The 576,716-nt window shown below is 40.2% G+C and overlaps 26 protein-coding genes and 1 long non-coding RNA gene across 50 annotated transcripts in view; 9 read left to right on the top strand and 18 right to left on the bottom strand.

Annotated features, from left to right (window-relative positions):
• Positions 1 to 21,839, bottom strand: part of bnc2 (basonuclin zinc finger protein 2) — a 151,661-nt gene extending 129,822 nt beyond the window's left edge. For all 3 annotated transcript variants that reach the window (XM_068321581.1, XM_068321583.1, XM_068321585.1), the window contains exon 1: positions 21,428 to 21,839. In XM_068321581.1, coding sequence (XP_068177682.1) covers positions 21,428 to 21,445 — 18 coding nt within the window. In that variant the 5' untranslated portion in view covers positions 21,446 to 21,839. The remainder of the gene's footprint in view (positions 1 to 21,427) is intronic.
• Positions 21,840 to 30,580: 8,741 nt separating this feature from the next.
• cntln (centlein, centrosomal protein) lies at positions 30,581 to 108,238 on the top strand. Its single transcript, XM_068321957.1, has 27 exons — positions 30,581 to 30,775; positions 31,053 to 31,131; positions 33,535 to 33,623; positions 35,741 to 35,825; positions 41,447 to 41,581; positions 42,490 to 42,669; positions 43,565 to 43,698; positions 44,707 to 44,869; positions 45,030 to 45,260; positions 51,995 to 52,120; positions 57,099 to 57,203; positions 59,901 to 60,022; positions 64,191 to 64,307; positions 71,519 to 71,619; positions 73,964 to 74,061; positions 74,854 to 75,350; positions 78,456 to 78,537; positions 80,563 to 80,644; positions 81,008 to 81,276; positions 84,906 to 85,127; positions 86,428 to 86,525; positions 89,173 to 89,299; positions 89,495 to 89,632; positions 90,514 to 90,699; positions 96,833 to 97,030; positions 99,854 to 99,928; positions 107,447 to 108,238. The coding sequence occupies exons 2-27, from the start codon at positions 31,060 to 31,062 to the stop codon at positions 107,555 to 107,557; spliced, it is 3,843 nt and encodes a 1,280-aa protein (XP_068178058.1). The 5' UTR covers positions 30,581 to 30,775; positions 31,053 to 31,059; the 3' UTR covers positions 107,558 to 108,238.
• Positions 108,239 to 116,134: 7,896 nt separating this feature from the next.
• On the top strand, positions 116,135 to 143,815 carry sh3gl2a (SH3 domain containing GRB2 like 2a, endophilin A1). 2 transcript variants are annotated; one of them, XM_068322680.1, is made up of 13 exons: positions 116,135 to 116,331; positions 135,226 to 135,294; positions 135,854 to 135,926; positions 136,527 to 136,670; positions 136,900 to 137,033; positions 137,120 to 137,278; positions 138,077 to 138,180; positions 138,269 to 138,384; positions 139,151 to 139,165; positions 139,300 to 139,311; positions 139,743 to 139,754; positions 141,485 to 141,496; positions 141,621 to 143,815. In XM_068322680.1, the coding sequence occupies exons 1-13, from the start codon at positions 116,287 to 116,289 to the stop codon at positions 141,815 to 141,817; spliced, it is 1,092 nt and encodes a 363-aa protein (XP_068178781.1). In that variant the 5' UTR covers positions 116,135 to 116,286; the 3' UTR covers positions 141,818 to 143,815. The 2 variants fall into 2 exon arrangements, with proteins under 2 accessions (XP_068178781.1, XP_068178780.1); XM_068322679.1 differs by lacking the exons at positions 139,151 to 139,165; positions 139,300 to 139,311; positions 139,743 to 139,754; positions 141,485 to 141,496.
• Positions 143,816 to 161,374: 17,559 nt separating this feature from the next.
• Positions 161,375 to 163,442, top strand: foxe1 (forkhead box E1). Its single transcript, XM_068321936.1, has one exon. The coding sequence runs from the start codon at positions 161,952 to 161,954 to the stop codon at positions 163,035 to 163,037; it is 1,086 nt and encodes a 361-aa protein (XP_068178037.1). The 5' UTR covers positions 161,375 to 161,951; the 3' UTR covers positions 163,038 to 163,442.
• An 801-nt stretch (positions 163,443 to 164,243) lies between these two features.
• Positions 164,244 to 173,858, bottom strand: spag5 (sperm associated antigen 5). Its single transcript, XM_068321109.1, has 22 exons — positions 171,931 to 173,858; positions 171,615 to 171,804; positions 171,401 to 171,517; positions 171,155 to 171,247; positions 170,939 to 171,073; positions 170,550 to 170,669; positions 170,361 to 170,453; positions 169,999 to 170,133; positions 169,792 to 169,885; positions 169,537 to 169,684; positions 169,350 to 169,400; positions 168,788 to 168,962; positions 168,224 to 168,357; positions 167,726 to 167,891; positions 167,247 to 167,397; positions 166,678 to 166,915; positions 166,160 to 166,292; positions 165,973 to 166,053; positions 165,741 to 165,890; positions 165,539 to 165,613; positions 164,870 to 164,950; positions 164,244 to 164,779 (listed from the first exon to the last, which is right to left on the bottom strand). The coding sequence occupies exons 1-22, from the start codon at positions 173,856 to 173,858 to the stop codon at positions 164,708 to 164,710; spliced, it is 4,560 nt and encodes a 1,519-aa protein (XP_068177210.1). The 3' UTR covers positions 164,244 to 164,707.
• Positions 173,859 to 173,873: 15 nt separating this feature from the next.
• LOC137599653 (uncharacterized) lies at positions 173,874 to 175,048 on the bottom strand. Its single transcript, XR_011036841.1, has 4 exons — positions 174,975 to 175,048; positions 174,483 to 174,553; positions 174,255 to 174,383; positions 173,874 to 174,170 (listed from the first exon to the last, which is right to left on the bottom strand). It is a non-coding gene; the product is annotated as an uncharacterized lncRNA (long non-coding RNA).
• Positions 175,049 to 175,949: 901 nt separating this feature from the next.
• Positions 175,950 to 179,357, bottom strand: trmo (tRNA methyltransferase O). Of its 2 annotated transcripts, none has more exons than XM_068321962.1 (6): positions 179,188 to 179,357; positions 178,852 to 178,994; positions 178,342 to 178,516; positions 178,039 to 178,196; positions 176,970 to 177,569; positions 175,950 to 176,805 (listed from the first exon to the last, which is right to left on the bottom strand). In XM_068321962.1, exons 1-6 carry the CDS (start codon positions 179,274 to 179,276, stop codon positions 176,534 to 176,536), a joined length of 1,437 nt encoding a protein of 478 aa, XP_068178063.1. In that variant the 5' UTR covers positions 179,277 to 179,357; the 3' UTR covers positions 175,950 to 176,533. The 2 variants fall into 2 exon arrangements, with proteins under 2 accessions (XP_068178063.1, XP_068178064.1); XM_068321963.1 differs by having other exon boundaries at positions 179,148 to 179,277.
• Positions 179,358 to 179,952: 595 nt separating this feature from the next.
• hemgn (hemogen) lies at positions 179,953 to 182,174 on the bottom strand. Of its 2 annotated transcripts, none has more exons than XM_068321684.1 (4): positions 181,986 to 182,174; positions 181,574 to 181,664; positions 180,512 to 181,152; positions 179,953 to 180,418 (listed from the first exon to the last, which is right to left on the bottom strand). In XM_068321684.1, the coding sequence occupies exons 1-4, from the start codon at positions 182,047 to 182,049 to the stop codon at positions 180,330 to 180,332; spliced, it is 885 nt and encodes a 294-aa protein (XP_068177785.1). In that variant the 5' UTR covers positions 182,050 to 182,174; the 3' UTR covers positions 179,953 to 180,329. The 2 variants fall into 2 exon arrangements, with proteins under 2 accessions (XP_068177785.1, XP_068177786.1); XM_068321685.1 differs by having other exon boundaries at positions 181,586 to 181,664; positions 181,986 to 182,172.
• A 1,827-nt stretch (positions 182,175 to 184,001) lies between these two features.
• On the top strand, positions 184,002 to 189,754 carry anp32b (acidic (leucine-rich) nuclear phosphoprotein 32 family, member B). Of its 3 annotated transcripts, none has more exons than XM_068321204.1 (7): positions 184,002 to 184,499; positions 186,775 to 186,924; positions 187,007 to 187,129; positions 187,776 to 187,968; positions 188,111 to 188,190; positions 188,278 to 188,362; positions 189,063 to 189,754. In XM_068321204.1, the coding sequence occupies exons 1-7, from the start codon at positions 184,446 to 184,448 to the stop codon at positions 189,146 to 189,148; spliced, it is 771 nt and encodes a 256-aa protein (XP_068177305.1). In that variant the 5' UTR covers positions 184,002 to 184,445; the 3' UTR covers positions 189,149 to 189,754. The 3 variants fall into 3 exon arrangements, with proteins under 3 accessions (XP_068177305.1, XP_068177304.1, XP_068177306.1); XM_068321203.1 differs by having other exon boundaries at positions 184,006 to 184,499; positions 188,108 to 188,190; XM_068321205.1 differs by lacking the exon at positions 184,002 to 184,499 and adding an exon at positions 184,535 to 186,344 and having other exon boundaries at positions 188,108 to 188,190.
• Positions 189,755 to 189,909: 155 nt separating this feature from the next.
• Positions 189,910 to 218,249, bottom strand: coro2aa (coronin 2Aa). 2 transcript variants are annotated; one of them, XM_068321200.1, is made up of 12 exons: positions 218,043 to 218,249; positions 202,154 to 202,354; positions 200,015 to 200,131; positions 199,428 to 199,577; positions 198,231 to 198,410; positions 197,778 to 197,894; positions 196,669 to 196,773; positions 196,491 to 196,587; positions 195,498 to 195,610; positions 195,262 to 195,352; positions 194,249 to 194,508; positions 189,910 to 193,397 (listed from the first exon to the last, which is right to left on the bottom strand). In XM_068321200.1, the coding sequence occupies exons 1-12, from the start codon at positions 218,055 to 218,057 to the stop codon at positions 193,260 to 193,262; spliced, it is 1,584 nt and encodes a 527-aa protein (XP_068177301.1). In that variant the 5' UTR covers positions 218,058 to 218,249; the 3' UTR covers positions 189,910 to 193,259. The 2 variants fall into 2 exon arrangements, with proteins under 2 accessions (XP_068177301.1, XP_068177303.1); XM_068321202.1 differs by lacking the exon at positions 218,043 to 218,249 and adding an exon at positions 206,890 to 207,208.
• Positions 218,250 to 219,924: 1,675 nt separating this feature from the next.
• Positions 219,925 to 233,744, bottom strand: uso1 (USO1 vesicle transport factor). Of its 5 annotated transcripts, none has more exons than XM_068322480.1 (26): positions 233,480 to 233,744; positions 232,429 to 232,515; positions 231,525 to 231,589; positions 231,311 to 231,387; positions 231,047 to 231,058; positions 229,356 to 229,456; positions 229,157 to 229,259; positions 228,909 to 228,964; positions 228,699 to 228,819; positions 228,388 to 228,566; positions 228,151 to 228,291; positions 227,967 to 228,055; positions 227,729 to 227,883; positions 226,910 to 227,115; positions 226,748 to 226,768; positions 223,995 to 224,105; positions 223,643 to 223,761; positions 223,170 to 223,351; positions 222,962 to 223,083; positions 222,703 to 222,841; positions 222,172 to 222,326; positions 222,041 to 222,088; positions 221,740 to 221,838; positions 221,546 to 221,650; positions 221,179 to 221,394; positions 219,925 to 220,831 (listed from the first exon to the last, which is right to left on the bottom strand). In XM_068322480.1, exons 1-26 carry the CDS (start codon positions 233,543 to 233,545, stop codon positions 220,751 to 220,753), a joined length of 2,856 nt encoding a protein of 951 aa, XP_068178581.1. In that variant the 5' UTR covers positions 233,546 to 233,744; the 3' UTR covers positions 219,925 to 220,750. The 5 variants fall into 5 exon arrangements, with proteins under 5 accessions (XP_068178581.1, XP_068178579.1, XP_068178580.1 ...); XM_068322478.1 differs by lacking the exon at positions 231,047 to 231,058 and adding an exon at positions 230,716 to 230,769; XM_068322479.1 differs by lacking the exons at positions 226,748 to 226,768; positions 231,047 to 231,058 and adding an exon at positions 230,716 to 230,769 and having other exon boundaries at positions 219,926 to 220,831.
• Positions 233,745 to 235,288: 1,544 nt separating this feature from the next.
• g3bp2a (G3BP stress granule assembly factor 2a) lies at positions 235,289 to 248,207 on the bottom strand. Its single transcript, XM_068321871.1, has 13 exons — positions 248,032 to 248,207; positions 246,214 to 246,332; positions 246,047 to 246,128; positions 244,758 to 244,931; positions 244,471 to 244,561; positions 243,193 to 243,298; positions 242,631 to 242,811; positions 242,047 to 242,148; positions 241,558 to 241,660; positions 241,415 to 241,474; positions 238,992 to 239,123; positions 238,774 to 238,892; positions 235,289 to 238,311 (listed from the first exon to the last, which is right to left on the bottom strand). Exons 2-13 carry the CDS (start codon positions 246,306 to 246,308, stop codon positions 238,030 to 238,032), a joined length of 1,527 nt encoding a protein of 508 aa, XP_068177972.1. The 5' UTR covers positions 246,309 to 246,332; positions 248,032 to 248,207; the 3' UTR covers positions 235,289 to 238,029.
• Positions 248,208 to 251,663: 3,456 nt separating this feature from the next.
• pkd2 (polycystic kidney disease 2) lies at positions 251,664 to 260,016 on the top strand. 2 transcript variants are annotated; one of them, XM_068321166.1, is made up of 15 exons: positions 251,664 to 252,616; positions 253,052 to 253,165; positions 254,308 to 254,441; positions 254,728 to 254,978; positions 255,060 to 255,284; positions 255,361 to 255,589; positions 255,691 to 255,861; positions 255,947 to 256,128; positions 256,617 to 256,737; positions 256,829 to 256,927; positions 257,094 to 257,215; positions 257,334 to 257,451; positions 257,642 to 257,802; positions 258,135 to 258,282; positions 258,608 to 260,016. In XM_068321166.1, exons 1-15 carry the CDS (start codon positions 252,199 to 252,201, stop codon positions 258,815 to 258,817), a joined length of 2,703 nt encoding a protein of 900 aa, XP_068177267.1. In that variant the 5' UTR covers positions 251,664 to 252,198; the 3' UTR covers positions 258,818 to 260,016. The 2 variants fall into 2 exon arrangements, with proteins under 2 accessions (XP_068177267.1, XP_068177266.1); XM_068321165.1 differs by having other exon boundaries at positions 257,639 to 257,802.
• A 237-nt stretch (positions 260,017 to 260,253) lies between these two features.
• Positions 260,254 to 270,296, bottom strand: abcg2d (ATP binding cassette subfamily G member 2 (JR blood group)). The gene is made up of 15 exons (XM_068321868.1): positions 270,085 to 270,296; positions 269,033 to 269,092; positions 268,820 to 268,934; positions 268,357 to 268,509; positions 268,129 to 268,286; positions 266,252 to 266,403; positions 265,931 to 266,026; positions 264,992 to 265,242; positions 263,277 to 263,359; positions 262,403 to 262,492; positions 262,198 to 262,319; positions 261,866 to 262,020; positions 261,536 to 261,625; positions 261,109 to 261,221; positions 260,254 to 260,997 (listed from the first exon to the last, which is right to left on the bottom strand). Exons 1-15 carry the CDS (start codon positions 270,294 to 270,296, stop codon positions 260,850 to 260,852), a joined length of 1,998 nt encoding a protein of 665 aa, XP_068177969.1. The 3' UTR covers positions 260,254 to 260,849.
• Positions 270,297 to 272,670: 2,374 nt separating this feature from the next.
• Positions 272,671 to 281,983, bottom strand: ppm1kb (protein phosphatase, Mg2+/Mn2+ dependent 1Kb). Of its 2 annotated transcripts, none has more exons than XM_068322329.1 (7): positions 281,860 to 281,983; positions 279,497 to 280,033; positions 279,266 to 279,366; positions 277,188 to 277,353; positions 276,860 to 277,004; positions 275,696 to 275,830; positions 272,671 to 274,481 (listed from the first exon to the last, which is right to left on the bottom strand). In XM_068322329.1, exons 2-7 carry the CDS (start codon positions 279,964 to 279,966, stop codon positions 274,350 to 274,352), a joined length of 1,149 nt encoding a protein of 382 aa, XP_068178430.1. In that variant the 5' UTR covers positions 279,967 to 280,033; positions 281,860 to 281,983; the 3' UTR covers positions 272,671 to 274,349. The 2 variants fall into 2 exon arrangements, with proteins under 2 accessions (XP_068178430.1, XP_068178429.1); XM_068322328.1 differs by lacking the exon at positions 281,860 to 281,983 and adding an exon at positions 280,925 to 281,025.
• A 594-nt stretch (positions 281,984 to 282,577) lies between these two features.
• On the top strand, positions 282,578 to 302,349 carry herc3 (HECT and RLD domain containing E3 ubiquitin protein ligase 3). 2 transcript variants are annotated; one of them, XM_068322148.1, is made up of 26 exons: positions 282,578 to 282,653; positions 284,456 to 284,801; positions 285,783 to 285,942; positions 286,254 to 286,330; positions 286,507 to 286,728; positions 287,110 to 287,201; positions 287,426 to 287,556; positions 288,250 to 288,398; positions 288,492 to 288,565; positions 289,351 to 289,475; positions 289,627 to 289,686; positions 291,858 to 291,969; positions 293,183 to 293,372; positions 294,078 to 294,241; positions 294,334 to 294,447; positions 294,616 to 294,642; positions 294,731 to 294,829; positions 294,941 to 295,111; positions 295,202 to 295,345; positions 295,438 to 295,604; positions 296,135 to 296,201; positions 296,475 to 296,557; positions 296,633 to 296,671; positions 298,529 to 298,712; positions 299,858 to 299,960; positions 300,209 to 302,349. In XM_068322148.1, exons 2-26 carry the CDS (start codon positions 284,579 to 284,581, stop codon positions 300,415 to 300,417), a joined length of 3,186 nt encoding a protein of 1,061 aa, XP_068178249.1. In that variant the 5' UTR covers positions 282,578 to 282,653; positions 284,456 to 284,578; the 3' UTR covers positions 300,418 to 302,349. The 2 variants fall into 2 exon arrangements, with proteins under 2 accessions (XP_068178249.1, XP_068178250.1); XM_068322149.1 differs by lacking the exon at positions 296,633 to 296,671.
• A 790-nt stretch (positions 302,350 to 303,139) lies between these two features.
• Positions 303,140 to 347,916, bottom strand: fam13a (family with sequence similarity 13 member A). Of its 3 annotated transcripts, XM_068322145.1 has the most exons (25): positions 347,655 to 347,916; positions 345,145 to 345,334; positions 338,649 to 338,858; positions 336,903 to 337,080; positions 334,530 to 334,677; positions 332,397 to 332,486; positions 331,794 to 331,880; positions 328,243 to 328,490; positions 324,127 to 324,168; positions 320,057 to 320,098; positions 319,729 to 319,923; positions 319,120 to 319,303; positions 317,538 to 317,596; positions 317,132 to 317,174; positions 311,912 to 312,074; positions 308,256 to 308,472; positions 308,036 to 308,177; positions 307,811 to 307,892; positions 307,512 to 307,717; positions 307,281 to 307,364; positions 306,741 to 306,836; positions 305,981 to 306,064; positions 304,688 to 304,884; positions 304,393 to 304,494; positions 303,140 to 304,304 (listed from the first exon to the last, which is right to left on the bottom strand). In XM_068322145.1, the coding sequence occupies exons 1-25, from the start codon at positions 347,679 to 347,681 to the stop codon at positions 304,181 to 304,183; spliced, it is 3,240 nt and encodes a 1,079-aa protein (XP_068178246.1). In that variant the 5' UTR covers positions 347,682 to 347,916; the 3' UTR covers positions 303,140 to 304,180. The 3 variants fall into 3 exon arrangements, with proteins under 3 accessions (XP_068178246.1, XP_068178248.1, XP_068178247.1); XM_068322147.1 differs by lacking the exon at positions 332,397 to 332,486 and having other exon boundaries at positions 347,655 to 347,915; XM_068322146.1 differs by lacking the exon at positions 305,981 to 306,064 and having other exon boundaries at positions 347,655 to 347,912.
• Positions 347,917 to 348,540: 624 nt separating this feature from the next.
• Positions 348,541 to 364,707, bottom strand: zgc:154142 (uncharacterized protein LOC555481 homolog). Its single transcript, XM_068321108.1, has 25 exons — positions 364,557 to 364,707; positions 362,148 to 362,278; positions 360,798 to 360,891; positions 360,325 to 360,465; positions 359,996 to 360,093; positions 359,215 to 359,341; positions 358,520 to 358,744; positions 357,687 to 357,902; positions 356,421 to 356,561; positions 355,392 to 355,637; positions 355,004 to 355,189; positions 353,671 to 353,780; positions 353,340 to 353,440; positions 352,601 to 352,878; positions 352,250 to 352,413; positions 351,951 to 352,134; positions 351,626 to 351,844; positions 351,123 to 351,266; positions 350,812 to 351,033; positions 350,535 to 350,717; positions 350,120 to 350,232; positions 349,939 to 350,033; positions 349,515 to 349,804; positions 349,135 to 349,295; positions 348,541 to 348,735 (listed from the first exon to the last, which is right to left on the bottom strand). The coding sequence occupies exons 1-25, from the start codon at positions 364,705 to 364,707 to the stop codon at positions 348,541 to 348,543; spliced, it is 4,215 nt and encodes a 1,404-aa protein (XP_068177209.1).
• A 7,231-nt stretch (positions 364,708 to 371,938) lies between these two features.
• On the bottom strand, positions 371,939 to 374,283 carry gprin3b (GPRIN family member 3b). Its single transcript, XM_068321106.1, has 2 exons — positions 372,586 to 374,283; positions 371,939 to 372,507 (listed from the first exon to the last, which is right to left on the bottom strand). Exons 1-2 carry the CDS (start codon positions 374,281 to 374,283, stop codon positions 372,139 to 372,141), a joined length of 2,067 nt encoding a protein of 688 aa, XP_068177207.1. The 3' UTR covers positions 371,939 to 372,138.
• Positions 374,284 to 379,022: 4,739 nt separating this feature from the next.
• Positions 379,023 to 383,556, top strand: elmod2 (ELMO/CED-12 domain containing 2). Its single transcript, XM_068321293.1, has 9 exons — positions 379,023 to 379,120; positions 379,975 to 380,129; positions 380,213 to 380,241; positions 381,194 to 381,291; positions 381,411 to 381,540; positions 381,863 to 381,996; positions 382,251 to 382,319; positions 382,386 to 382,519; positions 382,642 to 383,556. The coding sequence occupies exons 2-9, from the start codon at positions 379,985 to 379,987 to the stop codon at positions 382,800 to 382,802; spliced, it is 900 nt and encodes a 299-aa protein (XP_068177394.1). The 5' UTR covers positions 379,023 to 379,120; positions 379,975 to 379,984; the 3' UTR covers positions 382,803 to 383,556.
• A 57-nt stretch (positions 383,557 to 383,613) lies between these two features.
• On the bottom strand, positions 383,614 to 386,151 carry ucp1 (uncoupling protein 1). The gene is made up of 7 exons (XM_068321292.1): positions 385,989 to 386,151; positions 385,665 to 385,804; positions 385,193 to 385,391; positions 384,917 to 385,114; positions 384,720 to 384,821; positions 384,243 to 384,423; positions 383,614 to 384,150 (listed from the first exon to the last, which is right to left on the bottom strand). Exons 2-7 carry the CDS (start codon positions 385,788 to 385,790, stop codon positions 384,039 to 384,041), a joined length of 918 nt encoding a protein of 305 aa, XP_068177393.1. The 5' UTR covers positions 385,791 to 385,804; positions 385,989 to 386,151; the 3' UTR covers positions 383,614 to 384,038.
• A 1,553-nt stretch (positions 386,152 to 387,704) lies between these two features.
• tbc1d9 (TBC1 domain family, member 9 (with GRAM domain)) lies at positions 387,705 to 406,079 on the bottom strand. Its single transcript, XM_068321175.1, has 21 exons — positions 405,550 to 406,079; positions 400,776 to 400,886; positions 399,133 to 399,251; positions 398,367 to 398,595; positions 397,888 to 398,149; positions 397,202 to 397,409; positions 396,743 to 396,949; positions 396,501 to 396,665; positions 395,941 to 396,091; positions 393,182 to 393,396; positions 392,958 to 393,075; positions 392,581 to 392,866; positions 392,271 to 392,400; positions 392,004 to 392,102; positions 391,810 to 391,878; positions 391,429 to 391,669; positions 391,211 to 391,276; positions 390,787 to 390,873; positions 390,399 to 390,467; positions 389,905 to 390,008; positions 387,705 to 389,588 (listed from the first exon to the last, which is right to left on the bottom strand). The coding sequence occupies exons 1-21, from the start codon at positions 405,668 to 405,670 to the stop codon at positions 388,779 to 388,781; spliced, it is 3,867 nt and encodes a 1,288-aa protein (XP_068177276.1). The 5' UTR covers positions 405,671 to 406,079; the 3' UTR covers positions 387,705 to 388,778.
• An 8,784-nt stretch (positions 406,080 to 414,863) lies between these two features.
• LOC137599849 (aminoacyl tRNA synthase complex-interacting multifunctional protein 1-like) lies at positions 414,864 to 417,001 on the bottom strand. The gene is made up of 4 exons (XM_068321044.1): positions 416,549 to 417,001; positions 416,017 to 416,213; positions 415,753 to 415,921; positions 414,864 to 415,325 (listed from the first exon to the last, which is right to left on the bottom strand). The coding sequence occupies exons 1-4, from the start codon at positions 416,919 to 416,921 to the stop codon at positions 415,159 to 415,161; spliced, it is 906 nt and encodes a 301-aa protein (XP_068177145.1). The 5' UTR covers positions 416,922 to 417,001; the 3' UTR covers positions 414,864 to 415,158.
• A 1,526-nt stretch (positions 417,002 to 418,527) lies between these two features.
• Positions 418,528 to 432,756, bottom strand: rnf150a (ring finger protein 150a). Of its 2 annotated transcripts, XR_011036884.1 has the most exons (8): positions 431,977 to 432,756; positions 425,191 to 425,441; positions 424,064 to 424,135; positions 423,882 to 423,964; positions 423,640 to 423,736; positions 423,315 to 423,519; positions 421,595 to 421,773; positions 418,528 to 420,996 (listed from the first exon to the last, which is right to left on the bottom strand). XR_011036884.1 is itself a non-coding variant. In XM_068321043.1 (7 exons), the coding sequence occupies exons 1-7, from the start codon at positions 432,428 to 432,430 to the stop codon at positions 421,655 to 421,657; spliced, it is 1,281 nt and encodes a 426-aa protein (XP_068177144.1). In that variant the 5' UTR covers positions 432,431 to 432,756; the 3' UTR covers positions 418,528 to 421,654. The 2 variants fall into 2 exon arrangements, 1 of the variants encoding a protein (XP_068177144.1); XM_068321043.1 differs by having other exon boundaries at positions 418,528 to 421,773.
• A 913-nt stretch (positions 432,757 to 433,669) lies between these two features.
• znf330 (zinc finger protein 330) lies at positions 433,670 to 441,203 on the top strand. 2 transcript variants are annotated; one of them, XM_068321261.1, is made up of 10 exons: positions 433,670 to 433,730; positions 434,105 to 434,246; positions 434,327 to 434,346; positions 434,547 to 434,617; positions 435,075 to 435,151; positions 438,281 to 438,407; positions 438,523 to 438,627; positions 438,755 to 438,801; positions 440,298 to 440,415; positions 440,731 to 441,203. In XM_068321261.1, the coding sequence occupies exons 2-10, from the start codon at positions 434,127 to 434,129 to the stop codon at positions 441,021 to 441,023; spliced, it is 978 nt and encodes a 325-aa protein (XP_068177362.1). In that variant the 5' UTR covers positions 433,670 to 433,730; positions 434,105 to 434,126; the 3' UTR covers positions 441,024 to 441,203. The 2 variants fall into 2 exon arrangements, with proteins under 2 accessions (XP_068177362.1, XP_068177364.1); XM_068321263.1 differs by having other exon boundaries at positions 433,682 to 433,716.
• Positions 441,204 to 442,678: 1,475 nt separating this feature from the next.
• il15 (interleukin 15) lies at positions 442,679 to 449,514 on the top strand. The gene is made up of 6 exons (XM_068321264.1): positions 442,679 to 442,764; positions 444,421 to 444,503; positions 446,216 to 446,303; positions 446,510 to 446,554; positions 447,054 to 447,185; positions 447,474 to 449,514. The coding sequence occupies exons 1-6, from the start codon at positions 442,708 to 442,710 to the stop codon at positions 447,576 to 447,578; spliced, it is 510 nt and encodes a 169-aa protein (XP_068177365.1). The 5' UTR covers positions 442,679 to 442,707; the 3' UTR covers positions 447,579 to 449,514.
• A 126-nt stretch (positions 449,515 to 449,640) lies between these two features.
• Positions 449,641 to 563,866, bottom strand: inpp4b (inositol polyphosphate-4-phosphatase type II B). 5 transcript variants are annotated; one of them, XM_068321910.1, is made up of 22 exons: positions 563,703 to 563,858; positions 556,323 to 556,367; positions 547,135 to 547,253; positions 541,870 to 541,986; positions 519,335 to 519,414; positions 506,193 to 506,304; positions 501,069 to 501,138; positions 498,134 to 498,281; positions 491,286 to 491,416; positions 486,763 to 486,867; positions 483,641 to 483,749; positions 472,234 to 472,417; positions 468,070 to 468,405; positions 467,089 to 467,227; positions 460,726 to 460,898; positions 460,060 to 460,183; positions 459,780 to 459,906; positions 458,057 to 458,197; positions 457,549 to 457,646; positions 456,590 to 456,702; positions 455,654 to 455,808; positions 449,641 to 450,855 (listed from the first exon to the last, which is right to left on the bottom strand). In XM_068321910.1, exons 1-22 carry the CDS (start codon positions 563,785 to 563,787, stop codon positions 450,723 to 450,725), a joined length of 2,844 nt encoding a protein of 947 aa, XP_068178011.1. In that variant the 5' UTR covers positions 563,788 to 563,858; the 3' UTR covers positions 449,641 to 450,722. The 5 variants fall into 5 exon arrangements, with proteins under 5 accessions (XP_068178011.1, XP_068178009.1, XP_068178013.1 ...); XM_068321908.1 differs by lacking the exon at positions 449,641 to 450,855 and adding an exon at positions 452,605 to 452,805 and having other exon boundaries at positions 563,703 to 563,866; XM_068321912.1 differs by lacking the exons at positions 449,641 to 450,855; positions 547,135 to 547,253; positions 556,323 to 556,367; positions 563,703 to 563,858 and adding exons at positions 452,605 to 452,805; positions 546,405 to 546,611.
• Positions 563,867 to 576,716: the final 12,850 nt, after the last annotated feature.

The raw sequence follows: 576,716 nt of genomic DNA, 5'->3' as shown, positions 1-576,716 counted from the left end.
GAAGCGTGTCTTAGTGTCACATGTGCTTTCTATTTCAGATTCTCTTCCACTTGATACATTCTCAAAGTAATAGAAAGACCAAGATCCTCAACGTTTGCTATGCAGCCAATGATCCTACAAATAATCCAGAATGTATTTTACATATAGCCTGAGTCTGTTTCTTTAGCTGCAGATTGTGTAATATTTAAGTGGATTTATTGTTCTTACTTAACGCTTAACGAAACAATTTTTTTCCTCTAAAAGCACTTTCACAGGCCGTATTTGGTCATCAATGTAATCAAGAGAATTCCTTGGGTTTACTACAGAGAAAAAAAGGTTCTTTTTACCACAGGCAACATAGATAAAATAACTTTGTACACACTTTCTACAGCTGAAAAACAAGCTGGGGACTATCTGAGAATGGCTGTGCTTGTTGTGGCAACACGCCAGGGTAGGTATGCAGCCCAATGGACACCATCTGCATGAACACATTTTTAAAAGCTAGCATTTCAAGCGTGTGTGTGTGTGTGCGCGTGTGTGTGTGTGTGTGTGTGCAGAGTCGGAAACCAGGAGCAAATGCTTCACGCCAAATCGGAGGGACGAGGTGGGAGAGCAGGACATTCTTGCAAGATGACAAGCCATCACAGTCACACACCAGCACAGGAATGTTGGGAAAACAGACTGGGTGGGTGGCTGGGATACAGGGTGGGAGGTGGGGGTAGGAGATGAGTGAGCAAAGGGGGATAGAGAGACCCGGGATAGCAGAAAGAGTGTCACTTCATTAGACCAGTAGTCATGGGTTTCCTCAGAGAAGCAGAGGAGCTTCTGTAATTAGTATGCAGTCACTGAAAAGAGAAAAAATGGGAGAAAGAGACAGAGATACAGATTGAGAAGGAGGGAGAGAGAGAAGTGGAGGAGACAAGGCTGACTTTTGCCCCCATCCCCATCACTGCTTGCCCCCCCCCCCACTCAGCCCACCCCTGCTGGTGGTTAACTCCAATTTCTGTCATGCAACTGAAAAACCACTGGAGGGGTGAAAAAAGAGGGGAAATGGATGAAAACAAATCTTGCGTGTGTGTGTGTGTGTGTGTGTGTGTGTGTGTGTGTGTGTGTGTGTGTGTGTGTGTGTGTGTGTGTGTGTGTGTGTGTGTTTGCGTGCACTTATAGTGAGTTTACGAAAGTTAGGGGAGGGCTTGTCGCAACGACGACAAAGGGCCCTGAAATAAGCTGCAGGAATGCATCTGGTGGCAGCCTTTGGAAATATAGAGGGCCAGCAACGAGTGAGAGTGAGAAAGAGTGTGAACACTGGTGAATATGTGCTCCAGATGTGTCGGCCTGTCACGCTGCAAGTAAACACCCTTGCTGATGGACAGCTCAGGACTGGATGGCCTCACCGTCTTCCCCCTAGGGAGAGTACTGAAGAAGGAAGGAGGAGAGAGGGATGGGGGGGGGCGACAGCAAAAAAAGGAGGAGGAGGAGTTGGGGGGTGGGGGAGCAGAGGGTGAAGGAGAGGAGAGGGCTCTGTGCTAAGGGACCTGAGCCAAGAGCAAGTCACCCTGAGGACCTGTGTAGCCTGGCAGGCTGGATACAGAGGAGACAGAGAGAGACGGGAGAGGGAGGAAACGGGAGTAAGGGAGAAAGAGGGAAAAAAGAACGAGAGGGAGGTGTAGCAAGGGAGGACTGGGCCTGATTGTTCCCCTCCTGTCCCTCCTCCATGTGGCCTCCAAGGGGGCTCCTGCAGCCTCAGCAAATTTCCGTCTGGCACAGACCTGTGAGCTCCTGGGAGCAAACTGAAATATGAACTGCAAAAAGGGAGGATGGGAGGAGAGACAAAGAGAAAGGAAAGAAAATGGAAAGAAAGACACAGACAAAAAAACAAGGGAAAGACAGGGATCGCAGATGAATGAGGACTTGTGGGGGTCCCGTCCCTGATTTCCTCGCATTAAGTCTGCATAATCTGTTCCACTTATTCTCTGACAGATTTGGGTTCATCCAAATTACAAAAGTAAATATAGACGTTTTCTCTCTGACCTAAAGTGATTTGTACCTGTCCAGACAGCGTTTTGGTTTCATTGGTCCAGGTTTTAGGATACCTGCCTTTGAGATGTCTGAGATGCCAGCGATCCAATACGATGAACCTGAATGTACAGTAATTGTCTTTAAGTTGCAGCTGTCAGCATTAACATGCTAATATTTGGATTCATCTTGAAACAATGTTTTCATTTTTGTTCAGTATAAATTGATCAGGTCACCAAGTTTAACACTTTTTAATTTCCAATAATTCCAGCACGTCTTAGTCCTAGATGATACTACAGCCGGGGCAAGTCCATCATCAGAGCAACAACAACTAAGCCGACCAATGCAATTGCCAAATGGATTGCAAATGGACTGTAGGCCCATTAACATTAATAAAGACCAAGGCATTATTAGCTCCAAGGCATTATCAGATTGCCTCAGGTGACCCATCATAGCAGCCACCCTCAGGGGCAATTCTAGAAAATTCCTGAATTGTACGAAATTGAAAGGGTAAAATAAACTCAAGCTGTTGGCACAAGATTTTGGGCAGAGGGTTTTTCTTTTAATTCACAGGCAAGACGCCTGCATTCACTGCAGCAGACATTGCTTTGTGGAAATGTGCTATTTATTATATACGTATGTTAAGATTTTTAGAGTTTTTAAAAAAAAATCATTCCTATAATCAATTTATTACACATAGTTTACATAAGTATCTCTATCATGGTTTCCTTGATATGCTTGCTGTATCACCCATGCAGCAGTATTATGCTTATAAAGTGTTAATGAAAACAGCCTACTGCCATTTGGGTCTTGGAGATATTCTCTATTGTATTGGGGTAGCAGCAGATTTTGCTTTTGAATACTAACAAAGTTGAACTTGAAAAGAGTTGTCTAGAAATACATTTTCCTGATTTAAATTTTGAAGTCAAAAGAAAGCTTAGAATATTTTGGCCCCCAGACATTGTATTCAAAACATCCATGTAGTGAAATCCCACATGTTCACCTTGAATGGGCTTACCTTTCACACTGTTATGAAAGTTGTCCTGTACGGTATTATTCCAAATGACCTACTGTTATTTTAGCAGCAGTGGACAGGAGGGCTCCAGTGAAGTACAAGAGAACACATGATTGGATAACTGTACACACTGTGATCAGGTGACCATATCTGGTCAAGAGGTCACCCTCTGTGTGTGTGTTGGGTCGCCAAGCAGTCAGCAAACCATGACTACTCCAAGTATTCATGGAAAAGCAGCAGACTTAGGGGCGAGAGGTGGGTGACACTTCGGGCACGATGCCAGAGCATCCTAGAGCCATATGAAAGACAAACAATCTGTCACACACACAACACTTGAGGGCAATTTGTGAATGATCAATTTCCCTGAAGTGCATGTTTTTGGAGGTGGAATGAAGTCAGAGAACTGAGAGAATCCACGTAGACACAGGAGAACATACAAACTCCGGGACTCAATCCCAGAACCTTCTAGCCGTGAGGTGACATCGTGCCACCATGCTGCACTGACTATGGAAATATTCCTCCTATTCCCATATGTTAATAGTAATTTATTTCATATTCTGCATGTAATTGAGAGCCACCCGTTGAACGCTGACAGCATCATGAGTGGTAAAAAATGATTGCACGGTCTGTAATCATACACTCCTAATGTGATCTGTCTTGTAATCATAAACTTCAACTGTGTTATGGCGCACATCTAAAACAGCTTCACCAGGGTGTTCCAAAATCACATTAGTTGATCTGGCGAAAGTGGGGGTGGGGGGACGGGTGGTAGCAGATACATTTAAGTACCGTCAAGGGCAATGCAGCTGCTATCAGAAAGCAGCTCTGATGACACTACTGCATTAAGCAGCTGTCCACTCCCATGATCATTAGTGCGATATGGATGCAGCGGAGCAGTGAACAGGATGCGGGGATGGCTACAAAGACAGGTCTCCAGGGGGGGTGAGGCAGGGAGATGAGTTTAAACAACATCAAGTCACTGTAACCATCACACACAGGGTCAAAACTTTTACATGCAAAAACAAACACAGACTGAATTCACCTAATATATATATCTGCAAAAATCAAATCTAATTTCACTCAGCTTATGTATATTCAGAACTGACTGACAGCATTGTGGATTTCCTTAAAAAATGTCGCCTCACATTTCAGTCAAATCTTTCAATTCCATTTTAGCTTGTGGTGTCACTGCTGGTGCCATCAACCTATACCTACAATGAAATGACGCGCGCACACACACACACACACACACACAAAAATAACACATATAAATACACACACACACACAAGCAAACACACATCAGATATGAGGACAGGGAAATTAAAAGTATTCCATACATTTGAATTCCCAGACGTAACCTTGTCCATGGAATATTATCACTATCTAGTCAATGACCTATGATTTCAAAAAATAAAGCTAAAAAAAAGGCAACACAAGAGGAAAGAATGAAAAATTGTAGCCATATCTATCTAATATTAAAATTTTAAATGGCATATTGTTGGAACTGTGTGGCACTTGCAATGAGTGGAAGAGGTAATTACGTGTGCTGAGATAAAAATGGGATCCTTTTTAACTTCACACCCGAACCATTTATGCACGACTACATAGTCCCTGGTGCACAAATGTATGACTCTCACTATGTGTGTATTTACTGAGCTGTGGATGGGCTCCCCCTCAGAGCCGTGAATTGAGTGAATATTCTTGGCACGTTGGGACAGTCCACAACACAGCTCGTCCCTACAGACCCCTGCCATGGCTGCTTGTACCCTCTGATTTGGACAGAGGGCAATCAAGCAGACCCAGTAAACAATGCACTGCGAGGCCTTGGAAAAACACAGTAGTTCCTCAATATATTCCTCTTATATCACAAGGGACACCAGTGTTTGTCAAATCACTGTGGAGTCAGGGAGAGGCAGTATGGAAGGACTATTAAAATGATCAAGGATGCTGGTTAATGGCCAGTGGAAGATAGGCAGGAAGATGACAGTGGTGTACAGTGCTTTCAAAGAGCTTCAGAACGAGCATCCATTAGAGTGATGGCCTATAGGAAAGATATTTATAGTAATGTCAATGACTACTTTTCAAAGATATTTTCTTGTTTATTTTTTTTTCTTGGAAATGCCTACAGAGATCTCAGGTCAGTCCGAGGTGCAAAAGCAGTGGGGATGTCTGGGGCTTTTCATGTGGCCACCTTAGGGAGGTAAATTCCAACTCGCTTTTAGGAGATCCCACGGTTAACTTCATGGTTCGAGTGATTAGAGGAAATACGTAAATACACAGAACTGAACTCAGATAAACAGGTTGTGTACCTTGTGCTTCATTGAAAAGGAGTTTTTACATTTGCATTGACAAAACCATATTTGTGACAACTTTGATTTCCATTGGCCGTCTAAATTTGCTGGAATGAATTCCTCTGTAAAAACTTTGCAGAATAAAGAGAATGAAAAAAAAACTGCATATCACACCGAAAAACTGTACAGACTTTCCCAATTTGCTCATTTATGCATATCCCTTTGCATAACTTTTTTTCCTTATTTTACAGTAACCGCAGAGCAGTCCGAAAAAATCTATTATTTTCTATTGTTGCACTCTATACAATTAGCTGTCGTAATGACTACATAGAATCTAGAATGTCATCTCCAGACAGAAGTAGTGGAAAATGTGTTCTTCTCACATTACCTCCTGCTGCATTGGCAAATGATTAGGCTGCTGAAAACATATCATTATCAGTATTTATGAGGGAGTGTGCCAGCCAGAGTACTGACAGCTTAACTCTCTCTTCCTCTCTTTCTGCTTCACCCTTTTTCTACGTGAACACACACTCTACCCTCCCTCTTTCTTTCACTCTCTCTCTCTTATATGCATGTGTACTCCCTACTTCTCTCTTACTCCAATCTCCTTGCATATTGAGAGCCTTTTTAAGAGAACTTTTGTTAGAGAGCTTGATTTTTTTCCTCTACTTGTGTCTTCTTTGTGAGAAATTTCAGTCAAACCTCATTCTTTAAGGAAATCATCTGAAAGAGTTTCAGGAGAATTAAACCAATGACTAAATCCAGACTCAGTGTTGCACACATATGATAGTCCTGATGATACACACATCAGATTTTGTCGATTTTGTGTCGATAGATTTTGATGTGATCATGACAAGTGGTAGTCGGGACTGAGGTCAGGTGACGTATTATTTGGTAAAGATGGTAAATCTGACTTCCTTTACCTCCTGTTTGCCATCAACCCTCACTGCCTTGAGGGTTGATTGCAATGGCTGTACTTGAAAACGTGTTTCAGTATAGCCATTAGAAATACTTACTGCTGTCAGACAACACAACAGGTATGCAGCTTCAGCAATCAAGATCAGTGTCAATAATTTCTCTCACTAACTGATGCATACGCACTACCTGCAGAACCCGTTCATTACCAGCAGGAAAATCATTTACGTCAACTCTAGAAATTAGATGCTTTCCTTATCAAAGTAAGCTGTCATATATTCTTGTGTATTTATAACATTTATTACTTTTATGTGGTTTTCTGTTTTGGTCATTCTCAAGATAGAGTTCATTCTGCTTTATAACTGAGATCCCTACGCTTAGAGAGTAAATTAAATTATTTTACATGTGCTACTTACAATAGCATCCAGACGACCTGCTGACTTAATCCAAGTCACTGTTTTGGTAGAGCTATTTTTGTAAATCAAAAATTGGTATTATGAGATGAGTCTGACTTTGAAAATATTTTTGTAAAACCTCGTGGTTGGCAGAGATGGAAGAACTGTGAGTAAACATACTACTAGAAATTTTACATCCTCTGGATTACTGAACTTGTCAACTTCTTTGTTGGAGGCTGTAATTTTAACTTGGCAAACTTGTTGAAAATCTGGTTTTGGTCACAGATACATAATATCTCTGCACTAATAATTTTTTTTTCATCTGTGGAACCAACCCGAGAGACTGGGGATATTTCTTATTAGTTTGGATCCTGTAGCCTGAGGGGCCAGAAAACGATAAGATATTTGACCAAACGCAGGAACCCAATATGAGGCTATCGATTAAGAGGGATGAGCACCATATTGGAGACACAGGTGGTTACGAAGAAATTGAAAAGCTGCAACAAAGAAATGGAAGAAATCAAAACTGGAGAACCTTAAACATCTATGCCTCTGCGCCAAAAGTTGGGTGTTTGTTTGTTTGTTTGTTTGTTTGTTTGTTTGTTTGTTTTGGCTGTTTTATTCCACGGGAGGTAAAGGAGAAAGTCACAGATTAAATTTATACACAATGAAAAAGTGAACACAAGATACTGTTTGTTCAGTGTGCTCTAGAATGAACATAATCAGCCAGTGTTTATGCTCAGTCAGCATTGATTTCATTTTATAGTGACTGGTGTTTCTCATGTTTGTAGACCGCATGCATGTAAAATATAGCTGGTCCAGTAATATGAACACCAGTCAACAGAACATGATGTAGTTCTACAAGATTACAATCTACAGTCTCCAAAATGCCAAAGAAGTTGAACACCTCTTTAAATCAGCTGCTACACAAATTGAACATTATAGCCTTCAAGAACATCATAAGAATCACCAATTTAGAGTAACAAATTATGTCCTTGAAAAAAATATGTTTCATTCATTTTCTTGCATTGCACCCCAGAATTGAATTTTTTTTACCTTGACTTCAGTGCTGTACTCTGTTGCTAGTGTAATATGATTGGTTATATATCCATCTACCTTTTGGTAGATTGTAATGTCCATTAAAATGTTCAATTGTGAAAAAGAGCAACTAAGGTTAGCCCTTTTCCTTCACATACAATTAATGACAATTCAATTTATGTTACAATTAATATTACATGACATGATAATTAATATCAGCAAGCTATGTGCTTCTAAATGAAAGCTAATTCACCTTACTTGTGAAGCTGCAACCGTACAGTGGCTCCAACCAAATGTTCATTGACTTTTCAAAATATTTTGGTACAAATCAGACTTTTTTTCAGCAATTTTCAATTAGTGTTGACTATGATTCATGAACTGTCTGTAAAAATTATTGTAAAGTGGATACGAGTGGAGGCAACTTCACAGCTACCTATCAGAAAGTGGCAAAGTGTTCTCAATATTGTCTATATTTAATTTTGACAAGAAGGAATGATTATGTTTATGTTGTAAATACTAAGCGTGCAGGAGTTATAATTTGAATTGGCTGCAACTGGATACATGTGACTAGGGGGCAAATGGATCTAATGGTAGTCTTAATGCTGGCCTTGAATAATGAGGCCTTTGTCTAATAAAACTGGAAAGCCTCCAAATACCTATAGGGACCTCAGCTAGTTAGAGCAATAACAGTCTATCAAAAGAGAAAGCAAAGTGATTACTTAGAGGGTAATAAATACAAGACCCATGCTGGGGAGGGACTGGGGGCTGGAGGGAAAGAGAGAGAGAAAGAGGTGAGGACAAAGAGAGACAGAAAGAGAGATAGAAAGACCTCACTGGTCTGACGAAAGTCTACGTGTGTTCTTTTACCGAGTACTGTTCCTGAAATCTGATCCAGGTTAAGATGTGCATGCGGCTAGAATCCTTAAACATAAAAAAGCATGTCATGGAAAGTCAGGTGGGTACGTGAATACATTTGCAAGTACTGAATAATTCACATTGACATCTTACTTAGACTTTTTTAAATCTTTCAAGAAGCACAAAATGAGTTTAGCTTCAATTGATCTGAAATGAAAACATCTGTAAAAACTTTGAGCATGTGGACCTTGATTATTGTACAGGTGACAAGTGGGCCTAAGAAAATAAAGAATTAGAATCTGGGATATTTTGAAATCTACTTCACATTGCTCTTTGCTATTACGTTGCAGAATAGTTTCAAATTGAGTATGAAATATGCAACAAGAAAAGGACCACCAAACAAAGAAGACTATCAAAGCCACTGTACGCAATTCTATGGTGGCCAAGGACAAACACTACACTTGAGAGGGAGCATGGAGTTCTGGGAATTACTGTCACTTATTCAAATGACAAGGTAGTTCAAGCCTGAATGTCAGGATTGTTTTGAGTTTCTAAGAACAGTTTGAAAACCAACAGGTACATGATTGCTTCAATAGACAAAGTAAATGGGTAACCCTGGTTTTAGCACTCTCGCAAATTGTTCATGTGCGGAAAAATGCAAACCGGAGCAAATTAAGGTTTTTCAATGACTACCCCATTGCTAGCATGTCCTCGGCGGTAGAGCGGTGCTGACCTGAAACACGGCTTTAGGACAGGAGCGGTGGATAATAATACCACCATCAATTGCAGCCCTGAGAGAAAAAAAGAGAGTCCAATCAGAGAAGCAGAGAGATGTGAGGCAGACAGGTGGATCGACGGCCTCAAGGCAGAGTGACAGGGTGAGGAAGGGGATGATAGAGAGGAGGGACGAGAGACAGAGAACTAGTCACTGCTCTAACTAAGTGACTGGATGAGGATAATAAAGAGTAAGTCACACAGAGGGAGCAGTGGCCTCAGAGGGGGAGGAGAGGGAGGGTTCAGAGGGGAAGGGTGACAGAACTGAGAGATGGACTTCATCAAGACTGTTGCCTGATGGCTAGAGCTCAGACTGTTGCTCTGTTCTCACTGTGTGTGCGTGTGCGTGTGCGTGTGCGTGTGTGTGTGCGTGTGCGTGTGTGTGTGCTGGCTCAGTCCCTAATGATAGGTGAGTGATTCATTGCCCCCCACCAGAGTGACCAACGCTTTTCTCACTCCAGGCCTTGGTTCATTTTAGTTAATGTATTACTGTAGCAGCGTCGCTGCCCACCATCTCCTGGCTGAGCTGGACCGACTCAAGCATAGTTTTAGCAGGATGATCACTCCAGATCGCTCTGGGCTTGAATGAGAATCACCAGAACAGCCTTAGTCAAAGAAGGTCCAGAGGTGTCTCTTCACCCACCCCTAAAAATTTGAAACATGGCCCTGAAAAGGATATACTCTGATGCATTTTATATAAAATGTATTATTAATTCAACACTAAAATGTATTTAAACCTAAAGAAGAGCCAAATTAGTGATTTGAAGCCCTTCAGTTAAAAGATTTTCAACACAATACTAGAAAAAGGTCTAATAAAAAAAATTACAGTGCTCTTAAAAGCCTGATGAATATCTGTTATTTCAACCCTGTCTCCTGAAATTATGTTCCAACAGAGCTAATCTGTAAGGAAAAATAGGTTTTGAAGGAAATGTATGATGCCATCTGGTTTACAGGTCTTATTTACATAATGAGGAACTGTTTTTAATTAACGTATCTGGCTAGTCGCAGAGATGTTATTCAGTATGTTACGTCTAGGCACTTACAGATTTTCCTTGAGGTTAAGGGAAGACTAAGTGAAATCGAGAAATATCTGCAGTGACTGGAGGTGTGGGATGTGTGTATTCACATTTAACCAAATCACACCATTTCCCAACAAGAGTGTTTTCTCCCGAAATCAAGCCTTGATTCCCTGGTGTAACATAAATGTGATGCATCAGACACAAACAGCAATGCCTCTACACATATCAATGAGGGATTAATAAATCACTTCTATACACATACGAAGTTTAGATTTTTTGGGGGGGTTGTTTTTTGTCAATAATGTCGAATGACCACTGGTCCATCTGGCTGAATCCTCACTTAAATGTTGGCGCCCAGGCTGATATTTCTGCATGTTTAGATGTGCGCAAAGTTTCGCTTTCAACTTTTTCATGGGTGACTGATATGTGAGCCATAAATCAATTGTTTGAAACGAAAGTGAAAATTGCAGAAAGTGCAACACTGTGTTCATCTCTGTATGAGAAAATCTCATTAATCATTTTCTTTTCAGTCTGTGCACTAAAGAAATAAAGATTTATCACAAAAAGTTAACTTTTCTGTTGTGCAACTGTACCTGTGACAACTCATGTTGTCTCCTGTCATTTGTTGTTGTTTTTTTTAGTGTCTCACCCCTGCTCCATCTTTCAGGTTCCCTTTATTTGGATGTATATTCTTCTTTTGGGGGGTAAGACTTGTGTAAATTTGTTTGTTTGTTTTTATTTGTTTGAGGTAAACCAGACTGTTTAAATTAAAATCCCCAACCCTCTGTGTAACATTGACACAAACCGTAATGACAATCGCGTTCTATGGATTGGTACTGAGTATCACATCATAAAAGTGCTTATGTTGGCTCAGCATACATATCTGTGTATGGGGTGGTAGCATCACTTAACTGATCCTAGTTTTATTTCAGACCGCAGAAGAAAGCTCCATTGCATTTGAGCTTCAGAAATGATTTAGAAAATAGAGCACGGGCAAGACTTGTTTGATTTTAGAGCTTTACTACTCAAAATCAATTTGATTCATAAAACAGAGAAGCTTCCACCACACTAGTTAGACTAGAAGTCCTGTTACGTGTAGCACAGCTCCCACCTTTCACTACTCAACATACATTATTGCTTATACCAGAGGTCAAAAGATTATTATTCTTCCATGTGGGTCTGTGTACAGGAGAGAGGACGGAGACAGATAATGATGGATGGTGGTAGGGGAAAAAGAGGGGCCCTTGGCCTATCTGTCCCTCCTTGGTGACCAGGCTGCCCCTCCCCCTTTATTGAGACTGCTCAATAAAAGCAGAATTCCTCCACAAACTGTTTGTGTTTTTAGTCGAACTCCTCCAGGCTGGCGCTCGCCACAGCACAAGACGGTCACACCACGTCTGTCCTAACTCCCTCTGTCTCTCGTGGCTAACATTCCCTTCCCTGCTCTGTCTGAGGCATGTCTGCTATCAACATCTGGCACATGTCCTTGACAAGTCAAGAGGATCCTTCACCATAGGAGTTGGGTGGCAGCGTCAACCATGCACCCCCTTTTCCTCTATATTTGCCTCCTTCCTTGCCCTGCCTCATTTTTGTCGCTCTCACCCTCTCAATATTGAGTTGCCGGGGTAAAAGGGAGCCAGAGGAATCTAATAACTGTGACAGTGGGGCTTTTTTGGCATTGTTCCTGAAGCTGTGCAGACACACACAGGGCTGTCTGCTGGCTCTAATGAAAGGTTAAATGAATAGGACAAAGTGACAGGAGGTACAATAAAGAAACAAGAAGGAGGAGAGGAGAGTGTGCGTGCAACCATGTGTCCATGTCTGTGTGTGTGTTTCGAGGCCAGAGCCCTCATCCCAGGGAAAGGCAAGGACAGGCCCACCACAGTGCCACAATATTCAGAATAGATTGGTCTGCAACAGAGCGTGTGTGTGTGTGTGTGTGTGTGTGTGTGTGTGTGTGTGTGTGTGTGTGTGTGTGTGTGTGTGTGTGTGTGTGTGTTTGTGCCATGTATATATGTGTGTGTCCAACTCTCCCACCAGGAGACAGATGCTGAAGAGGAATTCCTCCATGGGGTTCTTTGATAAATGTTAAGGTCACAGGCGGAGGGGAGGGGTTGACTCTGGTGTGGGAAGGCAAGGAAGGAGAGGAGGTGGGGTGGGGTGGAGGAGTGGGGTGGGGTGGAGGGGGGGGGGACGCATGCCTCGTCTTGCGCCTCTGCCTGCCCGTGCCTCGGTGGAATGCAGTCACATGAAAGAGGCCCTCTCTTTCTCTTCCTCTCACTGAGACTCGTCTCTCGTGTCTGTCTCAAAAGAGCCACTGTCCCCCTCCTGACACACTACCTGTCAGCAGATTGACCCTCAGCTCCAAACGCACACATAAAGCAGTAGCAAACGCATGCGAAAACACACTGACGCGATCACACACACACGCACACACTCACACACACACACACACACACACACACACACACACACACACACACACACACACTCAGGCTTGAAGATGCATACAGATGTAACTCTCGCAGGGAGTTTATGAGCATTAAGTTTCCCTCTAACAGGAAAAGTGGACTAAGACGCAAACAAACACACAATATCCCATCATCCTTAGACTGTTTAATTACTATGATTATCACTTTAAATAACAACTTTGTCACCTACAATCACAGGGTAGACCTTCTCACATATCATCTATGTGTGTGGTAATGCATTGGCAGACACTGTAGTCAATAGATTCAGCATTATCAGAGAAAACTGCATCCCTTGGAGTGAGTGACGTTCATTGTACAGACAGTTCTTCTAACATTCATCTTTATGTTCCTGCCATGAATGCAGGTGCTTCCTTTAGTAAATGCACACATTTTGCCAAACTCTTAGATTACCTTTCAAATTAACACATGGAAGCATTTTCTGATCTGGAAAGCATATCACAGACATGGCTTTTTTTTCCCTGTGTTTTCCAAATCCACAGATGGGAAAAAAAAGGGGTTTTATGATGTGTGAACACTATGGTTAAGGTTTGGTTAGGTTTAGACTCAAGCAAAACTTGGTTTGGGTTGTCTTGATTTGAAGAAACCAATGTTGACTGTCGGTGGGAAAGAGGAACTGCAGTCTTCCGTGGAAGTAACCGCAACTTTCTCCTGGTTCTGAGAGGACATTCCCCAACTTTCTGTCTTTGCCTCCAACTTTGAACAGTCATGATGATCATAAACAGGAAATTTTGTTTCTGAAATTTAATCAAATGTCACGTTGGGATATTTATTGAAATTAATGAATGCTGTCAGGAACATGGCCTGTATGATATATGCAGAGACTCCACTGAATAGATAAAAATATTCACAATATATTCAAACAATACACCGATTTCATTTCCAAAAGTAATATCTAATATCAATGACAGATTTCCTACATGGAGTCCAGAGTCTGCAGTGAGGCTGAGTAATAGCTTATTATAGCTTATGCATTAAGCCTGTATATCAAATATTATCAATATGTGCAGATAAGAATCACTGCCAGAAAAAACTTGGTGAAAGTTAAGTCTTGAAAAAAAAAGTGACTACTGATCCCTCTTGACCCAGCATATTTGGGATTTACACATTTCTTACTACACACTGACATGAACACACAGATTAATGTTACACTCGCTCAAACACAAATTCCCAGACCTGAAAGCTCAACACGAGCCAGATGTGGGCTACGCAGCTGACTACTACATATGTACAGGAAAAGAAAAAAAAATCATAAAAATGGTCAGAAGAAGCCCTTCTGTATAAACGAATACTTGAAACTGTTAATTCACATGGAAAGGATGGGCTTTTGGAAGTACTGTACTGTACTTTAGATCAAAGATAGCGCAGAGCCATTAATACAGTAGGTTCAATATGTTTTTCCTGCCCCTTATAAAACATAAAGGGGGAAGGGGAGTCTAAATGACTGCTATTTGTACTTGAAAAACATGTCAAATAATGCTGTATCTCTGGAGTACACTGGTTATTAAGATTGAAGACCGGTTTTGGTTGTCTGCAAGCCTGGATAAAATGTCCCAGAGGTCTTTGATCCTGCAAGAGACTGGTCAGCTGGGTACATGCAGGTGTGAGAGTGAAGCACCTAAATAACTTGGTTTCCTCCCCAGCCTACCTCTTTGCACCCACTACCAGCGTGCTCAACTGCCAATTACTTCACCCTTGTACCACTATGGTGATGATGTCACATTAACTCATTCACATAAATCCCTTTTATGCAGCCTGTTCAAGGCATGACTGCTGCGCCTTCATTTCACCTCACTGTAGGTCTAAATGTTGAAATGGCGAGCCATTTGTCCACCTTTGTGCGGGCAGAAGAAGTGAGGCAAGTTGGCGTAATGCACAACCGTACAATGATTGCTATGGAACACCAATATATTATTTAAAATCGCATCCATGGAGAAGCATCACACAAGTCATTAGTTGGACAGCAAGGTAATTGCATAGATTGTATGTAAATATCTAAACAACCACCTTTACTTACCTTTTTGTGTTTGATAAGGAACCACAATATGAATTCAACTTTAAAATATATCAGGAAAAAGCTGTTTAAAGAAGTTTAAATAACACTTAAAGTGTCAAACAGAAACTACCCAAAACTTGGAAACATCCTGAGTGACAAATCTTCATCTTTATCACGCCTCTGTTTTCTGCCTTTCTGACCACGGCCTCATGCAGCCCAGATAAGGTCAGCAAAAGACTTTTTGAATTGGCATATGTTCAAAATAAATTAAATATTAGAAAAATGTACTGAATTCGACAGAGTGAAGTTATTTTTCACTGGAGGGCTTAGAAGTATTCTATAATGATTATCTGTCTTGAGTAAGAGATCTGCTCCCTGTCTATAATATCACAACACCAAACAGTGGAAAGATACATTAAAGTTCATATTAATGACTTTATGATACCTCCCATGCCTCCAATACCACTTCTGCAGAGCGGCTCAAATCTTATCTGGATCATTTAGGTTGAATTAGTGCATTAGAAAATATCTTTAATGAACAGTTTGCTATGATTACACAAAGGTTTGTATTCATGAATGCTGCAGAGAACACGTGCCTCCAATTGGGTACAAAAATTCACATTTTGTTTGCAGTGTTCAAGCTAGTCTTGCATTGCTCAAGTGTGACGCATTTGTCCCCAAATGCCCTTATTTATACTCGACAATATTTTCTGCCACAACGTTACTGAGAGACCACAAAATAATCACAGTGAATAACAACTTACCCTGAGTTGTGGAACACCTGTATTGTGAGTGTAAATAATTTCCCAAGAATGACAATAGTGTAAATTATTTTAGACATGGTAATTATGTAGTGAATTTTAATGATCCAGCCAGTGTTGTGCCTAAGGCCCAAAAAACACATGGTCAAAGTTAAAGTTTGTTCTTAAAAATAAAAGGTTAAACTGCTCACTATTATGCACTTTATTGGTTGCTTGGCAGCCATCATGTACAGAAATCATGCCGTAACCTCCCCCTACTCGTCTGATAAGAAAGTCAGCTCATATAAATCTGAATTTAATGACACATACTTTAGAAATGTTGATGTGACGCATTAAAGTTACACAACTATAATATCCAAGGTTACCAGAAACACAGAGTTACACGAGGTCTTTCCGACACCATTTCCGACACTATTATTTCACTTTTTGCTACAACATTAACAGGGTGCAAAGTCATGATCTAATTGCATCTATTCCAGCCTGGACTCGGGTCTAAGTCTATTTAAGTTGTTTTTCTGTTTGGGTGGAAAAACAAATATGTTTGGGTTCATGGACAGAGGAGAAAACTGCTGCATCACTATCTACAGTGGTGTAAAACTCATTTTTATCAAGGACCGCATCAGCATAACAGCTATTCTCAAAGGGGCCAGAGGTAACTTATAGATGTAACTAAATGTAACTCAATGTAATGTAAAATAAATTAACTGCTCCTTAATGTTAAATAATTGAATTTATTACTTAATCAAAGTTAAAACATTGCAGTTGCACAGAAAAAAACTGTTTGTTTGTGTTCATTTATAACATAAATCCCTTTAATTTGTTAGGCTATGAAAGCCATTGAACTCCATCAATCAATGATCAAACTATCCAAGTGAATAAAGAAAAATAACATCAAACACAAGTTAGAACATTAACTTTGTTCAAAGCTATTTTGTCAAGGTTAAAATGGGCTTAATTACTGCAGTGTTGAATAAGGGTGGAAACTCATCTCTAGTACATCTGGAGATCTGCAACCAATATATATTTGGTTGACTTGCCGAACCAGGACATGGAAATTCATCACCCTGCCTTTCCAAAATAAACAGACATAACAAAAAACATCAAGCTTGAATAAATTATTTGAGAATTTAAAACTGCGGTTATAAACCACCATTGAGCCAACACTGGGATATATGACATGCCATGCCATCAATGAGAACTTTGGAATCTGTCAAGGAAGCTTGAAGAAGAAAATGTCTGGAATGAAGGGTGGAGTTTACTTTAACCTTTCTTTGGATGGTACATAAACAGGTTTTAAATGATTAGAATCTGGATTGGAAAACTAGGGGAATCATGTCAAAGGCTATTGGGTAAAAAATAACATTGTCAGGCAGAGTTACGAGCGAAGAGCTAAACACTCTGAGCAATAATTCAAAAGTCAACATGCTACGTCTCAGGACTCAGGAATTTTTCATGAGCCACCACTTATCTTGTCATATCAGATTTCTTCCACCAGCTTTTTTGGAGGGAAGAGAAAGGACACCTTTAGGGCAAATTATTCTCTTTTAATCAAATCACTCTGAATGGCCTGAGGAGATCTTTCCATGCCTTTTGAGTCACTGGTACATGTGTCATTAATACACACGCCCATGAAGACACAAATGCACACGGTAAATCAACAAACATCCACATGTATGCTGTGTATAGAAAGGCCAGCAGCAAAAAAAATATATAAAAAGACAGCAAGGAACAAACTGGTGTCTGGAGTTTCCGTTGAAAGTGAAATCCCAGATTTTCTTACACACTGTTCAAGGAATGAAATTGAACAACTTTATTCTGGAGTGCAGTGAGGGAGCAATAAAATATAAATTATACCACATAACCCTATACCTCCCCGTTGAGCCATTTGGTTACAACTATACTCCTGCTTGTTACGTAGATCCAGTGTCTCTGGTACTCCTGCCGCGTCGACATGAGTTATATTTCAATGTATGGATTACAATTGAAATGTAATTTCCCTAGCAATCAGACAGTTGCCACCCAGTGACACTGTAATGTTTCTCTTACACAATTTCCATTAATTTGTTCTGGACAGAATGAATTAAGCTCACCCCAAGTTACAGCTAAAAAATGTAGGAATTGTTAGTGTTTCCAGGAAGAGGAATTCAGCAGTGGTGTATTTCTAAAGGCTGAATTTTGCAAAATAGGTTCTATCATTTCTAACTTTAAAACAAATAAAGACTTGGGAATGTGTTGCTTCTAGTCACAGTGGGTGTGTTCATGTCCCAAGACTAAGGATTTCTTCCTGATTACTTCCTTAAAGAATATGGTAATATTTGGGTTAATATGTAAAATGAAGCTTTGGGGTGGGAGTGGGGGTGGGTTGAACATAAAATGAACACATCTAAGTACAAGTATCATCTTACAGTTGAAACAGCTTGTAGCTTGTAGCACCGAGTCTGATTTTAGCCTGATTAACTTGTGATCTACTGTCTCCCCACTGACACAATACTATCCTTCAGCAGATCAAAAACTCTTCCTGGTAGTACAGCTACATATTAAATCCATGAGTAATAGCAGCTGTTAGGCCTATTCATTACCTTATGCTATTAATTTCCCTTTCTTTTATAACTTAGGAAGGACAGCAACACAGAACCAATTTCATAATGTAGTCAGAGGAAATTTGAGAGTTTTTGAACATTTCATTTCTTACCGAGTGTTTAAACTACAGAGATTTAATTATGTCTACTACATGTACCTTGTTTTAAATCAAATTAAACTGGAGTACCACTATCCAACTTGCTTTAACATTTCCTGGAATTTCTGTTTAGTCGCTGAGCTCTGCAGCTTAAGTTTCAGTGTCTTGCTCTCCCTCAAGTCACCACTAGGCATCTGACCCTGCTCCCCACTTTCAAAATATTACCTTTTCTGTCACTGCCAAGATGCACAATCAATCACTGAAGAGATTACTGGACTGAGGACAGATGGAGAGGAGTACAGCCATATTGGTACAGCGATGATCCATTCCTGGATAAACAGAAACACTCCAAGAATGTTTCCTTGATGTTCCTAAGGCATCACTGAAACCAGGTGAATTATCTGCAGAAGGGGGGCAATAGAAAACCTGCTTTGCCAAATATCTACTGTACATCTATGTTGGATCGAATAAAAGCACACGTTCAAATATTAATGCACAGCGTTGTCATAATTTAAAATTGCATAGGAAGCAGTAAGAAGATGTGAATAGAATTGTGATCATGTCCCTCGATGAATTATACAAAATATAAAAATAATCAAGCACACAAATGTAAAAAACCAAAAAACTGTGAGCTGTTGAAAAGAAATTCTTTAACTACACAGGGACCCTTTTGAAATGGTTGGCATGATAGCATTCTAACTATGTCCTTGGAATGTAAAATAACACTTCATGACTTTATAGAAGTGGCTTCCCCTTTTGTTTTATTTCTATATTTCACTATTTTATCCGATGTGATTATTATGACGCGAGATTGTCAAGTGGATGGGAGATAAAGGGTTGTGTATTTTAGAATAATGTGGAATATTTCTCCCGAACCCTGGGAAATTTGGTTGAAAATGTAAATAAGAAAAAATGAAATTCTGAAACCAACATAACATAAATGTCAGGTTCTATCAGAAGAGCCTTTACAAACTTTACAATGACTGTGGTTTGCAAATAAAAAATGCAGGCAATGAGATAGTGAGAAATCCAAAGAGAAAATAGAGGGGGGGAGTGGAGGGACAAAAGAAGGAACAACTTCTTGATGTAAGCAGTAATCAGAGGATGCCAGCAGGGGGGACATAGAGGGTTGGTGGGGTCAGAGAGGAGCACCACTAAGCAGCCTTTCTCTTCATTAGCAGCCTCTCTAAGGGGGGCGTCATAGACCTACCTGTCCAGCAAATTATTGAACCGACTAACCAGTGGTGCCTACCCCACACACACATACACACACACTCACACACTCCCCTCTCTGATTCCCACAGACCCAAAGGAATCACGACCTAGCCGCAGCCTCACTGACAACTTCAAGTTTTCTTTAACCTCACGCAACTGTGCTGTAGGATGAACCGGAGTGTCTGCTGAGAGCCAAACAAAGACATATGGCTCTACATTTTTTTGAAGTGGGGTTTGGTCATCCATCCTGTTATGATGCTTTTCTTCAAACACACGAGGAACAACATCAGCATTTATTGTCGACCAGTAATTCTGAGAATGTAATAAGTGTGTAATTATTCGACACTCAGGAGAGACAGAAAGAAAAAAAGGAACACAAGCGTTTTAACTTGTGTGACTTGTGTGATGAAGGAAATTGAACAGATACCTGGGTAGTCTGGTAAGGAAAAAGCAAGATGGAGATAAAAGTAATGAAATGACACTTCAGGAATGTAAATTGACATTCTACTCTATAGTTGCAGCACTGACTCGCTCTCATGAAATATCCCTGACATACACGCCGACCACACTAAAACAGTTTGTGAGATGTTAATTCCACACACACACATCTCATTGTGGAAAGTGTGAAGGTTGCAGAGCTTTGTGTGGCCATTCATCTGAAGCTCTCAGTCTCGATGTTTCTCCTATTCTACGCCTTTCCCTCCATCTTACCAGCCTCCTGAAGCATTCAGTTACACACTGAAATGTCACACTGAAATGTCTTGCACTGACATGAAAAGTCTCTGCACACCTTTGCTTGTGCATCAGTGTCACATGTTTGTCCCTGGATTTTCCTTATGGCTCGTGGTGTTACAGCATGAGCAGAAACTAATGCAAAAAAATTGTTTTAATAAAATAAGTAAATAAATGAATTAAAACACTCTGTCAAATCTGTATTGTTCAGTTCAAATTATTGGCGTCAATAAAATAAATATTTCAAATTACCCCAAGCTTTTGTTTGCACTGACAGCTAACTCAAACAGACCAATTCTGATAAAGACCTCCACAAACAGGCCAAACATCAGCTGAAGCAAAGCAGTGAATATTTCAAGAAATCAATAAAATGTTGAAGGGAAAAAAATAAATAGCTTTGCTGCAAGAAGGAATTCTGAAGAAAGGCGAAGCTTGATTTTCAGCAGAGGGATTTTAGGCCTGAAAAATAACCTGAGAATCGTTGCTGCCAGCCAGCTGTGACATCAAGTCTGCTCTTATTTATTGAGGTATTACAATTTCTATCAGCTCCACAAACACAAACATGAAGTCTGAGGATGTTTGCACTAAAGTGCACTGAATTTTTGTATTCACTGGATTGTATGAAAGCCCAAATCCTCAGGTATACTACCTGTTAACGTGCTCTAGGCCCACGACATGAATACCCATGTAAACAACTTAGAGAGCAATTTAACAGTTATTTACCCCGCATCTGGTGCAAACGGTGAGTCCACAGAGACGTCAAGAAAGTTTTTAACCGTTTGTGTGAAGCGGAGACTTGAATGCCACTTCTAATAAGGAGTAAAAACGAATTATACAGGCTGCATTGTGTAAGTAAAGTTTTTGTAAACTTTCTTCGGATGTCATCTTTAAGTGTTATTTGTCATTGCGGCCTTAAGATTCTCAAAAATACACAAAGACAACTGTTGATTTTGAAGACAATTATTGATAAGAACACATGGAAAATATTGTTAAAAACCAGAACATCTGTTGCTGTTTTTTGTTTTTTGTTTTTTTTTTTGTAAATGTAATATATCATAAGAGTTACTGGTAACCTAAAACAAGTGTGGCACGCACTGAAGAATTACTCAAAACAGTCCTAGAAAACTTTTTATCCGCTCCGGTGAGTTCAGGATCTAAAAGTTGTGCCAAAGATACCATTTCCATTATTTCTAGTAGCAGCGTATTTTATCTGAATTACTATAGTAATCACGATTTAAAAAAAAAAGATGCATAATTACCATTGCTGCATGTTGCATCTGACAGACACCGGGGCTCCTGGCAGTTTTCAAAACTCAAAAAAGTCTGATTTCGCCCTCAAGTGGGGAACTTTCTCCTCTTCAATACGCCGCACGCCGTCTGAGGATTTTCGCTGTCGATGTTCCTTTCAAAAACGTATCATTACCTTTTATGACAGTTTCAGGTGAAACGCGATTAGAAGTTCTTTCACTTTATCCGACAGAAACTTCTGCGTCCGAGTTGCCACACCGACTAAAAAAACGCGCGTCAGACGTTTTTTGTTTTTTTTTTTGGAAAACGCGTCTTTTTCTCATCGACAGGAACGCACGACCGCGGCGCTCGGTCCCCTCTTCTTTTCCCAGACTTGGAGAAGTCAAAGAGTCGGTGGAGACTGCTGACAGGCACAGACTGGGTTGTAACTGTCTGTTCTTCCTTGAGTTAAACACAAAACACTTTCTTACACTCCCCCGATGATTTCCTTCTGCAGAGTCAGCGCGGCGCGCCGCGGAGAGCTGCGGACGGTCCGGGTTTGGAGAAAAGGTGGCGGCTGCGATATGTTGGGTGAATTCAGACCAGTGTTTTACACACCATGTGTGACTGTAACCTGAGTGTTATTCCCGCTTAAAATGTTGTGTCAGAAGGAAGACACGCATCTTAGTGAGACAAAAAATGTGGCAAATAACCTCAAACCCATGATAAGAAATAGGCAGGGACACGCTGGCAGCTCGTGATGAGAAGCAGCAATGATTTTGTGTTATTTTTCATCTGTCTGTTTTTAGTGCAAAATGCATTACAGACAAAATAATCTATTTAATACAGATTCTAATCTATGTATTTTAAACAAAATCAGATGGAAGAAAATCAAGTTCAGCCAAACAGACAACAAATAATCCCAAATAAATACAGATGTTTCTGGATTTCCTGCCATCTTTAAACACTTTGTGTTAACTTTTGAGGGGGGGCATGCGCTGCTTTTCATTCAGGCGAACTTTTTTTTGTGTGTGTGTGTGTGTTTTCACTTTCACTGACCTCGAGAGTGCCGTTCACGCACGACACATGCACTTGCGCATACAGACATGTTGCAGGCAGCTGGAAACAGCTCACGGTTTCTTCGCACTGCAGGGATGTGACACTGATTTCGTAAGTCGTGTAACTCAGATCCGTCAGAAGTTGGCACACTCATTAAAGTTTCATTGCGCACTTGTTTTTTTTAAGGGAGGGGATTTGCACAACATTTGACTGAGATGTCTCTAAGTGAAGGGTTGAAGTAGGGAGGGATGCGGGTGTCTTGAGTGAGTGGGTGAGGACAGGGAGGCGCAGAAAGAGAGACATACTGCGCTCCTCCTTGTGACTGCCTGCATCAGCCTGTCTCCTCCACAGGGGCGAGAGATGCAGTTGAATCCCAGGGCAGTCATTTCTATCAAGTCAAGCGCCTGGAAGCCCCACTTGCATGTTTGGTCAAGGGGTAAATAATAGATCAGGGATTAGGCTTGTGTGGAATTCATTCCAGGGTAACAAGCTACTGAGGTCCCAGGATATGCATATTCATTCCTTGGCCAAGGCTATGGGAGACAGAAAACCATATGCCTGTTTGTCGGAGGGCTTACATTGCTAATTAAATGAAATATTACATAATTATATGAACAACAAGATGGAAAAAAAAGAACTTTTAATGATTGACCAGAAAAACAAACCAGGTGTTTGAATCCTTTGGCACTGACTTAAATGTTTAGCTGCACAGTGCTTTAATTTGACAGAAAGTGATTTTTTTTTTCTCATATAATAATGTGACACAAACTGCACATCAAAGTCAAAACAAGTCATTTCTTTTTTGCTTGCTAGCAGAATAATCTGATATGAGAAGCACAAACAAGGTGTGTAACATCCTGGGTATGATCATGAATGTTATAAGGTCAAAATGTTACTTTAGAAATAACTGTTTGGACACAGGTGTGTCACAATAGTATGAAGGAGGAGTCAATCTGGTCTAAAAGTTACATTTAATCTAATTTGCAACAAAAAACATTCAAAAATTTACAGCGACGTCGTGCAGTAAGTCGCTGTATTGAACACATCTGCAAAATGTTTCAGTACATCATCTGCTCATAGCAACAAAAGTATGATTTATGTTTTATATTTAAGTAATCAGCTTTTAGTAAAGGTTAGAGAAAGACTCTACTAAACAAAAATCAATGCAAAGCTGAAGCACAAGGCCCAAAGTGTTAAACACGCCTCGATAAAAGATGTAAATCATTGCTTTCTGGTATCAGAGATCAAATCACCTCTACATAACCTCTATGCTCTGGAAAAGTGCTAAACATTGCTGCTGAACTTTCATCCAGGCAACAATAAACCTTTCCTCAAAATAAATTAAACAAAAAAACTTCTTCAATGCATAGTGTTATATTTCTGTTAGGTGTGCATTTGGTTCCGTCATCAGTGACCTAACTTAGATGATCACATGCAGGTACATCTGAGAAGGTGCTTTTAACATCAGACTCATCACACTTAGTGTTTGTATAAGTATCTTCTTCCTTAATGCACATTTTCTGTATATTTTGTGTAACAATTGTGCTGCTACTGTGACACCTACATTTCCCAGTTTGGGATAAATAAAGTCTATCTATCTATCTATCTATCTATCTATCTATCTATCTATCTATCTATCTATCTATCTATCTATCTATCTATCTATCTATCTATCTATCTATCTATCTATCTATCTATCTATCTATCTATCTATCTATCTATCTATCTATCTATCTATCTATCTATCTATCTATCTATCTATCTATCTATCTATCTATCTATCTATCTATCTATCTATCTATCTATAGTACAAAAAATCCTCACCACTTTATATATTCCACAGTTCTACAAATGTCCAATAAAACTGATTATTCTCAACTAAATAGAGCATAATGCGATGCATTAGCCGCAGTGACTGCACAATATTTTCTCATATACATCCATATCAGTGTATACTGTATGTTTGCTGAGGTGTAGGTGAGAAGTTACACTGCAAAATCTCAAATACAAATGAGATCATTAGTGTTTTTTCTTATGTTTTAAGCAAATAACAATGTTTAATATTGAGTTCTTGTAAAACTTGGCTGAACATGTAGCATCCTGTGCAGACACCGATGGAGGGATCTGCTGCTAGATAGATAGATAGATAGATAGATAGATAGATAGATAGATAGATAGATAGATAGATAGATAGATAGATAGATAGATAGATAGATAGATAGATAGATAGATAGATCGATAGATAGATAGATAGATAGATAGATAGATAGATAGATAGATAGATAGATTGCAAATTGCTGCTCTTGGGTTCTTTCTCAACACAGTTTGCACAAACTTGTAGTTCAAAACTTTACCTCCATAACATGGTTTGTCCACTAGAGAGCACTGGAAAGTTTGCACTTCTTGTGTGGACAAGTGTTTCAAAGCAATATAACTAAAACCATGTCACATTTAACATAAAAATAAAAGTAATTGATAATATGTGGTAATATCAGAAAAAGATATAGATCCAGTGCTGGATGGACTCTGTACCAGATTAGGATTTACTGTTACTGTCCCAGTACCAGTAAAGGCATCATGATGGGAGGGGGAGTGAGAGAGAACATGTTTATTTGTCCCTGTGACAAAATCCCACTGTTCACTAATTGTCCAGCAGGACCCCTGATAATGAGTTATTGAACCAGCTACTAAGTGTTTTGCCTCCTGGGAAGGCCATCAGCTGCTGCATCACATTGGTGGATCCATTAAAGCCACAGTGACTCCCTTGTTCATTAATTCCTCTCAGTAAAACATAGAAAAGTCCAGAAAGGTCAGACTCACCAAGATCACAATAGAGTTTTTACAGGTCCTGTTGTGTTTGCCATTCAGGGGTTGGCTACTCACTGCAAAAATGGTTATTATTTATTTCTATGATCATTCATTCTGAGTCATCCTCTCATGTTTCATCCTATTTTATCCGTGTAAAGGACATTTGTTACTTGAAAAGTGCTATTCAAGTAAGTTTTGCTATTTCCAGTGTTAGGGTCAATATTGGTTTTATTATATTATATTATAATTATTATCAGCATTACTAGTAATATTATTACTATTTTGTGTTATGGTATATTTTATTTTGACAGGCATGCAACATTTTGGATTGGATATGACATACTTTCTTCATATCTTGGATAATTTATGTCCAACTTCCAAGCAAAGTTTATTTATAAGTTCAAATTTGACATGATCTTCACAGCCTGTTTCAACATGTTCCATCATTTGGCACTCAATGGGCAAGAAAATAACTGCAAAAGAAAATAGACATGGAAAAAACATGTTGATCATTTCAGCTATCAAATGTCTGATTATACAATAACAGACAGATTTAATGAGCAACACTAAAGACAAGCTGCGCTGTAATAAGAGACAGTTCTGGATCTCAGTTTATTAGTTTGACTTCTAACTCTTAGAGGGAGAACCACATGTGTTCATAAATAAGACAAATACTTTTCTCATCTGAACGCTATTTTCCTACCGGACGACATTTACTCAGGGCAATCAATGTCCCATGTCCTTGATCTCCTTTCTTGTACTCAAGGGAAATATGATCTTAAATACAAACTCCCCACCTTGATTTGTCTTTTCACCTCACAAAGGAGAAGTTCTCTAGCAAACAGCTCAAGGGAAATAGCATGACCCTCTGTTCCTACAGACCCTGAACGCGCAAACCGGGGTTGGGATGGCACATCAGTTGGGTGAGATGTGATGAGAGTGCCCTTCGTGGCACCATAGATACACACAGACACACAAACTGCTGCTTCTAAGCTGTGGGTCTTCTGTTGATCAATTCGCCTTTATAAGGGCTCTTGTCTGTTGAAGATACTACCAGAGGGTCATCAGATAGAAGAAAAAACAGAGGGCCCTGCCATTGTGCTGGGGCACAGTGTAAGGACATGAACACGTGGGCTTGTACACTCAGCATGTGTGTGGTGAGAGAATTATGAGAGGTCAGCAACATCACAGTGTAAGTTTGTGGTGAGGGGGGATTTTTAACTGGAATTGTCTGATTCAGATGCACAAATATTGTATGTCTAAAGGCGGAAAAGAGGGGAGAGAAGTTGCAATCAATGCTTTCTCTGTCCTGGATTTTTTATAAGGCGGTCCAAGGACTCACAGGATTGAGCATGAGGAAGGCTCATGCCTGAGGTCATCAGTGGTTAATAATTCTCCCACGGACTCTTGTGAGAGATATAATATCCCTCCTCAGAGCATCACTTTAATAGAAATGTATACAAACAAGATTTTACATGTCAGGGATTAAATGTTAATTTATAAAAGAGTTTCATAGGTTTTGTAGTGGCCAATTTAAAATTCAAATGTCTCCCGGTTTGAAAACCACTTAATATTAACTCATTTCATTCAACAAGAGAACATCAGACACTTCAATAGAGTTGTCAACTATGCTACAGAGCGACTCTGTTCAAACACTTAGTGTAACGCTCACGTAATGCTGCCTGTCTCATTTCCATGCTGGGGGAGTGTTTCGCTAAACACTGTGCAGGTTTGACATCCCAACTGGAATTTGTAAAATCAAAGTTCTCTTAAAGCTGGGGACTTGTGACTCCTTAGTATTTATTGTCATCTCCCCTAGTTCTCAGGATCTTTCCTCTCTCAGCATCAAAGCTAGGCCACATTAATGCAGACAATATCCCCACTTACCTTAGGCGGCAGGCGGAGACTGCGACTTCACAATCCTCAGTGGAGTGTCATGTTGTGCCTCTCTTTCTTCCTCTGTCAGCATTGGCACACCAGGGCTTGTCGTTGGATTCTTGAATTTTTCATGCAGTCACATTTGCATTCTAACAATTCTGTGCCACTTCTTCCCCTGGTAGATTAAACGCAGCCCAGCACTCAAACGTCTCTGTGACTCTGCTGAGGCATGACAGAGGTGAGACAAGCAAGCATGTAGGGACTGTCAATGCAAGTATTGTCTTGTTTCACGGGGTGACATATCACATTTGAATAGCTGGGCAATTAAAGATTTAAGGCCTACCAAGACACATTTTATTTGCTATTACATCATTTACAACTGCAGTTGCACATCTGCATGCATCATATTATGCATCTGCATGACACGCTTCTTTTATCAGTCATATTCAGCGGTTTCCAGTAAATGTTGAAACCTGAAAGATGGTGTATTTCAATTGATTTGAAGTGGTTTAATCAATTTAAACCACTCGTAATAGTGGGCTGCCTAGAACAAGAATATCCCTTAACCAATGAATTTCTGTCAAAAGATATCAATTTCAGACATTTGATTTGAATTTAGGATGAGTGTAAAACTTGCATAGCAGCCAGTTGGATATGTTCAAAATCTGGATAAGTGGCTGACAAGGTGATAAAATGATTTATTATTCTCATTTCCCTTATACAGAATTGGTGGCTACTTAGAATCCACAAATTAAGACATTCAGACCTTCTCTTTCATTTCATCTTGTTTATAATCTGTTTTTCTTTAATCCAAACGTCAATACATCTGCAACATACTTGATTCAATCTATCACAGAAATTTGTATTTTGATTAAGAGAGAGAAAGAGAGATGAAATAAATCAAACTTTAAAAGCTTGAAATTTAAAGACTGCGCTATAACTGATTTCTAAGAACCTTCATACATACAATCCACGTCTGCAGATGAACCGAATCAAGTAGAGGTTAAAGATTTCAGGGGTTTTGTTTGTTTGTTTGTTTTAATATGTTGTAAATTTAGGATGCACAGCATTGGTATCATAAAACAGTCCTTCTCTGGGATCTGTCTTTCATGTGCCAGTAATCCTCTGTAATCTGGATTCATCTGTTAGATTCATGCTGTTTTAGATATTGGAAGGAGCATCAATAGACTCTGTCGAAACATAGTGGTACATGCCCGCCTAAAGCATTTAAGAGACTGGAAATGTCTGTTGTCAAATTATATACATTTGACGATAAAAGGTTACATAGCTAGCTACGATAGGGTTTACAAGAGGAAATTGTTTTCATTTGAATTTATATTTATTCCACTCTATTAGTTGCCTCTTAATGAATCATTTTCAAAGGTTGGTGTAAGACAAACGTGCCTACAATATTTTAATCAGCCAATGAAAAGGATGAGAGAGAGAGAGAGAGAGAGAGAGAGAGAGAGAGAGAGAGAGAGAGAGAGAGAGAGAGAGAGAGAGAGAGAGAGAGAGAGAGAGAGAGAGAGAGAGAGAGAGAGAGAGAGAGAGAGAGAGAGAGAGAGAGAGAGAGAGGGACAGGCTTATTCATGAGTGCGAACAAGAAACAAGGGGCAGGCAGATGTTGTGCATGATGTGTCAGTCTTTTGCCTCTAAAATAGTTCTGCAAATGAGGAGCTTAATGACAGGCATGTTCGTGGGTCAAGGAACAGCCTAATCATCCTAAATCAATAGCATCTTTTTTCTTTATGTGTGTGTGTGTGTGCATGTGTGTGTGTGTGCGTGCGCACGCGCACGCCTGTAACACAGTGAGTAGACAAATTAACATTTGTCTGATTGAAGAGGAGTGCCAGTCCTCATAACTCTTCATTTGCATCTCTCATTCTGCTCTGCAGCTCTGGCTGGACACTTAAGTTCATTACCCCACCAAATGGAGTTGTCTTGTCTCACCAGCAAAACAGATGTCAGACACACGTCTTTGTTCATTTTCTCTTGCTTATATCCAGTTCTTGAAGCATGCGCAACGGATTCAAGATTAATAATGTATTGCGCATAATATCTATGACCATAGTACAGATCATTAAAAATTCATAAAACAAATACCAGGGGAGAGATCAAAACTTGTTTGCAGAAAGAATAACAACATTTTAGCATTTTTAGATGAACTGCTACATAAAGATCAATACCTTACCTCAGTAGCATTTTTATGCCGTCGCTCAGGTGTCTGCTGATCTTTCGTGTAACATGGATTTATATACTTGCAAAGCAGCACTTGCAAACACAAGGGAAACATCATTCCAGAGTGTGAGTGTGATTGTGTGTGTTTGAAATTGCTTAACAGCTATACCTTTTCCTAACATTGATTATGTTGCCATTTCTATTATTGTTACTGTAATTATGATCCACCGCTCCCGTGATATCTGTCACATTTAATTCTTATACCTTTGAGATCCAATTACAATATAATTTAAAAAGTTTATTTAACAGGCTTACTGTGCATACTCTTTCTCTTTTTGACAATGAATGTAACCACCTTTTACTGTGTTTAAGGCCCAAATGTTTTTTATGCAAGGCAATGAAAGTGGCCTTCCTCCTACCTCCAAATACATCAGCTTTGAAATGGTCACATCAAATTGTCAGTAGATGTGAGTATTTGTGTTTGTTTGGATGGATGTTTTTATTCATTTTTTGAGATATTTTATTGCTCGTAATAATACCAGTAAATGTATAGTATAGTTATTGCTGGTTGAAAACTGATTATTGGGATATTCATTAATTTGACAGATTAGCAGGAATTTAAAAAGAGAAATGAATCATTGCACATACCCTCGCATCATCTCTTTTTGTCGATCTAGATGATTAAGAATTCTTTCATATAAGTTATTTATAATTCAGAACCAATAAGCCATAGTAGTTTGGACTTCACATAGCCTTAGTCAGCTGAAAATTGCTTCTGGTGAGAAACCAGCAGGAGACATGGGCTGATTGAAGTCCTTACTAGAGCAATAGAGATAAACAAACTCATCTAAACATGTTTAGCAAATGTTGGTAAAATAGATTCATAATTTGAGTCTTTAAATACAGAGCTAAGCATTAAATTGGTTACATGTGTGGTTTACAGAAACAAACTGAGGAACCCTACTTTTTTTTTTTTTTTTTACATTTTTGTTATTCTTTCAGATAAAACCCTATATATGTTTAAATATAAGTGTTACAGGCTCAAATAAAGTGGAGAACTTACTCAATGGGAAGAAAGAATAAAGAATAATTAAAAATTATTTTAATGAGAACACGGACTGCTTCCTGACTGCTTCCGCGGAATAAGCAGTCAGGAAGACGAATGAATGAATGAATGAATGAGATTTAGAATCCTGCCGTATGTCGATGACAACCATCGTAAAATGACGTGCTTACGATGACGCCGAGGGACGGAACGGAAAACGGCGGGTTTGTTTGAATTGACTCGGTAGTTATTGACAACGGTGTGACACACCGTGAAAGTTTGATATAGTTTATTAAGAAAAGCTTTCCGTGGATAACAGCACGTTACAATCTTCATTTCAAACATGCCGCAACCTCGTTTTGAGCGCTGACTTTACGACGACCGGCTGTCAACACCAGAAACGACACCGAATGTACGAATATTTGTTAGGAGGCTAACGTTAGCTACAACTAGAGTAATATGCTGTTTTATTATTAAGTTATGATGTTAAGGGATGTTTCCCTCAGCGAAACATTAAATACACAAACTATGATTTGACGCTGCGTTATTTACGCTTAAAATGCTGAAGAGCGATCGATGCGATTCCTATTCTGCGTGTGTCATCTGCAATATTCGTTCGCTGCTAACGGTGATGACATTCCCCATATGAGTGCAAGTGAGCTAATATCCTCATTTTGTTTCGTATCCAGTTCCAGAATGTCCGACAATCGAATCCCAATTTTGGAGGAACAACTGAGGAGTTTATCAGAAGAGTTAATGCAATGCCAGGTACGTATAATTATGAATATATCATGAATAATGTGAGATACGTTGATCTGACAGCTCAGACTTCTTAAATTGACCCCAGGATCTTTATTAGTATTCAAATAAGTTCAAATACACAGTCCTGAATTTGTAGTAACTGCTTTATTGAGGAAGTTTGCCATCTGAATGTAGCCCAGTGTTTTTCACTTTTGCATATCTACCGCATCGTGCTGCACAGGTAGGTAGACAGCTGTGAGATTCAACAGATGTTGTGTTACATTTGAGTTTTTTTTAGTGTATAAGTGACACCTAATGCATGAGGCAAGAACATTCGCTGTGATAATGTTTGGCTGTATCCGCATATGTGCTTGTTTATTCTTCCCTTCTAAAGTTTCCCTTCTGAGTTTAACTTTTAAGGTTTCTTGAAAAAAATAAAAAGAATTTGGTGCGTTCCATCATTTGTAAGCAATACGAGGCAACCTTTCAAATTGAAATGATAATTGGTCCATGTGTATATCTACTGTATATAATTCAATAAAATAAATTCACTTGCTCCCAGTTCACTTCCTTAGATGTGAATGACTGACTGCTTAGATGCCTAATGGAAAACATTATCTATTGAAATCAAAAACATTTGGAGCCTCAGTGTTTGCTTTGCTTTTAGAAATTTGCATTTATTTAAAAATGTTGGATGCTGTATGTTAACATTATTTTCTTTAACTAACTTATTGTTTCTTAAGCTGTGTTCAATGTTTTGGCCAATAAATTATTGCATGTAATTTTGGATTTAGTTTATCTGATAACTCACACTCAAAATTCTGCTACTGTGCATCATTTTGTCAGATGAAAATGTTCGGAGTTATTTCTGAATTCTGCTGAAATATTCCCAGAGCCCAGAAACACCTCCCTTTACATTTATTATTTATAAGAGTGCTACGTATTGATTGGATTGAGGAGGCCTTTGACCCAAAAACACTTTGAGAAGCAAATTTAATGTGAATTTGCCACATTATTGTACTATGAGCTTACCAGGAATACCTTCTTTACTTCAAACTCTCTGTCCTTGCTGCCCTACGTTCCGCTGACACGGAGGCCATCCTTGGTGGTCTTATCTCTGGTTGAACATGAGTAATTTGGTCTATCTAGTGTAATAGCGACCTTTAATACATCATTTAAATAGTCATATTTGAATACCATTGATGTCTAAGTCTCTGGCTAGATGTACTTCAGTACAGCCATTAACTACAAAGAGTCTCATCTGTCAGCCAGCAAATGTTCCTGGTAGAGTCTGCTGATTATATTGATATGGGACTGATTTCCAGTGGCTGTCTTCAGAATGTTTAGCCTGTGGTATTTCAGTGACCAGATACTAGATTAATTATTCAGCCTCATGAAACACCCATTCAATCCATCTTTTAAGTTCATACACGGCAGAAGAGGGCTCTCGATGAGCGTCCTGACTGAACACTTGTCAGTGGGACAGCTAATAGAAGGTAAAGGCTGGACACAGGGAGACCAACTATTTGAAGTTAACTATGCTGCTTTTGACGTGAGCTGAATTGCACGACTGAAGTTATGAGACATCTGTCCTTCCACAGAGATTCACACAGAGACAGATCTACAGTCCTTCCACTTTATATGTTCTGCTCGTGGCCTTAGCAAGGTCTACTTCTGCCATTTTACTAAATAATTGATTAGGGACTTTTCAAAAGGGGGTTAAAATTCATGTACTAATTGGAGACCAGTGGATTCCAGTGGGAGGGATGACTTTTATCTTATGATGATGTGAACATAATTTATCAGATAATTTTATATTAAGTCGATTTGGTATAATTCTGTCTTTTAATGTCAGAAAATGTAGTTTTTAGATGTCCCTCATTAAATGTAATATAGCTTAAAAATGTTTGAAAAAGCAGCGAGACAATTTGCATTGGAAATGTGTCAGGGGCTGGCTGGGTTTTCTACTTGAAGATGACTCTCTCTGTCATCAGTTTTGAGTTTCTTTGGGGCCAGTTACTTTGGAGCTGCAGTAGAAAACATATCCAAAGCGCAATTGATTAATGAAGAAAATGCAAGCTTGACTGCTGTGTTTTGATTTAAATCCCAGCTCTCCCCCGGTCATAAATAGTGCATAATGACAAGTGTCAATGCTTGCTCCCCTTGAGTCGAAGGTCACATCTCAGCAGTCATGATTAGAGAGGGCAGACTGGATCAAGAACTATTTTGTAGAAGATATTTAAATTATTGATTGACTTCTACCATATGCTAATGTCACTGAGCATCCTGTTTAAAGTTTTGTTTTTTCTGTCTGAAAAAGCTAACATGTTGCCTTTCCTCTTGCTCTCCCTGTATTTTGAGAAAAATGTATCAAATCTATTTATCTCAATTAACAGCTTTCTTGACTCGCTGAATCCTTTATTTTCACAGGCAGACAAGGAGTTTGTGTGGTCTCTATGGAAACGTCTGCAAGTGGCAAATCCAGACTTGACCCAGGCTGTCAGTTTGGTCGTTGAGCGGTGAGAAGATTCATCTTTCAAATTGCTACCTGAGAGGCTCAGTAGCTGAAAATTCCTTTATCTCACAAGGAGAGAAATATGTGTGAAAGTCATTCAAGGGGTGCTTAAGGCACCTTGGCCATTCTACTGGGGTTATGACGGAATCTGTTGCAGATGCTGATTTAAGCCTTCTTATCCCTGGTCTAGCAGTTCAACCATGGAAACCTTTTCAATGAAAATACTCCTCCTTTGCTGAAGCCATTCTGGGCAGCTGAAACACTCCTGCCAAATGCTTGTCTTTATCAGATAAATTGTGAGATTGGATATGACCTCTTTTACAGGGTGGCTAATCCACACGTAACAAAATGGCATGGGAACTTTCTGAAAAGAGCAAGTTTGAGTGGATTCACAGCCAGATAAATGAAATATATTCTTACTTGTTAGGGGAAAAAAATGCTTTAAATTAGCTTTAATTCTGGTGACTGTGATATGAATTATGGGTGCATGTGTAAGTTCCATCTGCTATTGAAAGGAATGTAAGTATATTCCGTACTTTTAGTTTTACTTTTAATTTTGATGATATCTTAGAATTATATTTTCCCTATCATAGGTGCATATCACATACTTTGCCCCACAGTTATTAGACCCTTGATAGAGCCAAAACACAGTAGGAGCACACAGAGAGTTCCTTAGTACCTGTGCCTCTAATTCTTCCTCCACTCTCTCTTCAATTCCTTTATAACCCCGTAGTAAACCCATCAAAGTATGCTGGTCCACTGAGACTGGTTGGGGAACATACACCCAGAGAGTGTATTGTATCATCCGATGCGCAGAAGGATATTGACATGGTAATTGTGTCGGCTCCAGTCAAGCGCTGGTACCCACTGGGAACTGTCATTCACCCTCCCCTCACCTTCCTGTGTGGATCTTGTGGAGTGATTGGTTGGTTGCTCTGGACATGATGAGCACAGCCCAATATACAAGGAGATGTAGCTCAACCAGCCTGTGTTCCAGCTTGTTTGGGGACTTTGGATACTTATTTCAGTGCCTCTAGGGAGACGGCTGATCAGAGGAGGCAAAGAGACAAGAAGACCAAATGCCTCAAAGATTTGAGGTGTAGCGGGAGCAAGTGATGAGTGGAGGGAATGGGGGAGCCCCTGGTGGCCCGAGGCAGCTGAAACAAACAGGTCTCCAACTGATGCTGGTTTTGTTGCTTTCGTAAACGTTCATTGTAATAAAAGAAGTGCTAGTGGGTCAGAGAGAAAAGTTTGCCGCGGTTGCAAACTTTTATACTGGATGTCTTACAGGTGATTGAGCATTTTACTCATTAATCATTCCCTCTGTTAACATATAGATTTTAGAATCTTCATGGGGAAAAAGTATTTAGCATTATTTTAAGTTATATACTCAAAGAATTTTAAAGTGATTCAAATGCTTTAAAATGTTTTTTGATTCTCAATATATAGAGTAGATGACTTTTTACTATTTTTACATCCCGCTTCAAAGTGATGATGCATTGTAATTGTCCCTTCGTTTGCTCGTCCGTTAGTATGTAAACCAAATATCTTTGCAACCATTGCAGATAGAAAGATGAAACAAAAAGCACATTACTCGGGCGGCAAAGGTGATGAAAATGAGATGATGACCTTCACCTTGAGAAAACTGGGTCAAGGTCAAATTTAAACTTTTGTGCACTCAGGAACCGGATAAGATAGAAAGACGAGGGAGAAGGCCAGTGTGAGTAAGACCATAGGTCAAAGCTAGTGCTTTGATCTACCTATGCCTATACCTTACTCACACTGGCCTTTTCCATATGCACTAGACTATGCACTAGTCAGGTACTACTTTCAGTGTACCCTGACCTACCCTTAAAGTAGGTCAGGGTAAGTCGTGGGATGTTGCAGTCTCTGATTTCCTTGTTTGGAATTTTTTTCATTGATTAGTGGTTTGGGTTGTTTTGATTAGAAAATGTTCACATCAAAAACAAACCAGAGATAAAATTAACATTTTTATGAACAGCCGTTCATTTTTATAGGCCTTCCATCTGTTGATCATTGAGGAAATACTTTGCATTGTCCATGTTTAAATAGTTTTCATTTTTATTTGACTCATTTGTATTTCTTTCTTTTCACTTCTAGAGAAAAGCACAAAGTGGAGATAAAAGACAGAAAAGTTTTGGAGATCCTCCAGCACAAAGACTACACCATACAGGAGCTGGAGCAGGTACAGCACAGTTTGGACTGATGGCAGACCTTTCTATATTTGGTGTTTGTTGGGTCTTAGTGGTGGGAGTGGGAACAGACTAGCCTGGAAGCTTTACATTGTTTTGGAAAACCAATTAGTCATTTATAATCTAACAGTGTAACCATTAAAATGGTTACTAGCTAACTTGTTATTACTGACTGTTACTGATACTACTTTATTTTGACATTTCAAATTCCACAATCCTTTTTGGTTTCTCTGTGTTATCATTGTAAACAATACTCATTTTTAAATGTCAAGTAAAACATTAAAGAAAACAATTTCTGTGTATATTTAACAGACAACCCCCCCCCCCATTTCTTCCCCTTACCTGTTTCTTTTACTCCACCAGATGAAGGTAATATTTCTTGATGCTATGATGGCTGACGATAATGACATCACTAATGTAATTTACTTCAGATCATCATCCCTTCACTGAAGCATCTGTCAGTCCCCTTCATTAGTGTCCCTCATCCAGAATCACATTCCTAATGAGACTGGCTGTGGTGGAGTCATTAGCTTGCACAGTGTTTCAGTTTTTTTCCTACATTATACCCTCCTCAGTTATCCTAAGGCTGATCCAGTCAATGCAGCACTTATAGTCATAACGCAAGTGTAAGATATGTGATCACAGAAACGTCAGATCAATGCAATCAGATCAATCAGTCACGCCGGGCCTCAGGACTTGTAAGTTGACTTAACTGCGAATAGAACTAAATGAAATTATTAATTATCATAAAATAAAATAATTAAGCAGGAGCACCTAACATAGCAGCTTTCAAGCAAATCAAGTCATAAAATATGATGTAATATTATAGTTACTGTTGACCATAGCTATTTATAAGGTAAGAACAAAGTTTGAACAAGGCCTAAAAGTGAAAGTAAGTGCAGCCTTTTTATTTTGCGTTTATAATTAAGGCCTTTTGTATGGCAACATTCATTTACGCCACCTCAGAAATTTTACTGTCAGACCAAGACTTTCCCAGAAATGACATTTTACAGAAAGGTCTGCTGTCTATTTAAAAAAATTCCAGAATGGCTTTTTGATTTTAACAAGTCTCTAACACAACGACAAGTGAAGTAATCGGCACTAATTTAACTGTTATGTGAAGTTAAACATAATGGCTTCCAGGCAGATCATTTAGCACCGCTAATTATATAATTACCCAAGTCTTGTTAATCTGTTTATTCCACATGTAACCACTCTTCCAGAAACTCGAAATACTGTTTTACCCCTTAGATTTATTTATTTAAGAATTATTTAGATAATCTTTAAAGTATCAAACAAGGTGTCCAATCAGCTCCCCTAATGAATCTGATGCAGAAAAACAATTCTTACATTTTCATACGTTTATGCTCTTCTATATTTAGAAAGTGTCATTTTTCTCTTAAAAGTCTGTGGGATGAAACTTTTGCTTTTTGAGAATCTCATTAAGAGCACTGAGCTCTATGCAGTGTCATCTGGTCCTCGAACAGCCATCATCTCATCTGGAGTCTTGGCCAAATAGTGATTAATTGGTTTTTAGATGAAGATGTGATGGTCTACTGAGACCACACAGGATCTTACAATCCCTTTAATATCTCCACTCCCCAACTTTGATAAGGTCCTCTCCCCCTTCCATTTCCTTTTTTTTTATATTATTCTTCCTGTTCACTGTATTTTCCCTTTCCCTTGTTACACCTTTCCATTTTTGAAAAATAATTAGCTTTCATTTTTGAATCGCACAGGGAATTTTCAAATGCTAATCTTTCTGTCCTAGGCCCTTTAACTTGGCCCTTTATACTTCTCTATCAATTGAGTGCTTCTGGGGTTCAAAATTGTTCTTGCCTACCTCATTATCAACGTTTGAATTTATTTTCTTCCTTCCTATATAAATCTCTATTAAAGCCCCTCTGTTCTTAGCATGGTGAGCTAAGAGTAGTGAAGAACGCTAAATCCACTATCTGGATATATTGGAGTGATTTTTCCTTCAACGTGGCAATTAATTGCATCCCAGAGCACGGTGTTATTTGAGAGGAGGGTGTACCCCCAGAAGGCTGTGGATTACCAGCCAATGCCAAACCCAAGCTGATGCAGTACTAAGAGACCAACCTCCTCCTACTGAGACCACAAAGTCTGTCTAAAAAGATGAAGTCGACACGAACCAGTCGCAAAACTAGATGGTCATTAAAGTCACATTTAACTCGGCTGTGATTTGGAGAATCATTATTTTGGTCATCATGGAGCTGTTTGATATTTTATCTAAAAAGAATTTCCCCAAGAGGGATGATTAAAGTATAGATTATTATTATTATTATTATTATTATTATTATTATTATTATTATGATACTAGATTTTAAATGTTGATGTTTGATTGCTGAGTGTGTGCTGTTGAGGTCTTTTTGTGCCGTTGGGCTGGATAGATAAATCGATGTATCCTTTTAAAAGGATTAATCTGCAAGCCTTATGATAATAGATCAACAGTGAAAGGAATTTTTTTCAAACAGAAGTCACAAACTATTTGATGGTTCCAGGTTGTCAAACAGGAGAATTTGCAACTTTGAATATGGGTTTAGATATTGATTATATTATAATTATATTAAAAATGCTATAAACAAGGCATTTATCGATCTCACCTTGGGCTATAGGAAATTATGATTGTATATGTCTTGATACCCTACAGGTTTAATGATTAATTTAGGGAATAATCATTAGAAAAATCAATAATGTCATTAATTGTCAGCTACCCACTTTCTTTTGAAACTCTCTAAAGTGAAATAATCTTTTTTTTAAAATATTTGACGCTTTTTTGCATATAATTCATTCACTTGAGAAGACACCAGACTTATTCTATTTTTAATGTGAGTTTGCCAAGAGACTTAAATACATAACTTAACTTGTTAATGGACCTGTTTTTTTCTTTTTCTTTCTTTCTTTCTTTCTTGACCCCTTCCTCTGTAAAATTCGCAAAAGCATCGATGGTTTGATTTTACCTGGTGTTAGAGAGAACATTCTTTTATCTGCCTATGCTGATGATGTTGTTGTTCTTATCAAAAACCAAGGGGATGTTAATATTCTGGTGGGTTTGACAAACTCAATGTTTTAACTGCTGCAAAAGTCAACTGGAACAAAAGTGAAGCCCTTGCTGTTGGCGAGTGGCATGGCAACCTCCCGGTTCTTCCTCAAAACTTGTGTTGGAAGACTGATGGTCTCAAATATCTCGGTGTGTGCCTGGGAAATGAGACAACAACCAGGAAGAACTGGGAGGGCGTCATTGAAAAAATAGAAGGTAAACTTAAAAAATGGAAATGGTTGCTCCCCAGAATGTCGTACAGAGGTCGAGTTTTAGTGATAAACAATCTGGTAGCCTCGCAGCTGTGGCACCGCTTGGCCTGTATGGAACCCCCATCAGGGTTTCTAGCCCAAATCCAGACCAAACTTGTTAACTTTTTCTGGGATGGGATGCATTGGGTGCCTCAAGGAGTGTTGTTTTTATCAAGAGAGGAGGGGGCACAGGGCCTCGTCCACCTGGCTAACAGAACAGCCACGTTCAGATTACAGTTCATCCAGCGGTTTCTGACCGGACCAGCGGATCTGACGTGGAGAGAGGTGGCCAGCTCCATATTCAGACGAGTGAGCTACTTGGACCTGGATGCTGCACTGTTTTTAATGTACTCTAAGCTTCTAAAGTTAAATGGTTTGCCTCCGTTTTATCATGGTGTTTTTAAGTCATGGGCCCTTCTTAAAAGCAGCCCAGGAAAAAGCTCTGACTCTATGTTCTGGTTACTGAGGGAACCACTAGTGCATGGGGCCAGGCTGGACGTCTGCAGTGGAGCCACACCTGGGCTGTCTGCAGCGCTTTGCAGAACCAGGACCATGACCCTCCAGCAACTGGTGGACAAGGGCCTGCGCTGGCGGATGCCCAGGCTGTGAGCTCCCTGCTGAACATCCAGTGCACCAGGGTGGCTCAGAGGGTGCTACAACTGTGGAGGAAAAGACTCTCCGGGAAGGAGAGAAGCCTCCTCCTGGATCCTTTCCCTGAGGTCCACATCAGTCCCCTGTTTGGAGAACTGGAGGGTCCTCTCCTCGGAGATGAACGACAGATCAGCCTGCACACGGCCAACAAAAAAATACTGTACAAACAATGTGTAAAAGTGAATAACAAGAAAAACCTGTGTGACAGAGCACCTACGACCTGGGCCAACAGCATGACGGGAAATGGACCTGACCCACAGTGGAGACTTCTGTACAAACCTCCCCTCAAGAAAAAAACAGCCGACTTCCAGTGGAGGATTTTACATGGTGCCATCGGTTCCAATGCTTTTGTCTCTGTTTTCGCCCCTGCGGTGTCCAGCCAGTGTCCCTTCTGTCCCCTCCGTGAAACAGTCTTTCATGCTTTCAGTGAGTGTGGGAGACTTGCAGTGCTCTTCACTCTTCTAACGAATGTTTTTAACTTGTTCAATGAAAACTTTAGTATCAGGAAATTCATCCACGGTGCTGGGTACAATAGATCGAATCAGAGAAAGTGGCAGCTTTTAAATTTTATTTCTGGGGAGGCAAAACTTGCAATTTATGTGACCAGGAATAGGAAAATTGAAAACAATACTGTTCAAGAGGCAGCTACTGTTTTTTGCTGTAACATCAGATGTCGCTTAAAACTAGAATTTGGTTTCTATAAATTGACAAAAGACCTGAATAACTTTAGGAACATCTGGTGTTACAAAAATGTCCTATGCACTTTAGTTGATGACCACCTCACTTTTGCAAACTTCCTGTTATAATGCACTAATTTTTATATTGTATTTCCCTTTGTTTCTTGGTGTTTAATGTTTTTGAGTGTTTAGTGTTTTTGAAATTTCATCTAATGAAAAATTGTAAAATGTTCTAAATGTTCTAAATGTTAAAGGTGATTGGAGTTTTTTTTTGGAAAAGATCTTCTGAGGCACTTAAATGCTTTCATCTAATGTAAAACTGCAAAATGTTTGAATGAGATTAAAGTGTTTTTGCAAAAATCAAACATCTTTCTTTCTTTCTCTTTTTCTTTCTTTCTTCCTGATATAATGTACTAATTTTTAAATTGTATTTCCTTTTATTTATTTGTTTTTAGTGTTTTTGAAGTACTTCAGTACTTTCATCTAATGAAAAATTGTAAAATGTTCTGAATGTGATTGAAGTGTCTTTGCAAAAAAAAAAAAAATCTTTCTTTCTTTCTTTCTTGTTTCTGACCTTAAGGTCTTTCTTGTTTCTATAAAATGACAAAAGACCTAAATAACTTTAGGAACATCTGGTGTTACAAAAATGTCCTATGCACTTTAGTTGATGACCACCTCACTTTTGCAAACTTCCTGATATAATGCACTAACTTTTAAATTGTATTTCCTTTTGTTAATTGGTGTTTAGTGTTTTTGAGTGTTTAGTGTTTTTGAAGTTTCATCTAATGAAAAATTGTAAAATGTTCTGAGTGTGATTGAAGTTTTTTTGCAAAAAATCTTCTTCTTCTTCTTCTGAAGCACTTTAGTGCTTTCATCTAATGTAAAATTGTAAAATGTTTGAATGTGATTAAAGTGTTTTTTCAAAAATCAAAAAAAATCTTTCTTTTTCTTTTTTCCTCTCAATCTCTCAGAAAGTGACAGAGCAGCAGCAGACGATTAACAGACTGGTACAGAAGAGGACAGCAGTGGATGAGGATGGTGCCCAAATGAAGAAGGAGCTGTCAGCTCTGCGTGAACAACTGCTCAATAAAAGTCAAGAACTCGAGGTTGGCGGAGCAAATTTTATGTGGCAATCTGGGCCTCAGAATCGAAAAGTCTTTTTTGTGTAGCGCTGAACATGACATGTCCCCTGTGGCTTTATCCATGGGAATTTGAATCATTTAGAAGAGCTCAGCCCTCTTGAACATAATCTCTATTTCTTTGTGTTTCTCCCCTTGCTTTTCACCCTTGACCTATCTCACTCTGTCTTGCATTTAGCTGTATTTGTGCTACCTGCACCAGCGAATACATAAATCTTGTGTGTGAGAAAAGAGAAGACATAGAGAAAGGAAAGCAGGTTCTTACCTCACAGATAAATACTTAATGATGACTTCAGTGGGACAGTGTGAAAAGTATGCATGTGATGGTGCGACTTCTCCCTAATTATGGTCGGATGGGACCCAGTTATGATTAATTGATAAAGGAATGCTCCTTGCACAGTCTTGGTGAGGTCTCATGGTGGGAAATTGTGGGGGACAGCATCAAAGGAGACCTAGGTTGAGTCTAATGAGTCTTGCAGAAAGGACTATTCTCATTAGGAGCCTGTCATTAAAGCAGACAGACTGGCCCCCGTACCTGCATGAGCCCAGCTCTTGCAGCATGGCTCGGCTTACACCAGCAAACATCTGGCCGCGTGGGCCCCGTCATACTGCATGGGTGACCTTGGACAATCAGTGGTCCATGTGGGGAGTGTGTGTGTGTGGGGAGGGGTGCTTCTTAAGAACAGGCAGGCCCTGTTTATATATTCATCCCAGTCTCAACCCCATGGGTTGCTTCTCATTTTGTGTTTCTTCAGGGTTTTTTTTTTCCATGTTCTCAGTTTGAATCCTTTTCTATTCCTCTCCTTCCGTCGCCGTTGTTTATTTGGCCCCCACAACCCCCTGCTCTCTTCCTTACACATACCTCTCTTATCCAGGAAATGAAGACTCTGTGTCAGAGGAAAGAGGAGGAGGAGCGGCAGGTGGTGCAGACTGTAGAAGAGGAGAAAGAGGGATTATCTTCCCGCTGCGCTGCCCTGAAAGCTGACCTGGAGGACAAAGAGAGACAGGCCAACTGCCAACGAGACCAGAGGGAAGCTGCTCAGGCCAGAGTCAAGGTGTTTATATGGGGACAAATCTATTCAGAGAAACACAAAGGTGTACATTAAAGGCCTCGCACTTCAGGTTTTCTTTCGTCCTCTCTCTGATACCTCATAAATACACTTTCATTCTCAATATGTGAAATATACAAAATGAAAGTACACTGACCTTTACGCAAAAGGAACCTTTGGAATATCATTTGCATGTTTGGGTGTATGTGAAAAGCTGACTTCATTCATTCTCCTCAATTATAAGAAAGGTGAGTCAGAATCTGTCTATAGCTCTGGTCATCATCATGAATGAATACTTCCCACCCATGCAGACATAACAAACACAGTCATTGAAGTGACGGTAGAGAATCTTATGTTGTTCTTAATAGAACGAGTGTTATGAAACTCATTGGTACACAAGTCACACAATTGGGTCGAACAGAATAAGTCAAGTCTGCAGAGTAATTACTCTTGGATGGGTTGCAGCCCAGCAACTAATCTATGAATATCAATCAAAGTTTCTGACACTTTTTTTAATACAATAAATGATGGTGAATATGTAGAGTGCAGTGGAAACAGATCGCCAGTTTATCAGACATGTCGACAGTCTGTCCAGGAATTCATTTGATTCACAGCAAAGATGAGTTACATCTATTCGGTATTTGTCAGGATTTTAAAAAAATCTGTACTTTGTTTCAATGTGAATTAGGTTACATGATTTCAGTAAATCATGTAACCTCACTGAAGGGGATTGAAGAATAGGACATAGACTGTATTATACAAACGCAGCACAAACACTGCAGACGTCAAAGATATATTCACTTTCGTGGGTTATTTTCTAACTGCTTTTTTTTGTTGAAACTATTATGAAAAGCTATATATTTACCTTTTGCTCAGGTTTTCTGTTACTCTTCCACACCAGGAGTTGGAGATGGAGCTACACAAGGCCTGGGAGGAGTTGTCCAGCTTGCAGAGCAGCAGCAGCAATCTGGCAGCCCAGCTCTCATCCAAAGAGAGGGAGGTGGCGGCCAAAGAGACACAACTCAGTCAACTTCGGTGAGGCCTGCCAACTGACACCAATACAATACTGATATATGTAAATGATCATATGAGTGAAAGGAAGTGTGCGTCTGTCCTGTGTAGACATGCATACATATCCCCTCACATACAGTATGTTGGTGTGTACAATGGTATATTGCTCTCTCCACCACGAGGCTTGTGGGTGACACAGGTTTCTCCCACTCAGGCTCACCTAAAGCCACTTGATAAGCCCTGCATAGTGGATGTGCTCTGAAAGGGGGAGGAAAGGGAAACGGGGCCGGCTTTGACTAAGCTTTAGTCGATATCATAGAAACTGTGAGAACCGTCAGAGTCTTTGTGGTAATCTCAACCTTTTTTAACTACTTTTCTGTTTTAATGCCAGGAACAGTCTGACATGTCAGTCACATCGGCATTGGAGACCATTGTTACGGTTTTAGCGAGATGATCAAAGATGTCCTTACATGCTAGTGGAGCACGTGATGGTGATACTTCGAGACATGCAGCACGTATCAGAAATAAATTTTGATGATCATGTCATGTCATGAATGAATGAATGAATGAATGAATCATTCATGTTTAAGATGGGTGTGTTTTCAACGATTGTTGGTTTTATTATGTATGTGGTTTTTAACAGGATTACACAAAGACAATTTATCTTGATGTCAATGACACTTGGTGAGAGGGTTGAGAATGGTGCAGACAAGATCTGTTAGTATGATGGTTGGAATTTAAGAAGAGCTGTAGTGCCTTGGCGGAGGTTTGTGCTCCTCATTTGATTTTAAATCCAAGAAAAGCAATAATCCAACCTTCTTCTGATATTCTGACTTTTTTTTGTCCTTTTTCAAATTGTTAGATGTGATGGATGTTTCTAATCTTGAGTTAAACTGGAAAATATTATATCAGCAAACGATGGAATTGCTTCACAGAGTGTGTGTGTGTGCGTGTGTGTGTGTGTGTGTGTGTGTGTGTGTGTGTGTGTGTGTGTGTGTGTGTGTGTGTGTGTGTGTGTGTGTTTTCTTATAGCCGCGACTACACAGAAGTGCAGGCCCTGTACAGGCAGAGCACAGAACATGCAGCAGAGCAGAACCATCTGATCCAGCAGCTGGAAGGACTCAACCTGGACACACAGAAAGTCCTGAGGAACCAAGAAGAAGCGCACACCGCTGACACCACCTCCTATCAGAAGGTGCTACTCACTCAGACACATCCACACTTAAAAACTTCAAGTCCAATCAGGCCACAGCGGTGATGTATTTCCAAAAAAAGAAGAAACTTACTGTAAATAGGAAATCTGCTCTCTCCCTTTGCTCTTCCAACCTTTTTCTCCCACTCTTGTTTGTGTACAGTTGTATAAGGAGTTGAGCCAATGCTACCAGGCCCTGGTGCATAGTGAGGGCAACCTCCGCCAAAGTCACCAGGAGCTCAGCAACCTGTTGGCTCAGAAAGACCAACATATTCTGCAAATCCAGGCCCAGCTACAGCAGCAGCTGGAGCAAATCCAGCTACAGCAGCAGCAACAACAACAGGCTCAGCAAACAACAATTCCCTCCTCATCGAACAGACAAACCAACGTTAAGGTAATCACCACCATTTCTCCCACCGACACCCTCCTTTTATGGAGTTTATCAAGTGATTGTTCTTGCTATTGAAGTTGCTGAACTTTGATTTGCATTTGTGTGGGCTTATGAAGCCAAATGTGGGCTTATGATTTCCAACCTATTATTTATATGTTTTATCTTACGTAAGAAACACATTATGCAATGGCACGTGTCCACCTGTGTTGTGTTCATACATGAATGTGTAGGCTGATGAGTAGATACCATAATGCCTAAGAAGCCCCAGCATGACCTGCGGTGGTGGTCTTAAACTGAGAATCACTCTGTTAATATTTCTCTGCTTCAACCTTGATCTACCCATCTACCACCGTAGCACCGAGAACTTTCATCTGTCTGATCTTCGCTTGCTCTTTGCACCAGGCTTGCATGCAGTCAGGCTTGCATTCTATCCTCCCACCCAACCACACGGAAGTCCTTTCAGCACATTTCTGTCATAAGATAAGGATATATAAGGTGGAGAGAGGCAAATTAATGTAAGACCAGTGATGTTCTGAAGATGACGTTGGAAAATCCCCTGCATATCTGTCAGTCAGCAGACGGTTGGCTTTAGATCGCTAGCTTTGAATTATCACCCCTTAGGCTTTACAGTAGAGGCTGTAGCTAACGTAGCAGCCACCTTTTAAGTGATCTTTAAAGAGTCTGCCGATATAGTGATGAGTGTTCCTCTGACCACACAGCATCAGAGATGCAGTTGGGGGGAGTAACAGGTATTTATATCTTGTACCTGTCAAATTTCATCAATGTTGTTGCGCATTACACATGTTTTTGTAACAAATCTCTCGATGTGGTCTTCGGTTTAAACTTCCTATTAAGATAACGCTACTCCGTAGCTGTGGAAGATAAAGTTTTCATTGAGTAATTGGTGTGCCTCCTCGGGCTATTTGATTGGTTGATATTTTCTACCAGTGTTGTCCAGACTGTTAAAAAAAAAAAAAAGAAAGAAAATATTTTTGAGCTCAAATGTTAAGTGAGTTAACAATTCACCCTTGCTCACTTAACCCTGTTAATTTAACCAGTAGTGAAACATAAATGGTTCATTTAGTCAGTCATTAAATACAGTACAGCAGTGTTTCCCAGTAATTAATACTACATTTAGAAGATGCAATCAGAGGTTTGTGCATGTGCGTGTGTGCGTATTGCTGTGTGTAGCATGGAATTGGTTGCTTTCATATATGTGTATGTATATGACCATATGTATGTGGAGATATATACACATTAATAAGACAGTTACATATGTTCAGTGCGTTGATTTTATCACACTGCTTGCACCCCGTGTGTGTTCCACACCCAGGTCAGATTGGAAGATCACACATCAAAGATTAGATTTGATTACAAAAACACCGTGTACATGATGTATATGAAGAATTAGTATTAACTTTTGTTTGCTGAACACATGTAGCTGCCGTCTGGCTGATTTTTTTTATTTTTTTTATTCTTACCTACTGACATCAAAGTAAACAGATCAGGTATCCCAAGGTACAGCTCTCAGCCAGGAGGGCTTTCTGTTTCCCACTCTATAATTTCACTGACAGGTTTTGCATATGTGTGTACATTCTGTGTCTGCGTGGGTGTATGTTTGACGAAAAGGTGTGTGTATTCGAGCATATAATCTCAAATTCTGTAACAACTTCCTCTCGAACACCTGTTTAATTCTAATGCTTAGGGTTTTAAGGTAGATTTGATTTTAATTTCAAATGTTTTGGTGGAAGTAACTATCGGAGGTGATCAAAGCGCCGATCGCAACAGGAGCACAGGAGGGAGATGCGGCGCTCATTTGAATATGGACCAGAGTGACGGCTTTGAACACCGTTCCCGCAGTTTTTTTGGTGGTGATGGTGAAGGGGGGGCGTGGGGGCGAAGGTGGTGGGTGGGTGGGTGAGAGGAATAACACCCATTGTGTGTTATACTTCCATGCTGCGCACAGAGATTGACTGTTCTCTCCTGTATTCTGTCAAGTTAACTCTTTACCAGGAAGCTTAACAAGATTTAACAGTGGCTTAAAGATGAATGGCCTCTAGAATAACCAAACAGGTTAAAAAAAAGTTGTGCTGCTGGTCTCTCTTTTCATATCCATACATTAATGTTGCTTCTTCTCACATTAAAATATTATTCTTGAATTAGAATTTTTTAAACTAACCAACCATTCAGTTAAGCTGCTTATTGTATTGAGCATTTTTGATGAAGTCTGAAAAAAATCCAAAAGAATAGAGTAGTTTCTTTTATCAAAAAATCACACTGGATTTTAATTTTTAACATTGAATTAGTTCACATTTTCATTTATTACATTAAATACTGTAGTTAACTGTGAAATCAATGATTTCTGTTATTAAAACTTACAAATAAAGCATTAAGTATTTAATATTGTATAAAATCTTTCAATATTATTTGAATATTCTGGGGGGGGGGGTTTCTGTGCAAAAATAAGAGAATAAAATATTTGGAAAATTTAATGTGTGAGTGAAAAAAATGTCAGGTTGTGACAGAGAAAGAATGTTTTGAGAATGTCGCATTGTTTCAAACTGACAGAATGTTTGACAATCTTGAGTGCAAGGCAACCCCTTCAAATATCAAAAACATCAAGCTTGACGCTTTTTCAAACTGAAGCAGAAAAAAAAATCTTATTGATGGAACACCAAAGATTTTTTTTTTGTTTTTCCTTGAAAAGAAATTGTCAGTCAAGAAAAAAAAGCTTTTTATCATCATTTACACTGTATGTAAAGGTCTTCATTGTCTGTTTGTGTATAATTATTACACTGATATTAATTATACACAATATCATACTGGACGTGACATGCATTGATCTTTTAGATGTTGGGCCTCACCGAATATCAGGCACCTGGATATGTGGACACCTCGCAACACAAACCCTCATTACTGCAAGAATGGTTATCAAATTATCTTCCTTGCATCTTTGTATTTATAGAAGTCTGGTGCTTGGCTATTGTCAGAGCTTTGCGGTGATTAAATACCAACATTAGAATGCATCACAGGCCCCAGGCTTTCTGGAACCTTCACCGCACTAAATGAGTGGTAAGTTGGTAATTGTGTGGGCAGACATTCAAAGCACTGGCTATTTTCTCATCAGCATTGGAAAGAGAAAATTAGGAATGTTTTTTCACTCCAGAAAAGTTTTACATGAACATCGGATGAACGCCCGTGCTCTAAAATAGTTGTTGAAGCTTTTCTCAGTGTGCAGTTGGTGAACAAAACTAATTTTAGCTACAGGTTCAGTGTTTGGCATCGTGCATTTCTAGTTTGCTGTCAAGCCAGAACTCTTGGATAGAACAGAACCGTCATAAATATACCAGTATGGAACACTTTCACATGCACTTTTCCAACTATCACAAGTCAGTTGTAATTAAATGTTCATTTTTACATGCTTTTAGAGTGTCATGCAAAAAGTGTAAACATATTAAACACCCTTGTGAATTGTATAAAATTAACATTAACCACAATGTGGCCAGACTCTGTTCTTTATTTCTTATTTTTACACCTATGTGTTGCATCTCCGTTAACTGGGTTTTTTTGTTTTTTTTGGCTCATTATTTATGTTGGCCAATCCAGTTGCTTTTAAATGGATAATTATGGCGCTAGTTACATACACACACAAGAGCATTAGACATCCACCTCTTTGCCGGGTCACGTTTTGCTTAGCTGAGGTGTTTCTTTTGATCATACTAATAGTTACTGTTGGCTGAAAATGAGTACGCTTCATACTGCAAAGAAAACACTGAAATTTTTCAAACGAGCAGGAATGAAGTCAGCCGGAGGGGGGCTGCTGCGTGTCTTCATCTACTTTACATCATTCGACTTCTTGGAGTTTATGACCTTTTAAGGCACACTGGGACAGTAGGAGGAAAGAGAGTACTTTTAATTGTCTATGGCAGCATTCACGAGTGTGATGGACCGCTTGTTCAAGTCGATTTTTTTTTTTATTTGAATCGTCTTTCAATCAGTTTTTTTTTAACTCTGGCTGTTCTTCAGTTAACACACTTTAGCTTAACTGCCAAGACCATGCTGCATCTATTCCCATGTGCCTCTTCCCATACGATATGTCAGTCATCCTGTCCGTATGGAATCATTTTGTAAAGGTTACACACTAAAATAACTTTTCAAAATGACTGCATGGCAAACATTTTATGATACATAATGCCATTTCTGTAAACCGCCGGTCTCATGTACATGCTGTGGGCATGCGAGTGTGTTATGAATACCCACTGAAGTCAAGCATGTGTTTGGAAGTGGGCCATGTGCCGGGCCAGAGACACACTAATGACATGGACTCCAGTGGTGTGTTTTACCATCTCAACCGCTCTCATTAGATGAGAACCTCTGTGCAGCGCAGCTCGCCTCATTAATGAAGCCTAGCCGTGTCCCGCTGCAGATACGTGCGCTCGCTCGCTCGAGCACATACACTAGGGTCAAACAAGACTGTGTGGGAGGACGCTGGTCTGTGTACACGCGCACACACTCACACACACCCTACATCCTACGTACTGCACGTTGTCCTGAAAAGTCTCTCTTCCCCATATTACAAGTCATCACACACTCATACATACATGCACACGTGCATACTTTGAAGAATCACCACCTTGAATACAAAAGGGCACCTGTTCTGGTGGGGGCCTTGCTCCTCATGGCCCTCACTTCTAATGCCTATCCAATCAGGATCGCAGATGTGTACGAATGAGACGAGCATGTATTTTCGTACGAATGTAACTGTGCGTATGCGCGGCGGGGCCCCCTCCTGATTATAGCTGCTACATAATTAACAGTGATCAGATTTGTTTTGTGGCATAAATGGTGCATGTGTAGAACATTAGGCCTGGCAAGTCTCATTTCACATTCAGCTCGAGGGCTCGGCAGCAGACGGGTCACGAGCTTCAGGGAGCACAATCACAAGCCTCCCTCCATATGGTCCTGCCTGCCGCATCCTCACCAGCGAGGGCTGCGAGTGCCAGACAAGTTCCCCCAAGAACCTAATCTTGTTCAGTAATTACCAAGACCGGCTTTTCCCTTTTTTCCCCCCTCCACTTCTTCCGTCAGTTAGCCCCCAGTCTCATGCTCTTTTATTCAATGCACCTGCATGTTCTCTTATTCTCTTCTAACACTCTTTTCAATATGTTGCTTGCTACATGTTCGTATTTTCAATTTCAGTACATCTTTCCTTTACTGTCTCAGTTTCCTTCCCGAGTCAGATGAAAACCAGCAAGGTGATGAACAAGACTGCAGAAGGAAAATATACTCCGAAACTCCCACACCAGTTTATTTCTAAATTGCTTTATGTGGTTGATGTCGAAAAATCCAGTCCATTCTCCTGACTGCCTAGAAATTATAAATAATTGTAACAGATGCGCCAATATGGCCAGCCTCCAATAAACGAGGCCCTAGATAATTTGACCAACCCCCTTTGACAGGCCAATTTAATAAAACATGAACAAAATCTTCCTCACAAATAATTTATCATCCCCTCTCCTCCCTTTTGGTTAAAGTTGATTACCCTGGCAGTTAACAAGGTCACGCCCAGATGCCAGGCTTCTGATAATGCAATCAGGAGTTGTTCAAAAAAAGGTGATGACATCCTGTACTGCTTGCCTCAGTCCTGCCTTCCTAGTGATTATGAAGGTGTCAGTTTGTGAAATGTCTTTGACTTGATGTGTTTAGCGTAAGTGTTGTTGATATCAGCAGGTGATGCTATTTTCTTTTTAAGTGTTTCACACCTCTCTTTAAGGACATAAGGAAGGGAAAGATGAGAATACATGGTATACTTGAAGGTAATGGAATGAAGAGATTTGTAGGTATTACATACAAGTTAAATTATACAAATGGTTCCTTTTTATCTGTATTGAGAAAATCCTGTCCATTAAAATAATTATTTTTGTACACACATATTTATAAAGGACTAAGAGATATTCATAAAAGCAGCTGCAAAAGTCTCAGGATTGACAGTCACATTCAAATGACATGGTCAACACAAATTCAATAGTTGTGTATTTGCATTACAGGAAAATACATTCATGAGTCTGCATCTGTGTGTGTGTGTGTGTGTGTGTGTGTGTGTGTGTGTGTGTGTGTGTGTGTGTGTGTGTGTGTGTGTGTGTGTGTGTGCGCGCGCGCATCACAATCTCCTCCACTGTCGGAGGGCCCTCTGCTTTATCCTTGTCCCCTTCAGTTTGTTTTGGTTGTCCCTGCTGTGTGCTGAGATGTGCAGATGCTGCTGAATGCCGGCACTGATGAATAGATGAATTATACACACACACGCACACACACACACACACACACACACACACACACATGCCGCGTCCCTTTCAGCGGTAGATAACTATCTTACAGCCATGTGGTGCATTTGTGGACAGGTGGATATACAGTATGTAAGGTTTTAATCTGTTAAACTACATGAAACTGTCAAGCTTGTGATTTACTGCATTTTTCTCAGCTGACTTTCTTCCAAGTGTCAATCAAAGAGGGAATTTTTTTCCTGTTTGTGAAGGTTTGAGGATGCCTTACATTTGACATACTAAATACAGAATGTTTGAAGCAGGCTATACTGCAGATAATGCTTTCTAGCAAGCTGGGTCCTCACCACCTTGCATTCGCAATGTGTTTTGTCACTTTTATTTCTGTACCTATAGCCCTGTCTTGCTATTTCTTCTGTCTCACTCACTGATATGTCTGACAAGTCTCTTCTTTTCCAGACAATGGTGTCAGATCAGGTTGGTGGTGCAGGTCACAGGTCTAGCCCTGGTTCTGAGCAGGCCTCCACCAAAGGATCAGATCCCAAGTTTCAACGCACATCCCCCAGTTCCGCTAGAAGACAGCAGGTAGGGTAGCACACACCTGTCAATTATGATCACATGTGGGTGAACGACTAAGATACCCACGTGTTTCCCCACTTCTCTCAGATTAGATCAAAGCCAGAGAGAAGGGATATGAAGGAAATGGTCTGTTGAGAATCATGTGATTTATCAGACCCTGTCTATTCCAACCTTTGTCCTGAACTTCCCAACACATACACACACACACACAGACACCCCTCCTACTGTGACCGAGCCGACGTGTGCTGCTGGTTTCACGCATGCCTTGGGTTCAGGCAGTGGCTAATTTACCGCTTCAGCAGTACATTATGAACAAGAAAGAAGCTTTTGATCTTCTCAGTAATCCACACATAATTTTGGCAGGACATGTTTCTAGATGGACCCACTCACTCTGAAGCTGGCCTGGAGACACGTTATTTGGTTTAAACAAAAGTCACAATTAAAGCTGCAGTGAAGCATTTGTACTCTGACAGTTTCTAAATGTAATGTTATTTGTAAATGTAATGTTGCACAAAACTGAAAAAAAAGTATCAACACCTTTTTCACCTGTTTTAAAGGTTCTGTTATGCTTGCTCTGCGGTGCAAACACAGTTGTTGTGCGTCACTATTAATAGTTAAGAAGCATACAAATTTTCATCTTCATGCTGATACTTTAAATCAGAGTGGGACTAGAATGCATTTTTTAATAACACATTATTTATAGTTCTTTTTGCTTAATCATAATAAATCACCATTAGATTCCACTTACATCAATCCATCACAAACTGACATTGATTTAGTTAGTTTAAGTTTTCAAACTTTTCATCATCTTTGAGCATTTTGAGCGTCCCTCTTTTCCCTATAAGACGAGTAGGAGAGTTATTACAAGTGGGATGGAAGTAAACAAAGCACTGATGGAGGATTAGAACTATGGAGAATCGCTTTCAGGTGTCGACCGCCTCAAAGCCAATGCCGTGTCCTTGTAAAATCTCAGCAAAGCCCAGGGATGTGCTGGCTTCTGCTATTTATTACTATGAAAGTACCCAGTGCTGAGTCCTCTGGTCCCCGGGGCTGGGCAGCAATTGGATTTTAATGTTTCAGATTCCATTTCCTACTTTTTGTCCAGATCTTGACAGTTTTGGAGGGTCTTGAAGGAGCTGGGTAAGAACTGGCCACAGTTTTTTTTTTCAAAGAAAAATGTATGCTAAATTTTATTATATATAAAGATTGCATCTTTCATTATGAACAGTTTTACCATTCCCAACACAGCCTCAAAGCTTCATCAACAAACTCAGCCCTCCCCCTGAATCCTGTGAGGTTAACCTGCTCCAGTTATGCAAGTGGGCTACATCCAGTTTGACCAAACAAGTGGCCCATGGTGAAAGATTTAAAGGGGCAAAAGAAGGAGTCAAGTGGTGGAAAAATTCCACTTTCTGTTCGGGTGACTGCAAAACAGCTCATGACCACTGTTTTTGTATGTCTGAAGTTGGTTAAGCATTATTGGATCAGCCTTATTAGCACAGTCTTCTCACTGTGGACTACTATAGTGTGGGACATGTTGGCGTTGAGCATCTGTGGCTCACCAGTCCCATTGGACCGGAGAAGCATGTTTCCAATGTGTTTAATCATCACTCCATCGCTCTACTGGGATTTTAGCTATGGGGTATTGAGAATCAATCGCAAAATTCCTCTCTTAGTTCCTCTTAGAAGAAAGAAGATCAGCTTGGATCACATTATCTGATCTGTGGTTAAACATGCAGCTGCACAACTTCCCCTTACTTGAACTTGGAGCTCCTGCCCTGTGTAGAGTAAAGGAGCAGTGACAAACTTAAATTCTAATACCCAGCTATTCTGCAGCACATATTTGTCTTTCGTAGCTTTTTTCATAGCTTTAGCTCCTTTTTCATGGATGGATTTTTATGTTTGATTTTTCATGTGCTCTGTGTATATGTTTGCGCCCATACGTTAACATCTCATGTGTACCTGTCTGTCTAAAACTGTCTAATCCTCTGCTTACCTGCATGCACAGTATTTCTATTCACCCAGAAAACTGAACAAGTCCAGCTTTGAGCGCTGCAGACACACACATGACATGCTGCAGCAATCATAAAGAAGCCCATTGATGACAGTGATCCCTCTCCCTGGGAGATGGAGGGAGTGTAAAGAAGAGGTGAAGGGAGGAGGAAGGCAGTTGATGAAATGTTTCTTCCTTGCTTTACAGCCGATAAGACCGACCCTTCAGTAAATAAGAGTTTTACTCCTTCTTACATACAGACTCTTTTTAGATACGGGCCCCGTTCTTCATTTCCCTCTCACTGTACGCCCTCCTCCCTTCCTTTTACATCTCATGTTTGCAGAGCCATTACAGGGTGTGCTGCATGGGTCAGGTCATGGCCACCAACCAGCTGCCGAGCTAATGTAGGCAATGGGCACGTCTTTCTTGGCCTCGTGCTCTTTTTTTTTTCTTTTTTTTTCATCTTTCAAGCCTGACTCATGGAACATTAACAACAAAATCACAACAGAGCGCTACCCACACAAACAGAAGGCATTCATGTGTCTTCTAAATGCATCCAAGTAGATGGGAGAGGACATCTGCCGCAAATCTCAAGTAATTTGTCAGCGTCGTCTTATTCCGCATTCTTTGGAGACAAAGCACACAGCAATTTTTCCTCCTCTAGTTCTTGGTACATGGTGACACTATTGGTAGAAAAATCAGTTTGTGCTTTTCTACATGAAACTAGACAAAGATAGACATCATTAAAGCAGATATAAAATCCCTGTGCATACATACTGCACACAACTTTTTTTTTTGACCAGGGCCTGTTTTGAATGACGATTAAGAACAACTATGTGAACAACGTATGTGCGTTCTATTGGCTGACGGCATCCGGAAGTGCACTCAGTTCTATGAGTCTCAGACTTACGTGAGACACAAAGGTGCTTTAAACAGTCAATAAAAGTGTGGGAAAAGGTAATACAGATAAACGGTGGTTTAATATCAGTATGGGGAGGGTCATAAACCTTTAAAGTACCGTAAATAAAAAGATAAATAGTTTGTTGTTCTATCGCGGAATTTGTTAATCGCATGTGGTTCCTGGAACGCATTAACTGCAAAGAACAAGGGCACACTGTACATGTACATTATCAATCAATGTTTTGATATTTTCTGCTGCATGATATTTGCACCTCACACATATGTGAACTAATATGATTTCCACATCATGAAAAAGCGTAATTGCATTCTTTATAGAGCTTTCATTTTGAAATATTTGCAGGCAAACTGTTATATACTATTGCAGCTAAACAAATTGCATCAAAGATTATTAGTTAAGGGGCGGCACAGTGGCGCAGTAGGTAGAGCTGTCGTCGCACAGCAAGGCGGTTTTGGTTTCAGGTCCCGCTCTGTGCAGAATTTGCATGTTCTCCCCATGTCTGCGTGGGTTCTCTCCAGGTTCTCTGGCTACCTCCCACCTCCAAAAACATGCGCTTCAGGTTAATTGGCCGTTCCAAATTGCCCGTAGGAGTGAGTGTGTGTGTTTGTATGTCTTTGTGTGGCTCCGCGGTGCACTGGCGTGGCACCCGGAGTTTGCCCCTCCTCACGTATTCAGTCAGTTGGGTTATCCTCCAGCTTCCCGTGACCCACCACAGCGGATGAAGCAGTAAGAAGATGAATGAATTATTAGTTAAATTCTAATTCTCTGACAGTTTGAACAATATCAGTCTCATTTATTGACTTGTTGTAGTTTGTGGACTCATGCAACAGAGAACAAAAATAGATCAACATTCCCTTTGTAATAAATATTAATATATGCTACTATACTACAATTTACATTGTGCAGTATCTAACAACGATCCAAGTGAAATCCAAAAGCAAATAATATATTTGGGACAGGTCTTTGCTTCCTGTTGTCCACATCTCAGGTAATTATTAGAGGCCTGTATTTTAATACACCATGTTATTATTTGAGAATGCACAAAACATGAGTTGCTCTTGCGCTGCTTAGTAGGCCCTCATGACATGCTCGCTGCCTTCAGTGGCTGCTACATGTATCATTTTGAATGGACCTGTGGGACCTGTATTATTAAATTGCATTGCTGTTTCTACCAGCACCCACAGGTGTTGTCAAATTAGCCGGGGCTTAAATCTAAAGTTTTATAATTTTAATGGACAGCAAAGCTTGTAACAGCCGTTGGAGCACATTTTTAGAGAGACCGTGCTTATTGATCCACCTTCTTATGCTAATCCTCCTCTCTCCATCGCCTCCTGTACTCATCACCCACTCCAGCCCAAGGACTGTTACACATTTAGTCACATTGCATATTTTAGCCTACCATCTGGTCAGCCCTGCCTGGCACAGCAGGGGGGGCTCATATCCTCTCATATTCATATTCTACTAGCATATTGTTCCCACTGCTTTTCCACTGTGCGGCCCCAGCACTTCTCCACTTCTTTATTTATTTCTACAGAAGAGGCTGGCTAGCAAACTCCCCCCACACAATCGGCAGCTTTACCAGTTGTCCTATCAAGTGTAACCTGGAGGCCCCTGGTAGAGCAATTAGAGCGGCCTCCCTGCCCACCTCTTGTAATGAAGCCCAGCACATTCTGGAATCTATAGCCCCTTTAGTCTCCCCTAATGGGACATCATTATTGTCAAAGAAACAATGTAAATGGAAATGAACATACTCATTAGCCAGTCGTAGGGAGAAACCTTTGCTGCTCTCAGCTTGCAACTCCTGCTTCCAAATACGCACATACAGTCACACAAATCTGAACCTCCTCCTTTCAGGTTTTGCGGACCGCTGCTGCAACGTGGTTCCTCTGGAAACACGTTTGTATGTGTGTGATTCTCTTTGTGTTTATGACAATGTATGTGTTTTACTCGACGTGAGAGAGGAATGGAAATAATTCCATTATTGACATGTGTTCTCTTGGCTTTATACAGATGTTAATTGTTGCACTAGTTTTGACTTCTATGTAGTGAAGTTCTTTGCATACTTCTCCCAGGATACACCTGTGCAACGGTCCAGGTCTCTGTCCCCAGCCAACAGTCGAAGGGGAAGAGGAGTAACACAGAGGATTCAGGACCTTGAAGAGCTGTTGCAGCTGAAGGTGACTATTTAATATGAATTAATATAAAATATTCTCTCATAATCTTTCACATCCTTTAATATATGGATATCCATCTGCTATTTATGTATAACAGCATATCTTTTATTTGATGTTTCCTACTTCATTGTCTTCTCTCTGTCCGTCGTGTTCATCTGGCGCTGTGAGTGCTGTGATTTCAGGATGAGGTGTATTCAGCGGGATGTCGGGGTCCAGCTGATTGTGTGGACCACTCATCGAACCAGTTATTGCTCTCACCGCCATTTCTTTCATAATTGCTACTAGCAGATCCTGGTTCTAGAAAACATCTACGACACTGTCACTGTCTCCGAATGATTCGGTTGCAGAAGTGCTGCAGCTGCCTTCTCTGTGACCTTCTCTTCCAATGTCTTCCACACACATGTACACATACTATGTGTGCACACACAAAATGTGCGTAGGCAGTGAAGCAGCAGGAGAGAAGCTGCTCTGGTGAAAGAAGATGCAGCAAGGTTTTTTTTTTTTTCTTAAACGAATCAGCTTTATTGGTCTTTTAACCTTCACTTGCTCTATGACGTCTTTCTCCCACTATTCTTTATTCCCATGTCTGTGTCCTCCTCCAAATTTCTGTGAGCAAAATACACCAATTTCACCAAATTGGCTTTCCATTGTGTCTGCTGTTTGTTTTGCTGGTTTTTGTTTGTTTCCCTGTTTTTTGTTAATATTATTTGGACTTTCCGTGAAAGCTATTCTTCTCATCTTCTTTCCTTGTCCTTTCCATCTTTCAGGCCAGACACTGACTGAGTTATTCATACAGAGGTCATCTTTCTTTAAACACTCTCCCAGGAATGCATTAAACATAATTTTGTTGTCAGATCTGAAGTGTTCGAATTACATCACTGTCAGACTCCTAGTCAGACTTTAATTTTCAATATTGATTCAGACAACACGCATGACTGTCTTAGGTAATGGTGCTATTTACACAACAGCCAGTTGTGGGGTATTTGCCTAAGAAAGAATCCAATTGGCATCTCAAAGCTGTGACGACATTAATGAAGCTATTAGTTGTAAGCATGATTTAACGCTTGGATGTGGCATTGAGCAGCCTGCCCTTCATCGGTGATAGTTGAGACCTCAGACCCTCCAGTGCAGACCTGCACTGGGTCCAGACCATCGTTCTCCACTTGATCCTATCCGATTCTTTCCAACAGAATGCCTGTCAAATTGGGTACGCCAGTTTGTACCATTGCCACGTTGACCTTAGCAGCTAACAGCAGCAAGCAAACAAACAATTCTCATAATAATGGCCTCTTTTTTCCTTTTTTTTTCACACTTTCAAGTAAACAGTAGCTGTTGCTGTGTAATTATTTTTCAGCTTGAGAACATTCTCAGATGTGTATGCTGGCTGAGGAAGGGGGTGTATTGATCGGTGGGCAAGGGTCTGTGGCCTGATGACCAGAACTGGGCTGCCCAGGGGAAGCTCCATAAGGAGCCTGGGAAGCCATGATGTGGCTAATGCCCTGCCACTTGCACTTCCATTCTGCCTCCCTCCCCTCCATCAGTCAGCCTCAACTCTTCTGTGTCCTTCCCCAGCTTCTAGTTTCAACAGTTAACACTGCCCTGGTCTCGCCCCTTTCATTAGAGCCTTGTTTTTGAGAGGTTGGGGCAGCTTCAAGGGGCCAAGGATATCTTGCAGATGTCCTCTGTGAATAATCCGCACAGGGGAAAATCCATACTTGTCACATTGGCAGTGTGAATGTCCATTTTGTGTGTGTGCGTGTGTGCGTGCGTGTGCGTGTGCATGCATGCACACCTCACCCCCAAGTCTGGTGAATGTTTGTGTGTTCTCTCTGTTCTCTTTGTCCTTGTTAATAATAACGGGTCTGAGGGCTTGCATTTCCCTCTCTGCAGGGCAGCCGTGTCATATCAGCAGTAAACAAGCTCCTTCCCTTCAGAAAGCGCTCGACAACTCTCCCTAGCCCTGGCCACTCAAGCAGAAACCTGTCCTGTACTCTTCCTTTCACTTTCTCACTTGCTTTGCTCTTCTTTTCCTTCTCTTTCTAATTTCTCCATTCTCTCTCTTTCTCTTTCTTCTATTTTCATCAGCTGCCTCTCTCTCTTTCCCTCTCTCTCTCTCTCTCTTTCCCTTTGCTCTTTTTCCGTCTCTGTTTGTCTTGCTCGTTGAAAGTGTTTTCTCAATCGCCCTCGCTGTTAAGGTCAGTGTGATGGGGAGGAGGGGTGCCCCTGACAAGAAAAATCTATATGTTGTCTTCTCCTACTCCTTTAAAGCTGGAGCCCGATCTTGCTGTGTTTTAATAGCTGTCAACAACAGTGTCAGCAACAAACTTGTCGATGCAACCTCTACCAACACAGCTTGTGTTGGTCATCATTTGGTAATGGCACTGAGAGACTTTCTTTCCTGGCTACAGAAACTATGTTGGTCTTCTTTGTGATGTGCGGTCCCATTGACTTGTCATGTAAATTTTGATATTTAACGAGATTTTAGCTGCTCTGTTCTCGTAGTTGTTAGGGGGAAGGCAAAAACAGAAAATAATCTGAAACTGCTGCTTTCTGTCAGCCAAATTCCTTTTAGCTGTAGACCAGTTTAGGTATGTTGATGAAGGTGGTGCTTCCCTCAACTGACTCCCTTTTTCAATTGTAATGTTTTACTTGATATATACAATCTTTGGGTAAAAATATTCCTGTTCTCGTGCCTTCCAGATTGAGGAGAACGAGGAGCTAAGAAGAGCTCATGATAAACGGCATGAACGCCTGTGTCTGATTCAGACCAACTACAGGACAGTTAAAGACCAGCTGAAACTGATGGAGAAATCAAAGTGCTTGTAAGTACACAGCAACAAGCTATTGCGAAACGCAGTAGCCAGAAAATGTGACAAAAAATAAATATTTCACCCTCACAGTTCACAGGATGGAAAACATAAAAACACAGTGGGTCTGCGCATACACAAACTAACTTGGATAACCTTTTTCCTCCCCCCAGAAGTCACTCAGAGGTGTTTCAGAGCACATGCCTTGCCTTGCCTTATGTTAAAAGCTCTTGTGAAATGCTAAAACCTCCTGAAACCACTCACAAATAGTCTTAGGGCCTCATTGCACTCCACATGTTGTCTGACAAGATCTGAGCACTGGATTTGGTAGAGAGGGAGAAATTCCTTCCTTTGCCTTTGAAAAGCTCAGAGGTTTTAAGTCAAGTCAATTTGGGACGTTTTGTGCCAAGCAAGTGTGCGCTCTTCCACGTCTCTTCTCCCTTAGCGTTCATTAGGATGTGAGAGCCAGAGGCTGAAGGTGTCTGGTCCTGGGGGGATGCAAGGTGTTTGAGAAGGCCTGTGGAGGGAGATGGGGTAGGTAGGGGGGCGATGGGCTTTTCTTTTTTTTTCTTTTTTTTGCTTCGACCTGTTATCTTCACCAGAAACCAGAGGATTTTTACACAAAGAGGAAAACGTGCTGGAAAATGTCATTAATAGAAAGGTTGTTCTCTCCATTGTCTCCTTCAGTCTTTTCCCATTTTCCTGTCTCTGTTTTTTCTCTTCAACTGCACCACTTAGTCCATTTTAAAATGGAACTAAAGGTGCATATGGTCGGTGACTGTGCAGGAGCAAATTGTTGACCCCCTCAGCTGTTTTCTCTCTGGGTTAATTAAAGAAAACAGCAGTGCAATGTGAGCCCGTGTGAAAATGGAGTGAGGGGAGAGAGCGTGTTCAGTGCTAGGCTCGACTTGGCTCATGTCAGCTCAGTGCGGCTCAACAGCATGTGTCTGAGAAAGTGGGAACAAAGACAGAGAGATGTAGAGAGAGAGAACTCTCAGAGCTAACAGCAGTTGTGCTGCTGTTATACATTGTATAAGGTAATTAAGTAAGTGTTTGATTTTGGCAAAACAATTCACTTTTGTGATAAGAAAACATGTATATCAAATAAGACACGTAATAAACAAACTGGGCTGTACCTAACAGAAAAAAACAAAAAAAACAAAACAAAGGGGACTCAGAAATTCATAATAAGTTGTTATTATCCATGTTAGTCCATCTGTATTTCATGAGTCATGACTGATTTGACACAAAATTGATGCGATAGGCAGCTTTGCCCTTTTCAGTCAGAGCCCTCCATGGCACCAGCCAGTCACTCAATGTTATGATCCTGGCATTCATTTGGCATTAGACCCCATCCTTAAATAGCTGTTAAACCTACTGGGATAATGCCAGCCTGAATGAGAGACAATAGAAAATGACTTAAATAGTCCCATTAGTGCTTGGAAATCAGGGCCCTAACAAGTCAGCGGGGATAGGCATCGAGTCTCATTGCATTTCGAGCTTGTTAGGGAGTTCTTTTGTAGCTTCCATGCTGTGTTGTTGCCTTTTTGGTAAGATTGGGGGGATTTACGGTCAGGACAAAAAGATAACACTCTGATGTGCCTCGGTCCTTACCTGCTAAAAACATATGCCTGTACTTACAAATATTACAGTTTATATACACAGCATGTGCCAAATAAAATCCATTCATGTGAGGTTAAAGTACTTTTTTCAGAACCTACTACTTTTTAATTTCCTTCATTTCAGTCTTCACCTCTCACTCATTTACTTTCTTATTACCTCAGAAGATGAATGCAATGAATTAGACAATTGTCGACTGTGCAGCAAGCTGCTGAGTGACATCATCGCTGGATGTGATAGCCAGTCCCTGCCTGGATAGAACTACAAGCCAATCGCAAGGCTGAAGAATACTCATCAGCATGCAGGCGGTGAGCGGTTGGCCAGTCCCAATCCACCCTGCCATTCACCATTACCACCAATTTTCCCAAAATGGCATGAAGGAGAAGGAGAAGAAAAAAAAAAGAAAAAAGAAGAAAAAACTTCTTATTTATATTAGTAAAGGGAAACATTTTTTAATCAGACTGGGGATGATGAGGGTGAGCAAATAAAATTAAAGGTTATTAAAGCATCCGTACTCTGATCAAAGTTGCGCCCATAAACAGATTCCCCCTGAATCAGAGCAATTAGCCGCAGCGGTGTGGAAAAGTTCTCTCTATTTCCTCCTGCTTAATAATGGAAACTAGGATACCATTGGGGCGGAAGCACTGAGGCCTGAAGAAGATAGCTCTCTCATGGCTACATGTTCAGCTTTTAGGCCCACTGTAAACAAATTAAAATGTATAAAGCTTTAACATGACTTAAAGCTTCATACACCTTTCATAATACAGTTGATGCACTACATACCTAAAAATCACTCAGAGACAATGCAGACATTGCTGTGGGTAAATATCATGTTCTATTACAACTCCAAGTAGTGTGAACATACTCAAAGTGAATCAGCTGTGTGATTGCAGAACTGAAAGTCTATCAATCTCTCTGTCTATACAGTGAGATTATCTATATCTCTAAGAAGCTTTGCACTCTGGGAAACTAACCCGAGCCCACTGAAAGCTCTCGTGTACACTCACACACATGCACTATGAATACATTCAAGGGCTACAAATTGCTCACAGGGGCATTAGCTGTATTAAATGAAAACATTTGCCGTTCCTTAGTAGCCTCCACCTCCCAGGCACCAGGCTTTAACTAGTATTAGTGTAGCATGGCTGTGTCTACATAGCCAATAATGACTACAGGAAGAAGAGCTCTGTACAATAGCAGGAACCCTCACAATCCATTTCCACACCTTTACCTCATTGATTGATTAAAAAAAATTGAATGGAATTCAACCCTCTACCAAGGTCTAACTTAACTTTTAATTCAGTACAGCCACTTTTACACTCATAGTCCTGGGATTATAATTTAAGATTACTTGTGTAAAATAACCAACCATTTAAATCTTGTAGATTGGGTTTTTGATTTGGATTCACATCAAATTGCAGACTATCTTCCATTTGATCAGTATCCACACATTGTTCTCTATTCCGCGCTGCACTGATGTTATGAGTGTCCCCGGACCTCCGTGACCTGCGAAAGAAGAAGTTGATAAGAAAATGAATTAATGTTCCCTGGGAAATTAAAGCAAATACTACATTGAAAACTTTACTCTTACTTGTGAAAAAAAAAACCAGAAAAAAAGATCTGCATCTTTATCCAAAGTTGTCTCCAACTGTAGTGTTGTGTATTCTGACTAAAAACACATCCTCTGAACTAATTGCATGAAAGTCCTTTCAGTATTTTTTGTAATCCTGTTGACGGACTCTCTTTGAAAGAGGCGAGAAGATTTCATATACATGGCAGTGTATGTGCATGGGATATAATCCACTACTCATGCTGCTCTGCTGCTTTTGCCTTTCACTAAAATTTTTAATTTGAAAAGTAAAGCTTAATTGTGGTATGTTGGACCAAGACAGTGTGATGAATTGTGCGTGCAGACATGCAGTTTGAACCAGCAGGGTGTGTGTCTGGGGGGCAGCCATTGAGCATAAAGTGTCATTAAGAATTCATAAGTGAGGTGTAGACATTTGAATGACCTTGTTTGTGAGTTCTTCTGCCATTATTTACATTTACACGGTACACGGGGAATCATCCACCGCACTGCCACGCGGGCAATGCCCAGGGCTCGAAGAAACGCACGTATGTGTGTACATGATTTACCGCTGAAAACTCAACGACGTGTCAAGGCTTCTCATTTGAATACTGTCAAAGATGGCTGAATACCAGAAGCACAGTGAGACAAAGGGGTCTTACCACCCCATGTGAAACGACCACAGGCAGCAAGGTGTTAAGGTGTTGCACACACAAACATTTTCCATTGCCAGTTTTATGCTGTCTGTGTATGTGTGAGGCAGTCTATGAAAGTTTTATGTATGCCTTCCAGTGTGTGTGTGTGTGTGTGTGTGTGTGTGTGTGTGTGTGTGCATTTGTGTGTGTATGTACAGACATGTATGTACACACATACGTGTCTGTACATCTATGTATATACATATATTTGTGTGTGTGTGTATAATGTAATATTGTATGTGTGTGTGTGTGTGTGTGTGTGTGTGTGTGTGTGTGTGTGTGTGTGTGTGTGTGAGACTAGGCCAAATGGAAAGCCACAGCGTGCAGAACCATGGCAGCTGAGGCAAGAAAGCAGCGATGCAGTGTGGAATGAGCTGGCCTACTGGAAAAACCTCACAAGGAAGCTCTCTGATAAAAAGTAAGTCGCCTGCTGTCCAAGTTGATAGAACCATCAGTGGCCCCGTGAGGGTGTATACACAAATTAGCTCAAAAGTATCACATGTGCTCACACACTGACATGCTCTCCCACTGTCCCTTCTTCTTTGTGGGTGTTAAAATTTGAATGTGCCCTTCCCAACTTCACAGCATCCACCTAGACCTCCACATCATTACCAGCCAGCGGGGGCCAAAGTGTGATCATTAGACTCTGGCCTCATTTGTAAAATTGGCTGTCCAAAAATTCACACATAGGCAGTAAAATTACATTTTCAGAATCCCTGGCTATGTCTTTGTGAAATAATTGCACTTTTAATTGAACATTTATCCCAAATGGTTGTCCTGTTGCTAGTGTAATTAAGTGAGTGTCAATGTGTCAATGAAATATTTTACAGTTTACATAATCTGTAAACTGTAGCGCTGTTACATCCTCAACTGTACATATAGTTTGAAAAGAGGCTTTTTTTTTGTAATCACAATTTGACATTTCTGCAAGAGGTACTTCATTTTCTGTTTTTTTATTTTACTTTGGATATTCCTCTTCCTACCTTCATTTTTCTTGTCTTTGTCTTCTAATCTGTGTCTGGGTGTAGTATAGACATTGTCTCGTTTGATCTTGAGAAGCCCCTGAAACACTGACCCTCTGTGATGCTACACAAAGCTTGGCCTAAAGCCACAATCTTTCTATGTCCTCTCCTCTTGCCTTCACCTCTCCTCACCTCTTCCCTCCTCTATCCTATGCCTCTGTTCCCTCCTCTACTGCTGTTCCTACTTGTCTTCCCAGTTGCCTCCCTCTGGCCCTCTGTGATGCTGCAGTAAGCTGAGGCCAGAATTCTGGTACTTGCCCACCACCCCCTCAACCGATTTCCCCTCTGCTCACCCCCCTGCCCTGTCCTCCTAATCCCAGCTGAGCTCATTATGATATAGCCCGGCTGCCTCTCTCCAAGACTGAGCTGTCTGAGCTAATTACAGGCTAGCAGCCCTAGTGCCGCCGATGCTGCCTGTTAAGGGATGTCCATCCGCCTGCCTGCCTTCCTGGCCACGAATGAAGCTGAGCAGGGTGAAGTGCTGGATAGTCTGGGGGCGGGGGCGGGGGGGTATCGAGCTACAGTGAACACGCAAGGTCCTTGGCACTGACCTGCAGAGAAACCATCAGGGATGGAGAGTGGCTGGCCTCTTTCTTTGCTGTGTAACTGGCCTCTCCTCCGGGATTAGCGTAGATCCCCTTCATGTGCCCCCTGACCAGCTCCACCTCACCTGCTTCATTCCTGCCCCTGAGGCCCCGAGGCTCCTTACCCGGGTGGCTCCTGTAAAGTAAACTTGGTTGAGGTCTTGCTCTTTAAAAAAAACTCCAAGTTCCAGGACACACATGTGCACAGGCATATAGCGTATCTTTTTCATTAGTGTACTCTTTTTGTCATAAGAAACTATAACTGCAGTGCTCACTCTGTACTATAATATGTCCCCATACAAAGTATGAAGTTCAAGTGTTTCGTATTACATTTTTAGACACACTAAAGATATTAAAAGAAATTTTCAGTTCACTAAATGACAGGAAGAATAGAATTTTGTTTGCATTCAGTGGCTGCTCATAAGCTCAGTATCAATGAATTGATGGCGAGACGTTGGAGATGGCAGTGTTGTTTTACTGTCGTGTTACAGACACATTTCGGGAAAGCGGTACTTAAAAATTTTTAATATCTTTTTACCAACTTTCTATGTAAATATCTTATGTTACAAAACCTCAGTACCTGTAGCTTACAGACAGCATGACCTACATTAGTGTTTTTCTTTTAAAATTTAGATGCTTATATTATGTGCACTCAATAGTCTGGGAATGACAGTTATTTGATTAAATTCAATAAATTATGATGAGAGTGAAGTTTATCACATAATGTTTTGCAATCTATGGAGAATTCAACTTCATAGCTAGCTGGAGATATGCTAACAATAGATGAAGAACTGGAGGACTTTGAATAAGATACATCCTTCAACTTTGTTGTTTTGACATCTTAAATGTTTCACCAGCTTTTTACTTTGTATTCTGAATATTGCAGTGTTGCCTGACTGGAGTTTTACGTCATGGCGCCACATATTGATGACCCCATTTGACTTGATCATTGATCTGAGTTGCTATGACATGGACAAGCAATAGTTGTTTCACACTTTCTGAGCCCAGACATTTGGCATCAATTGATAAAAAGTGAATCAACTGGATAACGCCAACATAATTTGTTGGTGCCCATAGAAGTATCCACACTGTAAATTATCCATGAAGTTGAGTTTTTAGGATTGTGGACACAGCCAAGGTAACACAGCTTTACTCCCCTGCAATGCAAATCTCTATCAGGAGGCAGCAGAAAAGGCAAAAGTGTGCTATTCAGTGTTACATCAGTAGGAGATTGTGGAAGCATAACAGCCAAGGAACTCTTGGGGCAAGTAGTTGCAGCTTGTTATTCTGTTGACCATATTATAATGATTGTACTTGTGAAGGTTATGCTTGATGTGTGTTCAAAATTATTCACTAATGGCTAATTAGCTCTTGGCAGCAGAGAAATTTAGGACCAAATAAAGGCCCCTTATAAAGCTTTAAATGTCTAGTGGCTGGCTTTAAAGGAGAGTCTATGTTAAACCTCTCCATTTGTCTCTCATTTTGTCTTCCTCATTTTCATATTTTCATTTGCACAGATGCTCCCTATCATCTCCTCCAAAAGCATCACTTGTAAAACACTGTCTTGAGGCCCAAATGACCATTTCCCAGAATGAATATTGCTGGGATAACTCCTGCACAGTAGGTGCCCTCAGTGTTAAGAGAAGGTTATGGAGCACAGGCCCCCTCTATTTGCACCTTGATTATAGGACGAAATTGACTTCTTTTATTCATGAAATTTGTTGTAAAAAATAATACCAAAAAAAATACCAAAGAAGCTAGGGCTGACAACCTTAACTCAAGACCAGATTATTATAAAATGCAGCTTATTGACAATTCAACCATTTAATAAAAACAATTGTAACCAGACCTGCTAAAGTGCATTTAATCCACATTGAACCCATTCATTTCAATCACCTTTCATGTTATTAACAGAGAATCCAGTCTGAATTGTAGTTAATATTCACTAATATAATTATAAATCAGTCAGTCAGTCATCTTCAGATTACCACCGCTATACCCGCCGCAGCAGGTCACGGGGAGCCTATCTCAGCGGCATTGGGCATGTGACAGGGGACACTCCGGGCACGACGCCAGTGCACCGCAGATAATTATAAGTGATTTTTTTTAATACCCCATTAAGAGGTATTGGAGTTTGAACACCAGCACTATTTACTGTGCTGTGATTTAAAGGAAGAAAAGAACCATCTGCACGATTATTCATGTTCAGGATTGTGTATCAGAACTGATTTTAAAAACGTTTTTTACATAGTACGGTTAGCATGTAAAATGCACATTAGGCGCATCTAAATTTAAAAAGTTACATGCCCAGGAGGACTGGTATCTTGATTATAAGCTCGATGGAATTGATGCTAACCCTCTCATTAAACTTTATTTGATGGTATGGGGTAGTCCTGTTTTCATTATGTAGTTATCAAACAATCCTACAACTGAAATAGCTTGTTCTTTATGGACACATTTCATCGTGCAAAAAGAAAATCTGACATGGTACATTTAACCCTTTCATTTATCATTTAGTTGCAAGCTGGAATGCTTTCCAGGTAAAAGGGTAAACTATGGGTGATTTTTTTTAACTGAGGTTTCCTTACGGTTGTTCTTGATGGCTGTTAAGCATCTACGGACAGGGTGGGCTACAAAATTCACAGTGGGATCGTTCTATCTGCCTCATTATGCATCTCTTCACAGCACTCCATGTCCATGCTTGTTAATTGTTGTTAAAGATCTACTGCTATAAAGAGGCAGGAATTACTTGGCTTCATAAACAGAATAAACACTTGCAGTGCACCCTCAAACACAAGATGCTGCGCTCAAGATGACATCAAAGCCCAAATTAGCCAGCGATTACTGTGGAAAAACCCTTTGAGATCATCTACAGTGCAGCAGCAGTGAACGCTCCTCCGTAGAGAGTGACCATTATGGACTTGAACCTCCCCAGTAAGCGACATTGACTCTAATTAAGTTTAATAAAGTTTACCCTGATGGTCCTCAGATTCTTTCTTTTTTTTCTCTCGTTTCATCTTGATTTGCTTAAAGGTATTGGAAGTAATGAGAATCTTTTGCCCCCTGGATAAGGGCCGGTTGTAGTAGGGACACATTTGTTCATGCAGACACATACAAACAGAATGTTCTATGTATGTTTTTGAATCCATCAACTATGTTTTTCCCTTCCCTTAATTATTTACTGGATTGATTATTGGTATTTATTGTGATACAAGCTTCAGTGCAAAAGTTTTAGTCTCACTTACATCATAAAAACATAAAACTCAAGGCTAAACTATGCAGTTATCTAAAAAAGAAAGCGCATCAGGTAACGAATATTCCCTATACATTTCTTTTCATAAATAAAATGGACATGGATTTTCATTTATGTTTTGCACAGAACTTCTCTTATTCAGGTTATTATGATAATGTTTTATTTCGTGTGAGGATTCACTGCAGTATCACTGCACTTGAACCAGGGATGTCGTGACCTGTGATCCAAGAACCTAATACTCTAAGATGCACTGTTGCTGTTCCTGTTGCATCATCTACAGCTAAAATACAGCACTGAGTCACATACTCTTCACCAGTGGCCATTTCTACCGACAGAAATTGCTTATTCACCCAAGCTACCTCCATAAATGACAACCCTCCCAGCTGTGATGAACTGCAGGTGACAGACAGCCACTCCATAACCTATAACACAAATATATTTTTAAAATCAAGATTCTTTCCTCAGTGATAAATATACTTTCTTACCACATTCTCTGCTCTTACTGTGTATTTTCACGTTCTGAGCAACAAGCCATCAGGAGACTACTATGTCAAAACAGAATGGCTACAGATGATGCTGTACTGTCCACCCCTGTGGATGGAGTCTGTCAGTTTGTGCTCTAAGCTGTGTGACATGCAACTCAGGCAATGACAAGACCAAATGCCTTGGAGTGGATAGCTTAAGGCTGACTTTCTAGTGCTGCACGAGAGAGAAAATATTCTCAAAAACTTGGCCAAACATGAGAAACAAGCTAAAATTTCAGACTACATCCAAATGAAACAACTGTCTCTTGCCTTTAGCTTGTTATTGGCCAATAAAGTGTTTTGCTTTGACTCCCACTGTGATATTCTACTGTGGATATTCTACAGTTAAGAAGGAATTGTAAATTGTTGAGCCAGCTAAATTTGACATGTTTGAAACGTGTTTTTCTTTTCAGACGGATTGTCAGAGGGTCTGGTATTTGTTGCAGGTGAACGCAGCATTAAAATGATGCAGGTATACAACAGTTCCTTTAGTATAACCATTAACATTTTTTTGTTTTTAACGTTAAGGAAGAAAGACAAAAAACAGACACTGTTTCAGTTACGAGAGTTAACATATTTGCTAATAGAGTAAATATTATAAATGTGAGTGTCCATAAATTGTGTAACTAAAGGACAAATTTTCCATAGTTGATTAAACAAACCAAATTTACTGACGAGTATTATTTTAGATGTGTGGTTTTAAAACCAAAGCAGCTGTGGCAAAAATAGAACATTGGTCAATTCAGACAATTATGAAGTACAAATGGGCCCTCAGATATGAAAGATTAATTGTTTGATTTTTATTTTGTTTTTTTTACTTTTGTCAAATTAGCAAAGCAAGTATTGATTGTGAGTCAGAAAATGTTCTTATTACTGTTGTAACACCCCCTAGCTCCGCTAATTTCCTGTCTGCGGTGCACACTGCAATGACTGAGGGCGATGAAATGAGAATGCAATAGTCCTCCATCTCTGCAATGATATGATGTGAAACTGGAGGCCCCTGACCAATGAACTCTATGTGCAATCTAATCCCGTCTCCATCCAAGAAAGTATGCATATCCTTCAACAAAATTGAATGTTTTGCATATGAACTTTGGTTTAGCGTCAATACCATCAGCATCTGAAAATGCATAAAAGAGAAACATGAGATGGAACCGGCTCCCTACACATACTGCATATTTCAGCTCATTTGTCCCATTAACAGCCTGGACACTCATCGACTTGAGTTCATTTATGGAGGAAAATCTATAGAGGAACGACACGTATCCATCTGCTTCCTCACCCTCCCTCAGGGAGAGTCATTTGTGTAGTTATTTAAGCTGTGGTCAGCCATTAGACCAGTCCTCTACTGGTCTGTGTAGGCTAAAAAGCTAATTACTTTCCTTCCCTGTACACTGGTGATAACTTTTCCAAAGTCAATTTCTTGGCATATGCATGGAAAAAACCTCTTCTTTGATTGCGCGAAATGAGACTGGTCAAAACAGGTATCCGTCTTGAGTTAATTGCCATGATGCTTGTCATACTGGAGCCACAAATGCCGCGTTCCTCCTCAAAGTCTTCAGAGTATACCACACGTAACGCTCCAACAGAACACCTTAAGAAGTCAGTCAGAAGGAAGACCTACTGTTGTAATGAGGTTAACTCAGGGAAGAATGCCACTACAGTAGAAGAAGCTTGTTTCTGGTGTTTCTCCCTCTCTGTGGAGCAGAGGGGAGGGAAATTAGGTGTGTGTTTCAGGTATGGTTCTCTCAGTGGACTTCTGTGTATCCTCAGTAGACTTTAGTTGGGGTCCTAATAATAACTTGAAAGTGCAAAGTCTCGAGCATGGCTCCACATAATTAGCCTTTAGCAGGAATCAAGCTAATTGCAGAGAGGTAATTGTGCACACTTTCCAGTCTGTTACACACTCATACACAGACACCACACACAGACACACACTGTACTTCCCTACGTTAGCTTTTCATGTTGCTTGTCACTTTGATTTTCAGATAAATTAAAAAGCATTTTAATTAGTTGATTTTTTCACCATGCTGTCTTTTCTTTTGGAGAGAGTAAGCCAGCGAACAAGTTAAAATAATAAATGTTTCTAATGTAATTGAGTCCACATTAGAATCCAGAGAGATATTTGTGGAGATTTAAAAGATTCTCATTATACTGTACAATGATTGTTATTCTATTCGTACCTGAAGAAGAGTAGATTTGAATAAACAGCTGTGTGAAGAAAAGTTCATCATGTTTATGTGCAGAGCCGGCCTGGAGGAGGAGATAGATGTGATGCGAGTCCAGGCTGCTATGGACCGGGCCACCGTGAAGGAGCTCCGTTTGTGTCTCGACATTGAACATCAAGGTGATCCTTTTATAACCTTATATTGGTTTTTACTGTTTTGTTTTTTTGTTTGTTTTATTTTACCAGACAAAAAAAAAATCACAATTTAATGTATCCAGTCATTTTTGTCTTTCTTTCTTTTTGCTGGTCTCAAAATATTTGGCTTAAATTGAATTGATCCTTGAAATGCACTGGATACATACACAAGGATGTTGCCACAGGCTTAAGTACAAAGGTAAAAACAATTGAAGTATTACCTGTAATGGGAAAGTAGACATGTTTAACTTGACAGCACCTTTAAGCTATCCTCTTACCTCTGGGCAAATGTGCATTAGTGAACAGAATTAATAAGACAACTCCCAGTGGGATGAATGAGACAACTCAATTAAGACTTGATCAACTCTTTACAAATTGATTGGTAGATCAAGTGGTGTTCATCTTGTCTGCATATATTATTCCCAACATAAAATGAACATCACATTTAATCCAATCTTCAACCTTTTGTCAGACACTGACCATCACAGCTGCTGCCCTTAATTAACTAGTTCGATAACAAGTCTGTCCTGGATCACTTTAATTTTCCTCAATTCCAATCATTGTGTCTGTTGGAGTTGCACATATGTGATTTATAGTGAAGAATGTCACTAATTAAAATGCTGGATCCTCTCTGGCTTGACAGTGCAGTTAGGAGTTGTGGAAGATAATCTCCTTCAAAAGGAAATGTTTAATTTTAAATAATGTCAAACAGATAATTTAAATTAAATCTTATTTGTATATTTTACCTCACAAATATGTTCTATTTCTTTTTTTAATACTCAAAAGCCTTGAGTGTAGATTTGCCAAATGTTTTCCCCAAAACTACCGTTTTTGACATGTTGCTAGTAATACGAGAGCTTTATTCACTTTATTCACGTTCCTGAGCATTACTCATTATTTTTAAATTACTGGTTTATAACATTTACAATACATATTAATAATATATATTATTAATATATAATAATATATATTATTAATAATAATACATTTATTCAACCATGAATAAATGTATTATTATTACAAAAAAATTGGAAATGGTCACAAAATTTGTGCTCTGAAGAACTTCTGTGATCCAATCAAAGGGGTGGAGGGTTGAAGTGCTTATGCCAGGATCACACTAACGAAAGACAGCAGATGAAAGGAGCAGGATCTCTGTGCTACAACCCATGAGGAGACCTGGGAGGAACGTTAATATATGCTGTCGTGCCAGGACCTCCTCCAACAGTGGGTGACTAGGGAGCCACCATGTCTTCTTATCAAGGTGCTGAGGTGCCAACTCCCAAGCCACCACTGCTGGAGCTGGATAATTATCCCCCAGCCTGGTTATGTATCAAGTGAACCCAGCAGCCCTCCTGTCCTGTTTGGGACTATGTTTGATTGAATGTGACATGCTGGGGAGACAAAAGAGCAGGCTAATTTAAAGTAACAAACTTCCTTGGGCAAAGCATCAAATGCAAAGCAAGGTAGCAGCACCACCTTGAAATATAATACTCTCTTTCAGTGGCGTCTTCTAACTCACTCTTCATAAAGATCAACTGACCTAAAAAATCACGGTCTTGAATATTTAATGTTTCCAGTCTCATTGTACAAATCATTTGTTGTCATGAATGTTTAACAGGAGATAATGAAAGACAGAAAGTTTTGTATTGTTTTGTGTTTCATTGAGCAGAGACCTTGTTACATTTACATGTGTATGTTTGGTGTCAAAGAGTGACACCGAGGCTTATTGAATTGTACGTGCACACGTGAATATGTGTGCATCAGATCCCCTGGCGTTTTGACTTCTCCTTCCATTCTGCTGTTATCATAAAGCCTACATCATGTGTTTGCCAAGGCTACTATTGAAATTCTCAAAATAAAGCAGCGTGTTAGTCTGTGGAGATTAGTTATCCTCTGGGAGAACATAGTGGACTACAAAGAACTGCAGCCTGGGGCTGTGTGTCCGCAAGGGATTCAAGCACTTCTCAACGTTTGTTTAAGATCCCCTGAGAGAGGTTGCATATAGCATGTACTAGTGTGTACTTTCCAGTGCTGTTTTCCCATTTCCGTGTGGACTAGCGAATAAACGGAAGGGGGAAAATTCTGATAAGACTTTAGAGTCAAGAGGAAATAGTAATGAAAATTCAACTTGCCATGAAAACAGCATTAGTGAATCTGTGTTCTCTCTGATTTGATTGACAAAGGAAAAGAGGGGAAACTGGACCTTAAGAGGGAAATTAGAATTTAGTAATGCTAATTGAACTAATGTACCCTTTTTATAATTCTTTTGATTGAGCATCCTGTCTTTGACACCTCATGTCACAATAATAAGCTTTGTTCCCCTTTACAGAATTGCTTCACAAAGTGGTGGAGGAGCATCAGGTCAAAAGCAGCACTCCGAAAAAGCTTTCCATTTCTTCAAAGCGAATGGAACAGTCATTTAAAAAGGTACAGCACCATGCCATCACTAAGTGTTCTTTGTCATTCCCAATGAAAGAAAACCGACAGAGACGTAACTAAGCACAATACCAATTACGTTTCAGTCTATCAAGAATGATTCAGAAACGCTTTCAGTCTTTGGAGGAATGGACATGTTGTCATTTCACAGGTGAAATAAAAAATCTGCAAATAACTGTAGGGGTAGATAACAGTAGTTATGCCAGAAAACATGAGATATTTGGCATAAATTTTGTATCAGAGCAGTCAATAGGTGTGTTTATACACACATGCTTTTAAACTTCCGCTTGCATGTGTCTACATGCTACACCCCCCTCCCCCCCTTCTGCTTTCACAGCAGTAAATCATCAAGGGCGGGGGTAAGCGTCTAATTTTGTTTGAAAGCTACCAGGCTTCACCAGCAGGCAGGGTGAGAGCCAAATAAAAGGAAAGAATTGCCTGGAGGCACAAACCCAGCAGGCATCCACGCTTCTCTTAAAGAGTCTCCACCAAAGGTCTTACAAATAGACTAAGTGCTTTTGGTCGCTACCTAGTTGGGTGATCAGAGTGAGTTGGTGCCACTCAGATGTCCATAGCCTTGCCAGGTTGGGGAGTGGAGTGCTGCTCCCCTGATTTGTTCAGTCATACATATAATATGGAAACCCACTGTGTGCCCCACAGGTATAAATCAAGAATGGACCGATCTAACGAAAACGATTCACTAGTCATTTTTTTTATTGTGAAAACGACAATGAGCAAAGAAAAACATTTTGCCATTGAGGGACATATCTCTGATTTCTTTAGATTGAACAGCTGGAGCGGAGGATGATGTCCCTGGAAGAAGAGACAGAGAGACTCAGAAAAGAGAAAGATATGCTTCTTGCAACCAAGGCAGACTTGGCTAACAACTGCTGCAGACTCAAAGCTACACTCGATCATTTGCAAGCCCAAGAAGCGGTCCGTGAAGTCGCAGCCCATGTCCAGGCAGAGCGGCATCATAGCGAGATTTTGGCCTTGGAAACACAGCTGACCACCTCTCACAAAGAGACTACCAAGCTTCAACATCAGTTGCTGAAACTGAGACAGGAACTAGGGATCCTCAGAGCAGCCAAGGACTTCTACAAGAACAGGACAGGAAGGTCAAAGAGCAACGTCAGCAACAAGACCAAATTTAAAACAAGACTCCGAGTTACAGCGCATCGGCAAAGCCCCCAAACAGTCAGCCCCAGTCAAGCCATGAGCTGGCAAGGCCTCAACCAGAGTTCGGCAAAGGACGAGTGGGAGGACATGAGTGCAGACAGGTAATGATAGATGCACTTATACTTATTGCCTGCGTCCTCATTATTTTGGGTGGAAAGGTTTGGCTGGCCAGATAGTGAGGGTACCATGCAGCGACGAGAGGGCAATGTGCATATGCAAAGCATAAAAAGAAAGAAGACAGAAAAAGGGTGATTGTATTCCATCATCTGTCTAGTTGATATTCAGAACCCAAAAGAAGAATTCAAGAAGGAATGATAGAGAGAAGGAAAGAGGAGGGGTAAACTACTGTCAGATCCTTTTGAAATATCCTGGGATGCCTTGCTTGGAGCTTATTGACTGAAATTTGCATGCAGATATAGCCACCTCTCCACACAAAGTTGAACCAATGCCAGAAAAGCCCAGGGATAAGGGGGCCGCCAAAGTCTTGATACCTCGCAGTGATAACATTTTCATGCACTAGTCACGCTACCCCGAAATTGACAGTTTGGCAGTTTGATTTAATTTACTGGTCCTTTGCATATTCACTAAACCCCCCTTGACAGCGCTAAGGATCCCCCTGCAATTGCCATGCCCCCCTACCCAGCTTCTCCGTTCTTACACATGCACAAATCCACACACACACACACACACACACTCACACAACATACATACATAGAAGAGAATCCCAACTTGCATATAGTTATGTTCGTTATCTTGGGGCATGCAAATTCACAAATGTGTGTGTGCAACTCTTATTTCCTCCATCCATCCCTTAACACCTTTAAAAGACACACACAGACCCCAAACACATAAACAAACACATGGACTCTCATACATACACACATTTTCTTTCCATCTTAACCCACCTTCATCTTTCTTGCCTCTTCTTAATTTAGTTAGATACATTTTAAATGACCCTACTTGGCTAAGTACCAGATGTCTAAAAGCTGTTTAACTCCCTATAAATTAAGAACCACCGGCAGTAATTATTTCATGTATGTTTTATGCAAAAAAGCCACTAAACTAACTTTGGTTGAGTGATGGTCAAATATATTTTATTTCAAACACCATCACTGATATTTATTTCCCTTCAACTTCTCTCCCTTATCCTTATCTCAGTCTATTCTCTCTTTTGCTCGGACCTACTAACTCGCCATCTAGCTAATTCATCAGGCTGTAATCCACCCCCATCTCTGTCCGCATGAGGCCCTTTAACAGGGACTGGATGCAGCTATGCCTTGCTTTCCTAATGCCTCTCCATGTGGCTAATAAGCAGCAGTCTAATATACGCTTTACCTGAGAGGGAGATCTAAGTGGATTTGTGAAGGACGAGATGTTTTCTTATTTAAGCAGCTGTCAACTGATTTGTAAGTGTAAAGCCCGCCGTGTCTTTTATTTTATATTGGTCTTCTTGAGCACTATGGTCATAGACATAATTTTCCCGTGTGAGGAGTTTGGGGTCCTAACAGTAACAAATACAGATATCAGAATAATTAAGGCCAGCACCAAGTCTTTGTTTTGTTCCCCCTCCTTTTTATCACCGCTTCTGGCTTCCTCTCAAGTCTTGAGTTTCTGGAGGCATCTGAACATGTTGTGCAGATCAACAGTTTTGGTAGGGAGTAGGACAGAATGACAGCTTTTTCTCATGGACAATATCACAGGCAAAAATATTGCATTGTACTGTTAGTAGGAATGAATACGTAAACTACATCACAGGGGGATGACAAATATTAATCCAGGCAAAAACAGCTCTAAGAGTCTTGGCCTGAGTTTTGGCCCCTCATCAAGGCTGTTTGACACTTCGCTTGTTTTTTGGACATTAGAATACATCTCCACTCTTCAGTGACCACTTGTGGTCTGATTTCACTTCACCACTTTGTAAGGAAATGACCACGCACTTATTTTGCAACTTTGCGAAGACCAAATGTTTTGTTTTTGTTTTTGACCTGAGTTTGGTCAATTTACTGAGTTAAACCAAAATTGAGTCATGAATTGGTTTGGAAAATATGCACTAGAGCAGAGGCACTCAGTATTTAATTTAAAAAAGCACAACCTTATAATTTGTACAAAAACACAACTTTATAGTTGATTTTGTTGAAGCTAGTTTTTCTCCTGTGGCTTTGCCGGAATTATCAGGGATTCTTTTCAACAGATGGTTTTACTTACTATAATTACTACTCATTGTACCTTCTTTTGGTTAGTTGGCTGAGATATCAGTGCATCTAACAGTTTTATTAGCTTAAGAATTTAAATAAATGTATTATTTTTACTAAAACTTCAATTGGTTTGAACTGCCAGTCTGGGGTTAGCTCATGGGACAGCTACCGGCATAGCCAACTGATGTAGAAGGCCGTAGCAAATGATTAATTTAATAATGATAGTCATTACACCAGTTTCCTGTAAGGACACTTCTTTCATTAAGATTAAACTTTCATCAGGGATTCCTTCAGAATGTAGTTTCCTTGTCTCACTACCAAGATGCAGGAAACATTTTTAATCTGCTGCTTGTGACGCTGGCTTCATCGGTGGTGATTAGTGATCCTCAGTAAGTCCCTGTGCCCCCCCTCCCAGACCTGGTTTAACCCCAACTAGCCCCCAGCCTTGTCATGTTCCAGTTAGATCCTCGGTGGTCTTTACCTTCGCTGTTTCTCCCTAGCCCCACCTTAATAAACCCGCCAGCGTAAATGTCACTGACTTCCACCTTCACGTCAAAGGTCACTGTCAATAAACCAGTTTGTGTGTGTGTGTGTGTGTCTGTGTGTGGTTGTGTATGTCTCAGGAAGCCCTTACCGTGTGTCCATCAGTTGCGGCTTTGCTTGGCTCCACTCAGCCGTGCCTCTCACACACGTCTGTCACACACCGAGGGCTAATGAAGGCCACAGCCGCTCTCATACATGTTGATGCATTCACCATCAGCACCAGACACTGCAGCTTTTCACTTAATTTACACCCACATTTACACTTCCAGCTCAGAAATTGGATGGGACATTGATTTTCTGTTGGAAAAAGGTGGTGGTGGGGGGGTGAAATGCACATATTTTTTCTTGATGTCAACTAAATCAACCATAAAAGGTAAATTGGATTTTTGTCCAGTGGTGGTACTTTCAGAACCACTGCCGTGGGTTCAACTTGTGGCCTGTAATAACCTGTCTCACGTTTGTCGCTAGTGACAGTGGAGAGGAGTACACCGACAGCCTCAACAGCCTGCCCGCAGGGACGTCGTCTTACAGGAAGCATTCTAAGAGAAAGGTTTGTCTGCCCTTGTCTGTTAATGAAAAGAAACAAAATACCTTTAGTCAGATCAGAATTAATTTTGATGTGTATTTAGTTTACATTCCCTGATATTGACCTCTACAAAAATAAGAGTCAAACTCAGGTTACATGAAAGCCCTAAATAGCTGGGTTAGTTAGAGTCTTTCTGAAAGTTTTTCAATTGTGCTATAATTCAAAGCAAAAGAAGAAGCTGATGGAAAATGTCATAATAAATTGTTTAAATGAATCCTTTGTATATATACTGTACTGCATATATGCATACTCGCTGAGTGTGTGTGTATTGTGTGTGTGTATATATATATATATATATATATATATATATATATATATATATATATATATATATATACAGTATGTATATCTACACTGCATATATGTATACTGTGTGTGTGTGTATATGTGTGTATATATGTATATGCACTCTCTATATATATATGTGTATGTTGAAATATTCAATATTTGTAACTAATTATTGTATATTAGGGTGGAATCTATTGATGTGTTTAATCAAACAAAATGACAAGCAGAATTTGACTTAAATTATTATGACACTATGGACAGCTACTTTTCCATGGACAGTCAGTTAGAATTAATTACCACTTTAATGATATTGAACACGAAGTCTATGACATGTTTCATTTTGCCTTGTGAAAAAAAACAAACGTGCTCATTACTAAAATGTCCACAGCAGATGGAGATTTATTCTGACAGGGTTATTGTTAGTTAGATTGATATTTTTTTACATGTTAAGTGTGCATAGAATGTGTATAAATTTGTGTTTTCCAATACAACTTTTAGCTCTCCACCATCGTCTTATAAATACCAATCTGTTGAAACATTGCTGATTTATCGAAGCACTAGTTTAGCATCAGAGATGCAAGTATGCATCTATCTTCCCTCTAACATTTTTTACCCTAAAAGCAAAATAGTCAGACATCTTCACCAGTTTTTATTGATTTTTATGGTGTTAATCAACATATGAATAAGTATGAGTGTTCCTACAACTATTTGTTGCCCTGGCTGGTCCGTTCCATACTCTGTGTCTTCAGTGGCCGCTCCCTTTGCTCTTGCATTCAGAAAGACTTTTTGCCATGAGCTGTTGTTAGAGCTCCCTCAATTCCTTTTCCTCTCTTCACCCTGAAATCAATAGCTTTGGACCCTTGCTTTTGTCCACATCAAACCACTTCACGGCAGGACATGGCAGTTCCAAAACCCAGAGAGATATGTCCGTCAAGAAGAGAGATGTAGAGAGGAAAGATGGGGACCTGTATAGATATCCTGTCTGTCTCTTTCTTCTCATCTGCTTTCCGGAAGGTGGAGAATAAGAGAGGGTTGTTGTTGTACATGTAGCCAAGGGGGCTTTCGGGGCCCTTACCCTCAGATCCTCTTTAGTTTCCTCATTCCAGATCTGTTAAATGTGCCCATGAGCTACTCCTAACCTCATTGCAATGACAGCCCCGGCCCTTCATGACGTGCTATGTCACAAACCAAAGGGTTTGTTTCCTTTCTCTTATATGCAAGGTGCCATGTGATCAAACCTGTCACTGATCAAATCCTACCTGACCCCATATACAAAAGGAAACAGGCAATGATGAAGGAGGCATGGGGGTGGGGGTGCTCTTTGATGTCGCTACAAACGATGGAGCTTTTGGGAGATGTCACACATACATACACACCAATGCGTGCGCTCAACCCACTCACACACACACATACATCACACTGTAGGAGTGAATCAGGGTTTTCAGACTTTGATTGAATAAAAGCGTCATTTGCAAGCATCAGGAGTTATATCCGCGCTGAGGAGCATTCGGGTTCATGTCAGCTGAACACACTCAGGTGAATTATTAAAGCGCTAGCTGATTTGTCTTGTCGTGTTAAACTGAGAACTCCCTGCGATCAGTGTCATTATGAGCTAAGTTTCAGAAGCACAAGATGTCAACCAGTTGTGTTCCATTTAACAGCTGCGTTTCATCTCTATCCCTGACTTTTCTCTTCTTTCAGTCCTACAGGTCTTCAGTGGTCTCAAACTCAGAGGCGCCGCTAACAGAATCTAACAGGAAATCGTCTGATGTTCAGGCACAAGGTAGCACAAGTTTTTCTTTTTCATACCAATGAAAAACTACAAAAATCTAATCAACTGTTAATCGTAACAGATTGAAAACACTCAATGTGTGAAAATGCTTTTGATCAAGACAAATATTTAAGAAGTTACAAGCGTAGTTGTTTTTGTTTTTGTTTTGCTTGCTTTTTTTTTTTTTCCCAGAACTTGACACTCCTCAATTGGTTATAAATGGAAAATGTTAATCATTCCAATTTTCACTTGTGCATCATGCGTGTGAAGACATTTTTACATACACTTGTTACTTCTCAGCGGTAGCTTCAAAATAGGGATTTGTTCTGTGCACTTGTCAACTCAGAGGTGCTTGCATGTACTTCCTCCTGTTAGACGATGAACAGTATGAGTCCTGGGAACGAGGGACGAGAGGAGAGAAAAGGAGGTGGAGGAGGAAGCAGATGCTAATGAAAACCCAGCAGTGCTCCTCCTCTTCTCTGCAGCAGCGCATAGAGTCCCTACAGCGTCACGTTGACATACTGCGACGGGCCAGGAAAGATGCTGTGCTTTCAGCCAGAGAACTGCGAAGGGCCAACGAGGAGATCACGGCGCAGCTGAACTCCCTCACCGAAAAACTCGGTGGCAGCAAGCAACTCACGCAAGTAACTTGAGGGGTGGAGGGGGGGGTAAGAGAGTAAATAAAAGGGGAAGGTAGTTTTAAGTGTTTGGAAGCTTCTTGCTTTTCTGTCTTTGTCTTACTTTTTGTGGTTATTTTAAATTTGCTGGGGGCTGAGAGAGCAGCAGGAGCAGGTCCTTTGCCCTTATCATGCTTAATAAGTGTGGCTGACAGGCCTACCCTTGCCTGTGGAGGTCAAGAAGAGATGAGACGAGAGGAATATCTTTCTTTTTTTTTCTGACCCTGTTGCTGTCTAGTCCCTCTGAATGTTTCAACAAGCCAGTTTTTCTCCACCACACTCTGTCACTAGCAGTTCCATTTCTCCAAACACGTGCACACAAACACACACACACAAGGTATTTTTCTGAGACTCCAATGCCACATGCCCATTTAGTTATTTAGTACCTGCCTCCAGGTGGGAAACTGAGACTTGATGTAGACTATAAATGAAACACGAAGCACTTTTGCCCTAAACAGTACCTTTCCTGTCAGGGCCTGCCTGTACACACAGACATGGACACAGACGAATACAGACACTCCAGCACAAAGGCAGACAGTCGTTAATCCAACAGGCAGGAGACTTTTTTTCTGAGAGTCCAGACAGTGAAGGCTCACTGGTTTCCTGATTAGGCACATAAGTCTGTGTATCTACTGTACCGAATAGCCCAGATTCCTTATATGGGATATGTACACAAAGGTCAGAGTGCAGTACTCATAGTTTTGCTGCATAGGAAGGGGCCCTTGTGCGCCCACCCAGGCATCTGATTGCCAAGGCCCAACGAGACCTTAGACTCAGACACAGCAGTAAAGGCGCATGTGTACACAAACACACACTGTGGTGTGAATGAGTGGACAGAGAGAGAGAGTTGTTGTCTCCCTGTTTGTTTCCTCTTTCCTCCTGCAGTTTTAATGACACTCCACCAGAGAAAGTTGAAGTTGACTGGCTGGCCAAAGCCAGGTCTTTGTGCCCTCACTGCAAAGGGCAAGAGGTGATGGACATTGGGCTCGTTCCAGCCAGTCCTGGCCAACTCTCTAACTAAAACTCTCCTAGTAATTGGCTTAGGACAGCATCCACAGGGGCCATCATGTGAGAAGTAGCATGGCAGTTTCACAGAAACTGGTTTTTGTTGCTGTGTCTTTTCTGTCTTTCCCCTTTTTTTCAATTTCTGTTCATCAAGTTTTATTTCATCATTTCATTACTTTTTTTTTTTTACTCTTCCGTTTGTTGCTGTTGTTTTTTGGTTTTGTTGTTGTTTTTGTTTTTCATTTTTTGTCCTACAATTATCTTTTCTCAAGTTCTGTTTTTTTCATCTGATTTTCTGTTGTGACATTCTATTTATCCTAATAACAGATTGTAGATCAGGGAAGTATCACTGTGGCAAAATCCATTGACAAATTATACTAGCAGCTAAATGACTGTACGGGACATAAACGAAACAGCAATTCAGCCATATTATCTTGCTTTTAAACCTGAAAGTGAGTTCCCAGCAATATAAGTAATGTCCACTCTTCGTAATGCTGTCAGGTCAATATAAATTCATAGTAAAAGTTAATCAATTGAACTTTCTTTCTTTTTTCAAAGAAAAACATCTGAACTACAGCTAGCTTTAAAACTTCTGTAATTATCTGAGCAGCCACTATTCATGTTTTCTCTTGATGTTGCCAAAATCTTAGATTGGAGCCGTTAAGATGTTATCTTTACATTAAGGGCCGCCATAATATCAAAACAAATAGTTGCCAGAAAAATAAAAAAAAAGTAAAACTAAGTTTGAGGACACTGGACCTATCCCTTAGAGTTGCATAAGAAGCTTAAAAAAAAAAACAGGTTTGCAGGTTAAGTGTGCTCTAATTCGGCTAAATCTAGGTGTTGATGAAATGGGCTCGACATGCATATCATCCAAACACAGGATCATTTGGTTGTCTGGATTATCTACCTCACTCAGTCAATATTTCCCTTGGTAATATACTATGACAGCACCTACAAGACCTTCCATTCCGTTCTGTCTTTCTTGTGCAGCGTCCTGCTCTTGTCTAACATGGAAGGTGCTGGGATTATCTCAGGATTAGAGGCTTGTCACAGACATAACTAGCTAAACCTGAAACATGGCAGATGTTATTTTTAAAGTCTAATGATACCAATTTCATAAATTTCTGGTTAATTTTTGCATGTGTGACTTTCTGCACTCGTCTTCTAGGCTCTTGTTTATGTGGCTGTTTCAGCAGCTTTCGTTTCCTTGTTTGTGGCCACTTACGATTACATATCACTTGGAACAGCATTAGTGAAAGAAGGAGAGATGTCCTCTCCTCCAGCCTAATGGACAAACAAGTACAGCAGTCGTATCAGAGTCATCTCCCACCAGGTCTGAAAATGGCCTGTAAAATAAAAGCCTGTCTTACAGGAAGTGTCATCAATGCCACTCTTAATTCATACACCACTGCCACTGCAGCTGGAGCCTCACTTTTCATTGTCTACTCCTCCCTATACTACTTCTCCTTTTCCCTCTATCACACCCTCCCTACGGATACCGAATGTGTGTCTTCAACAGAGCAGAGGTAACCTAAAACAAGAGGAATTCTATTAAAAGGTGTCAGCCAGCAACTAGATATCAATAACCTCCATGTATGCAGAGTAGAGAGCAAACCCTTGGGACTCTGCGGTTTCATTTGAGTGTGTGTGTGTGTGTGTGTGTGTGTGTGTGTGTGTGTGTGTGTGTGTGTGTGTGTGTGTGTGTGTGTGTGTGTGTGTGTGTGTGTGTGTGTGTGTGTGTGTGTGTGTGTGTGTGTGTGTGTGTGTGTGTGTGTGTCACACCACTTCCTCTATGTATGTAGGATACATATTTGTGTATCATGTCTCCTATTTGTGCCATTACGGATTCTTGATGATTGAAATGATACTGCATCAGCTAATTGTGGCAAGTATTGAACTAAACTTAGAGACATATTTCTGCTTCATATTTTCTTAACAAATAGGCACAAGGCTTTTTTTTCTCCCACCTCCGTTGTTCACCTCAGATGCTTTTGTTTATGCTCGTATACATTGTACATTGCACATGATCAAGTGGTGCCATTATCATTTATCACACTGAACCCAACCACTCACCAAATGCTGAACTCCCTCTGTCCCGCAGTGATCTCTGATTCTGCAGGATGGCTTTATTATGCATGCCAATCGCAATGAGAATTAGACCCTGTTGACCAGGCACCAGCATAATCTGTTTCCTCATTAGCATAAAAAAAGGACACTTTTTTTCTCATCTGAGATATTAAAGCAAAGCCTGCAGCCCTCCTGTGGCTAAGACACATTGAGCATTTTCAACATATTGTGTTTACATTATAACAGTATTTATGATATTCATGTGATGTGAGATTAATGATAAAGACTTACCAGTCTTTTCTTACGGCAGGAATACATTATTGCATTGTAAATCAGTGGGTGTTGATAGTCAAACTATATTAACAACAGGTTGCTTTGCAAGCTCTCATGACTTTTTAACTTTTGTTATTTTGTGAGTATTATTTTCTTGGCTATAATGACAGTAAGTAAGATGTGTTTTTCTTTATGGTATCATCAGCAGTACCCTAGCCCACCAATTCTGTCTGCCTCTCAATCTCCAGAAGCTGACCTCTGACCTGGCTGGTATGGAACAGCAGAAAAAAGTTCTGGAGATGGAGCTGGCGCAGTGGAGGCAAATCAGATTCCCCCAGCAAATTGCACCAGCACCAGCAGCACCGTTAAAGACAGAGTGCAACTGCCAGGGCAAGACCGTGCCCACCCCAACTATTCCTGCCCCCGATGTGCTGGGGGCTGAGGTCAAACAACTTCAAGCTAAACTTAAGGTTAGTAGTTTTACGTTATGAGCAGAATTTTGGGGTTATTGCAATGACTTCAGGCATCGTCTTATTGTGCAATCTTTATTTGACAAGTCTCCTAATAGGATGATGAGCATCATGTTCATCAAGTTAATAGTGCAATCAATAGCAAGGAAACCTAATGCTCTTTGACTCAAAAATGGCATTAATATTTGGATGTACAGGAAAGTTGATGGGCAGAATAAGAAGCTATGGATTTGTCTGCTTTTTTTCTAACTTAATATGCAGTATCAAACTGCCTACCAGTGTTGGAATACACAAGCATTTTTTTTTTTAGTTTGAGAAACATTTCCCTGGTATTTTATCAATACATGGATATTTGTTAGTCATTTTAGTATCTCACTTTTTTTTGAGAAGCCTGTAGTCCTTGAGGATTTTTAAACTCTGAAGATACTTGTCTTGAAAGTTTTACTTTCAAATCATGTAGTGTAAAAAAAAAAAAAAAAGAATAAATTCTTGAACCTTTAAATTTACACTCAGCATCACCTGAAATTGCATGTGATTTCGACATGAATTAGCATTTTTTATCATTCGATCTTATTATAGAGTAGCTGTCAGAAAGATGAAGACTAGCAGCAGAGACGTGCCCTACATCATAGGGAATAAAGTGTGAGTGGTACTACCGCATTATCACCCTCTCCACAGCCGGCTCATCAGTGTCACCAAGCAGATTGTTGCTGTCGTTACGCACAGCTGAGACAGTCATGTCAGGTGACAGTAAAAGGGAGAGGCAAGTGATGAACTGTGGGGGTGCATGCACTGAGTTAGCACATTGTCAAAAGCTAGTACTGATATAGATCCCACAGGAGACGCGGGGCCCTTTTCACCAAAAGTGAACATGCACGTTTGAATATCCGTCAGTCTAATGATCAGAAGCTAACCTGTCATCATGAGGTGTCAGGCAGACACACAGGATAAAGCATAATAGTAATAATAACAAGACATTAAAAGCAGTCATTTTGGTCATTTAATCTTTGTAACTGGATATTTAAACATTTTTATACTAAATCCCGTCAAGATATTTTCATAATTGCACATCTAAAAATTGTTATTTTTTTTCTTAATTGCTCCCCATATCTCATCCATTTGAAAAACACTGCTCTCCTCTTAACCTCTTTTAGCACCTTCCACCCTCCCGCTGTAACTATAATGAGGAGGCATGCTGTGCCTGACCTGTCATCAGCCATGTTGTGAAAACCTTACCCACCCCCTATCACACACACTAAAACACATTAATAAACACGCTCATTGTGCGCCTTCCCCCTAGAGTGCGAGTGCAGAGGTCACAAGGCAGGTGGCGGCTAACAAAGCCCTGCGAGGCCAACTCCAGGAGAAGGAGGACAAGCTCCGTCAGCTGCAGGACAAGTTAGTTTCACACCTTGTCTTCATTAGTTCTTTTTCTTTGTGCTCCTTCCTTGAAGTTACCCTCCACTATAGCTTTTAATTGTCTCTTTATTTCCTTGTGCATCCTTCTCTTATTGTCTCTCGGTCTCCCCACGTCTCCTTCTGTTTGCAGATTCTCTGCAGCTCTCATCTGCAGTGTTAGATTCCACCATGTGGCTGCACTCTCTGCTGCACTCCGCTTAAACATGCCTCTACTCCATGTGAATGATTTGTGAAATTATGTTTGTTTTCATGATTGAGCAAATAAAAATGACTGAAGAAATTAGTGTGCATGCGCTTGTGGGTGTCTTTTGTGTCATGTAGTGTGGTGCTGCTTACGTGGGTAGCTGATGTGGAGTGCTGATCAAAGCAGTGTATTGATTGTTTGTCTGCCTCAGGAGGGACTTTTGGCCCATGACACTAAAACCCACACAGCATCACTCTGGCCTGTGGGCCACAAGCCCTAATGAGTTACATGGTTCACGTACTGGAGCTCTCGCTACATTACACAGTCTCAATGTATAGCTATAAACAATTCACTCAGGGAATCTATCGATATTTGAACAGTTCTGAGAGCCATATTTTATCATTCTGCATTAGGATCTCATCTTTGAACTGTGAGAAAGGTACAAAGAACAAATTGGCTTTCTTCTGTTTTGTTCTCTTGTCTAGTGTGCCGTGTCCTCTGCCTGCCATTCTCAATAATGCATCCAGGGCATGTGTACAATCACAGTGGGTATGTGTTTGTGTGTGACCAAAGCATAGCGGATCACAGCTAGACAGAGTGAGAATCCCAAGGCTGACTTTCTATGACAGCCTCGGCCTCTTGTCACACACTCACTCACGCACACATACGTAAACCGCCATCTCTTCCGAACCTACCTCTCCGTTTGCCTCCATGGAGGGACCCCTTCTCAGAATGAAAGACATGTCTAGACGTCTCTGAAATATACATCTCAGCACACACACAGGGAGCGAGGCTGCTTCTCCTTAAAGAAGAGAAGGAAAAAAAGAAATGAATTTCAAAGTATACCGGCATGTCCTCAGTCAATATCCGGCACTATGGCCCTGCCTTATTTATGAAGCTGCTTCTTTCATCTTTAGGCCTGTTGTCTATCAGCCACATGAAACATCTACCCGCAATTCATTCTTAACATGCACAGAAATCCTCCCTCTTACACTCACACACTTCTACCTACTCCTGTTAGCATTACAATACATACATGTTTGATTAACAATATTGCCAACAAGCATGGAACAAAGGGATAAAAAAAAACAAAAAAAAAACGTGTGGGTGATTGGGATATAGTTTGAGGCTCTCTTTACACTAACACTCATAAATAGAGATCACACACTCCGGCAGCAGCGCCGTGTATCTTTCATTCTTTTTTATCCTTTATTCTTTTTGGGTTGCAGAAGAAGAGAACATCTAAAATGAATGTTGTCTGTCTAATTGCCATTAGCATTGGGGCAGAGGGAACTGCTGGGGCTCTTATTGCTGCTCTCTGTCTTTAAGTCAACACCAGACAGTCATCTGAAAGGTTCAATATGGGTTTTCTCATTAATGGCCAAATCCGTGGGGTAACCAGCCAGTGCGTTCCGTCCCAAAGACCCCAGGCTAGTCTCCTCTTTCATTTAATTTAATGTCACTCCAATAGGACAAGCTCACATTTATTTAGCCAGTCTGCCCTCAGGCATTCATCCACCTAGGGATACAGGGACATTTACTTACATGAAGCATTTGCCATGGCAGTGCATCCTCTGTTTATTTAAAATGCACAAGCCGTGATGTGTGTTGGAGCTAAGAGATTCACTTTAAATTAAAAAAAAGACAAAACCACTTTAATTAAGTCTTTAAAATCTTGTATTATATTTGTTCAAAGTCCCATAGATGTAGACAACTTTAAAAATATGGGAAAATATGCCATACTTGTCATTTATCAGAACGCAATAAAACATACTAACATATGGGGCCCATTTAAAAAAATGACCTCGCTATAATATGGCAGTGGAGGATGCTGGAATATTAAGCATGTTAATGAGATGCATGTTTGAAACAGTTAAGACATCAATTACCTACAGTACTGAAACCTTGTTTGTCTTTAGGGAAGTACTGCCAGCACAGCACACAAACAAACAACATTTTTTTGGAGCGAATTCCCTTCATAATCAGTTTTTCCAAAACCGGGTCCCCCTGCTGATGTACCTTTATGTGTGACAGGTGTAATTCCGAGCTGGAAATAATAAACTCTTAAACATTGATTACAGTCTTTCCGGTAGTGTCACTGCTGATTCAAAATGACATTTTTCAAAAAGGACTCCCTAGTCACATTTACTGTGACGTTCCCCACCAGAGTACTTCTAATAATGTTAGTTAGTTACATATGCATCCTTATTTCACCCCATCCACTCAACCAAACAGCATGCCAGTGTATACAGTTGTCATAATGAACTGTCAGGCCTGATGCACTGCGAAGGGACACTGCCTGCCAGAAGTATGTGTGTGCGTGTCTGTGTGTCAGGTCTAATACCAGTGTTTAGATGTTGCATCTGTGTCCCTGTGAATAGATGTTAATAATGTGTTATGATATTTGTTTGTATTTGAGTGTTTACCTTTATTTATTTCCAGGTCGAGCCACGCAGAGCGAGATGTGAGCATGAAAAGACAGCTGGTGGATGACTTGAAGACCAGGCTGAAGTTCCTGCAGGATATGGAGAAAAGTTATCGTGGACAGGTGGAAGAGCTGGAGAAGAAGGTACCAGTTGTGTCAGATCTATATGTAGTTGATTGCTCTGATACTCGTCAGAATGACAAATGAACTTGGTACTTTTGGATAGACCTTTACTTCACTGATTTGAGTGTCAGACAAGTGAACTTGAGAAGCTCCGCCATTAGAAAAGTTTGTATAGCCTCATCTTTTTTCACCTTCCGGTTTTCTTTTTTTCTGTAGGTTAAAACTTTATCAGAGGAGGCCATTAATAGGAAGGCACTCATTGAATCTATGAAGAGGAGATTAAATGTTGCAACTGCAGAAAAAAGCCAGTATGAAGTTTCCTGTACAAAATTGAAGGAGGACCTGGAAAAAAAGGTAGGAACCAGCCGATAGAGTTCCAAAGAACTGGACCACACAATTTCTCTATTTGTTTTTAACTTCCTGTGTTGTGCCACAGCGCCTGTAAGACTTTCTCCTGTGCAATGTCATGGTACTTTGGAGTAACAAAAATCATCATGTTTAAATCACAGTTTAGTCAGAGGTCATATAGTCTATTCATGAATTGTTACACAACCAAGTGATGTAATATTAACAAATACAAATCCCAGCTGCCTTATTCATGACTTTGGCCTTTTTCCAAAAGGATTCTTGCAGAATGTGGCTTTATGAATTTTTTTTGTTGATAACAGCATCTTTAAAGTAATCATGATGATATTTGGAGAAACTAGGTGGTACTCAAGGACCGTAAACTTATTCAGTTTCTCAATTATGACATTCCATCTTAAAATATAATTTTTTGTCTTACATTGTATTGGATTGTGCTAGCTTAGCCCTTATCTATGAAGTAAATGCATGTATTGTCACTACTCTTCAATGGTAAACAATCCCTTAAAAGATTCTGAATACAGATGAATATTTGGATTCTCAACAAAATCTAAGGGATTAAGTTCCACTCTTCCTCTCCATAAATGGCATAAGAATTCAATCCTGACTTTCCTTGAGAAATCTCTGGCAGTGACTTAACCTCCTTGGCAAAAGTAACTAAGCTATTCAGACGTGAACTGTTATGGTTTATTCTCGTTCCATCTTTTGTTAATGGCCCCAGATTAGATGCTTCCTATTCAAAGTCAGAACATTTCAAATTAAATCAATAAAATGTCCAGAAATGTCTCAGAGGCTGATGCAAATTTGTTATTTTTCGCAACAGAACAAACTGTTGCCAGCTGAGCAGTTCTGCCTGCTGCTTGTCTTTACAGGAGCAGCGCATACATACCTTGCAGGCCCGTGTGGGAGCCAATGAGCAGACATTGGCTGCGTTGGAACAGACAGCCACAGAGCAAATGGAAGGACTAACCCAGCAGAGCTCCCGTGCCTTGGACAGGCTTCAGGGACAGTTAGGCCAGGCCAACTCCCAGCTGGAGCACCTTCATTCTTTTATCAAGGTACTTTATAAAGGGACAAGGGATCACACCCACTGGGCCATGTTTGTCCCGTCAAATCATCTAACTCATTATACTGTATATACAGTATGTATGATACGGGGTGACTATAACTTCTTCACCTATGAATTATTAACATATTGTGTGGGTGAAACACCTGCAGTGTTATGTGTAAGGCTCTGTTGCATTTTTATTTAGGCGTGGGTATTGTCCAGATATTATTGATACCAATACCTGTATCATATTTATTTAACCAGCCTGCTTGTGATCGCCAATACTTATCTATACATTGTCATATAAGCAATGCTTCCCTCCATGACTTAAAGCCTAAAAAGTAAAGACACGAAAAGATTTATTTGCTGGTAACTAGAGTTGAGGACTATGATCACCACTCTGCAGCAGGAAATATTAGCAAGCAAAGACAGTAAAACATTATCAGGTTGTTGGGACAGCTTGCAACAAAGTTTTAACTTTGAATTTCCCAGAACAATAAATGAATTGAGTTCAGCCAATGTTGCTTCATTTTGCTCAGGGGCAGCAGCAGAGCTAATCATGTGAGGAGACTGTTTCATTCAAAAGGCAAAATCCAGTTTCATTTTGTGATGCAGATTTTAACTAGGTAAATGTAAATAAAGATAGTACTGTATTACAATTAATATTTATTAAAAACCTTTTTACTTTGACATGCATAGCAGACCAAACTCTCAGTACTTGAGGCTCTGAGGAGGATATATAACGCTTACCAATGAGGAAAATAATACGAGGTGCAGCAAACGCATTGCTAAAACAGTCAAGGATGCATTCAGATTTATAGAATGCTGTATTTGCAGGTATTTCGTGGTGTTGCTGGTGTTCTCAGTTTATAAATGTCCTTTTTGCGGTGTAACTTTAATATCTTCCCCAAGGATTGAACTGTCCTACGCACAGCACAAGCTTTTGAGTCTAGTCTATCATTTTCAGAAATGCCCACATGGAATGCCAGTGACAACTCACGCGTTCCTCAAAAATTGACAAAGATGTTTTCTGACTGCTTCTTGCCCTGCAAAAAGATATTTCAAAGTACTGTATTTTGCTTTTAGAGCATTTTTTGTTGACGTCTTGCCAAACATGGGTTTCAGAGAAACAGTCTGTTTCATGTAAACCAGAGTGGTGTTTTTTTTTTTTATTTTTGTGTATGCTTATAATGAACACAAGGCCAATGAGTTGGAGCTGAGAGAAAATTGACCAAATATAACAGGTACCAGAATACAGAAGGTCAAATCTCAGTGAAACACTGAACAATTGAGATTTGAGTGTCAATTCCATATTTATTGCAGATACAGGCGGCCATAGGGCGGCAGGGCTCTACGTAAGAGATAGGATGAGGAGATGTGGGTAGAGCTCCTGTTCTTTTTGCATCAAAAGGAGTCAGTGGTTTGATCACCTGAGTAGGCTGCCTGTAGGTCGCCCCCCCTTTGGATTTTTTCCATGCACAGCCAAGTGGAAGGAAACTTCAGGGAGGACCCATGACCAGCTGGAGGGATTAGATATCCCATCTGGCCAAGGAACATCTTGGGATCCCCCTTGAGGAACTCAAAAATATTGCTGTTGAGATGGCATTTGGAATACAGGTAGTCCTCAACCTATGAACACAATTGCTTCTGAGAGATGTTCATAAGGTGAACTGTTCGTAAGTGGTTATTTAATACATTTCAGTCTATATTATCCATTTGAGGTAATTTAAAAGCCATTACTTCTCTGAATACAAAAAAAACTATTCTGTTATGTATAAGACCAAGGGGGGGAGATGCACGTTGATGCAGCGTTGCTGCTCAGTAGGGATTGTGGCTGAAAGGGGAACTGCAGTAGTCGGATACAACAGCGTGACATATCTCCAAATGTTTGTTTCTTGAGGACTGCCTATACACTTATTCAGACTCCTGCCACATGACCTGAGTCTGGATAGGTTGAAGAAAAGAGATGGATGTATAAATGCTGTTTGTCATGAACCTGCTGTTGAAAAACAAACGAGAGCTGTCATTTGCTCTTCGACCAGTATTTAGGTGGGACAGTAGTGAAAACTGCAGGACGGACTCGGGAAAAGGTGTTTGAAGGTGAATGGGGAAGCCTGGATGAGACCTACTGTAATCATAGATCTTGAGATTTATTTTTTTTCCTTTGTGGTTTACCCTGGGGACACAAAACCCATGCAATTATGTTCAAAGTGTTGGTTGTGGAGACAGGTGACTGTCAAAACACCAAAGAACTCATTGATAGCAAGTAGAGATCAAGACACCAGAGGATCCGTGGATGTCAAAGCTGAGACTCCCATGTGATAGCACTTTGTGTTCGATGATATAATAGCATATACCATGGGATCATATATTGCCTATTGTGATATATACCATTACCTTGTTATGAAATTACTTACAGTTTACCTCTATTGAAGATCTGGGGGATTCACCGCCTCACTGGGGATGTTGGCAAAGAATACTGCTGTGAGACAGATCAGTCCACTTTACCTCCTGAGCAGTAGTCATCCAAAATGGAAAGGGATATCAATCTATAAACTGGTGTTGCTATAAAAAGAACTGAAATTAAACTTTTTACAATTTTAACCGTCAGTCAACATTTTAAATCCAGGAGATCAAGGGTCATCTAAACCACTGTTCATTCAGTTATCAAAAGAATATCCAGAAGGAGCACCCAGGTACTAAGAATTAAAAGAAACCCATTGAGATGGCTCAGGGATCTCACCTTGATTCATCACTGTTGATGTTTTCTGGGAGGGAAGCCAGGAGGAATTACAGATCCCACCTGGCCAGGACAAGCCTTAGGATCCCCCATGAGTGACTTGAGCATGTGGATAGGGTTTAGGACATCCTCACTATGTTCCTTAGCCTACATCAACCACAACCAGGTTACCCATGGGAAATAGATGGATGGAATTGCATCAATGTCTGCAATTATGTATTTCTGCTTTTCTTTTCAACGCATAGACAGATGCAAGCAGCCACTGTGAGAATACTGTGTCCAGTGGGAATAGATCTTATTGTCTTTCCTAATCCATCAAGTATGTTTAAGTGTTTGTGTCAGGTTGTATGTGTGTCTGGCAGAGACTGATAAAGACTGTCCATCACCTCTGTTGAGCTGACGTCTGTCTATCAATGGGGAAATGGGCTTTGCAGAGATAGGTAGTGGTGACAGTGTATTTGCACACACATAAATCAAGTCACAAATAATGGACTCAGTTTAATGGTAATTTTCCATTGCTGTTGCTCTTGTAAGTCAGAAATACCAGCATTGCTGTCTTCTCATGATTTACTTGCATCTAGAGAGAATTGGATATGGCTACATTTTATGTTCTGATCCTTTTTCTTCCAGTTTAACTCTGATTTATTTCACATAACTCAAACTTTAACCTTCCTTTTCTTTCCCCACCTTCGCATTTATAGTGAAAGGGGCACACGAGCATGCGATCTACATGTAACCTAAAAATAGAAACTGCATGACATGTGTGTAGACATGCATAGAAATACAGTTCACATCTGTATAAGGTCTCTCCTCCATTCCCATAACCCTAGGCTGGTGGGGCCATTGTATTGTTGTTGAGGATTCACATCATTGTTTGTCTCCCCCTGGCTACTGTGATTCCCTATTAGAACACCAAGCCCTTTGATTGGACTGCCTGACGTCCGGAAGAGATTTACTCTTGTCATGTATTGATCAGGACCGGAGGGCTGCATGTGTGTGTGTGTGTGTGTGTGTGTGTGTGTGTGTGTGTGTGTGTTTGTGTGTGCGCGCGTGCGCGTGTGTGTGTCTTTATGAGCTTGTTTTTTTTTTTTTCTTTGTGGCTGAATGTGCTCTATGTGCGTATTTGTTTGTGGAGATTTTTCTTTATTGTGTGCCAGCAAACCCTTTTGGCCCCTGAACATGCCCCAGGCTGTACGCACTGCTGTTGAACTGCTAAACAGTGGCCCTGCATGTAGTGACTGCTCCTCAACACACACACAGACACACACTCTGAGCATTGTACTCTTGAAAATAATCTTTTTGGCTTGTCATCCCTGTTATAAAGTACATAATCGTGTCCAATTTCAGTCGTGTTTAAATGTTTTTTCTCTCTTAGAAAAATTCAGAAAAATGTAATAGTCTTCCCATTTTTTGATAGATGGTTACATTCTGATACATCATCTTCAGTTTTTTAGGTATTACAACAGTAAATTGCAGTTCTTTTACATCGGTGCATGCATAATCTAACAGAATTACAGTATTTTTACATCTTAATGTTTTTGAATGTCCATTTGCGTCTTCATGTGTGAAGAGGTGTTATGCGGTAGGTAGTTATTAAAGAGGATATCTTTATGCTGCTCATTTGATCCTCATCTGCCTGCCCTAATCCTTGCTCTGCCTAAATTGCCCCTCTGGCAACAGTGATTGTGGGTCTAACCTAACAAACTCATGCACGTGCACGTGTGTGTGCGTGTGCGTGTGTGTGTGTCTGTGTCTGTGTCTGTGTGTGAACGTTTACATATCGCCCCTTCCACCCTTTGTCTCTCACAAGGCTGGGAATGAGTGATAAATTCACCTCTTGATTTCTGCCTGGATTATTTCACATGCAGGGTTTAGGTCAATTGAACGTAACCCTTGACTGGTGACAGTGAATATCTATTAGGCTGTAAATAAAAGCTGAGGCTGTTTGTTAATGAGCAGTGTAGTCGGTTTGGCTACCACAGCTCTCAGATCACTTAAAAGAGCTAAAGCTGCTTTCATTCATCAAAAAAACAGACAACAGTTCTGATTTAGTGGCTGTCTTCATCTGCTATGACACTGGTTATAAATTGTAAAGAAAAATCAAACAAGCTTACAGGCTTACTGGATGACTTAGAAATTTCAATGATAATCTGCACTTTTATGATTTATTTTTACAAAAGACTTACAGTATGATCAGAGGATTGAAAACCAGTGCTGATGCGTGTATATTTATCTCTTTTTTGTAATGTAATCGTTATTTTAATCTGCATGGGTGTCGTATAATGTGGTTCTGTTGGCTGTCTTGACTTTATTAATGCCTGAGCCCTGTTTCTATGTCTTTTCCTTTTTTATTTTATTATTTAATGATGCTATTATACACATTACTCCAGCTGCAAGCCTCCGCCCCCACACTTAGCACTCTCCTATGAGAACCAACATTGGCTTCGTAAAGTGCACTTGATCCACCTGTGTGAAATTAAAAGAGAAGAGTTGATGTGTTTGCCACCATCCAGCAGTGTCTATATATATGATTACCCTTGTTATTGTAGCACAGCAGAGTTGTTTTTTCATGTTGGTGTATGTGTGCACATGGCAAACTTCTTGCTCACTTGTTTATTTTGTGTAAATTCCAAGAGCAAGCTGCACTGTGTGGCTTTTTTGATTGTTTGTTTTCTTGTGTACGGTGAGTACTTCTGTTTCTAGCTTTCCCTCATCTGACCATCTATTCCAAGGTCAGCTTTTCAGCAGGCTTACAGGGGAATGATACAGAAGATTATTGCTTCAATCAATAAGCTCAAAATGAAGCAAAGGGGAGTCTACTTTATTGACTTTCTCGTGTACAGTGGCAGTTTTAACATTTAATTGTCTCTCTGTATTTAGAGCAAACTTCCATTTAGTGCCCGACAACTGTGCCATCCCAGGCCTTCCTCATCTCGCTGGCCATTCACACCGGCACCATTTAAAAGAGATCCTTGTCGGTTAATTATTAACAGTGTTATGTTGCCCTGCTGTACTGTGAGACATTCAGAGAGCAAATAAATAAATGAATGCCTGTACCTTTAGTATCCCTCTGTCTTCTTCTCTCAGTTGCATGATTCTCTGCCTGTGGAGATTCAAGCAAAACTTTGGGTGCGTTTGGTATCAAAGCTGTGTTCCCTGAGCTTTCAATCAACGTAGCAACAACCCCTCAGGTCCACATTCCTACAAGGAAGCTTGAGGCGAAACTGAAGAGAATCTGAGTGTGTCAAACTCAATATTCTTCGATAATGTACTAGGCCTCTTTGGCGCATGCTTGATCAATTTCATTTATTTATCTGCCAGGCAAGTCCTATCCCTCTTGTTTTTCTAAATCCATTTCATCATCCTCTTCCTTTTTTTATTCCTCCTTCTCCTCCCCCTTCAGGCCCTGGCCAGTGAAATACTTTTAGATGTTCAAGAGGTCAAGCAGCAGTTGATGAAGATCGAGAGGTTGAGGCAGGCCAGCGCTGTGGCAGCAAAGGGCGGCCTCTCAGCCAAGTCTATGATCAGAGCCAAGTCCATTGCAGCCTCCATCCTCAATATGTCAGAGAATGATCTTGCAGACATAATGGACACTGACCAGGTAAGGCCAAAGGACAATCGATCAACATTTTACACAATCACTAACTTTAAGATCTATATTAAGTGAAATATTATGCCCAGAACACCCAACATACCTATAATAGATTTTCTGTGCTGCAAAAATCCTAAAAGTATTTTTTCTGGGGCTTTTGCATAGTGATTGCACCAGAAGCCTGGGAAAAAACATTATATCATCAATATCAGCTCATAGCTTTTAGCACTTCAGTGTCGATTGAAACAAGGAGCACCCGTAACTTTGGCCTATCCTGTGGCAACAAGTACTGAGGAATGATGCTGCTGTAGAGGGGAGGAAATTGGGAGAAACAAAACTTCTTCGTTCATTTCTTCTGTATCTGACATCAATGAGCCTTACTAGAAATCTCTGCTTCTGACTGACCTTTTATTGATGGGTTAATGTTTTAGCAATTAAGTCAAGACACTGAGGCATAGAACTAATAAGTCTGCAAGTTGCAGTGCATTAGAAAAGGGAGTGGCTTCATGTTTATGGTGTTCTTGCACTTGCCAAGACCTGTAGCACCTTTCTGCTTTAGTAGAGCACAAGTCTTTTCCATTCTTTCTATAATGAAAGCAGTAATTAAACTGAATATCCTTGGTATCGACTCACAGTTTCGAGTTGCAGGCCTTTTTCTTGCTAGGTGGGCTCTTACTCTTACATGGATCATACCCAGCCATGTCATCAAATAGGATCCCACAATTTACAATCAACCCTCCATCTCTGGGGACTTTCTCTCATTTACCACAAGATAAGAGAGGGTGCACCAGGCACTTACTCACACTTGAAAACAATTTTAGTTCTTTCCCAGCCAGACGCACCCAGGAGATGACAGGGAAGAGTTTGTCGCAGAGCGAAAAGTTCCCCTCACTCAGATCAGAAAACTCTGTGGTTAATGTCATTGAACTCTTCCTGGTTTCTTTATTTATTAGTAATGTCAGGTCAATGTTGAATCACGCTGTGCTAATAAGTTTAAATGTGATGTGTCACTTCAAATGTTTAATGGGTATCCAGAGACAGCTTTGCCTGTGCGTTTGCTTCCATACGTGTGTTTTGGTGAAAAAACGTTCTTGTGTCGAATCTTGCAGAACAAATGGAAGTCAATCAAACCAAAAACAGTTGTGCATGTTAGGAGCCCTACCTCTGGTATCTTTCCCAGATGTAAACTCAGGCATGTCTGTCATTTGTTGTTACAATGTTGAAAATTCTGCAAGCAGTGCCTAGTAGTTTAATTTTTTTTTTTTGGTTAAAATTACAGGGCTTTTCTCGTCTTTTACCGTCTCAATCAAAAAACCATGCCATATTTTTTGTGGGAGCTCTGTGATTCCAAACTGCTCCTAATTTGTAAAAAGAATTTTTTAATGTTAGGTGTACAAACTTATTTCAAATTAAGTATTCCTGGTTGTGTTTGTGTCTTAGGAGAATTTAGCGACAGATGGAGTTTGTTTTATGCCCATTGTTGCTTTCCAAAGGCTTCATTTTCCATTTCTCATTCTAGTAAGGGGGATTTTTTTCTTTGGGGTAACCTCGATGTTTTTGTTGTTGACGGCACCGAAGGAGAGCTCTCCCTTGCTTTCAGTTAACCTAAGGACAACGGGGTCTGATCACTTAATTTACTTTGTGTGGTTTCATTCATTTCCAAAGTGTTTGAGTCAAATGTGAACATAAAAACAAATGAATAAGGGAGAGGAGGCACAAAATCATACGGATACAAAGAAGGTATGAATGTGCCCTCAAACATGTCATATTACACATTGTTATTTGCCTCAGTCCATTTCATAGTGTGCAACAGAGGACCACGGAGGGCTGAGCAGCTCCAGCCTCCCTAGGCAACTTGTTGTGGATTTAATGATCCAGATGTAATAAGGATATAATTGCCCGGCCAGTTTGTTTTGCGTCTAATGTTTAATGGAGGGTCAGTGCTTTGTTAAATATCTGCCACGGGTGGACAAGCACACTCGTTCTCACTCACGTACACTCTTTCATACACTGTGTTCACCCCTCTGGGAAGCTTGAAGGTAGTAGTTATAACACGGTCTTTCTTTTTTTTCTAGCAGTATTATTTTTTTATCAATTGTTTATCAGCCACACAAAATATTTTGTACGTTTTTGGTAAATATGCATTTGTGCCGTCATCTACATTACATAAAAGAATTTATGTAATTTAACCATCCACAGTGAATTCTGTTAAAGATTAGCTAGGACTTTGTGGCATTGGACATTCTTCGCCACCTCCAGACTCCACAGGCCTGTGCTTGTTATGTCCACAACTCTACAAGCACGTACACACACACACACACACACACACACAGAGCGACCCTCTGTGAGACCATGTGAGGCAGTCCAAGGCTCGTCACATCATTTGGAGCCTCCACACCTGGGGTTTGAAGGGAAGCGATAGCACATTAGTGTAGAAGTGTACATGGCCAAGCAGTCGCTCTTCTCCCATCGTCATTAGCAGTAACAAGGCTACCTCTCTGGTAGGTCTTTAAACATGAGTAGCATGCAAACGTATACCGGCATAACTTGCCACTGAGTCCCTGGAGAGCTTCTCCAAGGTCCTTGCTGGCGTGGTGTTACAGTTCTGCCTTCAAGCAGGAGTCTCACGGAGGCTAATGCTAAGATACAGTGGCAGAGGAAGCTACTGTGCCTCCGGTCTGATTCACCTGTTTTTGCATTTTTTTAATCTACATACAAAACAGTCAAGGATTTATTGCAAATATTCCCATTTCACATGAAAATAAATTCTTTCATCATGCATGTCTTTCATGTGTGGTTGATGACATAAATATTTGTTGTTGTTTTTTATAGAGGACAGAGGCCCATTCAAAGAATCCAGGAGACAAAGAATGGCTGGATCACCTCAACAGCATCTTACAACAGAAGGTCAGTATAACATAGGTATTTAGCTGAGGTCTTGATGCTGTCCATTCCAGTGAAGTAAAGTAACTTGCTGAATTGATGTCTTTTTAAATTGTATTGTAAGATCCTCTCGAGAGGTTTGAAGTCTTGTAATTACTTAAGATGCTTTTGTATTGATACTTCTCAGTAGTTTAGATTTTTCTTTTTCCACTCTAATATTTGGGCGCCAGTCTCACCTAAAATAAATTAAATAGTGGGTGAATTTTAGTTCCCATCCCATTCTGCTACAGGCTCTGGAAAAAAAAAAAAAAAAGAACAATAATGCAGAAGACAAGAAACAAAACCAAGAAACGTAGCTGCATCCTCACTGTGTGTGTGTGTGTGTGTGTGTGTGTGTGTCTTTGTGTGCACCGCTACTCATCTGTGGGTGCTCTGCTGGAGCTTTATTCGAGTGCTGTCAATGTCTGCTTGCTGTGATATGTGTATGATTGAGTGTCGAGTGTGTGTGTGTGTGTGTCTTGTCTGTACTCTTGTCAGCGGCTGCCGCAGGCACTCATGCGTCGCCTCCGCACCGCGACACACACCAGACACTGTTCTCTTGTTCCCTAGATCTTCTTCTGACCTTTCCACCTTCCTCTCCCCCTCCCACACTTAACACACACAACACTCTACTGAATCCATGTTTTCCCTTCTAGCTGGACAGCTCTCAGTCCCTGTTCTCTTTCTGTCTCTCTCTGCCGTTCTCCACCGTCCCGCATTCCTCTCTAGCTCGCTCTCCCTCCCTCTCTCTCTCTTTGGCTCAGACCCCGAGGCAGCTTGTTAGTGGGGAACTAAATATTGATTTGGCGGGCCTGTCGATGCCAGGAGAATGAGCTAGTGTCCACCAGAGACCTCGGCACCGGCAGCCTGCTATCGACGTTTTCCGTGGGCAGAACAGGGGAGGTGGAGGAGGGAGCTGGTGTGTGGAGTGGAGGAGGAGAGGAGCAGAGTATGACAAGGCTGAGACTTGCCCCTAGGTCCCTGTGGGGACCGCTGGGACCTCCGTAGTCACCCCAGCCCCCACCACCACCTCGCTACAACAGACTTTTTTCGATCCCCTTTCAAGTCCATCTTGTTCTGTTTTTTGCTTATTTATTTATTTCTCATTTTTGACTCTTTTTCTGTCTTCTGCTGTCCTTTTGTCTGGTTTTGAAAGCAAGCTGTTGTATTAAAGCGACACCAGTCTGTCTCTTCTTGTGTTTCTAATATTTCTGTATGTTTTTTTTATACTTTCATGCTGAAAGATTTGTATTGAGATACTTCTACCGCCTGTCTTTTAGGTCAGTCTCCTAATTTGATGTGCTCAACGGTGCCATAATAAAGTGTCAGTACTACACATGTCCAATGAAGCAATGCACTTCAAGAACTCTGCCTTTCTGCTCTGTCATAGTATATGATAGGCTCACCAAGCAGAATATGTGAAGTGGACTGGCCTGGCTTGTCACCCTGCCTGTGACACTAATAACACACTTCTCTAATGATGTGATCTTATCCCTGAGCTGCACTCACACATCTTCAGATTAAAAAGACACAGAGACAGAAATAGACCCAGTGAAAGGAAGGATGAGAGCAAGATCCATGTCCTTAACAGGCTGGTTGTCACTGGGAGAGAATGAGGATGTGTCCATCTGTGTGCATGTGTGGGTACATGCACATATTTGTGCGTGCATGTGCACTCTCACAACAGTCTCATCTTGTCACTGTCAGTGCCTAATGGAGATGCCCGGGGGACAGCACTTTATTATTTCAGTGGCCCTGTCAATAGTAAACCCATCACTCTTTCTCGCTCTGTGTGTGTGTCTGTGTGTGTGTGGGCTATTGTTAGCCATCACTGTCATATGCTGAGAAACATCAGCAAACTGTCTTGCGGGAACGGATGGTGATGCTAAACATCTGAAGTGACTGCGTTCTTCATGCCAAGCAAATGGCACACATTTGTGAAGCTGTCTCACCACCACCCCGCATGTCCACTCAAAACCAAATGAAACATTGCATTCATTTCCTTGTCTCTCACTTCCACTGGTGAGTTAATGAAATCAAACCCTATGCCCCCTCAGTGGAGAGCCACCATGAGCAGCGCTCCATAGCTAGGATCAAGGGACGGTGCTATCTAATAATCATGAGCAGGCCAGGGGGTGTACTGTATGGCTCCACTGAAACCCGCCATGAATAAGGCCAGCAGAGAAGATGGAGTGTCCATGTGGGCCAGGGGGTCCAGGCACCGGCCCTGGGAAGCATTGATTTAATTGCCTTTGGTTTATTTGTGGAGTCCTAATTATTGACTGGAGGTAGAATTTAATGGGCCAAGTCTTTATGAAGACAGGGAAATGACTGGCTTCTGCTGCTGGCCAATGATGAACAGGAGGAGCATGTGCATGCAAGCGTGTGCACATGCATGCAAACACACACGCTCCCTCCAGATCATTTTTCACACTCATTTTGTACACACTCATACCTATCTCAAGCCTCATGACAGCATAATAACATTTAAAAAGTCATTGACTCTGTTGATTCCTTTATGAGAGGACAGTGGTTTGGTTTACTGGTATGGGGCGACGCTGAGGGCCTGCTAATATTTACCTCACAATCACACCTGAGGGAGACGTACAGGCATCACTTCTTATCAGCCTCCAAACTATAACAAGCATTAAGACAGTGGTAGAGACAGGCCAAACCTGGACTGGACTTGGTATAAACCAAGTCTTCATGGATGGACTGCAGGCCTAAGCCCGTTTCTGTCATTTCAAACCTTAATCAAACTCTGGGGAGTTCTCTGTAGCTCAGTTCTATGATGTTAAATTGTTCCATTCATCGAAAGTTAAAGAACATTTTCATCAAAACTGCTCGACACATCGACTCTTCCTCGTCGAGTTACATTGTAAACGCCCTCACGCTAAACATATCAAAGACTCGATGCCTTTCCTGTGGAAATGTGCTGACAGTTTTCTAGTTTTCCATTGTTGTTGGCGCTTTGATAGCAAGAGATAGCGTGTTGTGTTGTGTGGCTCATTATGCCTCCATAATGACAAAGAACAGCTCTGAGTCCCACGCTCTCTCCAAAGGAAAGTGACTCTAATTAAGCCTCATTTAATGATTGAGCTAATTAAATCAGCGACTCTTTTTTCTGTCTCTCTGAGTGTGTTTGTATGTGTGTGGAGGGGGATTTTGAGCGGAGCCTTTGTACTGTTATGTGTCACTGGATTGGGGGCGGGGGTTTCCCCTGTTTTACTTGGCACCGTGGAGCGTTGTGTTGGAAGGAGGAGGCCCAGCGTACTCCTTGTTGAGCTGATTACTTAACCAGGTAAGTATTAGCATCGGCACATTATCATATGTCAGAGGATGGGCTGAAATAGGCCAGGTGAATAATCATATCACATCATGCTATTGTAGAGCTCTGAGGTTTTTGTGTCTAATTATACCTGTGTGTCATCCTTTGTCTTTTTTTAAAGTGAACACAGAAAGATAACGATTGATTAAAGTTTCCTTTCATCAATGGATGATTCATGTGACAAATTCCCATAAGCGTGAGCTCAAACAATGAAAGGCAACAATTCTTTTGCTTTGTGTGTGACAAGTGTGCTGCAGGCGCATCCACTTTTGTTGACTGTAACTTCGTCCCGGTACATTACCTTGGCCAATAAGCCTTGCAGTTGATCACAGCTTTCTTCTTGAGTTCTACCGAAAGGTTGCCTCTCTTTTTTTTTTATGCATATCGCTCTCAATTTACACCCCAATAGCACACGAATCGCCTCATTTTCACACCTAATGAATAGGAACCTGAAACAAAGACCTAGTGCTTTCCTGTGTTTAATCTAGGGCGTATTTAGGTCAGATCCCTAACAAATGCACATTGCACACTGAAATTATGTTTCCAAACAACGTATCAAGAAAAGGAGAGATTTTTAATTACGGAATTTGTGGCCCCATGTGTCCAATTCCCTTTCATATCAGTCTCTAGTGGCCCAAAGGGGAGAAAGAGAGAGGGATCCTCTCCGGTGCATGGGGAAGGTAATTACAAGGGAGAGCGAGAGAATAGTGCTTTAGTGGGTTTCTTACCTGAGCCCCTTTTTGCAAATGTGACATATTCATTTTTGGAGATAATCAAATGCAAGACTTTTTAAGCGTGGTGCCTTTGTGCTCGGGCTTATTTTTTTTAATCTATTTATCATGCTGTTGTTGTTGTTGTTGTTATTCCCCGTTTGATAACTTTGATTTTCAAACAAAAGTGAGAGGATCAAGGATCAAAGAGCTGTTCTTCCCCCCTCTGTGATCAAACTACTGTAACTACTTCTCCCTTACCTTGAACAGCGGCCTACATTGAAGATGGATCACCAGCCAGGGACAAGGATTAGACGCAGCAGTCCTTCAGTACTACACAAATATTCCGGTCGCACTTCCAAGAACGGGCCCTTGCTAACAAAAAAAATGTATGACTAACGGGGATAAAATACTTAAAGTGACTAGCAAATTTCTCCCTTTGTATCTCTGTCAGGCCTGTTTGATTCCCCCTCTCCCTTCGTTCAAAGTCATTTAGATACGCAGCAAATTGACACGATCTTTACAGCCTCTCACAAACGGGGCCCTTGAAAATAATTGCGCTAACTCACTCTGAGGGAGAAGACAAAAGACCTGGAATGATCGATCTTTTAGGGGGGAAAAAAAAAGTTGGTGAGTGTGATGCCACTACTAGACAATGGTCACGGGAGCGCTGCAACTTTGAGCTACTCCTTGCCTTGAGGTTTGCCCCAGGCTGTAGAATAGCAATGTCATTTAATTGGCTCATAAAAACATCTTTTGCTTGCAGCCCCTTTCCTTGTCTTCAAACACACTCTCTCCCTTCCTCACACACACATACACATACACACACACCTTTGCTCACACACTTGTCAGTGTCAGCGGCTTTACATGTCAGTTCACTTGTGAAACATGTTCATGAAATCATACCAAGACAAAAGGTCTGCTCTGCGGGGCTTGTGGAATAGTAATGGGTGCGAGTTAGCATGGCTTAATACAACAGTAGCTTTTTTTAGTGTTGCCAAAGGGGACAGGGTTCCTACAAAACAATGGCTGTGTTGCCGGCTCTGGCCAGCTCAGCCAAAGGGGACAGGGGTCCGGCTAAATCTAGTGTAGCATAACATTAGTGCCAGTTCCTTACACTGCCTGGAGCTGCCCAGGGGAACCAGTAGAGCAGCTGCATCACAGCTTACCTCTAACCATCCTGGAGGGTGTCGGTCCTCAGCAAAGGAGCAGCTAGAAATAAAAAGGGGAATGATGGTCTTGGGTGTCTGGTTTGTGAGCCAGTAGTCCGGTACTTCTGTTTCCTCATCCGAGAGTCGCTTATCATTTGGGGATGAATCAGTACAAACGAAATTGTAACACAGACACCACAAGTTTATTTTACTGATTTGGTGGCATCATATTTAATGAGATTCTGGTGCTGTCTTGCCTAAGCAGAGTTTTCTTGCTTTTAGAAAGAAGTTTAAAGATTACAGGGTCAAACCCAGCTGGGAGCCATCATTTCCTGTCATCTCTAAGTTGTCCCTGATTAAAAACTTCAAATGTCCACACGAGACTTGAATATAGATTTCTCTCATAGTTTTAGCATCTGCCTTAAATCTCACCCATGTAAGGTTTATGCAGATCATGTTTACCTGTTAGTGTTGTTTACCCGTATTCCCATATCGGTACTTTTAATGATCCAGTCTCCCATTTTGCTGTCCCATGGACCCCAGTGTTGTGGCTGTGTCTCTATTTTAGTGGGTTTGTTTGCATAGTTAGTGGCTCTATGTGCAATTAGCTGATTAGGAAATAGTGTGTGTTTGTGTGCGCACCGATGTGAACGTGTGTGAGACGGCGAGAGAACCCTCCCAGGGGTGCAGAGGCAGAGGGATGTATCATGTGTCTCAGCAGTTACTTGGGCGTAGTGGTTCTCTGAGGAGTGGTGCTGTGTGTTTGATGCATCCACTGCTGCTGGAGGTGTCTCCCCTCTGCACACATACACTTCCTGGCACATGGGACCTTGTGTTCCTGATACTGTTGCCTTTAATGAAGAGGAGAGAGGTGTCAAGGGGCAGTTGCACATGGGGGACTGTGTGCTTTTTTGTGTTAGAGATTTTGAGGTTCTCACGGCTGTATCGGAGATTGATACGATTATCATTTCAAATCACGTCACAGTCATTCACCTTGTCCTTAAAACGTGTCAGCTTACCTGGTTTCACTTTGCTTTGCGATTTGGTCTTAATCGCTTCAAAGCAAGACTGGGTTTCTTGTTTTTCAGTAAATTTCGTTACAGCGCTTCAGTTGTGTCTTGTCTCTGTGTCTGGTTCAATAGCTCATGTTTTCACATTCTCTTTAAAGATATCAAAAGTGAGAGATTTCACAATATTGATGTCAACTCTTTCCAGTTTTACCAGTCCACTCCTCAGCTCACTCCATGTGACTTGGTAAACTGAATGAGCAAAAACTCAACTTAAATTTTTTTGTATTTTCTTTCTTCTTCTTTTTTTTAAAATGCTGCACACAATTTGAAGGTAATCTTTAGGAGTGACTCTGTAAAGCCCTGGCTTTGATCAGGTGCCCTAATGAACATAAAATCCTTGTGTCGATCCAAAGGGAAAGCACAATTAGGCGGACCTTTGAGAGGAAGACTGTTCACCTTTTTATTTTCATGTTTCATGAGCTCAGCAAACATATATAACAGGTTCTATTATGCTCAACCTTTGTAATCCTGTATATTAACTGGGCACCTGTTCCCATCGTCTTACCTTCCCAGTATACAATACAGTAAAAACACAACAATACTGTAAGTGTCCCCAGTGATGTTTTAATTATGCCTTGAGGCATGTCTGCTGAAGACCGATCAACTTTAGCCTCTGGAGAAAAACTAGCATGTCTTCAGCCTCACCATAAAAAGGCATTGGTTGCCAAAAGACACATTTTTTTCCAAGTCTGCCATAATCCACCACTTGCCCGCCCACATTCATGATACACACAGTTACTCTTCCTCCTGTCCGTATTGGCCATGAAGAGATCTTCCTTCTGACCCCATACCAGAGTAAAATGAGAGGCCATGTCCGCAGAGCTCTGACGCAAAATGAAATCTAAAATTTGCCTGCAGCTCTTAGTTTTCAGCAGTCTTATTTTTGTCCTGACTTTCTTACAGCTAAATTATATTAGGAAAACCATGCTTTAAGACAGACTTGAAAAGTTAACCTATCCTTTACTACTTAGGAGTCATATATCACTGACTGAAAGTGATGGCGATGAAATTTCTGAAGTATAGCCTGGTTTCTGAATTTCTTTGTCAAACCACTCAATGTCGTCTTCAGGCTCCATCTGAAGTTCTGTCGCTTCACTCAACAGAAAACAAGTTCACCAAAAAGCTGCCAGGTGTCAAAATTCTGGCTTTTTAATAGTGGTGAATTTGAGTGTTTTCCACATTTTTCTCTTACCCCTTCTACCTCTGCTCTCACACCCTGTCTCTATCCTTCTCCTCCCCTGCAGATCCCCTTTGCCGGCCAGCTAATGGAGGCTGTGCGTGTGAAGATGAAGGAGAGGAAAGTGCTGACAGAAGAGCTGGCCACGTTCGCAACACCAGTCAGCGAAAAAGCTTGACTCCCTGGGCTAAGGCTGGGAAAACTGTCATCCACTTCTTTTTCTTCCTCCCTCCTTCCCTCCCTCTCTGGTTCCTACTGAGTGGGAGCTAGTCTGAGCCAAGCTGAGCCGGGGCAGCAGAACCAATATTTGTGAGAAAAGCACTGTCGACTCACTCCGGGCCACTGGCTCAACACAGCAGCCTGGCTTTTGTAATGAGCCCTCGACATCTGTGTTAGCGCTCAGTGCACTATGTCTATCAGTCAAGGCCCTTTAGCGCCAGGCTAATTTACAGCGCAACCGCTCTCCTCTATTCTCAGTGCAGACCTGCGGTGATAAGCCAAATGCTTACACTAATGTTTAAGTTTTACATCTCTTTTTAGCTCCCTTTTACATCTCCCCCTCTAATTTATTTGGCACCTCAAGGACCTTCAGGTGCAGGGACTTGACCTTGCGATGCTAAGTCAACACTTTAAAAAAGATAAGATGCAAAAACTTGACTGCAATAGAAATGATCTGGTTATCAAATGCTAAGCTAAAATAAAACATACAGAAGATAATAAAGTATTCATAGAAATCATTTCCCGTGATTAAAACTCACTGATTTTCTCATCAAACGCATTTTGCCTTTCGAAGGAAATATCTTTTTTGCAACTTTGTAAAACCTGTTTCAGCATCTACAGCATTTTGTCTGCTAATTGTTTATTAGATTATGTTGCATGTCATTCATTTTCTTGTATAAATAAAGTGAAAATAAATAAATAAAAACTTCCTTGTATTTTTTGTCTGCCTTTTTTTTTTGTTTTTTTTGAAAGATTCATGAACCACATATAAATGAGCTGTTGTATTTTTTTCACCTCAGCAGTTCAAAGGACTGTCGGTCGGTGTGATGGTGACTGGGTGTGCTCTGGTGGACAGTATGGATCTCTCACCTCTCTCATGATTGACAGCTGACTATTGGCATGGTTCCTGTTTTTAACAGGTGACTCCTGCTGTTAACATCATTAACGCTGGTCCACATGGGCGTACAGCAGAGCGGCACGTAAGAGGAGTGGTTCCATCCTTGACACAGCTACCTCCAAGGCCTTTCATCTGTTTCCCTCTTCCTCCCTCTCTTATTATTCATTTTGAATATTAAACCACAATCCCGGTCTCCTCTGTCCTTGAGTTGGCATCCTACACAGGAGACCACACACTCCTCTGTTCAAGTCATCCCTTATTTTCACTACTTTTTTCATACCTTCCCCAGCTTTTGTTTTCCTCTCTGCTACTTTTGTGCATTCTTTTTATTATGTGTAATTACAATGGTGCAAATAATCCTTAGTTCAGGAATTAAAAACAAATAATTCCACTTTTTAATCCCCCTCCCTTTTCAAATATATGCTAATGATGTCATTTTCCTTTATCTTTTTATAATAAAGGATTAGGCCAGGACTGTCTCTAGCTGCAACTCGGGGACCAATTTAGCTGGGATCCAGGAGAGACAAACCCTTGTGGTTAATTACCATTCATTAACATAGTTTGCATCTTTTCTTCTTCTCCAATACCCAGGAGCCAGCTATTGTCAATATTTGTCCCATATAAATTTCTGCACTTTTTTTTTCCTTCTAGTCACTTTCCTCCAGCATAATGCTGCTAATGACAAACATTAATAACTCAGAGACTTCCGATGGCGCTTTGGGTATAAAAGAGCAAAGCAACGATGCCACGCAAATTATCTCAGAGCCCCCATCCTTCACCGTCTGACTATCTGTAATTCTCTCTCTTCCTTTTAGGGTGTAATGCATAGTCAACATGTTTGCTCGTTGAGCCCCGGCCTTGGCTGACACACTCGTGCTATTTCTGTGACATATTCAAATGCGGGCCCCCTCCGCTGGTACTCTCTTGGGTTTAATTAACCTGGACTTGTCTCTGATGCTCCCTCAGTGAAGATGTTAAAATGATCTTGAAAACACCCTTCAAACAGCCAACCCCCGACCAAACACGCACACACACACACACACACACACGCGCACACACTCATGCCTTCCACTACAGGCTGTGTATGATTCATCCCTATTTTCTGTGCAGGAATGGCATGCCGTTTCCTTCTTCTCTTTCACTCTCTCTTCTTGCTTTCCACCCTCTTGTCTAGTTCTCATTAAGAGACTTTTCTTGTGGGAATTACTTTGATCAGTAGTTCCAAATACAAAGTTTTCCTCCCTTCCCCAACACAATCAAGTCCATGCCATTTCTCTCCTCTGTCTTTATCTCTTTCTCTCACCCCAACTTCTCTTTAAGTCTAACTTCCTTGTATTTTTTTCCCCTTTCCACAGATTCCTGTAGGAGGTTGTTCCTGGAGAGGTAGACGAGGTCAAGGTCACGGGTTGACTTAAGGGTTGATCGATGATTTGAGTGTGTGTGTGTTTTTTTTTCCAGTGCGTGTGTTGTGTCCCTAGGCTGCTTGTTGTACTTTCAAGTTCCTGGTGGTGCAAGTGTGTTCCACTTGGGTGGGAAAGCAGGGAAGCCCACAATAAAAAGAACAGTCAAAGCACAAACCAAGAATTTGTGTAACGTCCAACTGATGCAAAATTAGTCCTTGTAGATTCCGTCAACCAGCTGAAGAGTGATTGGAAAACAGTCTCAGGTGATTTCCCTTACTTCACTGACACAGTTTTGCATACCGTCTTTTGCTGCCAATATATCAGTCTGCTTTGATTTCACACACACACACACACACACTTGGCACTGTCTCTGAAAAATAGGTACTTGTGACATAGTGCCAAATGTTTGTTTTTTTTAAAATTCATTTATAATGCATCATTCATTTTTGATCCGATGGGAGAATATGCAGAAACAAAAGGTAGACTGACCTGACTGCAGTCTGAAATCTTTGCCCAGTAATTTTTTTTTATTTTATTTTTTTGCTTTTAGATCACAGACATCTCTGCTCTGCCACATGTATATATAATTTCCTTTTTCATTAGATTGGACGCCACCTTAAAAAGAAAAAAGGAGCTGTATCCTCCTGGTGCACATATGCCATGTATACAACCTCATTGATGTTCAGTTGAACAAGTCCCTTATTCTCCTCAACGGTGCTCCAGACATGAAACAGCAGCAGATTATGGGTGGATGCAACCCGCCGTGGGAAGCTAGGGAGCAGATAAAAAGGCCAGTCACTCATGGGACTGAAGCTATGTTTTGATGCTGTGTGATAAAGCGAAGGCATAGGGCGCGAGGAAGAGGAAAGTTACAGGATCTATCTCTACGAATATCCTCTGGCTTCGCTTTTTGGCTTTCTCTCCCCTCTCTCTCTCTTCTTTGTTTCGTCCATTGTAACCAAGCTGTTCCTGCACTTTTTGTTCTTTGACACTCACTTTCTTGTCCCTGTGGACTGTCCTAAGCCTTGCTCATGGCAGCTGTCTCTCTAAAGCCGTGGCCTGAGCTCTTGGGCAGGGAAAAAAAAAAGAGAATGAGAGAAGGGCTGATCTTGTCTCTAATCCACTTTGTCTTACGGCGCAGGAGGGAAGCTGCAGTCCTCAACATCACCTCAGAGAGAAGCAACTTTTTGAATGACTGCCTGAAACTTCTGGTGTCCTTCTGACACTGATGGTTCAGAAAAAGGTGCCTCTTAAAATCGCCCGTCTTGGGTGCAATGAACTGTCAGAGATCCAAGTTTTTCAAATATGTGTTGGTGCAGAAGTGGTTTGGTTCTGATGTCCACGTTCACTGTTTGGCACACTGTCCATAGTGACAAAGAGGTCGTCATTGGACTAAACTGTTTTATAACAATAATAGGACCATCCTTTTGTTATGTTCTGTCTGAGTATAGCTCCTCAAAGCACCTCTCCACCTTGAGTAACTTTTCCAAGCGCTCATTAGTGGACCGACTGAAGTTTAAAGGGTACGAAGTGGGCTGGCAGATTACCCCCTGTAAAGTAGCACACCTCAGGTAATCACACTAATGAATTCAAGCACCCCCTGACTCACCCATCCCGTTTTTCTTTCCCCCCCCCTCCCCCCCACAGTGGCAGGTCAGTGCAAGAAGTGCCAAACAACAAAGAAGTGTTTGTTTGCATAATATTAGCCCTGCATGCTCACATACAGTGGCGGGGGCCTGGCTGCAGGACTGACTGGAGGCTTCCCTTGAACACAGGTGGAGCAGGGCAAGCATCGCTGGGACCAATTAGAGCAGAGCACAGGTACATTAGCATGTTTGAGTGGAGTCGGATGCAGTCGGGATTAGCGGGCTTTGCGAAACACACAAATGTGCGTAGTTGTGTGTCTTCAGTGACACAGCTGGCATATGTGAGATGAATTATCCCTGGTTTGCTGTCGAACCATCCTGTCTTTCCCATCAGTGTCGGAAAAGACACTTATTGAGACAGGTCCGTCAGGGCTTTGTGTGTGATCAGATGTAAAGTCCACTATTAAGTGTCAAAGTGATGTTAGTTTTGTGTTCTTGTGTCATTAAAGGATCAGCAGAAACTTGTTAAGGTTACAGAAGCACATATTGAATGTAAGTAAGTCAAGCTGCTCATCGCCATTAAGACCATCTTAGTTAAGCTACTTTTATAAAAATAAAGTAAGCAATAAAGGTCAGTTTTAAGGATCCGGATGTGTTTTCTCTAGTTCTAACCAGTCATACCGTTCCATTTGGATGATTCCAGGAAACTGGCTAAAGGGGGGCGCTGAAACTTTCCTGGATGAGTAATCCAGGAATTCCTGGGTATCCTGCTGAAAGTCCAACAAAAAATGAACATGGATGAAAACATAATTTTGTAGGACGTTGAATTAGCTAGTTGAATTTTGAAAGGGGGGAGTACATTTTAAGTTTTTTTTAAACATATTTAGTGAGTTGTCCTCCCTGATGAGATATGCCTGTACGTCTCAATCCATTAGTATTTTTAACATAAAACAATTAAAAACAATTTGAACATACAAAACGACCTGCAAAAATATGAAGACAATCTGGATACAATAATATTGTCACACATTAAAACCATTCCCTATTCCGATACGTAAATACTGTATGTCAGTAGTAAAATGTCCTACATCAGTTTTACAGTCAGTGATGATGCCAAAAAAGACACCAGTGGTTGGTGTAATAAAGTTAATAGAGGAGCTTCCACCTGTCGGTACAATAGAGACAAGATTCATCCCGCCATGAGATGAGACAGATGGACACTCACCTCAGGCCACTCACACACACACAGATCACTGAACTGTGGGGCCGAGCACTTCATCACTTTATTACCAAGGCCAGTGAGCAGGAAAACTGAGCAAGGAGCTGCATTCAGGTCGCTGTCAGCCGGGTTGATTTATCACTCATACCTTTTCCATTAGCCAATAAAAACTCCTCAGAAGAAATAAACATTTCGAGTTCTGTGCAGACCTACAATACTGTAAACATGAAGCCCTCATATGTGAGCTGCCATCACACCTGACGTACAACATACACAGCACACGTGTGGTGACTGTCACACATCTCCATTGCTTCATCATATCTCACCACTAGGTGGGAGGAAAGCATCACTTATGACTGCAACATTCTCTACAAAAGAAGTTTGTAAAGACTAAAAAAGGAATTTTATGAAATGTTTTGCTTCATTCAGGAAATTCTTTTATATGGATTTTTTTATTTTATTTTATTTTATTTATTTAAAAGGGACCGTGTACAGTTCAAACATAGATGTTGTATTTTATGGTTTTAAGTATTTGTTTGACATGTTTATCAAAGTTTAAATTTGAATCCAGAATCAGACCAAGATGTTTAAGTTCAGTAACTATGTCAGTTTGTTTACCCTTAATGAGGATCTCAACATCAGGTGGTTGTAAAATGCTTTTTTTTTTAAATAAAAAAAATAAAAAAATACATGGTACGGCTTGTTTTGTTTACATTTATACTCAGACATAATTGATTGAGCTAAAGACCGATGGAGACCTTATCAAAATTGTTACCACTTATGAGTATATTGAATTCATGTAACTTTATTTATAATCGTTATTGAATGCCTTTTTAATTGTTTATTTATTTTTGCATGATTGGATGCACTTTATTTAGTTGGTGTCTCAGTAAGTGTGTTTGAGTTAAAGTGCAGGTACAGGAGACAGAATTCAATCTATCTTCATGCATGTTCATAGATTCTCCACAAGATGGCGCCACTATCATGAGAAATGTTTTCTTGTTCCCCTTGTGTCCCTCAAACAATCAGCAGTGGTGGACTGTTCAGAGAGTTAAACATAAATTTGAAAAACTTAAAAAATCAACAACAGCAAAAAACAAAGCAATGCTTTAAAGCCTGAGCAACAACAGGGAAGGAATTCTCACTTCAGGAACATTCTTATTGTAATAGCTTGACATATTTATAGACAGTCCTGTAGGGCATCTACTTATGCTACATATTTTTTACTAATCTTGCTCTTCATTGTTCTACATATATGAATGCCTTTACATATATTGTACTGATTGTACTGCTCACACAATTTCCAATCTGATTTGCGGATGCGGGGGGGTTTCACAGCTGTATTCCTCATAGAAGTGAACAAGCAGTAAAAGCAGCAGGACTCAGATAACACCTCATCTTTTGGGGAGATCTTCACCTCGGTGCTCATTTCAAAGAACCATCTTGTGTGTTTTTCAAGCTTTTGCATTCCCAGTCTGTGCTTTAGCTGTGAAAAATACACCTCTCAAGAAATCAAGCTATTAAAATAACAATAACCTGATAACTGTAAAGCAAACATTTCGTGTTTGCTTTCTATAACCTAGATATTAACTTTCAAGATCAAAAGGAAATGGACTTATAAAGTGAGGAAGTAAAACAAAGATGCTAATAAATATAGCGTTCCACTTATTCTCTGTATCCTAATGGCTGCATGTGTCATTCGGAGTTAATTTTTTACATAGGAGCATCTTTTTATTATGCCTCCTTTAAATGTTTTTAGTTTACATTTCACAGATATATTATTATATTATTTAATAGTCTGACTGGTGATTGTCACTCCAGGGCTCATCCCAGTGCTCAAATAATGGCTGTGTCAGATCTTGCTGTCTGTCGATGATGAGTCATTTGACACCCCCTCACTATCTGCTGTTGAGGGGATGTCCCTGAGCTGACTGACTGTATAAAGCTTTTCAAATTTAATTCAGAGCCCTTACTTCCATAAATCGTGCAGATTAAGGCAGACTTGTTATCATGGCACCCAAATAAATAATCATAAATCAGTCCAACACAGTTTTTAAAGTGCAGTTTAGTTAAACCATTACAAACACAATATATCTTAAGTTGGACATCACTGATTTTTGTTTAAAAAAAAATTCAAGATGATTCCACAGGTGATGGTGTTGTTTGGTAGGAGGTGTCAAGAGGACTGGGATGTTCACCATCCTGTTACCAACGCCTGGTTGAAAAGCAACGATCTGTAAGGGTAGGGGAGGTGTCAGTGCTCGTGAGATGGGTGACTTGTCATTCACACTAAAAGTTGCTCGGTTTTAGGACCAGCATGTGCTGTCATTCAGATGTCCTTTTTTGCAAGAGATGTTCTACTTGCTGCTTGCATTCAATCCAGACCTGTTACGTTATGAAGCAACAGACACGACAACTAAGACTTCAAACTATCCAGCAGCTGAAGAGGTATGTGGAGCAGGAATTAGCCAGTGAGACAGAATTTCACCTTGAAAGCGTCCTCTCTCACGTGTGTACTGAATATTGTAGAAAGAAAAGTGAAAGCAATGATGAACAACTTTTCTGAGGTTAATAAAAAATAAGTTTATATATTTAAATCTTACATAATGATACAACTTTTTTTTCAAAGGAATTATCTGAGAGAATTCAAGGCTGGCAGGTTACTTGTGATACCTTTGATTCCCATTCTATTTAATTCAAAGATATATCATCCTAAAAATAAAAAAAAAGAATCACAGAGAGGTCTATCTTTTCTCTCTCACCAAGATGTATATTTTTGAGGTTGAGCTCTATCACATTTGGGCAAGCTCTATCTGCTGATGAAAATCATGCAATTATATCATGCACTGCTGTTTCCAGAGTAACAATAAACCCTTCATCCATCGGTAATCCCTAATCCTTTACAGTGTCACCAGCAACAAGAGTTTGGATTCACCCTGAACAGATCATCAATTCATCTCATTTAATTCACAACTACTGTATTAACAACTGAGAGTCGGTTTTGGGTTTGTTTGTTTGTTTGTTTGTTTGTTTGTTTGTTTCGCATTCTGACTGAACCCATGTTGGCTGATCATTGCAGCAGGACTTCTGCGTCGATTGGCGCTGTCCAGGGTCCTGCAGCAGTAGGACAATCCGTCACAGGTCAGAGGAGACAGTTAAACCATTTAATATACTGATATCGTTCTTCTGCCTCATGGGACATTAAGACTTCAACGGGAACTTACAGGTCTGCTTGCCTTTCTGCAAAGCGATCCCAGCTCAGAAACACTGTACCACCGACTCCTCTTGGAGCGCACAGCCCTGCCGCGGTGAGGAGGCGAGCCCTTTAAAATGGGAACTGGCTGTGACGTCACGGCCGTTTTAGACATGTGGCTCTGACATCCAATTGCCTGATCAGGCTCTTTTAGTCATCCTCTTTCTCGCAGGAGATCCCTCTGCCGAGCCAGCAGCGTAGACAGGGCTTAGAACCGGCTGCAAGATCATCATCACCAGATACAACTAGAACCCAGATCCGCTCCTCGCGCACCGGCATCACCATAGTCCAGGTCTCCTGCTAGAACCAACAACCACTGGGTAGCCACCATGTCTGTAGCGGGGCTGAAGAAGCAATTCCACAAAGCCACTCAGGTGAGATCACATCCCGAACACTCCAACACATTATGATCAACATTTTTACGCGTTACTGGTGACCAGTGGGGCTATTCCATTTCCATAGCGTTGATTTCAAACACTGCACCCCCCCCCCCCCCACACACACACACACACACACGAGGATTTTTTTTTTCTTCTTTTTTTTAGGGTGGGGGGGGGGGCGTCCATCTGTCACTGCTGAACCACTCACTCACGCTGTCCTCGTGCTGGTACTCCATTCAAAAGACCGCAGCGTTGCACCAAGATATGATTTACGGCGTGTGCGTAACGCTGCGTCCTTTATGGGATCCATTATAAAGAACAGGAGGACGCGCACTCCGGTTTAATTAACGCTGGTGTTGCTGCGTGAACGTGAGGATGGTGATGGTGATGCCAGGGGCGTCAGTTCCTCTCGGTACCCTTCAGATGACATTCCACTCACGGACACACACACACACACACACACAAACACATACACAAACAAACCCGAGCTGCAGCGTGCGTCAGCTAATCACACTTTAATGTCCGTGTTGCGGCTTTTTAAAGACGGTAGGTTTAAATCGGTGTTTCCTTTCGTGGGAACTCCGACGCGCGGGATGTTACGCAATCTTTAAGTGCGCTTTGGCTGAAATCCGCTCCAACCGGAGGCGGGCGGCGCGCCGTGACCTCCACGCCCTCTAAAAGCACTTGGCGCCCATCACGCGATAACACACCGATTAATCAAACCGTGTCTTCCCCCCTTATATTATATCACGAGGTCTTTTTTTTTGGACCCACGGAGCAGACGTCAGCCAATCAGCTGTGAGCACAAGCTGATAAGTGGGATCACGGCAAATGTGTGAAAACCGCAGGGCCGGAAACACGCGTAACACTTGGTGTGTGCGCGCTACCACGTGACTGGCGTGAAGGAATTTCAGGAGTTTCATTCCCTGGCTCTCTTGCTGTTGTGTTCGTTAAATGGAGGGTTAATTTTATGCGGTTTAGAGATGGCTTCCCTTCATGGATGTGGTCAGTATGCTGATGAAGCTCTGCTCTGGGCTCAGTTATTATGTGAAGTGGGCTCCCAGCTGTCATTTCAATGAGCGACAGAGGCTGGTGTTGTATCTTCAGTAAATTAATGCTGCATGAGTCATTTACATTATTATTATTATATTATTATTATTATTGTCAAAGAGATATTTGAGTGACTTGTGTGTCTTCATAAAGCCACACTGGAATGTTGTGACTGAATCCCTGTTGTTTTGTCTTGAGGGACAGTAATTGAAATATAATGGAAAGGTCTGCTCTTAACAGGTTTCACTTTTAATCACCAGCCCACACGATGCATTCAAGGGCAGCTTAGATCCTTTATATTCTGACTGAGCCTATTGCCACCTATTGAAGGACACCTGTGTTTCTTTGTAGATATTCAAACTGCTTTTTATTCAAAGTGCATTTACATTGGTATCTATGCAGAGCAATTACATGGCTTTATGTATGAGTGTGTGGTTGTGTGAGGGAAATATGCAACGGAGTGCATCTGGATTTATAGATTTTTTTTTTACTCTGTACACTCATTGTTATTCAGTTTTATTCTGAGAGCGATTCAATAAACTTTCAGGATGGCACAGAGTTAGCTGTCTCATTTGTCTCCAGACGTTTCCTTCTCATCATTGTAACCCCCAACTCACACACACACACACACACACACACACACACACACACACACACACACACACACACACACACGCACACTGTCATCTCCCCCAGACTCCCAGTGACAGAAGGCTCCCTTGGACTCTTCCACTCCCATGACACAGCCCTGTAATCCAGGCCCAGACACCCGACAATCTGGCTACTTACACATACATCCCCCAACCAGACCCGCAGTACCCCCACCAAAGCACATGAGTGGGGTGGCAGAGATTAAAAGAAACACATAGAAGTTGACCAGCATTTGTTGTCTTTTTTCTCATTGTCATTGTTTAAGACAAATAGAATTGAAGCCGCAAACCCAGTCTTAACAGCATATAGTGATATTATATAAAGTTAATTTTCTAGATAAAGCACTTGAGGTGCAGTCATTGGAGCCTGACAGCCTTGTATGTGCATTTTAATAGATCTATGTTTATTTTAAGCCTACAAAGAACTTTTTTATCTCATTGGGTGAGTGTGCGTTACCAGCAGGGGGGCAAAAATGTATTCTTCAAATAGAAACTGTAGGAGAAAAGAGAGGAGAGGTAGATGATGTCCTGAATGTCTGAGAAAGTGTGCCAGAGTGAGTGACGGGGAAAGCAAAAACAAGAGTCTTTGGGGGTTTGTTGTCACAGCCTTTCCGATTAAAGTCGTTCCTTTGCTTCTTGTTCTTGTCCAAAAGAGACCGACAAGCTTTCTAGAAGATCAGCTGCTTCCACATGCAGAGTTTTAACAGATATTAAAAGGTAGAGTCTTTTGTCTGCAAGTCAAATGTTATAATGCCTTCAACTGGAGTGCCACTATGAATTATAACTGCATCTCTAATAGTATAGAAAACGCTTCTCTTGACTGAGTAGTGGTATACAGTAGTAGTATATTCTGTAGTACTTCCATTGTGATTCTTAGTATAAATAGAAACAGAAGTAGTAAAAAAATTATATATATATATATATATATATATATATATATATATATATATATATATATATATATATATATCTCTGGGTTTGAAAATGTTGACTTGCTGAGGTAACTGGTGGGAAAAGTGCTGCTCGAACCAGTCCGACTACTTGAAAACCTGTGGGTAATATTGTTAATATAAACACATGGTCAGCAATGTAAGGAGTTGCTGAACACACCGATGTAAAATTTGAGTGGATAGAATTACAAGATCGGACACTAGAGTGTGAGAGACAACCGTCTCATATGAGGAAGTTGGTTGGGATTTCTCTTTCTTTGGTCCTTTTTGAGCTACAAGTTGAACTGATCATAGTCTAAATGAGCGTATAGAACCAGCACAGAATCTCTGATGTTTTAGATGTATAAATTATGGATGTGAGGTAAAGATTGAGGTTAGAGATCACAATTGAAATAGAAGATTTTTAGCTAATTTCACACCTTCCTTCCACCCTAGTGATGTCATCACTCAACATTCTGTGCAACAGACTCATTACTTTTTTTTAAAAAGAACTTGGAAAATACCTAAAACATAAACCCATTTTAAACCTTTGATTGTGTTTCTATGTTGCGATATTTCATTGACACAAATGGGGCTCACTTTGGTTCAGTTTTTCTCACGGGACATTTTTTCACAATGCTTTGAAATTTCTACAAAAATTGTTTTGAGAATTGTTGCCACGCTGTTCCTAATCATTCCACACTTCTTCATGTATTATTAAAGATTTAACATATATATCATTGTAATGAATTTTGTATGAAAGCATCACATCAGATTTGTATGAACACAAACTGACATGAGAAAGACTGTGCCTTCTTCTATGTCACTGAAGGAAGCTTTTAAACAAAGCCAATGCATCTTTGAGGAGGTCCTGCATGGGCAGCATGAAGTGCTATGTGACCAAAGTTCCATGTAAAAACTGAACTACATTAATAATAAATGTGTTTGCACACAGGCATTTCCAGTGTTTGTGCAGCTGTGAACATGGGCAGATCTGTGTGTTTCTTGGATGTGTGTGATGCTTGCAGGATTTTAGGGTAGCAGATTGTGAGTGAGTGAGTGACTCATCCTGCTTGGACCCTCGCTAGACTTACTGCAGTGCAGCGTAGAACAGATTCAGCTGGGAGATAGCAGATGGTACAGGAGGGACAAATAGAAGAGTTTGGAAAGAGAGATAAGAGAAGACAAGAAAGGGAGGAAGACAAGTCGATAGAAAGCGGTGATGTACGGGTAGAATGTGGCAGAAAGATAAAGGGAGCATTCAGCTGGAGGCAGGAGGAGGAGGAAAGGCTCAGGCATGTGGAACAGTAGTACAGGTAGGAAACAGCAGAATTACAGGGTTTATTTTGTAACTTGATCTTGATATGTCAATTTATTAAAGATAGCTTTTATTACTATTTATAGTTAATATTATTGTTCTGCAATAAACACCCGTCTAAACTCCTCAGAGTTCAGTGTTGAGGACTGAAATAAAAATCTCATATTAATAAAACAGCTGATCAAAATGAAAAATTCAAAAATTTTCTCTTTAAAGACTCTAAACCTGACAGAAAGTTTTGTATATGCAAAATGACCAAAATGGTTATTCGTTAATACTGTACAATTAAACCATTGAATCACTACAGGATGGATGTCATAAAACATCAAAAGAATGGATCAGAATCCATCCCATTAAATTCATCAAAATAGACAATCATGTTTATTAAGATCTTATATTCAAACATATAAAGTTACTAATAACTAAAGCTTTAATCTAAATGTAGTGGAGTAAATGGTAGAACATTTCTTTGTGAATCTTTGTGAGGTAGAAATCTAAAACTATAAGTGTGGTACTTTTTCTACGCTGCAACAACATTTGGGTCAAGATCAGAAAGTTATGATAACGATTAGCAAAAAGGTAAATGCTAATGTCAGGAGACGGGATGTAAAATCAAGTCATATCCATCCACCACCATGACCTGTATGCCATTTAATTCTAACTCACTACACGTCACAAGCTACATCCGGTGTTGGCAGTGAAGCTATAAAATGATCTAACACGGACAAAGTTGTGCATGATATTGGGCTTAGCGTCACGTTTCTAGGTGTTGAATCATGTGTTATTCCCTCATGTGTCAGAACACAAACAGTTGAAGCAATCTTTTACCTAAATGCACCTTCAGTTTGTACGCAGTTTGGACCAGCAATGCAGAACAAGCAGCACTGTGCTGGATGAAGTCCAGCAGTGCAGCAGTGTGCTTCCATCCTTTTCCCTTGACTTATGTCCGTCCCTCACGGTGCATCTACACTCCCTGCTTTGTCATTTTCCTTCCGATTTAAAGGATCAACTTTTTTTTTTCATTCCCCACAGTGGAAATCTTTCTCTTAAAAATATCCATTTGGGAGACTCCCCCCCCCCCCGGCGCTGACAAGTGCAAACACTATATCTTCCTCAGACATTTGATCCCAGTGCTTCAGAGGCTGCTCTCACAAGAAAGTCTTTCACTGCTCCTCAGCGATGTGGTGCAATCTTGGTGCAAGCTTATTTGACAAATGCTAGTGTAAATGTCACCTCCATCAGCTCACCTGGTGTGGTTCTGGTGTAGTTTGAAACTACACAGTACCAGTTGTTGTCCTGTGGCTGGCTGCTGGAGGCCGCTGGCGAGGTGGATCATATTAGATGTCAACATGCCAAAAAAATGCGACCCAACAAATAGTTCTTTTTACCCTGCCTCAGCCTCAGTCGTGTGTTTACTGCAAACAAAAGTTAAACAGGCGTAATGGAGCTTCACAGTTAGTAATAAATAGTGTGAAAGAAGAAAACCGTTGTTTTGTATCATCGAAGCAAGCTGGAAAAGGAGCGGGAAAGCATCGGGTGTGATGTACTAGGTGGTCATTGTGCAAGCCACAACAGGAAGATTTGAAAAGCAGGTAGCAGCTAACTGAGACACAAAGGAAATTAAATTGAAGTTATTTATAACCAGGGAGAGAATGAAGGGTCTGGGAGCTCCTCGCCCTGTGATTAGAGATCAGCCACTGTGTAACAGGGACTGTAAGAGGCTGTGGTTTGACAGTAATTCATGCCTCTTGAGTTTGTGAAATACTGGTGTGCCATCTAAGTTATGTTTCAGTCAGCATGAAGAGACAAATGCATGTAGAGAAGGGTCTCGGTCGCACCTTCATTACCTGAACTATGAAGTGAGGTTGTGTTCAGGCATCTTCAGTGTGGACTTCTGGTTACTTAAGGTCCCCAGTTGTCTATTAAACACAAGATGTTGATCGTCCCTCCATGGTCACTTGTTTTTAATCCCTTATTTTTCATCTTTGCGGTTTCTCTCGGCATCAGTATTCAGACCACGGTTGATGTTTTATTCAGAACTGCTGTATTAAATATTCTGGGCATCAACGAAATGCAGGTCTGATGGCTTGAGGATGGAAAATGGAAAATCTCAGGACCTGTTATTAAGAGCTGGTTGAATGTTTGTCTTACATCATGGTGCGAATTTCAGAAAATCCAGTAATATTCCACAATTGAGTAATACAATTAGGTTATTCAGTATGTAATCATTCCACACTTACTCCATAAAGCAATTTAGCTTAATGTGTGGAAATGCCTAGAAACCATGATAAGACGAAATTAAACCATTTCTGTATTCCAATACACACTCACGCTCACACACACACACACACACATTTCTGGGACGCTGAGGTCACATAATAATTATCCAAATGACCCAGAAACCTGCGTTGAACTCTCTACAAAACCCATTCTCTCTGTTGATTATCGGCGTTTCCTACTCGAGCTGAGGTATAGCAGAATTAATGAAAGGCTGTTCTACATTATTCGTAGGTATGGATGTTTCTCCATCCTCATACATCTTGTTATATTATGTCTTTGAAGTAGAGAGCCTTTGAGCGGGGTTAAAAATCAATGGCAAAATATACCATGAAACTTAAGTATCATGAGCCGAACAAGTTTTCAGACAAGATTTGAGAGAGAAACCATTTGAATTGGTAATATGATATGAAAATAAAAGCAAGCAGCCAACATGCCACATTGTAGTAATATAGTATTTTATTAATAATATTATTTTGTCGTGAGCAGGAGGATTATCTTTGTCTTTTGTTTTTCTCATATATGCATTTTATATATAGAGCTTAAAAATAAACAACTTATTCAAATCATTCGCTCCAGTCTGTCAACAAAATGTTACATCTAATATGGATGCATGTTTCTTCACGGCAAACACATTTATTCCTGTATTCAAAAAATTAATCATTAAGGGCATTTGGATAGGAAAAAAACACAAAGGAAGAAAGCAGGAAGAACGATGGTGGGGAAAGAGGAGAATAAGTGTAGCAGAGGGCAGGAAAGGATGAGAGGAGGAAGCAATGGAGTTAAATAGTGAGAAGAGAAGAAGAGAGGAGGATGTTGGGAAAAAAAGAGGAGAAGAGGATGTACTTTAAGGCAGCTGTAGCATCATGTCCTCAGTTTAATGCCTGATTTGGCTCAAGGAGGGGCAGTAATGAGAGGCTGGTGGTAGCAAACTGTGCTCCATTGAGTTTCCATGTCTGTTGAAGCTGGTATCCAGCAGCTTTCAGGATATTTTTGTCTGAGCTCTTTTCAAGAAGAAGAAGAACAAAGAGCCCTTTATATGATGTAGCCATGAACATGCATTGCACTGAGTCGGCCTTTCCTCTCGCAGCATCCTGCCACCAAATGCAGAGCCGAGGCTGAACGGTCCAACAGGGATTTACTGAGATTAATCATGCAACGTTTTTTCATGATATCAGAGCTGCGTGTGTCTCAAAATCAGAAAGCTGCAGCTGTAATCTGTGAAACGTGCCGCATGCTGGAGGAGCAGACCATCAAATGCATGCCATGTGACAGGGTCACAGATTCAATGCCCTCCTTCCTTTTCTTTCTTTCTTTTTTTTTTATTTTTTATATCAGAGCAGTATTTTTAGTTGATGTCTTCTGGGGATGTGAGTGTTGAAGTATGACTCAAATTCACTCCCTTCCATTGGCTTGAAACACTCAAATCAGGATCCTCACATGAAGAGGCTGCTCTGAAAGGACTTGAGATTACTTTATAAATGAATTAATCATGCCTAAACTATTGTACATTATTACAGCTCCAGTATTGTTGTTTACCTCCAATGAAGTAATGACTCATTTAATCACACCGGTGCATTCGGTAAATGAGCCTTTTAATTAGCCTCAATATAACAAACACCTCCCACAGATGTGGCTGTGGAAGCAACTCCTTCAGTTAAATGTAAATGTCATGTATACTGTGTATACTCCATATTACACAGAAAAGGTTGAGGCAGTCTTGAGTACTGTAGTTTATGTCTGAAATTGTGGGTTCATTTAATGTCCTGTCTTTAATTTAATTTGATTTCAATTCTTGATTTCGTCCCGTCAAAATAAAACAGACCTATATTAAAGACGCACAGACATTATACATGACAATTTATAATGATTTTCAAGTACAGCTACAGCTGCAAAGTATATCATTTGGACAAGACTTGTAGAGTCCTATGTATTTAACATTAGTTAAGTGTATATTAACATTTAATAGATGATTTAATAGTTTGGTCCCCTCCAGACATGTTCAGTTTACTGTCACATATCTGCACATTTTAGAAGCAACTGCTATCAGTATTTTGGGTATTATTATATTTCTGGGTAGGCTGCCCTCCTCCTGTTGTGACCTTCTTTATGGGTTGGAAATCTAATCAAATTTGACTGGTGTTGAATAGCAAAGAGTCAATATTAGATGTACAAGATACTGTCGGTTCAGGCTTTTCAATTTTCTCTTCTTTTAATGGGTCACGGTGGCCTCTGGATGCACTGATTTTGAATGCGATTGGTGAAGTCAGATTGAAAATCTGTCACCAGGTTTTTGAAGGATCTTTTTTTCATGCGTTTCGTTATTGATTTGTGTGTAAAAACACGGCTGCTTGTTTCTGTGGATCATTATTCTGCTGTCGCTGCAGGATGGTTCGGGTTTGAAGTTAAAAAATAAAAGTCATTTATTTTCATCAGCACCAATAATGTCTCCTTTGTTATGCAAGGCAGCATTTGTTTAGCCAAGCCAGTGTGAACCAATGTGTTGCTTTCAAGGACATTAGTGCGTTTGGTGTGGTGTCGTCTGCTGCACAGACCGCAGGCACAGTCTGTACACTCCTGTTAGATCGTGACTGCATGTTGTTTTCACTAATGGTGGAAGCTCATCTCTTATTTGGAATGATTAATTGTTCATATCCGTACACATTCTATTCATGGTATGCATCATAACCCTTTGATATTTATTTTATGGACACATTACCTCACCATGTTCTGTGGTGAACACGACTTGTTTTTCTGTTTATTATCAGTGAAATTCTGAATAACATTATTTGAATAAATTATTTTGTACCAATCTGAGCATTCTGGTCACATTAGACAAAAGGGCCAACAAATTCTCACATCTAAGAGGCTCTGATGGATATATTTGCATGCTGGAAAAATTACAGTTAATTGAATTGATTTTAACCTTCTTCAATTAATTCAGGGATATTGTGATTACTTTATCTTCTATGACTCGCACCTGTCTCTACCGCATCAACAGCGACCATCAGATGCATAAAATCCATCGACGTGAGAGTCACCCAACGGAAATAACTGAGTGTGAAAGTTTATTATCGAACCTCGGGAACGATTTATCTCAGCCTGATGAAGGTCGCGATGAGATGCCTCAGGACAAGGCTGAAAAGTGAGTTAATTTGTAAAATGATTTGTTGCAGTTTTACACCTTTTAATAAAATATGAAAAAAGGCTGGTTGTAATTCCATTGCTCCCAGTGGTTTGTCCTGGTTCACGTTTTGTTTGTCAAAGGTGATGTTCTCAATTGGAGGATTGGTTTTTGATATTGACTGATGATGTGTGTGTGCGTGTGCGTGTGTGTGTGTGTGTGTGTGTGTGTGTGTGTGTGTGTGTGTGTGTGTGTGTGTGTGTGTGTGTGTGTGTGTGTGTGTGTGTGTGTACTGTATTCCTCACAAGGAGGAAACAACAGAAAGAGCTTTTTCTGCTTCCTCACGTTGTCTTTTGTCAGAATGATAGAACAGTGTCACCGCGGCTCCTTGTAATGAATCCAGAGAGCAACAGATTAAGTGAATGGCTTTTATGTCCCTTCATTAACTCAGTATAATATTAATGAATTAATTACTTCTTTCTCCTATCTATAAATGTGAAACACTTACAATCCAGCGGTTGAACTTGTGTGTGTCAACCTCTCATTCTATTTCATGCTTTCACAGTTCGTCAGCTCTCTATTAGCGGTGAAGGATTGGATGTTATTTGCATAGAATGCATAAGAACGCCTCTGATTAAAGCCGAGCTGGCTCTCGTGTTAAATCTTCTGCATTAATAAACTGACAGGGGGATCGACTGTACAAAACTACGACTGGTCAGACGAGGACTATAATATATATGAAGATAAGTGATGCAGTCATGCAACTGTGGATTATAGGCACACACACAGCAGACAGCAGTCTGAACCTGAGTTTTAATAACTATAATCAATACAGATATTCGGCGCTCATTATCCTGAACACCATCATTAACGCCCACACAGAGTTAACTCCTGATGTTAATGGGTAAACATTAAAAAGATACGAGTATGAACTTGTTCTTTCGGTACAATGCAGTAACTTCCTTTTTTTTTCAGCTGTGTGCTTCAATAAATCAAGTCGACCACAGCCGTCAAAGCTCTCTCAGGGAATCTATTGTTGCAAATGACATTAAGATTGCCGTGTGACAATCACGTACACAAAAGCAGAGAACCAGGCATCTTAATCTTTGTGCTGCCTCTGCAATCTGTTGTGTTTAGAGTGTTTGGGTGAACGATGAGTCACTCAATGTGAGCATCATTTATAAAATCATTACTCCTTTCTCTTTCTATCTCTCTCACTCTTTCTCTCTCTGAAAATTATTCTTTGTCTTCAGTGAATAATAAGGCTGAAACATATCTGTAATTATGGATTAATGACTAATATTTAGCAGGAATAATCATCTCATAATGGTCTTGTTTTGATCCCAGAGTTCCTTTAAGTGTCTTGTTCCTTCTTTAAATTCTGAAACCCCTCTTTAATAATCTTATAAAATCCGCTAAGCACAAATCTCTGATTCAATGTGTGCAAATTATTCCTGAGAAAGTCCTCCACACATTCTAATGTTCCTTGAACAGAACTATGGGAGAACCATGGGTGGTCTGGAAGGAAACGTCGGGCTCTGGTAAAGAGTTGTGTATCAAACAGAGTTGTTATCTTTGGTTTACTCTCCAGCCTTATTCCACTACATTTGAGAAATTTCACACACTTTATATTTCTTAATCTTGTGTAAAACAACATGGAAAGTGCTTATACAATAAACACAAACATAAACTTGTTTTGATCGTGCAGCTAAGACAAAAAAAAAAAACCTCATTCATGTCATGTGTCGTTACTCATCCTCCATTTTTATGTCATCATCATCGTATCTCCCAGCACTCACACACTCTGGCATGCTTTCCTCAAGCACCCCCCCCCCCCCCCCTCACTTCTACCATTACATAAGAGCCGTGCAACGGCTTGCCAATCAGATTATAACAGCCACTGGCCACACACTCAGACAGGATAGAGGTCAGTGAAGCAACAACCGGTGAATTGATGCTGGCGTTCGTCTGCACAGAGGACGCGGCGGCACGCCTGTCCCGTCTGGATCTTATCCGACCCCCACCTGTCCAACCAATATGAAACATTAACACCTCAGGAGACGGTTTAGGTCTCCACTGTTTCAGCAATGACAGCATCTTGTGGTTTTTATTCCACATGTCATCTCAATAATCTAATGCCACCTCAGGCCTCCGTGTCCTGCAGGATTACTATCATCCTGGAACACCAGTAATTGGAGGAGGAACTGGCGAGGATCAAGTTGACTTCAGGATCTAAGAATAATAAATGGATTTTCATTGGTTCCATCAGGGCACACGTTTAATTTTAGGATTTCCAGTGCAATAATAGGTTTTGCTTCTAAATAAAGTGTTAATGTCTGTTCAGTTGGATCAATGTGTCACTGCAGTGCTTTGTAATCCCACTCTGAAGTACAGAATTACCATTTGTGGTGAAGAGCTGACTTATTATGAAAGCAGACTCTAGTGAGTCACATCATTGCAGTGAACCTTCTTTCCATTGTATTTGAGAGCAGCAAGGTCTCTATAGGGAGGTGTGAAGAAAGAAAAGCGCTGCTGGAGACTGAAGTAGAAAAAAGAGGCAGAAAACATGAGAGGAAATCTGACTGGGCAGAAAAGAAAATCAAACAAAGATCATCTGGACATTTTAGTGCAGTTCTTCCTGGCAGTTCATTGTCATATCCCATCTGAACTGTTCTCTTCCTCTGCCTTAGATTTATTCTCTTTTTTCTTCTTCTCAGGTGTTAAAATTGAGCTTAGAAAAATGAAAAATATAGCAGCTTTACCTCAGTTTATATGCTAAAGGCAAATGGAGAAATGACATTTGAATATCTCTTTTCTGCCACTATATGTTGGGTGATGCTTATACCCCTCAGAAGGGTAAAACAGGTAGTTACTGAGCAGGTGGATAGAGAAGGTGGGAAAGGATGTTTTAATGCAGTCAGGAGGAATCAGATCCTCCTGTTATTGTCCAGCAGCGGGGGCTGTCCTACTAATAGCTTCTCTAATCACTCCTGTCATTTTTAATCTTCCCTTCCACCCTGGGCGTATTTAAAGCAGGGGCCCATCCAGGATTAGATCAGTGAGCAGGAGAGGGAGGCGTGGGGGGGTAGGGGGGTGGAGCCGCAGCAGGCAGTAAATTCCCTGTGTGCCTCACATTGGGCGCCATGTGACTCATGCCCATGCTAACAGTACACAAAATGGTAAAAAAAAAAAAAAAAAGATTATAAGCTAGCACAAACTATGTGTTTGAGATGCACAACCTAATGCATTGTTGACAAAACATGTGAGTGATATAATAATAATGATGATGATGATGATGATGATGATGATAATAATAATAATAGTAATAATAATAATAATAATAATAGTAGTAGTAAAAGTAATAGTAATATTAAATTATTAGGAATGGGGTTATCATTGCCATCAACATTAGATCAGACTCTGACTATAGTGAGCTCTATGCTGAGGTGTTACATCAGAGCAGATTTTTGCATTACTGTAAGTTGTTTTTGTCTCACCTGTGACTCTAAAAACTGTCACGCCTAAAATATCCATTGTGAGAGCACGTCAGGACACACTGATTTTTTTTTTTTGGACGAGGAGGGAGGGAGGGAGGAATCTATTTCCTTCAATCTGTTTATCTCTCCTGATTCGGTGTACAGTAAAGAGCCATTTAGCGAGCGCCGAAAGAGCACTCAGAGCTCGAATGAACCTGTGTTGTTAGTGTTCCTGTTTTGTTTCATATGACGCCAACATTAAAACAAGTCTTCCACTGGATGCTTTAAAGTTAAGACTTATACCGATTGACTTTCGTGGCTCCCGAATGACAGTACCTTGGTGATTCCCTGAGTGTTCTTCCAGTCATGGAGGAATGGACTACCATAAAATCTAACAAATTGTTCCTGTGGCTCTAACTTACTTCTGCTTTGTGTTTAGCAACAATTAGCAGATGTTGGCATGCTAACACATAACAGCACAACCTATTCACATTGTGTCATTCGTCAGATGTTAGCAGGCTGTTTGCCGCTTCTTGTCTTTAAGAAGTTTATGAATATGACATACTTTCACAAGTATGAGATGGAGACTGGAAACCTCATGTCGTAAAAAAAAAAAGAATTCTTCCAGTATGAGACATCTGGAGTTCAGTTAAACAAAACAAAATCTGTCAGTCTTTCATGGAATCTGGACAACAATGGGCAAATCTTTTTTTTTTTACATCTGATAGTATATACAGAGGGATACAGTGGGAGACAGAGCTTGAGGTAGCAGAGATGAAGATGTTGAGGTTCTCTCTGGGAGTGACCAGGAAGGATAGGATCAGGAATGAGTACATCAGAGGGACAGCACATGTTAGAGGTTTTGGAGATAAAGTCAGAGAGGCCAGACTGAGATGGTTTGAACATGTCCAGAGGAGAGATAGTGAATCTATTGGTAGAAGGATGCTGAGTTTTGAACTGCCAGGCAGGAGGCCTAGAGGAAGACCAAAGAGGAGGTTTATGGATGTAGTGAAAGAGGACATGAAGGTAGTTGGTGTGAGAGAAGAGAATGCAGAAGACAGAGTTAGATGGAGACAACTGATTCGCTGTGGCGACCCCTGAAGGGAAAAGCCGAAAGGAGAGCAAGAAGAAGAAGAAGTGTATATAGAGGGATTCCATAAATTAAATCACAACAAAGTAACCTGGTATACAAAAACTGTTTGCTCACGTGCATCAGCACCAACACCGTTTGTGACTCAGGCTGTATGAGTTCTTAGGTGGCATTGCAGCCTGTGACGTCACTGGTTACATATCTACGCCACTGCTGTAATTTCCCAGCAGCCAACTCTGCATGTTATTCATCACTGCAAGGTTGGCTTCCCACTGCTGCTCTGTTCACCTTGTGGTGTCCTTCCCCTGCAGGGAGATTGTGCAGGAGGCGTGGGATGGTGGTGAAAGAGCAGTGGAGAGAGAAAGAGAGAGGTCGTTGGTTGTTTCTTGAGGGACAGACTATTGGAAGAAAAAAAGATCAGTTATATGTGAAAGCTCTGGGACGTTGCGGTGTCCCCCCTGCCCCTACCCAGGATGTTTTAGATCACTGGTGTGTTGAACATTAGGGAATATTGATGCCTTTGGGTCACATTTGCTCAGTGTGTATTAATCCTCCACATGGAATCAATAATTACTCGTGTGGTTTATTGGCTAGAAATGATGTATGGAGCACTGTGAGAGTCTGTGTATGTTCATTCATGTGTGTCCTGGCATGAATCTCCCATCAATCACTGCACTAAACTGTTCTTCCCTAAGCTTGCAGCCATCAAAGCACCAGCTCTCAGATGTCTGACGGCTGAAAATGCCCTGACAGTAGTCAAGGGAAGCATTGGGCAAACGTCAGCGCTGCTCCACTTTCTCAAACTGCCACCAACAGCTCATTTTATTAATTCAGTCGCTCCGTCGCTGCCAAGCTTCAAACAAATCCCCATAGGCATCAGCTGGCTGAGTAGTTTTTCATCCGTTTGGCTTAAGTAACGTCTACAAGACACTGACCTCAGAGCCTCTCTTCTTCTCCAAACTAAAGAGATCATAGATAAGGGACTCAAACACAAATAAAAAGGGTACATTTACAGCTCTGAGTGCTGTAGGAGTTAAATTTCTCTAGATCCTTCCTCTTGTTGTGTCTCTCACTTCAACCTCACCATTAGTAGCACCGTGTGTTTAAGGTGTAATTATATGTTAGACTTGTTTCCATCTCAAACAGGCTGAGAAAAGATGGAGAAATGTGCAGCTGTGTGAGGAATAACCTAGTTCAGTTGAAAAATCCACGGAGACGAGTTTTATATTTCTGTTAATTGCTCCAAATTCCTATATAAGTCCAACAAGTTTTGGATTTTTGATGATATGGAAATTAATTTTCAATTATTACATATGTTGCTCGAAATAGTTTTAGTTATTTTTGTTTTTAATTGATCTTTTCAGCCATATTCCAAACATGTTCTACAGTTCCAGCTTCTCAATAATCAGGCTTGGTTGCTTTTAGTTGTCTTCAAGATTCTTGCTCTGGTATTATCTTTCTAGATTATAACTCTGTTGTTGTTCTTCTGAATTCTACCTCTGGTATTATTATGTTTGAGATTCTGTTCTGTCAGATTCTAACTCTGGTATTATTCTAGATTCTACCTCTGGAACTCTTTGTCTAGAGCACATGTTTCAAACCCAGGCCCGGGGGTCAAATGTGGCCCGCCACATCATTTTATGTGACCCGCGAGAGCATAAAAGGTCAGAGTGTCTAAAAAGAAATGGTCAAAAGTGTGCTTTTAGGAAAACAACATTTCCCACAATGCAGTAATTAAGCCCATTTTAGCATTGACAAAAACATTGTTTTGAACAAAATTAATGTCCTAACTTTTTTAAATATTATTTTTCTTTATTCACTTGGATAGTTTGATCCCCGATTGATCGAGTTCTGTGGGTTTCATAACTCAACAAATTAAAATGATTTATAACAGAGAAACAAACAAATATTTTTTTTCTGTGAAACTTATGTTTGTACGGCAGCGTAGAGCTGCCACACCAAGAAAATTACAACCGGGACGTGTCACGTTATTTCGTGATACGTATCACGTTATTTCGTGATACGTATCACGTTATTTTGTGATAGTATCTCGTTATTTCGTGATACGTATCACGTTATTTTGTGATAGTATCACGTTATTTTGTGATAGTATCTCGTTATTTCGTGATACGTATCACGTTATTTTGTGATACGTATCACGAAATAACGTGATACGACTTTTTAATGTGGTTTCATTCACTGTCTGCTGGCCATCAGTAAATCATGGCTCCTTTACATGATGCCATTGAATTATATTTCATGCTTGGCTTGAGACATGGTGAGATTTTACAGTTATTGGGCTCCGTGGATGACATTTATATAAGCATGCGTACCCTAAGACGACATTTGAAAAATATGGGGCTATACCGGAGGAAAAACGAGTCGGACCCTCTTGAGGTAGCGTCGTTCCTCATTCCTGCATGGATACAAGCTCCATCATCTCAACATAACATTCATTCATTCATTCATTCATCTTCTAAACCGCTTAATCCGCAAACGCAGGTCACGGGTCAACATAACATTTTATCACGAAATAACGTGATACTATCACGAAATAACGAGATACGTCCCAGTTTTTATTTTCTTGGTCTGGCAGCTCTACGCTTCCGTATGTTTGCAACTTGAATAAGTAATAAATTTATAGTTATTTAACAGTAAGGAGTAGTTGCCGTACATTTATTTTACGTTACATTGAGTTACATTTAGTTACATTTATAAGTTACACCTGGCCCTTTGAGGACAGCCATTATGCTGATGTGTCCCTCAGTGAAAAAGATTTTGACACCCCTGGTGTAGATTTTCACTCTGGTTGTGTTGTTTGAGATTCTACCTCTTGTATTATTCTTCTAGATTCTAACTCTGTTTTTGTTCTTCTAGATTATACCCCTGATGTTATTCTTCTAGATTCTCCTTCTCACATTGATTGAACGAATTCTCACGCTCACGTTATTAGTCTAGAATCAAATTTCTGCCTTTTCACGGTTAGTCTTCTCTTTGCCATGAATATGCATCAAATTCTTTATGCGTCTGCTGTGAAGCACATACAGTACTTAAAAAAGAGGCCATCTGTTTTTGTACTTTCAGTTATGTAAATATCTGAAACCAGGTAGTAATTACACGTAACTCTGATTTTATTGTATCCCAGGTGTAAAATAGTACAGCATGTAACAGACAGCTTGGATGAACACCAGAAGTGTCACTATGTACGACGCTTCTGGTGTCACAGCTGTGACTCAGAAACCAACATTCACATAAACATGAACGATTTGAGTACCATGTACTCTGCATGTTATATTCCAGGCACAGCTGAGATGTCTGACACCTCCATCTTGGCAGTTTGGTTCATTGCTGTGTTCTGTGAAATGAAGCCAGGCTTATTTTCCCTTTAAATCTGTAACATAAAGAATGGGAGTGAGAGAAATACGAGGAAGATGAGGAGAAAAGTCAAGCAGGTCAGGTTCCTGCATCACAACAGCTCGAGGGGATCTGGAGACTTTAGAGTGATGTGTGGGTAAAAAGGCTACGACTCCTGCTGTGTGTATTTCACACCGCTGTCGGAATATTGACTTGTTTCACAAATAGGATCAAATGAGACTTTAAAAAAGATGACTCATAGAGCATCAGAGAGTCTGAATGAACTGCTGTCACAAGGTTAGCCTCGTGAGCTAACGCTGTCTGTCACAAATCACCCCTCTATGAGTCACCCACACAGGACATGTCTGTTACTGGCTTCATTTTACCTATTTTAGCATATTTAAATTCTGTACAAAGTCCTTCTCAATCCAAGAAAAGAGTAAAAATATTATTTATAACATATTTCCCAACAAAGTGAGTGCAGTGTGTGATTTTTAATGTTGTCTGAGGAAAGACTTCATCTTCTGACCTTATCATGGTTTCATAAGTCACAAATCTGATGGTCCCTCAATGCCTTTTCTGAGGGCCATCTCTGGCCTTGTCGTCGGACTACTGCCCCCTACAGCCGTCTGGTTACACAACAGACAGGAGCTGGATGGTGCTAAATAAAGGAAGATACACAAATCAAGGAGTTATTCTGACTTCATATCTGGTCATGGAAACCTTTGACATGTGTCAAGCTACATCCATTATCACCTCCTCTCCTCCTTTGGCCTCCTTCTCTATGGCCGTCAGCGCTGATGAAGAATCTCTTTATTATGGTGCTCCTCCTTTGACCCACAGGTGAATTTGTAAAAAAGCATCGCCGTCTAACGTTAAAGGTGAGCTTATTAAAACCAGTCTGTTTAAATTTGCAGAATGTGGAGCACAGCCGGTCTTTATTTGTCGCAGCTGGAGCTTTGATGTACAATGTTCACAATATACATGTTGTTTGTCATTCTTATTGAATCATTAAACTAGATGGAACACATTTGCAGCCGCATGCCTTGTGTGAAGACGGATAAAATAACTGTGGCGTGTGCACATTGCTGACTGTCCAGGTTCACTGCCCTCACAGATGAGTTTTATGCTGTAAGCAAGGCAGAAAATAACATTTAGAAAATGGAGTTTCCTGAAATTTGCAGCAGGGGATAAAGTCAGCCTGTGTGCCTTATAAAACCCAATTTTTTATGTTTTTGTCTTTTTATTACCTGAGTAGTCCTAAAAAAATATCTAAACCAATTTGAGGAATAAAAGACACAAAACTGACCTTAATAACAAATTTGTTCCAGATTTATGTTATTTGTTATTTATAGTAAAAAAGCATCTTGCAAGTTTTTTTTTTACATCTCATAAACTAGTCAGGTTACAATCATAAAGGCACACATCATGTAATAATGTAACGTCCTGAGAAAAGTAAACGTCTGAAGTCTTACATTTATAAAAGTTTGACCTTCATTTCATTATTTGTCTTAAATATGCAACTATTCATATTTCTGTATTCTCTACCACCACATCATTTTTATTCTAACCAATAAAATACTAATGTGCTTTTTTTTTCTGTTTGCCTTTGTTTTGCAGAAAGTGAGTGAGAAAGTCGGAGGTGCAGAGGGAACGAAGCTTGATGAGGAATTTACTGAAATGGAAAAGGCAAGACTGAACTCTTTCTATTATTTCCGTTATGACCTTGTTGGAAATGAAAAGCTTATTAAATATCTGTTTCCAAGAGAGTTGCCCTTGCTCAAGGGCACATCAGTGGTACTGAGGGTGGGGGGGCAGTAGGCAGTCCTCTTTTTTCTCTCCTCTCTTCTGAAGTGATCCTCCTCATGCCAAAACAATGGCATCTCAAAACTAACTTGGTCCAAATGCTCTCTTCAAAGTTTGATTTAGACTGTAGTAATTCTCCACAATATTTTTTATTAGCTTTGAGTTATGTTGTCCTTAAAAAGACTATTGCAAATTTTCTCAGAGATTTGTTCCCATACCATTTAATTTTTTTAAATAATTTCTTTTTTGCTACTGATTGGGATCCATGACTGCTGAGTATTCCACCAGCATTTTAGATCTGACAGAGGCTACAGCACCTCTAGTGGCTGGTTTGAGAAAGTCGACATAAGCGTTGTAGTTTTTTGTAACTGTAATTGTTGCTCTATGCTCTTAATTCTTTCTTTCTTAAGTTTTATTTCTCTGTCTGTTTCTCCGTTAACAGAAGATGGACACCACCGCTAGGGCTGTGCTCGACATCATGACCAAGACCACTGAGTACCTGCAGCCAAACCCAGGTGACATGATTCATGTTTATCCCCCAAGAGTAATATTAACATTAGTAAAGAAAAAAACAAGATGAATAAAAACATCTTCAAATAAACTAGATATCCACTCATATGGATTATATTTAAGTATTACCTCTAGCTTACATCACACATTCTGTAGAATATCTCTTTAAGCTTCAGGGGAAGCAACACAGCAATGTGCTGATATTTAAGAAGCAATCTGACTGTTTGGGCCATCATGTATTAAGAAAATGAATCACAAGATGTTTCAGGAGCTGATTTAATTTGATTTAATCAATTAAGTACAATTAATCCATCGATGACATCTTCTGCTTGGCAATAATCGAGTGCAGCAGCTTGTCAGGGAGAGAAGAAATGCTAGATGGATATGGAGAGAGGCTTACAGTCAGAGCAGGATGTTCAGGGAAGAATGTCAGTGTTGTGAATGCTCATAAGCATGTCAAAGCTCATACATTGAGATTAAATAATTCCTTATGTTATACTGCAATCATATTTGATCCAATGCATTGTTATATCGTCAGATCACATATTGAAAAACTCGTTTTCGTTCAGTTTTTATTTTGTCTCATTAGTGTTTTGCCTTCACAGCCACCAGAGCTAAGATGAGCATGATGAACTCCATGTCCCGTATGCGGGGGCAGGAGAAGGGCCCAGGCTACACGCAGACCGAGGCCATCCTGGGAGAGTCCATGCAGAGATTTGGCAGGGAGCTTGGAGAAGAGTCAAACTTCGGTGAGCTGCAGCGGGTTCTCGCAGACAGACAAGTGGCACAATTTAATATCTGAAGATACAGTGTCAATGTTATGAAAAATGCATGAGCCTATTTTCCAGATGAGATACCAAAGGTTTGTTTTGTTTTTAGTGAAGTGAAGACAGTAAAATAATCTTTAAATAGAAATTTCTGTCTTGACTACAGTCATCTGTTCCATTTTAGTGTCTAAACCTGTCTGAATGTTTCCAGGTGTTGCCCTGATTGATGCTGGGGAGGCCATGCGTGAACTTGGGGAAGTTAAGGATGCTCTGGATATGGAGGTTAAGCAGAACTTCATTGATCCACTGCAGAACCTCCATGAAAAAGATCTGAGGGAGATTCAGGTACATGCACAGAAAGAACAAACCAAAAACTCAATTAAAAAAGACGCACTCTGTCACAGATTCAGATTTACGGTTTTCTCCTGCAGCATCACCTGAAGAAAATGGAGGGTCGCCGTCTGGACTTTGATTATAAGAAGAAACGCCAGGGGAAAGTGACAGAAGATGAGCTCAAACAAGCCCTAGAGAAATTTGACGACTCAAAGGAGATCGCTGAACAGAGCATGTTCAACCTGTTGGAAAGTGATGTGAGGAAATTTTCATTGAATCATTTCTTCAAGACTTTTTTTATTAACTTTTTTTTTCTATCAGTCCCCAAATATTCACGATTGGGAAGTAGGAGTGGGATGTGTCTGTTTGTCATGTTTGCTTCCGGAACAAAACTCAAAAGATTTTTTAAATATTTTATTTAATTGCTGCAGTGGCTTTTACCAATTGGTGATTTTTGTCTATTGAATTTTTTTTTGTATTTCCATAGTAACCAGTTCAATTTATGCTCAGTGTGTCAGTGTGAGATTTCTCTCATATAAGAGTTGCAAGGGCATAACTCAAAAATTGTTTAATGTTTTTCTCAAAACCTGCTGTTGTGCTGGAGAGGTGTTTTTCGATATTCGAGGAACTTTAGATTGTTAATTTTCTCAAAGTTCGGATTTTCTCATAGTTGTGCGCCTGTCAACCTTTGATAGATAGATAGATAGATAGATAGATAGATAGATAGATAGATAGATAGATAGATAGATAGATAGATAGATAGATAGATAGATAGATAGATAGATAGATAGATAGATAGATAGATAGATAGATAGATAGATAGATAGATAGATAGATAGACCTCAGTTGTTTAGAGTTTATCCAATCGTAGAATTTCAAATAGCTTTTTAAACTTTTTTTATGATTTCAGAAAAAGCATCTACCATTTAATCTACTAAGGCACCATCAGAAGCCCTCAAAGGGGCTTATATGTGATCCTGTGGTAAAGTTGTTTGGTTGGAGATGTACACCAGCTGTCATAGTGTCTAACAGTAGACTTTGGCTATCATTCACAGATTGAACAGGTGAGCCAGCTCGCTGCGCTGGTCCAGGCTCAGATGGAGTATCACAGCCGTGCTGCTGAGATCCTCACACAGCTCTCCAGCAAGATTGAAGAACGGTTAGCCCTCATGTCGGCTGTGTTTACAATAACCCGAAGAAAGCTTTTTGTTTGGGCACTGAGGGACTCTGTCTCGTCCACTTTGCAGAATAAGAGATGCTTCAAACAAACCGCGTAAAGAATACACTCCCAAACCACGAACGTCTCTTGACTTCTCCATCAGCGAGAACCACAATGGAGGCATCCACAGCGCTCGATCTCCAGGTGAGACACGGCACAGCGGCCGCATCACTCAGATCCTAGTCATGGTACTTTGCATCGTGGGACCCTCCCGTGTCAAGAGATGCAAAGAACAATAGATTGCAGCAACATGAATAGCTTCTTTGTATTTATCAATGATCTTTTTTCAATTAAAAGTCCTCTTTCTTTGTTGCTGTAAATTCTCAAAGAACTGCCAATACCGAACACTCAATACTGGATCTTTTCCAACAAACAAAAACCAAGGAGAGAAAAATGTGATGTACATAATAAAGGATTGAACGATATTCTCCACAATTGCATTCTAGTCAGTTTTTTTCTTTAACTACAAATTATAAAAGTCCCTCCAAGACAGATAGAGGGTTTCGATCCTCGTATCGAGTGGGTTTCATTTGCAGGAACAGCAAAGGCCTTAAATTACAAATCATTAATAGAAATTGGAGCCAATCTGAGGACGGAAGGCTTCACGTAAAATATGATAGGATATGTAAAAAAAATTCAAACATAATGTAACTGACAGACACAATAGGAAATACAAAACTCAAATAAATCCATCATACACATGATAGGCTTAACTTGTAAGAGTGTTGCAAGGGTTCTCCCAGAATAAAAAAAATACTCGTATTTGAGGATTTACAGTTTTTACTTTGCTAATCTGTCTTTTTCTCAGCTCCTTTTCCTTTTTTACCTGAACTGAACAGATTTTCCATCCCTCCTGAACTAATTAATACGATTCCTCTGTCTTTCCTTATGATGTTTGTTCATCCTCCAGGGGCAAGGTCTCCAGGTGAGCCAGGTCAAACTTATCTGTCACTATATGTCTCCGTCTTGAATTGAACTCTTCAACAATACTCATTCATTTATATTAACGTTCACTTTTACCACTTCCTTCCCCTCCCTCACGTTGTCTCCTCTTTGCAGCAAGGTCTCCAGGTGAGGCATAAGTGAATCTCCAGAAAGATGCAAAATAACCTCTATCACTTCTTCATTCTCATTTTTTCATACAGTTTTCCTTTCATTTGTCAGTTTCATATGAGAAAACTGCTCTACTCAAATGTCACAAGCAAACCACAGAACAACAAGTGACATCCGCTCACTGCACAAAGACTGCAGATGAACAATGAAAACCTTAACCAGCGGTGGAGCATTTGCTGTTTTGTCTTGTGGATCTGCTTTATCCTCCTGTTTCCATCTGCTGCTTTATTCCACATTTGTCTAACTCGTGTTTCTCATTGCCACGTGTTTTTTCCATCAACTCATCTTCAGTACTCATCTATTCATTCTTCAGTTATTCACCCACAAAATGTTAAACATGAAGACTTCTGCTTTTTGTTCACCTTTGTTCTCTCCTTTTCCTTTCGCAGCAAGATCTCCAGGTGAGCTAGAGTGTCTGAGGAAGAGATTATGAATCCCTCTATCACTCTTTTTACTTTGATTTCAATGGACTTTTGTGGAAGTATACTTGTGTCTGTATTTTTGTCTGCTGTGCTTTTTTCTGTCTAACCCCTGGTTTCTTTTTGGCCACTTATTTTATATCAAATTCTTCATCTTTAATGGCTAAAATAAAATATTTTCGCATTTTGGGAAATAAGCTTATTCACCCAGACAGAACAAGAACAAAGGCTGTCAGAGATTGCAACATCCTGCAACTTCGATCAAAACTAGTACATAGGTAGACCAAAGCTTTGATCTATGGTCTTAATCAAACTAGCCTTCTCCCTCGTCTTTCTATCTTATCCAGTTCCTGAGTGTACTGTACAAAAGTTGAAATTTGACCTTGACCTAGTTTTCTCAATGTCAAGGTCATCATCTCATATTCATCCCCTTTGACGCCCGAGTAATGTGCTTCTTCTCCAATCTTTTTATCTGCAACGTTTGAGAAGATATTTGGTGAACATACGAACGAACGGACGAACACACGAACACACGAACACTGACAATTACAATACATCACCGCTTTGAAGCGGGATGTAAAAAAAGAAAAAGAAATTCATACGAGTTTAGCATGAAGATATTAGACAGGAGGAAACAGATTGTCTCCGCTCTAAGGTAGCAAAACCTGTCACCAGCACCGCTGAAGCTCACTAATTATTTTGAGGCGTAATATACCAGTGATGGTCTTCCTGTATCCCAGGGTCCTGCATGTACAGATGACGTGCCACATCATGATTGGGTCGAAAGTGCACCAATTAGATAAGGAGACAAAATATTAAAGACAAAAAAGCTGTTTTGCCTATGTTTTGCCTATGTTTTTGTACGTTCATGCAGAGTTTTTAAGATGTAAATCGACACACGGCATCTGTAAGGCTTTCCACCATCCAGCCAATCTTGTGTCCCCAACCAGCTTTATGGTCATTATACATGGTATTGTTTGTCCCTTCTCTTAACAGATGTACTGATAATCTAAAGATCATGGTAACCCAAGTTACATAACCTCGTCCACATGCAGTACACGTCTGCCTGGAGAGAAAAAATAAATAGCACTCAATGTTCTTTTTAAATGCTACGTGTTAAAACGCGTTTCTTAAAGGTACTGAGGACATCAGTGTCTCACAGGTAACCATTCATTTAATATAATGTCATCCATTTCAGAGCAAATACAAATGATAAAACCAGTTAATTGTTCAGCATTAGTGGTGCTGGTAGGGTTTTGTTAGAGCTGCATATGTAGACATTGACACTGACTGTTGATGAGATCCACTCTTGTATTCTTTCCTCCAATAACAACAAGGTAATTAGCCAGTTAGCCAATTGCATGTTAACAGCAAATTTTTTTTTAAAGCCAATCAAAGATGAGATTTATGCCTTGTTAGAACTGTATTCAAAAAACTATATATCATGCAGTGGATGTCATGGTCCCACAGTTTCAACTCCTTAAGCCAAGCTATGTTAGCCAGCGGTAGTAAAAACACACAACTTTTGACATTTGTATTGATTTTCTTATCTAACCCTATAAGATGAGACTATTTCTCAAAATGTGCAAATGTTTTATTGCAAAACGCACAAAAAACGGAATGTTTCATGCTTGTTTTCCTGCTACTCATGTGATTTGTCTCTTTTTCTTTATCTTTGCTGTTTTTCCTCCGCTTCTCTTTCCACCTTCCAGCCAGGTCTCCAGGTGAGCCTTTTAGAAGCTTTGTGACAATTACAGTATATGTCCAATCTAACTATAGCATCATGTCTCCTCCAACTATCTTCTAACCCTCCTTTTCTTCTCTTATCGCTCCATGTCTCTCATCCAGCCCCTATGGACCAGCCCAGCTGCCGTGCACTCTATGATTTCGACCCTGAGAATGAAGGTGAGCTAGGCTTCAAGGAAGGAGATATCATCACACTGACCAATAAGATCGACGACAACTGGTACGAGGGGATGCTGCATGGCAACTCCGGCTTCTTCCCCATCAATTACGTGGATATCCTGGTGCCGCTGCCACATTAGGACACCACCACTACCAGCTGTGTCTGCAACCTTTGCAAAATGAATCTGACCCTCCTGTGTTTCTCCTCCCAGTAATCCCAGTTAGGGTCCATGTTTAAAACATTCCTAGCAACCACACATACTCTAATTTAAAGGAGTCGCAACAGCAACAACACATACAGGAAAAAGAAGATACAGGCAAAGATTGGCAACAATTCACAGCGAGAGTAAATTGTATAAAGCGTGAAAAATCTGCATTGATGTTGCTGCTTATCTTATCCCAGGAAACCCCTTCAGGCTTCCTTTCTTGATTTTATCCAACCTTGTGCCGGTTATTGTCTCTGGTTACATTGGCTATCAGTCCGTTTTCAGTTTATCAGAGTAGCTGTACAGCATTCCATTTTTTTTAAAGTTTGTTAGAGTTTTCAGTGTTTAATTTTTCATCTAAAGAAAATATATGCCAAGCTGAAGGTAGTCTTCTCTGGGCATTCTCAGGACAATTTCTGGAGAAACCACATCCCCCATCATGCAAAGAATACTCTCCAAAGGATGTCTTTGACTTTTAACCTGTCAGACTTCTGTTTCAGATATTCATGTAGTTGATAACTAGCAAGCAAGCCTACATAGAAGTTTCATTTTTCACATATTAATGTGCATGTGATTAAAAATGTGTGATTTATAAACCAAAGTTTATTGCAAAAAAAAAAAAACAGACTCCAAGTTGAAGCTTGAATTCGAGATCAGTAACTGTTTAATGCAACAAGGGGAAGCTTAAGCTCTACAGTTTGTTGGAAGGGCGGGTGTTACTGCTCTAGTGAATCATGATGGTATGATTGTGAAATGTAAACGGTCAGTATTTTATCAGTGGCTTGTGTGAAACAGTCACTTTTAGGACAAACCTGCTCACTGGGGCAGCTGAAGACGTGGCTCTTTGTTGCACCCCCACCTGACTGATTAGTATTCTGTAGCGTAGCGATGTAGAAGCTATTGATTATGGTGAAACGAGACATAATCAGGGCATTCATAAATAATGAAATTTCTTCCTGTCTCTGTCCCTTTTATCCCAAGAATATGGATAAAAAACTGCTGGTTAAACATTTCCATGTCACTCTAGGTCTCATTTTCCCCAACAAGCGCTATGGTTCTATTCAGTGTTAATTGGGATTTTTTCCCTCTTTGCTTTGATATTCTAAAAATCTACAGATCAAGTTCAGTCATTATTGTATGTTTTAGAGAGCAGCTCCTGCTGCTTTTACTTCATAAAATGTCAGCAACATTTTGACCCATCTGCAGAGCTATATGCACTGCAGTAATATTGGGTCGTTGTTGGTTTTTCTCCATTCATAATGTACTAATGTTGTGGGAGATGAGTGTGTATTTGGATTTTGCTGGCTGTACATGGTATACATGGGGTCAGGGATGCAGACAACCTCTGTGGTGTTCAAGATATACTGATGACTGTGTTCAATATTAAAGCTAACATCAACCTCCAGGATCCTTTAGTCCAGGATCTGGTCATTATACTTATTTGATTAACAACCAATAATACGAAATCAATGTATGTCCCATATGAATTGTTTAAAAGGGAAGCACAACTCTGCCAGACTGTATGCAAATAACAGTATAGATTGAAGGTTTGTTTTTTTTATAAAGCAATACCATTCCTTCCTTCCTTCTTCTCTCACTAATTTTTTTATTGTGTGTATCTTTGCCCTCAATGAGGACTGTACAGCTTTTCTGTGTTTTGTTTTCACCTTTTGTGTATAGTCGCGCATCTACAGTTAGCGTATCTTATTTTTGTAACCGTGACAAAAGTATACACATACAATATAGATGTATATATACAGTATATTATCTGGAAGCAATGTGAAGAGAGGGATTCTCTGTGCTGCACATGATTGTCTTTGGATAGTTTTTCTTTCCTGTTTTTTTGTTTCTTTCACCCTTGCACTGGTTTCTAAGACTGTATGCTTGATGTAAAGAAAATGATGTGGTAAGTCAATGTAATTTCTTCAAATAAATACCAAAAAACAGTCTCTGACATCTTTTTGTTCATAGACAGAACTCTAAAAAGACATGCCACAGCTTTCATGAAAAGCAATGCAAAACTAAATGTGACCATTCTTTAAACTTCATAAGCAACCAAATTTTGTTTTTATAACTTTTTGACTTGCTATTACTTTTTGAAGAGGAAGGAAACAGTGAGCCTTAGCATAGCAAAGGAAAAGAGAAAAAAAAACCCAAAGGATGTATTATTCATTTTCCTGGCGCATCCTTTCATGTCCTCCTAAAAGAATCTCAACAGAGAAAAATAGGTCAGGTAAGAAAATCTCGCTTTTACCTTCAAGTTGGCTGAGACTTCTAAATTATCCTGTAAGTAAATTATCACAGTCATGTCAAGCCTTGCAGGGCAGACATACGAAACTTTGATATACAATTCAAAAAAGAATTATAGTAAAGATTCGGTAAACACCAAAAAGACATGCATTTTGTACTTTTTGCTCATGTTCAAACATGTGATGCTGAACTGCAGACTGAACAGTCCCATAAGTCAACATGAACCAGGACTGTATTTGAAGTACATAATTAAACAACAGGCTTGGTGCCATTTTAATTTTTTTATGAGCAATGTGGGTAGGGAAAAACAAAATTTATCATAAGTTATGGAGCGCACCATGACAGCGGAAGTGACGCAATTGTAGACATCATGGTGAATCCATATCAGCGGCGTTATATATACATATACAGCAAGCGACAACGTAACGAGCCGACAGTATCCCATTTATTCATCAGGATATCATCTAAAATCATGTCATCATCATTAGATACTGAAAGAGTTCCCTGTGTACGCACCTGGGGGTATAATCATCCCTTATAATTATCACCCGATGTATGCGGAGGATGAGTTTGGACATCTAGCGACTCATCCCAGGGGGCTTCATCTGAGTCAGATTCTGACAGAGATATCCATCTAGTTATAATGTCCCGTTTTGGTTTACTGTGTGTATGGAAAAGTTAATCGCGCTACCAATGCTAATGTGCTACCCTGTCAATGGGATTTTCTATATTATGTTAGAATTGAGCTAATCGCCATTCGTTACTGTTAGACTGTGTGGAGTTAATAACAACTCTAGTTTATATTAATGTGTCTTGTATTTACGAATGTATAAGGATCCGGACCTGATCCTGTTTTTGTATGTTTTATTTCAGTTTCACAGATCTTCTCAGTAAAATGACATGTCTATCACTTTTGACATTGTTTACTTTTCGCGAGTGCCATAATCGCGTGATAATTTGGTTTTAAAAAAACAAAACATTTATACAATACCTCCAGTGCTCCAGACATTAACTACTATAATTATACACCAAATCTTGGGAATTCAGAATAAATAATATGGGTTGTCCGAAAATGATCTTGCCTTCAATTTTCTTGCTGGGTGCTCATGGCAGATTCTCGGATCTTTGGTCATTTTGACCCTGTTTATGCTTACTCTCCATTTCCTTCCAAGATTTCCAGAAGGTATTCTGAAGAAAGATTATGTTATTAGATCTGATGGAGAGAAAGCAGCTTGATTATATGGATTATGGATAAATGTCCTATTCCTATAATATTTGGTGTGTTGTGAGTGTGTGGTGGATGTCTGTTGTCTGTCTACTTGGAGGGACTCCACTTCTTCCTGTGGGCAGAGATGATCCTGTAATTTTGAAGAGTGGGGTGTTGTGTTTGAAAGATGGCAAATTTGTGTTTTATGATGCAGTGCAGACATGTTGTTCTGTGTGAGAAGGTGGAGACAAATCATTATTTGTTCACCAGGGTCACTGGATGCAGAACTGTAAAGCTTATGGTCAGGGTTAGGGTTGAATTATGTTAGGGTGAAACGCTTCTGTGAGAATGTATTCGTTGCCATGTTAAACACTATGTTGTTATATTTGTGTCTATTGTATTCAAATCAAAGGACCTGTATGACATTTCAATAATTAATCTGTGGTTACTGTGTGAGAATTATCATCAGAGGCAAGATGACACCCTTTGGTACCCACCCATTGTCTGTCATTGCCAGTCAATCTAGCAACAGCCCTCATCCTTCACCTCACAAACACACCAGTGTAGTGTGTTGGCATTGGTACTGGTCCAGTTCAGATGACACCTAGTGTGATGATGAACGTTGTATCCAAGCATGTCATCTTCACAGTCACACCCTGCAACCTGTCACTGCCCTACTGACTGCAAATATGTATAACCTGCATCATTGTTTGCCACAGTGCAGGTGATACAACACTGACCGTAACCACAAGCTAGTGCAATGATAGCGTGTTGTAGATTCAGGGCGTCTCCTAGTAAATATTCCTAAACAGTGCAGCTGTTTTCTCCCAGTTCCTCTCTACAGATGGAGAACCTGGAGATAAGGCGCCCTCTAGTGGTTGAAACCTCTCTGTTCAGTGTGGACGTTCTCTCTGAGAGTTGAGTTGTTTTGTGACACATAATGTCTTTTTTCTACAAAACTTTAAATGATTTTTTTAAATAAAAAATACCAGTCTGAGGTTTAAATTTTACACACTAGTAATTCACTTAAGTGTACAAGGAAATCAACCTCCAATACGTGTTCTACAGAATCTTGGATGATCAGGAAAACCAAACACTGCCAACGATCCATTCATTTGTAATTTTGCTTTGGCACTGAAAGCATAATTAAATAAAAGATTTGTGTGTTTTTTTACTACACAAAGCAAATATTTATGTTCAGCAATTATATTTCAACAAGTCCAACTTTTTCTTATAAGTGGAAACATGAGTAAGAAAAGGAAGGAATAAAAAAAAAATAAAAACACCCTAATGCAATTTTTTTAATTTAAATTGAATGAATCAGTGTTTCTAAAAATGAGTTAAATACATAGACAGATAGACAGACAGACAGACAGACAGACAGACAGACAGACAGACAGATAGACAGATAGACAGACAGACAGACAGACAGACAGACAGACAGACAGACAGACAGACAGACAGACAGACAGACAGACAGATAGACAGATAGACAGATAGACAGATAGACAGATAGATAGATAGATAGATAGATAGATAGATAGATAGATAGATAGATAGATAGATAGATAGATAGATAGATAGATAGATAGATAGACAGACAGACAGTTTTTCTTCCATTTTTATTTTCTACTTTTCATCCATTCACAACAAAAAAACAGTTCGACATAAACACAAGCGTAAAAATCCATCCAGGCAAACAAAAAGATGCTGAGAACCCACACCTGCTCACTCAGCAGTACTCAACTGCACAAACACACACTTCTCTACTGCAGGTAATGTATATTAGTGGGTTCCTCACGCACACACATACTCACACTCACACAGATGTACAAAAACACTGTGGGTCTGAGACGGGCAAACGAGAGACGAGGCAATCCAGTAAAAAGCATTCCTCAGACCCCCTCTCCTGGTGGGTGGCCTGCTCGGACGCCACAAAGACAGCGGCTTGTTTTCTAGAAATCCTTCACAGCCATTGTGCCGGCCCACACTGTCCACAGCAACAGTTGCTGACACACTTACATAGATGGTAGCTCTTCTAACAATCATCCTGTTTAAATGCCAGATGATCTCTGACTGAATGGTAGTTTTTATCAGTCGCTTGCATCTATTTTAAAATAAATCTACCTTGACGAGCTGCTGATTTTTCTTCTCAATCAAAAGCTCTCAGGTTAGGAGTCTCCTCTCTGAAATCCAGCTAAACTGGCCTGTCTGCACGAGTTGGACACATGCTTGCGTGTAAAGAGGAACGAGGAGCTGCAAAGCCAGCCAGCCGCTCAGCTAGCCAAGCATGGCGAGCTTAAACTGGCGGGGTCGTCAGCCACTTCATCATGTTTGACACTTGAATCAACCACAGCTCTTAATGCATGAATGGCAGACTGCATGTGTTTTCAGGCCAACCCAAAACCACATCAGACCACGAGACACCCACAGAAGATATGTTTCACATATTCACTGAGGCAGATGGAACAATAACGTTCAAACTGTATATCCTTTCTAATCAGGAGGCATTTAAATAAAAATAACTTCTAAAATAGACTCTCTTTAGTCTGTTGCCAGTTTATTGGAGTTGATATACAGTAAAACCTAAAGCAACTTGGTGCATAATAATTGTATAATTACATTTGATTTTTGTTTCAGTCAAACATATGTACAGTATATGAACTGTTCTCAGTTCATATACCATTACCATCCCATCATGCTTTGTTGTTTACAGTTAAGCTCATAATGCATTCCTGTAAACAATGGCATCCTGGGATTCGCCCCATAACCAGTGTATCCCAGTATGCTTTGCATTTTATGTCACTATAGGTCAGGTCTGCAGTGCGATAACATTCACAAATGCTTAAAATGTCATTTTAGATTAAATTAGATAAGTGTTGTTGTTGTTTAGCCGGCTTCACATGACAAGAAAAACACGCATGTACCCACAATGCCACTCTATTGTGTTTGCTCCAGCAATGAAAGGTAACAAAAGTGTGTTACTATTTTTGTGCTTTATAATGCACTGGAACGTGTACTATGTGTATCTGTGAGATACAGTTCCTTACACATTAATACATTATATCCAAAACAAAAATTTAGCTTCGAAAGTTTAAACAACCGTGTATAAAATGACCTTCATAAAACCATTCCACAAAATGCATTTTCAGTTTTCTTGACAGTTTCATTACAGGTGAAATTCTTGTCATTAATTGAGGAGTGAAACTTTTTTTTATGTAAAATATCACACTTTTTTTTTCTTAAGTACACTTAGCAACACACACGCGAGAAGAGAATGTAAAATTATGCAATAGTGCAAATAAAGGTGAAATTAGTGTTGAAATTATTAGCCCAACAAAAGAAATCCAGAAGTTCAGAGTGCTGAACATACACACACAGAGAGAGAGAGAGAGAGAGAGAGAGAGAGAGAGAGAGAGAAAGAGAAGAGAGAGAGAGAGAGAGAAGAGAGAGAGTGAGAGAGAGAGAGAGAGAAGAGAGAGAGAGAGAGAGAGAGAGAGAGAGAGAGAGAGAGAGAGGGGAGCAGCTGTTGGTGGGAGTGTGCCAGTGTGTGTCATTACATGTTTTCCTTTGGTGTTCATACATAGTTTCTCTATTCAAGAGGAAAGCCCAGCTCTCAACACCAGACAGGGGCAGCTAATACCCTTGTCTGTCAGAGCTGCTCAAAGAGCAACTGATTGGAGATGACAAACGAGGCAGTAAGACAGGTCAGGCAGCTCTTAGACAGCAGCATGGGGGGGGGGGTGTAAGAGGAGAAGAGGCAGGGCCTTAGATGAGCGCCATCATCGAGCTGTGTTTGTGTGCATGTTCTTGCATATTTGTTCACCACACCATGAGGGTCTCCGGGGGTCTGACGCCACTCGTCTGTCAGTCTGAAGGAGAGGGTAAAGTTTGTTTCCGGCTCTGGATACGCTTCCAACAAACACTCCGTCCCTCGGAGAGAGAGTCTCTGTCACTCAGGATTACACTCTGGAATCTAAAGGAGACAGACAAAAACATGAGAGAGGGAAAATAAAGCCAGAAAAGCCTCCATTTCTAACACCAAACAATATGTTGGACAGCTTGTGTCAGGCCTCAACCTAACACCATCCTGATATGGGTCAATCAGACATGGGTTTTCTGCTGAATTAAAAGGGTTTGGTGCCTAAAAGTTCATTCGATGTAATATTTTGTTGGATTATGTTCATACATGACCCAAAGTCAGTACTTTATTCAACTTAACAGTACTCTTCCTTCAGTTGCGCGTTGATGACAATCCCACTTCATATACTGTATGTCTTTCGTTTCAGATCCCCCTAGTGGCCCAAATTACTCATTGCGCATTAAGGTTATGCTGCTGAACATTTGAATTAACCATATATTGCCAGTCAAAGGTCAACAGTTTGTGACCTTACTGCCTGTGCGTGTAAGTTATTTAGCAAATTTTGTAATAATCAATATTAATTTTAACATCTTTAAAAAAAAGCATTTCTGATATGAATACTTCGTGCAGATGATCATATCTTATATACTTGTTCATTTTCAAACCAAATCTGTCGGAATCATTGAGGCCAGGGTGCGATTTGTGGAGGAGGGGATCATATCCACCCCTGTTTTTTTCTCCTACTGAATTTTATCCTGGGGGGGTTCAATAATTTTAAAAAATCTGAAATAACAGACAGGTTGTGACAGAGTGTTCTGACAGGAAGCCTACAGTCTATACATTGTTGGCACTAACTTTCAACCTGACACAAATTGTCGGTAGTTTTGATGAACATGGACATACTGTAACATTGTATACTTCGTAACAATTTTGCTGAATTGTTACACGTAAATTAGCATTGCTAATAAAAACTAATAAAAACTGAAACACGTCCAGCACAGAGTAGCCTCCATCTACACAAGACCAACACAAAAAAAGCAGAGCCAGCGTCCACACACACACCAGCAAAGAGGATGAAGAGGAGGAGAATGCCCCAGGCCAGGATGTGTTTAGTGGCTGAATAGAACTGCTATGATCTGTTAAATTGCAAGAAGGCTGACAATGGTTAACTTTGTCCACTGATAGGTTAGCCAAATAAATCGAACCCTAGTTAGGGTAAACAACATAAACTAGAGACCTTTTCACACATTGATCACACAATTGCACCCAAACAAAGTCCCTTCTCTACCCAGCCTTTGTTTATTTACCCTGAATAAACCACAAACATGCAAGTGTCTGTTTGTTCTTTTCAAAGTTTTTTCATTGTTGCATGTTTTCACAATGACAAAAAAAATTCTTATATTTTGTCCACTTTATTATTTTATTTGTTATTTGTCACCAAATATGTAATTAAATATTTGAAAAAAAATATGTTGGACACTGAACAGGTTGAAAATGTCAAATTGGGTCTCTGTATTAATAAGGAAACCTATTATAAGTAATAATATAGCACTAAGATTAACAGGTATTGTACAAAATAGTAAGGCATTTATCAGTAGCATAATTGTCGCATCTTTACATTTAACAGGCAGTTTTTATCTTAGTTCACACAAAACAATTATCTGGCCTTCAGCTCCTTTATAGTAACTGGTATGTGAGTCATTTGGCGGGACTGAGCACATTAACACCGACAAGCGTCTGACAGGTCATAAATTCTCCACAGCTGGTTTTTTAAGTGTGAGCACACAGTGGACCAGAGAGACGGACTTTCATGACAAATGGTGCCAGGTTAAGGGCCAGCCGCTCAGCATGCAAAGCAGCACAATGGGACAACATTTGGTGTGCAAATCCATCAGTCCATTCAAATGGTCTCTCGAATAAAAAGTTGATACACAAACAAATCAATTAACCTGAGGGGGGATCCCAATGAAATGTGTTTCATCGGCTCAATCCTGGCACCTTCAGATGGAGAATTCAAATTTTAACTCCTAATATTGACTCTGGATAATGTGACATTCGAGAACATGAGGACTGTCTGCTTGGTGTTGAGGAGGAGTCTGTGTGGAGCACATCAGGCAGTGGAACCTGTCGGTTTCTGAGCCATTCTCCTACTTCAATCCCTGAGACAGTCACACCCATCACACCACCATTGTGCTGCTGAAGACTCCTTATGCATGGCGCAGGGGCTCATGAGTTCATGATCTCTCAAACATAGCCGAAATCACACATATGCATAGATGCATACACACATTCACTCAAGAACCAAAAGTCATTGTCACACAAACACACTGAGTCTTTATTTTTCCTGCACCTTTTTGTGCTCCTCTTCATTAGTACTGTGTATCTGCAACTTCAGGGTGTCGGCATTCATCAAGCTGTGGGACAGTCTCTGTCTCTTTCTGCGTGACTTTATCAGTCACTTAGTAAGACGCGCCACACATAAAAATAAGCTTGGTATTCTCTCAAAGAATCCAGACAATCCAGTCGAGCAGCAGAGTTTATGATGGCTGAACAACTCTATATAGGTATTAAAATACAAAATTATATCCTGCAATATTATCTTCTTTTAATTTTTGGCATTTTAAAGCAGCTGACAGAGGAAAACGCCAAATTCTTGAGCAAAATGCACAAAAAGTGATATAATGTTATACATTCACACAAACCACGCGGATACTGTGTCATCTTGTTTCTATGTCGTGATCAGCCTGGCGAACGACCCTCACAGATTGCTAAATCAATGTATTAATCCTCCTCATTCAAACAGAAATCCCTATACATCCTCTGATTCTTCGGCTTTTGTGATACAGGATGAAGTTACGCTATAGTTAGTCTATGGATGAATAATAATGTACCCTACATGCGGTGTATTATATGAGTAAATATAACCTCCCCGGCTGCATAGACAGCGAACAGACCATGACGGCAGCAGTGAAAGCCAAACAAAGAAAAGGAAAGGCTCTGCTTTGGGGCAGACTTCCACCTGCACCTGCACAGGGAGTGTGAAAAGTTTCTGGTGAGGGAGATTATCAGCATTGTTCAACAGTATTTCCTCCTGATATGTCAATTTTTCTGAACTGACACGCTTGTTCGTAATGATTCTGCACCGGTTGACCCACCTTTAACCCATTTACACCTCAGTTTGACTGTTTTTGCCAAGACCAAGGCCAAGGCACATCATGGCAAAACCACATACTCCACTTATCATCCAACCTGCCTGGAAAATGAACACATATTATGCCAAATATAGCACCTGTCTAATAGTTTTACAAAACATTGCCTCACAGCGTCTGAATGTGTTGTTAAAATGTAATGAATGTTAAATTACAACTGATTCTTCAGTATTTTCATTTGTAATTACAGTAATTATACTGATAGCAGATTCTGTGCACAAAGGTAAAACTATGTCGTATGCAAGTGTCTCATTGCTCACACACAAGATGTGGCTTGTGTTGGGTATTTGCCTTAAGCACAGATAATCCACATGTGTCAGTGATTGAGGAGGTACAAATCCCACAGTAACAGACACACAGGTGGCACTGGAAAGAAACAGCATACCAGGTTAGATTTCTCTTGCGCGCTTTGTTACTTGGCCGGCTACCATGCAACATTGATCTGGAAGGGCAAGCATCCTCTGCACAACCCTGATACAGGTATGCGTGACACCTGCAACACCCATTACGTATCTGCCTCTGCGGTGCGCACACACATACACACGCGCGCACACACACACACACACACAAAAGTGAACTGCTTCGCACCACATCCTGTTCGAGTGGTCATGCTAAAGCCTCTCAATCCAGTCATGCAGGAAGACACTGTGCCACCGCTGCAGGCATCTTCTCTCTTGGCACACCACATAACCAAACAATGTAACCTGAAACGTCAAACAATGAACGACATTTATCGACTAAGAAACAAAAACTTGTGGTAACATCTGATATATTTACCTTGACCTTCAAAGTGCCGATGCAGACTCATCCTTCTGATGAGAGGTGATGATGTAGATTGAAAAGCAAACAGCATAATGCAAATGACCTGAGTCTGCGGTTCCAAATTCGGCTGTTGTGACAAAAACATCAGAAATAACAGAGCTGGATCTTGTCAGGTCACAAAAGGTCAAACATCTTTCTTGGTTAAACAGCAGGTAATAGACGTGTCACTTACAATAACCAGCCCATGATGGCTGAATTCAATTCCAGATCTATTTGTCAAACACCACAAATAATTTCGAACATTTTAAATATTAAAATGTTCTTCTTCTTTTTTTTTAAACAGACAAATCTCTAGAGGGCCATCTCTGATTCAGCAACACTGAGTGAGATTTGAAGATAAATAGCAGATAGCAAATAAAAATTAGCAACAAAATAAACAATTTGGCTTCCATCAATTCATTCCAGGACACCATATGGGCTGTGTCATCTCCGTATAGAGTTTAGTTTATGCTAACCACCAGCAAGTGAGCATTGCCTTTGCATTTACACATTAGCACAATATAGTACATAGTACATAAAAGAGCTGACAGTGTTGCTTTAGCTTTATTATGGTGTTTCTATTATAGTTACACATTTTCATCTCTGTTGGACCCCTTCTAGTTTTGAAGCCGGTGCAAAGGGCAGGTTCTATTGTGGAGGTTTTATCTGATTTCAGCCAAAGCGCTTTCAAAATGCTTTTTTTGCCAAGTTTTAGAAGACAAGACAGGAGTCTGACAGCTGGGAAAACACAAAACTGTCCTCAAGGATATCTGTGGAGGCCGGAATGAATACCAGCATCCCCCAGCTTAGGAATTACAGGTTTTAGGTGTCGAGAAAACTTGTCATCAGTTACACACAAAAGCCTTATTGTGCATCAGAGAATATTTGCAATTTATTTGTCTGCGCACAAATTTACAGTTATAATCAATTAAACTTCATATTCCTGCATTAAAGTGCCTGATTCACGCAGAACACATAAAAAATGTATCTTGAACAAGCAGCTCACAAAAGTGTGAGGGAAATGGATGATGCGTTACTAATCTTTACACTTTCATGTTGTGAGTTAGATGTCTTGTATGGTAAGCATAAAACTACAACTGGCAGAAATTATGAGATAAAGTTCTGCCCAGACCATCATTTTTTCTTTCAAAGCAGAAAAATGATTTGCTGATGCTGCTTTCTGCCATTGGAACATGAGAGGAAGATGTTTCCATCCAAAACCTCAGAGAATTAGCAACCCTCTAAATGCTGTAGAGACAAAATCAACAAATTATAATGAATATTATCAGGTAAATTTGAAACCAACATTCACTAGAATTAAATCTGAAATTATTGTGAAACCTTTGGACAGTGTACATGAGAGTATGAGAAAATGAAAATATGAGGCTGAGGTCAAAAATTCCATGAGATAGTTATCTCATGGAATTATCATGAGATAACAAAATTCACACTGTAACAAATAATCCTGCTAATAATTTTCCATTTAAAGGGGTCCTACTATGGAAAACACACTTTTTCAGGTCTTTGCATATACACAGTGGTCCTCCCTAACCCTACCAACTCCTAGAATCTGGATAACAAATGGGTTCTGTATCGACTTTAATGTCTATAAAAACGTACAGGATTGGAAAAATGTCCCGATTAATTTCTCGCCCATTGTGATGTAACGACAGGAGAGATTGACAGGACTGATTGACAGGAGTGATTGAAATATCCCGAGCCCATCTGCGTGAGAACAACCTCCTCTGCTTTGGTCCTTGGGAACAATAAATGTTAATTATTAGGGCTGCTTAGGGGATTTCTATTTACTAGAACTAGCTTAATGCTAATTTATTAGATACCGTACTTTGCCAAAACCACAAGAGCATCTAAAAACATCTCATCTGGTTTTAACCACCTCTATCTGCCTTTCTTCCTCATTGCCAGACAGTAAACAGAAAGAAACTTATCTGTGTTAATGTAGAAAAAAAAATAAGGAGCGTAGCACTCAAGTCTGTTACATCCAAATATGTGAATCTATTGTGCAACCAGGGTTTTTTTCAGGTGCAGGCATGGGTAGAAATGCTCATGTGCGACTGCCTTGAGTCTGTGCAGGCTGAGACATCTAGGAGGTGTTGACACATCGATCCAAACAGAACCCAACCGACATAGATGTACTGACATCTGCAACCGGGCATGACTATAATTGTGAGCTCTGTTACAGTGAAGGAGAGAAACTGTCTCCACAAGGTAAGGGGTGAGGTATTCCATGTGTGAGAACCTCACAACTCACTATGAACAAGGATACAAAAATGTATCATTTGACACTAACATTATGAAAGTTAACAAATCAAATCATACATCATTGAGTTTGTGTTAGACAACACTTCCTAAAATGTCTCTATCAGTTTTCTGCACTGATTCACATTTCTGTTGTTTCAGCATATCCAATAAAATATCAAAACCAACGATGGATGGATTCCAACCTCTATTGCCTTATATTGATTTCATTGATATTGATATGGGTTGTGCAGTGGCCAGGTGGATGGAGGCTACATGTACTATGTACTCTATGTGTCTGTGAGGTTCCCTACAGATTTTCCAGCTTCCTCCCACCACCAAAAACATGCAACATAGGTGAAGTAGTGACTTTAAAGTTGTAGACAAAAGCATTTGCATTTTTATGCATAGCCCTGCTATAAATTTGTGATTTGTCTCGGGTGTATACCGCATTACCCTTGTATTTAATATGGAAGACATTTTGTTGTCCTTACGCTATTTGACCAGAAATAAATAAATAAACAAACAAACAAACAAACAAATACATAAATAAACCTCTGGTTAATTAAGAGGCTCCAGTTCCACTCATTGTGACAGCATGGGAGTTCCAGCTATTTCAAATTCATGCCCTACAGTAATATGAAGTCCTTCAGGTTTAAACAAAGGTCTTATGAATAAGTCACGTTGATTACGGTGTCATTTAATGAGAAAGGAATGTCAGTAAAGCACCATCTAGAATGTTTAGCCTCAAGCTGATTTAAGTCTGATAGAGAACACAAAAACTAGCTTGTACGACAAGGTGTGTGATCAAAAAAGATACAATTATCACTTTTGAACGATCTTACCTGCACTCCATTCACAGCATTTGGAAGTGTTTCTGACAGCGGAAGCAGATGTGTGAAGACAAACAGAAGGAAGCATGAAGCTCTTCTTACATTCTTACTTTCAAACAGGAACAGACTGATTGAGGAGGAAATAAAGCAAGGTGTGTTAGAGCTACTTACCTGCCAAGCAGAGCATTTGTGGACATGACGTGTTACCATTGTGTAATTCAGTATAGAAATAAAATTTTGAAGTGAATAAAATGATTTCAGATTTCACAACAACAAACTGATATGCATTTTTTCATGACTTGAAATTTGTGCCATTTATAAAAGAGATCCTTCTTATTCTCTTCCACATTAGAGTATATTCACATGTTTATTTTTCTTAGTTGATCTACTGTACATGGGACACACACATAACACACTCTCGCACGTGGTGATTTAACGGCAGGCTCCCCGGGCAGTGCAGCACTTCAGTTATGTAAACTGGCCCGGGTTTGGACCAAGTCAACCGTCGGGGCTTTGCATCTTCACCAAGCCTCCACAGCTGCTAATGCAAACGCAAAGCCCTCATTTAATCCACATTGGCCTGACTGGGTCAGTTTTCACACACACACACACACACACACACACACACACACACGCACACGAGCAAAGACACACAGCAGCAGCATCTTTAATGTAGAATAGACCTTATACCATGCTTTCCACTACTTGGTATTTAATATGAACGCTATATATTCACACTACCTGCTCACCACTAATAGATGGACCGAACAGAGAGAACACTGAGAACAGGACTCATTTAGAGATTGTACCACCAAGGCCCGATACATCGGCCCCTTCACGTCCTATTTGTAGTCACATTCTAGCCTGAAACTCATCCTCACCAAAAAGTTTCAAGAAAATCTGATTTTGCTTACTCCTCCAAATGGGTAAATACAGAAAACCCTTGATAGTGTTGGACAAACAGTGGACACAATATTTGTCGCCTTCTTCGAACATTACCACTTGTGTCTGTTTGATTTTGGATAAGGTTGGACTGATTTAAAAGTCCTTGTTGGGTCTTGGCTAAGGGACACATTCCACTGAGGGCCATTACTTGGAAGGTGGAATTAGTTGCTTTACTGCACTCTTAGTAAAATTGACTGTATAATTGCATTTATCAATATTTGCTCATTTTTTTTAGTTGTGTTTTTTTACACTATACCAATCTGAAAATAAACTTTCCATTCCTTTCTGTATCTTCTGTTCCACATCTACCATCCCTTGCTTTGTTCGCCTATTTTTTTGAACATTGCTACATTTGAGTCAAGTCTTGTTTTCATCTATTATCAGTCCAAACGTCAAGCCACCAAATGGTTAAAGTCAAGTGTTCAAATTCAAATGTCTAATTTGTTTGTCTTTGTTTGGAGAGAGCCGTTTCTCTCTAGCACAGCCAGAAGTATACGTGTGACACAAAGTGAAGAGCTCTTCATTTGCCTTGGCAGCAGCGCTGCTCTCCTATGCAGCTGTCCTCGCCTCCAGTCGTCATGCGTCTCCACACTGCGGTGGACAGACGGAGGCCTCTCACAGCGGCAGCAATGCATGGTTCCAGGGCCCTTAACTGTGGAGGCCAATCTACAGTCAATGATACTAAAACCCAAGTACACTCTAAAAGGACAAGTCATTTTGAAACTAGACACACTAGACCAAAAGACAATTCAGCAGATTAAGAGACTGACACTGCCTGCTGGAATTATCACCTCAGTGCTGATATGTTGAAGCTTTAAATTTGTGTTTGTGTCTAAAATATAAAACTCACTCTATCATGCTTCAAGAGGAAGCGCCTGGCTTTTTGGAAGCCAAGTGTCACAGCCAAGTGTACCAGCTCAACGGCAAACAACCAACTTTGACTGTTGGTTGATTGACGTTGAGCTGGTAGTGCTGTACTGTAGCAGGTTTTTGTTTTTTTTGCAAACAACAGTAAGAGGCAAGACATTTAAAAGCTCCAAAGACCTGAGAGGAACTGGAGAGTTGATTGATTATCCCAAAGGGTTTGCTTTGACAAAACAAAAAGAGCCACTTTAAAGACAAAAAGCAAGCAGTCATGTCATAATAATAAGATAAAAACACAATGTGTTCATTGTCAGCAAAATAATCATTTGCATAGAGAAGAAACTTGTTCTCTATCTAAACAAGAACAACTTTTCAGGTCACACCACACAATCCGTTTGACATTGGCTGAAGATAAAACCGATGCCAAGTCAGGATGCAAATGAACACACGATGAAACTCTCTCATCACAAATGTTGACAGAGTCACCTTTCAGCTTAACTAATGTTTATAATCCACAGAGATAAAAGGCTGACAGACAAATATTGATAGTGAATGCTGCTTGAGTTCCAAATCATGATGCATAAGTAAACTATGGCAACTATGAGCTCGAGTTCCAGTACCAACGGGTACCTGAAAAATTACTCACCACTAATTGTTCATAACCAGAAAGCATAAGAAGCTGTCTTAAGTAAAAGGGTGAGGTCCGCTGCAAACTGCATTGCATGTCGATCATCTCTGTCAGAAGACGAAGTAAAGTAACCACACAATCAAACGCATTATTACAGCCATTGAGTGCATTGAGTACAAAGCTCTATATGTTCATACTGTGTCTGACAGTGTTTCACAAAATGGTTTAAGGCGACAGGATTTCAAGTCATTGTATATTTAATAAAGGGTAAATAAAGGCTATGTTTCAATTATGATTTGATTCTTGATTCGCTGCACAGTCACTTTATTCTCATTCCTATCTGTTCATGAATACATTTTAACCCTCTTTGAACTAAACTACGGAGGAGGAAAATCTCATGGGTCGGGAAAAGGAAACCAACACCCAACATATTTTCAAAGGACATGAACTCTTTACATGGTTTCAGTATTTTATAATGTTTTTATTAACAGAAAAACCACAAAACATGGTTTGCACTGCTTTACTATGTTGGTTGAATATAGCAACAGACAATTATTACCTTTGTAATAACAATTCATTTTAAAAAGTTCGTTACTTTTTTAAATAATTTTCTCCTGTTTTATAATAATGTCATAATTATTTTCTGCAAAATTAAACGCATTGCATTTGAGCTGTTAAAGCTCACAAGACAAATAATACTATCCTATACAACATGGTTCAGTGACAGTGAATAGACCTGCCTTCTTTTACTGGCAGGGGTATGTGTATTCACACATACACACACACACACACACACACACACACACACACATACACACACACGTGCGCACACACACACACATACACACACACACGTGCACACATGCATGGCATTTCCCAGTTATCAGGAATTGTGTCTATCCATTAATATTGTGACATCTCAACATCATAATTTACTGAATAAATGTCTGTTCTTTTACACACCCAGGGTGGGGTGATTGAAGGGAGGAATCTCTCTTCAATATTAATACATTTAGAATAAACTGGCGAGTGCTGCTTTCTACAAAGGGTCATCAGTGAGAGACGTGAGTGGAATATGCCCGTTCAGGTCAGGTCTAGGTTCAGCGCAAGAGTGTGTTCAAAGAATGAGATCAGCTGATTACCTGAATATACTGAATGACCGGGTTATTCCATCAATGGATTATTTCTTCTCCAAAGGCACGGGCATATTCCAAGATAGCAATGTCAGGATTCATTGGGCTAAAATTGTGAGGGAGGGGTTCAGGGAGCATGAGACATCATTTTCATACATGGATTGGCCACCACGGAGTCCAGACCTTAAACTCGTTGAGATTCTTTGAAAGAAGAATCTCAATGAGTGCTGGAGATGGCTTTACATAGTGGTCAGATCCCATCATCATAAATGCAAGATCTTGATGAAAAATATGAAAAAATATCACTGGATGGAAATAACTCTTGTGATATTGCATTTACTCATCAAAACAATATCCCAGTTAATGCATGCTGTAATCAAAGCTAAATCCAGTCCAACAACATATGAGAGGGTGTGACTTTTTGTGATGGCGACTTTTTTTTGGCCAGGCATCGTATTAATAAGCGACCAGGTATGTGGATGCTCAGGTTAACCTCATCCTCACCCAGCATCCACACCTACCACCTAGTCATATCACAGGGTGGTGCAGGTTCAGCCCAGGGGTGCCACATCCCCCGCTCCGCCCCACAGGACTGATCCTGTCAACGGATCGTTTGTCTGAGCAAACCCTCACTGTCTCACAAAGCTCCCGCTCTGACACATGCCTGCCAAGTTAACCCAACCTGGTGCTGAACGGTGGGAGTGTGCTGCTGCTGGCCCCTGCTCTGTGTGCCCAAGTCATTAGGGTGGTGAACCCCAGCTCTGAGGACACCTTTCACATCGCCGGCGTCTTCGTCACTGGTGCTGGTGTAAAGTCAACGAAAAGGCAAAGTTTTCACTGATTAAAATTTGCAAGAATGGGTTTGGTCATTTAAAATTCAAAGTGTACGCAGAAGGAACTATTAGAAACAATGAAACTTTGCCAACTGCAAAAGATCACCCACAATTTTTACAACAAATTCATTGAAAACAATCAAGTAATCAAAACCAATCCCAATGAGTCATTTTCATGTGAAGAGTTGGTTATTCCTCTCACTCAAGTTGTGTTCAGGGATTATGAGAATGGCCTACATTTTGCATGTTGAAATCACAGGGCAGCCTTTGTCTGGAAAACATTTACATCTCTTCACACAGCTGGCTTGTCCAACCACTGGCACAAAACAAACAAGGAAGCGAGGTAGAAAAACAACCCGTAGGTTAAGTTACCACTAAAGAGGTCTTTTAGTGTTAAACGTCAAAACAACATGGACCATTTCGGATTTTTTAAAAATAAACTGAGGTCAACTTGAAAGGTATATTTGAATAGAAAAAGTTTTAACATTTTAACAGTTCTGGGTTATGGAACTAAAAAGGTTATGAATAAATTATGCCAAATAATTTAAATAAAAACTAATCGAATGTAAATATTAAAAACTTCTATCTACATTGTTGATCAATGAATAATTTTTGTTTTGTTTTCAAAAAGCAAAAGAAGATTCGGATTTATTCTGTTAGTTTTTGCCATTTCAGTACTTCAGCCTTTTAGAAATCAGTTTTTTTTATACATATAAATAATGAAATATATTTATTCTCTCGCAAAATAGAAATTTCCCCCACCATCAAATATGCAGTCTTTGTTGAACATGAACAATGGGCCCTGCTAAAGCTGAGGTATGTCAAGAACATGTGATGCTTGAGGGGGTGTGGCCCCTCAGGTGCTCTGTAGAGACTCATTAGGTAACACTGACTCATTCTCGCACACACCTTAAACGCCGTACACGACATGTTCACATCTTGATTCTCATAAATCTGCCGACAAACTCTGGGAATCATCTAAAAAAAAAAAAAAAAAAGCACAGCATTTAATGGACAAGGACTTTTTGGAAAAGGAGATCATTTCCTCCTGGATTTGGACTCAAAACCAGTGAGTTACTAGAAACTGGTGGGATCCTTCCACCAGGATTGTGTGCTTTGCAGGTCTTACTTTGATTTCCAAAGTTGCGGGATTTTTTTTTAATCTTTCCTCAGTGGAAATTCAGAAATTCAAATAACTGACGTAAAGTCTTTTACGGCTTTTTTTTTTTTTTTTTAAACTGCCAATGACGATGCCAGTGGTCAAAGTGGAGAAGGACTCTGCAGCAGACACCACCTTGTCTGCCTCCAACCAGCAGACTGAGGAGCAGCCCAGAGGTCGCAGAAGGAAGAGACCTCTCCAGCGAGGGAAACCACCTTACAGCTACATTGCACTCATTTCTATGGCGATAGCCAACTCCCCTGATCGCAAGCTGACTTTGGGGGGCATCTATAAATTCATCACAGAGCGCTTTCCCTTCTACAGAGATAATTCAAAGAAATGGCAGAACTCAATCCGCCATAATCTGACCCTCAATGACTGCTTCATCAAGATTCCTCGAGAGCCTGGCCGGCCAGGGAAGGGCAATTACTGGGCTTTGGACCCAAATGCAGAGGACATGTTTGAGAGTGGCAGCTTCCTGAGACGCAGGAAGAGGTTTAAGCGCTGTGATTTCAGCACTTACACCTCATACGTCCACGAGCCACCCGTTTTCTCCCCTGTGCAGATCGCCCGATCCGCCGCATACGCCAACTCAGTCTACCCCAACATGACAGTCAGCCCGACCTACGGGCAGCAACTTCCCGCAGCCTATTACCCCTCTTCATCTCCTCCTGGGTTTGGTTCGAGTCAGACCCGCATGTTCAGCATCAATAACATCATCGGGCACCCGACTCCGGCTAGCATCCTGGGAGGTCAAGAGGTGATGCAGCAGCAAAACAGGAGCTTCAGTCCTGAAGGGCATCCGAATGAATCCAGTCCCTGCAGCCTGGGAGGCCCGACGTTCCAGAACCAACCATGTGGAGGGGCTGTGTCATCTCGTACCGCGCAGACTGGGTTTACATACTCTGGGCCAAACGGCCATCCTTACCATCACACACACCACGGCTCATATGGACAGAACCACACCCAGGGGTATGCAATGACAGGACGCCTCCATTCTTCAACCCACGGGTCTGCAGAGCCCATGGACCATTACGGCAGGGCTTCGCAAGCGCAGTTAGGTTCTTTTTCCCAGTATAGCAATGCTGCAGGTCCCATTGCCAACACTGGGGGTTACCTGAGACACCCCACGTACCCAGGGAACATGGACAGGTTTGTGTCTGCCATATGAACTGCAGAGAATCCAGATCCAGGCACTTCTTGCCATTTAGTCTGTTGAAATACCAGATAATTGTTCTTTGTTAGCAGCAATTACTAAAGATAAAACTTAACAGACATGAAAATAACTCCCTGACACAACTGTAATGATAATCCATCACATGTTCCATATTCATAGGTATTTACTTTGATACACTATGAATCTGGATTAAATGTCAAAGCCTCTTCAAGGTGTGTGTAAAATTCTTCCAATGCTGTGTGTGTGGTTGCAAGATTTTTGTCTCAAGAATTGAAAGTGCAAATTTGATAGTTACATTACCGGTGAGTTTAAGTAACAGACTTTTAAATATTAAATTATTTTGCTTTATGGTAAAGGTTTTGCATTAAGTGACTTGTATGAAGAAAGTCAGCTTTAGCATATTTGCATGTATTTTGTTTCCAAATGAAAAATGCATATTAGGTTGCCTTTTTTGGTAATAAAAAAAAAGAAATTGTAGCAATTTTGTTCATGAAAATACTTAAATTATTGATTTGTTATTTCAGATTATCAATTGCATCAAAGCAGAACTATAACTTTTATTTTGCGGAAACAGATTGAATTTATAAATTTAAATTATATTGTAAAATAATAAATAACAGACCAATGAGCAAAGGTTTCTCCCAAAATATTCTGCTTTTGTGTGTTTGTGTTACTTTTTCTTAGTTGTTTCAGCTGAGCTGGTTTCAAGGGTTGTCTGGAGCCGCAGTGTTTTCATCCACCGTGACCAGCCTCAATTATCACGTCCAGACATCAACACAGCACTTAGACAGACAGATAATCTACCACAGATCCACTAATCAAGAAAATGAATTGTCTTGTAACTCGATATTTCAACCTAAAGTTAAGTCATTCTTGTCGTTAAACCTCCATTACACAAAGTCTGCATAACTGACATGATGAGACTCGTAAGGAAAGACTTCATGACAGTGAAGGCGCTTTCATTTTGTATCAGACGATGCTTTGTTGGGATACAACTCAAATTTTTAAAATTGTATTCTTAGTTGAACGGATCACAGCTTTTCTCTGATGTGACTTAAACCTTAATATTTATGCATTCAATGAGTAGCTACTAAACATAGTTAGCAAGGATAAAAACAAGGGTTTCATTATTTCCATTGCTGCACACAAGACAGACTAATTTTATAAACACCGTTATTAAGTCTTTTATTAAGGAAGTTTTTCACTTTTGAATAATTTATTAAACAATTGAAAATGACTGAATGTTAATATTAGTATTTTGTACATTGCTTGTAAAAACAAAAAAGCAAATATAATACAGAGTAATTCAAGGACCATTACCATGTTTTATATTTTCTTTCCAACAAACCATCTACTGATGGTTTTCAAGATATTAGTGAAGCAGAAATAAAATTACCGTCTGGTGAAAACTACATCTGACATCTGAAACAAATAAAAATCAACATTGTCTACATGTAAAGTTAAATACTAACAAAAGCTTAAAGTATAATAACATTTAGAAATACGTACTTCCTTCACTGTCATTACACAAGAGATACAAAACAGCAAATATAAGGAAAAAAACCCACATTTTATTTCAATACCACAAAGAAAAAAAAAATCAAAACTAAGACACAAAACCATAAAATTATATACAATGAACATGGTTAACAATATAAAACATGTCAGCCAATGTATTCAACAAGCTGTTGGAGCGCTTCACTGTCCTTCAGGACATTTGGCAGAGATAACAGGGTCTGTGTGGAGAAAATACATAAGACATAGAATTGTTACAGGATATGAAACATGAGGGATTGTTCAGAAGCAATGTGAAAACCATCGCTCACCTCTCTGACTTTATTGATCATGTTGTTTAACAACTGAAGCTCGTTCTCGCTTTTCTGCTGGTTGGACTGGTGGATGATTTGCTGTGGAAGGTATTGAAACGTAAGTTTGATTGCATATGAAGATATCCAGGTTGCGATCTGTTGGGGGGGGATGAAAGGGATCATCCCCCTCCTCTGATTTTTACATCTCTACTTCTGCTGAATGAATTTTATCCTTGGGGAGAAAACCGCATCAATGATTAAATTTTTTTTTAAATAACAGCAGGTTTTGACAGTTTTCTTATAGGAAGCCTTTATTCCACATTGTTTTCACTGACTTTCAACCTAACCCAAATTGTCAGCAGTGTCGATATTCACAGATGACCCCGTGCACGTAAATACATTGTGTGTTCGTTCTCTGCTCAGAAATTCCCAGAGGTGTGGATAAAAGGATAAAACGCTGCAGATGACACTTCAACAGGAAAGCGCAAAAGGCCGCATGAAGTCCGACATCAGAGCAAACTGTTCAAACCTGTTGAGACCAAATTAAACCTACAGTTCTCTGATATTACAGTGAATGGATGCAACACAACTACATTGAGTCCGTTGCGAGGGGAGGGGGTTACATCCGTCAAAGAGAAGCATCTTGAGTCGAGCCAGACCATGACAGAATGTCGAGCGGATACTTACATGTCTTTTTGCTCTTTCAAGGAGTTTAACTCTGGCCTTCTCCACTTCTTCAAGACTCAACTTCAGTCTCTCCACCTACAGATTAAAACCAAAGAGGCTTGTGTAACAGAAAATGAGCAAAAAACCTGAAGTGTGCTCAGTTAAATATAATTAAATTAAATAAATCTGATTTTACAGTTCTCACGTAGTGACAGAATCCTACCTCTTTCAATAACTGGATCTTCTCTTCCATGAGATTTTCTGCCGAAGCTGATTGGCCATCGGCTCTTTTAAGCTCAACCCTCAGGATCTGAGACTCGGCCTTTGACTGCTGGAGAGAACGACGAAGTTCAGCGACCTCCCTCCGCAATTCCTGTTGAAAAAACAAAATAAAACATACCTTTGATAAAAAGTCATCAGAGTTTTTAAAAATCCATGTGGATTTTGTGCCTTACGTTACTGTCCGTCTTGTGTTTGTGTAGACTCTCCTGAGTCTCTTGTATGTCTGACATCAACTTTGTCAGGGTTTTGTCATCCTGTGAAGACAGAAATAACTTTTCAATGATTTTCTCAGCTCAACAAATTAATTTACATCATTATTCCACGCCCCTCCTGGATATTTGTTCGCTATCAAGTCTTCACCTGAGCTTTTTGCTGGAGCGCTTCACTTCCCCTCTCAGCCAGGCTGTTCAGTCTGCTGATCTGACGCTTCAGTTCCAACACCTCAGCCTGATGGCTGTTGTTTGCAGTCTGTTGCTCCACCTGCAGGCCACAGCTGAATAATGGAACACGTAATGTTATATAGAAAGTGGTATACATTACATTTATTTGAACAATGCTCTTCTTCTTTCATGCATTCCTTCTTCACCTGATTAGGCAGCAGCTACAATCAAAACTTAGTCATTTCTCTCTACAAAATTACAAAATAATGCTGTTTAAGCTTAAGCTTGGTAAGTTTTACTTCTGTTAACATAATTTAAGTCATTAAGTATCAATATTTTGTTGTTGAAGTTTCACAAAAAAGTGCAACTGTACATTTGATTTTTCTGCTGATGTGCTCACTGTGGGATGTGCGTATTTACTTATTGTTGGATTCATCCCAAACTGTATACATTTTTATTTCACAGTAATTTTCCACACACACAATTTCCCTTACTTACATTATGTTGTGTAGCTCCTCCAACTCAGCATCCTTCCGCTGTCGTACCAGCTTTAGGGTGCTGATGAGCTCGGTGACGGTACCGTCCAGGTCAGCGAACAGCTTTGACACATTGCTCTGATCGTCCTCATCGGATTCAAACTCTTCTGCTCTCAAATTCTTTTTGGGAGTGATGGCTGCAATGCGAGTGAAGGCGCTCCGTTCACTGAACAAAGTTTCACCCTGTGGATCAGGTTTGTCTGTGGAGACCAAGGTGAGCGTGAGCTACAATCTTTACAAAGTAATCAGATGACATTTAAGCTCTTTCTGAAATGGGTTTGCATGTGATTTTTCATGTGTGAAACAATGGCAACTAAGATAGTGACTGTGAGTCAATTGTGAGTCAGACATATGTACAGTCAAAACACAGTGAATAAAAAAGGCAGAAATGACAAATAAAAGAAACTGATGAGGCCAAAAAATAAATAAAAATACTGGGTCCTGAACAAATGATTCACATGAGAACACGTCATTATCACCTCCTTCTTTTTAAAAGGTGGAAGTATCAAACGGGAAGGTGAGCTATAGTACCAATTGGTTCAGGAGATGCATCCGAGCTGGATTCTTCTTCTTTTTCGGCTGTCAGTGCAACCATAACGCTGTCAACAAAGGAGCTGGAGGGGTGACGACGATCCATGCTGGGTACTGCTTGAGAGTCTTTGTCGTTCACAGATTCTGACTTCTGAAAAGCATGAGACATAAGTCTGAATGAGAAAATGTGTTATTTCTTACAGTCCACCTTCTTCCAGTTTTACCATTCATTTCAGGATTACAAAATTGTATTTTGCAAAATTAGAATTTCATATTTTTGTAAAAACGTGGAGTCCAGCAAAATATGTAGGGAAATAAAGGCCTCTCATAGCTGAACTTTATAAGAGATACATTTGGACACCTCCACTCATACAGAAAACACAGTTACAGCCTTACACATATCTATGCTTAAATAGATGTGTGGACACATCAAAGTGAGGCAAAGATATTGAGATCTGGCTGGTTTTAGTAGCGTTTACCTGATCAAGTGCTTCCTGCAGTCCATTGGTCACTCCTCTCAGTGTGTGATGCAGCAAAGTAATTTCAGTGCCTGCCTGTGCCAGCTTCTCTTCGAGCTCCAGCTGGATCGTGCTGGTTCTGGACCGTGTGCTTTCCAGCTCATCCTGCAAACTCCTGTTCTCAAACCTGTATCACAAAAACAGAGAAAAATGCTTTAAAACAATCTGTAATTAATATTAGCATCATATACTTACATTCTTTTGTTTTATGTTTGCTGTTGCCTTCATTCATCTGAGAGACTGTTTGGATTAATTTAGTGTTAACAGATATAATGGCATTCAACATTTATATATATATATATATATATATATATATATATAAATGAGGTACTGCATATAACGTCTTGTATTAGATTCTAATGAATGCAATGGACCAGTTAGTACTCATCCATTTATCTATCCTTCAATCTTCATCTTATACAGTGATATTTTACATGGTTGGTGTTGTCTTGAACTTACTGAAGTTGACTAAGTTCTCCTTTTAGATCCTCACACTGGATGTTCCTCTCCCGGAGCCCCTTCAGATTGGCCTTCAGCATACTTTCACTTTCAGCCATCTGCTCCCTCGCCAACTCATTTTCCATCTGCAAGAACTGCCGCACACACAGTCAACAGCAAATCAAAGGTGGAATCAACCTCCTAGCTGCAATCACATATTATTCCCCTAATGACTGCAACCATTGCCATCAGCACGGGAATAGTATGAATGAATGTTGCTTATATGGACATTTGATACCCTGTCATCAACTTTCAGAGCTCCGCAATACATTTGCATTCTTATCTTCCTGGCTTGATTTTTTTTTTTGCGCAGTGAAAGTAACTGCAGACAGCCCTTCTGAATTTCTGGCAATTAAAGTTTGTACTCTGTTTCATACAGTGTATAATGTTTATAGAAGGTGAGATCCTGTCATAAAATGGGCACCTAAACTAAAATAAGGAAAAAACCTCGTATAAATTTGTCCGGATGCAAGTTAAAGAAACATCTCATTTCAAGTGCATGTCGTACACTAACTAAAAGCTAACCTCATTCATCTCTTGAACCCCAGTGAGGCGTGTGCAAACATCCTGGAGCTGCTGGTTCTCAGTCGTCTGGGACTTTGAAAGGGCCTGAAGTTGAAGGAACTGCTCTTCACGTAAAGTCAGAGCCTCATTTAACTCACAAACACGCTGCTCCGACTGACGCAGTGACACCTCCAACCTGGGCACAAAGCAAAGCTAGCAGCTTCAGTCGCAGCATTCATGGTACCATTTTTTAACATGTGGATAACAAGACAAACAAAACTAGATAGATAGATTATAGATAGATAGATAGATAGATAGATAGATAGATAGATAGATAGATAGATAGATAGATAGATAGATAGATAGATAGATAGATAGATAGATAGATAGATAGATAGATAGATAGATAGATAGATAGATAGATAGATACTTTATTAATCTGGAGGAAATTGAAATTGTAAAACTTTCTGATCAAGTCTTTATTGTAGAATCTGACTTTTTTTTCTTTTTAAACAATGTATGCTGTGAATAATTTTCTTGTTAACAATGATTATTTCAGTTCGTAATGAGGGGCCATACTTACTCATTTGCTCTGTCTTTAGCTTCCTGAATGTCCTTCCAAGACTCCTGCAACCTAAAATTAAAAAAAAAAAAGTAATTGTTTTCATGGGGTCTTTTCTTTTTTCTACAAGACTCTGCTTGATAATGTTTCAAAAGCTTGATGGCATTAACACACTACAGGGTGTGCGCACGTGTTTGTAGAGTCATACTTTGTAGTCTCAGAAGAAAGGGCCTTCTCCAGGAAGGTATAAGAGGCCAAAGTAGAGGAAGTGGTGGCAGACAGCTCTGTCACTTGTCTCTCCAGCTGGGCTTTCTCTTCATCCCTTTCTGCTAGCTTCTGACGGAGCACTCCCATCTCTGGAAATAAATGTTAGTTGTTTTATAGGCTGATAAATTACAATATGTATAAACTTAACACAAAAAGAAAAGAATGAAACAAAATCTCTGTCTTTTTGTTTATGTACCTGTTGTTAGAATTGTCACCTCCAACTTAAAATCACAGAGCTGTTCTCTAGTAGCCTGAAGATTCAGACTTGTATGGTTGAGTTCTTGTTCAACCTGTTGAGAAAATATTCATTACAAATTGAAAAATCAATTTTAAATTATATATCTAACTACCGGGTATATAAAAATGAGTGATCAAGGTTGCTCAAGTAAAACTGTAGACAGACCTGCTCTTTCTCTTCCATGACTTGAACTCTAGCAGTGATATGTTCGTCTCGCTCTCTCAGGGCAGCAGCTGCCTTCTCATTCAGCCTCAGAAGCATAGGAGTAGCTTTTTGAAGAAGGCCTCTGACTGTGCAGAGCTGTGGGAAAAAGTATCACGCAAATGTTCCAGTGCTGTGAGCATGTGAACATATCAATGATGTCACCATCAAAACAACACAAAAGGGGGAGGAAATATGAGCATAATTGTTAAAATTGCTGTAATTGGATTAGTAAAACACCCTTTGTGCAGTTGAAATCAGGTCAGATTTATGGAATTGTTACAGCATTAATTTATGCATGTCTTAAAAAGATGGATTGAACATACTTCTTTCATCAAACTGGACTGATCGTTTGTGGTTGTGGACAACAAATCAGAAGCAGAATTCAGTATTTCTGCAGAGGCCTGGTTTAATGCAACCTACATTAGTAGAAACAAAAATATACATTTAAATACATTCTGTTGTATGTCATGCCAAGTTGATAAAGCATAAACATGTTTGCCTGTCTGCGTTACCAGTTCTGGGTAAGTCTGATCGAGGGCAGCAGACAGTTCTTGCTGAGACCCTACAATCCTTTCTAGCTCTGAGATTTCTGTGGAACAGTGTGTCCTCAGCTGCTCCGTTGCTCTGAAGGCCTGGAAACAGAAAGTCAGACACACTTGATTCTACTAAAAGCAGAAAGTACTTCACTGGCAATAAATGTCATAAAAATTTAACTGGAGTTAGCTTTAATAGCCATCATAAAGTGGAAAACATCAAAAGTTGATCTTATTTAAATGCATATCTTGAACGGCCTCCAAAACTTGATCTTATCACAACATAAATATTATAAAATTAACAAATAACCTAGGAACAAAACATATGAAGTGATATTGACAATTAAAAGCACCATCACTGTGCTTACCGCCTCCTTGGCTGTGAAGGCCTCCTCCATCTGTACCCGCATGTCATCGCTTTTCTCAAGAGCATCTTTGACTTTCTGCATCATTCTTGTGTGCATCTCCTTTGATTTCTCAAAGAGAGACCTCATTTGGCCGTACTAATTGAGACAGGAAAACACACACAAGCTTGTTAATACCTGCCAGATAATATCATTCATATGATGTGATGTTTTACATACATGTGAAACAAGGCTTTGGTGGTCCTTTCTGACAACAACTCCTATTTGTTCCATGTTAGAGAGAGCAGCATCTGTGTCAAAACTCAAAGATGTCTGTTGGAACAAATAACCACAATTAGCTATGAATTCTAGGAGCTTTAGGTGGTCCCATAATACTGTATATACAGTGATACATAAGGGGCTTTCTATCTAATGATTTTAAAGAGTTTTGCAACACAGAACGTGGGTTGAGTTTTTGCATCTTACCATAGTGGACCTCATGTCTTGCATACACTGGATGAGGTTCTGTAGAGAACCTTCATCCAACTCCAGTTCACCAATCCTGCTCAGAGCCTCCAAATACAAGTTTCTGTGCAATGTGGTCTGTAGGAAACACAAAACAAATTTTTAAAAAATCAATTATGACCTCTTTGGAATACTAAACATGGAAACTGTAATAATGGTGAAGCGCTCTCCTCACCTGAGTGAATTCAGTGTGGTCTGTCTGCACGAGTTTCTCCCTGAGATCTGAAGGTGCAGGGCCCACAGAACATCCCTGTGTTCTTGCTGTGGCCAGTTGCTGCACCAGAGCCTCCACCATGATCATGCTAGACCTTAACCTCTGCTCCAGCTCTTGTCTGGGCAGACGCTCTAGACTGCCTGGAGGTATACTGAGAGCACATCAACAAAATGAAACAGTGACAGGCATAAAGAAGAAAACCCATAAACCTAACAGATTTACACTGTAATCTAAAAATGCAAGATATATTAAAGAACTATGAAGATGCAACACTTACTTCCATAAAAGGGGGTCAGTCAGAGTGCAGGAATCGAGAACAGAGATATCCCTCTTTTTCTCAAACTGGCCAGATGTGTTGATGCTATGATCTACCCATTTCCTGGGGGTGTTCCCCACACAGACACTGTGGGATTCCACTGAAGAAACTTTTGCTGATGGACCGACTGCAGCAGCAGAAGGGGGAATGGGAGCAGAGACAGCAGTTGGACCCATCTTTCCTGATGCCAAGAAGAGGAATTCTGCCATCTGCCGTAGCTGAAGTTGAAGGGGACCATTTGGAATTAAAGGATTGTCCAGGAGTGGCTTCTCCACATCAGGTTCTGGCACTGCTTTAGTCGTCACTTCAACAGCCTCAACTGGTTCAGTAACCTTGTAAGGCTGGGCTTTGCAACCTAGTGCTGTAGAGTTAAACAGAGGACGGGGCATGGGGCTCTGCAAGTGCTCCACACATAATGCAGTGGGATTGATAGGAGCTAACAAAGTTTTTTCACACTCAAATGCAGACTCGTCCACCAAAACTTGGTCTGCAGCTGGCTCTTTACTAGCCCCTAATATAAACAAAGAGGCTCTCCTAACAATTGGGCTGAGGAGTCCAGACTTTAAAGCTGACTCGACAGTAGGACACTCTGACAGCACTCTCAAAACATCTGGGAGGTTTTCTGTATGAGGCTTTTCTCTCGTGTCAGACACAACGGGCTCATTTTTAAATGAACAGAGCCCGCTGTCTTTTGCCTCATCATATTCATTGTGTTCAGAGCTCAGATGCTCTTGAGAAGCGTTTTCCAGATGCGCAGGTGAAGAAGTCTTTGCAGAAGCTGTGAGGTGGTTGCAGTCAGGAGATGCGATCTGATGTACAGAAGGCAATGTGTTTTCCTGATGTGTAGAGTCCTCATTTGGCGTTTCTAGCAGATGAAAATTAAGAGATTCATCATCCAACACAAGTGTGTTATTCTGTGAAGATGCAATGTTAGCTGAAGGGTCAGTATCTCCTATAACTTCATTGTTTTTAGTACTGATAGTTTGCTTGTCTTCATCTTGAATGTGATCCAGTGTAATGGAAGTTTTTACACAGTCGTCAGGCAGCAGATGGCATTCGACTTGGTCATCAGGAAGAGGAGAACTCTTCAGAGACAATATGGAGCTGTCAGATTCTTCAGCCTCCCTTCTGGCATTGACAAAAGGACTGAATGCAGCATCCTGTTGTCTGACAGTCAGGCCACTAGGTACCTCCGAGCTTATCTGTTTAACTTCCTCCCCAGCATCATACCTGATTGATGGCTCCTGGGTTGTGTCAGGTTTGCCTCTTGGGGTCGTTGGATAACTTTCAACATGGAAGTATGGATGATCAAAATGATCATCATTTTGTACATTCTGGTCAATCACTAGAATACTTGGATCTATATGATTATTGAATAACTCACTGCCGATTGCACTTTGTTCAGCTGGTAAAGGAACTGTCTCATCTGCAAGTTCGATACCATCTGAAATTTGAATCTCACCTCCAGTGCAGTTTAATGACTTGTATAATACATCACTCATCTCATTAACAGTCTCTTCAGAAGCATTTGTGGCTTGAGAGAAGGCAGTAATAAAAGCAACACCATCTTCCCTGCTACAGTAGGGATGATCTGAATGGTCTTGACACAACTGCCCACAGTAAGAGAGATCTGTTGAACTCCTGTCATGAGAAGTTATACCAAGCTGTTCCTCGGGCAGAGGAATTGTCTCGTCTTGTGGTCTGGTGACATCACAGACTTCCACCTCGCCGCCATCACAGGCAAATGACTTCCAAGTTACGTCTTCCTGTCCACAGAATGCGAAATCGTACATGGAACGTTGATTATCCAAGTCTCCAGAGGTCAGTGCTGGGTTTGAAACCTCACAGATACCTGCTGTTTCAATGTCACCCAGGGAAGCATCCTTCATTGCAGGATTGTGATATGGGTGTTCTATGTGGTCAGTGCATGACTGAGAAGTTATGCTGTCAAATGTATCGTCTGTTTCACAAGTATTTTCCACTTCTTGATCCTTGGGCAAAATAATGCTCTCTACTTCACCCAAAGAAAAATCTGGTATCTCGATTTCTCCACCAGAACAAAGAAAGGATTTAAATGTTATATTTCCAAGTTCACCAGCTGTCTCGTGATTTTTCGCATCACCGCTGAAACCACTGGTTTGTATCAATTTGGTGGATGGAGGGGGTTGTGACAGAGCTTCTGAGTCACAAGGCACATCATCCTGTTGATTACAATGCATAGAGGGCTTAAAAAGTCAACAATGAATTGCAAATTATTGAAGTATTTCAAAATTATATAAACCCACATTTGTCGTTTTCACAGCATCTGCACTGAGAACTGATTTCATTTTGAGCCTTGATGACGCAGTCGACAGGTGCAAAAGTTCGTTCTCCATACATCTTAGAGGGGCACGCTCTCCACATCTGGTCAAAGCCTATCAACCACAATATTATGAATGCAGTATTATGAAAATTATGTACAAACATAATGCAACAAAAAAAACCTTGCAACAAAGATAGCAAAAATGTCTTACCATGCCTTCCCCGCTGCAACTTAACTTATTGGAGGACATTAATCTGGAATACTGGAAACCATACGATACAACTGCAAATGACGTAAAGAGTGTTATTGATTATTAGGAAAATGTTTGAGAGACAGTTCCTGATGTTAAAATAGTTTCCAGATACAAGTTGTGCTATTTCGTTGTCTAAAAGGTAATGACTTACGTTACGAGTATTGACAGTTACATACAAGAAACCTATGTACACATAAACGCGAACTAATAATTTCAAACTTGTAAACTGATATTTTCAATAATAAGATATATTATAGTAAATATTATTAACAAGTTCGTTGGCAAGTAAAGGATGCTAGAAAAGCGTTAGGCGTAGTAGATACGGAAAGTTAGCTAGGTTAATTCACGTTTATATAGATGTCACATCGTCAAATAATGGAAATGTTAAAGTAATCAAAGTACGGATTCAGTGAAACAGCCCGTAAATTCATGTTAAGAAAGCACATCTACCTTCTAGTTTCAACCAGCGCAGCAAAACTACGGATAACACACTAAATCAACTAAAATGTTATGCTGCCGTCAACCCGACCGCGTTTCATTCGAAACACAAATGTCAGCTCAGCTATTGGTTCATTTTTCTTCTTCTTTCCTTTGGTGGAACATGGGTTGACGTGCCGCGTACTACACACTACCGCCCCCAACAGGAACTAAATGTCACTACACCAAACTCTGAGTAACTCTTGTACTGCCAAACAAGTTTGTTTTTCCTTTATTGCAAAACTGAATTTAAAAGTATCAATTCTCGTGTATTATTTTCAGTGTCACGTACAGATTTTTTAATCTCATGAATTGTGTAACTGTGTTTCTTTTTCAACAATCTTTTGTCCATTTATGCCTCCTAATAAAGTTACAAATCAATGCCAATAAGTTATTTCACTCTCAATGCTTCCGTCTGTTCTTTATGATTTAACATTATTTTCTGTTGGTATGGGTAACACACAGAGACAAGACAATCTGTGATCAATAATTTTATTTTGCATTCTAAGTGCAGGAACTGTTCTTTACTTGTCAGAGAGGAATAGCTGAAGTGTGACATTTTTTATAATCCAGAGACAAAAATGTTTTTCTTGGATTTCACTGAGTGTTTGGCAATGCATAACCCTAGCTCCACCAAAAATAATACAATCACATCACAAGGCAATGAGTAAAAGGCACTGAAGTGAGTCATTACCATAACAAAGTTGATTTATGAAAAATTCTGCTCACAAATATCCTCATAAAAGCTAGTTAAAGGCTTAACCAACATGTTTTTTGCAGTCAGAGATGAAAACAGTTTTTTATTAACAGTTAGCAGCTGACAGTTTGCTGGTTAAATAAAGAACATACTGACGGCTCTGACAACCAACCTGTGTAGCTGAAGAGAACGCCACCCATTAATTACTCGAAAGAAGCTCCATCTGCTGCATAAATACACACATCGGTCTCTTGATTCAAAGACACTTATTATTTCAATTGTGGCTCTGCAGATGTTTAATAAACACAAAGAAAGAATCTGACACATAACCAGCTGTAGAAAACAAAAAGAACATTAGTGCTGATTCTTCTGTGTAATACCACATACATTTACACCTGAATGACAGTGTGATTCATTTATAAACTCAACACAGCTTTCAAGTTCAGTGCGAAAGTGACATGAAATGGATTTTTTCTAACACAGATGTCAAACAATCGAAACACTGTTGTCGTGCTGTTGCAGAAAATGCTATGGAATTAATCTGATACCACCAGCAAAGGTAAATATGGTCACACTGTTTTGTTTTTTAAATCTTGATGATATATGGGGCTGGTTGGAGAAGACTTCAAACTTCCGACACAAAATTTAAATTATTTACCATTTCTGGACCATTACAGGTTCTGGTCAGCCCAAAACCAAGAACAGAAAATTAAGAATTATGAGTTAAATCATGAAGCTATCAAAATCAAAATAATCAGCTCTCTTTTAAATGATCGCTCAAAACAAAGACTTTGTTTTATTCGGAGGAGTGAAATTTAACATGCTCTAGTTTTGTTTATCCAGCTGCGAAATGTTGACTGGAGGTCAGTTGGTCACAATGAAGCAATGGTGGCTCAACCGCTCGGACCTGCAGTACTTCTGCAAAGCCTTGCCCGAACCAGCAGGTGATGTGGGCTGTGTCCAGGGTGAAGAAGAAGAGTCTGTCTCTGCAGCTCAACCTCCTGTAGACAGATCGCGGGTCTGCTGACAACACCCCTCTTATTGCCGCGGCGGCCTCTTCTGGACTGCGGAGAAATCTGAACCTTGGTCTGTCACTCTGGCAGAGTCCTGAGAGACATGTGGAAGTACTGCTATGAATGGCTGTTTTGTCATTTGCTATGTTTTCATATTCATTTTGTTCTTAACAGCGCCCTCTTGTGTAGAAAAGCTAAGCATCCGTCTTATCTGAAACAAAATGTCCAACCACACTGCATTCTGTAAGTCCAACTCACCTGGCATGTGTGCGGGAAGGAATTCTTCTAATTCCCTCTCAGCCTGTGGGGTGAAGCGTACCTTCAGATTTCCCACAGTAGGAGCGTTTATCCAGTCAGCAATGGCGCTGTAGGCCTCTTTCCCATAACAAGGGTTGTCCATAACAGACTCTGGTGGTTTGCTTTTGTCAGAATCTGAAACTTCATTTTTATTTTCGCAGTTCACCTGGAAAATGTCAGCTTGGGTCACATAGGCCTTAACCTCCCGCAGCACACTGTCGAAATGTTTGGGGAGCGAATATGGAGCACTGATCTCAGACAAACATGTGGTCGGACAACCAGCTTCTTCTCTTGAGAGGAAACTCCCCAAGTTATTTACTTTTTTTTTTTTGCTGTGAAGGTCTGACTGACCATTTTGTTCTGGGTCTTTTTGGAGGTCCAACGAATCGTCCGTGTCATTTTCAGCCACAGTTGTCTTTTGTTGCTTCGTGTTTGATGTGAAAGTCTCGGAGTCTGTGCTCCTCCTGGTGTGTGGGGAGTCATACTCTGGGATGTAAGGTTTGATGTCTAGGACTGGGGTGCCATCGATCATGTCGATGTCTGACAGATGTATTGTATCACCTAGAAAATAAAGGTGGTAAACAGTAGGTGAATTTACGATACTGCGGTTGGAGTTAAATGTTTGAACTTGACATTCAGACTTCCAGAACACTCAAGGGTTTTAAAAAGGATACCAAATTTTAACCCAAATCCAGCAAACCATTTTCTCTGATCAAAACTGTTACCATATAAGGAAGAATGCTTCAGATGTTTGCAGTTTGGTGATACAAAACACAAGTTATAGAGAAATCCTGTTGTTGTTTAATGCAAGTTGTTCAACTAACCAACCAACACAAAAAGTAATAAGAAAATTACTTGTCATTGTTTCTTCAATGGAACAATGTACAGGTGGTCCTTTTCAGGAGACAACATTGGGTGAAACCAATTTGAAAATTAAAAATGACATCCTCTGAAGTCCCTTGAGAACTGGCCAAAGAAAGAATATTACGTAACTTAATGTAGACCAGCACTTATCAGTAATGTGACTCACCTAAAATGTTATCGAGTCTAGCTAAAGTCAGGCCCAGGGCATTCGGTCGGTGTGGGCTGCGTGTCGAGTACACACCGACTTTTTCACCGTTAAGTCGGGGAGGCTTCACTTTGGCTTTGGAACTCAGGTGCCCATTTTTGTGGAAAAGAAAGATGACCCTGTAGACACAACACAGATGAGATACAATAAATGAGGAAAATGATGAAATTAATTCTAAATCATCGGTGTGTGAATGGGATCTTATTTTAGCAATAAAAAGGAACACTCAATCATTAGATTTAGTAGAACAAATCCATGACCTACCACACATGGGAATAGTGCTCCAGGCCCACCAAAGCATGTTCAGGGTTATTGAAGACACTCTGCTGGATGCGCAGTTGTGCTCTTGAGGGGCCACAAATGGTTGGCTGTCTGGGGGTCCCATTCTTCACAGAAAAACAGGAACTGATATAACCAATGGGGGATGTCTGTATATTTCCTGGAACATGAAACAAAATTGTCCCTTTTAGAAAACAGTAACTGATTTTTAACTCATACAAAATAATACTCTGCTCTATCGTCACTGTCTTCTAAACACACACACACACACACACACACACACACACACACACACAGATTATTACATCATTCAATGTATAATTAATTCTGAGTACATTTGGGACAGTATTTCCAATGGCAGTAATAAAGTTTTGTCTTTTGTGATGTGGTATGAACTGAAAAAGCAGTAAATGACACTGTTTTGGTAAATACTGTAGATTTTCGTTCTTTAGGGGGAATGTAATCTTCATTTTAATGACTCATCATGGTAAAGACCTTTTTCCAGAGCAGCTTGTGGTGACACTAGAGAATGTAGTGATGTCTGGTCGGGTTTCCAGCCGTCTCCAACCTTTGACACAGCAGACTGGATGGCTATCAGATGTTTGCGGTGAGCTCTAGCTGAACTGTCCAACATCTGCCTGCGAAAGGGTAGCAAGTACCAGCGGATGTCATGTCAGAAATAGCATGAATCCCGAGGAAAATTCATGGCTGTTAACAAACGACGACGGCCATTTTTACGCTACGTGTAAACAGAAAACCATACATAAACAACGGTTTACGGTATACAGTACCGTTATCTCCATTTGTTGTAGAGGGTCGTAGCGAACGTACCTCAGGTTCTTGATTTCTTTTCTCATCACAGAAACCTGCTGCTTCAGTTTATTAATGTCCTCACCGCCGCAGTCACACAGAGGATTCATCTCATCGATATAAAGGGGGACCAAAAAAAAACAAAACTGTCTTTATCGGTCAAGCTTTAGCTCGTCTCACACACGCGGGACTTCCCGTATGCGGAAGCATGTGCTGAACTTCCTGTTGGGGGGTGTCACGTGACACCACGAGCGCCAGTGTCGATCCTCACACCCATGGGTGTGAGCGTTAAAACTACATAGTGTGTTATATTAATTAAAATGTAGAACAACCTCCTTACACTTAATGTGCATTAGTGCTGCAGAAGTCAGTGATAAACGCACGCTTTTATTTTTTTTCCCAGCAGAGGGCAGCGAAGAGTGACGTCACAATTATTTACGCCCCTGTGATTTTATGGGCCATATCTGAAAAGGTGCTGGACGGATTGTGATAGATGTGTTCCTGCAGGGGAGACTCTTGGGCTAAGGATGAGTTGATTAAGATTGACAACTGATTCAGCTACAGCTATTGATGCTGGATACTGTTATAAAGAATGCACATATTATACAAAAAATAAAAGTCCAGTCAAAATAGAAATACTAAAGAAAGCTCAATTTAGCATGAAGCAGACAGTAAAGTACATCAGAGGGTTAGAATTTTATGAAATACTGTATTTAAATTAATCTCAGTAGATCGCATTTTTACATTGTATGTCTGTGATAACACAGATAATTAATGGCAACAATCTGCTGTTAAAAGTAGTGAATTTTATTAAGTGAGAAAAATATACAAAATTTAATCAAACAGACCCAGAATTAAATCATAGAATTACTATTGATTGTTATATTTTGTATTAAGATAAAAGCAGTTAAGAATGGATGTTTACTAAAAGCAAAACACAAAACATAATTCATGGACTTGGCCTTTTAAGTACAAACCATAATAAATAAGCATACAGGTTTGGTTGTATTCATACATTTGTCAAATGAGAAATGTAAAACCAAAAAGCTTCTAACCAGAAAAATAAATTCAAAATGTAACCAAAACGATGTAGTCTTGTTTTCATGTTTATGAATGAGGCAGTATTTGGAACTTTTAGAAGATTAATATTAACTTCGCAGGAGTTATTCTTGTGAAGGTGGCAGCGAGGACAAGGTGGAAACTGATGTTTTGTTTGGTTCAGATACACTGAACAATGTTGTCTCACTGAAATCTAAAAGAGACAAAGAGAGTAAAATTAGTTATCGGACTTTAATACAGGTAAGGATTCATGTCTCTGAATTTCCACACCATTCTATCATATTACCATTCTTATTAGCATCATCAGCTCCTTTTACTTGAGATAGCAAAATGTCTGCCTCTTCATCTGGACCCAAGTCCTCAATCATGGCCTGGTTAAGATCTTCCCTGCCTTCCGACTCTTCGTATAGGGCCCCCACCTCGGAAGAGGCTGCAGGGGGAGCAGGAGGTGTAACGAGAACAGGCACTTGGGTCAGCGTGGCAACTGGAACAGCATCAGGAGCTGGATCTAAAGCAGAAAAGTCCTGAACAGGGACTGGAGCAATATCTACATCTTTGATGGCAGCTGGAGCAGAGATTGAGGGTGAAAACAGGGCTGGAGTAGGGTTCGCTGTGGCTGAAGGGGTGACAGCAGAAGCAAAACTGGGGCTTTGCACAGATTCAAAAATTGACAGAGGAGCAGGGGCAGTGAGGAAGGATGTTGGTTGTGATTCCTCAGCTGGTAAACTAGTTATAGAGCCCAGCGATGGAACTGCAATAACCTCTAGGGGTTCAGACACCACCGCTACTGCAGAAGCCTCCAGGGGCACTGCAGGCTCTTCTTGAATGACAGTTATCTCTGGTGTAGATTCAGTCTTCCTGGGCCTCCCCCTGTTTTTTGAACCACTCCTGTTCTGAACCCTCTGTCTTTTTCGCTGAATCTCCGCCCTGAAAGTGGACAAAAATTTCAATCAACCTCGGTAACAGTGGACACTGATATTGGCTTATTTTGAGACTTTTGCAAAGCTAATAGTACAAAGTCCTTGACCTGAATCTAGGGCGTCAATAGAAACACCAGAGCAACCTTTGGTTTTCTCTTGCTTCACATTCAATATAAAGCAGAGCAGAGATAAGCAGCTGATAATGTTTTCACATTGTGAAGTACAGTACTGTATTTTATTACACAAACGTTAATTAAGCTTTCATAAATCTTCCTTACCAATGCCCTCAATCAATTTGGGCAAGTATTTAGTGAAATTTAATCATGTCTACATGAATTTGTAAAATTAATATACATTGACAAATTTATAATCCAGTATGTATATATTAGGCCGCTGCACTAACATTGACTGCTTTTCTATAAATTTACCCAAAAACCCACTGGTTAGTTTCCTTCTCTTCTGCTTCAGCCTTTCTCTTTCTGAGAAGATCCCTGTCCCTCAGTCGTCGACGGATCCCTCCTACAAAACAGAAGCCTTCTCAGAAAAATAGCAACATTCTATCAGGGTAGAATAAAATCCAGCAAGATTTTTTTCACTAAATGTGAATATTAATGATGGCAGATATTTCATAGACTCTTGTAAGTTTTAGGAAAAAAATCCACTCCTAGGGTTATAATTACACTCCTCTATTATTTGCAATATTACAGCTTATAGGGTGATTAAAAGATTCCTGTCTGAGTATTACAAATGAATGAGTATCTCATTCAACCTTCTAGTTTAGATACATGAAAAGTACCGGTACTTAATGTAGAAATAAAAGAAGAAATATGAAAGGCTGACCTTGGTCCTCATTTGGAGTTTTATATTCCAACTCTTGTTTCTCCTCTTGCAATAGTTCCTCCATTCTGAGTCCTGCTATGAATGAATTCAACTCATTGATGGCGGCAAGGACAGAAAAGACGAAGGAATAGCATCTGACTGCTTTCTATTCCCACCCCTAAATGAATTATCAGGTTAACCATTACCATCGTGCTGGAGGAGTTCTTGTAGCTTTGGTCTTATCATATTTGTAAAGCTGGGCAACTTGGCACAGGAGTGAGAGAGAGAGAAAAAAAGACTAGAAAGTTCTGTGTGGATAGCGTGTGATAGGGATAAAATAAGTACAGCAACTGCAGTAAAGGAGTAACTAAGCATAGGACATTTTTTTAGACTTGAACTAAAGTAAAATACTTTAACACTTTTAATTACAGCAAACAACTTGAAAGTAAAAAAGAATTTATCTTCTCCTGTGTGCATGCAGCCAGCTGATAGTTAAGCTGTAACACTGCTGTAAGTTAACAGTAGTGAAACTATGTAGACAATTTCCTGATATAGTTGTGGGTCACAAAATAGTTATAGAGTTCAATGAAGTGTTGAATATGAAACTAATTTTACAAATTTCTACATATTTTTATGTACAGTCAATAAAATGGCTAAAATGCAACATGTGTCTTTTTTGTAATGAACATAATGTGTTATAACATACTTAGCATAGTTGAAAAGCTGTTAGAAGAAATGAGAAATCCTGTCTTGGAGCTGGGGCATACCCATCTTATCTCTCAGATGGAGAGCTGCTGTGCATGGGTGTGTTCTCAATCTTCTCACAGCACATTGAGCCCTGATGCATGTGTTTCAGCTACTCAGGGAAAGAGGCTGACCGGCAGAGTAAATTACCCTTAACAGTCAATTGTCTCCACCACCGTAGTGCAAATGTTGAAGGTACCTCAGTTATATTTCATTCCTGTCTGTATTAATGCAGCCTCTTGCAATTTGCAGTAGCTTTTTAAGATGATAGCATGAATTTCAACTAAATTACTTTCTGGTTCATGTAGCAAATGCTTTATGGATGAACATGAGAGTGTAACCAAGCCGTCATTGGAAATATACAACTTACCTGTACTGTCAAATAAAAAACACCAACCTGCAAAGCCATTAAAATGTCAAGATTTATAACTTCCCTGGACAATGCACAGTGTCAATGACTCACTTACATTTGAGAGGGACAAAAAAGTAAGCAGCTGGTTAAAAATGTGCACGGTGCAGGTAAGTGATCAAAGTCAACAATAAGAATGGGCTGATTATTATAAGGAGGTTTGACAAGCAAAAGCAGAATGTAGACATGACAGTGCCATCTCCTGGTGTCTTTTCAACTAACACTTATTTAATAATCATTTATATTCAACAGCTAACATATAACTTGCACGAAGGTCAAAGACAGATTATTTGGATAGCCTCACCTGGACAGCAGCTACAGTTTTAACTATCGTCTGGATCCTCTGTTGGTTTATCTCATCTTACTACTGACCACACATAAACATGAACCCTAATTTTAAAAAAAAGTATCTTAAATGTCTTTGCCAATTTATATTTTAATTAATAAAAAAAAATCAGTTTCCATAGACTCCCCCGTATAAAGTCTCTAGCCCTCTCAGGAAGCAAAGGGGGATGGGGTAAGGGAGGTGGGGTGGCCTACTCTCCGTATGCATATACTATACAATGCTCTCTTCACTGAAAATCAAAACACACCCCTCCTTTCTCCAAGTATGTCCAAATGGTCAAAACAAAGTACTTAGAAACTAACACTACAGCAAATTTTATTCATAACGCAGTTTATTTTTCAAAGCTGTCACAACAAGTGATCATTCATAATAAACTGGTAATGAGCTAAACATAAAGTAGATATGAAATGATGGGCAACAGGTTCGAGTAATATAAGAAACAAGATGTCTTTATTAAGTTAGATGATCATCTTTTTACACTGAATATGAAATAACATAATATTACAAAAAAATAAAACATGGATAATGTTTTACATCTTAAATTTTAACTTTATTCAGTGGAAAAACTTCAGCACATGGCTATTAAACATTCAGTAAAACCACACAAATATATTCTGATTCCCTCAATTTTTGCAATACCAGCAATTTTACATATAAAAGGCTTTTGTTGTCACAGAACATAGTACAGTATTTTCCTTGCAGAAATAAATTGCACCACAGCACTGTTTTGGGCCAGCGTCATGAATTGAGACTGCAATGCCTTTGTGGGGGCGATGGGCGTTTCTGAGCATAGATGGCGCTGTTGAGCCTATATTTTGTTTCAGTCCCGTTTCCCTCTATGGTTTCTCCTCGCTCCGACTAACTTAGCGTTTGGCTCAGTTCATTATACAGTCCTATATTCTCCCTCCATTAGGGCATCTCTGCCTTTGGACGGAAGATTCCACCAAAACCGGAGAGAAAAGTTTAACTTTCATAGGACAAGATGGAGATGAAAAAGAGGATCTACTTGGAGCTAAGAAACAGGGCACCGTCTACTGTGAGTCGTGCTTTTTTAAAACCAACCCTTAGTTTTCAGGGTAGCCATGCTAGCCAGCCTGCTACTTTTTTGCTTTGCGATTGACCTGTGTGGCTAACGTAATGGTGACCACATGGGCTTTACATTATGTTTTTCTTTTATAGTAGGGCGGTAAAACATTTGTACAACAAGCATAGTCCTCCGTACACTTCTGAATCGGGCGTATGAGGGCAACAAGACGTGAAAAGCTTTATACAATCGTTACTTTGAAACGGCGATTCCTCCGCTTGCTGGCATTATTGCAGTGCTTTAACCGTTTCGCAGCCCCCATCGGTCAGTGGGTCTCACTCGATTCTACCCGACTCCACCGCTGTAGCACAATTAGCAAACTTCTTTTTACGTCGATATATATATCAAGAAATGTTCTTCCCGGACTGCATTTGCATTCTCATAGTGGTATATATTTTTATATAGACCCTGGTAGCCATGTTTGCCGCTAGCGTAGCTGCTAAAAAAATGGGGCGCTTTTAATGTGCTCGAATCATAATTCACAACTCTTTTTTAAGTCGTTCGAACAAAAAAGGACTTTTTCCATCGCATGTTGTGAAACATGCCAATCGCGAATCTCAACTGGTTCCTTTTAAATTTCCCATCGAGCATGTTAACATCAAATGGCCAGATTCAGTACCGACAACAACAAAAAAACAACCCCCACTTCATTCACGACTCATTCATACCTTGATCATTAAGCTATTGAGACTCGAACCCTTGTCATCTCTTTCTCACAAACGACTTTCGAATTCAGATGTTTTCAAGCTGTTGCGATTTCCAAGTTTTTTAAAAAAGGGGGAGTGTGCAAGCAAGATAATTTTCCCTAAAATAGCTTTCACACTTGTATAAATGCAACGTTGCACATTTCGATCGCTGCATGTAGTTGTCTTAACTCCGATCAAACGATTCCGGGTTACAGTCATTCAACAGTAGCCTCCGAACTTCGCATATTTGTTCCCGCCATATTACCTCTTTGCACGAAAAGACAACAAATATATCGAATTCTAAAGCCAAAACAAAAAAAAGACTATTTTTTTTCGTCCGTCATCACTAGTCGTATTCTAAATAAATGGATGCATTGTTGGCCAGCCGAGCCAGTCTGCTTGAATGACACCGAGCACCACGCTTGATGCGTGGGCAGCCAAAAAACTCGACCGTCGGCGTTTTCCTCTCGTCCGCATGCACGAAATAAAACCGTGTATAAACATCTAAAAATCAACTTGGATAACGTGTTAGCAACAAATGTTTATTCTAAACAGCACTCGTTGCCATTTAAGTGTTCAGAGAGCTGCATACTGTATCTCAGGAATCGCCATGTTGTCATTCTGTCGTCTTTTTGGAGGTCTGGGAGAAAGGAACAGTCTCCATCTTTGTTTTTGTTTTGTTTTTTTAAAAACCAAATTTCCGTTCGCAATATGTTCCCTTCGCCCTGAAAACGATGCGTTATCTGAATCAAAACTGGAAATATCTGCTGTTCGCTCGACGATAAAAGAATATTCCATTCCCATAATTAAACAAAAAAAAAAAAAGAAAGAAAGAACAGCAAATCGTTACTAAGGGATGTATTCGCAATCCTTCCCGTGGCTGTTGGGTAATGGCGGAAGGACAGACCTCTCTCGCTGCTCCTCGGCTGCAGGGCAGCGTTTAAAAGGGGCAATGGCTAGCCGCTAGCAAGCTAGCCCACAAAATCATTGCATTTGTCATTAGTGAAGTGGATCGGCAGGCCGGGGGGGGGGAGAAGCTGCTCGCCCGCTTCCTTTTCTTCCAAGAAATCCATCCAGTAGCCGTCGTGCATTGATAATGGACGCACACAAGGTCTAGAAAGTGTTTTTAAACGGAAGCACAATTTCTATTTAGGTGTTTTATTAGAGAAATCGTCATCTTGAGTCATTTGGTTATAACTTTCGTCAACGCTTTTGTCCCATTATTGCGCAACCAGTGTTTTCACAGTCAAACTAACTCCGCCTTCAGACCCTGTTGTTCTAATATTTTACAGAAACTACTAAACTCCTAAATGTATTTAGACAATTATTTTTTTATTACCCTCTGTTTATGAACGGTTCATTATTATAATTATATTTTCCATATTTTATTTTTATTTTAGAAAATACAGCTGAATGACTTTCCAATATTATACATATGGCTTGTTTTAGATCCAGTTAGTTTCCTAATTATGGATAGTAAATCCTTAATTGTTTGTGATTTTTATTTTATTTTTTTCAAATATACTTTTCTATTTTTCCAGGTAAAAGAACTCGTCCTTGACAATTGTCGATCAATTAATGGTAAAATGGAAGGCCTCACAGCTGATTTTGTCAACTTGGAGTTCCTCAGTTTGATAAATGTTGGCTTAATGACAGTCTCCAACCTGCCCAGACTAGACAAACTCAAAAAGGTAAAAAATAGGTAAAAGTCTTCTGAAAATTTTACTCAAAGAAAGTTCAAATCAAATAATATTTCCTCATTCTGCCTTTCAGCTGGAGCTGAGTGACAACAGAATCAGTGGCGGCCTAGATGTTTTAGCAGAGAAATTACCCAACCTCACACATCTAAATCTGAGTGGCAACAAATTGAAAGACATCAGTACATTGGAACCATTGGTATGCTTTGTCTGCACCATGTTTACTTTTTTTATGCTGTTATGTGTTACATTTAATATCTATACAAAAAGAAATTGAAAAAATGCACAAGAGGCAGCTAAATGCGATATATTAGCTAAACCCTACCCACAGCATACAAACAGTATCCACATTTCTTCATGCAGTCATTTCCAGGCCATCTGTTGTTACTCTGATCATATAGTGGAACCAACCCCGGCGTATCAAGTATCAAAAGCACATGTATTTGACACAAAAATGTATAGGCGACCTAAAATCAAACTGTAAGCATGTCTTGTGTTGTCAGGGGTGTAAGAAATTATAATGCATTTCATGATTATATCGATTTTAGGTGGAGAAATTGCAATGAAATAAACATTTTCAGGTGTCTTTCAGCTAATGCAGAAAAACAAGCACCTGACAAATCACTGTAATCCATCACATTAAAGTGAGAAAGCTACAAATCCAGCATTGCCACAGAGGAGTTACTGTATTCTTTGTGTCCTAATGCACCCATACAAAATGAAAGAACTGTTCTTAACAGAAGCCATCACCCAAATATATGCTCAGTAAACATTAGCATGTAATGTCCTTAACTTAAAGTTCAGTATCATCTTTCATCACAGCACTTGTCTGCATTATTCAACAGAAAAAGTTGGACATTTTGAAGAGCTTGGACCTTTTCAACTGTGAAGTAACAAACCTGGACGACTACAGAGAGAGCGTGTTCAAGCTGCTGCCCCAGCTTACCTACCTTGATGGCTGTGACATGGAGCACAGGGAAGCCTCCGAGTCCGATGGAGAGGCGGATGGAGAATGGCCATATGACTACGAAGATGAGGGTGAGATGTTGTTGTAGTCCGTGATATCACTTCCCATCATTCTGCTGCATTGTCCTTTAGTCAGCATAGCTGCTGCCAAATCAAGAATAAGAGTTATAAATGCTAAATGACAAGTACTCTTCACTCTTCTTTGATGAAGAAGAGGATGAAGATGAAGAGGAGGTAGAAAGAGAAGAGTATGTAGAAGAAGAGTATGACGACGAGGTCAGCGGAGAAGATGAGGTAACAAAATCCTTTGGGGACTATGTGGCAAAATAGACTTCGTATGCATTTTTTTCTATTGTAACATTGCCATTTCTGTGCACCAAGGAGGAAGACTTTGGCCAGGATGAAGAAGATGAAGATGACGATGAAGATGACGACGAAGATGACGATGACGATGAAGAAGATGAAGGTATTTACCATTTCTTAATTTCTGGAGCCCTCTCAAACTTGTTCTCGATCCAGTAAAAAAAAGTGTATATCTTCTCAAAAAATACACAACAAATAAATTCACATGAATCCCTGATTGTAGATTCAAATGAATTTTTTAACTGGATTGTTGTAACTAGAAGAATCTTACATATTTACATATCAAAATAAAAAAATCTAATTTTATCAGCTGTTCTCATGCATGTAACCATCTTGAAAATAACGTTATTTATCTGACGTGATGAGTGGCGTCCCACTTCCTGAAAGAAACAGTTCTAACCACGACCCCCTTCTACCCCCTTCCATCAAGAGGGCTGAGTCAGAAGTGAAGGGCACTGAAATGATGGTCAGGGTTAAAAAGAGGCACTGGGTTTGGGTCTCTATGTTCAAACTGTGTGTCCTTGTAGGAATAGAGGCCTCAAGAGGAATATTTTGAATGAAGATGCATGTCTAACAGATTATCTTTAGCATCGTAGCATGGAGGGTTAGCACAGTTGGTGACAATTCTTGCCGCCTACACCCCCAGGATACCACTAGAGTCAATGTATAAATTTGTAAGTTGTTAATAGAGTCAATAGATTTACAAATTGTGCATGATGAAAGGGTTAAAGTGAGAGTGTTTGTTGTGTTGTGTCGGCCCTGCTGACACACCCGTGACACATTTTCTTTTTCTTTTCCCCCAGAAGCAGAAGCTGTCAAAGGCCAGAAGAGAAAGCGAGATCCAGAAGATGAGGATGACGACGACGATGATGACGATGATGATGATTAAAAAGCAAAACTGAAAATGAGAACCTACCAAGTTGCCCCCCACCACCACCACCAAAAACGTCCTTCCTCCAGCAACTTACACCACCTTTGTAATCCACATCTACCCCCCCCCCCTCCCAGCTCTAAGCTCTTTTTATTGGGGCAAGACTGTACTGGGTGGGTGGGCCAAGTGGAGCTGCCCTACCCCCCGTTACCCCCCGCCCCCCCACCGTTGGAACTGAGAGCCACCCAGCACCTACCACCTCACCCACCCCACAGCTCCAAGGTTCTCAGGCAGCCCAGCACTCAGCATTCCAATTTCACCGTCGATCCCTCTTTATGTATTCCCGTGTGAGGACTTTGGGACTGCTATCTAGTTTTTGGGTCTGTGCTTTTAATATTTTGTTGAATGAATAATTTTTTTGTTGTTGACTTTATTATTTCTTTTTTTTTTTCTGTTCCTTTCCGTCTCCCCAATGAAATTATTGCTATAGCAGCTGTGCAACCAGTGAGCCAAGGTTTTTAGTCTGGCTACTTGTGGCACAAATCAAGGTTGTAGCTACATTTTTACTTTCTGTATGACAAAAAAAACCAACAACAACTTTGTAAATAAAATGTTAACATTTTATGCTTTTCTCTCGTGCTGCCTTCCTTTTCTGGTGTCTCAAAGATCAGCATGAGCTAAAATAAGGAAATATCTATTTTTGCATCTATCCCTGCTGTTCTGTTATCCAAATATCTGCACTGGTAAACTAGACTTAAAAAATGACAAAAGATAAATTCAGATTTAGTCCATCTTAATGCAACGCAATTGATGGATAGGAACAAGCACAGCAATGTTTTTTATCCACATTTTGGTCTGATGAGCTTTAGCAGTAAGCAATTAAATCTTACCAGGTAGTTTAATTTGAATAATTTCTTGTGCTCTGATTTTAAACAGGAGTTTTACCTCAGTAATTACCTTTCAATCTTGTTAACGCACTTAAAAATCCCAGCATCAAGGCTGGGGCTGTCCTAACTTTTGTAAAAAGTCTCGAGTTCTTTAACAATGTCATTTTTTTCCCACTATAGAAACACGAGCACAGTCATAATTCCTTTAGTTTCAACATCACACAGTGCAATAACAACCTAATCTCATTAATGTGTTGTAAAGAGCAATCATTTCTTGTCAAAAGTTCAGGAGAAGTGAGTGTCTTTATACTGCTGTTGCATGACTTTTGAATTGTAACTCTTAAAATTGGTAAGAAAAATCATTTTTGACTTTATATTTAACTTGAATGACAGGAAATGCATTGAAAAGCAGGCACAGTGAGGCTCTGGTGAACCCAGCAAGAAGCCTTTCATGGAATTATTGTTCAATCTGACCCCATCAGCCAGTGAATCCTACAGTAGACTCCATCCACATCATTGCTCCTGTGCGACATAAGAGATGTGCATGTTTAAACATCTTCCTCTGTTCATTTCATTTGATGAGTTTTTTCCCCCCCTGAAAAACTCAGTATTGTCCACACTCACCTACCACTCTTTCTCTTGACCTGTCCCACCCAAGGCGGATGACCGCCTTCCAGAGTCTGGGTACTGCCCCGAGTTTCGTCATCAGTGAGGGAGTTTTTCCCCGCCGCTGTCACTTATGCTTGCTCAGGAGGGTCCTTTTGGATTTCTCTGTCTGTTAAAACGCTTTGAAATGTCTGCTGATGTGATTAAGTGCTAGACAAAGGTTGATTGATTGATTACAAAAAAGTAGTGTAGCAACGCAATCATCACCAAAACATCGAGAAACAAATGGAAAAATATGTAAAAATGGCTTTTTCAGTATGCCCTTACTGATACTAATAAAACGGCAAGTAGGGTGGAAACTGCAAATATTTGGATATATGAACATTTGCCAATCCAGTTGGCAATGCAGTTATTTTGTCATGTGATAAAGACATTTAATTTAAACTAAATATAGAATCTAATTCAATCATTCTTTGGTCGAGGAATGTCTAACAGCGACTTGTTATTTAACCGAAATGAACAAATTGAACTAGTGAACTCAAACTTGGAACACAGCAGAGGCTAAAATGTCTGTAAATCCATGTGTTAGATCTTTGACAAGTGGCCTTGAATTATGAGCCCACTGTAGATTATGATGACCCTTTTGCGCCTCTCGGTATGTAATGTACTGTAAATCCATGCATGATGTTTGCTTGAAGATTCAACTATATTGGTTATGTAGCCTAACAGCTGCAAATGGTTCTGGGACATCTATGCGTATTTACACACCAAGGATAAGGGAGTGCTTTTACTTTTCATCTTTGATGATATAAAAAAAGAAGTCAAAGTTGATCTGAAAGCAAGAAAGATTAGGAACTGGTCCATGAAAACCATTCAAAAGTTCCCTGAGGAAGATCACTTACCTCTCATTGCATAGGATGAACTTTGTCAATCAATCAACTTTTATTTATATAACGCTTAATCACATCAAGACATTTCAGACTGCTTCAACAGGCAGAGAAACCCAACAGAAAAGCCAGTTTGTCCACAACCAACACTATTTGAGCATTAGGGTGTCACTAGAACACTTGGGACCAGTAAACCCCGGGTTGTAGATCTTCGGCGGAAAAAAAACCTTCATTGAGGAAGAAATTCCAGGCAGGACCCAGATCAGCTGATATGACTACAACTGCTCAGTGTAAAGGTTTTACAGTTGTTCAAATCTTTCCCATAGTTCACAAGTCAAACGGAGGGTTTCTGTCAAAGCTGAAATATCATACTGGGAATTTCTGTCCTTCTTGTACTTTTGTGTACAAGGGCTTGACCAGAATCCTCTCTCATAGTCATTGGAGTTGATTTGAAAACAGATACCATTTGAGCTGAAACAAACTGAAGTGTCATGTTTTCCAAAGTGCAAAAAAAAAGACACCTTGTTGAAGAAATTACCCGCAAGGGATGTAAAAAGGCAACAGTCTTATTTTGCAGCAATATCAGAAAATATTGTCTTTCTTTGGCTTATTTTGGTCACAGCTGATTTATTTTTATGAATAATCTCAAATCTGAAAACAATATTTTTAGGAGGAAGCTGCACCAAAGACAAACAGATGAAGGAGAATTTTTTTTTTTTTTTTTAAACCACATGACAAGGATGCCACTGGTTTTTGTTTCTTCTTTTTTTTATATTAGGTTCTAAACCAAATTCAAGAAGGAACAAAAAAGGGGTTGTTATTTTCATACAACACCAAATGCCTCTTGGATTTTTTTTTTTTTTTTGAGTCCCTTGAGTGTAGCTGAAAGCTAGTTGATCACAGGCTCTACGATGTTATCAAATGGTTTATTCAGTTACTCTATGTGAGGAAAAAAAGTGTTTTCTCGACCTTTTTAAAACCTTTGTTTGCTGAATTTCCAGTAACTAATGTAGTGAATTGAAGCACTTAACAAAGTTGTATTTGCTTTAACTGTATTTTTGTAAATAAATACAAAACTTAAAAATCAAATCTGCTACATGGCATCGATTGCAGAATTGGCTTGACACTGATTTCATCAAGTTTCCAGTCATTAAAAAACAAATGCGGCTCAAGGGAAAGCAAGAACACAGCAGGAATCATCATACTGTCATCCATTAAGATCATTCTCATTCAAGCAAACATACAGAAAATATCACACACATCTCCACTTACAGTAGTTTAAATATTGAGGGCAATAAAATCAAGCATAGAAAATAATAAAATCAGTATTGTCTTACAATCACATAGAAGTCTGTGCCTATCCTGCATCGTCATTCAAACAACACAGTCGCATCATACAGTCAAGACAGACACAAACATCCTTTAAGAGAATAAAAAGAGCTAAATATAACAATAAACTTGCATAGCTGTGAAGTGTACAAAAGAAGCAAAAGAAGTGATGTTCAGTAGGTGCAAAGAGTTTTAAAGCATGTGACGGCTGGATTGAGTGTATGTACATGAACAAAAACCATGTGCCCCTCGTGTGTGAATGGGAGAATGATAGAAATTAGGGAAGGCTGAGGTTTAAATCCCCTCTGTGCAGTGAGTCTGGGGGCTCATTGAAGGATATGAGGCGAGTCAGGACCCTCAGCAGAGTGAGGCTGCTGTACAGTGATGCGTTCCCACAAGGAGGTGAAGTTGCAGCAAGTCTTAAAGTGAGCTCTGAGACTGGGAGTTTTTGATGTTCTTGATCTCCAGCTCCAGCTGTTTGACTCGGACGTCCCTCTGGTTCAGGAGCTCCCTCAGCCGTCGGATTTCATCCTGCTGCTTAAGGAACTTCATACGCAGCTGTGGAACACACACATACGATAGAAGAAGTTCAAAGCTCTAGTTTGAGATCCTTTTTCAACTTCTTTTCATTAAAATCTCCCAAATCAATTTCCTGTGTCAGGGTGTGATAATCCAGATGAGAGCGAAAATTACGGACAACAGCAAACACATACGTACAATATCACCTTATGCACAGTCACAACACAAGCCTCACAGTTCGATTCCAGTTCTTTGCTCGGATGAGATTTGGTTATCTCAATGGTTCATATTTGTAATTACAACCCTGTGTCTATCGCTATTGTGAAAATGTCTGAGACGCCACATTCTCAGTTTGTATCTGAGGTCCATGCATCCGATTTAGGAACATATAGAGACTGGTTTTTTATCTGGTTTTAGGAAACTCATGGTAAAACATGGGAAGCTTGTCATTTCTGATTAAGCGAGATTATTGTATGCAACTAAACACCCCAAACACATCAACTCAGTTTTCTGGGAAAAAAGGATTTAAATTTAAATTAATATTTATACATTTCACGGTATTGTTTCATCATTTTAATGAAAAAATGCCTCTTAGACATCAATCAAAGTGATGAGTATTGGATTTGATAGTCATCTAAAACTATTTTTTTATTTGTGATATATAATAAGGGAAGGAGTTTTGCTTAAGTTTCCGGACTTTGTGACTAAAACAAGATAATTTTCAGTGTTGGTGTATTAATACTGTAATATAGGCCACATATAATTCACATTACTGTAATCGTAAAGTTTGTCTAGGTTGTAAATAAGGAGATAATTAAAGTCAACAATAAAGTATTACCGGGATAAAAGCATTAAAATCTACTAATAGTGACACCAAAATCATTCAGTACCTCATTCTCTGTCTTTGGGGGAGAGCAAAGTGTCAGGTCTTCTCCATTGCTGATGGGCATCCAGTTCTTAGCGTCTGCTGCGAGGTTCACGCCTTCGTTGCAGTCTTTGGTTCCCAGTTGGTTCTGGATGTATGCCAGCTGTAGAGAACCCGGTCTGCTCTGAGATCTCTGAGTGTCCAGTGAGTTTCCCATTCCATTACTCATCTCTGAATAAGGCTCTGCAATTTGACTTCCAGGCTTCAGAGAAATTAGCACTGGCCCTAGAAGACAGGATGAAAAAGTTTAATCTAGACTTATCATTTGCCTCATTACATCATTATTACTTTGATTAAGTCAAAACAATATGTCAGTAGTGGAGAATTTTTCGGGATCTCGCTCAGCAACTTTTTAAGATATATGGAATCTGACGTGTTACTGAGTCAGCAGTTACAAACTGATTCTGATTGGTCTGTATCATTACTGTGTTGTTATCTCACATCAGTGATTTTTCTGTAACTCCTAAAATCGTTCTGGAATGTTGTGAAGTTTGTTGCGTTAGAAACAAATCAGGTGTAAATGACCTTGTCCCTCATAAAAAGAAACTTTGGAACTTTTATAGCTAACAAGTTTAGCTTTTTCTGGACATGTATGCATGCATTTTTTTGTTCTTCTGAACCAACACTGCTCAGAGAAACTGCCCCCTGGTGGGATAAATAGTTTTCTGAAATCTGAAAATAAAAAGTTTAATGCCCTGAAAAAAATGCAGAGCAATAATTTTTCTTTAATATAATTGCTTATTTTTAAATGACATATTTTCGTTAAAGTATTTACCATATCAATGTATAAACCTGCTCTATGTTTAAACATGTTGCTCAGCCTTAGTCTTTAATTTTGGCTGTATCTGAACACTGATTGTGATTTACATCAGAGCATTTTACCTCCAGCCTTTCCAAGCAGGGAATATGACAGGATTTGTAAATCTCTGTCATATTCTCTTTGCTAACTTATACAAAGGCAGACATATTATTTATGACCTTTATCAACACCGCTGAGCCACTCCTCTGCAGTCAAAGCTGGCCTGTTCCCAGCCGTCATCGGATAGATGTCTTCTTGGTACGAGTCCGACTGGAAGTACACACGTGGTACATTCAGACAGATGCATGTACGTCTGCACACGTCAAATACACGCACAGTCACTGATGTCTATTAAGCTACAAACTGTTGCATTTGTTTTATATTCTCTGGCTGTCGGGAGTCAATGTTCTCTCACCCGGCGGGGAACGATCATGGAAAGAGGCTGAACCAGACTCTTGATTGTCACCAGCTTGTAGAATCTGAACACCTCGCAGGAACTCACGTCCACACCTCTCTTTGGCATCACACCTGAGGAAGGACACAGACACCGAGACAGCTGCACATTTTTTTCCTGGGTTTTACTACCACTAGAGGATCATCGATTATGTCCTGTTGAGAGATCAGGTGAGTCAACAAATTTAGATCAGGCAGAATGTAAGCAGGAGATAAAAAACAATGGTAAATACAATGCACTATAAATACATCATGGCTTGAATTTTAAATGTGGATATCAAATATGTTTATATTATAATGTGGAGCTTAAAAAGGTGACTTTGTAAGGATACAACCTGCAGATTCAAAGCACTGGTTAAGAAAAAATGAGTGGTAAATAAATAGCATATTTTTATGGACTTTTAACACAAGCCTGAATTCAAAATAACACTTTTGATCATTAGTTTCTAAGAATTTTTTGAGCTTTTTGGACTGCCAGACTGCTTTGTGGAAGGAAAACAGGATTCGTTCAGCTGCATTACCAGTTAATTATTTGTTGATTTTTCTATTACAACATCAAGTTAATACTTATACTACATGGTTCCTCCTCCCTACAGGTGAAACACTGGGGGTGTTATAGCTCAGCTGTATCTAAAATAGAACAGAGCTTCTGCCATTCAGTTGTGTAAACATGAAATTACTCAAGACAACACAACTAAATCTTTATCTTGAGTTCAGAGTCTGAAACGTATGTCATTCGGCTTGCTGGAAGTCGCTTCAAACAGTCCACGCCTCAGCGAGTAGCTGGTTTGGCTATTCAAATATTGCAGGCTTGTTTGCGCAGCAGCTTTGCTTACAGGTGCAAGACAATAAGCACAGGCAGAGGCTGAGTTTCCTAGAGTAAGCATTCAAATAGGGGAGAATGCATTTGATATGGTATGGTGCCAGTGTGTGATTGTGTGTATGTTGATCTTACCCAGTCCTTTCTGAGGTAGGTTGGAGCGGTACTCAGTTAGGAAGTGGATATATGGCTTTTCCGAGCTGATCTCGTAGTACCTGATATTTCCGTCGCCCTGACAAAGACAGAAGAAGTCTTTGTTGAAATATTTTATATGTGAACACACGGCTCTGTTCTTATCATTTAAGACACCCACCTTCCCAGCGATGTAAAGCATGTGTGTGTCGGGGTCGTAGAAGGGAAAAAGCAGTCCGGACGAACCGTCAAGGTTCTCTTGTAACAAAGGCACAGACATGTCATCCTGTAAACACACACAAAGATTAACAAGGCTGTCAGAGACTGCAACATCCCGCGACACCCCTGAATTCCAAATTTACCCTAACCTACACATTTTTGTCCCTCTGTCTTCCTGAAAATGTTGCTTCTTGTGTTGTGATTATATCTCATGAGGTTTCAGAGATATGTACCTAAGAACCTGTGGAACGCCAAATCCACTTCATCATAAGTAGTGATCTTCATGGTTTAGGTTTAAAAATATTTCAACCTGCATTTAGGCAAAATAACATTTGGATTTATTTATTAACTGTTAGGTCTTCAGGTGTGTTGCAGTGTGGTTTAATCTGCCCACCAATCTGTCCACTAGATGGTGGAATTGTGTGCGAGAGAGCCCACTAGTGACTGAACAGAAACACAACACCCATCAGGTGCTTATATTTTGTATTTCATTCACATCAGGTACTGCGGTGACAAAAAAACAAAAAAACAAAAAAGCAGAAGAATTTACAATAAAAAATAAACTGTCTCTTATATTTTATCTTTAATATTTCCTTTTTTCTCTTGGTAATAAATCTAACACATTCACAACTCTAATGCTAGGTGGCGTTAAAGATGTAAGGTAGGAAGGCACATTCAGTCTGCAGTGGTGACACAATATTCTACCCTTTATTAATAATCGGTATTTCCTGTATAGACTAGATACACAGACGAGTTTTGTATTAGATGAAAAGAAAACCAGGATTTTGAATCAATCCCTGCAGGAAATTATAGCAGGTGTTTTTCATCATGAGACAAAATTGATCAAAAACTCTAAGGTTTCACTTTCTGGCTTTTGAAGAGCGGTACTTAAATGAATGGAGCAGGCTCAGGTGTCATCACGTGACCCAAAGGTGTCACGCTTCAGTCACCTGATGCCAAGTGATTGTATGCATCATCATGTAAGAGAATCTTGTACCTTCCCTGATGAATTTAAATCACTCTGTCACGACACACTTCTCTTGCCGTCAGCTGTTCTGCCTCGGGTCTCACCTGATCCCACAAAGCCATCTGGCGGTTGTTGCACCGCGATGTGCCCGTCGTGAGGAGCATCTTCAAGTTACCCAGGAACAGCACCTTGCTGGTTTTGTGCGTCTTGCAGCTGCCTTCCTGCACAAAAGCATAGGACACACTAAATATTTGGTACATTTGGTGAATCACCTGACAAGAAAAGGTCACTTCCATGCAAGCTTGTTTAGGAAAGTGTGAAGCGTCAGCTGTTGACCCAGAGGTCGGTGGAATTCTACTCAGGTGTCAGTTTTGTGCCTGAGCCAGAAAACGCTAAATGAAAATGAGTCGCTGATGACGCAAAACAAATACAGAAACAACAGTTTGGGTGCAATTATATTTTTTAAAAATTACCCATTTCCATTTCTAAATTAAATACATCAATATATATTTATTCTTTTTTTTCATAATCACGTGCACAAACACACAACACACTACCTGCAGTAGGTTTCCTGAGCGTGGCTCTAACAGTCGGACCTTCCTGTCCTTGCAGGTGGTGGCGAGGAGGCCGCCATCTGTGCTGAAAGACATGGAGAGGACCACATCCGGGTGTTGGCTTATTGTCCGCACCGGGTTCTTTATCACCTGCTCCGGACAGTCCAGGTTCCAGATCATCACCTGAAAATGTCACACACACACACCCATATTAACAATCACACATTAATAGAACGCCAACCTACTGCAGAAGCATATTTTCAGCTTTAATCTAGTTGTGATCGTTTCTTTGGGCCACGTGTGAAAACAAGCGACTGAGGCGGATCTCCAGGCAGTTAAATCATCTCCTTGGCTGCTACCCTTCTGAACATCAGTGCCAATTTTTGCTCAGATGTGGAGTTCAAAGCAGATTCACAGAATCCAAAGAGTACCAAGAATGGATAAAGGGGGCAATTTACTTTTACGGACTCCAGAGGACTACTGAAATATTTTGGAGAGAAAGAAAATATGGTGTAGGAAGGAACAAGGTTAGATATTTTAAAGAGCCCTTTGCATCTTTTTATGTGTCAAATAATGAGGAATACTGTTTAGCATTTGGATTTGAGTGATTCTGATTCCGCCACACATTGCCATCAGCTTAGCTGCAGTAAACTGGCTACATGTGTTAGCACATTTAGTCATGTTACTTGTGGATCCTTCCTTTGCAAACACTTTTTGTAATCAGATTCAGAATTCTAAGAGACTTCTTCAGATAAAATCAGGACACATTTATTTCAGGATGCTGTCTTGAGGAAAGGCAAAGCTGGCGAATAAAAATTATGAAGTACTGTTCTTAATTTTCTGCAACTGGGGAGGACTGCTCAATGACGTCTCCACAGCAAATCATCAATACATTCATCCCGTGTTGGCTCATCGATAATGACTCTCAAATACAGAAAGACACGAGTCTCATTCATTTACCGGTTTCTCGTGAACTGATAACATGAGTCTGGATTTGTTCAGATTTAAGGCGTCTAAACCAAATCTTCAAATGTTACGACCAACAGGGCCACACAACATCATGATTCCTCAACAGGAACCAGGTTGCTGTGACCCCATTTCTCTTCTAACAGTGAAATATTTGCACATTTTGCCTTCAGATCCTTGGGTGTAGCCTACTTTCTTTGCAGCAGTGTTGGGGGTAGTGTGTGTCTGTGTCACCTGGTAGTCGTATCCCGTACTGAAGAGGATGTTGTTAGCAGTCGGGTGCCACTCGATGAGGCCCACTCTGCGGCTGTGACCCTGCAGCTCCTTCCACGCTACTGTAAGGTTCTTCAGCACACCACGAGGAGGAATTTCCCACACTTTTACCTGCAGACACACAAGCAGAAGTCAAACGTAACTTAGATATTAACACGAGTAAAATTTAAGCTACTTCAGTCTCACACCACTCAATACTTCTATTACACAATAATTCAGAGGATAATGCAGTACTTTCTACTTGACTACCAATTATTTTTCAACTTCATTTCTCAACTTCCAGTTGGATATAATAAGAATTGTGGTCCCACTTTTGGTTCTGGGTAATTTTGATGACATTCATCAATATATGCAGAATTTTTACAAAGCGTGGGACAATAATATATCCAAAACAGTCTAAAAACCGATGCTACATAAGCCATTTACTAGAGCATCTCCTGGTCGGGTCAAACCTGAGGAATGTGTGGAATGACTGAGTTAATCCTGAAGGCTGAATGTCAAGGCAATAAGCATCTCCGCGCTGCTACACGCTCTTGTTGTGTACAAACCGTGGCGTCCTCAGAGCAGGAGGCGATGCAGTAGTCGTTGAAGGGATTCCACTTGATGTCTAACACATTGCCTCTGTGCCCCGATACTCTGGGATGGTGGGGGTCCACTTTCCCCGTCTGATGGACAAACACAAAGCATAAAAGGTCACTAGAAAGAACTCCATCAAGACATTCATAATATATGATTGACGGTTTATGGAGCATGCTTATTTGTATTCCTGTGAGACCATCCCACATTACCAGTAAGCTTTGCATGAAAACCTTTGGTGGGTGGGTGGGGGGGGGCAGCTAGTTTGGATCTGACTGACTGAAGGTGACACATTTATCTGGTATAGAGACTAAAATTCACTGTTTAACACCAGAACAGTCTCCACTGTTTGTGTTTTAACCTAATCTGAACCAAGTTAATATTTAACTGTTCTTTCACTCTCAGCAGAGTTGATGACAATCATACAGGGTTTCATCCATTCAAGCAATTCCACTCACAGGACGTTTTCTCATGTATTTCTCATCGCTGACCTCCTTCAAGCTCCTAAAAAGGAACAGTTAGTTTCTCTTACTCGCCGCGATCATCTCGACTTGTCAACAGCTTGTTCGAGATTCAGGTGTGTCACGCTAGTAAGCAGATAAAGTCGCCTGGAGCCACTAGCCTTGGATAGTAATGACGAACACACACACACACACACACACACACACACACACACACACACACACACACACACACACACACACACACACACACGCACGCATGCACTTCTGTTCATATTCTGACTTGTATACGTCACTTTTGACTCAAGGGACAATTCCTTCGACTTTCCTCACCTTTAAAGCCATCAAAGTCTTGACAACATATTTACAGTATACAGTAGCGCTCTTTAACTCGAGTAAAGCTGTAAAAACTAGTCAACAGTGGGGCTTTGAAGATAGCCAACTTACAACGATCTAACTAGATTATGTTGATTTGAGCAAGTTATAACCAGTGCTTCATTTTACAAGCCGTCAAAACAACTGAAAAAAATTATGGGAAACAAAAGTGACACACCCAAATGCTCCAAAAACGCTTTAAAAAGGACAAAGTAACCAAGTGAAGAGATTTTCTGCCTTAACAAGTCTATTAATTCCCCTGTTTTATTTACAGTAGACTGTTTTAATAGATTACTGCACAGGTCAGGTGTGTTTGGAACATGTACCGTACAACACTACTGTTGTATTTATGACTGCTAAAAAATCATAGTATATCTGTAAATGCACACATAGATGTGAGGTTAATGCGGTTTTTAAGTTTCACCTCCTTGAGACATTGGTTGCGTGTGTGTGTGTCGGTGATGAGTTATGTCATTCCTCCATGCAATTTAAGTCCACACCAGGTGGGTAATTCAGCAAGACGATTTCACTGATGGAGACAAATGGAGAGGGGGAGAGGAAAATACTGGAGGGATTGTAAATTTAAACACGACTGAGTTTATTATCATTTCTGATAACACCGGCTGATGTGATAATATGCAGCAATAATGTCTGAAAGTGTTGAGTAATTCCATTTACGATGAGATCAGTCGGGAAGATAAGACAGAATGATGAGGAAGGAAATACCACATGCCCTGTTTAGGCTGTAGTGAATAACCTGTAGGAGGTGTCCTGATCTTGAGGGATTATTTTGGCACCAATGCTGAACTCTATTTATAATCTGAAGCCACACCTCTCTTTTCCAGGTGTACTGTGTGTGTTTGTGTGCAGGAGCAAAGACAAACCTTGCAATCTTAATGAAGACATTACCAACAAAAACATCTCAAAATTTAACTTTTCAGCCAACATTTACTTCAGGATGAGGCAAAGTTATAGAGAACTACAAAGTACATGCAAAAACCATAATCCTTCAGTATGATGAGTGGTAACACTAAAAACACAACTAGATGTATTCAACAATCTGATAATGCCCATTAGCTTCCTGTAATACACCCCCCCACACACACACAAACTTTCCATCCACCCATCCATTTTCTTCCACTATTGATCATCCCAATTCTGCAATGTTTGGAACTGACTTTCTGAGCAACCACACAAGGAATCCTTGAGCCGATTAGCATTTTGAATCAAACATTAGCCACTAGTTTGCATTTGCCATGAGATGGAGATCCTCACATTACGGAGAGACAGGACCAGGAAGGCCCCGCCCCCGGCGCACTCAGTGATGACTGCCAGGAATTGTGGGTTGACGGCACAGAAGTTGTTGTCCTGGACGCAACGCGTGATTGGCACGCCATCGAAGCAGCTCTCCTTGGGGGCTGCTTTACCAAACACGTGGCGGAACTTGGAGCTGCGGTACTGAGGACGCCATGTCATCTGAGAGAGGAAAGAGGAGAGAGGGTGGGAAGGTCAGTCAAGGGGAGTCCACCATGACAGGGCGTCATCCTGGGACTGGTGTGGCGTCCCACACGGTCTTACGTTAGCTCCCATTACTGTATTTATCAGTGGGTTTTTTAAATTCTCTGCTTTTCGTCTTTAAATCCAGATTATTGTATTTTTTCTCGATCCCAGAGTATCAAGAGTACAATTTAAGCAAAACACAGAACCTTCATTAAATGTGGTGCTTGCTACTGAATAATTTATTACTTATGTTGAAACAAAAAAGGGATTTTACTTGGGCCCAGTCACTGGGATATGTTAGAATTTACGAATGGAATAAGCATTCAAGGAAAGACAGTTCTTGATCATGTGGATTGCATTTCAGGTCAACACAATATCATTATCTTTTGATAAAGATATTCTCATCTCAAAACTTCAAAGCTTCCCAGAGATTGGATGATTACAAATACGTTTACAGGACAAATTAGGAATGAAGTTGTATCCTTAAATCCATGTGAAATGGAACCATTTATGAAACAACTGGTAGATCCTGTACCAAGGTAGAAAATAGTTGGATCCCATTCATGATATAAAACCAAAATCTTTAGCTTGAAAATGATTATTTACATTACTGATGGCATAAAAGTGGCATCAATACACAGAATGTACACAATCAGGCATGTACTGTTAATTCCTGCTTCTTTTATCATTTGTGCTGAAGATGACCAAATATTCATATTTTTACCAATTATTACCACAGTCGATAATAAGAGTTTAAATAAACACAGAAGAAATCTGTTAAGCTTCCCATATCCAGAGTCTCTTTTTAGCCACTTCCACTAATGCTAGTCGATGCGAATGTCATTAAAGCAAAAGATAAGTGGCTTTTGTCTGCAGGGATGAGGCCGAGCCAGCCGGCGTGTCTGCTCTGCTTCTGGGCCCATCTGATGCTCGGTCATTACTTATGAATTAGAACTGGAGGAGGCTGATGGACAAGATGGACAAGACTTCCAGCAAAGAGAGAGCGAGACAGAAAGAGAGAGCAAGTGACAGGGTAATGGATGTAAGTGAAAACACATAAACCCTTAAAACCTTCACAATCAGTGAAATCACTCTCCTGCTTTCTGTGGATGGTTTGCTGAACTTTTGAGACGATAGCAAAAGAGAACAGCATTGTGTCCGCGCGAGCGTACAATTAAACTGACAGCAGGAAATTATTTAGACGCATACGATCATGTCAGAGTCAGACAAGCAAAAGCGTGTATCTCCACCGTCCATGACTCCGCTGCTTCTTCTACCTCTCAAATTTTGCCCTGAGGCCATCACAAAAAGCCTCATGCTGTCACACTGGAATGTTTTCCCTCCCCTGGCAGCTGAGCCAGCTGAATTAACACAACCTGATCACACCTGAATTATGGAAAATAATAAAATAAACACCAGGTATAACTTTCCTTGATCTGTCCTTCCATCTGCATCCCCATGGAAATGGAATTGTTCCCTGCGTGCCCCCAACTTTCCAAAGACTTTCGTGCAAATCAATCCATTTCCTTTTTTTTTTTTCTGTAGTGCTTTATTTTTGTTCAACTCATTATCATACATTTGAGCATGTAAAAGACAATGACAACACTGATATTTACAAAAGGTAACTTCCTCATCGGAACACATCACCTCTCTTATACTTCCACTACAAATCTGAATACATTTGTCAGTTCAAAGCCCTGAATGCAATGCTGAGTTAGCGACTGTACACGCATTTAGACACTGGAGCACATGGGTTGATTTAAACAGCGTTGGTGTGCTGTTGAGGTCAGAGGGAGAGGTTTCCTGAGCAGAAAGATGAAACATCTTGTCACATCTGAAGCAGGCTGTGATCGGGGGCCCCGGCGGCAGCTTTCCTGCAGCTGCGTCTGACAGCAGGTACGCTGTCAGGCTGCTGCGTGGTCGGTGGCCGCCTCAGCTCCTCACAGTGAAGATGACAGTGAAGACATGATTCAAGCTATTTTTAAAATCAGCTACTTGCCGATTTTAAAAAAAAGACAGCCAGGCAATGTTTAACTGACAAGTACAGAAACAAGCCTCTGTTGACATGCTTCATGTCTGGCAAATGTTTAAAAAAAATAATAATAAAAGGAGATGAAGTCTTTTTTTTGTCAGAGGAAAATTTATTTTTAGTCCGTGACAAGCGAGTCACATCGGCAGCCACAAAACGGGGCTATAAAAAGAGTCGTAAAACTAAACTGAAAGACATGAAATAAAAAGATATATTGTACATCTGGTTTGCTCGGCCTGAGTTCTTGTGTGGGTCTCTACCTGCATATTCACCTAATCCTCACCTACAGGCTGTCTCATAAGCATCTCATAACTCATAAATGCGAACACCAGCCGCCACTCCTCTCTTTGGCTTGCCAAGGCTCAATGCTGGAGGAGTGGGGGTTCAAAGTTTACTTACTGCCGTCAAGATATCGGTTACTCAAGCAGCACTGGGGCCTAAAGCGATGAGCAAAAAAGGCAATTTAAACTCAAAACCAGCAAGTCCTAAAACTCTCCCCCTGACAATCCAACATCAATACCTCCCAACCACTGATGTGAAACGACTTATGGTCGTCTCTTACACCACCAGCGATGATGTCAGAACACCCAAAACCCGATATTACATCTAAAACCAACAGATGGACCATGCTTCTGTTTCTTTGCATGTGATGGATGTTATGTTTTGTAAACGCTCCAAGCGAAATACAAGACAAGGAATGTACAGGTGTGATCGTACGCCGTGGCAGCATGAATCACAAGAAGTGGATACGTATCTTTCACGTGTGTGTCTGGGCAAGAGAGAGACACACACACACACACACACACACACACACTTCACACGATTTTAGTCTGTCTGCTATCATACACAGATGATGGTTCACCGCCGACGTCTCATTAGTTTTTGCGCTTGCAAGTAGACTAACATCAGCTTTGCGATGTGCTTTTTCTGGGGCACTGGAATGTTAAAAGATGTGTGTGTGTGTGTGTGTGTGTGTGTGTGTGTGTGTGTGTACAAATTTTATGCGTTCATGCACACAAACATAAACACCAATATTGATCTCTGCTCATCAGTTTCAGTCTAACAACCAGGTTTCGTTTGTTCTTGAGTCGTCCGATCTTCAGATTTATTGACCAGGCTGTTCCACCGGTTCGTGGAGACAGAAGTGAATTAATGATTAACGTATACAGCAGTCTGGAGGTGAGGGTGTGGACGATACGAACAAAACAACGACTCATGGATTTATATTGCGTGATTGGAAAGTTGTTTCCGCCACCACCCCCCACCCCCCACCCCATGTCAGCATCCGGCCATCTAAACGCCACGGTGACTAAATAATCCAAAATTTTTGTTTTTCTTTTAACTTTGAGCATATTTGAAGGAAAACATCAGACTGAAAAATGTCGACATGGAAGTGAATTTAACTCCAACAAAGTCAGCTGGGGGGGCACAAAACACAAGATAGGCTGCTTATCTAAACCAGTTTATTTTGAGGCAGAGGCGTGAGTAAGAAACCTCTGATATGAGGGCGGTTATCCTTTATTGCACATGAAAACTGTGTGACGTCACAACTACAGCAATTATAGAGGCCAAAGCTTAAACCCAGGGGCCGGGTGTGAAGTGGGGTGGATGTTTACACCAGTTTGGATACTAGTTTTGACTTATTTTCACCTACAGATTTGAAGTTTGTGTAATTCCTTTACAATCTTTACATCATGTATTCTTCCTGAGGATCTGATAATATTATAGGATGTAGAACAATTTATGTGAGTGTGCCATAACAACAACAGTTATTCGTCTTCCCTGTTAGGAGGCTGTCCTCCTACCTCAAAGGGTTTACCCCGATCCCTCTTCAGGACTCTTTAAATGCTCGCTGAGATGCGATGAAGACTACCCGGTACCTTCTAAAACAAGGCTGTGTTGCTTTGTGTTGATAAAGTACACAGGTTTGTGTTACAGCCTCCAGTCCCACAGCTGGGGGGAAAAAAAAAAACCCCTTGTTCTTCAGCTAATAAACCTTGTTGCGTTAAATGGGCTCAGTGAAAAGACCTCGACCCACAAAGCGCATACTTCAGAGAATGGAAGCGTTTTAAGGGTGAAAACTATAATAAATACGACATCTGTGGGTAGAGAAGGATGGAACGATGTTTGTTCAGCTCGTTTGATTTGGTTATTGCAAACATTCATAAGACAGTTAACTGTGAAGGAGTGCAAGCTGCACCGTGCATGGGAGGTTTTTTTTTTAAATTGGGTAATATTCAAAAATGCAGATTATTTGTTTCATCTTGTTCAAGCCTGTCTCATGCACACCAACTTTAAGTCCCTAGGGAACAGTGAACTATAACACACACACACACAAACACACTCGCACAGAGAGAGATAGACATTTGAAGAGAGAGGGTAACAAGTAAAAAGATCAATATAGAACTCACAGAAAACGGAAGCGAAATTAGGTGGAATTGAGAAAGATGGTGATAAAAAATCAGATTTGAGCAGCACTCACCCTGTCGAGTGTGTTGTCACCAACACAAGTAGGAGTGGTGGGTCCTTAAGCCAGAGAAAGTTGTGTTTGACTTGCACAAGATTTTAAAAAAAAACCCACCCAAAAAAAATCTCTTGTCTTGCTCTACGTCAAACACATGGATCAACACTATATCCACACACACCGACACACACGCAGCCGGTCTGGGATGACGCTGTTCAGTCCGAGTCCTGAGCAAGACTCTTCTTCTTCTCTGCTGTGGAAAGTCCACACCGACTGTCAGAGGAGATGGTGGATGTGTGTGTGTGTGTGTGTGTGTGTGTGTATGTGTGTGCCGCATGAGGCCAAAAGCATGTGTGAACAAGCAGGAGGGGGGCACAGGAACAAATGCGAACGCTCCCTGAAAGGGAGAAGGAGGAGGTGCAGCAGGTAACCTGTGAGCACCGCCCCCGTCCCTCACGCCTCCACATGTTTGCTCAATCAGGACTCCTCGCCTGATCTTGAAGGGGAAGGAGAAGATGCTGTTTGACAGCAAATCAAATGTCTTTTCACTGAATCTGTAACGGGTACAAACACATCTCTATTGAAAAAAAAAAAAAAGCCTCTCCTGTTTCTGCAAGAATGGTCATGAGCTTCTGCGTCTTAACACAAACTGAAATGTTTGGTGCGGAAATTTTAATAATTTCTAATTGGCAAAAGAAGCATTTTGCATAATTCCTGGTATACATACATGCACTTTGGAAAGCATGATACATGTTGTCATGGGAATGCAAATAAAAAACATAGGAAACAACTCAAAATGATGTTCCATAACAAATAATCAGCGGTTTTCCAGTTATGTCGGGATAACTATTGTCCCTGTAATGTTGCCCTGTGTGAGGAAGCTTCACCGTAACACAATCATCTCTGAGTCGCTGTCATTTGTCCTATGTAAAAGTTCAGTATGGCCCCTCAGATGTAAAATAGTAACGTAAAGCAGCCGGAGATGACCTACGATCAAATGGTTTAAACTGACCAGCAGCAGTTATCGCTCCAAGTCAAACTGAGCTATTATGTAATCCCACATGAGCACTACAGGCTCCAAGAGGTCACCAGGTCGATAAGAGACCACGGTGAAAAGCCGACCACTGAAAACAGGCCTTCACACAGTCAAACGAGTGGGGATGGGGGAGGGAGGGGGTCGATCAATCGGTGTTGCACAAACGTACATGACTGCACAGCAGCTGCAAGAGTTCAGATCACAAAGACCATTGAGACCCAAGTTAAATGCACATCTTGGGTTTTATCTAAAATGTTTCGTTATGGTTTAGTAACCCCCTAAAATAAATAAGTAAACAAAGTCTTAAATAAATAAAAATCCCAATTACACCCTCAGTTTGATTTATTAGTCTTTCAGTCCTTCAATGTAAAAAAAACCTCACTAGAAATAAAAAATGTCCTCTTAAAACTGTACTTGAAGTAAAATGTACCTATTAGGAATAAACTGTCAGTCAAGTATGAAAATCATGTCAAATTTGAGGATTATTAATGATGCATAACTAATGTGGAAACAGTCGTTTATAGTTGCAGTGGATGGATGTGGAGATATTTTAACTACTGGGAATGCATCACATACTGTAAAAATGATGCTTTGTCCAAATAGTTGCACAAAAATTCATCACATACTTTATGTCAACACTTGTGATAAAAGCAGCTACAAACACCTCTTCCCCCAAAGTCCAACGGTCACATGCTGTCTCTCAGATAAACAAGGGTAGTGATCGGATCATCAAACGCAGGACGTGCAGCAGTATTTTGTGACCAGTCATATTCATTCTTTATACTCATAAACCTAACATTTACATATTAAATCCAAAAAGTAGAACATATTACGCAGAAACTAATAGTGTTTATCCTTATATAACGATGCAACAGTCAGTATAACTATGCCAAAGATGACACACATTAGAGTGATTGTCTTACATCAGCACAAATCTAGTCGTCCCATCAATGCAGAGCAAACAGCTACGATTTTTGGCGATAGAGGCTCCATTCCTCCTTGTACACCACACACTACACACACAACACACACACACATTTGGCTCATAACCCTGGTTTCATGGTGCCTCCAGTGCGTAAGTGTGAGTATTAGCTGGGGTAATTACAATAAGGACAGGACATGAGTCCTAAAAGCTGGCAACTCTTTTCCAAAGCCGCCATCCACAAGGCCCGCTCTCTAATCTCAGATCACACAGTTGCAGACTAATGGGCGGCTGCAGCGAGTCTTTGACGCTGTAGAGACAAAACGACCTTCCCTTCCGCGCTTTGTCACTCCTGATTAGCCGTCTGACCGTGTTTTGATGGCGTAACAGCTGGTTTTAGCGTTGGTGAATCAGGATGGAGTCTAAAGAGCTCCTGTAAGATTGAAGCTTTTTGTACTTGAGCTACACAAAACAGTCAAGTGTTTGATGAATGAGCAAATAGTTTGTTCCCATTCAAATATGGACTCAGCTGAACACGTAGAGTCAGTGCTTGAATAAGTCATCTGGAGCTACTGATGACCAGTGTACACAGAACACTCAGCTGCAGACAGGTGGGAATGCAAATAAAAAGGTCGAAGCGAGCAGTCAGGACAACGCCGTCCTCGTTTAAACGCGATTGGATCATGTGATGTGGTACCACACGTCCAGGAATCCAAGTTTTTCCAGTTTTGTTATTAATTTGCATGTTCTCTTATTTTACTCCACCGCAGTACTTTGAAGAGTTGATGAACGTGGAAAATGAGAGAGAACAAAGACTAGAAGAGGTGACTGTTGTGGACCAGGATGTAGCAAAGATTAGTCAGGATGAAGTGAGGAGGGCATTGAAGAGGATGAAGAGTGGAAAGGCAGTTGGTCCTGATGATATACCTGTAGAGGTATGGAAGTGTCTAGGAGAGGTGGCAGTAGAGTTTCTGACTGGGTTGTTCAACAGGATCTTAGATAGTGAGAAGATGCCTGAGGAATGGAGGAGTAGTGTGCTGGTGCCCATTTTTAAGAACAAGGGAGATGTGCAGAGTTGTGGCAACTACAGAGGAATAAAGCTGATGAGCCATACAATGAAGTTATGGGAGAGAGTAGTGGAAGCTAGACTAAGGGCAGAAGTGAACATTTGTGAGCAGCAGTATGGTTTTATGCCAAAAAAGAGTACCACAGATGCAGTATTTGCTCTGAGGATGTTGATAGAGAAGTACAGAGAAGGCCAGAGGGAGCTGCATTGTGTTTTTGTAGATCTAGAGAAAGCTTATGACAGGGTGCCCAGAGAGGAACTGTGGTATTGTATGAGGAAGTCTGGAGTGGCAGAGAAGTATGTTAGAGCAGTGCAGGACATGTATGAGGACTGTAGGACAGTGGTGAGGTGTGCTGTAGGTGTGACAGAGGAGTTCAAGGTGGAGGTGGGACTGCATCAGGGATCAGCTCTGAGCCCCTTCTTGTTCGCTATGGTGATGGACAGGCTGACAGACGAGGTTAGACAGGAATCACCATGGACTATGATGTTTGCAGATGACATTGTGATCTGCGGTGAGAGCAGGGAACAGGTGGAGGAGAAGCTAGAGAGGTGGAGGTTTGTCCTGGAAAGGAGAGGAATGAAGGTTAGCCGCAGTAAGACAGAGTACATGTGTGTGAATGAGAGGGACCCAAGTGGAAGAGTGAGGTTACAGGGAGAAGAGATCAAGAAGGTGGAGGATTTTAAGTACTTAGGGTCAACAGTCCAGAGCAATGGAGAGTGCGGAAAAGAGGTGAAGAAGCGTGTACAGGCAGGATGGTACGGATGGAGGAAAGTGTCAGGTGTGATGTGTGATAGAAGAGTATCAGCTAAAATGAAAGGAAAGGTGTACAAAACTGTGGTGAGACCAGCGATGTTGTTTGGTCTAGAGACAGTGTCACTGAAGAAAAGACAGGAGAAAGAGCTGGAGGTAGCAGAGATGAAGATGCTGAGGTTCTCTCTGGGAGTGACCAGGAAGGATAGGATCAGGAATGAGTACATCAGAGGGACAGCACATGTTAGAGGTTTTGGAGATAAAGTCAGAGAGGCCAGACTGAGATGGTTTGGACATGTCCAGAGGAGAGATAGTGAATATATTGGTAGAAGGATGCTGAGTTTTGAACTGCCAGGCAGGAGACCTAGAGGAAGACCAAAGAGGAGGTTTATGGATGTAATGAGGGAAGACATGAAGATAGTTGGTGTGAGTGAAGAGGATTCAAAGGACAGGGCTAGATGGAGGAAATTGATTCGCTGTGGCGACCCCTGAAGGGAAAAGCCGAAAGGAAAAGAAGAAGAAGAGTTCTCTTATTTTACTCTGCAAAGAGGAGCCACACCTTCCCTGACAAAGCCCAAATAATGACTTCGGTTGTCACGTTGATAAAATGTGAAGCAATTCCCAGTTCCCTTTCGATTGCAAAATTATTCGCCCATTTTTGACATTCTGGTAAATTATAACTTCAAATGTTTATTAAAACTGATTTTTACAACAGTCTATTGCTCTTTCGCAGCTATGACCTAATGCAAATGTCATGCACAGACTGACACCATCTTCCAACAGCCTTCCTCTGGAATGTTTCCTCACGGGCAACTCCAGCTCTGTAATATTCCTGGGTTTACAACCACCTTCTTCAAACTCCACCGCAGATTTTCCTCGGGATTTGAGTCAGACTGTGATGACTGCTCCCAGGATTCTTTTGAAACTAAACCTTGGCAGACTTTAAGGAGTGTTTGGGATTCACTGTCCTTTTAGAATATCCAATCATTCAAAGTCTACATCTTCCTCACAGACTGATATATTCTTCTAGGATTTCTTGATGCTTGATGGAATCATAGCAACATTTATGTAAAGCAACTCCAGAGAATCTTGGAATTTGGACATAGCGCTTGTATGAATTTAGGTCTTAACACCAGAGACATACTATAAGTTTCTTAATAAATTTGGATTTAAGCACGATCGCATCAGATTTTATCAATGTTCTTCATCTGTGCTCTAACCACACAACTGCACAACCAAGTCATGTGACTCAGATGGCTAAGGTGTGGCCAAGTGCACCAACATTGTGTGTCTTTTATTCTCATGTCTAAACATGTGAAGAGTTTGCAGATTTCTCTACCGTTACTATTCACTGCAGTTTCTTCTACTTGCAAACAGGCTTCTTTTAACTTCAGGAAGTATAGTGCAAAGATATTCATGACAGGTGATGGTTATTGTGATCCGTTCAAGCCCATCACGAGCAGAATGGTGAGTGGCATCAGCAGCCTGGAAGAGATGATGGTAAACAAAGCATTTGATAAGATGATTTATTATCATTTTAAAACTGTCGCTGATGCTTTAAGGCTCCAAATAAGGAGCAGTATTTAGTCACATGGAGGACTAAAGTACAACGTCTGATGGTGATTTCACCGATTACATGTTTGTGCACGGCACCTCATTCTTTCATGTGTGATTCACTCTAATACCTGCATTAACACAGCTGCTTGAAACACATCCCACTCAGTGAAATCAGCCTTATCTGCTTCCATCAGCTCTGGCAGCGAGAGACAGTTTGTTAATAAATGATAATAATAATATTGGCTTATTAATAATAATAATAGTATAATAATACCCTCTGAAGAACAAAGAAGTTACTTAAGTCCTAATCTGTTTCTCATCCACTCTTTCTCTGTTTTTTGAACACACGGCTATGATCTTTATTGCATGAACCACACACAAACGTCTGGCATCCAGGAGTAAAACAAACATCTGCTGCATTTGATGAGCTGGAAACCAAATCAATTCCCTTTATTGGCTGACGGTAAGAGGGTCCAGCCTCTACATGCTGGATAAACGCTGTAATATACAGCCAACAACATAATGATCACATTACAGCGAGTAAAACAGAGGAGAGCCAGACTCGTGCAATTAGCCCAAGTCTCAGGCACTTGGAAGTATTTCAAAAAGCCTGCATCAATTTATGGATTGTCTGATGGAGATAAGACTGAAAAGAAACACTAACATCGCACAGAAATAGCCCTAAAGTTGTCTGATCATTTCCTAGAAAGAAAAGTAGGGTGTAACTAACATTTGGACTGAAATATCCAGCAACATACGTACCTCATCTATGAAACCAGGAATAAAACTAAAGCTAATGTCTTCAGAAATGGATGTTTAATTAAAAACAGTGTCAGTGAGCCTCATCAGCTGAGGCCAACATCCTGCCATCCAGCCATAGTAACAGTAGTCTAGGTGAGTTTCACTTTCTGTGCCTCTGAGGATTAGCTCTGCAAACAATACCCAGACGCCTCACTGCTGCAGAGCACGTCTGGTTATCAGGCCGAGGGAAGCCACCGCTAAAGGGATAAACCCCATTAACTAACTGCATTAGCGTGGGGCGATACTCCCAGCATGGTGACACACAGGATGAGCAGCTCTCTGTCGCGTTTCTGTCCAAGACACGTCACGCTAAGGAAAACTATTCGGGTAGAGAGTACAAAAATTGAAAGTATATACTGTACATATATACTGTATATATGTATGTATATGTGTGTGTGTGTGTGTGTGTGTGCGTGCGTGTGAATGAGTCAAATAAACAAATGCACACTTCTATCACTCCTCTTGTCAAACAGTAAGCAGTCATTCGCTCTGACAGCAATTTTCTTGAAGTACAACCATTAGAGTTACTTTAGGGCTCTGGAGTCGATATGATGAACTCACACACACGTCAGTGTAAGAGGCCGGCTACTGCTCTTCATGAATAATGAATCAAACTCCGCTCATCCACCTGGCTCACGGTGAGGACCCCCATTTTCCAGACACAACAGGAGCACACCTTACAAGTTTCAATAGACAAGAGCGTAGATGCAAACCTATCGCATGACATTGATTAAAAAATGACAGTCATTCCCAACCTCGGTGAACAGATTAAAAATGATACAAAAAAATCTTGTCTCTTCATGGATCCAAAAGCAAACTTTCAATTATAACACCACTATGTTCATTTGTAAATTTGCATCATTTAAAACAGCAAAACCACAGTGAACCACTAAACAAAGCCGTGGACTCATGGCAGCAAATTCGTCCCCGGAATAATGGAGAGGGTTGCATCAGGAAGAGCCGTCAAACCAGCATAAGATCAACCAGGCAGACGGAAAACTCCACTGTCAGGACCCCTTGTTAGGATGAACGTAACAACCAGTGTTTTGTTCCTTATTCCCTTTAAATGGATGCTGAGCATTTGTCACCATGGTGACTCAGCTGAAGGACGGCCCCGCCTCCAGGATACAAATAACTTTCTTACAGATGCAATTTTCTCCCTGGTTATCCTGCCTTTCATTGGAGTTGGGTTAAATGCCTCAGTTATCAAATAGTCTACCCAACATAACAATGTAAAAACAATTTCAAACAACAACCAATGCAGTCACAGACCGCAACATCCCGCAATACCCCTGAATTCAAAATTTTAACCTGACCTATTTTGCATAAGTCAAAGATCAAAGCTAGTGCTCTGACCTACTTTCATAAATCAAAGCACTAACTTTGATCTATGGTCTTACGCTGGCCTTCTCCCTCGTCTTTCTATCTTATCCAGTTCTTGAGTGTACAAAAAGTTCAAATTTGACCTAGTTTTTTCATGGTTGAGGTCATCATCTCATTTTACTCCCCTTTGCTGCTTGAGTCTTATGCTTTTAGATTTATCTTTCTATCTTTAACGGTTGTGAAGACATTTGGTGGACTAACCCAACGGACGGACAGACACACAAACACTGACAATTACATCACCGTTTTGAAGCGGGACGTAAATAGAGAGAAGGCTTCCTCAAAATGGGGGATTAAAATGAAAAATAAAAAAAGTGCCTTTTTTGGAATCCTTTGAGTATTTATTGAGAGATAAACAGCAGTATCAGATTTTACAGTCTGATTCTGTCACTGTCCAAATGAAGTGTGGACATCATTCCATCTTCCCATGTCACCCCCCCAACTAGAAAAAAATTCACAAGAACACCACGAACTCAACATTCAACAGCTCTAGCGATGACCTCATTTTCTCTCTCTCTTTTTTTTAAAATAATCCTCTCCCGTTTGCCTCACGTGTAAAAGATGACAGATAATCCTACAACCAGTGGAACAGCTGTCGTGTCAGAAACGTGCAGGACAACCGGCCACGGCTGATCTGAGCAAACAAGAAAGAGGCGAGGGCCACGCGGTGATTTACTAGGCAAAGCCAGAGCCCTTCAAGACTGATCTGTGTGACATTAACTGACCTCCTGTCGCGTGCAGACTCTGCAGTTACATAAGAGCATTTTAGGATTTCAAATCCATCGTCAGCACCGGTACAGTAATCATCCTTAACATGCACCAGCAGATTGTCTCCCAAATCCTGTCCCTGCTTGTTTGTTTGAATCCCATTCTGCCTTGAGTGCATCCAACACCAACAAATCCAAAAATCCACCCAGAACACCCCAAACGTGAAAGATCAAGTTCAGTGACGTGGTGTTAAGATGTTTCCTAACCTTTTCGAACATGAACAGATGGTATTTTTTTTACTAACACAGGCCTACCTTGTACACACCAACACTGGCTTGTTTGTCAAGCATACATTGCATTGGTGAGCAGATCAGCTCTGAACAATCTGACCTGGTTACGTGACGACTTTGACCATTTAAATACAATAAAAATACCAAGCACTGCTAGAAAGAGCTACATGCACACTATATCAACAGAAGGAAGATCAGAGTTTCCAAGAGCTCCTTAAATGTCCTAGTTTTCTTCACCAGCATTTTCAAAATCCATCCTTCACCTTGACAAACAATCTCACCTCAAGGTCCATTTAGTTGTAGTTCATGCATTTTTTATTATGTCACATCATCTTCATCGGCAAATGTGAATATTCATGCATCCTTTTTTTTATTTTTTACCAAAAACTCTTATCTTATTTCCAAACCGCCAAAACCCAAGTCATTCACAATTCCAGTCCAGCTTTTTTAAAAAGAACTCAAAAATCTCAGTTCCTAAATTCCTACATGAAAGCTGGGCTCAGCTGATTCTGTGAAATTAAACTCCTGAAATTGTGATTTTTCTCTCCATGACATTTGGTTTAGCTGCAGTGCAACACATTTTTCTAAAACATCAGGTTGCAGCGGGCAACCGCAAATCATCGACAGGCTGCTGTGGTAAACAGGACAAAGTGTTTGTCTAGAATTCAGGCTATAACTCATATTTGGAAATCACTTTATTGCTCACGAGCGACAGAGACATCTTCTACAGACCAATACAGCACGTAGGTTCAAGGGCGTGTTTGCTGAAAAGCACGCCTTCCATTCACATCGGAATATTACAGCAGGCAGGACTTTGACACCCGCAGGCAGTATCATCTCGGATCAGTTCAAGAGAGATAAAGAACAAGAAAAAACAGAAAAATAACTCAGTTCTTTCACACACAAAAAAAAAACAGCTAAAGAAAAAGAGAAGTAAAAATGTTAAGAGAATTAAGAGTTAAACTCCTGCATAGCAAACCGCTAAACGTTGGACAAAGTGGGAGAATCTCAAGTATGTGTTAACAAGTGTGTGTGATAACATACCAGAGATAAAGGGGTAGCCTTTTATTGCACAAGATAGTGTTTGTGACACAGCTGGAATAGAGAGACAAGAGTTGAGCCATTGAAAATGTGATTAGAAATGTGAGGTTTCACCCACTTCTTGATGCCACAGACATGTGGAGGATATGTGATATATTTACTACTGAGCAGTGTGTGGGTTGGGCTGATCATTATTGAGAGTTATAGGTCACCAAAGGTTTGATTAGTTAAGCCTGGGAAGCAGGAGGAAATACTGAGCTTGGCTAAAGGCAAGATGAACCGATTCAAGCAGTTTGTGAGCAAAAATTTTTAATCCAATTTTCCACAAAGACGAAAGTATCTGAGAAACACCTGCATTGTTTTAAAACACAGACGTGTAGAAAATAATGCTTTTGCCAGGTTCACATTACCACGCTGAAGTGACTTGATTCTGATTTTTTTGCCACAATGCAGGACAAATACAATTTTTTTTTTTACAGCTGTGTGATTGACACCCCTCAGAGCAACATTTCATGCATACATTCACCATTAGTGCATCAGTCATTTCTTATATTTGATGTTTGTCCTAATCTAATCGTACAATTAAAAAATATAACAAGTGGTAAACATTTATAGATGTTGGGAAACAGAACAGGAATTTATGACATATGTATTATGATGTGAAAGTCTGCATTGGTAGCCAACTGGCACAAAAGTGATAAATTTATCCCTGTGCTCAGCATGTGGTGAGCGTTATACCCGGGTCAGTAAACACAGGCCTCTCAAACAGCTTTCTTAAGTTCATTTCTATCCATCCAGGCAAGATTGAATAAAAACAATGGATCCGAAACGTCCGGCTCACTGGTGGACTGTCAAACCACGGCCTCCCGCAGCGCTGAAATAATAGAATTCACTTCTATAACTATGCTGTGTTTGGAGACGCCAGGAAGACTTTTACCGAATGGGTACAATAAATGATATCACTGCATATTTTCAACAGTGAGACAGCAAACAATTACACAAACATGAATAATTTAAATCTAGATGTCCAATCCTAGTTGCCATGGCATTTTGTGGTTTACAATTTTTTAAAAGGTCACGTTAGGTGACCAGACTGCTGTACCATCAAACCTGTTAATCTCCTGAGACGCCAGGACGCATCCTCAGCACTTAATATGAATAAAAATATTTATCTTGTATATCATCTTTTTTGGAGTTTATAGCTACAAATTTGGTCTCTGTGTTTGTTCTTTTGCAGAAACACAGCATTGGTGTTTTGTCACCCACTGGAGGTCAGTGAAAGTGAACAGTTTGCCTGGTTAATTCACTTCAACCTTATTTTGAGTTTAAGTGTGAGAATGGAGGTGTAACATTAAATTAAAATAAAACTTAATGACTTATTAGCCAGACATGTCTAATGAAGAGGTGGAATCTTATTTTTATTCATGATTGCTTTTTTTGTGTGTGTGGTTTTTTTTTAACACACACAGACACACACACAGACACACACACACACTTGGGTTGTGTTAAAAACAACATTTAAAAAAAAAAACCCACGACTTTCTCCCGTTCGATCCGTTCATCGGTGTGAAAACGACCCACGGGAGCTGAAGAAGTTCCACGTGACGTGAACTTACCTTGGACACGACCATATGGACCGAGTCGCGTCTGCAGGTGCGGCTGGTTTCCCCCTGAGGATTCTGGGAAGCGGCTGGCGGCGGTGGACACCTGACGTCACTGCATGATGCTCAGTGAAAAAGTCCTGACCTTCACCGTCCACGAGGAAGAGAGAAGAAAACCCACGATATCCGTCCCGCACTATCCACGAGCAGCGTGACTCATGAGGGAAAGACAAGACAGGAGGTGGAGGAGGGCGGAGGATGAAGAGGGATGGATGCGCACAGGATGCTTCGAAGGGTGGAGGGAGGAGGAGGAGGAGGAGGAGGAGGAGGAGGATGAAGGAGGGGCGAGGCAATCAAGGTTAGATTCACACCGCCTTTGTAAAATTACTTAGAAATGAAACGGGATATTGGAATTTCAGAATAAACAACGCAAACATTTTTCTTTCCTTTTTTGTGTGTGTGAATTTCCCCATATTTGCGTGTCTAAACTTGAACTTTATATTGCAGGTGCATCCTTTCTCTCCATTAAAATAACGACACGATGTAAATATTCATCTCTTTAGTATATTTCGTAGTGACTTTTAAAATATTTCAATTTTTTTCTAATATTTTAATCAACAAATACTTTCATTTTATTTTACTTTGTTTTGTTTTGCGCACACGTGGTTCATAGTCCTGATCCTGAAAACGACACTCAGCGACGCAGAAACAGATTAGTGGAGCACTTAAACTGTCGTTAACCTGTCTGGTGATGACAAGGAGCACAATGAACACGATGTAAAGCAGAGCAGTTTGGCCTCAGGGGGCAGGAGCAGGTGTAGGAGCAGTGGTGTATACAACTGCACAGCAATACAACCGTCAATATCGTGTGTGTGTGTGTGTGTGTGTGTGTGTGTGTGTGTGTGTGTGTGTGTGTGTGTGTGTGTGTGTGTGTGTGTGTGTGTGTGTGTGTGTGTGTGTGTGTGTGTGTGTGTGTGTGTGCGTGCGTGCGCTTGAACGTCATGGTAGAAATAACCAATACTGACCTTATTAAGTGTAATGGAGAGGTATCTGTATTTAAGAACATTTGTTGCCACCTAGTGGTGAAACATATAAACTGCAAGAGAATGAATGAATGTAAAACAAGTTCACTTTTCTCCCAGTGAAAATTAAATATGACAAATACATTGATGTATGAATACTGGATTAGGATACTGTATATATATATATATATTTATAACTATGGATTGATTGTTCATAATTAATCAACTATTAGGTTTGCAGAAATGCAAATTGTGTGAGAAAGTGTCATCACAATTATCCACAGGACACCTTCAAAATATTTCATTTTCACCAAACAGCCAAATCTTTTCAGATTGTCCAAATTACTATTGTCAGGAAGAACAGAGCTTTCCTTGAGAAATTATTTGAAATGGTTGTCAGTCACTTTTCTATCAGCTGAAAATTATTTATCGATTCATCTTCTGCTCTGATTGAAGATGACTGTTGGGTACTTGAAGACATGATGAGCTATTGGAATTACAGTATTTTAAATTTGAATTTGTAACGTGCAAAACAATCTACCAAATTCAACGAAGCAGAAGTATTCTACCCTCTGACAGGAAGTTGAAGGCAATTAAAGAATTTGTACTTCAGAGCAGTACTTCAGTGAATTTGGCCTCTGCTTTGGTTTAAAAAAAAAAGGATTTTGCAGTCACATTCACTAAATGGATTTGTGGGCGATAATGAGAAATTGTCAGGTTTAAATGTTTCTAATCATGTAATCCAAGTAAAGAAACTGTTGGATTATATGCCTTTTGTCTTACAATCATACTTGTTAGATCATCACTTTTCTTCTGCCTCTACAGTCATATATATCCTAAAAAGACACATACAAAATGTCATAAGACTTATCAAAATTTAATTTATCTACAATTATTCCACCATATAGGCGAACAGACTGATAGATTCTTTATTCATTTCAATGTGGCTCATAAATTGATAAGTTACACAATATCATACAGAAGCTGAATGCTAAAACTGGACAAAAAGTTGCAAAAATATCCTTTTTGTCTTTACATCTTTTGTCAGTGTTTTGCAGCATATTGCAGAGCGATCAGGTTGTGTCATCAAGGAGAAATGGAACAACAGAAATACTGAAATCAGCCTGATCACATTGTGAAGATGAATTCATGCGCAGCACAGCCACACATTGCAGGTGAAGCTCCGAATGAAAGTGAGTCTAGTGGGTGAAGCACAGTATGATGGGAAAATATGTCTTAAGAACTTATCTGCGTAACGTATCATAACATCAAATCCTGTTTAGGGTTGCATTTTTGCTATATTATTGAATCTTCTCTCCAAATTTTTCAAATGACTTGTGTGTAAAAAGTAAGCTTAATACTTAACAATACATTACATCAAACACAAGACGAGTAAAGTCCATCACAAACTGGTGGTAAAAGTGGAAGAAGAGATGAACGCACTGACATTTTCAAATATGAGTAGCTGTCAATGAGAACTGAGGAACCACAGCCTGAACAAAAAAACAAGTCCATGTGTTGTGACGATGTGGGAAGTGAGAAAAATGAAGAACATGTGGCAGCTGAACACAAACTGTTTCAATATATTCTTCCTTTGCTTCAGATTTTCAGTGAGTTTCGGTAAAGTCTTTTCTTGTTGGCAGGTGAATCTCCCACTTCTCTTCTTTTTTCTATTTCAGTGGGTTTTCTTCCCGTCTCTTTCTAGTCCTCATCTTCATAGTATTCCTCCTCATCGTCGTCGTCTGTTTGGTCCCTGGCGTCGAGGTCATCTTCATCGTCCACCTGTAAGGAAAGTGTCAAAGTCTAACTAGAGCAAACACACAAAGCTGATTGGTCAGGAAACAAAGCGACAAATGCGTTACATGAATTCAACTATGCTGCCTCGAGCATCTGTGTCATTCTGTGAAATGTTAGCTGCTCATGCCGATTTCTGAATCAGTGGGCTTTGGGTGTAAAGAGGACAGTGAACTGGAGGTGGCCTGTAGTTTACTGTAATTCATCTAGTCATAGTTCCATGGTCGTCTATGTAAACCTCCACTCTTTAAAAATGTGAACGAGTGAGATTCGAAAGCGACAGCATTGAGAACAAGAGGACCATATTTAAAACCCCAGATGAACTGAGCATCTACCGTCTCTCCCAGGTCTTTGAGTCTCTTTTTGAGGGTGAGGATCTTGTTGTCTTGGTCGGCGAGCAGCATCAGCAGGTCGTCTTGCTCCTTTTTGGACTCTTGCAGGTCCATCTGTAGCTTTGCATTCTCCGTCTGCAAGATGGCAGCTGTGCTGGTGGCTGAGGCGTGCTGCTGCTCCATCTCCACCCGGCTCTCTGACGACATCTTCGCCTCTTCCTGAACACAGAAGGGAAAGGATAGGTGGAGGGTGTGCAGAATGAATGGTATGATGTATGTAAATAGTATGTAGGTAAGAATGTATGTAAATAAAATCATGAATTAATGTAAAAAGAAGTCAGAGGGTAATCTGGACAGTTGGTCAACACACCTTGAGTCTCTCTGTCTCAGTCGTTTGTGCTGCCAGTCTGCTCTCTAGTTCGGCCATCTTGGCAGCGTCTGACGAGCCGTCAGCGTCGGGCACAGCGTCAGAGGCCTGATAAAAACCAGTGGAACAGTCACACATTCAGCGTCTTATGAATATTAGCACACCTTTCACCAAAACATAATTTGCGAGATATTTACCCCAGCTTCAGCTCGTCTCAACAGTTCTTGCCTCTCTGTCTTCATGCAGTCAATTTCTGCAGACTGGGACTGGACCTGGCTTCTCAGAGCCTCTAGCTCCTGCAACCAGTTCATACATGTCTTAACATCAGGTCTGGGGGCATTCTATACCGACACCCCAAACGCAGCAGAACTTCATTCATCTCCACTGTGACCCTCTTAGCTTTTTTTCAAGCTATTTGTTGACATCAACAAAACAAATATAGAATAGTTTGACGTTCGCTCATTCTGGGGCGGGAAAGTGTAAAACGATGAATCCCACCTTCAGCAGTTTGGTGTTGTCCGATCCTCCGACTGAACCTTCTGCCTTCTACAGTCACAAGACAAAAACACAACACATTGGTGGCATTACAATACTCACACCCCAGATACTATACAAACACATTTACTAACCAGGGTGTTGATGAGCTCGTCTTTGCCACTGAGTTGTGTTTGAAGCAGTGTGTATTCTTTGCGGAGCTCCTCCACCTCCTTTCTGAGTTGAGTGAGCTCCTCCGTCTGCAGCCCGTTCACCTGCGAGCCGTCTCCCTGACTCTGGTTCTCTTTACCTGAGAGTTTAAAGCACAAATGAAATTAAAATGTCAGATCAAACAGGGTGTGATTCGAATGTTGATGTCAGAAACATTAACATCTAGTTTCTGTAAGATAAAACATCCTGCCTGGAGACACTGAACTTTTTTTAGGCTGCTGCTGTTTCCAATATTCAGGAGTTCAAACAAGCCTGATAACAAAAATTCAGTTCATTTGATAAAGAATAATACATTCAGAATTTTCCTGGTTACCACTTAAGTCATCATAGTTCTCCATTTCAGGATTTCCAGATGACCCAACAGATTCCAAGTATTTGTCAGTTTTGTTTAATTAAAAAAAGAAAGCCCGCCCCATTAATATCTCACTAAACAGCACTGAATTGAGTTGGCCTACCTAGTTTCAGCTTCAAGATGTTGTACTGATCTTTGTGCTGCTGGATTTGGGACAGCTGCTGTGTGATTGTCGCCTGCATCTGCTCGTTCTGAGATGACGCTGACGATACCTGCTCTTTCAGCTCCTGGATCTGAGCATCCTGAAAAGAATCATCAGAAAATAAATGAGGAACAGGAGAGTACACAGAATACAAAATAATAACCGCAAAAAAAACAAATCCACATGCAGACCTGTAACAGATTACTGCTGAGCTGTTTACCTGCTCTCTGATCAACTCCTTATACTGAGTCACAATGTTGTCATGTTGCTCTAATGTCTTCTTCACCTCTTCTTCTTTCTTCTCCTCCTCACTGGATTTATGAACTGCTTTGGTAATCATACCTAAAATGATAACAACAATAAATGGATTGGCGACTGCTGCTGATGAATCGATCACGTGTGGATGCTGGGACACGTCTCTGGCTGACCCTCCAGTTCTTTGACCAGCTTGGTGAATTCGTGGTCAAACAGCATCTGTTCCGGAGATGGGAAGATGGGCTGTGGCTTCTGGGCCGCCCGGGAGTACAGCTCATGTTTGGTGATAAAGCCCAGCTTTTCCACAAAGTTTTCTTTCCCGATACGTTTCTCGATGAGCTGCTTTAACTTTTCTCTGAGGAGAGAGATGATATGACAGGTCTCTAGGTCAACATGATCTGACTGGACTGATCTCTCCAGCTCTTGAAATAAATCTACTTTGCATTAGTGGGTTACAGAAATTAGGGAAGGTTGACTGATATAAAGTTTACTATACAGGTAAACTGCTTGATATGAAAATGTCCAGTCCAAATCCACTAACCAAAATGAAACCGTTTCAGCATTGATTACTCTCTACATACAGTTGATTCCAGTCCATGTAAACTGTTATTTGTTCTTATCAAGGAGTGTGTGAGCCGACACTTACTTGGTGTAATTTTCCAGAGAGTTGTCATTATAATAGATGCAGATGCCAAGAAGCAGAGCACACAGGCCTTGCACCAGCCTTTCATCCTCCCCTAGGTTCTCGGATATCTGTGCCGTCAACTACAGGAGTCACGTGGTCAAGGATTCATCCACTGTGAGAGTCAGGTTCCCACCCCCCACTGTTAACCTAGAACACACTGTTCTCATTGTTTTTCACTATCAATTTTTTGGGGGGGCATATTTTATAATGCAGAATTCAAATGGTAAAAGTTTAAGCTAAATACTGAAGGTGTCTAAATGAGACGGGCATGCTTCAGGCTGGTGTGTGGACTGTACTGCTGCTTGAAGGATACAAAGGGAACATTTTCCTGATTGTGTAGAAAGTGTGTGACAGCTATTGGACAGTTACTGGTCCACGTGCACAGTAGGATGAGGAGCCCCACCCTGGTCTGCACGTTACTGCCCTGCAAAGCACATGAGAACATGAAGGAAATGTTAACACAATGTTCTTGGAAGATGGAGAAATAAAGGCCAAAATATACATAATATTTTAGAGATATCTTAATATTTTGAGTTTAGAAAAATTGAAATCACATGTCAATAATGAGAAGTTGTGAAAATTTTGTCCACATTGGGTCTTTAGATAAAGTAAGCAACAGATTTTACGTTTACTGACTGACATAATCGATTTGAGACAGCAAAGTTATTGCAGAGACAACTTTAAAATAAGGGATGAAAAATGGAATCGAGATGCTTGGATATGAGTTTGGGTTAAAATGTGCATTATTGTGTTGCCACAGGAAAATCAGCCCCATTTTCTTCCCATCCTGACATTCTGGGAATGAAACACTGGTTATAGCTGGTTATAAAGAGCAGTGTGAGAAAGGTTAATAAAATCCCTAAGGAAAGTATTCATTAACACTCCACACTCCACTTTCATCTAACGTCACTACTTAATGCGGTTAACAGACAATAACAGTTTTATTAATAAGTTCATTATGTACAAACAGGGTTATGTTGAACAGAGCAAGCTGCATTAGTTTGTATCAATAAAAAAATGAGTTAAGCGCACTGAAAGCCCCTATCTTTACCTCCAGCCAAGGAGAATAACAAGTTCACAAATTAAAAATAGTGCTCTTGTAAATTTCTCTCCCGAGTGATTGACAACTTGCGTCAATCACAGCATCACAAAATCCCTTTTATTTTCCAGCTACTGCACATGCAAAGCAAAGCCGAAAAGCTCTTTTAAAGATGAAAAATTAACCATATCAATAAAAAGGTGTGTAATTATTAAAAAGGATCGTGCATTTCAATAAAATCAGCACTGAGAAGCAGGTAACAGGATGAAGAGCTTAAACTGGACACCTAGAAATCTCTACTGAACACTGTTATGCAGTTTGGAGACACCAATTACAATCAGCTGTAGGAGAGGAAGGAGGGATTTCCATAGGTTTGGATTGTTGGAGTATAAAAATCAGTACAGATTAAATAGTAAGTATTACTACATAATACATTTCAGCCTTATGATGAACAAACTTCTCGCCTCTAAGGAAATGACAGTGCAGATCTGTTCAATGACGATGTCACAAAACTTATAAAATCACCTTTTCGGATTTTGTCTCCAATTAGGACATCATGCAAAAATGAAGAAGAAAACAAAAGACAAAAAAAGTATTGAATGACATAAACAACAGACTTTAAAAAAAAGCTGTCATAATTGTGCTTACACGGGTTATTTCAATTGCATCAACAGTTGACACTCCATATAGTCTTAAAATAGAGAAACGAATCCAGACACAGCAACACAAATGTTATTGCTAACTGTTCTTGGCCATATTCTTGTCGGTTGCGGGGTTGCGGTTACAGAAAACAGTATCTGGAAATACTTGAACCACCTCAGCCGTGTCGTTTGAAGAGCAGAACGTGAACTTTGACAGTTTATGGCAATTTTGGAATTAGCATAACTTTTTTGCAGTCTTGCTTTTATGGTTGAAACTAACTCTATTTCACTTTCCCTGAACCAATCAGGACAAAGTGAAGCTGGAAGCTGGTTCTGACTGAGGAGGAAGAGGAGGCTGACCAACTTGAGAGAAAACAATGCAGCACGTTGGACAATAATACAGTCGGGGATTTGTTCTGCTTTTTGGTGAAGGTGTTTATTATTATATTAGCTGTACACTGTTTCATGTAAGACTTAAGTTTGACACGGTTGTGACATGATTCAGGGCAATTATAAAGCTACATATCTGAACGCTATTTGCTGTGCTCCATGGTGCAGCCCAGCTCAAAGTAGTGAGGCAGAGGCAGAAACTATGGACACTGTGAGCCACCACCATGGAAACGGAAACTTAACGTAATGTATTTAGGAACCAATAAACAGAATCAAAGTAAAAACCTTTTAAGAATCCCACTGGAATTAGATGTTAAGAGCCAGTTCCAACTTGGAACAGGCTTCCGATGCCCAACCCTACACAGAAAGTCATGCATTTTTAACAGACTTCCCTTCGCCAGACAACCACTGCAGAATCAACAGTAGGAGAAAAACAGAAGAGCTGATGACACCAGGAGAGTTGCATCAGTATTGATGTTTAATCAATTTTTCCTCCATTTCAGCACTACAACTCTGAATCCAAAGACTGAATAATTCTCTAACATATAAAATATTCTGATACATGCACTTGTAAGCATCTACATGTAAAAATAAAAAAATAAAAGATCAAACCTAATAATAGTTGTGAACTCTCAAAGAGCCTTCAAGCAGCACAAACATTGTGACATCTGAGATAAAAACAGCTGCTATCTTTTCTCTGAACCTCTCTCAGGTGTACTCTCAACCACAGTTCACTAGTGAAGACTGAGAGATGAACTGTTTGCAACTCCGTGGGGAGGATTGTCTCACGTGCATCACCGTTTAGAGGAAAAACTGCCTCGTGGCTAAACATTAAGCACAAAGAAGTAGTAGTAAAGGGTTAAAAAGAAAACAAGATCCCCAAAAACTGGGTCAATAAAACCCCTACTGCAGATGCAAAGCCAAGATTAACAGCATTGGCGCTTCCCAAACACTCAAAAAACCAAAACCAAACACACCAACAGATATGTTACTTACCCGCCGGACGATCTTATCACCCTGCAAAACCACAGTAATATGACATTGTTCTATTCACCATTGCTGACAATTCATTTCCCCAAAATTTGCCTCCCCTTCTGACCCGACACACATAACAAGTTGGCACCTCAATCTTATCAGTATGCAGGATTAGTATCCTACCTGGGAGAGGATGTTGGTGCACTGTTGCAGCAGAGACACAGGTGGCTTTCCCAGGCTGGTCGCTAGTTGAACTCTAAGCAGTTGCTCCTTCTGGGTGAGGTTGTCCTGCAGGGCATGAGCCAAGGCCACAGCAGCGCACCAATTGGACAGAGAGTCTGCTGAAAATAAGCCTCCGCAGAGCAGCTGACCAGCTGAGATGGAATTTGCTAGGGGAGAAAAGTCAGTCAACATTTAATTATTTATAAAGGTAGTAACAAAGGTTTTTGGCGGACAAAAACAGAGTACAGGTCAACATACGAACATTCGACTTTAGAATGGAACAAACGCATGCCGCCATATCCGACTATTGTGTGGTAAAGTGTAATCAGCATTTCAAACAGCCCACTTTCAACCCAACTTGGTTCAAATTACACTTAGATAGCAAGCAAATTAAGCTAATGGAGACGATCTGGGTAAATTATAAAAAGACGGTAAAACATTTAATCCATGTATACGTAATAAATACCAACATCAGCTCAATGACATACTGCAGGTATATAGGAAGCCGCTGACATTCTTTTCAGACAATGCATTCATAAAGCTGATGAACCTATCAGACTGAGGATGTCTACAAATACAGTATTTTCCACACTATAGGGCGCACCTAAAAGCCTTTCATTTTCTCAAAAAACGACAGTGCGCCTTATACATGAAAAAGTTTTAGAATAGGCCGTTCATTGAAGGTGCCCCTTATAGTCCGGTGCATCTTATAGTGCAGAAGATACTGTATTTAAAATTGTAGAAAAATTATTTTCAAGTTCTCAACTTGTTATAACTGACCGTCAATGGTGGAAGGCAGCAATGTAGCCACAATCTCGCCCTGGCCTTTCTTGTTTTTGTAAAGGAAACACTGGAAACAGTACAGGACAGCACAACGAAGCACAAATGGTTGTCTCTCATTCACCATGGACATGAGCAGGACCACAATGGCTGGTCTGGGTGGATGAGGAAGATCAGAGAGAAAGTCAGCACAGAATCTGACAACAGAGATGTAATATCTTCGTTCCCTGTGTCTTACCTTGGTGGGTTTGAAGGAGCGTTGACAGATGAAAAGTAGTCCTGATTGACCTGTGAGCCTCTGATTACCTCTGCTACAGTGTTGATGGTCTGAAAGAATGAAGCACGATCAAAATCTAGGACGCACTAAGTTTTAAATGTATAAGCAAATACTGTTCTGTCTATCAACGCACAAATATAGTTACCTCTGTGAGGATGTCAGCAGGCACACCAGTGGCCATGAGGATGGTACACAACTGCTGCAGCAGACCACACTGGTACATGGCCTTCTGACAGCTGGCTGTAGCTCCAGGAGAGTTAACTGGAGACACCATAACTCGCACCAGCTAGGAACAAAACATTGCACAAGCTTTCAGCATACATTAACCCATGGAATTGCTTGTTTCATTTGTAATCAATTCATTTTTCCCATTATGCCTGACCTGTAGCATAAGGTGGAGATTGGTGACCTTCTGTGCTGACCAGCCAGAATTATCATCGCCAACTTCAAACCAGGGCTTCATTCTCTGAATGTAGGAGCCCTCTTTGAAGAAGTTCTGATTGGAGCTGTTGTTCTTCAGCAGGTTGAGGAGCAGAAGCAAACAGTCCTCCACCACAATACCTGCATCAGGACACAGTGATGTACCTCAGTAAATTATAACACAAAAGAAAGTCATCCATTTAAATTTAGGATGTACAAGATATGGAATTACGCTTCAAGACATTTCTGTATTAAATCTCGAAATCCCTTTACCACCATCGCTGCTTCCCTCTTCCGTAATAATATCGAGAAGTCGTTCAAATGCGTTTTCAAAAGCCACAATTTTCTGAATGGCAGCATTGCTTTTGGTCAACTGCTGAAGCAACAGCAAGCCCTTTGGAGGAGAAAAACATGTCATCATATAACTCCTGACTTGATTAAAAAAAAAAATTTTAGTCTACAATCTCAAAGTATACTACTCACATCATTGCGAATTACTTCTCTAGAGTCTGCCAATAGATCCATCAATCTGGAAACACCTACGGAAGTACAGATAAATAATAATTGTACTTCCATGACAATATTTACAGTAATTATAAACTGACAATTTCTTGTGTGCATTATTAGCTGCTAACAAATGCTCTCAGCAAAGGGGTATAGAAATATATTAGCCTGAGTATACTCATGGCATCACAACGTAATTTTCACCAACTTGGGGAGGAGAAACTCACCCATAGGGCTGACAAGAATGATTCCCTGAACCTGGACACCCTGGTTCTTCAGCAGGGCAGTCAATAGCTTCACTCCAGGCCAACGTACATGAAAGTCAAACTCCTGAAATCACATGAAGACATAATTGTGTCAAGACAGCTCTCTAGACAAACACAAGAGCGCGAACTTCCTGCCACTGGAGCAGAAACACGTCAGTACCTCCAACAGAGCAAGAAGCAGGGTCACATGCTCAGGATCCTGGGTGAACCTGTCTGTGAACTGGGCTCCTAGGTCATCTGCCTGCTTCTGGGCATTCTCATCTGTGAGGGAAAGATAAGACTGAAATTATCAGGTATCCAAGTAATAAAGCAGCAAAAGTTAGAGGGGACACATGGAGGGAGCGACAGCTGGAACAGTGGAAATGGGAGGGGGAGTCCAAAGGGGTCGCCGTATGAGAAGATCTACTCTGTATTCTGTGCATGGAAATTTAGACTGAATATGGGATGAGCTTCTATGACGCAGTGGTTTGCGACACCACTGCACTGAGAATAAGTGCACACTAATAATCTTGTCATAATTTATGGTGCTTAATAAATCAATGAAAATCATTTGGGATGTTTTCATCCATGTTTTAACAGATTATCTTGACCCCAAAACAATATAGCTTAATGCTATCATATTATTCTTGTCGGTATTTTTAAGAATTACATTAAAATCCAGAAGAATTAATATCTTTACGTTAGAAATGGATAGATTGACTACTTGTAATATGATAGTTGTTTTTTTGCATGGTGACAACACTCAGACTGACTGACAGACACAATCTGACTGGTTCTCTTTCAGTTTAACAAAACAGTTTGGCTCCTTTCAGCCCATTGTTTTGTTAGCTGGCCATTCTTTACTGTTTTGTTTCACTCTCATTCCTCTAATCATCTGTCTCTGCACACTGCAAGAATAGGTTACTGGCTAAAAGCTCTGATAAACATGCTGTACTATACCTTCTCAATTCTTAATGATAGACAGAAAAATGGGTGGACGGGTGGATCCTTTAGCAGCTAAAGGTAGATATTAACAACAGCGATGCTTGTTTCTTCCAAGTGACCAGAAATCCAACTTCAAAAGTATATCATTTTGGCTCAGGTCATGCAGGATGAGTAAAGAGACAACTATTTGGCTTTCAAACTAAACAAATTCAATAAATGAATAAATATATTTTCCATAAGTTGAAAAAAGATGGTCTTGGGGCATCACTGTTACCAACAATGCACAGATCTCAAACTAAAATTATTTCTACTAACTTTTAAGAAGCACAACATGAAGCCACAAAAGCTGAACACAATTGTACAAAAAACCCCACCTAAAATAAAAATTTAAAAAAAGACACAAAAGAGGAACGAAAAATGACAGACAGACAGACACAGACAGACAGCTGGACAGTTGGTTTGGGGACGTGATAGCATTAGTGAAGTATTATTGCTACAACACCCTCTAGAAACTTGACCAATACCAACTGATTTTAGTATTGTTAGTATCTCACAGCATTATTAACTACTATATTGATAGTAGTTTCAGTACTGACCAGCCATGGAAACATTCTTATGCTTCCCTGAGACAGGGATAGGTGCTACTAGGTCTGCAAAAGCAAGGGGAGGGGGGTATTTAAAACCTCACCTAAAAGCAAGCATTCATTTCAACCACTCTGAAGTGTACAATCACATGTTTGATTCTTGTGAGGACATGCCACAACAACATCCAAAACACAGTTTTGGATTTTTAACAACAGTATAAAAACAATGCACTGCAGGAGGTAGAAACAAGACTATCAATGTGCTCTTTTTTTCCACAGCAAGGTGAACCAATGAAGTGTCGCTAGTGGTTATGGGGCATCATGCACAGTAAAGGAGTTTTACCTTCTGATTCATCTGTAGGGTTAAATACATGGAAGAGAAGAGAGACGACAATCTTTACATGAAGCAGTCATTATCAGTGTACAGAGAAGGGAAATCTAAATTGTCTAATGTCCAGCTAACAAGAATTGGAACTTATTTATACATGAGAAAAATAGCTCATTCAGTCACTGCTCTCATGTGTCACACCATTAGCAGGAATTATGCTCAAATGAATGAGAATGAAGTTCATTATTTCTATTTTTGTGGGAGAGTGTACAGTAATACCTTGCTCTTCCTCCTCATCATTACAGATGATATTATACAATGTGTCCAAAGCGTAGCCAAGGATTTCAGAATCAGATCTGTTATCAGGACAAAACAACCAAAGACAAGTTTAATCATAATAGAATTTGAGCCAAATAAAGGACTTGTGCTTCTCAGTAACATGAACAAAGCCATTTTGAGCCAAGCAATAAAAAAAATACTCCCATTAGCATACCTGTCAGTCTGCAGTATGTTAATTAAATGATCCATTGCCTGTGATCCAACTTCCACGCGATATTTCTACAAAGATAGTAAAAGTTGAAAAAGCAAGGTTATTTTTTTAGAATCTTTTTACAACAGAATTATTCAAAGTGTTACATATCAGACATGAATAGGCACTAAGCCAAGATTATACAAAAGCAACAGCAGGCAAAATAAAGACACACATTATTAGAATTCTGACACAGTAAAATAACAGAAAAGCTACAAGAAAAAGTGAAGTTTCTACAATAGCTGAATGACAGACAAAATTAAATGAAAACCTAAACTTGTAAAAATAAGCAACTTGAAGAAACTGACTGCAGGGGTACTGAAATTATAAATTGATCATACTGTGTAATTTATTTACGGACTGAGAACAGTGGCTGGAAGTCAGGGAAAAAATGGGAGGTTCATTAACAAAGCAGAAAAATAAAGTCTCACAGGATAGTCAAAGAACTGAAAAAATATGAATTTTAAAATTCCTTCATAACTTAAAGCAACTGTTAGCAACAATGATATTTATATTGAATTTCTTTTAAAATATAGAAGTCTTCATGCAATTTCCTCCGGGATTATTAAAGTATCTATCTATCTATCTATCTATCTATCATTTCTGTGTTCCTGACAGTTGCTGATTCCACGTCATGTTCACGTAAGACCCTCCTAAATCCCTTTATTCATGCCTGATCATCTCATTATTCACAGCTGATGGGCCAGCTGGGAGCAAAACTGTCCATGAACAAAACTGGCTTTGTAGAAGATTAAATAAGTGTTCATTTGATTTTAATCAGAAGACTTTGACCATGAGTTTGCCTCAAGACAGAGCAATAGATGATAAAACATTCACAAATGTCATTTTTATGACTCCTATACCTTACCTTTGAGAGAGACTTAAGAGCACGGACAGCATCTCTGCGATCGTCTAGGAGGGTTGAGGATGCTACCCGGTCACACAACCTCTGGATCTGTCAACAGAGGAATTTCTACTATTTCATTAAATTCTTAGTAATAATCAGCAACAAGATTTGTGTATTGTTGGGAAAGAAAGAAAACATTTCAGATAAACAAAGTATAGTGAAACTTTTAATACCATTTGTAACTTATTACATTTTTTTGGCTTATTCAAAAATAATTAAAGTTGACAAAACAAAGAAATGAAAACACATTTATTACGAACATACTGTGAATTCTGCAGGAAAGAGGAGTTATTTCTCTGAATGGCCAAAATGCATACAGAAATGTTTTGAGAGGCACTGAAGTGCAAAAAGGGCTTCTTTTTTTTCCAAAAGGACGTTTTCAGCACAGATACTTCCATACACTGAACATGTTGCTTTACAATAAGATATGTGTTATTTGTATGCTCTTATTTATTACCGAATGTCAAACTGCTACAATCTGACCATGCATTGATGTGAGGATGACAAGAATTCATTATATTGTAAATTCTTTTGGGAAAGCAACCCAGTGAAAGAACAGGTCAATTAATAATGAAAGCTGACTGCAGCACTATGGGGCTCACATCAAATCACGATGTCCTTTTTTTACTATCTTTTACACGTTACTAAACTGTTTTCTTCGATATTATTGAAGAAAATAAGTGGTTTTAATCCACTGACTTATATCTGATTTGACAAGTGAGTGTCATTGTGTTTTCATTCATTCTTTAAAACTACCCGTACGGAAACAGCAGATGTCACAGACAGACATACCAGATATGGAGAATGACAGACATGCTACGTTAGCTAATTAGCTTGCTCGTTGTTATAATTTAGGGAGGCCCTATTCTTTACACGTACTTAGAAACAGAACACAATAAAATAAAAAGTGCAAAACATATGTGTTGTTGGTGACGTGTGTGTCGTATCAGGTTGTCATGTACACAGTGTTGGAAATAGAAGCTAGCCGAAGCTAGCCGTACTGTTGTCATACCGTCTCCGCTCCGGACGGCTGCGGCCCGGGTGCCTGCCCACCCATCACTCCTCTGAAAAAGTTCATCTTAATAAACGTCCTCTCAGCGCCGAATTCAAAGAGAATATCCTCCTGAAGAAACCCTCACACTCCACCCTTAGTGTTCCGTGTAGTTAATTTGTGAATACAAAAATACAAACTTACACAATTGTGCTTTTTTTTGTACACTGTACATCGACTGATCGACCCCGGAAAACAAATGTAATGCTTTGCGCATGCGCGTAAACGTGGCGCTACGTGGACGATCAGCAGACGTCAGGTGCTTAAAGGGCAAGAAAGAGACAACTGTGCAGAAGGTCGTAAAATCAATCTCTTCTCACTTTCTTAATAATAATACAAAAGCAGACAAAAAAAATAGTTGAAATTAAATACAAACGAGTAAAGGTTCAGAATTTACCATCCCTTTCCGTTTCGTCTTATAATTTGTGCTGTACTGCCTGTGTTGTGCTGCCTGTTGTACTGCCTGAGTTGTACTGCCTGTGTTGTACCGCCTGTTATACTGTCTGTTGTACTGCTTGTTTACCATGGGTCTGAGAGGATTGCAATTTCATCTGTGCTGTATATCGTGCAGATTTGGTACATTTGACAATAAAGCTGACTTTGACTGATTAAAAAAAAGTGACATTATTCAGTCTCCCAAAGGAAAATGATCAAAGAGCAGCATACTGGTTTTTCTTACATCCCGCAAAGCGGTGATGTATATTGTAACTGTCAGTGTTTGTGTGTTCGTCCGTCCGTCCGTCCACCAAATATCTTCACAACCGTTGCAGATAGATGAAACAAAAAGCACATTACTCGGGCGGCAAAGGGGATGAAAATGAGACGATGACCTTGACCTTGAGAAAACTAGGTCAAGGTCAAATTTCAACTTTTGTACACTCAGGAACTGGATAAGATAAGGCCAGCATGAGTAAGACCATAGATCAAAGAATGGCTTTGATTTATGGTCCGAGATATTTTCTATCCTGAGATATCTCGGGCACATATCTCAGGAACCAGATAAAAAGATGAAGCAAAAGCCGTTATATCCAGGGAGGCAGGGAGACGAACATTAGATCATGACCTTGACCTTGAAAAACTAGGTCAAGGTCACATTTACACTTTTATACCTTTTTAGGTATACATCTCTGAAACCTCATGACAAATAGAATGCACATGTTACATGTTGGATCATGGGTCTTTTATTAAATGACCATGACCTATCAAAGTAGGTCAGGGCAAATTTTTGAATTCAGGGTTGTCGCGGAATGTTGCAGTCTCTGACTGCCTTGTTATTGTTGCATTGGAATGTATTGCAGAAATACGATATTAACTATTTAAATCAGCTTGTTCTACACTCACCTTATAGTGCAGCTTGCTTCTTTGCATCCTGTCAATCTAAAAGTTATTCAATGAAGTTCCTATATTTGACAGATAAGGTTTCCCATCAAGTGAGATAACACCTGAGGATAGAAATTGAACAAATTGATTTAGCTGTTTATCATGGTACTAGCACGAAACCTTTCAATGCAGAAAGATGCAAAGTGTTAACAGAGGAATTCACACAAATACGTGGCCGCTTTGCAGGTTATAGCTCAGTCCGTTAATGGTAGATTAGTCATCTAACAAAAGTGTTGTTAATGTGTTTCATGAGGTTTCAATGTAGAGATCAGAATGTACATTGATTAATTTTTTTACATTATTGATTTGACAGTTGAGTTATTGACAGTTATAAAAGCTTTAAAGGAGTACTTACGAGATTTACAGGAGTACCATAACAAACTGTATGAGTGCTGCTGATTTCAGTAGTTTATTGTATGTTAATTCCAACACATTCCAAATAGAAAAAAAACAAAACTTATAAGGTTCGCTATCTGCAACACTTTTGTACTAGCAACAAGGGTAAACACAGGGAAATTAAGATGGCAGCTAACTGTTTACCACACCTGCTAAAGCCAAGGGGGTACTTCCATTTTCATTCAAAAAACTGGAATGATACACACAGAGGATCCACTCGTTTCCCAACCACAGGAAAATTTAGATTTTTTTTCTTCTTTTTACGATGATCCTTTAAAATTTGGAAAAGGTTATTAAACCTCAGTGGGAAAAAAACATATCCAACCTTAATGTGCTCAGACATTTTCAACCACCAATGCCATGTTAAAGACCACATTTGTCTGTTGCTGTAACAAATGTGATTCCAGTCAAGTGTTAATGTAAAGCAATTACCTGACAAATAAACACTCAGGCTACAGGCATCAAAGAGCTGTCTGATAAAAATACCTAAAGGATAAAGACCCGATTTTTCAGCAATATTCTCTATTGAAAACAATTTTCACTAAAAATATTTTCAAGTGGGGGTTAGCTGAGCGCCACTTTGGGAAAACTCCCTAAAATATATGAAATCTACAGAGCAAAGGTTTCATTGATTATTTGCAAACAATACTTTTTTTCATTGCCAGATGAGAAATTTGAAGGGAGGCTGTGCTCAGAAAGATTGTTAATGAAATGTTGGGGATAGTGCAATACCACCAGACAAGGAAGACCTCATTAGTATATTTTTCCAGAAAAATGCTACATCATTTTAATTTCCCATTTCAGTGCAACAAAATACAACATAATAGATAACATCTAATGTTTGTCAGGTTTTTCTTTCCAGCTGAAACCATAAGATCTTCCCTCCCTGTTGAGTGGTAAAATTAAAATACACCATAGGACAAGAGGGACGCTACCTGTATGGCATTCAGATTAGATTTGCCTCTCATGGAGTAATTAACAAAATAAAATTATTTTTTTTAAAAAGCACAATGAATAATCAGCATATGAAAACATAAATGCATGAACAGCTATGAAACTGAGCCCAAGTATCTGCTAGTCTGTTCCCAGGCTCTGTGGCCAAGCCACCTGTACAGATTAGAAAATTGTTGCCAAGGAAGGGGGGAAGAAAGATAAAACTTCTGCGTCCAGGGATTATCCTGTGACCGTCCACGAGATATAATTATGGTCAGGCGGAAAAGAAATAACAGTATCTGCACTACATTATGAAACTTTTTCCAAAACTGCAAACTTTAGTACACTCTGTAGAATTATGACATGATACAGTGAATATCATATTCCATGGTCATCTTTATAATGTACCTCTTGGGAGTAGATTTCATGTTTTAACCATCTAACAGTAAACAGAATTCCAGGCACCTATTGACTCTCTAAGAACCAGAAAAGACAGAATACAAAAAAATACAACTTTCACAACAGATAGCCTTAGGTAGTAAAGAATGGAAAAAAAAGAAATGTACCTGAATTTTTTTTTAATGAATACTGAAAAATGTTTTTTGCATCTGCTACCAGATGCAATAGTTCATTATGAGCAGATCTGTATTAGAAGGCGGCAAACCCCAAATCGCTTTACACTTCAGTAAGACTGGAAAATGAAGGCACCATTGTGCTCTTATCAAGTTAAAAGAAAATTAAAATTTGCAAAGAAATCAAAACATACAGTTAACTGCGATTTTTGCTGTACATTTATTCTGTCACTCCAAACTTAAGACAGGAAGGGAGTAAATGGGGAAAGAGGTGTCATTCACCCCAATTTTTGTGGTCTTACTGGCAGGGAAAAACATGAACAAAAAATATGCAGACTCAAAAGAATACCAGAATGAGAAGCTACCACTCTACTGTTCGATATTGTTTCTCATTTATTCTTTGCGCCCCCACACACACACACACTCATTTATTGAAGGTCCAGGTTTTGAGCATTTTATGCGATTTATAAATGAGGGAAAAAAAAAAAGATTGGCTTGCCATCTCGTCCATCCAGCAGTTATTGAAGCGTAGTTTTGGGTCAAACATGAGAAAAGTACATTGGTCACAGCAGGTAGGCCGCAAGTGAGGCCTGCCGTGTTAAATTGCGTCACTTTGAGACCAAACGGATCTCTCCAGCTGCATTCTGAGCATGGATGTCAATGTAATACGACGAAAGTACCCATTAGTGCATATTGATGAGTGCATTATGCAATTTTGAAGCAGTGGTCTCTCAAAAGGAAAAAAGTAAAAGGCAAGCTTTTCTCCTTGAACTGCGCAAATCTTTGCACCTCACTCTTTTTCAACAGTAACGAGCAGAAAACTACCATATAAAATGTGCAATAGAGGAATTTCTTGAAGCAGCGCCCCAGTTAAGTCAAGGCATATAATCTCTTCCAAATGATGGGCGGTACTGTCGTAGTTAAAAGTCTCATCAGTCCCTCCTAATGTGGCAGATTACTCCTGGTTGGTTTGCCTTTTTTCACAAATTTCCAAATTAAAGTTTGTGAATTCTTGAGAAACCTGAAAAGGATGCTCAGCTCACCACTAATAAGCGACATTTTTTGTTTGCTTATTTTGTTTTGTCTATTTCACAAACCAATGGTTGACAGGCTGTGTCACATTCCAAAGCAAAGAGGGAACAAAAAAATGAAGAATAGAACAAAAAACAAATATATACGTTTCTACATGAAGAACACGGTAATATTTCCACAATGCATGTGGTGCTCTCCTCAGCGGCGCTGGGTTGTAAAGCGACCCTCTCCTTGGCCTCCGGAGCCGCGTCCAGAGCCCATACCAGGTTTGGGAGCCATGCCACCTCGAGCTGGTGGTCCCCTTCCATCGCGTTCACGCATGATTCCACTTCCCATGATACCCCGTGAACCTCCAGGACCCCGTTCGTTGCGTCTCATGTCCCGACGGTCTTCTCCTCCACCACGCGTCTCTCGTTCACGCACCGCCCTTGTCTTCTTTTCTTCCACATTCAGACGCACCTCACCACGAAACATGATGGGCTGCAGAGAGAAAAGCAAAATGAACTAAAGGAGAAGCAGAGTGAACATTCTCTGTGCCGTTTCTCCACCCACATCATTCACTAGTTTGCACCTAACCTTGTCTAGCTGAATCACACACTGTTGAGTCACACTAGTAAAACTGGATAATTCTCTGTCCCAGCCATTGAAAATTTTGGTCTTAGCTCTGCGCCAAGAGTCTGCGTGTGTATATACGTATATGTATGTATGCACTTTGCTTATTCATTTATTTGAATGGTAGCAGGTTTGCAGGGACCTCAAGTAAACAACCACACACAAGTAGAAGTTCATTAGGCAGCATGCAATTTTCAAAAGGTTACCCGTAGTCACACACACTGTTCAAGCGTGACATTCAGAGCAAGAATAACTGTTGAAATCTGCATCTACAAAAACAATAAAAGGACTTAAAGTGGATAATAAAATGTTTAGAAATGCCTCTTGTACCTTGGCTCCCAGGATTCTTTGCACAGGGTCAGAGTCGTCAAAAACCACAAACCCAAAGTTGGGAAGTTTTCCACCAACACCCTTGGTGTTGATTCGAAGCTCCACAACGTGTCCGTAAGCTGTAACAAAAGATTATATGATTTAAACTGAATTTATTAATGATGTGGTTGATTTTCTTTCAGGGCACAGACCAAATGTTACTTTTCAAGAAAACATACTCATGAAGAAGTCTTTGAGCTCGCTCTCATCAATGTCATGTGGGAGGTTGCCAACAAAAAGCTGGTGGCTGTCTGGGTACCGAACAATCCGCCTGCTGTCCATGTCACCAGATTCAGCATCTCCCCTGCCACCTGCAGGTCAGACACACAGAACAATGACATTTTTTTAATAATAACAAAAACTTACTCATATCACCTTGAAAGAATTATGTACATTAATCCCTCGTAACTCACGGTTAATGTGTTCCAGGACCACCCGTGAAAAACGAAATTCCGCGACACAGCGACAAACTATTATTTACGGTAATTTAAACTTTTATGAACCTTCCCCATACTGATATTAAACCACTTTATACATGTCGACGAAGAATTACACAGTGGTACCTCTAATTACGAATGTCTGTACTTATGAAATTTTCTACTTTCGAAATTTCTTAGCAGGAAAATATTGCCTCTAGTTACGAGGAAATTTCGACTTACAAAAGGAAAAAATACGGTATGGGCTGATACCTGCAGCTCTCACAGGTTCCTGAACGCAATATTCTCATAGCTGCTCTGCCATTGGCTATTACCTAGTATCTTCCTGGCATCCCATTGGCTAAGAGGGACCTCTGTGTGGAGCTAGATCGGCGTTTATGCAGGGTCCACGTCATTCAGCCCTCGACCGTGAGGTGTTCTGATAGTTTTGCGCAAATATACTAACTTTTTGAGTATTCACTATGGACCAAAAGAAAGTGACGGAGAAAATAGTTTTTTTGTCCATACAAACAAAGCAAGAGATATTAGAAAAGCCTGAAAACGGGATGCGCTTGGTTGATCTTGCCAAAGAATATGGCCGTAATGCATCTACAATCGCCACGTTATTAAAACAAAAAGAAGTTTAAGGTATCGCCTTGGTGGTTGGAGAAGTTCAAAAGGAGGACTGGAATTCACTCCGTTGTTCGGCATGGTGAAGCAGGAGCGCATGAACCAAAGAGGACAATAAAAAATGAGGACAGCAGTTAAAAGGTAAATGACCATCATTTTTATTCTTTACTCTATTTTTTTATTATTTTTTTACGTTACGTTTTTACGTTATGTACAACTCTCATTCATTGTGTAATAATCTAATCGTAACATGTATTTGTTACATATTTTGATGCATTTTTATGCTTTATAAAATATTTATGTCTGAATTTTGGGGGGCTTGGAACGGATTAGGGCATTTGCATGGAAAACGCGTCTCTACTTACGAAATTTCTTCCCGAACCAATTCATTTCGTTAGTTGAGGTACCACTGTACTTCATTAATCCCGAAACGGGAAATTCTCTTTACACTCTCTAGTTGGACATGCACACAAACACACAAATAAGCACATTTAATTATTTATTCATTTTCTGCCGCTGAATCCGCTGTAGCGAGTCATGGGAAGCTGGCATAGGGCGTGGGACACTCTGGGCACGACGCCAGTGCACCGCGGAGCCACACACAAAGACATACAACCCCGCCCACACACACTCACTCCTACAGGCAATTTGGGACCGGCTAATCAACCTGAAGCACATGCTTTTGAAGGTGGGAGGAATCCGGAGAATCCGGAGAGAACCCACACAGACACAGGATGCTATGTTGTTACCTACATGTTTGTTTGTTATGTTTACTTATAAATTAAGTCAATGCGCAGTTCCTTTTGAATAAAAGCATCGCAAAAACTTTGAGTTGAAACATGTAATCCTCCATTTTTATAGTAAGGCAAGGCGAGCAGAGAAAACAAATTAATGGCTGCACTTGACCTGCTGCCTATAGATTGTAGCTTGCCGTCACTTCTTCCATGAGCGAGGAGTCACAGGAAGAATTCCTGGGATGATCCAGCGCCCCCTACCATGAGGCAGGAGAACTAGGTGCCTCACTTAGTGCCTCTTCCCAGCCATTTTAGGATTGCTTAACTGAACACGTTACACACATACAGTTGTTGACAAATCACACTGTACATTATATAGAATAGCTGAACTATGGAAATTTTGTTCATACAGCTAATGTCTTTGAACATTTTAATAGAGGCACAAAGAGATACAGCATTACGGTGTCACTGTTTAGTATGCCAGCACAGCTAGTCGAAGCATTGCGCAATCCATGGTAAGGTTCGGCTGGCTGCTGCCTCACCCCAGGTCTATTCTTAGTATTTCAGCAGTAAATGTGAAAACTCAGCAATTTTGAGTAAAAAATAATATAAAATTGGTGACGTTAAATGGAAAATAACTATATAACACACATCACTGGAGAAACATAACATTTAATTTATTTCTTCCATTTTGTATCTTTCATGATGGCCAAGCCTCACCTTCCTCCCCTGACCGCACGTCCCTGCCCTGAAATATTCTCACTCAGTAACCAAAGATAATAAGAATTGTAGATTAATGATGTGACATCACACCATGTTTACCTTTGTTGACAAAGCTCAATTGTGGTTTTCCCGTCTGTGACTCTGAAGAAGCAACGGCATCTGGTAGCGATACACACAAAGCAAGACAATAAATACCAATTTAACATTAAAAAGGCCAAAAACTCTCTGGTTGTTGCCATTGCCTGATCTGGGACCCCGCGGAGTGAAGGTTGGCCTGTCACGGGTTCGTTGGTCTCTGGGTCGGAGAGGTGCCGTCTGTGTCTCCGGCTTGGGTTCAACCCTGGGCTGTGAGAGGAGAGAATGTCAGTCACACACAATCACATTAGTGCTCTCCCACAGAAATACAAGACTCCATTTATAACCTTTCTTTAATTATTATTAAAAAGGCATTTAGTAGCAGTTCACAAGTAAATCAAAAGGAGAAATTAAACAAAATGGTCTTTAAATTGAAGCCACAGCCTGAAGTCCAGGAGCTCTTTACCTTCTGGAAAAGAGCTCCTGGACTTCTAGATCAAGCAGCATTTAACAGTGAAGTTAAAAGTATTGGTTTAATAATTTTATTAGATTCCCATTCCGTAACCCAATACTGAAGTAGTCGGACAATTTTTGATTATTTTAATTCAAATTTTTTACGATATTTTACAAATTTTATATCACGTAGTAGTTCTTACCTGTGAGCTTGGAGCTTTGACAACATGGGGAGGGATTCCAGAGGAGGTGACTGTGCCAGTTGGAGGCAGGTTTTTACTCGTCACTGAGGCCCATGAGAAAGTCTGCAAGGGATACAATAAGGTTCTGTGACTACTCTACACCATCCTACAGGATCCGTGTATGTATTTTTGGGGGAAAAGGAATATTCATTAACAAAGAATTCTCTTAGAATAGATGTGTTACTCAATTATAAAATAAATGATAATCAAAGGCTTTGATCAAGCATCATGTCACATTCTCTCATCAGTTTTTCAGCATGGGCGTACGAGACAGTTTGGAGAAAGTATCAGCTTAAATTTGTATGTATGAACCATCTTGCTGATAAGCAGCAGTGCAGTCCTTATTCTCATCAAAACACTTAAGAAGCATGGACTTCGTCCAGACACTGATGTGAATCTGAATGTTTTTATACATAATCATTTCATATGTTGTATATCTGAGACTTTTTGATGTGCAAAAAAAGTCTTTAACGCAATCTGATTACAAAAAAAAAACAAAAAAAAGACAAAGAAGTACACCAAACACACACACACAGCAGTCTTACCTTGGGGGGTTCTTGAGTGTTGGGTGGAGATTCCACAGGGACTGGTGAAGGTGCCTTCTCCTCCAGCTCTTCCAGAACCTTCTCCTCTACTTCAGGTTTTATCTCCTCTACTTTGGGCTCTGGTTCAGGCTCTGGCTCAGGTTCTGGAGTTGGCTCCTCCATTGACTCCTCTACTCCATTTCTACAGAGCATACATCATTGTCACTTCCACGTATGTGAAAAATGGCATATCTGTGACTCCTCTGATGACCTTTGAGTCATGCACATTATTTTGGTTATCTGATTTACAAAATAAACCTTTAAAGTCAATGTGGAAAACACAGTAACACTTGTATAAACATCAAAATGTACCCATTACACTTAATATACATTGAAAATTTGGTGGAACTACTCAACATAGTTTGGGAGGTATGCTTAAGTTGATAAATTATTACAGACTGATATACAAAAAACATTTTCAAGGGATAAAGAGCAAAATCCTTCATGCTAGATTTTCTTAAAGAAACAGGAAGCATTCAAATACAGTAGATAGTACTGAAGTTATTTAAGGGCTTTAACGTACGTGACAGGGTGAGGTTCATAATAGGTGGTGCTGTTGGGGCTTTCTTGGAGTTGCTCAGGGGATGGCTGCCTCTCCTCTGGCTCCTCTTCAACTTCCTCCTCTGATTCTAAGTGAAAAGAAAGAAAATAAAAAAACTTATTTATGTTTAGGGTGATACCTTAAAAAATGGAAATGCAACATTCCGTGTGCAAACAGACAACAGTGAAAAATATTTACGGAAAGCAAGGTTCTAAGTAAAACAAAGATTTTACAATATTGGTGCAGATTACTCCAGTGAATACATTTAAAGTGAGAAATTATGCATCTGCACTCTTGTGTGACACTTTAAAGAGGAGCAGAGCAGACTGAGCAAACCTTGTGACACAATATCAATCACTTGAAAGCTCAATTTCAGCAAAGCCATGATCTTGTGATGGATTATTGATGTCAATTACTGTGGATTAACTGAAAGAAACAAACATTTAATCAATGAAATAGTTTCTAACAGAACTATAACAGAAAAGAATGGAAAAAGGTAAAAACAAGTTTTTTAGGTGATGACTCTACTCTTTTGAGAGTTTCAGTATTCACATAGTCAAGAACACAATAGTCTGAGGGTCTTGAAATATTGGCCACAATAGTCTAAAACCAACGACAGGGTGGGGATCTTTGCTCTGAGAAAGGGGTATTCAACATTAACTACAGTAATTGGCAGCCAGTGGGAACTTGACCTTTGACCACCAAATCGGTTCATCCTCAAGTCCAATAGGACATTTGTAACAATGTTTTTGTTATGTGTTTGAGATACTACATAAACAATAGTGCTGAAAATCCAAAACCACAATGTCAAATTGTGGTTTGAGCCACCATGGTAGAGCGGTTCGTCCAATGTTCAGATTGGCGGTTCGATTCCCGCTCCCGTCAAAAAACCCCCCAAACAAACACCCAGAGGTGAGCTGACAGTGGGAGGTGGCAGCTCACCTCCAGAGCACTGCTGAGGCGCCCTTGAGTGAGGCGCCCTTGAGCAAGGCGCCGTCCCCGTTACAAGTTGCTCATTTGGGGGCACCTCAAAGGAGCTGCCCGCCACTCTACCTCCTCTTCATGCGTACAGGCCTCCTGTGTGTGTTTGTGTGTTCAGGGCTTGTACATACTAACATATGTATGTGATTTGATTGGACTAACTAGAGTGTCCTCCTTCAGGGATTACTAAAGTATATTAAACTAAATTTAAAAATTAAATAAATGGTTGCTTGGCTAAAACAGAGTGAAAGAAGATCTACATATCTATAAGCACCTTACCTTCATCAAGCTCAGCTTCAGAGTCTCCAAACACCTCATCCTCATAACGGAAGATGTCATTGTGGACGTAGAACTTGTTTGCCACCGAACCCTAAGGAAATTTGCCATGCACTTCATTACAATACAGCAACTCATCCGATTCTAACTTGGTTGGCTAAATCAAAACAACCCTTTTTTTTTTAATAGTTGCCAATTCGTTTTTTTTACGCAGGAAATTGACAATCATTAGTATTGATATGAAAAATTCAATGTGTGATAACAGCACTGAAAAAGGAGGAGGTACTCACTTCTGGAGCAAGCACAAACGTCTGCATGAACTTCCTCATGGGCTGACCATTGTTTGACAGTTCTCCGAGGACTTGCACCACCACACCATCACTCAGCGTGGCATGGGCATCCACGTGCCTGATCTTCGTATGGCATTCACTAAACTGCAGGGACATGACCTTCTTGTGGATTTCCTACAAAATAAATATGCCAGTCAAAAATCCATATCATATCCTACTTAAAATTACCTTTCAATTGAAAATCTTAGTCTTTTCTGTGCATGTTGACAGGGTATTCCAAGCCCCACAGCTCATAAATTTGAAAAGAACAACAAACATGCTGCCACGTTAGAAAATTAACTAGAATCACATTGAGGGTAGATACCTCTGACAAGTCTCAAGATTCCTTTTTTAATTCAATCAAGACTTATTCAACATCAAAATACATCCAATATTAGTGAAAGTGAAAAAATTTGTGGATCACTCTATATTTAGTTCTTCAACACACCAAGCCTGACTTTTTCATGACTGACTGCACTGTTGAAATGGAATGCGTTGTTTGACTGGATTTGTTAAGTAGTCATCATAAATACACAAATTAGCACAGATCAAAACAAACGTGTTTGGGGACTGAATGTAAAATTTTAGTCCCATTGAATACAATAAAAAAACTATGCAAGTGTTTTGTTCACATTTATTTAATTTAATACACTGTTATAATCCCCGAAGGGAAATTAGGAACGCACACTCTAGTTTTTTTGTTAGTAAATCAGTCACACGCATGCATATTAGTGTGTACAGGCCCCTGTAATACACAGACACACACAAAGGGGCCTGTAGGCATGCAAGGGATGTAGAGTGGCAGGCAGCTCCTTCTTGGTGCGCCTCAAATGAGCAATTTGTAAAGGGGACGGCACCTTGCTCAAGGGTGCCTCGGCAGTGCTCCGGAGGTGAGCTGACACTTCCCACTGTCAGCTCACCTCCGGGTATTTTTTTGGGGCGGGAGCAGGAATCGAACCGCTGATCTTGAATCATAGGACGACCTGCTCTACCGCCCGCTTTACCACTGAGCCACTGCTGCTCTATTCAACCGTGAAGGCAGAGCAATTTTTAACTAAATTTGATTCAGAATTAACAAAAAAATATATTCACGAGTTTAATACAAAAACCCTAAATTATTTTTTTTTCCATTGTCTAAATAAGCCAATGATCGATCTGTGACACATTTATTTTCTATAAATAAGAGCTTCTTGCACAGTAAATATTACTTTACTTATCAACTACAACACAGCATGGTACATAGCACCTACCGCCTGCCCGTACACTGCTTCTGCCAGCTTTCCAGTGGGGTCAAGTCCTCCGTGAACATAGGAAGAATTTCTCCCGTAAAACCTAGTTGCCACAACAAAATGACAGTTATATGGAAAATTGCCAACACAGAGATTAAGGACCAACAATACTGCTTTTCAGTGACTACCTGTGCAGGAAATCTGGTGCCTTGTTCAAGAGTGTATAATACTGCCTCACAAACTCCCGCCCTACAAGCAGGGGACTTGGCTTCTCCATCACCATTTCTTTGGTAAACAATAATAAGTGCTGAAACAGACAATAAAGATTTGTTATAATTCTGTAAATGGAAGACTAGGCTCACATGTGTAAACACAGCATCAGTTGACAATTATTAGACAAACATAACCCAATTAGTTTACATTTAATTTCTTTAATTACTTAATTACTTGAAATGTTATGACAGATACTTTTAGAGTCTCTACTTTGAGTGTATGGGTTTTTAAACTATTATTTTATCAAGTACTGTAACGCGATACTAGTCGCTAGCACCCTACAACAAAAACCGAGGTATACCGCATAAACTAATAAGAATTTGTTGGAAAGTTAAGTTTGGTGTTGGTTGGATTGCCACATATATCGTTTTTAGCCGGGCCATCACAAGGAAGCCGACATTTGTAGACATGAACGTCTATGATGGCCCAGATTCACAAAACAGATATCCAGACTGCAAGTATGTTAACGCGTATTACTGTATATCACGTCTCCTATAAGGAGCGAAATAGTTTCGGTTTCGTTGTTGCATAAAACTGTTTCCTTTTAGCAACATCTCTGCAATCACAGAAGCACGACAGCTGGTTAGCTGGCTGGCTAACACAACAGCTAACGTCCAACTGCGCCATCACGTTCATCCAATGAAACAAAGAGGGAGACCGACTGTAAATAAAAAGGCATTGACTGAGATACCAGTTCAATTTAGGCAGCTAAGGAAAAGAACTAAGCTTTAATTAAATATTGCTTTAAAACAATTTACCAAAAATATATTTTTCGCACATATGTGTGGATCTTTTCAAACTAAGTGGCCTACTGTATACTAGTTAGCAGTTCGGCCTTCTGTCTATGCTAGCAATATTATGGTATTTCACACCCTTCGCTTTGTACGTGACCAAAAGTGAACTAGAGATTTCAGGAATAACGTATAAGCTATATTACTTTATCAGGACCACATAAACAACTGAAGGTACAGCACTTAAACTGTTGGCCTTTCCATTGTCATCCTACACGGCTAACGCTAGCCCGACGAAGAGGAACGCAAAAGCTTGCGACATTACCAGTTAGCTAGCAAACACTAGCTCTGGCCAACTTGTGGCGTCGTCGTTTTTTTTCTGCCTCAGACAGCGGTAGTCACTTTTTGGCAATGTGCGGTAGAAAAATATTTCGATCAAAGCTGGAAAAGAGGGAACTGTCAACATGCAAATCAACTGTGATTTCTCACGGACAACTCACAAGCTGATTACGAACATGAGCAGTCTCGACATTGTTTAGCTCGGTGATAGCCATTGTGGCGTTCCAGCAAATTCTGTTGAAGCTATCCCAACAGGTCTTCAAAGCAAACAACAGCTACTATTAATATGTGACAAATCGTGTCGTTACAAAGCACTGATGCTAGTAATCCTTCTCAAAACTTTAAAATTTATTACCTTAAGGTGACAATGACTGTCGAATCGTCATCAATGAAACAAGTTCACCGTTGCTAACTTGCACAAAAGAAAATATATGAAGGCAGACGAATTTAGCCGACACGCACACTGCCGTGCTACACAGCTCAAATAAACACTTTGCACAGTAGTGACACACTCGTGGCGACTTTGATTTATATATTCTTGCCTATCTAATGAGTAGTAACGGCTTTCCTCAGACAATGCAGCTAACATTAGCTTCCGTGGCTAACGTTAGCTTTGGAGCAGTCTCAGTTAACCTTAGGTTGCTCAGAGAATCGCTAACTTACCTTATGAAAGACCTATCTTTGTAGACAGAATATATTGGGAAAAAATAACTGCGAGTGACCGACTTGAAACAGTGCTGAAATAAAAAGTATCCCAGAAGTATGTTGTGTTATATCCCACGAATAGCAGAGGTTCTTTGATCTCTGCTGTACCAGAGATTGAAGTTTTAAAGCGATAGCTTCTATTTATTGTTTTACCCCTGCAATCTGGGGCAGGGAACCCCCCATCACCAAGATTCAGCCAATGGACTGTTTACACTAGGCGACATATATGATGACGCAAAGCAAATAACCCCTCCTTCCGAATTCCAATTAATACTACAGTATAGCAAGACCATTCTTAAGCATTACTGTAGGAGTCTATGTAGGATCCGACAACCAAACCAAGAGCACCAAAAGTGCAAATGCAATACTGAAGGCAGAGTTTTTTTTCTGAAGAGATGGTTACACTCAATTTGGATATCCTCTTGTAATGGAATGTATTTTCCAAACTCTAAGAAATTTAACAAGATTTACTTAAAAGCTGATGAATAGTATCTTAATAAAATCCTTAATTACTGTTGTGTGTGCATGACAATGTGAGAGGTTTAATGTTTTGCCAGTAAACAAGAAGTAGAAGTAACTCCATTATCTGTTCAGTTTTCACCAAGCCTTTTGGGTATGATTTCCTGCTCTGAAAAGCTCCATAAGACAAAATGTAGACTGATGTATAGTACCACGAAGTGACAACAGGAACTTACATCACTTCCTAATGATATACTACTGATATACTGATGATATAATACTAAACCATTTAGGATATTGCCCTCAAATTGAGTAGGAACCTTTATAACCAGTTGGTAATACTTAACTGTCAGTCAGTATAAGCATAACTCTTCATCAATTTGTGTTTCAATAGCTCCTGTATAGGGTCAAACATGGCCTAACCTTTGTTCACCACATGAACAACTGAGCCTTGAGCACCCAGGACCTTGTTGCCAAAACCCTTTTTGAATTTTTTGGATCATTTATGGTAGTTGCAATTCACTTCAGACTGACAACATCCAAGAAGACCTGCAGTTTTTTGTTTATAGCGCTTATACTTCAAGGTGCTGCACAATATACTTGATATTAATAATGTTTTATAATTTATATTGTGAGCTACTGGTGATTGTGACAGGAGTAGCCTATAGGATGATACTTCACCATAATACAGGAAACAGTTAGATAGATAGATAGATAGATAGATACTTTATTAATCCCGGAGGAAATTGCATATATCCACTGCTCAGGCATTACTTAACAAATAATACTGGATAAACACCAGGAGAAAAGGAAACACTGACATCACAGGACATACCACAAGACATACATTACACTAACAGACAGGCACATGCAGCACTAACAGGACTTATATACTAAACTATAACTAAAAATATAAACAGTATAAAATTTAAAAATATTACAGTATTAAAATATAAACAGTATAAAATAAAATCTAAACAGTATAAAATTGAATTAAAATATAAAAACAGTATAAGAAATAAATAAATAAATTTTATATATATATATATATACAACAGTATAAAATTAAATTTAAATTAAATTAAATCCATTTTCAACCCCGTGCTGACCTCGCCACCTCCCCTCCGCTCCTCCTGAGAGAGTCATTGTACCCCCTGATGGCACGGGGCACGAAGGAGGACCTCAGCCTCTCTGTGGAGGCGCTGTGTGACAGCAGTCTGCCGCTGAAGGTGCTTCTCTGCTGGGAGAAGGTGGTGTGTAGGGGGTGCCTGGTGTTGTTCATGATGGCCTTAATTTTAGACATGGTCCTGCTCTCCAGAAGCATATCCACAGAGTCCAGGCTCAGCCCGACCACTGAGCCCGCTCTGCGGATGAGTCTGTTCAGACGGTCCATATCTCTTTTCCTGGCCCCCCCACCCCAGTTCTACCTTAAAGATGCCTGTCCAACATTATTTATACACAGTGAATACATCAATTGCTGGGCAATGTAAAACTGTCTTGTAGGACAAACCCTTTCCTTGACTTAAAATTGTCAGTGTTTTTTATAGTATACAGTCAAAGGTACATGTTTGGGTGTTCTTTACCACCGCACAATGTACAAAAATATTAAGTCGCAGTTCTTTCCTATGTCTTTATACGCATGAACATACAGAGCTGTATTTACCTCTGGGTGCACATTAGCATTCAAGCAGTATTTTAACAGTTGCATAGTGACCACCTTCAAAAACTGGACAATATTAGTATCGTCTGCAAATAAGACAAATTTCCACATGCATTATGATTTTTTTTTAATTTAACCGTATTGGAAAAGTCCTATATAGGAACATGTAAGACTCAAAGTCTGAAACAAATTATAAAAACGAAACATACCTACATTTAACATTATACAACAGATGTACTGAACTGAAGGTTCTCATTCAGTAGAATGGATATTGGGTGCCATCTAGTGGTCAGTCTTTATTTCTTTTGTTTTTTCAGGATAAAGTCAGAGAGGCCAGACTGAGATGGTTTGAACATGCCCAGAGAAGAGATAGTGAATATATTGGTAGAAGGATGCTGAGTTTTGAACTGCCAGGCAGGAGGCCTAGAGGAAGACCAAAGAGGAGGTTTATGGATGTAGTGAAAGAGGAAATGATGGTAGTTGGTGTGAGAGAAGAGGATGCAGAAGACAGAGTTAGATGGAGGCAACTGATTCGCTGTGGCGACCCCTGAAGGGAAAAGTCGAAAGGAAAAGAAGATTTTATTGCTCAGATGAAACAAAACAAAAATATAATACAATATGTTACTGCAATCAAATATTCCTTGACAAGTGATATAAATATTTTTTTCAATAAACGCTGTTTTTTTTGTGTAGACAATTTGACTTACTGGGTTTTGCAATTTTTTTATATACTGTAAAAGCCAGTGTGTGGATTTTTAGCTCCCATTTTTTCCATCAACACACTATTACTTTATTTATGATGATATTTAACAGCGACCATCTGTTAGTGTACGCTCCATGCTGGAGGAAGTACAGTAGTCAGATCCTAATAGCAAAACCACGTCGCAATTGCGACTGATCTCACTCATCTCTGATTGGTTGATTAAGGCCATGACGTAATCTATTTGTTGATTTAAAGAAATAAATAGAATAAAATGTATAATATATTTCTCTACATTTAGTAGAGAAGTATGACTTGAAAGAGTACGCCCATAAAGTACGTTTTCTCTCAAAATGTAAGCGTACATTTGTCACGTACCAACACTTCTCGTTGGCATGGCAACCACAGGACAAAACACTGAGTGATTACGTAATGCTACCTTCATTATTCCTATAAATGGTGGAGATTTTTTAAATGAACGCAATTTATTGTGTTTACTTACTGATGCAAACGGATGCAGTTTATTTGACGGCTGCAGCAGTTTAAAAAGAGAACCTTGGCGGAAAAAAAAGGACTGACTTGAATTTGAAGATTTTGTCAGTAAAAATCCAAAACAAATATAATCTTCACAAATAGTTAATTTAGATTTAACAACATTGATTAGAAGCTGGCATTTCGGTAGAGAAACTGTTTTTCCATCCAGATGTTTTCCATCCTTCTGCGGCGCCATGAGAACCTCGCAGATGAAAATGGGAAGGTTTTTTTTTTTTTCTCTGTTTTTGAGGTGGGGGGGTTGAACAGACCGAGAACAAGATGGCTGTCCCGGGGCAAGAGAAATAACGTTCTTGTCCCACGCAAACGGGACTTTTTTTTTAATGCAGTCAAAAAATTTCTTGAAGGAAGTTAGTAGCTGGCATCAGCCGCCTGCGGAGGGAACGACTTTGAACGCGTCGCTTTAGACCCACGGTCCTGGTTTCTGGGGACGGGGTTGAAGATCGCTGGATGTTTTCACAGAAAGTTTTCATCGATCAGAGTGAAAACCCTCAAACGATGGCAAAGAAGAGCAAGATCACCTTATTTTACCGAATATATTATTGTGACTAGAACGCGTAACGCCTCATGTACCTTAAGAATTAGTTCACATCGATTATTTCCCCCCCCCCCCCCGCTTTGTTTTTAGACATTCACAGTGAAGTTGGAAATGCCTCGGCCGTCATAAAAAAGAAAAAGTTTCACTCTACTTATAAGTTCTTCTGATGCCCCGGACCAGCTCACACTAACGCGTTTTTGGCGAACCGACCGGACCATGAGTTCATCCCGCGTCAAGCCGCAGCAGCTGCCTCCGAGCCCGGCTGGCAGACTCCCGCACCGACTGGACTCCAGCGAGGGGATAGAGATGGAGAGCATCCAGCATCAAGACCTGGGTCTCGGAGGAGTTGCGGGCACTCCGTCCCCTCCGTCGAGACAAGCGTGGAGTCGGGATAACCCCGGGTTTGAGCCTGAGGATGGAATTATGCAAGCCGACTGGCCTCCAGCGAGTCCCGGGAGGAGGTCGGCATCCACGGCCTCAAGCAGCAGCTGCAGCAGCGGCCTGGGCAGCTACGCTGGCGGGGAGAGCAGCACCCACATCCCCCGAGGAGGACCTTATCCGAGTGCGGATGGCCAGCCGCAGGACAGGAACGAGCAGCGCGGCTGTCTGAAGCAAATACTGCAAAAGATTAAGAGTTAGTCACCGGCTTCAAAGCTGTTTTTATCAACATAATGTATAATTTAATAGTTCGATTCAAGTTTAGAAGTTTGACAGCATGATGCTGTGGTGGTTAAAACTTGTTTGAGATTAATATAAATACAGTCCAGAGTTAGAAATAAAATAGAAAAACTCAGCTCAATTTAGAAATTTATGTGAATCTAAATGGAATTATTTTATGCATCAGATTCAGCTATGTAAAAATAGATGAATAAAAAAAAATCTTTTTATTGTATTTGTTAAATCATTTCATACAAATAGGAACTCAGGACTAGCATCAATAATAATTAAAAAAAACATAAAACAAAAAAAAGGAGTTATCTTGCAGGTTTTTTTTCTCTTGCTTTGTGCTCTACCAGTGCTGATGTTCTTTTGAATGGAGTTTTTTGTTTGTTTGTTTGTTTGTTTGCAGTTCTATGGGGTACTGATCTGATGGAGGACAGCGACAGCAGTCGAGAAAGGTACCTCAGGAATGTACTGAGGGAGATGCTCACATATATCGCCTTCCTCTTCACTGTTTGCATCTGTAAGTAAACACAAATCCCACAAGGACATCCGGCATTGACATTACACATGTTTGTGTGCATTGTCAGGCCATCAGATATTTTTCTGGAGGTTTAAGTGAATGTTGCCCTTTATCAAGTGGACAACCTGCTGGTAGAGGCAGAGACAAACTGGAGCTTTATCTTATGCTTTAAGTTCATGGCAGTACAAAACTCTCCCTCCAGTCTCAAAGTGTGCCCCAATCCCATTTTGCAAATAAATTATAATTTCGTTTATGTAGTGATCTCGCACTGGGAATACGGCAAAGCAAGAATACAAAATCAGCCTGATTTTTAATTTAAATAAATTATTCATGGCAGTGTTACAGCTAAGAATGGGAAACTGAAAAAGTATAAATTATTCTCTTTGTGAAGATTAATGCGCAGCAGTATCTTAAAGCCGCATTTTTATGGATGGCAGTCTTTATTGTCGTTATATTTTCAATAGTCCACAACATTAAAATACATTGGCTTTCCTAGAGTGACTACAAATGTAAAGCAAAAATAACAGACAGTTGGTCCAAGAGACTCACGAGAAGCACTTTAAAATGTGGCATCAAATATGCAAGCATGGGCACATTTTTTTTGTAGCTGGTAAGTTATTTTCCAAGCTCACAGTGTGTGTCTAATGGTTTTGGCAGCCAAAGAAAATCTCATCGTAGCTACTTACTCCTATACTCAAATTATATGTTTGAATTTTGGGATGGTAAACACATTGATGGAAATCCCACATTTGAAATGTATGTGATGAAAAAACTAATGGTGAAGTTTGTCTGCAACAAAAAATGCCAAATTATGGTTTCGGGTGGATCAGGAAATAACTCTCTGGCAGAGAGGGTTATGGCATATTCTGTGAGGCAGATCATGACTATTAAAAGCAGTTTCCAGAGCTACATCATGATGAACACAATACTTATAGTCATGCATAGGCGAAATAAAATTAAGTTTACTCTATTCAGGAGTTCATTTTTGTTCATTGAGTCTTTTTGGGCTTAGACTAGATGGGAGAGAATTTATACCCACAAATGATCACCCCTTGTTAATTCTCCTGTGGCTCTCTCTGCATGTGAACAACAATTGGTTATCTGTTGATATTAGTTATGTTAAAATATATTTTTCTCTGCAGTGACATATGGAATGGTGAGTGTGAATATGTACTACTATACCAAAGTCATGTCTCAGCTTTTCCTGGACACACCGCTGTCGGTGGGGGACCATTCCAATTTTAGAAGCCTCTCAACCATGGATGATTTCTGGAAGGTAACATTTTCACTTCATTTCATTTCATTTTTTGCAGTACTTCTCGTTTACTTTTTAATGACTGTCAAACTTCTTTGTTTATAAAAAACAAAACAAAACAAGCTTTTTGTGCATAAAACATCGTCAGAACAAATCTTAATATTTAGTAGTCACTGAAATGAATCCTTTAAGGTTGAATCTAGACTTTTCCATTTTTGGGGTTGAAGGCGCTCCACCGCTTACCTGAAAATGGGAGATTCCTGCATATGTCCTCTTTTTTTCATAACTCTGACTTCTGCAATTATAGTTCACGGAGGGGCCTTTCCTCAATGGCATGTACTGGGAGGTGTGGTACAACAACAAGAGCCTGCCAGAGAATCACAGTCTGATCTACTATGAAAACCTCCTCCTCGGGGTACCTCGGCTCCGGCAGGTCAAAGTCCGAAATGATTCCTGCTCCGTCCATGAAGACCTGCGAGATGAGGTTCAGGAGTGCTACAGCATATACACCCCAACCAATGAGGACACCGCCTCCTTCGGCCCCCAAAATGGAACAGCGTACGTCTGGAAGCAATGCGCCGTAAGCATTACATTAACAAATGCCTCCATCCTAAGTCTAGTATTTCTCTTGTTTCTTAGTTGGGTGTATGCAACTGAGAGTGAGATGAATAGCAGCAGTTATTGGGGTCAGGTATCTAAATATGGAGGTGGAGGATACTATCAAGACCTGTCTCGTACGAAAGAGGAGTCCATGATCCAGTTGCAGTTCTTGAAAGACCATCTGTGGCTGGACAGAGGCACCAGAGCTGTATTTCTCGACTTCTCTGTCTACAATGGGAACATCAACCTCTTCTGCATTGCCAGGTAAGAAGCCTCAGTCTCAATGATGTGTTTATTAATCTCATTGCTAACTGTCAAAATGATTTGATGCACTTGTCAGGCTGTTGGTGGAGTTCCCTGCCACTGGTGGCGTCGTGACCTCTTGGCAGTTCCAAACAGTGCGACTGATTCGATATGTGTCCGGCTGGGACTACTTTGTGGGTCTGTGTGAAGTGGCATTCAGCCTGTTCATCCTGTACTACGTGGTGGAGGAAGCGCTGGAGATCCGCATCCATCGACTGCATTATTTCAAGAGCTTGTGGAACTGTCTGGACGTCCTCATTGTTGTGGTGTGCATCAAAGTCATCTTTTGGATCATTCTTGAAAATTCCTTTAGAGATTTCAGCAATATTTATAGAATTTGTTCTCTCTCTGTCTTGTCTTTTCTCAGTTGAGTGTTGTTGCTATTATCATGAACATCACCAGATCAGCTATGGTTGGCAATCTTCTAAAAGGCTTGTTGGAGAACCACTCTGCTCATCCCAGCTTTGAGTCTTTGGCCAACGTGCAGACCCAGTTCAACAACGTGGCTGCAATCATCGTCTTTTTTTCTTGGGTTAAGGTATACATTTTTACGCCTTTGACTCACAGTTTGTCCAAAACAGCCACAGTGGATGTTAATTACTAATCATTCCTCCCATCTTCAGCTTTTTAAGTTCATAAACTTCAATAAGACCATGAGTCAGCTCTCCAGCACCATGTCTCGTTGTGCCAAGGACCTTGTGGGTTTTGCCATCATGTTCTTCATCATCTTCCTGGCGTATGCTCAGCTGGCCTACTTGGTGTTTGGAACCCAAGTCAATGATTTCAGCACCTTCCAAGCCAGCATGTGAGAGAATTCAAAATATAGTCCACAAATACACAAATACTCCTTGCCACTCCTATTTTTGCATCCCACTTCAAAGTGGTGATGTACTGCAATTGTCAGTGTTAGTGTGTTCGTCCGTTCATCCATTAGTATGTCCGCCAAATATCTTCTCAACCGTTGCAGATAGAAAGATGAAACAAATAGCACATTACTCAGGCAGCAAAGGGGATGAAAATGAGATGATGACCGTGAGAAAAGTAGGTCAAGGTCAAACAAGGTTTAAACTTTTGTACACTCAGGAACCGGATAAGATAGAAAGACGAGGGAGAAAGCCAGTGTAAGACCCTGGGTCAAAGCTAGTGCTTTGATATATGAAAGTAGGCCAGAGCACTAGGTTTGATCTTTGACCTATGCAAGTGTGTCAGGGTTAAATTTTGAATTCAGGGGTGTCGCGGGAAGTTGCAGTAGTTCTTGTTTTATTAAATTTTGAATTGTCTTGCTGTGTGTAGTTTCACCCAGTTCCGTATCATTCTGGGAGACTTTGAGTTCTCAGAAATAGAGGAGGCGAATCCAGTGCTCGGACCCATCTACTTCACAACCTTTGTCTTCTTCATCTTCTTCATTCTCATGGTGAGTAGGATAGTCATACCAGTTATGTTAGAGCAAAGACTTTGTTCACTCCGACTCAACACAAATGGCTCTTTTCTTTCTCACTATGCAGAACATGTTCCTGGCGATCATCAATGACACATACTCTGAGGTGAAGGCTGACATGTCCCAGCAAAGGTCTGAGATGGAGATGACGGACCTCATTAAAAAGGTATTGAATTATGCTTAATCATTTACTTGTTACTTGGTGGAGTTCCTTTAAGTCACACCAATCATCAGGCCTTGAATTGTATAACCTAGAAGTATTAAGTTTTGGTAATAACCAACACTTGGCAGAAGATTTTTGGTGGTAAGCCTAAATGTCTTTTCTCTCTAAGGGTTGTAACAAAGCTCTGATGAAGTTGAGACTAAAGAAGACCGCAGTAGACGACATCTCTGATAGTTTACGTCAGGCTGGGGGCAAGCTGAACTTTGATGAACTTCGCCAAGATCTTAAAGGGTGAACAAATCCTCAGCGGATGCTATGATCTGAGACCTATTATAATGTTGATTCACTGTGTTTGGATTTCTGTAAATAGCAGCCTGCGCTATGTGTTCTGTATCTGTTCTTTGTTCAGAAAGGGCCACACAGATGCAGAGATTCAGGCCATCTTTGCCAAGTACGATCAGGATGGTGATCAGGAGCTGACAGAGCATGAACACCAACAAATGAGAGACGACCTGGAGAAGGAAAGAGTGAGTGATGATGCTAAAACCATCTGTATGTTCAACAAGTGCTGATGGTTCAATCATTTCATCAGGATCATTTCAATTGATCCTGATGAACAAGATTTGATGGCACGGCACAAACTGCATTTATGTGGTAGTGCTGTCTCAGCCACAACACCTGCAGATGTTCAGTGTGTTTCTGGTCATATGCCAGGAGGACTTGGATCTGGAACGTAATTCACTCACTAGACCCAACAGCGGCAGGAGCTTTCCTCGCACCCAGGAAGACTCTGAGGAAGACGACGACGAGGATAGCGGCCACAGCTCTCGCCGTCGCGGCAGCAGCTCGGGAGGCGTCTCCTATGAAGAGTTTCAAGTGTATGGATTTTTCTTAATATTATTCTCTTATCTGTACTTACAGATTAATCAGCTGAGGCTGCAGCCACATTTTCAGATTTGAGTTCAGGGACAACTTTAATTTGGACCTTTTCACTTTTCTGCTTATCATAATTATTACAGGTTGATTTTCTATTAATCTGTGAATTAATTAAGTTAAACTAACTGATATGTAAGAAATTGTTTTCCAAGACTTAGATGGTGGTTTGTAATTTCCTATGTGACAAAAGTGAAAAAGGTTTGCATGAGATTGGGTCATTTTTTAATTAGGAGGATCTTGAGCGTGGTAGAATAACATTCAACTTGCTTCACAGGCTGGTGAGACGTGTGGACAGGATGGAGCACTCTATTGGCAGCATAGTGTCAAAAATAGACGCCGTTATTGTGAAGCTGGAAGCAATGGAGAGATCTAAACTCAAAAGGAGAGACGTGCTGGGCCGACTGCTGGATGGAGTCATGGAGGTGAGATGGAGACGCAGTCACCACACATTCTGTCTGGTTTACACCCTGACCAGTTCCTGTCATTAGGGTAAAAATTAGATACACTTTCTCCTGGAGGAATCCTTTATATCTCCACAAAATAGCAATAAAATTATGCTCATGTTGAATCTTACATGAAAAGCTCAAACAGCATAGTGTCTAAAACTCAAATTCATCCTTTGGATCTGAAATCTCTCTGACCTCGTCCTCCTGCAGATTGACTGTAACGGCTGTGTATGCTGTCCTCTATGAGCTAGTTGTTCATGTGTAAACAGAAATACTGTAGACTTTAATGTCTTCCTGACAGGATGATCGTCAGGGACGGGAAACAGATGCCCACAGGGAACAAATGGAGAGGCTGGTGAGGGAGGAACTGGAGCGCTGGGAGTCTGATGATATGGTCTCACAGGTCAGCCATACGCAGCTGGCCTCTCACCCCGGCTCCCGGAACCGTCCCTCGTCTCCCATGTCCACCGATGGCCTTGACGCAATCACAAATGGGAGCAGCCATGTGTGAGGGTGGGGCCTGGTGATGAATATTCTACGCTGGCAAGAAACTCTTAATTAGAAATTTAATGACAGAGGTACAAATGAAGAGGTAGAAATGAAGACGTGAGTATTTCTGCGGTACAACATTGGTGATCTTATAGAAGTTGTTCAAGCGTCTTGACGGATGAAACAGAGTTCACTTCAAAGAACACGGTGGAAGTGAGTTATGTGTTTCCATCTTCATCTTTCTATAAGTGTTCACCAAAACTTATGTCATATTTCAAATATTGATGAATAACAGAAGCTTTACAGAACGGTCACAGTATGCACCAGTTTTCAAGTCAGCTCAGGTGCCTTTTACATGACACCCGTGTTTTTGACAACAGAAATGATTTTCCTTTGCCTCTGGAAATGTTCTGCTCATGGAAACATTTTTGAAGCGATCCCCATAAACATGAGTGCAGAAAAAAAAACTGCAAATGCTGTGGTATGCATGCCTGGGCAGTAGATGGGGCTGTACTCTTTTAGAAAGTAGTAATGTAGCAAACCAATGGAGGAATCGTTAATAAAGTCAACATAGACACACAAGGAACAAAACCAGACTGGCTGACATTGATTTTTAGTTGTCCTGTCTGTAGTGTTCTTTCTGTGTTTTAATAACAGGTCAGGCCCGTGTTGTGGTTTCATTCAAGAGGTGACACTTCGATTTTTTTCTGGGCCCCCCAAAACTTTTGTGTAAGGAAATAGGCAAAATCTAACAAATGCTTTAGGTCAAACTGTTGTCGTGTAAATGGTCCCTTGAGTTGTAATCACAGGTTATGATTTCAGTGTTACATGAGAATCATACGCTCACCTGCTTTTGATTGTTGTATCTACCCACACATGTTGGCATTTACACCAATGGCAAAAAGGCATTTCTATGACTGCTAATATTGCTGATTATATGTTTGTCAATTTTATATACAGTAGATACAAGTGTGGCACATCCTGTCATATTTACTCATCTTCTGTACACCAATGAAGCTTCAAATTAAGTAGCTTATTATCATTTAATGATATGTATTGTAACTTAAAACAAACTTCAATATGGAGTGCATCTAGTGTTCATGGGAAACCCATGCATTTATTTTTATTTTTTTTGTGCTGTGCCTTATCTTTTTTTACAACCCATTTCTTTTCTTTTTTTAAAATTTGTAATACAAAAATAAAGTGTTATTAAAATGTAAATGTGCTTCATTCTTTCTTTCTCTGGTTGAGATTATTATTTATTTAAAGTAAGAAAACCATGTGACTAAAACCTTCTTAATCATTATTTTAAGAAGAATGTAAAGTGAAGCACCTTGAAAATACAGACAAATTTGTACTTAGCAAAGTATCAGATAATTTCTATGAAAACACGGTTTTAGGTTAAAGTATTCAATTAAGTAAATATTGTTTTATGAGTAACTCATTAAGTTGTTAATCATCAATGACTTTTATTCATTCATGTCCACAGACCCACAACTTCGATCATTACTCAACACTTGATAACATTATTTGGGTTCAACAGAACAAATTAATACATATCATCAATATCTGTAATTACAAACAGTCAATACTAAGTAAAATGAAACTGGAAATTCCGCAAAAGCTGCATAATCAAGAGAAAAGAATTTTTAAAAAAAATCATTTTGTAATAGAACATATTCAAATCTTGACAAATAAGTTACATTTGATATATAAATCTGAAGAAACATTCACGTGTATCACTATTGCATGAAAATCACCTGAGAGTAATCCTCTAACTACGCAGAAAAAAAAAAAAAAGCATTAATTTTGGGAGTGTTTCCCCTATTCCTAAATAATGGAGACATTTTTAATAGCTACTGGAGAAAAATGTGAAATTGAAACTTTTAAGTGTATTTTTTTATAATTTTTTAAACATTTTTGCCTTCTGTGACAGGTCAGCTTAAGTTAAGGAAGTGATGGAGTAGACATGAGGCAAGGCGCCAGAATTGTATCCATGGTCACTCTGGTAGGACTGCATGGCGCTCCCCTAAAACCAAAGCTATCTGCACCCCTTAAGTGAATTTCTTGATGTAGCAGAGTTTCAGATAGGCGATAGCGAGGAATATGATCATCATGAGAGCCAAGGCCACATTGTTCTCCCAGAGTCCCCAGGTGGTGTACGTTACTCCCAGGTACTCAAGATACTGCTCCCCTGTACATCTGAAATGATACATGTCCTCCATGGTCAGCAGAAAAAACATTAATATTTTTATGTGGAGTTCAGCTTTGGAAATGCAGATCGCTCATGAGGATCAGATCATCGTTACTCACGTGAGGCCTGCTGTGAATGCACTGCAGTTGGTCAACGTAGTGGACGCGCTGGTGTTTTGGATCATAACCTCCTCACAGAAATTCAAACCCACAAACTCATTGATGTTTACAGCCTGAACAGAAAAGCACAGCTATTTGATATGATGTGTATCAAAGGGAACATGCTGTGCAGGACCAGGATTTATTGATCTATAGTGATCAATGAAGGACACAGTCTGCAAATGACACCTGAATGGAAGGACTCCGCAGAGATCCACCTGAAGACATTCTAACACACCAGTTATGTAGTCTGGTGCTTCATTAAAGGGATTACAACACAGTGTTTGTAATCAGGACGGTAGCTTGACATTAAGAAGAACTCTGAAAAATACTGAACAGTTCTCACGATGACTTTTAATGTCAAAACTTATTTTTAAATTTTACTTACATCAAGTCCATAACGGGGAATGCTGAAGTACTTCAACCAAGCCAGCCAGCCCATGATGGAAGGGATGTTCACAAGGAGACCTGAGAAAATCTAAAATCACAAAACAACATGAATGACAATTTTCTTGTGATATTTCAAGAGGGAAGAAAAATGGCTTAACTTACCTTAAACCTAACCCTACCTGATTTTACTTTCACAAATGTCTGATGTATGTGTACAGTATTATAGAAATGATCAATTTAGACATGCATACAGTTTATTCCTCTCTCTTTTGGCTTGAACCACATTTATGTGCATCCATGTGTTTCTCTGCACCATTCGATCTCTCACCATCATGAAAACAAATGTGATGGTCATCAAGATGCTGGCAAGAGCCACAATGGTCTGGTCAGCTGCGATGGCCAACGTCAAGGCGGTGGCTGTGTAGGATACCTGGGTCACTGTCAGCGTGAAAATAAAAAAGGCTGCCGCTGTGGATTTGAGCCCTGGATACGCGCACACACACACACACACACACACACACACACACACACACACACACACACACACACACACACACACACACACACACACACACACGCACATAGATTCCACAGTCAAGCTTTTAAAAGGCATCTTTGGTTTTGTTCCATTTCATTAGTTTTTAGATATGTCTGTCATACCCATCATAAAATAGATAATACAGCAGAAGCTAACAGAGGCGATGGTGCGCCCAATGGCGTCTGACACGATCTTAGAGAGAAAGAAGACAGAAACTCTGTAGTAGCCGCTGATGTATTCATGCCTGTTACAAGAAGACATAAGTATAAATCAGTTAACTTTGAATTATATTGTCAACGTTGGGTCTTTGAATTTCAAAGTACTTACACAAAGAGGCTCCTCTCGATGATGAAGAGCTCAGCTGCAGATACAGTGCTAAAACACTGGTGTGTGATGATGAAGAAGAAGGCACCCATCCTGTAAGAAGAATATGAACAGGGACAGGAATGCAGAGAAACCTTTAGAATTGAAATCAAGCCTTGGCCTTGTGAGCAATGCATGCATTGATCTGATTGTCTGCAAAAGAACTGACTGCAAACCAGCACTGTGCAGATTATGGTATTAAATATAGTGTCCCATATACACATACAGGGTCTTAAACGGCGACTGACTCCGCCATTGACCAGATGAAAAGGATAACTTGAGCCATTTAAACCAAGTACACTGGTGTTTGACATACTGCCTTTGCATTGGCCATGAATGTAATGACATTAGGAACTTATACTCCACTGAACCATACACAGAAAGAAAGGCAAATCATTGTGGTTTCTGATATGCTTCACTGGGCATGTAAGTACCAGGTTGTGCCCAATAAAATACGGTAAGAGGATTAGCTGTGAAGGAATTGCAATATTTTTTTCACACTTTTTGGATTCTCCTATTTGGATTATTGCGATAATAAATATGATCATATTACTTTAAGATATAATAGTCAATATATAAATCAATTTTGGAAACCCCCCCCCCCCAAAAAAATGTCCATGTCCATTCTTTATTTATTTCATTATAAAAATAGGGGTAAAAAATCCAAGAAGTCTCTTGGATGAGAGACAAAACGTCTTCAAGAACTTTCTTAAAGTCCAATGGATTGATTTAAACAACTTTGGATAATCATGACCTGAATAACTGACAGACATTAGAAAACATCTATTTCATTTAATTGTACAGATAATGATGGTGTGTGCCTTATTGGTTAGCTCACCTGTTCTGGATGCCGCTCTGATCTTGTTTGACCCCGAAGTAAATGGCTCCTACGATGACTGCAAGTAAAATGTTGACTCCCAGCTGCACAGGCAAAAACAGAAACATTAAATAACAGAGGACCTGACAATATATACAAGGTCCTGTTGGTGCACATAAATATGTACTGTATTAGCGTTTGAGAGCACAAAACAAGACATATTATATGTTGTCTCTGGGGATCAGAGGTCAAATGGACACCCTTCTCCTCCTCCAGACTAGCCTATGAGAGAACAGCCAGAAGTGACGGTGGGGTAAAATGACAGAAAAGAGTGAGAAAGTGACATAAATTTTAATCCTAACAATTTACAGATTATGACAGGACTAAGCGGTTCCCAGGGTGAAGGGATAAGCTAATATGGTTGAGCCTTGTTCATCCTCATTCCCCACAGCCCCTCATGTGAAAGCAGGGCAATGGACTGAAAGGTCATCATGTGATAATTCCCAGAACAGGGCCAAGGGGGCTTTGGCCAGATATGATATCAGTTCAGATCTAGGCCCAAAAAAGGCATGAGTAGGGTCACAACAGTCACCAAAGCCGATTATGGCGCCCACGCCACCTCGAGCCACTCTCATAGGATTATTTTGACTTATTTAGGGCCAATTAGCTGTTAATAATTCTTAAAGTGAGAAGACTTCTGATGGCATTTTGCTAACATGGGGTGACTAATGAGGGCATCATGGCTTGACCCCATCAAAGTGCTGTCTATGCATGCTGTTCACGATGATAGCAATGCTAACTTCTATTTTTCTTGATCCTTTCAAAATAAACGTGATTGATTGAAACATAAAAACAGACAATTTTATATGAGATTATAATCTGTCAGCAATACAGTTTGGACTAAGGAAGCATTCGAGTTTGAGCACTTACTTAACATACTGGAGAATTAATTTTGTGTTTTGAATTCTGTTTGATAATAAAAAGAAAAGAAAATTCTGTGCTACATAAGTTTTGCTTTTACATGAATTATAACTTTAGTAAAGAGAGGAAATTGTCATCTGTGTCCACTTCTTTGTTGGTTGGTTAGACTGCCAGTAGGATTTTAAAGAAACCGCTAGATGGAAAAACTTTAGAAGAATTATGATACTTTTACTGACCCCCAAAGGGAAATTATTTTTACACCATCGGTTGTGGGTCGTAAATGACCCCTTTTAATTTTGGCATTAGAATACAATCCAGATATTTCCTTAACCTGGGATAAACTGTACATGTTCCATAATTTCTCAGATAGAGATACTGATAAATGAGAAAAAATATTACTAAATTCCTAATAATCAAATGCATAGACATACATTACGCTTTCAACTTGGTGATTGGCTACCCAATACAAAGAGTACAGTGCTTGTATGACTTAACAAAAAGACTTGGAAAAAGCTGGTGTGGTCCGTCAAACAAAATCAAATCTGTCAGCTTCTTTAAAGGTCCACTAACTTGCACATTATTTCTAATTTAATAGCTTTAAAGTGAGTATTTAGTGTATGACAACACTCCCAAGACTTACAGGGCAATAATTTATTGTTTGCCATTGTATTTCATCCCGTCATCCTTGTAAATAATAAAAAATCTTTCTTACTTATTCTTATTATACATTTTCATTTATTTCTTGCTCAAGAATGTATATGACTGCATTTTGATTTGAACAGAATGGGAGTTATCAGGAAGCAGAGGAGAGTTACCTGGGCAACAGATGTTTGAGGGTTCAACATTTCATTCTGGAAGGTTCTTTTGAGCACCCAACGCAGCTGATGGAAGAATGAGCTGTTGTACGTGGTGGTGTGTGACTGCGAGTATGAGAAACACCCCTTCTCTTTGACAATGCACTCAAGTTCAGCTCTTGTGTGGCTGTAGTAGCTGCTGTTGTTGTACTCCTCTACCAGCCGTTCCTCGATGCTCTGTTTGGAGCTGACGACCTCCTCAGAGTCCAAATCTGGCCACACATACATGAAGACAACAACTGATTCAAGTATTGTATAAATGTTACTATAATAAAGTTATTTCATAATAAGCTGATTGGAAAACCTATCATAACATGGACTTGCAACAACAATCATAAGCTTGACCAGTTCAAAATCTTTATTTTTATGTGAGCTGGTCTAGCAAGGTCAGTTTTCTCATTTATATTCTTTTAATTTCTCTGATGTATTCATACAGGTATCACTTAATCTGTTCTGAGTTGGGTTAATATAGTGCGTAAAGTAAATTATATTGATGCAGGATGTATTTAAACTTATTTATTATTCAATTTCTAAAATGCTTTCCAAATATTATAAACAAAATAAACAAATAGATTTAAAAATAGTATCCAAATTAGAAAATAAAGGCTGTCAACGTCTGCAAAACATAAAAAAAAAACAAAAAAACCTGAATGACTTCCAGACAGATAGATCACGCCTGATCAACTGGTAGGAAATTATTCTTTTGGCAAAAAGGAAAAGTTGATTTTAATGTTCCAGATGGATTGTAAGGGAAATTTGGTTTTGCAAACAGTTTTAGACAGGAAAGACAAGCTTCAAGATTAACTTATTTGAATGCTTGTTTGCATTGCAAAAACCTATTACACATGTTCTGTAATGAAGGCAGAAACATGAAATATTCATGAAATGCTTCATGCGTACTCTTTTGCATTTCTGTCTTAGATGTGGAAATGGAATGTCCATTAATAATATCCAGAAAGAAGTCAGCAGGGTTGTTGTGTGGCTCACAGAGGTAGCCTGGAAGACAAACCACAGCATTAAATAATGGTTAGTCAAAATTTAATCCATTAAATGAATATCCACAATTATATGGATGTTACATTTATGCGAACTTGCTAGCTTTATGAGAATAAAACTATAGAATATAACCACATCCATTTAATTACAGATTAAATTATAAGATCTGAGGAGTAATACATAACACATAGTGTTTTGTAATGATTTAAAATTTGAATTAGTTACCATTACTAGCGAAATAGTCCAAAGCATTTGTTGCTGGTCCGTGGTACACCATTCTGCCATTAACCAGTAGAGTCAGGGAGTCAAACAGCCGGTAGATGGAGTATCGTGGTTGGTGGATGGACATAATGATGGTTCTTCCATGATTAGCCATTCTGAAATGACACATAGTGCAAACACACACACACACACACACACACACACACACACACACACACACACACACACACACACACACACACACACACACACACAACACACACACACACACACACACACACACACACACAAACACAAACAAAAGATAACACAATAAAAAATATGCTAATAGAAAATACAGCAAATCTTATGTTGAAATGCAAGAGCAATATGACAATATATTTATTTAAATTTAAAGAGATTCTGTTTTACAAACTTAGTTTAAAGTCACTTTCTAATTCAAAAAGTCGTTTACATGATCCCATCTGTGTTTTAAAAATTGTTTTAATGTTTTAAATTATTATTATTTTTTATTTTATTTTTTTCTTTCCAGACATGTTACTACAGCAGACTTCACATTCATCAGTGTTGGAACATCAACAACAACATCCTAAAAGAAAAGAAAGGGTTGATGGGTAGAAACCATTGGCTAGTAAAGTTCCCATCCTCTAAATCAACAACATCTCTCTCGTTGCAACACATTGTCAACAAAATTTATACATTGCATATCACATTTAAATTATTTGATTTTGGTACATTGTTGTTTTAAATCGTCCATTCAGTCCAATTGGCGGACATCTTTGCACACGTCTTGCAAAGATGACTTGTGTCTTGCAAAGATGACTTGCATGTGCTGACTATTAATCTGGCTATCGCTCAACGTCTCAGTTGCTGCACGAAGGTTACAGTGACATTTTTTCACAGGCATGACATATGAAGTTTAATTAGCCATAACAATGTAGTGCTTTAACCATCATTTGCATCAGAAGAATAACCTTGCAAAGTCACGTTTTTAAAAGTTTTTTTAAAGGCAGAGAGAGTTCCTAGACTCCTTTGTTATCCAGTTCGTTCCAGAGTTTGACACCAGTAAACGATAATGAAAAAGTTTTTCGTGTAGTTCTTGCTTTCTTCTGTAAAAATGCTGTGTTTCCTCTCAGTTGGTAGTTGGATTCATTTATCTGTATTTTCGATTGTATATTTTGTGGTAAATAGTTATTGGCTGCTTTATACGTAAGTTGTACAGTTTTGTAGCTTATGATATCATGTATTTTCAGTAGTTTAGATTTAATAAATAATTGATTTGTATGAGCTCTATAATGTTCATTGTGAATAATTCTTATGACTCTTTTCTGGATCAGAAATAAAGGTTGCAAGCCACTTTATATGTGTTTCCCCAGACTTCAGCACAGTAGTTAAGATAGGGCAGGATTAGTGTGCAATATATTATATGGAGTGCCTTCTGATTTAATAGTTTTTGAGTTTTCCAGAGTATGGATACACTTCTGGCTAATTTCTATTGTAATTGTCTTACATGAGGTTTCCAATTTAGCACCTCATCAACGATCACTCCAAGCATTTGGAATTCAGCAACCCGTTCATTATTTACTTCATTCATCTTGATATTAATTTTGTGTTTGAATCTTTTCTTCCCAAATAATATATACAGTATTTAGTTTTTGTTAGGTTCAAGGATAATTTGTTTATATCAAACCATAACTACAGCTTGGCTAAATTATATTTAATTGTTAATGCATTACCATTAAACACCCTGGGACTGACAACATGACATACTGTACATGTTTCTATTATTTGCTAATCAAAAAGAAGAAAATATCGTAGTTTGAAGATAATAAAAGAATTCATACAAGTTTTGAAGGAGAGCAGACAGTTTTCTTTCATACCTTTTCAGCAGCAGAAGCACAGAGTTAGCAGTGCTGGCATCGAGTCCTGTAGTTGGTTCATCCAGGAAGAGAACTGACGGATCAATAATCAGCTCCATGCCGATATTCGTCCTCTTCCTCTCTCCTCCTGAGATTCCCCGGGTCAGCTCTGTACCCACCTGAGGGGAAACATCCAACTCTGACTCCCGCCTGACATCTGAAATCTTAAGTCATCAGAGGAATATTTACCCTGCAATCAGCCACCATGGTGAGCCCCAGCTCTTCAATCAGCTGGGTGACTCGAGTCTCCTTCTCACTCTGGGGCACAGAGGTCGGAAGCCTCAGTGCTGCAGAGAAACGTAGGTTCTCCCTCACAGTCAGGGTTCCCATGACCACATCATCCTAGGAAGGGAGATGGGAAGATCACTTGTTTATAACACACCTTTTAAGATCCACTAGTAATTATCCTTCAGCAAATTTCCATTTTTCAACCAACAACTTTTATTTGGCCCAATCTTCAGTTTCATTAAACCTTCCTAGCACTGAAAAAACCTTCCTAGCACTGAAAAAACCTTCCTAGCACTGAATAGCAGACAGAATGAGTTTAGTATTTGTAGCAGGAGCCCAGCAAATATGTCTGTATTGTGTTTCCAGTACCCTGCAATCAACTTTACATTATTTAATACAGGTTTCAGTTGTTAATGGTATTCACCTGAACCACATAACCAGAGAGGCATTTGAAGTTTGGAGGTTGCGGCATTTTGTCGATGAGGACTTCTCCTGACAGACCCGAAGGATGTTTCCTTGCAGCCAGGATATCCATGAATCTTACAATTATTACAGGTAATTAAAAAAAAACACAGATCAACATCTATCAACAGCAAACAACTATTTATTTTTTTATTTAGATCAGTTAGATACGCACGAAGATTTCCCAGATCCAGTTGGCCCAAGAATGGCATTGAGACCAGGTCTCATTATCCCACTGCAAGACAAAAGCACATAAGTCTCTGAAACAAATTTAACACATATAAATTAATTTCAAGTCAAAAACTAGAAAACATTCCCAGTATGTTTTATTTCTATGATTTAGATGGACAAATCACTGAGGGCTGCCAATCAAGCTGCAACGATGTGCCTCTTATGACATATGATGAACCTTGTTGTTCCTCATAGACCTTTGTGAAAATGGAATAGTTCCAAATAAAATAATGACAATGAAAACGGTGGAGACAAATTAAAAACAAATCTAAAAAAAAAGGAAAAAGCTGAAAAGAGATATAAAACGGAATTAAAAGGCAGAATAAAAGCCTTGCAGTGGATCACGTGATGGTGTTTAATTCGTTTCCCTGGCAGACTGCTTCTTAGTGCATCAGAGAGATTATATGCAAGAAACCATGCTTAATATCATATAATTAACACTGAGGCAGGAAGCAGCTGAGAAACTTGTGTGAAACTTGTGTTCTTCCATGGGAAATGTCACTTGTATTTAATACATCAGAAAGAAACTAGTGTAGGAGTCTATTTACTATTGTTTGGTTTGAATAATGATACTGTACGATGATCCATATTGAATTAACAAGAACAAAAAAACAAAAACAACTGCAAATATCACCAGTCAAAAATGTGGGTTTTAAAGAAAGCATAAGAATGCAGTAGATCAATCTGGAAGTGACACATTTGTGCAGGTAAAGAGTCACTATGAGTCATCCTTAGAGAATGATTTTGAAGAAGTATTTGCAGCACTCAGAATGTGTACAATTCAGAAAAGAACAGCTATTGTCAGATTTTCTCATGCATTAAGGAGACAAGACATTTTTTATTTCTAATATTTGCATCATTTCTTTTTGTCCCTGCTTCGTGTCAGCAACGAGAAAATAAAGACATTAAAATGAACATACAGAAATTGGGGACAGACCAACAAAGATTCAAAAGACAGACAGAAAGCAAAGAGTGTATAGAATCTTCACGACTGACTTGAGGTCGGTCAGTATTTCTCTGGGACTATTTTTTCTCCTGGAGAAGAAGCCGCTCTGATGCTGAACTTTGTAGTGAATGTTGTGGAAGCTCACAGTGGAGCCAAGCGGCCGCTTGTCTTTGTCCATGGCATTGATGAACTTTGACTTTGGCGTTCCATTGGTGCTGATATCTTCTGTCATTGCAACATTAATGTGACCAACTCCCTCCATGATTGTCTGCTTTGAACACCCTGTCAAATGACAGCAATTTTATAAATCTGATTTGTTCATTGATTGATTTTTTACATACATGATAAAAAATTATGTAAGGAATATAAGATTAGTTTAAAGTGTCTCAGCTTGTAGTGAAGACTTTAATTAAAGTCCCAAAAGAGTGACACATCTTTTAATCTTAATCTGGTACACTGCAAACCAAACATACTTATTCTAATAAACCCAAATATCAATTTGTGCTTACTACGGTAATTTTAAACAATTAAAATAAATGTTCTTGAAAGTTTATAAGCCAGATCTTGTGTGTGAAGTCTGTAAAATTCATATTCAGTACTCCTGAAACCATTCACAGATGATCAATTGTGCCTTTAAAGAGTCTGTAATGTGAGGTTCAGGTGGAATACTATACCTCTTGTGTGTCTTAGATAAATATTATATACTAAATAACTGATGGCTCAAAGAAATATTAACATTTTTAAATGGAAATTAACATAAAATATATTTCTTGTTAAGCATTTGTGCAGTTGAGGTTTTAGGTATGTATTCATTTCTACATAAACTATCTAGACCTCATAAATGAAAGCATACATAAGATACAACAAATCAAAAATGTAATTTGTTTATTATGTGTTGTTCATATATTCCATAATGAAAAACATTACAAAAAATATGAATTAAAGTCATATAAAATAAAGTCTCCAAACTAGATGCAATTTCTCATGAGATATGGAGGTAGGTTCTGTTTAAAACTCCCTTTTCTTCTTAAAGCAATCATTTTGAATAAGTACTGTACTTTCCTATTTTAAATATGAAAGACTGAATGAACAGCTCCAGTTTGTTGGATAAGGCTGCACCCTCGTATTCATCCGTATTAACTGTATTGTAATAATTTTCATACAACCTGTCACAGCAGATCGTTGTTGGATGTTCTGGGAGATGTGACAATTTCAGTAACCAATTCCAAATTCTAATTATGACAACAACAACTTCAGAACTACTAGAACTACTTTTCAGCGTTGCTGCTTCTGCTTCTTTAAACAGGTTGTTTCTTGAATAAAGTTTTTCCATTTTAAGAAAGCTTAGAGCATTGTGATTAAAATGTTCCCTTAAAGTTTCATACCTGTAAGGCTGTTAGTCATTTTCCAACCAAACCAGTTTTGTCTAATTCTCCATAATAGCATCAAATAATTTTATAAAAGAATGACATGCATGAATAATCAAAGCACATGAAATTTGTTGAAATGATCTATGATATTTGATGTAAAATAAGCACTTTTAATAGACTTTAATGTTGAATCTCAAAACTGCTTCTGCTGAGGGTATGAATGAAACAACTTCAAACCTTGAACAGGAATCAGAACCAGCCTTCAAAGATTACCTGAATGAATGCAAATGAATGAGAATCTCCACCAACAATGAGAAGTCTTTTCTACATTCTGATTAAAATGTTTTTTCTGGTTAAATAAAAGTAAGATTAAAAAAAAAATTAAAAAGCATGGACTCACCAGATTGTGAAAAGGTTCCTGTTCTGAAGTCTTCCTGCAGCCTCCAGGAGCTCTCCTGCACAAAGTGAGAGGGACTAACTAACACCAGGAGGGACAGGTTACTTGTCCTTCACTCAGACGAGACAGCTTCAAGCCGCACTGCCATTTAACCCTTTATCTGCCACGCAAAAACCTGCTCATGACTGGAAAGGAAACTATTTTCAGCATGGACCTGGATAACATTAATGTTCATTTTAAAAATCTTTAAAAGGCATATTTAAGTGAAGTAAATCAACATGAGCATCAATTCTGAATTATTGTTGCCTTGCATTGTATTACAGGGCTGATGTTTGAAATTTTAAATTAATTTGCAGATAATGGAAAATGTGCTCAGATCTTTCACTTCATTAAATTAGTACTACTAGTCTTTGACTTAAGGAAAAGTATAGCTGCTCGTGATGCAAAATTGACCATTCCACAAAAACTTGCAGGACTCCTACACTCCTCCTTTGAGTGGCTCCCCTCACGACGCCGTCTCCGTTACCCCGGCTGTAGCACACAGGAGGAAAGCTGCTAGAATATGTGAAAACTATTGTCTGTTCAATAGAGTTTTAATGAGTTAAACTTTAAAATACTTTGGCATATTTAGCATTACCTTGCTTTTAACATTTTGCATGTGTTTGTGAAGCAATGTCATCAGATGTTTGATTATCATTAGACCCGTGCTTTACATGTCATGGCAACTACGCAGTTGGAAAAAAAGTTTAATATATAATTATGCCCAATAATGTGAGCAGTTTTGCCAAGTAATTTCACTCTAGATCCTTCACAAGAGCATTTGTCAATTTTAATATATTCATATATCTGAGTCAAAAACCACTAAAAAAAAAGTTTGTATATTTATTGAGGCCAGAATATGAGCAACTGTAGTTAGTAATGTTTTGAAGTCCAGTTATGTCAATTTATCATAAATAAACAAATTAATATTATCATTGGTGTACAGTTTTTAATTGAAGTGTTTCACAAGCCACTCAGAGCAAATTACAGTAATAACACCGACCATTCTGTTAACAGCCCAGGTTTGGGTCCCACATGTAACTTAATACCTGTAAAAATTCCATATGGAATGAAAGTGAACCTGAATCCAGTAAATAAAACCTGAACAGTGGGACAGATAATCTCAACAGATAGAAAGGCGTGTCATGAAGTTGCGATGAGTTTAAAACCAAGGTCTTTACAATAAATCAAGTTCCCATTCAATATATGAATGAGTGGGAAAACAATATTTACAAAACATTTACACGAGGTGTTTCAGGAAGACGCTAGCATCTCAAAAACAGAGCGGTGCTGATAAATATGAAGTGTTGCATGAATCCAACTTGAAACCACACAAAAGAAGATCAATGGTATATCAACACGACACATCGTAATTGTTGGAGAGCTGGAAATGTACCAACCACTATAGGCAAACAACATTAACAGATGATGACTGCCATATCCAACAGGGTTTGATTGTATTAGATAAGTCATGGTAAGTACAGATACAAACATTCATAATGTCATACATGGCTCTAAGTTGATCACTGAAGTGCAGCAACAATCCCCAAGGGTTAAATGTGCTTTGCGCTTTTTGTGTGACACCCAAGGGGTGTAGATGAAGAATTACTGATTGTAACAGAGGCATGATCATAATTAAAACAAAAACACAAACACAGCATCTGCATGTGAAAGAAGAAAGTCCGATATGCAAGACAGAGCGCACGATCAATTTTACAGATGAGCACAAACAGTTAAATACAAAATTTAAAATATATATTTCTGTACACTGAAGACCCCGGTGAGACCTCTTTCAACCAGTACAGATGTTAACACTTAACAAGCATGAGTAGTGTTACAATCAGTTTCAGTGTCCACGCAGGAAACAGGAATTGTTTTTCATACTTGTCAGACTCCCCAACAAAAATATAAACAGCTTTAAGCAAATCTTTTTACAGAACAGTTAGGTTTTTCCTCATTCCCTCTTAAAAAGCTAGCTTTTATGTATGTTTTCATGTCCAGTAGATGCACAAGGTGAAAAGGTCAATCCAGGTGCACCAGCTCAACAAAAAAACCCCCACACACATAAATTATCCAAAGCAAGATAACCATGAAAATAAAAATGTGCAAACTTGGCATTACAATTAGCTAGAAAGATTAAAAAATCTGAATGGCAGCCAGCCAGACATGGTTGGTAGTCTCAAAGCCTTGGCTGATGTAAAACAGGCTAAACATATGCTTAGCTATGAATAGCAGGTCATGTATTCCTGGCTGTCAATTCAAACATTTATCACCTTGTACCACTTACACAGATTTGCTAATTGATAATAGTCTGTATAAAGGACATTTTGCACACACCATAAATCACTTCTTCTTACTCCATTGAGGGTAATAATAAATAGTACTAGCTTTTATTGTTTGGGCAAACCACACTCTTTGCTCACGTTCCCACAAGGGTGCCCTTGTTTGATTCTATTGCACATTTAAATGGGGTCCAGAGACCACACATCTTCTTTCAGTGTTCTAATTACTATGCCCAGCGACCACTGGACACAAAACTTCTGCTGAAGGAAAAATTGGTGTCAGAATTCTGGTGCTTTCCCCAGGCACCAAAGGGCACCACAACAATTGTGCTGTTGTCCTCCGAGCCATAATGAAGAGCCTGAGAGAGAAGAGAGATTATTATGAAACAACAGTTGTAGAAACGTCTATTTACTGGTCATATGCAAAGTGAGTACTTTTGACATTGCGGTTAAATCTCTAACTTGGACCTAATGCATCAGGACAGCAGGGTATTTAATCAAATTCATTAAAATCAAACACCACTTTATTGTCCCCAATGGGGAAATTATCTTCTCACTCTATACAGTACATACTATACATACATATATACATTCTGTATATATACACACACACATATATGCATATATATATGCATATATATATATACACACACACACATATATATGCATATATTATATATATATATAAATATATGCATATGTATATACAGTATATACATATATATATACACATATACACACACACACACACACACACACGTTACACATGCATACAAATTCTTGTACAGGCCTCTGAAACAAACACACAACCCACACTAGGGGCCTGTAAGCAAGCAAATTAGTACGGTACGGCAGAATGATGGGTAGCGACCTTGTGGTGCGCCCCAATTGAGCAGCTTATGGGGGGGGGTGGTGACTTGCTCAAGGGCACCTCGGCAGTGACCGGGAGGTGAGCTGACACCTTCCGCTGTCAGCTCACACTCCGAGGATGGCTGGCGGGAGCGGCAATCGAGCTGCTGATCTCTGATCACAAGGCAGCCGCTCTACCACTGAACCACTGCCGCCCCACTTGGGTTCCATAATTCCACATAGATGTTTCTTCTTTATCCCATTTGACACGCATTGAATGTTCATTTCAGTAAAAACAGCGAGTCACCCATTGGATGATCAAAGAAGTGAATAAAAGAGGCTTTTCAAACTAATGATTCTTAAGAGTCTTTTTGTGGGATCTACTTTGGTTTAAGGTGCTCGATGCTGTATCTGCATCGTCAAGATCGTAACCACATACTCTGTGTGATTCATTTGCTTAACTGCAGAATGCTGCTCATCACTGCCTTGCTGTAGGATATTTCCAGAGAGTGTAAATGATAAACTGGGACTGACATTGGACACATTTTAGTTTGTTTTTTCCATCTAACAGAACATGCATAGATTCACCTGAAAAAATCTATCACAACTGGAAGATGTCCTCCAAAAAATCGGCAGCTAAGTAACTCAAAGCATCTTTTGAAATCACAACTTTACTTCCTTACACACATTGTTAAAGCAGAAGTATATCAAAAAATTGCCTTGCCTGGTCAGATATTTTCTGAGCTGCCTCCTTGGGATCGTGGCACTGGTTGATGATATTACAAATCTCCTGGCTGTTCATGATGAAATTAACGCCATCTGTGGTCAGTGCCAGGAATGAGTCATGGGCGTGGTGCAACTGAAAAAAAGGAAAACAGTATTTAGCTTTTATTCCATCTTGTCACACTGTACCTGCCAAGTATTCTTGTACTTTGTAAGATATATAAAAAATTACAAAACTTTAAGGGAGAAAATGTATAAATGCAAAAGCAGAGAACAATTTATTAAATTCTGACAAACTACCTATATATGAAACTTATTTATAGACAAATTTATAATTTAAGGTAGATGCAAAAATAGGTATTGTTCGTTTTCATGCCAATATGTGATTTGTGGATAGGAGAAAAAAAAAACTTATCATAATGTGCCAGTGGATACACTGTAAAATACCTGACCCCTCATGTTTAACAAGGAGACAAAATATATGCAGATATCACAAGACATGCAGGCTGCAAAATTTGCAGTGTGCACAGTTAGAGAGCTGCATGCAGAGATAACTGCTGCATTTGACTGTCTAAATAATTAAGCTGTAAATCAATAAAAATCTAGACCACAAATGTCAAACTCAAGGCATAGGGGCCAAATGTGGCCCGCCACATCATTTTATGTGGCCCACGAGACCATAAAGGTTCAGAGCGTCTAAAAAGAAATGGATCAAAAGTGTGCTTTGACCAAAAACTATTTTTCCCAAAATGATGTGATGAATCCCATTTTAACTTTGACAAAATGTTTTGAACAAAGTTAATGTCCTAACTTGTGTTTGATGTTATTGTTCTTTATTCTCTTGGATAGTTTGATCCTTGATTAATGGATTTATGTGGGTTTAATAAACTGACAGATTAAAAGGATTTATGTTAAAACAGAGAAACAAACATGATGTTTCTGTGCAACTGTAATGTTTGTAACTTGAATACATAATAAATTCAGTTATTTAACATTAAGGATTAGTTATATTTATTTTATATTACATTGAGTTACATTTAGTCACATTTATAAGTTACATCTGGCCCTTTCAGGACAGATGTTATGCTAATTTGGCCCTAGGCAAATGAGTTTGACACCCCTGATCTACACAATTCTGAAATGTTCTCCACTTTATTATACACACCGATATTCTCCTGGTCTCAGGCTCTGCAATGACCCCCATATTCTTAAGGTCGAAGTCTCCAATGCTGCGCGTCATGGCCAGCCTGCCATTGACGTTTGGTTGTCCCAGACTATTCCACGTGATAAAACCCCCACTTTTCTTTACCCTTGATGCAGTCAGAAGAGGGAAAGGGGCATAGATCCAGCTCAATTAACAGCGATTCTACAGCACCAGCAACAAAGAGCTATATATCACACATCATAAGCCAGTTTCTCTGAAACATTATGTCTTAAGCTACGATCTCAAACTGACCTTATATGGTTTTAACTGACCATAATGATGGTTTTACCTCTCCTTCTCGTCCTTCCGATCTGGAGTGTGGTCGACAGTGAGTTTAAGAGCCTTGCCCTTACGGCACAGCATGGCACGGCTGTCACCCACACTGCCCACCACCAGCTCAATGCCATCCCTCAGCAGGGCCACAGTGGACGTGGTTCCTGCACTTGTCCCAGATGCTACAGAGACATAAAAGGAGACATTAGAGGAAGAACGGGCCATGGGAAGATCCACACAAAAGGTCAGCGTCCACATTGCTCACAACAATCATGTGATGTATCTCACTGTCTACAACATGAACACATGGGTGGGTAGTCATGAAGGGGGGGCTGGCAGCAAACTAGAGGTTACACAGTTAGCAGTAGAGGAGGAGGAGTCACACATGCAAGTCAAACTGTTTCAGCAGAGTTCAGGTCCAGAGCAAATTTTACACTTAACTGAAAAATAGAGGACATCTGCAGCCTCTATCAGTGTCCAGTCATGATGTTGTTAATCAAAAAGCAACACATCATCTCATCTACAAGACCAACTACTGTCCTTCTTACTTCCCCGAAGAGTGGTTTGTTTCATTTGAGTTTCACGTTTGTGTACTTCACGTCAGTTAAGTTAACAATTTAACCAATTATGTGTCATTAGAGAAGGGTTAACTTAATGTTTGAGATTGGTCACTGGTAAACGCTGACGCTATATTACAATTAAGTAAGCAATGTGGTTCCAAACAATTCAATATTTGGCAAATAACTTTCATGCAGTAGACATTTAACTACTTAGGATCCCGTTTTATTTTATTAAAGGATAAAGCGTACAGCTCTTTTTCTATCCAAGTAAACACAAATGATGACTAGCTGCGTATTTTTTAAGTCTAAATTGCATATGCAGTACAGCTCATGGACCACATCCTTCAACATAGACACAACTTGTCAAACTGGAACACTGTCTCACAAGAAGATTTGTATACAGTTGGTGAAAGAAGAAAAGAAAAGCAAGAAAGAGAGGAGTGACAGAAAGATAGGGAACCTTCCAGTAGTCCAGGATTTAGGACCCGCTGGACTCTCCTTCAATATCTAGCCTCTCGTCATCCACATTGGTGCCAAGGGCCTCCAGCTCTTAGCTGGGTCAGCAGCTGCCGTAGATAACATGCACACACACACACAGGCATATTGGGACATTTCACACAGCGTGGCCGATTTATGGCCACGAAATAGATATACTAGCTTCCATATAAACAAATAATGTAAATCAGACATAATGTTAGTGTTCTTAGAGAAAGACTTGGCTATTTTGAAGTTTCTGTATGACTACAACAAACACACAGGTGGAAGCAGAATTACTCGACGTCCATTAAACCTTATAAGCAAAGGCTGTTTAATAATTGTGCTTCCATCTGTACATCTAAAAATATATTGGGATATATTTTACATCACTTGTTCCAATAACACTCATTTTAACCCTGATGTTAACTTCAATGCCTATGTTGAACAATATGATTTTCAGATTGAGTATATTTTATAAGATGGGTAACAAATTAAAGGAAAAATCTTTAAGTGTCAGACCGCCACAACCAATTAGAACGGCTGCAGTGTGACTCTTTGAGGATTTGGGGCCATCCTGCCGTTCTATTAATGACTATCTGAATGCAGAAACCATGCGATACTAGTCTTATCATTTTAGAGCAGATCAAATATGCTTATGCTCTCTATGCAAAGGCCCACTTCTGTTATGTACCTGTACATTGGTTTTTCCTTTAACTTGTTGTTCTATATGAGTGCATGCAGTACTGGAAGAACCAAAGCACTGGGATTTGCTCTACTTATAGCTGGTTTATGGCTCAACAATTAGTAATTAACATTGGCTTAAATGACACACCTCTGACCAAATATTAATCAGGTCATTTCAGTAAAGAAATCCAAAGCTTGAAAGTCTAAAGAGGACATGTAAGGTTTGAAGAGAGAAAATGGAAAGTTTCATTACATATAAACATGTGTATGTGTGTGTGCATATATTTACAATAATATTATATGTATATATAGACACACACACACACATTGAATACAGAGAACATCTAGGTATGTGTGACATTAAAGAACCTACCATTTGGAGAGAAGTGCATGTGTTTTGCGAGAGCTTTGTCAACTTCAAGGAAAGCTCTTTTCAAAACAACTTCCAGATCAGACTCCTCAGTCACGAGGTCCCTGAAACAACAACCGAAACACAAAATCAGCGTATACATATACAACTGTATTGATATCAAATATTAGTCAATTAATTTCCCCAGACAGTGAGTGGTTTAGACATAAACTGCATGTTTGATATTCTACTTACTTGATAAATTTCTCCATATATTTTTCACAAAAGTCAGCTGCTTCTGGTCCGCCATGTCCATCAAATACAGCAAAGTAGAGAATGTTATCCACAATTTGTGACACCTGGAAGCGATCTTCATTCTCCTTGCGTTGACCAATGAGGGAGGCACAGCCTACTTTTGATAAGCTGACTTTGGGAATGGGTTTACCATAGCGAATACTGGGAGGAATAAGGATGGGCTCATCAATGCGATTGTCCCAAATACCAAATGAATCCCAAGTGGTGGGACGGCCACTGCCATCTGGATCAAAGCGAGTGTTGCTGAGCAGTTTTACAGAAGGGACGTGAAGTTGTCTCTGGAATACTGACAACTGGTGGTGGCTGTCCACCTGGAATATGAATGGGATGACAGCTTTCTGTGCAAGACCACTGCGACTGAAGAGAGGACTGGTGCACCTTGTCAGGCGCACAAGACAAGCTGCTGACATCACCGTGGCACCAAAAACGTCTGAAGAAGCACTGGATGGAGATGTGGGGGAATGTCTAGTTTGAACACTGAGGAAAAACAATGAGTTAGTGAGACTACACAGAATTTAACTAAAGCAAATGACAAATATCAGTTTGAATGTTTGGAAAGTACCCACGATACCCACCAAAACAAAATTCATTAGGTATGATTTAGCCTGCTCCTATCTCCAAACTAGTAATCATAACACAAACCCTTCATTGAAATGAAACGTGGTTTAAACTGTGACCTGGTTGGAATGTGTCATATGTTCTGACGAGAGCTGAAAATGACACAACAAATGTACAGTATATAATAATTAGGTGCAACCCGAAGGATCATGTGCTTACACTATTCAAAACAGACCCTAACTTTTTAATGAACTAAAAAAATCTTGAGTATTTAAAATACGTAGATTCTTTGGATATGATGTCGGCATTTAATTACTGATCACGATAAAAACTGATCATATATATATACACTTAACGTACATTATTATAAAGCTAACCCTGCATTATTTCGACATTTGCAAACACCTAAGACAAGTGACGCATTTACAAAAATTAGATAGTAGCATTGTATTTTGAAAGAATGACGCAACTCTTAGCAGCCACTAGCTTTCCGCTAACGATGTTGCATCTCATTTAAAACAAACACCAGGGTTGAAGAGAACGAGGAGAATTCAATAACTACTATTTAATAACATAGCTGTTGCTGTGAAATAAATTACTGAAATAACTGGAAATTTTATTGCTTTAAATTTCGGCGGCGTCCTAACAAGGCATACATATACTGTATAGTTCCCGCTAGCCGACTAGCTAGTTAGCTAGCACTGACACTAGTCGCAGGTATTCCAGCCTTATGGAGATCACGAACTAGTCGTTTTATGTTTATCTAAAAATAATACTATTGATTTAGCAATTATAAAATTATGACCTCACCTTCATTGAGTAAAAACAAAAAGCGAAATTGCGATCTGAATGAAAAGAGACACCTTCAGTCAGCGCTCTTCAATGTTATCAAACACGGCCCAAAATGAGACCGCACCAATCAACATGCGTTGTACGTAGACGCCTGCGTTGACGCCCCGACTGCAGCGCCAATGATTGGTCGACAGAATGACACCGACTGACGTTTGCACCAATGGTTAATCGTCTGTGTCAGCACCTTGTAGCCAATCAGAGGACCAGTTGATAAAGTTAACCCGGGTTGCGGTGTAGTTATACAGTAGTTGATCATAGATGTAGATATCTTTATATAGTATATTGAGTAAACCCGTCCAAAACCAAGGTAACTGAATGGATATTTATCAACCACTGCAACTGAGCCGCCCAGAACTTTTCTGGGGCATTGGTGTAATAGAGGTCAAATCGGTTGTTTACCTCATGAACATCATGTGACTGATTTGGATCACGCGTTTAACGATGTGAATATCAGTGACACTAGGTGAATTTCTGTGTATATTTTAGAAATTGTATTCTCATTTCAAAAACACGTAAAAAGTAATGCACATCATTTTAATTTGTCGATGTTTTTAAAGAAAAATGCTGTTATTGCTACTGTTGGGAATTTCCATTAAACAATAGAACACAAAACACATCTAGTTTACACAAACAGATAGCACAACACTTAGTCCTTGTCTATCACATAATGTTCTAAACACAACGGGACACAGCACATACAGCACATAGATTACTGACACGCGTTAGGCTGAGTCGGGCTGATAGTGAGCTCAGTCCAAACCCAACAACTATAAAGATCACGGTCAATGAACATTCGAGACTCTGTTGACGGGTCCACAGCGATAAATCCTCATCAACTTTGTAAACTACTGAACTTCTTCAATAAACCTTGCCCGTACTACGACTTGTCTCACCATTGATGACGCACCTCTCGATCGGGTTCAGGGAGGCGAAGAGGGTTTTGCTCAGGGTTAAACCTGAACACTGCAGTTCGCCTGGCAGACTTCTCTACATTCCTCTCAAGCCATCCTCCTGCCCCAGAACGCGTGCATTGTGAGCTCACTAGAGTGTCCCTTGCCCTTTATACTGGTTGACGGCTTTGTAAACACAACGTTCATTTTAATCTCAGTCATTCGAACACCCAAACACCCCTTACAATATATTTTCATCTTGGATATTTGTACTACCTTTGGAACTAAAGTCAAAGAGGCCAGACTGAGATGGGTCAGACATGTCCAGAGGAGAGAGAGTGAATATATTGGTAGAAGGATGCTGAGTTTTGAACTGCTAGGCAGGAGGCCTAGAGGAAGACCAAAGAGGAGGTTTATGGATGTAATGAAAGAGGATATGAAGGTAGTTGTTGTGAGAGAAGAGGATGTAGAAGACAGGGTTAGATGGAGGCAATTGATTCGCTGTGGCGACCCCTGAAGGGAAAAGCCGAAAGGAAAGAAGGAGCTATTTGGACGACCTCCACAAGCTGAGTGATGCGGGGTCTGGGAAAAACGGCGCTCCTGGCAGCAGAGACCGCTCTGTAAATCACCGGAATGCATTTCTGCGTAGAACGTGAACGCCTACATTTCCTTATTCGGCGGACCAATGGGAGCTGTTCTGCATGTTAAGACAAGTGACGTAGAAGCCTTGATACTTCCGGGTCTGTTTTCGAAGCTGAAACGAAACTGGAGACACATTGTAGAATGCATCTGTACAGGTAAATAATATTGTTACATACATGGAAGAATGTATATCATTTTACAAGTTTTCCTGTATTTTATTCATCGGTTAGCCAGTTAATTTCTATTTTCTTTTGCGATAAGATGATAGTAATCGATGCGCTAGCTTACCAAGGTTAATCAGCTAACTATAAGATTTAAAAGTGACTGTGGGTCGTAATGCTGTCTGTTTCATTTCCTTTTTGAACTGCTCAAACAGCTAATGTCATATATTGTGCAGACATGTAGCAACGCCTGCTTATTGTTATCCATGTCTACATAACGCAAACATTAGCCACTCCTCTTCCTCTATAAACAGCAAGCTAACGTGACATGTCCTTAACACAGGGGCAGGACCAGGAAGGCGATAGTTAGCACAGAAACTGGTCGTTTAGCAGGATTCAAAATGTGCCTTTTGTCCCATTTTATTTCTGAGAAACACTGGTCACACGCATGTTTCGCTGTTGTTTATGAGTGTAATAGCAAGCTGATACGAGCTATAATAATTATTTATGTATTATTTATTATTTATTTATATGTTGACGTCACTGTGCTGACTGGTCGGTATTTTTTCTGGTCATTAGTTACTCTCATCTAAATGTTGCTGTCAAAATAAAAGTCCCACCAACATATGTGTAGGTTATGATCACAATTCTGTGTCAAATTGGAAGTAAACGTATTCACCCCCATTGTATTCCAGATTTATTGGCAAAATATACTGTTAAGCTGTTGTTGACAATAATCTAGTCCAAAAAGAACTGGCAAGCATTTTCCCTAAATAAAACAATTAATACTGAGTAATGTAACATTAAATACTGTTCAGTTGAAAATGTCATCTGACTTTATTGATATGACTGTCTTAATAAGGGTGACATAAATATTTACTTTTATTTTGCATAAATTTATTTTATGAATGCTATTATGACTTATTGTTGTTTCGTAACATTTTTGAAAAAAAAGAAGAAAAAAAAGAAACAGGAAACCATTATTTGCCAGAGCTCAAGTAGATGGTTTGTCCAGACAAAATCCAAACATTTACTTGTGTAAGTACACACATTTCAGAAGTTAAAATCAGTTCTGTTTTTAATTTCTGTAAACATTTAATCAATTGAATCCATTATCCAAATAATTCTTAAATAATTATCTGTCAACTGACTGAGTTATTTGATAAGGTAATATAGCTCGGCGTAGTGGTAAATTTTCAATGTTGATCATATATTTAATTTATTATCTTTTAGTCATCAGTGGTGTGAACAGGTCCGATGGATGTAAAAATCATCAAATTGGTGTCTGATATCTAAAGTTTGGCCAGGGTCTTCTTGGATATAAATTAACATGTTCCATGCAAATCCAAATTTCACTTTTTGTTGTCTGTCTCTGGATGTATAAAATATTAATTTTCTCTTATTAGTATCAGATTTATTAGTCAAATACATGTAAATATGGACTAAGGAATTGAGCTCAGTTTTATGTTACCCTCTTTTTTAATCTGCATACATTTGTTTGGTACCCTTGACTAGCTCTGTCAGTAACAAGCATGCAGCACATGTGGACTGGACATTGGACTAGTTTGAGCTGTTTAAAGCTGGGATTACAGTGACAAGTTATTTAAACACAGTACCTGTTCTGCTGCTATACTTCTTACATCATACAGTCACGTAGCCACACCCATCTCTTGACAGTCTTTACACGGAAATAATAGCAGGGGTTCATACATAAAACAGAGTGATCTGTAATGTATTTTAATGCAGAAAAAAAGAAAAGAATTTACAGATTACTCAGTTGTTTTTGTTCTTTCCAGGCTCGGAATCTGCGCAAAGAGGAGAAAGTGGAGCTCCTCTCAAGCCTGAATATTTTTTGTCCTCCAACTGGCCATCACCACTTCCTCCTTAGTTTGGTGCTCAACGCCGCTCCTCTTCCCAGGATGCTTTGCTGGGGGAATGCAAAAGATGGGCAGTTGGGTATTGGTGGTGAGAGGAACCCTTTGTTTGAACCAAGGAACTGTGATGTGTTCAGTGGCAGGGGACTGAAAGAGGTATCCTGTGGAGGGCAGCACTCCATGTTTCTGCTGCACGATGGTAGTGTGTACACATGTGGCTCTAACAGCTGTGGACAGCTGGGGCACGACAAACTTGGGACTTCCCCAGGTAAGATTTCTTGTAGACAACAGCTTGGCTGTGACTTAACCATTATAAATTGTAGCTTGTTGCACCAAGTTGCAGAATTAAATTCAGTTGTGTGTGTGGAAAGTTTCACACGGATATGAGATCATGACTAATTCTTGAATCAATGGATTTTTCCCTCAAGTTTCTGTTAAAATTGTGCAAATGTGAACGGTTCCTAGAACATTCATTGCAGTTCTAGCAACTGATCCCTTGACATTTCATTCAGGTCCATCAACCGGCCAATTTTTTTTATTAACTTATCGTGTAAAAATAATGTCATTCCTTTCTCACTCTGCTGTTGTTTGTTTTTGGTGCTAATGTTATTGTGCTTACATGCTGATCCTGCAAAACATCAGCACAAAAGCATTACTGTTATTATTGTAAGCATATTATTTAGCTCAGAGTAAAACTGTGTATGCTTTTTTGTTGTTGTGTGTTTGTGTAAGTGTGTTGGTGGACCTGTAATAGCACTGAATAAATTTAGGTCACCTTGAGCAAATAAATAAATAAATAGACTAATATAGAAGCAGTTTATTGAATATAAAAAATCTTCAGGCTGTTGCTGTAACATTACACATTTCTCACTGTAGAAGAAGCAAAATATCATCCTAAAATATAAACCGTTAAGACCAATTTCATAGCAAGAAACCATGTAGGAATCAAGCATATGATTACAATGAGTGACAGTTTGAACACTGTGGTCTCCTCACACTTACTACTTATGACACTTCTGTTTTTTCTATGACTCTTTCTCACTTACCTTTTCTCTAAGCCTGAAAGCATGAAGTTGAAGTTCTAGCTTCTACATCTCAGGTCTTACTCTGATTTTACATAAAACACACAACTGTTTGCTTCCTAGGATGTTTTAACCAAAGTTAAGATTTTATGCACTTTGATATTTTTTATTTTTGTTATTGTATTTCACAAACACGCCAAGCCCTGAGCTCGGTCTCCTCTCCGCAGAGCTGGTGGGAGCTCTGGATACACAGAAGATCATGATGGTGTCGTGTGGTCGGGCCCATTCTATGGCTGTGAATGAGCAAGGTCAATTGTTTGCGTGGGGAGCTGACGAGGGGGGCCAGCTTGGCCTGGGTACTGCAGAGGTAGCTGTTCGAATCCCAAGGTGACGTAGCATACCATAGGCGGAGTCAAGCTTTTACCTTGACAGAAGAAAGTTATGAAAGAGTGAAGATTTGCAGTTTGTTTTACGTGCTTTACAAAAGGGGTGCTCAAGCTACGGGTCTCTATTTGGATCCATTCACAATCAAAATGTAAAGAAACAATCATAGTGTATCAACAAATCTATTTAGCTTGAATAAACTACTATGTGTATGAGAGGGAAACCTTCAGAATTGTGGAATAGTAGTTTTAATCAGTCATGCTGCTATATATTAGTGAAAACTCTTCGTGTTATCATATCTTTTCTTCCCCTAGGTTAATCAAAAAGCTCTGTGACCACCGGATCTCTCAAGTTATGTGTGGGAATCAGCACTGCATTGCACTTTCTAGAGGTGTGAAAGACACACTGTCTCCATAATTCCTGTAATACATGTCCACACTCTACTTACAGGACAATGCATGATACATTGTGATTAGGGACACGGTGATTGTCTTTGTACTATATTATGGAGGTAATCACTGTAGATGTACAGTGGACAGTTTTGATTCTCTGTACCTGTTGTTTTAGATGGCCAGCTGTTCACATGGGGTCAAAACACCAATGGTCAGCTTGGTCTGGGGAAAGGAGAGCCCGGCAAGCCATTCCCTCATCCCCTCAAGTCTCTGGCTGGAATTCCTTTGGCCAAGATAACAGCCGGAGGAGACCACAGCTTTGCTCTGTCCTTGTCTGGAGCTGTGTTTGGTTGGGGCAAAAACAAAGCTGGTCAGTTGGGTCTCAATGATAAACAAGGTAATAATCTGGTTAGAATGAGTTAACCAGAAACTGCAATTTAAAAGAGCTTGAGGAAGTGTTATAATTTTGAATCTGTATTGTACAGTGTATTTTTCGGAATAATATTTATATAGATTCAACGGTGCATGCAGCGCTTGTCTTTTTGACAATTTATTTCCTATACATCAACTGCTTCAGCGTAGCACAGGAGTGAAGTGTGTCATGTTTTTATAAAATATGGTTACTGTGAACACTGATAGTAGAAAGAGTGAATAAATACCATTACTTTTTTTATTAGAATAAAAAAAGCATATTTCCATTCACTTGTAAATGAAACTACAGTATTAGTGTTGAAGAAGGGTCAAACCCGTTTGTGGTTTTTTTCTTTCTCTTCCTCAGATCGTGCCGTTCCGTGCCATATAAAATTTTTGAGATCTCAAAAAGTTGTTCATATCAGCTGTGGTGAGGAACACACGGCAGCCCTCACAAAGGTATGGACATACATAAAACACTACTTACGCCTTTTAACTATAATTTTCACAATAATCTTAGCAAATCTTCCTTCAAACAGATCTTTAAAGTTTTAGCCTGCTTAACTATACCTTCAGATTTCAGATACTTATTGACCTTTATTTACCTTATGCCTGTTTTTACTGTAAAACAAATCTCTCGCAAAAGGTTGAAGCTATTCTGACCTGTGTTGTCTCTCTGGCAGGATGGTGGTTTGTTTACATTTGGTGATGGCTCCTGGGGTCAGCTGGGTCACGGCTCCACCAATAGTGAGCTTTTACCAAGACGAGTGCTGGAGCTTATGGGCACTGAGGTGTCTCAGATCACCTGCGGCAGGTACTGTCCATTCTAAACTGATGCAATGCAAACTAGAACCAAGACAGTCAGAGACTGCAACATCCCGCGATTTACTCTGACCTACTTTCAGGGTAGGTCAGTGCTTTGATCTACGGTCTTATTCATACTGACCTTCTCCCTCATCTTTCTATCTTATCCGGTTCCTGAGTGTACAAAAGTTGAAATTTGACCATTAACCTAGTTTTCTCAAGGTCAAGGTCATCATCTCATTTCAATCCTCTTTGCCAGCCTGAGTAATGTGCTTTTTGTTTCATCTTTCTATCTGCAACGTTTGCAAATATTTTAGTGGACATACGAACAGACGAACGAACACATGAACATTGACAATTACAATACATCACCGCTTTGAAGCGGGATGTAATCAGCGTGTCTTCCTTTAGAAGCTTTAATTAATCTAAAATGCTTTTAAGATAATTAAGATCATTTTTTTCGTTTTTGTTTTAGTCCTTCATTAAAATAAATTAACTACAACCTCATCACCTGACTTCCTAAAATGTCTGTGTGTGATATGCATGTAGACAATCTGTCCCCAGACTCAGCATCAACAAAATTAAGTTTAAAAAAGCACAAATTAACAGCAGAATTATTACGTTGGCTTATTAATGCAAAGTGCAGAGAGGATGACTTTGTCTGACTGGGTCATAACTCGTGCTGATTTTTTTATTTTGTCAGGCACCACACGCTGGCATTTGTGCCTTCCTCTGGTGTGGTGTATGCATTTGGTTGTAACAGCTATGGCCAACTGGGCACAGGAATATGGGGAGATGCCAGGAGCCCATTTCCTGTCAAAGCTAGTTTCCTGACTGGAAAGCTCCACACTGGTTAGCTGAAATGGAAATTAAAAAATTAAAGTTGGAACTGGTAAAAACACAGGGATGCTAAAGTGCACTTTTTTTTGTTTTTTTGTTTGCTAGGATCAAAACAACATCGACTGACCAAAATCATCTGTGGAGGGGACCATAGTGTGTTATTGTACTCCGATGAACAGGTTTGTGATTCGATTAAAGCTTCTGTCTAAAGTGGGTTTCCTTTGAGTATTTATGACATCATACAGTATGTGTCAGCTGATTTCAAACCTACTATAAACATTTCGGGTTAATTGGCCAGCTTCAGTGGGTGTGAGTGTGTGCATGCGTGTTTGTCTGGCAGTGCACCCAGAGTTTCCCCCGCCTCACGCCTAAGCCAGCTGGGATAGGCTCCAGCCCCCTGTGACCCGCGGCAGTGGACAAAGCGGTAGAAGATGAATGAATGAATATAACCAGTTCTCTTTCTGCCCCTGCTGTTAGTCCCCCCAGTTTTTATAATCCAAAACATTTGCATTTGCTGAAACCATTATTAAGCATATTAAGGCACAACATATGCATTTTTACTGTTTTCAAAGTTTACTGTAAAATATACTACTTATACTATGTGACCTTTGTTTGGTGGTTTGTCGTTTGATCAGTTCATAGTTTTTCCACTAGGGGGCATTTATGTCTAAGCTTTTAGTTTTTGCAGCACGTTGGCACTGAGATATGAGGGAGGCATTTACTCACAGTCCTTTAGATCTCCTGCCAATTTTCAGGAATGTGCACTGATTAAGATATAGCACACATTCAGCCTCTACAGGATAAATATTGAGACCTTAGGTGTGGTACATTTACTTTATGTTCACTGACGAAAATGACTCAACCCAGACTGTTTTTGTGCTGAGCTGGGACACACATGGTTAGTGGAAGGATTAATGTTCGTGACGTTGTCATTATGTTTTCTCTGTTTGCTTTCTTCCTGCAGAGTTGTGTTCAGCCAGAAGACTTCAGAATGATTAACATCAATAAATCAATATCGCCCATTGATCATGACAGATTGAATTCATGGAGATTAAAACTATTGTACAGCACAGACTCTAGTGTCACAAAGTAAGTCCAGAAATAAAAGCTTCCACAGTAATTAAAACATATGAATCTGTACTGTAAAAGTGTTCATTATCCTGTTGTCAAGTATTTATTCTGATTTTACTTGGTAATACTTTTATTCTCAATGGTCTCTCTGTCATCTTTTCATACATAGTGACATCATCATTCAGCTCTCCTCTGCAGCTTGTTGGAACGCCAGCTTCTTGGACCAAAGGTTTGTAACGGCATGCTTACAAGGACTAGAAAATACCAGTAGATATATTCCACTGTATTTTCTTTGGAAATACTGCGCATTTCACTCCCTACATCCAACGCCTGCACTTACTAATAGGATTGGACAGAAAGCAGATATGGTAATCTAATAAATGAAATAAACAAATGTTCCTTACCCAATTGCATTATATCATTAAGGCCCTTTGGTATGTTTCACAAGTCTGTGACTTTAGTAGTTTCACCATGGAGGCATTTCCCCTTTGAAAACCTGCAGTAACACTAATATTTTCACATTTATTAACGAGAGTATCCTGATATTAACAGCAGCATCTATTATTCAAGCTTTGGAGTAAGAGAAATTAATTTTTTTTAAAAAGCGCTTTAAATATCATCTGGGTTAAATGTAAATATTCAATTTTAAACACAATTTATTCGCTTTAGTTGAGTTTGTTCAAGTGAATTAGTCATATTATCACTATTGATAGGCAGCGACATACTGGGTGCCTCAATTTCTGCTTTCAGGACAAATATTTAAAATTAAGCAAATATTTTTCTGCATACTATACCTGAGTATTTCAGTATCTCAATACAATTTTATTTAAATAGGTGTTGTATGCAGAAAAAGGTTTGCTTTTTTGTCCGTTGTATCTTTTGCAAAGAATTAGCAGAGCACAAGCACGGGATCTTTGGACTTATTTCAGGAACGTGACAGTTGGCACAGACTGTATTTATTATGCTCAGCTTCAAAACCACATTGAATCTCTTTTAGTACAGCACACAGCCAGTCTGTATGTCACACTGGTGAATGTGAGTAGGTAACTTGATTTATAACCCTTACCAATCACATGACTTCCACAAGGCAAGGCACGACACTTCTACCTTAAGAAGCAGATTGTCAGAATTGTTTTAGAAGTAATTATGACTTATTCTGTGTTATGACTGAATAACTAATGTTATCAGTTCATTTCCCTTTTTATTTTTCTGTTATAAGAGCTAGACAGACATGTTTAGGATTCTTTGGCCTTGACAGTGGTCTATAGAGTTCATTTCCAGTTCACTGAGTTTTGTCAGAGTCATTCAGTGACTTGGCGTTCTTCTCAGATGTGTATCCAACTTGAATAAAGAATAAATATATATTATGCAACCACACTGACGTGGCTGAATGCATAATACCTTTTGTAAGCGAAACTCTTGAACTGATTCACTTATGTAACATTATCACAGAATGTTGTCTCATGCAACAAAAGTCACTGATCAACAGCGGTGGGAAAGATGCTTTGCGTCTGGTCACTGACTTCTGTGACACTCCAGATTTGTCTGACCATCAGCAGATACTTATCGTCTGTGGGGAATGAACTGTGGAGGCTATCAGGGTGGAAAACAGACGTCTGGATAGAACATGAGTACTTAATACTGCTAATAAAAGCCGAAACTCATCAGTTACTCTAACTAGCAAACACTTCTGATCAATTTTAAGATGAAGCAAATATACCTAATAGTCTGTTTGAAAATAAATTGGTTCTTAAATATATCTAACTATATCATTGTGATTTAGGCTTGACAAATGAATGAAGCTGCGATGTTTCAAAGATTTTCATACAAAAATGGAACAAAATGGAAATGAATTGTTCTCTAAACCTGAAAAACACATGTCAAAATAGTTTAAAACTGCAATCATGCATTAAAATTGGTGATTGATAAATAATATACAAGTACAATAAAGAAACTGAAGTTCACTTCAGACTTTTTGCCGTCTTCATTGTATTTTTGATACATTTTGGATTGAGAGCTGCTAAACTGTTTTTTTACCTTCCCAGTTTTTCTCTGAATTAGGTCGCTCATCCTCACAGTTTACGATCTGCATCAGCTTTGTTTGTTTGGTGTACACAAGATCACATGTCTCCAAAAGATCAGATCAAATTTCTCTTGTGTTATTGCTAAATAAAAGCTGATGTATAAGAACGTGAAAGCTTACAGTATAAACAGTTCCTGCCCTTCATGCTGGCTGACCTGCAACCTGGCAGGTTGAGTGTTTATTCGACGAAACATTTTCCTTTTACCTCAAGGGTTTCCACAAAGTTCCTGAACCTGACCTCTGACCTGTCCATATCCTGTTTGTGATTGCTGAGACGTCAGAGATAATCCGCATACGATCCTGTTTGTTTTTTTCAGTGACGATGTCCACTTCAAGACCAACTCAAAGATCCCAGGCATTGATCTTAACTCTGTTAGATCACTGTTTGCAACGCTCAGCACGCCAGGTTTCTCTGGGCTTCTGGAGCAGGTACAGTATGTTGCTATACGTTTATAAGATCATATTTTTATTTTCTCTCAAACACTTGTATTCCAGGGATGGAAATATGTAGCACTACTTTGTTCATGAGATAAATAATGGTTTTAAATAATAAATGCGGCTGCATTAGTTGAAGTTCCACTCAGTCATTCCTAATGATTGGGTTTTCACAGCGGCATTAATTAGTAGTTTAATAATAAATCATGATATTGAAAATGCAGTCATTTGGATATGTTGAAAAAGGTTTCCTGTTTTTTTTTAGCACACATTGATGCACACTACATGCTCAGCAATAAATGGCGAACTCAGTCTGCAGGTAGCAGCTAAAGAGCCAAACATTCCCTTCAGGAGCTGATGGAGAACGAAACAAATCAAACATCTGAACATATGATATCCATCGGGTGGACAGAAGCTGTTCTCTGTCCCTGTTAATGTTACTCTGTGTCTGATGGATGTCTAAATGGGTATTTCTGAATGAACTGATTCAACGTATCAATGCATCGCAATCAATGCAAAGTATCAAATACAGCAGAAGCTACTGCGCATTAAAAGTTACAGTGGAAAAATTGCATAATATTCTAAATGCATGGTTGAATCGAAAAACATCCCAAAATGCAAAGTCATTTTGAGATGTGGCAATGTGTGTCCATGAATGTCACACAACAGAATGTGTTTGTTTTGATCTCATAGAACTCAGATTTGTAGTTTCCTGTTTTGGTTTTGTGTAGTCACAATGAAGCAGTTTTAGGAGGAACAGAAATTGTTACACAGTATTGGCTATCTAGCTTGTGGTCAGAGGAAAACATCTGTTGTATATGAATACTGTGCTTGTTTTGAAAGTACAAGAAGTCCTGCCACATATCCAAGGCACAAACTGCAGGACTGAGTCATAACCTCTAACATTAGCTCAGTAATGTTAGGTTTGGTTTTGTGCACCTACATGAATTATAATCTGTGTGTAGACTGAGGCCTCATTTCAAACCACTAAAAGCCTCTCCCATAATTTAGTGACTGATATTTTCCCCCTTTTGCTCAGTGGATCTAAAAAATCTCCCATGAATATATCTGGTTTATTTATCGAACCTTGTAGCTTTCAAACATAGCACACATTTCCAATGGTGTCTTCAATGTGACACTAAATACAGTTTCTTTGATCTGTCGCAATATATCTCCTCCCCCCTTCTATATCCTGGACTCTATTTAGGCCACAAAGAGTTTTGAGAGTCTGTTGATCCCCCAGCTGCCCTGCTCCCCTCCTGATGTCGAGGCCATGAGGATCTACCTCATCTTGTCCGAATTCCCAGCCATGCAGGACTCCAAGAACTACATCCGCCTCACCATCCCCCTCGCAATGGCTATCCTTCGCCTGGATGCCAACCCCAGCAAAGTATTGGGTATCATTCTTGCATGCACACTCTACATGCATCTAGTGACGATTAACAGAAAGTCCCATCATGTCAAAGCCTGTGGCGCCATGCAACTTCACATTACTTGACTCCTAACTCGTCATCTGCAGTACGTCAGCATCCGCATCTAAATCCACCTAAATCTACTGTGAAGTGTCTTCAAACAGTAACAGCTGCTGTGTTTAAAAGTTTAAAAGAGCTTCGACTGTGATTTTCCCATAGAGCTTTTTTCAGTAGGAGGTTAAGTGTGTTAAGGTTAAGGGGAATCAAAAACCATAAACCAGCAAAAGACGCCTTTAGATATTCTTTCCAAACCCTTTAAAAATTACGCAATATATTTTTGACAGTCTCACATCAAAGGTAGTCACTGTTTTGATATGTTTTTGAAAAGGGACAGAAATAATCGGGAGGAATTCAAACTCTTAATCTCTGTACCTGCGATCAATTTGTGAATGTTAAATTACTGGTTATGGAAAGATTGCTGACAAAACAGTCCTGGTACTTGTTCATACTTACAATCTAATCTGAAACAAACTTTTCATTACCTTTTTGTTGAAGCAAAATGCAACTTGACCATGTTAACTCATTAATATGCTACAACATAAACATACTAATACCTAGGATCACATTCAAAAATATTGTCATGTTTGATGTCGTCTCTCTAAACTGATCTGATCCTCTCTGTCCCTGCAGATAACTGGTGGTGTTTTGTGGACGGCAGCGTTTTTACCAGAATGGTCGACATGTACAAGAACATAGTTGTGTTTTTGCTAACAGGAGGCAAGACGCTACTCGTACCGGTCTTCTATGAGAACTACTTTGTTGCCACGCTAAGGCTGCTGGAGAAACTCCACAAGGTATCCAAACAGTTCACTTTTTAATGAAGGGAATGTGTCCTGGTTCTGGTCCTGACCTGTAGGCTCCTGGGACATTTGTCTCATGTCACCAGGTCAACCTAAAGGCCCAGCATGTGGAGTACAACCGCTTTTATATCCCTGACATAACCAGCCTGGTGGACATCCAGGAAGACTACCTCAAGTGGTTTCTGAGTAAAGCTGATATTGTGAGTTCTGGCTTTATATCGTTTTACACTGAACAGTGCATTTTATCTTTGTGTGTAAGTTTTCTAAAAGCCCTTGTAGCTCCTCAGTAATTGGAGCGATTTCTTTAACTTACTTCAATTTCAGTTCACTTCTGGTCAAAGAACATTTCTTTTTTTGTGTTTTTTTAGAAGATGGGATCATCCTCCCCTTCGCAGGTACTTATAAAGATCTAAAATGATGCTGTTGGTAGTCCTTTTTCATGTTATTAATACTGTTAGCATACACTGTTAATTTCCCTTGCAGAATGACTTTCCCTCAGTTAACCTATGTGCCTACCCATTCATACTGAATGCTCGAGCCAAGACAACCATGCTGCAAACAGATGCTGAATTGCAAATGCAGGTAGCTGTGTAAAAAAAACACATGAAGTTGGATTTAATGATTGAATTTAATGTCAAAGGTTAAAGGAAGACCTTTTTTCTACTTTTTTTGCATTTTCTGACCATTACAAAGATGGCAGTAAGTGGGGCAAACTTACACAATGTCTTCATGCTGCTCACACTGGAACCCCAGCTTGCGAGGAACCCTTACTTGGTGCTCCATGTGCGCAGGAACCATTTAGTCAGCGACACGCTACGTGAGCTCACCGTGTATTCAGATGTGGACCTGAAGAAACCACTCAAGGTGAGAGCTACACCTTTGATTCTGAAGGTCTACTACTGTTTTGTAATTGGTGTTCCATAAACCCTTCTACTGTGATCTAATTCCTTTTAGGTGATCTTTGATGGAGAGGAGGCTGTAGATGCAGGTGGAGTTACTAAAGAGTTCTTCCTACTACTCTTAAAAGAGTTGATGGATCCCATTTATGGGATGTTCACCCATCACAAAGAGTCAAACCTGCTGTGGTTCTCTGACAAAGTACGCTACCTGACAGTCAGCTTCAACTCGAAACAACATATAGCTGTTGGGACATTTCCTGATGTAACAGATACACATTCTCCTGTTTGTAGTGTTTTGTTGAGCAGAACTGGTTTCACCTGATCGGGATCATCTGCGGCCTCGCCATCTACAACGCCACGGTGGTGGACCTCCCCTTCCCTCTGGCTCTCTATAAGAAGCTACTTGATGTATCACCAACACTGGAGGACTTCAAGGAGCTGTCACCCACCGAGGCCAGGTAGCACGTCCTCCGAGTGTTACGGAATTCAACAACAATAGAGAACGTACTTCTTTTCTACTCTAAGATTGAAAGCTTCGACAAATAATTCATCTAGATTTTGTCTTTGTTAAAAAAAAACTTTTTGGAAGAATCACAAATGGGTAAAACAGAATCTTAAGCTGTAATGTCACAAGTGACCTACTGTATACCAAATGCTGTGCAACAGTGCTTGCTGTTTTTATTTTCTAATGCCATCTGAAATTGACTTGAATTTCAGAGCTGGGCCTGTAGTGTAACACAACCTTATACACATTTTTCTTTTACAAATGTGTACATAAAATTACATCAGCTGAATCAATCAGATCAAATATTTAGACAAGAATATTGGTTGTTTTTCCATTAACTAACATTTCCTTGTCATCTTCACATATTCCTTGAGTTTTGCTAATCATTATGATGTTCTTTGAAAGAAAAACACAAAAGTAAAGACAATGCTTCCAACCTTCACTGTTAATCACTTGTGTGTATTTTAATTTTTTCTTCTGAAGGAGTCTGCAACAACTCCTAGACTATGAAGGAGGTGATTTGGAGGACACATTTCTTCTCACCTTTGCCGTATGTACCAGTTATTACTGTTTTTTGTACTATGCTTTTTTTAATCTAAATGATATTCTGAGTATATTTATTAACACTCACTAGTTTTCTTTGACCATTCATTCGGAAGTAAGACAGTTATAAAGGGACTTTTTACTGTTACTGATCCCAAAACAAGTTCCATTATCTGAAATCTGTTGCATAATATGGAAATCCTTGACTTTCCACAACATCTACACGTCAGTGCTAAAATGATCTAAGTTACGGTCTGAGACTGTTGTGTTCACGTCTCAGATCACCAGAGAGAACTACGGAATGACAGAAGTCAAAGAGCTCGTCCCCGGAGGAGAAAACATCAGTGTGGACAAAAACAACAGGTAACACAGTTTTTGTTCATTGTGCAAATTAAACAGATGAAGTTTTTCTAACTTGTTTTTTTTTACATTGTGCAGGATTATGCAAAAATTATGTAATGGAGTTCATGAAATTTGGTGAGTCTTGTGGACAAATAGCCCGTGTTAAGTTTTGACCTGGATCTGGATAAAGGGGTCAACAAGATTCAGTTTTTCACATTGAAACATGGGGCTTAAGGGTTACTGTTAGATTTTAAAGAATAAACTCAGACATACAGTATGTCGAATGTTGGTGTCTGACTGGGCAATGTGACATGGATCCAAATGAAGATCTGGAACTTTAATTGTGGCTATGTGTTTGATTTGAAGCAAGTCTTGGTTGAACTCCAGGAGACTTGAGCCAAGTTGGACCTTGGAAGGTGAAGTTTAGAGTTTTGCTTAGCGCCACTAAACTCGTGTCCTCATTCAGCTGCCCCCCCCCCCCCCATTGCCTGTTCCTTGAGCCAAAGGTCATTTCTGTACGCACAACATAGAAAACAACGATTGATTTAACTATTTCAATCATTTATCTCCAGCACCAACCAACACACTGTCTCTTCAGTGTGTCCTTGTGCCGTCACATAGTTTCCAGTGTTGTGTGGAGAAGTTGTAGGGCGAGGTATATCAACATGTCTGGCTGCTGGTGCTTATCAGTGACTCAGGCTGCTCCTGCAAACCCCCCCAGTACTGTGATTATCACACTGTGATATCACAAACAAGAAGGTGATGTAACACACACAAACACACACTAAGGAGAAGTGTTATCTGGACTAAAGGTTCATCTGTCGGTCAGATGATTTCCTGCGATAGATTCTCTGTATTTCACAGTCAGTGTTTGTTAGCTGTGTGGGTGGGATCTACTTCATTGAACGATATTGATTCAAAGGTGTGGTATGATTATCAGTCGCACATCTTGTTTGTTTGCAGGACTGGTTTGTTTCTACAAGCTTCTGCAGGCTAAGGTTTCTGAAGCAGAGTAAAACAATCATTTTATGCATCTTGCTTCCTTATTTTCTCAAGTTTCCTATTTTAACCGGATGTTTTGGCAAACTGTAAAAGAGCAGGTCAGCATTTCTGAGGTTTTGTGGTAGTGAAGCAGTGAACTCTTAATCCTGTACGAGTAAAAGTAATGTCTGCTATTTTGTGTTTGCATGGTCATTTTATTGTGTGTCTCTCTTGCTTTTGTAAGTCTTGATCCAAGTCCCGCAAAGATTGTCTGTTTATTTTAGAGTTATGATTATAATATTTAAATAATATAAATAATAATAATTTTGTGGTGTACAGCAAAAGAGCATGAACAAGGTGCTCCATGACATTTCATATTTATGTTCAACTTATCAAATAAAGAGGAAAACTGTGCTTTCTATCAAAATAAAATTCAAATTCATTTACAGTGGATTGAACAATGATAATTCCAGTATTTTCCTAATATTTTGTGTCCAGTAGTTCTAAACGTTGTAAATCCTCCAGTGTAACTCATGACGGGCTTTTTTATTGCAGCAACATTTCATTCATTGGAAATATTCCAGATAATTCATTCATCAGTTGCATTTCTCTGTAAAATTTGAAACAAGCTTCACTAAGATTAAACGTAAACTTGAAGAGATTATTTGCTCTTCCGTCTGCTGTGAGGATGTAAAAAATACCTACAGGTTGTTTTTTTACATCACATGTCCTGGAAGGCAGTTGATTTAGAAATTAAAACTGTCTAAATAAAGAAGTTGTTTATGTCACACACACACACGCACGCATGCATGCACGCACACACACAGACACACACACAGAGAAACATTCGAGGACAGAGTGCTCATTCACTTTCCCACCCTGAATTCTGATTAAATACTTCTCGTATAAATGGATTCATGAAGACGCTGATGCCGGAAAAAATTCATGATAATAGGTTACTTAACCTTGATTTTGTGTGTGTGTGTGTGCCTGTGCATGTGCGTGTTTCAGGAAGGAGTTTGTTGAGGCCTACCTGCTCTATGTGTTCACAACTTCGGTGATTGAGCAGTACTCTGCCTTCTCGTCCGGCTTCCTGAAGGTGTGTGGTGGGGAGATCCTGTCGCTCTTCCAGCCCTCTGAGCTGATGGCCATGGTGGTTGGCAACAATAACTACAACTGGGAGGAGATGGAGAAGGTCAGTGTGTGGTCTTAGTCTCCATGCAGGACCTGACTGTAGACGTTCTGCAGCAGAACTTTGTCTTTTTGACACAATATAAATCTCATTCTTGGATTAGAAAGGGTAGAAATGTGACTTTCACATCATCGATATCGGATGACTAAATCACACTAGGTGATTAGCAGCATCACGTGACTCTTCGTGGTTACTTTCACCAAAAACACCTAATCTTGATCAGCTGTAGTTCTTTTTTCACGTTTAACACAGGAATATTTTCGGTTTTTATTTTGCACTTTAAATTCGGTTTTGGCCAAAGTGTTTGAAGGAAAGTGAAGGACTTCTGAGTAGCAGCCAGGAAGACATTGAGGTCATTGTTATCAAGTCGACTGACAACTGTAATAGTTGCATGTTGTCTGTATAGAAGAGAAGGGGCTAACCAGAACTTCAAGAAGAAAAGAGCTGAGACAGAACGGGACATAAGAGCAGTTGAGGCACAGACTGTCTGTCAGACCAGTTTGTATGAGTAGAGATGTCCGTGAATACAAAACAAAAGCCAGTGAATATAGTTTCATCTACTTTCTTCTTCCTCGTCACGCTGCCAGGTCCTGGCGGGTTGTAGCTCTGAACGGGAACAAAATGTCCTTGGCATTGTGTTCACATATTTTACTGGTGATGTTGATTCATTTGTGCGGTTGTTCGTCTGAACACATTAAACTTAATAAAGTTATCATGTTTTGTTATGTAGTCAATAGAGAAAAAGACATTGCAGGTTTTAACAGCACAACACTGTTTCGCAGCAATATTTGCTCAGATAGTTCCATCATATTAAAATGAAAACTTTTATTTTGTTCCTCATTACATTTTTAATGATTGTCTTCTTTTGTTAGTCACAACGACACAGCGCCACAAACAAGCAGCGTGTCACAAAGGCACGCTCACTATATAAATCAATCATAACCGACATAACACAACAACAAAAATAACAAAGACAAACAAATTGGTCAAAATAATTTGTTTCTAAGTCGTTCGACTGTACAGACATTCATGCATGTCTCTGAGGAATATGTCCTGATGAAAGTTGTATAACTTCTCTGCCAAAGAGGAAATGGTTGAGCAATGATGAACGTAGGAAAGTCTGTTCATCACATCTTCTGTGTTCGCAGAATGCCGTCTACAAAGGCGAATACACAGCCACTCATCCCACAGTCAGATTGTTCTGGGAGGTCTTCCACGAGTTCCCTCTGGAAAAGAAGAAGCAGTTCCTGTGTAAGCCCTTCATTTCACCACAGTCTGAAATGTGAACCTCCAGCTTTTTAAAACACCACCACAAATTGTAAAAGCATGTTAAACGCTCCTACCTGAGCTGAAGCCTGGATATGTGCGATGTTAACTAGAGAATTTTACCTGCTGAACTTAATGATTTGACTTCTGCGAACACAAATTAAATCACCTTTAGAAAATATGTCTGTTTTTAAATCTGATGTTTGGATTAAGTGATTGTCTCCTTCCTGCAGTGTTCCTGACCGGTAGCGACCGGATCCCCATCCACGGCATGGAGAGCATGCGGATCATCATCCAGTCCACCACCGCAGAGGAGCACTACCTGCCGGTGGCCCACACCTGCTACAATCTTCTCGACATGCCGTGCTACCAGACCAAAGACATCCTGCGCCATCGCCTCACTCGGGCCGTAGAGCAATACGAGGGCTTCAGTCTGGTCTGACGGGGTGATAATGCTTTAATGCACTTTAACAGCAATAAACCACCATGGGAGTGTCTAAGGGGAGCGATGTAGACATCGGGATGCTGAAAAGTCACTTCTTTCTATGCTCTTTCAAAATTCAAAGGGGCAGTTTGTAAGATATGACAAATACTTGAGTTGAATTTGATCAAATTATGATGAAAGAATCTGGAAGTAATGTTGATAAACGACAGCTTAGATGTCCAGTGGGTTCGTGTATTGGTTGCAGTTAGCATGTCTCCTGTCTGATTATCAGCTTGATTTCAAACACTAGTAAATTTTCATTAAATAAGCAAAGAAACAAAATATCATCAAAAACTCACACATTTATTTTAATTAATGACCTTAATAATACAACCATACACCATACTGAGGTCACACACTGCAACAAAAATAATATCAGCTCTAGAAATTAAATGAGACAATATTTTTGTCTCATTGTGTGCATAGTAATTTTTTTGTCTTTTGTTTGCGCAGTTGTGCATCTTTTCTATTCGACTCCTTAAATTCTATTTTGCACCTTTACAGACTTGTGTTATCTCGGGACAATGCATTTGCTTTTTGTTTTTAACAGAGTGGTTATTTTTGGACAAAGTATATATGTGTACATACTGTATGGATTTATGTAAAAAGCACTTTTAGAAAATATGTTTACCTGTGATGAAAGCTAAAAGATCTGGTGAATATTGAATATTATTTGTGACCCCTCTTCACTTATGAGCTGCAGATCACACAGTAGCAGAATTCATCTTCAACCTGCATTCATATGTTTTGCCTTCTACATCCAAATCCATATTTGAAGTGGTTGTTGTGTTTGTGCATGTTCAAATCATTGGCTTTATTACTGGACAATGTCAATCCAGCAGCTGGATTGTTTAGCTTAAACACAAAAGTACTGAAACAGTTGGAGAACTAGCCTCATTTATTGAATCAGTGACCCATCAGTTCAGGAAAAGTGTTTCTAGTAGGTCTATTTTTCCTCCAGGCTGTTTGGGGTTCAGAAATCGAGCTACATCTGGCCGACAGAAACTTATGTGTATTCATTTTTTATTAACTTTACCTCATATGCTGCCACCATAGTATTTAGACACGGTCACAAATGTAATGGATGTCCAAGATCACCAAACATCCTGAAATCTGGTGTTGCCTGGTAACTGCATGTTAAATGTCACATGATCATTTTCTCGCTATTGTTTTCAGTTTTTTTGTACCAACTAAACACATCAACACGTTAGCTATTGTACTTGCGGGATGCTAGTTGGCCAGAGCCGTTTCCAGTCTTCTAACGACATCAAGCCAACAAGCTGCTGGTATAGCTTTTATTTGTATGTTTCTGAAGTGCAGGTAATTGAATTGTGACACTTCTGGCAGGATCTTAAAACCAGCAGTGTGAGCAGAAGACCTGTTAAATAGTCTGTGGTTAGTTAGTGGATCTATCATATCATAGCAGCACTTAAACCTTTGAATCCAGAATGGTGTTTAATGTGTTGGCATAATTGTGTGAAATGGTTTTGCATAGATATATTTTTTATATATATATATATATTTAATATGTTAAAAGCGACATGCTGACTGACGGGTCGCTCTGACACATCCGTCAAGCAATAATCTGAAACCGCCAGGTGCTGGGTTATTCTAGGTTCTCTAATATTGGACTCTTCTAAGATGCACAGCCTCTTGCTTGGCTTTATACCGCATGTCAACACATATCTTACTCGTTTTATCAATAATTTTCCAAATAAAGCTGACTTCTCCCGAAGATTTTAACCCTATGCAAAAGTTTATGCAGCCCCATTTATTCTTTGCATCTTTTAATGGGCTACTTAAATGTGACTTTCTCCATATTCGCCCTGAAATGTACACAAAGCTCTGTTCAAGGCAACTTTTTCATTAAAACAAGACAATGTAAAGTCACATCCTGTTCTTCCTGATTGCATAATGACAGAAATATGACTGCTGTCAGTGTGTGTGTGTCTGTGTTCCAGTGTGAATCAGAAACTTCTCCCTATATGTCCACAAAGAACCTTGAGATGAGTTTAAAAAAAAAAAAATCAATTCCCATATTCTGGCTGGTTAACATCCAAACAATTTACTGGAATTTAATTGCAGTGTTCATCTTCAATAAATGTGAGTTTAGACACAGATTGGATGGAAGAGCTGCAGATACTAGAATAGAAACAGTCCAAACGATTCGTTCAGGGGCATGCGTACATCACGGCATGTTCCTGGAGCTTTGTCAAGTTAGTTGTAGATAAAAGGTGTGAATTAAAGTAGTATAAGCACCGTTTCTCGACTAGACTAGAACTCAGTGGTGGGAAATTGTACTTTTGAGCAGACTGCAGATCAGATTGTTTGTTTCTGCAAGAACTTTGGTTTGATTTGCTGCTGTTTTAAATCTTCTTGGAATGTTGTGCACCATTAATAACACTGATAAACACGCCATCTAATCTTAACTCTGAAGGTCAATCTGTCGGAAAGTGAGCTGCATTATGTTTTCATGTCTTTCCCACGTCAGGATGATGTTTTTCCAGGCTTCTGGAAGCAGTGTTTTAAAAATATTTAGATTGTTTGATCAAGAAAAACAAATGGCATATATATCAATAGTAATATATTATGTATAATCCTTTACAGCCTCGCTCTTAATGATGGTGATGAAGTTCTACTATCGACTCAGTCACACAAAAACTCCACACAGCCCCAAAAATTCAGTAAAAATATGATTTCATTTATATTATATACAAAATACAAATACAAATTATGTACTAAAATGTACACACATTTAAAATTCATTAAGCTTCGCCAGTGTTAACATTCAGTGAAAACAAAATTCACACTGATAAATCATCCATTTTGGAGAAAGAAAGGAAAAAGGTACTCGCTCACATAAATGTAAACATAAACAGTGATCCATATTTACAAACATAAACAAGCTCTGGAAAGGATGAGAAGGAAACCGACTCTGTCCTTCAGTCGTCCCACAGACGTCCACGTCAACATTTATCAGTGTGAGTGAAAACATACCAGTCATTCCAAGATGAGAAATAGCTTATTTGACATGAAGTAAATAGAGAACAACAACAAACAATGCTTAATATGTACAGTCAATGCATCAGAAAGTACAAGTGATCACAAAATAAACTGTTACATTGTGTGTGAGTTGTTTTTGGTTCCGTTTGTAGTCACTGTCTTTGGGTTGAATTAAAATTAGAGATCACTTCTTATAGTGAGCAAATACTCCATTGAACTTCTACAGAAGCAACATTAAATCATTTCAGAACTGAAATAAACAAAGCTGATCATTCGGAAAATACTGCTAAGCCCGATCAAAGTTATACAAAGAGCAACGCCTCCCTTAAAAAAATACACATATATCTTGAATGCAAAATCCTTCCTTGGAAATAGCTACAATTTCATATTATTTTTACTTACAAGGATTCATTTCTTAAGACTTCTAGAGTTAAGTGTGAGAAAAAACAACTTTTCTGTTGTCATAGAACCTTTCAAGAGGATAGAAATAAATTATTAGCGATACAGCTGTGATTCCGGCTGTTTGCGTGCGTCTATCTTAAACTCTTCAGAAGGTGACGTCTGAAGCAGGCGACTTTGTGTCGCTATGAATAAGTTTGGCGCCGTGCTTGACACAAGGGATTAACGCTCCTGAGCCAGAAACGTGAGCGGCACAGATGGCAACGAGAAAGAGCGTCTGATCCTCCCTCCGACGGTGCGAGACCAACCATCGATCTTCTTAGATTAACTTAGTCGTGTCTCTTTTGCTGATCAGGACTTCCAGCAGGCGCAGTTTGGCCTTTATGTGCTTGTACTCGCTGTATTCCAGTGCCAGCGGGGAGCGGTCCTCCTTCTGAACGTTTCTATGGAAATAAAACAACAACCAGTAAGAAATGGATTCAGGTGTTGCTTGATATGCTTTCTCTCCTGCCCAACCCGAATTCTTCTTACCGTCCGTTTTGCCTGAAGAACTGGTCCTCAAACTCTTTCAAGGTTTTGCGGAGTCTCTTCTTTTCCTCCCGGGCCTCCTGGAGCTGCTCCACAAGTTCCCGCCTGAAAGAGTAGAAATGTAAAAATGTTTCTAAACTGTGCTGACATGTTAATGGAACCATCACAGAAGACGATTTTTAACAAGTGCTCTTATTAAAACACACTTTTTTTTTCTGTGCTCGTAAAGCAAAATGGTCAGGAATATCTTTCACTGAAGAATTTATTCTATTTTTTAGGTGATCCTTGGGTGACTTACGTGGTGGCCGAGTGCAGGTTGGACAGCCTCATGTCTGTCGTGTTCTTGGAGGGTGACAATTCGTCCACGGGTGAGATGAAACTACCCGCCTCCTCCTCCGTGTTGTCCAGGAACCCAAGTACGGTGAAGTCGGGCCGGACGCTGACGGTGAACTGCGTCTTTGATTCTCCGTCATCCTCAGAGCCGTCCTCTTCCTCCTGCAGGAGCGTAGAGGAGGATTAATGAAAAAAGAAATGGCTACGTCGTGATGAGGCGGCGGCGAGGGAATGCCAGGCTCAAACACCACACTGTGTTAGTCTGGTTTTTAACCTTCTGCAGCAGTCAGTCGCGCTCCTCTGCTCAGCAGACTGACCGTCAACTTCAAGCAGAGCAAAACTTTAATGTAACACGACTTGAATTATTCCAGCTTGGGCTTTATTTGTGCTTCTATTCCTGTTCTTATTAATATACTCGTCAAAGACATCACTGAGGCCGAGGGGACGGAACGACAATCAACGTCAGGTGATCAAATAGGAGGTAAAGTCAGCAAAAATTTCAAACGAGATTCCACAAACTTGATGGACACACTCCGTCAGGATCATCATCATCATCATCATCATTCATGATCACTTGAATTTATTGACACTGGATGCGACTTAACAGAATCAGCGACATGATAGTCGACGTTGTTACAATTTCTTTGTCAAACAACTGGTTGGTCAAGTTCCTGTCAGCAGTTTCAGGATGTGGACCTTTGATCCTCTAGTTTAAAATGTCCATCCCACTAGTTCTGCTGGACTCTCAGTAATGGTTCACATCCTGTTCCTGTTTCTCAACCCAGCTGGCAGCTCACGGGGTTATTGTGGCTGCAAATATCATGAAGATCACACCCTGTCCATTTTAGTCTGGTGGACTCCTTTTCAAAATTAAATGAACTTGTATGTCTTTAAATCAATCAATACCCTGAGAACACAGGAAACCAGTCAGCTGTGATCAATAAACAAATAAATAACTTAGTAAGTATGACAACAGGATTACTGTTAGATTCATGACAATAAGACTCATGCTATAATAAACACAATCCTTTAAAACAAATACGCACAGCTCACACATTCGGATCAATAATAATCACAGAGTAGCTCAGGGGTCAGATCCAGGCAGCTACTGATTGGATGTTTATGGAACGGCTAATGGCAGCAAACAGGCAGCTATCCAATCAACAGGCAGCAATCAGGTTCATTAGAGGGTTGGGTTTGAGGAAGGCGGGACTGGAGGGGACGACGACTGATCATTCAAGCAGCGGCAGCTCTTCACCTTAATGTCATCGAAGAAGAGTGCGGTTTCGCCCTCAATAATGGGCTGAAGGAGGGGACCTCTGCGCTTGCTGGAGGGAGAACCCTGCGTTGACGGTTAAGAAGGAAGCGTTAATGACGCCGAGACGCTCACTGGCGTTCAAAACGGGGGCTCGAGTCGAAAGCCAGACGGCCTTTTTCAACCAACTTTTATCTGAGGCAAAGCTGAGCAGGTTTTCCTCTTCTTCCCTCCCACAACACCCCAGAACATTTAAACTCCATTTTATTCATCTCAAATAACGTCGAAGGGTTAAAAGATGATCAAAATATAATTGTTGTTGTATAATCTACGTTGTATTATTTTTATAAAATGGATTTTAGATTATTTTACATAAATAGAAGATAACCAATGTAAGAGAATTGGTTGCTAATACCTTAATACAATGAATGGGGAAAAGGAAGCGAACCAACGTTACACAGCTTCACGCGACGCAGTACCAGGAGTGGAGCACACATGCTCAGAGTATTTCAACCGTTTATGACTATTTAACTTCTCCGTGAACTCCATCTCTACATACGAGGCTCTTTACGACCGAGGATTCACCGACTGACAGCCTTGAAATGTCACCGGTTCACACATCAGGCCCTCGGGCCAGTGTGAGCTGGGGGCTCACACGTCTGCAGACATTATTACAGTGACGTCATCCTTCCTCATTGCTTGACGCGATCAGTGACAAGACAACATCGGAGGACAGGAAAGGGGTTTAAGGTGTGATGCTTACAATGACGGGGATGGTAGAGGCTCTGCACAGGATCTGCTTCACCAGACGGTATCTGTCGTACAGGGGTTTCATGATTTGCCTCTCGGTTTTGGTGACCTGAGGTACCAAAAAAAAAAAAAAAAAGGCAGCTTGTTAAGCATAGGGTTAGCCTCCTCCAGTCCTCTGTATCCTTGGTGACTATCTAGGTGCAGCACGAAAATAACCTAAGATGACCGCTAACCCTGACCGACTCGAGAGCTTGAAGGTCACACTGAGGAGGGAGGGACTTTCTGATATGGGACGGGACTAGCGGATTAGACGGCACAGTTCATTTACTGTTGGTTTTGACATCACACAAACCGTGCGTGTCACTTCAGTCAACTTCCAAATAAAGCTTAAAAGGGCAAGGAATAAAAACACAACTGTTATTCACACTTGACCTGCAATCTGGGTCACAATGGAGGGGTAAACAAGACGTGGTCTGTTGTGAACAGGGCTGCAGCAGATGGTATGCACAGTGAGCCCGTGTTTGTTTGTCACGAGGAGTGGAGGACGACTCACCGGTCGGCCGTGTATGCCCTCGTAGTGGAGGAGCGCTTTCTGCAGGGCCACCTTCTCAGCTCCGATCTGCTCCCGTGTCATATCCTGTCAAGGAGTTTCAGAAGAAGCGTTAGTTCTATCTTCACCGAGACTCAAAACCTTCCATTCTCCTTTGAACGCATGTTTTAAAACATGCACCAAATATCCATTTCCAGGGCCGACCCACGTTTTATTTATGACTCGTGCTCTCACCTTGATGTCCTCGGGGCGGTTGGACTCCTCCCTCTTCTCCTGCAGCTTCTTTAAAATTGCCTCCAGAGTGTTTTCCACCGGAGGCTTGGGAACTTTTTCCTGTTGAGGTTTCTTCTCCAGCTGAGAGCCGAAGCTTTTGGGCAGAGTGTTGCTGCGCTGGCGGGTCAGAGGCGGCAGGTCCTCCTCTGACTTCATCAGCTTGTGTTCTGTTGAGGAAGAAGAGGAGGAAATAGATGAGCTCTATGCACTGTTAATGTATTCAGATGTGTTCATCGGTACCGCCTCTGCTCGTGTCTTACCTTTCAGTTCTTTACGAAGCTTGGCCAGTTCAGTCACCCATCGCAGCACCTCTGGGCTTCCAGCTTTATCACTGTGGGAAGGCTGGGTGAAAAAGATTAAACAGTTTAAAATAGATACTACATTTAAAATTAAATCAACCATGAACCCAAGAAGAAGTCCGACTTCTTTAAGCGAGACATCTTCTGAGTCCCGTTTAACTGGTGATAAATGTGAAGTGTGCCTACCCTGTATTTCCGCTCCTCTTCAAACCTCTCCTCAAATCTGTGGATCTTCTTCTTCAGTATATGAATCCTCTTGGTGAGCTGGGCTGTTGTCAGCTCCTCTTTCTCGTCATCGCAGGAGCCGAGAGAGGAGCTCCGTCTGCGCCTGGAGGGATTCAGAATGTCACATTTACTCACTCTTCCTGAACCGCCGCTACGTACAAGACCGTGTCGTGGTTATTACCTGGCAAAGGAGTGCGCGTTCGGGGGTGACGGAGGCACTTCGGTGTCATCCAGGTACTGCTGGCAGTATCCGTAGCCGTAGAAACGAGGGGACAGCATCGGGTCGCTGTCCTCTTCCAACAGCTGACGGATCAGACGGCCGCCGGCGTGAGGGGAGAGCCGAGCCTCCTCGCGGTCCATGCTCTCTCTCTGCAGTGACGAATAAGCTGGGACTGGTTCTGCAAACACAAACACGTTGTATTAAAATGTGAAACTTGTTCTTTTATCAACCGGAAGACGTGCAAACAAAAGGCAGGTTAGTCAGGGGATCTTGTTTGAAATGTGATGCACGCCAACCAGCAGAAAACACATAGTTTGTCTTATTACATTCGTCATCTTAAACCCCGAGCACTCTGCAGAATAACGAAATAAAACCCAAGCGGTTCTAGAGTTATAAGGCACTTTATGAATCCAGGATCAGAACTGCTTATTGAACCCGACTCTTTTCACATCCGTGCTCAGGCTGATTTACGTCAATATTTTAACCATTTACGAACAACGAAAGCCAAAAAAAGTTGAACCCAGCTAGAGTGTGGCTGGCTTTTTGGAATCAAGTTTACAGATCACATTAATCCACAGCTAGTTAGAATCGGAATCAGAATCCTTTATTAATTTATCCACTATCGATCACTTGATTAACTATTTCCTCTGTACAAAGCCAACAACATTTAAAGATGATGCTGTTCTTCACACGGTCACAGGCTGTGTTAATAATGATGTATATTAAAAATAGCCACATAGACACTCCTGATGATCCCTGACTATTAATAACATGGGATAATGCTGGTGCCAGTTCCTCATGGGGGGGGGGGACTTTAGTGACGAGTTTATTCCAGAGTTCAATTTTACTGGAGCATTCCCAGAGGAAAACCAGACAGAGAAATATTCAGCGGTTTGCCAAAGGTTTCTGTTAAAATAACAGGACAGAAAAACTATTAAAAAAAAACACAAAACTCAGCAGGAATTATAATGAAGGATTCATGAAAAAGGACAAAAAGTAACAAGAAACATAGGAAAAAGAGACAGAGGGAGAGAAAATAAACTCTGGGGGGGGAACCGACTGTCAGTGCAAACATCCAAGTGTCAAAAGCACACATGAAAATACTCCCGCCGGCTCTAAAACCACACAGGAATATTTTTATTCGCTGCGGTGAGTTAGGGCGTACGAGAAGCAACTTATCTCCAATTCCAGCTCGGAACCCAGGGGACCTCCTCTCCTTCTAGATACGTGCCGTTTATCAAGTAGCACATTACATCTGGCTCACAGCGGCAGGTGAAACTCTCAATCACGTTCGATGACTTCGTTTCAGCTCTATTATCCAACACCCAGAGCACTGCAGGCTGGTCGCTAACAGAGGCTCCGTGGCATTTAATCAGGCGTTCGCTGATGGTTCGGGATTCAACAAAAAACATCCCCGTTTGCCATTTCAAAGGTTGTTGTGTGTGCGGCGTTTTTCTGCAATGTTCCAGAGCATTCAAGCATGTTGCCATGCAATGGAAAAGGTCATTCACACAGCCTTGTCTTTCTTCTTCTTCTTCTTTTTTTTTTTTTTTTTAATCCCTTGTGTTATTTGCAGCAAAAGCCAGTCAGCACTGACAGTGATGTAACATTACACTTACCATCGCAATGACTCTGATGAAAAATTCTTTTAAAATCAAGGAAGGGAGTGTTAAAGAATGGAGAATCTAAAAAAAGATGGAAAAGGGGGAGCAGGGAAGGGAAGTACAAGAAGAAGGATAAATAAATAAAATTTAAAAAAAATAAAGGAATGAAAGTCTTTCTCTGTCAAAACCTTCATGTCTTTCCATCATCACAGCAGCAGCAAATTCCAGGTCACCATGACAGTGAAGTGGAACAAAAGCCTTGCACCACAGCCCAATGCTTTCATCCACCTGACAGTAACACAATGTCTAAATGGCATGCACCAACACGGCTTTATTCATTCCTCCAGAATGTAAATCCCTCCTTAGCGCTCCTGATTTAAAGCATAAATATGCAGCAAAACAGGAAAACAACTCACTAGTTTTACTTTTGCAAACGGTATCAACAAATCCGGAGCTGATGCAACATGGAAGCCTGTCGGCTCCAAGGTTGCAGAATACCTGATGGGTTTGACGTCTCATAGGGAGAACTGCTGTGTGGCCCATTACAGTCAATCATCAGACTCCTTCAGGGGTCCTTGCTGTCATGAACTCAGTCATGTATGTCGAGAACAGAATGTACAGAAGGGCCATTTAAGAAGAGAAAGCTACCCTCCTCCATCAAAGTCATCATTCACGAGTGGAGACCTCCAAAGCCCCCTGACACCTTTATGCAAACCGAAGCAAGACTTTTCTTGGCTTGGGCACAGTATCTTCTCTCATGTAGAGAAACGCTGCATGACTACAACAGCAATCTTTCACATGCTGATTTTTCAGTCAGCACTTTCAGCCACTAGAGAGCTCCAAAAAACACGCAGTGGTCTGCCAATGCTCTAAACACATGGCTGTTGAAGTTGAGAGATTTATTACATGGAACAATTTCTCTTTGACGGTCTCATCAAACAGGAAACTGTGGTGGAAGGAGAGAAGACCGTTTGAAGCGGAAATATGTGAAACGTGCTGCAACTTGTCCTTTAACTGTTTTTTTTTTTTTTTTTTACAATAAGAATGGACCTGTTGGTTGTCATTCCAATGCACGCGTCAACAAAATGATTGATTTGTATCTTCTAAAAACTAAATCCTCCAGCTATCTCTGCTGCATTGCAATGTCGTAACAGTGTTCTATATTTCTCAGGGTGTGGGGGGATTGTGCACGATTTCCTTTCAGCGCTGCATAAACAAACACATGAAGAACATACTCAGTAGGAGGAAGGTTTGACATGAACAATGCAATCCCAGCAACTATTTGTGCAAATCCTGTGCTTGGACTTCAACATGGTACGCCAGTGCCGAAGGAAAAAACCACACAAAATTTGTTAGATATCATCCAAATATGAGACATTTAAAGGTGCACTAATCTGGAATTTCTCACTATACTTTGCAAGCCAAGTTTCATTTGGCTGGTACACTGTTATCACAGTTTGACCTCCTTTTAATGATTGATTTTTGACTGTGAATTACAGCAGCAGCTCAGCCTGGAACCAATTTGGTGGCAGAAATAGCCCAGTGACTAATACATCCTGCTAAAAAAACCCACAGCATGCTCCTAAATTACAAGCATAAAAGGCGCTTAAACTTAGCAACACTTTCATGTTTTCTTTTGCGTGATGAACGCAATTTCTAATTTAATAAATAACCCGTCTATAATTCTTCAGCTGGTCCAGCAATTAAACACGTTTCCCGTGAGCGTTTCTTCTCCAGATATAGGTGTCCAGAGAACTTAAGAGGATCTTTTACAATTAAATCCTGCTGGAGGCAGATGGAGCAGCATCAAAAGAGGAGGAGGAGGAGGAGGAGCAGAAGGTGTGCAGCTGCTACACAAACACCCCATGTGCAGATCTGGTTGGAATGGATTGCACGAGCATGCGCGTGGGTGTTAACGTGAAAAAGTGTGAATTCCAGCATAAACTTTTCTCTAAATACAGCACAGAATAAACCAGTGAATGAAGGCGACAAATGGATGGCCTGTGGCCTCACCTCCCCAGCTGTCGTCCTCAGTGAGTGCTGTCAGTTCCAGGCGGGGTACGTCCTCACAGCTCGCCTTGTCGCGATCCGCGTCCAGGCCACGCACCTCTCCTCCGACGCCGACCCTCCCCGTGTCACAGCTGATGGGCGACTCCAAGATCTTCATCCTTAGTGTCTGCACAACCATGAGAGAGCAGAGAGTAGAACTCAACAACAATGACCCGCCTGTGAGCACACTCTTTAAGTTGAGCCACACACTCCCTCAGACAGGCCCTGCCCTAACAGAGGGGGCTGGTCCCTGATCCCCATTGGCTGTACCAGCTGGCCAAAACATCCGCCCATCTGCTTTTGGCTCCGCCTTGACTTTCACCCCCTCCCTCCCTCCTTCCCTCCCTCCCCTTGTTTTCTTCTTACAGTAGTCCAGCTTGCTTTCTCTTTTGCCGAGGATCTTGACTTCCCCACCCTGGTGCCGCTCTGGACGTGTTTGTTTCATAGCAGCAAGACCACATGGGAGGGGTGTGTGAGAGAGGGGGGAGGTAGGGAGGAAGCAAGCAGATTGTGAGCCAGCACACGTACGCTGACTGGGTGTTTTTTTCCTCTCTATCTGTCTCTCTTTGCAGACAAACATTCAGCTCCTTATCACAGGAGAGGCTTCACTTTCAGCGCTTCTTAGTTTAAATTTACTCTCATTGTTCCTCTCTCTAAATCTGACTCACACATTGTCAAATTTCACTCTTGCGATCAGAGATCTGTAACTGAATTCTAGTGTCGTGTAAATGATTTGAGAGATACAACATACTCAGCTGGTAAAGTATTTAGAAAGTGTCCACGGATCACTTAGCGCGAAGTTCGTAGGGTACCATTTCCTTTCTGGGCGTGGGACCAGACTATTTTTAGGGAAAACAGATCAAGATACAACACCAACAGACCTCATGAACGCCACAGACGGTCTACAGGAAGGAGAGCGATTGAATCTGGTTACAACAGCCCTTGTTTTGCTTTGTCTTTTTGTTCATTACACTGAGTTGTTGTTTTTGGTTGCTTTGTGAGAGATTACAGTGCAATGGCATAATTAGTCTCAGGTGTATACGTGTGTGTGTGTGTGTGTGTGTGTGTGTGTGTGTGTGTGTGTGTGTGTGTGTGTGTGCTAAAAAGAGGGGGGGAAACAGAGCTGCCAGGAATCCCCGGCTGTTACGTGAGAAGTGACGGATGAGAGGAGAATCACGTAGAACAGTGCTGGTGCCTGGAGAACGTGACTGACGAGCACCTATTACCATCAATGTGGTCAAGTGTAGGAAACCCCCCCACCCCCTACCCCTGTACATACTGCACCCAGAACACAATCCCAAAGATTATTCCTCAACAACAGCATAAGGAGATAAATTCGAGCAGCTTCCAGAAGCAGCACACACACGAGAACACAGCAGGGATGCAAAGGAGACGCAAAATATCTGAATACAATTAGTGCAACATATGGTTTTCTAGTAATAAATGTACTATAAAGTGATTATTAGATTTTGCTTCTTTGTGGATGATGTCATAAACGTACAACTGTAACCACTCCGCTGCTCATCTGCTTTGGATGAAGAATCTTCACCAAGGCCAAACAAAAATTATTTATCGACTGGGTAAATAACTTTCACAGCATACATGTTAACAACAATAATGTCGGTGCGGCTCGATTCCCGTGTTTGAGGAAGTCGTGATATCGTGACAGCGCGTCAGGACACACGCCACCACGACTGTGAAACAGAAGCAGCTCTGTGTGATTCGGTCAGACTGTGTTTCCCTCTCCTCAGCGGACCTCAGATGCAGGCGTGATGAGGATAAAGTGTCCGATGCGGATGCCCAGTCTGACTCCAAGTGCCATGTGGTCAACTTGAGCCGTCGGTGCATGCGATACCGTCTGAAGAAGCTGAATTCCCCTGGCACAAAAAATTATTTTCTTCATGTGACAGCATTGATGAAGATGTGTGACAGAACAACTACAGCCTACTTCAGTTTGGATTTAGCCAAGGTTCCACATATTTAACCTGGTACGAGTGATCAAAGTTATTACGTTTCTGAGCCTGTAGAATTTCCTGATGTATTGGAAATAAGTGATACTCAGGCAGACCTCCAGCAGTCACAACATTCTTATGATATACAGCAGGTGTCTGGCTGCTGTAAGTGAATGTACAGATAATTACATCCCGCTTCAAAGCGGTAATGTACTGTAATTGTCAGTGTTTGTGTGTTTCGTCCGTCCGTTAGTCCACTCTTTGCAACGGTTGCAGAGAATACAATGAAACAAAAAGCGCATTACTCCGGCAGCAAAGGGGATGAGGATGAGATGATGACCTTGACCTTGAGAAAACTAGGTCAAGGTCAAATTTAAATTTTTGCACACAGCTTATTTAAGATACAAAGTGGAGGGAGAGGCTAGAGTGAGTAAGACCATGGATCGAAGCTAGTAGTTTGATCAATGACAGTAGGTCAGAGCACTAGCTTTGATCTTTGACCTATGCAAGTAGGTCAGGGTAACATTTTTAATTCAGGGGTGTCGTGGGATGTTGCAGTTTGTGCCTACTTCCTAGTTTAATTTGGTATGGTGTGTAAGTTTTGATTAGTATGCAGCAGGTAGCTTGTAGCTTGCATGTAACAATGGTTCCTACATGTAGGTGCTGAGTGCACATCTTTTCAAGAGACAATAAAAAACATCCCAATGAGGAATTTATTGACTGGTTGATTGTCCATCTGCACGAAACAGTGACATTTCCAAGTAGTTGAAAGTGGACCTTGAGTCAATTTCTTTGGTTGCTCTTCTTACACAATAGTTCCTAAAGTGAATGCACAACTTTCATCCTCAAGGAGTTGCAACGGTTTTATAAATGTGTTTGAGTATTTTTATTTTTTTTGATTAGTCACTATTTTTGGAACTACTTATTTTATGCAGATTTACAGACATCTAAAGATGTTCACTGACATAATGAGTGTGATCTAAGGTAACGTTTGAAGAAAAACGGGTTGTTAATCAGAAGCTCGTGTCTTTTTGTTCTCCGGCTGCTCCCTGTTAATTAATGTACTTTGTTTTTACAGCACAGCTCATGGCTATCATATAATTAAATTTTGGGCTCATTAGAGTTCGAAAGAAATGTAGAGTGGGTGAATGTTGTGTTGTGTCATGTTCGGAACTCATCACATTTATGATTATATTGTGCAATTTTTGTCAGTAAGGAAAAACCTTTCTGTTGTTCAAATAATATCTTATAGTTTGATAAAATGTATTCAGCAGATGATAAGTCTATCCAACCTGGTTTATGATTAATCTGCTGACTATAATCACCAGTAGAATCACTGGCATCAGCTGTGACAAAACAACATAAATCCACTTCAAGACGCTCTGAGGAGGAACACAGTGGATTAACAAGAGCACAGATGTTACAGTTCACCAGGATCCTGCTGCACTCAATTAAGGTATAACTGCACACACACAGACACACGCATGCACACACGCACACGCACACACACACACACACACGCAGATGGGCCCATACGCTGAACTCTGTGACCGGAAAAAAATCATCCAATGTTCACTGAAACACACTTGAACCACAATTACATCATCATGAGATATCCAGCTGGTGCAAAGGAGGGGTTAAACAGGGAGCTTAGAACCAGTGTGTGTGTGCATATGTGTATGTGTGTGTGTGTGTGTGTGTGTGTGTGTGTGTGTGTGTGTGTGTGTGTGTGTTTGAGGCAATGGGACAATTATTAAGCTGTGTTGGGGACCTTACACACATGGTGTACAAACACACTGGGGAATCAAATGGACATTCTGCTGATATGGCATGCAGACAAGCACCTTGAACATCACACGTGCACAGATACACACACACACACACACACACACACACACACACACACACACACACACACACACACACACATACACACACACACAAGCACACACACACACCAGACATAAACTTTGTTATGTGTGGCGGAGCTCCTTCCACATTTTTTTTATTTCCAGGCACATGGATATACAGTATATACGTGTCCATTTTTTTGTGGTAATGTGGAGAAGTGCAGGAAGTGCATCATCGTGTGGTGGAATACCTAAGTGGATTAAAGGTTCGCCTAGCCTCTACAGCCCCCGCCCTGCAGGATAATATTAATTCAGCTGAGGTAGAGACCTCAATTTGCGATTATAGATTGAAATTTAATAATTAATGACTTGTGAATAATTCAACTGACAATCTCTCAGGACCAATTTTGTTTGTATGTTGTGGACTACCTGTATTTTTGGAAAGTCCTGACCTGTACACTTGAGTGACTTTAAAACATGGCAGCCCTTATTTTCCACCATCAGGTTACTTGGATTGATAATAAGAGTTGTACGAGAGAGAAGTTGCGTGTTGTGTGTTTAAAGAGACTGAAGCAATAACAGGAGACACACAGACAAATGGAGAGAGACATGCAGAAACTCGGGGCCTGTTATTATTGTTTATCATTGTGTTTGTGATTTATTATAGTTGCATAGGAAAATGGTGGCAATTGTGTCCGTCTCATGCTCCAGCTGTAACCTTGGCGTTAATGACCAGCTGACAAGTAGCTGCGTCGGCCTCCGTTCAGAGAGGCTGCTAGCTCCAGATTACCACAGTGATGGTGGTGGCGGCAGAGCTGTAGCATCAGTTGATGCTAAAGAACACTTGAGGTGTATTTGCTACATACAACATATACTTTTCAAGTGTAGTAGTGGAACAAATCCTTGATGAGCAAATGAGCAATATGGTGTTATGAAGGTGAGAAACAAGTTAGTTTTTCTGAACCTTAACTAACCTGTGTGTTGTATGTTTTTCTTTTAATAATGCTTTGTGTTCCTTTAATATCCTGTCTCAAAGACTTTTACGATCTTATGTAGAACATTGTCTTTGACTGTTTTATGAGGCCCTCTCAAATATTGAATATTGACTAAACAAAACATGCCTGACGACTTCATGTCAGGAACTGTCCGGATTAAGAGAAGCACACATCTGAGTATCTGATTCTTTTGGAAATTCAATATTACTGCTGTCTGCACCAAAATAGTATTAAAATTCAATACTGAGCAGTTCCCGCCCTGCCACATCAATAAACCTAAACAGTAGTACATGCAAGGCAAAGCAGATTCACTGTGCAATAAGAAAGAGGAAGACACACAAATGTTTCCGAACAGACTGAATTCATGGGGAAAGAGTTTGGACTTACCTGTAGAGGAGAGAGGTGGCAGTCTTGAATCAAACTGTCATTCCTGAAAAACAAGAAGCAAATTCATCCAAGCAGCTTCGACTGGTCACACCCTATGATGAATAAAGCTAATCTGTCCATCAGAAACCTCAGAAAACCCCACAAGGTTTATACAAACACACGCCCATATCTTTTCTGCTTGCCGTTATCGGATCAAGTCTGTTATGAACATTGGAGAATGCTTTAAGATAAGAGACAGAACTGGTACGGCAGTCAGTGGCTTATCAGTGTAAAACAAACATTTGGTTATAGGCTACAGGCTGCAACTAGGTCTTATTAATGAAAAAACAAATGAGAAATGTGATTTAGCTTGTATTATTTTATTTTTATTTCTGAAAGGGATGAAATTAAGAAAAGAAAAGCTCACCCTTCATGAAATACCTCCATAAAATCTGCTCCAGGTCTCTCACCGACGCACTCCTTGGACTGGAAAGACATCAAAATGGAACAAGATAAGTTGTTTCAATGAAACACCTTGCATCAAAATGCATAAATGAGATTAAACACGTTAGAGACAGTAATTAAAGACTGTACATCCATATCAGCTCCGTGTGGCTGAATAAGAACAGTAACACAGTGCAGTTTAGCAGGTTTGATGTTAACAGTGTTGACATCTCGGCATGGTGAGCTTAGTTTAGCATGTAGACATTATCTGAAGATATGCAGATCCCAAAACAGAGGCTGTCAAGGTCCTTAATTGTCCTCAGTGCTCTTGACACAACAAGATTACATTCCCAGAGACCCTCACCCAGAACCCTCTGCAGCCGGCCACTCAGCACAACACTCCTTCAGCCAATTACAATTCTGCCAGCTATCACATAGATGCCATACACGTGTCAAGGCATCGTGTGACATCTTACGTAAGAGCCTTGCATTGGTATTCTGTTGCTTGGGTGGGATCACAAGCTAAACTATCCCGTTTGGATCAGTAATCCAGTGGACTGAACTTTACAGCACCCCACAGCTTATTTGACCCATGCTGCAAAACCGTTGGTTGTAACGCTACATCTTTGTTAGCAGGTGAGACATAGCTAGTCAAACATTTTACTATGTAGTTGTACTAGTGAATTTTGATCAGTTGATCAATTGATGTGTTTTGGTGCAGACACCAATATCCGAATATGTTATCAATGTTTTCTAAAAACAACAACCCAGAGATCTTTGTAAAAAAAAAAAAAGTGCAGAGTAAAACAGACAATATTAAGATTTTAGTCTTATGACATCTAATCATTTATTAAAATAAACACAAATATATATATCTCAATAAATGTTAGTCATATTGATGCCAGCAGCAAGATGGGTAACAAAAAGGAACGATCAGCACTGACATGCTTTTTGTCACATGATGAAACTGAAACATCAGAATATTGCACAAGTGCTTGTAGAAACCGAAAATGGGTACCAGTAACATTCTACATTTAGTACTTTAATATCACTTTAAAAGTTTTTTTTTCTTGACATGAAGTAAATGCTGGGATCTCAACAAGCCTATTGCTTGTTCTCCAGTCCAGCTGAAAGGTTGCTTTCTGGTGTACCATCTTCTCCAGCAGAGGTAATTGTACACTCATGTAAGTGGCCTTTACATCTGTACCATGTCTGTCAAACGTGATTAACAATCAGTGTTGCATGATGGGCATTACAAACAATTGTGCATTGAGAACGGTAAGAACACATAACAGAACTGCACTGCTTTCTGTCTTGCCACTGTCAGCATCCAGTGATTCTTGTTTACTTCAACTGATAATTATTGTAGTGAATCAGGGAGAAGGATAGCAGAGAATTGAGCTGAAAGAAACTTATCTTTCTTAGGTTTATCTATTAATCTTTAAGACACACTAAGAAAAGATGAACTAAACCCATAGAGAAAGAAACCACTCAAATCATTCCAGACATGTAGAAGAGAATGAGTCTGAGACCAAGGGGCGACATGAGGACACGTGATGACTCACTGCGTGGGTGTTTTGGTTGCCAGAGATCTGTGCCAGATCCAGGTTGTGTTTCAACTTCCCAGATTTGGGGGTCCAATCGATGTTACCGCTTTGGCCTCTCTGTGAGGTCATGCTGCTGCCCATGTCCTCCACCATGCTGTTTTTTCCATCGGTGGACGGGATATTCTCCTTATTACTGTCCGCTCTGTTCTCAGGCAGAAAAGGATGATGAAATGAGACACCTGCCTTCCATCACACTTTCTCTCGTTACGCTCTTTATGAGCTCGGCATTGAATTAAATGCGTCAGGAAACGAAATATCTGGGCCATACTTATACTTTGTTTATTGTTTGTTTGTTTACTTTCAGTGTCAATTCTATTTACTGTCTACATGCTGTCCATTCTCTTACTGGCATTTTATGCTGTCCTGGTCTAGTGCACTCCTAATCCATGCGTCACTGATCTCTCAGACGCTACCAAATCTCCATCAACAAGGATTAGCTTCTAACAGTGATGACTCCAGTTGTTGTGACTATGCTGTGTGTCAGTGGGTGGGTTCACCACACACAAAATAAAACCTTATGGATGCTCGCTGTTACAAAAGCACCAAACAACGTCGACCACATCGTACCTGTATCTTTCCATGCATCTCAATGCCTCCTCTTGTTGCGCTCTCTGCTGTCGACGTCTCTGTCGGGCAGATGGTGTTGCACTTGGCGATGGTGAGCACGGGGTCAACTGACAGTCTTGTGAACTTTGATCCACTAAAAGGTTTACATCGAAGAGGTGCTGCTCCACCACTGAGCGTATAGTCCTATCCAGAACACTTATAGAGACAGATTTCATAATGAATAGAATTTATGCGATAAACTTGGCATATTACAGTAATCGAATACGAGACCTGGCAACGTTATGCTAAATTTTGTGCCATTATGGTGACAGCAATAACGTTAACTTACTTTTCTACATCTGGTCTGCAGTGGACAGGAGAGAGGTGGTTACTGAAAGATCATCAAGAGGGGAAACAGGTGAGGCAGCGCTACAGAAACAGGTGGTCAAAACAGGTCCCTGAGCAACACTGGAAATCCTTTAGGCTCTGGCTCTGACCCAGAGTGATAAAGGCATCCCATGAGCCTAAGTGACAGTTACCTCCCGCTGTGTACAGAGCATAAGCAGGCCCTGTGGGAGCAATGTGGACGGTTTCCTTGACAACCATTAAGTATTAGTATACAGTATATGATGATTAGTATGTATCTCTTTATTGATCTGTGGTTTAACCTACATACAGTATTTGTTGCTTGTTGTTTTGTAAAATATACAGGATGGTAATATTTAAACAGCGGTGTATCGGCATTTGATTCATTGTAACTATATGTAATGCAGTTCCTCAATCATAAATATTAAACTATAAAATAAAACCAATCAGCAATGTTTACAAGTTTCTGGTGTTGTTTTTGCACTAATCTTTACCTCCTTACGTGACCTGATTCCTTTCCCCCCCTGATAAGCATCACGTTTGCTTTTCCTCAAGTGGAGATACAGTATGTACAGGCGTGACGAAAAAAATCTTCTATAAACACTGATGTTGATAGTAATAGCAACCCCTTGCAGAGGCCCTGTATGACGCAATGAAAACGGGACAGATAATAGTGAAGTGATGGTGCGAAGGTGACTGTGGTGCATCTTGTAAAATGGTAAGCATGTGTCAGTGCTATCAAAGTTGTTAATGTGTGATGGGGGGGGTGCTCACTTTCTATGGCTTAACAAGGACAAATCATAAACAAGTTCTGTCTGACTGTTTTAAGTTATCGATTAATGTGCACACAACGCAATGCACATGAAGGAAAATGTTCTTGTCTTGTAATTAATTACATTAAATGAAGAGCTCTTTTTTTAACTTGAGTATTATTTATTCAGATAGATGAATTGTAAAGAGGACATACAGAAGTGTGACATGCATGTTCACAAGTGGTCCAGAGGCAAGAGACTAAATGTTTGATCATCTCTGAGCAGAGGAGGAAAAAATATCAGCCTAGGTTAATAATAGAACTGGTTCTGTGCAAAATGGGTTCACCCAACATAATGATGATAATGGCTTACTGGTCTTGGCTAAACCATTTACCTAATTGGTGTCAAACAAATGAAATGGTTAGAACTGTTATGTGTGCAATGGGAAGTGGCTTATGAAAAAAATGAATCATTTTACATCACCTTGTGACCCATAAATCTATCACAGGCCCTGGTCTCCTTAACAAAGCTGTCAAATTCTTTTTATGGAACCAAATGTATTTTTTTCACTCTCTTTGTGTATTTAAACATTTCCTTATTTCATTAAAAAAAACCCAAAAACTGCATGGATATTACGTTTGTGAGTAAAATGCCTTTTAAATTAAAAATGAATTATTGTTACAAAAATTCCTTTTATGGTGCGATTGCAATTCTTTTCCATGACAACCAAAAGTATCTTTACCCCGTTCAGGCACAAAGCTACACTACAGGTTGGTCTGTAATGTGAAATGGTGTTTCATAGACGTCCACTTGTGCCACAATTAGGTTGGCAATGAAATAAACAGCTGAGACTGACTGCCTAGAAGTCATACATATCTTATTGCAGGATCATCCCAAAGAGACTTATGGTTGACACAGTGTGAAATGAAGTTGATCATTTGGTATATCACCAGACAAAGATAAATCACTGACTAGAGAGAACTTTGCACCATTTAGTTATAACTAAACCTGCAGCAGCATTAAAGCAGTCTGGTATGGGACCGGATTGTTGCCTCCAGTGTAATGGTTACAATCTAAGTCATGACCTTTGGGCAAAAGAGTTCATGAGGCAAGAGGGATGAATCATTGCATCAGAAACAGAATGAGAGATGAACCTGAGAAAGAATGAGCCAGGCCAATAACAATGTTCTTGTACAAACATACAGTTTTTCCACAATTACGGATTCATACCACAGGCCATATCAAATGTCTGATCAGGGAATAATCTGTTGGTGATTTTGCAACACAGTCATTTATGTAATTTTATAAACCCCCCCCCCCTTGAAAGCCTTCTACCAGCTATGATTAAAAACACACCCTGAAGGACTGGCACACTAGTAAATGCTCAGTGGAGAGCCTGCACACAAACAGAACACATATGGAATAAAAATAAATTCCTAATGTTTTATTTTAATTCCATTCCTCTGAGTAGCTCTATAAATTGTCTTTCATTTTAATTGTACAATAAATAAGCCAGCCTGACATTTATTAAGCACTCCCTGACTTTCTATTATATTGTAAAGCTACTGTATGGAAAAAATAATACCATGAAAACAGCTGTTTTACATTATTAGGATTACAATAATCTAATTTATGGCTGTCAAGGAAAATTGGATTATTATTGCTTTTATAGACACTTGGAAGTAAAGCAGTACGTGCATTTAATGATGAACAGATGAGGGTAGGAAACAGATCCATGTGGTGCTACATGTCATTTTTACGTATGTACTATTAAATCCAAAAAATGAGAACTTGACCTTGAAATACAATTTGAGTTTTCAGCTATTCTTCAGAATCCCAACCAGATTTCCATTCTATCAATATGATTTGGTCAGCTGTAACCACACCACAAAACATGCAAGATGAATGATTAAAAGTTTGACGCTTTTATTTTGCTTCCAGTAAGATATCATCTGTGGGAATTGCTGAACTGTTAAGTCAGGTCTGGAATGAAATCATAAGTCTAGCACTTTAATTGTCACAACATGCTGATTTTGTTTCACTGGAGCTTAAAGTTTTCTTCCCATAATTACTTCCATCAGGACTTTCTCATTGCGAAACTTACTGTCTAAATAGCCGTTAGAACAAAATAATACCGTTCCATGGCTAGTCTTTTTTTTTATTTTTATGATGATTTAAAGTCAACTGTTCTTTAAGGCATTAAAAAGTAGGAAACAATTATAATCTTCCTCAGCAGTCTTATACTGGTTAATTCCCTTGCACTGTGTACCCTTTGGTGTCAACTGAGGTAATACAGATTTACAGCACAGTCAGTTATTATGCAAAAATTTTAGTCTCTGCAACAAACACAGAAGAAAATTATGTTCATCGATGATCCATTCTGACTGGGCTGATGTTAAGCTAACACGTGGCAGCTTGAAAATAAGTGAGGGAATGCAAGTAAACCAGATTTGGAGAGTGTGTTTTGCAAGTGTAAGTATATGTGACACAATGCAAGAAGGCCATTGGAGTTAGTCACCGAAGGATATGTACAAGAGAAGTAAATAAAGAGTCATGACGAGTGACAGAGACAGGGGTGAGAAATCAATAAAAAAATCCTTTTGATGAAAAAAAAAATCACTGGGATTTTAAGAGGATATTTTACCTAAACAACAATATAAAATTCAAAAATATCTCAAGAGACATTAAGCTTCAAATTACATGAAAATGAAAACACCAAATTCCTCTATCTGGAGCTAAAATAAAGCTGCATGTCAGCAATGTGGTTTTATGGATGCTAATCCTGGTCTATTGATCAGTCCTTCTGTCTGATTCTGTGTGAAACGTCTCAGCGACTGCTGGATTCTCTACGGCTGATCATGATCTCTGGATTATAAAGAGTGTATTTCTTTTTCTGCAGTTAAGGATGAGTCCCAGACATTGATGACCAACAGTACAAATCTCCGATTCAGTTTACTGTGATAGGAAGCATAACAGACAGTCCTTTGACTTGAGAATGCAGGACAAAGACCATTTTTGTATTTCTGAACATTCCTCCGTATAATCACCACAAACAACATGTTGTCTTCACCCACATGTCTTTTCCCTAAAGTGTGCTGTGAACAAACTGTTGTATGAGTGGTGAACAAACTTGTATGTGCCCCTAATTTCCCTTTAACGGGTGGTTCCATTGTTTCTGAAGATAATACACTAAGGCAGAATAATAGCCACTTCCCCCACACCTCCCGTCTAAATCAACATGCTGTCACTTAGTTCTGCCAGCTTTTTTTTTTTCTTTCAAACACAAAGACAGGAGGCCTACCTCATGTAGAAAGGAGATATTGGCCTCTCTTCTTCTTGAGCACTGAAATATAAAAACAAATACAAATCACTTCTTGCACCATTTGGTTATTAAGAACGATCCCTGCCCCTCACCCCTATTTAAATGCAACTGGGGCTGAAAATAGGAGCACAAAGGTTGGCTTTTGTTTGCAGAATAATAATGCACTGGTACAGATCAATAGCTTTGTCAAACTTGTCTGTTGTAATTATAATGGACCAAAAGAGAAATGGGTTCTGCTGCTTGTGTGCATAGGCAGGCTGCTGCCATAGTAGGCATGCCAGTTTCACATGATGACATTACGCAATAATAATAATAATAAGAACTCTGAATACAAGGGTTGCTCAACATCTTCCTAACCTGGCACCTATAGGCTGAAAATTTCAAAATCACCTGGTATTATTCACTTAAACTGAACTCATCACTTGTCGCAGATACGTTCAAGTGTTCAGAAAAAGTCTTGAACCTCCTGACTGTAGCCTACAGGTGGATTCTGGGTGGGGGGTGGGGAGGGGTGCAGCAGCAGCAAGTGCACATGTAGCAGCATCAGTGATGACAGGCAGAGAGAGAGAGAGGTGGGGGATGACTGTACCCTAAATAGGCCGCAAATGGGGAGGGTGAGCTAATGACGTTTAATGGAAATGGGACATGTCGTGTGAATGTGTATTATGTGTATTAGCAGGAGTTGTGTGCATCAACTATTTTACCTGCATTCATACAACTTTAATTCCCCATTAGCGCAAAGCGTTTTACCACACACTTCTGATCATGACTTGTGTTACCGTCTGGCGATGGTATTAATGTGTACCTCACGGCCGTCGTGAGCTGCAAAAGAGGAAATCCTGCTTACCCACTACCTTACTGAAGGGATAACAAGCAGCTTTGTAGGGATACTGGGAAAAAGCCTGATCCCCTCCAAGATGAATGGAAAACTACCAATTACGAGTTGGTAAGTCTGGACACACTCCACTTCTTCAACATTTTAAAAATGTGTAGACAAAGGTAGCCTGGTTCAACCAGTACCAGCCACTGATCCAAAAACATTTGGCAAGGTTTGTCTTTTTTCCTACCACCTTTACTGGTTTTTTCCAAACTCCCTCTTCAGCACAGAATAACATTGTCTCTTGTGTAGTAAAGTGAAGTTCTAAGTTACTGAGCAGCTAATGTGAAAAATTATTTTGGAGCCATCAGTGCTATCAGTTAGTGACCAGTTTTAATATTTACTTCACTGATTAAGAGTCAATAATCGGAGTGTCATTGGGTTTAATATCCTCAATTCAGTTACAATTTTTCAATGGGTGCGCAACATTCTTAGAATATATTAGTACAAACTGTGTTGTGATCACAAACTAATGTATTTGTTGGATAATCCTGGCTAAACTATGCTTGGTATATACTAATTCCAGCAGACAACGACACAGAGCAAATACGCAAAGCATTTCGACTGAAGTACAAAAACATCCTACTTTCATTTATGAGTAAAACTTATCATCAGTTCTACCACACATTTTGTTTCCACCCCTTATACGACCTTCACTTCTGCACATTTGTGTCTAACTGATTGAGTGACTAAAGGATTCCCTAAATTATGGCATTATTTTTGTATTAAATGACTTTTCACAACAATACTATGTCAATTCATTTATGTCTTGGCTGTTTTTTTGGATGACATTTGGGGGAAAAAAGTCTCCAAGATCAAAGCGCTCTGACACAGCAAGCAGGTTCTAGTTGTAAATATGTGCTGTCAGGCTTTTAAAGTGATGGATGAGATGTCCTGACGGGAGCCAACAATACCTTTATAACCAATGGGGGAACCTTCACTCACACCACACTGCAAAGTTCCTCAGTCCCTCCTACTCCAAACAGGTTTCTAAGAAACCCATTGCTTACATCACAAGGTTCAGTGAACCATGGCAACCACACACAAAAGCCAGTATGCATCCCCTTTGAGTAACTACGCAATGTTGAGCGCATAATAAGTTCACATGACGCTGCTATGTTGGCTCCTGTCATGTGACCTGCGTGGTGACTGGGAATGGTCTCATATTTATGGTGCTTTAGGTGAGACCATCGGAGGAAACCCAATGCATTCATCTATTCGATAAATAAGGCGCGCAAGAAGATCAAAACATGGATGTACTTTCAGGTATTTGAGACTTTGAAGAGGGTTAGTGTGATCAGGTCCCAGGAAATGGATAGTTCCTGAATGTGTCTTATAAATATCCTTCATTACCACTCACTAGGTTTAAAATGCTTCAGTTTGCATTAATTGCAATATAAATTACCGAAAAAAACTCATAAACATTTGTTCAGTTCTGGTCCAGCTGGCTATGCTACTTTATGCTGACACAGACACGTTTGACACAAACATGTGGAAAGTGAGAGTCGGCAATCCTCCATAAGAGCAGCTGCAAATGTAAATTACACATTACCATGTAGTTGTATTTATTATATAGCTTTAAAAAAATTCTAATCAAATATTTTTTGTTTTTGGTGTTTTTGCAAACTGCGGGCATGAATTAGCAAACACCAGTGAGTTCAGATTACTGACCCACGTTACTGGCGTTCTCCTCACTCTGTCCATTTATCAGTCACCCAATGCGACCTGACAAGGACAACCCGATAATTTATAGTTGTTGGGGAAAATCCATCATATTTACAGATACGGTCAGATGGAGAGGAAAGCTCTTGCCATCTTGTAGTGTTACACTTCCATAGCACTTTTAAAACAGATATCCTGCAGTACTTACATGATAATGACCTTAAACATTCCAGTGTTACTTTTTCCCGACTGAAAAAAGATAAAGCCAGCATTCTGCCACCCCGGTGTGTGTTATCAGATAGCATGCAATCACAGCAGATGGGATGGGTAACACATCATCAGTTCAAATTTGTCATCTCAGTCTTGTTACAGTGTTACTACCTTTATGACTGATTTAAAAATGGAGCAACTGCATCGCCACTGAATGTTTAAGTTTTTCCAAATGGTGCAGGATTCCCTGATTAACAGGCTGTGAGAAAGGGGTGAGTGGTTCCCTCAAAATGAGGGAAATTCTGCACATAAGAATGAACAAATTCTAGGCTGCAAGAGATCAACTGTTCAACATCCACATGATAAATAGCTAATTTGTTAGAATATGATAGAGGTAGGTAATACTGTACTTCAATAAGAGGTAGTACTAAATATTATGAAAAAATACAGTCCTCAAAAATCCAATAATACAATTAAATCTTAATTGCTCTTATTTTCCTTAAATATATTTAACTGGATATAGGGAAATGTCTTTTCCAGTTTACAGGCATGAGTGAGACCAAACAGCTTTGTGAGTGTCATACTAAACTTCTACGTAATGTGGTAATGGATCTGGTGCTGACACATTTTAAAGGACTGATTCATGGGATACTAAAGGTCAAGGTTTTCAGTACAAGCCCGAACATCATTTCTCACCTCAGCGCTTCATCATTACACATCTAACACACACTAATTACTTGAACCACATATTTATTTATTTATATTTATTTTTTGCACCAAAACAAATTTTGTGTTAAGTTCCTCAGGAGCTGATTAGTGATGAGGGAAAAAAAAGAAAACCACATAACTGTAAATATTATCAGTCTGCACTTTCATCCACAATGTGCGGGGTTGTTTGCAGGTAAGGTGAAAGCCAGTCGAGCCGTTGGTCAAAGCAGCAAAAGCACCAACAACAGGCACAGCTGTAGTCTTGCTATTCCAGGACTGAGACACTCGAAACTGAGTGGTTCCAGTTTCAGCTTCTTATAATAGTGTTACTTGTGAGCCAAAGCCATATAGTCATGAGAACTGGGCTTAAGATCTCAGATAGTTGTCGGACTTGTCAGATTCTTCACCCTCACCCTGCTAGGGTAACACTTTACTTACGCAAACAGTCGTCATAACCAATTTATCATTGCTACCAAGCATCCCCCCATCCCCCATCCCAAACCCAAGGCACAGCGTGAAAAATTTGAGTTGGGTTTTTTTTTTTTAATGAATGCAGGGTCATGAAAATATTTCTGTAAAATTAATATTTAACCTACAAAAATGTAACTTGTGCTTCACAGTTTCTCAGACACACTAACCTGTTGAGGGCCTCCATGCTGCCAGGAGGGCTGACGTCAAATCGGCTGAGCTGTGACGTGGTGTCCAGGTTACCCTGGTGAGCTGCTGGGACGGGGGCTGTCTCCATGGCCTCTGGACTGAGACTCCTCACCTCGGAGGCCAGAGGCAAAACTATCGGTATGGACAGGGACCTCGCATGGGTCGTCCCAGCTGAGCGACGGGGCTCAAAAACCTCTTGAGTCACGTCGTATCTCTTTGCTTTCCTCACCTGTTCCACACACACAGGGCAGCAACACAGACCAGCAACAGGTCAGAAACATGAGAAAGCACGAGACGTAAATGATTCACAACTGCTACTATTGTGCACAATCAGGCTCATCATACAACAACACGCACACACAGAGAAATGCACTTTGAACCAAATCTCAAGATACTATAAAACATGCATTTGAAGCTCATTCGAAGGGAAGCCATAAACGGACTGTAAAAGAAGCAGGGGGAGAAAGAGGTTGACTCATAAAACTTAAAGGTTAGACTCATGTTTATCTTACCATGTTCACCTTGAGTGGGTATAAAGAGCGTAAACCCCCAACTGTTGTGTAGGAGAAGAATCTCAACCTGACTACTGGCACACTGCGAGAAGACTCCTGCATTTTTACCGAGTTTTACCCAAAGAACCCCCGAGAGAAGCTAAATAATGTTCCACAGAGCTTTCTCTTAGTATATATGTATGTAGTGACACGTGATGCATCCAGAGCCAAATAGTCAGCTGGATGTGAGAATATCAAATGGGTCTGACGCCAGCAGCTGAGGTATCGACAATGGTAGAAAACAACCAATGCTCAAAGAGGCTAGATAAATGTCTAGTAGTTAAATTAAAGGCTTGATGTTGTTTTTTCCTTTACACCAATTACTAGCAGTACATTTCCATTTGGGGTTCAGCTTAATGGATTGTTGTAAAATCTATAGACTCTGCTTCCATTTACTCATTGATGTAGATAATGGGGAAATGTTTGGGATAATATCAGCCTCACAAGCTTCTCTAACTAGCTCTGGTATGGATTTTTGCCTCCGGGTTGTGCAATTGATTCAGCTAAATTAGACTTTCACAGAAAACCACAGGAAGAAAAAGAAAGAGAAACTGAATGAGGTTATTAACTTGTTTTTCTGATTACATGCTTTGATTTTTTTTTTTTAGTATTAAGTTGTTGTTTTTTTTGTTTTAGTACAAATCAAAAACATTTTACAAAAGCTTAACATATTTATAAAAATTCTACATTTTGCATACAAAAGTAAGACTACAACATATGGTGGTTACTGAGAGAGTAAAATATTTTCATATGGAAGCTCAGTCAGCCACAGCTAAAAAAAACAACCTTTAGGTCAGCTTCAATGATGTTTAAACATGGACTGGTCACGCTACCACCATTCCAGGTTGTCAGTTTCTGCCTGTGCATAAAAAAGAACTCAAACAGAGCAACAACATGTTGGAGCTAAATAGGACAGATGGCAAAGAAACCTGTCAGCCCAAAATGAGGGTATGACCTGTTTTCTAAATGACAGATTACCCAATAGTTGGTGACTGAAAAATTAAAAGAAAAAAACCTGGAAAACCGTAACTAAATAAAACATTAGAAAATTAATATTTTACTTTTGTATGCACTCTTCAGTAAAGCCAGTTGTAACTGGTCTCTGTTAACCCACCTCCATTTACTGATGACAGATCATTTCTCAGATGTCTAGTTTTTCAGTGTCTTTGCAATCTGATCTATCATGTTCTTGCTACTTTCAGCGGTATTTCACTACACTTTTGAAATAGCGGATGCCAGTATATCATATCTACTCAACATGATCAAATTTTATTTGCACATTTTGAGAAAGTACTGTATTCAGATGTTTGTTTGGTCCTTCAATTGCAACAGAGGAATGAATAATGTTCCTCCATTAATGACTGCATTCCTTTTTGGAGCTCATGTGTGAATATCTTTGCTTAACAACACTCTCTCACACATGCTCAGATGTTTTAATGACCTACATAACTCAAACAGTTAATAAAGTCATGTTGGGGAGCTGAAGTGTGTGGGTGTGTTTGTCTGTTTCAGAGATTTTCACCAGACCCGAGGCTCATAAATGTGTAATTTTAATCAAATGTAATTTATGGACGGGGGACAACCACCCCTGCCTCACAGTTTTACACTATCTAACATATACATTGTGTGTCTGGTGTTGATGAATGAGCGAAGATCAGGCCAAAAACTTTGTTTATCTGAACAAGCCTCAAGGCCATGCCTATACTGAACCTGACCTTGAGATAGTTGAGGCTCTACAGCAGCGTTTGGGAAATGCTGTAAAAGTTAATATTAAAAGTGGTGATTACTCGCTTGATAAATTATGACGAAGGTCAAACCCTTTGGAGCAGTCTTTTCATTTGGACAGAGATTGTGAGATTTCAGTTCTTTCTTTTGATAGTCACAGCTTTTTGATATTTAAGCTAATTGGTTTTGTGTACAAAAGCTGCTAAACAATGGACTCTTGATAGCCGTATATTAGTTCACTGCTCTTGGCTGCTGTTCTGACACTGGCACTGGAATTTAGCTTAGCACTTTGGGAACTCGTAGCAGCAACCACTATAACCGCTTAACTGTCTGCACACGGCCACCGTTCAGTCACGTCTTTGTCTCACCAAATGCTGACATGTTTCAGCCACGTTTCATGTGCTAGTTGGAACATTATCAGCTATCATTTAACTGCTAGCTTAGAATTTGTTGGAATTAATTTCTCCATGATCAGCTTATAGCTTATCAAACTAGTTCTTACGAAAGCTACTATGGACTGAATGTGCTGCCAGGGCCACGTTCTAGTTATTCCTAAAGTAATGATTTGCTCTCTGCTGTGAACCCAGTTTTTTGTTGCTGTTGTTGTTGTTGTTATTGCACAAATTAATATTTACAAAATTAATGGTTTAACTCTTGGTAAGTGCATTCAAAGCAAGCACAGGTGAACAGTTTTAACTTGTCACCCTGAAGTTTATCTGTTACGTGTATAGTCATAGTATGCATCTGTGTGTCCACCCCCCATCCCCCCTTCTCCACTCTTCCCACTCTTTTTTTCCCCATCTTTTGCTCTGTCTCTCATCCTCTTTGTAACCCTTGCTGGTCAAGGCAGACAATCATCCTCCAGGAGTCGGGGTCTGCTCAAGGTTTCTGCCTGTTAAAAGGAAGTTTTTCCTTGCATGTTTGCTCTTGCAGAATTCTGTTGGCTTTCTATAAATCAAAGCACATAAAAAAACTGCTCCCTGAGGCAAAACACACAACAATTGTAAATAAATACCATAGATTCTTCAACCCTAACTGCAAAGAAACATGCCATTGTTTCCTGTGCAGACTGTCTTTATCAAATCACATCACGTGACTGAGCAGCGAGGCCACAAGCATCACAGGAGGCATACAGCAGATAAGAAAGCAGGAAGTACTCATTAGAACAATTACAAATAATTGTACTATGAACTGTTATGCCAAGTAAAACAATTTATTACCCGAATAATAATAGTAATAAACAGTTATGTTTGTACCTTCCTTTTCCTCGTCCTCTCCTCTGGATTGTCAGTGGAGGATTTCTGCAGAGCTTCTTCATTTTGTCGCAGGTTTTTGGGCCCAGCCTATGTAAATGTAGACAGAAGAAAATTAAGAGATTTAAAATGCATTCAAACATTATTTGCATCCAAGTTAAATATACAAGAATGTATTAAAAAAAACAACATTTCGAGCTTTGATTAAGTGCGACAGAATAAAATCCTAAAATTCTAAAAACACATTAGAAATCATTATCTAGAGGAAAAGGCCATCATCTATTCAAAGAGAGTACAGGTAATCCAATTACACTCCGAGACAGTCAGCTGACGCTGACAACAGCTCAGAGAAAACTACCCACAAATGGCTCAGAAGTTAGGGAACATGCCCCCGCTATGTTAATCAGACACACATCACATGGTTGGTTTTAAAATGGACTAGCAAAGGCAATTTGAAAGGGACATGTGAGTTTGAACGTCATGCCTAAACACTGCATTTCACAGCATAAAATATTATCATGTCTCTATCAGGCATGCTGAGGAGATTTCATGTGCAAGCAAAGACAAACACATGCAGGCGTGTTCCTGTTAAGACCACGAATGCACCTTTGTCGTGGGAACTGGCGTTGATGTCGCCTCACTGGGGAGGCTCGCTGATTTGTTCGTGTCTGCATCCGTCACGTGCATATCCTGGGACTAGAAAGACAAAAGGTTTCTGTTGTAGTCCATGTTGTGCACGCAGTAAAACAGAGGCTAGGGATTTTTTTGATCTCCAGCTTCAAACTGTTGTATATACAGCCACATACAGTATATTAGCTGTGAATGTTTTTCACATAATGGAGTCCTTTTAGGGGAACCCCTGGGTATTCATGCTTTAATTTTACTTTCCTGTCTAAGCCTTGCCAACTGGGTTGAGAATAGATTTCAACAGGTTGACAATCTCCTATAAACCTTAATCTGCACAACCTCTGCATTTTGTGACAGAAAGTACAGGCAAAACCAGTAAGTGCTATATTCAATGGTGTTAAGAGGAAGGTCAGGAGGTGAGAGGCCGCAGTCGCGTCAACATGCCTGAGCATATGTGTTCGCAATCATGTGCGTGTGTGTGTGTGTGTGTGTGTGTGTGTGTGTGTGTATGTGTGTGTGTGTGTGTGTGTGTCATTTAGACTGAGGGGTTTCCCTGGTCATGAGGCTGAGCTCTCCCAGGCTTTCCCAACAGAGCAATGGTATTAATGATAAAAAAAGTGCCTCCAGACTGCATTGTACTGGCTATAAATGGGTTAAATGGGTTTCATGCGCTAAATTTTTGAAATGGCTATAACAACTTTAGCAGTTTTATTTTGCATGCTAAGCAGAGGGTCACAAAAGAACAAGAGTTCACGATCAATAATGTTAAAAATGGTAAGAGCGGTACTCTAACAGAAAGATGAGAGTTGAAGTCCAGTAATTAATCACAACAGTCGTTCCATTGGTACACAACCGCAGCATTTGACAACCCTTGATGTGTTTTGATAAGTCATCAATCAACAGTTGAAACTGAAGCAGAAATTTTACAAGTGTTTTGGAGTTCCACTTGTGATACAACAGTAGAACAACACACCAAAGCCATTCCGGCAGTAATATGTATTCCATTAAATGATCAAAAATACTAAATGTGTCACAATGGGACGTTAGGTGTGTCTCTTTTAGCACAGTGACAACACAAAGATCACAGATTTGATTCACTGCCTGTCTGGGTCAAGTTTGCTTGAAGTCCCTCTGGGTGAAAACACAATGGTGTAGCTTACGTCAAAGAACTGAGGCCATGTGGATAGTTTATTATGATATCAGGGCGTTTTAGGATGATTTGTTCATGTTTCTTAGGCTATTTACAATATTTGGTATTTTGAAAAGGTAAGAAAACAGAGAAAAATAAATATTTCTTTCTAAAATTCTTATTGTAAATTACATCTTTGAAATATATATGAAAGAATCATATGAAAAAGCACAGCCGAAATAAATTTATATCGTAATCATAGAATCATAGACGAATTACTGTACATTGACATTTTAACCAGATTTCAAATGAGCCTAAACTTGAAAAGGAAGTCAACCAATTATATACAGTAAGTCGCACCTTATATAAAGTATGTGTGAAAGTTTATGGATCTCTATCCTGCTGTTTATGAAGTGATGTGAAAAAATCTCTTAAGTAACGGACATATATATATATATATATATATATATATATATATATATATATATATATATATATATATATACATATATATATATATGTGTGTGTGTGTGTGTGTGTGTGTGTGTGTGTGTGTGTCTGTGTGTGTGTGTGTGTGTGTGCGTGTGTGTATGTATTTGTGAAAGAGAGGTGTAGAAGGTTTGCTCAAGTGTTTGCTTTGTTTCCGAGGAAACAACAGACAATACAAACCTTCTAATCAATAAACCCATCGGCCATTTAAAGGAGCAAAAATAAATCAACAGGTTGTGACTCAAGATAGCCACCCGCAGAGGAGCCATTCATGCGAGGAATCTCATCTCAGATCAATAGTTAAAATCAACTTTAGCACGACATTAAGTAAGCTTATATTTTTAAATCATCACTCCGATAGATGAGGTCACAGGAATGGATGAGCGGCAGATGTGGTTCACATGTAGTTGTCTGACAGGTTTCCCTACATTGGACCACAAACACATCTATTTCATATAAACATTGATACTGGTGTTACTATGAGTATACAACACCTTGACAACAATAAGGTTTGAATGCTCCACTGTGCAGTCGTCTCGGTCCCCATGGGTCCCAAATATGTTCCTGTAGTTCTGGATGAGCTTGACCATGATCTTGTTACAGATATTCTGGTCTTTCATTGCTTCGGAACCAGAAGCCACGCTGTAGAAATGGGGGAAGGGAAAGTAAAGAAGGTCAGAACAAATACAAGAGTTTTAATCAAATCCCTAAAAAAATACATTTTGTTTTAAAAATGTTTTCAGGTTTCCTTTTTACGTCCCGCATCAAAGCGGTGATGTATTGTACATGTAATTGTCAGTGTTTGTGTGTTCATTCGTTCGTCCGTCCGTTTGTCTACCAAATGTCTTTGCAACCGTTGCAGATAGAAAGATTAAACAAAAAACAGATTACTTGGGCGACAAACGGGACGAAAATGAGATGATGACCTTGACCTTGAGAAAACTAGGTCAAGGTCAAATTTCAACTTTTGTACACTCAGGAACCGGATAAGATAGAAAGACGAGGGAGAAGGCCAGTGTGAGTAAGACCATAGATCAAAGCTAGTGCTTTGATCTACCTATGCACTAGCTTTGATCTAAGGTCAAAGCTAGTGGATTTTTCATTTTGAAGCACTGTAATTATTTCTATAATAAATTTGCTGCTAAAGTCAAAAGTTATTCATCAGCTGGTCAACATTATTAAGAAAGCAAAACATTTTTGTCCAAGTTAGAAAAACGTGTGATACACAGGGCAACTTTCTGACATAGACAGTGAGCTGTCGGCCAAACTGTAGACCTAAATTTAAATCCTCATCACAAATAAAGAGAACAGACTGTGCGGTATGAAAGAGAATCCACTGGGATTTCACTTCCCTGGTCCATCCATTGAGACCTGATCTGTGTAATGGGTAGTGCTTCCCGGCCTGAGCACCCCAGTTTGTCACCAATCTGTCAGTCGCTGTAGGTCAAGATGTACAAAATCATGTGAAACTCAGTAGGCACATCATAAATAGAATAGTGAGGACAGAGGCACTTAACTCAGCAGCTGCAGGAAGACTTATGAGCCAGTGATGTATCATTTATTTATGAACATCATGGTAAGCCCTAAAAACACATTATCATCCTCTGTTCTATATGTGATGTGACATTTACTTCAAAACTGCTCAAATAGTTTTCTCGATCTATAGTGTGTGACATTTTTATGAACACTCAAAGCGGGTGTTGATATTAAAGTCAAATTCATAAGCTGTGAAATGTGTTCATCACAAGCTGATCCTCACTCAGTGCACCACACTGCCACCTGCTGGCCACATGAGAAAACACCCACAGCAGGCATGTAGTCAGTGTGTGGAAATTGGTAACCTTGCGTTGTGGATAATTGCCTCACTCATTCCCGTATAAAGGTCACTGTACCCATAAACCTAAGACATTTTAAATTAATGGTTAATCTCTGACTTGCCAAAAAGGACAGAAAAAGAGGGCCGAACATCTGGTTTAAGCGACTTAATCTGTTAGCTGTAGAAAACTGAAGCCAGCAGTCTGCAAACATTCAAAGATTGCAGCAAACATGTTTTATTAATGTCCCACACTTGGCATAACCTCTAGGAGTGTGATGTTCTTCAAAGTTATGAACAGGAGGTGTTAGACCAGAAATACTTGACTGAGCATTTAATGTTTAACGCTCATGTTTGTTGCTTTCTTTGCCCTTGAGTGTGTGAATCATCACAATCAGTGCCAGACTGAGGCATTAATTTGATCCACAGTAATCGTAAATTGGATTTAGTGTGATAATAATATAAGATGCTTACACTTTGACTGGCACACCTTTAGCAGCTCAAAGTGACTAGACACAGAGATTTCTCACTGTGTGCACTACAAATATTATCAGCTCATCACATGATGCTATTCCAAGCTTTCAAATATTTTCTTGGACATCGAGATGAGTGACTGCTGGAATGTTTTTGTTGCTCCATAGCTGTTATGTCTGCTAATACGCACATCAATTAAATTTATCAATCACTGAAAACACAGCACATCATTGTTGTGTTTATGGGATGTTGCTGTGCCCAAAACAGGCCTTGAGGTCCCAAAATGCAGGTTATAAAGTATTAAGGTGTGGCAGTGGGGCATGGGTGGAGGTCAGATGTGAGAGAGAGAGTGGGAGCGGTGTTTGAAATGCTGTCAGGAGGAGAGAGTTTGACTATCACAGGCATTTTGTGGTTAATAAGAGCTCTCTGTCCATCATTTGCAGCAGTATGCTGGACATGAGGACAGTTTCAATTAATTTGTTGTCGATAAATTCACTGATCATCTGATTTCACAGTGTAATGATGGCGAGATCGGACTACGGGTCATTTACCACCCTGCTTTAGAAACAATTCAACTCACTGAAAGACACTGGGTCCAAACACGGTGGCAAGGTTGGGGGAATTCATAAGGTTTTCCTTGTGGTTGCACTCAACAAGGGTGAGGAAGTGACAGAGGTAGCGGAGGAGGCTGAGGTGGACGTCTGGAAGTTGTTGGAGCAGATCTCTCATATCTGAACATGAAACATCATCGCCGCACTCTGCAGACAAAAACAAGACGTCCGGTCAGAGGTCAGGAAGAAACATGAAACCTGCGGCTACAAATACAACTAAGAATTCTTCCAAATAAATCCACGATTAGAGACATTCAAATCCTACTTTTATTAAATAACAGATTGTGGAGTTGCAGCTGCATCCACCTGCATCCTGTAACATCTAATCTTGTGTTGTGGTAACAGGCGATATGTGAGCATTAGAGCAAAGAGCCCGAAAATATGTTGATGCTATTAGTTGGGGTAGATAATTAGGTCAGGGTTGGATAAACGGATATGGCTACTGATCCCAAATGAATGAGTGACGCAAATGGTCAGCGTTGTGTCTACGTGAGTGCGTGCACGGTGAGTTTGTGTAAATAGGGGGTGGGGGGGTGCTGTTGTAATTCATTAGTGTGCTGTTGCCGCTACTATTGATGAAGCCTAGCAAAGATCAGATGTGTTTGTGCATGTGTGTCACGTGCATGCTGTTTTGGACAAACACGCGTACAAAAGGAGAAACAAACCATCATGTAATTAAATACATGTTTAATGTCAGGGACGTAAAACATGACGATCATCAAGAAAAATGGCAACAAACAGATAAACAGAAGACCAAAGAGAATAAGTGTGTGGAAAGAGAGAGGATGAAAAAATCCATTAAAGTGGCACATATCTGTTGAACACTTTGGTTTGTTTGGTTACATTTAAAATAATATACTACCAGTGTTTCCTATGTCAATATATAAATAATGACAATGTTTTGAATTCAAATATGTAATAATGTATAACGGCATCAGAACCAAAACTTGTTTTTTTCACCACAAAGTTGTATTTTGTATTGTATTGTATTTTGGGAGTAGCAGTGGCTCAGCGGTAGAGCGGCCACCCTATGATCAGAGATCAGCGGTTTGATTCCCGTTCCTGCCAAGCCATCCTCAGAGTGTGAGCTGACAGTGGGAGGTGTCAGGTCACTTCCCAGCCACTGCCGAGGCACCCTTGAGCAAGGCGCCGTCCCCTTTACAAGCTGCTCATTTGGGGCGCACCCTGAAGTCACAACCCATCACTCTTCCTCCCCCTATACTGTTTGCTGCATGCCTGTAGGTCCCTAGTGTTCAGGGGCCTGTACACAACAATGTATGTATGTATGCATGCAACTGTATGTATGAGTGTGAAGACAATTTCCCCACGGGGAATATTAAAATGGACTTCTTCTTTGTAGGAAAATGAGAAAAAATAAATCAAATTTGTTTAAGTTTTGTATTTTTTTGTCCATTAATATGAATATTTTTTGTTTGGGGGTGTTTCTGAAGACTCTCAGTCAACCAGATTATGGTAAATGTCTATCAAAGTCAGAATCATCAACGTTGTTCCAATGTAATTTGAGTCATTGAAACCCATATGGGTTTCACCTATGGGTTGTATGCCCCCATCCCTGGAAACCTGGAGTCACCTGACTTTATTCACTACAGAAATCTACGTGTGATGATATTAATATGACAATAGAGATTTAATTTGCTGAATCGTCCAAGAGACATACGAACATAATTATTAAAAACGCAGCTGGTTGATGATACCTTGGTAAAGAAGTAAGAGCGCCTGCTGGACCGCTGAGTCGACCAGACCTTCTGGGAGGTCCCTCAGGTACTGCTTGAGCAAGCTGGCCACTGAACACACGTCAGATTCAGAGAGAAGGTCCACCTGCTCGCCACTCTCCAAACGTTGTTTCAGGGTCTCCACAGCTCGCACATTCCCGTTCACTCTGAATAGACCCTCCTGATGCAAAGCTGGGAGACAAAGAACTGCACATTAGAGGGTTACAGATTACTGGTGGTCTCTGATCCAGACTGAAGATTAGCTCATGAAAAGAAATGGAAAATTTAGACACTCCAGTAAATCACACTTGAAGGCAATCCTTAATAAAATCAAGTTTGCCTAAAGTATTGCATCTATAACAGTATTGAACACCTTCTCACTTCCACACTAGTATAGCCACATTATAGGTCATTGCATTGTGAAACCACAATCGGCCAATAAGGTAGCATAATGACCAAATTTTCTTTCCGATAAAATAAAATAGTTTTGATTCAGAAAATCCATTTCACTTTTAACAATGGCAAACTCATCAATTTCCTCTGCATTTTTGTACTGTGTAAGGAATTAAAGATAGATAGATAGATAGATAGATAGATAGATAGATAGATAGATAGATAGATAGATAGATAGATAGATAGATAGATAGATAGATAGATAGATAAGATAGATAGATAGATAAATACTTTATTAATCCAGAGGAAATTGTATATATCCACTGCTCAGGCATTATATAACGGATAATACTGGATAAACACCAGGAGAAAAAGAAACACTGACATCTCATGTCACGGTTCGGTGTGGCAGTGCCGCTGTGTGGCAGGGAGAGGCCAAGCTGGTGGGTGGAGCCACGGCTCCACACCTCAGACTCATCCACGACGTTCTGAGCGTTCACACCTGAACATCGTTGGTGTTATTGTGATGAGGCTTTTTAAACCAGGTTTTTGTCACAGCCTGGTGCTGGTTTGTTTTTCTCAAGTTTGATTCCTGTTAGTCTATCCTAATTTTGTGATTTGTTCTGTCAGGAGTTTTTTTTTTGTTTGTCATTAAATCATGGATGGAAGATTCACTCTTGGTGTCCTGCATTTGGGTCCATATTCCGCCTCACGTGACATCACAGGACATACCGCAAGACATACACTACACTAACAGACACATGCAGCACTAACAGGACTTATATACTAAACTATAAAATATAAACACTATAAAATTAAAATATAAACAGTATAAAATTTAAAAAATATAACAGTATTAAATTAAAATATAAACAGTATAAAATTAATTTAAAATATAAAACAGTATAAAATTAAAAAAAAATAAAAACAGTATAAAATTAAATTAAATCCATTCAACCACGTGCTGACCTTGCCACCTCCCCCCCGCTCCTCCTGAGAGAGTCATTGTACCCCCTGATGGCATGGGGCACGAAGGAGGACCTCAGCCTCTCTGTGTCTGTCGCTGAAGGTGCTTCTCTGCTGGGAGAAGATGGTGAGTAGGGGGTGCCTTGTGTTGTTCATGATAGCCTTCACTTTAGACATGGTCCTGCTCTCCAGAAGCGTATCCACAGAGTCCAGAGAGTTCAGGCTCAGCCCAACCACTGAGCCCGCTCTGCGGATGAGTCTGTTCAGGCGGTCCATATCTCTTTTCCTGGCCCTACCACCCCAACACACAATGGCGTATGACAGCACACTGGAGACTACGGACTGATAGAACGTGAGAAGGAGCTTAGGACAGATGTTGAAGGAGGCCAGCCTCTTCAGGAAGTACATCCTGCTCTGCCCCTTCTTGTACACACAGTTCGAGTTGAGTGACCAGTCCAGTCTGCTGTCTAGCTGCAGTCCCAGGTACTTATAGTTTCCTACCACCTCCTCCTCCCTGCCCTCGATGATCACTGGCTGTGGAGATGGAGGTGCCCGCCGGAAATCCAGCACCATCTCCTTTGTCTTGGAGACGTTGAGCTGGAGCTGGTTCTGTTGGCACCACTACACAAAGTCAGCCACCAATGCCCTGTACCCACCCTCATCACCCTCCTGGATACATGCCACTATCGCAGTGTCATCGGAGTACTTCTGTATGTGGCATGTATCCGAGTTGGGCTTGAAGTCTGATGTGTTAAGAGGGTTAAGAGAATGGGGGAGAGAATGGTCCCCTGTGGCGCCCCCGTGCTGCTGGTCACCATAGAAGACAATCAGTCCCCCATACGGAGGTACCGGGGTCTGTCTGTTAGGTAGTCCGTAATCAAGCTCACGAGGTAGGGGTCCACAGTCATGGAGGTCAGTTTATCCTGCAGGAGCTGGGGCTGGATGGTGTTGAAGGCACTTGACAAGTCAAAGAAGAGCACTCTGACGGCACAGTCCCCGGCATCCAGGTAGGAGAGTATGCGGTGGAGAAGGTAGACAGCGTCGTCAACCCCAACCTTGGCCTGATAGGCGAACTGGAGAGGGTCCATAGGGGAGATCTTATCTGGTCCAGCTGCCTTACAGGGACGGAGCCTCCTCAGCGTTGTCGTCACCAGGTCTGCAGTGATGACGGTCTCCGTTGTGGTGGGAGCAGGAGGTTGTGGCGAGGTTGGAAGTCCAGTGGTTGAGGTGGGGCCGTTGAGCTTCGCAGTTCTTGGAGTGGGTTCGGGAGAAGTGGCAGGGGTGGAAGGAGAGGAAGCACAGGAGGAGGCAGCATAAGTGGAGCAGTTTGCAGGACCAGAAGAGGCCTGGGACGAGGAGCCGGGAGTGGTGGGGGAGCTGAACCGATTGAAAAAGCTGTTTAGTTCATTAGCTCATTCAATATTCCCCTCCACAGTGCTGCGCCCTTTCCCATGTCCGGTGATGGTTCTCATCCCATTCCAGACCTCCCGCACCTGTTTGCGCCCCAGCTGCTTCTCCAGCTTCCTCCTGTATGCCTCCTTGGCTTCCCTCAGGCAGAGTCTCACTTCCTGCTGGGCCTTCCTCATCTCCTCCTCGTTCTTTCTCCTGAACGCCCGCTTCTTCCTGTTCAGGACAGACTTGACTTCCTTGGTTACCCATGGTTTGTTGTTGGGGTAACACCTGATTGTCCTGACAGGGGCCACGGTGTCCACACAGAAGAAAATTCACGCGCCAGGTAGTAGGGTCTGATGCTAACAGCTGTTAGCTCCAGATCACGATTACACAGTGTTGATTTCACCGTCACATGTCACATTAATCCACCTCCTTTCTTCTTACCGGCGGTGTTCGTGTCCCGGTCCGCTCGTACGGAGGAGAAGCCGGTTAGTCGGACGTTAGCGTCTGGCACGTCACCAGTTAGCCACGTCTCTGAGAACACCAACAAGCTGGTCTCCCGGTAGCGCTGTCCAGTCCTGCACAGGACAGACACTAAACAGAGCTCAGCGGGGATGAGATCGCGTGTTGCTGGGTCTCCTTTGACCCTCATGGACATCAACTCCTCCCTGGAGTACACCAGCATATTACTATACATTATATAAATTTACGTTAAAAAAAATACACGCAGAAACATTGAAAAAAACGCAAAATTATGCATAACAAACTCGCTCTGAGCAAAGGAAACTGCAGCCTGCTCGCGCATGCGCAGATTATTGGATGGAATTCATTTTGTGTGAACATTGAATTAAATAATGAAAACCTTCTTAGGCATTAAGCAAAATATTTTTTCAGTAAATCAAATCGAGTCTACGTTTACAATTACGGACAATCAAATGCAATGGTTAATTATTGATAGATGTGGTTCTCATGTCGTTGCTAATGCTAAAGTTAGCAACTAAAAGTTAGGATTATCGTACTTTGATTTATTTATGTTACCTTCATGTCTCTTGACTCTGCTTTAGAGTAAATGTATAATAAAGTCCTCTGTCGTAACTTAATTTGATGGAAAGTTTGGAAAAAAATGTGTAAAAGAACCACTGCATATTACAAGTGAGGGTGATGCTCCCTTGAGAACATGTTACTGACGTTTCTACAGCTCATCCATGTCAATGTGCATATCTGGTTTTATTTAGTAATTCTTCAAAATATCCATCTTTATCTTTTCAAAAAGAATGGTCGTTTTAAAATAAATTCTGATCGAGTGACAGAACAATATTTTACTTATATATATTTTTTAAAACTCCAAAATGAGTTACTATATAAAAAATGTGTGTGTGTGGGGGGGGTTTCTCCACAGAATTATGAGAAGAATTAAATTAAATTTCTGCTCTCATCTGCATGGGAAACGGTACCCATTAGAGCAGGGGCGTCAAAGTCAAATACACACAGGGCCAAAAAAATTAATGTGCTAAAAGTCGAGGGCCGGACTGATTCAATGTTTATTAAAACATATTGAAATGAACATAGCTAACAGTGTAATGATTAAATAAATAAAGCTACATTTTGCACAATAATAATATTGTGCATGCATAAAAATAATGAATTATTGTGCAAATTTTTTTTATTGTGCTGCTCTTCAATCCTACCAATCACTTCTTTCAAATAGAAAAAAATAAAATAAAACCAAATTAGTTGTATAATTTCTCATGGCTCGTATCTGCAATTTTCCCTGAGTCCATTCAACTGAAATAAATCTGAATAAATAAAACAAAATGCAAAAATCTATGGCACACAGACAAAACAATGTGTCCTTCAAAGAGACATAACATCTTGTAGAAACAAATGTAAAAATTTAGCTGGATTTAAAACTGAAAATGCGTTACTGCTTTGAGATGGTCACTTGTCTGAGGCTGACCCTGATATTTGATGGTGTCTCATCTTTCATACAAGTTCATCAATGTTGGGGGTCAGGGTTCATTCAGGGTTCAGGGGTCATTCAAGGGTCAGGCTCTGAGCTGAGGAAACCCTCAGGATGGAGTGAGGGTGTTTATCAGTGTGATGTTTTGTTCAGCTTCATCAGAGAGAACAATTGTTCACACAGCTCTGTGCTACGAAACATAGAAAGCGTCGGAGCAGCTTGGACGCGCATCTGGGGTATGGTGTCGGGGATGAAACATATAAACTCAGTAGAAGTCAAGCAGGTTTACCTTTGACTTCTCTGAACACACACTCTGACTCCCACCTGGCTTGAAACCCCCTGCTCTCAGCGTCCGCCTTCCTTTTAGCCATTTTTGAGGAGGAAAGTAGATAAATTCAACCTCTGCTCTGAGTGCTGATAAATGACGAAACCAAAGCCCACTTGCTGCACTGCAGTGACTTCCGCTGCCGTTGCATTATGGGGAATGTAGTTTTGGTGCGTGCAAAACACCAGTGGGCCAATGTGGCCTACGGGCCGGTTCTAATAGTAATTAAAAATCCGGTGGGCCATAAATAATTCGTCACGGTCCTGATCTGGGCCTTGATTTTGACATATGTGCATTAGAGTAACACGATTTAAGTCCAGGGTTAATATGTAAAGTATCTAAGGTATTAAATGGCATGCAAGTTAACATTTAGCTTGGCCATATCTACTATCACATGGAACAGATGAAGTGAATCTGAGCATAGGTTAAAAACACACTGTTTGGTCCACCAGATCAGAATGGGCTTTGTTTCTCAACAACCAGGAAGTCTAAAAAAATGTATACTACCATCTATATACCAAAACAGTAATGTATTAAACTAGACAGACACTAAACAGTTTGCCTCCAAGAAAATAAGCTTTCAAGTAAACAAGAGTTTCACTTGGGATTTAGAGATATTGTTCCATTGAAGAAAAACAGAGGAAAATGAAAAGGAAAACTTTTCTGAAACTTCGGAAATAACTCCAAACAGTTAGGCAGTTTTATTATGGGTGGTCTATCATTAGTTTTCATGATATTGGCATAATGCTATTAAAAGGCCTGATTACGCAATGTTGAAGATTGTGGACACTAAAGTGATGTAAAATATGTTCACCTTTTCCACAGCCCAAGACATACCCATGTACAAAGTTGATCAAAACCCACCCGTCAAAACTTCTTGAGAAACAAACAAAGGGATGAACATGGTGGATAACAACCTCCCACTGCACGTTTATGTTTAAGACTACAGGAGGTATGATAAGTCTGTTGGTTACAGTTTCAGTGGTAATGCAGGAAGAATTCCACGTCCTAGCACTGACATCTTCTGGTCAAATAGAACCACCGCATTCAAAAGTAGGTCAAGACCAAGTCCCAAATCCTACCGTATGTTTCCATTCAGGTGCAACTGATCAGTCTAACTTCTACCTGCCTTGTCTTTTGTGTTTTATTGCTTTTCAGATTAAGTATTAGGGTATTCCTGTGATATAGTATATCAAAATAATAAAAGATTCAAACCATAGAAGAGATATACTGTAATTGTTTAGCAGTAATATGTAAGGTGAAAAGTCTGCAGCACACTGCCTTTTAACAATCACACATTCCATATATTATAAAAAATGTTAGTCCAATATTATGAAAAAAATAAATAATGTAAATAGATGGAAACAAATGGAAGCCACTCATCCAAAAAAAGTGATGAGGTATTAGAATTTTTTTGTTTGTTTGGTGGGGATTTTTCCTACCATGCTTGCAAAGATGCTCCACCATTCTCCGTACCACCAGAGGCACACCATCCTCCAGCAGTCCCCTCTCCTGCAGCTCCAACAGGGACGCTCCAAACAGCTTGGTGTGCTTGACTGTCCTGGATCTCAGCATAGGTATCTGCACCATCTTCTTCATGTCTTCTTTAACCAGCACTGCTGTCTCGTTGTGCTATTGGGAAAAAAGTGAAGAGGGTTAGGACTAGCAAGCAGCGCTGAAGCTGGCATCAGGCAATTATTCTCAGAGGGAGGCTCTCTTTGCTCCATGAACTCAAAGGTGTGAGTGGTGTTGGATGTGTCTCTGTGGAGTCTGTACAGCACATGCTCCTGTAGATGTACTGCCAGGACACTGTGTGCTAACAGCTAAGTGAACTGCAATGTGTTGCTACGACAAATATCAGGTTACCGCGCAACACCTTTGGTTATAGGCCTGCATGCTCAAATAGACACATTCATGGATGCACATATCTGGTTTCAACAATTACTTAAACTATTTATATCATTATTTGATGGTGTGCAGAAGGCTGGGAGGATTCTAAGTTAAAATATTTGAAATTTACCCTTTAAAATACTGTAGATCATTTCTATATAGAAGTAGATTCTGGCTCTTGCTTGTTGTGTGGTCATATTTATTTTGCACCTCTGCTGCATCTCCTTGGTGTACACACCCTGTAAACTAGAGGCTATGCATATATTTAGTGTCTTTATTTATAAGGGATTCATTATGTCTTATCTGATAAGTTGTGAAAGCAAATAATACCACAAGCTGCCTCTGTTTACATGCACTGATGTACAGACCACACAAGACACTGTATCCTTGCCTTCTAAGTTAAAAGCTGGTCTGTCTTAATGTGATCAGTGCCAGTGGTAGGAAAGCTCAGAAACACCAACCACAGACAAGAGTTCTGTGAACAGGAAAAGCCTTCCAGAGCTTTTCAGACCAAGAATTGTATCCATAGCGACAACTGCACCATGTGACATGTTGTCATTCCAGAGTTCACTGCTTCAACTCAGTGAACTGACCCGCAGTGAGATGAGAGGTCCACCAACTATGAGGTAGTGACAATGAGGGTCAAAGTGACGCGATGCTGGGCCTGGTGGAAGTGGGTGATGAAGAGGGAGGGCTAAAGATTTTATTCCCTCCAAGGCCAACTGCTCAGACATAATGGTAACAGCGCTTCTCTGAAAATCTGATTAAAACCGGTATCACAGATGGTTACAGAGCATGACAGATGCTCGGAAGCTTTAATTCACCATGCATCTGAGCAGCTTGGACAGGTAATGTATTAAAGGGGATCAGAAGTCCAGTTCTTTGGTGGCAGTTGTATAAAAATCTCTCAGTTGTTCCCTCTTGTTCAATATCAGATTAAGAACACTTTTGTGAAGATGGCGAGTCTCTTACCAGACTTCATTCTTTTCAACCAGTGTATATAAATGTAGATGAACAGATCACATACAGTAGTTCTGTTACTGTGTGAGGAAATAAACCCCTTCCTGATTGTAATGTGGTTAAATAGAGTTTCAGAATTACAGCTTTTCACACTCAGTTTCATGTTTTATTTATGTCTCTTTCCAATTAGAATAAACTTTATTTAAATGTGAAGAATAAAGGGAAACACTTGCTGATGATGTCCATTTGACTCAACTGTTTCTGTGACCGCCTGCTGTGACTAGCCCAATAATCTGCATCTCTACCTTCCCTCCCCCATCCTGAAAACGTTTTCACACCTCCTGTCAGTGAGACAGAAACCTACTGTCACTAGATTTTGGAAAGCTTCTCCCCTTGACAAGTAGCTCCTAAATCTGTGAATGAATAGTCTGGTTTAATAAACATTGTATAAAAAACCCCAAAGTTCTTTAAAAAAAGATAAAAGTATATGAACCGCAAACACACAAGGCCATTCTCCGGTGTGTATTTTGCCCAGCTCATCAGGAGGATAGCAAGCCCAAGCATGTGTCCTCCTTCCTCCTCCCTCCACCCTCTCCCAGTCATTGAGTGTGAAGTTGCCCCTGGGTGGCCGTCTGAGGCAACTGGTTGCAGCACAGACACAGGAGGCAACAGCTGCTCAGCAGAAAGAAACTACAGTTCAGGATATACAGTTTGCACTCCTGTTAGAGTGGTTCAGCTCACATACACACTTACTTTTTTTTTTCTTTCTGGGAAAATGACCTCATTGAATCACTGGGGGGGGGGGGGAACTCACTTGGAAAATCCTGGTAAACATGAAGGTTAGAATATGTAATTATACTTCATGATGGCAGACTGTCATCTGGCAAGGGTTCACGTCCTCAGTTAGGACCAGAAGGAAAAGTATAAGCTTGACTCTGGGAGGCATGTCAGGAGGGAAAATCAGAGAGTAGACGCTTGTGGCTCCTTGACAGATTAAAACCCTTTTGTCTACAAGAACACTGAACATGCATTTTTAAACCCTTAATCACAGGTTGAATTGGAAGACTTGGTGCCAGCTCAGGCTTTGTTGCATTCTACTCACACAGATGGTAAGAGCTCCTGCCCCCATTCTTCCACAGGAAAAAAAGTGCCTCCGGAGGCACAGATGAGTTGGGGGTGGGGGGGGGCGACTCTCTGCTGTCTTTCCTTCTCCTCTTCACTTTTTTCCAGGACACACTTTTGGGCTTTTCCCTTTGGTGGGAATCCCTTCCACCTCAAATTGTGCCATTCAAGAATTTCAAATAGATCTCCACACAGATAATCACACCAGGGTATGAGCCTGAAGAAGAGCTGTAAGCACCGGCAAACTATCCAGACTCAAGAGCACAGATTGGGGACTGCCTCTTTGCCTTCCTCCCTCTTCATTCCCCTCTCTCCTCCTCGGATGAAATCTGAGCCGCACCCTCTCATTGGCCGAACCGTCTGGTCATGTGATTAACCCAAAACTTCCTTACTTGCAAAATCCTTACCATTTGCAATACATTATAAAAGTAATTATATTGTAATTAGATACGTACTACCTTATCAATTTAAACTTACACAATAATGATGAAAATCTAGATTTAATTAATTGTGAAAAATAGTTGAAAAAATAATTCAATGTGAAATGAAAAGTTTGATTTGATTTCAACAACAACAGCTTAGGCTCTTTTTCTTACATGCCTATTTTTAAAAAAAATCTTAAATGTTTAAACTTGTTTGCTTTAAAAATGAAGTGTTTTAGTATTGAAGACACTTTGTGATATCAAATCTTACAGGTTATCAATTTCAGTTGGGACAAAATCTCGGATACTATTACAACGAGAGAGATAAACATGATGCTGAGCACTAATTAAAAAGCTATAATGATTTTTTCCCCCCATTTGAGCATGAAAAAAACATAAATACAAAATGAACACTGTCACAATCTTTATTTTTAGATATAGTTATTATTTGGTTTTGCCGTTTTCATATTTAAACTTCTTGATGTTGTTGTGGATCCAGCTACTGAAGGAGGAGACACGGGTGAATACGGATGGCTTCTTATCTCTGATGCAACCTTGAGGTCCAAAGCTTACAACACCATGCACCTCCCAATGAATGAAGTCAGGACTCAAGCAAGCAAAAGGACCCCCAGAGTCACCCTGTAGGGAAAAAGGAAGAAGTCACTGCAATGTGCTGAATACAGCGATCAAGTCTGGAATCTATAAAGGCTATTGTTGACCAGAAAACTAACAAAGCTGTGGTGAGGGAGGCAAATGCCTTTTGTGCTGTTTTAAAATTCTTTCTTTCTAGAAGCAAGTGTGGTCATTATGGCAATCAAGTAACGGTCCTGTCTGCTTTTTACCCAATTAGGCCTGAAAACTGCTGTCAAGGCTGGATGATCACAAACAAAAATGTTTACGTGGGCGTTACATTATAGAACCCCTATCATTAGAGGCCAGAACACTTATGTAATGTGTCCGCAAAGCTACCCAGTGGTTGCAACTCTCATCTATGAAGCAGATGCATGGCGTTAAACCCCTTTAGATTAGTCCTCTCACCTGGCAGGCTGACTTGAGCTCATCTGGAGACTCATAGCCGGCGCAAATCATGGACGGCCTGACGGTGTCCCACCAGTAAGCAGGTTTACTGCAGGTCTTGAAGTCAATAACAGGAAGGGCTGCTTGATTTAACTTCTTAGACACTTCGGGCATCCAATTACCTAAAATACATGTAAAAGTACAAGTTTATATTATTGCACACCTTTCCACCCCACTAAACTCAACTCTCCATGTATATATTGAGCCACACTCATCACTCAGTTTTCCAACAATATGAAAATAGTTTGCATTTTCATCTCAGAACAGGGACCCTCAGATGGCGTGCTGACTCCAGTTCCTGGAGTTTCATGATAATAATAGCTATGGAAGAGGAAACACACCTTTCTCATCTCCCCACCCGGTGACGAAGCAATGTTTCCCAGGAGGCAGCAAAGCCCCAGACATGGGCAGACAGATGGGGCTGATCTCCCTCGTCATGTTGACAGGCTCTGCCAGATGGACCAGGGCTATGTCATGGGTGATGTCATTGTGATCCTGCTCATAGACGAACCTCTCATGGCGGATGATGCCGTCCACTTTGTAGCATTTCTCAGCTGAGGGAACGTCCATGGAGGAGTTCATGTGATGTTTCCCCAAACACATGCGCCAGATGGAGGATTTATTAAAAGGCCTGGAAAGCAGGTAGTAGACTGAAACATTGCCCTGCAAGTCCCTGCTAACCTCAGTGAAATCGACAACAGCAGCAGATATGAGTGTTAATTATACAGCACTATGATTGATTCACTATCTGTATTTTTATCTTACACCATGAAGCAGTGAGCAGCAGTAAGAATCCATTCCTCGTGAATCAGGGAACCTCCACAATTATGCATGTGAGGTATGATAGAAATAGGTGAAACCTGGGGAAAACAAAATTATGTGTTCAAAGTAAAACTTGATTGCTATGTTTAACAGGCACACACAGAGAAACAGGTGCTGGCTGTACCTGCATGGAAACTTGCCAGGGCCAAGAGTGGGGGACTGCCTCAACCCCGTTAACCACCCTTATGGTGGCATTACTGGGTGCCACCGCAGGCCTTCCACAGTTTATCGGCCAGTCTGGGGGAGAGAAAAAGTCAAATGAAATGATCGATGAATAGCCACCGTCTTCTATCATTCACTCAACCTGTATTCATACAAAATAATAAATAGCAAACACAGTAACAACTTTAAAAACAAACTGGGTGTTTCACATTCCATTTTTACACATTTAATTTTATTTCATTTAACAGAAACAAAACAATATTTTCCTGTTAAGCAAGTTGTTGTTTTTTAAATAAAAAATCTCCAGTTTTAGATCACAACAATTGACCCCACATCAGACACAGAGCTGCTATGACTTCGGCTAAGATTACACTCACTGATTGTGATGTTGTCCCATGGATTAGAAGGTGGAGGAGGTAAAGTTGGAATAACACCGGTATCAGATCTCCAGAAACCACGAAATCCACTCTGCTGGTTTTGTGAGTTACTCAGAAAGCGAATGACAACTGAGTTGACTGATAGGTTCATGATGGGTGGAAGAGCAAAGCCACAATATCGCCCTGCAAAAACAGACGAGAGAGTTTTTTCCCCATTTTGTGATAAATTGGCATTTGGAAATTCTTTGAAAACAGTCTTTAATCTAAAACAACCTACCCACTGATGTCATGGATGCTCCAGAAAAGATCTCCACATAGTCCACACATTTTCCAAACAGGTTTGAAGCTTGCAGTTCAAAGTGAGTGAAGCCAACTTGGATCATTCTTGCTGAAGGAATGTCAATGCGCCATGTACACACAGACTGGCTTTGATAGTGCCCGGGCCAGTTAGGAGAGGTTATTTCTCCCTGGTCGCTGCTGAAGCTCCCTCCACAAGGAGCTGTGTGTGATTGTGTAGGAACAACATAATGACCATGAGATGCTTTAGGTTTGAATGATAAATATTCCCTTTTTCTGATCCATTTTTACCAGTCTTACCCTCGTGGGGATCCACCGCCCTCCAGGAGGCATTGAAGCCCGTGTCCACCACCTTGTTGTTGGAGGAGAACGTGATGTGGAGTGTGTTTCCATCGCTCACCAGGTCTTTAGGGGGTAAATGGCTGCAGTGTGTGCCTGAGCAGAAATGAGCATGAGTTGCTGTTGGGCTTCTTCTATTCGAGAACAGTTTATGGTTTTTGAATTATATTGACATCTTTATTCCATACTTGTTTCTTTCTGTTTCTGGATGCAGGAAGCATAAAGTGGCACCTGGAAGTGTGTTTTCAATGTCCTTCAACCAATGCATTCATTATTTAATCCTTGGGAAAATATTAGCAAATGCTAGCTTTTTTTTTTAACTCTAACTAACAAAACTAACTAAAGCTTGAGAGGAAGATGTTTTTTATTACAGCTTTGATTTATGGTCAAAGCTAGTGCATAGCTTTGTCTGACAGTCTTGACAGAAAGAAAAAAAGAGTCAGTTATTCACATACCTAAACTGCCTGTCCTGTCTTTGAGACTGACTCTGTCATTCAGGCACAGCTGACTCTCCTCCAGTGAGAAACTGTGGAAATGGAGATGGACTAGTTTGCCAGTGGGCACATGGATATTCCACTGGCATCTGGCCTTGTTGCTGTAGCTGCCAGGGTAACCCATGGAGGACACAGTTCCTTCTGTGCCATTTAAGTCCTTTGCCCCTCCACAGCCAGATACTACACAGGACAGAGGAGGACAGAAGGTGAAAACAAGCAAGAAATTCTCTGAACCATATTTAGTTTTTGAGCAAAATGGGTCAGTTTAGACCAGCTGGATTCATACTGTGCTCATTGTAGATGTCCCTACGAATGACATTTTCAATCCAGGGGATATAGGCAGAGGAGCGTGTGAACACAGAGGGTTTCTTATTCATAATGCATCCAATAGGGCCAAAGCTGGTTATGCCATGAACCTCCCAGAGACTACCAGGAGCATCCTGACACACCAGAGGACCACCCGAATCTCCCTGTCATATAGTCAACAATTCATCATCTTATTAGTGAATACCATGTAGGGAAAGTTAGATACGTAAAATCACAGGGATCATCTATTAGCTCTGGACTCTTGGGGGACTCTCTTACCTGGCAGACGGACTTGAGCTCATCAGGAAGGGTGTAACCACAACAGATCATGGAAGTCTTGACCTGGAACCACCAGTAATCCATCCTCTTGCAGGTGTCATACGGCACAACAGGTAGGGCGACCTGATTAAGGGCCTCTGCCACTTTAGCATTGGTTGAATTCCCTGATGCACAAAGCAGTTTAGAAAAATCTTGAACTGTTCAACAGAGGAGGGTCATCACAAGATGTACCTGCATATTAGTTCCAGCAGAGGGCGTGCAAGACACATAGCAACACATCTGCTGGGCCAAAGTGTGCTGCGGGTAGGCCATGGTGTACATTTAATATCTATGTTACTGGATGCAGATTACCAGTCTCATCTCCCCAACCAGTGGCGTAGCATTTCTTGCCCCCAGGAAGCACTTCCTCCTTGGATGGAAGGCAGGCGTACGAGATCTCTGTGCTGGGGTTGACATCTCCATCCAACCGGACCAGGGCAATGTCAAACTCCACCGTGGGCACTGTGGGATACTTGAATTCTTCGTGGCGATAGATGCCAGTCACACCAAAGCAGTGTGCACTCGGCTCCGTGTAAGTCAGGTTGTGTTTGCCGAGGCACATCCGCCATCGCTGCAGCTCATCTGCGTATCTGGGTTACACATCAGCAGATAAATAAATAACAACACCTCAGTGTTTATACTGAACACAGCAGACAGGCTAAGTTACACATCCCTGCAACTGCATCACTGAAGCTGACAGGAAACCGGAGCTGTGTCTGTAGGAACAGGGGATAATGGGAAGACAAAAACTACTCCTCACTGTAACTTACAGACCATTTCAAAAGGTACTTCAAACAAGGGATTCCTCTTGAACTATAATAAACCTGAAGATTTAAAGGAAGCACACACACACACACACACACACACACACACACACACACACACACACACACACACACACACACACACACACACACACACACACACAAACAAACATCAATGACTGCCTTCTCAGGTTCAACAAATAGACTTCCACAAGGTTTGAAGAAAAGCTTGGGGAAAAGAAGGTCTTAGTTCATCCACTGCATGTGAGAATAATTCAGGCTTTTACCTCATGAAGCAGTGGGCTGCTGTAAGTACCCAGTTCTTATGGATGAGCGTGCCCCCACAGGTATGGAAAAATGTGGGCTCTGGACGACTGGATGGCCAAACCTGCAACAAACATGCACGCATAGATAAGTTGAGGTCTTTTATACTAGTGTCATGGAATACGTAGAATTTACAGGTGTTAGTTTTGAGAGGATATGCCCCTGCAGTATGTAAATAATTAATATGTGATATAGCAGACACTTTGAATAACTATTTAATTAACTATTTCTTTGCCATTTTGAAGTTTTACAGTGATAAATTGTACTTTTAAGAGACATCTATTAATTTCTCACCTGCATGGACACTTGCCAGGGCCAGGAGTGTGGCTTGGCTCTCTCTCCATTCACAATGCGTGAAGTAACAATAGGAGGAATAGCTGGTTTTCCACATGTACTTGGCCAGTCTGAAAAAAAAAAAAAAAGAGAACAAAAGGCATTGTGGTCAGTCCCATGTGTTGTTGCCTGTGCATGTATGGATTTGTTTGTTGATTGTTTGTGTGTCAACAAACCTGAATATACAGTACACATCTGCAACTAACAGATAAGCCCTCATGTTGTAGGGAAGGTTTTCAATCAGTGACTGGCTGCAATCTAATTTTTACCTTCTCCGATGAGGCCGATGTATTTCAGGGCGTGTGTTTGCTTAACTTTACATCCATCGTGTGAAATGTCTTTCCTTCCACACTGGATCATCATGTAAATTTAATGATATTTCAGTTACAAGCCCAATGTCACCAGCACAAGCAGATCTCAAATGGATAGCTTTTTTGAGGTAAATTATTGATTGTGAATTGGACTTAATTTAATGAAAAGAAACTTGAGTTTTAGCAGTTTTTACTGAGTGCTTGTCTAGTTGAAATTATTTTCTGGCTGGATTCTCCTGGCTACAGTGAACAACATCCCTCTTTTTCTTCCATTCTTTAATCTCCAGTGATATCTTCATTGCATCTTCATATGAACATGCCAAGCTCAAAAAAACCAATACATCCTGAACTGAACTAGTAAATTCATTATTTTCAGTCAAAGCTACTTGACATCACTGAATCAGTACATACATAAATATCATTTGGTCACCCAAGCAGGTGACATTAAATGGTACACTACATCTTATCCTACATTCCCTTACTTCATTGCTCACACTGTCTTTTCTTTCTTCAACCGACAGACAGGACATTTCTGTTAAGAGGATGGGTGGAAAAAAAATATCCCAGAAGCAGCAATGTCTACCGGCCAGTGCACTCTCATAGCACCTTGCCTAACTGCACATCTTGACGCAGCAGGAACATGGGAGACGGGGTCGTAACAAAGGGGGGAGGATGGGAGGAGGTATGAATCAGATGTTTGTGAGGCTGGTCTTAGTGCAGGGCTCTGCTACTGGTTTGCATGCTAACCTGAAGACTGTGTATCACAGAACTGGAGAGATATGTAAAGAGAGATTGCAACATCATAGATAAAATACAACACTGCGGTTCATGTTTGAAAAATAAATACATGCAGTTTGGATTTATTCTTAAAATAATTTTCAATCTAAGCATTATAAGTCAATCCCTTGTTGGTAAAAACTCCAATTAGTGCAACTTTTAATGGAGTATTAATATTGCAATTCAGACATGTCAAGATATCCCACCTATGGGTATGTTGTCCCAGGGGTTTGGTTTGACGGGGGGCTCAGTGGGAGCAGGGAGACTGGTGTTTGTTGTCCAGTAGGCTCTGAAACCTTTGCCCTCGGTGAACAAGTCTGTGTGGAAACGAATCATCAGCCTGCTTCCTCTTGTCTGGATGGCAGAAGGCATCCTTGTCCCACAGAATGGACCTAAAATAAAATAGAGTTAATTAAGTGGCACGGATGCTATACACAAAACATAGGTACAGTATACTTTTTACTTGTTTGCGTTTCATAATTTCTTTGATAATATGAATAATGGTCATAAATCATGCAAATTATTTTAGTATCAACTATTTCATACAAATTATTTTAGTATCAACTATTTCATTTTGTCCACAAACAAACTTACCATGCTTTTTAATCAGTGTATTGGTGAAACCATTGATGTCATACACCATTATGTTATCATAGCATTTAAACGTGATTATATCTCTGGGTTCTAGGTCAAAGTGGGTGAATTTCAATGAGATTTTTTTCCAAGCAGGCAGAGCAATGTTCCACATGCACTCAGCATTAGCCTTGTAGTTCATAGGCCAGTTGTGGGACTTTATAACCCCTGTTTCCTCTTTGGAAGAAAAGCCACATCCTTGGATTTCTGAAACAATAAGAGGCAGTTATTGAGAAATTTATTAGATAGAATATTACAATTAGATAAACACAGCCTAGCTACAGTTTCTCCATGTGAGAAGAGAGATTGTTCAGAAATACATATATACATTCTGATCATGATAAAGTGGAAGCAGAGGCTTCACCATTACCTCAATTTTTACTCAATTAGTTTGTGCTGTTTTTGGAACATTAAGTTCAGAGGATTAGAGGTAATTGTGGGCTAGTAAAAAGTAACTAATTAAATGTATTCAAACTGTACTGTACTTACAAGTTTTCATTATTTTCCCTTGCTTTTTATTAGGGTAACTTTATTAGATCTCAGTATAAGATCAGATAGAACTTGATCTATCCTGAGGCCTGCTGCAGCACAGCTGCAGTACTAAGTAGGACATTGTGCAAATACAAACATTCGAAATAAGGCCAAGAAACGATGTCTGTAATGCAAACAGGTTAGTTGTAGGTAACATTACGATAAACTAGTTAAGCATATGATGTAAACTCATTTTGTAAACCTCAATGAGGAAGGTGTTTACTTTCTCCACCTCTGCACACGGGCTCTGACATCATTATCATGTCTGATATCGATAAAGAAAGAGATATATACCCTTTATCTTTCCTGATTCACACTCTGACCTGTGTTCCATATTGCAACAGAGGATCAAGATGTTTTATGCTCAGTCTAAATGAGGTGTTGAGTTGTGTCAGCATGCGTGAGTGTGTCACTGTGGGTGTGGGTGGATGTGTGTTTGAGGATGTGCGTCCTCGGTACCTGTGATATCCTCAGTATACACAGCCTCCCATTTGGCAGAAAATCCTCGATCTGTGAGGCGACTGTCAGACTGAAAGGTGACAAATATCGTGTCACTGGCGCTTACTACCACGGGGGGGATGAGGTAGCCACAGTGTGTGCCTGAGGATGAGGGAGAAGAAGGACAGAAGGAAAACATGGATGTAAATAGTGGAAATAGGATGGGGGGGATGGTACATTTTTTAGTGTGATTGTGCGTGTGTGTGCGTGTGTGTGCGTGTGTGTGTGTGTGTGTGTGTGTGTGTGTGTGTGTGTGTGTTTGGAGGGAGATGCCGAAGCGCCAACAAATGAAGTTGACTTTGCAGTCTGTTTGTGTGACTTCTCCTGCTCATAAACACAAATCAGGTGATCTGCAGCTAGTGATGCCTCGTGAAAGCTAACAATTACTCAAACCGGAAATGTCGGCAAACATTTCTGATGGGCACATTATGCTACTGAAATGTGAGAAGCTGTTATTTGTGCAGCTAAGTCAATGCCTGTGGAAGCAACAGATCAAAAAGGCAGAATTCAATGTGTGATTCTTCAGCTATGTGTTGATTGTTAAATAAGATATGCTCGCTTTCTAGTTCGTCAATTTTAAAAAGTAATTTTCAGATGTCACTTTTCAAAGCCATGGTGTCATGTTCATTGTACATGACACCACTTGTAAAATAAATGCAATTACTTGTAAAATAAATGCAATTACCGTGGGTATGTAATTTTTAAAAAAATTCTCCACAAGTGCAGTAAGACCAGAAATCCTTTGACTAATTTAAATTGTTTTATGACACAATTGACCAAAAATCTTCCCTTTTATCTTGAAAAAATATTGTGGTCGTTATTTAATTTAAGCCATATCAGTAATTTACACTTTCTTTTAATTCAATGTCAGCTGCTTTCTGTCAATTTTGCTTTTCTTCTCTCTTCACAAAGACGCACCTCTTGAAATAACAGGAAGTATCACTATCACACTTTCATCACCTCATGCATGTATGTGTTTGTGTTATACAAACCTGTTACAGCAACTAAGCTGAATAATAAGGAAGGATCATCTTAAGTTTACTGAGCTCCTTGCAAACAACATCCTCCTCGACAGTTTTCCACCAGGGGATGGATGTACCACTACCTCTGCTCTGGGTTTGTCTAATACCTTGACACTCAAATTCAAAATTCAAGTGTTAAGTCATGAACAAGAGCAGTTCATGAGTTATTCTGGTTTTAGTTTATTTAAGTATTGTCATGACTCACCTAGAGTGCTGTATTTGTCTGAGATGATCAGTTTGTCTTCTTTGCACTGTCCAGTCTCTCCTGTGATTGCCATGTCAGTGATCTGCAGTTTAACCAGGAATCCCTTGGGTACCGATATCTCCCAAGAGCTATTTAGATGGGCAGGATATGAATTGGGGAATCCCTGGGATTGGATCACTCCTTTCCGTCCACTAATGATTACAGTACCACCACTTCCTGCCCAATAAGTGCAGAGATAGTAAAGTTAAAAACAGTTATTTTCAAGCCTCATTATATCTTCGCAAACAGCATCAAGAGCCAGCTTTTCTTTATACCTAACCTCCATTCAGTCATTACTTGTAAGTTAATGAAGACTATCTTGCTTCGACACAAAATTGCCCCATGAGTAGGTTCATTATGCAGTACCCTAATTGGCCACTGGAGAGCATAGATCTGTCTGCCAATAGCTTTAATACAGTGATGAATAGATAGCCCTCAGGGGGGATTGCCCCACTCCTGCACACAGAGCAACATGCATTCATCCTCATGCGGTAGCTGTCACTTGATTAGAGTTGGGTTTGTGCAGGGGAAGCTGCACAGGGAGGCCGTGCAGTTATGAAAGGTCTTTCAACAAGCTCTCAAATGAACTGAGTATAATTTTATAAGAGAAAAAAAAATCTCTGAAGCCAGCTAAAAAAATGTAATCAACGGTAAGTCAGCTACAGCAATGTTGCTCTTTCATTTGGTGGTGATCAGACAAATCAAAGACATTGATAGAAACACACGATGAAGAGAAGGTTGGCTATAAAAGACCTTTGAGACAAGCTCACGTGAAGTGAAAGAATAGTGCTCACCAGAAGATGTAGGGTTGGGTGTTTTTGTAGGGATGGGCGTTCCTGTAGGGATGGGCGTTCTTGTAGGCATTGGTGTTTTTGTAGGGATGGGTGTTGTTAAGCTCGACTTGGTGTAAGTCGCTTTGAATCCTTTAGAAGTCAGAATGTTGTCGGATTTGAAACGGACTACCATTTTGTTTTTACTGGACTCCAACGGCCTCGGTATCTTTGCTCCGCAGAATTTACCTTTAATGGATTACAGTCGGTGTTAAAAAGAGCTAAACAATAACAGAGGCTTGCAAAACAGCAATATTCCCAAATTACAGTTTACATAATTGACAACTAATCAATGCTGCTTTAACGATGAAGTCTCTCCAGATAAACTTGCATTCATTAGTTTCAAAATACAGACTCCAGAATCTCTGTCCATTATACAACTTTTAATTGAGCTCATCTTTTATTCATGAAACCACTTAGTTTGCATTGCTAATTTTGCACAAGGTCTACAGTCTATTTGGAAATTCTAACATATCCCTGTGCTTTGCGATTGCACTTCCAGTTTTGACATAATCTCTGATGATGTGGGAAAATACATTGGAATAATTTGAGCCCTCTGATAGCCTCGTACATGAAAATCATGTTTATTATTTCAGAAGCCAAATCTTTCCCTCTTGTATTCCTCTCTGCATGCAGGGAACGTATAATGCAGAGCTTACCTATTGAAGAAGAGCCAGCCGTGTCGCCATCATAGACCTGAACAAAGTCTCCACAGACCTCAGGGACCAGGTCAAAGGAAGTAAATGTCAGACGAACCCTCCAGCCTTCAGGCACTGTGATGCTCCACTGATCCAGCATAGAAATAAGGTACAAGCACAAACACACACACACACACACACACACACACACACACACACACACACACACACACACACACACACACACACACACACACACACACACACACACACACACACACACACACACACACACACACACAATTTAAAGTACGGTTGGTTTCTGAAGAAGGAGTAGTGTTTATAACATAATAATAGTATAATAATATAACATTATATACAGGGAGTTTGCAACAGATAATAACATTTTAACTCTTCAGGTAACACTTCAAATCAACTCTGTTTTTTTGTTTTGTTTGGACAGCTGATCACCAAAAAAAAAGCACAGGAAGATGAGATCATGATGACAGCACATATGACTGCATGAATAACCCCTGCATGAAAAGCATGCAAGGACCCAAAACAATCGACTCAGCGCCCTCCAAAACGAAAGCTGCAAAGAGCTAAAAGGTTTAAAAGGTGTCTATTGTGTCGGGTGACATGTGTGATCCTCAGTAATATAAGGTTCAGATGGTTAATAAATAGGAATGAATGTTACTCCTGAATTAAATTATGACAGTCACATAATACACAGGACGCAGTACGGTATTCTATAGCCTAACATCATCAAGAAGGCCAGGTGTCCTTGCTCATGTGGCTGTACCTGGTACAATGCTGCATTCGGGTAGTTCTGTTCTGGGAAGCCGGGGGTCATCAAATCCCCTTGGTCACCTTGGAGAAAGCCACCAGTTTCGGCTAGTTCTATCAGCGTGGATAGAGGGAGGGTACTTCAGCTCCACAGACAATCAAGGATACCTTAATACACCCCTTCACTCCCACGTAAACACCTTATGTCTCTCCCCTCCCCCTTTAAGTAGCACTCATTCCAACATTACTTTCTTGGTCAATCATATACTGTGAGAGAGAAATCCAATATTATGCCAGAGTCTGGGTAATTGTCTTTTGGATATAATGTTCCACTCATCTTAGTACCTGCTGTGAGCTCTGGAGCCACGGCTTTGTAATGAGCCTTGAATCCTTGGTCAGTTTTCTTGTCATTGGTGTCGAAGTAAACTGTCAGTCGGTTTGTAAGTGAAACCAACGGCCTCGGTTTGACGTAGCCACAGTATTTACCTACAAATACAATACAAATTATGCAAAAAGCGATACAGCCTGTTCCTTTGCAATGAAACAAAGCCCATTGTCACAACAGAATATCACAGTAAGATCCCAGAAAGACACAAAACGACCAACAAAAGTGGCAAATAGAATCCAAAAGCACCCCGTCAGTAAGACTGTGTGGCTCACTAACACTAGATGGATGGAAAAAGCTCAACCAAAGCACATTGAGGGGTTGGTGTTTTTTTAATTCTTCACCTATCTGAACAAGATACATAATTCAACACTTTAAAAAACAAAAACAATTTGTTTTTCCCCTTTAAGGCTGGAATTAATACATGTTTTACCGATGATTCCCAGTGAGTCTTGCAATGTGACGGCGTCTCCTGTACAGAGTTTGGTGTCCTCCAGCGCAAAATCTTCAAACCACAGATGGATGACCTGCAACAAGCAGATGTGTGTCATCTGTCTAGTTATTTCAGTTTGAAAAGTTGATATGAGAGACAGGGAAGGAGAGGCAGGCTCGTTTTGTTGAAGATAGACAGCAAAAAGATAAACAACATAAAGAGACAAAAGAAAATCAGCCTCCACTCAGGCAAAAGCAACGAGGCAGCCATGCTAAAAGACAACCAGGAATAAAGTGGGGTTTTTTTGTTTTCCTCCTGTGGGCGCTGAAGGAGAGATGAGGAGAATGAAGGAGACGAGGCAGCCATCTGTCCAAGATACTGCTATCGCATTCATCCCAGCTGTCCTTCACTGTTTGGCCTCGCATAAGACACTTTTCCGCAGCGGTGACTTGACAAAATGATCAGTCACCGCACACTACATCTAAGTCTCTATTTGAAATCGGAGCACGAGGGAAATCATTTATTTTTAAGCAGTCCGTGTCTGTTTTTCATTTAAAAAAAATAAAAATTTAAATTTGATAAACTAGTCTGATCCCTGAAGGGAAATTAAGAGCACACTCTAGTTAGTAACACTTCAAAAGCATGCATACATGTTAGTTTGTGCAGGTCCCTGTAGCACACACACACACACACACACACACACACACACACACACACACACACACACACACACACACACACACACACACACACAAACACACACACACACACACACACACACACACATACAGAGCACTGCCTTGCTCAAGGGTGCCTTGGCAGTGCTCTGGATGTTCTCAAGGTGAGCTGAGACCTCCCTCTGTCAGCTCTCACTCTGGGTGGGGGTTTTTTTGGGCAGAAGCGGGAATAAAACCGCCGATCTCTGGAGCATTGGACCACCCGCTCTACTGCCCACTCTACCACTGAGCCATTGCCGCCCTACTGCTGTTCTGTGGCCTACAAGTGAATATGATTATAAATCAGGTCTGAACCCAAGCTATGATCTCTGAACCCCAGGCGCTGATATGAAATCCTAAATATTAATATTTCACTTCTGTTTCTTCATGGCATGCACACATCAAGGAGATGACTTCTACATATATAAAATTTTACATATTTAGTACAGCATTCCTAACATTGGACTTGTTCAAAAGTAGTCCATTCAGAGGACTCATTCTACTTGTCAAAACTGAGTCAGATAAGTTAGATATTTGGGTTTATGACAGTAACATCCTCCAACACCCTTGGACAGTAATTCTACAGTGCTCATCAATCACGGTTTGGAATAACAATGATGCTGATCCCTGTCACCTTGTCCGGGTCCACAGTGATGTTCCAGGTGCAGCCCTTTCCATTATCGTAACTATTTGGATAGTTCCAGCTGGTGAAGGTGCCCGACTCTCCAGACAGCTGTTGAGAACCACCACACCCTGATTCATCTCCTGGAAATTAATGGCGAAGAAAGACACTCTTTTTTTAAATCCATGTCAATTATAGCAACACATACGCTGTATGTCATAGCATTTAGCATTTCACGTTAACAGGCATAAAAGTGAGATAAAAGATATTGGAGTACACTGTGGGTGAAGTTGAACTTTTATAAGATACGTTAATAGTCAATAAATGCAATGCAGTTAACCCTAATGGGACAATAGACTCTGTTTTGAATGTATTTTAGCACCATGTGTTGCATAAATGTGTAGAAATTTTTACTTGATGAAGAAGATAGAAAGAAACCAATTAAGGGATCATAGAAGTGAGTTGGATTTATCAACAGGAAAATAAATGCCTTTACATAATTTCCTGGTAATCCAATAGGGTTATCAATGTCAATTTTGATCAGAGCACGATGTAACAAAAACACCCTCCATGAAATCTCACTAACATTTGTTGAAAAGGTCACTCTGCTGTTTATTCATTACAGTCCAAATAGAAACACTGCAGGCTAATTCGAATGGCTAATAAGCATGTTTTGTTATCTGGAGAAAAAAACCGAAATCAATGGGGAAGCCTTTGTGATTATAAAGTATGTCATCATCTACACATGCAGTGCGACTGGGGCAGCTTCTGTTTGGGGATCTGGAGTGCAGCTGTGATTAACGACAAAAAAATGGGACATATTTAGTCGTTTATGCAGAAAATGAGTGTAAACAATCACATGGTTGTGTTATCTGAAAGAAATCCGTGTGAGGGCAATGATCCTTTTAATGCATCTCGTAAATAAGAGCTGCTCTTTTAATTTGGTGTAATGGCAAAGATCAAACACCAAAACAGTGCATGAATATATAATACAGAGACAACAGCATCCAGATCCTCCCTCCTAATTGCATGTCCTATCTGGAAACACATTTGTCAACTTGACAGTTGTGTGGAAGGATTTATACTCGTGAAAGCAAATTGATTCATCTGATTTTACCACTTTACTCTTATAAAATCCTAAACATGTCTTCGCTACTTTTCCAAAGAAAACAAGGCAGCATAAATTTGTGTCACTCACACTGGGGAAGATTTTTTTCCTGCTTGAGAGTGGAATTAAAATCAGGGTTTGTAAATTAAAAAACTAAATTGGAAAGAAGTGAGGGGGAAATTGAGAGAAACAGCTGCAGAAATCAAATCTCAGGACATCTCCTGCATCATTTTTATACAGCCATGTTTTTGATACTCAGAACTAATTTCCACTTCACAATTTTAGCATGGTAAGAAATTTTCAATGAATTATATATAACACGTTCTCTGAGGACAATTAATGTCTCCCGCATTAGCACAACATCAAATATCTATAAGAGGCTATATGAACATCCTTTTTTGTTATTGTTGTGTTTGTTAGCCTGTTTGCTTGTTTGTCCACCATATCTTGAATATATTGCCAAAGAATTGTGAAGAAATTTTGTGTATCAATGAAGTTTGGAAAATTTTTAGAAAATTTTGAAAAGAATTAACATCATTGTGACTGATAATTGATGAACTTCTAACTGTGAAATAAAATATCTTGTACATGTTCTGTTGTTCCCCGAATAGATTCGCATTCTTACGTGGACATTTCCATTATGACTCAGTGCTAATAACAGAGTGACTTTAACAATTAAAAATGATGTTGGAAATTCCCATTTCAGTGCACAGTCGTGTCTTTTTTCACACAGCTCGAAAACTAATTTTAGATTCCGTTTTAATGCCTATTTTCCCACAAATTTACAATTTCATATCATCATCCGTTTCGCAGTCAAGTTAAGAGGATCCACCTTGTGTACAGTTGATCTAATCAACAATGACAAACTAAAATTTGTCATTTATCAATGGAGACTGTAGGTCCAGTTTGACAGTATGCTTTTTTGACACTGCTGCCAGAGATGCAGTTGCCTCAGGAAACTCTCACTTTGGATTTTCCATCAACAGCCTTCACTGTCACCATCTTGTCTTGTAGTATTTCCCACAGCTACTGAAATGTTCACAAGAACAAGAATAAAGAAACACTAATAATAAAATCTCAGTGTTGTTTCTTTCGTAAAAGATCTTCTATTATAATTATTGTTATAAATGTGTTTTAATTAGAGTTAGTTAATTTAGTGATAAGGATTAATGTTCTGCAGAAAGAATTGAGTGAATATGCAAAAAACAAGAAATTTTCCTGTAAAATGAAATTTTAAGATACTCTAAGATTATTGTTCGTATTAAAATAAAAGATAATCAATAAATAACAATTTTTGGAGCATACACGCTCACCTTCTACATGAGCAGAGGACTCACCTTTTTCAGTGAAGTACACGACTATAAAGCCGATGCAGACACCGGTCATGATCACAAATAGAAGTATCAAACATTTTTCCAGGGTACTCAAACCCCTGGATCGATGGTTTTCCTTCTCCACGTCCATTTTCCTCACAGTGGTGAAGGGACACCAGATGGGCCTCTTAAACTTACTGCCAACACAAGGAGGTCCAGAGAACTTTAACAGCTAAGATGAACTTTGAGCTCCCTCGTTCGTATCAGCCTGCAAACGTGAGAGAGTTAGAGGCCGAACCATAAAGCATAGAGCATCAACTTAAGTTAATAAGTAGTGACGGTGTCTTAATCAGATGACATTAGAATGCCTTTCATCGGAACTGTTTTAATATGCCCAAAATGATATTTCTTACTAGATTATATTCACAGGATTTACAACCTAATAAGATAATTCAGTCACCTATTTCTTTGGCTTTTGGGGAATGGAGGTCAGCTGTAATGACCAAGGTGGGCAAGAAGGTGTTCAACTTATACTGTTTAAAGTCTCCTTGATCTGTATCTTTTCTGTCAGCTTTTATTTAGAAATCTGTTTTCTCTCTTGAATCCACAGTGTTCACCACAGATGAGCAAAACATGATATAAACAGGAAATATATTATCACTACAAACTGATGACTAAACATATTTTTTACAGCTCTTAAATAAGTACAGTAGTACTCAGCATAAAATGTATTGAAGGTTAAGAGATTGAAATTTGCTAAAAGCTATGGTGAGATTGTCAATGCTATACTTAACATTGATCAATCAGGAAAGATAATTTAGTAATCAATAAAACAGTCATAAACTTTGGTTCAATAGTTTTATTATATTTTATTGCAGTGTGGTGCTGTTCAAAGTGCCTTATGAATAACTGACAAGCTGATAATAAGAGTGTGCAAATCAATTTATAACACATGCTTTTGAACTGTGAGGGCGGAACCTGGAGCACCTGTAGAGAACCTCACAGATATAGGGAGAACAGCAAAACATCTTGGTGATATGCGCTCCAATGTTGTCCTATTTTTGCTTTGCGCATCCAAAACATGAGCATCTGTCTGAATTGTAAGTGTGATATTTTTCCAAAGCCCTACACTTACACATTTCACTTCTGTTTCTGCTCAGGTGGAAAAGGAAGGATCATCTTCCCTCACTGTGTTGGACAATATTTCCCAAAAAAAGCACCAAGGTCAGAGGTATGGTTGTACACAGTAACACTTGATAAGGTTTGGTTTTATTAAATCTGAGTCATCTACTGAAATCACTTTGGATATTAAATTTAAAAAATTTCAAGCATGTATCGGTGTCTTTCTTTCCCACTGTTCTTCCATTATATCACTGTAAAGAAAAGAAGTGCTGTAACAACGCAGCTTAACTATCTGCCATTGCTGACGAGCACGGAAGAAAATCTTTAGGCTGTACGATAGCTTCACCTCAATGGAGGAAAGGACTATTTGAGGCATGATCAATAGCTGCAGTGTATTGATAGGTGTACATACGTTTATCGTGGTTGTCTTTACACCTCTGTTTATACCTGTATCTATTTCTTTTTTTCTCAGTATTTCACCTTTATCAGTTTGTTTTAGATCTTCTCTCTTCACCATGGGACCTATGATTTATGGGCACATCTGTCAGCCATAATAAAACAGTCGCTTAATGAGCAAATGAAGGTGACCTTTGTGTACAATGTTGCATAAAGCAAGCTTTTTTTGTGTGTATGAGTGCATGTTCCTCTTTCAAGCATGCATCTTTACACATACTCGCTCAATAACAAGTGTGGCATGCGAGCTGAAGGGTGAACACCAGCTAAGATTATGGATACTCGAACACATGAAAGAAAAAATACATTGAAAAGACAGACAGAAACGATTAGGTAAAAGTGAAAATTGGCGCAAACTGTGAATGTCTTAAGAAACGAAAGGTGCATTCTCCAGAAAACTGGAAATGTTCAATAACGGAAAGCTCTCGCAGCCTCAACATTGCACCACAAACAAATGTAGGTCACATGTTCCACTGGGAACGATACAGCCATCAGGAGGACAAGCCTCACTTCCAGCTATCTGGATAACACAATACAAGGATGAATAAGGAAGGAGAGCAATATACGGCTATTTAATGCAAAATATTTGGCCGAGTGGAAAAGCTTTAATCGTCTCGCTGCTTCATTATGATATCCTGCTCAAAGAGAATAAAGGCAGATAAGGAGACCAGGGAGAAATGGAGAATTTGAGAGAAATGTTAGAAGTTAGGAAAGAAGGCACATAGAAGATGAAAAATTATGCTAACAAACTGTGCAGAAATAGTTGGAAATTGAGGCATTTAAAACTTTCACCAGTAAGCATTTAAATTGGTGGATCACTTTTGAAGCCAGTATTTTATTGAGTACAATGACATTGTGATCACCAGCAACTCCTGAATTAACCACTTCACAATCTGTGAATATGATCTGTAAATAGTAATTAACAGTCACTCCCGTGATAAAAGTACGTTTATATACCACAATTGATCTCAGACAGGGTGGACTTGATCCTGATGATGGTCTAGATAATCCTAATGGCTTCTGTCCTGGCACTGGAGCATCTGCAGGGCCTCTATGAAGGTTTCTCTATGAGCTGAAGAAGCGACTGTGCCTGTGAAGCTAACTGGGACAGTGCAAGGATATCTTAAATCCCCGTACCAGGCCAGCAACTTATCTGTTGGTTTTCAATTATAGCTCAGACGTTTTGCCGTGGCTCTGAATTCACCCCAGAGTCCGAGGATGCTATTAGAGAGCAACACATGCCCGGTGTTTACACTTTCAATTTTTGAAAAAGCTGAGGCATCCAGATCGGACCAACAGAGCATGAGAGTGGTCAAATGCATTAAAGTTGGTATATCAATCTACCCTTAAAAATTAAGATTTTTTTACATCCACTCATCCAACACTAGCTTCTTAAATTTAATAACTTGCAGTTTTTCTTCCTAATAACACATACATCTATATCAGTTATTTTCAATCTGACGTCTTGCCTCAATCTTGTTGAAGAGCGTGAATGATTGCCCTTTTTATAAAACAATATCCAGTAAGTATTGAATAATTTTTGAATAGACTTTTTGTACCATAATTTCCTTGTTGGCTGTCTCCTTGAAGAACATTCACACCATTACTTTCAGTGTGTAAGCTTAAGTCAAGGGAGCTCTTTGGGCTGTAACGGGGGCTACTCCTTCCTCTCATGGACAATTGGTCTTTAATTTTAGCTTCTGATACAGCCCATGAGTTTCCTTTTGAACTGGTAACGTTTGAGCAATTATTGTTTTGCTCTCTAACCGGAGCTGAACTACTACTGTTGTATTAAAAAGATATATATTTAACCAACAGCATTTTTAACAACATTATTTACAGCTAATAAGTTCTTTCAAAAAAAATGAAAAGTGGAAAAATGATACTGCATTTCAAAGTTAAGTTGCAGCAGATATATCATGCAATTATTCAGTACGGCATTAGCTGTGAATCAATAAGGTATGATATTGTACTTTCCTTTTTATTCTTTGTTTAAAGTTATTTAATTTGTTACATAGTTTGAGCTCTAATGGATTCCGTTGCCTTCTTTTGTCAGCAAATCAATGAAAGCAGCAAAGCCAGCAATGATTATAATAATCATAGCCAAAGCCAAATGTATCTCATACCTCTGCAACACAGACCTAAAAAAGGCATTAATGAGCCAGAATCTTATGCCGGGTGACACTTTCTATCATCACCAAATGTGAATTGATCCTATACTAATCCCCAAAAGAACTAAAATGTATTCCTGTTTGAGTAACGATGGCTGAAACCTGCAGTACCCAGTTGTTAAAGAGCCTCTTTTAAAAAATGAATGCAACTACATATTTGTAACTCATTTGTATAACTTAATGTCCTCACAAGCACGTAATGATCTCCAGTGCTCCAGATGGAGACGGGTAATAAGAGCGTATATACTGAATGGTCCAACATTTTGTGTATAAGATGTAGAGAGTCCAATGCCATTGATGCTGTCATATCTTTCCTTTGGGTAAATGCATTAATGTAGCCAGCAGCTCCAATAATGATAGTTTAGGATAAAGTCTGCACTGCAGAGCAAATAATAATGAATGAATACATGTCAGTTTCAGGTATTTTTAGATTTGTTTGCAATGAAAAATAAAGAATATCAGCTATATTAAGCTATACTTTAATGACATCTGACAGTAGAGATGAGACAGATCCAAATATACAGCAGTATGCAGGCTTTATAATATGCATACCGCTGTATTTCAATAGAAGAATACACCAACGAAGCATGTGATAATCTAAATATCCAAGAAGGGCATCAAGCCAGTGAGGTGAATATTGAAAGCAGGTTTAATGCTCTCCTCTAGCAACAATAGCAACGGGTGGTATTTGTCCATATGCCTTTGAAATCTATCTCCATGTTCCCTGTCATTTGAATAAATCTCCCTCTGTGCTAACCAGCGCCTATGGCCGGATCTAATCTCCACTTTCAAATGGGAAGCAGGCATAATGACACAGTGGGAAGGGGGTTATTAAAAATTGAAACACAGCTAATTAAAGCAGGGGTGGAAGGATCAGACACCAAGCTGGTGTATCCAAGTGTAAAGAGGAATCTTAGGCCTAAACAGGATAAGAGGAATCTGCTCACATTATTGTACCTGAGGCAAAATTTGGTGTTCAATACAACTCCTTGATTAGTGATACAAGTTTCTCACACTTCTATCAGCAGTGCAGAGTGAAACATGTCTTAAATACGTCTGTAAATAAAGAGTTTGTGAAGAGGTCACAGGTAACAGGCTCTTTTTCTTACACATATCTGAATAGGTAGGATGGGAAAGACATGGTAAACTCAATTTAATAGCTGTATCCTCTCTTCCCACTGCATCAAAGAGAATGCATTAGTATTAGTTGCATCAGTCTGCCCTGTTTTATAGGTTGTGACATTCCATACCACAGAGATTACGAGGATAGGGGACTTTTTCCTCCTGCGTTAGCCTGAGATTAACAGGAAGCGACATGCTTGTTAAGACAATAAGAGCCGTCGCCTGAAATCAGTGTTACACCGGCCAGGGCAAGAAAATTCACACTGAAAGGGCACGTTCGCCATCTTAGATAGTCCAATCTGAATAAAGAGGTTTTGTTAAAGCAAAACAATATGGAATAGCTTTGGAATGTTAATGTTGTGTTTTCACAAGTGATAGCAACATGATATAGCAGAACTCAGAGGAGCTCCACAATTAACCTGGAAACTTTAATTAAAGCAGATGAGCACCAGATCACACATGGAGATTCTGTCGAAAAACACTCAGTGGTGCATGGAGGGATGGAAGCACAAGTTACTGTCATAATTTTACTGATATTTTTTCTATTTATCATAACACTATCTGTATAATAACAATTATGAAGCATCAAAATTTCTTGCAGTGCTAAATGATGTTATTAAATCTCATGTCCAAAAACCCAAAGTATTCAACTTCTAAATAAATCAAATAAAAAGTGACAAATTCTAACCTTAGAGAAGTTGGAACTATCAAATTTTTGGTTCATTTGTTTGAGCCACAACCAGATACAGGAGAGGAATAAAATAGTCACTGGTTAGTATTTTGTCAATCAGCTGATCAGTCTGGAACAATTCCAAATGCATATAAGGGTTTTTGAGATCTTTTTTTTGTGTGGTAAATTTCACATATTAGCCTCAATTCCTAAAAATAATTTGCAATTTGTATGAACCAATGAACAGAGCAGTCTTGAGTATGGCTCACTGTTACTGACCTGTCTTCCCGTGTTCGTGAGTGTCAGCTATGATTGATCAGCAGTTCCCTCACCTGTCAGTTTTACTGCAGCTGTCGAGAGTTTTGTGACATTACATGCAGTCATTTCATGCTCCGTTTCACCCAGTGTAACCCCAACTGGATGTTTAATGCTGCAACAACATTTGATGGGAGTAATAGTGGAAACGAGAAGCATTTTCATGTAAGGGGTCTGAAAGAGCCCTTAGATAATTTGAGGCAGTATTTAATTACAGCGTGTTGAGGGATGGTTAAAAATACTATTAATTAATTGTGTCTTTAGTTACAATGAGTGTTCGGCTGACATGAGGCGTCATTGTTTGTTTGGTTACTCAGGCTTTCCAACTTGTCATGAACCCCATTGATTAGAAAAAAAACCCAAAACTCTATGGTGTGAGGTTGTTATAATCGACCCGAGAAATTGAAGAAACCTCTGTGGGTGCGCAAAAAACAAGAACAATTTCCAGTTTGTTCTCTTTCTAGTACCCCTTTTAAAGATCCAGACCACAGAGGGAAGGGTATTCGAAAGTCTTGCTATCCCAACATTGCTTTTCCACAAAATTGACTTCAATTCTTTTTCATATACTTGCTGATGTAACCCCTGCAGATTTTCAACGTCCATTACTGACAGGTAACCGTTGGAAACAAATGATTCATTCTGTTCAGTGCAGAAACAGTATTTTTTTTTAATCATCTAACTAAGCACTGCACTCAGGAGATTAATGGGAAAACATCCACTCATTATAAAACATTCCTGTGTGGCCCACATGCAAACTTTGATCTGTATTTCTTTGTCAATCACAAAGATGGAGTTGGAAGCTAACAAGCCTTTGCCTCTGAACAAACTTCATGCCCTCATTAGAGATCAGAAGCTGTCTCATTAAGCCTGACACTAATTTATCCAGTGCAGTCTACAACCTACTGTACCTTTACTCTCGGCTGCAGTCTTTCTTACATCTTCACTCATATCACCTGCTGCTCTGACATCCCTTGACATGGCGCTTGGCTTACACCCACAGACAGCACAATCTTCTCTCAACTAATTATTCGGCTCTTACTTATTAGTCCAAAAATTAAGTTCAGCAGTACATGAACGCTGCATCTGCAGCCAAGGGATCAGAAATGAAGAATGTGTAAAGCTCAACTTAGTACTTTTGTCATTTTAATGGAAAATCAAAGAACAGATATGTAACAGTGCATGAATGCATGCAGTCCCTTTTTGAACAACATAATCACTCATCAAAAATACATGTGCACAAAAGGAAAATACAGCAGTCTTAAACATAGGGCTTCAAAAACATCTCAGAAACATATAACAAGTACACCCAGTGCAATGAGATGTTGGTTTAATATATATGCACAAATATTTTGACAGTAATAATATGTCTACCCCATAACCAGTGGCTATTACTGGGAAGGTTTGCCCTTTATTTAGGCCATTGTAACTAAGATACATGCGGTACATTGTTATTGCCTTTTTATTCAAAAAATCTTTTCTCTCCTTTTATATCTATTTCTAGAAAATAAGTCTTGAGTTGTTCACTTTATTTTACTATTTCCTACCTTCTTTGATCACAAACATCACAAATAGTTTGACTCTTTATGCTATAACACTTCAGAGTACTTACTTACAGGGGTCATTGCCCCATTAATGTTTCACTTGGCAAAGCAATCGTGACGAGGGGAGGACAAGCATTTCGACCTCTAGGAAGAGGGAGGAGTCTGACATTGGTTACCTCCGTGCTGTGCTACTCGAGAACGGACGAGGGAGGGGGACGCACACAGCAGTTGGGCCGTCTGACATTTTGCAGCATTGACCTGAAAATGTTCTGTTGCCTCCTTTTGTTCTTCCTGCCATGTTGTGGCGAGTCAACTCCAGAAACTGACTTTCTGAGGGACGTTCGGGCGATCAGTTTCCTCTCTTGCTCCTTGATTTTGCATTGCAAGTGGCTTTGTATGGCGAAACCAAGAGATTCTGGGTCAACAGAGGCGCCATAGACCTCCCAAGTCATCCCTTGTTCATCCCAGACCACGTCATGGACACTTTTTCCTTTCTCTTCCTCTGACTGATCGTCTTCTTCAGCTTTCCTCTCTGGCTCTATCTTTGTTTTGCCAGACTTTATCTCCTTTCCTTTACCTCCAGACTTTTTTTCAGGACTTGCAGCTTTATTTTTGGTTAGATTTGACTTTGTTACTGTTGCTGCTGGAAGAGCCTGTTTGGTCTTGGTTGTCACAGCAGCTGGAGACATTTCAGCATTGCTACTGTCAGCAAATTGAGAGCCTGCACTACTCTTCAGGGATGTTCCTGGTTTCAAAGAGGGAGCTTCAGCAGTGGTTGTTTTCAATGAAGTTTCCTGAATTCTTGATTTATTTTGGGACTCAACCGTCTCTCCGTGGTCCTTGTGGTTGCTGTGTTCAATATTGATTTGATAAACTGGCTGGGTGTTGCAGAGAGCTGAACCAGAGTCTTTAGGCTTTGCTCCTAACCCTTTGTTTTGTTCTTGGGACAAAGTTTCTGAATGGAAAGTCATCCCGGCATTTTGGTTGGGGCACATCTCTGCCTCAACAGTAAGTCTCTCTGACCTTGGATCAGAAGAGGCAGATAGAGGGCCTACATCCACCTGATGTAATCCCACACCCCTGTCCACCTGGTAAACTACAGCCAGGCTCTGCATCTCCTCCTTCAGGACTGCACCACCATTTGTTCTGCGGGTCACAGCGAAGGGCAGCAGGCTTGGACTTGTGGACACAGCTTTACTGCATGTATTAGCAACTGCCTGAACTTCCATATCATGGCACTGCTTGATTGGGGTGGATGACAGGGATGAGGTCATTGTCGAAGCCTCCCTATAGAGCTTGCGGTGCTGCTGCCCTTCACAGACAGCTGTGCTAGTCTGGCTAGCATCCTCAACCTCCTGCCCGTGGACGGCCATGTTTTGTGCAGCCTGGGGCGGAGTGGATGAGTCTGCCTGAGAGGACATTGGTTGATCTGAAGAGACTTGTGTTTGCCTTAATGTTGGCAAATCCTTCTCTAGATGCGTTGAATTAGAATTCTTCTGCGTAAGCCCTAACTCTCCATTTTTGCTATTAATTGGAGGTGTGTAGGAGGTAACTGGAGCTGCGGTAGTTACCGTGAGTATTTCTTGCAAGCTGGCAGAGCTTTGTTTGCATCGATGTATATGATCCTTCTCTGCAGCTACCTGCGGTGCAGCACTGTCCTTGTTTTTATGAGCTGAAGTACTCCCTTTACTGTCAAGCTGTGGTTTGGATTCTGTTTGCCTTAATTCACAGGCATTGTTAAGATTTCTAGTGTTTGGAGACACATGTTCATTACTTTCCTCCGGTGCTGTGGCTTTGGCTGAGGATGTCAGTGGTGCACACTCCTCTGTCGCACTTTGATCTTTTATTCTGCAGTCATTGGTCTGCATGTCGCTCTTTGATGGCGAAATAGCAGACGATACATCAGCCTTGAGAATTTCCTCTTTGACCGTTTTCATATTAGCATCCTTCTGAGTGCTTCCTGCCTCACCGAAACCTTGACCTGTTAGAGACAGTTCTGGCATCTGTTGGTTCTCACTCGTCACAAGCTCTTTTCTTGTTTGGTTTCCAATACTTGGTTCTGGTATGTCAGACGGAGTGCTGCTCACCGGTCCCGTTCCGAGGCAGACTGTTGTTTGAGTTGGTGGGGTGGTGTTAGTGGGAGAAGAAGAGAGAGATAAGTTCTCTTTTTTGTGGTCTGGAGATGTGGACGGGGTTTTTGGACAGACAGGAGAAAGTTTGAGGTTGGGCTCTTTGGTCCAGTTGGCATTCGGCTCCTTGTTACCCAGCGTGTCCACCACAGCCAGCTGAGGGACCATCTGGACTGTCACTGTCCTTTTTGGGTTAGTTCCCATGTTAGACTCACTTGTTCACTCTTGAAATATTGTTGTAATCCAAAGAAGAAAACAGACGCTCAATGTCACACTTTTCTATGAAGGAAAATAGAAATAGTCTATTAGTTTCTTTTTATTGAAGAAACACTTTTAAGCAAAACAAGCAGATTCTCATTTGTAACCCTGAATAGCTGAGTATCACATAAATAACCTCTAATGTTATTAGTATACATTTAAATAATCAATGTTAGAATAAATGCAAAGCACCAGAACAATTATTAACCCACCCGGTTTAAGATAATCACTGCTTTGACATTTAAAATCAATAGTTGTTATTTAATGTGTAATTATCTACTCAATTATTAACACAGAATTCTTAAAATTTACAATATCCAAATCACTTTCAACATGTTTTTTAAGTGCTATTCCTTTTAGCGTAAGTCAGCCATGCTCTTCGAAACATGCCTGTAATGATAGATTATCCAAATGCATGAAATTCACTTATGAAGATTTAAATAACACACAAGAGTTGCTCTTTCCATTTAAATGTTTTAGAAACTACCATTGAAGAAGGTTAATCTGTTTCAAAGTCACTTTCTTGATGCAATTCTAAATATATAAAATATTGTATATTAAATTAAATTAAATTAAATTAAATTAAATTAAATTAAATTAAATTAAATTAAATTAAATTAAATTAAATTAAATTGAATTGAATTAAATTAAGACATTGACTGTAGCAAATCCCTAAAGTATATTCAAAAATGTTCTGTTTGCAAACCTGGAGGGAGTTTGGGTTAGGGTTGGACTGAAAGTATAAAAAATTTACATATTATCTTATCTTATCTTGTCTTATCTTATCCTTTCATATCTTATCTTTTTTATTCAACAATCTTGTTTGGTTCCAAATTTCTTAATTATAACTGTTTGGAAACATCACTCAAATATCATCCATTCCAAATTAATCGCTGTGACATTTTAAAGTATAAAGTATTTGGCCACAAAGGGGCTCACCAGTCTGATCGTATACCCATATATGAAATTAAGTGAGTTTTTGTTGTGCTCTTAATCACACACTTCGCAGAATCCTTAATAATCTTTAGAAGTGAATCAATTGAAATGAGTTCACAGTTACAAAGATAACCCTGCAAAATCCTAAACATGCAAAAAGTGTTGCATTAAAATAATCTCAATTTGTCATCTTTATTTCATCTACCCTTTTCTGCCATGGCACTTTAGTAAAATTATGAACTGAAATGAAAATCAAAAATATATTTTTTCCCCAAAATCAATCTGTTATAAATGCCAGTCGCTGACCTTGAGTTTTACAATTCTCCTGATCCCAGCCCTGATGAATGACTCTATCTCAGCCTGCCTCCTTGAAGTAGAAGCATCTGGGCAAATTCTACAAGCAGTGTGCCAGCACTCAGCAGAAGTCTGAAATATCTGATCCTCAAGAGGCAGACAAATGTGTTGCACTTTGAATGAAACCTCAGTCACAAAAAACATCTCTGACTAGTCCAAAATACGAATCACCATTGAGTTGTCAGTGATTACTCTGGGCAAGTTGTCCATTTCATTTCAGCGACTGAATTGAAGATCATCTGTTCTGCATTATTTGCGCTTCATGTCAGTGTTAACGGCCCCATCTGAGATATTCTCATTTCTTTGGGAGAATCTTTGGGAGATTTTATATTAATCAGGTCATATCTGTGCCTGCTTCTCAAGAATAAAGAGTGTGAACTTCTGCCACTGTTATTAAAACAATGATCATTTCCCTCCTCATGCACCTGTAAGCCTGAAAGAATCATTTTAAAATGTGAGTTGAATAAAAGAGAATGGGAGACCACTGTTTTGAGTCATGGACAGGTGTAGCGCATTTGTGTGTGCTCTCCCACTATGCATCTGCCTGTCTGTTGTCAAAGTGCAAATATTTATGGGAGGCATATCATGACTGCAATTAGACTCTTTAAAAATAAAAATAAAAAATGAAACGCCCTGGTGTCTGGGATTTTCTCTTGCCTGCAGCAAGTCAGAAACAACAGTAAGAGCGCATGCAGAATGTAAATTCACGCACAGCCGCTGACATTACATACATTTAAGTGATGCACTCGACCAATTCGGGCCAATTAAGATCTATGTCATGCACCGCAGTCTGCATTTGCAGTCCTGTCTCAACCCATCTCAACGGCCATTAATATTTGCTGAATTGATTTGACCTTGCGGACAAATTTATGATTTGACACGAAGGAAATCATATTGTGGTGAAAAAAGGTGCGTGCCTTACCTTGGGAGGCGTTTTATGTCCCGTGAGCCTCAGATGCCGTTTGCGCGTCAGTGTAAGTGAGATGAGGCTAAACCCCAGATATGAATATGGAAAATCAACCCTGTGTCGGTGACACCAAGCCACGCCTTTTACCAGACTGTGGGCATCGATCCTACGGAGCAAAGCGCAAAATTCAAGCATCCTGACTGAATGACTGTGCGCAATGAGTCACCACGGTCCGACGGACGGTCGCTGCCTCATTGCTGATAACGCTCCCAGCCACATGCCAGTTAAGAGAACAGCTTTTACAATCAAGGACCTCTGGTGATGATGTGCGCTATCCCAGACAGAGCTGGCTCAGCACAGCGAACGTGCATGTTGCAGCAGAGTAAGCAAGATGAATGTATGAATGGGGTAGAGGATGAGGATGAGGATGAGGATGAGGATGAGGATGGGAATGGAAGTAGCGCAAAGAACTTCATCATGAAGTGGTTGCTTTCAGAGCCTATCGTCATTATTATCATTTATCTCCTGAAGTACTCGTTTTATTTTGTTGCGCTTGTTTGTGCCAACGGGTACAGCCTGATTCATTCTGAGCCGCCTATTGGAGAACGATGACATTTGCATCCATTGTTTCAAGAGGTCTTGATAAAATAAATAAAGTGCATTTATAATACGGTCACTAAAAGCATATGAGACTTGGTGCAATGATGCAGGTATGTGTATGCACTGTATTCATAAGTGGACAGCAGAACGGAATTAGACACTCGCTCGGTATAAACAGGTGAATATCAGCAAAAAAAACAAGAACAACATCAACTATGTCTTTTGATCTTGATTTTTATCTGTTGCAAGAAAAAGTTTAAATACTGACTGACAGTCTCCAGTTTTCTTTTGATTCATCTTGATCATGTGAGACATTTTTAACAAGCACTAACAGACTATAAACACTTCATGCTGTCCAGCCTGAACCTATTGTCTAAAAATTGGTGACACTCCCTATTACTACAGACAATGGTGGCATTTTCCTCTCACGTCACTTTCTAATTCTACTCCATTAAGCTACATTCAATATTTTTATTTAACCACCTACGTTCAGCAGTTTTGGAGATTTGTTACTCGTAAAACAAAACCCAGACTGACAGAAAAAAACTGTATGGTTTCAGTGGTAACAATGGAGTAATTCTAGATCATTCATAGATAATAAGGATTATGAAGTAGATGTATTCAATTGATTTTAAAAACAATTCGATACATCAATCATGACATGTTACTATACTGTGGTAAAACCAAATGAAAATGGAAACAGCCAGCAGTTCAACAGTTCCTCCAAACAGATGGAATGTATGTGAACTGTTGATCTTAATTAAGAAGACGTGAAGCTTTGTTCCTGTTTTAAAGACTGCACATTTTATAAAAAGAAAACAAGAAAGAACCAGCACTGAATCTTTTACTTATTTGCATTTATTTAACAGTTTAAGTCAGTTGTTCCAGAAGTGCTCCTGCATACTAGAGAAGGCCCAGAAATATTGGTTGAGTGTGAGTTCTGGTAATCAGTCTCTAGTTAAGTCTGTTTGTTTAGCCACTTTAAGTCGTTAAATTCATCTTAAATAATATAAAGACTATTGATTGAAAAACAAAGCATTGGGAGTGTGTGTTTTGGGCAGTGTGAGTCAGTTCAATAATTATGAAAATAAGGAGATTTATCTTTGAAAACGATCAAAAAGTGCAGACATATCCCCATTGTATCTAATTGCAATAACAAGACCAAACAATCAAATGGTAGTTGTTTTTCCTATATTGAACACTATAACATTTGGTAGTTTAAGTTATTTTTCTTTATTACTTTTAGCATTTTTTTGTTTTGTTTACCAAAATCCACATACAGGATTTAAATAATAATATTCATATCATCATTATACACAACTCCTTTTCTTGACCTCCGCCAATCTTTTAGACTGCCTTTGTAAGGTACGTGCTTTCTTAGGACATTTGATTTCTAATATAATATGTCTGAGATTGTCTCTTGAAGTGGAGCAAGTTTGATGATAGATGTCCTGCCTGAAAAGTAATGGAAGGGGGAAAAAATTTTAATTAAAAAAAAAAATATTGCCCCCATTTTAAAAGGTGGGAAGTAGAATGTATAAATATATTTATATACAGTATACCTTTTTTCAATCTAATTCGGTCATAACACTGATATGGCATCATCTTGTGGTGAACCTCGGAAAGGCAAATCCAAACGTCGTGGGGTGGCGCTGCGGCAACGTTCGATGGCTGTGGTGGTACGTTCAAAGACGTCGTTACATTTTCTTAAAAGTGTCTCTCATTCTAACAATTTAAGCAGAACTGAAAATATTTTTTTGAAAAATATTTAACTTTTCAATGAAAATGTGCATATAGTCTCCACAGTGCGTGTTATTTCCATTGCTGCACAATGGATTTATTGCACACGTACAACCATTTTTGTGCGTGTGTTCTTGAATGCAGCGCACCAGATCCATCCCGTTGTCAAGTAAAGCGTCGCTAACCCTGCCACTCGGCCCATCGCTTCCAAGTGACTTTTGGGTTTTGCTTTGCCGTGTCGACAGGGTAAGAGTGACTCTAACTTTATTGTCAAACAGAGCAATACCTGTGATGAAATCCAATTCATCTTAATATGTGTTAGATAATTAAAATAAGAATTGGGCGAATATGACAACCTGTTGTCTGAACCGATCATCTGTGAGTTTTTAAATATGGTTAGCTAAATTTGTTTTTAATTTACTGTGGTAGACAGTTAGCAGCATGTTAGTTATCAGTGCTACTGATTCGGTAGCATCCAGAGAACACCTGGACAATTCGCTGAGTTTTTGTTTTGTGAACAGAATGATCACGTCTATCTGAAATTAGCTTCGCATCAATGCTAGCTATTACATGGCGTTTTCTTCTTCTGTGGTGTATGGGAAGGCGGGGTTTGGTTGCCAAACCGGAAAGTCCTGCATCAAAATAACTCCGACGAAACCGAGAGGAACTGAAAACTAATTATGCATTGTTAGTTAGCGTTATTCTATTCTTATTGTACAGACAAATTTATTAATTTTAATATTAAATATTCTTATTTGTGATTTTAATTTTTAAATCACATTTTCATATTAAAGTTTCATATGAAATGTTTTTGACAAATTTAGTCTGTTGGGTATTTTAATATGCCTTGCATGAAATGTTAATTGGCTCTGATACTTTGCTTCTGAAAACACTGGCATTCAAGCATGTACTCAAAAGAGTTTAATTTCCTGATGCAGAATTATCCTTCATTGTTTGAGCGGGTCAACCAACCATTTCCAGGCTGTTAATGTTAACAAATCAAACAAATGTAACACATTTTAAAAAATATGTAATGATTGTCTATTTGAATTAATTTTTCTGTGTGAAGTCTCAAGTGCCAAGTGTTTTTCTCTGCCTAGGTTCTAGAAAATGCTGGGCTGTATTTGGCAATATTTCTACACATCCTTCCTCAGACACTGGCTGAAGTGGCTCATCAGACAGGCGACAGGAAAATGTGAGCTACAGAGAATTTGCTCTGGATACAAGTCTGGGGCAACAAGGACAATAAATGCAGGTCGGTTAAATCACCCCAAACAAGGTCTTCTTTTCCACTGAGTATAGATTTTTGATTTGATGTCATTTTGTATTTCATTGTAGAATATTCTCTCCGGTCATCAAAGACTAAGGTAAGAACATAATAGCATTGCTGAAGGTATGCTTTTGTGGAGTTTTATTTTGTAAGCATTAATTTTCTTCTGATTTTCAGGATTATTCTGTATCATTTTCAACATCACAATTTCTATTATTTTATGTCGGAGCTCAAGTCTCTTCTTGCGCTTTTTGGAAGTCACATTTTTAATGGCTTTTAAAGAGGTTTGGTGAACAACAGCTAATTATTCTGCATCATCTTAGTGAGGACATTTGTCAGTCATGATTTTTGAAAATGAAAGATTTTCTGACCTGAATTTGTTGACTGTTTATGCTAGAAGTCAGAGTTATTTTATCTTTAAAAATAGGCTAAGGTAATTTGAGAATGGAAACAGATATTATATGCGGGTGAAAAAATATTAAATTTTTAGAAGATATTTGTATCAAAGGAAAAAATACATTATTTGGCTCCACATACTGCGCTGTCAGATATAACTATAAATATTAGACACACACAACACAAACACTTTGTATAGAGTATAAATGTGTCTGGACACCTGCCAACAAAGCAGGTAATATTGACAAAATATTAAAATGTGAATAATGGAAAATTCACCAGAATTTACCACATGCTGTGTCCCTTCCGACACCACTTATCTGTTCATTATCAGTCAGGCTGTTGACAGTCTGACCTGCCATAAAGATATATCCTGTATCCTTAATCAGTACTTATCTTTTGATACACTTGCAAGCATAGAGCCATTGACTCTACATGACTTTGATTTTAGCAAATGAGGCATTTTCCAGTCGACACTCCTTTCTTTGAAACAGAAATGCCTTGTCATCTTTTTTTTCTTTGTCCGAGGTTGACTTTCATTGAAGTTTTTTTTTCCTTCCTATGGATTATGAGACATTGCACCACTTTTCTATGTGATAGCTTTCTGTATCCAAACTGTGACCACCAACTCTTTTCCTTTGCTTTCTTTGTAGACTTTAAGAGGAGCTTTGGAAATCAACAAAGACAAATTAGAAGATTGTGTAGACCAAATTATGAAAGTGAAATCTATCAAAGCCCAGAAAGATCCACAGTAAGGTCACTTCTTCTCCATTATTTTGAAGGTTCAGCACTTGTTTTATTCCCTAATGATTGATGAAATGTTTGATTCTTTAATTGTATATTATTTGTTTAATCTCCTTGTATTTTTAGGTTCAAGAAAAGCCTACAAATCTGTCTTTTACAGATCACAGGACACAGCAGCTTGTGTGTATCTGTGGAAGATATGAGAAAGCAGGTCTTCACTTCTGAAAGCCAAGAACATGAGGCCAAGCTGTTGAAGGTGTTTTTAGTTTTTGGATCCTATTGTCACTGTACATGTTTTATTTGATGGTTACTGTTCACAAACCAAATAAGTCACAGGTCTTGTGGATTTTTAAAGTGGTGACCTTTAAGACTGAATGAAGTGAAAGTCCATTGGCTTGACTGATAAGTAATGCTTCATGAACATAATACGCACTGAAGTAATACCATGTTTGTGATAACTGTCAAATTAAAATTATAATCCAGTTAAATGGCATAACAAAACAGCAGGATTTAGAGAACTAATTTGACACAATTTTATCCACAATTAAAATAACTCTGGAAACTTTCTGTACTGTCAGTTGTGGGACTTGTTAATGCCAGCAGTCAAGCTGGAGTCCAGGATCACCAAACAGTGGGGAGACATTGGATTTCAAGGTGACGACCCCAAGACTGACTTCAGAGGAATGGGCATGCTGGGCCTAATCAACCTTGTGTAAGTCCCCTGTGACCATGGATGATCCATTTATCACCTTAAGTTATTAAAAGATATTTCTATCATGGAAATATGTCTGTGGCATAATTCCATTCGTGTTGAAACACAATAAAATATATTAATAGCTTATTTGTTGCAAATCAATGTCCATGGTATAGTTATTTTATAGTCATAACGCTGTCCAGTCAACATTGACTTCATAATGACACCTTAAAGCAAAGACCTTAATGTGTTGCTTGTTGCTGGTGTTACAGGTTTTTCAGTGAAAACTACACTGAGGAGGCTCGGCAGGTGTTGTCACATGCAAACCATCCTAAACTAGGGTAAGAATCAGACTTTCAATTGTCATTTCAGACACAACCTTGACTGATTTAGTACTTGTCCTTTAGGTATTCGTATGCCATAGTCGGGATCAACTTGACAGAGATGGCCTACAGCCTCCTGATGAGTGGAGCTCTGAAACCTCATTTCTACAATACAGTACAGGGCGCGCCTGAGCTTCAGCACTTTCATCAGCTGTACTGTGAGTAAAACACATATTTCTCAACACACTATGATTCTTTCCATCTATTAAAGAATAGATTTAGTAAAATGTGGCATTTTCTTTGCTGTCTTTTTCAAAAATATTTTGTTTCTTCTCTTAAGGTTATCTGGCGTATGAGTTTGATAGATTCTGGATGGCAGAAGAACCAGAAAGCATCATGCATTTCAATCAGTACCGAGAGAAGTTCCATAACATAGTCAAGACTCATTTACAGGACCCTGATGTATCCCTCAAATTGACTGCCTGTTCTAGAAAAAACTGATATTATTCAGAAATTTTCCTTGACCTCTCTGAAGAAGAAAACAGAAAGAAGCATCAGAGCAGAGGAAGTTTGGGCTGATTGGTCAAAATTAAAACCAATAACCTCCTCATATTTGTTTTTGTGATCCATTTTTCATACTTTCTTCATCTTACACCCTGTACCTAAAAAATGACATTCCGGTATTAAATCAAGCTCAGTGAAGTGGAAATGAGGACTGCTGCAAAATGATAACTAGGTTACGTTGTAACTATTGTTCTCTCAATGGAGGGACTATTTTCCCACGCACTCACATAACGAGGTAGAGAATGAGATTTGATACAGTAGAGAACATGTCTACCTTTTGTGAGTGCTTTCAATAACAACAAATTGTTCCAATTAAAATAATTTCTATACAAATGACCAAAAAAAAAGACCAAATCTCGATCTATCTTATTTGTATTTGTGTAAACAAATCTTTGTGTTCTCACAGTTGTCCTGCTAAAGAAATCTGATTGTTATATCCATAGACCAAAGCTAAAAGTTCATTTAGGGGAAAGTTTGTGCACATTTTATGTGATTTGTATTCTGTAACTTAGGTTATGTGGAACCCAAATTGGTTGTTTACCTCTGTTTTCACAAATGAGTGTGTGTTTGAAGACTGATGCTGTGTCTTCATGATGTTGTTACAGTGTGTATAAGCTGTGATTTGATTTTTGTAAGGTTTGTAGTAACATATTTCAATCCCAGCTAATTAATAAATCAACATTGTGGTGTTTCAATGTGTTTTGTGTGGTGGAAGTGACAGAATGAATTCATAACAAGCAAGCACAGGGTCTGTAAAACGAGTCAAAAAGATTTTGTTTGAGGTTTTTTTTTTGCATCCATTTTACATGTCATGGGCACCGGTGTTTTTACATGTCAAGGTTTAAGTTGCCTTTAATAAAAAAAACTGGCAGATTTCCTCTCACATGTCTTAAAGTGCAAACTCAGCTTCACAAAGGAGGCCGTCACGGATGAGTGTTCAAAGGATGCGCTGCCATTAAATTTAGAATGGGTTCATTATTAAAAATGATAAATACAAAGCTGTTTCTGCTGTATAGCAGTTCAACGTAAAGATTCCTTTTTCAACAAAGGGATTTTTCTTTGTCACTACATGACAGAAAAACAAAATGTGACATAAATTTTCATTTGTTTTCTGCAATAATGTTATGACCCAGTTATTTTGGGGTTTTTCAAACACTGACTGAAACAAGAATCTCAATTTGTGTCAATCCTCTTCTTTGTGATCATCATGGCTCTCTTGATTTGTTCGAATGAGACAAACATCACTACATTCCATGAACCCAACCTCAGAAATGAGGGCACAAATCTAAAAGGAACCAAGAAAAGCAGATTGTAGTGAAAATAATATATTAATTTGGTCCACAAACGTAACACTGCTGAATTAAAATTGTCTTTTACCCTTTGTAGAAGGCAGTCGGACCTTCTTTAGTCAACATTGTCCACGCGCAGTTGATGGCGCTCTTGTACTGGCCTGGTGGAGAGTTCATGTATCTGGTTTTCACCACATCTACTGGGGAGGCTATCACCGTGGTAACAAACCCAGCCCCAAATGCAGACACAAAGTGGCAGGGAAGATTGTCTGTAGAGATTTAAAAATATAACAAGAACAGCATGAGTTAAACGGCCTTTGTTCTGAGCTTATTGACGCACATCGGTAGATTATGTAACACTGTGCATGAACCAATGCCAATGACTGAACATTCTTATTAACCACTGTCAAGGGAAAACACATTATGTTCAGCACCAGCATGTGTGCTGTTATCAGCTGTTGTGGCTTTGAGAGGGTGTGAGGATTTCTGTCCAATCAGATGCCTCAGGGGCATGACTTGTTTGCACTAGTAACCCAGGTACACATGTATGAGCTCTCCCATTCACCTGACATCAGTTTGTGTCTCAGGATGGCTTCCTTTATCAGGTCGTATGTAACCAACTCTGTACAGTTGACCAGTGCATTTCTGGTGATGTTGGGTAATGTTCCTGAAGAATCCAGAAAACAATCATTTAAGTGTTTTGAAGATATTAGATCAGTCATTACAAAGCAGCCATTACTACTGGGGTGTCCTAAATTGTACCTTTCCAGAGTCCACGAATGCCCTCGTTCTGGAAGATGTGTTTGTAGGCCTGCATGGTGCCGCTGTAGCGACGGGCCACCCCATCCAGGTTCATCTGCGCTTGGAATCGAACCTTGACCACATCTGTGGGTTGTGCAAAAGACACGGCCATGGCGCCAGTGGTGCAGCCGGCCAGGATCCGGATCAGAACACCAGGGTCTGGAGAAGGACAGGGACAGGTACAATCAACAGACAGATCGACAGATCGTCAGATAGATTGATAGATAGGTAACTTACTGTCTTTGCCGCCTGTGTAGAAATTTTTTACGTTGTCATACAGGCCGATTCTGATAGAGGCAAAGCACAGTTGTCGCTGCAAACCCGCCACCAATCCATTGTACAGAGACCTGGGCCCTTCTGTTCGGATCATGGTGCTGATTGTCCCAAAAACGCCTCTGTATCTGATGCCCCCCACTGGCACCTTCTCTCCCTGTATCTGGGCTCACAAATTATACTGGAGATTAAAACAGTTTCACAGAAAGTAAAAATTGATTATGGTGCCACATGTATTGAGTGTGAATGAGTGCAACTGATTTATAGAGATTGAAGTGGACAAAGTCAAACTGCTTAATCAGCACTTGTCAACATCAAAGTGTTGCTAACATTCAGACATTGGGGTTGCTGAAAGCATCAAAAACAGATTCATTTGATTAGATTTGAAAACAATAGGTTACGTAGCAGTGGATGCTCTGTTTGTATTTCTAGATACCTGTAGTCTGACTTTGGCTGTGTCCAGAGGAAATGTGACTATGTCAGCTATACATGCTGCTGCTCCAGCACTTGCCATCTTTACCCCCAGTGGAGGGGGAACGTCTGAGGGTTTAAGTCCCACCATGTTTGTTAATGCTGCTGTTAAAGGAAAGCACAAATACATAGAAGACACACAGATAAAAACCATCAGTACGGTCTTGTAGAAAAACACTCTATGAACACCATTAATTAGACCTCATTCATTTTTTTTAACAGAAGGTTTACTAGCTTATGATGTCTTTTAGGCGTCAACAATCAAATAGTAGCTTAATGATAAACTTACTGTATCTAAAATTTAAAACTTCCTTTAGATCCTCTGTAATACGTTGCAAGGATTTGATTGGCCAGATTATAATCCATAAAAAACCTACTAGACCTAAAGGAAAGATGCATGCTCTGTATTGATATATGGCCTAGCAAGCTGCTTTTATGACAACTGAGGAGAGGCGTTACTGTGTACCGCTGGACACACACATATAATCAAAGTCCACTCACTGTCAGAAAGTCAATGTTCAATTTACCTCATCGTGCAGACACGCCTCTGAAAAACAACTGCTTCACTTCTCTTCTATTACAAGATCAATATGTATATATGTATATATAAGCATATATTAATATAGAAAAATGTGGTTCATTGCTTGCAAACATTATCAACTTACCTCCACATATACAGTAGGTAACACTATTTCTATTTTCACTTAAAAGACAGCAAATAAATGTTCTTTCACTAACTAAATATTAAAGAAACATTTTATTAGGCCTGATGTCCACACTAACACCATAGCTATTATAAAAAAACACTCACATGGGTTCATTGGAGGGTTGTCTCTGCTCTCAGCAAATCAACAGAAGAGGTGTATATACAGTAGAGCTGATTGGTTGACTCACATCCGGCTGTCTTTTCACTCACGCAGTTGATATATTCATTCATAAATAATTAATCTAAAGGCATTCTGAAAAGATTATCAATCAGATGTTTGCTCAGATATGTGATTTATCAGTCAGTTGTATATACATTATTACTACACATTAAAACTATGCTTTAAAGGCTCCTTCACTGTTCATCTTGTATAATAAAGTCAGATCACTTAAACTTGCGGTTTTACATAACCTGTGTGTAACTCTGAATATCCTGTTCCTGACACACTCAGTCTGGAAGTCTGAGTCTGGAATGTCAATGTTCAGACCAGATAGCAGAAACCACCATTAAAACGTGACCGGGTCAGGAGGAGGAGGAAGGATTTAGGTGAAAAGACCCTGCCAGAGTCACTAGGAGTTCTTACTGTGGTTTGGACTCTCAGTTCTTCAGTGATTGTACTTCTCCTTGGTGAGACTTGATGCCACTGAATGAACCCTCTGCAGAGTTTCATGTCATTCTGTCTGTTCAATAAACCTTGTGTTTTGCTGAAATCTGACATCTTTTTCTTTCCAATAAATGAGTGTGATATCTGGGTATCTGAGCATCGGAGAGTTTTATCTGCTTGTCTGGTTGTAATTAAAAATATTGTACGCTCCCGTGCAATTATGATCTCCATTATAACAGATGCTACACTTATTTTTTCATTTTTTCTTACAAGTTCAGGCACAGAAGCAAGAACTACATTGAGAAAGAGTGGTGACGCGAACTAGTGACTGAAGTTCACTGTGAAGCAAATAAGAACTTTGTATCATGCTGTTTGACCTCGTAGCAATTTGACTGCAGGGAGTTTCATAACACATCAGTCTAAGTGATTTAACTTCCTAAACAGTTTGAGCAAATCAGATTTTGGGAAAAAAGGGCAGGAGAGAAGAAGCTTCATTCCCACAACAATCAGTATCGGTTTCTTTGCTTACCACCACGTCTGGTTACTCAGCCACACACCATTTCTAGGTAAGGAACTTGGCTCTGGATATGGTAATTAATAACTAAATATATATAAAGTGATTTGTGAAAAAAGTGATGATAAATAATCCACAAGAAAACAGGAACACAGACAGAGTTCATATAAGAGGCCTGTGGTTCTGTGCAGCCTTGAACCAAGCTGTAATTTTAATTGAATGGAGTGATAAACAGTACATTGCAATCCAGAACATCACATCTGAACAATCTAAAATAAAAAATAAAAAAATCACAGTAAAAACAACTGAAAACAGCAATGTAAAAATTTACACAGCAACACCTTCTGTGTTAAAAACGGCTAACTTGTTAGCTGGGAGTGCAGACTGTAATAACCAGGGTAACAGTAAGCATACGCCTCTCCATGAATGACATTGTTCAATTCAAAAAGTGCAGATTATTCATTCATGAGAATTTTTAGTGTCCTTACATTTGTATAGAAACCTTCCGTTGAATTCCCAACCAGCCAGGGGTGACTTGTTTTCTATTTCTGTGCGGAAAAATTATTGTTGCATTGTTTTCCTTCTTTCATCACTCTTATTGTATGAGTTGTTTGCAACTACCCCACATAAACTAGGAACTAGGAATAAATGTCCAGGATTTCATTGATACGTGAAAAAGAGTTTCTGCCAAAGCAACAAATTGCTTCGGCTGAAAAGACTTTACACAATAATACATTTAGCTTCATTCTATCAGTGAATTTCACAGCTGTGTTCTTACAAAAAGAAAAAAAAACCTAAAAAGAGTGTGATTATCAGCACATGGAATCGAGTGTTGATTCTACGTACACTATCAATATCCCAGTCAAGAACTGTACTGAATTGGTGGATACTTGCATCTACGTAGACAAAGAGGTGCTTGGGATTACTACACTAACAACTATGTGTAATGTTTTATAAAGTACAGCTACTACTATATGTTCACAATGATTTTATATGAGCAAACATTAACATTATTTCCTGTTCCCTTTTAGCTGGAGTGAATCTAGTGATTGTTATAATAAAAGTCTTTCACATCTGGTAAAATACATTGAAGAGCAGTTTTTGGTCACATTCATTCAACTATCATTCACATAGATTTTATATTTACCTTCATTGTTCTCTTAATCTCGCAGACAGTTTTTACAACAGTGACTAATTGTCATGTCTACCTTTTAAAACAGTAAAGGTCTGGATGTGTAATCTCTCTCTGAAGGCCTCATCCAGAAAGAGAGAAGTCATAGTCACTTGTGGACAGCAGGGGGCGCCCGACCTTAGGCACATTCTTGGCATTGGTTATGAGAGCTGCCACCTCTACTGGCTTCTCAAAGTAATGCACCAGCGCTTGTTCAGTGAGCACAGAGGCCAGAAACTGCTCAAAAGAGATGGCCCAGTCTTTATCAATGCTGGTGCTGTGAGGCACCCCCCTACTGTGGGGTCTGCTGCTGTAGGGATGGCTACTTCTTTCATCATTGGATCCACTGTTGCTGCGCACCAGAACTGTGTCGTCTGCAATGTCCTCACACTGCAACTTTTCATCCAGCTCATGGGAGCCTGCGCTGAGCACAGAGTAAGATGACATTGAGGTGTCATCTTTGGTTTCATCGTCCGAGATCAGCATGGCAGAAGATGTGCCTGTGTCTTTTGGAGACGAGTCCTCCAGTTTGATGTCTTGCATAGGAGGTAGCTGCTCCGCCCCTTCTTCCCTTTTCCCCTCATCACAGGGGCTTGGGTTGCGATCCAGGCCTGCAGGGGCAAAGACGTCACACTGGTCCTGCTGCTGGAACACGCGGTCAGACAGGGCCTCCTGGGCGGGTTTGGGATCTCTGACCTCTCTCCTGCAAGTGCTCGGAACTTTTTTACCATCTGTGTTGTGGTCCTTTCTGCCAGAGAAAGTGAAGAGCTTTCCCACCTCTCCCATTTCCAGCAGCAAACTGGTGACCGTTGCCGTGGCGTGATAGAGCTCCTGTTCTGCAACATCTTCAGTGAACATGCAGTACAGGTTCTTACAAAGCTCGATAAACTGACTCTGGAGGAAAAATCACAGGAGGTCTGTTGGACTCAACTTTAAATTATTCTCATACATATCCAGTATGCACACGCACACGCACGCACACACGCACGCACGCACGCACACACACACACACACACACACACACACACACACACACACACACACACACACACACACACACACACACACACACACACACACACACACACACACACACACACACACACACACACACACACACACACACACACACACACACACACACACACACACACACACACACACACACACACACACACACACAAATCCAATACAGGGGGTGAAATCTTACCTGATTTAGTTTGGGTAGGTCTTTACTATTTTCTTGCTTGGGTTTTGTCTCTTCGTTCCACAGTTTCAGATAATTGCGATATTCAGGATTGTTTAGTTTCTTAACTGCAAAGTGTACAAAGAATGCATTTTAATATATGTTAAGCCTGCACAACAGATAGTAGATGGAAACCTTAGGTTGCCAGTAGTGTTTGGATAGGTAAGTACAAGTTGCTGTTACTATCATATATATATATATATATATATATATACACACACACACATACATATATACACATACATACACACACACACACACACACACACACACACACACACACAGTGTACATCTATGATATACATCATATATAGAGATAGATGTAATAATATCACAGCAATAGTGTTGTCTTCTCCTCAGTGAAGTTACATTTAATCAACAGTGATCAATCAATGGAAATACCACATTTTAAACAGTAAAATGTGTGTAAAATGTGAAGAAGCATTAAGGGCATTTACCTTTTTCAGTCTTAAATGTAACTCTGACAAATCCATCATCCCTCTGATTTCTGCACTTTGAGTCAAGACCTGGGGAATGAGGACAAAGATAATTCCAGTTGTAGTTGTCAAACTAATCACCCAGCATTCCTTCCTTTCAGCGGCAACTAAACGGTTTCCAACAAACAGCGAATAAAATCACAACACTTTCATGAAATCATGTTTGTATACATGAGGAATAAGTTTGTACATTTTGCTTGGATAAACTGTGACATACAATGTATTATCCTCTCAATGTAAGGTTTTATACCATCATGTGCTGAATCTGTTCAGTTTACATGTGGAAAAGAAGCAGTCAAAGCAATACAGTGATGATAAGAAAGAAAAGACGCTCCTCCATCTTTCTTACCAATGGATGTTTCCGGAGTGATGTCCTCAAAGAAGTACTGAGTGGCCTCGAAGGCAGAGTCTGGCTCTTCCTGTTCGTGGGTGATTTCTAGAAGAAACAAAATTAATGCTCTGGAGTCTGTCAAGATTAATTTCGACTTGTATAAACTTATATGAAAAGAGGCTTGTCAATAGGTTAAAAAGTCAAAACAAATGTTTCAAGAAGATCAGGACAACCTAAACAATACAGCAAGCAGTTCAACATCTTCTCTGCTGGTGATCCAATTTAAAAAAAAAGCATTTCAAAGGTAATCCTGAGAGTGATTTGTGCACTGAAGAGTGATAAAGAGCTCAAAGGCTTTTCTTCTGTTGTGCTGCCTAATGCTGTCTGCAGATTCCTGAAAACCACTATTTAAGATGAGTCCACTGCATCGCTACACACTCACCAGGTATGACGTGCATCTTGTAGAATAGTTTCAGCTTCTCAGTCAGGTCCCCGTGACATAGAACTCCTGAAATACATCGACAACCTTCAGAAATCAGACACATATGAGTTTACAGGGGTGATTTATCACCCTGGATAGAGTTAGCTTTTATTTACATTAGAATCAAGACAATATACCGGTACTTCTAAAGCACATCTGCAAAACCTCACTCAGCTCACCCAGACCACTGATGAACTCCCGAAAATTAATGAGGGCGTCTCCGTTTTGGTCGAGGAGACGGAAGAAGCGCACAGCCAGGGGGTCTGAATGGGTCCCGTTGGCCCAGGGGAACAGCAGCTTGAACAGGCCTTTGAACTGGTCCATGTCAATGCGGTACTGCTCCAGGTAAGGGAGGCTGGGGTCATGACGCTCTGTGGGGTTACTGCTACCGCCCCAGTAACAGCTGGTCAGGTGCTCCGCCTATGGGGGGGCAGACAGGAGTCAGAAAACATGTAATAGCAAAACTGTGGGCTTCCTGTCTCTGATTGATCATACGTGTGCCCAAAAAGATGGGTTCTTTTACAAGAATCCATTAGATGAAGGTTTCAGTTTTTCCTTACCTTGAAGAGGACATAGAGCTCCTCCAGTTCATCAATACTGAAGGCAGTCTCTGTGACAATGGTTCTCACCTGAAAAATGAACATTATCATAGTAAGTACAGTTATAAAAGAATTAGAGGAAAGAAGGTTCCAAATTATAGGAGTGTAATAATGACTGGAATGCCGAGAATAAGAGAAGGTCAGTGGATCTTTACCACGTTGCGTTTAGTTGTGTCTTCAATGGTCTGGATGACCCTCAGTCTCTGTTTGAAGCGCATCTGTTCAATCACATCGGCTCGGATCGAACCAAATTTCTGGCACACATATGAGTAGAAATGGAGTTCAGGTCATATAAACTGAAAATAGACAGCACTTCACAGAAATATAGAACATCAGAGGAGCTTCACTGAGAAAAGAAGCAAATAGATGAACTAAAAGGATACCTCACATGTATGAAACTCGATATCACCAAAGTTAAATACCTCGTAGGAGCTGCGGACCAGTTTGAAGATGTCGACCTCTGGATGTGGTTCTCCATTGTCTGTCAGTAGGGAGTGTAGGTGGGGGATTGGAGGGAGGGTGCTGTCCTTATTGGTTACACTGTCCAAGTATCTTTAGTACACAAAAGTAAGAAATATAGCAAATAAAGATATCAGATCTGTGTAAAACTAACATTTATGTTTTGATAATGGTTACCGAGACGTATAAGAAGAAAATTATGGAGGGACATTGCAGTAAAGTCATGTCAAATATCCAGAATTCATTCATTTCATCCCTCTTAGCTCCACTTACCTGCCCAATACGGTCATGGCCTCGCCATCATCCTTGCAGCACAGTAGCTGATGGATGTTGGAGTGCAGCACGGAGAGAGCCAATTGAAAGATGACCTTAATGCCATCGTAGAAGAAGCAGTCTACCACCACCACGGCGCTCTCGAAAGGCATGACAGACAGGAAGAGGGTGAGGAACCAGGAGAGAGAAATGGTGGAGATGACTCCCAGGTCCTGCATACAGTCGTACAGCTGAGGAACGTACTCGCCGGCGAGCTCTTCGAACACACCCTGATCAACAAGGGCTCCTGGGAAAGATCAGGAATCAAAGAGGATGTTTAGCAAGTAGCTAGTCGTCACATTACATAAAACAAAATACAGACAGATGCACATACTGACCTACAACCCTAGTGTTGTAGTAATCAGGCAGCATCCTCTCACAGAGGGCCACAAGCAGCCAAAACGCCTCCTCTTCTTTTGCGTAAAGGAGCAACACCGACGTTACAATATTCATAGCCTGTGGTGTTGAGGGAAACGGGAAAAATCAAATCACGACAAGGGCTTCGTGGCTTCTGGCAGCTCACATCAAAATCAAAAACACACACACACACACACACACACACCTGACAGTATCCAATGTTGGGGTTTCTGAAAGCGTAGGCGGTGAGGACCCGGCGGAGGGCAGCGATGCCCATCTCGTTCTGAAATGCTGGGTGTTCAGGGAGAGAGCGGTGCAGGTCTCGCTCTATCTCCTCTGTTGCCAGGTTGTATTTTCCCATCGACTTCTCCACCAGATCTTCGTAATATCCGGGATGGGTGGTCATCTCATTGATGGCCCCTATGTAAAAACATCCAATTTTAAGTTTTCAAAGGTACTAAATATAAATATGTAAATATAGATTTTCTGACAGTCCTTCATGGAGTCAAAACCAAAGATGTGATGATATAAGTTCAGAGGAGGCAAATGGTACAATGTCATTAACTGTCATCATTTAAAAAAAAAAATCAGAATATATAATCAGTTATGTTTGATGTTTTTTTTTACAATTAGTTCTTATTCCGTCTTCATTTTGACGTGTAATGGGTAAAATTGTATTATTTTCCAGATTTCGTCCATATTTTGCTTCAAGTCAACACTATTTTTTGTATTTGGAGATGTCTTATTGTCACAATGATGTTGTCTTATTTTATTTTCTACTTACAAAGTTATCTCCCAAATTTTCTTTGGGAATTAATCAAGAATCCATCAGTCTATCTATCTGTCTATCATACTGAAAGCAGCAGTAAAGCATTAGACCCACAAAAGTAATTAAGTGCAAAACAAACCAGCACTGGTGTTTGACATTTCTATGCCTTGTAGGTTAATCATGATGATTATTTGTTGTCTTTCCAGTTTGAGTAGTTTGTCGTTCACTCGTTCAGGTTTGCCAGACTGGTTTATCTGGTTTATCAGACATGCTTGGTAAAAATACATCGTGTGACAGAATTGTGAAAGTAAATCTATTTGGAGTGAATGCAAGTGCAAGTGCATCTAAGGAAACCCATTGTCGCTGTGACAACAGTTAGGTGAGTGGATCACTTGAGGGAGTGGGAGGAGCCGTTTGTCACCCGGCAACGCTCGGGTAAGGATGACTACAAGCTGCTGCTGCGACACAAGAACATCAGCAGGAAAGTCTGACATTAAGCTAATCCTTTTGGCTACCTTTAAAGTATGTATCCTAATATTCAGAAGCAAAAATACTCTGTATGAGAGATAAGGTGATAGATAGAAAGAGATAGAGATACAGAGAGATCATTTGTAAAAAGGCTAAAAATACTTCAGTAGAAACAGGATAGAATCACGTTTCAGCACAGGCAAAAAGAAAAAAACATTCATAAAATTTCCTTTGCACTTTAACGACAGGATGACAAAACACCAAAAAGATATATGAGTGTTTGAGAAACAATCATCTTAATCTTTATGGACACTGTGCTGCTGAAGTGGAGCCAAATTTATTCTACATTTTATATTGTGTTTACGAATAAAAAACTGAAAAGGTAGGATGTGCAAATGTGAGACCAAATGACACACAGGTGCACTCTGTTTGTCAGTGTTGTCATTTAGGTCAACACTGGATCAGTCAGAAGTCATCAGGGAACTTCTGGAGTCGGTTAGCTGAGCTGAGGGAACAGGGGGCCAATATTTTTGTACATCCTACTTTTCAGTTTTTTATTTGTAAATACAATATAAAATGTTGAATAAAGTTGGTTCCACTTCAGGATTGTGTCTCACATGTTGTTGATTCATTAAAAAAGGTTTTCAGTTTGTTATCTTTAAGTTTGAAGCCTAAAATGTGGCAAAATTTCAAAAAGTTCTTGTGGGGGGGCCAATACTTTCGCATGGCACTGTAGGTGTCTATGCAGCGTCCTCGTCATTCGGCCCTCGACCCATGAGGTGTTCTGATAGTTTTGCGTAAATATATTAACTTTTAGGGTATTCACTATGGACCCTAACAAAGTGATGGAGAAAAGAGGAAAAGAAAATGGTTTTTTTGTCCATATAAACAAAGCAAGAAATAATAGAAAAGCATGAAAAAGGAATGTGTTTGGTTGATCTCGCAGAAGAATATGCCCATAATGCATCTACAATCACCACGTTATTCAAAAAAAAAGGAAGCAATGAAACACCGAAAGTTTAAGGCATCACGTGGGTGGTTGGAGAAGTTCAAAAGGAGGACTGGAATTCACTCTGATGTTCGGCATGGTGAGATAGGAGCGATCGAACCAAAGAGGACAAAAAACAATGAGGACAGCAGTTAAAAGGTAAAAGACCATCATTTTTATTCTTTACTCTTTGTTTTTTACATTATGCACAACTCTCATTTATTCTGTATTAATCTAATCGTAACATGTATTTGTTACATGTTTTGAAGCATTTTTATGCTTTATAAAACATTTATGTCTGAATTGTGGGGGGCTTGGAATGGATTAGGGCATTTGCATGGAAAACGAGTCTCTACTTACGAAATTTTCTACTTAAGAAATTTCTTCCAGAACCAATTAATTTCCACTGTATACATCTCTGAAACCTCATGACAAATAGAATGGACCAGTTACATGTTGGATCATGGGTCTTTTATTAAATGATCCTGACCTATGAAAGTAGGTCAGGGTAAAACATTGAATCCAGGGGTGTCGCGGGATGTTGCAGTCTCTGACTGCCTTGTAGCATCATGTGCCAGTCACACCTTCATAAAATATGTCTCATGTCAAATTATGGCTGACAAAGTCTGGGCATGTAGAGTACTGGGTGTGGCTTCATCAGCAGCATGCTACTGAATAATTCGTGCTACATTATGTGTTAATCTGCGGTCACGTCAGGCCTACCTGAATGCTTACTCACCAGAAAACAGCAGCCAGAGCTCTCCTCTCATGTTCTCAGGAATCCCCTTGAGTACCAGCTCCTTGGTCTTGTCTGTCCGGTACATACACACCCCCTGTCCATACTCTATAAAGTGGTTCTTCCATGCCTGCTCCTTCAGGAACTCCTTCGCCTGAGCCAAGAGCAAAAACAATGATGCAATAGCTAAAGGGTAATTACTCCGAGCTCTTTTCCTTCTTTCAATCCTTGACCTATTCCACACCAATAAACAGCACTCAAACAATTAATAGGTTGATTTTTTGCACACTCTACACAGCGGGAATACACCACCAGTCAATAATGTTGTCAACACACTGAAGTCAACAACAGTCTGGCTTTATTTGCATCCAGTCTTGTAGCATTAAGTTGAAATCCTCCATACAGCTTTATCTTCATTCAAAACAAAAAAAAGTATAATACAGTAATGTAATTTAAGGAAAGTAAAATTGATCATGTGACCTGGAGTAGCTATATTCCCTTCTATGTTTGTCAAAATCAAATGCTTTTAAACGTATTAATTGGAAAAACAGTCATGAACACACCAGTTTGGGATTAAATTCCTCAGGTGAGCGGCGGCGGTACATGGTCATCAGGGCTTGTGTTGCCGTGGGAACGCTGCTGTCGTTCAGGTTAAAGGTGCGCTCACTCTCGGAGCCCAAACTGTGTTGTGGGCTGCTGGAGAGCAGGGATCCGTGTTGAGAGTAAACCTGGAGGAATACATTAGTGTTTAGTGTTTACTTTCAGTGCGACTGATGACGAATTCAGGTAAACTAACGTTCCTCACCTCGTCATCTGAGCTGTTCAGGCTACCAGTAAGTTCCTTCTCAAAGTAGATCTTGGAGGAAGTCTGCTGCAGGAAGTCAGAAATCCTCTGGACTAGGAAGTCCCGGTCCTTAAGGTTAGCAAACAGGAAAGTCATGCGATTCTTGGTGCTGATGGAAAGAGGGCTGGGGAGCACGTTGGAGCTGTCGGCCTTTTCCACAATGGTCACCTGGAAGAACCGTTGCAATCCCAATTCAAGCGCACACAGAAATAAATGACAACACGCTCTATCAGAAATACTCACAAAAATAAAGCATTTATATGAAGGAAGAAAAGAAAAAGTTCAATTGTGGAAAAATTGTGTCAGTTCCTTGTTAAGCTAAGTTGGGGTTCACTATTCCAGTCCCTACTTTTGATTGCAAAAATTTACCATCTTGGAAGTAGTTTATGTACATATAAGCATTTAGATGGAACATGTCACCTCTCGTAGTGGGATGATGAGGCTACACAACGTCTCTTCTTTGCTGGTGAAGCAGATGTAGTTGGTGGACACAAACATTTGTCCCATAATGTGCATTTTGTTGAATGGCGTCCACAGGGTGCAGTCTGTGTGTCCATCCAGCTTTTCATCTTTGGGCAGACGGAAGAGAGCTCGGTAACGTTCACTCTTAGCTCTCGCGTCCAAATCCCTACAAACAGGGGAATTAATCATGTGAGATCACAGGTCTTTGCACAGTATCAAATAATCAGTGTATATTAATGTGTTTATGCACTTTAAAATTATGTCTCCCATGCAAAATGATACATTTACAAATACAGTCCAGAGTATGCAGTTTTCTTTTCTAGTATTACACTATTTAAATGAAAGAATTTACACAAATAATTACATATCTTGTCCATAAAAGAGCTGGACTACACAAACCCAGATGGAAAGACATAATAATGCAGAGCAGTGAAACCAAAATCCTTTGACCAAACAACGATAGTGACTAACAAAAAAGAAAACAAAAATCTTTCACATGTTTTCATGAGGTTTCAAATGTAAACATTGATCTGCGCTAAGTATCTGGACAACCAGACTTTGTCTCAACTTGGTCAATCCACTGCATGTCATGAATGAATCTATTTATTATAGATGATTCTTCTCCAATTTAGGTTTTTTCTCACCTCTTCAGTGCAGAAACCTTCTTGGGTGACTTCTTCTTGAGTTTGGGCAGGGAGCGATCTTGCTCAAAGCCTTTGTTGTCCAGGAGCTGACGCATGGCGATGTTGGCCAGCTGTTCCGCCAGCTTAAAGGTCTCGTTGATGTTGAGGAAGACGGAGAAGACGTGCACATCAATGCGAGTGCTCACCTTGATCGCATCGGGCAGCAGGAGGGTGGCGCTCTTCTCAAGCTGTGTAATATCTGCCCAACGAACTACCAGTTTGGCTGAAATTTACAAAAAAGATGTCTTGGATAAAACCCACTGGTGGAGCATTTGCCATCAGAATGTGGTGTTGCGCTAAATTCGCCCAGTTCAAACCACCAAATTTACTTAAAGTCATCAAAAAAGGCATCAGCAGAGGCTAGGTAATGGATAGGTAGGACTGCAGATACACGTGAAGTAAATGACTACATTCATAATCATACAGATGATATTTCCAACCTTCTTTTCCCAGTAAGTAGGAGTAGAAGCAGAGGTGGTTGATGCTGAGGTAGAGCCATCCCTGTCGTGGCACCTTGCCCTTCCAGTAGCTACAGGAATAATAGTTAACCAGCTTCTCCTCTTCTGGCATCCTAAAAAGTTTACGAAACTTGGCACTGGCCTCCTTGAACTTATCCGTGTCATCATCCTCTTTGATGTCATGGTTTTTGTTGTACTCTGCAATGATCCCCTGAGGCAAGACAGAAAGAGTGACAGACTATTGAGCTCGGACACAAATTGTTGCAGCGGCAGACTTGGTGATGTTATCTAATCTTCATATTTGCACCAAGAAGCACCAAACATTTTTTTTTCATATGTCTCTTTTCTTCTCTTAAATGTGCTGGATGGAGGATGTTCTGTCCCGTTTTAGCCTTGTACAGTTAAAGAAATTTTACTTTCACACATTTTTACAGTGGATAAGAAGCTAGTGGATCCAATGTCTGCTTGAATTTGCTTCTCATCAGGCCAAAGGAGTTTCATAACTGAATGAGCTGACACCTTTAATATTTGGCATTCTTGGACAGGTACCCTTGTACTATTTGAGGCCCCGCTAACATTTTGTCATGGATTTTGTCATTGGTTTCTTGTGATCGGCCTTCCACGACAATTGTCGTTTAACACGCTTTCCGACATGTTCCCCATGCTACAGAACAAGAAGGGACGCACATGGATGGAGGGTTTACCCTCGAGACTGCAGCGATATAACAAATTAATAAAAATTAATTACCTGGATCTTTCCTTTGACAAAGGTGGTGATATCATTTTCATTCTCGAAGATGGAGAGCGTCTGCAGCAGGTTATGTTCAAGCCATTCCCAGTGCTCTGTGATCTCTTTACGGGAGGTTCCTGCACAGGAGTGACAAAATAAAAAGTCAATCACTGGGCTCACACCAAGAGCATTATGTCTGAAAAATAACTCTCGTTTAGTTCTGGGCCATGTGCCAATTTAAAGACAAGTTATTAAATTACAGATATGGGGACATTGTGTACTCTCAATGGGTTATGATATCCCAGTGGTGGGAAATGTGAAAAGAAAAATGAAAAGGAATGTAATAACGCAGGTTAACTTTTTTCATTTAAATACCAATGTTAATGAGATCTTCTTGAAACTGTTAGCAGGGGCTTTAAACTGGTTTTTGTTTCGGCTACAAGAGAAACTGATTAAAGTGCACCATTATCCTTCAACATTTCTACAAGTAGCCTATCAGTGAGTGCACACACACTGAACATTTCCATACACTGAGCCTCATCTGCAAGATTGCACTACTTTCCCCTCATCTCTGTTCTGTAAAAATAACGACTGGAGAGAGGAAGCGGGGATTCAATTTCAGAAGGAGGTCAGTATCATGTAGATTTGCACTCCATTCAGAGGACATAAATAGAATTTTATACACGCAAGTAGTGGGAAATTGCTGGAGTAAATACATGGTTGCACAAACAGTTAAGCAACTCAATCGCTACCAGGGTCTTAATAGCATCCCACTTTCCCTGCATATGAAACAACAGCTAAGTAAAGCATTTAGTTGGAATCATTATAACATTATCAATTAACATGATTAAATTCTTTGCGTTCCTGCAACTCAAGGATTGCATTTAATTCCGCATGGATATCTTCTCCCATTTTTAAACTGTGCAACAAAAAGCATTAAAAAGCATTACACGAAACAGGTCAAAAACTGTTGTGCTGCTGACACTAAAGAAATCAATAAAGTCTTTTTCTGGCAAACTGTTTAAATTGGAAAAAGGATTGTGGATAAGAGTAAGTTTGAATATCACTTTGAACTAAATGGCTGTGAACTGATCATTGTTATGGTCTTCACTTGCTGGACCTGTCAAAGTTTTCCCTGATTTTATGAAGTTATATACCAAAATCATTTCAGAGTGAAAATGAAATAAGACTGCTGCTTCGAATCCACCTTGAGTATGGCTGCTCATTTGCATGATTTACTGCCATAGATTGCATACACAAACTATGCAGACTGTGTGTTGTTAAAACCATCTGCTGACATGGAATCAGAATGAAACCCCACCAAGTCATGAGCCGAAAACTCAACACGCTATTTTAGTATCGATCCCTGCACATGTTCCTGTAATTCTTCCTTTCAGATGCAGCGGGGCATGATGTAATGCGGGGTATTCAGCAGCTAAAAGGCATCAATGTGTTGAGTGTCGGCTTGGGGAAGGATGCAGAGAGGGATAAGAGTACAGAGGGGTCTGTAATGGAATAACCCTCACCTGTACATCTGAAAAGTGAAGTTAAAACCCCCTGGAGTAGTCTGATGACCAAATGAAACCCTTTCAGTAGGCTTTCGTGGCTTCCCTTCCTACATGATCTCATAGCTTTTGACACAAATTTTAAAGTGCACATACCATGAGCAATGGTCCAGTAAACTAAGGAGTCTGGAGTCTGGTACAGGATCCTATAGGGGGCCATACGAGCAGTGGAATCCAACACGACATCCAGGGTACCAACGAGCAAACCTGCAAGAATCCACAGCAACGTTATCAAAGACCGCAAAATTATGAACTAACTTTTCTCCAAAGAAAGAGAGGTGAACTATGTTAGTAGTTTCAAAATGCTTTATCATGGTCAATCAAGTAGGAGGCTTGAAGATGTGATGTCGCTTTGCCTCATGTGAATTAAAGTAATACCACCTGGAAGCCCACTCCAAGGACTTGGAATCATGTTTCAATCAACTGTAGTCTATGAGTCGTCATTAAAAATACTGTTTCCCATAATGGGGATTTTGGATCAATATTTCAACGACAAGGTTCTGACTCATTATGCACTGTCTTAACTTATGAACATGAATCATGGGACTCTATTTATGATTTGATTATTATTGACTACCAATCAAAGAGTTTATGACAGCCCGGAACCTAAAAAAACCTCTGTGTTGGTAATTAATACCAAAATCACCTGCAATTTTGAACCATACAAGTATCTATAGACATTTTGATACCATTTTTCAAGCAGATGGCTGCTGGTGAATATTTTTCCTGGGTTCAGGGTAGGTATAAATTCAATTGCCATGACGGATGGGTTATTTTTGTTCGGTGCCTCATCAGAGCAAACCCAGAATGAGTCACACAGAGAGAGGGGGAGGGGAGGGACGGGAGACAAGTGAATGAAGCTGAAATGTTTTCTTATCCAGAGGAACATGTATCTTAAAGAAAAATCAAGTAAATTAAAAAAAAAAAAAAAGGTCATAATGATTTGCAGTCATACAATTTGAACCAACATGTTCCTTACTGGGATTACTTTGGTATTGTAGAAAAAACTTGTTTGAAACAAGAATACAGTATTTTCCGCACTAGAAGGTGCACTGGACTATAAGGCGCACATTCAATGAATGACCAATTCCAAACTTTTTTCATATATAAGGCGTACTGGACGATAAGGCGCACCTGATTGCACCTGCACTGAACAGAAACTACTGTAGTGGCTGTGGTTGTATTATGTATCCACTAGATTGAGCTGCGCTAAGGGGATTGCATTCACGACTCTGCAGCCTTTTCTCAAATTTCAAGAGCCAAGTCACTGCTAGCCAAAGGTGCCTGGCATGCTACAATTAATTCGCAAATGTGGTTGACACCTGAAACAGCAGGCAACTGTGGGGGGGGGCACAGCTTAGACTGGTGTATTCTGTCTGGGCTGCTGACCAGATAGGCAACAGCGTCGGGGTTGAGGTTACAGCTGAGAGCTGAGATCTCACCTGAGAGCTCATCTTCAATGAATGGCCTATTTTAAAACTTTTTTCATATACAGTGGTACCTCTACTTACGAATGTCTCTACATAAGAAATTTTCTACTTACGAAACGCCTCAACAGGAAAATATTGCCTCTAGTTACGAAAGAAATTTCGAGTTACTAAAGGTAAAAATACAGTATGGGCTGATACTCGCAGCTCCCAAAGGTTCCTGAACACAACATTCTTATAGCTGCTCTGCCATTGGCTATTACCTAGCATCCTGGCATCCCATTGGCTAAGAGGGACCTCTATGTGTAGCTAGATAGGTGTCTATGGAGCATTTATTTTATTAGCATTATGTTTTGGATGCATTTTTATGCTTTATAAACATTTATGTCTGAATTTTGGGGGGCTTGGAACGGATTAGGGTATTTGCATGGAAAATGCGTCTCTACTTACGAAATTTTCTACTTACGAAATTTCATACAGAACCAATTAATTTCGTAAGTAGAGGTACCACTGTATAAGGGGCACTGGATTATAAGAAGTGCTGTCAGTTTTTGAGAAAATTAAAGGCTTTTAGGTGCGCCTTATAGTGCGGAAAATATTGTACATGTTGTGTAATATAACATACAGTAATGCAATGTGCTGTTCAGACTTAAATGACATTTTATCCTGAACCCCCTGACCCCCACCTTACAATGATCCTAAAATGCTACAGAAACAGACCTAAAGAAACAGCTGGTGGCCTGTGATGTTTCTCTACCTAATGTTTGGTTAGATGATCATCACCCTACCAAATCTTGTTGATATGTGTCACGTATCAGGCCTTGACATTCACCACAACACTTGACTCTAACCACAGGACGAAAGACGCCAACAATACAGACATTAGGCTATAGCTGAATGAAGTGTTGTCACCCAGGAAATTAAAGATAAAGAGGCCTGACACCACAGTTTAATTCCTTTGCGATCGAAATACACACATCTGTTGTGAAGCATGAAGAAAACTTCTTCTAGCATGGAAGATGCCTGGAAGACCACATTAACGTCGTGGCGCTAAAAATTCACCCAAGCTGTATTTAAACTGTAACTGTACTGCATGAAATTAAATGAATGGTTCAGTTTACAGTCAAGGTTTAACACAGGAAACCGAGGTGTTCCACACGAGAGGGGAGGCCACTGAAGGTGAAAGACCCCCTGACATCAAGTGAAACACAATCAGAGAGGAAGCGGTACATTAAAATGTTAGATGTACATTAGGTAAACCCTGAATGCGCCGTTAAGTCATCAAACCAGACCTCATGTTCCAACTCACACCTCTGCCTTTACACCGACGGTGTCTTTCCACACATGGCGAGTGAGTGGGTGCACAACCTAAAAAACAAACAACACACAGCTGTGACTGCATGTGTTCCAGATATTATTTCTGTGGTTTGGAAAACAACAGAAGACGCTTTCACATCATGTGATGCTTCCCACAAACAAGAACACGCTGACAGCTTCCCTTTATTAAGACGGGACAAACATCTCCTTCTCTGTTCTCTGCTGTTTTTCTCTCACTTAAAGAACAATAAACTAAACCGGCCCACAAGGAGAGATCCACTGGGGTTGTTGGTTTTTTTTTGCTTACATCGTCTTTCTGGTGAGGAGGCTGCTCTGTTCACGCAGGACCACAATCTCCCACAGACATAAAATCAATGAGGAGAGCAGAGACCTGAGACGAACCTCGATCCCCTTGTGCGACTTTCACTATTGCTACATGTGCAATCATATTTCACAGCTTCCACACCATTCCTCAACACCTACCGACAATAAGTGCATGGTCAAGACAGAAAGGCGGCCTGAAAGCCAGAGGGACAGAAGCTGTGAATACCCACCGGATTGTGAAATAAGGTGTCCTACTTTGAGTCAAATTACCGTGGAATATTACACCGTGCTATATGCGTCAGTGTGTCAGGCTGCATGACATCTGAGACAATGACCTGATTGTGGAATTTTTTTACAGTCTGATTTCATACATTTATTTCGTTCTTATTCCTTTAAAGTCCTCTCTTAAATGATTGACAATGTTCATGTCCTTTCAGAGACAAAGAAAACGCTTGTCTTTCTGAAGGAACTGCAGCTAAAGTGTAGATGTCACATTAAGTGCAAATACACATTGGCTCCTGTTTCACCAAATCCTTTTTCATCAGTGCCAACATTTGGATTGAAGCCCTGTTAGCTTCAATATGCAGATTTGTTCCTGAATCTGTAAAATGTTTGTGTTCCTGGTGTTGTTCACTGTTTCTTATTTCCAATGCTTATAGACGGTGCCATGGCCACCGAGCACCGTGTGCCAACTGGCACAAAGTACAAGTCAGCAAGCTCAGCATTTATGTAACAATGGCATCATCCCCTTGCACCACTTAGCACACTTTGTGTTGCCGTAGTAAAAACCCGCCAGAGACGGAGAAGAGGAGGATGCCTCATTTTGAATTATTAATATAAAAAGGGTGAGATCACAAACATTAAATCGTACGTTTGTAATCAGTGCATTATATCTGGTTGCATGTGAGTCTGAATAAAGCTTTATTACTCAAACTAGAGCTGGTAAAGATGGCAGTTCTTTTGTTGTTTACACCCCATATTCTATCACTTAAATGTCTCCACATTGTGATGTTTTGAGACTTCGATGTGTGCAAGATCATTTCTGATGCATGAAATCTGCACTGATCAATCACAAGCATTTGGCTGCATTTACAGAAAATTACACAACAACAAGCTACACTTGCTACCTGTGCATTACAGTAAGGAGATATTCATCCTCAACTGATGTAATTACATGTGTTAATGTAAATTAGACATTATGTGAGGTCGTGCATTATTACATAATGGATTGAAATAAACACCGGAGGCAGCTGGGGTGGGGTTTGGAGAACCTTAACCCAATTTCAACATTTTGAGACAAAACAGGGCAGTAAGCTGTTAATTTCCAGAACCTGCAGCTCCTCCTCCTCCTCTTCTTCCTCCTCCTGCTGCTTAAAAAATGAGAGAGAGGGAGGAGTTGGAGTAAGAGAAGGAAGGAGGGGAATGATTCAGCATGAGAGAACAGCTTCTCTGTTGTCGAGCCGCTCACGGCGCACAAGATCAGCCTCTGGTTCTGTTCATCCTGAGGAACCGGCTTGTTTCCACTGCGGTTGTTTTGACCGTGATATGATCCCGGTGATCCAATAAAGGAAACAGACACCTCCAGGTGAAAGGACACCTGTGGCCGTCGATTGGTCACGTGATGCTGCAACCATCCATGTGGTTCCTGGTATCTACTACCAACAAAAACACTCCAGCGTCCGGCGTGTTCTCCACCGCTGTCGCATTTTCATAATCAATAATCAATACAGATTTGAAAAACAAACAAACAAACAAAATAAAAACAAACTACTGATCCACGAGAGTAAAGCAGCAGAACTCACCTGCCAGTCCCCCGCCGCCACCACCGTGGCCCTTCCGTTTCTGGAGGATGAAATACGGGTTTGCCCTCTCGGTGATCCATAGCGCGCCCGCCAGCAGCACATCTTCGGGACTGACCCACATGATTGTTGTTTCTAAGGGAACATTGAAGACACGGTTCTGCTGAAGGTGACCATCAAACTGCTTCGACCACGACCTGGTGTTATTAAAGTATTCTAACAGCGATGAAGGCCCGATATCCTCCTCCTGGATCCGTCATGTAACGCTTGTTTTTGGATGTCCAGACGATAGTAATGTGCGCGTACAAACGACTCTGTAGTTCTAGCTGCTCCCCACAAATGTGATCCTTCTACGGCACGAAGAACCGACGCTGTTGTAGCACTACCCTCCTTTGTGCAGGCCAGGCTCGTAAATTAATTAATTTCTTGCGGGTAGGCAGAGCAGCCGGACTCTGTTCGCTGCCGCACAGCGCAGCGCTGGATCGGTCCTTATTGTGCGCGGCGCGCTCCGGGGCAGGTGCGGTCCGGTCCGGTCGGGGAGGGGGGTGGTGGTGGGGTGGTGGTGGTGGGTGGAGGCGAGATTCTCGTCGAAACAGATCGAGATGAACCGCAAGCAGACAGCTTGAAGAGTCCCAGAGTGTTTAGGGATAGCAAGAGCCGAAGGAAGGAAACACGGAGATCTCCTCTTCTTCCTCCCGCACGCAAAATGAAGCGAGCGCGTCGGTCCGGTGAGCGACGTCAGTGGGCCAGAGGTGGTGGTGGTGGTGGGGGGGTGTTTGCGTTTCTGATTCTGAATGGATCGTTGTTTGTTTATTGATCAGGAGTAATCTGTCACTTGACGAAGTCCTCAGTCATCCGTGTGTATTATTCTGTCAGGTTACCCACTGTTAGTCTGTCTGGGTCATCTGTATTGTCAGGCAATAACATATAGTCTCTTGAATGGTGCTGTGAAATGTCAAAGGTTGTCAAACTCACATTTGATCCTGAAATATGTCACGTTTTTGCCTCTCTGGTGTGTTGAGTACGTCTGAAAAACCGTTCATTCTAACATTATCAACATGTTTCCTGAACATAGACTTAAAAGGATCTTTAAACATCAAGGGAATAAAGAATTGACAATCCAGCATAAAAGAAAAAAAAACCCCCTCATCAATTCAAATTCAACTATGTTTTAGACTAATTTTAAAAGGGTTTCAAGAAGATTTAAATATTTAATTATTCTTCTCGGAAGCTGATACGATTCTGACAGCCGTGTATTTTTGTTAGGGTTTCCTGCACTTTCAAAAACAGGATGTGTAGGTTGATTCGGATCGACTGAAACACAGCCTGAGTCGTTGATAGACTTTCCCCTGCAGTAAACAGACCTCAAACCGCCAGGACTGACTCCCCCACATTAGTTTTATTGTATATTCAAGGTCAGAATTGTGTATGAAACAATTCTCCTCTTCCTCTCCTTCCTGTGTGGTTTCCTTAATGGTTAAAACACTGCAGATTGTACTGTAGGTGGCTGAGGGGATGACGTGACCTTAAAATCAACGCTCTGTGATCATTTAATATCAATGTTGGCTTGAAATAATCAGCGAAGACATAAAAACATTGTTTAAAGATGAAATGTCACAGGGAATGCATGAGCAAACAAGGCAGAGACCACAACATCCCTGAACTCAAAATTTTACCCTGACTTACCAAGATCCAAACTAGTACTCGGACCTACTGTCACTGATCAAAGCAGTAACTTTGATCTTTGGTCCTACTTCACACTCGCCTTCTCCCTCATCTATCTTACCTGGTTCCTGCGTGTACAAATGTTGAAATTTGACCTTGACTTAGTTTTCTCAAGGTCAAGGTCATCTCATTTTTATCCCCTTTGCCGCCTGAGTAGTGTGCTTTTTGTTTCATCTTTCAATCTACAACAGTTGCAAAGATATTTGGTAATCTAACGAAAGGACGAACGAACACTGACAATTACATCACCGCTTTGGAGCAGGACGTAAAAAGATCGTCATCACTGAAATGATATTGAGATGGGTTTTCTTCTGGTACCCTTAAGAATCAATATTTGTAGTTCCTCATTTTAATGTGAAATCCTTGTAAAAACAAAAGTTCACCAATATTCTTACTCATTTACCAGGAACTCTGTGTAGCTGTGCTCTTGTTCTCTGTTCCTGAATCCAATGTTTCTGTTTTGGTTCTCCTCTAAGAAAGAAGGGGGAAAAACTTTGCATGTTTTTTTCCTTTATGGTACATTTTTGGTCTTTTTTTTAGACCAGAAAAAAAACAAACAAAACAAAGATGGCTTTATTTCGAAATCAAGGCATGTTGGTTTGTTCTTTGCCCAATCAGTAGGCTCATTATCAGCCATGAATGGGTGTTATTCTAAGTACATTGAAAACCCCCCCCCCACAAACGCAAGTGTAACTAATCAGGTATGTTATGTAAACTGCTTTGGAACAAAGTGCTGAAGCATGAGGAAACAAAAATCAGTAAATAGTAAACTGCATTTGCATCAAAATCAACTTTTCAGGACAGTTTTGGATTTTTGAGAAACCAGATGAACCAAAGCAGGCTTGTCCGGGCCTCAGATGTAATACTGTCACATTTAACTTTACACAGGGCGTATATGCTGGGACAAAAAACACTAACTCCAACAATAACCGGATCTGAACTGAAACTGAGATGTCTATTACAACTGACCTTACATACGTTCCAGTATATATTATCTTAAACTACCTCAAACATCTTTTTACTTCTCTGTAACTTGTTTTCGTCTTGTTAAAACAAAATCCACGTGTTCAACATCACTCTTTTTTTTAAAGGGAACTGCTGCACTGTTGTGGTTTGTCCTTGGTTTCATGGAAATGATCACTATGGCATGATGGGAAAGTTTGTAAATTTTCTCAAATACTTCCCAACCAAAGGGATTCTTTCCATTAGTCATCCTTTTACCAAGCATGATACCACACACACCTACAGTATTGTACTGTATGAACGTCTTACTGTACTGCACACATGTACAGCATAAGATAGTAGTAACACCCCCTTTTTGATGTCACACACACGCACACACATATAATAGATTCACTTGACAAAATCAAAACAGTACAGTATTTTGAAAGGAAAGCTTTTCTAAAAAATATTGAAATATGTATTGTTAATTTGAATTGTGATGGAGCGGTAGAGACCGCGCCGTCCATCACCGTTCATCTTCGCTCCGCGCGCCTCTCTCTCGCGCAGGAGAGCGGCTGCAGCGGAGCTGTCATTTTTTCTGGCAGGACCGCAGGAGCGCGGTCCCGCTCACTGGTTTGCCTGTGGTGCATTCGCGGGTGAGTTGTCCACCAAACTGTCGCGGTGGTGCGTCGGGGGTGCACACCCGGCGCCCATGCGTGCTTCCTGGATGCAAATGCTCACCTGTGGATGTTGCTCCGCCCCTGGAGTGGGCCAAACCGAGGCTCTACGGAGGTGAGCCTTAAATAGCGCATTGTGGCGCGCTGTTCAGACAGGACTGTACCATTTGGTACGTTGTGGAACTGATTTGTATTTTGTTGACATTTTGCTTTATGTAAACAGCCATATGAGGGGAATTTATGTTTTATTCTGTTCTGGTTTTATTTTGTAAGAGGTTTTCTGTTTGTAGATTATTATATTGGCTATTGTAAGAACAACCCCATTCAATTAATGTTGGTATGCCAGGGGAGGGGCATGGGGTTATTTAAGGGCTGCATTTTTGTTTCATAGGTGTGGTAGTTGGAGTCGGAATAGGGATTGGTAAGAGTCGGAGAGTTGAAAGGAGCGAAAGTAGAGCAATTGGTAAATGGTTATGGTTGTGGATTTCCTTTGTAGATACTTATTTTTGTTGCACTGGGTTTTTGGTTTGGGATATTTTATTTGCACTGTAAATATTTTTTCACGAGTTATTGTGGTGTGAATAAAAACCCCACCAAAAATTGAACTGTTGCGGCTGGCCATCAAGTTATTTCTTTACGGCATACACGAACCCGTCACATTTGGTGTCAGAAGTGGGATGGCCAGCCGAAGGAGAAGACTGTCGCAACAAAGGAAGTTGGAGCCAGAGGAGGCAGAATTGGCTACCAGGGAGGAAGAAACGCAACCTTTGGGTGAGCTCATTGGTTTAATGAGACATTTTATGGAAGGCCAGCAGAGGAGAGACGAGGGGTTCCTGGCAGAGCTGAAAGGACTCCGGGCTTCGATGCCAGTACCCCAAACGGCCGAGTTGAAGCCTGCAGTGCACAATCTGGCGCCTGCAGAGGCCGTGTCACCAGCTGAAGGGTCGTCCATGAGCCTCCGGCTGGATCTACCAACACCTGCTCCACGACGGGCCCGCAGCTCTCCCATAGACCCTCACAGGATGCACGTGAGTAGCAGAGACGATCTTTACAGACTTGAGGCGAGACCATACGGCGACCCCAAAATTCCCCCATACGTGGCTGGAGAGGATATCGAAAGCTACCTCCTGCGCTTTGAGCGCATGGCCAAGACGTGGGGATGGCCGCAGTCGGAGTGGGCGTGCCGCCTGGTGCCATTGCTCAGTGGAAAGGCGCTGGAGGCCTACACAGCAATGGACGAGGAGAGGGCCCACCAGTACCCCGACCTGAGGGAAGCGCTCCTGGCCAAGTTTGATGTTTCACCAGAGACATATCGGCAGCAGTTCCGGGCCAGTATGGTGCCTCAAGGAGAGAATCCAACGGAGACTTACCACCGCCTGAAGGGACTCTATCGGCGCTGGATTCGGCCTGAGCAGCACACGAAGGAGCAGATTGGTGAGCACATCATTCTGGAGCAGCTTCTGCGTGTCCTGCCGGCCGACATTCGCACCTGGGTGAAGGAGCATGAGCCTGCAGATGGGCTAGCAGCGTCCAAGCTGGCGCTGCAATACATCAATGCCCGACGAGGAGGCCCAGCAGCACACCCAGGCGGTCCAGGTCGACAGTTCCAGGCGCAGCCCCGACCAGCAGGCAGAGGAAACTACCAGCCATCCTCGAACCCCAGCTCAGCAGCCAGTCAGCAAGGTACCGGTAAGGAGCTAATCTGTTTTTATTGTCAGCAGCCAGGGCACAAAGCCTCTCTGTGCCCACTCAGAAAGGCGAAGCTTACTGGTGCTTGTTACACTCCGCGAGCTGAGGAGGTAAAAACTGCAGCACAACGGCAGCGTTTTAAGGACGTTGTCATTAATGGACAGCCTGTGAGTGCGCTTATTGACTCTGGTAGTTTTTTAACCCTGGTACGGAGAGACTTGGTGCCCACCGGGGTGATTGACTGTAGCTCACAGGAGGACATTATGTGTGTGCATGGTGACAGGCATTCCTACCCCACGGCAGAATTGACAATTGTGGTGGAAGAGCAGCCGTATTTGATGACTGTGGGGGTGGTGGAGAAGTTGCCTGTGGCTGCCATTTTGGGATGGGACCTACCGGTGCTGCTAGATGTACTGCGGGAAGAGGGGAATGAGGACATGGATGGTGTGAAGGCTCTGTCAGGACTCGTGATCACCCGGGCCCAGGCTAGGGCTGGGGTGACTGCTGAGCAAACCAGGGACCCTTGTTTGGACCCATTTCCCACCTTGGACAGTGACCTGTTTGAGGGAGGGAACAAGGGTCCACGGAAGTCTCGCCGGCAGCGGCGATTTGAAAAACGGCTGAACTCGAGGGGGCCGGACTGTAAGGAGGGGCTTTTAAAGGACATGTGGGAGGTGCCAGAGAACATTGGGACTGTACAAAAGGAGGATGTGTCTCTGAAGCCATTGTTTGATAAGGTGGTTGCGGGGCTGGATGCGGAAAAGGGCAACAAACAGTGTTTTATTGTAGAAAATGGTGTTTTGTATGCTGTGGCTGATGGTGTTAAGCGCCTAGTGGTGCCTGTGTCCTGCCGACAGATGATCCTGCACTTGGCACACACCTTGCCCTGGGCAGGTCATCTAGGTCGCAACAAGACCTTTTTACGCATGAGTTCCCGTTTTTATTGGCCCTCCATGTATGCGGATGTTCAAACGTACTGCAAAACATGTCCCACATGTCAAAAGACCGCTTATGTGCGCCAGTCAGACCGTGCTTTCCTCCAACCAATGCCCATAATCTCCACCCCCTTTCGGCGCATAGCAATGGACATAGTTGGCCCATTGGTAAAGAGCAGTAGGGGGCACCAGTACATTTTAGTTGTGTCGGACTATGCCACGCGGTTCCCAGAGGCATTTCCCTTACAGACGGTCACTGCCCCGGCTGTGCTGCGCTGTCTCGTACAGTTGTTTTCCAGGGTCGGCATTCCTGAGGAGATCGTGACAGATCAGGGAACTAACTTCACCTCCCGCCTACTGCAGCTCTTCCACCGCCAGCTGGGAATCTCTCCAATCAAGACTACCCCGTACCATCCGCAGACGGACGGCTTGGTGGAGAGGTTCAACCAGACGCTGAAGAAGATGCTGCAGAAGTTCGTAGCAGACACTGGGCGGGACTGGGACCGATGGTTACCCTTCCTCTTGTTCGCATACAGGGAGGTTCCTCAAGCCTCCACCGGGTTCTCCCCGTTCGAGCTGTTGTATGGCTGGGACGTCCAGGGGCCATTGGATCTCCTGCGGAAGACGTGGGAGGCGCCTTCGTCTGCAGCCGGTGATCGGAGTGTGGTCCAGTTCGTGCTGGAGATGCGGGATCGGCTGGCAGAGTACCGGGAGGAGGCTGAGGTCAACCTGCGAGAGGCCCAGCAGTCCCAGAAGGCGTGGTACGACAGACAGGCCCGACACAGGGAGTTCCAGCCCGGCCAGAAGGTCCTGCTCCTACTGCCATCCTCCACCAGCAAGCTGCTTGCTAAGTGGCAGGGCCCTTACACCGTCCTCCGGAAGATGGGTCCTGTCACTTATGAGATCCACCAGCCACAGAAGAAAAAGGTAAGGCAGACGTACCACGTTAACCTGTTGAAGGAGTGGAAGGAGGTTCCTGTTCCGGTTCCTGTGGCGTCCCTGCTGGTGACGGAGGTGGACAGTGAGGGGGAGGAGGAATCGTCCCTGGCCAGCGTCAACCAGCCTGCCGAACCAGCTCTCGACCACCTGTCTGCGGTCCAGACCAACCAACTCGGCGAGGTGTTCCAGAGAGTCGCCAAGCTGTTCGCCGCCAACCCGGGGAAGACTGCTCTGGTGGAGCACATCGTCCGCCTGAAGGAGAGGGGGCCAGTCCGGCAGCGGTCCTACAGGGTGCCACAGCATCTGGTGGAGAAGCTCCTGAGGGAAGTGGAAGAGATGCAGCGCCTGGGGGTGATCGAGCCATCGCAGTCCGAGTGGTGCAGTCCAGTGGTCATCGTGGTGAAAAAGGATGGCTCGCTCCGCATCTGCATCGACTTCCGGAAGCTCAACGCCATGTCGGAGTTTGATGCTTACCCGATGCCCCGGATCGACGATCTTCTGGAGAAGATTGGCCGAGCGAGGTTCATCACCACCCTCGACCTCTGCAAGGGCTACTGGCAGGTGCCCCTGGAAGAGTCCAGTCGTCCATACACGGCGTTCCGGACACCTGCTGGGCTCTTCCAGTTCACAGTCATGCCCTTCGGTCTGCATGGAGCTCCTGCCACTTTCCAGAGGCTGATGGACCGTGTCCTGCGGGGGTGTGAAGACTGCAGTGCTGCCTACCTGGATGATGTGGTCATCTTCAGCGCCACCTGGGAGGAGCACTTGCAGCACCTGGAACGAGTCCTGAGCAAGATCCAGCAGGCGGGCCTGACACTGAATCCGGCCAAGTGTCAGTGGGCCCAGGAAGAAGCGCGGTATCTCGGCTATCGGCTGGGACATGGAGAGGTCCGGCCGCAGATGGACAAGGTGGAGGCCATACGCAGCACTCCGCGGCCGTGCACCAAGAAGCAGGTGAGGTCTTTCTTGGGCCTGGCTGGCTGGTACAGGCGGTTTGTTCCCCAGTTCGCCACCATCGCTGCTCCGCTGACCGCCCTCACGGCGAAGGACCAGAGGAATCCGGTCACCTGGAGTGAGGACTGCGAGACCGCCTTCCAGACCCTGAAGACCTGCCTGTGTTCGTCACCTGTGCTAAGGAGCCCCGACTTCAGCCGGAGGTTCCTGGTCCAGACTGATGCGTCGGCCGTGGGACTGGGAGCTGTCCTGACCCAAGGTGCGTCAGGAGAGGAGCAACCGGTTTTGTACCTGAGCCGTAAGCTGCTTCCACGAGAGACCCGGTACTCCACTGTGGAGAAGGAGGGCCTGGCCATCAAGTGGGCTCTGGAGAGCTTGCGGTACTACCTGCTGGGGAGGGAGTTTGACTTGGAGACTGACCATCGAGCGCTAACATGGATTAACTCGATGAAAGAACACAACAGTCGTCTCACCCGCTGGTACCTGTCCCTGCAGCCGTTCCGGTTCCAAGTCCGCCATCGGGCGGGCAAAACCAACGTTGTGGCGGATTATTTATCAAGGTTGCCGCACATCGTCAACCTCGGGGAGGAGAAGGATAATGTGATGGAGCGGTAGAGACCGCGCCGTCCATCACCGTTCATCTTCGCTCCGCGCGCCTCTCTCTCGCGCAGGAGAGCGGCTGCAGCGGAGCTGTCATTTTTTCTGGCAGGAGCGCGGTCCCGCTCACTGGTTTGCCTGTGGTGCATTCGCGGGTGAGTTGTCCACCAAACTGTCGCGGTGGTGCGTCGGGGGTGCACACCCGGCGCCCATGCGTGCTTCCTGGATGCAAATGCTCACCTGTGGATGTTGCTCCGCCCCTGGAGTGGGCCAAACCGAGGCTCTACGGAGGTGAGCCTTAAATAGCGCATTGTGGCGCGCTGTTCAGACAGGACTGTACCATTTGGTACGTTGTGGAACTGATTTGTATTTTGTTGACATTTTGCTTTATGTAAACAGCCATATGAGGGGAATTTATGTTTTATTCTGTTCTGGTTTTATTTTGTAAGAGGTTTTCTGTTTGTAGATTATTATATTGGCTATTGTAAGAACAACCCCATTCAATTAATGTTGGTATGCCAGGGGAGGGGCATGGGGTTATTTAAGGGCTGCATTTTTGTTTCATAGGTGTGGTAGTTGGAGTCGGAATAGGGATTGGTAAGAGTCGGAGAGTTGAAAGGAGCGAAAGTAGAGCAATTGGTAAATGGTTATGGTTGTGGATTTCCTTTGTAGATACTTATTTTTGTTGCACTGGGTTTTTGGTTTGGGATATTTTATTTGCACTGTAAATATTTTTTCACGAGTTATTGTGGTGTGAATAAAAACCCCACCAAAAATTGAACTGTTGCGGCTGGCCATCAAGTTATTTCTTTACGGCATACACGAACCCGTCACAGAATACATATTCCAATATAGATTTCATGGCAAAATACTATTCTGGGTTTTTTTTTTCTGAATCAACAAGATCATCTTCTTGCTAATTCAGAAAAACAAAATGCTTCAATAAATACACAACTTCAAAATGTCATAAAGTAATGTTCCACATCATTCCAACAGAGGGCGCCAAACATTTCTCCACTACTTTTCATCACATGAAATTGTTGGACATAGGTATTAAAATGCAGCTTACATTCTTATGAGAATATTTCACACATCTTTTTGGATCATATCCCATTGAAGAGATCTGTTCTGATATGTGTGGAGCAACTTTTATTTTATTTGATCTGAGCGTCGCTCATGGTTTGGGCTTTGCACACTCCCTTGCTGACGACTTCAAAAGCAGATCCCTTGTAAGTTGCAACACACTGACTGTCCGTCCGGAGGTCCGGCTGAATCTGCTCCCAAACCCTCTTTGTGGGGTTCAGCTCTTTGTCTGGTTCACCTACAATCAAGAAATCAGTTGGGTACGTTAGGAAAAACCTTTGTTCTCCACTCATCCATCTAAGTACAGGCTTTACCGGTCCAGGACTGACATCAAATGTTCTCAGATAACTCCTGGGAATTGACTCTTGGGATTCCAAGATCATGGAAACCTGGCTGTAGGGATTTGCTTCCACTCAGCCACAGGAGATCGGCCTGGCTCAGTCAAAACGAAAAATCCACCTAACGTGGTTTTACCATAGAAGTGGAAACTCAATGCATGTTCACGCATTTTCAAAAGAAAAAAGAGTATGTTGGCTCTGACTTACAAAACACGCCTATCTCTATGGAGTTCAGAGTAAATTATTATATAGGGAATGTTGGTTACATTTTCAATGTTTGCATTAATAATTCTTAACTTTGAGGGCATGTCAGTGCTACAGGAGTACCTGGGAAGCCACGGAAAACGACTCTGTCCCCTGACACTGCTCCGCTCGGAGGATCGAGGATTTCCACTTTGTTCGGTGAGCTTGCACACATGATCATAGCCTGGGACACCACTCCTCTCATCCTAACTGGCTTCAGGTTGCAGAGCAGGATTGCCATTCGGTTCTGTATCTGCATGAAGGACATGAGATAAAAATAATTTTGACAGTATTTATTGCGTGACTCATAAAAAACAGATTTATATTTCTTTGGCTGTTGTACTGTACCTGGTTCACAGGTATGAGTTTGGTTAACTCGCTGATTACAGTCCTTGGAACAGCCTCTCCAATATCAACCTGCAGCTCACAAAGACTGTTGTCTTGAAGCTGCATCGCCATGACGATACATCCAACACGCAGGTCCAGACGGGACACATCCACCTCGGCTTCATCTTCATCCGCCTGGTTTATCTCTTCTTTCCCTCCTGTGTACATCAAAGAAAGACAAGTACTCCTAAAATAACTGTAAATGAACAAAATGGATTTCGAAATGTTTGACCACTGCTGTGTTTCTTTATACTTCATGGAATGGAAATCTGCTCTAACAATCTGCTGATGTGTCGGGGAGTTTGCAGCCATTGTGGTGGCTGGAAAGCACATTGGGGATCAACATGTTTCTGGATGAATATTCCAGTAATTGAAAGGGGGAAAAAAAGGTTGGAAAACCAATTTCAGGGATGGAGGGAGAGAGGTACGTGAAAACCGGCATGTACTACTGGACTTGTAATGATAAGTCCTTCTTTCCAGCCCCTGACCTCACCTATGGGCTTGTTGTAAGTGCATACTCGGCCGCGGAAGCCCATCTCATGAAGCTCCCGTCGTACGGTTCTTACGCTGACTTTAGCCCCGGAAGCAGTGTTAAACTCGGTGGTGAGAGCTTTTACCGTGGGCAAACAACTTTCCAGCGCTACTTTCTCCAGTACTTGACGGTGCTCCTCTTTCAGCTTGTGCGGTCGTCCGCTCCGGGGCAGAGCCGTCGTGATCCCCCCACGTTTCCACCTCAGAATCACGGCGCTCACCGTGGACCGCGGCAGGTTTGTCAGGGTGGAAATCTCACGTACCGACTTATTACACATGTAGCACCCGACGATAGTTCCCCGCTGGAAGTCACTGAGCTCCCCGCGACGGCCCATTATACTGCACCAACTTGGAGATAGCGTTCTATCCTGCAGTTCCTTGTTTCTTCTTCTATGGTTTTGTTTTTTGGCAATACTTTCCATTTGGTTTATTTATCGCCCCCTGCCGGATGGAAAACGCCTATGATTTCAAGTCCTCAAAGTACTATCAATAGGGGCGGCACGGTGGCGCAGTGGGTAACGCTGTCGCCTCAAAACACGGCGGGTTTCGAGTTCGAGTCCCGCTCTCCCTTGCATTCACATCCCCGTGTCTGCGTGGGCTTTCTCCGGCTTCCTCCGACCTCCAAAAAGCATGCGCTTCAGGTTGATTGGCCGGTCCCAAATTGCCCGTAGGAGTGAGTGTGTGCATGGTTGTTTGTCCTTGTGTGTGGCTCCGCGGTGCACTGGCATCACGCCCGGAGTGTCCCCCCCACCTCACGCCCCATGCCAGCTGAGATAGGCTCCAGCTCCCCGCGACCCTCCACAGTGGATGAAGAGGCAGACAACGAAATGAAATGAAACAATCAACAGGTACTGTATTTGAACGCACCACTCATTAAAGAAAACCAGCTCTCTATTTTAAAAATGGGTTGTAACGTAATATTTAATCCAGTTTCTGTCAAAACAGTTTTCAACAAAGTGAGTAGTCCAAGAGAGTCTGAAAACAAATCACGATTCTTGCATCGGATGTCAGATGGCCTTGTTATTCACCATAAAAGCAGTCAGAGTGCTCCAGGGTTTTGTGGATGGTCAGGGTGGACACAATGTGTCCATTCAGAGCATCTTCCTCCTCTTCATCACTTTGATCTTCCCCATGCTCCAGTTTTCATCAAACAGTCCATTGAGAACTGAAGAGATTCATCTCTGTCTCATTGACCACAATGACACAGATCTAATGATTTAGAAGAAACTTCACATTTATTATGTTTTATTCTGTGTCCACCACAGAGGTGGGTAGACTGCAAACTCCAGCATGGAGTTTTTGTCTTACTCGCCCGACATACTGTATGTTCCATCAGTTGTTTTTTTTATTTTCCAATGTTTGGAGCTTTCTAATTATTAAAAAATAATAAAAATGCATTCTCTTATCATTAATAGACAGTGTTTGTAAGGAGTCAATGTGTATTAGATCACAGTGACAGCAGGTGGCACGTGCATGACAATGTCACCAATATGTAGCAGAGATACTGCATATTCAGTCATTCAAGTGGCTTTCATATCACATATGAGCAGTAGGGGTATTAAATGGAATGTACTGCACAACTGCATTTGCTATTCCAGATAATCATGTTATTGATAATTTTTTAATAAATTACTGATGACAAACACATGATTTCAAATGCTAAGAGAGGGTTTTTCACAGACCAATGAATTATGAGGTGTTACGTACACAGTTGACATTTGGTCAGAGATTGGAGTAACAGTTCATTAGTCTGCTGAGCAGGAAACTGTTTTCCACTTCCAGACGACTCCACTCAACTCAGTCACATTCACACATCACATGTTCAGAACTTACGTAAAATAATCATGTTTTATAAGTAAAAACTGATTCCAATTTCTTATAACTCATAATTGTCGATGTACCCACAAATGTTTGTCATGGTGAAAGAAATAGAGACGCTGCTGATGATACTTGCAATTCTTTTATTATACAAAATAGCAACGCTGTTATTTTGGCTGGGTATAATGTACAGTATACTGCTCCCCCTCAACACACACATACACAATACAGATGCAAGATCATAATATTATATAATTAGCCACAAACAAGCCATGTGCCATTTAAAATACTGTACTAGAGCCCTCTTTCTCCAAAGCGGTACATAAAAGACCTCCTCAAGTCACATAGTAAAGCCAGTCCTCATTCACTGGAGGAATAAAGTGCAATATAGGAATGTTTACACCAAAGAAAAAAGAAATACGAGAAGGAAAGATGAAATGCACAATAGTCTTGATGAACAAGATAATTAACTTAATTATTGTTGGGTTACACTTTATCTTTCAGCTCCATCATGTAAGAGCAAAATTCTACAGTAAAATAATTTTACTCCACTTTACTTGGAAGTGATTAAAAAGGAGCACAGTCACTGTTTAGCTTTCCTGAAGCATTTAATAAACATCAGGTAATTTGTTTTAACATTTCTGTCCCTTTGATTTATTCATACCATTGAGAACCATTACTCAAACACTGTGAAAAGACAAGAGTGAGAGATGTCCTTCCAGGTTAGTCTCACAGAAGGTGTTAATCAAACGTGATCTATCAAGCATCATTCTGACACAATTGAAGGCCTTGATGTAAACCAAGTGCACTTTGTTTTATCTGATCGTTTTTACCTCAAACCACAAAATCAGACGGTGACGGAGCGTTTGTGGGAAAATAAGAGTCAATATAAAAGCATATTCAAAGCACATTAAGCAAGAGGGTTGAGTAGTATTGTGCTGTCTTTTCACCCATATCAGTTGAAGTATGGAGGCTCAGAAGGTCCAAATTGGGATGATAAAGATCTGTATCTCTATATTGTGCTGGTGGAAATTACATCATCCTCTACCTTAGATCGACGAATAGCTAGAGGTAAAACCGGTTGTGCTTCTGAAAGTAATTTACATTCACATATGCTTCTGTAATGCTACCGCAAACTTTAATTGTGTTGAACTTGAAATGAAGAAAGATTGTGGTCAACTGCCTGCAGTATATCACATTTCCATACTGCTGTCAGAATCAACATTCTTTAGTATTAGTTTAAGGTCTCTATGGGTATCAGCTGCTACAGCCAATAACCAACAGGCTCACATACATTTAAACAAAATGGCACTCCTAAACCAACTGCTGAATAATTTGTGCCTACATTATATGAAGGATCAGACAGGGATTGTGCAGACGTGCCTGTTATATAACGGAGTCCCAGGTGGCTGCGGGACATAATGGAAACAATGACTGGAAGTGAAAAATGGCCAGTAAATTCCACTGGTTCTATTGCCTCAGCCAGTAGGTCTGTGCTTCATCAGTGTGCAAGAGTGCAGGAATGTGAGAAGAAACTGAATCACTCGACAGTCGGATCCTACCGGACTGACACAACTGGAAAAGTAGGAAAACTGCAAAAGATGATAATTGTGAGCGAACAGTCAGCCACAATAGGAAACGACCCTGTCTACATTTAAAAATACATTTTTCGTTGTGTTTTTGCACTCTGTCCACATTAAGTTAATGTTCTCCTCAACTCAAAAAACTGTTCTTTAAGTGCTTTGTGTTTATTGAGCTACTCCGTGATGTGTGTTCTCAGCAATGATGATAAAAATATGAACTCAATTCCAAATGAGGGCTTTTGTATGAGAGTCGCTTTTAGAATTCCTACTTTTCTATTATTGTTGAACGCTAATAAAACATGTGTGACAGCCGTCCTTATATGTGAGATTTTAGGAACAGATTAGCTAAGGCTAAAGAGTGTTGTACTGACATTGTACACATGTACATAATGAAGCATCCATGGAGTCAATATGAAAATGTTTCCAACAGGTGTTTTAAAGTGAAGCGTAACCAGCAGAAATTTGATTTTTGCTGACAGAGGATTAATATTTTGGGATGTTTTTCTCAAGTCTTTCAGAAAAAAAATTGTGAAACCCTCAAACCCAGATAACACAGGGCTGCATATGTGTTGCTTAAAGGGAATCTAGTCCCAGCACTTTTTGTTAGCAGTCCACAACTGTGGAACAACTGGACTCGACAGACAAACACATAGCTGCGTCCTTTTCCACTAAAGCATTCATTTTTGAGATTATTTCTTCGGTTTCATTTTATGAACAGCGTCAATGTGATTCCTGTATGCCACAGAACCCCACACTTTAAAAAAAATACTACTAATAATATTGGCACAAACAGTTGCTACATATTAAATTGGCTGACTAAACACATCTGTCTAGAGGATTTGGTAGAGACAACTGCCAGCTGTACTTAGCAGCAATTAGAAAAAGGAACATTTTCTTCTCGGCAGACAGCGGGGTGTGATCACCGGCACTCTGTGTTGTGATAACTTGTAGATCAGCAGCAGTTTCAGAAGGGCAGTGGTTGACATCACTTCAAACCTCTTGTAGAAAGCTATGATTGTCAAACGTGAGGACAAAAGGATAGAAATTGAGGTGTCAAAATTAATATCAGGGAGTTACATTTGAAATTCATAAAATACATCGCATCTATTCCAACTCTTCTAGTGCCACTGGGTGAAATGAAATTAAAGCTTCAGGTTTTGAAAGTATAATAACAGAAATTCAATGTTAAAGAATTAATTGTTGGGGACTGCTGATACACAGTATGCTCAAAACGTGCTATATCCCATCATAGGAAAAGTACCTTTGGCAGTGATCTTGTACCAAGAAATCAAAACTTTTAATTTAATGGTAATTAAAGCTGTAAACTGGTAACAAAGGAGGCCTGCTGCCCCTGTGCTCACGTCATTTCACGATGTAAGCATCGGTCGCCAGAGGAGAAAGTAGTTTATCTCTTCACGACTGTAAAGGGCTACATTGTACATAAGTCAGTTGGTTTATAGGTGTGAACAGACGACTCTGATTGCCGATCTGGTCACCATAACAACCAAACTGACATAACGGTGAGGTGTGACAGCTAGAAGACGAGTCTAGAAGTCCTGTCTTCTGGTTGCTGAAGCTGTGGTGGACCTCTGGCGGCCTTTGCTCACTCCGTTCTGCTCTTTGTCTTCTTTTCCTGGTGATATCTTTTTTTGAAAGTTCTGCTTGGCTCAGGATTTGGACACCTGGTATTCTGGCTCAGTAGACACGTCGACTTCAGACACGCCGATCTCCACGCCTGTGATGATGGACGTCTCTGAATCACTGCTGAGTGGAGGTTGGTGCTCACCTGAGAGGGGAGAAGGGCAAGATATTCATTACATGACATGTCTTTTGTTTAAAGTAGTTTTTTTTAAAAATTATTCTGCCTTCTGGCTCTTTCGCTGCTAAGCGCATCAATATGTTCACGACCTACGTTGGTGGTGGTGTTGTTCCATGCTGAGCAGGTTGTATTTGGTGAATTTTTATGAGCCTGTCAAATGAAAACAGCTGCCTGCTGCGGCTGGAGGTCTGGCTGTGAGGAAACTGAGGCTGAATCAAAATAGTACAGTTGTGGGCTGAACAGTAAAATTTAGGCTAACTACCAAGGGGCCCCCCGTGCTTTGTCACACTGCTGTGACAAGAATCATGTAATATGTTGTCATAAATGTGTGGGAAAAAAATCCAAAAGACTGTAATAAGCAAGCTCCCCTTTCTCCACATGTCTAAACAAACAAGTAAGCAGTGACAAAATCAGGGCTTTTTGTTTGCACCCTGGTGGCTGCACACATCCCACACATATCTGACTGAATAGTTTTAATCTTGCAATACCATAATGAGAATTTCTCACTATTCAACCACCTGAGCTGCAGTCCATCACTACCAAACCACAGCAGCAGAAATCCTGACAGCTCAGTTTGCTCGTCTGGCACTATCTAAACGTCTTGTAGCTCAAAGGTCTTATGACAGGACTGACTGCATCCGGTTTACATTTTAATCAGTACCAAGATTTAAAAAAAATAAATTTTGCTCTGGATGAGACAATCTGTTTGCCAAGAACACAAGAGTAAACTCTTTTTGCATCCAAGTATTTAGATTTAGTAGTTACCATAAAACTTAAGAAGCTATACATATTCTTTTATTTCATTGATTTTTCCCATCAATAGCCCAAGTTGAATTTCCATTTTTCACTACAAAATAGCAAATCTTGTATTTTTTCCAAACAGTTAGAAAGATGTTTTTCTATTGTTGCTTTTTGTCTTTTCGCTGAAAGTGCTGAATGCTAGATAAAACTCTTCACCAGTTTGTTCATTCAACCACAGGTAGGACTGGTGTTATAAATACATGTGACTTCCTGCTTCTATATCTTCGGCAACATCGCTGTTCTCACAGTCTTTTCAGCATCATATGCTAAAGTCAAAAGCAAGTAGACCTAATCAGTCATCACATAAAACAGCAGCCGTCAGGTATTTGAACAAGGTCAACTTTCCAACACTGCAAATATTTGATCGTTTTTAGGTTAGGTTTAAGTTTGTATAAAGGGAAAGGATGATCCTAACGTCAGAGCTTTGATCAGGTGGCTGCGGGTCTTAAACCTCAGAATAAACTATTCAACCCTGAAATGACAAACTCACCAAAGGGTTATACAAGAAGAAACAGCACATTTTTAAAAATACAGTATGATCCCTCTGGGAAATTCTCTAGAGGCCAAGCAGACAGAAACAATTTCTTCTTATTGCAGATGTTTATGCTGGCCCACACATTTTTTTTAAAGAACAGGTTCCCATGTTAGTAATATGTCAAAAAGTCAGCTCATTAACTCCATGCTGTGAAAGTACAACATCTACTCACTGGTAGCGAGGATGTGGCTCTGAGTTTCCGTCTCTGAGTTAGGTAGGAGATGCTGGAGGCCTACCGCTCTTCCCGCTGGATCCAGAGCCTCAGAGCTCTCTGCGTTAACTGTGATTTCACTTGCCCCACTGATGGGGTTGGTGGGCTGACCCCCCACGGACATCTCGTAGTCTGGAGGAATCTCATCTGAACAGTCTGCATTAAGCTGGAACATGGAAAAGCTATCTTAAGAGGACTGATAAGCATATGATGAATGTTTAGATTTTTTATCCTGATCAGATTAACATTATTTTTTTTTAATATGCATGGAAATAAAGGATCTTACTGGGATTCCCAAAGCTTTGAGGATGTTCATTTTACACATAGGGCACGTCCGGTGGTCTTGTAGCCAGGGATCAACACAGTTCTTATGGAATACATGTCTAAAAAAATAAATACGCAGAAAACAAATAATAAAATAGCTGCAAACAAATCCCAGGGGAAATTAAATTGGTAAGACTCTACAGGAGGTAGAGTCTTACAGTTAGAGTTCAGTATGTTCAAAAAAGATCACGTGCAAAACCGTACCTGCATGGTAAAATCCTTACAACATCATTCGGTTTATAGCCTTCAATGCAAACTGCACAATTGTCAAAGTCAGACTCTGTCTCCTAAAACACAGAAGACCAGTGGACAAATAGAACAGTGTAAATCTTTATACAGTACATTGATAGAGCCGCTGCTGTTTGTGGCGTGGGACCATCATGTACCTTGTCTCCTTTCTTAATGGTGTGTACTTGTAGCTTACTGATTGCTTTTTTGGCAGCATCTCCCAAACGTCTCTGCAGTCATAAAAAAACAAAAACAAAACTTGATTACTGTCCTCAGTCAATTTTTAATACTGGTCAAAAACATGAGTGATATGCAGATATCTCATTGATCTGTTCAAATACAGACGATTCTGTAGATTTAAATAAACCCAACGCAAGGCAACAAGCAACTCAGGCAGAACCTTCATCACCTAATGTTATGCAAACCGATGAGACCAGGTAAACAGCCTACAAATGGATCCAGAGTACACACAGTGAGCTAGTTACTTTAACTTTCACGCTGTTTGTATGGGTGAAGTATAGTAAGGAAGATACAGTATTAAAGATGAGACCGAAACTGCCTGGAAATATCTTTTTAGATATATTGATTTCCTGCAGACTAAAAAACCATCCCAGTGTGTCTTGTAAACAAGGGCGACAACATATTGGACAAATTCATAATTGTCTCTTAATAGAGAATGTGTAAATGATGGATGTTTTTGTCACTGTGACAAGAAAACGGACATTTGATCCATTTCAATAACGCATATGTTTGTTGGCTTTAAAGGAAATTGATATTTGCAGAACAAAAGGCATCAGTTTAACAGACTGGTTAGGCAAACATAAGAGTTATTAAACACACCAACTCATTTTAACTGCTGAACCCTGGGAGTAAATTGAGAGCAGATTTGTTCAATATGACTGAACATAAATGAACATAATTTGAAGGAGAGAACACAAACAATGGTCGTCACGACACCGGCCCCTATCATAACAGGAATGGATTCGTAGACGTCACAAGAGCGTCAGAAACAGCCATTCATAATAAAGCCATAGCAATAAAGAGTATTTACACTGTGGGTTCAAACGGGCCAGACAGTGCAGCGGGTTGATGGTTCACTGGTTTGCCTCATCACTGTTCTGCCAGCTGTCAGCCCATGTCTGACCTTACCGCCTGACAGAGCACACAGCAGGTGGAAAAATGCGAGCTTCAACCGAACGGGTTAGAATACAGCATCATGAAACAGTCAGTATCCATCCTACAGCAGAAAAGCCTCACCGGATACTTAAGGTGTACATTTTCATACCTGGTTGCGGTCTCGTGCATTTGCATAGCGGAATCTCTGGATGTAGTAAAAGACGAGCCAGGCAAGGGAGATGATCATGAGAACTATGAAGGAGATGGAGACGAACACCACCGACGTTCTGCTGACGTACTTCTGTAGGTTGCGGGTTCCTATGGTGATGTGCACTGTGATCATGACGTGCTTGTCCAGCAAGGTCGCAATCTCACGACCTTTAGCCTCTGGGATCATGATGGCCACAACATCGCCCGTACCTGCACACAAAACAGCAGTCAGACATTAACAGCTGACCGACCTTAGAAAAACACCTCACAGAAAAGGCACACGGAGGAGATGGATTTAAGATTATTTGAATGTCTTCAAACAATTATGAAGTTAAAAACATGAAATCAGATTTTAAGGAGTAATATTTGTTCTCCCACAAGTAGTTATTGTGGGAGAACAGCTTTGAAACAGCATTCATTGAAATTTAGTTTACAGAAAGATTACCAAAAGCTAAATAAATTGGAAAATGATATGAATTAACAGATGTTTGTAAAACTGTATACAGTATGTTTATCTGAATTCTGCAGCTGCAATAATTAATAAATAAAGGAAAATTTGGCTGCAACTTTTTTGATAATTATTATTTGGTTCCAGAACATTTTTATTTCCTGATGTTCATTCCAGACATTTTATTTGGTAAAATCATCAATTAAATCAACTAAACAAAACAAAAGAAAGTAATGGTTGAATACAAGACTAATTTCCTGCATCTATATACTAAAGCAACAGGTTATTACTCCAACATTTGTGCGAATTCAGTTTATCAAACTAAACTAAAAGTTTCTCACACTGATGACAAAATACTATTACTGCAGTGCATAAAGCATTTGGTGCTGAATAAAATTAACAGGGATATGTTCAAATGTTCCATCTACAAAAAAAAGGAATTCAAACCTCCAATCCCAAAAGAATTGCCCTTTTATTTTTATTTTGACTCTCATGATTACTCATTTAAACCATAGGAGTCAAGATAGTGATCAACATATTACCTTTTTGGAAGTCAGTCATCACTGGCCTATAAAAGTCCGGAACAGACATGGATTTAAAATAACTTGATGGGAACAAAGTGACATAAGTCCACAAAGCAGTAATTCTAGTTTAGAGATGATGTGTCTAGTTGATCATTTTCGTTTGACAGTCTGCAACAAAGACAAAACGGCGTAGAAGCAACACTGCTTCTTTTTACTTTATGACTGTATTAAAGAGCATGAATGATAGTGTCCAGACATAATGAGGGAGGCTTTACTCTCTAAGTCACACTATAGCAGGTTGGTAATTCCAAGAACTACAACAACAGTCAGTTACATCTACTTCCTTCTGCCGCCTGCTTTTGGCCTCACGGAGTGACACCAGGTCCCTGCGGTGCATTCTGTCTTCTAACAGTAACCAAAAACAGTAGGTATGATTCAACCTGCCATCACCACAGCATCATCTGTGCAGCATGCCAGACACACAAAGCTGTAACAATCTACAGGCACTGTCAAAACATCTGTACAGCATTTTCTGTGTTGAACTATGGACAGAAAAAAAGTATGTTTTTGTGTCTTTTCAGGGGACTGAAAAGTTTTAAGTAAAAAATATTTTCAAGGAGTTACTGCAAGAATTGATTGCTTGTCATGCTCCCAAATCAGTATGTAATAGTATTGTTCTGTATCTGCAGCTGCTGTATTTTATATGACTAGGCGTGTGAAGCCACAATGAAATCCTGTCTTGGAATTGCATTATTTCCATGCATATGCAGAAGTTATTTAAAATCAAACAAACACCTGCAGTTATTGAACAAAATGAATATGATTAATGTAGTTGCAACAGTAAAATTATCAGTTTGAGGTAAAATTATTAACAAACAAATGCTCTTTTTCTTCATTATGGATGATGGGTATGGAAGAAATGGTTGCACAAAACTTCATGTCATCCTCTGCATAGCTTTAGCCATTCCTGACAAGAGCCACACAAAGGTGGTTTCCACTCAAACGTTAACGCTTCTTCTTTTTTTAATGATTTATTGCCTTCTTATTACCTATTATTACAGTGGCTGAATAGGTGGACTAAAAAATACAGCACCTTACTAATGAGACTCCATGTGACACAACTCATCAGTAACACAGTGTTTTTTAAACCTATATTTTCATGTATGTAACCTGAGCTGTGCACATTCTTGTCCTGGTTTTATAACGCGTGACCATATGGTGTGGGGGCCCTCAATGTCCTCTACATTTTGCATGGCTAATTGTTGTAGGTGTTTGAAGGAGAGGATAGGTTGGGCCTTGGAGGAGTGTCAGACTCCCCTGTGAGTACTGACCCAGCTCAGTAAACACACATATTCTGCTGAGAGCACTGTGTGCAAACTACGCAAAAATCTGGTATAGCAGTCCAAGAGAAAGAGGATGATCTATTGTCTTTTGTCGTTGATGCAGCTTTAATTAGAAAGGCCCTCATACGTTCATAATCCAGTGTTTCATGGGTTCTATTCTGGGCCAACACCATCCTCACACCAAGTTACACAAAATTCATTGGAATAGTTTTTGTGAAATTCTTCTGACAAACCAACCAACAAAAAGAAGACAGTAAAAACATCACCTCCTTGGTAGATAGTACTTTGTTGGGGGTGCCTCATTCACCTGTAATGCCTTCATAAAGGCCAGTTTCAGAATCAGAAGCCTTAAGGAAAGGCACCAGAAGATGTATAAGATTTCCCTAAGCCTCGAGTCTGAGCTCCCTTTTCTGTTGGCTGTGACGCAGTTAGAGCAGACAAAAATAGCTGCTGCTATAATAAGAGGGCACCGTGTGACACTGAGGATGAACTTGTTAAAAAATGTGGAAGTGGGGAGGAATGAGGAATAATCACTGAATGAGATAAAGTAGTGGACACCAGGTTTATAACACTGAGGCACAGATTAGAGCAGACTTAGCTGGTGACCTCTTTGGTATCGACCACGTACTGACCTAATCCTGACAGGTACACAAAGCAGACAACACAGTAAGGTGAGGAAAAGAGTCTCACACTTATTAACTGAAGTTGACATTTTTGAAATCTCCACTCTCGTACCTGCAGTGAAACACTTAGGGGAAGCTAGCAGCACGTTGACTGAGCTTAGCAGTAAGACTGACACCAGCTAGCCTAGTAACTGATCAAAAGGCAACTTTGACATAATCTCCTTTCACAGAGCCTGCTCAGGGCAGGGGTGTGGTGCCTCTACTACACTTCTCTGTTCTCTACAAATACTACAAAGGTGTGATGTGGGGGTTCACAGTTCTGCTTCTCAGCCAGGGCAGGATGTGACCCATAACTGGGAGCTGTAAAACACAGGTCGTAGCAGCAAGAAGCCTTTACAATTCCATCTGGAATGCCAGCAGCTAGTTGGTTTGTTAAGCAATGATCAATGAGAGTAAAATTCTGTCACACAATCTCATTATAAAATGGACTACTAATCCAAATATAGGTAGTCCTCAACATATGAACATAATTGGTTCTGAGAAGTTGTTCGTATGTCACTAAATATTAAATTTCAATCTATAATCACCATTTGAGGTCATTTAAATTCCATTACTGTTCTATATATGACAGTTCTACACTAGGCAAGTTCTGTCTTGCAGACATTGCCTTGCACACAAACTTCTCTTGCCAGGTAGCTGGCAAGAGAAGATCGGAAGATCTCTAGATCTCTAGCAGAGTCCTTCTAGTATAACTTAAGGTGACATCACAACTCACCCCGATTACTCACCCCATTACTGCTCATGCGTGTCAAGGACAGAAAGGAAAAAGTGGCAGTGGAAGGTGCAGCAGTGGTTTTGAGGGAAAAACAGATTAAAAAAACAAACAATGTGATGATTATTAAATTAGCTGTGGACAGTTTTAATAATCAAAATAATTGTGACCAGTTGACTAATCATGGCAGCCCAAAATGAAACACTGCAAGTTTTATGGTCCATTACTTGAAGTTAAAGAAAGCAACCACAACGTAAGCTCACACAACATTTCAACATTTGTAGGGCCTCCGATGACACAGAACTTGGCAGAGGTGGGTTGCAATACAATGCTGCATAGAAATGGAAAAAGTAATGAAGTCATATTCTTTTATTTCTCCTGAACATTTTAAAAGGTCATACGTGTATAATAACAGTCACACCTGCATGTAGTTTAAGCTGTGAACATCTGTGGCCAAATTATTGAGGTTTTTTCCCATGTTTAAACTTAAACGTTCGTGTTTTGTACATGTGGATCAAAGTGATACTTCCCCAGTAAATAAAAGTTGTGTTTCCAGTCTTTATGCTAAACTAAGCAACAGTAATGACCTCAGTAACATATTGTATTGTAATAATGATAGATGAAGTGATGTCAAAGCGCTTATAACTCATTTACTTCTGCACGCATCACACAGGAAAATCGACCGATGTTTGGTACAAGGATGACATTTACGCTGCTCAGCTTTAAATAATAAAGCAAGGTCTTGAGAGTTTTCTGGCTCTTAGCAGCCAAGTTGTGTTGGTTCTGGAAAGAAAGGTGTTTCATTCTATCATTGGCCCATTACATTTAAACTCAGTACCCCTAGCTCCATTGTTATCTTCCTCCTCTCTACAAGCTTTTCATTACACCTCTCCTGGCAGCTTCTTGTCTCCTAAAGTGCTGAAACTAATATTTATGTCACAGTGCAAAGCAGGGCAAGTCTTTAAAATAGACTAATGCTTTTCATGTTTCACTAAAGGTACGGCAACGTGGAAACTGGATCCTTTGCTACTCCGACAATCAAAGAAAAACACAGGATGTTTAATGGTCGACTAGTGCAGACCTTTTTGGCAGACAATCTGCCTGACCTTAGCTTGAGTACAAATAATACATTAACGGAAAAAAATCCATTGCAGACAATCTGCACTTAACAGACATGATTAATATTACAATTTAAGAAAGTTGAAACCATAAACAACCCTGTTTTAGGGTAAAATCACCTGATAAGACAAACTAGTTAGCAAAAGCCTGCCTCTGTTCACATTTACACAGCACTTAGAAAAACCACCTTTATTTGCTTTCTTGGCCCTCAAGCAATTCCTCGGACAATATTGTGAGTACAGAAACTGTATACAGAAACAAAAACAATACGCTGAAAGACCCTAAACCACTTACTACAGTTAAGATAAACAATAGTCTGGTGGTGATAATTCTCTGAGTTCATCACCAGAGTAAATTTAATGAAAACTATTAGAGCTTCTGTATAGCTTTATAGAGTACGCTTATCACAACACGCTCCTGGTGAAACATCCTGCAATAAAAGGCCTTTATGTCCTTATCAACACTTTTTGTTTGAACATCTGTTTTCTGTATAGACCCTTAAGTTGAACTGCTCTCCATTCACTGAGCCATTGTCTGGTCAGGTATGGGGTTCCGGCACGCCACACCTTTATGAAAAGTAGCTCTCATTTCCAATGGAAATACAAGTGGAAACAAAGCTCTGCTTGCTCAAGATGGTTAAGCTTTTTGTCAAAAAAATACATTTAGGTTCTTCATATTTACCTATCTGTACTCAACATCTACATATGTGGTTTTTTTCTTATTTCTCTGATGCTAGATTTGGAAAGCATCCAACCCAAAAAACATCTCACACCCTTCCTTGAGGCCTCCCTCCAGAGCTACTGATCTAAAACACATGAACACACACCGCCCAACTTCACTGTTGCTGCCGCAGTGTTTGTTCTTAGCAAATTATCCAGACTGTTCTGACAGCAATTAATTTTGTGCAAAAAAGAAGCAGAATTCAATAACATTCTGAAAGCAAAACAGTATGATCAAAAACTGTCCAAACCAGGTGAGCAACATTGCCAAAATGTTATATAATCATATTATTTATGCAGTTGTAAAGTCATAATTTAGTTAGACTCACTGAGCAATCATTTAATTTGGGCAGGATCAAAAGCCTGGAGGATAGATTTCTTCTTCCTTGTAAGAATTTTTGTCTGTACTGTTGAAATGTTAGTCCATGTTTGCCTCCAAAATTTTTATAGCATGGTTAGAATGATTACGAGTTTATTTTCCCAGTGACAGCGAGCGTTCCCTCTGGGTGTTCCAACTTCTTCCCACAATTTAAAAACATATAATGTTAGTGAATTGGTGACTCTAAATTGCTATAATAATAATCTTGTGTACATATACATATATCTACATATATGTATATTTACAGTTCGATTACTGAGAAAATAAAGATTGTGCTTTGTGGTCAACATTCATGGATTAAACAGCATGGATTAAAAAATGTCAGATTCTGTACTACTATCAATCACTGACAATGAAAGGTTAACATCCAACATACTTCTAGTCCCTCATTACTTTTAAAGAAAAGAAAATACAATTTCTTATGATCGTCATCAAAATTTTAACCTGTCTACTGTTTGTGTTTGGAGAACTTGAGTGTTCTTTTAGAAATGACTAAATGGTATTGCAGAAGTCTCAAGAATTCGGTACCTGCACCCTGTTCACAATACTTTGAATAATGTCCAGGTTTTGTCCTATCATAACACAATGGCGTAGACACAAACAAACAAACAAACAAACAAACAAACAAACAACTACAGACTGCTTTAAAGTATTAACAATTTTTCTCTTAAACTGATTCTCACTGATCAGAAAGGCTGCCAGCAGGGAATTTAAAAAAAGAAAAAAGAAAACTCATTCAGTTTGTTTCCATCACCAAGCAGCAACAGGTTCGACCCCCGCAGCCCCCCCGGACCCGTGATGGACCGTCCGCCTCCTACCTGGATGGGGCATCGTGATCGTGTCGTTGGCGTTGATGGAGCCTGTGTTGTAAATGACAACTGCAGACGCGTTGAGGTGTGCAACATTCCGGATCTTCTCTCGATACGTACAATTCCCCGCAGCCACTAACGCCACCACGGTGTCGTTGGAGGACGCGGGGGGGAACCTGACGTTCGGGTCGCACGCCTGTCTGTCCTGAGGCAGGGACGGCACCAGAACCAGACCTCTCGCTTCTTTCTTTGGCGAGTGTTCGCCATAGCGACCGCACTCGGTTTTCTCCGTCTTCACCTCCGAGGTGACGGGGTCCCGGTAGGTGATGTTGACAAAGGCGGTGTACCACTCCTCCTTCTCCGCCACCGTGAGGTCCAGACACAGCAAGTGCACGAAACAGAACGACAGCAGCCACGTCGAGAGAGCCAGACTGCGGCAAGCTCGGATGAGAGACGGTGCCATGGCGAACGTGGGGCTGGTTCGGGATGTGTTGTCAGGCTCCGGGTCTCTCCTCTCCCGCCAGGGTCCGCCTTTCACAGGGAGTTCAGGTGGAGACGTTCACCGGTCATAATAATCACCGTCACCCACCAGCAGACGCGGACGGACTGTCACAGGAGTTGATGCGCAGGAGTGGACTTCAATCACGCTCCGTGCAGGACGAGTCTGTGTTGTTACTTTGCTGTCCTCGCTCCGGATTGGTTCAACGCTCGTCAGCACGTGACCTGGGCGTGGAGGGTGGAGCCTCTGACACCCCGTGGCGTGTGGAGAAACTAACCCTAATAAATCATGTAAACACACGCACGCGTACGTGTGTGTCTGCGTGTGTGTGTTTCTGCGTGTGTGTGTGTGTGTGTGTGTGTGTGTGTGTGTGTGTGTGTGTGTGTGTAGTTATTTACTATTATATAAAATATCACTATACTATACAATAGATATATACACACACATACATATGCATACTGTATATTCATTATATATGTAAATATATGTATTTTGCGTCCTGATGTAGCCATTTAAAAGCAAAATGTGTTTTTTCGACACTTGAAAGCACTGAATTAGCACTCAAGCGGCCTTGTACTCCTTTTCGGCCTTCTTCATTGTATAATCTGATCCTGCAAAACCATAACATCATGAACGGGTGGCCAGGAGTCCATGTAGACTCCTGGCCATTGGTTCATGATGCATGCAGCGATTTGGTTTGCTTCATGAAGATCTTCATGCTCCTTGTCTACCAGAGGTAGCTCAAAACCCCTATTCAAGCAAATATTCTGGAAGGATAAATTGTGCAGTAAATACAAAAAGGAAACAAAACTCAATGGAAAAAATAACAATAATTGTTTACAAGACAAATAGCTGATGAGACATTTGATGTCAAGATACTCTACCTTCATTATACAGGGATACTTTTCTTTGGTCCCACTGGCTGACGCTGTCCGTGCAGAAAGAGCAAAAATACAAGTATGACACCAGTGGATAAACTGATTAAAAGGAGAGCTTACTTGAATAAACCTGACCATAAAAAATATTAGATTTCCTAAAACATCTTCATGAATCCCAGTTATCTCAAAATATTCTGACAATCATGGAGCAGTTTAGGTTATTTCAAAGTTTTTTTGTGTTCTGTTGTGTGGACCTAATAGAGATTTTGTCGTGACACAAGACAAAAACGTCGGAACCAAATACTGGTAGGATGTTTCCGCCGAACTGAGTTGTAAGGTGGACCCACAGGAAGTCGGCGTGCCGATCTTTTGGTAAAAATAAAACTGTAAGAGACAATAATTTGTTTGAAATTACAAATCGACGATACATTTACTTATATTAGTAAAAGTATTCGGCAATCTACAAATATATATGATCGGCTTTAACGGAATTTTTTTAAAAAAATGTATTCGTACTATGTGACACCGGTTCAGTAACCAAGCTGCGTCAACAAGAACTATTGAGTTGCTAGTTTATTACGCGTTAGCTGTGTTAGCATTTCAATTCCGTGTATGTTTAATTCATAACAGCAGTCCAAAAACACCTGAATAACTTAAAGTTAACCTCGGTCATCTCAATGGCTCACACTTTAATCAAACCAGTTTTTAATATTACTGACTTGATGGTAAGAAGAATTTAAACTGGTCGCATTTTCTTCAGATACCGACTTATCGAAGTAGAAATGCCAAAGAAGAAAACCGGAGCCCGGAAAAAGGCCGAAAGTCGTAAGGAGCGAGAGAAACAGAGTCGAGCTAACCGGGAAAATGTGGATGTGGCCAAACACCCCTGCAACTTCAACATGGTGTGTGTGGACGCATGATGGCAATGCCTTAAATATCGTAAATGGGGATACTTATGTTGTTTTTCTTTCCCGTTTGACAGGAATGTGACAGATGCCAGAGGTAAGTGGCTGGCTTTCATTATTTAACTTTTTTTCCCCCAGTTATAAATAGTAGTAGTCCAGGGTGTTTGCATACTGAAGAATATTTTCACACTGTTGTATTCATATTTTACCAAAATATTTTTGCTTCTTCCAGTATAAGTAAATCATCACTTGTCAAACAATTAAAAATACATTTTCTCTTTGTCTTGTCACCTGTAGAAAGCAGAAGAACAGAGCTTTCTGTTACTTCTGCAGTTCAGTGCAGAAACTACCACTTTGTGCTCAGTGTGGTAAGTAAAATATAGTTTTATAATTGTATGCATGGCTGTAGATGGATACTTTTACGTACAGTAATATGGAAAAGGCTAAAAACTGCTCAACAAAACATACTGAAATAGGGGTAAAGTGTGCATATGTTTGTGCACCTTTTTCAGACATGGATTTTTGCTATAATAAGTATTTACACAATGCAGGATGGGATTGATTTATGTCTTAACGCAGTGTGTTAGGTAGTCCAACACGATGGCTAATGAGTGTGTTTTTTAAACAAAAGAGGTCTATGATCCAAAAGAATCAGACGGTTTATAGAAAATAGCAGGCTTTGTCATCCTGGAAATGTAAATACACTGTGACAGATAGCTGTGCATAGCAGTTAGTGTTAATAGTGCAAAAAAACTAACATAACCAGGATTGGACATAGTGTGACATAATATCAAATTATGACATGTGTTATGCTTGTTCTATCAGGTAAAACCAAGTGCATGAAGTCATCAGATTGTGTGGTCAAACATCCAGGTATCCACAGCACTGGAATGGCCATGGTGGTACGTCAGCAACATCCTTAAACTGATACAGTCACAATTCAGGATATCCTGTTAATGGTGTACCCTATGCATTTATTACAGTAATCCTAACGGGCCATTTCATTGTTACATTCCGCTTCAAAGTGGTGATGTATTTTGATTGTCAGTGTACATGTGTTCGTCCATCCGTTTGTATGTTCGTTCGTTCATCCGTTCGTTTGTCCACCAAATATCTTTGCAACCATTGGAGATAGAAAGATTAAACAAACAACACATTACTTGGGCAGCAATGGGGATGAAAGTGAGATGATGACCTTGACCTTGAGAAAACTAGGTCAGGGTCAAATTTCAACTTTTGTACACTCAGGAACCGGGTAGGATAGAAAGACGAGGGAGACCAGACTGTGTGAGTAAGACCCCTTTATCTACGACAATAGGTCAGAGCACTAGCTTTGATCTTTGACCTATGCAAGTAGGTCAGGGTAAAATTTTGAAGTCAGGGGTGTCGCGGGATGTTGCAGTGTCTGACTGCATTGGTTCCAGTTCTGCTTTGTGATCAGTTGTAAGGAATTTTGAAGCCTGTGGCATAAGATTCATACCATTGAGCCCCCCAGACCCCCACGGCAAATTTATTACAAAATGGGGTTGTTTTCCTGCATTCTGGTGCATTCTGAGGGCAAAATCTTTTGTTCAGTTTACCTACAAAAATACAGTAAAGTCAACAGTTCAAGCTTAACTATCTTTATTTCTATCCTACTTTATGTAGGTATAAATGTGAGATTCAACAACTGAAAACTTGCATTCACTCTGTGAAGATACAGTCATACAAAATATTACTCAATGTTTACTTGTAAGTTTTACTTGGACTAGAAACCATTTAAACTTTGACTTAGACAACACCATCGGTATGCCATGGTCTATTTTAAAAAAAAGTTTTATTACATCATATGATTTTTCATTTCAATTTAAAAAGGCATGAAAAATAGCAAACGAGGTGAGTACACATTTACATGCATCGCTGGTTATTCCTGCCGATCATAGAGATCAAAAGTCTAAGACTACAAAAAAGTATTGATAATATCTTTCATTTACCTTCTGGTCGGTCTGTCACCACTCCTACCCCCTCTCAGCATTCACCATTTGTTGTTCAATTAGAATTTTAACACAAAATCTACTATAAAACACTCATTTCTCATTTTCTTTCAATCAATCATCCCCGCCTTGTCGTACACTAATTCGCGGGTTTAGCTTGTAAAAAAAAGAATCCTGTTTATTGCTGTCAGGCGATTAAAAAAATTAATCTAATTAATTACAGGATTTGTAATTAATCACATTTTAATCTCATACCTGCTAAAGGCCCCCAAATACAGAATGTGAAATCTAGAACATTACAAAACTGTAGTGCATGACTAATCAATAGAATGCACCACGAAGAGAAGATTTGAAATACACATTTTTATTGGTTAAGTGTGCTTTATAAATGAAATTCAAAATAAAAAAAGTCAAGCACATCAGCAAACCAATTAGGCCAGGTGCATTTCTCAAAAATGCAATACGAATACAGTTAAATAAAATAAATAAAATTCAGAAATAAAATAAGGCTGAGTCTCAAATAGGCACATAAGCAGACTCTCAATCAAAATGAATACTAAAGCTGACTCAATACAGCAATTCAAAATTAATAGTATAACATGCCTCTAAATAAGGCAACTAAATAGCAAGATGCCAACAGGCTTTTTCTTTAAAAGGCTAAGCTAACGTTCAACTCTGTCCTTGACATGTTTTGCATTTAAATGATACGTTAGGCTGGAGCTGCTTCGGTGATATGAAAATTCTCTTTTACAAAAGGTACAAATAATAATAATGACAATAACAATAATTATTATTATAATATATAATAATAATGGATTCGATTTATATAGCACTTTTCTGGAACTCAAAGACGCTTTACATCGGATCCATTATTCATTCACTCCTCATTCATACTTGGTGATGGTAAGCTACGTGTCTAGCCACAGCTGCCCTGGGGCAGACTGACGGAGGTGTCTGCAGCGCAGAATCACTGCGTTTTTGTTGATTGTCCCGTCTTTGTTCTTTTTATAAATAAACTTTCCGCCCAAAGGTCCGAGTGGGCTTGCCTCGCTCTCCTGTGTCGCGTCCATCTCTGTTGTCAGTCACTCTGCTTTTGACTAGTGGCGCAGGTAGGAAGTGACGTCACTGCAGCCTACGGGTCACTCAATGGGCCAAATTTAAAATGCTTGCGCATTGACTTGCCACTCGCGATTAATTGCGTTAATATTTTTGGCGAGTTAATTTGCAGCGTAATTAATCTAATTAACACGTTGAAGTGACAGCCCTAGGTTTTTTTTATTGAAAGAGAGGAGGTTATGACCCGAGTGTATATTTAATGATAGGGAGCTTTGGGGTCACTTTGGCTATTCCCGTCGGCATGCGGAAATAGCAGCATGCTATTGTTTTCTTATGTTATTACTTGGGGATTTTCGCGAGTCCAAAAAAGTTGTAAGTTTTAGACTTTTTTTCCACAGTTTTTTTACGCCACTGTTGCTACACAAGCTAAAAACCTTGTAGCCATATGGAATTTGCTTCGCCTATGGTGCAGTGGCGAATGACTAGCGCAAGCCCAGCTGTTATCTAATTGTTATTAATGCATTTTGGTATTTCAGTTCAGCGCATCATTTTATGCTGAACTGTATGCGTTTGTTTATTCTTTAATAAAAATTACAGTAAGTTGATAATATAATGTAAGAGTTTGTTTGAATGAGAAAATATAGAATGAGATCAATCTTAGAGTATTACAATTTCAAACAGTATTTTTCACTTTAGTTATACATAAAGTCAGTGAAGTTGTTTAAGTGATCAAGTGGCCATTATTATGTTTAATCTTTATCAATTGTACACTTTGTGCAGGTGTTGCAATATTGTGTCATCAGGTCATAAAATGACAACACTTCTGTTTAAATAGTATAAGGTAATAATAGAATACAAGAATAACTGCATGCAACTCAGGGCACCGTTGTCATTGACTTGATCAGGGTCTTGGTTTAAAAGAATCTTCTGTGTCTATTTTATGTGTTGCGGGAAAATAAATTGAGCATTTTTTTCTTTTGCTTTACCATCTTTGTCCACAAGGGAGCAGTATGCGACTTCTGTGAAGCTTGGGTGTGCCATGGCAGGAAGTGTCTGAGCACTCATGCCTGTTCCTGTCCTCTGACTGATGCAGAGTGCATTGAGTGTGACCGGAGTGTGTGGGATCATGGTGAGAACGACCCCCCCCCCCACACACACACACAAACACACCCTGATTGAAATTCGCCTGCTCACCTCAGTGTCCCACTGAAGATCATCACGTCATGTTTTATATTCCTGAATAGGGGGGAGAATCTTTCGCTGCTCTTTTTGTCAAAACTTCTTGTGTGAGGATGATCAGTTTGAGCACCAGGCAAGCTGCCAAGTCCTTCAGGCAGAAACATTCAAGTGTGAGTCATTCTATTTTCTAGTTGATGGAGAAGTGTATCTTTTCTTTCACAGAATAATATCTGGAGGGTATGTGAGCAGGAGGGTGAACATTTTTTTGTTTTGTCTTTGCTCATGTTCATGTTTTAGGTGTTTCCTGTAATAGACTGGGGCAACACTCCTGCCTGCGCTGCAAGGTGAGTGGAAACTCTCAGAAAACCCAATGGAGAGATCTGATTATTTTAAAATTTTTCTCAGCAATTTTTTTCTTGCTCCTCGTGGAGTATTTTTGTGCAAAACCACACCCATCTTTATCAGCGCACATCTCAAAGAACAAAGCCCACATCCCAGAATGCAAGTGAAATTCTCCCTCCTGTTTTTGCTTTTGCTTCTAGTTTTCTTGCAACAGGAAAAGATTCTGAGCTGCAGGAAATGTGCAATTGAAACTAAATTGAAAATACACCATCTTCTATGTAACATCAGCAGGAAAGCGCTCCGATCAGATAAAACTGGAGTCTCCAAATGAGGCCAAAGATGCCGCCAGAAAGTGCCTACTCCCCCCCTTTGGGTTAGCGCAAGCTTTGACATGTGTCAGACCTCATTATTCTTTAAATTACACAAATTTATTGTCACCATATTCATATTACGACTTTACGACAAAAGGTACACATGGTTGAAAGAACACTTCAGTGTATGATTGGTTTATTTTGTAAATGGCTTTTACTGGAATAGCACCTCTAATAAGAGACAAAATTTCTGTGTTTTACTTGAAATTTATGGCAGTAGAAGAGGAGTGAAGGTTAACTGCAGTAAGACAGAGTACATGTGTGTGAATGAGAGGGACCCAAGTGGAAGAGTGAGGTTACAGGGAGAAGAGATCAAGAAGGTGGAGGATTTTAAGTACTTGGGGTGAACAGTCCAGAGCAATGGAGAGTGTTGAAAAGAGGTGAAGAAGCGTGTACAGGCAGGATGGAACGGGTGGAGGAAAGTTTCAGGTGTGATGTGTGATAGAAGAGTTTCAGCTAAAATGAAAGGAAAGGTGTACAAAACTGGTGAGACCAGCGATGTTGTTTGGTCTAGAGACAGTGTCACTGAGGAAAAGACAGGAGACAGAGCTGGAGGTAGCAGAGATGAAGATGCTGAGGTTCTCTCTGGGAGTGACCAGGAAGGATAGGATCAGGAATGAGTACATCAGAGGGACAGCACATGTTAGAGGTTTTGGAGATAAAGTCAGAGAGGCCAGACTGAGATGGTTTGGACATGTCCAGAGGAGAGATAGTGAATATATTGGTAGAAGGATGCTGAGTTTTGAACTGCTAGGCAGGAGGCCTAGAGGAAGACCAAAGAGGAGGTTTATGGATGTAGTGAAAGAGGACATGAAGGTAGTTGGTGTGAGAGAAGAGGATGCAGAAGACAGGGTTAGATGGAGACAACTGATTCGCTGTGGCGACCCCTGAAGGGAAAAGCCGAAAGGAGAAGAAGAAGAATGTAGAGAATAATATAGACTAAAAATAAAAGACAAAAATAAAACAAAATACTGAAACCACAAAAGAAAACCAAGAACATGGCACATGCATCTCCGAAAACAGACATCCAACAGTGATTGGTTTCATTAATTAATATTGCATTTTACAAGTTTTGCCAGCTAATTGTTTTTTCTTCGATCTTATCCGGTTCATCTGTTTCCTTTCAGGCCTGTTACTGTGATGAACACGCCAAGAGTAAGGTTTTCAAACAGGAGAAAGGAAAGGCTCCACCCTGTCCAAAATGTGGCCACGAGACCCAGGAGACCAAAGACCTGAGCATGTCCAGTGAGTCCCTTGCAAATACAAAACAAGATGTTTCGTCTGCTTAAACGAGTCTATGGAGGAAGTTGCAACACCTTCAACGTCCTTGACGGATTACCAAAGCCCAAGATTGTGAAAGCAGAGAATTGAAAGAAATTCCTCTTTATTCTCTGGAAAATTTCTCAAAACATTTTCTCAGAGTTTGCTTGTCCTCTTTTTATATGTACAGTATTTGTCATAAACAGAGACCTTCTGCCTTTTTTATGCTCCCCTTTATGAACGTGCACACTGATAACAGTTGCTTCATGTCATCATGTACTGTCTTTGTTTCTTCTGCAGCGCGGACGCTAAAATTTGGCCGCCAGGCTGATGATGAAGACTATGACTATGATGGAGGAGCCTTTGGTTACGACTCTTACTGGAAGAACTTGGCATCTGGAGGTGGAGACCAACGGGAAGGCTATGGAGAGGATGAAGAGGAAGAAGAGGAAGAGGAGGATGAGGAAGAGGAAGGGGATGAGGAGGAGGAGGAAGAAGAAGAAAATGAAGTGGAAGAAGAAAGGGAAGTGGAAAAGGTTACTGATTCCATCGCTAGTCTTAAAGTTAAGAAAGAATTAAGACTGGATGCGTGAACTATGGGAGGACACACTCCCATGATCCTTTGGGGATGATCACATGTTACAAGGAATAATGAATGGATATCTACTCCAGTGTTGACTCCCACCTTTCCATTACTTTTTCCTCCCAACACTGTACAATGAGAAAAATAAGTGTGCAGGTGTAAAAGAATAAAAATCTAAGTGTGAGGATGACCTGGTGCTCTCAGTTATGACATAGTTCTAAACTCCTGATGAACGCCAGCTGCTCTAAAGACGAGTTCCCAAAATGTTACCCCTCCACCTCCAAAATAAAGGTGCCAGACTCCTGAAGGAGTGCACACATGCAGGAATACGATCATCCAGAAGGCTGATAATATCTTTATTTGCTTGGTTTAGTCTTCAATTTAACCAATACTTTTGTAATTTTTAAGGATAAAAGACATTCTAATTATTTTTTTCATTGATATCTGGAAATCATAGGGTCACAAACTGATTAACTGTAGAAAAAAACAACATGAGAAATCGGGTAAAAATCAGTCCGGTTTTCTTTAGAACAGGAAAAAAGAATAAACTGAAGCAGAAAGACAGGTCACATAAAAGACTATACGCTGTGTAGGATTGTAATAGTCATGCAGTTCATAGATCTGGAGTGCAGAGGGGAACATATTTGATCAATTGTAACTCCACATGGGGTGTCCTCCTTTCATTGCAGCTGGTTTCACTATGGTTTTATTAAGCGTAAATGACGTCAATCATTATGATCATTGTGATATTTCTATTGCTAATTTTTTATCCACTGCTGACTCGATTTAATTCTGCAGAGTGTATTGTCATATAGCAGTTGCATAACATACTGATTCAGTGCCCTTGACCCTTATTTGCCATGATAAATCACTTTAATATACTCCACTCTCCAGTCCCTCCCTGGAGAAGAATCTTTACGTGTTACAACCTGTTGTGTTTTCTTCTCTTTGTAGCTTGGTGAAATAGTAAAAAAAAAAAAAAAAAAAAAATCATTATTACATGTTTATTTTCGTCGTGTTTAGGCGGGATATCGTTCAATACGGCGTCTGAGCTTTGCGGCATCAGATTTCATGCGTAATGTATTCTAACGCGCTCAGTAATGCGTCGTAAGACCAGCAATCCTTGACGTGATGGGAACTCATGATTTCAGTTCTTATAAGGCTTCAGCGGTGCAAACCTGATTTCCAAACTCATTTCCAGTCAATGAAATCACCGCAAACCAAACGGTGCAACTTGACGCCGTCGACCGGATCTTAGAAATCAGCTGTGGGGGACGCGCGGTGGTTATAGCACCACTTGACTTAATAGCATTAATATTCATATTTATAGTGCCTTAAAAGCACCTATCCGGACAATTGCACCATTACTCAGTATGATTACGTCATAAAACCTTCATGCTTGAATAAGACAAGTTTGCATTTTATAATATTTCGTGGCGTGGACAACTGGACAACTGGTATTTATTATATGAACGCAACGCAGTGACGAACCGGAGGAGGAGTGAACCGGCCGACATGACTATATGAGGGCGTGTGTCGCTCGGGTTTAGCCGCGACATCTGGACTCCCAGCCGAGTCAAGCGGTGGAACTCTCGCACTCAGATCAATGAGACAAAACAGTTTTAATCCGATGAAATGCCAAAATGTAAAGGTATCCTGTTCCTCCGCTGGGTAGGACAGCAACTGCTGACTTCATGACTGCGTTCCCAGTGATCCTCGTCCAGTCCATGTGCCCTGGAAACCGGCAATCGGTGAGCTGACTTTCTGCGTTTGTTTGTGGTACAGGTGTGACCGACCTGAAGCTCAAACCGACTTCGATCTCAAAGGTTGGAGTGCCAAGTACGAGAACAAGTTTTAATACATTTAATAAGACATAAGGGAGGCAAAGTTCACAGTAATGCGTAGACGATCATAGAAGTCTCCAGTGTGAGGGTAATTTAAAGTGTTCCGTGAGCCATGCGTCATTATGCCAGGTTATTTAGTTAAAACCAGACACAGATGTGCCGGATCTGGCTAAAGTTTCACTTTCAGTTGTGAACGTGATCTACTGCAACAAGCGCCCCCCTCCTGGTGAGAACTTCCCAAGTTTGTTTTTTTATTTTTTCTAAAGTCCTCCTGCAGGCATCCGCAAGTTGTCCCTGCGCATGGATGTGGGAGATGTAGTGCACAGTTTGATTTGAGAAGCCTGTGGTCTGGTTTTTGTGCTGGGAAATAAATCTTCTTTTCAAAGCCATACTGCTACAGGAAAAAAAAAAAAAAAAAAGGCTGTATTTTATGCCTTTAAGCGCGTCTAGAACAGGAGTCACCAACCTGATTGAAAGTGAGAACTGTTTATGCGTTGTTTGCATTATTACGCATCATTAATAACGACAAAAGACAATCATCTATGGGAGGGCAATGGCCGTATCAATGATTTCTCACAATAATTATCAACAATGACAATAAGGTGAAACAAATACCAATATTCACTTCCATCACTACATTTCATTTGAATACAAACCCTTATGAAATGTTAAAGAAAAATCAATTTACATCTTGGCCCATTTTGACCAAATCTGTCAGATTTGTAACAAAATTGTAACCGTTACATGTAACACACTTGAAAAACTTGAACACAGTTTTTCAATATTTTAATCCAACTAAACCATGGCACTGCCCTGTTGCCACTGACAACATCTGGGATCTGTTTCTCTGTTAGTGGGCATTGCTTTCTGTTCACCAGTGTATTGTATGGGGCGTGTTCTGTGTTTGTTCTTGATGAAGGTCATGTCAGAAAGCACCGACTCACAGAGACGGGTTGAACCAAGCAGGCTGGCAAACTTCATAGCTTCTGTGCATACACCACTGTGCATCTCAAAAGTCTGGTGAAGCCCGGTAGAATTTGAGGTAGATTTCAGTCTGCAACATTATGATTTCAATCTCCACCTGTTCAGCATCCAAGTTGAACATTGCACTCAGTTGCTCAGCAAATCATGGACATTCATGAAAGGATTGGGAATTAATAATACATTGGCTCAATGATGAAGATCACAAAACCTCTTCTCAACCTCTTGCCCAAGTCTCTTTAGGACTTCATGGTACTTTTCTGCAAGTTTGTCTCAGATGTAGAAGCACCGACTGCACAGAGGGAATGTGCAGCACCTTCTCCTCTGTAAATCCACAGAGAAAATGTCTGTCTTGACTTTAAATACATTTAAAGCACCTTATCTGTTTTCCTTTGGAGCAGATGTTGTTCATTATTTTCACAAAGGGAGTCATCACGTGGCCAAAGCCAATCACTTTTATACCTAATTCCTGCTGGTGAATGATGCAATGGTTATGAAGAAGTAATGCAGAAAGCATCACTATTGAATGTGGGAATGATATTGAAGAATATTTTATTTTCTATTCTATTTTTCTTTTACCAGAAAGGTGTCCAGTTCCTGTCAAACTGCTGTCTATGCAGAGAGCGCCACAGATCTCAGGTCTGGCTTCACTTCTTAGTTCTGAGGTATGCATTTTATGCAACGTGTGAACTTCGTTCATTTAAAATAGAATTTTGTCAATTTAAAAATGTGAGAGAAGACGTTTTGATCATCAGTGTCGCTGGAAAATAATACAAACCAAACTGCACCAATTGAGTCGAACATTCTGTTATGTTCATGAGTGAAATTATCCAAATGCTAACAACAAAGGAACATTTTCAATGTGTGTGTGAGTGTGTGTGTGTGTGTGTGTGTGCTTGCGCGCGCATATGCGTGTGTGTGTATGTAACTCAGCTAGTCGGTTGAGATGAAGGAAGGGTGGACAGCAGATTCTCAGACAGAAAGAGAAAAGGAAAGGATCTGAAAATGGTGACTTTGAATGTGGGAACTATGACAGGGAAAGCCAGGGAGTTGGTAGACATGATGATCAGGAGGGACATAGATTTACTGTGTGAGCAGGAGAGAGGGGGAATTGCACAAGGTCTAGAAGCCTAGGAGCAGGATTCAAATTAATTTACTATGATGAGATGCCAAGATAAAATGGAGTGGGGGTCATTTTAAAACAAGAGTTACTTAAGAGTGTCTTGGATGTGAAAAGTGTCAGATCAAGTGATAAGGGTAAAACTTAGGATGTGAACTGGAGGAGAAAGAAACTCTATACAAAGTTATTTGGAGCATTCTGGAGACAGAGAGACTTGCGTAAAACTCTGCGGAAAAAAACAGAATATTTGTACATAAATGAGAGGAGTGGAGACAGAAAAGTGAGACTCTGGGGAGAAGAAATAGCGAAGGTGGAAAACATTAATTACTTGGGGTCAATAGTCCAGAGCAACAAGTGTGGTAAGGAGGAGAAGGAACGGATCCAAGCAGAGTGGAACACATGGAAGAAAGTGTCAGGTGACAAGAGAGTCTCTGCTAGAATGAGGGGCAAAGGTTAGAGGACAGTGGTGAGGACAGCCATGATGGACACATTAGAGGCAGTGCTGCTGGAAAGAAGACAGGAAGCTGAGCTGGAGGTGGGGGAAAGGAAAATGTTGAGGTTCTCTAGGAGTAACCGGGTTGGATAGGATCAGAAATGAGTTCATCAGAAGAACAGCCAAGATGAGAGGTTTTGGAGGCAAAGTTAAAGAGAACAGACTTCAATGGTTTGGACACGTCCAGAGGAGAGATGGTTAGTATGTTGGTAAATGGGTGTTGAGTATAGAGCTACCAGGCAAGAGGAAGACCAAAGAAGGTGAATGGTTGTAGTGAGAGAAGACATGAGGGCATTGGGTGTTAGAGAGAGGGATGCAGAAGATAGGTGTGTGTGTGTGTGTGTGTGTGTGTGTGTGTGTGTGTGTGTGTGTGTGTCACGTGAGGCGGGATATGGGCCAAAATGCAGGACACCAAAAGCAAATCCTTTCTCCATCATTTAATAACAAACTCAAAAATTCTCCAGACAGACGAGAATTACAAAATCAGAAAAGACCAACAGAAACCAAACTAGAAAAACGAACCCACAACCAGCTCTCATCCAACTGGGCTTAAAAAGCCTCATGATGATACCGCCAATGAAGTTCAGGTGTAAAAGCCAGTTAATGGTGTGTGGATGAGAATCAGGAGTGGAGAGGACCCACAGGTGTGGGGCCGTGACTCCACCCACAAGCCTGGCCCCTCTCCCTGCCACACACCAGCACTGCCACTGTGACAGTGTGTATGTGTGTGTGTGTGTTGTAACCATTGTCTCATTCTCTTAAAGCTTCTTGAGTACCTATATGTGTGCTGCGTCTGTGCCCAGTACAGCAGATGTACAGCTTTGCTTGAGCTTTTTGAAGCACGCCATTGAGGTGAGAAAAGGTATCAAAGAAAATAAAATGTTGGTTATATTTATAGCCTTTACGGTTAAAGAATTTAGTTCATGCTGATGATTTAGTGAAGCTTTTCTGCTACGTATCTGGTTTACATGCTTTGGATTTGTTACATATTTTCGCAAGTGTCTGAAAATATTACAAAAACCCCTAAATTATCCTTTTTAAAAAATGATTCTTTTCAGAAGTCTGATGCTATGCTCTACACTCCGTTCGTTAATGACGTGGATGTAAGTGCACCTTTAAATTTTTATTTTCACGGATCAATGATCACGTGTCAGCATGTTGGAGTCAGTTCCGTTACACGTGACCTCTACAAGCCTGTATGAGTCAAACAAAGTGTCTCATTCAGTGTGAACCTCACCACATCTTTGCTTGTGAGCCCTGGAGTTTGTCCAGGATGCCTTTTTTTCAGACGTTATATATCATGATCATTCATCATTTCATTATTATCATTATCTGTTGCCAGGAAAACTGATCATTTTTGAGCTCACACAATGTTACGTATCCTTGTTATTTCGTTGCCATACCCTAAGTTGTTTAGATTGACAATTGCACTGCTATATGCCTCAACTACTCTATTGAATGCCAAGAAATTAGGTCAGCCTGCACACCACAGCATTTCCAACTGAATGACGTGTACTAAGCATCATATGAATAATTCTTTAATGTAATAACCATGTAGCTGTTTAAATGAACATCTTTCTCTCCCCTCTTTCTCTCTCGTAGAAGAACTGTAAAATGATGTCACTGAAATGTTACATGTTGGAGTTGATAATGGTCATTGATGAAGAAGAAATTGTGGATAATAAAGCAGAATGCATCAGTGACTTTGACGATAAACTGCCTAAAGTTAACTCTGTAAGTCCTGTTTAAAATCTCCGTATGAGTGTCTGTAAAAACATAAGTTCATTAAATGTCCTTGACCACAGATGAAGCTGGAAACAAACTCTCCACATTTAATTATTTTTTAAGATCTTTTCTTGGCTGATTATACATAATCATGGTAGTGGAGCTGAAACATTATTGTTCTATGGAGTAAAACTTCATTGTTGTTGTAACATTTACTCTTATGCTCCTTTTTCCTTGACAAATTATCTTGTAAATGTTATTAAGGTTATGTTTTATCATGTCTCTTTTTAATCTTAGGTTGACTGTCCACCATGTGAAGCATATTCCCTTAGAAATATTACAGTATTCCTGGAAGAACTAAATAATCTTTTGAATGAAATGACCACAAATCAGTTGATATGATGTACTGTTTTTTATACTGTACTGTTATATTTTAAGTCACTTTGTACCTGTGTCAGACTGTAACTGCAAACTGTAATTTTCAAACGATTTTGTATTACAACACTTTACATGTAGAGACAGGATGACATGTTTGAAGAATGTATCAGGAAGTAGCATTTGTTGTACAAGGAGAATGTGTATTATAAAGCTAATTACTAAACACTAGTGAGTTCTCGTATGTATGGCGAATGAATCATAGTATGTGAGAAATGTTCCTCTTTCCAGAATCATATTCTAAAGAAAATGGGGTTTTTTTGTTGCTATTTTGTCTTCCATTCAAAAATAATGAAAAGAATGCAGCTTTTGCTATGTCCATCCGTCTGAAGCATTAACATTTTAATGTTTCTCATTTTTAGCGAAAATGTTAACAATTGTATTTTTCATGTAAATGCACTCAACTGGAATTGGGGTTTTGTTTGTCTTTAGTTAAGAATTCCATGTGTTCCAAGTATTTATTAATGGGAGTGTTTTTAATGTTATTTATCTTTATATTGCTGTGTATTCAGGCCTAATACAATTGTGTAATATGAATAGCTGGCGAGGTCAATATTTTTTGTCTCAATAGTCGTAAGGTAAACATGAGGAAGAAATGTGATTGTGTTGTGAAGTAATCAATCAGATATCTTCAAAATATTCTGGATAGGTCATCCTGCTGTTCAAGTCATGTGGACTGACTGAGCAGGAGGGATTGGGTGTTGGAGTTAAACTCAAAACATTTGTACAGTTTAATCATGATTACAGTCATATCATATCATGTATCGTCCTCTTTTTATAGCAAAAAAAATAAATAAATAATCACTCACTAAGTTCCTCACTGCACACGACTAAAATGTTTTAGTCTCACTTTTGGGGAGTTTGTTGGCACATTGATTTGCACTGATCAGCTTACACTTATTTATGTCCATGTACCATTCCACCATTACTGATGATCATTAAGAAATGTGCTTGAGCCTGGCTGTCAGCAGTAGCTGCTGAATAAACTCAGGACATGACAACATTTAAATTGTTAATTATTTTTTGTTCTATATGGACTCATGCGGCTATGCAAGGTACATCAACATAACTCGTACTTATGAATAATTCTCAATATATTTATAAATAAATTTTGCATTTTTGTTGAAGGTAAATCTTTTGGACTTGATACTTTTTATAAGTAGCTCCCATGCTGAGAAAGTGTGAGCACCCCTGTCCCAAAGCTTCATTCTGCCTATGACCTACCTTTAGACCTATGACCCCTTTTAGAGCATCCTGGTGAAATGTGCACCCCAGGTAAAACTCCATTGGGTACCATTAAGTAGGGAAAAAGCTGAAAAATCGTAATCTTTCTACGCTTTTTATTGATAGAAAGTTTTCACTGGTGTCACCGTGATGCTCTGTTTGGAATTTGACACAAGACAAATAAGATAAGAGTATAAAAAAACACCTCATAAGTTACCTTTGAAAATGTCAAGATCTGTGAAGAGTATCAGACCATCAGCTATCAGAAATCTGGCAAAATGCCTATAGCCTGCAGCTCATCACCGTGTTCTCAGGGTCTACTAATACCTGCAAAGACTTCTTCTGATTAATAATGTCTGTTTCACATCAACATTTACATTCCTGTACATGCCTATGTTAAAGGAAATACTCTTAGAGACTTGTTTCATAATAGTTTTGTAGAAGCTGCAGCACAATCTTGATAAAGATTGAGACTGTGGATGTTTCTCTGATAGCGAAATCATTTGACGAACTCTTTAACCACACAAAATTACCTCAGTACATAGAAAATATTTGTTTGCAGCGTTCCTGTCATATTTCATCTCCTTACAGATCTGCCAGGAAAGATTAACAGGATGATTTACTGGTTTAGGGAGGTGTGTTTGAACATACTAAACATACCAGTTCAAGTCAGAGAATTTAAGATTTGGAGAAATTGCAAATTATATTTTAAAGACTTTCTTTGTAATATCTGAGTCCTTAATTTTTTTTTTTAAGTTGACGGTCTCTCAGGAGGTAAATTAACAATTGACAGCGAAGGAGGGTGTGTGTTTGCTGACAATTAAGACAAATCCCGCATGTTGTGAACAGCAGCAGAGCTTGAGCTTGATTGATTGAACAAGCTTTTAGGTTGTGTTCTACTAGTTTTCATGTGTTCAATTAAATGCTGACTAAAAAAATCAGTGTTAACATTATGCAAAACATTAAACATCCATACAAATCTACATATCCACAGCCAAACATTTTATTTTCAAAGAGCTGCTTGTAAATGTCCAATTCATAACATAAAATACATTTCCCACATTCATTCAAGTTTAAAGTTTTAGTCCTTATAATGAAAAAAAATGTACAGTACAAAAATAAATAATGGAATCTGTTACTGTATGCTGCATTCAGAAGCGATGGGTCAATATAATTCATTTTAACATCCACCTGCACTTCATCTTATTTCACTGGCCTGTACCTTGAGATGGGATTAGTGTGGAAAATGTTCATCGACCATTAAGACAATGAGAGGAGATTTTAAAAAAAGGATTCAGTACTTAGATTTCTGAGAACAATTTGGTCCAAATGAATGAACATATATCAGAAATGACTTTGATGTAAGCTGCCAGATGAGCTGCAGAAATGGAGGTTTTGACACTTACCTGGAAGACGTAAGTGATAGCGATGTTTACCACAAAAACAAAGTGGCATGGAAGCACCATCTTGATTTTGTGAACTGCGTTCATGGCAAAATTTTTTAATAAAATCAATGTTTGACAATTTTGTCTCAAATCTGCTCTTAAAAGTTGAATTCCTAAGAATTTTTCAGGCAAACAAATGAAGGTGGAACTTTGTGCGGATCATTAACAATCTCTCTACACACTGGTTTGCTCACACATTTCTTTACTAAGTCGGCCATGAAAAATCAAAAAGGCATCAATGGAAAGTGCATTGAATTAAAAAAATGTTGGGATTCGGTGAAGGCTTTAGTTCTCTCATACAAGCAGACACATGGAAACAGACAGCAAACAGCAATATACAACATCCAGCAAGTTGTTCAGTTACACACAAAAATGTGCATTTTCACAAATGTGTGTAAGCGTTCATATTTACAGCATTACTGAGGTAACATGCAAGGGGTCGTCATGAGTCAACTTTGCCGTAAGTCCCCTCCGGTGGTCGGTAGCACTTTGGAAAAGCCATCAGCTGCAACATGTTGAAGGCATATTTCCTGCATCTAATATTCTTTTGCACGTTTTCAATCCGACATCCTTCTCTGGTGATCAAATAAAGGAGGTGAGGAGGGAAGAAAAGAAAGGAAAACAAAAGAATGAATGAATTATGTTTGCAATGATTAAGACAAACCTTCAAAAGGAGGTTTCTCACAAAAATACATTTGAATTTGGGTTCTGAATGAGTTAGCTTCAGTTTATGTTTGATATTGCGTTGTTAACCAAGTGAATGGTTAATTGTTGGTGAATTTGTTGACATAAAATACACGTGACATACTGGAATGGTAGTAATGATAGAATACTGACATGCTGCTCCAAGTAAAAGTTATTAATTCAGAATGGTCCATATCAAAATAATACACCTAAATCTTTGCATTAGAATATTGATGAATGAATGTGTGACTATTAAACTTAAAAAGAAAAAAAAATCAGGGCCTGGATTTCATTTACACCTGAGGGAGAAAAAGCTGTGATGTAGTTTTTCTGACTGATGATGTTCAGGTTCCACCAAAGTGCAGCATTTTGATGCTACTTTCGGGCTTCAGAGAAATGTATTAGAGAGGAAACATGACAGTTTTACACGCATAACGTTCTGCTATTAGTTCAAAATGAGAACACTTTGCTCCTGTAATCACATGATCACGTCTCGATGCCAGCCTGAAAAGAGAAAGACCTTTTAGCCGTGACACACCTTACTCTCTTCAGCTTTCAGTACCTTTGACTCACTACTCTTGTCTACTCATGCACAAAGATGATATTTCTGTTTGAAAGCATGATGGACTTTTGGTGCAAAAATCTGAAGATTACATTTCCAGATGCATGGCAGATCTCCAGGATTTAAGTGTCTTCGGATATTTTTCATCAGCTTTTTATTTTGACTAACTTTCATTCATAAATGTATATCTTCACCAAAAACCTAATCACATCGAGTGTAAAATATATAAATAAAAAAAGATCTTTACTTGATCTGCCCCCTTTTTCAGGATGTGGACGGATGTTAGAGAAAATTTCATCTCTACACATGGGCAGAAAACGGCATTTCACAACAGTTGTTAATGCCTTCTTTGTCAAATATCGATCAGCCGATTATACGATCAGGATTACAGCGTAAACACATGGACACACTTTGACTCAAAAATATTCCATTTGGAAAGAAATACAGCAAAATGTATGCAAATACTTTCCAAACCTGCAATCTTTTAAAGTTGTTCGTTTATTAATTCATTCATCGCCAAATACACACGCACACGCTCACACCTATATGGGCTGATTTGGTATCTTCAATTCACCTAAGGAGGCCGGACAGCCCAAGAACATGCAAACTCCGCACAGAGTGGGACTAGAACCACGAACCGCCTTGCTGACTGGCAACAGCGCCACCCACACCGCCCACCATTTATAGATGATAAACAAAACATGCCGACACTTATTAAAAAAAGTGGTTCACTGAAAATGAACAGAATTTTTAAATTATTTTTCAAAATCCGCTGCTATATGTATAAAGGAGGTGTGAACATGTATTCTGTGTTTTCTGAGCAGTATAATCCTGTGAAAAACTTTATTCTGTTTGTGATGTTCAACAATAAGCGTCAATAAAAGTCAAACTATCAAAAGGACTTAATAGTTCTTGGTAAATCAGTAAAAAGTAAACATTTATTTCTCAATTGATTCAATGCTATAGATTTTATTCAATCCTCCACCACAGCTCATATATTAATACAGTATATATAATATTATGTAACATAATAATAAATGAAAAAGAAAAGATCACCAACAAAGACAGAAAGAAGGAGTGAGTAGAGATGGCATTGTCAGCGATTTATTGATATTTTGCAAGCAGAAAAACAAGACTTAAAATGAGCCACACAACCAGTAAGTGGGAGCTAACAAGCAGTAGGGCAATGGGGTAAAAGTGTCGTGACGCTGGTTTGTTCTCTGTTACGGCGCCAGCCTCGGGGTCTTCCCACTGCCCAATGTCTCCCTGGGTCAGCCGACTGCAGGGGCGCCCATTGGAGTGAAACAGAACCAACAGAGACAGATCAAAACGCTGCAGTGTTAGTACAGGTCTAGCTGTCATCTAAGTGGGTCTTCGGGCGCAGACCGACATCTTGAGAGTCGGTGCAGGCTGCTTTCAGAAGGCCCACTTAGACACAAAGCCATTAGTAGTGAGCATGGAGAAGAAATGTGAGATGGAAATCTGACATGGAACAGGAGGCATGCAGTTTGATGCACAAACTGTTTATGCATTATACTGTATATCTGAATTTCATCTTATCCAGCAGATGAGTGTTTACTAAAGTCTGGAGCAAAGACTGGTGTTTTTACTGTAGCGGTTTAACAGGTTTGTTGTGAAATGTCACACCTTTTTGATTTCCTCTTGGATGGCATTTCACTTCATTCAAGTTTTCCTCTTAACAGGTTGGACTCACTGCCAGTCGCACCAAAGTGCACATTCTCAAATGTGACAGACAAGTCATAACAGTTTGTAGAATCTTTATCCTGTGTGGATAATGAAACCAGGGAGAGATAAAAAGCCATATTCCAGGAGATTTAGTCAAACTGCACACATAAAATATGTAAGAATGCCATTGCTAATTCTGTTTTTGTTGCTGCATGCATACGCAGAGCAGCAGGTCATGTAAAGGACAAACTGCATAATATCAAACACTTCCTGTCCACAAACCACGGACTGTCAGCAACAATGACACACAACAGACTGTAAAGCTCATGTTCGCTACTTAGGAAGAGCGTCAAGATTGACCTCCTCTGCTAATGATCTCCCACGCCTCACTGCAGCTCACAGCTTATCTTTTTAAGGATCAACCGGCAAAGTATAAAAAGTATGACTTTAGATAATTTCAGGCAATCCGACTAAAAAAATGAACCCCACTAACGTTCACAATCAGAGCTCTGATGTCAGAGGGATCTCACAGGAGGATCTCGCTGCAGATTACTGCAGCTGTAAAAACAGCAATAAAAAAGAACCGCATATAAAGCCATGGCTGACAATAAAGGTACAGAGGTACAACTAGTCACTGCAAATAATGCAGCCCATTCAAACCCTCCACTACTTTTTAAATGCATTTCCTAACCCATGTGAATTACTCTTGTCCTGTTGTTTCAAACACCTTTGTTTTACGGCAGATTTTTAGCATTAGGAAATTAAATAATAGTTCTGTCACACAACCGTTTTGCTGTAACAATATCCCACGTGTTGTGAGCTACAAAATCACACACACTGTGTGTAAACTCTGACCCATTCCTCCAAACCTTTTATAGACAGCAGAGATGGCGTCAAGATTATATAATGAGGCCTGTCGTTCATTCAGCGTCACTTAATATTTAACAATAACTATAGTTTCCCGCTATCATAAAAAGGTAATTAAGACTTGTTTGGTTAAATTTGGTAGCACCTCTCTCTGTAGTCTTCAAAATTATTATGACTCTTCCTCATAGGACTGTCTTCACCATAACACAAAAACAGAGGAAACCCCTCTGGTTGTTGCGGTTGCTTTGTTGTGGTCACAGTGACACATGCAGTGCATTCTGGTCCACAACGGATGAACTAACTGATGCTGTCTTTGCTCTACCAGGGGACTACATGAATGGAAGAGGTTAATAATTCACACGTTCTGTCGTATCTCCATCTCAGAAGTGTCAGAAAACAAAATCCTTTTCCCCTTCTTCCTTTCCTTGCCTTGATTCACCGCTGACCAGCAGGCTGTTTTCCAGGCATCGACATTCATGAGTCGTTCTGCTTTAACCATTTATGGTTGAATGGGGCTGTGTTAAAAGCAGCACATGATCCATGTGTACACATTTCCAGCTGGACTGTGATTTATCTACGTACATATGGCCTCATAAATCTGACCATTTTTTTGGCAGCAGTGCATTTCTTTCTTTCGTGCATACGTGCACCTTATTATGGATGCTGCATACTGATTTATAAATGAGTTCAGTGTTCATTACCACGGGCTTTTCAAATGCGCACCTCACCAATGACCTTCAACGGACTCCTAATTTAGAATTTATCAGTTTTAGACAGATGCAGATGTAAATGTTTACCCTGCTGGCAAAGACAAACGGGAAAGACGGAGGTTTTGATAGGACCATGCATCTTTTGTCAAGTGAGATAGTGAGATAGTGTTGATGGTGGTGATGGGAGGTGGAACATTATGATGCTTATCTTACACATGTAATGGCGATCAAGTGAAAACAAATATCTGATGTGAACATCAGTGAACAAAACAAGTTTCTCTGGATGCAGGTTATTATTTTAAGCAGATAGTTTTAATAAAATGTCTATTAAAGGATAACAAATCCAAATGTTACACCAATAGAAATACTGCTTAAAGGATTATTTCACCCAAATTTAAATTTCGAATTTCCGGAAGCATTCCGGAACAATGCCAGTTTCAGTTTCATGAGTTGGAATTTGAGTAATATCCCAGGTGAGAAGTCAAAGTGAATAGTATTTTTTTGCGTTCTTTTTACTCTGGGTTACATCATTCCAGATGAAACTGTCCAGTGTGTATGAGGTGTATGACTTACTCACAGTAACCAGGCCATTGCTTCTGGAAGGACTAGCTTCTACAGAACTATTGAACTGATCTGTATTGCTTGGTGCAACGACTGCAATGGCTGGCTGCAGAAATGTCACAGACGCATCTCTGCCCTGCTATCTTAGATAATACCGAAGCGAAATGATCCACTTGATCATAGCGGAAAAATAAATCTACTTCATTTAGATGACTGATTTTTTTAATGAAACATGATTGGGCCTGTCTGGAACAATAACTTGCACCCATATGAATTTAAAAATACCTTTTATTACTGTCTTACCTTCGCATACAGTCCAGAGCACGGATGAAGAAATCCTTGCTGAGCTGGTGTTCGTCACGCAGGAGGGCACACTGCTCTAATGTGACAGACATGGATGTCCGGTCTTTGGCACTTTTACAGCTGGTAAACCTGATGCCATTTAACCTTCGGCAGATCTGGAGGGAAATGGAAAAATGTATTATTTACATGCATCCTGAATGCAATTTCATTCTTTCCACCCTTGTTTTAAATGTGCATTGTAATCTCACACACATATTACAACATGACCAGACATGGTAACCCTTAATAAACCTCTCACATAATGTGGTATACATTCAGTTATACATGTTTCCTGATGTGCCCTAATATGAAAATATTAATGTCATCCGACTACAGATTTCTGATGATGCCGTTGGAGTTGTTCTAGCAGGCAGACAACAATCATGACTCAACTTTTAGAGCGACTGACAAAAAACATTACAGGTACTTTTAATATCCCCAGAAGATGGATTCTAATCATTTTAATGATCGACTAACCTTTATTAATTTCCTTGAATTTCTTATTTCGTCCATTTTAAGGTTCATGCTAGCTAACTCAGTAAATTAAAATGATGAAACCAGTTGTCTATTGTCCCAACTCGGCAATAGCACAGAGGAAGTTTTAATTATTCCAGTGACTCCTGTGAATCGCACGACAACTCATTGACAGATACTGAATGTCTGGTGAAAGGTCAAAACTCAACATCAGTATTGTCTTCTGGAGTTTATCCGTCATGCTCAGGAAGTTACCTCTGGTTTGTCTCAATACACTCACGGCAGCCTATGAAATATCAAAAAGTGAAGAATGTTTTGCAGGTCTTCATCCATGCAGTTTGAGATAACATAATTGCCTCTGAGGAAACAGCCCTCCTTTCTTGACAAGGACTTACGGTAATAAATTACAGCAATGCTACCCACCATTCCTGCAGTCCATAATATTTCCACATTCTTTCTCTTCTTTGTTACTACATTCTGGCCCAGAGTTTCAAGTAATTCCTTTATGTCAGTCTGTGTCTGGAAACACGGTAGACCTGTTCATAGAAAACAAAACAAAACAAAGCACAAAGAACTTTTCTAGTCTGTAAGTGAAGTAAAAGTTTGTATGAAAATTTAATTCATAGTTCTTTCACTTTTCTTTTTCTAAGTCACGTTTCTTTCTTCTTTTATTAATTTTCCGTAATTGTCCCGCCATCAGCGACTTAACCAAATCCAGGATCAAGGGTTTAAGCTGGAATCTATCTCTGTCTGTAGTTGTACAGACAGCAGACTGGGTACATCCTGTTTAAATTGCCATTTTAGCAGATGGCGACATAGAAAGACAAATAACCACTCATACTCACACTCACATCTATGGTCAATTTAGAGTCATCAATTCGCCTAAGCTGCATGTTTTTGGAGGTGGGAGGAAAAAGGAGAGCCTGGACAGACTCCACACAGACACAGAGTGAACATACAAAGTCATAAACGTCCAACTAAAATTGATCCAGGGACCTTCTTTGCCACTGTGCTACCCCAAGACACAAGTAATTTAATTTTTCTTTTTTTAACTTTATTTTTCTATTGATTTTTATCTATTTGTTTATTTTGAAGGAAAATCAAAATCAAAAAAATCAAAACATATTTAAACCATAATTAAATTTTAAGTCATACCTTTTGGTCATAAAACAATGAGTCTGATGGTAATGCATTTTGATTGTATTGCAGTTTTATTTTTTGTCCTATAAAATATCTAAAATGGAAAATATCAAATAACTACTTCTGTTTTGTTTATAATTTCCCCTTCCCGAAAGGAAAATCTAATTACTAAAAGATGCATGGGCTGGCCTGGAAATATTTACACAGATTGAGACAGGAAAGAAAAAATCCAGTGCACTTACATTCTACTGACACCTTTCCACTTAATGTTTTATAATAGGCATCTAACATTTCAAAATTCTTCTGGTTTATTCTTTCCTGTAGGGATATATCTCCAAACCTGAGAAGACAGAAACAATAAGGCAATCACAATGAAGCTTTCCCAGAGTGCTCCCTAAAACAATCAATGGAACAATAATGAAGCAGTGAAACTGTGATAAAACATGAAAACAGCTCTTCTGGTAGGATTTTCTTTTTTTTTAAATTGCTGTTAGAGAACACCTAAAACCGTTTCAGTTCATTAAAGCAAGTAATTGCAGCATAGTTAATTGTTATGCTACACAATTATTTTCTTATGTGGTAAATTAAGGAGGCCATTAGGGTTTTAAATACCTCCTGCAGAGACTATGTATTTAAGTGTTATTTCTGGATATAGATACAGTTTATAAAGACTAAACCATGTCCTTTAACATATTCACACAAAGAGTGATTATTCTGTATGTTTCAGCATGAACACAAAGTCATCAGTACCTCTCAGCTATCGTTTGCTGTTCATTGATGCCCACGTTAAACAGCACCGGGAATACTCGAAGAGGTTTTCCCTCCTTGATCTCATCTGGCAAGGTCTGGAAAACCAGTTGTGGTAATGGCACTTCTACAGTGAAGTGGTCTCTGAATACAAGGGGAGAAAAAGCAAAGTGGAAGTAAAATAAATGAAAAAAAAAAAAAGTGTTTTGCTGCACTCTTGAACTTGATAAGTTTGGGAAGTTGTACAACTGGACACTTACAACAGGCTTGTGCATGTTTAAAAGGGAGACTGATGTGTGGGGATGCATGGGAGAAAAAGCATAAATGTGTGAGACAGATTGCTTTACAGATTTTCATGGAGGGGGTGGAATGTAGCGTATCATCTTATCACACATGGTATGCTTGAAAAAGCTCAGCTTTGTTGTGGCAAATGTCTCCATTGCAGTGAGGAGGAGGAAAATCATGAAGTTCACACCTAGAACTACCCTGTTACGAGAATCTACAATCTAACTCTGGAATATTTAATTAGCAATTTGATTTTTGCTCCTCATTACACTGAAATTGGCATATAATGCTACTCAAAATATGATTGATGAACATATAACTTACAAAGTGTTGACATACTTGTAGGGTCAGTATATGAAATACACTGTTTTGTTGTGAAAAGACTCTGCAAAGACATCAATGTGGTTTCTGAGTGATGGACGTAGAACAAGACACATTCTTGTTCAATGAATGTCCAGATGAAGTCCAGCAGCGATTCTTCACATGACTGACACGATGGATCAGAGACACAAATGCTGATCCCTGATCAATAAACCTACTCAAATTTATCTATTATTTTTCTTCTGATATTTTAAATGACTCAACAAACCAACATTTGCTGTTGCCTATTTATTCATTCATTCATTGTCAACTGCTTAATCTGCAGTGGCGGGTCGTGGTGAGCTGGAGCGTATCCCAGCTGACTGAGGGCATGAGGCTGGGGAAACTCTGGGTGCGACGCCAGTGCACCGCGGAGCCACACAGAGACAGAAAAACATGCACACACACACACACACTCACACCCAGGGACAATTTGAGACCAGCCAATTAGCCTGAAGCTCATGTTTTTGGAGGTGGGAGGAAGCTGGAGAACCCGGAGAGAACCCACACAAACACGGGCAGAACAAGCAAACTCCGCAAAGAGCGGGATGCAAAACCTGGAACCACTTTGCTGTGTGGCGACAGCTCTACCCGTTAGCATTGCTATATTTATTAAATATGATGACAATACTCTGATACTCTATAATAAAGTACATGTATGCACAAAAGAAAGAAATGTACTGCTGTCAAAAAAATTGTCAGATTTATGAGACCATTATGCACCCTACTGATTTAAGAACAGGTAAAAATTATAGGGTTTCTGTTCACCAGAAAATCGCATCAATTATACATGAAATTACAGAAATTACCACAACTCCATATAATTTGTGGTAAATTAATTGTCCCGCGGTGCACCGGCATCATGCATGGTGTGTCCCCTGCCCATACACCCATAAGTCTGTTGAGAGAAGCTCCAGCAACCCCCGTGACCCGCAAAAGTGGAGGAAGCAGAATGTTGCAGTTGTATGTCAGGCCCTTTCCAACAAACTATATAATGCAGCTGCTTTGTCTTTTCAATATTACTTTATCGTACGTATACACTAACAGATTATGCAACACAAACAAGGAAACATTATCTCACCTTCGGCCACACACTAAAGGCTGGAGGTCACTGAGGTCATCTGTCTTGGCCTCTGTGATGTGAAACACGACTTTCTGCAGGTCTGAGATTCCAACCTCCATGTCCTCCAGCATTCCGATTTCATCACCTTCAACACAAAAAACCCCAAAATATTTCCACCTTTGATTCTTGTCAATAACAAAGTGAGTCAAACACATGAGAACACTAGCAGCTGTTAATATGAGTGAACAGCTGTGTTTGATGGAGGCTTTCTGTTGCTGCTTCTGACAGATTTACTCACTGTAGGTGCTGAGGAGGCTCTCAAACTGGGCCACCAGGCCGACCAGGTGGAGCTGCCTCAGGAAGTCTTTGTCCTGCATTCCTGCATACAGTCTCATTACAAAACCACAGGCTAAGGCTGCGAGCTGTTGAGGTAGACAGACACAAATTTCTATCAGTCACTGCACAGGGTCCCGGGAGAAGACTAAACGGAAATGTGGATTCAGAAACAGAGAAACTCAGAACATGTAGCAGCTGACAAACTGATGGAGAAGCCACGGCTCCAGCTGTGTTCCTAAAAAGATGTTTTAGTTGTAATTAGAATGATTTTGCTCCTTTGGGAGTTGTTTTAAATTTCGTCGAGTAATCTTTGAGGTAAAATTCACATTAAAAAAATTTATATGGAGAAATTTCTAAGGAAAAATATGCACTTGAGATTTAAAAACACAACATATGCATTCTTTATTCTCTACAGCTAGTTAAAATAAACTACTGCAGGTCTGCAGTATCATTTCATTAATATAATTAAGTGGAGCCTTTAGTTTTAGATTCTTTTTGTGGATCTGCAAAATGTGTAAAGTGTCCTGAAACAAGAGCACTAAAAAAAACAAAAAATGCCCCCAAAACCTCAGGAACTGAGACGAGTCAGTTCCTGAGGACTTCAGACTTCCTCTCAGCGGCCACCTACTGCCTGACTGAAGACCACGTCTCGCCTCTGTTGGAGGAAGAAGCCCTGTGGAATGCTACAGGCAGCCTCCTGCAGAAGCACAAAGGTCATGGCTCTCTTTGCCTTCTCAACCACTTCCATCACACATTCCTTTAACCTGGTTACCGCAGGACGCAGCTGCTCCCTCCAGTCACCTGTGGAGAAAGACGAGATGATGACGGGCACGCACGCAGAGATGAAACCACAGTTTTGATGTGGTTGTATGTGACAAAATGTCAGGAATAACACACAGTTTATCTTGAAGGTGAAACCGGTTGAGCCACTTGTGTTTACCAGGAAAGCACTGGGAAAATACAAATTCCATGCTGTTGAAAGAAAAGAACAGTCTGCTGTTCGCAGGAAGAAACTCGCTTAAGAAAACATGACAGTTAAAACATTGTGGGGTTGTGAAAAGATGAATAGGAATATTATGGCCTTTAAATAAAAGGCAAAACAATTGAATATAATCCAATTCATCATTTCAACTCTCTCTTTTTAATTACTTCTGAATCACAACACCTTAGACCCAGTTCTAGTCTGTTCTGGTCCATGTTTGTGCAGTGATGCAAAGTGGAAAAAATGCTTAGAGCAGATATAAAAATAAAGATGGTCTGATGATAATACAAAATTCTTACAATAAATAATTTCCATTCGCATCACTGGTCTCACATCTCTCTAACAGCTGCTGTTGTCTGAACGGTGGCGCAACGTGAATGCACAGCTTCACAAACCTTCAGCCAAAGGCAGATGGTGTGAGGTTTTCAACTGATTAGTGAAATGATGAATTAAATTTTTTTTAAAAATTTAAAATGGTGTGATGAAGGCATCAATCAGCGCTACTTCGGTTATTATTTTACATTACATGACATATTAAATCATGACATCATATTGCAGCTGATATCAAACACCTGATTTTACACCATGACTGATTTCAAGACTGAAGCATCCAATCCAAGCTGTGCCTGTGCGTGTGCGTTTGTGTGTGTGTGTGTGTGTGTGTGTGTGTGTGTGTGTGTGTGTGTGTGTGTGTGTGTGTGTGTGTGTGTGTGCGTGTGTGCGGGGTAGGGGGGTGCTGTGTTTGTTTTGTAGCAGCCTGGTGTCATTTGCATGTAATTTAATGAAGACAAACAGTGAACAGCCATGTGTAATGACTCTGTGCTCTATCACGGTACTTGTCAAACCCGTCTGCAGGTTTATTAACATATCTGTTGCGCTGCCTTCAGACGGCTGAAGGGATTTAATGAACCAAAGGGGAAGCTTTTCATTCCGTATCACAAAGATGTGTTCAACAGATACAAATATTAATGACGAATGCTCAATAAGAATCATTTATAGAAAAATGCAGATCCCTTTTGTTGAGCTTTGCTGGTGACACATCCACAAGATATAAAATGTTGGGCGAAAATAGTCTGTTTACATTCTATTGTGCTTCAGCCGTGCCCCAAATTTTTAGTTTGCTTTTCCAGATAATGTCACCGCATTGGCAGACGAATTACTTCTTAACAGAAACAGACATTGTTCTTCGACATCTATATAAAAAAACATTTTAAGAAAAAATAGTGATTGTTCCTATTGTGCTGCCTTGTTCCCTGGGCATCAAACGCCACACAGACAGACAAAACAGAATTCAAGTTCAGAAAAATACCAAACAAAGTGCTGCTTGTCCTTGTTGTGGTGCCTCCATGAGAATAATGACCCTTAACGTCACTGCTTGAATACCGAACAGGCATCCACACATTGATCTGTAACTTATTAGCAGCATCGTAAAATGGTCTGGTCGCTCCTTTAATGTGACGGAGTTCTTGTCGTGATCCCATGCTGCCGTGGAACCAAACACGCAACAGAGTAAAGAACGTGTAATACTTCCTTTAAGCTACTATCTTACTCAACAACAACAACTCTTTCACCTTAGAAAAGACTTTCAGATGACTTTGTCCAATGAGAAGAACCTGATCTGGTTGATATAAGATATTTTTGAAATTCAAGGTGTTTCATGTTCAGGACAAGCAGCATCCTATCTACTTCACCCCTCTGCTCACACAGGTTCTTGACCTCACAGCACTTCTTTAAAGTTGTTGTGGGTGATAAATAAATCTGTATCCTCGACTTCTTGGCTCATTTATTTATCTTTTCTCAGTTTCTCAATGATGCCGTTTTTGCTTTTCAGGCATCCTGCTGACTGTTCTGAAAAACCATGAACCTCTCGTTTCGATGTGAATTCTTACTGATACTTTGTTTTCTTGTGCCAGAAGGTCCTGCTGATCATGTGACTTCTCTTATTTTGAGGTCTCACGTTGAGGTGACATAAAAGTGACTGCCATCTTTTTTATAAACTGAGTATTCTACAAGACCACGATGATCTCCACTTCCCTGATTTGACAGATTTTCGTCTTATTGAATTAAAAAGGAGCTGCTGGAGCCTGATGCAGGTGTGGAGACTTCATGTTCTCACATGCATGAATGGAGGAGATAGTGGCCACAGCACATGGCGATGACTGATGGTCTCCTCTCTAGCCAACAGGGGGAAGTGTTGACTAAGTAATAGCCAATCATTTTTCTTCGCCATGCTATCCACTCAGCTTAAACATATTGAAAAGTTCTTTGTGTTGACGCACGGACACACACTTGTGTGCACACACACAAAACCCACATGCAGATATGACCAAGAATGTACAGCACGTCAGCCTTTCCCTCGCCCTGTCAGAGAAATGAAGTCTTATCTCGCTGTGCAAACACTGCTTCTGCACAGTGAAGGAGGAAGCAGAGCTCTGGCTGTCATCTCCTCACCAGCCCATCTGTCCAAACACCCAAACCTCCCACACACAACGCTGTGCCATTAAAAAGTCGGGGACCTTCACGGGTCTCCATGATGAGATACAGCCTCATCCCGTTAATCCATCCGTGTTTGTATTTAGACAAGCAGATGACCACTTGCTCTGAGCGTGTTCAGTGTCTAAATAAGACGCTTGTGGGGTCAGACTTATCTGTCAGACTGAACACAGGGAGCATCGCTTTGTTCTTAAATGCCTGATCAAAATACACACACACACACACACACACACACACACACACACACACACACACACACACACACACACACACACACGTGCCAACATAATGACAAAGATGTGTGTGCATTTGTCTGTGACACAATGAGTCTTCCATATACACAAGTATGCACGTGTGCACACACACACAGACACACAGACACACAGACACACAGACACACACACACACACACACACACACACACACACACACACACACACACACACACACACACACACGCGCACTATATGAGCCAGTTGGCAGCTGTAACAGGCTGGGCACTTGTCTGGACACAAGCTTAAGGCAGGATTTTATTGGATGTAATGGAAAACTGGCCAGCTTGTAGTCAACAGTGAATGGCTCTGCATATCAACTACCTACTTTCATCCAATTCTCTGGCAACAATTTAAGTTTCTGTTTTGCTAATGCTTAAACAACAGGGAGCCTTTGAGCTTGAGTTTTGTCTCACTCCTTTCAGTCGAGCGGATGCGTGGTGATATTTCTGCAACACTAACGTTTTATAGGAAACAAAAAAATGTTGAATTTGTTGCTGTTTAGTGGAAGAGAGAGAGAAATCTCACCAGTCAGACTACCATCATCAAATGTTCCTAACTTAAAGTCAGTTCTACACTTCGCTATGAAAGGAGTTAATCATAGAGCATTACAGTTTGTGTTTCAGAGGAGATACAATAAAACCTCAATCCATCAATCCATAGGAATCACCTATAAAGTGGATTTACCGCATTTAAAACTTAGTGACGTTTTGGTATATGTGTGAAAAGTGTATATAAATCATGGCAACCATAAGAGAGTAATGGCTGCAAGCTGGCCCCCTATGCAACAGAACTTTACCACTTGACCCCGGCTGAAACACCACGCATCTCACTGCACTTGAGGATTTCTACAGAGAAACACACAGTGGCCACAGGCGAAATCAAACACCCTGGTCGATGTCTACATGGAGGTAGCAGAAAACAGAGCATTGAGCTCCTTCAAATTAAAAGCTGTAAGTTCAGATACGAATGAAACCCAGATCAGTATCAAGGAAAGCAAGGTAGACGACGCAGCGAACAATGATGGCGCTCTCAACGCTGAAGTTCAATCCTACCACACCAAAACCAATACCTGTTGTTTGATATGAATGAATGAATGAATGAATGAATGAATGAATGAATGAATGAATGAATGAATGAGTGAATGAATGAATGTTCCTGCATAGCAGGGGGAAAAGAAAATTGATATCAATATCAAGAGATGGTAAACTGACTGTACTTTGTTGAGATATTTCCTCAGTCACATACTTAATTGGTATTAATATATTTACTCAGACATAATTAATCTGTATACTTTGTAAACTCATTCACTGCCAGCGCTTTGAAGCAACTGAACTCCTTCAGCAAATGTTCTCCCAGGTTCTGGACATTTATGGTGTTTTCTTTCTGTTCTAGACCGATCACAAGAAGCTTCGCTCAGAGCGACACCATGTTCGCCTGTGGGTGCGTTCTGACATACACAAACTTTGTTGCATTGTAAGCTGCAACAACTTTTCCATTTTCCTCTGGTTCACCATCCTCAGTTGTGTTAGTGGATCAGTCGTCTGGATGCCAAATTTCATGATTAGAAGCCTGATTTTCACTGACAAGCTACTTCAGACTGTCTCCTAGCCCTCGCTGTATAAAAATATATATAATCTGTAGATGTCTCTGGAAACCAGTGAGTTAAGAGATAACCACTCGTATAATGAACTTAGTTCAACAACTGTGATGTTTGCTCAGACATACAGTATGTCTGCTCAGTCACTTTTATTTACATTATACATACGTATCAAAACTATGCTTTAAAGGTTCATTTGCTGTTCATCTAGTATAATGGAGTCAGAACAATTAAACTTACAGTTTTACATATTCTGTAACTGTGTAACTGTGTGTAACTCAGAATATCCTGTTCCTGACACACTCAGTCTGGAACTCTGATTCTGGAATGTCAGAGTGTTCAGACCAGATATCAGAAACCATCATTAAAACATGACCGGGTCATTCTGCATTGTCTGGAGGAAAAGGAAGGATTTAGGTGAAAAGAGCCTCTTAGCATGGTTTGGACTCTCAGTTCTTCAATGATTGTACTTCTCCTTGGTGAGATTTGATGCCGCTGAATGAACCCTCTGCAGAGTTTCATTTCATTCTGTCTGTTCAATAAAACTTGTGTTTTGCTGAAATCTGACATTTTCTTCTTTCTTCCATAAATGAACATGATGTCCGGGTATCTGAGGACCGGAGAGTTCTGTTCTCCTCAACCCTGATAACTATGAGTGCCTTTCCAATCTGACTGACTCGTCACATTGCTTTAAAAAATGACCAGCGTTCACAGTGGTATCAGTTCATACTAGTCATATAATAGCCCACATCACAATGGAGCCATCATGAGGAATTTAGTTTTTTATCCTTTTTTTTTGAGGGGGGGGGGGCATTCATGCAGGATCAAACCACTGACCTTCTGATAAGTGGATGTCTGCTCAGCCTCCTGATCTACCACAGGATAAAACCACCATGATATCCAGTGAAGAGTAGAACTACAGGCTCGACGCTGTCATCCCATATGTGAACAGAGTGTCATTAATTACAGTGCAGTCCTGCAGTTTCACCGCTATTACCTCCGTTAGTCATGTGACCTTAATGACTCACATGACGGCCAGCAGGTGAACAAACAACCTGTGCTCTCAACAACCCTGACGACTCACAGCGACTCACTCCCTGGGTGGGTCAGTGGCCTCAAAGTGAGTTTATGACTTTCAAGGTTAATGACCTCACAGGAGGGTAAATACCTGGAACAGCCCCCCCCCACCCCTGCACACACACACAGACACATTAGAACTGAAGCCTCTAGGAGGGGCGGTGTATTTTCAGAATTAAAAATAAGTTTTTGTGCTTTGAATTTAACAAAATGAATGTAAGAATGTAAGGAGGCAGTAAGCATACATTCAGTGTGTCATTTAAAGGCTTTGATTGCAATTCATGAAAAGAATTAATACTAATTTTAGGGCCTTTTATTAAAAAAATCTACAACAAAAGCCTTTTCTACCAGATGTTTGTGCTGCGAGTATTCAGATTACTTTTGCAGATGAAGATAATGAGAACAAGGGTAATCTGGAATAGTCTTTTTCTACATACTGTATATATTAAATATATTTGATGCATCATAAGGGTCATTTCGGGTTTCGGGCAGCATCTCATGACAACATTGACAAGGTGAGGAACTGATTGAGGAGCAGGAAGGCTTGATAATAAAAAAGCCACTTACCAGGGTTGTGTGAGGTGATGACATCAGCGAGCTGCTGCTCAAGGATTGGCTCCTTCTTGCTGTTGTCTTCATCCTGGAGTTTATCCACCATGGCGATTACGCAGTTGAGACATTTGGCCACACTGGCCCACACCCTATCCTAAAACAGCCAATCAGCAGTAAGATAAGCATCAATGATTACATGTCTGTCTTTACCACTTTGTTTTGAGACAGTGAAATAGAAGGAAAGCAAAGCGTGGAACGAAACTTCGGAGAGAAAGTGCTAACACCATAGAAAAAAAAGTCCGTTATGTCGAAAAACATAGCAAAAAGTCGTTTCCTTTCAAAATCTAAACTGACCTTGTGGCTAAAAGGTCAAGAGGAAATTGCTGTCTGGATATTCTGAGATTACTCTCAAAGCATTTGGATTGTTTCCAGCCTACTCTTTCTTTTCCTGAGCTCCATCTGTTAGCGGATGAATAGTCGCTTTTGCTTCTCTCTCTCTGTGTATGTGTGTGAGTGTGTGTATGTAAGTATGTATCTGTCTGTGTACCAAGTGACAATCCCACTGAAATGAATGCGTACTTTTAGTCGTGCCATGTATTTTGGTTTTTGTTGCTTCCAAATCACGGCTTGAATGTTACAACGGTTTGGAATATTTTGAGACATAATTAGGCACTGGTGTGCAGAAATCACGATAAACTCCTGCTGTCACCGTGGCAGACAACAAACAAACCAACAGCCATACACACTTCAGTGAAGAGGACGTTGTAAATTAATTATCTGTCATGATATAACATTTAAACCCCATAAAGAATGATTCTTATGAAAGAGAACAGGGTCATTTTTGAAAGAAATTGTTAGTTACCATAAAACCTTAGAATACAGTGATAGAATATCCCTATGTGTGTGTAAAATGAGGTTTAACACTTGTCAGATTGTGCTTAAATATACATAAAAAACCACACAGCTTGGAAAGATTAGAGCGGCAGTCACACTTACCCATTCCTCTTCGTCATACTCATTATGATGCGGTATGGAGTCTTGGTGCTTCAGTGGCAAAGGTCCTTCTTCTCCTCCCATTGTGGTTTGAGATCCCTCCACATTATTACACACCACTGTGCTCTCCGTGACCGATGTGGCCGGACTGTGGCCTGGAAGTCCCTGGCTCGGGTTCTGTTTCTGGTCACTTCCCTGATGGATGTGGCCTTGATGTTGGTCTCCTTGCACCAGAGTTTGCTTCTGGTTCTTGGAAACGTACCCAGGCCGAGCCGTATGCAGTGCTAGGAGTGCATTCTTGACCAATTCATCCTTAAGCGTGTGAACAAATTGTTCTGTCTGCAGCAAAAAAAGAGAGATCAGAAGAAACGAGATGCTGAAAGTTATTATAAGACACCAAAACAAATTAAAATCTAAGCAACAGAGTAGAGAGAGGCAGGGGGAGTCACACTGGTGGGTTGAGTGGCTGGAAGAAAATACTGGTGGAATTGAGCTCGGAAGCAGGCGACTATTTACAGAGGGAGTGAAAACAGACAAGGAAAATGAATACTCTCCTCCACTATAAAGTAGCTGCACTCCATTACCGCAGCACAGCCTGTGAGCAATACGAACAGCAACGAACAACAAACAATTCAATTACTCCTCCTTCCAGCCTGTTTTTCCGAGGAGCACACCTTCTCTGATCTCAAATTCAACAGCTGCTGCAAGTCGGCGATGATCCCGGTCCAAAGGAACTCGGTGCTTTCTGCTGAAATGATAAGGGCTCTAAAGAGTAATTGAGTTAGCACTGCAATAAGCAATTTTATTACAACAGCAAAACAAAACAGGAGCCAAGCAAGAAAAGAAACCAGAGATGCTGATATTAACAAATGTCTGTCACACAAACATCCTTTCCCTGCTCGTGGTGTCCTGATGCGGAATGAATGGCGAGACTGCTGAAACTGTCTGAAGTTGGGGAGCTGACTTTGTCAGCAAAGAGTAAAATACATGTGCACAACAACTGGGCCAGTTCTGACCCGATACATATTTTGGTTTGTCCTTTAGGCAAAGGTGGTCGACTTGCCACCTCTTTCACTGCAGCAGGCTAGATGTATAGATGGCCTGCCCCACTGTACTGACTAAAACGATGCTGATTGACTCTGTAATAGGGATTTTTTAGTCTAGTCTTGACAGTTCAGTGTTAAAGATTAATTTAAGATTTGTTCATCACCCACCTGTTAGCTGAACTCAATGAGCAGTCCTCCCTCTGGGGGATCTGTGTTCAAACAGACCGCCAATGAACGAAGACGCTTCACATCAAGGGAGTCAACAAAGATTCTTAATGGTCTCCCCTTATTAAACTGGAGCTCCCTACACTGTTTCTTCTCTTGACTACTTAAATCTAATTCATTACATCTTCTACTGAAACAAGACTTCAGACTTGCTTTGAGAATTTTTCTTTCGCGGCGTTTCTCTAATGATGCAACTACAGTCTGATTCAGTCATTAAGTAAACACAGTTCTGGCCCTATGACTTAAACAATATAAGACTTGTCCACATGAATGGTTCATCTGATGAAAATATGAGACTGGAAAACAAATTATAGTGAAGGAACACACCATTGTGTTGGATTCATATCCATTTTAATTGCTTTGTGTGGATCTGAATGAGTGCCATTACTCTATGTTGCAGATGTGAGAGCTGGAATCTCTGGATAAGATGATGTGTGTAATTGTCTGAGAACGAGCAGTTCTGCTAGAACACTCCTGTTTGATGCACAGAACTAGAGACAAAGTAAGCATCATTTGATATGCTGAAAATATTAAATGACTAAAAAATGAGGCACGCCTGAATCGCTAAGTACTTAACAGGAAGTGGGAACTCAAAATGTAAATTCATATTCAAATTGAACTCTGCTTATCTGACCTCAATGTTAATTTGCAATCTATGAGAACATGAATTATTCATTATCTTTTCCTGCGATGATTGTACAAAGGAGCACACTGTATTTTCAACAATCTGTATCCTATTTGCACTTCGTAATGACAAGGTCACATATATATATTTAACTATGCCAGACCTCATGGGGTAAATATTCAAAAAAAACCTGCTACGTCACATTCCTAAATATTCTGTTGGAGCCAGGACTCAAATCAGATTAGAGTTAAAAATGTAAAAAGCATCATAAAAATACAGTGTACTGCAGGAAGCATAAAGGGATTCTGTTTGAAATGAAATATCAAAGGCATTCTTCTTTGGACAAAGAAACTTGATTTCCCTTCTCTAAGTAAACTTTGTTCCTGATTGAGAGATCTGAAATGTTGAATATCCCTTGAGAAATTAAATCTGTTGCTATGTCTTCAGTACAACCAAGAGTGAAAATTTGCAAAGTGTGTGCTAGGTTGGATCTAAAAACAAGAAAATGATCAATATATTCACTTGAATTGTTCTCAACTTGTTCAACAATTTAATTATAAATTTGGGCTGTTTTCCATTCCCTGTGAAGTGACGTGAGGTTGAATGGACACAGTATGACAAATAGCAGCAACCCTGGTTGGAATACAGTTCTTTATATGACATCTACAAGCAGTTATATTGAATAAAATGATCAAACACATGATCAAACCCCCTCTTCTCTTTTTCTGGAAACTGTTAAATGTCCTGCAACATAGCTAGAAGCAGAGGAGACGCATCCAGTAGAATTTTCCATGTGATTAACATCAGAGTAGTAGAAGAAATGGGAGTATTATCAGCACATCTGTAGTCTCAAACAATAACCCGAATGGAAATGGAAGCAAATGTTGCACAAGGCCTTGAGTCATGGTTCTAAATGTCAAAGGAACAAGTCAAAGGCAGCGGGAAGGTTCTTCCATCTGTCTGGTTTTCTCTATAGGGTCTCATCTTCCCCATGTTCTCTGAAAGCGTGAAACACTCTTCATTAAAGACTCCGCAGAGAAACACTCTCAAATGAACTTGCTTTTATTTATGTGTCTCTAAAAAACATATCAATTATCTGACTGAAAAAGTGTGTGTGTGCGTGTGTGTACGTGTGTGTGCACGTGTGTGCATGTGTGTGTGTGTGTGTCTGTGTGTGTGTGTTCACTCCTTTTTTGTTCCATTTTATTTGTACTTGAAAGATTTTTTGATTTGAGTCACGGAATTTTGTCTATTACATGTCAAAAAAAGAAGAAAAATACAAGACAGAACAAAGACCTTCTGCTGTTAAAATACAGACAAATGGGGTTAAACCAATCCAGTTTTGAATTTGTACATAACTGGCTTCTGAGTACACAGGAGTGTGTGCAGCGATCCATCTTTATTTATGAACACATAGGTGTTTGCATGACCACAAAAATAAATGTAATTACTCTGATAAATGATTGGAAGTGTAGGAAGAAAATGTTGATGTACCACATGCTCCGTAGGGTGGCTTTGGAACTCGAAGATAGCGATGCCACTTGAACATCAGCTTTAAAATACACACAATCACAGTTTCACGCTTGCCCTGCACTCAATCACACACAAACACACAGAATCACAGCTTGAGATTTCAATCAGAAAGCTGCTCTGGTTGTGCTGACCAGGCCAAGGGGTTTACTTGGCCACAGTGTGCGTGTTTAATCAAGGATGAGAGGAAGTGGTGACAGAGTGAATGTACCAATTAAGTAGGCTGATTGCACTCTATTCCACCGTGGTCTAAACAATCTCTCCCACAACAGATTGCAATCTGACAGCACCAGATGTAATTCATTAATTATACTGATAAAAACGCCTCTATTCCATAAACTTCCATGCTGCTATTCACTTTTGTTAGTTTGGCGTTTCCGTGAAAAAGTGCAAATTCAATTATACACCGTGTGTGTGTGTGTGTGTGTGTGTGTGTGTGTGTCTCACTGTGTCGCATCAACAGCTGGACTGCAGTTTTTTTCAGAATATATAAATGATGTATATTGTTTGCAATGAAAACTATTGGCTAAGGGCTTGAAAACAGAACCCCAGAGCAAACAGTCAAGTAGTTTTGAGGAGAGTTTGAGATTACACAAACTTAACGGCACACTTAAAGATTAGAAGATTGCAATGCCACAGAACAAAAGAGGTGGTTTGAGTGTTGTCACAGTTCGAGGCCAAGAGGGATAAAGGAATAGTGATGACAGACATGGGGGGTGGGTTGGTGGGGGGCTGCCTCACCTTGTCAGAAAGGTTCTTAAGTGAATCCCTCAGTCCAGGGGATGAGTGCTCTTGGGCAGCCTGGAGTAGCTGTTCTGCTAAGCCTGTGATGAGGGGATGAAGGACGTTCATGGTGCTGAGAACCTCGTGAGCTTTGGCTGTGTGCTCTGGAGAGTAGTAGATACACTGGTACGCGGTGCTGAAGCTGTGGTGGAAGAAAAGAAACAAATCAATTCAGACCTGACAGATCTCACTGCAGCTGTATGGTGAGAGAACGCTTCACTTCGAAGACCGCACTTTAAGGACAAGCTGTGATTCATAAAGAACTGGGCCACCCTCGCGTTTACACCAAAGTATGATTGAAAGCAAATGTATGTTCAGTGCTGCTCCCTATACTTGTGTATGTGTGTGTGTGTGTGTGTGTGTGTGTGTGTGTGTGTGTGTGTGTGTGTGTGTGTGTGTGCTTGCCGTTTGCCAAAACCAGCAGAATATGAAAGGCAATGTTTGATATCAAACAAGGTCCAAGCTGCATTGCAGGGTGGGATGGGTGACCTGCTCCATCTGGTGACAAAATCAACAGCGATACAAAAATCCAGGGGAAATAATCTTTCCTGTAAGGTGGAGTTTCAGTTGATGTTGTTCTAAAACAATTCTTTAAGATGTTATTACCGATGCTTAAAACATATTCAAAACATATTAAGCAAAATTATTCCGATAACGGCCATTGACACTTTGATACCAGTAACTTGTCAAATCTTCACCTTTTTGGTCAGCAGCTCTAAGCACCACCTATAACAACTATGTACAACAACTATGAATGAATGCCCTGCTGTGATAAACAAGTGAACTCCTTCTTAACAGTTTGCAAATTGTGACTAATTGCATTTACCTTGAATCATAGTTGTAAATCAGTTTCGATTGTATTAAACACAGCATGGCACTGTAACTTGATGAAAGGGGCCGAAATGCAGCAGAAAAGCCACAAAATGGATTGAAAATGTGCTTTGAAATGGCTATTGAATGTGTTTAGGGTCAAGAAAATTTCATTAGGCTGCACTCATCGTTTGAGCATATTTTTTACATCCTGCTTCTTTTGCTGCCTATACAGCAGCTTCCCAGGTACTCAGCCAGAGCTGTCAAATTGGACCTGAAGTCTGACGTCAACCCATTTTCACTCTATGAATAATTAATAACTTCCTCATTTCTAGTGTGCTACTTAATTCTTCGACAAAAACAACTTTTGTCAGTTCCTAGATTCAGGGCAAATCATTTCAATCAAATATTGTCCTCAGGTGAAGTTCTTGTGACTTTCAACCAGTTTCTGTTGAATCCTCGGCATAAATTGTAGTGTGTAGTGAGGCAGACATTTCTAACCCTGCATGCTAGCACAGAATCCTCTGCGCAAGCCTTTATGTAGGCCAGACCCCAGAGCCAGATCCAGAGGCATAATTGATACGGAGAAGGAGGCATACATACAGAACAAAGGGCTACCATAATATTATCTTTGAAGCATTCTTAATATTTTGTGGCAAAGGAAAGACCATGCTTCCTTAGAAGTTGTCCGTTGTGGAACGGAATCATCTGCATTATGGGGCGGCAGTAGCTCAATCCACTAGGTCTTGGGGTGGGGACCAGAAGCCAATGGGGGCTACTTTGATAAATCAAAGGTTTAGAATATGTTTTGATTTGTAAATGGATTTCATGATTTCTTTTTTTACTAAAATTCTTTATTTGTTCTATCCCTTAATGTCAGAGTACACTGAGATATTAAACTGGACCATTTTCAATGAAATTCTGGAAAAATTGACCGGTAGTGTAGATTAGTATATACAGTGGAAAAAATAATTTCCCTAAAGGGATAAGTATACTTCTTCTCCTGCTTCTTCTTCAGGCCTGTGTGACAGAGCACCCACTACCTGGGCCAACAGCATGATGGGAAATGGACCTGACCCACAGTGGAGACTTCTGTACAAACCTCCCCTCAAGAAAAAAACAGCCGACCTCCAGTGGAGGATTTTACATGGTGCCATCGGTTCCAATGCTTTTATCTCTGTTTTCACCCCTGCGGTGTCCAGCCAGTGTCCCTTCTGTCCCCTTCATGAAACAGTCTTTCATGCTTTTAGTGAGTGTGGGAGACTTGCAGTGCTCTTCACTCTTCTAATGAATGTTTTTAATCTGTTCAGTGAAAATTTTAGTATCAGGAAATTCATCCACGGTGCTGGGTACAATAAATCGAATAAAAGAAAGTGGCAGCTTTTAAATTTTATCTCTGGAGAGGCAAAACTCGCAATTTATGTGACCAGGAAGAGGAGAATTGAAAACAACACTGTTCAAGAAGCAGCTACTGTTTTTTTGCTTGAACATCAGATGTCGCTTAAAACTAGAATATGGTTTCTATAAAATGACAGAAGACCTGAATAACTTTAGGAACATCTGGTGTCACAAAAATGTCCTATGCACTTTAGTTAATGATCAACTCACTTTTGCAAACTTCCTAATATAATGCAATTTTTAAATTGTATTTCCGTTCATTTATTGGTTATTAGTGTTTTTGAAGCACTTTAGTTCTTTCATCTAATGAAAAATTGTAAAATGTTCTGAATGTGATTGAAGTTTTTTGCAAAAAAATCTTCTTCTTCTGAAGCACTTTCGTGCTTTCATCTAATGTAAAATTGTAAAATGTTTGAATGTAATTAGAGTGTTTTTGCAAAAAAAAAAAAAAAATCTTCTTCTCCTGCGTCTCCTTCTCCTGCTCAGTCACCAGACCAGTGAGACGAACCAGTCCAAGAAGTCAGACGCTGAGCTGGAGGGATCCACATGCAGTGAGCAGCCCTGAAGCCCACAGTGAACCTGATGTAGGGGATTTTAAGATGTTTTGTTGGAATCAACCCAACCAGTGGCACCAAGACAGCAAAGCTGGTCAGCCCAAGAAATGGGAAGGTGATGGAGAAGAACAGCAACACAGTCAATCCTCATGTCTCCTCTCTGCTTAGGCGACTCATGGACTTTGAATGGCTTTCTCTGTAGTCCAAAAGATAAGGACTGTTCTCTCACATTGTGTGAAAACATTGTTTCATTGTTTCTGTGAATTGTTCTTCATGTTCCATGCACCTTTTGCATATCATGCCCAATTCATTGACTCTAAGCTTGCTTGACCAATGCTGGACAGTCACATTTGATCTGAATGGAGCCTATGGCTCTGATTTTAGGAGCTGTTAAGAAGTTACCTCAGGTTCTTTAGGCTTAACATGTATTGCACAAATGCATTGAGTTTTAACAAAAGTTGTATTTTGTAGCAGGTCTCCTGCTTCTTCTTCTTCTTCTTTGGGATGGGCTGCATTGGGTGCCTCAAGGAGTGTTGTTTTTATCAAGAGAGGAGGGGGGACAGGGCCTCATCCACCTGGCTAACAGAACAGCCAAGTTCAGATTACAGTTCATCCAGCAGTTTCTGACCGGACCAGCGGATCTGACGTGGAGAGAGGTGGCCAGCTGCATATTCAAACGTGTGAACAACTTGGACCTGGATGCTGCACTGTTTTTAATGGACTCCAAGTTTCTAAAGTTTTGCCTCCGTTTTATCATGGTGTTTTTAAGTCATGGGCCCTATTTAAAAGCAGCCCAGGAAAAAGCTCTGACTCTCTGTTCTGGTTCCTGAAGGAACCACTAGTGCATGGAGCCAGGCTGGATGTCTGCAGTGGAGCCACACCTGGGCTGTCTGCAACACTTTGCAGAACCAGGACCATGACCCTCCAGCAGCTGGTGGACAATGCCGGGCCTGCGCTGGCGGATGCCCAGGCTGTGAGCTCCCTGCTGAACATCCAGTCCACCAGGGTGGCTCAGAGGGTGCTACAACTGTGGAGGAAGAGACTCTCCGGGAAGGAGAGAAGCCTCCTCCTGGACTGTAGTACAGGGACTGTACCGGACAGCAAAGATCCTTTCCCTGAGGTCCACATCAGTCCCGTTTGAAGAACTGGAGGGTCCTCTCCTCGGAGATGAATGACAAACCAGCCTACACACAGCCAACAAAAAAATACTGTACAGACAATTTGTAAAAGTAATGAACAAGAAAAACCTGTGTGACAGAGCACCTACTACCTGGGCCAACAGCATGACGGGAAATGGACCTGACCCGCAGTGGAGACTTCTGTACAAACCTCCCCTCAAGAAAAAAACAGCCGACCTCCAGTGGAGGATTTTACATGGTGCCATCGGTTCCAATGCTTTTATTAGTGTTTTTAACCCTACGGTGTCCAGCCAGTGTCCCTTCTGTCCCCTTCATGAGACAGTCTTTCATACTTTTAGTGAGTGTGGGAGACTTGCAGTGCTCTTCATTCTTCTAACGAATGTTTTTAAAATTTTAGTATCAGGAAATTCATCTACGGTGCTGGGTACAATAAATCAAATCAGAGAATGTGGCAGCTTTTAAATTTTATTTCTGGGCAGGCAAAACTTGCAATTTATGTGACCAGGAAGAGGAGAATTGAAAACAGTACTGTTCAAGAGGCAGCTACTGTTTTTTGCTGTAACATCAGATGTCGCTTAAAACTAGAATTTGGTTTCTATAAATTGACAAAAGACCTGAATAACTTTGGGAACATCTGGTGTCACAAAAAATGTCCTATGCACTTTAGTTGATGACCACCTCACTTTTGCAAACTTCCTGTTATAATGTACTAATTTTTATATTGTATTCCCCTTTGTTTCTTGATGTTTAATGTTTTTGAGTGTTTCGTGTTTTTGAAATTTCATCTAATGAAAAATTGTAAAATGTTCTAAATGTTAAAAATTTTTTCGCAAAAAATCTTCTGAGGCGCTTTAGTGCTTCATCTAATGTAAAATTGCAAAGTGTTTGAATGTGATTAAAGTGTTTTTGCAAAAAAAAAAAAATCTTCTTGTTCTCCTTCTCTTTCTTCTTCATTATCAAGAAATGTAATAATCTGAAGGCATTAAGAAAATTTGTGTAATATAGTAGCCACCTAGTAACTTTAAATTCTTGGCCTGGTCATTATTGCAAATGAGGTCCTTAGAGAGCTACCACCCACAAGATAGAAGCTAATCAAAGGAATCAGTAAGTGAGAGAGGTTTATATATAATACTCACAGAACACCATCGTTTCTTACATTCAAGCTTCTGTTTAACCCACTGCATAAAACTACCTTACAATGCAAGGATTTCAGGAAAAGAGAATACATCACTGAATAATCCAGTGCGACAAAGTAAAGTCTGTCAAAGCTTTTCATCGCCTATAAAACTACAATTGTCTTACTGCCTACACTAAGGATATAATGTTTTTATTCTGGCATTGGTTTTCCATTCTCTCTAACTGTGAGGAGGATTTACAAAAAAATGACAGGTTTTCATAAAACCTTGTGGGAGGATCCACTTTTTTTTTTCAATTTCTCTAACATTGCAAGATATTTTCACCATTTCCATTCTGACATGACCTACCTGCTGGATTTTGATGAAATTGGGTAGAAGGGTTGAACATGCAGCAAGGAAGAGTCCATTAAATTTGGGACTGGATCTGCACAAGCAGAGGGTTTTTTTCTGAGTTCTCTCTACTTATAGAAATTAAGAGAAAAAACACAACGGTACTGCAAAAACAGACATGCAGAAAGGGAGCGAAAGAGAAAGTTGTTGGAAGAGGACAACTGATCCAGAGACTTATATTCAATAACAGTCCTGTTGACTCGTAAGTACAAGTCCAATCACATTACATAGCCGATGCAGGCAGTAATGAATGTAGGGACCTACCACCTGATGCTAGAGGGCAGAATTGATCCCTTCTAAAACTGGCTAAGGCAAAGAACGTTAATTGCCTCATTGGCATTGCTGTCAGTACGAGTGGGACGACAAAGATCGCAGATGATATAAAGGTGAAAGAACATAAATCTGTGACAAAGGGCAAAGCAGGTGTTGCACATGAGAATGTGATTAAAATTTCAGTCTTCCAGGGTTCCAAGTCTTACATTATTTGGGATGCAAAAATGATGCAAAAATACATAATCAGGTTCTGCAAACAGTAAACCCTGTGAGGACGTCACACTGTTTGTAACTTGGTGACTGTGTCACAGAGTGGCGACTGAGTCACAGAGTGGTGACTGCACGATGGAGTAATATTTGAGGCCTTGATAAAAAATGGCACAAAGAGAACCTGTCTGGCTCTTCTATTTACCAAAGTGAGACTCCAGCTAAGTTCACAGCACTTATGGACTCATAAAAGACTCTCTCATTCCTTAATCCTTTATTTTTGATTAAAGTTGCAGTCAGAGAAGAACTTTTTTTTTCTCCTTTCCTGTTTACGATTTCATGCTGAATTCTTCTTCTTTCTGCAGTTGCCAAATGATCAGAACATTTTGAGCTTTTGATATCGATATTGTTCTTTTGCCTTGTAGCCTTACATTATCGTTAACGACCCCAAAGGAAGTGGAAAAGCCTTTACAAACAAAAGACTACATTTCTCTTTGTACGTAAAGTATAAAAGCATATAAGACCGTTTTTTAAATAACAAGAATAGAAGCAATGCCGTAAATTCTACAGCAGCTGCTCCTTCGACTACAATAGCTGAATTTGGTGTATGAATGTTTAATGATATTCATAGTGTGAATGTGAGTCATTTTCCGAGTACTATGTTAACATTTAAGTCTTCTGTATGCATGGTAATATTTATGTGAATGGCTATAAACCTAACAGACTCAATAAATTATTCCCACATACATGCAGTGCATTGCATTCCAAGATTCGAACTGACTAATTTTTACGCAGAAATTCAACATCATGAGCAGAGCTTTCTAATGCAGTCACAAACTCCACAGTCTGTAAATGGTGCACCCTTATGATATTTTATCACTTCATTTGGACACTTTATAGACCTCTATAAAACTGGGCATTTTACTGATCCTTTTCCCTGTCATTACAAATCTTTCTTGCAGACACCACTATTAGCAAGGAAAAAGCAGACATACCCCAGTCGGGGCAAAAACTCTGTTGTGTAGATTAATCTCCTCGAAAGCCACCTCAAGGTGTGGGACTTGTTTTTGTATATTTTAATCTGAAGATTAGAAACTATATAGCACAGTTCAGATACATATTTTTGTCGTGCATTGAGCATCCGATGCAGACCTAGCTGGTAAACTGACAAACAAAATATTATAGCATAGAGCAAAATCATGACCGCTCACACTTCCAGTTTTGTCAAAGTAATATCTACTCCATCCAGATATGACATGTAATTCAAATTAATCCAATGCAGCTATTTCCAGTTCAAGATCAAATTGTATATCTTGATCAAAACAATGGAGACAACTGGGTATTCAAACTTTTCAGAATCCCAATTTATCTGGCCTTGGGGCACACTCAGGCTGGAGTATATTTGCTCTCAGAACTCTTCTCCTCCCGTGAGAGAATATTACTTTGCTCTTAAGTGAAGCTCTTTGAGACTCCATTACATGACGTCAGTATAACACAGTGGGGAGAGCAATGCTTTTAGAAGAAATGGCTGTCTGATCCCAACACGTTCTGATAATGTATGATAATGGATTCTTCCTAGTCCCACCTCATTTACATGTGTGCCCCGGGAACATTAGGAGTCTCCAGACATGGCCGAAAGTGTGGTGTAACTATCTTTGCTCTCTATCCTTTGACTCATCAGATTAATTCCCTTCATATTCTCACAATTAAAGTTTCACAAAAACAACACTGGATCTCCAGGTGCAATAGTGGAACAACACTTGAGTATGAAGTCAAGAGCCTCAAACAGCACATTTTTTAAACCGGCAGCATTAGAGTGGACTTCAGTCTTGATTTTTCAAAAGGATCAACAGGAGTTGGTCTTAACAGTAATGAGAGTTAGAACGTCACCTGGCTCAGCGCTTAATTAAACCAGCATCTCCAAGGCTTGGCTAATTAATAGTGGAGAGGAAATTAATGAAGAGCTTGTGGCTCGCAGCTGACAGCCAGTAGAAGTCAAATCCAGCTACGTCAGCAGAGCCCCTGCAGCAGTCCAGGTGACTGCCAAAGCCTCCTTCATCTTTTAGACAGCACACTTATCACATCCGGCCACTGCCACACGGTCACTGTGAAAATATACGCCGCTCTGGTGACGCACTCACACACTCAAAGATCTGATCTCAAAACAGATTCTTTAAATTGTGAAATGCCATCTGTTGTTCAATCATGCATTTGGACACTATTCCCTTAGAATAATAGCCAAGTGTTTTCCTCAGTGATTCAGACCCAAGCTAGGAACCCTGATATGAGACCAACTAAATCTATAAGCTGCTGCCAGTCCATCAAAAACAGAAGCTGGAGCACACTGACTCAAGAGCAGGCAAAAAACTAACCACTTCCCACTCCTTCTGGTTTCCTGTCAGAGCTCACTCAGCAATCTTGGAAGGATGTTATTTAGTTAGACAACAGGCTGCCGGACCTTGAACATTGCCCTGAGAGACTCTATTAAATGTGTGGATTTTAGTTTTGACCACTCATTGTGTCCCAGGAATATGTTATCATGCAGTTCTGCTTGACCAGGAGGCCTGGCAAGACGACAGTCGTTCATTCCTTTCTGTTACAATGGATGGAAATCAAAGACTATGGAGAGAGAGGAGCTCCATTACACAACCCCTGCATCAACAAAGCTGATTGTACAAAAATGGCTCTGTCTAATATTTGAGACAGAGTGTCCCATCCGGCCCATAGAATATTAATGAATTCATGCATCTAACCACTAGAGGAGTGTGCTCGTCAATTAGCTTCCCAACCCCTTAGCAACCAGCCAGGAAGTCCCTGAATTTACGAGTTTCTAATTGTTGTCATCTCCATCCTCTCCAACGTCAGACTGACCTGCTCCCATTTCTTCCACCCTGGTAGTTGCCACGGAGCTGGCATCAGTTCGTTCTTTTTTTTTAAAGATTGAAACTGGAAGTTCTGTGTTCTCCTTGACTTGCTGACATAAGGAGCCATTCATTAGCTCAAGCGTTGGTTTCTGTGTAGCATTTTTTTAAATTGTTTTTCATTCTAAGCTGATATGAGTTATTAGGGATAACACTGATGTTGCCACATAAACCTTTTATTTTTTTAAAATCGGAGCCTCAAATTGTCTGTGGAGAAGAATTCTGGTACTTAGAAACTTGAAGTAGACAATACCTGCAGTAGATTATCTCCTTTTGTGATACATAAAAAAACCCCACACATACACACGTTCAATTTCAGGTATCAAATGTAGAAAGGCTGAATAATTGAAAAGAGGCTGTTAATGAAAGATTAGACCACCTCAGCAAATCCACAGCTCTGTCCACAGGGTACAATTAAATACAGATAAAAATCCAGTGACTTTTAAAACAGCCATTTAAGTGGGACTGCATGCATTAATGAAAGATAAATGCTCTTGCCCTGTGTGTACATGTGCAGGGTTTGTGGAGGAATACAAAATGTAGCTATTGATTACACTCTTTGCCGGCCCATCCTGAGAGACAAACTACATTGCATACTCTGGTCACTGCCAAGTTTGGCCAATGCAGGTTTTAATGGATCTGGAAAGCACACCCCTCCCTCTCTCAGAGTGTCCAATGAACAAAGACAAACAGCTCTTTTATTGCCCTCCTGGTGACACCTCTGTGCTCAGGTTCTCCTTTTTTCCCCTTGCCCAGTCCTTTTCAATCTTCTCTTTGATGAATTAATATCACAATGAATAGCCAAGTCTCACATCTTGCCGATTGTTCCTTTTTTAATCAAATGTTATTACAAAAGCCTGCTTCTGAAATGCACGAGGTAATACTGGGAGAAGTTTAATGAGTCAAGATCCGTCTGTGTATCTTTGCTAAAATGGGCGATCGTTGTAGCGTGAAAAGGCACACATAATTCCACCATTGAACATTCAAACGTGTAAAGAAAATCCTTCACCGGGGCATTCTAGGCCAAATATTTGCTCAGATATTTAGTGCATGTATAATAAAAGCAAATGAATCCGTGAAATAATGAGTATTCATGAACCTTCATTAAAACAGTGGCTGCAAACACTCCTGCAAAATCACAGAGAGATGGATCATTTCTGACCACAGTTGTCAAATGGCTGCATTGCAGGTCAAACATGGATAAGGCTAAGTGCAGACTGTAGTCAGTTAGCCAGGCAGAAAATTGGAAAATTTAAGCTACAGTGAATCATTAGCATTGTCACATTTGAAGCTAAAAGCCCTCTCCTTGGAGAATTCTTTTTTTAAAGCCTAATCTCTCATTCAAAATCATTTCACATCAGTGGACTATTGATATGCTAAGCTTATCCCTGTTCATACACACAAGCAAAAGTCACTATCTCCAGTAACGCCAGCTGAACATAAAGAAGTTCCTGCTTTATTATATTTTTTTATAAGCACAGGTCCACAACTATTTTTCATTTCCTACCCACACCTAACCCCTCTTGAGCTGCAAACTCTGTAACTAATTGGATCTGGCATGGTCTGTAATGACTTTAAACTCTATGGGGAACTTTTGGAAAAATCACCTTTCATTTCTTCTGGCATCACTCAAGTGGCCACACACTGAACTCCAGTGACAGACCTCCATCCTGCCTCCAATCGACAAAGACAGCAACATTTTCAGGATTCTGCTGATCTCAGGCTTGAGGAAGTCACAAATTTGTTGCCCCAATGCATGTTCAGTAAATGCATGTACACCTTACTTTATTAATTTAAATACAAAATATAGTAAATTATAACACTAAATTATTTTATTTAGTCAGCTGGTAAAGGTCGGTAAAGGGAGTAAACAAAACTTATCAAAATTTCAAGCAGGGACCTGCTTTCCTGTCACAGGCAGGACTCACTTCAACCGTTATTGACAACGATTTGCAAAATACCACTGATTTCAGTGTTTCAGCTTAAGGACAAACTCCTTGGAAAATGTTTAAGAGCAATAATCTTTACTGCAGGGCTCAAACTCATGTGGTAGTCAGTAATTGTACATTTGTGCCCAGCCCAAACTCTGCAATCACCACTTTGATCAGACATTCACTCCTAGCAAAACTTTGCCCTGAATGCTTCATTTGGTATTGAAGGGCAATTTAAAATCAGCGTCCAACTGGCAACTGGGAGGCTGCAGCAAAATGCCACTCTTATCTGACAACAACTTCAGGGAGGAAAAATGGTTACCAGGAGTAAGAACCAATAAGGAGGAGTTCTGACTCAACGGACCTTTCTCCATCCTGCCTGCTGCCTCCAGTCAAAATGAGATACCAGAGGCGGCGGAGCTGGAGTCTTAATACCATCATTTCTTAGCTGTACGTAGCTTCACAGGGCTTGGAAAAGCCACAGGAGGGAGACAAATTTGTTTGTCACTAACAATTATGTCCTAACTAAATTCTCTGTTTACACCTTAGCATGTGTCCTGTATTAAATTACCATGATGGACCTGTTTAATGGTTGTTTTGCCCTACCTCTTTTTCTCTGCTTCGTATCTGCTGAGGAGACGCTGCAGACCGCCACACTTGAAGCCCTGGAAGTGTGCTGCAGGGGCACCAACAGTGACAATGTCATAGGATGAATCTGGAAAGACGAAAAAAAGCATTTGGGGGGGATTTAGACAGTTTTTCAATTATCCCTATCATTGTGTGTTTTTCCACTTTAGAATATTGCGAATAGCCAAAGTATACTTTATGTATACGAGTCCATAAGTCAGTAAAGATGCCCTCGCCACCTTTTCTTATTAATTAAACATCGGTCACCTATAGAACCAGGATTTAATTTCCACAAAATGTAAATGAAGATTTCACAGATACCTAGGCTGACACAAGAGGCCCTTTGGCAATTACACCAGAAAGCCATGGAGGGAAAGACGTCTCTTAGAATCCAACACTGCACACCTCTGACCACAGACATACACAGCTTAAAAGATGGCTGTTACAGAGGTGATACAGCTATGAGAATGTACTAGTACAAATAGTTCTACTCTTTATTATCCTTGTGCCTGACCATGAGACTCCATGTCGAGTACATGTTCAGCTCCTGGAGTTTCTGGATATCTAAGTTCCCCTAATTGGTTTTCCTACAGGAAAAATCCTCTGAAATACAACAAGGGGTTTCAGAACATTAAGCAAAATGACCAATTTGTGCTTGATTTGTCTGCTCTTCCTCTCTCACCATCCTTTTCTCAATAAATCAACAACAGAACAAGCAGCTTAAACACTGGGAGGACAGTTGCTCCACAAAACAAGAAATTGGTGAAGGCATTCAGGATGAATAGTTGTGAGTTATACTTGCCCCGCTCCACAATCGCGTTTAATAGTGATATAACGCTCTTTTACTTGACCCATGCAGTTAAACTTTACTGAGCTTCACTTTTAGGTAGGAAAATATTTTGCAGTTGTCATTTTGGATACTGCAGAAAGTAATCTCCACCAAAATAAATGATTGCTGTTTGGAGCTCAGAGTGTTTTTCCTCCTGATCCCCTCGTCTTGCTGGATGAAATACCGCATAAACAAAATGGAAATGAATGAATGGTTTTGTGTTGTCGAGTGGATTGCCTAGCTGAGCTCAGTGAATTTGCTCACCTCAGAAAATCAAATAGAACAATAGAACAATAGACTAGAGTTGAAAAAGAGGTGCATTTAGAAGAAGGTTCCAGTTTTTCTTACCCCCGACTGCCATCATTCATCCAGTGTTTTTGTTTTGGAGCAAAATGTGCAATGTAATAACAATTCACTATCAAATAAGGTTCAGAGAAAATTAATCTACAGGCAGATCTGAGGATGAGTCTCACATGAGAAACACTAAAACCTTAAAAAGAATTACATCTGCTTTTGATTCCACCTTTGAGAATCTTCAGCTAGAAGGTAGCCACACATTCACAATGAAGAACTATTCAGTTAGATGACCTCTGTGCAAGACGGCCATTGACATCATTAGAGTCTTTTAAAGCTGCATGAGCCAATTTTTACACGAGCAAACAATTTTCTTCTTAATTTTTAAGCAGAAAATACACTGTTATTTTGCTAGTTTAGTCAATGAGTTTTTGTCGCATTTGTACTGCACTCGAAATACCTAGTGGGTGGGTAAACAGTGTGAGCTCAAAGTTCAATCCTTAAATTGTTAATATGCATGACGATGACAATCGTCTCATCTTCAAGAAAATGAAAAAAGAGGATTGTTCAAAGTGTACTTTTAATAAAGGTCAACATGAAATATTCCTTTAAAAAAAAACAACACCTTCCCTTGATGCCACAGTGCTGCCTTTAAACACCATGCACCATTAACTCAGAATGCCCAGATTTCTTAATTAACACCACCAAGCCGATGGGAGTTGTGCGTATCCTGCAGGGGAGTCTAAACCCAGGTCTTTCTGGTCGATGAGGTCCAATGCGCACGCAGTGGAACACCAGCCAGAGCACTGCTGCCTAGAACTGAGTCTGAAGCCCACAGAGGGCAATTATCACAGTGTCTATCAATCAGTTGACAAACTCCTCAAAGGCTTGTTTTATCTTAACTTAATCCCCTTTCTTCCTTTGACAGTGAAAGTCAGTTACAGGGTTGTATGATGACTTGATTCCGCTTATTTGATCTGTCTTCCCTGACGTTTTTACTGAAGGAACCAGAGTTTATGTCAAGGTTTGTCTCTTTTCACGTTTCTATCAATCACTGCCTGTATAGCTGAATCTGAGCTCCCTCAGATTTCGAGGCAGCTGTTAGTGACCTAATAGACTGAGACAGTTCCAGGGTAATATCAGGTGGTGCCTGCTCGATCGCGGCAGCGACGGAGACTTCCTGGTCTTTCTCAGCAGAGAAACGCTAAGGGCTTAATTAGTGTTTTGTCTATCTTTCTCAAGCCAAGTTAATCCTCACCTTTCCATCTGGGTGGTAACCTAGATCCACCTTATCTGGGCCCTCCAGGTATTGTATCTCTGACAGATGGAGGCACAGAAACACAAGATGACATCTACAGCAGCTTACGGTAATGTGTTTCATATGCAACCATCTATTTCATATCTATCTTCTATTCATAGTTTTCAGATTCAAGCAGCTTTGAAACAAATTATTTTGAGCTTGTTTGTCAAAAGCTGAATTTGAACTACTATGACAACAACTCTGACAATGTCAAATCAGCTGATGATCTCACAGGGGATCAATACCTGAAGTTTCATCTCACTGTTGGCTGTCCAGCCCAGACTTTTGCTTTTTGGATTCACTCACCGTGCTCACAGTTCCATATTAGATCACAGCAAGAAGCTGTGTTCACCTTAAAAGCCTTTATAACCGGGAAAGCCGTAAACAATAAAGGGTAGACCAACAGCTACAGAAAGGGATATTTCCCTTGTGACTTAGTAGAGACCTAATATAGAGATAAAGGGGAGTAAACATCGGACCATTGGACCCAGATCTATGACAGTGCTGCTCGGTACCGACTGGAAGCAGTCGATTGAGCTTTTTAACTTAAAGCTGATTATAGTTTTTCTAAAGCAGCTTCCCTGTGCCAGGAGGCAGAGGCCTCTGTGATTGTAGGTTTAACTATGAGAGTACTACAGTCATCGATTTAATCTCAAATGAACACTAGGAGTGTAATACCTGTCTTTCTGGGGCAAGTCACCCTCATCCTCTGGGTGTGCAGGTTTATCGGGATGAACTCAAGTGATTTCTGGGATTTGCAGCAGCTTGGCTTGAATGAACAACCTGAAACAAACACAGCAAATATATGACATCATCTTCAATAAGAATTGAGTTGAATTGAAAGAAATATGTGTGAACTGTTGCATCCGTAATGTGATTTTCATAACATTGCTTTTTTTTCTCTTTAATGATTCAGTTAAGTAGTCCACAAACAGCAATTACAACAACATGCAACTGGGTTGATCTTTTAATGATGATAAATGAGAATAAAAGCTTTGTACAAATGTCTGGATATTTAGTTTGTGACAAATAGAAATAAATAGAAATAATAACAAATTAACACCCACTTTAACTCATGGTTGTAAAAGTTGCTGCAGGGCAAATTCAATTATACACTGTGCGTGTGTGTATGCGTATGTGTGTGTGTGGGGGTGGTGGTGGTGGTGGTGGTGGTGGTCACAACCTAATTACCACAGCAGGAAATATGAACAACAAATATATGAAATCTTGTCTCCAGTGTGTTGGAGTGAGTGGCTGCTAAATAAGCCCTGTACGCTTTCAAAATATTCCGCACCAAAGTACATCAGATTCTAAATGCAGCACAGTTAATCGCAACGTGTCACAGATTACACAAACATCGTTTAACACAGCGAGAAACAAATTGTTGTTTGTTCGGTAGCAGAGTTTAATAAAATGATTTTTCCTCTGTGAAATAATTTAGCACACATCTATACACATCAGAGGAATGTATCAATTAGAGATCAACAAGCAGCTCATATTTTTATAAACTGCTCATGACATTTTTTCATGAGAGCAATACCCCTGAAACGTATGATTTTAGACCATTTGCAGCTGTTATTTAGCACAAAATAGGCAATTTAAATTTTCTGCCAAACAAAACTCTTTGTTTGCGGCTTATAGTTAAGCTCTGACACTCCATGTTGGCACTTAAATCTCAAATATGCAAATAGGGTTAATGAGACTCTGGGATAAGGAGTCGCTGTCAAGAAAAACTGAGAAACACAGGAAATTTAAAAGCGCTGTGATGTTTGCCAACAGTGGTAAGACTGTAAAAAAAAAAAAAAGCCATTTGAAATAGGTAGAAGAGATGAAATATGCTATTTGAAAACTGTCCTATCACAAGGTTTCATTATCTAGTTTAACATCGCAATGTTTAATTAAATCCTCTTTTAAGACAAATGGCTTTGAATTTCCTATTTAAGGCATGAAGTTGAATTTCAAAAGAGGCAAAAATGCTCAAATGCAATTTGCGCGTTCATGTTGTGTGAAGAATGTTATCATGGAGGTCACATTGGTGCACTGCCTTGTATGGAATGCACTAATAATTCATTTATTCAAATAAACTATAAGAACAAATGAGCTTCACAGAAATGAAGTAAATAAATGTGCATGAAGTATTGCATCTATTCCTTTTCATTATGAATTATTTCTCACATTTTAAGTGAGTGTATATTTAGTACAATGCTCCTCAGAATTTTTGAACATGCCAGTGAATAATTAATATTGACATTTTGGTCAAACTCTTCTTTGAATTACATATCTTTTGAAACACATCTTTTGCACTCTGCTTTATTATAATAACCATCAATTTTTAAATTCACACATCCCAACACTTAATTCAAACAGATTATGTGATTTTGCCCCCCCCCCTTTTTGTACCAAACATTAATTTAAACATTCATGAAGAATTAGGGCAATTAAAATTAGAGCATTTTTTTTACTAGTATGACTACTGTATTAAGTAATATTAGAAATATTCTTTCTGTATGCATAACTATAATTTATGTTTTTATTTTTGTCCGATCCTGTCTCTTAAAGAGACAATTCAGGTTTGTTCAAGTGGGTTGTGTGACACACTTGTCCATCATGAGTGTTTACTTTCATGAGACTTATTAGATCTTAGTAGTTAATGGAAGAGACAACAAATGCAAGATAATAAAAATGAGTGATCATGACAGAAAATTTTACCCACCATAGATTTTCTAATTTTAACTTTCATGTTTGGCCGGCCTGGCTAACTCACTCGAGCTGAAATGTATTACTTCAGGAATGGATAACTCCTTTGACAGTGATGCAGCTTTGTATTTTCAAGTGCTAGAAATCAATCATGTCTTCTTGCAAAGGTGCTAAACTCCTCTTAGCATGCTTCAATGCTGTTTCCAAAGGCTACCTTTAAAGTAAATGGTTAAGCTGTCATCCGTGCTCAGTGGGCTCCCAGTGGCTGTAGAACCCTGGGGAACAGGCTAATCGAGCTAGTGACCGTTGTAGTTTGGATTAATTAGTCATATCAGATCCCCGTCTGTTTGCCCAGGTGGGTTGGCGATGTGACAGAAGGGCTGTGAGCCAGCAGGACAGACCAACATCTGCCCACTATCTCTTCTATTGGGTTTTTTTCTGTCATCTTTATGCGCTTACCCACTGAGGAGACATTAGAGTAACAAGCAGTATTCATGTACACTGTACATATGGTATTTTACAGCTAAACGGACAAAGATCACTAAAATATGTCAACAAACATCTAAAACTATAGTCACATTTTTCTTATTAAAAGAAATATGGTCTTCATGCAAAAGTTAATTAAGAGTACCAATTAACATTTTGTGATGATGGAATAGAAAATACTTCTGAAAAGGCACCACTGATCCAGACCAGTCACGTTACTTCAACACTCGCTACTCCGGCTTTTATATGAAGGCTGCCAGATCAAAGTAGGTCTATTTAAGCGTGTTATTCATCTTCATGGCCCTGTGGTGATGGGAGCGCAGCAGGTTCTCAAAATCAATCCACGGTTAAATATGTTGTAGACACAGAGGAGGTTTTCACTCATGCTGTGCGAGCAGCAATATTTGACAGTCCAGTCTTTCTTTTTTCGCTTGATGTAATTCATGTAATTCACTCTTTTGGTCTTTATTTGTAAGGGGATTGATTTTCTATTATTGTGTTAAATGCTAACCCTCTACATATGTTTGCATAACACAGTTGAGCATATTTGCCCGATGGCAAAAACAACTGCACATGTGAGTGACACAATAGAGTTGATATGAGCTTTAATACACAATTCGTAGCTGTAGGTCATAAGCTGCAGTGATCCCATAAGCGGAGAGACCTAGGAGTGAAGAGTGACTGACAGTGCTGTGCAGAGAAGACTCTGCAGGATTGGAGGTCCGATGTTAGCCCACGCTAACAGGATTTTGACTGTGCCTTTAATTTGCTGGCTGTTAAACAATTAAAATAGGGATGATTAATTTATGGACGGAATACAGTTATTAGAACATCTGAAGTGTTTGCTGAGGTCAGTTCATCATTAAAAATGGATAAAATGGAATCAGTGAGGCTGCTGAACATGGGAACTCTGCTCTGTCTCCTAGCAGATTGCTTCTCTTCATCTTTATTCGACTAAATCTCCTGTCTCAATCTTTTATTTTTGCAAAACTGAATAACTAAAAAATAAGAGACAAACTTTAACCTCATATGCATGATGGGGCAAAATTGCTAATTAATTAAAAATGCAAAACTCATCACATCCGAGGTCGGGAGTCAAATGAAACTGGTGAAGCCATGCAGTAAAAAATCCGTTAGGAATTCTAACGGAAAAGTGAGAGCATTTAATTCTGTGCATCCTCCCACCTGATTTGTATTGTTATTTCAAGACCGAAGCACTGAATAGAGGAAAATATGTCGTTGCTATATATAGTTGCACATTCAGTTCTTACGCGGTGAAGAAAAAACATGCTATAATATGGATGGAATACGGTTGAAGATGCCCTCACACCAGCTCCAATCTGTCTCTGTCTGTCTCTTGACCTTCTTATAATGATATTACTCATCAATAATGTATCTGCAGCAGCTTTCCCGTCCAACTAGTTTAGCAATCTCTGTCATCCTGCTAACTTAACACAGAGCTGGGTTAGACTGGTAAGCTGGGTAGGGGCCTCCTCCATATATTGGCGAATCTGGGCCACACAAAGGACTTGTCAGGAACCATAATGACCAAGACCATATTATCCATCTCGCTCACCCTGAAATCCCTCTCCCAGAGCTCAGGCAGGCAGTGCAAGGCTTAGCCACCAGCGTCTCTTATCAGCAGGGCAAAGCAAAAACCGAGGAGGAGACAAATACCTCATTATTAGGATGAGAGTAAATCAGAGTAAGATAAATCAGTTGTCATAATGTTCCTATATAAATGCTAAAATATACATTGGAAGAGATTATGGAGAGGGATAGGAGACATTCCATCATTATTGATCAGTTCACAAACCATTTATATCTTTTTTATTTTTGCTAAGATTTTTTAAAATAATTATTTCATAATTTTCAAAGGAGACAGAAGCAATATTTTATTATTATGGAGAATAATGTGACCAATACCAGACTGTTTTTTAGGGGTTCTTCATTCCTGAATGTTTTTTTAGAGACAAATTTAAAAAAAAATAAAAAATGAAGCAGCATATGCTGTTTACCAGTGATCTTGTCAAGTTCAGCCAAAGTCTCCTGGTAGGTAGTGATGATTCCTCCGTATCGTGTCATCACCTCTTTTCGCAGGTTGTCCCAGTGAGGAGACAGCTCCCCCAGCTCCCTCAGGTCCTGCACCCTACAGATAAAAACAGATCTATGAGAACCACACAGCTTTTAAATGGGTGTTAAACTTGTCAATAATTTTGATGGTGCCCACAAATCGTGGCTCGCTTTCGGTCTTTGTGTGTTTTTTAAAAACAGAAACATAAAATAAATGACAAACATTTGCACATTTTTCTCATGCAGCACCTACAGTTGGGTCATCAACCTCCCTAGATGTCTTTCAAATGATCTTGTGCGTCAGGTTTTAGGGTTTAAACGTATTAAAGATGCAGGCAAAAGAGAACAAGGTTTCCGCATACTAGATGAGACAAACAGTAACGTCCTGGAGCATACTGTGCTGATACAGATGAACGTATTCCTGAACCTCAGGCCAACAACTCATGCCCACTTACACTTTGCCCTCCTTTGCTACCCCCACTTTTCTACCATTAAAAAAAGGAGGAAAAAAAAGTCTACATTGCTGACCCGTGGCTTCTCTTTCATCTAGCAGTGCCTGTAGCCTAAGGCCACAATCATTTGTGCTCTCTCTTTAGGAAATAATTGTGAATGTGCACGAGTGGGTGCAATGTGCGCCTGCAATTTTGTGCGTAGGTGGGGGTCTGATTTCCTCAGAACACTTTCATTGGCTTATCATTTGCATGTGAAAGGCAATATGAGATGGAAAAATATTCAGAAACAGCCCTGCGGCATTAATTGAAGAGTAATTTGCAGTGATATTATAGAAATTAGAGGTTGAAGGAAGTTCAATACTATTCAGAATAACAAATACATGATACAATGTGTCCAATTCTCCTCATACATTTTCTATACTGTATGTCTTGCATGTAAAAATAATTGTTGGTTCCATTCATTAGTAAGAAAAGATGTAATTGCTTAAATATCTACTGTCAGAGATATTTCTGTGGTGAGATGAAGTCCAACCGCAACAAGCAAGTGTCGTGTGCTGGAATCCTCTTTCCTGGTTTCCTTCAGGTAATTTTTATAAGTTATTTTTAGATTACTTTGAAGCATTGGAGTACACATCAGTGATAGGAATCGTGCCAGAGAGTCAGAAACAAAGCAAGTCAAGTGTGTGTGATCGCATCCGAACCACAGCCAAATTAAAAACAAATAAACACACAAACAAGCAAGAAAACAAACAGACCTGTGTTTCTCTAGTGGTATGGAACCACGCAGCAAACAATTTCATTGGAGCAGTTGATTTGTGAACATTTACTTCAAATGACAGCTACATTACTTGTGATGAAATTCCTTAGCTGCAATTTGCAAGTGCTAAATCCAGACAGACACATTATAAATACACACCACTTAATGAACTGGATCCTACAAACAGGTTCAGGCAGTCCAACTGGAGTCGATACATCATATAACAAGTACCGTGTGTACCTCACCACTTTTCTGCTCACTCTGTTTCAGGCCTGTTGCCGTATGCTTGTCTTAATTGCTCCTTTTTCTGCCACAGCACTCTTGCTTTTTTTAGTGCAAGAATTGGAGTTGTGTAGATGTCCACACTCGGTTTACACAAACAGCCTCTGATGAAGTGAATTCATCCGGCGTGCTTTTGCTCATCTGCAGACAATATGTTATATAGAATAATTTCTGTTTTAGTCTACCATCCTCTAGAAGTAGATGTTAGTCTTGCTGCTCCATGTTCTCCACTGAACAAAAAGAATAAATAGAATAATTATTAATCTACACGTTCAGCAAAGAATCACAAAATGGGAGGATATATAATGACAACTGCTTCTAAGTGTAATGATATAGATAATTATAATGACAATACAAAACATGATAAAGATAATATCAGTGGGCATAAATCACAACCACAGAAGTGGGCCAAGCCTTGTTTTGGAAGAGATCAATAACAATTTGTTTTATTCATAATACACAAAATTAACTAATCTGAGAAAATTATTAAGATAAAAAAAGTCATTGCTATTTAATTGGTGGATGCTATTGCAAAAAAGTGCTCCCATTTGTGCATCACAGGGGAAGTTATTGTCTGATGAGAGATTTGGTACTTTGTGTTGTGACGTCTGGAGCAGAGGATGGATGGCTCTTGGGTAAATAAGAGATCATAAATGAAAGCACATCTGCTAGCTAAATGAGGGCGATACGGTACTGTTATGATGGACAGAAATCTATGGCGTCGCCTTCTTCATCAATGCTATTGTCTGACTGTCTGATTCGATTGAGGAACGGTGCATTGGAGAGCTTACAAAGTCTAAGAAATACATTTAATAGCTTTTTAAATTATTATTAAAAAGGGGCTTCACTAAATAGTCTATTCATGAGCAGAAGTAGGTTTTCAGGGATATTTTTGTTCAAAGGTTTGTTGACCTCACTCATAAAGACTTATCTTGAAACTTTTGTTGTGTTTAATGTGATTCATTTGTCATTGCATTGACCGATACAGGCTGATCAACCGAGCGCCGTCTCTAACATCAAAGATAAGATTTTAAACAGGGAGTCCCAGTAGGATAAAATAAAGACATACTCTATTCAAAGTCATACAGTAGCTGACAAAGACATTTATTCCATTTATTATGATGGAATATATAAAAAAAGAAGAAGTGATCAGTAGAACCATGTGCTGTAATGGAGTTGGACAGGTGGCTGGAATAGAATACATTTCCCAGGAGTAAAGACCTGTCATCGGGGCACCTTTATTCCATGGTGTGTTATAGTACCTGGTCCAATTTAACCACACAGGCCTTTGTGTGAGGCGTCAATAAAAGGTGCCTGAGAAAAAAGATAAGCAAACTCCTCATGAAACACAGGGTTTCCTTCAGAAGACAAAAGCTCCACCTAGCAAGAATATTCATTAATAACTCCATCCGTCTTCTATAACTGCTTACTGCAGGAAAAACACAGACAACCAAGCTTCAAGGCTCAAATTCACCTCTGTGACATCACCAATAGTGTCCTATATTGTGTTTGTGCGGACTGTGGCACGAAGGTTGCCCATGGAGACAAGAGTATGACATGCAAACTCAGCCCAGTCATCAGTTCTGTGCTTTAATTTGTAAAACAACTAGAAACAGTAAAGCCCAATGTCAAGATGTCACTCACAGCATACTGTCTGATCTTGATGCACAATCACAGTGCTTGCTTATTACCAGAAAAAGAAGACTGCCTTTTCAATTAATGGGGAACCAAACAGCTCTTAATGAATAGGGTTTAATCAACACCCACATGCTGGCGCTACAAGTCACTTGCGTTTATTATCTTCATATGCACACACAGGAGGAGACACAGCATCTTCAATGGATGAACAAAGGAACACCAACCACCTCTGTGCTCTCAGTTAGATTAGAACATGACTGTAGATATCAAAGCAAACAAACAGAATGAGTGGGGAAGAAGCCGAGCCACCCACCATCCGCCACTGCGACACGCAACTTTGATGCACCGGTTGAATTATTTAAAGCATCTAGCTAGCGCTGATGTGAGACCGGCTGGCAGACACAGCTAACTGGAGAGGCACAGTGGAGAAAGACAGCATTTAAAGGGGATTATTTGGGAGGTGCTTGAGCGACCATGTTACAGACGCCTGCTAATAAACACACATTGTAAGTGGAGGTTGAACATTTTGAGACCTGTCGCGTTTTTATGAGCTGCACAACATAGATAGAACATTTGATAAATATCCTGTTATTGACTCCCAGGTGTGGTTTTAGTTATCTATCTTCTGTTTTAACAGAGGGTGGGGGCTGAGATGCTAAGGGAGGACACTGTAGGAAGCATGTGAATGGACTCCTGGACTCACAGTAGGTTTGAGAGGTGAAGACATACAAAAACTTGTGTGTTCATCTTAATAATAATGGCTGAACTAAGCTGTGTGACTCCGTCTATGACTTTCATACAGAGAAAAACCACAAAAACCTTAATTTTCCTGGTATTTCTGATTCCTCTTTTCCGTCTTAGGTGCTTAAAAATTCCCTGAACTCAATTAAATGGTCCAGCAAGCTGATTGGTGAGTCACAGTTTAACCCTTTCCATTAGCTTGCAGTGGCTAGCGAGCCCCGTTCCAACAAAAGACTCACATCCTTTGCTCAGGGACATCCAGCTCCTTCTTTCAGGAGGATGGTTAGTAGTCCCGGGGAGTAGTAACACCTTTCCTCAAGCAGCCATCAATCAGACAAATAGATGAGCTTATCCCACGCACACCACAGGAAACTTGTACAGTGGTACCTCTACTTACGAATGTCTCTACTTATGAAATTTTCTACTTACGAAATTTCTCAGCAGGAAAATATTGCCTGTAGTTACAAGAGAAAATTCGACTTACAAAAGGTAAAAATACGGTATGGGCTGATACTCGCAGCTCCCACATGTTCCGGAACGCAACATTCTCATAGTTGCTCTGCCATGGGCTATTACCTAGTATCTTCCTGGCATCCCATTGGCTAAGAGGGACCTCTGTGTGGAACTAGATCGGTGTTTATGCAGGCTCCTCGTCATTCGACCCTCGGCCGTGAGGTGTTCTGATAGTTTTGCACAAATATACTGTATTAACTTTTTCAGTATTCGCTATGGACTCCAAGAAAGGGACGGAGAAAAGAGGAAAAGAAAAGAAGAATAAAAGAGTTTTTTTGTCCATACAAACAAAGCAAGAGATAATAGAAAAGAATGAAAAAGGGATGCGTTTGGTTGATCTCGCCAAAGAATATGGCCGTAATGCATCTACAATCACCACGTTATTAAAACAAAAGGACGTTTAAGGAGTTTAAGGCATTGCGTGGGTGGTTGGAGAAGTTCAAAAGGAGGACTGGAAGTCACTCTGTTTTTTGGCATGGTGAGATTGGAGCGCATGAACCAAAGAGGGCAAAAAACAGTAAGGACAGCAGTTAAAAGGTAAATGACCATCATTTTTATTCTTTACTCTTTGTTTTTTACGTTATGCACAACTCTCATTTATGGTGTACTAATCTAATTGTAACATGCATTTGTTACATGTTTTGATGCATTTTCATTCTTCATAAAACATTTACGTCGGTATTGTTGGGGGCTTGGAACGGATTAGGGCATTTGCATGGAAAACGCGTCTCTACTTACGAAATTTTTTACTTAATTTCTTCCGGAAACAATTAATTTCTAAAGTAGAGGTACCACTGTGTTTCTTTTTACCTTTATCAAAATTATTTTAGGACTTGCTGTTTATTTATCGATATATTTATTCATTTTAGAGTGTTTTAATGAATAAATTTGGTCTTCCTTTTTGTTTGTTAATAGTTTTTATTCCTCTTAAGTTGTTTTGTTACGTATTCTCACATTTAGTTTTTTTATTTGAATGTTTTTTATCATGAGTTTTATTTCTGGCCTTTTGCAGCACAAAGCAATTTTGTCTTTGACATTTTGTGTTTGGAGTTTTTTATCACCCGCACTGCCAGAAAATGTGTCAAAAAGAATGTACTGCCTTTTATACTGCAAATGGAACCTTTCTCTGGTTATATGTAAAGTAACACTGACATCTGACCTCAGGAGTTATCATAAAATTGTTGCCTAAGTGACCAACTGCAGCAGAAAATGGTACGGTTGCATTCGTGGAGGTGGTTTTCATGTGGATGTGTCCTTGAGGTCTGCGATTCTTTTGGAGCACATGATTACGAATTCAACTCATCTCTCACAACCACGTTTGTTAAAATCTCATGGAATGTGCTTTGGACTATTTTTTGTAGAAAAATTTGCATTTAAGAAACTCCGAACATGTAGTTTTGTGTATGTGTGTGTGTGTGTGTGTGCGTGTGTGTGTGTGTGTGTGTGTGTGTGTGTGTACAATGTATAAGAAAGGGTTGCCAGGGACAACAGGCCAGTTGAGTAATGATCTGCTCTGACAAACCCTTGTCAAGCCTGAGGGAAGGGAATCTTTGATCTAATTAAGGGTGCACACTCGTTCTGGCGAAACAGCACCTAAGTCTGACCTTGTCTTTACTCGTCCTCATTTTCACACACTTTAAACAGGACTTTAATTGCAGTTATATTCCTGAGTACTATAATGTTCTAATTCAGTTTTATACGTGTTCAAACTTTTAACAAAGTTACACGTCAGAGCAAAAAATTAATTTTTTTGACAGGAGTTTAAATGTTTGAAGAAGTAACAAGAGTGATTCTACAACAAGGCCCACTACATAACTACCTGCACTGTGCACAGGACTTTTTCAGACAACAGTTTCTAATGGCATGATGAGTACAGTCTGACATAACTGAATATCAGTTTGGCTGCACTCACTGTGAAGAGATCATCTGTTGCTGTTCCGTATCTTTACGAAAATTAGTGTTTCAATCATATTGATACATTTAGACGTTGGGATAAATAGCCTTGCAGTGCTGGTGATTAGGGTGGGGCAACACCTTTTTTTTTTTACATTCTCCATGCAGATTTATCATGTACGTATATAAAGGGCATAGCACCTTTAGGTCATTGCTTTTGCTGTTGAATTTACCAGGAGTGAACAAAATCAAATAAATCAATTCTCATGATATTGTTAGACAGTGTGTTAGAATGTTAAATAGACACGACGTTAGTCGTTTTCTGTACTTGTGATCCTCTGAGCATCTCTTGAAGTGTTAAGATGATCTGAAAACTTTCTCCAGATAAAGACATAACTTTCAAATCATAAGTTGAGTTTGTGATTGTCCTCCATTGGCTGAAGAGAGCTAAGTGATGCACTTATAAAGACCGGAGTGACATTCAGAGCATCATTGGCATCATTCCAAAGTGTCGTACCTGCTCATGTCCTCCTGAATGTACAGGGAGAGCAGCTGTTTGGGGATGCTAAAGGACAAGGTACACTCCTCCATTTGTTCACGGACAAGCATCCACTTGTTGTCCACTGTTTGAAATCTGTACACCTTGCATACTGGGTTCTTGAACACTGAGAGGGAGAGAAAGAGAGACAGAAAGGAAGGGAAGAGCATTAAATGACGGATGTGATGCAGAAGAAAAAAGAGACAGCTGGCAATCTTCAAAAGTTGGATGAGTTATGAGACACAAATTAAATCCTATTTTTGATGTCTGCCGTAGATAATTCCTATCTGAAGGCCTTCTCTCTCCTGTCGTAGTTTAGTGGCAGCAGAGCAGAGCCGGCCACATTGCAGATAGAAAAAGAGACCTTGTCCTGTTAACCTCTGCATTTTTATTCCCCCATTTCCATTTTAATTACTTGTTTTCTCAAAAAGGCTCAACTGTGGTGCAGAATCATTCTGAAACTTTGCTCCGCATCCCCACCACTCCATTCCTCCATTAAAACCTATTCACACATTGCTCTTTCGTCGTCATTTCTTCACACTGGCTAATAGCAGTAATCGAAAGCTGGAGACGCAAAGCAGCTCTCATGTTCTTATCAGCATGCTGGCAGCAGAGGGCAAGAAAGCGATGTGCCTTGAACTGTGTTTACTACCTCTTTTCATTTCCAGTGCCGTAGTCATAAAGGGAAACGCTCAATATGTCGCAGCTGAAGAACCCGGGGTGAAACTTTGACAATTTTGCTCGAGGCAGTCAGACATGCATGGTACCGTAGTTTAATAGTTTTGCTTGAATTCAAACATGGGAGACACACGTCTGCTCCAATAGGGAACTCTCCCACTGACAAAAACTTCATATTGATATTGATCCGTCTTCAGATTGCCCTTTTTCAAAGTCATTTGTCCAAGTGCTGACATCATAAATCCTGGTGATGCTGCGTCATTTCTCAACTTTAGAATTTTAGTGAAGCCATTCAATACAGACTGGTTCAAGAAGGCACACCGCTGTGGGATTTCATACAGTTAACAGGAAAAGGGCATCTCAGGTTAGGATGCAGTGTCTTGAGGTGTGGGAACCTCTGATCTCTATTCTGCTTATGGAAAGTCAAAATGAACAGTAAAATTTTTCTACTAAATCCCACAAAAAAAGAAAAATATTAAATGAAAAGGTTTCACTAATAAATATCTGTGAAGCCAAATAGACAATATCATATTAAATCCAAACCATAGAAGTCCAGTATAAAGACACATCGCTGGATGACGTGAACATCAGCAGGACATCGCTGTTCAGGAATGAGTTCAAGAACTAATGGCCTTAGCCTCACAGGAGTAATGAAATCAGAAAGTACTGAGATATGACGACAATCATGCTAGCATTTTTCTACAAGTATGAAAAATATGTTTTTGGCATGTTGAAAGTGGATGAACCAATATCTATATACAGTAACTGCTGAGAAATGAAGCACCATCTGATTCAGAAGGATGATTCTGAGAAGCAGTGTGGCAAAATTCTTGCATATCTTAAGACACTTCCTCTGCACAAAAAAGCCAACAACAGCTGAAAGCCATGAAAAACATGGAGAAGCTGTTTTCTTTGTTGAATTTGTTTGAAATTGATAATGATTGAGGTCAGTGTTGTCATGAAGATTAGCATTGTGCATCAATGCTCGCGACTTCACCTCATCGTGGATTTTTGTTAGGCAGTCACGCGCATTCTATTGGCTGACGGCAGCCAGAAGTGCGCTCCGTTCCGTGAGTCTCGGAATTACGTGAGACACAAAAGTGCTTTAAACAGTTGATAAGAGTGTGGGAAAAGGTAACACAGATAGAAGGTGGTTTAACATCAGTATGGGGAGGGTTCATAAACATTTAAATTACCGTAAATAATAACATGAATAGTTTATCGCGGAATTCGTCAATCGCGTGTGGTTCCTGGAACGCATTAAGGAATGAGGGCCCACTGTAGATGACAAAAAATAAATGCGGAGCAATAGTCACATGGGGAAAAGGGGGCTGAGGGCAGCACCTTCATCCAAAGAGCGACAGATGCCGACTTCCACTGCCGTCAGGCAGGCGGATTAACCCCTGAACTCACCCATGGCACCATACTTATCTGACCACCAATCAAGAGCTGAGTTTCTCTTCCTGACACCTCTTAAGGAAATGACTTTCTGAGACGTGCTGTGCACGGCCTCCTCTGCCTCCCTGTTCTCTGCATGCTCACTTTGAAAGGCAATAAAATTGGAAGACTAAATTGCATTACTCAATCTGGCGAGGTCTGCAGGGAGGGTGTTGTTTTGACGGGCTGCAGATGTGCACCTGCAAACTTGGCTTGGATTCGCTAGCTAATCATAGTATAAACAGTAAGTGACAATGACACCATGACAACAGGCGTGAGGCTGCTGGGAGCTCTGAGAGGTGTCGGGAATCTGGGATAAAGAGAAAATGGATCTGTCGAACAAACGGATGCTCGGGATGAAAAAAGGAAAATACTTCCCCAAAGTCTCCTCTGAACAATGTCAAGTTTCAACACAGCAGGAGGCTTTTTGCCTCTAAAATCCTGTCTCTTTTCCGTCCAAATGACTTCATATCAGTGAAACAGCTACATTTTTTCTGTTATCACTAAATTAGTCCCACAAAAAAAAGCATTGCATCCTTTGCATGTTTGCAGTTATTCCATGAAGCAACAAAAGGGTTTGCATGATCTTAAGATTCCTTCCACCGTTCTTTGCAACTGCATATAACACCAGCACTTATTTAAGTCTGAAAATCTTCAATCCAACAGCATACTCTAGGAACATCTTCTTGTTTGTGGAGATGCTGAAGAGCAGTTCAAGGTAAAAAAAAACATGGAAGAGGGATAAGAATTGTTTTTCAGTATGAATGGTTACTAGAAGTGTTCAGGGTCTGAAACATACCTGGACCTGCTAACGCAGTACTTTCTCTGTTGATGCAGGCATGAGATGCAGACTCACAAACCACAGGACACTGGAGAGGAAGAAGAAAGTTGGAGAGAAAATTTAAAATATATACATATATAATTCTACCTAATATACTGTATATATATATATATATATATATATATATATATATATATATATATATATATACATACATACATACATACATACATACATACATACATACATATATATTATTATTATTAGTATTAATGAGGTTTATTTTAGAATACCACAACCTTAATCAAGAATAGAAAAGTCCGAGATGTGAAACATTTCATTTTGTCAGTGAGAGGGAAGGAAGCTGACACTGAAGTTTATTGTCAGCAGCGAATCCATCAAGTCTTTATGAACTCATGCTGCTAATCCGAGTGCTGGGTTACAACTCTATGATTTGTGTTTGTATTGCTTTATAACTATGGGGTTTTTTTCTTATTTCTTGCTGTAGAAACAACAGAAACTGTATACACTATAAATGCTGTTTTGATGGCCTAGCCCCCATATGGAACCTGTAAATAAAACAGCTGCTGCTGCTACAGTGCTTTCAATCAGTGATGTCACAGCAGGTGTTTCAGCCTTCACACGCTGTGACTTTACTGCCTGGGCTGATCAGTATTTTTTTCTTTTGTTATCCTGCACAGTGACTTTAGTCTTTAAAATATTACTGCTTGCTCATCATGCAGTAATTTAACGTACTGTGCAGACATGGACAGTGAAGTTTACTTGTAAAGAATGACATATGAGATCATGAAAATATGAGAACACTTCCCTGTTCTGTGAGAACACCTTGTAGGCAACACACCATCATTTTCCATCTGGTTATTTTCCTATATTAATGAAGCAAGAAGGATACAAAAGAAAACTCGCTTTCATATTTTGTTCAAGTCAAACCATCCCTCAAAATGACAATCCCCCAAAGCAAATTGCTTTTTAATGCTTTACACATGAACTAATGAACCAGTATTGATTGTTTGAAATCCCCCATACTGCGCCTCCTTTGACTCTTACGCATGGTTCACACATTGCATTTGACAATCATAATGGTGACAAATTTAGTACTTATTTTTTTCTTTAATAATCAATTCTACAATTCAAAAATAAATGGGACACAAGCAGCCTCTGGTTCAAGCATGGGTAAGCTGCGGCCCGTGGGCCATGTACGGCCCATTAAGCTTTGTAATCCAGCCCGCCAACTTGTTTAAACTATATAATTAATTTTATGAAATAAAAGTATTTGTAAAATCATTTTTACATTACGTCTTGCATATGTATGCTTTGCTACCTGTTAAAGGCTGTTAAATGTTTTATATAACAGTATTTACATGTCATTTGCATCAGTACAAGTAAAAACTCCAACCATCTGCTCCTCAACTGGTCCGTCTCATAAAATTCTAGAACTCTGTGTGGCCCACTAATCAAAAAGTTTGCCCCAACTCTATTCTAGATCCTTCTCAGGAGGAGTCTTTTTAAGTTTCTGTTCAAATTGCATAAGTTACTGAAGTAAAATCTTATAGTAAGACACTCACTATGATCTCACTATTATGATATGAGACTGAGGTTAATGGTGTTTGTCCCACACAGAAACTGAGACAGTAATAATGTCAGAGCTCTGCTCCTGTATTAAACTGAAAAACGCTAGATGAGAACATGTTTAGCTCAGTCGGCTATTCTTCCATGTTTGCCTAGCTTATGTTCTTGTTTCTCTTGAAAACATCTTTACACTTTTAATGCTACAGGGAGAATGGTTTTAGGTAGAATTAGCTTATAAATACTGTAGAAATACTGCACAGCCCATATGTCATGAATGAAGTCACCTCCACCAAGGAGGGAATGTTTCTGGTTTGTTTGCATACCAGTCAAAAAAAACAAAAAAACAATTGAATTGATTTTTGATTGATGAATTGATTTTAATAACATATTCATGAGTGGTAGGGTGTTGCCTGGATTATCATCTGGTTGGAAATGTTTTGAAGGATTCTTTACCATTCCAGGATAGGGGTAAGTACAAGATGTTTGCTTGTGACTTCATGGATAATGCCTACAGTTCTACCACACATGAGAGTCTGATCCGGATCGAGTAATAATCTGAATCTCATGATCCAAAGGTAGATTATGAGGGCCAGGCAGACATTTGATTGCTTTTTGCTGCAGCATGATTTAATGAGGAAACAGAGCTGCTTTGATGGAGGTTTGTTCTCTGATTACTGATAATGGGCGAGGATATTGTTGAGTTGCTGGTGTAGATGACAAGGTTGTTAGCTAAAGCAAACCTTTCAACATTAGATAAAGGTGTGATCCACTTGGTTGGGAGCACTTCATATAAATTTGCGTTGGATTACAGAGTCAGCTGAGTAAATGTAAAATAACCAGACATGCATGCAACTTATGTCAGGCAAGACAAAAATACACTGTTTAATCCACTCCTTACAATTTTATTCTTGTACTTTGAAAGGAAATAAAAACAATGAACATCACAGTGGTGTAATTTATAACTGTCAAAATAATATAAAACTATACATCAAGAACCTCAATGCGCCTTTATACCTAAAATCTGGAACCGCTGAAAGCAATACTGTAAACGAACAATCTTTTTTAGCTTACTCCGTGTCAGAGCTGCTGTGCCTGAGGAGCCATTTAACACAGCTAGACAGCCAAACCTGTCCCTTGAAAAGAACTAATGACTGCTAGGAACAATCCATCACCCGACCAACAACCGTCTTTTCATGCTCCAACTTGAACAATTCGTATCATTTGAACAGAATGACGGACATCTAGAAATCACTGTAATAGAGGTAAGTTTTTTGATTAAAAAAAAACTATTAACAATGAGAAATCACTATTCTATGAAAGGAATCCCTATTGATCAGCAGTGACCGGTTTGTCCTCGATGGATTTACGATGACTGAAACACTTCAAGACCTGATCAACGGTTGCAGGAACCTCTTGTTTCGGCGGACTCTATTTTCAAGACTGGTGAGATATTCATGAGCGGCATTTATCCATGACAAGGAGCAATCAAACAAGTACCTGACACAAACACCACACACACACATCATATTCAGGCAATATAACATAGACATGACACCCCAACCCCCCACCCTCACCCTCCCACACTGCATGCCTACACGCCCCTTGTGTGTGTGTGTGTGTGTGTGTGTGTGTGTGTGTGTGTGTGTGTGTGTGTGTGTTACGGGCCTGCACACACTATATATATGAGACTAAAACTAACTGTGATCCAGAGTGTGCTAATAATTTCCCTATGGGGATGAATAAAGTATATACATTTACATATACAGTATATATATAAAGTACGGCCTTGCACATTCGTGCATCAACGGTCACAACTTCACCTCATCGCGGATTTTAAACAGTCGATAAGAGTGTGGGAAAAGATAATACAGATAGAAGGTGGTTTAATATCAGTAGGGGGAAGGTTCATAAACGTTTAATTTACTGTAAATAATCAGGTAAAAATTTGTCGTTCTATCGTGGAACGAGGGCACACTGTATATATATAGTATATACAGTATATTCATACATTCATTCATATTTCACCCCTTCATCCGCTGTAGCAGGTCACGGGGAGCTGGAGCCTATCCCAGCTGACTCAGGGCGTGAGGCAGGGGAAACTCTGGCGCGACGCCAGTGCACTGAGGAACCACACAGAGACAGACAAACACGCACACACACTCATTCCTACGGTCAATTTGAGACTGGTCAATTAACCTGACTGAAACACACGTTTTTAAAGGTGGGAGGAAGCCGGAGAACATGGAAAGAACCCACGCAGACATGGGGAGAACATGCAAACTCCACACACAGTGGGACTCGAACCCAGAACCACATTGCTATATATATATACTGTACACTCACACACACACGCACGCACGCACGCACACACACACACACACACATTAATAAAGGGATTTATAAAGTTGATTTCTTCATCTCCTCTGGAGTCTCAAGTGAGCCCTCCCCAACATTTGTCATATCTATTCCTGCTTTCTTCCCCTCATCTTGTACAACAGAAATTGCAGTGACAACACTCGTCCCCACACACACACACACACACACACACACACACACACACACACACACACACACACACACACACACACACACACACACACACACACACACACACACACACACACACACACACACACACACACACACACACACACAGAGCAACACATTCATCAAGACGACATGGACAGATTGTCAGTGACACTCTGGAGTCAAGCCGGGAACCTCTCTGCACCAACAACAGGGGTGGGCACAAGTAGAAGTCAGTCAGCCATTGTACAAGCCCTTGGTCAATTATATTAAACAGAGATTCTCACACACATACACACACACAAACACACACACATACTCACACAGCTAATCAAAGGCAGGCAAGGACCACAAGTCTCCATACTGACGTACAGGGCTGTGCTGTGGTGATGGAAAATTACACATTAGGAACATCATTAAAGCTCTCGTCGCTTTTTAATACCCGACTCTGCCTGTAAAGCACACATTCACTTGACTGAAGTTCAACAAACCTAGCGCCAATAGGAATGTAAAGAAGTGAAATGTGAGTACATACAACAGCACTTCGGACGGGGCCGCAGCCCATTTGGTTGCCACAATCTTCGGTTTGCTGGTCTTGGTCTTTCCTCCTCCCTTTCTCTCCCCCATTTATGTGAGTCACTTCAGACTCGAGTTAAGCAGCATGTATTGTGTGAGATTAGAGTAAGGAACGTTGGATGGGGTGGGGTTGGGGGTGGCGTTAGGTGAAAACACTCAAGACATATCCCACTTGGCCCGTTGAAGGAGGGCTGCCTGACTGGCTTTACAATGCCACTCACACAGAGTCAAGTGTGTCCATTTCAGAATGCCAATATTTTTTATACATAACAAACACCTCATATGTACTGGTGGACACAGACATCCCACACACATCCTCTAAATCCCCATTAGGGTTTACTGAAGTTAATTTAATCCCATTGGAGGACTGCCAGTCTAATCCTGGCTTTAGTGCTATAGGCATTTGGAGCATGGAGACTCCTGCTCCGTCCCTTCATCCTGCTCTTTTACCTTATGCGATGTTATGTCGGTGGTGATGTGTTCGATGTCGACCGCCTCCATCTCCCCCATCTTCAGACGGCTCACCACCACTGTTCCTGCTGCACACACACCATCGGACGACCTACGAAGAGAAAGGGACAGAGTTACAGTGTGTTCCTCATCATTTAACCTGCAGAATAAAAGTTATTTACTCTGACTAATACTTAATGGAAGAACAACATATTAATATCTGTGTTTTGCCTTCCTCCCCAAAAAGTTCCAAATATAATATTCCTATTTCCAGGTTTGGACAGGATGAGAAATTATAAGGCTAAAAAAAGTGGAGTAAGAACATATAAAACTGGACTGCAGTGATTTATTTTTCTGATGGATAGACTGTGCATGCAGAATAAACCCTAACCTGCTCCAGTGGGATGTTGGAGGAAGGCACATTGCATGTATCTTTTCAAATGGCTGTCTAATAACCCAGGCCATATGCTCTGACAGACACAATATTGGTGCTAGAGTTTTCATATCAAGAAGTCCGACCAATCACTTTCCCAATCATGGTGCCATGATTAAGGAGCTGATAGAAAATCCATAATATTGGCAACAAGACAGATGCTCAAATGAAGAAAAATAGTCCCTGGGCATCGCAAGAGCAAGATGATCAGCCTAACAGTCCCATCCCTAATGTGCTCAGTTTCACTCCAGTTGGAGAAAATATTGGTCGTTGTACGCCAGCCAATGGACCCGGGAGACAGACAGGAAGGTTGACACACCCCTGAGTGAAATGGAGAAAAGACAAGGATGTTGATGGAAGCAGTAAGGATGCTTTCAAGGCCAATCCATCTTGGTCGGACACGAGGGAGTAAATCTAATTGAACCAAAGGGAAAACGGAGAGAAGGGATGTCGGGGAGATGTAGGGAGAAATGTGATGGGAGCACTGGAGAGTGGAATCGGGCTACCAAGGAGGGAGACGGAGGGAGAAGTGTCCCTGCAGTGGGACACTGGGAGCATCAGTTAGAACTTAATGTCTTGCAGCAAAGAAAATAACACGGGCTGGTTTATAAATCTAATCACTGTCCCCTGCCAGACACCTGTCTCAGTGTTTACTCCTCCGCTCATTTTTCTGTTATCCTTCATTTCTCATCATCTCTCTATGCAACACAGGGCTGGAGCACGGCAAAAGAAAGTCACCCTGACTTTGAACAAACATTATGTACCGACGGTGGCTCACACTTAATCGAGGAAGTGAAGATTAACATGCATCACATTCAGCGATAGTCCTCCCTTGACAAGCCTTGGAGGTTACGGTCCTCTACTATTTAGATTGCCCTGCCTCAATCCACTAATTAAATTCTGTTTAAACAGACAGTGGAGACTTTTAAAGAAATGCTTTAAGATAATTGGTTTATGCCTCTGAGGGATGTATTTTCTGATATTTTTTTCCAATGTGCAGTCATATGTATCACAAACCTATCACCTGTTCAGATACCATCTGTATGCATTAGTGTCTGTAAGGACAAGAGATCCAACAGCTGCTTTACTATAAGAAAATTTACCTATTTATTTTTGTCTCCACAGTATGTTATAACAGACCTCTGCTTAATGCTAAGGTAGGGATGAAAAGGATGGATGTAAACCAAATCCATCTCCCTCCCAAATCACCTCCGTCACCTTTCCTTGACAGTCTGTTAGGACAGGCATTGAAACTGGAGACAATTATTTGCCTGCAAGCCAATCTTTAAAAAAAAAATCTTTAATCTCATTGGTCTTTTCTGACAACACTTAATCTGTTTGCTTTAATAACGTGACAAAAATAAGGAGCTTCTAATGTCTAAATATGGAATGATTCATAAAGTATTTAGCTGTCAGTGAAAAGCCTCACTTTCAACAATAAGCGCATAAACTCTATTTATTTGTAAATAACTTATCCGTACCAAGATACTGCAGGACACAAGGAGACAATTATTTTCTTTCTTTTCTGATTACAAGTACCACCGAACATATAACTGGTTGCACACAGTGCCAGAAATTTAGCAAGTTTTATTCTAATAGTATATTTTTAACAAAGACCAACAGGGTTTGCAGCAAGTTCCCTGAGAAACCACATGATTCATATGTTGCTTGTAAATTATTTTGGCAGCGCACAGTCGAGAAAGAATTTATGAAGGTTAAGAGTTGCACATGTGCCTCTGTGTGCATACGTGAGGCTACAACACGTACTGCTCCTTGGCATGAATGGAAATGAGACACTGAGAAAGAGACATCACAACCCTAATTTGAATTATTATTATTTTTTTGCAAGAAAAAATACTGCAGTGCTTGTTCCACCTGTTTCCAAGTCTGAAAACGTGATGAAAGGAGTTAACTGTTCTGCTCGGGAAGAAGAAGAAGAGGGAGACAGCTCTTGGACGTGGGCAGGAGAGATGGCCTATGACCGGAGACATAACCAATATTGCATCCATTTATATGAACCAGCTGTAATTCCATTTGCTAGCATAGAATGTAGTCTGCAGTGGTGTTCACAATATAAAAAAGGGAAAAAGGGGAATTGCAGAGAAACACAAAGCTTAGACACTTTAGTCCATCTCCACTTCTGTCCTACTGCAGTATATTTAAACAATATAAATTCAGCTCTGGCTGTCAGAGCTATGTTTTATTTTATATAAATCACATCCTGTAGGCCGAACGGCAAAATTAAAATTCTAAAGTGTCTCCATGAGTTTATCTGACCCTGATGTTCCTTACCTAAATTTAGTGCGACACTTGAAAAACTTCCTTTATCACACCTCAAGTTGTTTTCACACATGAAAGCATCTTTTACTATATTTCAGATCAATTTGGTATTTGAGAGAGAAAGGATAAAATGCCATGATTTACAGCATTTTATCAACATTTTTTGGTTAAACGTGAAACTAGACTTTCTTTTATTGAATCAGCCCCAATGTTCACACATAAGCATTTTTTTAGTTTTAAGAAAGTGAGGATACTGCAGGAATAGAGCAACGTCAACTAAGTGAATAATATAATACTTTTATTCCTGCTTACAAGCCTTTACATAACATGGTAAAAAATGACCATGGTGTATGGGAACTGGCAGAAGAGCCAACTCATAAATCATGTGCAGGTGCAACTAAATAAAACAGACACCAGTGACACCAGTATAAAAGTTCACTGTGTGACTACAGGTCGAATGAATCAGCAGTCTTCAGACATTGCTGTGTCATGTTTAATTGTTGGAATGAAAATACAGATAAGAAAGATTAATTTTCTTCATTAAAATGTGTTAGCCTGTCTGTTGAAAACAAAGAAACAATGCAAAATGTTAGTGTTCGTCTTTAAAACAGTTACAGTTTGTGGCCCAGCAGCTCTTATTATGTGGATGAGTCATGACAGACATACTCACAGCGGCAAGGCTCAAGTAAAATTATGCTTTCTCTGGCTGGAGCCTCAACAGATGGTGAATATTAGAACCTCAAGACAAAAAAAGTCAATCCAAACAACCATACCGTCCTGCTTTATTTGGTTTCAGTAAACTGAGCACTTTCTCCTCTAATTAAAAATAAGAATTTTAACATAAGGACAACATCTTTATGTCACATGGCTTTCCTAAAGTCAAACAAATTAAAATCTCTCTCAGCCGTCTGAGATCTGATTCTTTGTTTATTCCATCCTGTTAATGGGCAACTCTTTTAAATACATATTAAAGAGTTACACTGATTTTGGAGCAGATAACACAATGAAAAATATGAAATAGAGCAAGATATTGGTACAGAAAAATCAGAAATAAATGGTTTCAGCATTACTTCAACATGTCAATAGGAAAAAAATTAATTAAATGAGGAAGATAGAGAGGGATCATCCTGGAGTAAACCTCTTATGATCTGCACTCCGAGCTGCATCTGATATGAATGGAAATTCAATTTTCCAGAGAACTGATTGGAGTATTGATTGTTTTTATCTCCTTTCATCCCTTTTCTCGAGTACTGACCAAGTCCAATATGCAGCATATGTTACCAGGTGATGTAAGGTGAACAAGCACCACTGCACTGACGACCCAGGGCTAACTCTAACCTTTCTAAACACACATAGATGTACACAGATGTGTTCTGGTAGGAAGATGCATTCATAAAATGTAAATGCATAGAGTAGAATTACTGAAGGGGGTAAATTCTGCACTTAATAATCATGATGAAATACAGATCTTATAAATTTGAAGACAAGTTAATAGACAAAAACAGATAGCAAGGTTCAAAAGTCACCGAGTTAATATACTTTCTTGGTTGCCTTGTCAACAATAAGAGAAAACTTTTGATAAACTCGCACGGAAGAAAAGTGGTTTTACTGAACTGAACTGTAAGAGCTGACCAGATAGAGCTGGTGGTTTGGAAAGTTCATAAAAAACAAAAAAAAACAAAAACAAACTACAAGGCAGCATCACTTCTGAGGCCCTCAGGCACCTGACAGCCACAGAAATTACGCATCTGCACAATTGGCTGGTTCTCTCACAAAGGCTTTTGCTTCAGCTGTACAAAATAATACAGAGAAAGACCATGTCCTCAAGAGATCTGCTTTAGGGGGCCAACAGAGCGAGAGATCTCACAAGTGATGCTGAGAGTTCTGATTGTCATTGGGGATAAATGACATTGCCTTACAACTAAGCAGGAACTGAACATTGTGTAACCTGGAAATTGACTCGATCGATAAAGCAGTGTTCATAAAGCTACCCAAAACCACTAAGGGACACTAAACTGAGCAGTCACTTGAATTAAATTCCCAAAGAAAAAGCTACCCTGGTTTCCACTTGATGAGAAAGATGATATATTCACTGGGAATCAAAAGTGAAGTGTGAGTCTTAAAGTTCTGTTACAATTTGTTCTGACATTAATGTTTTTTTGGGGGGGGTGACTCATATACTTGATGGTAAAATTTTCAGTTAAAAAAAAAGCTTATTTATTAAAAACACACCAGTAGGAACAATCTTTAAAACATGCTAATTTATGCATTTTAATGAAGAAGTCTGTTTTTCTGCTGCAATACCTCTGTAATAAGCAGAATGGGGCTATGTCGGGGACAACATTCGTACTTGTTAAAGATTTGTGGATTTAAACACATCATATTTGTTCCAGTTTAGTCACACACAGAGCTATATTCTTGCATGACGAGAAGTGTCGTCACACCACATTTACCTTTATGTAACTGCTTAGCCAATGTCAGAAATAGGCTGGGGTAAGCTGTTTTCACAGAGAAATTGAGGTGGAAAAACTATCCAGAAAGTATGCCAATGGTTAGAGGAGCCATGTCATACTGGAATTCAAAAGTAGCTGCTTATTATCTGTAGTGTGGGACATCTACTGTATTCCTCTGCTTAGCTTAGACAGGCATGGAGACTGGGAATACTGGGCACAAGTGACTGCCCGTAATCTTTTTTTTTCTTTCTTGTCTGCATATATTCTCATAGTTTAACCCAATAAAAGGGGGTCAACATTTTATGAGATCAATGCTTATTTTAGTCTTGCAGCAAAATCTTTTGTTATGTCTTTTGTTATGTTTGTAATCATTTGTTATGTTCCTGTTACATGGAAAGAAGTAATAAAATTGTTCCAGTGTTATCTGTAGCAGAGAACCGGAGCACCTGACGGAACCAAACTATGAGATTAAGTCGCTGCTCTCCTTCGTCAGTCATAACGCAGCTGAACAGGATGACACAATACTCCTTTTTCTTTTCTTTTTTACAAGAAGCTGTGAAATAATTTTACACACCTACTCTCTTCACCTCTTCTGCCCTCCATTTTAACTTATTATCATCTTCTCATCATTTTGCGATCTGTGCCCCCGGCTTGCCTCAGCACCATGTCAGGCCAGATTTATTAAATCTCGATCGCTCGTCTTTGGCTCCTAAAACGACTCATTTTCTCGTCTCTTTGACCTATGTGTGTTGTGTTGCATCTTTGGAGCTACACAAAGAACTGAATGAAAGACTCATTCAGATAAATAGACCTTGCAATGAAGTGCTATACCATTATTTAATATGGATGTTAGATTAACAACCCTATCCCATGATTAGACTAGTCCAGATGCTTTTTTTATTGGAATTGGAATCACCATTGGCAGGTAATTACAGCAGCATGCCAGTGGAACATCTTTGCCACCTCCTTCCATCTTATTTGCCAGAGTTTCATATTGATGCCACAATCCAGCACTGGCTGAGTTAGTGATTTTCACATTCTACCCATGAGTCCTAAGGCCTGGGGGATCCCTCACATTATGCAGAAGACCTGTGAGAAAATGAGACATTTTTAGTGTTGAAGGAGAGAAAAGAAGGCCATGTTCTTTATTTTCTGCTCCTTTCATATGCAGACAGCACGGTATAAGTGATTGTGTGGGCATTACCCTATATACTGCATGTAAAGAAATCCTTTATGTGCACATGTGTTGTGTGTATGTGTGCTATCCTTGTTTGCTTTCTTTTATGCAATGAGATGTGAATGCAAATCATTCCACTTCCATTAAAAAAGCAAATAAATGAAAAGATTTTAACCGAAAAACTTTTTCTTATATTTTTTGGGGGCGTAGGTGCCTCTTAATTGGCTTAAAAGAGCTCAGCACAGGGGTGCTGATGCACTGGGCATCGTTTGTGAGGGCAGGGAAAGTTTAGCTACTCTGCAAATAGAGAGCCACCAAACTAGATGTGATTGTGGGAAGACTAACTGGTTTTGCTGAGTTTTCTTTTTTCTAATTTTTTGTTTATTTACAGTGAGACAGTAAGTTAATCCAGAGCAGTCCAGAAACTGAGAGAACCTTGACTTCAAATTAATATGGAACATAGAGTTAGTTCAGGCAGGTCAGGCATCATGCTGACAGCAGCTGATAGCTCAGCTAATTCACTTCTATACATCCAAGTGGCAACTTTGTTCATTGATGATCATTGATTGATGATTGATTATGTTCTAAATAGTCCATGATGGATTGTGGAGAGGCAGGAAGGTCACAGAACAGAACATATATTTAAATTTCCTGTAATGCTAACAAAAAACACGTTTTTGACTAAATTAGACATGACTGAATTCTCTTTCTTGAGCAAAATAGAAATAAGACAAATAATAATGTTACTTCATCTTTTAAATGTTTCAATTCAAGACTTATCATACAAACTGCTCCTTGAAAAGCACACCCATACCCACATGCACAACCACACACACACTCACAATGCCCTCAATGTGCAGCCTACAGATAAAACCTTTCCCACAAGACAAAAGCTCCAATGCTGCAGCTTTAAGTGTCCTTCAGTTTCCCATTGTTCAGTACATACAGTATATTCTGCTTCAATGCTGCACACTGATTCTTGAATAAAAATATTTTTTCATTTAATTACTATCCTCCTCATCTCATTCATTTTTTTTCCAAAATAAATATTTCTCTGATATAAATTGAGGAACTAATTATTGGGCTGAGAAATGGCACCATATGAGTGTGTGTCACTCACAAGGAAGTAAATATAAATACTCTGTAAAGTAATGCAAGACTGCTTTACATTTTATAATATAGGCACTGAAATACTGTATCATTGCACATAATGTTTAGAAGATGAAGCTTCATGATTTAGAATACAGTACATAAAATTTTGTTTTTGACAATAAGGGAATATGAATTTATGTTACACATACCAAAACGCAAATCTCAATACCAAATGGGTTACCATGTTGGAACCAGCCTTTTATCTCCTCAAAGACTGCATAGCAATTTCAGTGCGACAACAGTATTAACACACACAAACCCACACACACAACTTTTCTTCGCTAACCGGATCAAATGGTTCATTTGTAGGTTCTCAGGATGGCTCTGATAAAATCAGTCACAGGGGATGGGGTTTAAAGCAGAGATGGCTGCCTATGGATAAGTATGAGAATCTGGGCAAGGCGCTAGAGAGGGCTCTGCAGCGGTGAAATGGGGTTATCATGACGCCAGGCTAAACTGATACTGGCGGGTCAGCGATGAGAGGATCTATCCAATGGGAATGGATGAATAAGCCATGAAGCCAGAGAGTAGAGGCACTGGTCTGAGATAATGTAGCCTCGCTATGGTAAATCTCACATGGGCATGCAGACGTGCAAGCACACTAACACAAGCAGACAAATTCATATCAAAATCAAATCTGAAACGATGCTGTAGAACTGGGTCATACAGTGCCTCTCCTACTGCATGTATAAAGTTTTTGAGATAACAAGAAGGGGGAAAAGGAAATACAGGCTGAGAGACTGAGAGGGCAACAGAAGAAGGGCTTTCAGCGAGGCTAAAATAGCAGAATGAAAACTAAGAGAGCGCATCTCTGGTTTGGCAAGACATACTTAGCTTGTAATGTATATCCTTTATACACATGGGTATACATTGTGTTAATGCATACGACTACATTACCCATTGTCTTCGTACTGACACGGTATATTCTGTGGTGGGTTTAAGATGCCGCATCACCCTTTTTGGGAGATAATCATCTTTTTCTCCCATGTGTATACATAACATGCATTATTGAGAGACCTCTGCATTGCTGACATCCTTCCAGCTCCTGTAGCATATTGCTTGTGTTGTTTGTCCTAGGGTTCCCATTTAAACCACGCCAGATTTAGAATGTGCATGCCTGCAGAGAAAAACCCAAGCTCTATTCCGGAGGGAAAAACAGGTACAATCCCTTTCAAGTTATTAAAAAAAATGTGTATAGAGCTTGTGGAGAGGAGGATTGAGTCACACTGCAAAATTCAGAACAACCAAAGGTAATGCATTCTAGTCACAAACAAGTTAAAGACTTTACTATCAAACGCTGCAGTGACCTACAGATTGTACAGCAGGAGTCTATGTTTGCAACCAGCAGCAATTAGTGAGTTAGTTACCGCATTCTGCATGTGGTGCAGTGCTCAACCAAGATACGGGTGCGTTTGGAAGGTGCAGTGGTGCCTGCATTCTGTGTGAGTAATGGTCATGAGGAAAGGAGCCTGAGTGCACATAACACACAACCAGAGAGAAATTTACGACAAGCTCGCTGCACGTTCAGAGGCCAAGGCAGGATGGGAGTCACTGTTTACTGTCTCATAGTGGCATCATTTTATTCTTACACATCATGCTTACAGTGATCAGAGCGGCTGTAATTCATCAATCGAGGCCAGCAACTAGCTGTTGAACAAAATAGAGCAATTAGCAGAGAGGATGACATTAGTCCAGGTCAAACAGAACAAAGAGGAGAGTAATTAATAGCACAACAAATTATGTTCCACCGTTCTATTTGGATGTTTCCAACAAATATTAAGGAAAGTTTTCTATATCTCTCTTTTAAACCCTGACTTCAAATGATAATATAAGCAATGCATTTTTTTCACTCACAATAAATTAGTTGGCTTCAGTTTCCAGCTTTCAATTTTATTTGAATGAATTCCAATTTGAGAAGCCAACACTCAATGCAAAACGGATCCAGTGCCGTTCTCCGGCTTGTCGTCACGAGTGAGCTTCAGAGAGCCGAGGGAGCCGCTCGTGTTCGTATGCTGGTGAGTCTGAACACCTCGATGGTAAGTAAGACCTTGAGGTCTAGCAAGAGCTGCACAAGGATGAAGAATGCTCATCATCGCTCTGGCTTCTGGTGCCCACAATACAGACAGGCTTGCACAAGGACTCCACAACTCCCTTTTATTTAACAAGACACTGTCAAGAACCTTCAAAAAAAAAAAAGTGACCCAAATCAAACCCGTCACGCCTCACGGCAAACAAAAACAATCCGTGACAAACATCCTAAGCAGCCACAGATGAAAGTGAGTGTAATACTTGAGAGAGGAGCTGAAATGCATCGAGAATTCATGGGAATAAGAGATGAGCTTTGAGGTGGATAGCCCTGTAGCCAGTGAACTTTACTGAAGGGCCAAAGAAAAAGCTCTGGTCAAATACCAATTTCCTGTCTACATATGCTCAGCACCAACGTAAATCTCGAGCTTATGAAGAGAAAGTTGGTCAAAGTCATATTGGCTTGGAGACTCAGTGATGGGAATCAATCTTTGCCTCGTGGACACAAAGTAGTCCCTTTTTCCCTCTACTGAGCAAAGTCAAGTTAAATTAACTGACTTTCTGCAACATCTAACAGAGTGGGGATTAAAGCCTGGTATTAAAACGAAGCATCTATTCCTCAACTGGAGGAATGTGCCAGTACTTGCACGTCTGTCCACGTTGGCTCCGCAGCTTCCAGGCTGCTTGGCCAGCAGAACTAATTTGAACTGTGAATCATGGGCTCATCCGCAGGTCAAACAACCAAGAATGAATCATACATGCTCAAGAAAAGCTGCTCATCTTTGAAATGTTTTCTCACTGGATGAACCAACAAGCAAACAGCATATTGAATCAAGCCGATTTCCCCTGTGTGTCTGAAGATGTTACACATGCATGAGTGACTGTGCAGTGAAATACTACACCAGCTATTAAAGCTTTGTGTTTTGCCATTTTTATACAGCAGACTACATGCTTTAATGACGCTGTTAACGTGACATTAAAATGTAGTGAAACAGCAACAGACGACTGCATTTCAAAGTAATGCAATTTTCCAGTTGTGATTATTTTACAGATAACAGATTAGACAAAGTAATTCCGTCTTGCAAGAGTTTATTTGCCTGATAGAAGTGCTCAGTTAACCCAAATTTTAAAGTTAAATAATGTACATGCCGAAGAGGAAATGTTAGATTAGAGCAAAGTCTGAAAAATAAATATGATCTATCTGGCAGACGTGTTTTGTTCCTGATTTTTCTACCGTGCTAATTATTCTGTGACTGTTCCTTTATCTTTATCTCCTTTTTCCTTTTTTAGAAGTCCTAACCCCATGAGGTGAATCCCTAACCTGATAGTACATATTTTGTGGATGTATCTATTGCGCTGAAGAAAGCTTTACCACAGAAAACCTGCAACTATCGAAGCACAGTGTTGACATTTTAGAAAATTGTGTTTTTCTGTTATTAAAGCCTTGTGGCATCAAGAATCAGGCGAAAGCATCACATCGTCCTCGGGAATAACAATAAAAAACTACCAAATAACGACACAAGTCAGAAATGCAACAATACAGGGGAAAGAGAACAAGACTGAGATCAATGTGTGAGTGTGTGTGTGCGTGTGTTTGTGTGTGGGTGTGTGTGTGGGGGTGGGGGTGGGGGGGTAGCTCATAAAGTCCACTGTACAAAACACAATTATATCCAGTGACCTGGCCCACCTATAGGAAATGGAAGGCAAAACAAAAAGTATATTTTCAGACCCAACTGTGAGTGAAAAGGAAAAAAAAGAAGAAAACAGAGGAAAAAGAAAAACAAACTATATGATTACAGATGCTGGACAGGGTGACATTTGTGTTGAGAGCTTACAGGTGGAGGAAAGCACTTCCTGACTGCTGGATCACAAGCAAAACTTGCATAATAAGCCACAGCATTGTACATGCTTGCAGTTATTTTTTGCTCACAATTCCTGGGAGTTGGGCTCTCCCAGAAACAAGCGTGATCAAACATTGCCTCAGAAAGACAGACAAGGAGACAAACTTTCATCAGGTTGCACTATGTGCTGAATTTTGAACTGGAAAACAACAACAAAAAAAAGGAGATTTCACAAACCCCAACCTCCCTTTCTGCTGTAGTGGGCAGTAGGCAGCATCTAGTTGGTGATGCAACTCGGCCAGCTCCATCTTTTCTACTCAACGTTCTATTGCTGCTACATTTTAGATTGTAGATTGTTGAAATGAGTATGTCAGCATACTGACATACTAATTTCAACAATCTACGGTCTGTGGAACTACTGTATGTCCCTGTTCACTACGGTGACCAATCTAGCCGTCACCTTTCAACCCTTCTCTGGATGTAATGCAGTTTTTCAGCCAAGTGTGATGATTTTGTAGATAACTATCCTATAAAACAAAGTGGTCGCAGTCAATCGTGCCAAGATAGAAACCTTACGTAATGTTTTCTCAACACACCGCTCGATGAAATATGTGGCCATGCAAAGCTGATAAGTAATACTATTGAGAAACGCTTTCAAATGCCTTATTTGCCGATGACCAATGAGGAGGAGGAGGAGGAAGAGTAACGACAGATTGAACAGTTAGTGATAGCGCAGAAGTGTGACTTCACAGAATGACAACAGACTGTGACTGCATTCTGTGGTTCAGGAAAATTCCTGAAAAGTGTTTCCAGGTCTGAACACACCTGAAAATCAATCAATCACTCAGTCAGTTCAGTTACTGTATATATCAGACAATGACCAATGTGCTCCTGTGAGACTGCTTCAGTAACAAAATGCTAGGCTTTTTTTTGTCTCCAGTGTAATGAAGGCTTCATCAGACAAGTCAAATAATTTAACATTTTTTCTCTAACAACAACAGAGATCCAACATCTAATGTGATCAACTCCACTCTGTCCTCACCTGCTCGCACTTTTCCTTAAAGTAAACTAATGCTAGTGGATTACATGACTAAAACAATGACAATTGAAACTGAAAAAGAAGATGATAAAAAAAAGAGGCTTTTTTAATTGGTGAAAAGTGATCATGAGGTTGTGAAGTACGGTTTATCTGCTCGACCCTCAGCAAGGTAAATGAACAGCTTCCTCTGAGGCAAAAGGACAGATTATATCTTTATCATATTAAAGATTTCTTCTATTATACCGGCTTTAATGGATAATTGCAGAGGGCACATTCATGCTCTTACATAAGCTATGGAGAAGGCTCACATGCATATCAAACATTTTTAAAAAATGCTTGATTCATCTCTGTGATGGTTAGTCTTTGACTCCACACGTAATATGAAATGTTAAATTGTCCTCTGAAAGTTTTTGTCTGACTTTTAAAAGGAAAAAACTGGTACTATTTTTACTTCTAATATCAGTGGAGACCTGGAATCCCACCTGAATTTACCAGAAAACAACGATCAGAAAACTGAACATCTCTGAAGCGAAGAACTCGAACGGCTACTACAATGTTCCCGATGCTTTTGCAGCATCTGTGGAAAGTATATTTTTCACATCTCTTCTCAGTTTGATCTTTAAGCTGCTCTGTCAGTTCTTGTGTGAATAGACATAATCGTTGGACTCTAAGGTCAGAATATTTCTTAGGCCGGAGGGACACGGAGAGCAATGTTTGGAGTATGAAAGAAACATGCACTTACCTGAGATTCAAGGTCAGCCGTTCATCTTTGGCCCTCAGCAGATCGCCCACTGAAAATGTGGCACTGCCCAGGAAGCAGCTCTGTAGAACCAGACAAGAAAAAACGTTCATGGTTGAAAATGAAAACATGCAGAAAAAACCCCCCAATCTACTACTACTTTTTTGTCAGATTTGGACGCAGCCTTTGTTCCATGCACAATCTACTTTCCTTCTCTCCTTTCTCACTGCTCTGACAATGTGTTCGCTGCTAACGTGATGGGAACAGGGGGCATCAGCACACCAAAACTGGGTCATGGAGTGAAGTAGTGGACAAGGCCATCAATAAGAAAGAGATATGATTCACAACCATAGAAAAATATACCCTTCCTGTCTTTCCCCTCTGCTCCCTCCCTCCCCCATGGGCATGCCAAGACACAGTCCACACTTATGGAAAAGTCCTGCACCTGCAAGTTATATCATTAAAAAAAACACTAGGTGATTAACGACAGGTATAAAATTGGGGGAAAGAGTGCTCACAGTTCTCGCTTATTCACTGCTTTGCAACAGCATCATTCCAACCCTTTTACCTACCAAACTTAATTATGGTTTGTTATTTTTATGCTTTTATGATTGTCACAGTGGTGGCACTTCAAACACTGGCATGTCAAAAAATAAAGACGATTTGTGTCTTGGCCCAGTCTGCTCCTTTAGAGAGATGTCAAAGGCTGCATCTCGCCTCTGAACATGAAAACTGGATGGCATTTGTTTTTGCAATTAATATAAATGAGTTCAAGGCTTTGTGAGAAAATACTTGAAAGCTTCAACACACATTCAATAGTTTTATCCATCATCTCAGACAGAGATGAAGAAGTCGCCACCCACCGCTCTACCTCCTCATCACCTGCATGCACACACACACACACACACACACACACACACACACACACACGCACACACACACACACACACACACACACACACACACATACACACACACACACACACACACACACACACACACACACACACACACACACACACACTTGCATGTCTTTAAAAACCAGTGTGTGTAGAGTGGAAAGATAATTTCCCCTACGGGGGTCAATAAAGTAAATTTCATTTCATGTGTGTAAAAAAAATATGATTAAAATTTGTCATTATAGTATTTCGCTAATTTTCTGTGGATCAGCTAATTTGTTCCTTTTACTATAAGCCTAGATACAACAAATTCAGAACATATTCTCTCTTCCTGCTTGTATACCCCCTCAGTGTAAAACAAATGTAAATGAGGTTAATGTTCTTGCCGTTGCTTTTAACCAAGTTAGTGGTTCGGTTGCCTCCCAGGTGTCCAGCGGCGGCTACCCGCTGATGCTCAGGCACGGGAAGTGGCATACACGTTTCATTAAATGCACTGAGCATGATTTATCATGACGACTTCGACTAGCATGCTGTTTTCTTTTCTCTTTTTGTTTGAGTATCTGACTTCTTTTCATCACTAATGATGGTTCTTCCCTCCCCCACTGCACTGCTCTGTCTCTACCGCTTTTTTGCTTTTTCTCTGCAGTCTTTTATATCAGTGTTTTTATTTTATTTTAAAAGTATGCTGTCTGCTGACCTTTTCTTTCAATCATTTCCTCCTGAACATTTTCTTGCTACCCTTTCTGATACCCTGTACCCAACGCTCTTGAATAAAAGCGTTCTTTGACCTGGTCCACTCACAGGTAGACACACCAAAACACAAGGTCAGGCTATAGTCTATTGAAAATCCCTCTTAAATCGCATTGAATCACAGAAGCAGATCAAATTGACCAAGAAAGACATACAACCAAAAGCACTATATTCAGTGTATACAGCACAGTAATGTCAGAAACAGAGCCCCCCCACTGGGAACCACTTAATATGGACAACGTTCCTATTCCTCAATACTGACGAATCATTGCTATCCTAGTTTGCCCTGGTAACCCAGAGCACAGAAGCCCATTACACTGCTGAGGAACATTATATCCCTTTGTAGCCATTACTCGCAAGCTGGTACAGAATGTCTGGTAAATGGTGTTGGAAATCCATTCCTTAGCATCTTTTTATGGCCCCTCACGATGAAGGCTTTAAAAGTAATGAAGCTCTGGAGACGCAAAATCAAAGTGGCCACACCACAGAAAATGAGAGAAAGATGGGGGCAAGAGGAGGAGTAGAGTGAGAAAAGAAGACAAATGATGCTCCTCCAGGATCATGGAGGATTGATTATGATGGTCTCGCTCCGTTCCCTTCTCAAATGCTCTGGCTCTCTTTTTTTCTATCCATCTTTTGGCCTGTTCTCGCTCATTCCCCAGAGAGGTCCCAGTGGTCATGCTAGTGGGTACTTACAAGTGAAACTTTGGGAAAAAAAGTCACTTTGCTGTCAAGATGTTTCCTACATTCTTGAAAACAAAAAAGGCAATCCTAACCAAACACGGATTCAGACCCTCTTAAATACTTAAAACACTCTGGTCAGGAGACCACAAAGTTGACATGTACAGGCAAAGCCAGGCGGTTGCCTGGGGAACCCTGAAGGCCACGGTGTGTCCAACTCAAGCTGTAGATCTATCGATTTCCTCCTTGCCATGAATGACAGGCGAAGCAGACAAACACACACACACACACACACACACACACGCACACACACACACACACACACACACACACACACACACACACACACACACACAAACACACACACACACACACACACACACACACACACACACACACACACACACACACACACACACACACCACCTCTCGCTGAATCATTCCCTCTCCTCTACTGTTTCTCTCTCTCTCTGTCTCTCTCAAACACACACACACACACTGAGAGGAAATGTAGCGGACAGGACATTTATTCACAAGCTATGCCAACAATTGACATTTTATATAAATGGCAGCAGTGACAGTTTTGGCACTTGCTGAATAATAATACACATCTGGCAAACATTTATGACTGCGAACAGATTTATACCATGGCTGTCAGTAGTGTCAGCATAGATACGCTGCTCCCCACTAGAAATAAAGCTTTACGAATTGGCCTAATTAAGTCATTAGTGATGTCATGACATGCCTTTTATACTTACACGCAAATGTGTCTTAAAAACCGACACAACAGGGTGAGATCAGTCAGACATACTATAAGTTACAACACACAATGCACACAAGGAAGTCCACTTACAGTTAGACAGCAAACAATCCTCGCAGCACCAAGCAAGTATGCCAAAACAGACAGGGAGAGGGAAGCTACAGAAGTGAAGGGAGGCTAGCAGAAAGAAAGGAAAGAGAGATGAGAAGAGAGGTTGTGTTTTCTTTCTTCCTCTAAATGAGCTCCAGGATGATCTTCCCACATATCTTCTTTCCAGTCCACAGTTAGAGTAACTCCATGCATACGATATTTCTGTGCTTCACAGAGCAGCAGGAGGAGCGGCTGATACACACGTTTAGAAGATGCAAACAAATAAAACAACACACAGAGACACAAACACCGCAGCCTGTGCTGTGGCTGAGAGAACCGGCTGGAGTCAGCTGCTGGCGCTGCGCTCTGACTGCTGTGTCTGGTTTGACAGCGAGCGAGACCAGCGAGGGGAGGGAAGGTAGGGAGGAAGTGGAATGTGTGTGTGTGTGTGAGTGTGTGTGTGTGTGGGAGGGGGAGTGCACAAGAAGGAAGAGAGCCGACAATGCAAGCAATGGAGGGAAGGGGGGTAGGAGGTGAAACGGCACAGAAGCAGAAGAGACGGAGAGGAAGGAAGGCAAACAATTAATGGGTCAACAAACAAGATAGCAAATGTAGAAAAAGGTAGAGGCATGCAGTGGAAGAGAGAGAGGGAGAGAGAGAGAGAGAGAGAGAGAGAGAGAGAGAGAGAGAGAGAGAAAGGGAGAGAGAGAGAGAGAGAGAGAGAGAGAGAGAGAGAGAGAGAGAGAGAGAGGAGGAAGACAGAGTTGTGTGTCACACCTTGGTTGACTCAGAGGACCAACAGGAAAGGAAACACTTGTTACCTTCTCTAGAACTGACACAAAATACCAAACCCCATTGTGTAAGATGTGACACGAAACCTACTCCAACACTTGTTGATCATAAAAGAGCTTAAAGTACTCTTTCTGCAATTAAATAACTTTATTGGATGGATATTTATCTGCATACACTTGAAGCTGCCACAGAGTAGGAGAAAGAAAAAGAACTCCTTTCCAGCGAGATGCTAAAGAACCAACAGCAGAATGACACCGCTGACACCGAGTTCAAAGGCGTAAACTCTCAGGGCTGTAACTTTAAATTAAACAGGGTGTAGCTCACAGTGAACGATGGCCATGCTCTGCATCAACACACAATGAGAGACAAACGCTTAAAGTGCCCATAGACGCACCCACACATCCAGATATTTGTCAGTGAATGCAAACTGTACAGTGCAAACAGACTGAGCGCTGGAGGTCACGGTGATGAGTCGTCAGTCTGTCTTAGTATGGGTGGTGGGGAGTGGATTCGGGGAGTGTGGGTGGAAACGGTGGAAATGTTCTTGCTGCCTTAATTGCCGCAAGAATTGATGGCCTTGGTACCAAATGGGAGTCAGACAGCACATCAACTCTTACTTGCCACAGACAAACTGAGACGCTTCTCCTCCATCTCCTGACAAACCGCTTTCAATGGCGTTCATATGCGTCTGTCCTTTTTCCAAATCTATTTGCATTTTTTTTTTCAGAGATTATTAGTGTAATTTGCAGCCTTTTTTTTGTGTGAGCACATCTACTCTTAAAACCTACACACAAATGGAGAATTTGAGTCTAATCTCACAGGAGGAGATGTGTGTGTTGAATAACAACACGCGTGGAAAATCCTACATCAAAGCTTGTTCAAATACGAATTAAGCGCACTGAAAGCAGGTATTTTCATTCTATATTTTTAATATTCTGCTGTGAAGTGCCAAATGTTTGACATATTTTAGTCTATTGAAAATGTGACTTCCCGTGAAGCAAAGAGAGACAGGCGGGGATTGGTCTTAGCGTTTAGCACATACAGCCGCGCTACCTACCACAGAGAAAACGATCGGCTCCTGGTCACAAAGGGAAAAGCGTTCTTAATTCCTGCTGTAAAGTGTCTCTAAACACTCACATCAGATTTGGTGAGCACAATTGCCACTGTACGCGTATACACACACACACACACACACACACACACACACACACACACACACACACACACACACACACACACACAAACACGCACACACACGCACACACACGCACACACACACACATTATGAATAGGCCTTGAATGAATCTACAGGGAGTCGATGTGTTAAAGCACCCAAAGATCAATGAACACATGCCACCAGCAGCCGAAGCATGCCAAGCATGAACAAAACCACTTTTTTTCTCAGACGAGCTGTTACATTCTCAATTTTAGGTTCCTATTCCTGATATTCTTCTCACATCTTACCTTTACTTATTCTTTTCATGGTTCTCATACAACCACACACTTCTGCTTCTAACATGTCAGAAAGGAAATAAGAAAAGCCAGCAGCCAGACTTGAGCTCAACCCATTTCCTTCCTTCTCCATCATATTTCACCAAAGACCACTGAACATTTTTCTCGGCTTGAATGTAAGACTTTACTTTCCTGGAGGCTAGGTTGGAAAAACTGGGTGTAGTGAGTTACATCATGGTTTCTTTACAGCCTTAATGTTGCTCATTCTGAATGTTCATAGTTCATCTTTTAGACTTAAGCTGAGCTCAGACTACAGGCTACACACACATACGCACACACACACGCACACGCACACACACGAGGAGAAACTTAGGATCATCTTCTTTCTAATATTAAACCTGCACACACAGCAAAATGACTGTCCGTCACAGACAACATATTATCAATAGGATTGATGTTTAAAAGTGAGGAACTCGTGGTTACACGTGTCCTCTCTCTTTTTTTTAATGGAGTAGCAAATGTAATAAAATGTACAGCGGCTAGAAAAAAAATCAAACCAATTGGATAAACAAATCTGGATGACATCACTACTCTTTAATGAAAAACGGTGATGAGATTCAGTTTCTGTCAACATGTGACTATTGCTAAGTTCTAGACCTATGATGTTTACAGCTCCCCTGGCAGGGCTCTCATTGGCTCCTGTGATTCAGGTGATTCAGCTTCCCACCAAATCAGGGTGACGTTCCGATTCTCTTCCAATGTGGACGTTTGAGAACTTTTTGTCAACTGATTAGTCTACAAATGTTTTCAACATTTAGTTTCATACAGACAGGAGACAGTCAGTATTAGGCTACTCGGATTGTTGTATCCGATTACTTCTTTTAGGCTCTTTTCTTATTGCATAGTTCTTATCTGTGTAGGAAAGCATGGCTGCCTCCAGATGCTCGGTGCCTCTTGTTATGCTGCTCATGCTGGTCCTGAGGTGGTGTGTGTTTGCTCTGAGCTATGTGAGGCTGATTTATGTGAGTGTATTATTCTTTCAGTGTTTTTGTCTTAACATGGTTTATTAATAGTCTAACGGATTTTGCCTGCTTTGTGAATAACTTGGAAACTATATCAAAGGTATCTAATGTAAAACAAAAGGTTTGACTCATTGAGCAAACATGAAACTGAAATCTCTCTGACCGGACCTGATTCTGATAAAAAACAAAGCTAAACTTTTAATCTTGTTCAGCTGCTGTAAGACTGTTGAGTGTAAAATCTTGGAAGTAGGCTTTTAATTGGCATAGCTTTCCATATCTTAACTTTTGTGCTCACATAATTCAGTGATAATTCTTATCTCAATTTGGAGTCTGACAAGTGTGAATTACAATGAGGACACATGGAGGGTTTAAGAAAATTCCATATCTAAACCAAATTAAAGACTATGATGAACAACAGAGGCTACGCTGCTGTGCATTATGATTAAAAACTGAATCAATATTTTAATGTCTGGGTGATGTTAAAATTGGAGCCGCAATGGTGCAGTTTGTCAATAACTGCTAGTTTAATTAGCCAGCTGTTTGAAGAATACAGCTGGCTGGGCTGAAATATGAACTTAAAAAGATAAATAAACTCATTAAATCATTATCCCAGCCAACTTTGGAAGTGCTGGAGTTGACAAGTCCCCGTATGTCAAAGACGTTCCACTGAATGAATTTACCAGGCTCTAAATATTCCTTAGACGTATATCTACACTGTGGAATCTGACTTTCAAACAGATCGTGTCACAAGGCATGTTTGCCGCTGCAGTCAATTCGACAAAGCGATATAAAATTCAAACACAGGAATAAGAAATAGAAAGTATAGATGCAGCTGTCAGTGCCGCCAGTGGCTGTTTAGTTTAAATCAGAATATGTGCTCTGTCAAGCAAAATGTCCTGCTTTTCAAAAACATTTAGAGACACTCTTTGTGGAAGAAAATTGTAGAAGCTAACAAGATGTTTCCCCCACCTGATTCAAAGATTTGATGACAACTGAAAATAGGCTGGACTTTTTCTACCTGAAAGATAAATACTCACCGAAACTTGTCAGGGTAAAGATGACTCCTGTGAGACCGTGAAAAGTCCTTTAATGAATCCTTCTCCAGCAGTTACTCGGAGTACAGAGAGATCTGTACAGCTGTGTACGATAAACGCTGCAGAGCGGCACAGAGGTAAATACAACTCTTTCCCAAAAAGCTCTTTAAGGCTCCTAAATATCAGTGATTTTTCTGCCACAGTGGGAAGATGAGAGTCAAGAAATACTATTCATAGCTCCTCTCACATACATTCTTCGGCTTGTCAATGCTTGCCCCCAAACAAAAATCCCTCTTTACCACTCTCCCTCCCTCCATCCCTTACTTAATCTTGTTTTGGCTGCTTCATTTTGGTGCTTGGCCGAGTATCAGACAGCCCAGGATTTCTGACAGAAGCATTTAAGTAGTACACAATGCACCAGGAATGATAGGCATGTTCTTGGATAACATGAAAAAAACCCAAATAAAAATACATGCTCAAGTCTATCACAGGCAAATCTGCAGATACAGTAGGAGAGAAAGATGAGGCATATTCCACCCTCCCTTGGTACAGTGGAATCAAGCAATGATGACTTCCCCCATGCACTACTTTTTTTGGTCCATAAACTTTAATGGCTAATCCCACTGCAGACTAGGTGATAAAAAGCAAGGCTCCCTCAAACACAGTCTGTAAACATGACTTGGTAGCAGGTCAAGAGACTTTAAGGCCCCATTTAAGTCCCCACTACTGACTCCACTACAATATTTTTAATTGGTAACTTGGTAAAGAAAAACATGGCAAATGTGGTAACTTGACTAGATTTGACTTGACTAGACTTGTGGTAACTTGCTAGATTTGAACGTTAATAGTCCTTTTGCCTCTTTGTCAGCAGGCCAGACTGATCAATATGATCATACTGTTTACAACATGCAAGTAGCTATCAGCCTGACCTGACGGATGCTGTGGTTAGCAGCTTCCCCTTCTCTCACTCCGCAGTTCAACTCAAGGCCCACAAATGTGGCAATGGAGATGCTTGCAGAGTCGGGAAGAGAGAGACTTTATAACTTTGTCACCCACAAAGTATACCACTGAGTACAACATCCTGTTTGTCACTTTGTTACTCTGTTATCTTGATTGTAGCATTGGTATCACTTATTTGGCATCTGGCATCAAGAGAGCATTTCTCGTACAAACAGCAGTGAAATGAAGCTTGTGATTAGCTCAGGCAGAAATACAGCATAAGGTTCAAGTTTAAGTTCATGTGCTTGTATAACAGCAGGGAGGTGCTGGTTCACCACCAAGACCTGGGAGGCTATAGGCTGTGGATTAATGCCCCCCTCACGACCGTGAGGGCAGGAACAACTGATTGAACGACTGATGTTCTCTTCTTCAGTCAGCAAGACTGCAGAGAATGTGGAGCTCAAACAGCTCAAATCAACTCCTCTTGTTTTAAAGAGAGCAAGAGATTTGTGAAAGCATCAAAGTGACGACACCTTGGACAGGTAACGGAAAGTCAGATCTGGAGTTTGCTCTTCAATTCGAGGTGTACTATACCCTCTCACACCCTGCATTGGAGCCCTGGCCTGAGGATGCATGCCTGGGAGCATCTGTCAGTGTGAGAGGGTCCAATACAATCATGCAAATTTGGCTGCTAGGTAGCTAGCTAAGTAGGACCAGACAAGGGGGGGGTCAAATCTCTGTGTGGGTGAGAGGTGCTTCCTGCAATATTTCTCCAACATACCCTTTAGCACTAATCGCTATCCTCACTATAGATCATTGCTGACAAATAAATTCTATGTACTGCAACATATGATGATATGTGTTAAACACAAAAGCCTGTCTGAAGATGTGTGAACAGGATTTATCCACAATGCATTCGCACCATTCAGCCAGTCAGACAAAGCCCCAGCTTTCTATCACTCAGATTGATTGTGCCAATCCGCGAGCAGCCTGTGAGGTTAGCAAGCATGCTGAAGGAAAAATGGCTAATATATGGGATCTTCATTTTAAAATTTTAAAGTATAAGACTGCATGCAAAATTGTGTCACAAACTTGTTGTAAATATATAATATATAATAATATTTTTAGAATAATATACTACCAAACCATCAGGTGTCAGTGTGTGTTTGTGTCGTGTGGGTGCTTGGGCATACGTTCATGGTAGCTGCAATCTGTAGCTTAGCAGCACAATCTCTCTCAGTGTGTGGGAGTTCCAGAGCAAGCTCTCTTGTCCCTTCCTTTCACAAAGTTAAGTCCACATAGAGGATTAAATTTCAGACAGCTTGCACCACCTTGACTTGGTAAACAACAAGATGCAGGAAAGAGTGGGTGAAGAGCAACAGCTGCCAGTTATTTCTGTTCCTCAGTACACCACAGACATATTTGTTGCCTTAAAGACATATTTGCCAGTAGATGTGGAACAACACCAGGAACAAAGCCTTTTGAACTAAATTTGCTGCCTGTGTGAATGTAGAATTTGTCCTTGGTGGCAAAGAGTTAGCGAATGAATAGATTAAAAATCTGTGGGATTTTTCTGTTATGTACACTCATGAATAGCACATACAACCCCTTCTGAAGAAAGACAGACACTGAAAATACACATATTTGTAATTTCCATAGGGAAAAATATACCTCTTTGAGATGTTTAAAGGCTTCCCACCCTCTTTGGCAGTGCAGAGGGGGGAACAAAGTAGGTTGTTTTGTACAATAATAATTCCAACCATGGTAACAAAATAGAATAGCAGAGCAGGAACAAGAACCCTTCTGTCCCGTGATCATTTGCTTTCTAATCTTCCTGAAGAAGGAGGTGAAGAGAATGGACATGTGTAATTGTCATGAACAGATTATGATGGTGGACTGCTCTACAAGTGATGATGCACTTTATTGTTGACACATTATGGATGATCAGATATGGAAAATTATCAAGCAGAGGAAAAAATGCACACACACTGTCTCAGACACACACACACACACACACACACACACACACACACACACACACACACACACACACACACACACACACACACACACACACACACGATTATGTATGCTTTTCACCAAGAAGCTTACACATGCAGTCACACACAGTACAAGACCCTGGCCTGGCTGGCAAGCTCATCAGTGGCTCAGTTAGCCATGGAAAATAGCTAAAAACACACACATGCACGCACACACACAGCCAAAACACATCAGCACTTTCCACCAATGCTTCTCAAATGAAAGCACAGGAAGGGGATTTTCTCAAGCACTTTTCTCCCTCCTCCTCTTCAGCTTTCTCTTAAAAGAAAATGGAGAAAATTCAGTTACTCTAAGCTACTTTTATCAAAATCAAATGTATAAAGAAGCAGTCAGCTGAGTGTCTGATTCACCTATGCCCAGTAATTCATCTGGAAGATAATATGCTATTGCAGGTGACCGTAATGATAAACGGAACACCAGAGATGTGAGGGTGGGTTATGATAAGTATTGTTAGAGTGATTGGTAGAGGAGATATTTGATTACATTCTCAAATGAATAATGCATCTTGAAACTGATCCTGACAAACTCTATACCTTGAAGCAATTGGAGCACGATTACACAGAGAAAAGACTTCCTAGAAAGGTGTTCTTCAGCATAAAGTGAATGCCTCCCTCTTCTCACATGCAGGGCGGCTGCAAGTCAATAGCGCCCCTACAACCCAAAGAGGTAGTCACATGCACTTTGAAAAAAATTCTGTGCTTCAGCCTGAAAAGTGTGTTACAGAACTAGTCCATTACCATCTCTGTGCGATGGCCTTGAGAAATATCGAGCAGAGTCTCGATATGGCTGTCAACATTTAGCAAAGTTTTTATAACTACATAAAAGGAGATGTCATGTTTTCCCACAAGTACTAAATAATAATTTTATATGCTATTTTGAATAAAAACTATGTATTTATCATATATACAGTATATATACTCAGACTATCTATCTATCTCTCTATCTATCTTTCACCCCCCCCCACACACACACATCCTTGTTTTGAATACAATTAACTATAGGATTAACTTTTAAGGTAACTTGATTTAATTAATGATTAGGGGCGGCAGTGGCTCAGTGGAAGAGCGGGCGGTAGAGCGGGTCGTCCAATATCGGCGGTTCAATCCCCGCTCCCAACCACCCAGGAGCGTGAGCTGACAGGGGGAGGCGTCAGCTCACCTCCTGAGCACTGCCAAGGTGCCCTTGAGCAAGGCACTGTTCCCCTTACAAGTTGCTCGTTGGAGGCTCTACCTCCTCCTCACCTGCATGCCCACAAGCCCCTTGTGCGTGTGTGTGTGTGTGTGTGTGTGTGTGTGTGTGTGTGTGTGTGTGTGTGTGTGTGTGTGTGTGTGTGTGTGTGTGTATGTGTTACGGGCCTGTTCACACTATATATACACTATATATAGAGGCATGCATACTAATCTGTGTGTAGAGTGGGTCCCTTCGGGGATTCTAACAGTTAATAAAATTTGGTTAAAATAAAACAGACTGCAAATGCCACACAGAGCCCTAGCCAAACCAGTAACATGTGCCAGAGGAAGCAGTAGAAACTCAGCAGCACCTCTTGGGCATGTAGGTTTGCCAGTCAAAGCCCTGACCCAAACAGTGTCCTGTGCTACCAAGTCTGCCATGGCAACTCAGCGATTCAGTTACATTGTCCAAAGTCCTGGCCAAACAGTGGCATATGTCAGAGTTCTGCTCTCTCTTGGGCTCTGGAGATACGAGGGTATTCATTTACTTTAATTTTTTATTGCACTTATGAAGCAACATATACTGTATCTCTGGTGTTGTGGTCAACACGCACAGCCAACACTCACCCACTCCATTTAGCCCTAAGGGCTATTTTCAAATAGAAACTGAACATTTATTATCACACATACAAGGATTATTAAGGCCTTTGGCTTTCTGGTGTGAACACCTTTTGATGTGAGTTCCCAGTGTGCGCTGGTATTGTGTATGGTCAGGCTCATAGACAAAATATTCCTACCTCAAAAATGGGTCAGCCATCATTGAGAAACGGTAATAGCCTTTCAAATCCTGCATTTTGCATTAACTAGCAGATTTCAGGGATAGAAGTACAGTGCGCCCTCGTTACTTGTGGTTAATGCATTCCAGGAATCACGTGCGAATCCCAAATTCCATGATACAGAGACAAACTATCTTATTATTTACCGTAATTTAAATGTTTATGAACCCTCCCCATACTGATATTGAACCACCTTCTGTCTGTATTACCTTTTCCCACACTCTTATCGACTGTTTAAAGCAGTTTTATGTCTCACGGAAGTCCTGAGACTCGCGGCATGTTGCGCACTTCCGGATGCCATCAGCCAATAGAATGCGCATACGGAATCACGTGACTGCCTACCAAAAGTCCAGAACGAGGTGAAGTTGTGAATGTTGATGTGTGAATGTGTGAGGGCACACTGTACTTTCGATTGCGGAGAGCATTTTCTTCATCAAAACCTGTAGCGTACCTTTCTACTCTGGCTCCTCCGCACTGCATAACGACACCCTTTCCTCAACCAAATAGTGAGTCATAGACTTCTGTCATGTTGCTACTTGACTCCTCTTGCAAAGGCCTTGGAGACTCCCATCTGCCAGGCCTGACCAGGTGCTGCAGGCCTGCCTCCACCCGAAGCAGGTGTGCAGCTGCCAAGTTCCGTAAACTCCACAAGATGATTAAACCTAGATACAATTGTAGATTAGACGTATTCCCCCATGTCAGGGACACTTTTTCTGCAAATCTGGCAGGCTGCCTCATCAAGATTTACTGGCTGTCCCTTTTTATCGGGCTTATCAATCTAATTTGGTGTTGTTATTTTCGGCTTAGTGATCAAATACTGATCAGATACTACCAACTGATTGACACTTTCTCACTGTAAGTAGTTAGTAATAAAATCTTGATTTAAATTGTAACCCTGTCTCTGTCTTCTTGTGTGTTGAGCATTAATATAATCAATTTACTGTTGACAGTACTTATTGCAAGTTATAAAGTCTAGAAATAGTTCATAATAATTACACAGAGGAAATGCCCCCGGGGGCCATGATTAATGAACTCATCATCCACCCACAGTGAAGCTAAAGCACTACAAAGTAAAGTTTGTCTTCCTCCAGACACAATTAAACATAGTACAGAACAGTCATTGACCATGACAAACAATAATTATTCTGTTAAAATGTAATAAAACACATTATAGGCACAATGTACATGAGTATTTCATTTAAATAAAATAAACACAGCGAATGAAAGTTGCTGATGGCAATACGACCAGGTAATTGTCACAGCCCTATCTTGCTCTACAGGGACCTCATGCTCTCTTGGGAACGCTGATTCTGAACTCTTGGGGGCTCTGGCTTCGGCTCTTGCTCTGACTCCGGTGGGGACTCTGGCTCTCTTGAGGCCTCTGGCTCTGACTTTCTTGGGGGATGACTTTTACTCAGACTCTCCTGGGAGATCTGGCTTTGGTTCTGCCTCTGGTGGAAACTCTGGTTCTCTCGGAGGCTCTGACCCTGGCTTGGTTTCTATCTGGGGCTCTGGTTCTGCCTTTGGCATTGGCATTGACTTTGGCTCTCTTGGGGTGTCTGACACAGGAACCAGCTGGGCACCTGCTATGACACTGCACTGAAACTGGCTCAGGTTCTTGCATTGGCTTCGGCTGGGGAACTGGCACGGGAATTGGCACCAGCTCCGATACTGGAACCAACTCATTTAAATATTGTTAAATTAAATTACTTTAACTTGGTTTCAGTGATTTAATCAAGTCAGTTGATAAACTTAAATGATTTTAGGCAATGGGTTTCCTTAAACTGCCTCATGATCCAGACTAACTGACAGGTTTATGAGTGTTTTATTTGTGATTGTGTCCTGTGTACATCACTTGTGACATTATCCTGGAGAAGCGGAGAGGGGTTCTTCTCATGGCAGCAGAAGACATGCATTTTCACTGCAATTTCTGCAAGTCATTAGTTGCTAGGCTTATCTTGACTTTAATGAGTATGCAGTATTTAAACTATTATCATGAATGACTGCATACACCCTCACAACAAATCCAAGAGTGTATTTAATTTCCAAAAATCATAAATATTCATTGGCACAACGAGTCACTTTATTGAAGTGGTTGACATCACAGTGGGGGGGAAACAAAGTAATTATCTAGTCCCTTCTTGAATGGAGTAAACTGGACTTTGAAGTATTGTCAGGCAGTGAAAATGAAATCATTACTGAGAGAATTCAAAGACTCAGGCTTTGAGGAGCCCCTCAAATGCTTTCAAATACGGAACTAGCGTGACACGTTACCATGTACACGATGAGACATGGTGAGAATTAACCTGACACAGCAGAGAAAGTGTCATATCGTCCATGGAAATCCGAAAGAGTGCTTAAAAGTTCTATTCTGAAGGGTCAAGAGCCATTTATTCCTCCCTTAATTATCATCCGTCTGACTCCAACACTTTTACAAGCGTGCTAAAGATAGCAGGATTTTCTTTTAATAAGAAAAGATGACAAAGCCATTCTTTTAAAGCTTTGAGGGCAATCTCCATCTATCTGTGTGGAACTTCATGTCTGAAGAAGCGCATTAATTCATTACTATGTCAAATGTATCAACCTTATGAAAGGCAAATCCCATGCAGTTTCTGGCGGTTTTCCATAAATGATATATTCTGAATTTATAATATTAAAGTTGACTATGGTTTCTGTAGCAATGAACATGATTTGCATCCTTTATTCAAAAACAAACCCAAATTTACCCCACTAATTATATCCAATTATCTATTCATATCAGGAAAATTTTCAGCCAGAGGTGATCACTTTTTACCAAAGCAAATGCTTCATCATAAAAGGCAAAACAGGCTCTTACTCCTTTTTACCTGATGTTTAATCCCATTACTTCAGCTTGTAATGGGGCATGAAATGCTGAAGCCGTGGTGAGAGTAACAGGAGTGTTAATAAACAAAATATGTGGCTCAATAATGAACAGAATAATTAGCAAGGCTGTCAAAGCAAAAACAATTCTACTTAGTAAAATGAGCCATCAAGGAGAATTTATGGTAGAGAAATGCCAGAGACAGTCTGTGTTACCTGATGGTTACAGGGCAGAAGAAGAGGCAATTGATACAGAAGTGTGGTGGAATAATTAATCAAATGCAGTCTTTTTTTGTTGCCTGGAAAGATTCTGAATGAGAAAGAGTATTCGAAGTGGAACTGAAAAATGTTAAATGGGCTCCCATCCATGAAGCTCCTCCTTGCTAAGTTCTAACAAAGTAATCTACAAGAACTTGAAGGAGTTGAAAGACATAAAGTCATTTGAAAAAAACACTGCTGATGAAAACAGAGGTGTTTTTTTTCTCATGTATGCTAATGACTTTAATCTGGAATTATTTTTGAGGCCCCGTCCACACGATGACAGATTTTTTTGAAAACGCAACTTTTTAAAAACGCATCGAAAACGATTCGCGTCCACACAACAGCGTTTTCAAATAATCTCTGTCCACACGTAAACGCACCAGCGCATTTTCGAAGACGGCTATCAGCATACCAAACCATGTGGTGGCAGTATTGAGGCAAATTTTATCCAATAGGAATCCTCCGTGTTTTGTTGTCACAACACACGGGCCCATAAATATGACGTCACAGCGGTTTTCGTCACAGGCAAGACGTCAGCGTTTTTAAAAAGTTGTGGATACAACGTCGACATGACAACGCAGACCCAGCATTTTTTTTAAAAATCCACCAAGGCCAGCGTTTTTAAAAAGTTGTATTCTTGTTCAGGATATCTGCGTTGTGGTGTGGACGGAAGGCGTAAACGAAAAAAAGTTGAGTTTTCAAAAAGTTCCAACATCGTGTGGATGGGGCATTAGTCAGTGATTTGCTGGATTACAGACCTCTCCGTCTTATCCTGCTGTATTGTTTTCTGCATTACCTTTAATGAAATAAAAGCATCTGGGTGGAATCCCTGAACAAGACCTGTTAAATCTGTGGGAAAGGTTAAAGATCAGGGCTTTAATGCCCCCCACCCCCCCATTTTTTCCACTGTGGTGCTCCTGGATAAGACTCTTAACCCCACCCTCACCCCTGGAACTTCTATCTAGCTTGGATCAGGCTACAAGACTTGAAAAGACAGCTGTGGTTTAATTGTCCTCTGTAACGCAGATGATCGTCTCTGAATGCGTACACTCAGTAAGTCTTTCCTCTCTGGTGCCAATGTGACTCCTCACTCATTTGCATTATAAAAAAAAACGTACTAAAGCAAAATTCTTCTACAAAAACTGAAACACAGACATCATATAATGATGCCCTCATGCACAACTGAAAGGCCGTTGCTTTATGCATACCAGTGGAGTGTGCTCATATAGTGTGTTCACACTCCTGACAGGTTTTAACACATACTCCTTAAAACTTGTTGATTTATACAGCTGTGACGTGCAAAAATGAAGTCAAACCTTATTTTATTTTTTTAAATACTTAACTGAGAGGCGACTATTAAGATGAGTAATGCTCCAGTGTAAGAGAACTCCAAGAAGCGTTCACTGATTTCATTCAACTTTATTTATTCAGGGAAGTTTCAGTCAGAGGAGGCCCCTCCTGGCAGGAAAGCCCCGATCACATTATACATCAGACATATTTGGTGGAAGCTGCCTCCTCAGTCAGTATGATCTGCTGCTCATTGAGCAGCTCCACCAGGTTTAAGGACTTTGCTCAGTGCTGGAAATGAAAGTACTCGTACTCACTTTGCAAAGTTCATTTCTCTAACGTTTGGTTAGAGAATCTGACCTCTGGGTCACTGCAAAGGCCAGTGAACTCCCAAAATAACACTGCTTAAAAACACTACTGCATATATACGGAATAGTACTTTAAGAAACAGTAAGAGTCAAACAATGTTAAAAAGGCAGAACGACACAATCCGCATACCTATGCCATCCATACATACAGTATTTCCTTGAGTAAGATCTACATTTCATTCCTGGTTTACTATTGCATCACTACCCGTGGGAAAAGATAGACGTAATATATAGTATAATTTGCAGTGCAGAAAACATAACAGTGACATAAAAGCTTTTTGGTTTTCCTAATTTTACATTTGCAGTACATGTGACAGTATACTGCACTGTCACGTTGATAATGAGCAAAGCAAAAGTGGCTCTCAGACAAGACACAGTCCTTATCTTCTAACAGTTCCTCTCACAGGTCATCGCTGCTGTCCAGCATTTCTTCTCAATCTATCAGATGGGTTCTTGTTCAAAATTGTTTATGTGTTTCAGTGTGAGTGTCTATGTCCTCTGGCCATCTCTCACCATCTGCACTGTGTCCCTGTCTGTTTCCATTTCTCTTCCCGCTTTATCTTTCTTGCAGTAACGTTGCGCACTTACAGAAAATTCCCAACACATTGACACTTACCCAACTAAAAGCCTACGGCTCTACCAAATGTATGTCAAGCCACTGCCTTTTACACATCATGATTATTGACAAGGCAGAATTAACTGAAGTTGGGATTAATTGGAACGACAATTCGCCATGGAACAGTTGCTCCTCAAACAAAACTGCCTCCTGAGACGCAGCTACACAGTTCTCAAATCTGGCAAGAAAGAGAGGGAAATTGCAGTGATCAAAACAACATATGGTGCCAATTGCTAACATAATTGTGTTGTGACATGTAAATGCTAATAACTTCCTTATATATCTGTAAGGGGGTGAGCATGTACTGTACATGCATGTGGAATCTGAAAAAATTACATTTTTAATCAAAGCAAAACCGAGATTTGCTATATGCAAGTTATGAAAACAATGATAAAGTATGAAAAGAAACGCAAAAGTCACAAGCACACACACGCAAGCGAATGAGAATGATATCTGGTCTCAGCTGATGTTGTATCCATCTGTCAACAAGCGGCAGAGGCCCAAAGTACAACTTGTATCTCATATTTTCGCTCATACATCAAATATATGGACAGAACGTCGGCTCAAAAAACTCTTATGTCGAGTAGCTTGTATGTCGAGGTACTACTGTAGATGGATCAAGTTGACCTCGCTTTTAGAAATAATTTGAAATGAAATGTTATAACATTTTACTGAAGGGATTCTTAATGGAAGAAGAAATCCCACAATACTTTTTACTACTATGCATAAGGTTGTCCGTCATTCATCCTCTATCCAATTTTCTGAGCATGCACACACACGTGTGTGTGTGTGTGTGTCTGTTTCTATGCATGTATAACAGAACAGCAGTTTGAAATGAAACTTTGATCAGCTCTTTTTTCATACTTATAATGAAGAGATTGTGTGTGTGTGTGTGTGTGTGTGTGTGTGTGTGTGTGTGTGTGTGTGTGTGTGTGTGTGTGTGTGTGTGTGTGTGTGTGTGTGTGTGTGTGTTCATGTGATAACGTGTGGCGACCAAAGGAAGAAATGACCATTAGAGCATCACAATAAAATCCCCTCGGCTGGCGCTTCATTTGATCGAATTCATTTCACGGCACCTTCATGAAATTGACCAGACATGCTATTTTCCTGTTTTATAGATGTATTTTATTTGTCATACGACACATCACATCAGAAAAACCATCAAATTCCACCCCATGCCTGGTAATAGGATGCAAACTAAAAACTACATCACACGTTGGGTCCAGATTGCAGGTCAAATGAAGCCGTTATGAGAAAGAAACGGTCTTCTAGAGGCAGATGTTCAATCCTTTCATCCCCCAGGATCATTTAGTAACACGTTTGCACGCACAACAAAGCAAAGGTGTCATTAGAATGGATTTGTCAAGGCTATTCAACGCGTTTAGTGAGAGCAAACTGGTGTAAACAAATAATATAATCTTTTCTTTCATTCTGTATCATTTTTTTCACCTTTTTTACATGAACCACGCACTGGTGAACTGTAAGTAACAACTGGCAAATGAGACTAAATCCAACCTACATGGTTTGTCTAAACATATCTTCCAGTGCAGCTATAACTTCATACTTTAAGTTGTATTTGAAAAGCAATTGTCACTGTATATCATGACCGAATGATAGTCGATCAGATTCAGTGATACTTGATCAATTGATCAGAATTTTAGTTGAAACAGAGCTGATTGACTCTGGAAGCCATTTAGAGCGCTACTGCAGTTAAGAGGTCAGCTGGCCTGGACTCATTTACATCTTAGATGTATCCAGCACTGTTCTATTCCATCTAACACCTCCACTCACATCCCTCTTCTTCCTCTTGGGTCATTCCATGTTCTCAAATCCTCATGTCTTTCTAGTGTCATCAAAGAGTGCTTTAATGGGAACCTCAGGGCGGGGAGAAATCAGCCTGATATGAAATTCACAGGTCTTCTACGAACACTAAAACAGTCACTTCTAGTCGAAACCTGTGATGCTCAACGTCTATACATCAAACAATAAGGATACAAGCTTTTTTTTTAACAATAGGAACAGATCAGTCATTGCTGCTGTCTGTTTCCTGATGCAGGGAGTCAGCTTGTGGCGTAACATCTGTTAGCAGAGCTGAACGTTATAACTAAAATTTTGACAGGCGATTTGTAAAACCCATATGCAAACGCAACAAAATTGCCCCCGTTCTTGCTATCTCTGGGAGGGGAAAAAAAAACAAAAAAACGGCAGTAAATGACAGAGTCTGGGCTGAGCGATTCACGATCTGCCACTTTAGCAGCTGGGGGCTGACACATCGCGCTAGCTCAAGCTCAGGGTCATGTCTGTGTCACATGAAGACTCTCTAATGAGACCCAGACAAGCGGGCTGTGCCCAGCCGACCGGAGCCGAAGAATCTAAAAGCCAACCACAGCATGAGGGCACGGGTGCCTGGGAAACGAAAAACTAAAGATGCTTAAGTAGGCCTCTTCATGAAGTCGGCTCAGAGAGAGGCTGAGATAATTTACTTAATAGGTACAAAAAGTCTTGATCCAACTTTTCTAAAGGATCACAGAAACTTGTGATGCAGCTCATCATTCAAATCTTTCTTTGAAGGCAATGGTGTGTGTGTGTGTGTGTGTGTGTGTGTGTGTGTGTGTGTGTGTTTGTGGTTCATCAGAATGTGTCTATTGAGGCTGTTGGTTCTGCCTTCACCTCAAAAACTATGCATGAAAGAAATGCTATCAGTGGTCAGATAGACTGACAGGAGTTAACAGGAAATATGTATAAGAGTCAAATTCTTAAGTTATTAAATTATTTTACTTTGTTATATGTATCCTGTGAATGCATATTATGGTACAGTTACAGAGTTCCAACCTCAGGAATTTATTTAATGGAAAATCTTTGTATCAAAACATTAGGCTGAAAAAAATGTTCAAACGTTTAGATCACACATCACATGGGTTTAGTTCAACATGAAAATTCATCACACACACACACACACACACACACACACACACACACACACACACACACACACACACACACACACACACACACACACACACACACACACACTTTAAGGGTATGTTTAGTGAGCACAAGGCCAACCATAGGGAACAGGCTATTCAGCGGCTAAAGGTATCATCTCAGACCGCTGCACGATCTCTAAAAGAGTCTGCAGGAGGATCATTACACAACAATTTGGAGGAAGACCTTATCAGCAGCTTGATTTTATAAAGGCCTCCAATGATTTTGTTACCAGGCCCATTTGTTAAAGGAGAATATTCTTTCCAGGAGAATCCTATGACCGAGCTATGCGAAGTCCTAAATATTAAGCTGCAGCACATCAAATACACATGCTTGCTCAGATGATGTACCTGCTGCTGCTGTACTAACCTGTCAGAAGACATTTCTGTGGACACAAAGAAGGGAATGAAAGGTGCTGTGTGGGTAGAACACATCTAGCCTGTAAGTCTCATGACACACTGGAGGTGTAGACCGTGCTGTATTTTACAGAGACCAGCGTTCCCCCACAGGCACAAATCTCAGAGAAGATCTCAGCTCTATGAGGGAGCTGGATTTTCTGATTAGGTAAAGTTTGAGAAAGACCTCATACAGTAGGTGGGGGGTGGGGGGAAGTGGGGTATCTTCTGTTGTGACAATACAGTCTGTCTGCTCCTGACAAATCCCTTTAATAATCATGTTCAAATATAAGACGTACATGATATTTAATGGCGCTAAGACAAAATTATTAGGACATGTCGTGAATGGTTTCACCTGACAATTAGGAAATATGTTCTAAGACCAGTCAGTCTATGTGCTTTATTATAATTAGAACGATATCCCAATGTTTAAATCTGAAATAAAAAAAAGCGACACTAATCTGTGCAGTAACACATCGACCGCTCAAATAATTGCTTCCATTCATTATCATCACATTAACTTTAGAATTGAATGTGCATTTATGTGTTTAAAGGATGGCTATCAAATACAAAACATGATGCACTCTTAAGTTTTTAATGGCGTAATGCGGTCGCCAGAAGAAACTCTCAGCTGCAGATAGAAAAACAAACAATGAGCTGCAGAACCCGCCCACCTTTGAGCAGGATCTGATTCAAGCTACAAAACTGGTTGAGTTATTAGTCAAATCAAGCTGACTGCAAGTGTACAAATACTGACTCATGCCCAACATAATGACACGAAATTTGTTTGTGCTACTAGTGGGTTTGTGCGAGTGCAAAATCTGGTCCCATTACATTCAGAATTCTATGTCAGGCACTCTTTCCCATTCCATCTGATGTGCCGACTTGTTTTCCCAGTGGATCACAGCCAAAGGATGGTCTGCCACGCTCGGATGCTCATCGAAGGCCGCACACCCTGTTCCCTCAGAACTCAAGGCAAATGTCTTGGTCTGAGGCTAACGCTCAAACGGATGATTACTAAGATAGCTGCCCAAGTCACCGCCTGCTGTAAATCAGCACAAACTGTGCGCCTCCACATCTGTAGAGTAAATATAAACATGAGGAAATGCAGCTGCTTTTCATACATCATTCCTGGTAAAGTTTGTCGCTCAGTCCTGCACCACCAACATTTGAAAGATGGCTGCTTCACAAGCAGCTTTGAACACATTCTCCTCATTATCTCACACACACACATACACACACACACACACATGCATACACGTTCAGCAAACACAGAGAAGCACAACAACTGTTTACTCACCGATTCCTGGCTCTTGTCCTTTGCATCATACACAGTCAGCTTGACTAGTGTCTCCGGGCTAGCAGGGTACTCTGAAGGGAAGGTCACCCCCGTCAGAAACAGCGGGTCTTTGTTCGCCTGTCGTAGAGGGGGACAGCATAGACGGCGGGTGAGGCACGCTTATGTGTGTCCATGTTAGTGTGTGCACGTGTGGCAGCATTTACCCATGAGCCCAGTTGTATGGCAACACACATGTTCATAAAAATAGCAGAGAGCCAAAGGGAAGACAGAATAAGTGGGGATAGCGAGAGTCTTCTGGGCAAACGAGCCAACAGCTGGGCTCGGTCTGTCCGTCTTCTCCTCCTCACGGCGGTTTCTTCCCATCCCTCTCACCTCCCCTGCTGCTTCTCTTAGGTACAAAAAAGGAATAGATAGAGCTCTACCTGGTGGGCCTACTTGGAGCTTTGGCATAACTACAGTCCCCAGACTGAAACAGGCCAGGAGCAACAAATGCGGACCGGTTGGTTAACACAGCGACAGGGTGGATATGGGATTAAACATCACAGGTGCCTGAGCTGGATCTTCAAACAAACTACAACAGTTGGATTTGATCATACTTACTCACTTGAGGGAAATAACAATACTTTCCAGACAGGCAGGTACCCAGACATCACTTAGCTAGCAAGTCTATTGGCCTATAGGGTTTGTTTAAGCAGGACCTATGGAGACCTTGCTTTCATTACATCGTAAAATGAATATTGGTCTTGGCTTACGGATGTTGGCGGTCTTTATTATGGATTTAAAAAAGTCTACAGGATGCTCTAAGAATTTCATCAGCTGGATTAAAACTTTTCTCTACACAAAGAGCAGCTTGAAAAATGGCATATTTCTCTGCTAGCATCTAAAATATGCCTAGCACACTCTGAACAGACATGCTCTCTCTGAATCACTAATTTTTCTAACAATGCTTTTGAGGCAGAAGAGATTTTTTTTATCATGAGGATCTTGTTTTATCAGTTTTTTATTGTATTTCAAGAGCAAAGGAACCAGTTGAAAAAAGATATATATGTACAGTATCTTCTCCTTTTCCTTTTGGCTTTTCCCTTCAGGGGTTGCCACAGCGAATCAGTTGCCTCCATCTAACCCAGTCTTCTGCATCCTCTTCTCTCACACCAACTACCTTCATGTCCTCTTTCACTACATCCATAAACCTCCTCTTTGGTCTTCCTCTAGGCCTCCTGCCTGGCAGTTCAAAACTCAGCATCCTTCTACCAATATAGTCACTATCTCTCCTCTGGACATGTTCAAACCGTCTCAGTCTGGCCTCTCCGACTTTATCTCCAAAACCTCTAACATGTGCTGTCCCTCTGATGTACTCATTCCTGATCCTATCCTTCTTGGTCACTCCCAGAGAGAACCTCAGTATCTTCATCTCTGCTACCTCCAGCTCTGTCTCCTGTCTTTTCCTCAGTGACACTGTCTCTAGACCAAACAACATCGCTGGTCTCACCACAGTTTTGTAAACCTATATACTGTATATAAACAGTATACGATGACTTAAAGTTTAGTTGAGACACCCTGAGAGAGTCAACAGGCTCTGGTTAGGCCCTGACTTTTTTGACTACATGTACCAGGAACCCATCAAGGTATCCTCTTAAAATGATTCTTCTGATTTAATAACATATTTTAGGTACTGGTAAAACGCCACCCCAGAGGTTTTACAGGGGAAAGAATCTGTAATAAATCCTGATGTAAATTAATATTATCACACCAGTAGTTGAGGAGTGTTTCTCACAAGAGTGTTTAGCAATTTGTTTTTGTCTATTTGAACCAATTTAAAGCACTTTGTGTTTACACTGGGACTTCCTTTTCCTCTGCGCTGATGGGCGTCTGTCGAATGAAACCCTTTGGGATGGAGTGAGGAAAGGCTGGGGAGTGATAATGAGAATAAGACAGGCTGGCAGACATCTATGATCACAACCTTGAGGCTGGAAATAACTCCATAAATATCAGGGTAAATATTTTTGCAAGTTTGAAGTATCTGAATATGAAATAGAAATTAGGCATAGGGATTAATCTAGTCATCCATCATAGATTGTCAATACAGTATGGCAGCACAATGGTTGTTTACAACCTCAGACAAGCTAAACACAATATTTTGTTATTCACAAGCAAAAAAAGGGTCAAATTAATGTTTTATCATTAAAACTGCAGTGAGACAGCTTTGGTTTAGAACAGTGGGCGCAGTCACAGAGGAATCACTGCACTATTTTAAACCCTGGATATGTATCAGTCATACACAATCTCACACACACACACACACACACACACACACACACACACACACACACACACACACACACACACACACACACCCTTCCACCTCCCCTCACTGGCACCCTGAATAGGTCTCATTCAGACTTACCAGCATGCTTGGCAGCCCGGACTGTGACTGAATCTTCTTAGTGCTACTGATGGGCTGAGATGAGCTCAAGTGGGACGTCTGACAGTCTTCATGAAATGAACACAGAGGAATCAGCCAGTCTGTCGGACAGGCGGTCAACATATGCACGGGGGGAGGCCGTCCCCCTTTGCTTTATGTCCGATTGAGTAGCAAACCTCAGTGGAATTGCCCATTAGAGGGTGTGTGTGTGTGTGGGTCTGTGTGTGTGTGGGTCTGTGTGATTGGGCTAAGGGGGAAGTACAAGTCTACATTCCTGCTACACCCTGCACTGAAGTTTTCATCCCACCACTGCCCACTCTTAATTATACTTAGACACTCTCTTTCTCTCTCTGACACACACACACACAGACACACACACACGCACACACACACACACACACACGACTTTTTGGACTTCTTCCAGTCAAGTGCTTCTTTTGCTTGACTGGCGTGACATCAAAGGCCGTTTTAACCGCTGGCTTTGGGTGACGTATAATCCCCTCAGGTGCATCCTCTCCTGGACCCACTGCCCATGCTGATGGGAAGGGGATTTCCTGAGACACTAGATAACACTTCGTGTTTGTGGCTTTGAATACCATTTGTCGTAAATGATTTCCGTTGCATTTTAAAGAGATTTAGTGAGCTTTAGATTGTCTACTTAAGTTGTCACTGGTCTTTTCTGATTTACCAACAGTAGATTTAGATAAAACACCCACACTGAGAAAAGCAGTCCATCTGTTTAGATGTAAAGGAAAAACGGAAGGGTGTCCCACTTCCATAATATACAGTGTATAAATAGAAATGAGCGTAGTTCTCCATATGTAATTCGATGAATTTATGCAGGATTTATTTCTATACAATTTTTCACTGCACATAATGCTGTTGCCAGATTTTATTGATTCCAAATTGCCTAATTAAAGCCTCAAAGCCACCCACTTGTCAAGAAGGTAACTGCATACAGTACATTTTGATACTTTAAGATAACATTTACTTCCGTATTTTGACATAATTAAGCTTTTTTTTCAGTCTTTCATGACAGAGCTTATTGAATAATAGTTTTAACAGGGAACATTCTTAAACTTAACTGTAATGAAAGACGTCTTTTTTTCCCCAGTCATCGTTTATCAATAATAAATCTGCAGATTTCAATGCCATGTGAGTAGAAGAGAATTTATCAGAATAGATTTTTGTTTCCTTAAAATGAAAGATAAACTCTCAAATGGCAAAAGATAAAATCCAAATTATTAAATGTTCCAAAAACCAGTTATTACCTGCACACTGAAGAAATGATAGCACCAATATGACCCTATATGAATCATTCAACTTTCAATTCACTTTTTACAATGTTTTAGTATCATTCACTAGTCTGTCACACCGCCATCTGAGGCTATTGTGGGCATTCAACTTGTGGTCCATACACCCCCATCTGCTGGGTGTCTTGTGGCCCGTATTAAAGGGTTAGCACAGAAATAGGTAATTTGTTTTACATGTATAGAGAAGTTCAGACCCAGCATGATTAAATGCTTTGCAGCTTTTTCTGACCCATTTCTAGGGCTTTATGGGTAAAAGTGGAGTGCGGCAACACAGTAGATGGTCTGTTCTATCATCTATCTTCTAAATTAAACTCATATCATATACGGTTGCGTACTAAAAATATGTCTACCACATGAGTATTAGTAAAGCTAACGCTTTTGTGCAGCCAACTTTTCAGTCCATGTCCAGCAGGGCTGGCAGCAACTGTTGAGAGCTGGCATCCTGTGAATGCAGCAAACAGGAGAAACACAAATGGCAGCTGGGTCGCCTTCATATTCGTGGTATAAAGAAAGCAGGGCATGCTGGATGACGATGTCATGAATGGGAAACCCTGAATTCCACTGCTCCTCCATGGAATTCACTAATATTTCATTCAAAAACAATTTCAAAGTCAAATTGACTTTTCTTTTAAATCAAAAAGAATGACTGATCTCATTTTGGCGTGATTGCAGGACTGACTTTCATTAGTCTGTGCAGATTAATAAAACTCCTACGTTGCAGAGAAATCCCCTTGGACCTTTACTAACAGCTGCATGTCTTTCTTCAAAAACGGTTGAAATCAAACAGAAAGTGCACGTACCCCCTTTTTGCGAAGTTGAAAACAGTCCATAGTCCATGAACCTCCAATAGCCGAGTGTGTGCAGAGATGGCGGAGCGAGCATACAGTATCCTACCACATCCTGTGTTTTTACACACACATGCAGGAATACACACTTACACCACTGTGTCTTCTGCAGGACTGAAGGGAAAAGCAGATGAAATTCGGTCTTTGAAAGAGACGGTTACGTCTTTGCTTTGGTGGATTAGCGGGAAAAAAATGTGAGTCAGGAAAATTTTCCCCCATGTGAGGAAAGGAAAAAGTGCAAACGTGTGTGTGTGTATGTGTGTGTGAGTGTACATACATACATGTGTGTAAGTGGGTGTTCCGTAGTGGGACGGGGGCAGCTGTTGCTGCAAAAAAAACCCAACACTTATGCTCCTGCAACTGTCACACTGGAGCCAGCACCAGAAAAAAAAGTCAAGGAGCACAAAAACATTTGTTGTGTGAGACCCACCAAATCAACATGCACTGTTCCTATTGAAAGATGCAGATTGGAGGGCACATACAAACTGTTCTACAGTCTAAACTGGGACAGGAAAAGGGAGAGTAATTCTCATTGTCAGCACCAGTTCAACGAGTCAGATTGGGAGGGGAGGGGGCCAGACAGACAGTCTGAGTGACAGAAATGGAGAGAACACCAACCTAGATCCCGTCCCAGTGACAAACAACAATGAAGGGAGGGAGGCAGAGAGAGGAAGGAACATCTTACCTCCACGATCTCTGTGCAGGATTGTGAGACCAGGTGCTGCTTGTGGGGATCTATCACAGCCACCTGAACCAAAGCATTGGGCTTCCTGTCTTTGCCCACGGCCACCAGATCTTTACAGGCTGCAAGGAGGAAGAAGAGGATGAGACGGGGGAGGGGAGAAGTGATGGGAAATTGTGATGAGAGGAGGAGATAATCAATCATAACCAACCCTGAAGTGACCCTGACCCCAACACGATGTCAGAAATGTAGAACGGGGAAATAAATGAGAGACAAAGCATCAGAGAAGAAGAAACAAAACTGTAAAGTCAAGAGGATTTATAAATAAAGCCTGTCAGATAAGATGACGAACACTAAAGAGCTGCATCATCACAAAGGACTTAAATCTGCTGTCCTGCTTCTTTCAATCCTTACCTCCAAATATAATAAAAGCTCTGAACAAGTAAACACAAAATAAATTTACATTGAGATATAAAATTGTTGCCTCAGCAGTTGATCAAAATAGCAGCAAAGCCCGTTTCTTCTTATTGAGAACACACAAAAAAAAGCAATAAAAAAAAAAACAGGCATGTTGCTCAGTCCTCGTCCAGCAGCATGACGACTTAACAAAATGTCTTGATAGAAAAACGACACTTCCTGGTTATACAAAGATAACACTTGATCTGTCCGTCACAGTTAAACTGATGAATCCTTACTTTTTTTAAAATTTCTTCTCTGGAAATTTTTTTTGAACTTTTAATAAGTAAAAAAGGGTAACATTTATGAAGAGCTCAGAAATAAAGATAAAGATTAAGATCAATAAAGCATTCAGCCTGATATCCAGTAAATTACACTGTATGGTTCTGATTCATGAACGCTCCAGTCCACTAACAAAATGTGTACTCAAGCAACCTTCCTGGATCCTGTCCAGGAGCTGCGTTTTATCCAACTAAGCACAATTCTGGCATGCAAACAGAAATTGATCCTCTTCTCAATGCCCTGTCAGTTTCACGCATTACTCTGCAAAATAATATCTGGTTAATACAATTCAGTGGGTGAAATTTCATTAAAATAAAAACTGCAACGGCGAACGATTGTTTCTATGTGTGTGATTCCATCTTCATGGACGTGATTTTAATGTTTAAGCAGCTGACTAAGTTCAGAAGATTTTGTCTGTCTAGCATTTCATAAGGAGAACCAGACAAGAAGTTGTTGAATGAACAGGATGTGTTTTAGTTTGAAAGATGAGGGGACAAAAACTGTTAATTTGAATCATTGCATCTGACAAAAATTCCTCTCAGGGATAACTTAATATGGAATCCACTGCCATTACTACTATTACTAATAATAATAATAATAATAATTAATCCTTAAAACATACAAAATCTGGTGGAGCGACACAAAGATTTCTGAGCTGAAAAATCTTTAAATATATCTTATTATCTTTTAAATCATTTCCAGCATCTCAGTGTTTGAAGAAGCTGAACTCTGCAGTTGTAGACATACTGAAACACTTGGACGTTACCACACTAGATTGCAGCTCTGCCGTTAAGAAGATCAGGACAACGAAACTGAAGGTGGGGACAAAAGACACACTGCATACCAACAACCCAGCCCATAACTGAATCCTTTATTTGAATCAGGTAATGAGGTCTCTTACCCATAAGTATAAATGTGTTTCCACCTAGGACAATGACATAACTCTTTAACATGCTGATGAGCTACCATACAGGTATCAGATACTCAAAATCACAGAAAGCAGTGATGAAAGCTAAGGAGCAGCTGTTCCTTATCAGGCTGCTGAAGAAGGCCGGACTCAGATGTCAGCCCCTCACCCCAGCCGACAAAGGACTTGTCGAAAGCATTCTCACCAGAGGCATCGTTGTGTGGTTTGGAAACACCACCCAAGCTGAGAGAAAATTGTTTCAATGGGTCATCAAAAATTGCAGAGGCAATCACCATCTCTGACCTCTCATCCATGGACAGACTTTGAATACAGTGGAGAAAAGCCCAGGGCATTTCTCTGTTATCACCATCACCCAGCTCACTTTCTGTTTGGCTGGAAGAACTGAGGATACAACCTGAGAGACCACAGAGCAGCAGCATCTCACAAGGACCAAATCTACTGCAGCTTCTTCACTCAATGTGCTCAAACTCCTTCTCCAAGGTATCCAGGTGGGACCGGAAATCCAAATCCTCCATCCTAATATGTGCCAGGAACACTTCATCCCCTTTTATCTTTCAAACCTCTAAAATAAAATAAACTTTTCTGCACTAAAAGACAAAAAAATATATAAATTAGTGTAACAGACATGCTTTCATCTAAAAATATGTCTCAAGATGTCAAACAAGAAAAATATTTTCCTCAGGCAGATCATTCTAGAACACGGAGTCCTATTAGGTCTGTAGTCTTCAGTCTTCATTTTGTAAGACGCATAAGACAACTGACAGTGGACAGGAGTCCGGTCAGGATTAAAATGTTTAAAAAAAAAAACACATAAGGGGATTACCTTCAACAGGGAGCCAGTTTAAGGAAGCAAAAAAAGCTTTGCCATGATAATAATAATGGATTAGATTTATATAACACTTTTCTGGACACTCAAAGTCGCTTTTTTACATTGGATCCATTATTCAATAACGGCATCAGCTGTGTCTGTGCAAAATTGCTGGATATTGGCAGGAACTGGAACATGCCGTCATATACGCTAATCCAGAGCATCCCAAACATACAAATAGGTAAGTCCAGTGAGTATGCTGGTCATGCAAGCACTTGGATGTTTTCAGCTTCCAAGAATTGTGTACAGATCCTTGCGACAAGGAGCCACGCATTATCAGGCTGCAACATGTGGGGATGTTCTTGGGTTTATGGCACAACAAGGGGCCAGGATCTCATCACGGTATCTCTGTGCATTCAAAATGCCATCAAAAAAATGTGAAGAAGGACGACGAGCATACAGATGAGCTCCCTTGAGACGGTTTGTGCAGAAATTCTTTGGTTATGCAAACACATTGTTTCAACAGCTGTCCGATTGGCTGGTCTCAGACGATCTTGGAAGTGAACTTACTGGATGTGCAGGTCCTGGGTTACACATGGGTTACACATGGTCTGAGGTTGTGAGGCTGGTTGAATGTACTGTAAAAATCTCTGAAATGACTTTTGGAGACAGCTTATGGTCGAGAACTGAACATTCAATTCACATTCAACTGCTCTAGTGGACATTCTGGCTGTCGGCATGCCAAATTGCACGCTCCCTCAAAACTTGCAACATTGTGCTATGTGACGGCCTTTTAAACTGGCCAGTTCAAGGCACACCTGTGCAACGATCATGCTGTCTAATCTTGATATGTCACACCTGTGAGGTGGCATGGATTTTCTCGGCAAAAGAGAAGTGCACACTATCACAGATTTAGACAGATTTGTGAACAATGTTTGAGAGAAATGGTTATTGTTTGTGTGTAGAAAATGTTTTAGATCTTTGAGTTCATCTCATGAGAAATGGGAGAAAAAACATTTACATTTTTGTTCTGTGTATATTTACATTACATTACATTTACATATCTTATGGATTTGTTGATTGTACAAGCAGTTTTTAAAGCAAACAAAAAAATGTTTTAATCATCTCTTAAAACCGTACAATTACAGTCGGTTAAACATGACATTTGTGGTTATGTTTCTCTGACCAGATTGAAAAACCCTTTGAACATTTTTATGGCATGAATCCAATTTGTGTCAGTTTACATTTGATGCCTAGACTATAATCCAGCATGACTGCACCTCATAAGATTTAAAACCACTCGGGGTCCTCGGCACTGAGGCATTGATCTACGTCTCGATGTTTTCCCTACAAAACAGGAGGAGATCATGATAGAAAATGGCCGAGAGAGAAAGCTGACATGATCAGGGGTAATAACTTCTGTAAATGTTAGGCTGTATGTGTGCATACATTTAACTGCATATTTAACAACTGAGCGAGGTTCATTATAATCAATCTAATGCAAAGTGCACATGAAGCTGCACAAGACACCACATGTCTTTCCTTATTAAACTACACTTCTCATTTTTAACCATTCTGCCTACATAGTCAGAAAACTGCAAGCTGGTCAAAAGTTCTCAAATGCCAGAAACCTATGAAACTCTCCAAGAGCCAAAGTTGTTGATAATTCTGGCAATTAATCTAACTTCATGACCTCTCTTTAAGAGGAAACATTTCAAATTAATTTGGGGAAAATAGTGAAAAAGGTTAATCAGGTAGTCTCCATCCAACTTGAAGTACTGACTTGGGGGGGAAAGCATGAAGGCAGACATGTTTATGAAAGGCGAAACATCAATGTAAAGAGCCTCTGATTGTCTGAGCAGCTGTTTCAGGGGAAAGTCTCTACAACTGACTTGTAAAATATCTTGCAGTACAGCAGAGCACATGCATTCATTATGTCTTCGGGCTATTCTGATTCCAAATTCCATTTTTCTCTTCAAGATCGCCGTGCCAAATCTTTTGGATTAACATTAAAGGAGCTCTAATGTTTGCTTATGTAGGAAGAATGCTGAAGCAGTGGAATTTCTGCTCAGGCAAAAAAGGCTAAATAAATTCATGCAAATATATGTTGCTAGGCAATGAGGTCCATCCAAAAAAGCATCCGTGGGCTTGTGTTTTGGGGTCTTTTATGTCAATACTGGCTGTGCGAATGGTGATAAACTGACAATTTCTGTCCATTAGTATAAATGCACAAGTGCGTAATGGCACCAAGGCATGTGGTATAATTACTCGAGGTCAAAAAGGTCTCTAGGCAGTTCAGTCTTTTTTCTTAATATTCAATCTTACCATGATCTAAACAGACTGGTAGTTGCAAAAGGACAGGACAGCCTATCACCAGTGACAAAATAAATGCTTCCATGTGTCCTTAACTCTGGCATGGATACATCCCCAGCAGGGCGTTGAAGAATCAAAAGTTTTGAAACAAGAGAAATGGTGACGTTAGAGTATAATGTGAAAATGTAAAAGTGGTAATATTGAATGTATTGTGATGTGTGAATAAGAATTTTGCAGTAACATATTTCCCTTTCTCCTCCTTGTTGTGTCTGGATTTTGTAAAGTCATGCTTGAATTAGAGCTACGCTGCCCTGAGTGAGTTCTGTTGATGCTTCTTACCTGCTTCCTCTGTATTCAGTAATTTAAAAAAATTGCACAAATACAGATGAGATGAAATGAACGCACAAAGAACTGAGAATAAATGAGCCTTTGCAGGGATATGGCCCTCAAAGGTTGGCGATATTTTAATGCTTTGTCGAGTTTCAGGAAAGGGAAATAAAGAGAGTGACAGAGGGAAAGGACACGGAGTCCCTTAGAGAGGCATTTAGAGTCTGAGGAAGGAAGTCTGAGAGAGGGGTGAAATAATGAGGGAGTGACATGGAACGAGGAAAAAGGAGTATGGTATATTTAAAGTGAAAGAAATTAAAACAATGAATTTGAGAGCTGAAAGTATCTCCAAAGCAACTTAAATAACTTTATATCAAGATTTTATGAAGATTTTTTTTATGTATTACTACATAACTTTGGTGAAAACTGAAACAGATATGTGACTTTCAAATTTAGTGGAGAAACCAAAGTATGCTGTAATTGATTCATGAACAATCAAAATATTTGAGCAATCGGAGTAGCAATGCTCGCACATCCTTGAAGGTTTCAATTACTGGGACTGTATTTATTTTGTAAGATTGGAATACATTGGGCTCTTTCAACATGATTTGCTGGAAGTGAGTTTTAATGCAGTGGGCTTCTGAGACTCCACAATGAATCTGCATTCCATTTTAATCTTGAGGAGAGCCGTGGGACGTGCCACAAGAGGCGGGAGAACATGCTCGTCTCAAGACACTTTATTCATCATGATAAATACTTCAGCGGTTCAATTAATTTGACAATATTATTTGCATGTGCTCCCGCACTGAACACCTGTTTGCCAGAGTTTAGGGCAAACCGAGGGAAAATTAGAGCTGTTGTCTGGTGATAAATATGTCATTAGCTGCGGCGCAGATTGACAAGCATATGATATTATATCCATAAAAGTATTCAAAACAATGCTTGTAATTTGCAGTTTTGTACATGAAAGGCGTAACAAGTTTGAAATTAATCGTGCATGAGTGTTTCATCGTAAAACAGCTATTTACAGCTACTGTGATTTTTTTCTTCTTCTGGTTATTCATGCAGAAAATAAACTATTCAGGGGACATGGATATGAATTTGAATATTAACAATGCATTTTCAAGCCTTCAGTCCTTAAATACTTCAGCTCTAATACTGGTGAGGTGTTAAAGACATCTTGTCGGTCAGTATAGTTTAAAAAAAAATTGAAATAGATGAATAGCTTTGGGATACTGTGTGTGATTATAGCAACTTTATATACCATGTGTCCAAACTGAGAACCCAAGCAGTGACTTCAAATCTGTTAAATACATTAGAAAAGCTGGCTCTCAAGCCACAAACAGCATTAGCATGTTTTCACCTACTGAGACATATTTTTCATGATTAGCAAAACCGGCGGAGCGATCTTTTAATTAATACCAACAAAGCACAGCCTCATTCCCTTAAATACCATTTGTCTATTGTGATATAATTAAATGTTAATCAGCACCGAAGTTAGAAGTTACAAGTTGGTTTCCACTACTATACCAAACCACAGAGAAACTCAGGGACATCTGCACAACATTAACTATCAATAATTAGAATTCCGGGCTGTAAAGAATATTTCTCCCCTCTGTGGAATGTGCAGTATTTGCAGCTCACTCAGGAAACTACAGTCGGTTTTTAACACAGACTAAAAATAGGAAGCACATCACAGCTCTGCTTTAATGAATGCGTTGGCTTTCCCTGCACACAAAAGTTTACTTTCAAGTTCTTCTGCTTAGCTGTGACGTACCAAATGGAAATTCCCCAAGTTATCCCATTGAAAAACTGCTGATCACGTCTTCTTTTGCTGGCTGGCATCAGTCTTTACTGAAGGTCAACTGGAAGTCTGGTGAAGCAACATTGTTCTCTTTGTGCTCTACATTTCTTTTCCTGTTTCTTTTCAATTTTATTGACTGTGTTGGAGACACTCAACAAAAACCTGTAATAGTTATATCTGTCTGCTTTTGTGACAGAGCAGTTTGTCAATGGTTCTTTCTTTGACTATGTTTAACATTAGCTCTATGTAATCTGCTCGTATACTTCAAGCTTCATCTCTATAGGTAGATTTCTCTTACTAAAGGCCACTGAAGATGGCCTGGGCCAGGAGGTCATTGAGTTAGTCGAATGAACTTTCCCTATAGTGCTGAGAAGCCGTAGTGAGGAATAACTGTATATAGCAAAGTTCGTTTTACCTCAAAAAAGTAATGCATCCCTGGGATGCACTTCAAGAAAAATTTGTGCATCCCAACATGACGTTTATGCATCCCAAAAGTATGAACAAAATTTTCGGTAGAAGCGTACAAATTGAGTTTTGCCAATAGTGCAATGCAGGGTAGAGTATAACTTTATTTATCCCTTAAGGAGGTTCCGTCAGGGAAATTAATTTCTCCGTCGCACAGAGCACAGTAAATACACAAAACACAGAAAAAGCACACAGACAGCACCAGCACATAGAAAGTAGTACAACACCAAATAGAAATATTAATAAATAACCCATCAAGAATATATAAATAGAAAATCATAAATAGGCATAGAAATAAAAAAAATAAACAGGCCTAGTTAAGTATGGGTATAGTGAAATGTCTACAGTGTTTGTATTGTGGATGGATGGATGGATGGATGGATGGATGGATGGATGGATGGATGGATGGATAGATAGATAGATAGATAGATAGATAGATAGATAGATAGATAGATAGATAGATAGATAGATAGATACTTTTATTAATTCCAATGGAAATTTCACAAGGAAACTGCAGCCTGCTCACGCATGCTTAGAAAAATGTATATAATATATTAAGAATAACAATATAAGAACTAAACTGTTAATTTTAATGTTTTTATGAATAATATTATAACTTTTAAGTCAAAAGAAAACTTTTGCTTTTCACTCAATAGTTTTCTTTTCCTTTAATTCATATACTGTATTGTCCTGTGGAAACTGCACCAAGCTGACAGAGCCTTCTCCACACAAATGTTAGTAATATATGTCAGTAATATGTCTCTTTTCTTCATTACCTTCTGAATGTTTGTTATGCAAGAAAGCACTCATTGTCATTTGCCTATTCTCCAATTATAATCTTTTTCAGAGGCATGGTGATAACCAATCAATCAATCAGTTATCTGTAACCTGTATTTGTATAGCTCTTAATCACATCAGCAGACATTTCAAAGCGCTTTAACAGCCAGAGAAACCCAACAGGACTCTCCAAGCATAAGCAACAGATTTTACTTGCTCTGGAGGGTCTTACTAACACGGGCAGACATCTTGTTGCTGTTTGGTTGATTTTAACAAGACAGAATCACACGAGTCTCGTGACGAGAAACTACATCATAACCTCATGGCAATTTCCGGGTTCGAAATTTAAGTGGAAAAATGTAAAAATTGTGAATATTATTTTTGTTGAATGGAAGAGCATTTAAATCTTGGGACGTGCGCTATCTGACAATCCTGCGTCCCTGTCAAAAAATGTGCATTAAAAATGCAAGGACGCATGCAAAGGAAAACACTGTATAGAGTCATTCTCCGGTTTAAGATGAAAGGTGGGTGACCTCTGATGCAGCCAGACCGTATCAATCAAACTGATCGAAAGCCATTGAAATACTTTTGTTTTTAATTTTCTGACCTGAGTCATATGAAATAAAAACTGAGGCCATTGCAACAAATATTTCAAAAGGACCCTCTCCTTAATTCCGAGGAAACTGTGTTTCCTCAGTGTCTTTTTTGTCTTGTCACTTCAAACCACAGCGCAAGCTTGTGTCAGAATTCAGACAGGATTAAGGATTTCTAGAGATATGCCGCTAATTCTGACTGACTTCTGCATTAGTGTACCTGTCAGCAAATGACTGCTGGTGTTTGTTTACAAGGATTTTTAAACCTTTGCTCTTCTAGCTGACTGCGGAAGAGAAATTTGACATTACCAAAAGTGTGCAGCCACGCAAGCAAGTCCATATGTTATTTCTTTAATATGCTTACAAAACTGTCAAGAGAGTGTGGGATGACACTGAGTTGTTCCCTGAAATTAAAATGAGAGTAAAAACGGGACTCACCAAGGCTGAACTCCACCTGCAGCAGCGTGGGAGTTAGAATAACACCTAAAAAACAGGAAAAGAAAGGCGTTACAGAGCAGAAGAAAGGTAAAGAGTCTGATGTAAAGGTCTGCAAGAGAAGAGGAGAATATCATCACATTTGCAGAAATCATTAAATAACAGACAGTGAAACTATTGAAGATTAATTTAGCTGAGTGTTCTTCAGCTTTACTCTTACATTAACATTTCAGTTGCTTAAACGAATCAACTAAATATGTCTGAAAACGCTCATTACAATTTCCCAGCACCCCTTCTGTAATGTTTTAATGTGCTTTTTTTTTTTTTTTTGTAAAAAATGACCAATCCAAAACTTAAATGATTTTTTATAGTGAAAAACAAATCACACTTATCAGCATGCTTTCTTTCCTTTAATGATTATGCATTAAAGTTGTAAATTGTTGTTTTTCTCACTATTGACTATTTGATTAGTGGGCTAGATGTTTTAGCACTGGAGACGTGTTCTTCTATTTTACAGTGAAAGTGAAAAAAAAAGCTGAATTCTGATCCATTTTTAACACTGATGCATCACCGTAGAGACAGATTATTTTAAAAGGCAATAACTTCTTTAGAGATTGCGTTTTAGTATAAAAGACTCCCAAGATGTCACAGTGATAGATGCTACTGTTAGTCTAGATTATGCAAACATATTGCAATCTTTGTGAGCATCTTTGTGGTTATCCTTGAGGGCTTATGCCATGAGGATAAGTGGAGGTTTGACTGCCTGCATCATCTGTCAACAACAACATTTCTCATGCATCACTCTCCAAGTCCGACACGCAGCCCTCCAAAAACCAAATAACTGAAACACCTGCGTGGTGGTGCAATGTGTAGTGGGGCTGTAATTTGCGTTCTCCTCCTTCCCGAGGTGCTTGGACACAATTGGCCTCTCTAAGGCTCATCAACCCCACTAATGGGCCATGGACACATAGTGCTTACTGATGTAGGGAAGCCACAAGCCTTCAGAAAGCAATCGAGTCTCTAATGAGCATCCTCTACAAAGGCCAGAAATGACAACCTACTCATGGTTTGTCATTACCTCAGTCATCAGAAAGCTTTTATGTCAAACTGTGTCAATTATTTATAATGCCAGTCATCAAAAAGCATAGCACTGATGGTTTTTAAAGGCTTAAATTTGGTAAAACAAGAAGAAGAAAAACAAAAAACAAAGAGAAGACACGCAATAAGATCTGATAAAAGATCTCCTGCCTATTCCAATCAACGCCACCAGCCAGTGACCCTCTGCAGAGCAGACCTGGCAATAAGACATGAGCAGGGCCAAGTGCTAAATTATTAGCAAACAAAACCATGTACAGTAATTAAAAGCAAGTAAGAAAATAAAACTATACTGTACTATCCAGGAAGTAAGATTTCTTGAAGACTTTATAAACCATGAACATGTTGCCACTAGGTTAATACATCTTCTAATATCATTCCCAAATATTTGATTTTAAAACACCTAATATACTGTAGGTCTGCCTGAAATTGTTCAGTTTAGTCTCAATAAATTAACACTCTTTATAACCTTAAAGTCTATTATATTTATTTTCATGCAACAAAAATAGAGTTACAAAGACTAGCAGTGAACAACAGGCAAAATGAAATCACCATAAATTAGGCTTTCTCCTGAGAGTCGCTTTGCTGACTCAGGGCATCAGAACCCAATGTACTTGTTAAGACTACAATTAACTACATTTTAAAATATGGGGACAAACTTTTGAATACAATCAAAATTTAAAATTCTCGATCAGGTTTTACTGAATCTGACTGAGTCAACTTCTGGACTTGTGTTTATGCAAATATAGTGCAGCATCTTTCTCACGTGCAAAAGCACAGTAAACATGTAATTAATCAAGAGCACACATACCTGCAGCACATGGGCAAGTTAATAAACATACACAGACACACACAGTGACACAAATAGGTGTATTATGTATGTACCGGTAAATACATTTTCTGTTATATTTTTCCATGGAAACCCTGAGGGGAAAATGAGAAAAAGTCTAAAATATCCTCCTAACGATGAAAAAAATCACCTGCCAAAGGGATTTTTTTTTCTCCTGTCAAGGTGAAAAAAGAATAACCAAAAAAAGGGAAAATCTCACTTCGAAAAATTATCTTGGCCAAACTTTTCCAACTGGCAATCTTTTGCTTTTTCACCTATCTCTTCAATGGGAAAAAAAAAGGAACAGAGACTTGGAGACACTGGAGAGAAAAAACATCAGACCAGACTCAGAGAAGAATTAACAGGATTCCATCCTCTCACTGGGCTTTCAGTGCTTTTGAGATTCTTGTTAATATTGTCATCATCATTCATCATAATCACGATCCAATTCACCCTGAGTCTTGCCACTCTTGTCACCGCGAACACTTCCTCGGGAGTTCTGATAAAATTTTAATAAAACTGAATGACATGCTGTGTAGTGGCAGCAGAAAGCCCTTTAGCTAGGTGGGCTGAGACAGCGCCAGATGCCGGGTCTTGTCTCTGGTGCAATCATAAGGGACTGTCTCTCAAAAATGCTAGTTACGTTAGAGGACTCCATCTGTGCAAGGCACCAATTTATCTGGAGTGGTCGAAAGCAGTGGAAAAGGGTGGTAAATTCAGATGCTGTATAACTGAATGCAGATAAGAAGCTTTTGAATCGTCTATGTCTGATAAGGACTGTGGGGATACTTGCCATGAAACATGCCCATATGGCAAAGCCGCTATGGATGCTTGATAGTGAAAAACTGAGGATCTAACTATCTGACATTTGGCAGTGGGAGCCTGGAAGCACTTCTTTGTACGATCAAAGTGATGCAAAATCCACAATTATTACAAATGTGAACAAATTATGCGTTCGCAACCCGATGACAAAACACCTGTTATGTTTTATCAGACTTTCTGTCTTTTCCCATTCAATTTTCTTTTCTTATCTGAAACTTATCTTATCATTATGCTATCTTCTCCTATTCAATCGTGGCAAATCCTATTCTATCTAATCTTGCCCTGTTGAGTGCAATCCATGCTTATCCCAACCCATCCTATCTTATCCTTTCCTTTTGCAGTTCCCTCTTCTTCCTCGTCTCTCCTACCTAATTCTATACTATGTTCTCCTATCATCACTTATCCATCCCACCCTGTCCTGTCCCACCCTATCAGATTCCATTGAGTCCTTTCCTTCACTATTATGTCACACTTTCATCCTATCCCATATATAATAGTATAATAATGTAGTATTGTATATAGTATACTTATATATAATATAGTATACTGTATTATGTAGTATCCTATCTTATTCTACCCCTTACCATCCTATGTTCTCCTTTTATAGGAAACCTAAGTCTGTATTTTTATTTGCTTCTTACCTTCACCCATCCTGTCCTATCTATTCCCAAAATTTCTATCCAATCCTCACTTAACCCAATGCAACCCATCCACTCCTATCAACTCCTTCCCTAGCTCATCCCATTCTCTCATATCCATTCTAAACTATCTTCTCCGATCCTATCCCATTTTCTCATTATTTTATTTATTCTTATTTAACCAGGTTAGTCTCACTAAGATCAAAGGGGTTTTTTTACCACTGAGACCTGGCCAGAAAAAACAAATAAATTGACATTTAAAACACAACACAGCTCACAGAGAACACTTGCACACAGAGCAGGTAGATTGAAATGATTTTGCCAAACATTTAAACTCATTCATTTTAAGAAGAGCGTAATTTTAATTTTAGATTGTAATGTTCTAGGTGCACTAGGTGCCAAAAACCAAAAATGCTGTCTTGCCAAGTTCAGTTTGGACTATATGACAAATTGTAGAGCATCCGTAGATCAGAGATTTTTAACTTTCATGTCTATTTGTTAATAAAGATAAAGAGGAAGGAATGACACCCAGAAGAGTTTTGTCGAAGACACATACCAATGACAGAGGTGTTGGGCAAATAATGACGTCCAGTTAATGCTAGAATGTAGGACACAATAATGAGATAAGGGGACCACAGATCTGATTTAATCCTCCTCTGGTGTTCTTAGCCTGTCCTAATCCTATCTTCTCCTATCCCATCAAAACATATCCTTGTCTATCCCAACTTATTCCATGATATCCTATCCTATCCAATCCGATCCTATCCTATCCTACCCTATCCTATCCTATCCTATCTCATCTCATCCCATCCCATCCCATCCTCTAATTTTCCTGTGACCAAAACTATCCCACAAAGCCTATGTGCTATATCTACACATTACAAGAGAGGTCAACACCCTATATTGTCCAGTACTTTCAACTCCATGGTGTGGATAAATACGTGGGAAAAAAAACTGGAACAGGTGTGATATTTAAAATCGATATCCACTGCCATTATGAATATGGTAATAAGCCCAGCAGGATGGTAGGCAGCAGGCAGGCGGCGCATGCAGATGCGACTCTCAGAGGGGCCCAAAGCAAATGAGGTGTGCCCGCCCGTTATACTGCAGTTTCATGTGTATCTAGAAATAATAGCACAGCTCTACTGTTTCACTAATACATCAACCCCTGTCTGCAGGTGGTATCAGCAAGGAAAAAGTGCACTGAAGGGAGAAAGAACAGGGTAATTTATTAGAAAGCAAGCAGACTAGGTGATTTCTCTGGAATGACAAAGTTAATTAACGTACAGGGACTTAATATGTCCGTCTTGAAGATGATTATGTAACCTTCTTCCTTTCTTACTGCCCTGGTTCCTCAACCATTGGACAGTGTGATAACATCGTCAACCAGATGCTCCAAAAGGGCAAATAGAGGTAGGACATATAGTGGAATGCACACAGATATCACATAAGATTCCTGACTCTCCAAAAAAACCAAATACAGAAAAGCTCCAAAGCGCTGCCTGTCGCTGCTCCACTCCACATCGCATGCTCTCAGCTCAAGTAAGAAAATACAAACATTTTTACACAGAGCGCGTATAGCCCCCCTTACTGTGTATAGAACATATTCTTAATCACACCTTCTTATCCTCTTCATGAATAAATATTACATCCAGGAGCCTGTGCCTAGGAATAAATGACATGTATATTTTACCTATTATCCACTTTGGATTTTCAGATTATATTTACTTACTTAGTGGCAGACTCACCCTGGGATTGGGTGTTTCGAAGATATAACTGAATGTCTTTCGATAACCTCATTCACCTCTTCCACATTCTTTCTTTTAACTCCTCACAATCTTCCCCTCCCCAAGTAATTCTCTAATTTGTCTCAATAACACCTGCACATCCTTTGCGATCAGTCAGTCATCAGCCAGGATGAGACACTTCTAACTCGATTGATGTTTGCACAAACAGGTATCCTATTATAACAAGTGCTGTTGAAAGGGAGAGACTTGCTGTCAGCATCCCTGCCCTGGGAGATTGAGAGGCAACAGATGGTTTTGTTGTGAATGTTGGGAGTGTTGTGAATCAGTTGTATATCCCGAGGAGGTCTTGACTGATGTGTTGATGGGAGATGGAGTGCAGAGAATGAGAATTTTTTTTATCCCTCTATAACACTCATAACTTTAAGCATTATGTAATGAAAACAACATCAATTATGCCGTGGCTTCATTTCCAGACTCATGTGCTTATATGTAGATTCATTTGAGCAAACTTAATAGTGGAAAATAATTTTAGTTGTGGTTGTGGAAAGTTTGTAAAATCCAAATTCCATTCCACCTTTAAAAGCACTGAGCAGCACCCTGTTTGTTCCCACTCCTCTCTCCTGTCATGAAGGAGGAGATAAACTATTTCACCTTGTGACTAATAATGCAGGGTTGTCAACCTGTCTTTCGTGCCAAACATGGTAATTATGTGCTTTGCTCTCCTGGTTTGTCTACCAGGATGCTCAGGGGAAAAAGAAAACAGAGGTATGGCGAGGTGTTTTTCATTACTGTTTACACCCACACCTGTCACATGTCATCTCAAAACTGTGATTTTATAATAGCACATATCTCCGGTTGCTGGTCAGGTCGTAACTGTTAGACGTGAGCATTCACGTGTGACTGTGGGCGACTGTACATGCATGCTTGTGTGCATGCATGCGAGGATGTATGTGTTTTTAATAGTGTTTGCATCTGCATAATTCTATTTGGAATGTGGACCAGTGTGCATATGTGTGTTTTGAGGCAAAAAAACCAAATGCATCATGAATTGCCCTTTCATTCCACTTTGGACAGCTCTATTTACCAAGCCCCATGGGGAAGACAATGGTGGTGAGCTTGCATGCCAATGCAAATCGGTGGTGCATGCAGTGTGTGTCCTTTAGGTGAGGAAATGTATTAAACTTGGAGTGCAGGATTTGTGGCATCATTGATATGACCAATCTATTTAGCATTCTCCTGTTGTAATGGGCATTGAGACATCTAGTTTGCTTCTGCCAGCACTCATTAGCAACAACACAGTCAGGTTATATGGAATATGACTGCTGTGACAAAGCAAAGCAGACACAAACATACATCCTCACGCACAGAAGGACACAGACGGTCGAGCATGACTGCAAACAGAGACACACAACCATCGACATGTCTTCAGTGTTCATCAAACTTTTCTTTGCATTCATTAAATTGCATTCAAGGTCGACCATTTGTTATATTAATTCATAAACACTGCAAGAAACAGATCCCACTATTGAAAAGCAGCCACTAAATATTAAAATCAAGTCTCTGCAATACTTTGTGGAGAGACTAAAAATGTCAGCGTGACATTTCTCAAAGAGAAGAGTCCAAAAAAACCCCAAAACTGCTGTCAAACAAGCCCGCCCATCAGACTTTTACAAATCTACAAACACCTGGTGTGAATGAGGTGTCTAATCCTTTGTGATCATTGCTAAAACATGAGCCACAAGCTTCAGTTATCCAGATAACACTCAGTTCAAGCACTTAATTATTGATCATCATGCATGTAAAATAGTCCCTCTCTCACTCTTACTTCAGTCCATTGTGTTGTCTCTCTTATTCTGTCAAACACACATAGACAGACACACACACAGACACAAAAACACACACATGTGCGCACACACACACACACACACACACACACACACACACACACACACAAATACATACACACACACACACACACACACACACACACACACACACACACACACACACACTCTTTCTGTGTTCAAGAGGTAGAGAACCACTACAAACACAAAGAGAGGGAAAATACAAACCTGCTCTATTGAGACAAGAATTTATGGAATTTATGGAGTCATTAAAAATCCTGTACTTTTAGACAGAGTTAAATCTAGCAGCAGACAAGGTGTTTCAGAAGGTAACTGTTAAAACAAGGACAGAGGAAAGAGGTAGAGGAGAAAGATGAAGAGGACGGTCAACAGTGCAATCAGCTCACCCGCTGCAGACAGTCCTTCAGGGTTGGCACTCAGCTCCTTCATGTCAACCATGCAGTGTCCCAAGTGACGGCTGCTGTCCTCCATCTGTACAGTTTGCCCCTCAATTCTCCCTCCTGCTCCTTCACCTCCTCTCCCACCTCCTCCATGAAACACCACAGTCCAGTCCAGTTCCCCGGCTCACACACAGCCTGCCAAGCAGAGAGGCTGTCAAAAAGATAGCAATCCGCTCGGCTCGCTTTCTTGCCGCCTCACAGCGTGCTCTCTGGCAGCATTGAAGATGCTTTTAGGAAAATAATACTGAAGAGAGGGGCACGCGAAGGACCTGGTGCAGTGGCGGGAGGGAGAAAGAGAGGGAAAGAAGGGGTGTGCAGGAGAGTGAAAGCAAAAGGAGGAGTAATGAGAGAGTGAGACTCAGAACGAAGGGGAAGGCAAGACAGAATTGATGTTATGTGCGATGCACAGCTCTATCCATCAATCTTGTCATGTCAGGAGGGCACCTAGACCCGAGTGCACAGCGCCAAACAGTCAGAAAGACACAACTCTCCCCTCTCCTCCCCACCTACTGCGCAGCCGATGCTGCATCCAGACATGGCAGGAGGGGTCCCTTGGATTTCTAATATCTGCCTCCTTACCTCTCTCACCACTCCTCCTTTCTCCTGGAAAAAAAAAAAAAAGACAACTGACTGCTGAGCTGTAGTTGGTGAAATCAATGCCATGCAGTGATTCTGGGCGGTTATGTATGGTATACAGGGATGACACAACTAATTGTGCAGTGTACAGTTTTACCTGTATAACCCAACAGGTGTGACAAACTGACAGGCAAAAGATTTTATTTCAGACATGTGCACTTCAAGAAGAATTAGGTAAGAGTTTATTTTTGATAAGAAAAATCCTGTCATTTAATTCCTTCCTCTTGGTCACTTATTCACAGACTCATTCTGTCAAGGTTACCATTGGTTAATTTGCCACCAAGGCCGCGTAGCTACAGTGAGGTAATATCTAAAATCGATGTTCATTTATACCTTGCTGAATGGAGCGGATGATGTGGTCTGAGCTAAAGCTCAATACAGACAAAAAGAAGTAGCAATTTCAATTTCCTAGTCCAGGTAATCCCATACAGAAAACATTATGAAACACTCATACATGTAACATCTCCTTTATCTTCCGTATGTGCATGGTTGTTGTTTTGTACTTACTTTTGACAAGGCTTTTCTTTTCCTATCTAAATGAATATATGACCTAAGAAGAGATGTAATTTTTGTGAGAATAACTCATAAATGTCTTTTAATGTTTGGCATTTAATATTCTTTTACAGATCCATAAAATGACATTCACAATTTACCTCCTTCAGACTTATTATTGCAATTCCCTTTATTCTGAAAGGGGCTCAAAATCTTCTTCAAATTCACCTTTATTAATAATAAATAAATTACTAATTGAATTCATACACAAGTGAGAGGGGAAAAAAATTGCAACCATATTGGAAGTGATTACATAAATATGTGTTGTTTCAACTTATATTAGCTCAGTATGACCGTTCAAACTGGATGCTATGTTTGTTTCACAGCAGGAATCAAATTCAGGACTGGGGGAGTGGAGTGTGAGATCCAAATAGAGTGTGGCTCAGGCAGATGTGAACCCAGCATCCCCACTGGAAATGACAGAGCAAACAATACACCCAAAGACTCCAGAAACACTCACTTGGTATTTGGTTCTCTCTCATGCAAGTATCTTGATTTAAAGCATAGTTTTAGACAGTGGGACACGCTAAAAAACAGAACCAGCCTTTAAATAAGAACTGGTCAGACCCTCGATGGAAGCCACATGGGCTAAATCCATGTTGGACTCTTGTGCTTCCTTGAGGCAGCTGCTGTGGATTGGAGTTGGTGCCAAAAGCTTAAATTAAGATAAATTGGTCCCTGCAGGAGCAATAAGACAGAAGATGAATCCACTCTGCGCTAGGTGGTTCCTTCCTCACGTCCGACCACTCTCTTCATCCGTATCCCTTCATCCCTCTATTGCCACATTCTCCTTGTTTTCCATCCTGTTTACTCCCTAAAACCATCAAGATGAATGTTGTCTTCAGTTTTAATGAAAATGCGTTGACACAGACACCGAAAACTAAATTGCGTGAATTTGCAAGCTCACACACACACACACAAACACACACACACACACACACACACACACACACACACACACACACACACACACACACACACACACACACACACACACACACACACACACACGCACAGACGCGCGCGCCTGTGGAGTGAACCATTAACATTCTAATACATTTCTTTTAAAGGCGACATGTGTTGTCTTATTAAAGCCTGACTGATGGAGAGGGCTGGGGAAGAAATCAATAGATAATACATTGGAGATGGAGAATAGTACAAGTATACTGAGAAGTGAAAGAACGCAAACATACCCTTTTTATCTGTTTGGTTTCAAAGGAAAACAGATCGTCACATCTAACCAGTCCAATAGCAATTCAGGTCCATTAGAATTTGTGAAACACTCCTTCACAGTATTAACTGAGGTGAGTCAATAGCATGATTTACAGATGAATCAAGGTTGCATGTCGTTTCCACCATGGTTACACAGCTGTAGTGCAGTGAAAGCACCAGCAAGACTCATATTGCACACCGTGGTTCAGGCAGAGCAGCACAGATCACTTTGCAGGGCTCTGTAGCCCCACCTGAACCGATGTCCTAAATTCCTCCACACAAATCACGCACCTAAAAAGCGATTGACTTACATGTGCGACAATCACGTATATTTGCAGTTTGTTTTGCTGAATTTTTAAGATCCGTTGTGAATCAATGTTTCCGTCGGCGTGACAGGTACGGATATTATCAGCTTTGCTGAATGTGGCTACAGGAACAATAACAGCTACATCACAGCATTTTATGACAAAAGATCTACCCCTGACAAATGGCTTTTCCTTTAGAGATTTCAGAGAGCCCATCTACATGTTTCTCAGGGCATACAACAATAATATATCTCTGCATTGGAAAGAATAACAATCATATTGTAGAATATCTATACGGTATATAGTCAAACAATGTTTAGTTTTGCTTTGGTTTGTATGGACATGATAGCAAGCAAACCAGTAAAAGCAGAGAACATTTTGATGCTGGGTAAGCTCATTACATCCCGCTTCAAAGCGGTGATGTATTATAATATTGTTCATTCATTTGTTCATTAGTATGTCTATCAAATACCTTCACAACCGTTGAAGATAGAAAGATGAAACGAAAAGCAGATTACTTGGGCGACAAAGGGGATGAAAATGAGATGATATCCTTGACCTTGAGAAAACTAGGTTAAGGTCAAATTTCAACTTTTGTATGCTCAGGAACAGGATAAGATCGAAAGATGAAGGAGAAGGCCAGCGTGTGTAAGACCATAGATCAATGCTAGTGCTTTGATCTATCTATGCACTAGCTTTGATCTATGGTCAAAGCTATTGCATAGCTTTGACCTACCCTGAAAGGTCAAAGCTATGCACATGTCAGGTACAACTTTCAGGGTACCCTAATCTACCCTGGAAGTAGGTCAGGGTAAGTCACAGGATGTTGCAGTCTGTGACTGCCTTGTTGTAAATGCATTATTTAATCTGGATAAGTGTTGGAAAGGGTCCTCAGGTCATCAACATATAATAAATGAACTCTTTAAGAGCATAGGCAGACTTTTATTTATTGTTTCCTTCTTTTAATGTTTCCTGTTTTTTTAATATTGAAGTAATGTGCTCTCTCTGACAAACATAAAAACACAGTACATACAGTATATTGTGTGATAGGGTGGCTTAAAGGGAGTCCTTTAGTTAAAATATGAAAAAAATCTCCTATGGTAAGCCCCTAAGTTACCAAATTTGTTTCCTTGCCTTTCATGATGAAAAAAATATCTAATGTAAAACCAATCCCAAGAAAGAGCATGCAAAATCAGCACCAAAGTATTTCCTTCAGTTCCTTTCAATATATGTCAAATGAAAATATGTTTATACTAATTAACACCATATAGTTAATTGTTTGATGGAATCTTTTCTGGGATTCTCTGCAACAACAGAAATAGAAATCAGTGTTGTCAGCATAATACCCCCCTAAATAGTATGTTTACCGTAGGTCTATTTAGCAGTCCCACCATGGATAAAAAGGTTGGGATTTGGCTGATGAACACATGAGAGAAAAGACTTTGTAGTGGTGGAGGTTAAGAGGACGAGGTGAAATCATTCACACTGAAGATGTTGAATCTATTAGCCATCTGTCAAAGAGGGGAGGTGTAAAAGAGGAGTGCTTCTCTACCTTCCTGCAAGTACCGAACAGTGGCAAGAAGTCATGGTGGGCTGCGTGGATCTGACCAGGTCTTTAGGTCCAGCTCCAGGCTGGAACCAGTAGTCATCAGCTAATGACTAACGGGCAGACTCAGCAGCAGAACAAGGAGAGTGTAGACTCCAAACCCTGGGACACTGATTTTGTCAGTTTAGCTCAAAATTATCACATCAAATCAAATCAAACTTTATTTATATAGCACTTTTCATACATAAAAAATGCAACTCAAAGTGCTTCACAAGATAAAACGTGATAAAATAATGAAACATACAACAATACACGCACAAACATCTGCACACACGCCCAGTCATACATACAGTAAGCAGACTGTATGTGCTTACACGTAAATTATGTGTCCATAAACTGGAAAGGCTGGCGTTCATCTTCCCAAAACCACGGTCATGTCATCAAAATGTGCACAGCTGAGGCAGCAGGACTGGGAGGTGTCTGCAGCCATGCGATATAAAAGTTGAAGAAGAGAAGTAAAAGTATTTATCCCAGTTTGGGATGGATAAAGTATATCTATCTGTCTATCTAGAGGAGAACAAAGTGTATTGAGGTGTACGGGAGCACAAATACGTAAATTTGATGCCAATTTGGAATTTAGACTTGTGGAACCTGCTCATCTGGGTATGACAATTGGGACACGCCAGTCACGCCTGAAGAGAAATAGTGGAGTTATACTTTTATTTTACTTACAATAGTCTCTCTGACCAAGATGACAGAGAAAGACTCACGCTGTGGTAGCGCTGGCCCTGACACATTGCAAATGAAATGGCTTTGGCACTCAATCTCCCAAAGAGGACCAGCGGTGCTGGAAGTCAGGGCTTTGAACCAGTTCATGGAACAAAAAGCAGAAACTTTTTGTATTTCGCCAGGAACGAAAACTAAACCAAAAAATTTATATTTTTTAATGTCGCGGAAAAGAATCAGTTATTCACAATAATTCTAACAGGTTAAAATCATGGAGACAAGTTGAGGCATATCACCAGCAGTCAAGGAATCTGGATAATATTCATAATATATTATATTCATAACAGGTAAACACTGCAGTCTGAAAAAATGTTTGATTTAGACATTAACTCATTGGCTGCAGCCATTTATAGAGCAGAGTTTCCCATATTGCCAACGCTTACTCCGAAGCTCCGGACATTTCTGTGTTTTCTTTCTGTTCTTGACCGATCACGAGATGCTTCATTCAGAGCTTCAGGTGTTTGCTCCCTGGTGACCTCTGACATGCACAAACTCTGTTCCATCATAAGCTGCCGCAGCTTCTCCATCTCCCTCTGATTCTCCATCCCTGTTCCGTAACTGCATCAGTGCTGTTGTTCTGTTTACTGTAGGGACAAATCTACAGTATGTATACTAATTGCCAATTTGAAAGTCCTAAATCTACCTACTTATTCATATTTACAATGAACATTTTTAACCGACTCGGGAGCTATATTTTGTTGTTGTAATAGGTTCAGGAACGTCAATTCATGGGTGGAATGTAAAGCTGGAAATGTTATAATACTAATTCTGTTCAGAACGAACCAACTGGCAAAACATTCTTGTTCAAAGCCCTGCTGGAAGTGCAGAATAGATATGGATTAGCTGTTTCTACTACGCTTCTGAATTACTTGGCAGCCAGAGACACAAGGACACCACTGGACCAACCTTTTTGCATCACTCTTACTGAAGCAGCAAAGAGTATTTCCATTACCCAAGGCTGATAATTCTACAACAGGACTGCTCCCCAAATGAAATGTCAGGTACAATCAAACACTTTTCGCAATTCCTTTTTTGTCTCCCACTTCACAGTTTTCACTGAGAAGGTGATAAAATAACCCCTTTGCACTCTACTCATTCAATACAATGCTACTTAAGACGTTCAATACCACATGTGATCTGTACACCTGTCTAAAAATCTCTTCTACTCACAAAGAGAAACTGCTTTCAAAATTTGAAAACTGAGACTGAGGAATATGCTTTAAGCATGAACTATCCTCCATACATTGCAAACCAACACTGCAAATCATACCATCAAACCTCAAATACCCAAACCCAGTGTTCTGGATAAAATAAAATAAAATAAATTAATGTAACTTTAAATCTCTACTTGAAACCAAATGATTAATTTGTTTATTTTTACTACCTATGGAACAATTCTTAAGATTTGGTTCATGGTCGATCAGTCTAATCTGCAGTGTCAACTTCAAATGTGCTAATTACTGTTTATGTCACTCTGGTAATATTTCCAGCGTTGCTCTGTTAATATTAGCAGCATAATGATTGTGTTTAAAATATATTATTGAAGCCACAGCCAAACATTTAATTCTGGATTATGATGTGCAGCAGCGACATGCTGAAGAGCAGGCCAGAGGATCACTCACCATGCTTTGACATCACAGCAACCGGAACAGAGGAAATAAACACCTCTCTCCTGTCTTACGTCTATGTTTGTTAGTTTATTTGTCGACAGGGTATCAAAGATTTATTTGGATGATTTCCACAATGCTTGGAAACAACAAAGCAGTGAATCAGAGAAATAATAAGATTTTCTGATTGTTTTTACACTGGTTACGTACTAAAGCATAAATCAATCCATAAGCCCTTAAGTGTCACACGGTAGGGTTTTGACTGAATGCACATGAAAAACACATTAACTCACTTGAAACTCCACAGAAGAGTAGTAATGTTACCTGCAGGCTACTTTTTTGTGTGTCTTTTATCAAATTCATCCCATATGCACTGCTATATGTTTGGGATTACAAAGCCAAAACTCAAAAGCTGATGTAAGAAAATGGATATACAGGCATACACAGTCTATGCAGATACCACCACACACTTGTATCTACATATCATTGGGTCCCAAATAATAAAATGTTTGTTTAATTGAGTATGCTACATGCTAACTAAATACCACTTCATGGAAAACAAGTTTATCCAAATTGTCTGTCCGTACTAATAACACTAATAAACTACATTTTGAGGTTCAGGTAGCTGAGAGAAAGAAACAGGATAAAGAACCAGATTATCAAATCTCAAAAGCCAGGTCGTTACAAAACCTCCCACCAGATCGTTGTAGCTTAATCTATATAATCGTGTATCATGAAATGTAAACACTGGTATGTGGTAGTAGTATTAAGTCAGCAACAAAGGATAAATCTGACACCTGACCCCTATAATCTCGTGCCTCCTCTAGTGTGTCAGCAAACTCAAAGAACCTGATGTATGGTCAAATAGTCAAGGTCTCAGTTCCATTCAAACAGTCATTTGGAGCTGTCTAGCTATAACTGTCAAAACACAGGATGGGCCTATGATCAAAACATTTAGATGTAAATGAATTCCTACATTGCTCTGACAGTGGACTTTTTTAAAAAAAAGCTTTCACTTGTGTGAAAAAACAACCAAGAGGCAGTTCCACATGTAAGAGCTTTGCAAGAAGGCATAAGCAGAGGGATGAGTTTTATTTGAAAAGGTCAGGCCACATGCGGGATGGGGAGAGAGGTTCAGATAAGGTGGAATAAAGATATTATGGCTGGAATCAGGGCTTGTTTTTTATTCATAGCTGTCCGTCTGAATTCTGAGGCACCAGCGAAGCTGCAGAGTCAGAGCCTCAGACTGGGTCAGAATGCCTTCTAAACAAAGAATTCTAAATGAATGCAAAGCTGACAAAATCCCTTCAAATGAAATATAAAAACAAAATTCATTCATTCATTTATCCATTTTTCATACCCGGTTCTTCCGGTGTCGCAGATAGCTTGGTGATGGAGGCTATCCCAGCCGACTGGGGGCTGGTATAGGCTGGGTGCACTCTGAGTGAGATGCCAGTTCATTGTGGTATTAAAACAGAATGTTTTCTTTTATTTTACTACGTTCACATTCACAAATCTGCTCTTACCTGAATACATGGTGCTGACAGCAGGGAATGGAAAGCAGTCAGCTGAGAGGACAAACCTCCTTCAGCATGTTGGCCCAGCATGCCTGCATGCTCCTCTGAAGAAGAAGAAAGAAGAACAAACATAGATTTATTGTCCCCTTGGGGAAATTATTTGTCCACTACAGTCTATTTTCACACACATGTGTATATATAGGTATAGGCCCTGAAGCACACACACAAGGAGCCCATAGGTATATGGGGAAAGGTAGCGGTGCAAACATGCTCCTCCATGGTACGCCCCATGAGCAACTTGTAACGGCATTGTGATAGTGCTCAGGAGGTGAACTGGCACCTCTCTACTGCCAGGTCACACTCCAAACATTTTGGTCCACATGGGTCTTGAACTGGCTGCCTTCTGGTCCCCAGCCAAAAACCTAGTGGACTGAGCTACTGATGTTGGACAGACCAGAGTCAGAGTGGGCCATATCTTTCACTGCAGCTGGCTCGAAGAGGTATTACAGTACACAATACAATCCTCATGAGAGGAGCCACTGATTGATAATTACAGAGCCACTGCATGCCATTCGACTGGATTGTAAACGCTAATGGTACCGATGGCAAACAGGCTGCAGACTTTGGCCGGTGGTGACATTTGTTTATAAGGGTCATTTCAGCCCATTTTACTAAACAAGCTTGTGATAAAACAGCGAGTACAAGATGTTACTCGTGAGATGCCATAATTAACCTTAAGGTCCCTTAGCTAACACTGGCCAAACAGGCTTTTGTGCTTTGCCTTTCATTTAATTTGCACTCATAATTTGCATGTAATTAGCATCCAATTCACCAAGGCTGCAGCTAATTTTTAAATCAGTGACTTTATTTAGACAAATCCTTGTAGAATATATTTAAGAGATCGGAATATCAAATGAAGCATAGTTGCACAGACAGAAAAACACTCAATTTGAATGAAAAATTTCTAAAAATGTGTCCAGTCTATACTATTTAGAAAATAATTTGTGAAACGGGGGCATAATAAAAATATAATTCTAACAATCTGATGCTGAGATGAAAGCAGAGCAAGACTGCTCATCATCAAATACTGAGGTAACTAAGTTGGTACAGAATGACATTCTTTGATTTCTGGTTTTCTGGGTCAGGTTCTCTTTATTTTCCCTGCTGTAAACGTCATGTCCATAGAATGATCAAAGCCGGGATAAGACTGGAGCACATGTAAATGGAATTCTACTTGAAGAAATAATTCGAAAATCGCTGCAGAGTGCCATGCAGAGAAACCATGTGATCCTATGTTTCCTAGGTAATCCTGAGGCAATGACGAGCGGTCTTCTGCCGATGAAAGGACTCCTTCCCAGTGTGACTTTCTATCATTTCCAGCAGGAGGGAGGGGGAGATAGGATGATTAGAGGTCTGGGATGGTGAAGGCCTGTAATATTGCTGAAATATTCGGGCTGGCACTTTGCCATCGCTGTTCTTCTTACTTGGGCATCATAAGTAGCCAAAAAAAAATATGCATAAACATCAAAATGACTGCTATTTTAAGGATATGACCAGCCAGTTTCAAAAGATGAAGTTTTCTTCCACCTGGCTTTTTGTCTTGATTCAAAAAAGAATTCTATTAATATCACCTTTTAACAGAGTGTCAAATAACATTAATTTGCATATGATTCCTGTGGCTGGGCAGGAAATGAGTTAGATTGACTCTCGTGTTAGGTGGAATTGATTTAATGACCAGCAAACTCTTGATATCTTATGAAGTGTGACGGTAAAACCTTGGGGATTCAGAACAACATACATCATTTTTAAACTCCATCTATGTTGCTTCACACAACTCCTAATTAAGAGTGAAGGTAGGTCAAAGCTTCCGATGCTGCTCCATGCCAAATGAGACACTAGGGGTACACTATACGCTGGCAGCCAGATAGTAAGACATCTAACCAACACAACGCTTCATGTTCTTATTGAAAGAGAAACCGCGTTAATACCGGACATCAGAAAATGGAGTAAATCATTCAGATTACAACAGAATAGATGAAACTTTATTGTCATCGCATGTCACAGGTACAAAGCAACAAAATTCAGATCTACACCTCATTGGTGTCGAGTCTCAGCTGTTTTTGGGTGGTGGATAAGGATGCTGCTGTTAATGCAGCAATTAGCAGGCTCAGAAGTATATAATAGCATGCTGGCTGCTGATTACATGAGAACAAATTGAAGTTCTAACAAAGCTGTGAAGCATTTACAGCAAAATGAGTTATTTAAATACTATAAAATATGAGACTGATGAGTTGAGAGACGATTTAGTGGCATTGAACTTACATTATAATCATTGTTTAGGCTTTTTTTTTTCTTACATCATGGGTGTCCAAACTTTTGGGAAGGTGGGCCAGATTTGATCATGTGAACGTGTCTGATGACAACATTTAAAACAATCAAAGATGCACATACATATTCTCTTCTTCAATATTTATATTTACATGCAACATATATTGAAGTTACCAAATATAAGCATTCAAATGAATATGTCAGGGCACACAGAATACTCTGTAAAATACAACTGTGTGATAACAGTTGTTTCTCTCATAAAAAAACAGGCAAACCACTGACAATGATGTGAAGAGTGAAGCTGAGCTCTGGATCTCAGTACTTATGACAAGTTTGGTTGGACAGCAGTAGAGGTGTGGAAATTTCCCCATAGATGGGAGTCAGTCTTGATTTCAAACCGTTGTTGTTCAAGTTCACAACAAATTCTGCTCACACAAATATATGGACCAAAACAAGCCACTTTATTCACATATGCCTGCATCTCTAGAAACTGGCTCTCATCCAGCTGCTGGTAAAAAGACACGAATGAAAGCTGCAGGTGTTGCTGCGTCAATCGTTGTCACACTGAAGGTTCATTGGCTCCATCAGGTGAGGTGGTTTGTCATCAGGATGCACGGACACCTATCTTTTTTCTAGAGACACTTGTTTGTTAGTGACTCTCTGGAAAAGTTATAACTTTGTCCTGACGGCCTTGATGTATGCAGCTAGTTTATGACCTCCTGTATCTGACAAAAAAAAAAATCCAATTCTACCATCCATTTGGTTTTTGACAGTTTTTGCATCGGTTGTCCCTTTACAGACCATACTGTCCAATTCCCACATTAAGAGCCACCTCACATTATTGTATAAATTAAATCTCCATACGTATTTGAGTTAATTTGGTCTTCAACATGGTCGCTCTCAGATAGTTTATTACATGTATTAGCATGTACAAGTATGAACACTCTCATGGCAAATAAAGCAGGCAGTTATTTCTGCTTTCAGTGTTAAATTATAGTAATTTCCACCTTGTCTGGAAGCTGCAGCTTTATTGTCAACTTTTCAGTTGAATGGTCAGAACAAACTCCATTCAGACATCTGAATGAAGTGTGGGCTGCAAAACACCTGCAGAGCACTGCTCATATAGTCTCAACACACAAAAAATTCAATGCTGCCCATAAAATAAAATTCGATATCAACGTACGTATTGTGATATTCCGTGTGTTGTTACTGTTGTGTGTTACTGCCCTGAGTTGTTCTGCATGTGTAAGTTGTGCATGAGTTCGCAAGACTTGGAGGGAGGGGCGTGTGTGTGTAAAATGTGAGTGATGAGAGGAGTTTTGGATTGCTGCTTATTAAGGCTGGATGCCGAAGTGAAGCTCGCCAAAATAAGTCTGTGGTTGCCATCCTTGCTCACATTACATGACACTGGGGGTTTCACAGTATTAAATATCTAATATTAGATCTACTGTAATCTAATTAATTAGACCAATAGTAGTTTTTCCTGTACCGTTTTCTGTACTCAGTGAGTGACAGGTATCTGGTCAATGATGCGATAAAATTCACTGACGCTATGCAGCCAATCAGAGTGTTGACGGTGCGGCATGTGAGCCCTGCTATACACGCCGTACAGGTTAGCTAGTTAAATGACTGGAAACAAACGGGCAGCGACACATCCACTCACCGAGCCAAACTGAAAAAGAAATGCGGTTCTTTTTAGATGGAATGGCTGTCGGAGAATATGTGTAGCTGAAAATACAAGAACAAGCTGTGAAACTGGGTGCGATTTTTTCCTTTAGAGAAAGTTCAAAGCAAGAAGCAGACAACGTCATTATCCTGGACAAAGTGTACAACCACGTGAAAAATAAGGCAACATCTAGGTCAGATTTGTGCATATTTTAATGAGATTTATTAAGATTTTTTCTTTTTGGATATTAATCATTAAATGCTGTTACTACTGGATGATTTTGGGTAGTAGAAATGCTAATAAAAAAGGAGTACAGTGCGTCCTCGCACATTTGCGCATTAAAGCTCACAACTTCACCTCATCGCGGGTTTTTGGTAAGCAGTCATGTGATACTGTACGCGCATTCTATTGGCTGACAGCATCCGGAAGTGTGCTCGATGATCTGGTGATCAATCAAGAACAGAAAGAAAGCGCTGGTGGTACGGGGACACAATGTAATGAAAATGACTGGCAGCCAATGAGTTAATGTCTAAATCAAACATTTTTGAAGATCGACAGACTGCAGTGTTTACCTGTTATGAATATAATCAAGGTTGAGAGACTGTCTTTTCCTTGACTGTTGGTGATATGCCTCAACTTCTTTCCACTATCTTCACGCATTTTTCTTCAACAAGAAAAAAAAACGGTACTAACCGGTATTCCTGACAAAATACCAAAAGTTTCTGGTTTTTGTTTTCGTTCCGTGAAATTCAAAGCCCTGATGCAGACACATGAAAAATTTGAAGGAACATTGGTGACAACCCCT

This window comes from Antennarius striatus, chromosome 8 (assembly GCF_040054535.1).
Source record: "Antennarius striatus isolate MH-2024 chromosome 8, ASM4005453v1, whole genome shotgun sequence".
In the NCBI taxonomy this organism is placed as follows: Eukaryota; Metazoa; Chordata; class Actinopteri; order Lophiiformes; family Antennariidae; genus Antennarius; species Antennarius striatus.
The sequence above is the reverse complement of the archived record's forward strand: the minus strand, read 5'-3'. Positions and strand labels throughout refer to the sequence as shown.

Bases quoted from the DNA above. Each gene is read 5' to 3' on its own strand.
- foxe1 (XM_068321936.1), top strand. From the start codon at position 161,952: ATGACGATGCCAGTGGTCAAAGTGGAGAAGGACTCTGCAGCAGACACC.
- rnf150a (XM_068321043.1), bottom strand. From the start codon at position 432,430: ATGGCACCGTCTCTCATCCGAGCTTGCCGCAGTCTGGCTCTCTCGACG. The intron at 423,737-423,881 runs GTACGGTTTTGC...TTATTTTTTTAG, and splicing joins GTAAGGATTTTACCATGCAG to ACATGTATTCCATAAGAACT. The intron at 421,774-423,314 runs GTGAGTAGATGT...CTCCCCTCTCAG, and splicing joins GAGCCACATCCTCGCTACCA to GTGAGCACCAACCTCCACTC.
- elmod2 (XM_068321293.1), top strand. From the start codon at position 379,985: ATGCTGGGCTGTATTTGGCAATATTTCTACACATCCTTCCTCAGACAC. The intron at 381,541-381,862 runs GTGTTTTTAGTT...CTGTACTGTCAG, and splicing joins ATGAGGCCAAGCTGTTGAAG to TTGTGGGACTTGTTAATGCC. The intron at 382,320-382,385 runs GTAAGAATCAGA...CTTGTCCTTTAG, and splicing joins GCAAACCATCCTAAACTAGG to GTATTCGTATGCCATAGTCG.
- anp32b (XM_068321203.1), top strand. From the start codon at position 184,446: ATGGAGATGAAAAAGAGGATCTACTTGGAGCTAAGAAACAGGGCACCG. The intron at 187,130-187,775 runs GTATGCTTTGTC...ATTATTCAACAG, and splicing joins TCAGTACATTGGAACCATTG to AAAAAGTTGGACATTTTGAA. The intron at 188,363-189,062 runs GTATTTACCATT...CTTTTCCCCCAG, and splicing joins TGACGATGAAGAAGATGAAG to AAGCAGAAGCTGTCAAAGGC.
- hemgn (XM_068321684.1), bottom strand. From the start codon at position 182,049: ATGGAGGAACTATTGCAAGAGGAGAAACAAGAGTTGGAATATAAAACT. The intron at 181,665-181,985 runs GTCAGCCTTTCA...TCTGTTTTGTAG, and splicing joins AACTCCAAATGAGGACCAAG to GAGGGATCCGTCGACGACTG. The intron at 181,153-181,573 runs GTAAATTTATAG...GTCCACTTTCAG, and splicing joins ACTAACCAGTGGGTTTTTGG to GGCGGAGATTCAGCGAAAAA.
- coro2aa (XM_068321200.1), bottom strand. The intron at 197,895-198,230 runs GTAGTGTGTTGT...GCTTTTGTGCAG, and splicing joins GCTCAGGAAACCTACTGCAG to GAAGGCAGCTGCAAGACGCA. The intron at 193,398-194,248 runs GTACTGAATGAT...TGTGTTCCACAG, and splicing joins CCCCAAAGACAGAGAATGAG to CTGCGTATGAAGTTCCTTAA.
- tbc1d9 (XM_068321175.1), bottom strand. From the start codon at position 405,670: ATGTGGGTCAGTCCCGAAGATGTGCTGCTGGCGGGCGCGCTATGGATC. The intron at 397,410-397,887 runs GTGAGAAAAAAC...CCCTGTTTGTAG, and splicing joins AAGGTTTCTGCACTGAAGAG to GGATTTGGACGCGAGAGCTA. The intron at 390,009-390,398 runs GTAAATGCCCTT...TACACTTTGCAG, and splicing joins TACATTTAAGACTGAAAAAG to TTAAGAAACTAAACAATCCT.
- znf330 (XM_068321261.1), top strand. From the start codon at position 434,127: ATGCCAAAGAAGAAAACCGGAGCCCGGAAAAAGGCCGAAAGTCGTAAG. The intron at 438,408-438,522 runs GTGAGAACGACC...ATTCCTGAATAG, and splicing joins CCGGAGTGTGTGGGATCATG to GGGGGAGAATCTTTCGCTGC. The intron at 440,416-440,730 runs GTGAGTCCCTTG...TTTCTTCTGCAG, and splicing joins CAAAGACCTGAGCATGTCCA to CGCGGACGCTAAAATTTGGC.
- ppm1kb (XM_068322329.1), bottom strand. From the start codon at position 279,966: ATGTCAGCAGCTTGTCTTGTGCGCCTGACAAGGTGCACCAGTCCTCTC. The intron at 279,367-279,496 runs GTAAGTAGAATA...TTGTTGTTTCAG, and splicing joins TATATGGAGAAATTTATCAA to GGACCTCGTGACTGAGGAGT. The intron at 277,354-279,265 runs GTAGGTTCTTTA...ATGTCTCTGTAG, and splicing joins CATGCACTTCTCTCCAAATG to CATCTGGGACAAGTGCAGGA.
- trmo (XM_068321962.1), bottom strand. From the start codon at position 179,276: ATGAATCCTCTGTGTGACTGCGGCGGTGAGGACATTAATAAACTGAAG. The intron at 178,995-179,187 runs GTACGTTCGCTA...ACCCTTTCGCAG, and splicing joins AAAGAAATCAAGAACCTGAG to GCAGATGTTGGACAGTTCAG. The intron at 178,517-178,851 runs GTCTTTACCATG...TTCATGTTCCAG, and splicing joins ACAAGCTGCTCTGGAAAAAG to GAAATATACAGACATCCCCC.
- ucp1 (XM_068321292.1), bottom strand. From the start codon at position 385,790: ATGGTGGGACTTAAACCCTCAGACGTTCCCCCTCCACTGGGGGTAAAG. The intron at 385,392-385,664 runs GTATCTAGAAAT...TTGTGAGCCCAG, and splicing joins CAGCCAAAGTCAGACTACAG to ATACAGGGAGAGAAGGTGCC. The intron at 384,424-384,719 runs GTGAATGGGAGA...AAATCTCTACAG, and splicing joins GAGACACAAACTGATGTCAG to ACAATCTTCCCTGCCACTTT.
- herc3 (XM_068322148.1), top strand. From the start codon at position 284,579: ATGCTTTGCTGGGGGAATGCAAAAGATGGGCAGTTGGGTATTGGTGGT. The intron at 288,399-288,491 runs GTTAGCTGAAAT...TTTGTTTGCTAG, and splicing joins GACTGGAAAGCTCCACACTG to GATCAAAACAACATCGACTG. The intron at 294,830-294,940 runs GTAGCTGTGTAA...ACCATTACAAAG, and splicing joins ATGCTGAATTGCAAATGCAG to ATGGCAGTAAGTGGGGCAAA.
- LOC137599849 (XM_068321044.1), bottom strand. From the start codon at position 416,921: ATGGGCCGTCGCGGGGAGCTCAGTGACTTCCAGCGGGGAACTATCGTC. The intron at 416,214-416,548 runs GTGAGGTCAGGG...TGATGTACACAG, and splicing joins CACTTACAACAAGCCCATAG to GAGGGAAAGAAGAGATAAAC. The intron at 415,922-416,016 runs GTACAGTACAAC...TCCTTCATGCAG, and splicing joins AACTCATACCTGTGAACCAG to ATACAGAACCGAATGGCAAT.
- uso1 (XM_068322478.1), bottom strand. From the start codon at position 233,545: ATGAACTTTTTCAGAGGAGTGATGGGTGGGCAGGCACCCGGGCCGCAG. The intron at 223,762-223,994 runs GTATCCTTCAAG...TGACTCCTGTAG, and splicing joins ATCAGGAAAATGTTCCCTTT to TTGACGGCACAGATATCCGA. The intron at 221,395-221,545 runs GTGTGTTGACCA...TTCTGTGTTCAG, and splicing joins CTGAGACAGAGAGACTCAAG to GAAGAGGCGAAGATGTCGTC.
- pkd2 (XM_068321165.1), top strand. From the start codon at position 252,199: ATGAGTTCATCCCGCGTCAAGCCGCAGCAGCTGCCTCCGAGCCCGGCT. The intron at 252,617-253,051 runs GTTAGTCACCGG...GTTTGTTTGCAG, and splicing joins AATACTGCAAAAGATTAAGA to TTCTATGGGGTACTGATCTG. The intron at 257,216-257,333 runs GTGAACAAATCC...TTCTTTGTTCAG, and splicing joins CTTCGCCAAGATCTTAAAGG to AAAGGGCCACACAGATGCAG.
- il15 (XM_068321264.1), top strand. From the start codon at position 442,708: ATGACTGCGTTCCCAGTGATCCTCGTCCAGTCCATGTGCCCTGGAAAC. The intron at 442,765-444,420 runs GTGAGCTGACTT...TTCTTTTACCAG, and splicing joins GCCCTGGAAACCGGCAATCG to AAAGGTGTCCAGTTCCTGTC. The intron at 447,186-447,473 runs GTAAGTCCTGTT...TTTTAATCTTAG, and splicing joins AACTGCCTAAAGTTAACTCT to GTTGACTGTCCACCATGTGA.
- cntln (XM_068321957.1), top strand. From the start codon at position 31,060: ATGTCCGACAATCGAATCCCAATTTTGGAGGAACAACTGAGGAGTTTA. The intron at 31,132-33,534 runs GTACGTATAATT...TTATTTTCACAG, and splicing joins AAGAGTTAATGCAATGCCAG to GCAGACAAGGAGTTTGTGTG. The intron at 71,620-73,963 runs GTGATCCTTTTA...TCCCCTTTACAG, and splicing joins TCTCGACATTGAACATCAAG to AATTGCTTCACAAAGTGGTG.
- inpp4b (XM_068321908.1), bottom strand. From the start codon at position 563,787: ATGGAGGACAGCAGCCGTCACTTGGGACACTGCATGGTTGACATGAAG. The intron at 467,228-468,069 runs GTAAGTGTGACT...TGGCTGTTTTAG, and splicing joins AGTATGACGAAGAGGAATGG to GATAGGGTGTGGGCCAGTGT. The intron at 456,703-457,548 runs GTAAGTGCACTG...TTCTATGAACAG, and splicing joins TGGAAAGGTGTCAGTAGAAT to GTCTACCGTGTTTCCAGACA.
- g3bp2a (XM_068321871.1), bottom strand. From the start codon at position 246,308: ATGGTGATGGAGAAGCCAAGTCCCCTGCTTGTAGGGCGGGAGTTTGTG. The intron at 241,475-241,557 runs GCAATGGCAACA...TATCGCTACCAG, and splicing joins TCCGCGGGGTCCCAGATCAG to ATGCCGTTGCTTCTTCAGAG. The intron at 239,124-241,414 runs GTAAACATGGTG...TCTGACCTGCAG, and splicing joins ATTGAGCTTTGTCAACAAAG to GTGGCAGGGGAGATGCTGAA.
- fam13a (XM_068322145.1), bottom strand. From the start codon at position 347,681: ATGGGGGCAGGAGCTCTTACCATCTGT. The intron at 319,304-319,728 runs GTACGATGTGGT...GCCTGAGAACAG, and splicing joins AGATGCATGGAAAGATACAG to AGCGGACAGTAATAAGGAGA. The intron at 307,365-307,511 runs GTGAGAGCACGA...ACTCCTTGACAG, and splicing joins ACCGCCCCGAGGACATCAAG to GATATGACACGGGAGCAGAT.
- gprin3b (XM_068321106.1), bottom strand. From the start codon at position 374,283: ATGGGAACTAACCCAAAAAGGACAGTGACAGTCCAGATGGTCCCTCAG. The intron at 372,508-372,585 runs GTAACAAAGTCA...AAGGAGATAAAG, and splicing joins AGGCTCTTCCAGCAGCAACA to TCTGGCAAAACAAAGATAGA.
- sh3gl2a (XM_068322680.1), top strand. From the start codon at position 116,287: ATGTCTGTAGCGGGGCTGAAGAAGCAATTCCACAAAGCCACTCAG. The intron at 136,671-136,899 runs GTGAGCTGCAGC...GAATGTTTCCAG, and splicing joins TGGAGAAGAGTCAAACTTCG to GTGTTGCCCTGATTGATGCT. The intron at 137,034-137,119 runs GTACATGCACAG...TTTCTCCTGCAG, and splicing joins AAGATCTGAGGGAGATTCAG to CATCACCTGAAGAAAATGGA.
- abcg2d (XM_068321868.1), bottom strand. From the start codon at position 270,296: ATGGAGGGAGTTGGTCACATTAATGTTGCAATGACAGAAGATATCAGC. The intron at 266,404-268,128 runs GTATGAAAGAAA...GTGTCATTTCAG, and splicing joins GTGCTTCTGCTGCTGAAAAG to AATGGCTAATCATGGAAGAA. The intron at 262,021-262,197 runs GTATGACAGACA...GCGCGTATCCAG, and splicing joins TATTATCTATTTTATGATGG to GGCTCAAATCCACAGCGGCA.
- zgc:154142 (XM_068321108.1), bottom strand. From the start codon at position 364,707: ATGGACGTGGAGAAGGAAAACCATCGATCCAGGGGTTTGAGTACCCTG. The intron at 362,279-364,556 runs GTGAGCGTGTAT...ATTAATTTCCAG, and splicing joins GTCCTCTGCTCATGTAGAAG to GAGATGAATCAGGGTGTGGT. The intron at 351,034-351,122 runs GTAAAAATGGAT...AATCACACACAG, and splicing joins TCCCCACGAGGGTAAGACTG to CTCCTTGTGGAGGGAGCTTC.
- spag5 (XM_068321109.1), bottom strand. From the start codon at position 173,858: ATGAAGGATGCTTCCCTGGGTGACATTGAAACAGCAGGTATCTGTGAG. The intron at 171,518-171,614 runs GTGAGGAGAGCG...TGTTTCCTACAG, and splicing joins ACCACACTGAATTCACTCAG to ACCACATTGCACAGAAACTT. The intron at 166,054-166,159 runs GTGAAGACTTGA...CTGTCTTCACAG, and splicing joins CGCTCCAGCAAAAAGCTCAG to GATGACAAAACCCTGACAAA.